This window comes from Pseudophryne corroboree, chromosome 4, assembly GCF_028390025.1.
Source record: "Pseudophryne corroboree isolate aPseCor3 chromosome 4, aPseCor3.hap2, whole genome shotgun sequence".
Lineage (NCBI taxonomy): Eukaryota > Metazoa > Chordata > Amphibia > Anura > Myobatrachidae > Pseudophryne > Pseudophryne corroboree.
The window spans coordinates 417,315,571-417,732,800 of record NC_086447.1 but is presented as its reverse complement, the minus strand read 5'-3'; the positions used below and the strand labels follow the sequence as shown (position 1 = coordinate 417,732,800).

Below are 417,230 nucleotides of genomic sequence, written 5' to 3'. Positions count from 1 at the left end.
TGGTCTATACTTCATTTAAAATATATATGTACATGTCATGTTTTGGTGAGTGACTTATTCAATATTAAGTGGTATAATTAAGTGTTGAACCTCTACACACTGTGACAATATATAGTAACTGTTTCTTGTAAAACACTATTTCTTTCTTTTGTACACCTTATGTTTTAACGAACATTTCACTATTTTATGGATTTGTTGTGTGGTTATTTCTATGACTTTATTAGTCATTAATAAAACTTATGTTTTATATTCTAATCTTGACCAGTGCACCTTGTAATTACCCTTTTTCTGTTCTTTGGATTGTAAACACATTTCAGTGGGATCAGTACTTAATCCTGATGGACGGGATCCCGGCGGTCGAAATACCAACACCGGAATCCCGACCACACAATCCCGACAGGGGTGGCGAGCGGAACGCAGCCCCTTGCGGGCTCGCTTCGCTCGCCACGCTGCAGGCATGGTACCTCTCTACGCTTGGCACACTAATTTATTCTCCCTCTATGGGTGTCGTGGACACCCACGGAGGGAGAATATGTCGGGATTGTGCCAGTCGGGATTCCGGCATCAGTATTTCGACCACCGGGATTCCGTACGGCGGGATCTTGCCCGCATTCCATTTCAGTGTCAGCCCCTTCCTTCCAGTGTAGAACCCCTCCTTCCTATGAAAGTCACCTCCTTCCAGTGTAGGACTACTCCAGTGACGTGCGGAGGGGTAAGTCAGGTGAGGCAGAGCTTTTATACCTCTGCACTTTGCATAATTCCCACATGAACCGTTTGGCTCATATATTGGGGGTAATACAGACCTGATCGCTAGGCTGCGATTTCTCACAGCCTGCGATCAGGTCTAAACTACACATGCGTATGCACCACAATGCGCTTGCGCGATGGACTGCAGCAACAGGGATCGATGCATAGCAACGGTATTGTGCAATAAAAAGCGATTGCATGGGCGATCGCAAGGTGACAAGAAAAGGGCGTTTGTGGGTGGCAACTGACCATTTTCAGGGAGTGTCTGAAAAAATGGAGGCATGTCCAAGCATTGGAAAAGAGAGTGTCTGACGTCAATTCCGGTCCTAGACAGGTTGAAGTGATCGCAGCGGCTGAGTAAGTCCTGGGCTGCACAGAGACTGCACAAAATCAGTTTGTGCAGATCTGCTACACATGCATTCGCACACTTGCACAGCTAAAATACACTCCCCCTGTGGGCGGCGACTATCTGATCACAGGGCTGCAAAAATCGGTGATCAGGTCTTAATTAGGCCCATTGTGTGTAAATCTGGCTCTGGTACTAGCCAGAGCCTCCTGAGCCATTTACCTTACCGCACGTCCCTGGACTACTCCTTTCAGTGTAGGCCTCTTTCTAGTGTAGGTTCCCTTCTTCCAGTTGCAAGACTCCTCCTTCCAGTGTAGGCCTCCTTCTTCCAGTATAGGTTCCCTCCTCCCAATGTAGGTTCCCGTCTTCCAGTGAAAGTCCCCTCTTTCTAGTATAGGCCTCCTCCATCCAGTGTAGGTTCCCTCCTCCCAAAGTGGTCTCTATCTTCCAGTTAAAGTCCCCTCCTTCCATTGCAGGACTCTCCCTGCCAGTGTAGAACCCCTCCTTCAAGTGTACAACAGTATCACTAATTCATAGTCCATATGTATTAAAATTACTAATTAATAGTATATTTATAAAACTGTAATACGTAGTGCATCTGTACTGTATAGTTAAATAATAGTATCCCTTTAGTTGAATCCACATATTAACATGTTGACTGCAATAAGTTCTTTTTAGTGTGTGTGTGTGTGTGTGTGTGTGTGTGTGTGTGTGTGTGTGCGTGCGTGCGTGCGTGCGTGTGTATATATATCTCAGTCCAAGTTCTCAAATACCACCAACATATATTCTGGATTTTTGGTAATGAAGGACAGGTGAATGAATCAATTTTGCTGGTTCAAAATGTATGCCTCCTGTTTCCAAAGAAAGAACCATTGTATGTTTTTGACTATGCAGCTGGGTGGGATTGAATATGATTCAATAATGTCAACTGTGTGGATAGTGCTTTTCTTATGCCCACCATAGATATCCTGCACTTTGTACATTTCAACAGCTTTGGTCAATAAAAAGTTATGCTGGGACAGTACGGAAATTAATGATGTTTTTTTCAAAATATTTGGTTCCTGTATCTACAGCCATAGAGCTGCCATTCATCCCCTGAGGATAATATATTAGTCATGCACTGGCACTCACATCATATTGCTGTTCACAGCCTTATCCCAAGTAAAGGCATAAATGGAGACAACACTCAGACACAATATATTTAAAAAATGATGAACATTTATGAACAATGTAAAAGTCTGATATGAGCAATATTTTGGAAGAAATGTGGAATTGTTGACAGGTGTGGTCTAAATATGAAAAGCAGGCAGCACAATCTGGTGTGATCTGCGCTTTTTTGGGGCTTTTTTCCCCCCGGTTAAGCATATAGGGGGTCATTCTGAGTTGATTGCTAGCTGCTTTAGTTTGCTGAGCAGCGATCAGGCAAAAAAACAGTACTTCTGCGCAAGCGTATGTGGTGCAATGCGCACGCGCATCATACTATTACAACGAACAATGTAGTTTCACACTAGGTCTTGCGAAGCATTTCAGTCGCACTGCTGGCCGCAGAGTGATTGAAAGGAAAAGGGCGTTTCTGGGTGTCAACTGACCGTTTTCAGGGAGTGTTCGAAAAAACGCAGGCGTGTCAGCAAAAACGCAGGCGTGACTGGGCGAATGCAGGGTGTGTTCGTGACGTCAAAACACTTCTGCTAAGCTAAAATGCACTCCCAGTGGGAGGCCGCATAGCGTTTGCACGGCTGCTAAAAACTGCTAGCGAGCGAACAACTCGGAATGACCACCATAGTATTTCAATTTTTCTGATTAAGCAGTTTCATGATTATGATTATGTTCATTCTTTTTTAGTCATAATTAACTAACTAGAATAAAATTATTTAAGTGGAAATGTAATGTGGATTTTATTTTTGCTCATCTTTAATTTACATGTCCAGTCATTTTGAAGGATATTTTTGCTTTGTCTCAATTTTATTCAAAAAAACTTCCTTATCGAGGAGTAACACAATATTATATGTCCTTCTTAGAAATTTAAAAAAGACAGTAGGATGAATGTCTCTGGCAATGTATTATGTATTATATTGATGAAAAGAAATGTACCTACAAAAGATTCTTTTGTGTTGTTTATGGATTTTTCTACCCTATTCTCTATTTGTTGTAAAATAATGCACAGTAACTTGATAATGTATGTGGTATTAAATGGGATTTTCTTAACTTGTATGATTATATGAATTGGTGTATTATATCCTGTACCTGCTGCAATTTAACTTATGGTATACAGTATATTACAGTTGGGAGTTTTCTTTATGACAGCATGTGTCTTTTACTGAATGTAGTGTACACGGTGAGTCTCTATATGTTCTGGAATTGGCTTTCGTAGCACCTATGTAAGCATACACTGTGAATCTCTGTATATGTTCTGGAATTGGCTTTCATAGCACATCCTGTATGTAAGTATACAAACCTTACAGATAAGCTGAGATGTATTATTATTATTACCAGTTATTTATATAGCGCACACATATTCCGTAGCGCTTTACAGAGAATATTTGGCCATTCACATCAGTCCCTGCCCCAGTGGAGTTTACAATCTATATTCTCTATCACATGTACACAGACACACATTCGTGCTAGGGTTCATGTTTGTAGGGTGCCAATTAATCTACCAGTATATTTTTGGAATGTGGGAGGAAACCAGAGTACCTGGAGGAAACCCACGCAAGCACGGGGAGAATATACAAACTCCACACAGTTAGGGCCATGGTGGGAATCAAACCCATGACCTCAGTGCTGTGAGTCAGTAATGCTAACCATTACACCATCCGTGCTGCCCACAAGATGTAATTGCAGTACCCATATACTGACACTTAAACTTCAGGTACAGAACTGCAATGTCTAGTTGACCTGCACTGGACGAGAGGTCTCAATAAAACAACTTTACCATATTACTTGTCTTTTCACCCTCATATTTGGAAGGTAAAACTCTAGGAGACAAATAGCTAAAGTTTGTTACTGTTAATGCTCATGAGGTAATTTTTTTACTCATCAATTTATGCAGGATACTGACTGATAATTTGAAAACAAGAAATTTTAATTCTCAAAAAGATATTTATGGTTCAAGCCTGCATATGTACACCCAGGGCTGGTGCTAAGGTGTTCGGCACCCCCCTGCAAACTACAAATTTGCTCCCTCCTTCCTATACATTATAAAGGGACAGCACAGAACATTCCAAATGCTTGTACCCAAAAAAAGAGTGTGGTCTTACAAGGAAGGGACATAGCCACATAATATTATCCCCAATTCAAATGAAACCCCACAGTAGCACAATCTTATTCACATTACACCACACATAGTGCTCCTGACTAATATTACACCACATAGTAGTGCACATTATTCATGTTGCAACGCACAGTAGTGCCCCTTAAACATTTTACAGCACAAAGTGCTGCACCTTGTACACAATGCCCACATTAGTAGTGCCACTTATACACATAATGCCCACAGTAATGTTGCCACAGCACTGTACCTACCTGAAGCCCCACTCCTGCACCCACTGCTGTCTGACAGCTTCTTGTGCTTGGATTTGATAGAGGGAGGGGAGAGGAGAGGAGAGAAGGGGTGTGCCTTGGCCCGGTGCTGCTGCCTGTCTGTCATACAGCTTGACAGGTGCACTGGGGAGGGAGTGAGGAACCTGACACGGGAGATCAGCTGGTGGACTGGAGACTGAAGAGCCAAGACATAAAAGGAAGAACACACTACGCCACACAAGTATATTTGTAATATTAATTCCAAAAAGTATTTAATCAGAAATGCCTAATATTTTATTGCATCCATTTATTATATAGTAATTCATACAGTAGGTGCTACCATAGACAACAGATAATATAATGATCAAGGAGAAAGGCTAGAAAAAGGTTGTCTCTTATTGATGCACATACATAAAAGATAACTGTTATTGATCATTGATCACATTAAAAATATAAAAAATTAAGTCAGTTATATATAAAACAGATAGAAAGTGTGAGTGAAATACTGAAATTGTGTTTAAAAATAAGTGCGTGACATCCACACATCCGCAGACTGACAGTATAATATTGCTGAGCTGTGATTATATTTCTCTATTATGTATCACTGTATTGGAATATGAAAATGTCTTTTCAATCTATTTGTACATATATGTGTCTATGTTGTATTTATTTATTCCTTCACACAGTTATTAGACTTCAATTTAAACTGCTCAAAGAACTATGATATGGATAATGTATCCACTAGTGTTGGTAGTCAGAATGTATCATGTTATAATATGTGTCCACAATGTTAATTGTAATAGGGGTAGTGAGTCAATATTGCAGCTCAAATATGCTCAGAGGCAAAAAGACATAGGAGGTATCCAATTAGATGAGCTAAAACATAGGGTCCAAAAAACGTCTGTTTTTCGCACTTTTAACGCTGTTTCACTGATATTTTTTTACAGGCTATCCAATTACATCACCTGCAAAAAAAAGCTTTCCTCCCGAAAACACACAGGTTCAGTGAAACCTGTGTGCTTTCGTGAGAAACAGCTGGGTTGTTTCCAGAGATTTGGTTTCGCCTGCCTGAGGCAGGTGAAGCAAAATCCCCGAAAAGCCGCACCTCGCGCCCTCTTATCGGGACTAATTGGATAGTCCTCAGTGCACTAACTACCCGCGGTTAATGGCTAGTGTGCCCGCAAATGAATGTTGGCTGCGACTAGTCACAGCATGGCATTCGCAGCGCCTTGACGTGTTGCATATGCTCGTGCGTACGCATAGTGGCAGTGATGAGAGTGGCTACATCTGTATATCAGACATGTCTACAACTTTGAAGTAATTTGTTGTGTTACCCTTCTGTCTGTCTGTCTGTGCTTCTATGTGTGCCCAATTCTGTCTGTGCTTCTATCTATGCTCTCTCCTGCCTGTGCCTCTATTTTCCCCCCTTCTGGCTTTGTGCCACTATCTGTAGACCTCTTCTTTCTCTTTCTGCCTCTCTCTGTACCCTTTTCTGCCACTGTGTACTCCCTTCTGCCTTTTTGTGCTTCTATCTATACCACATCTTCCTCTCTTTGCTCCATTCAACGCCAGAATCCCGATACATAATGGAATGCCAGTGCCGAAATCCCAACAGGGATCACAATCCCAGCACCGGTCTCCTGCCAACTGGGATCCCCATCGCTACACTGCTGGGCCAATGGAGTGGTGCGGTGGGAGGGCAGGTTAGGTTTACGCTATGGTGGGTTATTTATGGTTAATCTGCTGGGAGGGAGGTTAGGGTTGGAAACCCTCAGGGAGGTTTAGGGTTATGCTGCAGGGGGGTTAGGGACCACTGGGGAGGATTAGGCTGTGGGAGGTAAAGGGTTAGGTTTAAGCGGCAAACAGGGAGGTTTAGGGGGCCATTGGGGGAAGGTAGTATACTTACCTTCCCCTGTTAGGATTTTGATAATCCCATCCGTCGGCGGAACCAACCCAGCCGCCTTTACTGCCTCTGTGACTTTTTCTACTTCTCTGTACCTATCTGTACTCCCTATAGACAAGAAGCATCTGCGGGCCCTGCAGTGTCTGTGGTGCATTGGAAAGCACCTCCAAAGTTTCCTGCTGGTCACTGAACATTGGGGGTACAGGCGCCTCACCCCTTCCCCTGCATTGTAGTCAAATTAGATAATTGATATTATTATAACTTAAGAACAAATACCAATACGTGCGCAGAAGGAAGAATATGTAGTATGAATTGTAAAGAGTTTAATACTTCAAATAGATAAATAAGACAAATTAAAATTAATTAAAACACAACCTCAAAGTGACCACATTTGTTAACATTAGATAAAGCTGTCATACTTTAGTATAAAAAGCTGCCATACTTTAGTATAAAACATCTACCAATGTCCATATGGATACCTTGTATTCAAGAAGCTCTGTTCATATTTGGAAAATGTAACAATCTCCTTAGGAGTTGCTATTGTTCAAAATATGATAACTTTGTAATAGATGAAACGTGTCTATCGCTTCATAGTCCAATAAATTAGATTTAGTGGAAATTTGATATAACTTTTAGGCTGGTCAGCCTGTTTGATCACTTAATCAGCTGGACTCACTCTGTTTGGTATTGAATCAATATCAAACAGCCAGTTATGAACAAATGGTCATTTAGTGACCGTCAGTGAAAGTACCTGTATGATTCCAAAGGTTTATAAGCAGCCGTGCTATTTATCAGATCAGGGCCACCGTGGAGCTGCACTCCTAGGTCTCGATGTGGCTGAGACCCGCAGTTAGCCATCCGCCGTCCAAATCGCTGGAGGGTCCCGTGGGGTCAGGCGGCTCCAATATTTGTATAGCCGCTAACCTGGATGCATGTGAAGCCGTGCCGCTATGAGCCGCCATGTGTTGCGCTGTCCGGGTGCTTCCCAGGCAGTGCAGCTGGATAGTCCTTGTGGGCTAGGATCGTGCACTGGTGTTAGCTTCCAGCTGCTGATGGCTATGGCAGCTTGTAATAAAGTTGTTCAGGGACAATTTGGTAGATAATCTGTAATGAAGGGTCACTCAGGCAGCTGTACCTAACGTGTTTCTCGACCTTAGCACTGGTCGTTTCATCCTCTGATCTAAAAAAGCATGCTGAAAAAGGTTGTTGATAAGGATGCAAAAAACTGTGATTACTTGTTGCCATATTTGTTGTTGGGTATTAGAGACGCAAGACAGTCCTCTACAGGATTCTCTCTATTTGATCTATTGTATGGGAGGGTTGCTAATTTTCTAGATAGTGCTAAAGAGATGTGGGAAGGGCAGCCCACTCCTTATAAAAGTGTTATTGAACATGTATCGCAGGTGCAGGACACAATTGTGACTGTGATGCCCATTGCCAAGGAGCACATGGAACAGTCCCAAAAAGCTCAACAGAGAGTGTATAATTAGAATGCCTGGGTACGTACATTTGCCCCTGGGGACAGAGTTCTTATTTTGATACCCACAGTGAAAAGCAAGAGCAAGTTTTTGGCAAAATGGCTAGGTCCATTTCAGATCAGGGAGACAGTGAATGAGGTTAACTATAAAGTCTAGCAACCAGGAAAGAGAGCCTGAAAAATTTACCATGTTATCCTAATTAAACTCTGGAAGGATAGGTTAGCCCTGTCAGCTGATCTTGCCCACCAGTAACTTCAGTTGCCATGGTTCCAGAAGTAAAGGAACCATGGTAACTCAAAAGATCAAGGTTAAAGATTTCCTCATTAGGGTAAGGATGTATTTTCAGTGCACCGGCCGAATGGCCATAATAAAGTATGATATACTGTCGTCACAGAACCAGGGGGCCAAGTTCACCATAAAGCCCAGTAAGAGGCTGTCTCTAAAGAGGTTAAAACTATGCTAGAACTTGGTGTTATAGAAGAGTGAATGGTCAAGCCCCATAGTTCTAATTTCAAAACCAGATGGCAACCTATGCTCCTGCAATGAGATCTGTAAGTTAAATGCAATGTCCAAGTTTGATGCTTATTCTATGCCCTGTGGATGAGCTGATAACGAGGCTAGGAACAGCCAGATATCTCAGCACACTGAACCTGACAAAAGGTTACTGGCAAATACCATTAATTGAAAAGGACAAAAGAAAAATCAGCCCTCTCTGTTCCAGATGGGCTGTTTCAGTATAAGATATTGCATGGAGCCCCTGCAACTTCCCAGCATTCAGGGGATATAACTTTGAAGACTCACAGACAGTATGCAGCTGCCTATCTAGATGATGTGGTAATTCACAGTCTATACTGGGAGTCTCACTTAGATAGAGTACAAACAGTTTTTCCAGAAAAACTGCTCCAAACCCTTTAATTGTATTTTTTTTTTAGTAACCCAGATCGCATTCTCCATACTTACAATGGGAAATGCGATTTGGTCCGAATTTACTAAAAAAGTAAAAAAATACTGCAGTGAGCCCTGTGATAAGCTCAGGCAGGCAAGATCACAGGGATGCACTGCGATGTGCACCCTTCTGCCCCTGGCAGAAAAAGCTGTGCGGGACCTGCCTCCAGTGATCAGCTATGTGTGTCACAAGCTGATCACAGTGTTAAAAAAAGAACAAAAAACGAAGAAAAAAAAACAACAAAAAACATTCTTGGCAGCCCCAGGAGCCGGTGTCCGTTACTCCGCTGAACGCTGCCGGGCGCCGAGTCCCCTATATGCTGCGCTGTGACCCCGGTACAGTAAAGTGACGCTGCAAAGTGGCAGTGCACTTTACAACACCGGGGGTCACAGTGCAGAAGAAGGACCCAGTGCCTGGCAGCCTCCTAAAACAGCAGACACGGCTCCTGAACTGGTAAGTATAAAATCCAGGGTGGGGGGGCTCTTTTGCGTGCAGGGGTAGTCGTGTCGGGGGGGGGGGATACCAGTGGCGGCGGTAGCGATAGGCAGTGGTGCATGCGCAGCAGGACATCTGGATATTTATTATGAAAAATACCCCGATGATGCTGGGAAGAGGCAACGCAGAATTAGAGCTTGAACGCAAGCTCTGTTCCTGCATGCGATAATTGATACATCCATGCATGTTGGGTCGAGTTTATCACCTGTCATCCGCATCATCAGATATGGATAGTGATAAATAGAACCCTTAGTGTGGAACATTTCAAGTAAATCAGATAAGCTGTTACAATTTGTTCACATGGTACGGTTTCACTTGTAGCCGATTCAGCACATACTGGTGTTTCCACAATTTTGTATTAGGAGGTGCCTTTGTCCTTGATTGTTTTTCAGAATTAAGGGGTTGGTGTTGACAATGCTAAATTCCTTTGTCGTATAAACAACCCTTTATGAAGTCTAAGAACACTGTACGCTGCTTACTTAAGAAGTACCGTAAGGGTACGCTATTTGCGTAACGATCGCTCAGCCGTAGGCGAGACGCTCAAGCGTCACGTTCGCTCACGGCCCAGTGATCACAGGACAACACGTTATTGGTTATGACTAGAGTAATGATTCGCTATGGCGTAGCGGACGCTCGAGACCACGAGGAGATCACCAGCGGCGCAGACGCTCACAACGCTATACCTTTATGTCTAAACCTTATACCAATGAAATGCACAGAATACCTTAATGTGAGTACAGGGTGTAAGTGCAACCTTGTGTAACCTGACTAACTACAAAGCTGTTTGAGCGTCACCGACGCTCAAGTGAACACTTAACACTATAGAAAATACACAGATACTGATTTAGGGTCCAAAGCCTATTAACTGTATTATATCTAATATACTTGTAAAAGGGGATAACAGTACAAATGATACACTACAATATAACAGAGACTTCCTAACCAAAATACAAAACTATCTAATACAATACAATACTAGTCTAGGGGAGATGTGAGAGAAAAGAGAAAGGAGAGAGAGAGAGAGAGAGAAATGGAGAGAGATGAGAGAAATTGGCTCACAGTAAGACAATGATTACGGAGAGAAAACTTACGCACAAGGGGAAACGATCGCATGCGCCTGGACATCCAGCACCCGATTTTCAGCAATGAGAACCGTTGAAGAGTGAGAGCTGGATGTGGTCGGCCTGCCTATTTATGCCCCACACACAATGCAATCCTACAGTCCCTACAATCCCATTGTCCATTGGACGTCGGAATTCGGCCCTGCATCATAACAAAAGGTCATAGGTTGATTCATACAGGTGGGCTGTGACGATTTCAAACAGCTCAGGTGGGTGGGGAACTAGGTTTCCCGCCGCATACCTGAGTATGAGTAAATAGTAGAAATGGACATAAACTTCTTATGTCCATAACTATTCGCACGAGCGATTAATACGCTCCAAACCAACACCGGAATATTGCTATTTAAATACTCTTCCGATGGGTACCAAACACTGCTGCATGACTCCTGTTAGACCCTTCCTACAATACAAAGAGGGATTCCTCAGCTCAGGGACATTCTATATTAACCAAACTTTCAGAAACTATCAAAGGGATCATGATCTACAAACTACATTAATACTGAAAATATGTAACGAATGAGTCGCACGCTACGATCACATAAACTCTACCGTAAATACGCATACCGTGCGCCCGCGGGTGCACGCTATTGCGGGTATGCGCCTTCACGGGAGAGCGTACGCATGCGCAGCGCAGACCAGTGTGCGGTGCAAATATGGCAACGTGCATAGAGACATTTTTCTGACTTTGACAGTCCACCCTTTGGCAGTCAATAATAACTGCCACCTTCTAAAACATTTAAAAAAAGGAGAAAAATGTAAGTCAGGGGTTAATTGATTTCCATGGTGGGGTAAGGAAGGAGAGAGGAGTAGGTGTGAAGAGGGTATGACCTAGTGAGATAGCAGAAGCATGTGTGTATGAGTCCATGTTTGGAGGGTCATGTATCATCGTGCCGTACGTGTGGTAAATCAAGCTTCGAGGTATTGCGAAGTATACATTTGAATTCCTTCTTATCCCGTACTAAGGGCCTGTGGATGGGCTGTCAAACTCTACCGAGCTCATTTCGGCTTTCACTTGTAACAAAATGGGGATGCACATTTTAGTTGATGATACATGAATGGGGGAGGTATGTGGTTGCTGATATCTGTGCCTGTATTCCCTATCGTCTATGTGTGTCATTTACCTGAGGGTTGTAGAGATGAAGATAAAGAACACTTATGGAAAATGCAATGATATTCTATGTCAGGGAAATGTACATCTGTCGTTGAAGTTGTGTTCGGTATCTGTTGAGAGTCGTCTTCTTTGCGCTGTATTGCTCCTTGGGCATGAGCAAACAGCTTTGTCAGAGCCATCGGATTTACAAAAAATGTTGGGCTAGCGTGAGTTTAAAAATACTAGGGAAACTGGGGATCCATGGCAAAGTTCATCAAGTGTCCATATCATAGGTTGTCAAAACTTCATCTTTGGTGCTTGTCTGTTGTCTGTATAGCGTCTCGTCAACTTCCTCGTCCAAGGGGGTCTTTGTATCTTGGAGAAAAGCAGAAAAACAGGTGAAAGAAACGGACCGTATAATCGCATTTTCATCACATTCTGGTTTCTATCATTGGGTCATAAATCAAATCCAGGTTAATTATGGTTTCCTCACTCCTCAAGCTCATCACTTTTGTACTTTGTTTGCACCTCATTAAAGCCTGCCCGCATCTAAATATCAATCCAATCGATATAACGACACCCAAGATACATAGTAGAAACTTTCCAACATCCATTATGACTCCTTGAGCCCAGTCTCCCAAACCGGAGAACCAATTTCGCGGGTTCAACCATGACACCCAACCAGTCAGCTCATTACCTACAGCAGCAAGGGTGAGATTGTGTTTCCGACGAAATTCCCACTTCAATTGGAGAATATCGTCCATCTTTTGGTCTATGACCTCTACCGGATCCTCGGTGCTATTGGTGATATACGTGCAACACTTTATGCCGTACTGTGTTGCCAATGTAACACAATATCCGCCTGTTACTGCTGTAAGATAATTAAGAACCATCCTATGCTGAACTAGTTCTGTTTTGTAAGCTTGAAGTTCTCTTCCAGTGTATCTAAACGTGTCATCATACATTTCAGTGATATTATCTAACAAATTGGCGAGTGCGGAAATGTATCTATAATTCATCACTCCTCGAGCGGTACGAGTGAAATCTAACGCTACCAGAACCTGAATCCCGGTGGATTCATGGATAAGATCAGAGGCCGGATGCTCTAACCTTTCTGACAGTTGTCTTTTAACTCGGTGCTCGTAATGAGTGTGAGTATAAGGAGCTTGGGCACCACGGTGTATGTCCTTCATTTTGTCATGTGTAACAGTCATCACTTCAGGCAATACTTTTCCAATATAACACAATCCTTCAGAGTTTGGGGCAAGCCACTTGTACGCCTTTCTCCCGCATATGAAATATGCGTCATCGGGGAGAACATATGGGACGGAGAAGGACATGACCATGTTACAAACCTTCCAGGTGAAATCTCCTGACCCTAATTCTTCCATCTGCTTAAGGCACGTATCAGTTTGTACGATATGTGCACAGTATCCTGGTGATACTTCTCCAACTCTAGTAATTCTATTTCCTAGGGTGTATCTATACCGGAAAGATTTTCCTCTACTGGCTATGTGGCGTACAAGCTCTGTATCTGTAGGCATTCTATCTGCTCTGTGTGAAAAGGTCATGGTAAGGTTGCTCCATGACACTTCCCAATTTCCCGGCTTACGGGGATTGGAGATATTAAAACATAAGAGGGACCTATCCACATGGTATTGGTGGAGCTTCAAACTAGGAGGGCTGGAGATGTTAAACCTCCGGTCCACCGGTCTCCCACCACTTAGCTCAAGTACCTCCCCTAACGTTAAAGGAAATGGTACTAGCCCTGATTTGCTATGACCCTGAGGTACTTGAGAGCATACCCAACAATCTGTTTGGTTTAATACGTTACCCACTAAAGAGTGATAGTCACTCAATGGATGCTGGTCCATATGGATATTAAGACTGGATTGGCATTTCTTTATGCATCCATCTTCAACCATTGTCACAGAGCCTACAGATACAGTTTTTCTTTTTGAACTAACAATCCTTCAAAGAAAATGTTTACAGATAACATGGTTGTTAGATCGTGCCCGGTACTCGCCTTTGCTTGGTGATTGGGTTGCTATTGGAAATTTACACCTCCGTCTCAGTCATCAGGACCTTTCTGGATCCTTTCTCGACCTCACTGGTACTCTCACCGAAACAGACTGCTCTGGTCAACATCATGGTCAACAGGAAAATCCATATCACAGTCTCTTGGGGCAAGTCCATCTTACAGGAGGAGAAAAGAAGAAATTTGTAAAGGGGGCATAGGAAAACAGTTTGAGGGGGAGAGAACTTGTTACGATAATAAGTTCTCTCGTCTTGTTGTTCTTCTTGTTCTGCTGTCCTCTCAAAGGTGCTGTCTCTCAGTCTTCCAAACGAACATTCTGGTGATGCAATATTCCTTCCCAACCGACGATCTTTCTGACCCTTCGTTAGGGGGTTTGATTATTGCCTTTACCAATTTGGTCGCGTCCACCTGGATGGCTTTTGTGATGGTTGCTGGAAGAGGTGCTGACATCGTTCTGGGCTCACTTTCTTGTTTGTATTCCTGAGGGAAGTTTGACATGGGGTGCAACTTGCATAGGTTAATAGTTGTACATTCAACAGTATTACAATAATCATTGTTACATTTATTACACTTATTCTTATAATCTATATTACAGTTGCTAAGAGCGTTTTTATTGTTCCACCTTGTGCTTTTCTCCGCAACCACAATCCTCCCTGCTGCCATATCTCTCCCCTCAAGATAAGAGTCAGAAAAGTCAATTGAATCTCTTTGTAATTCACCTTCCTGTTGCCATAACTGCAAATAATCATAATGTTTACTTCGTCTCTTTGTTGGTTCAATGAGACATATCCTCCTCCTTAAATTTTGTAACACTTTTGGACTGAAGCTACCTATTCTTGGGAATTTGTCCCTGTCTTGTACAGTCATTCTCTCCCATTCATCACATAAAACTTCAGCGTGATTTCCATATTTCTCACACATCACATATCGTGCCGACCCGACTGGCCGGTTCCCTAAATCAACCCGAACCGAGGTTGATCGCCCCCTACCTGAACAACTGGCCCCCATAATCTGCAGGTGTTGCTTACTACTCCTTTGATCTTTATATCAAGGTTTTCAGCGAACCCTTACAAACAAACCAAGATGTCCTGGGCAGGCTGGCGGTGGCGGTTTACCAAGTACCCCACTCACTTCTCGCCCACGTTGGCCAGTACTGCAATCACTGTAACCAGAGCTGCTGTACCCAACTCAGGGCCCCTGTGAACCTGTGTTTACTGGAACATATGAGGGTTACCCGCAGGACACTTACTCTTTCCAGTAAAGGTGGGGTTGTTAGATAGTTCCTGAGTGACCAGCGAACTTCCCTTTAAAAATAAAAAATTACACAAATCACGTCAGAATGTACAAATAGCGTTTGTGACCACTTTACTCTAATGGTATTAGGTCAGATTACTAACTACTGCACACAATTACGTGCGGTCCAATCGTTCAGTACATAAGCACTACTTGTCATGTACTGAAAGATCAATGGAATCGATGTTTCCGGCCGCGATTCCTTCAGCAAGAGCTTGTATGGCCTATATGGGTTCTGCACCAACACCCCAGGCGTTGTGCCTCTTGTACCTTTATAGCGGACCTCTTTGTCTATTTTACCTGTTACCTTATGACCTCCTGGTCTGTTACCGTCTGTTAATGACCTCCTGGTCTGTTACCTTATGACCTCCTGGTCTGTTACCTTATGACCTCCTGGTCTGTTACCTTATGGTCCGCTATACTCTAATGCTCAAATATTTATTTAACCAGGGATGCCTCCCTAGCCACCGTATATGTCACTTACACGTGTGTCCCTTGACGAGTACCCGACTTTCCTTTTGGTTCAACCTCTAAGTTATATAAACTTATGTGATAAAAACACACTCACTCAACACATGTACACTTTGTTTCTATATCTATTTCTGCGCAGAAATTTTTCTTCAGCCCAGCAGTGTTACCAATTTGGAGCAGGATCTGTTAAACTAAATTTCAGATTTTTCCAAAAATAGATTTGCGTTATTTACCGCGTCGCGTTATTTATCGCCTTTGCGTTAATTATCGCTTTGCGCTAATTCAACTTTTCGTGACTTGAGCTACGTGGGCGTAACCGGACGCTACGATGCGTAACGTACGCTGCGTGCGTCTGCCTTTGGATTGCGTACGCAAGTCTTTTGTTAGGGACACGTGTACGCAAAACAAAGATCCACCGTAACACAATTTCTATTTTTATCAATGTAGATGATCCCTGATCATCTACCGCACACCACACTGACTGCCTTGTCTCCCTGACAAGCCGTGTGTTGGTCTATATTTTAACTATTACCTCTACTATGAAATAACAGCAAATCTCTTTTAGCACTTTCTATCAACTATAAAAATTGGCAAACAGGAATAGTGATATACGAAATTGAAAAAGAAATGCAGATATATATGTATGCGTGCGTGTATACGCAAGACAGAAGAGAAATAAAACAGTTTTAAAAGACACAAGCGTTTTGTTCTTACTTCCGGTTCCCGGATTCCTTCAGCACTCTTTATCTAAGCGAAGCAGATGCTTATCCCGTCAGCACTGCGAGACAACCTCCCACCCTTTGCTGGGGGATAATGTCTGCTGATCTACCTAGTGCAGATATGAGAAGGACAGGACGAGTCCCCCAATTGACAATGCTAAATTCCTTTGTCGTATAAACAACCCTTTATGAAGTCTAAGAACACTGTACGCTGCTTACTTAAGAAGTACCGTAAGGGTACGCTATTTGCGTAACGATCGCTCAGCCGTAGGCGAGACGCTCAAGCGTCACGTTCGCTCACGGCCCAGTGATCACAGGACAACACGTTATTGGTTATGACTAGAGTAATGATTCGCTATGGCGTAGCGGACGCTCGAGACCACGAGGAGATCACCAGCGGCGCAGACGCTCACAACGCTATACCTTTATGTCTAAACCTTATACCAATGAAATGCACAGAATACCTTAATGTGAGTACAGGGTGTAAGTGCAACCTTGTGTAACCTGACTAACTACAAAGCTGTTTGAGCGTCACCGACGCTCAAGTGAACACTTAACACTATAGAAAATACACAGATACTGATTTAGGGTCCAAAGCCTATTAACTGTATTATATCTAATATACTTGTAAAAGGGGATAACAGTACAAATGATACACTACAATATAACAGAGACTTCCTAACCAAAATACAATACTATCTAATACAATACAATACTAGTCTAGGGGAGATGTGAGAGAAAAGAGAAAGGAGAGAGAGAGAGAGAGAAATGGAGAAAGATGAGAGAAATTGGCTCACAGTAAGACAATGATTACGGAGAGAAAACTTACGCACAAGGGGAAACGATCGCATGCGCCTGGACATCCAGCACCCGATTTTCAGCAATGAGAACCGTTGAAGAGTGAGAGCTGGATGTGGTCGGCCTGCCTATTTATGCCCCACACACAATGCAATCCTACAGTCCCTACAATCCCATTGTCCATTGGACGTCGGAATTCGGCCCTGCATCATAACAAAAGGTCATAGGTTGATTCATACAGGTGGGCTGTGACGATTTCAAACAGCTCAGGTGGGTGGGGAACTAGGTTTCCCGCCGCATACCTGAGTATGAGTAAATAGTAGAAATGGACATAAACTTCTTATGTCCATAACTATTCGCACGAGCGATTAATACGCTCCAAACCAACACCGGAATATTGCTATTTAAATACTCTTCCGATGGGTACCAAACACTGCTGCATGACTCCTGTTAGACCCTTCCTACAATACAAAGAGGGATTCCTCAGCTCAGGGACATTCTATATTAACCAAACTTTCAGAAACTATCAAAGGGATCATGATCTACAAACTACATTAATACTGAAAATATGTAACGAATGAGTCGCACGCTACGATCACATAAACTCTACCGTAAATACGCATACCGTGCGCCCGCGGGTGCACGCTATTGCGGGTATGCGCCTTCACGGGAGAGCGTACGCATGCGCAGCGCAGACCAGTGTGCGGTGCAAATATGGCAACGTGCATAGAGACATTTTTCTGACTTTGACAGTGTACACCTGGAGAAGGAGCTTGGCTGTCCCATACGTGTGGATTTTCCTCTGCACTTTTACTGACTATTTATATTTGATATGATTTTATATGCTTTAATTTGTATATACACTGTGATAGTGCCTGATTTGTCCCCTTGCACTTAAACCCTTTAGGACGGCGTCTCATTCATAATACCCGTATCCACACACTGGTTGAAATCTAAAAATCAATGAAGATAGAAGGGAACTTCATAGTGCATGAATATGGTTTCAAAATTCTTTATTCTGGCAGCTTCACATAGGTTATAAATCACTTACCACAATAGGCGGTATCACTGCCGTAAGTATAGAACACATTGGTATACAGGGCTGGCTTTTCATATGGGCCCAATGGGCACTTTCCCAAGGGCCCAATGAGTACAAGGGCCTTAGGCTTATAGCTGAGGGTCCCCTCTTTCCAATGGTACCAGATTTTTTAAAATCAGCCCAGGAGAACCAGAGATTTCCGATGTCAAAGCAGTGATCCCCATCCAAGCCTGTTAATTGCTCTTCCCAGCCAGATATCTCAGGTTCTTTTTGACTTATGTAGAAACCTACCAAACTGATCACTCTGAGTAAGTGTATAAAACTGAGGTTCTAACTATGACTGACGCTCTTTTCAAGATTATTTCTAAAAGTTCATACTTATGTTCATACTTTTAAAATAACAGTACTTTACTCTGCATGCAAGTAACTGAAAGGAAACTATTATTTCTACATTTTAAATTCAAAATGTAACAATGGATTCAACATTTAACAATGGATCGTAAACTAGACTAGGGCGGTATGCTATTAGCCGCAATACTCTTTTCAGCCGGTAAAAACGCAGAGGAGTGATCAGGTCTGAATTAGGCCCTCTGTGTGGAGGCACACTCATAGAAAATGTACTATTCTACAATAAATATTTAAAATATAACTTTTATTACATATTTGTTAAAAATTCTTAGGAGCAAGAAATTGCTACTAAGGGGATAATTCATGTTTGTAAGGAATTGCATAGCCGCAAGGAAGCAGTTGTGCAATTCCATGTGATTAAAATTAAAATGCAGCAGGAAGTGCCTCTTGTATGTACAGTATTTGCAAGCTCCAAATTCTGTGCTTGAGGCTGCAGCCTCGGGTCACCATCATGGCCATCGGTCGCAATTCGCAATATTGTTAGGCACAGGTCAGCCTGCGTAAGCTGAAGCTAATTCCTGTTTTGACGTCACAAACACGCCCTGCGTTCGGCCAGCCACGCCTATGTTTTCCTAGCCACTCCTGCGTTTTTATCTGGCACGCCTGCGTTTGTTCACACACTCCCCGAAAACGGTCAGTTACCACCCAGAAACACCCACTTCCTGTCACTGCAGCCAGCAGTGCGACTGAAAAGCGTCGCTAGAGCTTGTGTAAAACTGCATCAGCTTTTGTGAAAGTACGACGCGCATGCGCAGTGCGCCCCATACGCATGCGCAGAAGTGCCGATTTTTTGCCTCATCGCTGCGCTGCGACCGAAAGCAGCTAGTGAACAACTCGGAATGAGGGCCATTTTTCCTGCAACCGTGAATGGTGCACCCCTAACACATCTTGTGTGTTCTCACTCAGTCCACACCCAGATTCCACCTTAAAATGCTTGGTTCATGCACACTTGTGTACGCACAGAATATAAACTGCAAGCATCTCCAAGATCAAGAGGAGTCAGAGGTTGACGTATGTCAACAAGCCATTCACAGTCTTTTGCGAATACACACTATGTCAATAATCACCAATTATGTGCAACTGCCGGTGACTCAGAATAATTTCACCATATTGCAATTTACTTCTAATTGATATTTTTCCAGCCAGGCTATCCCCTGTGTAATCTATTTTGATTCAGTTTACAATCTAATTTGAAGCCAGTGGCTAGACTGATTTTCCTCATTTAATGTTCTTCCACTCCTGATCTGCCAATACTTTAATTGTTTATACTGTATTAAAAAAGCCGGCATGCACTGGCATCCCAAGCCTTCTGTGACCTGTAGTTTTTTAATGTACTAACATTTTTTATTTAAATAAAGCCCTCCCTCTCCAAATCTTCTTTTAGCAATTCATTTCCTAATCTAATCATATCTAAGGTTGCTATCATCTTCTTTCCAGGTTTTTATTATTGTAAGAATTACTAATAAGACTCAGCTGCACAGAGCGCCATTTTCACCCAACACGTGAGTTTTATTCGCATGGAAAAAAAAAACAACTGTAAATGCATTGCTAGCATACACTGGATTCCCATAAGGGTGTATGCAGCTTTTTCTCCCATCAAGATACAGATGGAGCCTCCGTTATCTTTGCTGGCTGAGGCGTTATTCGCGAATGGGCATATGCAAGGAGGCCTGCCTAGTCGTAGGGAGGCGTACAGTGTGTTTGGCTTTACCTTTAAGTGTAATACCTGCGATCATCCACCAGATGTCGCTTTTTAAAATCACCATTGCGCATGCGTGTGGTCTCCATTAAAATACAATACTAAACTACAGCGCAAGAACTACTTTACTGGTGAGTCTCATTACGCTACAATATGCTACAGTATGTCATACAGTATATTACAGTGTACAGACGCAAATACAGTAGTACAGTATTTACATACGCAAAAGAACATGATAAAGCCACAGTATAGTCCATTGACAATAGGAATATGTGAGCGTCCAAGTCCCGAAATCATCACATTAAAAATAGTAGTGTACAGTACTGTATACAGACGCAAATGAATGTGTTACAGGTACAGGGTACAGTATGGTCTATTGATGTTAGGGATATGTGAGCGTCCAAATCCCGTAGCCATTACTGCATAATCAAAACCAATGGGCTTATACATCTGTTATGCGGCGACGTGTCTGAGTGGTAAAGTGTGCCGCCCCCATGCTTAGAGCCCCGGGTTTGATTCCCAAAGTGCAAATGCATGTTAATTTTTTCCTGATAAGACAATAATATCAATAAAAGATATTAATCAGGCGCTACAATACCTTCTGAGGAAACCGACAGGATAGACGTCGGAGAAACGCGTTAAGGGTTCAACCACATTCTTGATAACCCTGGTGATTATCCACAGCATTGGGACAGCTGCAATGCTGAAACATCATCACCGCCATCGGCCGCATCCTCCCTCCCCGAGACCTGCATCAACGGTCACCGCCGCTCCCGTTACTGCCGCTTCGTCCCGCTGCAGGGGGACACGGCAGCCAAGTTACATCTACGGTGAGCAACGCTGCCTTGGCGGTGGGGGGGGGTCGTAGCACAACGCTGACCGGGAGGTGACGTCCTTCCACCTCTAGGCGGATAATCTGATACTAATTGTCACACAAATTGTGATTTACTACCAAGGAGAACTATATTTCATCATTGCTAATAAATATGCACAATTTCTGAAGTCCCCCTGTCAGCAGGAGTTACGCTGAAATATATATACATCTGCACTTTGTTGGAACTTTGGACATTATCAGCATGCTCCAGTAGGGACTCAATTGTCTATACATTTCTTGTGGTTTATATAGGTGATCATCAAGGACTTATCATTGTGGGTTTTATTATATGATACAATTGTTTTTATTTATGCTTGGATATTATATATTCTTTTTGTAAAGTTGGAATAAATTGTCATTCATTTAATGCGCTCTCTTATATGGTCTAATTATATGGATTATATTAGTTTTTAGTTAATTTTTTCCTGACACTGTATTAATTTTTTATTTTTGTATCTATTGTACTATACCTTCAGCTTCAATAGAAGTGTGCACACAAGTTTTACATAAAGCAGGGCAAAGCTGCAGGAGTGTATTTAAAATACATAGCGGCTATGAGGAGAAGGTTCTATGCACCATTCAGTAGACATATAATACTGTAGAAGGCCAGAGTCGATTGAAATGGAAACCACCCGTGACCCCTTGCCTCGTGGAAACCCTCAGCTATGGAGCGAGTGACGGCATAGGTTTTGCAAGTTACAGGGCAATGCAGAAGGAGCGTCTGAATTCCCTAGCTAAAATACACTGGGTTGATAGGGATAAGCAAGCTCTATGCACATTGCAATACAGCATACTCGACCGACCGCATAGCAAACAGACAAAATGGCTGCCGCCCCAGGTCCCCCCTCCTTGTAGCATCCCTCACACATGGAGTGAGCGACAGCATAGGTTTTGCAGGCTACAGGGTAATGCTGAAGGAGCATCTGAATCCCCTAGGTAAAATACACAGGGGCGATAGGAATAAGCAAGCGACGCTCATATTGCAGAACACGGTACTTAGCCACCACCTCCCTCATCCCCTCTGGGAGCCTGCTCATTTCATACACAGGGAGGGAGGTCAGCTTACAATAAATATACAATACAGTACTGTATCTCTTGTGTAAATGGTAGCAGTGATCCCTTCCCATACAGTAAAACACAGAATCTCTAACATCGATGAACTACAGTACAGTGCTGTGTTGCTCAAACAGTTAGTTGCGTCAGGATACACTATTTATATTTATCGATATGTCTATGTGTCCTATTGCCGCTGTGTATTTTAGCTAGGGGATTCAGATGCTCCTTCAGCATTGCCCTGACTCTTGCAAAACTGATGCTGTCACTGGCCCCATAGCTGAGGGTTTCCGAAAGGTGCAGGGTCACAGGTGGCAGCCACTTTGTCAACTTTCTATGCAATTGAGTCTGGTATATCATAATGTGCATAGAGCTTGCTTGTCCCTATCGCCCCTGCGTATTTTAGCAAGGGGATTGAGATGCTCCTTCAGCAGTGTGCTGACTCTTACATAACAGAAAATTAATAAAGTGTCAGACAAAAACAAACATGCACTCGCACTGTGGGAATCAAACCCAGGACTCTTAGCATGGGAAGCAGCACACTTTACCACTCGGGCATGATGCCACATGATAAATAGATGAACTCATATGTAAATGTACTGTAAGCAGTGATCCCTCCTCATTGGTGTTTGTGTATGTCGTTAAAGGACTTGGACGCTCATATTGCACAACACCGTACTTAGCCACCACCTCCCCCCATCCCCATTCCACTTCCCCATCCCCCCTGGGAGCCTGCTCATTTCATACACAGGGAGGGAGGTCAGCTTACAATAAATATACAACACAGTACTGTATAGACACGATCTCTTGTGTAAATGGTAGCAGTGATCCCTTCTCATACAGTACAACACTGAATCTCTAACGTCGATGAATTACAGTACAGTGCTGTGTTGCTCAAACAGTTAGTTGCGTCAGGATACACTATTTATATTTATTGATATGTCTATGGGACCTATTGCCGCTGTGTATTTTAGCTAGGGGATTCAGATGCTCCTTCAGCATTGCCCTGACTCTTGCAAAACTGATGCCATCACTGGCTCCATAGCTGAGGGCTTCCGAAAGGCGCAGGGTCACGGGCGTCAGCCACTTTGTCAACTTGCTATGCATATGAGTCTGGTGTATCGTAATGTGCATAGAGCTTGCTTGTCCCTATTGCCCCTGTGTATTTTAGCAAGGGTATTGAGACGCTCCTCAGCAGTGCCCTGACTCTTGCAAAACTGATGCCATCGCTGAGGGCTTACATAACAGAAAATTAATAAAGTGTCAGGAAAAAACAAACATGCACTCGCACTGTGGATATCAAACCCGGGACTCTTAGCATGGGAAGCGACACACTTTACCACTCGGGCACAACGCCACATGATAAATAGACAAGCTCATATGTAAATATACTGTAAGCAGTGATTCCTCCCCATTGGTGTTTGTGTATGCCGTTACAGGACTTGGACGCTCATATCGCAGAACACGGTACATACTTTTACGTCAATTAACTACATTATTACTTTTACACATTAGTTGCATCTGTGTGCTTTGTCTACGGGACTTGGACGCTCACATACAGTAACACAGCAATGGATACAGTATGTGTTTTAACACATTTGTTTGCGTCCGTATAAACTTATTTTATTTTTTAATTGACTCTCCGTCTGGCCATAAGTCTGTGTGTACAGTACAGAGTACATTAACATTACAGTCTTCACTGACCATTTGCCAGAGCTTGTAGTGTAGATCAATCCGCCGCAATTCGCTCTAAAGTACTGGATTAGTGGAGAATTAGCCACCCAGTGATGGAGATGTGTATTGCATGCTGAGTATGTAGTTGTGCATCAACGTGCCATAATCTCAGCAACCTAAGCTATCGCCTAGGTGCGACTAAACCGCCGTTTAGGCAGAGAAACAGCAAAGATAATGGAGGCTCCATCTCTATGTTGTGCTACATCTGCAACATTGTACGTGTGCTATACCAATTTCTGTGTGGTAATCTCTCATTTTAGTGTCTCTGGTACATTGTGAGCGTTTTTTTTCGCTGCATCTGCAATGTGACTAAGATGCACAATTTAAAGAAAATGTCAGCATGCTATTTGTCTCAGAGCGTCTCAGTCGTACAATGTTGTTCATTAATGAGAACTCTGTAATGTACTGTATGTTGAACATCAGTGGGGAACTTTGTTTAGTGCATAAAATATAACAGAAGACAGAGAGACCTCTTTATATATGAAAAGAGATTTAGATCAAATACACAATATTACAAAACAACATGACACAATTGCATTACTTTTATACACAATTGTTTTAATTGTATGTGTAAAGGAAATACAATATATGCAATTGCATTAAGCTGGAGCTGCGGTCAGTCCGCTATTGCAGAACCCCTGGTGGAGTGGTGATATTGGCAACAATTCTTTTATGCAATTTATTTGATTGAGCTTACGATTCTACCAAGAGAATGCGGGTGTGGCTTCATATTATATATATATATATATATATATATATATAATGAAGCCACACCCGCATTCTACACAGTATATTATATATATATATATATATATATATATATATATATATACCCAACTAAAGTACTGGGCACAACATGATAAGTACTTGGCACAACATGATAAGTGCCTGTTACGTGCCCAAATGAGACACTTTTTGCACTTTTCTGCTCGCCACCTCAGGAGATGTCTCCCGCGGCTAATGGGCGCCCGAACGGAGCAAAAATTGACTCGCTCCATCAGGCGCCCTTTAGTCTGTAGCGTCATGGGAAAAAGCTGAGTCTCTCCCATAGTGTCATAATCAATTTATAAATATACACACATAGCTATATGTCATGTCCCAGGAGGTTACAAACTTGTGGCCATGATGGAAATTAATCATCATTAACTTGACCATAATGGTCATCTGTATCACATGGTTATAGTATAATTACAAGTATTTTGTGAACTAGAATTTACATTCTTTTAACATTGATTTTGAACAGGTAAATCTGTAGTTGTATAATTTGAATAATGCTCTCAAAATAGTAAAGTATTATGTCAGTAATAGTATGCTATGATGCTGCTTACAACAAGTAACATACTAAAAGCATGACAAACCACAGCATGGGGAACGTTGGTGCAGTGGCACCGCTAGTATGAGGCTTTTCTGGAATATTTGATCTACACTGAGTGCAGTTGAATCCACAGAAGTCACAATAAGATGTCTTTTTCATTGTAAGAGAATTATAGGTTCGTGTTGCTGTGTTTCCTGAAATTAAGATAATCAGAGTATTAAGATATATCATTAAGTATTAAGAAGACAAATCAAATAAACATTAGTACTTTGTTTAAGTTTATGAATGTACTGTAGCTCACAAAACGGACATACTGTAAATGTATCCCGTGTCTTAACCTTCAGATCACATGATTACATAACAGGTCATCAGGTTGTTATTGATTATCAGAAAGTTAGGATAGATCTTTCAAACAGGAATATTTTCTGTTGTGAGTGCTCTTCTGGCTTTATTTGAAAGCTGCTGAAACTGCTAGATTTATAATGTGGACTTATTGATGACTGGTTTATATATGCAGCCTCACTTTTTGATTGGCCAACAGAGTAGGCTCTCTAGCACAGCACAAAATTCTACATATGGTTCTGGTACTTCACCAGAGGACTTCAGCATGCACCACATGTCAGTGCAAAGCAAAATAAGTGAATGATGGTTTCTGCTTAGCAATTATGCCATGTCATATGTCAGAAGCCATACTATAGCATAAAGCACAGTAATAATAATGTACAGTATTTAGCCCAGTGCTGCAAGCATGGCTGTTCGGGGCGGTACCGCGTACCTGTAAGAAAATCCCAGCAGGTACGCCGTACCGCTGGGCCGCCACCTTGCAGGCACCGGGTCTTGGAGAGAGAGGAGAGCGCAGCACGCGCCTCTCCTCTCCTGCCTGTGAGTCCAGAGTTTGGCATTGGTGAGCGGCACTGCAGCGGCGGCGTGCACTGAGCCGGTCCGCGAGCCAATCAGAGCTGGCAGACCGGCAGCCAATCAGGAGCCGCTGCTGCCGGACCGCAAGCCCTGATTGGCTCATGGACCAGCGCCAGTTCAGCAGACCGGACTGAGGGCAGGAGAGGGATAGGAGGAGCGCGTGCTGCGCTCTCCTCTCCCCAGCAGAAGACAGTGCCAGCCCAAGGCAGCAGCAACAACGGTAAGTTGCACTGCTGGGGAATATCTGGCACTGTGGGGTCATGTGTATCTGGCACTGTGGGGACATATCTGGCACTCTGGGGGCATGTGTATCTGGCACTGTGGGGGCATATCTGGCACTACTGGGGGCATTTGTGTATCTATTGTAAATGAGTCCTACCCATCAACTCCAACAATTCATTTGGAGATAATTAATAGGCTGCACTCTCATTTCTGTTCTTGCAAATGCACACCCTAAACTTTCAGTCTTACCAGTTACAGGACAATGGAAGAATGAGATGAAGAATAAAAAGTAACAATACAGTATACACACTATTACAATGAATTAGTCAGTGAAATGTTAATAAATGATGGTAAAAACATATAAATCCCAGAACAGACGTGAAATGTCAAAGAATCCACCAATTTGTCATCCTATTATGAAGTGCTTATTATTATTATTACTGTTGATTTAGCAACTACTACTAATAAGCCTTAAAGTGTCCCTGTTTAGTCTACATCTACATATGCATAGGATTACTCAAAGCTTAAAAAGAAAAAGCAAGACATCCAGGTGATCCACATTAAATGTTGAGCAGCAAATAAAGTATAACAGTTATAGGACAATAAAAACTTGGTATGTAATTCTGACTGCTCATTGGCCTTGGGCATAATTGCTGAAAGGGTTTGGAGAGTCGCTAGATGTAGCTAATGAAACACTGGCAGGTGTTACTTCAATTCAATACACCATGCTGTAAACATACATGTAATATATGTATATGCCCGTACTTACTTGTGTTATAATACTCTACAACGGTCACCACAGCGTCTTGAGAAGATGCAACTTTTACAAAACGGACCATTGGAACAGATACACAAAAATCACTGTTGGTCAGCTAGGGAAAGAAAAACATGCACAATTACAACTGTGAGATTTTGATATATTATTAATATGCTAAATAAAAAGAAGAATCTTATTTCAACATACTGTAAAATTTACTTAAGGTTTAGATTAATAGCAAGTGTTTGTTCTATGAAATATAATACAGTCAAACACATTATGGTTTGTGTCACTAGTGTTTCTGAACACCAGGGGGCTCAAGTACAGCTGGATGTCCAACTTTCAAGCAGAAAGTTCCGCTATGTCCTACTGTGCATGCAAAGTAGATGTGCGCCGCCCCAAGTGTTTTGGTTTTGGATATGTATTATTTTTGTGTTTTGGTTTTGATTTTGGAAAACCACACTCACTTGTGTGTGTTTGTTTCGGTTTTGGATCTGTATTTTTTTTAAATGCTAAAAACAGCTAAAATAATATTTGTGCCAGTTTTTGTTCCAACAGTATATCATTTCCAGTCAATTTTGACCACCTCAGAGCTCACAATATTGTTCACCAACATAGGCCAAAGGCTGCCTGGCTAAACTAAACAACAGAGCAGGGCACAAACACATAGCAGATACTGCATTTCTGGTTAAAAAAAGTGTTGCAAATTAGTAATGTATTAGCAATAACCAACTTGCAAGCACTTTCAATAAAAAAACAATACAACACGGAAATTTACTAAAAACCATGTGTGGAATATTATTGTTCAAAAGTAGTTAACAAACAGCAAAGAAAAAAAAAACAGAACCATGTGTAAAACAGCAACACCAGAAGTGGATGCCCCTACATTAGTCCACATGCCCCCGGTACATGTCTATTCTCTGTGCTCAATCTATACCTCCCTCTTGGAGGCCCTGAACCACTGATGACTGGCACTCTGTGGCCATGTACAGCCCAATCAATCAGCCTTTTTGTTGAGCAGCTCCCCAAAATCTCTCTGACCATTTAAACAGCGTTCTGCACATGCAGGATAGTGTGTGGGATACAGTGTGAGCTAGAGGGCAAAATACTTTGGGACACAAAGTTAAATATTGAGCTGGTTACAGTGTGGGTTGGACACAGTGTGGCTCAGATACAGTGCAGATTGGATACAGTGTGGGTTGGTTACAGTGCGGGCCAGATACAGTGTGGGTCGGTTACAGTCTGGTTTACAGTGCGGGTTGGATACAGTGCGAGTTGGATACAGTGTGGGTCACAGTGTGGGTTGGATACAGTGCGGGTCGGAAACAGTGCAGGTAGACATGCCAACTCTAGCTTAGAAGTAACAGTCCACTTACTGTGACAGCAGACGGGAGGGGGGCCCCCAGTGGTAAATGTTCCCAGTGGTGGTGTCTATGAGGAAGATGATGGTCTGGGCATTGTAGTGTACAAACCGCTCTCTCAGCTGTGCTGTGCCTCACATACGCAGTGAGCGGCCAGTGTGTGGTTGTAGCAGCCTCTGGGCTGGATGGGATGCATGGACTATTGGCCATAAGAACGGCCCTCTCAGCCAATCAGGGGTCAGCCGGCAAGATTACATTTTCCCTTGCTTTCAGATCTGAACATGGCGGGAAGACCCGAGACGGGACTTGGATCTGCTTGCAATAGGTAAGTTTGGGTGGGTTTGGTTTCTAGGAAACCAAACCCGCTCATCTCTAATGCAAAGTACAATAAATCAGAATTGATGCACATGAAGATGTACTAAGGACCTGATTTAGAGATGGACGCAGATCGCTGCATTCACAGCCAGATCCGCGAACGCCCGCTGCTATCAATCACACTGTGGTCGCATCCTTTCGAGGTGCGCATGCACAGACCACCCATACAGACACAGGGCTGTGTTCGGGGCTGAATAAGCCCCTTAAATGTGCTTTGAATTTGTCTAGATGCAGGCACTTCCTAATGCAGGCCATAATCTTTACCCAGAAATTCCCCAATGCCAATACGAACCGTGGACTCCAATGATCAACGATATCTCAGGGGGTCGTCAAAAATCCTACATATTAAAAATCCCTGACTCGCCGATTCCGATCATTTTTGTGTCGGAATCTGTGATTCAAGGATTTTCAACATGTTGAATTTTGCCGATGACCTGACCCAGTCACTGTCAGAATGGGGAATTGCCCCGACAGATGCCTGATGTGTGGGTTCCTAATCATTTAGTACATTATTGGAATATTTTAACATAAATATGTAACAATATTTAGTAATTCATCATCCATATTAACAGATGTGTCATAACACTGACAAGGTTAGTACTTCAGTGTTTCATCATTGTTTTTTATTAACTTGATAGTAGGCCTGCTTATAATAAAATATTTTATCTAGCTTGTCTTTATTGTATTTATAATAAATATATGTGTGTGGTATTTTACGTTGATATTCAGAACGGACTGCACAATCTCGACAAGATCTGAATGTCAACATTCACAATGTCAACATATTCAGAATGGACCAGTGCATCTTGGGAGCTAAAAAGCTTAACGCCTGATGCTGGTCTCCACCATCATACTCCAATGTCATCCCTGTGGATGACTATGGACCCTGAAGAAGAAAAGTAATATTCCACAGTTTACTTTCTTGTTATATCTTTATATTCTATTGTTGGTGATTTATAATGTATAGAAGTGATACATAATATAGGAGCATATTTAGCAAATGTGAGGAGCCTTATTGCTATAGAACACCGGTAGTTTCCTTTATAGTAGGGTTTTGTATTGCTTCACCCAATAGAAGATATGGGCCACTACTAGAGATACTCCTGCTAGCATTAAGATTTGCAGGGTGTACTCTATGCAACAAATAGCTATACTGTTATCACCATCTTAGGTTAGCAATGATATGCCAACAAACATTGGTAAAAGCTTTATTCCAAAACTAAATATTATTTTGTTAAATGCAGTACTGGCCCAGTAATGTGGAAGTTAACTTCAGACAAGTATCATTTGGTGATATATATTTTTTTTTACAAATGCCAGTTATAATCAATGTTTTGTCACTGCAATTAGTGCCAATAATCAAAGACATATTAATAAATAAAGTACACACTGCTAATACAGCATTGTACATAGCATTTATCCATCATTCTATTATTATTATATTAACTACATTCAATTTTCTTGAATACATGTTTATTGGGGATCAGTGTCTCATGAGATGGTGTTTGGTGATTTTCTTTCTAAGACAGTTATATTGTATCTATAGAATTTTACATTTGTTCTTCTACATGGACTTATGGTGGTCTAATGGGATTGACCTACACAAATCTGAGAAAATAGGGATGGATAAACGAAAAACAAAATTAACATCTTTATATAGTATTACTGTTTTAGGCCTCTTCCACTTACCGAATCAAGATACAAGTAAACTTTATCATCTTTTGGCTCCACCAATTTAAGAGGCTCATTTGTGGGGATTCCTTCTGGGCTTAATTTAAAGCCACTGAGAAATCCAACCTCTAGGAGCACCATGCCACTCTCTTTATCCTCACCAAGGTAGCTGAGAACAGAAAATAATCAAGTGAGCAGTTAGGATATCTTTTTTTTATAATGAATATATGTATGCAAAAGGATAATATAATTTATCACAGTGTAATGTACAGTATTCTCCTGCTACAGGGTGACATGTATATATCATATTAAATAACTGTACAACACTCTGCACCCTTGCATGTCTCATATTGATTGAGGCACCAACAGAAATTATGTACAAGTGTGGGAGGTGCTACACCTCTTAGCCATTCATCATCAATGAAAGGTGGTGAAATAGGCATGCAAATGTAAATGCAATTTTCACATGCATAATTTTGTGAATCCTTGATTAAAAAAATAATCCAAAATCTAAATATCATTAAAAATCATTTTAAAATGTTAAATGGGTAAAGGCAACACTAAAAGAAACCCATTTCAAGTTACATTATTCTTGCCATAGCTATTTGAGCCACGTAGACCAATCAGTAATGAGCATAGTAATAGCATGTGTTCTTTACAAGGCTTGTGACATTTATAGAGTCTTTAGACAAATGTATTTTTTTTCCTCTGCTGCCCCCCCCCCCCCCCCACACCTTCCCTAACATCAGTAATACTCTGCTTCTCCCATACCTGATATTTGACCTGACTTGCTAAGAATACCATGTGCACTGCACCAATGTTTCTCCATAGAGATAAAAAAAAAATCTCTATAAAAGATTTCACTTCTTCTCCATTCACCTGATAAATCCAGTAGATTTGAAAAAAGACTGCTATAAATAATGGTTGTCTGGACAGAGTCTTACAATTGTCACCCCAAAGGTGCCATGGGTTACGGTGATTCCTCAAAATCACGTGTCTTGTCTGTATGCATTCTGTGTGCCCTGGGTAAATTGTGCTCACAGTCCTATGAGTAATAACCTGGCCATGACCATGATGTGAATTATAGTTCTCCCAAAATGTATATTTTATGAATGTCTGTGGAGTATGAATTGCTAGTTTCAAAACTGTATCTGCGTTGGGTAAGCTACTTGCTGAACCAAGGGGCAAGGTGTTACCTCAGAATCTTTTAAATGTTAAAACTTCCTTGGAAAAAGTGTTGGTTTTTCACAGTAGGAGGCCCTTGTTCAAGCCCTTGGACACAGACAAGCAGGCTGGAAGAGAGTCAGCTTATCAGTCTTTTGTTCAGCATTTCCTGCTATAAAAATACTATCCAGGTTGGGGATTCAATATCCTACCAAAAGGTATTGACTATTTAGCCATGTCCCTTTGAGGGTCCATCTGCCCAACTTCCTAGATGGCCAGAATATATTTCTTAAGCAACAGAGATATATGGCATTTAGTGTCCCTGGAGACAACCTAATTTGCAACTACAGCGGTCATGTGAGAACAAAGGAAGCAGTTCTTTTCAGCCTGGAAAGGGTGGGTGCTGCTGGAAAGAAAGTGGTTGTGGTACTATTAGGATCAGAAGCCCACACTACTGAAGGTTCAGTGAACAAGGGAGTAGCTTTGTGTTAGGAGTGGTCCAATCTTTTGCCTCACGTGGTCTTGTCCACACAGATCACCTAGACCTCAGAGTAAGATAATTTAGGGTTCTGACTTTTATTCCTTTTTATTTACTTAAGTCAATCTGTTTATTTCATAACTGTATGTATTGTTTATTTACCTGTTTTTCTTTGTAACTTAACCCTGGAGATATTTCATCAATACATCCTAAACATTTATCAGTGTTATCTCTGTGCCCTATGAATTCACATGCCTGGAGAGGGCCATGCTATAGCTGTGTAATAACTGTGGATTTTTAAGCATGATGTGTCTGGCGATCGCAAAAGCGCCATTCCGATACTCTTCATGGTAATAGCTTAAGTAAAACCCATGTCACGACCGCTCAACTGCATCAGGTTGGTGTATCTGAGTGCAGGCTGGTGCGCAGTGCTGTGACAAGCTGTTTAGAGCATTGCCTGAGTACTTCCTAGAACCAGAAATATTTCTACTCACCTTTCTTGATCCCAAGCCTGACTTTGATGGTCAGGTTCCTTGAATGGCAGATGTATTCAGACAAGATAATTAAATGTTTATAGCATATATAGCCTGCCCACCACTGACATAGATGTATGGATACAGCTATATCTGTATTCCCAACTACTGCAATTTATACAACCTTCAAAATACGTACTTTTTTCTGACAATTTTGTAAACATTTAATAAAATGAAAAAAAGGAAGCACTTTCTTTTTCATGTGAGAAATCTGTTCCTATTTTTTATTTATTTTACTTTTTTCATTTTATGATTTATCATAACATTTCATATTGCTCGTTGCATGTTTTAAAATATGGATTTTATGTAACGTTATATATATTTTATTGGTTCAGAAGCAGTTTAAAACACTTTTTTTTTTAATAGACTTGCCTTGTATTCCCCATTATTTATTTATTTATTCATTTATACAGTATACTATGAGTGGGACTCACACCCAAATACAATCTGCTATATATCATTGTATGACCCTATATATATTAATGTTATTAGGCTGTGTACAGATTACAAGACACACTGGTGTAATATTTGTGAAGTAATTGTCTCAGATGAGATTACAGAGCACACAACAATTTGTTAGAAATGCTCTTCTTTCATATATGGGAGTCAGAACAGGTGATATCATACTGGCACATACCAACAGATAATTCATCAGCATTATAGAGACATCAGCAAACCAATTTATAAGCTATAGGAAACTAAAATCTAATTCCAGTGAACATATAAAAGTTCAGCTATCACAGAGAGCATACTGAGGGATCATACTCACTGGTTACATTTGTATCAATCAATTGGCAACAACAATAGATATTTACTGCTGAGCAGATAGTACATGTAGGAACACACAAAGGTTCAGCTGTTACAGTGAGCATTTCAAGGGATTCCAGGCAGTGGCTACACTTGTATCACTTTATATGCAACAACAATAGATACTTAATGCTGAATATTGAGCACATTAACCACTTGCCTGGAATACGACCATGCCTGCAAGTGCTTTATCTGACCTGGTCGCAGAGGATGCGACCAGTCAGATAAACAGTGTTAGCGGCGGCAGGGAAGGGACACTTCCCTCCACTGCCGCTGTCAGAGGGACCGTAAGGTCACCCTGCCTCCCTGCAGTCTCCCCTACTGATTGCCGTGCTGCTGATCACTGCTGATCGGTCAGCACGGCAGGACCCCTCCCTCCAGCGGCTGCAGACAATAGTAGTTCCGATCTTACTGTGCAGCTGCGGGCAGCAATGCCCGATCCCACCCCATCCCCACTGCCGGAGCTTATAGTGCAGTCCATACACCACCCACTCCCTGATGGGAGGTTAAACTGAGCCGCGGACAATATAGCCCCCCCCCCACACACACACACACACATCACTGTCCTGAAGGGAAGGGAGTTGTTGGCGCTCAATGTATCTCTGGCGACCAGGGGTGATGGGGAGGGGGATCGAGCACTGCAGCCCACTGTGTACTCCGGCAGCGCGGGTGGGGGGATCAGGCATTATAGTCTGTGCGGCTCACACTGAGTGCTCCGGTGGCAGCAGTAGGGGGGATCAGCAGTACTGTCCATGGCTCAGCTTAACCTCCCATCAGGGGGAGTGGGTCATCAGGCTGTACTGTTGTTGGTGCTGGGGTGTCAGGCATGTTTAGGGTCACTATGGTCTGGTGACCTTTCCTAGCCCCAGTGGGGTTCAGTTCAGTTTGTTTGTTTGCTTGTTCTTGCTTTATTTTTTCCTCTTTTCAACTCCTGTTCTTTTTTCTTTGTCATCACTCTCTTTTTTTATTGTTTGTCCTGTCCGATACCAGGGATGTGCTGAATTTCAAGTTTATATACCTGATGGCTCATTGTTATTGTAAGGATTTCTTATTGACATGTTTAATGTTATATCCATTAATACTATGGGCTTGAACTCCACCCAGAAGAGACAAGTAGATTTAAATCCCTTCCACAGATTTAGGGGGTGATTCAGACCTGATCGCTAGGCTGATAAAATTGTAGTCCTGCTATCAGATAGTTGCTGCCCAAGGGGAGTGTATATTCACTGTGCAAGTGTGTGATCGCATGTGTACGCCAAGCTGCTAAAAAAAAACCTCAATTAGCGGATAGCTGCAAATCCGTTCACAGCTCACTCACCAGTTAATGATTTTTCCAGTGTGTGCAGTCTGTGCACAGCCCAGGACTTACTCCTACAGTGCGATCAGGACGGGCTGATCAGGTGCCTGATCTGACATCACACACCCTCCCTGAAAACACTTGGGCACGCCTGCGTTTTCCATGACACTCCCAGAAAACTGTCAGTTACCACCAACAAATGGTTGTCAATCCACATACGAATGGCTGCGCGATTAGAATTTTCGCACCAGCCTGTCGCTGACCGGCGATGCCTGTTGTTGTTTGCAGATGCGCGTGTGCATTGCGGTGCATATGCATGCACAGTTATTAACTGATTGCCCGCTGTACGAAAATGCACAGGTCTGAATCGTGCCCTTAGAGCGCACATAGAGCTCACATAGTTGCACATTTCCAGCAATCTGCTCCTCCGTGCCTCACCAATTCTAGATATCCTTTTTGCTTTACGGCCAATGGTCCAACTAAAAAAGCTGGGGTAGCTATATTGATAACAAGCTGATGTTTATGGGAAATATTTAATTTTCGGGAGGCGCTTCGATGGAGTTGATGTTACTTTAGTTTCACTATATGTGCCTAATTCCAGACAATTATCCTTCTTCAGGGAATTTTGTTTGAGACTTCAGAAGTATAGTAGAGGGGCAGAGATGATTTTGGGGGATTTTAATATGGTCTTAGGACCAATAGTGGACAGATCACGGACAACTGCCCCTCGTTCCAGTCAACCTCAAGAGTTCGCTAGAGGTTTCAACCAATTTTTTGCAGAATATGAATTATTTGATGTCTGGTGGTCTATACATCCCACAGAGCAAGTCTCTCTCCCAGCCTCTCTCTTTATATTTCCATACTAATAAGCCCAAAGATACCTCTATTTTTATTTGGCATTCTTTAAAAGCTGTTGTGAGAGGTTTGGCTATTCAGACTGCAGCATGCCTTAAGTGGGAGTATAAACAACGTTGGGAACTAGTAGTGGCTGAGGTTATCCAGCTTGAGGCAGCCCATAAAGCTGACCCTCATAATAAAGCGTTATTTAAAGGATCTTTTAGGGCCCCAAGAGAAAGCAAATGTTTTTTTCTTTAAAGGAAGTTCACCAGAATATTTCTCGGCTTAACCAGACAGTCTATGTCTTTGGAAACTGGGCTAGTCTCCTTTTAGCATGTAAATTATGAGGGAGACGAGCTAAAGAGTGGGCTTGGAATATTTACATGACTACAGGTATTAAAATGTTGGATCCAGACGAGATAGTCAAACCATTTGCTGACTACTTCTGTAGATTGTATAATCTCAAGGACGATTCTGCCACTCCCGAACCATCCACAGATATTATTAATAATTTCTTAAACGAAATCCATCTCCCTACATTGAACTTCATTGGCCTGTCTGTCTCTCCACTTGCTTCCTTAGAGGAGGTTACAGCATCTATTGATTTCTTGCCACTCGATAAGGCCCCTGGACTGGATAGATATCTGTCAAATTTCTATAAGACCTTTAAGACTGATTTGGCTCCGGTTTTGGTGTCCGTGTTTAATGAAGCCTCAGAGGTGAAGCAGTTTCCTAAGGCAATGCTGGAGGTGAAGATTGTCGCTATACCTAAACCGGGCAAGGTTCCCACTGCTGTGCAAAACTATCGGCCGATAGCTTTATTGAACATGGATGTCAAGTTCTTTGCCAAATTAGTAGCTAATCGTTTGTGTCCCCTTTTTCCTACTTTGGTTAAGGATGACCAGGTAGGGTTTGTGTAATATGATTACTGGAAGTTACCCCTTTTAGTGCTCACCCTAGATGTCAAAAAAAGCATTTGACAGGCTCCACTGTGGCTTCCGACAAGAAACTCTCAGACTTTTGGCTTTAATGGCAGAATATATGATTCCATTTTGGCTTTGTATACCCCTCCCCCAGCTAGGGTCTATATTAACTGGTGCCTCTCCTCAAGATTTGATTGAGCCTCTGGGCAAAAAAATTAGGAATACGGACTCTATTCAAGTCCTGTAATAGGCAGTTCTCAACAAAAGATCTGTTTATTTGCTGACCAGTTAAATTCTAACAAGACTGAAGCACTGACCTTTAACATACCAGTGATATTGTGGAAGGATTGAAAGCTAGATATATGCTTGGCAGTCTTAGACCCTTAGATACCTAGGAGTAAATTTAGCTAGGGATAGGAATATCTATGATTGTAACTATGGCCCCCTCCTTAGAGCTTTTGAAGGTCTCACCAATGACTGGATGTTGCATGAAGTATCTTGGCTGGGCAGAATAGCGGCGGCTAAGATGGTTCTCTTTCCCAAACTCAAGTATCTCTTCCGAACTATCCCTAGACCTTTTCCTAAATTATTTTGCAATAAGTTCTGTAGACTTAATACTCATTATACAGTATATGGAAGGGACATAAGCCTAAAATACCAAGGACTATCCTCTCCCTCCCTAAACTGAAAGGTGGAGTAGCTTTTCCTGATTTAGAAAAATACCACTGTGCTTGTCTATTAAGTCAAGCTAGGGATTGGCTTAACTCTGACTCACCTAAGTCTTGGGTTGCGATGGAGAGGGACTTCATGCGTCCTTTGCCCTCCCTGATCTGTTCTAGTGACCTAAAAATGTTGTCCATGCCTGGTCAGGATCCTTCAAATCTGTACAAACCCCACTTCTTGCCTGGCACAAATGAATATCTTTAACGGACAATGCTGCCCTTACCGTCCCCAGACCTATCCTTAAAAACTGTTGCTCATTTAATACCCAATCTTAATCTTGGTTGTATGGGCAACATCCCATCTTAAATAGAACTCTCATCTTAGTAAATTTACCCCCAGGAGTATCTCCTTCTTGGGGGCTGTCCTCCTGCAAGACAGTTTAGTGTCTTTCACCCATCTTCAAATACATCACACTCCCCCGAAGCAAGATTTTTTTAAAAGTATCTTCATTTGCGACACTGGCTGCAGAGTTACCTCCCCACTCCCATAAAAAGACTGTGTATCCCATCATTTCTCGTGGCTCGGTTTAAATCTTCAAACCATAAGGGATGAAGTGCATGGTGGCATAGCTATCAATTGACAGCAGGTAAAAAAGGGAAGATGACATTGCAAATTGAGAGAGAGAGAGAGAGAGAGAGAGAGATCTAGCTACTGTAGGACATTTTCTGAAAGGGAATGAGAAACTATATATCTACTTGTTTTTACAATTTCTAGGTGCATCAACCACTCGGACATATTTTACAGATTAGTACAGAGGGTGTATTTCACCCCAGAGCGGTAACATAAAATATGTACCACTATCTCTCAATATTGTTGGCAAAATTGGTGATGTGCGAGAGACATATTTCATGTTTTCTGGTCATGTCCTGTACTCAAGCCTCTTTGGACTAGGTCTTCTCTGTGATTGGTAAAATTCTGTGAGTGACTATCCCAATGTATCCTAATAGTGCACGTCTTCATTTTTACCCCAGAGATTTGTCCCAAGGAGATAGATATTTATTGGGTCATATTTTGGTTGCTCCCAAGGCTTCTATTACCCAGTTGTGGAGAACCGCTGAGAATAAAATCCAGAAGCATTTCATATTTGAGACAGTGGAGTGCAAATACTCTGCAGCTGCTTCTTCTATTCACATGAAGTGGTTTAGCTGGGAAGACTATAGAGAGGAACAAGAGTACTCTACTATGTGTAGTGCTCCAATGGATCTTAATATTTTATATTCTCCTGGGGCTGATGTCTAAAGTCTAGTGTCTATAAGTACGTAAGTTTGCTGATAATTGAGTATTAATATTGTTCACTTGTAGAGTTTTATTTTATATGTATGGGCCTTACCATTGATCTCAATTTAACACCCCTTTTCCCTCCTATTTTTTTCTCTCTCTCTCTCTCTCTCTCTCTCTCTCTCTCTCTCTCTGTACCACCATTAATTAGTAATACTAATTGTATTTAATTCAATAAAAATAAGATTTTACTTACCGATAAATCTATTTCTCATAGTCCGTAGTGGATGCTGGGGACTCCGTCAGGACCATGGGGAATAGCGGCTCCGCAGGAGACAGGGCACAAAAGCAAGCTTTTAGGATCACATGGTGTGTACTGGCTCCTCCCCCTATGACCCTCCTCCAAGCCTCAGTTAGGTACTGTGCCCGGACGAGCGTACACAATAAGGAAGGATCTTGAATCCCGGGTAAGACTCATACCAGCCACACCAATCACACCGTACAACTTGTGATTTGAACCCAGTTAACAGTATGATAACAATGAAGTAGCCTCTAAAAAAGATGGCTCACAACAATAATAACCCAATTTTTTTGTAACAATAACTATGTACAAGTAATGCAGACAATCCGCACTTGGGATGGGCGCCCAGCATCCACTACGGACTATGAGAAATAGATTTATCGGTAAGTAAAATCTTATTTTCTCTAACGTCCTAGTGGATGCTGGGGACTCCGTCAGGACCATGGGGATTATACCAAAGCTCCCAAACGGGCGGGAGAGTGCGGATGACTCTGCAGCACCGAATGAGAGAACTCCTGGTCCTCCTCAGCCAGGGTATCAAATTTGTAGAATTTAGCAAACGTGTTTGCCCCTGACCAAGTAGCTGCTCGGCAAAGTTGTAAAGCCGAGACCCCTCGGGCAGCTGCCCAAGATGAGCCCACCTTCCTTGTGGAATGGGCATTTACAGATTTTGGCTGTGGCAGGCCTGCCACAGAATGTGCAAGCTGAATTGTACTACAAATCCAACGAGCAATAGTCTGCTTAGAAGCAGGAGCACCCAGCTTTTTGGGTGCCTACAATATAAACAGCAAGTCAGACTTTCTGACTCCAGCCGTCCTGGAATTATATATATATATATATTTTCAGGGCCCTGACAACGTCTAGCAACTTGGAGTCCTCCAAGTCCCTAGTAGCCGCAGGCACCACAATAGGTTGTTTCAGGTGAAACGCTGACACCACCTTAGGAAGAAACTGGGGACGAGTCCGCAGTTCTGCCCTGTCCGAATGGAAAATCAAATATGGGCTTTTGTAAGACAAAGCCGCCAATTTTGACAATCGCCTGGCCGAGGCCAGGGCCAACAGCATGGTCACTTTCCATGTGAGATATTTCAAATCCACAGATTTGAGTGGTTCAAACCAATATGATTTGAGGAATCCCAACACTACGTTGAGATCCCACGGTGCCACTGGAGGCACACAAGGGCTGTATATGCAATACTCCCTTGACAAACGTCTGGACTTCAGGAACTGAAGCCAATTCTTTCTGGAAGAAAATCTATAGGGCCGAAACTTGAACCTTAATGGACCCCAATTTGAGGCTCATAGACACTCCTGTTTGCAGGAAGTGCAGAAATCGACCTAGTTGAAATTTTTTCGTGGGGCCTTCCTGGCCTCACCCACGCAACATATTTTTACCACATGTGGTGATAACGTTGTGCGGTCACCTCCTTCCTGGCTTTGACCAGGGTAGGTATGACCTCTTCCGGAATGCCTTTTCCCTTAGGATCCGGCTTTCAAACCGCCATGCCGTCAAACGCAGTCGCGGTAAGTCTTGGAACAGACAAGGTCCCTGCTGGAGCAGGTCCTTTCTTAAAGGCCGATGCCACGGTTCCTCTTGGAACAGACATGGTACTTGCTGAAAGCAAATCCCTTCTTAGCTCCCGAGGCCATTAGTCCTCTGTGAGCATCTCTTGAAGTTCCGGTTACCAAGTCCCTCTTGGCCAATCCGGAGCCACGAGTATAGTTCTTACTCCTCTATGTCTTATAATTCTCAATACCTTGGTTATGAGAAGCAGAGAAGGGAACACATACACCGACTGTTACACCCACGGTGTTACCAGGACGTCCACAGCTATCGCCTGAAGGTCTCGTGACCTGGCGCAATACCTGTCCCATTTTTTTGTTCGGGCGGGACGCCATCATGTCCACCTTTGGTCTTTCCCAACGGTTCACAATCATGCGGAAAACTTCCCGATGAAGTTCCCACTCTCCCGGGTGGAGGTCGTGCCTGCTGAGGAAGTCTGCTTCCCAGTCGTCCACTCCCGGAATGAACACTGCTGACAGTGCTATCACATGCTTTTCCGCCTAGCGAAAAATCCTTGCAGTTTTGCCACTGCCCTCCTGCTTCTTGTGCCGCCCTTTCTGTTTACGTGGGCGACTGCCGTGATGTTATCCCACTGGATCAATACCGGCTGACCTTGAAGCAGAGGTCTTGCTAAGCTTAGAGCATTATAAATTTGCTCTTAGCTCCAGTATATTTATGTGGAGAGAATTCTCCAGACTTGATCACACTCCTTGTGTGACTGCTCCCCAGCCTCTCAGGCTGGCCTCCGTGGTCACGAGCATCCAATCCTGAATGCCGAATCTGCGGCCCTCTAGAAGATGAGCACTCTGTAATCACCACAGGAGAGACACCCTTGTCCTTGGATATAGGGTTATCCGCTGATGCATCTGAAGATGCGATCCGGACCATTTGTCCAGCAGATCCCACTGAAGAGTTCTTGCGTGAAATCTGCCGAATGGAAGCGCTTCGTAATAAGCCACCATTTTTACCAGGACTCTTGTGCAATGATGCACTGACACTTTTCCTGGTTTTAGGAGGATCCCGATTAGCTCGGATAACTCCCTGGCTTTCTCCTCTGGGAGAAACACCTTTTTCTGGACTGTGTCCAGAATCATCCCTAGGACCAGCAGACGTGTCGTCGGAACAACTGCGGTTTTGGAATATTTAGAATCCACCCGTGCTGTCGTAGAACTACTTGAGATAGTGCTACTCCGACCTCCAACTGTTCTCTGGACCTTGTTGTTATCAGGAGGTCGTCCATTTTCTTTGAAGACGAATCCTCCTTTCGGTCATTACCTTGGTAAGGACCCGGGGTGCCTTGGACAATCCAACGGCATCGTCTTGAAACTGATAGTGACAGTTCTGTACCACGAACCTGAGGTACCCTTGGTGAGAAAAGGCAAATTTTGGGACATGGAGGTAAGCATCCCTGATGTCCCGGGACACCATATAGTCCCCTTGTTCTTTGCTATCACTGCTCTGAGTGACTCCATCTGGATTTGAACCCTTGTAAGTGTTCAAATTTTTCAGATTTAGAATAGGTCTCACCTAGCCTTCAGTACCACCATATAGTGTGGAGTAATACCCCTTTCCTTGTTGTCGGAGGGGTAAATTTATTATCACCTGCTGGGAATACAGCTTGTGAATTGTTTTCAATACTGCCTCCCTGTCGGAGGGAGACATTGGTACAGCAGACTACAGGAACCTGCGAGGGGGGAAACCTCTCGACATTCCAATCTGTATCCCTTGGATACTACTTGTAGGATCCAGGGGTCCTGTACGGTCCCAGCGTCATGCTGAGAACTTGGTAGAAGCGGTGGAGGGCTTCTGTTCCTGGGAATGGGCTGCCTGCTGCAGTCTTCTTCCCTTTCCTCTATCCCTGGGCAGATATGACTCTTATAGGGACGAAAGGACTGAGGCTGAAAAGACGGTGTCTTTTTCTGCAGAGATGTGACTTAGGGTAAAAAACGGTGGATTTTCCAGCAGTTGCCCTGGCCACCAGGTCCCATGGACCGACCCCAAATAACTCCTCCCCTTTATACGGCAATACATCTTTGTGCCGTTTGGAATCTGCATCACCTGACCACTGTCGTGTCCATAAACATCTTCTTGCAGATATGGACATCGCATTTACTCTTGATGCCAGAGTGCAAATATCCCTCTGCGCATCTCGCATATATAGAAATGCATCCTTTAAATGCTCTATAGTCAATAAAATACTGTCCCTGTCAAAGGTATCAATATTTTTAGTCAGGGAATCCGACCAAGCCACCTCAGCTCTGCACATCCAGGCTGAGGCGATCGCTGGTCGCAGTATAACACCAGCATGTGTGTGTATACTTTTTAGGATATTTTTCAGCCTCCTATCAGCTGGCTCCTTAAGTACGGCCCTATCCGTAGATGGTACCGCCACTTGTTCTGATAAGCGTGTGAGCGCCTTATCCACCCTGAGGGGTGTTTCCCACCGCGCCTTAACTTCTGGCGGGAAAGGGTATACCGCCAATAATTTTCTATCGGGGGAAACCCACGCATCATCACACACTTCATTTAATTTATCTGATTCAGGAAAAACTACAGGTAGTTTTTTCACCTCACACATAATACCCTTTTTTGTGGTACTTGGAGTATCAGAAATATGTAACACCTCCTTCATTGCCCTTAATGTGTGGCCCTAAAAGAAAATACGTTTGTTTCTTCACCGTCGACACTGAAATCAGTGTCCGTGTCTGGGTCTGTGTCGACCGACTGAGGTAAATGGGCATTTTACAGCCCCTGACGGTGTTTGAGACGCCTGGACAGATACTAATTTGTTCGCCGGCCCTCTCATGTCGTCAACCGGCTTGCAGCGTGTTGACATTGTCACGTAATTTCCATAAATAAGCCATCCATTCCGGTGTCGACTCCCTAGAGAGTGACATCACCATTACAGGCAATTTGCTCCGCCTCCTCACCAATATTTTCCTCATACATGTCGACACACACGTACCGACATACAGCACACACATAGGGAATGCTCTGATAGAGGACAGGACCCACTAGCCCTTTGGGGAGACAGAGGGAGAGTTTGCCAGCACACACCAAAACGCTATAATTATCCAGGGACAACCTTTATATAAGTGTTCCTCCCTTATAGCATTTTAATATATATACATATCGCCAAATCAGTGCCCCCCCTCTCTGTTTTAACCCTGTTTCTGTAGTGCAGTGCAGGGGAGAGCATGGGAGCCTTCCCACCAGCCTGTGAGGGAAAATGGCGCTGTGTGCTGAGGAGAATAGGCCCCGCCCCCTTTTCGGCGGGCTTCTTCTCCGGAGTTTTAGATATCTGGCAGGGGTTAAATACATCCATATAGCCTCAAGGGCTATATGTGATGCATTTTTCGCCATACAGGTATTATACATTGCTGCCCAGGGCGCCCCCCCCAGCGCCCTGCACCCTCCGTGACCGCTGTGTGAAGTGTGCTGACAACAATGGCGCACAGCTGCAGTGCTGTGCGCTACCTGATGAAGACTGAGAGTCTTCTGCCGCCTGGTTCCGGACCTCTTCATCTTCAGCGTCTGCAAGGGGGGTCGGCGGCGAGGCTCCGGGACGAACCCCAGGGCGAGCCCTGTGTTCCGACTCCCTCTGGAGCTATGTCCAGTAGCCTAAGAATCCAATCCATCCTGCACGCAGGTGAGTTGAAAATCTCTCCCCTAAGTCCCTCGATGCAGTGAGCCTGTTGCCAGCAGGACTCACTGAAAATAAAGAACCTAAAAACTTTTTCTAAGTAACTCTTTAAGAGAGCCACCTAGATTGCACCCTTCTCGGCAGGGCACAAAAACCTAACTGAGGCTTGGAGGAGGGTCATAGGGGGAGGAGCCAGTACACACCATGTGATCCTAAAAGCTTGCTTTTGTGCCCTGTCTCCTGCGGAGCCGCTATTCCCCATGGTCCTGACGGAGTCCCCAGCATCCACTAGGACGTTAGAGAAAATGTATTATTAATAAAAAAATAAAAACCTCACAAAACCAGTCAATACCATCTCAGCATATTTACGGATATAAAAATATGGGGAGAAGATTTGAATGTATGGAGAGTTACCTCATGCATACATCCACAGAAAGTCTATGAATGTTACTCGGATCCTCTTTCACCGTCACATTTAATTTGAATGCTTCTGGCACAGCAGTGCTTCGTCTACGCCTTGAGGATGCCTTACGATTATATGCTACGTTAAGCTGCAAAAAAGAAAATAATGTAAAAACATGTCAGTTAACCATTTGCCAGAATTATTGACAATGTGAACATGTCCACCTCCAGTGTATAATCAGTCTACTACTGTCTCTGTCTGCTTTCTTCATTAAATGGAAAATAGCATCATCTCTAACTATGGAGGAATGGAAAGTGCCAACAAATCTGTCAAAACCGCCCTGTAAACACTGTACAGAATAGATCTGGCCGACAATTAAATTTTCCAACATTTGCATCTGCCTCCTCTGTACTACATGTTTGACTCTACATTTTGCATGCCAAGGCAAATTGCAAAGGTCTTGAAAAAGAAGGGTCAACACTGCAAATATTGTAGTTGTCAATAAAAGCCTTTGACACTTATGAAATCCTTGTAATTTTACTTCAGTATACCATAGTAACATCTGACAAGAAGGTATAAAAACACTGAAGCAGCAAACTGTGTGAAAACCAATACTTGTGTCATTCTCAAAACTTTTGCCCACAGCTGTATGCTTCTCAAGGGGCCCCTTTCCATTGCCTCTACCACTGCAACCCCCCTCCCGGTGGGCCCTTTATGCCCCAGTCTACCATTGCTCAGTACAAATAATGAATTACTGTAACCACTACCATTTGAAATCAGTGAATATAAACCATCAGGATTTTTTCATGAGAATTTTTCCTGGTTCCGAGCTCAAAACATAATATAGGTTGTGTATCCCATATCCAAATATTCTGAAATACGGAATATTCCAAAATACGGAATTTTTGGAGTGAGAGTGAGATAGTTAAACCTTTGTTTTCTGATGGCTCAATGTACACAAACTTTGTTTAATACACAAAATTATTAAAAATATTGTATTAAATGACCTTCAGGCTGTGTGTATAAGGTGTATATGAAACATAAATGAATTGTGTGAATGTACACACACATTGTTTAATGTACAAAGTTATTAAAAATATTAGCTAAAATGACCTTCAGGCTGTGTGTATAAGGTGTATATGTAACATAAATGCATTCTGTGCTTATATTTAGGTCCCATCACCATGATATCTCATTATGGTATGCAATTATCGCAAAATACGGAATAATCCAATATCCAAAATACTTCTGGTCCCAAGCATTTTGGATAAGGGATACTTAACCTGTATTAACATACCTCCCAACTGTCACAATTTTTTCGCGGGACAGTCCTGTTTTTCAGTGTCCCGTGGTGTGTGTGTGGGGCAGTTGGGAGACCCTCTCTCCCACTGTTCAGCTTAGCAGAGAAGCGGTGAATAGATGCTGTGAGCATGCGCACAGCATATATTCACTAGAGATGAGCGGGTTCGGTTTCTTTGAATCCGAACCCGCACGAACTTCACTTTTTTTTTCACGGGTCCGAGCGACTCGGATCTTCCCGCCTTGCTCGGTTAACCCGAGCGCGCCCGAACGTCATCATGACGCTGTCGGATTCTCGCGAGACTCGGATTCTATATAAGGAGCCGCGCGTCGCCGCCATTTTCACACGTGCATTGAGATTGATAGGGAGAGGACGTGGCTGGCGTCCTCTCCATTTAGATTAGATTTAGAAGAGAGAGAGAGAGAGAGATTGCTGTGATACTGTAGATTAGAAGAGAGTGCAGACAGAGTTTAGTGACTGACGACCACAGTGACCAGTGACCACCAGAGACAGTGCAGTTGTTTGTTTTATTTAATATATCCGTTCTCTGCCTGAAAAAAACGATACACAGTCACACAGTGACTCAGTCTGTGTGCACTGCTCAGCCCAGTGTGCTGCACATCAATGTATTGTATATAAAGCTTATAATTGTGGGGGAGACTGGGGAGCACTGCAGGTTGTTATAGCAGGAGCCAGGAGTACATGATAAATAATATTATATTAAAATTAAACAGTGCACACTTTTGCTGCAGGAGTGCCACTGCCAGTGTGACTAGTGGTGACCAGTGCCTGACCACCAGTATATTAGTAGTATTGTATACTATCTCTTTATCAACCAGTCTATATTAGCAGCAGACACAGTACAGTGCGGTAGTTCACGGCTGTGGCTACCTCTGTGTCGGCACTCGGCAGGCAGTCCGTCCATCCATAATTGTATTATAATATATACCACCTAACCGTGGTTTTTTTTTCATTCTTTATACCGTCGTCATACTAGTTGTTACGAGTATACTACTATCTCTTTATCAACCAGTGTACAGTGCGGTAGTTCACGGCTGTGGCTACCTCTGTGTCGGCACTCGGCAGGCAGTCCGTCCAACCATAATTGTATTATATACCACCTAACCGTGGTTTTTTTTTCATTCTTTATACCGTCGTCATACTAGTTGTTACGAGTATACTACTATCTCTTTATCAACCAGTGTACAGTGCGGTAGTTCACGGCTGTGGCTACCTCTGTGTCGGCACTCGGCAGGCAGTCCGTCCATCCATAATTGTATTATAATATATACCACCTAACCGTGGTTTTTTTTTCATTCTTTATACCGTCGTCATACTAGTTGTTACGAGTATACTACTATCTCTTTATCAACCAGTGTACAGTGCGGTAGTTCACGGCTGTGGCTACCTCTGTGTCGGCACTCGGCAGGCAGTCCGTCCAACCATAATTGTATTATAATATATACCACCTAACCGTGGTTTTTTTTTCATTCTTTATACCGTCGTCATACTAGTTGTTACGAGTATACTACTATCTCTTTATCAACCAGTGTACAGTGCGGTAGTTCACGGCTGTGGCTACCTCTGTGTCGGCACTCGGCAGGCAGTCCGTCCAACCATAATTGTATTATATACCACCTAACCGTGGTTTTTTTTTCATTCTTTATACCGTCGTCATACTAGTTGTTACGAGTATACTACTATCTCTTTATCAACCAGTGTACAGTGCGGTAGTTCACGGCTGTGGCTACCTCTGTGTCGGCACTCGGCAGGCAGTCCGTCCAACCATAATTGTATTATAATATATACCACCTAACCGTGGTTTTTTTTTCATTCTTTATACCGTCGTCATACTAGTTGTTACGAGTATACTACTATCTCTTTATCAACCAGTGTACAGTGCGGTAGTTCACGGCTGTGGCTACCTCTGTGTCGGCACTCGGCAGGCAGTCCGTCCATCCATAATTGTATTATAATATATACCACCTAACCGTGGTTTTTTTTTCATTCTTTATACCGTCGTCATACTAGTTGTTACGAGTATACTACTATCTCTTTATCAACCAGTGTACAGTGCGGTAGTTCACGGCTGTGGCTACCTCTGTGTCGGCACTCGGCAGGCAGTCCGTCCAACCATAATTGTATTATATACCACCTAACCGTGGTTTTTTTTTCATTCTTTATACCGTCGTCATACTAGTTGTTACGAGTATACTACTATCTCTTTATCAACCAGTGTACAGTGCGGTAGTTCACGGCTGTGGCTACCTCTGTGTCGGCACTCGGCAGGCAGTCCGTCCAACCATAATTGTATTATAATATATACCACCTAACCGTGGTTTTTTTTTCATTCTTTATACCGTCGTCATACTAGTTGTTACGAGTATACTACTATCTCTTTATCAACCAGTGTACAGTGCGGTAGTTCACGGCTGTGGCTACCTCTGTGTCGGCACTCGGCAGGCAGTCCGTCCATCCATAATTGTATTATATACCACCTAACCGTGGTTTTTTTATACCACCTAACCGTGGCAGTCCGTCCATAATTGTATACTAGTATCCAATCCATCCATCTCCATTGTTTACCTGAGGTGCCTTTTAGTTCTGCCTATAAAATATGGAGAACAAAAAAGTTGAGGTTCCAAAATTAGGGAAAGATCAAGATCCACTTCCACCTCGTGCTGAAGCTGCTGCCACTAGTCATGGCCGAGACGATGAAATGCCAGCAACGTCGTCTGCCAAGGCCGATGCCCAATGTCATAGTACAGAGCATGTCAAATCCAAAACACCAAATATCAGAAAAAAAAGGACTCCAAAACCTAAAATAAAATTGTCGGAGGAGAAGCGTAAACTTGCCAATATGCCATTTACCACACGGAGTGGCAAGGAACGGCTGAGGCCCTGGCCTATGTTCATGGCTAGTGGTTCAGCTTCACATGAGGATGGAAGCACTCAGCCTCTCGCTAGAAAACTGAAAAGACTCAAGCTGGCAAAAGCACCGCAAAGAACTGTGCGTTCTTTGAAATCCCAAATCCACAAGGAGAGTCCAATTGTGTCGGTTGCGATGCCTGACCTTCCCAACACTGGACGTGAAGAGCATGCGCCTTCCACCATTTGCACGCCCCCTGCAAGTGCTGGAAGGAGCACCCGCAGTCCAGTTCCTGATAGTCAGATTGAAGATGTCAGTGTTGAAGTACACCAGGATGAGGAGGATATGGGTGTTGCTGGCGCTGGGGAGGAAATTGACCAGGAGGATTCTGATGGTGAGGTGGTTTGTTTAAGTCAGGCACCCGGGGAGACACCTGTTGTCCGTGGGAGGAATATGGCCGTTGACATGCCAGGTGAAAATACCAAAAAAATCAGCTCTTCGGTATGGAGGTATTTCACCAGAAATGCGGACAACAGGTGTCAAGCCGTGTGTTCCCTTTGTCAAGCTGTAATAAGTAGGGGTAAGGACGTTAACCACCTCGGAACATCCTCCCTTATACGTCACCTGCAGCGCATTCATAATAAGTCAGTGACAAGTTCAAAAACTTTGGGTGACAGCGGAAGCAGTCCACTGACCAGTAAATCCCTTCCTCTTGTAACCAAGCTCACGCAAACCACCCCACCAACTCCCTCAGTGTCAATTTCCTCCTTCCCCAGGAATGCCAATAGTCCTGCAGGCCATGTCACTGGCAAGTCTGACGAGTCCTCTCCTGCCTGGGATTCCTCCGATGCATCCTTGCGTGTAACGCCTACTGCTGCTGGCGCTGCTGTTGTTGCCGCTGGGAGTCGATGGTCATCCCAGAGGGGAAGTCGTAAGCCCACTTGTACTACTTCCAGTAAGCAATTGACTGTTCAACAGTCCTTTGCGAGGAAGATGAAATATCACAGCAGTCATCCTACTGCAAAGCGGATAACTGAGGCCTTGGCATCCTGGGTGGTGAGAAACGTGGTTCCGGTATCCATCATTACTGCAGAGCCAACTAGAGACTTGTTGGAGGTACTGTGTCCCCGGTACCAAATACCATCTAGGTTCCATTTCTCTAGGCAGGCGATACCGAAAATGTACACAGACCTCAGAAAAAGAGTCACCAGTGTCCTAAAAAATGCAGCTGTACCCAATGTCCACTTAACCACGGACATGTGGACAAGTGGAGCAGGGCAGGGTCAGGACTATATGACTGTGACAGCCCACTGGGTAGATGTATGGACTCCCGCCGCAAGAACAGCAGCGGCGGCACCAGTAGCAGCATCTCGCAAACGCCAACTCTTTCCTAGGCAGGCTACGCTTTGTATCACCGCTTTCCAGAATACGCACACAGCTGAAAACCTCTTACGGCAACTGAGGAAGATCATCGCGGAATGGCTTACCCCAATTGGACTCTCCTGTGGATTTGTGGCATCGGACAACGCCAGCAATATTGTGTGTGCATTAAATCTGGGCCAATTCCAGCACGTCCCATGTTTTGCACATACCTTGAATTTGGTGGTGCAGAATTTTTTAAAAAACGACAGGGGCGTGCAAGAGATGCTGTCGGTGGCCAGAAGAATTGCGGGACACTTTCGGCGTACAGGCACCACGTACAGAAAACTGGAGCACCACCAAAAACTACTGAACCTGCCCTGCCATCATCTGAAGCAAGAAGTGGTAACGAGGTGGAATTCAACCCTCTATATGCTTCAGAGGTTGGAGGAGCAGCAAAAGGCCATTCAAGCCTATACAATTGAGCACGATATAGTAGGTGGAATGCACCTGTCTCAAGTGCAGTGGAGAATGATTTCAACGTTGTGCAAGGTTCTGATGCCCTTTGAACTTGCCACACGTGAAGTCAGTTCAGACACTGCCAGCCTGAGTCAGGTCATTCCCCTCATCAGGCTTTTGCAGAAGAAGCTGGAGGCATTGAAGGAGGAGCTAACACGGAGCGATTCCGCTAGGCATGTGGGACTTGTGGATGCAGCCCTTAATTCGCTTAACAAGGATTCACGGGTGGTCAATCTGTTGAAATCAGAGCACTACATTTTGGCCACCGTGCTCGATCCTAGATTTAAAGCCTACCTTGGATCTCTCTTTCCGGCAGACACAGGTCTGCTGGGGTTGAAAGACCTGCTGGTGACAAAATTGTCAAGTCAAGCGGAACGCGACCTGTCAACATCTCCTCCTTCACATTCTCCCGCAACTGGGGGTGCGAGGAAAAGGCTCAGAATTCCGAGCCCACCCGCTGGCGGTGATGCAGGGCAGTCTGGAGCGACTGCTGATGCTGACATCTGGTCCGGACTGAAGGACCTGACAACGATTACGGACATGTCGTCTACTGTCACTGCATATGATTCTCTCAACATTGATAGAATGGTGGAGGATTATATGAGTGACCGCATCCAAGTAGGCACGTCACACAGTCCGTACTTATACTGGCAGGAAAAAGAGGCAATTTGGAGGCCCTTGCACAAACTGGCTTTATTCTACCTAAGTTGCCCTCCCACAAGTGTGTACTCCGAAAGAGTGTTTAGTGCCGCCGCTCACCTTGTCAGCAATCGGCGTACGAGGTTACATCCAGAAAATGTGGAGAAGATGATGTTCATTAAAATGAATTATAATCAATTCCTCCGCGGAGACATTGACCAGCAGCAATTGCCTCCACAAAGTACACAGGGAGCTGAGATGGTGGATTCCAGTGGGGACGAATTGATAATCTGTGAGGAGGGGGATGTACACGGTGATATATCGGAGGGTGAAGATGAGGTGGACATCTTGCCTCTGTAGAGCCAGTTTGTGCAAGGAGAGATTAATTGCTTCTTTTTTGGGGGGGGGTCCAAACCAACCCGTCATATCAGTCACAGTCGTGTGGCAGACCCTGTCACTGAAATGATGGGTTGGTTAAAGTGTGCATGTCCTGTTTTGTTTATACAACATAAGGGTGGGTGGGAGGGCCCAAGGATAATTCCATCTTGCACCTCTTTTTTCTTTTCTTTTTCTTTGCATCATGTGCTGATTGGGGAGGGTTTTTTGGAAGGGACATCCTGCGTGACACTGCAGTGCCACTCCTAGATGGGCCCGGTGTTTGTGTCGGCCACTAGGGTCGCTAATCTTACTCACACAGCTACCTCATTGCGCCTCTTTTTTTCTTTGCGTCATGTGCTGTTTGGGGAGGGTTTTTTGGAAGGGACATCCTGCGTGACACTGCAGTGCCACTCCTAGATGTGCCCGGTGTTTGTGTCGGCCACTAGGGTCGCTAATCTTACTCACACAGCTACCTCATTGCGCCTCTTTTTTTCTTTGCGTCATGTGCTGTTTGGGGAGGGTTTTTTGGAAGGGACATCCTGCGTGACACTGCAGTGCCACTCCTAGATGTGCCCGGTGTTTGTGTCGGCCACTAGGGTCGCTAATCTTACTCACACAGTCAGCTACCTCATTGCGCCTCTTTTTTTCTTTGCGTCATGTGCTGTTTGGGGAGGGTTTTTTGGAAGGGCCATCCTGCGTGACACTGCAGTGCCACTCCTAGATGGGCCCGGTGTTTGTGTCGGCCACTAGGGTCGCTAATCTTACTCACACAGCTACCTCATTGCGCCTCTTTTTTTCTTTGCGTCATGTGCTGTTTGGGGAGGGTTTTTTGGAAGGGACATCCTGCGTGACACTGCAGTGCCACTCCTAGATGGGCCCGGTGTTTGTGTCGGCCACTAGGGTCGCTTATCTTACTCACACAGCGACCTCGGTGCAAATTTTAGGACTAAAAATAATATTGTGAGGTGTGAGGTATTCAGAATAGACTGAAAATGAGTGTAAATTATGGTTTTTGAGGTTAATAATACTTTGGGATCAAAATGACCCCCAAATTCTATGATTTAAGCTGTTTTTTAGTGTTTTTGGAAAAAAACACCCGAATCCAAAACACACCCGAATCCGACAAAAATAATTCGGTGAGGTTTTGCCAAAACGCGTTCGAACCCAAAACACGGCCGCGGAACCGAACCCAAAACCAAAACACAAAACCCGAAAAATTTCAGGCGCTCATCTCTAATATTCACCGACAGAGAGGGACAGGAGACATGTCCAGCAGCACACAGAGCGCTGTTAATGTCCCATAGTAATGAAAATGGGGGCATTACTCGCGACCGCGGCACTTCCTGCGAGGCCATGACGCTTACCTGTGAGGCCACACCCCCAGATGTCCCTCCTTAGTACTTCAAGAAGTCGGGAGGTATGTATTAAAATGATGACAATTTGAATCTTAGCTGCAAAGATGTGTCACTTTACTGAAATGGCATTACATGTAAAGTACCTTCTTTATTCACAAACATGGTGAAGAGCTCTGTGCTGGTTTACAATGCTGACATATATCATACTCCATTCTCAAACAGAATGTGATAAATGAATTATTTCAATCCTCAATACACAACAGTTGTAGCATGTTTGCAAAACAGTCTACACAAGAAGTAATTCAGTGTAATACCTGGACAAGAGCCAGTCCTCTTCCAGTCGCAGTAACATTGAGTAACAGTGGCTGGGCAACTTCAATCTAGTTTTCAAATAAAACACAAGTTAAGTACAAGACAAATGATACTGCCTGCATTTATCTATGTCAAATAGCCACATTTACCTGCTGACTTTGTAACACTAAAAGGTTGGAATTAATACCAAATGTTCTCGGTACAAATGGTCCAGTAACGGTCACTGTTAGTGATGTTTCACTAGAGGGCACCACCGACATAAACTGGGATAGAGCTTGCAAAGCCATCACTGTGTCCTTTTAAAAGATAAACAATAAATTGTCAGTACATGTGAATGAGTGGCTGTTTGGGCAAAATAGTTCAAACACAATTAATAAAACAAGTAACACATAAAAGAACATAAAAAAGACAGTTTCTAATTTGCTGCATCAAACATTCTTGTATCCCTTCACTTTCCTCTCCTGTGTTTCCTATTAAGTCTGTCTGAACACAGAGGCTAGTAAGCCTTACACTGCAGGCTGTGGCAGAGCCCCAAATGGTAGTATCCAAGATATCACATTCACACCCATCTATGGGGGTCATTCCGAGTTGATCGTAGCTGTGAGTAGCTCCCGACCAGCGCAGCTTTAGCGTGCTGGCCGGGAGCCACTCATTACTCCCTGGCCAGCAGTGGCTGCGTGTGACATCACGCAGCCGCTGCGGGCCACTCCCTGCATGGTCCGGCCACGCCTGCGTTGGCCGAACCGCGCCCACGAAATGGCGGCCAAACGCTGCCATTTCGCCCCCTCCCGCCCATCGACCGCCCCTGCCTGTCAATCAGGCAGAGGCGATCGTAGCACAGCGACGGGCGGCCATGCACATTTCTGACCCGATCGCTACGCTGCAAAAAACTGCAGCGTGTGATCGGGTCAGAATGACCACCTATATACGTAAATTAAGTCTATGGAGATTTCTTCAACTTTTTTGTTCTCCATCCAGGAGATTTACAGTGTACCACAGTGCTATATGGGCACATTTTTTGGAAAAAGGTGAGTGCAGACCATAAAATTTAATATGTGCTTACATCCTTTCTGTTCCACTTATTTACAAATCCTGTATGTGTTGAGCACAACAACCAAAACCCGTTTACTGTCCACTCTGACTCCTCTCTGACATAGCTGTATCCAGTGTTAAGTGACAAAAGAAGAGTAATACCCCTTTTCCACTGACAAGAAAATCCACATTTGCACATGAACGCATATCAACCTGGGGTTTTTGTCAGTGGAAAAGGGTCCCAAAAAACCCTCTGGGTCTAGTGACCCAGCAATCCAGATGATTTCATCTCCAAGCACCAGTACTGCACCCGTGTGCTGTGTGAACGGCACTGACCTGAGAATAATCTGAGTTGGTACCCAGGTGTATGTTTTGGGTCAGTCCTTTATTGGACACAGGATTTTGGTAGAAAAGGGGTATAAGATGATTTATCAGTCCAGTATAGGATAGGATCACTTTAGACAACACCACTCCAGATTAATGTGTCTTGTATACAGTTATTAGTGTGCGCTCCCTCCTTATATTATTCTATATTTGGATAACAATCTATTGACTATCTGGAGGTGCCATCACTAAACTTACAGTAGGTGTACAGTAGATCAACTCTTAACACAAACAGTCATACTTATTAACTAGCTTTTCTACACGTTCTTCGCATGGGAGTTTCTGATTTTCATGGTTGTACATATACATGAGTGTTAACAATGTGGTAAATCTAAGGAGATGTAAATTTGAGACGTTTTAACGTAAGTAAATATTAATCCATGGTTCTTGGCGTTACCCGAGGAGCAAATGTAGCAGATACGGTAAAAAGTGACAGGACCATTTTTGTACTATGTTAAATTCTACACACTGGAGATGTAATCCAAATTTTGGTCCGATTGTCCGTTTGGGCGTTCTCGTTCACGCAACGCAAGACACGAATCGGTAATGATGTCATTATATCAACCCCCTTTTTATCCCCTTAGGGGAGGTTTATTAAAATGCTAATTATGTAGTTTTCCTATTTCCTACCTGAAGATTACCTATGTTACATTTCAGCTTCCTAACATATCGGGAAGTAAGAGAATTAGTGATGAGTCGGTCAGTCAATGAGTGAGTGAGAGCTTTGGCATTTATATATATGATTATCAGGTCCTTGACCTAATAATTATAATTTCTTTTAGTTGCTATACACGGCAATAAGAAACTAAGATTTGCCAGGATGTACTAATATACACATACAGGGACAAGGGCTGTGAAAGTAAGTGATCATTTCACTTCTCTATTGGGACAACTCTGAGCTACTGCACAGTCTACTAATGTGGCTCGTGGTAGTAATCTGTGTTATATAGCCCACAGCTGCTAGGGCCAAGCTACAAATAGTACATTTATGGGATTCTCAATATTTGTGGCTATCCCCCCCCCCCCCCAAAAAAAAAACAAAAACAAAAACCCAGTATCCTACTAATATTATTCTATATATAGGACCCCAAGAGAGATAATTGATTCCACCTTACTGAATAGATGGACTTATCTTCAAAGGGTTTAAGGAGTGATGGAAATAATGCACCTACATCTGAGAGAGAGGAGTTTAATGTGCAATGAGACTGTGATAAGGGAATACATATGCGTGACCGACTTTCAGGGTTCCAGTGGTCAAAAGACTGACAGCGGCAACCTGGTGGTGACAATCCCGATAGGGGTTCAGTAAGTAATTACTTCCCCCCCACAAACCCCTACCCCTCCCTTCCTGCAGCCTAACCCTACCCACGATGCCTAGCCCTAACCCAGTGGTGCATAAACTTAACCCCCTTTCCTGCAGCCTAACTCTAACTCCCTAGTGCCTAAAGTTAACACTCCCCCTCGGCCTAACAGTCCCCTGCATGCTTACAATCAGGATATCGGGATTCCAGTGTCCACATTTTGACTTATGTCGGGATTCTGGAGCCAGTTTACTGGCTGCATGTAAGAATTTGTCGGGATTTCGACTCCCGGCATCCCGACCACTTGCATCCTGAATGCATCCTGCTGTAAGTGATTAGCCATAATACATTTCCTCTACCTACTTGATGTGGATATTAAATCCATACTTTACTTTTAAGTTCAGACTCTACCACCTTTCATTTTTACATCCTGTATCGTACTTATGTTTAAAATGGTATAGTTTCTATACAGTACGGTGCCAAAGATTTTACTGGTCCCATGTTAAAGAATCAAAACCTACAGTACCACCCTGCACTCAATGTCCAATATACAACCAGGGGTGTAGCGAGGGTGGCTCCAGTGGAGCTCGAGCTCCAGGCACTGGAAAAGTTAGAAGGCACGCCGCCACCTGATCACCACCCCTCCCTCTACCTGCTATAATGCGGGCCGCTGTACAGACAGCCGTAGAGCAGGAGAAGGAAAAGCAGTGGGATGCACACTGACTCTGAGACTAGGTAGGGTACAAGGCAGGCTAGAGGTGACAGCAGGAGACACTGACATCCAGCACATGCCGGAGCTCTGCCCACCCTCTTTATATGTCTCACTGTCTGCTTGTAGCTGTGCATCAGGGTTACTTCTGTCCTGCTACACCACTCTCTGCACTTGCTTCTGCAGCACCTCTTTATATGTCTCGCTGTCTGCTTGTAGCTGTGCATCAGGGTTACTTCTGACCTGCTACACCACTCTGTGCCCTTGCTTCTGCAGCACCTCTTTTTGCCCTGGCTCCTGCTGCACCTCTCTCTGTCCCAGCTACTGCAGCACCTCTCTCTGCCTCGGCTGCTGCAGCACCTCTCTCTGCGCCAGCTTTTGCAGCACCCCTCTCTGCCCAGGCTGCTACAGCACCTCTCTGTACATTGATGCAGCAGCACCTCTCTGTGCCCCAGCTGCAGCACCTCTCTCTGCATTAGAAGCTGCAGAGTAACATGTATAAGCAGCTCTACTGTGGCATAACGTGTATAACGGTTCTACTGTGGTGTAATGTTTATAAGCAGCTCTACTGTGGTGTAACTTGTATAAGAGGCTCTACTGTGGTGTAACGTGTATATGGGGCTCTGTGGTGTAGCATGTATAAATGGTTCTACTGTGGTGTAATGTGCATAAGGGGCTTTACTGTGGTGTAATGTGTACAAAGGGCTCTACTCTGGTGTAACATGTATAAATGGTTCTAATGTGGTGTAACGTGTATAAGGGGCTCTACTGTGGTGTAACGTGTTTAAGGGGCTCTACTGTGGTGTAGCGTGTATAAGGAGCTCTACTGTGGCATAATGTGTATAAGTGGCTCTACTGTTTTGTAGAACTTGTATAAGGGGCTCTACTGTGGCGTAACATGTATAATCGGCTCTACTGTGCTGTAGAGCCGATTATTATAAGGGGCTCTACTGTGTGGCGTAATGTGTATAAGGGGTACTACTGTGTGGTGTAATGTGAATAATGGACAATACTGTGTGGTGTAATCTGAATTGGTACTATTCTGTGGCCACCCCCTTGCCCATGAAGCCATGCCCCTATATTTTTTGATGCGCACTTTAGTCGTGCACTGTCCCTATTTTACACATGGAGCGCCCAAAGGAATTTTTGCCCTATGATCCATAATGTCTAGTACCGACCCTGTCACCAATAACCCAATTTAGTACAGGGGAGGGGGCGCTGAAACATGCTCTTGCTCTAGGCACCATGGCACATAGCTACACCACTGTATACAACTATTCAATACATTTTGTGCTAAATATGTAACATTTGTTACCTGAGTAGATGAATAGCCCCCAAGAGAATTCCTCTGCTCACTCAGCCATTTCATGACAGGAATGCCCTCTGTAATTCTGTTCTGTTGGCAGAAGGAAAGCAGGGCATAGGCTGCCATCTCAATATCTGCAGTTCTTGGCTGCCAGTAGTAACTTGTAGTTTCAGATGAAGAAGACCAGTACTTTGTCCCTAATAAAAGCATAAACATAATACAATAATTTCAGTATAATTTCATTATCTTATGGATACACGATAACTGTTCTTGACACTAAGACCCTGCTATACACTTTTAAAAGGTACTGAAAAGCAGAAACAAATAGTTAAAAGACTATTTTATATGTAAAACAATGGCAGTGACATACTGTAGTTGAGAAATAATTAGCAGACAGTATTCCATTTTGATGGTATACTCAGCGGGATTCGGTCTGAAGATCGACACTGTCTAGGTCGACCACAAGTGCAAGTAGAATGTCAGCTCTTCTTCTTTACAGTTACTTTGCAGTGAGAAAATTGACTTTTGATTTGTTTTAAAACAAGAAGAAATTATTTGTTGAACAATAATGTTGGTTAATAATTCAGCTGTAAGAAAGACCAAGTGAAGAAACCGTAAGATGCTTAGAGTAGCTGAAATAGTGAGATTTAGTTAAAATGTTGACATTCAAAATATGGACACTGTAATGTTAACAGGTTCAGAGTACAGTATCAGCATGATCGGTCAGAAGGTCAATATGTTCATAGTATCGCCATTATAAAAGTCGCTGCAATTACAGTTAGGGTTAGGACGCAGCTAGGATTATTGTAAAATAGGAGTGTCGGTATTATGACAGTATCAGCATCCTAAAAGTCAACATTTGGACCATGTCATTAAGTTGATGTCAACATAATCAATGTAGGCATTCTGAATGTCATATATGTCATACCACAACCAAAATAATTATTCTGGGGACAGATTTTTTTAAACTTGTAAATCATTTTGAATCAGTCATATTTCAAAAGTCAAAAGTCTGCTGTTATGAAGACACACCTACTAATCTCATTTTAAAAACTACTTAGAAAAGCATACAGAAGCTATCATAGTATGTCATAACCTGTGACCAATAAGAATAGATACAGTAGGCATTTAAACTGTATAAATTGTATGACTTGTAACAACCTATAGAATGGTACATGATAACTGACATGTATTTAAAGACTAGGCAATCACACGTTTCTTTTTAGGATATGTGAAATGGCTAATTTCTTCAACAATTAGTGATTTTATAGACAAACAATTACTCATGAGAAGAATGGTCTTCTGTATGCCGAATGTCGGGATCCCGGCGCACAGTATACCGGCGCCGGAATCCCGACACCCGGCATACCGACAACTATTCTCCCTCGTGGGGGTCCACGACCCCCCTGGAGGGAGAATAAAATAGCGTGGCGAGCGCAGCGAGCCCACAAGGGGCTCCTTTGCGCTCGCCACGCTGTCGGTATGCCAGCGGTCGGGCTCCCGGCGCCGGTATGCTGGGCGCCCGAGCGCCGGCATACCGTACGACACCCCATGAGAATGCCTACCAATTTGTTAGGGCCATGTTCAGGGCCATAAAGAGGGTTGAGCGAGTAATGACGCCACCCAGGGAGCAGAGCATAGGGGAATGCACTTCCACTCCCCTGTGGCACATGCATGTTGCTTGCATGGTGCGTGAAATTGCACATTGCGGCTATTTCCTAGTTCTGGCAACCCCACACCTTCACTGTGTTGCCATGGTAGTGCCAGAACAGGACCTCAATTACGAATATTCTGCCTATCAGTTTTCTAAGAACATATGAGGTATACATTGTTAGGCTGCATTCTACCCCTTTAGTCTGCAAGATGGCTGCTAATATTGGGTGTAGGTAACAGGTGCACTTTCATACCTTCAAACAGAAGGGTAAAATGCTATGTAATATTTCATTAACTTAGTCACACAAAAAGAAGTACAAATAAATCTTTCCATTATTGTAATGCACAAACTGAATTTAGTTGCTCAGGGATATATTACACGGATGGTGTAATGGTTAGTATTACTGACTCTCAGCACTGAGTTCATGGTTTTGATTCCCACGTTGGCTCTAGCTGTGTGGAGTTTGTATATTTTCCCTGTACTTGTGTGGGTTTCCTCCGGGTACTCCGGTTTCCTCCCACAATCCAAAAATATACTGGTAGGTAATTTTCTCCCAACAAAACCCTAGCGTGTATGAATGTGGTGTAAATGTGGTAGCAGGGGTATAGCCAGTACTTTGTGGGACCCATAGCAACAATTTGAAGGGGCCCCTGTACCAATGCTTCTAGTGAGACACCTCTCCACAAAAAGTTGCGCTAATTGTATGCCACATAATAGTGCCCTAGTTCAATTTCTGAACCATAGTAGTGCCCTAGTCAATGTTATGTCACACTGTAGGGCTGCCAGTACAGATTATGCAACACAGTATCCCCAGTTCCTATTATGTTACATTACAGTGCCTCCAGTATATTATGCCACACTATACTGTAGTGCCTCCGCTTCATATTGTGCCACATTACAATGCCCCAGTTCATATTATGTAACATTATAATGCCCTCCATCAAGTTCTAGTTATACCACATTACAATGAACAGATCCAAGGGCATAACTAGATATATTATAGGCCCCAAGGAAAAAGTTTGTAATGACACCTTTGTACCACCCAATGGTGAAAAATGTATAAAACACATGTAACTGTGACAGGAAGATGGGGCACTCTCAACACTAGGCCCCATAGCAGCTGCACTCCCTACACCAATGGTAGCTACGCCCTTGTGTGGTAGGGAATATAAATTGTAAACTCCACTGGGGCAGGGATCGATGTGAATGGCCAAATATTCTCTGTAAAGCGCTGCAGAATATGTGTGCGCTATATAAATAACTGGTAATAATAATAATAATAATAATAATAATTATTACTAAAGTTAGTAGCCAAAAAGACATTTCATAACTTAACATGAACTTACCTATACTTGATTTGGTTGCCCTTGAATCGAGCTGGTTGAGTGCTTCCGCTGCTTTGGTGCTATTGGCCAGTGACAGAGCATAGACAACAACTGACAACGTGTAATTGCTGGAAATTCCTTCTGAAAACTTTCCTTCAAGATACTGCACGGCTTTAAGAACTCTGGAGTGATAACGGTTCTGAAACAAATCACATCACATACTTGAATTATGGAAAATACATTGACTCCAAGACATGCTTGGGACTATTAGGGTCAGTTTGAAAATTAATCAAATGGGCATAGTCACTGAACTCAACCTTTGGGGGTATTATGATTGTTAATCTGTTTGATTTCAAGAGTTTAACGTTTAATTTCACAATTAAAATAGATTTTAAAAAATAGTCTTTTTTTCTGTGAGTTAAAGCAGGAGTACTGTAGCTAATTTTGCAGAATTTATTTTATTTCAAAAAACAAATACAGAGTGAGTACATCAAAGTGTTTCTTGAGTTTGGTTTTCGGAATAAAAAACACACTGAATGCTACACTACAGTTTTTACTTTGTGAATATCATTTGATGTTCATGTTGTTTAGCTATTAAATACATAACTGAAAGTGCTAGTTTAATCCCTTTAGTTATTAATTTTAAATAAACACCAGTTTGTAAACCTTTATAGGCATCTTATACTTACTCTGTAATATTCATCCTCTAGCAGTGAGGTCAGTATATAAGCAGTCAGGGTGACGGGGCCGTTCAGACCTCCCTGGAGTTCTTTGTGAATAACACGCCCAGGCTCAGAGAATACCCCGGTGTTCATATCCTGGTACTGCACCAACCATTCTACTGTCCCATTTAAAACATCTGAATTTATGTATATAAATGGCCGAGCCTGGAGGAAACATCTAAACACAAATGCTGAAAGCCTGGGAAAAAAAAATGCATCTGTAATGTACATTCATGGTATGCAGGAGAACTGATGTTACCTTTGTGTATAATCCTGAAGAAACAATCACACCATCTTTGTTGATAATGATTTTGTGCTATGGAATTGAATGAACATAGATTTACAAGCCCAGAAGAGCATAGCAGAGCATCAGGAGGGGATAGCCAGGCATGTTCCACAGTAGTTACAGCTATTGGAATGCTGGTGTTTGCAGTTCCACAACCATCATCATGCACATATAGCTAAGAGAAGGTAATACACTCCTTTTGTTTTTTTAGAGATCCCTAGCCTTAAGAGGCTCAAGCCCAGGGGTTAAAGTGAGCCGGAACGGGGCGGAGCTGCGTTCTGTCAGTTTCACTTGGAGAAGGAACGCAGTTCCGCTTCCTCCGGCTAACCTAACCCGATGTGTCCCCGACGCCGCAGGGAGATGACGGGCACCCGCTGAGATTGTGTTACCAGCGGGCGCCCGTCTCCCTCACTACAGCGGAAGCCGGTGGCAGGAGCTCACTACTGAGCTCCGGCTTCCGGCGCTGTCACTGTGCGCTATGGGAGAGACGTCATGACGTCTCTCCCACAGTGCAGAGGAGCGGGCGCCAAGAGAGGACTGCAGTGGTCTGGAAGCGGGAGAGGGGCTCGGTGAGTACTGTGATTTTTGATTGTTTTCTTCCTTAGTGTAGCGGCGCATCTACTGGGGGCAAACTACTGGGGGGCAGTACTACTGGGGGGGGAGCATCTACTGGGGGCAAACTACTGGGTGGCATTACTACTGGGGGCCCTACTAATGAGAGCATTGTAAAGGGGGCACTTCATAAGGGGCATCACTCCTGGGGACATAAGGGGCACTACTATTGTGGGCACTGCATAAGGGGCACCACTACTATAGGGTCTATATAAGGGACACTACCACTGTGGGCACTACCAGTACAGTGGCCATTGCATAAGTAGCACTACTACAGGTTGAGTCTCCCTTATCCAAAATGCTTGGGACCAGAGGTATTTTGGATATGGGATTTTTCCGTATTTTGGAATAATTGCATACCATAATGAGATATCATGGCGATGGGACCTAAATCTAAGCACAGAATGCATTTATATTACATATACACCTTATACACACAGCCTGAAGGTCATTTTAGCCAATATTTTTTATAACTTTGTGCATTAAACAAAGTGTGTATACATTCACACAATTCATTTATGTTACATATACACCTTATACACACAGCCTGAAGGTAATTTTAGCCAATATTTTTTATAACTTTATGCATTAAACAAAGTGTGTCTACATTCACACAATTCATTTATGTTTCATATACACCTTATACACACAGCCGGGAGGTCATTTAATACAATATTTTAAGAACTTTGTGTATTAAACAAAGTTTGTGTACATTGAGCCATCAAAAAACAAAGGTTTCACTATCTCACTCTCACTCAAAAAAGTCCGTATTTCGGAATATTCCGTATTTTGGAATATTTGGATATGGGATACTCAACCTGTACTGTGGGCATTATGTGTATTATGGGGTGCTACTACTGTGGGCATTATTACTATTGTGAGACCACGCCCCTTTTTATGGTGGGCGCAATACCTTTATTACATGGGCGCCGTGGGAAGGGGGGATGAGTTCCACCAACTCTCTAAGACCAATTTTAGCACTGCTCAAGCCCCATGCCGAATGAACAGGGTCCGGCTCTTACACATAGTAGAAGCCAGACCCAATTCATTAAGAATTGGGCTGGAACATATAGAGGATTTGGGCTCTAATAAAAAGGTTCCGACAGGGAGAAACGATTCTATTGTAACAGGAAATATGCAGCATGGGGAGCGCCCCTAACATAATGACCCTGTTACAGAGGGATTATTCCACCCTTTCTTATATTGGTGTGGGTAAAGAGAAGAAGGAAACCAATGTTTTACAAAGTATGGAAAGTCCATTGAAATGCATGGGCCATTGAACTGAATAGGATACACCGCAGTGGCGTATCTAGAGTGGAGGGGACCTGTGTGCAGTCTGCGTGTGTGGGCCTCCTCCTCTCCCGCAGATGGCAGCGCAGTTAGTGTTCTAAGCACTAGAGACTCTGGCACAGTGCCAGAGACCACAGCGCTTACACAGGTCTCCGGGAAAATGGCGCGGTGGACATTTTTCCGGGGACCTGCACATGCGCTGTAGACTCAGGCACTGTGCCAGAGTCTCTAGTCTTCATATCGCAAACAAAAACAGCGTGTGCTGCCAGCTACAGTACAGGAGGAGGCCCACACACAGAGACTGATGGATGCCAGAAAGGTAAGTATAGAAGAAATGGGTGCCGTTGCATGGTGTGGGCCCCCTCTGGACCCAGGGGCCCGTGTGCACCACACACACTGCACCCATTATTTAAAAAAAAAAAGTTAAAGCCTTCATGTGACAAATTGTTCAACATTTATAAAATTAAAGTCGGGCCAAACAATTCACAATTTTATTAATGCTATTTTGAGCAATTTGAAACTACTAAACAAAATCACCCATTACTAAATTTACTCAAAGGCTGTGCAGGAAAACACTGTATCGCCCTTCATTATCTCAACTTTATCTCAAATATCAACCATTTCAAGCAGCTCCTAGATGGAACCTCTACTTGTGTAAGTATATATGCTATTAATCTTTTATAGTAGACATTTAATTGGATTTAGTGGTCTTTCTTGCAGTGCTCATACTGTACATTTGCAGTATAACAAAATATTCCTCACAAACCGACAAACAACTGGTTAAGTTAAGGTTTTAAATTAATCTAGAAGCGAGAAAGTGTGTGTGTGTGTGTGTGTGTGTGTGTGTGTGTGTGTGTGTGTCTGTCTATTTGTCTTTTATGCATGGCCAGATTTTGTACCTTGCTCCACCAAATTTGGCATGGTAGCACTGGCGTATCTATAATGGGTGCACTGCACCCATTTTTTCTATACTTACCTTTCCAGCGTCAATCGGTGTTCGTGTGGGCCCCCTCCTCTCTCGTAGCCGGCACCACTGCTACTAGCGCAATGAGCCTCTGGTTCTGGTACAGTGCCAGAGTCTACAGTGAGTGCGTAGGACTCCGAAAAAATGGCGCACCGCCAATTTTTCCATGCGCTGTAGACTCTGGCACTGTGCAAGAGTCTCAGTGCTCAGACAGCTATCAGCGGCGCTGCCGGCTATGGGAGAGGAGGGGGCCCACACACGTAGTCTGCACACGGGTCCCCTCTTCCCTTGAGACGCCTCTGCATGGTAGGGTAATTTGACCAGGATTAGGTTTTTGCCAAGGTTTGAAATTCATCTAAATTTATGTTTATGTTTAAGTAAGTTCGCTCATGATGTCTCCTAGTGCCTAAAACTGCCCCTATCTGAAGGCACAAACTGATATGCACCAGAGGGGGGTGGACAGAGCTGCATTGGAAGAGCAATGAGTCATAGTATCAACTGCACAGCACTAACAGTTATTATATAATGTATCATTCCTCCAAGCACATTTCCATATGCCAATGTTGGACTGCAGACATTTCTGCTCGGCAAAGATTTCTATTCTGCAGTGATTTCTGAAATCTCAGTGGATTTGGAAGCGATACTGGGTTCTCTTCTGTAAGTCAGTCAGCGCCTGTCAGCTGTTCCGCTCCCTCCTCGGTGCCCGTATTCAACATGTCTCCAGTCTCCTCACCCAGCGCCAGCTCTGGTCACTCTCCCAACACAAAAACTCCACCTCCTGCTCTGGCTTTCAGCCGGGATGGTGTGCATGGGTCTGCCTCTCTCTGGACAGCCACTCCTCTGTGTCTGTCTCCACTGTCAATCAATGAAGGGGAAGGAGGAGTCACAATTTGCTCTCCACCTTCCTTTCAGTCTGCTCTGCTGCTGAACGTCAAAGTCCCTGATGGCGGCAGCAGGCGGTCCGTGCGATTGCATGGCTCGCCCGCAGCTAGAAACAGCACTGTTCCTTTTCAAAGCTTCCCCCCTTTTGCATACCACATTAAAACTAAGTTTAGTTCTTTTCAGTTTTCAAAAATGTGATCCTTTTCAGGAACATTCACTCTTAAAGGTTCAGAAAAAGCCATGCCACCCAAAAAAATGATAGTCTGTGTCACAACTCCTCAGCTGCTAGAAGTAAAAGAGAAGCAATACACGAATCAACTTCAGAGGAAGCGCAAGCTTGCATGGCAGCTCGACAAGAGAGATAAGCAGCCACCCGAGAAAGAATAATTCAATGCAAGGCTAGCTCGCCAATCTGCCTATGCTGCTAGACATGCAGTATCCAGAGCCATAGGGGTATATGCAATAGCGGGCGAATTCGCGGCAATTATCGCCGTTTTTTCAATTCGACCAAATTCGCCAGGTGAATTCCGGAAGGTGGCTTCCGGAATTCACCATATGCAATGAAAAACGGATTCGCCAGAGTCGCGGGCGAAAATCGGCCGATTTGGCGGATTTTGCCGCGATTTTAAAAAACGGGAAAAAACGGGGAAAAACCCGAAAAAAAAATTGCGTGGGGTCCCCCCTCCAAAGCATAACCAGCCTCGGGCTCATCGAGCTGGTCCTGGTTCTAAAAATGCAGGGGAAAAATCGGCCAGGGATCCCCCGTATTTTTAAAACCAGCACCGGGCTCTGCGCCTGATGCTGGTGCCAAAAATACGGGGGACAAAAAGAGTAGGGGTCCCCCGTATTTTTAACACCAGCATCGGGCTCCACTAGCTGGACAGATAATGCCACAGCCGGGGGTCACTTTTATGCCGTGCCCTGCGGCCGTGGCATCAAATATCCAACTAGTCACCCCTGGCCGGGGTACCCTGGGGGAGTGGGGACCCCTTCAATCAAGGGGTCCCCCCCCCCCAGCCACCCAAGGGCCAGGGGTGAAGCCCGAGGCTGTCCCCCCCCATCCAATGGGCTGCGGATGGGGGGGCTGATAGCCTTTGTGATAAAAAAAAAGATATTGTTTTTTCCATTAGTACTACAAGTCCCAGCAAGCCTCCCCCGCAAGCTGGTACTTGGAGAACCACAAGTACCAGCATGCGGGAGAAAAACGGGCCCGCTGGTACCTGTAGTACTACTGGGAAAAAAATACCCAAATAAAAACAGGACACACACACCTTGATAGTAAAACTTTATTTCATACGCCGACACACACATACTTACCTGTGTTGACACGCCGACTGCAACGATCTCCGACGATCCGAGGGTACCTGTCAAAAAATTATACTCACCTTCCAGCGTCCAGAGGTCCAGGTCCAGAGGTAAATCCACGTACTTTGTAAAAAAACAAACCGAACACGATCCACCGGACTAATGAAAGGGGTCCAATGTTTTCACATTAGACTCCTTTCCCCGAATGCCGGGACATCACGTGACTCCTGTCACTGATGTCCCTTCAGCCAATCAGGAAGCGCTACTGCCGTGGCGCTCACCTGATTGGCTGGACGCCGTCTGTACTCTGACAGCGCCTCGCAAAGCCGCTCCATTACTTTCAATGGTGGGAACTTAGCGGCTAGCGGTGGGGTCACCCGCCGGTCAGCCGCTGACCGGCGGGTGACCTCACCGCTAGCCGCTAAGTTCCCACCATTGAATATAATGGAGGGAGCTGTGCGATGCGCTGTCACAGCGATCAGCCAATCAGGTGAGCGCAACGAAGTTGCGCTTCCTGATTGGCTTAGAGACCTGTCAGTGACAGCTGTCACTGACAGGTCTCAATCGTGGAAAGGTGTCCCATGTGTCAGCATGGGACCCCTTTCAGTCCGTTCTGGAGCGGGTATTTGCGTTTTCTTTTTTTGCCAAGTACGTGGATTTATCTCTGGACCCTGAGGTGAGTATATTGAACTTTGCTTTTCAGGTATCCGTGGATTCTTCATGGAGAAGAGGACCGATGTCGGCGTGTGAACATAGGTAAGTATGTGTGTGTCGGTAGTGTGAAATAAAGTTTTACTGTCGACGGTGTGTGTGTCCTGTTTTTATTTGGGTATTTTTTTCCCAGTAGTACTACAGGTACCAGCGGGCCCGTTTTTCTCCCGCATGCTGGTACTTGTGGTTCTCCAAGTACCAGCTTGCGGGGGAGGCTTGCTGGGACTTGTAGTACTAATGGAAAAAACAATATCTTTTTTTTATCACAAAGGCTATCAGCCCCCCCATCCGCAGCCCATTGGATGGGGGGGACAGCCTCGGGCTTCACCCCTGGCCCTTGGGTGGCTGGGGGGGGGGGACCCCTTGATTGAAGGGGTCCCCACTCCCCCAGGGTACCCCGGCCAGGGGTGACTAGTTGGATATTTGATGCCACGGCCGCAGGGCACGGCATAAAAGTGACCCCCGGCTGTGGCATTATCTGTCCAGCTAGTGGAGCCCGATGCTGGTGTTAAAAATACGGGGGACCCCTACTCTTTTTGTCCCCCGTATTTTTGGCACCAGCACCAGGCGCAGAGCCCGGTGCTGGTTTTAAAAATACGGGGGATCCCCTGTCAATTTTTTCCCCGCATTTTTAGAACCAGGACCAGCTCAATGAGCCCGAGGCTGGTTATGCTTTGGAGGGGGGACCCCACGCCATTTTTTTTTCTGATTTTACCGTTCCAGCAATAAAAAAAAAAAAAAAAAAAAAATTAATATTTTAAAAAATATATAAATAATATTTGTGCCTCCCCCCCAAAAAAAAAAAGTACCTAATCCCTTCTAATATAAATAGATCTGCTATTCCCAAAAAAAAAAACACCAAAAAAAACATGTTTAAAATTTTTTTATTTGTTTTCACCCTCCAAAGTGTGGCGGATTGAAAATGACGAATTTGCTGTCTAAAAGCACTGCTGTCGAATTTCCAAACTTGAATTGAATATGCTTTGGTCGAATTGCAGCACTTGTATCATTGCAGAAAAGTCGAATTTGCAAAAAGTCGAATTTCAAAAAGTCGAATTTTGAAAGTCCGTTTTTTGGTCGGAAAGCACTGCATTGCATAGGCGAATTTTTTTTTTTTGGTCGAAAATGACCCGAAATTCGCCAATTTCGGGAATTCGACCACAATTGCATATACCCCATAGAGTCCCCAGCTGCAAGTCAAACGTCAGTCAGCCGATGCTGCTAGATAGTGTATGCAGCCCTAAGTGCCATGGAGTCGGGAGCTGCAAGGCAAACACCCCAGTCAATCAAGGCTGCACAAATTGCTACATCCAGGGTCATGGAGACCCCAGCTGCAAGACAAACCCACCAGTCAGCTAATGCTGCACAAGCTGCAAACTTGAGAGAGATGGAGTCTCCAGCAGCAATACAAATTCAACAATCTGCTAATTCTGCAAGAACTGATGTTCTCATAAAGATGACAAGACTTTGAAAATGTTGCATTTCTCATATCAACAATGGAGAAGATTACCGCATCATTACATGACAGATCTGTTCAATTTAATAAAGTTTGGGAACCTTGGATCATGTATACTAAGACTTCTATCCCTAAGATTTGAACTATTAAGTTGTGTAGCCCAGTCTGGGTCATATACATGGTGGATTTTTCTTCTGGTATATGACTCGATGGGTCATTCTAATGATTTTAGCTAGATTGCCTAAATGTGTACCTAATATGGGTCGAAATGTCAAGTTCTTGTTTCTGCAATATATGCTATGTATGTCTACAACATACTGGCCAGTTAATCTGGCTTTTCATGCTGGTCTCCTTCTCTCTCTTTCTCACTCTCCTTCTTCTGCTTCTTTCTTTCTCTTACCTTTCAGTTATTCGGTTTCTATAACCCTCTGCCTCTTCGTACTTCTTATTATTCATACACATTAGGGTTTATATGTAATATTTGGTCGAAAGATCTGCATCTGATCCACACTATATTTTTTTTTGTACCCAGTACTTGGGTCCTTGTATTTACTATGTTTGATGTAATGCTGTTTGAGTATTTGTATTTGCTCATTCGATGTCTTGCACCTGCTATGTGTTGCTGTGGGGGCAAGGTGAAACTCCCACCACTCTTGGACCTACCTGAGCCACTTAAGTCTCTAGTTGCTGGAACATACAAACAATCAAAGCGTTACGTGAAGACAATGTAAAAAATAAAGGCTGCAGATGTACATCAAAGCCCATTCTTCAACCCGGACAGCTAGTTTGAAATATTTTCAGGGAAAAGTTTGGACCTCCCTCCTTTCAACCATAAGATACAAGTACTGAACTAAAGTAAAGTAGCACTAAATTTAAATATATGTAGAAAAACATAGTATTATCATGTGGATTTTGTATTTGCTTACCAAGTGCTTCCAATGGCATCAGAATTCCCAAATGCACTAAATGACCCATCATATCGCAAGTAAGTCAATTCATTTTGGTAACCTGGGAATAAAAAAAATAACCCTCAGTGATGCAGTACATTGAAATGAATGTAAATGTGTACAGAAACAGTCATAAATTTTCATAGTTTGAACTACTAATAAGGATTTACTTCAAAATCTAGTTTGCATATGAAGAGTGATGTGAAAACACATGAATTCAGTAACTTTTTCACTGATCCACGGTAACCTATGAGAAATTACTTTTTATCTGTGTAGGTATTGAAACTCATGCAGAGTTTATAGCAAGTACAAATACATAGACACAGGTGAGAATGAATGCAGCAACAGTGTCCACCTCTGGCCCGCCCTTCTCCCATGCCAGGAGAGTGCAGGTGCTCCCTCCCAGTTCTGAGATGACTCCCATGGCCATGCTGTGTATGCATTCATTGTACTGAAAAGAACTAGGCTATTCCTTCACACCCTTCTGTCTTTCACAAATCTCCTTTACACTGCTGCACACCTTGCTGGCAGATGTATGCGGCACACATTAACCACTTTCTTCTATGCAGAGCAGTGTGTATGGCTCATAACTCACAGCTCATTGGCAGAGCACAACAATGTAGTCCAGAACATGAGGGTGAGACAAAGCACTCACACAGGACCTGTTCCGCCGGAATCGGGACAGATAGGAGGCACATACAGTATACATATACCCAATAGTAATAATGTAAAACACAGCTCACACCATTCTTTCTTCCATTATTCCATGGACCACTGCAGATGGACCACAGTATTTTGCTGCAGCTTTCACACCTGACTCCATATTATTGTTAAACTTTTTGATGGCGTTGGTGAATATATATATATATATATATATATATACACATACAGTCAACGATGGTGTACAGGTGCGCTGGTACGTCAGAAAGTTTCACTTTAATAGTTGAAACATCCAATTCACAGATATCAACTCCGGACTGTAGCACTGGTAATCCTTAATTTACCGCTGCACCTCTCCCAATCTTAACTCCGGACTCCTGGAGAGGGTTAGATTCTAAATACAAAAGTAAAAGGAGGGGGCACTCGTAGTGCAGATTACTTTTTATTTAGGTTTAAAACAGCATCTCAAACAGACAATTAATGTCAGTGAGACTCGTACCCTGAAACCCACACTGTGGGCTGGTTGCCACATAATATGATCAACTGCCAATTGCAGCGTCCACTGCCCGGGACCTCACACTGCGCCACCAGCTGTGGATTACAACAGTGACTCATCAGGACACCGCGCAGGGAAACCAGTCGGACCAGCAGCTCAAGTGGAGACAATGCGTCCGGCAGGCCACGTGTACTGTTTTAAACCTAAATAAAAAGTAATCTGCACTATGAGCGCCCCACCGTCTACTTTTGTATTTAGGATAATATGTACACTGCTCAAAAAAATAAAGGGAACACTAAAGTAACACATCCTAGATCTGAATAAATGAAATATTCTTATTAAATACTTTGTTCTTTACATAGTTGAATGTGCTGACAACAAAATCACACAAAAATTATCAATGGAAATCAAATTAATTAACCCATGGAGGTCTGGATTTGGAGTCACACTCAAAATTAAAGTGGAAAAACACACTACAGGCTGATCCAACTTTGATGTAATGTCCTTAAAACAAGTCAAAATGAGGCTCAGTAGTGTGTGTGGCCTCCACGTGCCTGTATAACCTCCCTACAATGCCTGGGCATGCTCCTGATGAGGTGGCGGATGGTCTCCTGAGGGATCACCTCCCAGACCTGGACTAAAGCATCCGCCAACTCCTGGACAGTCTGTGGTGCAACGTGTGGAGTTGGTGGATGGAGCGAGACATGATGTCCCAGATGTGCTCAATTGCATTCAGGTCTGGGGAACGGGCGGGCCAGTCCATAGCATCAATGCCTTCGTCTTGCAGGAACTGCTGACACACTCCAGCCACATGAGGTCTAGCATTGTCTTGCATTAGGAGGAACCCAGGGCCAACCGCACCAGCATATGGTCTCACAAGGGGTCTGAGGATCTCATCTCGGTACCTAATGGCAGTCAGGCTACCTCTGGCGAGCACATGGAGGGCTGTGCGGCCCCCCAAAGATTTGTCACCCCACACCATTACTGACCCACTGCCAAACCGGTCATGCTGGAGGATGTTGCAGGCAGCAGAACGTTCTCCTTGGCGTCTCCAGACTCTGTCACGTCTGTCACATGTGCTCAGTGAGAACCTGCTTTCATCTGTGAAGAGCACAGGTCGCCAGTGACGAATTTGCCAATATTGGTGTTCTCTGGCAAATGCCAAACGTCCTGCACGGTGTTGGGCTGTAAGCACAACCCCCACCTGTGGACGTCGGGCCCTCATACCACCCTCATGGAGTCTGTTTCTGATCGTTTGAGTAGACACATGCACATTTGTGGCTTGCTGGAGGTCATTTTGCAGGGCTCTGGCAGTGCTCGTCCTGTTCCTCCTTGCACAAAGGCGGAGGTAGCGGTCCTGCTGCTGGGTTGTTGCCCTCCTACGGCCTCCTCCACGTCTCCTGATGTACTGGCCTGTCTCCTGGTAGCGCCTCCATGGTCTGGACACTACGCTGACAGACACAGCAAACCTTCTTGCCACAGCTCGCATTGATGTGCCATCCTAGATGAGCTGCACTACCTGAGCCACTTGTGTGGGTTGTAGACTCCGTCTCATGCTACCACTAGAGTGAAAACACCGCCAGCTTTCAAAAGTGACCAAAACATCAGCCAGAAAGCATAAGAGCTGAGAAGTGGTCTGTGGTCACCACCTGCAGAACAACTCCTTTATTTGGGATGTCTTGCTAATTGCCTATAATTTCCACCTGTTGTCTATTCCATTTGCACAACAGCATGTGAAAATGATTGTTAATCAGTGTTGCTTCCTAAGTGGACAGTTTGATTTCACAGAAGTGTGATTGACTTGGATTTACATTGTGTTGTTTAAGTGTTCCCTTTATTTTTTTGAGCAGTGTGTATATATATATATATATATATATATATATATATATACACACACAAAAATACACACACACACACACACACACACACACACACACACACACACACACACACACACACACACACACACACACAGGTTGAGTATCCCTTATTCAAAATCCTACACTTTTGGGTCCCCTACTGAGATAATAACATATATATTATATATTATGTGATAGATATATATATATATAAATATATATATATATATATATATACATATATTACATAGATATATAATATGATATCTATACATATGTGTCATTATCTCAGTGAGGAACCCAAAAATGGGTGATTTTGAATTTTGGATACACTAGAGTTAATAGTATTGGCCATACCTACAGTATGATGCAGTCTTGGATTGAGTACTCGGTGACATAGGCAGGGGAGGTATTCCTAAACCTAACGTATGGTACATATTCAAATCAAATTCGCCACCAAGTACAAACATTACTTCTATTTTATAAATGTGTACAAGAAGTATAAGTACACTGCCAAATTACCTTGTTCCATGAAGTTTATTGATCTTGCTTGAATATCTGCTTTAATCTGCTTCGTTGTTATTAAATACATGAGAATATAAATGTTTGGTGCAAAATTAATCATGTTTTGCTCTCCACAGCCGTAAGGCATCAGGATAAGTGACTGAAGACCATTTATTGAAGGACCAAGAAGATCTCCTGATAAAATAGTATAAGCAGCATAATATATTAGATTGAATAAAAAACATAATAGTATTTGCTTTGAACTTTAAAGTATATTAATCGTTAGATAATGTCCTCATTTCTGTTATGTCACTAGTTCCCATGTCACCCATCCCATTCTTCTCATTGAAGCATCTCCCGCGCTTAATCCTTGGAGATAGATAAAATGGAGATACAGTAGTTCCCATAGCAACTAATCAGCTTCTAACTGTCATTTATCTAGCATAGTCTATGAGTTACTGTATTTTATCCCTCTCAAAGATTTGATACAACTTCCCCTTAGTTCTATAACAAACAAGTGTAAAAGTGGCCACAGACCAGTCCAAGAGCTCCTGTTATTACAGTGCTACACTTGGATTTTCAGACTATAATTGCAACATCTGCGGGATATAAAATGTCATTCTGACATTGGAGTTACAGTAGGTGGATCTGGAGTGGCTCTTACTGAGTGTGGGCTAGGCACGTGCATACTATTACTTATGTCTTTAAATGTAAAAGAAGATGTTGTATTGTACAGTAGATGATGATGTGTATATTTAAATAAGACTCAAGGTATGGGGAATGGAGTGTTACTTGTTTGGCCTGGGGTTGCAACTTCTTATTTTTGTTTTCGAAAATAAGTACATAATCATTACACATAAAGTGTAAGAAATTGGGTCTCAGCCTACATATTCAACAGGTCCAGGGCAGATGTGTGCATCCTAGGTAACCTATGCACTGTCCTCGGGTGCCGCCCTACCACTATCCCTACCTGCTGCACTGGTTATGCAGTGGGGATTTGCCTTCAATGCTCATTTCATAGTGAAAAGTAAATTTCTTAGCAAACTTCAATTAGTGTATATAAAAAAAAAAAGACAAAAAGGTTATGCAGAGAAGAATTTTCAAACAAAATGGATTTAAATGAAATGGTGTTGCTAAATTTGTAGTTGTTGCACCCATACTTGTAAAAGGTTATATGCAGCATTAGTCCAACTCTTATGGGTCCTTTTATATGTGACTATGGGGCAGAGTTAACGATTGATAGTCTTGTTATCACTCACTATGAATGATAAATGGTGCTCCAACCAATCAGCTCATATCTGTCACATACAATATTTGAAAAATGACAGTTAGAAGCTGATTGGCTGGGGCACCATTTAGCATTCGCAACTAGTTATAACAAGAATATCACTCGTTGATAAATCTGCCCCTGTGTCTTTAAACACTTATGTGTATTACTTTGTAAGTTCTTTATATATACACACTTTTATTGGTTTATGTTTAGATCTAGTTTTATAACTAAACACTAATGTATATTTGTACAACCAAGCAGTGGTTTACAGTCAGGGTAGGCAACGCCTCACCTGTCATACTCCAGTGTACTCCAGAGTTTTGTGAGTTTTAAGATAATACAAAGAAGATATTTACCACTGTAGCCAGGCTCAGCTTTGCCATCGTGGCAAAGTGATTGCGAAAAGTGCACCTACAGGGGATGAATGGTGCGATTGCGGGCACAACTATTTGCATCCAGGCTCACCAAGATGCTGCCGCAATGTGTGCACACACGCATCGCGGAAACGCTGAGGGCTGCTACTTGTGTATAACTTCTAAATATAATCTCTGTATTCTAAGCATATTTATAATGAATACTCACCAAATTTGCTGCGCACCCCTTTGTAAAATGCCCACATGAACCATTGGGCTTTTATATGTGTGTGTAAATCTGGCTGTGATACTAGCCAGCGCCTCCCCAGCCATTGACCTCACCAACTTCACTGCAGCTAAGCATAAACATATTAAGCACCCATGGGGCAACGTGCATGCTTTTTGGTTTTCCAGGGAATTCCTATGCTTCTTTGACCAAGTGGCTCTCTGTATAGTGAATGCTACAGTGAACTCACTAGAGAGAGGCCCACGCTGCAGAATGTCTCTAGTGTTTCCAGATGATGAGCTCTGATATATCGACAAATCGATATTCTGCAATGATTGTGACACGCTTGAGCGGCTGAGGCTCTGCTGTGTTTATGTAAGCAGGTATACAGTACATTGGTAGCACGCTACTGTATTCACATTTCCCCAGCAGCTGCTCCTCTCTGACCAATCACTGCTGGCCAGAGTGATCAGGACACACTGGTAGAGAAGCAATGGCTACTGTTCTGTTTACATTGCAGTCTCAGCTACTCTGCAGTCACCTGGTGGGGGTGCCGCTTGGCCGCACGATCATGTGGCCAACAGTAATTGGGACATGCTGGTGGTAGAGCCGTGTGTGCAGACGGCCGACTGCTGGAAGATTATTTTTCGGCAGCCGCCCAGTGGGCATTTCTGACGTGTCATATCGTTTGTGTCCTTGTCAGGGAAAGCCCAGCCTGGCGTGGTTGCAAATGATGCGACCATGCCAGGCATGTGATTAAAGATGAAAAGAGTGTTGATGACACTCTGCAGAGTTAATTGAAGCATTGGCATATCGCCAAAATTAGAATTGCACTTGTCTGAAAAAGAAGAATTCTTACCAGTAACTGTTATAAAGGCTTCCTGACTGCCTTGCACCACATCACTAGGAAAAGTGAATGAGAAGTTCTTCGATACAGTGCTATTTGCATTTCCACTTGGAAGAACCTGGAATAGTTCTGTCAGTGAATAAAAGTTCTTCACTCCTTCAGCCTGTAGGGAATACAATATAAAAATAGCAATATTACATTAAATTGTCACATTTTTCTCAAGATGCACCCAGATCTGTGATGGTTGCATATGCACCAGGTTTACATAAATTGTATATAAACATACTTACACCTGCCCAGGGGCAGTTCAAGAGAGGAGCTGGAAACTTTTTTTGGCTTGGGGGAGCAAAATTTCTAGTTAAGCCACTGCATCCAGGCAATACTTAATTTCTTAAAAAATTACATATTGGGTCTAAAACACAATAAATATTAAATAAACCGCTAAGTTATATATATACACAAGCTGTAGTATAAGTTATAGCTTACCTTCACTAAATGACATGTGTACAAGCTGTAATAGAAGCTATGGCTTGCCTTCATTAAATAACATACCTATACATTTTAGTACTAGTTATACAGTAGCTTCCTTTCACCAAATGACAACCCTGTATGATGTAGTACAGTACAAGTTATAGCTTACCTTCAATAAATGCCATATCTACAAGCTATAGTGTAAGTTGTAACTTACCTTCACAATGACTGTTTTTGTTAAACTATCAGAAACTGCTGATGTTGCTTTGACTGTGATTGTGATGTTGCCCAGAAGTATTGGCTTTATTGGGAAGAGCAGAGTTGTTACACCCTCACTGGGGACAGTCACATCCTGCTGACCTGCTACAGTACCAGTATTCTTATTTGGTACAATTATTTCAAATGAATTACTTGATTCCAAAGTGACCACAACCTGCAAATACATCAATAAAACAGATCAATATTCAGTTATAAACATATATGATCTATCATCAGCATACAATCATTTTATTATTATTATTATTATTATTATTATTATTATTATTGATTCTTGGAGGGTCTCTTCTAGAAACCAATGTTGCTGTTTGACACTTGAAATACTTGATATTTTTATTTTTTATTGCTTAAGTCAAATGATTTTCTTATCTTTCTCAACTCCTCCAATTAGGTTTTTGACGGGTTTATCCTTCTAAACAAAGTAATCATGAAACGTTCTGGGTCATGGAACTTTAGAGGGGGCAATCTGGTGTGGCCATTCCTCATTGTGGATTTTGGTCTCCTATGGAGATGCAATGCTGCAGAGGGCATGGCTACACATTAATATTGATGTAAGTATGACTCCTTATCTGGCCTGAACCACTGGAAAGGTGTAGGTACTTTGTACCCACCTCCAACCTCTTGTCACCCCTACTTCTAGTCCTTTTTGTTCGTACTGTTCTCTATGTTGCTCAGTTCTTTAAGGGCCTGAACCACTGGAAAGGTGTAGGTACTTTGTACCCACCTCCAACCTCTTGTCACCGCTACTTCTAGTCCTTTTTGTTCGTACTGTTCTCTATGTTGCTCAGGGGCAGATTTATTAAGCCTGGTGAAGTGATAAAGTGAAAGGTGATAAAGCACCAGCCAGTCAGCTCCTAACTGTCATTTTTCAAACCCAGCCTGTGACATGGTAGTTAGGAGCTGATTGGCTGGTAAATTATCACCATGCAATTTATCACTTCACCAGGTTTAATAAATCTACCCCTCAGTTCTTTAAGGGAAGTTCTGATCTATCACTGTCTTCTCATCACTCTAGTCTAAGAATTATATGCAGTTTTCTTCCAGTAAACCCACTGTACTATTCAGTTTTTAAGGCTTAATATATTTAAAAAACACCAAACTATGACAATTTCTTCTGTCACCGCTGCTCTGCTAAGCAGGGCAGCGAGTGACAGAGCCTCCCAACTGCCCCCCCACCGCGGGACACTGCAGCTCGCAGGTGGGACAGCGGGACAGTCCCCCAAAAAATTAGACTGTCCCGCGAAAATCGGGACAGTTGGAAGGTATGCATTCAGTTAGGTTTGACATGGAGCATTTTCAAATATAAAGTTGCACTAAACAGTCCCTCTCGACACACTAGGTCCTGAGGCTTGGCTGAGTCAAATGTCTTTTTGACTCAAAATGTGCATCTTGTCTGCATGATTAAAACAAATAGTAGTGCCAAAACTAAATTGCTAGCGTACACTGACCACTGGGGCTTGCTACATTTACACATCTGTGTGTGACCGAGTCTGATTCTGCGCAGAAAGGGCTCTGATACAAGTAGCTGTGGCTTTTCCTCACACCAAGTTTCACTGCGCATCATATGCTTCTTTGTATATGTATACCAATTCCTGCCTAGCATCTCTAGCACACTGTGAATAGGTGTTTGCTGTGTCTGCAATGCGACTACGAGGGACATTCAGACCCAGCTGCTGATGCGGCCCGCAGCACAGTTTTCCGATGGCGGCAAGCAGTGCATGTGCAGCGGCCACACAGCGGTTGCACAGACACTCACATTGCAGTCGCATCCCTGATGGATGCAACCGCAATGTGATTGATAGCGGTGGGTGTTTGTGGGTGGTGACTCGGCGTTGGGGGGGGGGGGGGGGGCGGGGTGAACGGACCGCTTTCACTCTGGTAAAAAAATGGCCGCTGACTACCTGACAATGCAGCCAGGCTGTGCTGCCAGGAGTCAACCTTAGTCCCGATGCATCTGCAATTAGATGGCGGGCACATCGGGTGGCAGCATCACACATGCTTTGCTGGGCGGCCCCCAGCATGTGCAGAGATAAATGCAGATCTGGCAGCGTATAGAGCCATCTGCGTTCATCTCTGAATAACCCCCTAAGTCACAAAATATAGAGGAGTACGGTATGCTACTCATCATCAAGTGTCTCCATTGCACCAGGTGCCTCGTACCATATGCAATAAAGATCCTCAGTGTATAAAAGGATACATCTGTAGCCACCGAAAACTAAAGGCTGACAGAAAAGTTATCCATGAAACCTGATATAGGAGATTTTGGGCCTAATTCAAGGTTGATTCCAAACAATATTTTACTCTAATGGGCAAAACCATGGGCACTGCACCTGGGGCAGATATAACATGTGCAGAGAGTTAGATTTGGGTGGGGTGTGTTAAAACTGAAATCTAAATTGCAGTGTAAAAATAAAGCAGCCAGTATTGAGCCTGCACAGAAACAAAACAACCCACCCAAATCTAAATCTCTCGTACATGTTATATCTGCCCCACCTGCACTGCACATGGTTTTGCCCATTACAGGAAAATACTGTTTTGCAAACATATTATAAAGCTATATGGCATCTCAAATAGGCAACCCCATACTTTTGTGTTGCATTGGGAAGCTTTCCATAAAGAAACAGTGAATGTTCTGTCTGACAGGATCAGCTATTGCTTGTTGTAACCCTTTAGTAGACAGAAAGATGTCCTTACTCTGGCAAAAACATTCTTAGAGATGTGTTTAAAAAGAATTAAAGAAGTACTAGTACCCTATGTAAATTGCATAACAACTCTCTCCATGTCACCAACTACCAGTCACTCTCTCCCTGTCCTGTGAGGCCACACCTTTTGTAGCAGGGCCACACCCTTTTTCTAGAAGCACGTGCCAAAGGTACCCGACACTGCTACCCCCCCCCCCCTTCTTTCCCTATCATGTTGCCCGCCCCCATCATTTTCTTCTGGACCCGCCCCTAATAAGAGCTAATATATATTATATTTTATCTAAGCCAATAAGCACAATTATCATCAAGATCCTGCTTATTCCTGTAAGATACCTGTTCCTTCTGTATTCCTGTGACCAATAAATGAAAGTGTATAGTTGTGCGTCCTAAGCTGAGTCCAGAATCCTGCAGCACTGCTCTGCCAGCTACCCAACAGTCCTGAGCCAAACTTAGCACTCAGGAAAGATTCAGCCAGCTCAACTAGTAAATACACATACTGCACTAGAAGAATGGCTGGTCCAAGATGTTGGGGATACTCTACTACAGTCAGTGAATATAGTATCCACTACCCACTCATTTTCACAGTCTGTACATTTATGCTATATCCACACAGACAATACCCACTGAAAACGTAAACATTAATATTAACAGGAGACTAATGTTACAAGATTAATTAAAACATACCTGTAAGTTTTCTTTTAAGGAATTGAATACAATAACTTCTAGAATAAACTCTTCACCTCGTGTTAGTGAAAATGGCGTGTTGAATGTAATAATCAAAGGTTTAACAACCGATATCTGAAGAAAAAAATGCATTTTTTAAAACAAAAATTATATATGACATAATTACAGGACATAGCTTATATGACATAATAAACATAATTGAATAAGTGAATTTTAAATAATTTAGTGAGAAGGTACTATAAAAACTTGCAAGAGTCAGTTGCACAGGCTTTTTGACTATACCAAATTACCCACTATGGAACTATACCTACAGAGCAGAAAAACTCTTGAATCATTCTTGATTGCGCAGGCTAAATCCAGATTGGATTCTTCTAAGCAATTGTATTATAAGTGGGGTAACAAGTCTGGAAGGCTGTTGGCCCTTATGTCCAAACCCTATAGAAAACGCTCCTTCATCACGGCTATTAGAGATCCCACTACTAGTACTACATGTGTTAATACTCAAGACATACGGCGACATTTTCATAGCTACTATACAACCCTGTATCATGGTATACCAATACTAAAAGAATAGCAGGATCATCCACTATCCTTAGCTTAATTGCCTCAATTAACTCAGGATCAGAGAGACAGATTATCCGGACATATAACAGAAGACAAGTTAAGAAATGTTATTATCCTATAAATCTCCTGGTCCTGACGGATTTTCTGGCATGTACTATAAGATGCTGGAAACTGAACTACAGTATTGCCTGCTTTACTAGACCTGTTTAACACAGTGTTAAAAGACAAACCTAACTTTCCTTCATTCACAGACGCCTACACCTCCCTTATTCTAAAGCCAGATAAGGATCCTTTGTTAATAGACTCCTACAGGCGGATCTCCCTCCTAAACACAGATTTGAAACTACTTTCTAAAACGATCCAATGGTCGAGAAAAATAATCCCGGCGATGCAATATCAGGAGATGTTTTTGAACATCTATCATAAGGCTTATTTTTCGCCTCATAGGCAACATTTAGCAGGGTTGATACCCTCAGCTACCTGCCCCAGATGTCACTTTGACACAGGAGACATGTACCATTATTTTTGGAAGTGCCCCTTGCTGAGAATCTTTTGGTTAAAAATAAGACAATTCGCTCTTGACAATTTGGTGAACTATATCCCTCTCACAGATAAATGGGCAATATTTGGTATGATGCCGGATTGGCAGCGCATAGAGAAAGGGTGCAAATGCTTGTTGATCATCATTAGTGCAGCCGCCCGTAAAGCCATACTGCAGACATGGATTGAGGCAACTCCTCCCACTTTGAAGCTATTTAAAGATAAATTCCACCATATGTTTAATATGGAGTGGATTGACACTATGGCCAATATTTACTAAGAATTCGAGTTTGTCCGATTTGTGTTTTTTTTTCTAAGTCCCAATCCGGGAATTCACTATGCACCAATCTCGGCAGTGTTTGGACTATTCGTAATGGTTTGATTTGCAAAGTTCCGAAATACGAATGAATAGACCATCGGTCAAACGCGGCTGTTATTTCATACAATACGGCCATTCACTATTCATTCGTATTTGGGTGTTAGTTTCTGAGTGCTCAAGTGCGAGTCTGTTTTTTTTCGAATCGTTAAAAAAAGCAGCAAAAAAATAGACCTGCTTTTTCCAGTCGAGTTTGGATAACCATGCACGGATCAGTGAGATCTGTGCGTGGTTATCTATGGGAAAGGGTCTGTTTAGTGTAAAAACAGAAAAAAAAATTGCGTGGGGTCCCCCCTCCTAAGCATAACCAGCCTCGGGCTCTTTGAGCCAGTCCTGGTTGAAAAAATATGGGGGGGGAAATGACAGGGGTTCCCCCATATTTCTTCAACCAGCACCGGGCTCTGCGCCTGGTCCTGGTTCCAAAAATACGGGGGACAAAAAGCGTAGGGGTCCCCCGTATTTTTGAAACCAGCACCGGGCTCCACGAGCCAGGTACATAATGCCACAGCCGGGGGACACTTTTATACTGGTCCCTGCGGCCCTGGCATTACATACCCAACTAGTCACCCCTGGCCGGGGTACCCTGGAGGAGTGGGAACCCCTTAAATCAAGGGGTCCCCCCTCCAGCCACCCAAGGGCCAGGGGTGAAGCCCGAGGCTGTCCCCCCCATCCAAGGGCGGATGGGGGGCTGATAGCCTTTTGAAAAAATGTGAATATTGTTTTTAGTAGCAGTACTACAAGTCCCAGCAAGCCTCCCCCGCAAGCTGGTACTTGGAGAACCACAAGTACCAGCATGCAGTGGAAAACCGGGCCCGCTGGTACCTGTAGTACTACTACTAAAAAAATACCCCCCAAAAAAACAGGACGCACACACCGTGAAAGTATAAGTTTATTACATACATGCACACCTCCATACATACATACTTACCTTTGTTCCCACGAGGCTCGGTCCTCTTCTCCATGTAGAATCCTTGGGGTACCTGTGAATAAAATTATACTCACATAATCCAGGGAATCTTGTATTCTTTGTATAATCCACGTACTTGGCAAAACAAAAAAACGGAAACCCGACCACGCACTGAAAGGGGCCCCATGTTTACACATGGGACCCCTTTCCCCGACTGCCAGGACCCCCCCTGACTCCTGTCAAAGAGGGTCCCTTCTGCCAATCAGGGAGCGCCACGTCGTGGCACCCTCCTGATTGGCTGTGTGCTCCTGTAGTGTCTGTCAGGCAGCACACGGCAGTGATACAATGTAGCGCCTATGCGCTCCATTGTAGCCAATGGTGGGAACTTTGCGGTCAGCGGTTGACCGAAAGTAACCTCACCGCTACCCCGTGACTGGTTGGAGCGCAGGCTGCAGGGGAGGAAAGAGGCGGGATCCCGGGCATGCAGAGCCTCGCTCGAGTGGACCCGCTACCATGGACTGGAGGTTATTGTAATAACTGGCGGAGGAGAGAGGAACATGGTCTCCTCCTGTTCTCTGTGTGTCTGTCACTCATCACAGCCTGTCTCCCATCAGAACAGCAGTGTAAAAGTAAGACAGGCTGCATTACCTTTTTTTTGTTATTAAAATGTAAGTTAATGTTATGGGTATATATATATATATATATATATATATACAAAACAGATACTCTCCCTTTCGCGCTATTAAACAGAAAGTGAGAAAGGATTGGGTTAAGGCTGCCAAATTCCACTAAGTCCCTTGTTAGGAGGGACTAAAAAGATACAAATATGTGCCAGTAGAGGAATGGGCACACTTGGGTTGTTTTTCCACCCAATATTCAATGGGGAAAAACAGCAGTCTCCCTAAGATATTTACTCCTAATTCGTGAGCATAAAACCACATTTAACATGTTCCATGTAAAATTTATTACAACATAAAAGCAATGATACAAAACGGTATAGTATCTCTTCTTGCAGATAACACCATATAGTACAGAGGACCAGTTGAAATAACTTTGATAGATTCCTCCTTCTCCTTTGACAATTCGGAGATTTGATGTTTATGAACAAGTAACCCGACGCGTTTCGTCTTACTCTAAGACTTCATCAGGGGTATGTCTCTAGTGCTTGATAAATACTGTTAGTGCATCAATGAAATGGCAATTACGTATTCTGGATACTTGAAAAAACCACACACCGGTGGGGTACACAGGTGAAAGTTAGATTAAGCCTTATGGTTAAGTGCTTGAATAACAAGTTCAAACGCATAGGCCTGAACGCAAGTTCAAATAGGTATGTGACCTTATGATTCAGGGATTTGGATAACAAGTTCAAATACACAGGTCTACCACAATTTCATATGCGTGTGTAACCTTACCAGTAGCTACAATAGCTTCAAGTCTGGTTGTGACTTTGCTGTACGTCCTGACGAAAAGGTCTGCGGACCTTGAAATGTTGACATGTTTGGATTTATGCTGAATTATTAATACACAGGATTCTTGACTTACCCTGGAGTGTCGCCTCATTCTTATACGTAACATACTGGTGATTATTAATTTCTTTGGGAAGGCACCCTACATTTTGCAGTTTTGTCCTGAGTGCCAAGCTTTTCTGCTGTGTGTGTGTGTATATATATATATATATATATATATATATAAATCTTAGACCTTAGGGCCCCCTTGTTTTAAGTACCCCGGGCCCCCCGAAGCCTTAATCCGGCTCTGCTGTAACTAGGGTGGTCCTGTAGGGCAAACCGTCCGCATCCTCCCCGATTGGTGTCAGTTGATAGCTGCTGCAATGGACGCTGTACAATATAACAGACTACAGGGTACAAAGCCCGTTGTGGTTGTGCACAGGTTTTCAGTCGCACTGACGGCCGCAAGAATATTGACAGAAAGGGGGCGTTTCTACTTTCTAGGTGTCAACTGACCGTTTTCATGGAGGGTTTGCAAAAACGCAGGCGTGTCTAAAAAAATGCAGGCGTGGCTGGGCATTCGCTGGCCGGGGGTATGACGTCAAATCCGGACACGAATAGACTGAAGTGATCGCAAGCGCTGAGTAGGTTCAGAACTACTCTGAAACTGCACAAATTGTTTTTGCAGAGCTCGGCTGCACAAGCGTTCGCACTTCTGCTAAGCTAAAATACACTCCCCAGTGGGCGGCGGCATAGCGTTTGCACGGCTGCTAAAAACTTCTAGCGAGCGATCAACTCGGAATGACCCCCAGTGTCATAACAAGTATACTCACAACAGTAGCAACCAGCAGCAACTTGTTCACAAATAGGGCCTAATTCTGAGTTGATCGCAACAGCAATTTTGTTAGCAGTTGGGCAAAACCATGTGCACTGCAGGGGGGACAAATATAACATGTGCAGAGAGAGTTAGATTTGGGTGGGGTGTGTTCAAACTAAAATCTAAATTGCAGTGTAAAAATAAAGCAGCCAGTATTTACCCTGCACAGAAACAAAATTACCCATCCAAATCTAACACTCTCTGCAAATGTTATATCTGCCCCCTTCAGTGCACATGGTTTTGCCCAATTGCTAACAAACTTGCTGCTGCGATCAACTCAGAACCATTTTGAAGTAGGCAAATGGCAGCATGGGAGGCCCGGGCCCTCTCTTCTCTGTTACAGAAGCTGGGCCCGGGACAGGCGATGGCGGGCCAAGGTAGCACAATGAAGAAAGGTCCGGACACTGGAGGTGGTAGATGTTTGTATTTATGTATGTACAATTATGTGTGACAGTCACCATTAGATTTGATATGACATTATGGCCCTCATTCCGAGTTGTTCGCTCGCAAGCTGCTTTTAGCAGCTTTGCACACGCTAAGCCGCCGCCTACTGGGAGTGAATCTTAGCATAGTAAAATTGCGAACGAAAGATTAGCAGAATTGCGAATAGACACTTCTTAGCAGTTTCTGAGTAGCTCCACACTTACTCGGCAACTGCGATCAGTTCAGTCAGTTTCGTTCCTGGTTTGACGTCACAAACACTCCCAGCGTTCGCCCAGACACTCCCCCGTTTCTTCAGACACTCACGCGTTTTTCCCAGAAACGGCAGCGTTTTTTCACACACACCCATAAAACTGCCAGTTTCCGCCCAGAAACACCCACTTCTTGTCAATCACATTACGATCACCAGAACGAAGAAAAAACCTCGTAATGTCGTGAGTAAAATTCCTAAATGCATAGCAAATTTACTTGGCGCAGTCGCAGTGCGAACATTGCGCATGCGCAATTAGCGGAAAATCACTGCGATGCGAAGAAAATTACCGAGCGAACAACTCGGAATGACCACCTATGTTTTTTTCTTGTATCTTCCACTTTAAAAATAAGATTTTAATACCTACCGGTAAATCCTTTTCTCCTAGTCCGTAGAGGATGCTGGGGACTCCAAAAGGACCATGGGGTATCGACGGGATCCGCAGGAGACATGGGCACACTATAAGACTTTGAATCGGTGTGAACTGGCTCCTCCCTCTATGCCCCTCCTCCAGACCTCAGTTATAGTAACTGTGCCCAGGGAGACGGACATTTCGAGGAAAAGGATTTTTGTTAACCATGGGTGAGAAATACACCAGCTCACACCAGAACACACCGTACAACATGGCTTTTAAGCAATACCAGTTAACAGCATGAGCTAAAAACAGCAACAAGCTGAACATAACCGATACACAAACTTCGTGTAACAGAAGCAATAACTATCAATACAACTGCAAATAACAGTCTGCACTGGGACGGGCGCCCAGCATCCTCTACAGACTAGGAGAAAAGGATTTACCGGTAGGTATTAAAATCCTATTTTCTCTTACGTCCTAGAGGATGCTGGGGACTCCAAAAGGACCATGGGGTCTATACCAAAGCTCCAGACCGGGCGGGAGAGTGCGGACGACTCTGCAGAACCGATTGAGCAAACATGAGGTCCTCATCAGCCAGGGTATCAAACCTGTAGAACTTAGCAAAAGTGTTTGAACCCGACCACATAGCTGCTCGGCAAAGTTGAAGCGCCGAGACTCCTCGGGCAGCCGCCCAAGATGAGCCCACCTTCCTGGTAGAATGGGCTTTCACTGACTTCAGCAACGGCAATCCAGCCGTAGAATGAGCATGCCGAATCGTATTACAGATCCAGCGTGCAATAGTCTGCTTGGAAGCAGGAGCCCCAATTTTGTTGGGAGCATATAGGACAAACAGAGCCGCTGATTTCCTAATTTGAGCCGTTCTGGCGACATAAATTTTCAAAGCTCTCACTACATTGAGAGATTTTGACACAGCCACGGCATCCATAGACACAGGCACCACAATAGGTTGGTTTATGTGAAACGAAGAAACCACCTTCGGCAGAAATTGTTGACGAGTCCTCAATTCCGCTCTATCCACATGCAAAATCAAATAGGGGCTCTTGTGAGACAAAGCCGCCAATTCCGACATCCGTCTTGCGGACGCCAAGGCCAAAAGCACGACCACTTTCCAAGTGAGAAATTTTAACTCAACCTTTCGCAAAGGTTCAAACCAGTGAGACATAAGAAATTGCAACACTGTGTCAAGATCCCACGGTGCCACGGGTGGCACAAACGGAGGATGGATGTGCTGCACTCCCTTCACGAAAGTCTGAACCTCTGAAAGGGTGGCCAATTCTTTTTGAAAGACAATAGATAAAGCCGAAATCTGCACTTCAATGGAACCTAATTTCAGGCCTGCATCCATGCCTGCCTGCAAAAAATGGAGGAAACGACCCAGCTGAAACTCCTCCGTAGGAGCCTTCTTGGCTTCACACCAAGACACATATTTTCTTCAAATACGGTGATAATGCTTTGCCATGACCTCCTTTCTAGCCTTAAGGAGAGTGGGGATGTCTTCCCCGGGAATACCCTTTCGACCTAGGATTTGGCGTTCAACCTCCATGCCATCAAACGCAACCGCGGTAAGTCCTGGAAGACGCACGGCCCCTGCGGTAACAGATCCTCTCTGAGAGGAAGAGGCCAGGGATCTTCTATGAGCAATTCCTGATGATCCGGATACCAGGCCCTCTGTGGCCAATCTGGAACGATGAGTACCGCCTGAACCCTTGTTCTTCTTATGATCCTCAACACTTTTGGAATGAGTGGAAGTGGAGGGAACACATATACCGACTGAAACACCCACGGAGTTACCAGGGCATCCACTGCACTGGCTTGAGGGTCCCTTGACCTAGAACAATATCTCTGAAGCTTCTTGTTGAGGCGAGACGCCATCATGTCTATTTTAGGAATTCCCCAACGAGTTGTCACTTCTGCAAACACCTCTTGATGAAGACCCCACTCTCCTGGATGGAGATCGTGTCTGCTGAGGAAGTCTGCTTCCTAGTTGTCCACGCCTGGAAGGAAGACTGCCGACAGAGTGCTTACATGCTTTTCCGCCCATCTGAGAACTTTTGTGGCCTCCACCATCGCCACTCTGCTCTTTGTTCCGCCCTGGCGGTTTATGTACACCACCGCTGTTACGTTGTCCGACTGAATCAGGACAGGTAGACCTCGAAGAAAGTGTTCCGCTTGCAGAAGGCCGTTGTAGATGGCTCTTAATTCCAGAACGTTTATGTGCAGACAAGCTTCCCGGCTTGACCAATTTCCCAGGAAATTATTTCCTTGTATAACTGCTCCCCAGCCTCGGAGACTCGCATCCGTGGTCACCAGGACCCAATCCTGGATCCCGAGCCTGCGTCCCTATAGGAGGTGAGAACTTTGAAGCCACCACAGGAGAGATATTCTGGTCCTGGAAGATAGACTTATTTTCCGGTGCATGTGCAGGTGAGACCCGGACCACTTGTCAAACAGGTCCCACTGAAATACCCGGGCATGAAACCTGCCAAACGGAATGGCTTCGTAAGCTGCAACCATCTTCCCCAGCACCCGAGTGCATTTATGAATCGATACTCTTGCCGGTTTCAGAATCTCCTTGACCATGGTCTGGATTTCCAGAGCTTTTTCCGCTGGGAGAAACACTCTCTGCAGCTCTGTGTCCAGGATCATGCCCAAGAAAGACAGCCGAGTTGTCGGAATCAACTGCGACTTTGGCAAATTTAGAATCCAACCATGTTGTTGCAGAACTGTCAGGGAGAGTGCCACGTTTCTTAGCAACTGCTCCTTTGATCTCGCCTTTATCAGGAGATCGTCCAAGTACGGGATAATTGTGACACCCTGCTTGCGTAGGAGTACCCAGGGCCGTCTTAACAGCAGTGTAGTCCCCTGGGCACAGCAATGCACTGGGGCCCCCTACCCATCCTCCAGCGGTAGGGGTGGATGGTGCTATCAGCAGCAGCTTTGCTGTCCAGTGGGCAGTAGGGGGTGTTCTGTCTTCCGCTCCGTATGTAGGACCTGGAGCAGTAATTTCTGCTAATTTCTCCTTTACTGCACAGACAGTGGGAGATGGGGTGGGAGGGAGAACACTAAACTGTAGAAGAGGCATTGGGCTGAATGAAGGGGCCCTAGTACATAACTTCCAGAGTGGTAGGGAGTGTGTAATATGCAGGGGAGGGGTGGATAGTGGAGTGGGCTTAATATTCATAAATTTCCGGTGGGAGGTCAGCTTGCTTGACTGCAGATATCTCCAGTTCCTGGAAATAGATTTCTTAGCTTTTAATGCGATAAAAAACTAGAGAGTCCCACCTTTCAGGAGGTTCTGGGGACTTGGGGATCAGAGTTCAAGAGCCAGAGCAATCTACCGGCAAATTTATAAAACTGCAAACCAGATGTGTGGAGCTGGAGCAGGGACCAGCTGCTTGAAGGCTTATATCTCTGGTTCTGGGCATAGTAGAGACAAGCTGCCAGTGTCCACTGAAAGAGGGGAGTCTCATAGTTTGGAGAATACCCTCAGGAAAACACTAAGTCAGACAGAACCCGAGATATCTGGCTGGGAAGAGCAATTAACAGTCTTGGATGGGGACCACTGCTTCGAAGTCAGATATCTCCAGTTCCCCAGGGCTGATTTTCAAAAATCTGGTACCCCTGGAAAGAGGGGACCCTCAGCTATCAGCCTAGGGCCCTTAGACTCCTGGGGCCCTTGGGCAAGAGCCCATTGAGCCCATATGAAAAGACGGCCCTGGGAGTACCATCATTTCCGCCATTACTTTGGTGAAGACCCTCGGGGCCGTGGAAAGACCAAACCTTAGGAAAGCTTGATGTGGAGGATATATTGGGACATATAAGTAGGCATCTTTTATGTCGAATGACGCCATAAAATCCCCCCCTTCCAGACTGGAGATCACTGCTCGAAGAGATTCCATCTTGAACTTGAAAGTTTTCAAATTGAGGGATTTTAGGTTCAGGATCGGTCTGACCGAGCCGTCTGGCTTTGGTACGACAAAGGGGCTCGAATAAAATCCTTCTCCCCGTTGAGATGGGGGTACCGTGACAATGACACGTTGTTGACACAGCTTTTGTATCGCAGCACTCACTACTTTCCTTTCTGGGATAGAAACTGGCAAGGCTGATTTGAAAAATCGGTGGGGGGGGCACCTCCCGAAACTCCAGTTTGTACCCTTGGGACACTATGTCTAACACCCAAGGATCCAGGCCCGAGTGAAACCAGACCTGACTGAAGAGTCGGAGATGCGCCCCCACCGGTACGGACTCCCGTAGAGGAGCCCCAGCATCATGCGGCGGACTTGGCAGAAGCCGGGGAGGACTTCTGGTCCTGGGAGCCTGGCACAGCAGGCGATCTTTTTCCCCTACCTCTACCTTTAGAGGTAAGGAAGAACGACCCTCTTCCTTTTTTGTATTTATTAGGCCGAAAGGACTGCATCTGATAATGGGGTGTCTTTTTCTGTTGTGCAGGAACATAAGGAAGAAAGGATGACTTACCCGCTGTAGCCATAGACACCAGCTTCCATAGCTTTCTTAGAGTCGGCATCAGCATTCCATTGATGAATCCACAGCGCTCTACTGGCCGAGACTGCCATGGCATTGGCCCTTGATCCCAAGAGGCCAATATCCCTCGCCGTATCCTTTACGTAAGCTGCAGCGTCCCTGATATAACCGAGAGTCAAAAGAATGTTATCCCTATCCAGGGTATCCATGTCAGATGCCAAATTATCTGCCCACTTACCAATAGCACTACTCACCCATGCCGACGCCACTGCAGGTCTGAGCAGTGCACCCGTAGTGACATAAATGGATTTTAAGGTTGTTTCCTGCTTACGATCCGCAGGGTCCTTAAGGGCAGCAGTGTCAGGAGACGGAAGCGCCACCTTCTTGGACAGTCGTGATAGAGCCTTGTCCACATTGGGAGATGACTCCCACTTTTCCCTGTCATCGGAGGGGAAAGGATATGCCATTAGAATTCTCTTGGGAATCTGCCACCTTTTGTCAGGAGATTTCCAAGCTTTTTCACAAAGATCGTTCAGCTCATGAGAGGGGGGAAACATCACCTCAGGCTTTTTTACCTTGTACAAACAAACCCATGTATCTGGAACAGTAGGTACATCAGAAATATGTAAAACATCTTTAATTGCCACAATCATGTACTGAATACTCAACCAATTTGGATGTAAACTTGCCTCACTATAGTCTACACTGGAATCAGAGTCCGTGTCGGTATCAGTATCCGCCATCTGGGTAAATGAACGCTTTTGTGACCCTGAGGGGGCCTGTACCTGAGACAAGGCGTCCTCCATGGATTTTCTCCACGTTTGTGTCTGAGAATCAGATTTATCCAGTCTTTTAGTCAATAACGCCACATTTGCATTCAATGTACTCAACATATCCACCCAATCAGCAGTCGGCGGTGCCGACAGAGTCCCTCCCAGCTCCTTATCTGCGCCCACTGCAACTTCCTCCGGGGAGGAGCACTCAGCCTCAGACATGTCGACACACACGTACCGACATGCACAAACACACTGGCTAGAGGGGACAGACCCACAGGAAAGCTGTTAGAGGAACACAGAGGGAGTTTTCCAGCTCACACCCCAGCGCCTATTCCAGTATTGAGAGCAAATATACACTGCCTCAGATGTCTGCGCTGTTATTATAAAAGGGTTAATAGCACCAAATTACTGTGCCCCCCCCCCCCCACCCCCCGTTTTGCTCCCTGTTACTTGTGCAGGAGAGTGGAGGTCCGGGCCAGCGTCTCTGCAGCCTGTGAAGAGAAAATGGCGCTGGTAAGCTGTGAGGGCTAAGCCACGCCCCCTCACCGGCGCGCTGTAGTCCCGCTCAAAATTTTTATATTTATAGGCACTTATAATATATATATATTTTGCCCAGTATTGTACTCCAGTAATCATGCTGCCCAGGGCGCCCCCCCTGTGCCCTGCAAGTGCGTCTGAAGTGTGTGCAAGAGCATGGCGCGCAGCGCGACCGCTGCGCAGTACCTCATTACTGAAGTCTTCTGCCGTCACTGAAGTCTTCTGATCTTCTTTATACTCACCCGGCTTCTTTCTTCTGGCTTCTGTGAGGGGGTTGACGGCGCGGCTCCGGTAACAAGTAGCTAGGCGCACCAAGTAGAGATGAGCGCCTGAAATTTTTCGGGTTTTGTGTTTTGGTTTTGGGTTCGGTTCCGCGGCCGTGTTTTGGGTTCGACCGCGTTTTGGCAAAACCTCACCGAATTTTTTTTGTCGGATTCGGGTGTGTTTTGGATTCGGGTGTTTTTTTTAAAAAACACTAAAAAACAGCTTAAATCATAGAATTTGGGGGTCATTTTGATCCCATATTATTATTAACCTCAAAAACCATAATTTCCACTCATTTTCAGTCTATTCTGAATACCTCACACCTCACAATATTATTTTTAGTCCTAAAATTTGCACCAAGGTCGCTGGATGACTAAGCTAAGCGACACTAGTGGCCGACACAAACACCTGGCCCATCTAGGAGTGGCACTGCAGTGTCACGCAGGATGTCCCTTCCAAAAAACCCTCCCCAATCAGCACATGACGCAAAGAAAAAAAGAGGCGCAATGAGGTAGCTGACTGTGTGAGTAAGATAAGCGACCCTAGTGGCCGACACAAACACCGGGCCCATTTAGGAGTGGCACTGCAGTGTCACGCAGGATGTCCCTTCCAAAAAACCCTGCCCAATCAGCACATGACGCAAAGAAAAAAAGAGGCGCAATGAGGTAGCTGACTGTGTGAGTAAGATTAGCGACCCTAGTGGCCGACACAAACACCGGGCCCATTTAGGAGTGGCACTGCAGTGTCACGCAGGATGTCCCTTCCAAAAAACCCTCCCCAATCAGCACATGACGCAAAGAAAAAAAGAGGCGCAATGAGGTAGCTGACTGTGTGAGTAAGATTAGCGACCCTAGTGGCCGACACAAACACCGGGCCCATTTAGGAGTGGCACTGCAGTGTCACGCAGGATGTCCCTTCCAAAAAACCCTCCCCAATCAGCACATGACGCAAAGAAAAAAAGAGGCGCAATGAGGTAGCTGACTGTGTGAGTAAGATTAGCGACCCTAGTGGCCGACACAAACACCGGGCCCATTTAGGAGTGGCACTGCAGTGTCACGCAGGATGTCCCTTCCAAAAAACCCTCCCCAAACAGCACATGACGCAAAGAAAAATAAAAGAAAAAAGAGGTGCAAGATGGAATTGTCCTTGGGCCCTCCCACCCACCCTTATGTTGTATAAACAAAACAGGACATGCACACTTTAACCAACCCATCATTTCAGTGACAGGGTCTGCCACACGACTGTGACTGATATGACGGGTTGGTTTGGACCCCCCCCAAAAAAGAAGCAATTAATCTCTCCTTGCACAAACTGGCTCTACAGAGGCAAGATGTCCACCTCATCATCACCCTCCGATATATCACCGTGTACATCCCCCTCCTCACAGATTATCAATTCGTCCCCACTGGAATCCACCATCTCAGCTCCCTGTGTACTTTGTGGAGGCAATTGCTGCTGGTCAATGTCTCCGCGGAGGAATTGATTATAATTCATTTTAATGAACATCATCTTCTCCACATTTTCTGGATGTAACCTCGTACGCCGATTGCTGACAAGGTGAGCGGCGGCACTAAACACTCTTTCGGAGTACACACTTGTGGGAGGGCAACTTAGGTAGAATAAAGCCAGTTTGTGCAATGGCCTCCAAATTGCCTCTTTTTCCTGCCAGTATAAGTATGGACTGTGTGACGTGCCTACTTGGATGCGGTCACTCATATAATCCTCCACCATTCTTTCAATGGTGAGAGAATCATATGCAGTGACAGTAGACGACATGTCCGTAATCGTTGTCAGGTCCTTCAGTCCGGACCAGATGTCAGCATCAGCAGTCGCTCCAGACTGCCCTGCATCACCGCCAGCGGGTGGGCTCGGAATTCTGAGCCTTTTCCTCGCACCCCCAGTTGCGGGAGAATGTGAAGGAGGAGATGTTGACAGGTCGCGTTCCGCTTGACTTGACAATTTTCTCACCAGCAGGTCTTTCAACCCCAGCAGACTTGTGTCTGCCGGAAAGAGAGATCCAAGGTAGGCTTTAAATCTAGGATCGAGCACGGTGGCCAAAATGTAGTGCTCTGATTTCAACAGATTGACCACCCGTGAATCCTTGTTAAGCGAATTAAGGGCTCCATCCACAAGTCCCACATGCCTAGCGGAATCGCTCCGTGTTAGCTCCTCCTTCAATGTCTCCAGCTTCTTCTGCAAAAGCCTGATGAGGGGAATGACCTGACTCAGGCTGGCAGTGTCTGAACTGACTTCACGTGTGGCAAGTTCAAAGGGCATCAGAACCTTGCACAACGTTGAAATCATTCTCCACTGCGCTTGAGACAGGTGCATTCCACCTCCTATATCGTGCTCAATTGTATAGGCTTGAATGGCCTTTTGCTGCTCCTCCAACCTCTGAAGCATATAGAGGGTTGAATTCCACCTCGTTACCACTTCTTGCTTCAGATGATGGCAGGGCAGGTTCAGTAGTTTTTGGTGGTGCTCCAGTCTTCTGTACGTGGTGCCTGTACGCCGAAAGTGTCCCGCAATTTTTCTGGCCACCGACAGCATCTCTTGCACGCCCCTGTCGTTTTTTAAATAATTCTGCACCACCAAATTCAAGGTATGTGCAAAACATGGGACGTGCTGGAATTTGCCCATATTTAATGCACACACAATATTGCTGGCGTTGTCCGATGCCACAAATCCACAGGAGAGTCCAATTGGGGTAAGCCATTCCGCGATGATCTTCCTCAGTTGCCGTAAGAGGTTTTCAGCTGTGTGCGTATTCTGGAAACCGGTGATGCAAAGCGTAGCCTGCCTAGGAAAGAGTTGGCGTTTGCGAGATGCTGCTACTGGTGCCGCCGCTGCTGTTCTTGCGGCGGGAGTCCATACATCTACCCAGTGGGCTGTCACAGTCATATAGTCCTGACCCTGCCCTGCTCCACTTGTCCACATGTCCGTGGTTAAGTGGACATTGGGTACAACTGCATTTTTTAGGACACTGGTGAGTCTTTTTCTGACGTCCGTGTACATTCTCGGTATCGCCTGCCTAGAGAAGTGGAACCTAGATGGTATTTGGTAACGGGGGCACACTGCCTCAATAAATTGTCTAGTTCCCTGTGAACTAACGGCGGATACCGGACGCACGTCTAACACCAACATAGTTGTCAAGGCCTCAGTTATCCGCTTTGCAGCAGGATGACTGCTGTGATATTTCATCTTCCTCGCAAAGGACTGTTGAACAGTCAATTGCTTACTGGAAGTAGTACAAGTGGGCTTACGACTTCCCCTCTGGGATGACCATCGACTCCCAGCAGCAACAACAGCAGCGCCAGCAGCAGTAGGCGTTACACGCAAGGATGCATCGGAGGAATCCCAGGCAGGAGAGGACTCGTCAGAATTGCCAGTGACATTGCCTGCAGGACTATTGGCATTCCTGGGGAAGGAGGAAATTGACACTGAGGGAGTTGGTGGGGTGGTTTGCGTGAGCTTGGTTACAAGAGGAAGGGATTTACTGGTCAGTGGACTGCTTCCGCTGTCACCCAAAGTTTTTGAACTTGTCACTGACTTATTATGAATGCGCTGCAGGTGACGTATAAGGGAGGATGTTCCGAGGTGGTTAACGTCCTTACCCCTACTTATTACAGCTTGACAAAGGGAACACACGGCTTGACACCTGTTGTCCGCATTTCTGTTGAAATAGTTCCACACCGAAGAGCTGATTTTTTTGGTATTTTCACCAGGCATGTCAACGGCCATATTCCTCCCACGGACAACAGGTGTCTCCCCGGGTGCCTGACTTAAACAAACCACCTCACCATCAGAATCCTCCTGGTCAATTTCCTCCCCAGCGCCAGCAACACCCATATCCTCCTCATCCTGGTGTACTTCAACACTGACATCTTCAATCTGACTATCAGGAACTGGACTGCGGGTGCTCCTTCCAGCACTTGCAGGGGGCGTGCAAATGGTGGAAGGCGCATGCTCTTCACGTCCAGTGTTGGGAAGGTCAGGCATCGCAACCGACACAATTGGACTCTCCTTGTGGATTTGGGATTTCGAAGAACGCACAGTTCTTTGCGGTGCTACTGCTTTTGCCAGCTTGAGTCTTTTCATTTTTCTAGCGAGAGGCTGAGTGCCTCCATCCTCATGTGAAGCTGAACCACTAGCCATGAACATAGGCCAGGGCCTCAGCCGTTCCTTGCCACTCCGTGTGGTAAATGGCATATTGGCAAGTTTACGCTTCTCCTCCGACAATTTTATTTTAGGTTTTGGAGTCCTTTTTTTACTGATATTTGGTGTTTTGGATTTGACATGCTCTGTACTATGACATTGGGCATCGGCCTTGGCAGACGACGTTGCTGGCATTTCATCGTCTCGGCCATGACTAGTGGCAGCAGCTTCAGCACGAGGTGGAAGTGGATCTTGATCTTTCCCTAATTTTGGAACCTCAACATTTTTGTTCTCCATATTTTAATAGGCACAACTAAAAGGCACCTCAGGTAAACAATGGAGATGGATGGATACTAGTATACAATTATGGACGGACTGCCGAGTGCCGACACAGAGGTAGCTACAGCCGTGAACTACCGTACTGTGTCTGCTGCTAATATAGACTGGTTGATAAAGAGATGTCGTAGTATGTATGTATGAAGAAGAAAGAAAAAAAACCACGGTTAGGTGGTATACAATTATGGACGGACTGCCGAGTGCCGACACAGAGGTAGCCACAGCCGTGAACTACCGTACTGTACTGTGTCTGCTGCTAATATAGACTGGTTGATAAAGAGATGTCGTAGTATGTATGTATGAAGAAGAAAGAAAAAAAAACCACGGGTAGGTGGTATACAATTATGGACGGACAGCCGAGTGCCGACACAGAGGTAGCCACAGCCGTGAACTACCGTACTGTACTGTGTCTGCTGCTAATATAGACTGGTTGATAAAGAGATGTAGTAGTATGTATGTATAAAGAAGAAAGAAAAAAAAACCACGGGTAGGTGGTATACAATTATGGACGGACTGCCGAGTGCCGACACAGAGGTAGCCACAGCCGTGAACTACCGTACTGTACTGTGTCTGCTGCTAATATAGACTGGTTGATAAAGAGATGTCGTAGTATGTATGTATGAAGAAGAAAGAAAAAAAAACCACGGTTAGGTGGTATACAATTATGGACGGACTGCCGAGTGCCGACACAGAGGTAGCCACAGCCGTGAACTACCGTACTGTACTGTGTCTGCTGCTAATATAGACTGGTTGATAAAGAGATGTCGTAGTATGTATGTATAAAGAAGAAAGAAAAAAAAACCACGGTTAGGTGGTATACAATTATGGACGGACTGCCGAGTGCCGACACAGAGGTAGCCACAGCCGTGAACTACCGTACTGTACTGTGTCTGCTGCTAATATAGACTGGTTGATAAAGAGATGTCGTAGTATGTATGTATGAAGAAGAAAGAAAAAAAAACCACGGTTAGGTGGTATACAATTATGGACGGACTGCCGAGTGCCGACACAGAGGTAGCCACAGCCGTGAACTACCGTACTGTACTGTGTCTGCTGCTAATATAGACTGGTTGATAAAGAGATGTCGTAGTATGTATGTATAAAGAAGAAAGAAAAAAAAAACACGGTTAGGTGGTATACAATTATGGACGGACTGCCGAGTGCCGACACAGAGGTAGCCACAGCCGTGAACTACCGTACTGTACTGTGTCTGCTGCTAATATAGACTGGTTGATAAAGAGATGTAGTAGTATGTATGTATAAAGAAGAAAGAAAAAAAAAACACGGGTAGGTGGTATACAATTATGGATGGACTGCCGAGTGCCGACACAGAGGTAGCTACAGCCGTGAACTACCGTACTGTGTCTGCTGCGACTGGATGATAAATAATGATATAAAAAATATATATATATCACTACTGCAGCCGGACAGGTATATATATTATATAATGACGGACCTGCTGGACACTGTCTGTCAGCAGAATGAGTTTTTTATAGAATAAAAAAAAAACACCACACAAGTGAAGTCACACGACGAGTGTTTAACTTTTTCAGGCAATCACAATATAGTATACTACTAACTATACTGGTGGTCAGTGTGGTCAGGTCACTGGTCAGTCACACTGGCAGTGGCACTCCTGCAGCAAAAGTGTGCACTGTTTAATTTTAATATAATATGTACTCCTGGCTCCTGCTATAACCTATAACTGGCACTGCAGTGCTCCCCAGTCTCCCCCACAATTATAAGCTGTGTGAGCTGAGCACAGTCAGATATATAATATATACATAGATGATGCAGCACACTGGGCTGAGCAGTGCACACAGATATGGTATGTGACTGTCTTGTACTCCTGGCTCCTGCTATAACCTATAACTGGCACTGCAGTGCTCCCCAGTCTCCCCCACAATTATAAGCTGTGTGAGCTGAGCACAGTCAGATATATAATATATACATAGATGATGCAGGCATGCAGCACACTGGGCTGAGCAGTGCACACAGATATGGTATGTGACTGAGTCACTGTGTGTACCGTTTTTTTCAGGCAGAGAACGGATATATTAAATAAAACAACTGCACTGCTGGTGGTCACTGTGGTCAGTCACTAAACTCTGCACTCTCTTCTACAGTATCAGCCTCAGGTCAATCTCTCTCTCTCTCTCCTAATCTAAATGGAGAGGACGCCAGCCACGTCCTCTCCCTATCAATCTCAATGCACGTGTGAAAATGGCGGCGACGCGCGGCTCCTTATATAGAATCCGAGTCTCGCGAGAATCCGACAGCGTCATGATGACGTTCGGGCGCGCTCAGGTTAACCGAGCAAGGCGGGAAGATCCGAGTCGCTCGGACCCGTGAAAAAAAACATGAAGTTCGTGCGGGTTCGGATTCAGAGAAACCGAACCCGCTCATCTCTAGCACCAAGTGATCTAACCCTCTGGAGCTAATGGTGTCCAGTAGCCTAAGAAGCAGAGCCTTGAAACTCACAGAAGTAGTTCTGCTTCTCTCCCCTCACTCCCACGAAGCAGGGAGCCTGTTGCCAGCAGGTCTCCCTGAAAATAAAAAACCTAACATGAAGTCTTTTCAGAGAAACTCAGGAGAGCTCCCCTAGTGTGTGTCCAGTCTCTCTGGGCACAGAATCTAACTGAGGTCTGGAGGAGGGGCATAGAGGGAGGAGCCAGTTCACACCCATTCAAAGTCTTATAGTGTGCCCATGTCTCCTGCGGATCCCGTCTATACCCCAAGGTCCTTTTGAAGTGCCCAGCATCCTCTAGGACGTAAGAGAAATGCGGGTGCACCTTATGCAAACACAGCAATTACACCTATATCATTATCAGGGTTTCAACTGCCTTCCTCTGTGGTCCACATACTATGGCAAAGACGCAATGATGCCTGCACATCGCCCCACCCAAACTCATATCAACCACAGGATAGTCAACATTCTTTTGCAATGGGTTCAAACTTCTTTCACCAGGTGCAATGGAACATACTGCAGATACATGAGAGTTAATGTTTTAAAATCGTTGGGGGAAGTCTGGGTCTGGATTTAGGTCTCAAACAAAAAGGTGTAACTGTAAGAGAATGCTGTTCCATGGTGCCAGCCCCTGCACTTTAGTAATTTTGGGTCTTATGAATTTAGTTTATTTTACATATTTGGGGGCTTATCTGACATGGACATATTTATAACTAGAAAACTCACATTAGAAGATGATGACTATGGATCAATAATAGCTGTCACTAGTTCTGGCACAGCAATTGTTAGTTCTAAAACTATTGTGCGCTAGTTTAATGAAGACTATTTGTCCTTTGGATTCAGACATAATTTTTTTTAAATGAAAAACTTCCTCCTTAAAATATAGCCTGATGGAGTGCCTTGGCAATTTTAGCATCTTGTTCACTGTGCCATGAGTGAAAATAGGCTTAAAATCCCTGTCCTAAACCACACTATCTGAATCAACACTATCAATACTATGTGACTCTGATCACAGGTAACACATACAAAATAATTGTGCAACGAGTGGAAAAGAAGAAATCACCTCAGCAGGTCCATCTGTTATGCCTAGTCCAAGTCCTTCGGAAATAACAAATGCTGTGGCCACCCAAGTAGTGTTCTTGTCAGGAACAGTTAACCGGAGGTTTGTTGCGAGACTGGAGCTGTAAAATGATAGGTATTTATTTCTACAGTTGTCCATACTGCTTTATTGTGTTTTACAAACAAGCACAGAAAGTAGTCCCATAAAGCATGTATTCCTGGTATAAGTGATTGCTGCAGCATATTAAAGTACAAGGTTGCTGATTATTCTCACTGAAGGCCCAGGCAGAGCTGGCAAACTAGGCAATTGCCTAGGGCACAGGTTCTCAAACTCGGTCCTCAGGACCCCACACAGTGCATGTTTTGTAGGTCTCCTCACAGAATCACAAGTTAAATAATTAGCTCCACCTGTGGACCTTTTAAAATGTGTCAGTGAGTAATTAATACACCTGTGCACTTGCTTGGTTACCTGCAAAACATGCACTGTGTGGGGTCCTGAGGACCGAGTTTGAGAACCCCTGGCCTAGGGCATTTGATATGCCTAGGGGCATCAGCAGCTTCTGCTGATTAAAATGATATGCCTATATTCTGTGTGTAGCATTTCTTATGCAGATACAGCCACAGTCTCACACAATATATAGGCATGCTGCATATAATTTTAATCAGCAGAAGGTGCTTGTGCATCCTAGCCACATATCAATGCAAATAAGATGCATTTTCATAAAAAAAAGGTGCCCGACGCATTGAGGCAAGATTTATGAGGACACATCTGTATCCAAGCAGAGGCAGAGGTCACAGTGTGAGTGCTTTGAGCATATGAGTGGGTTGGTTGTGCAGTAGTGTTCGGAATATGTGTATGGAGCATTATGTGTGTCATGTAAAAATGCATTAATAATGTGCAACTGTTATGTGTGCAGCAGCTGCAAATCTGTCAGTTCTGCTTTCTGCATTGATTAGCAGCTGGATCCGTCTGCTCCCTTCTGTTGTTCTCGTTTCCTAGCAACTGATCACCTGGACCTCATTACCTGCAACTTCAGCCTGACTATCGTGTGATTGGTCTGTCTCCCTTTAACTAGGGAGTATCCACATACCACTGTGCCAGTGATAGAGTTCAGTATCAGAGAGTGTCAGGTTCTAGTCTGGACTCCTTAGAGCCTGTTCCTGTGTGCTCAGCACGTGGCCATTGCACGCTGTGCAAGTTCCTGGTAACTGGTCCCAGTATTCCTGCCAGTCCTGCATCCAGTTTATCTTGGACCTGTATCTACTACAATTCTATATCCAGTGTGTCCTTCTGCCTTGGAATCCCTGCTTCAAGATATCTGTGCACCATTCCAGCCAGTCTTGCATCTTGCCTCAGTAATCCTGCACCTGTCCAGTTTTGCAAACAGCAGTCTAATCATTCAGACCTTTCTGCATGTTCATCTCCATTCAGTACCTGCAATTCTGTATCCAGACTCCAAACATACTCCTGTGAATTCTGCCAAATTCCAGCTCTGCAATCCCGAACTTTCAGCCTGCAAGTTTGTTTCCCTCTGTGTCCTAGTTCAGCTCTAATCAAACCTCTGCCATTAGCCCTGCTGTGTCAGTCACTCTGCAATTAACCCTTGCCTTACCAGCTGCATTTCTCCAGGTAAATTATCCTGTTTATACCTTGTGGACTCCTGTGCAGATACCAGGTGACCCAGGCAGAGGGCCGCGACTTGCACATCAGGGGCAGCGAAACCCAAATCCCCTTGCGGGGTTCCCTGGTGAACACCCCCTGGTGTGTTAGACTCCGCGCCTCTGCTCTGGGTCACGCCAACCACCTGGTGTCTGCTTCCAGAATACAGGTGCTTCCAAACACCATAACAGCAACATATGTGTAAGGGGCACTATGTGTGTCATTATGTGTATAAGGGCATTAATAATGTGCGGCATATGTGTAACAGGGTACTACTGTATGTGTGTCATTATATGTATAGGGGCACTAATAATGTGCAGCAAATGTGTAAGGGGCACTGTGTCATTATGTGTATAAGGGCATTAATAATGTGCGGCATATATGTAAGGGACATTATGTGTAAAAGGGCATTAATAAAGGTTGTCAATGTGTAAAGTGCATTATGTTTATAAGGACATTAATAATGTCTAAGGGGCATTACTGTGTGGAATTATTTGTATAAATGCATTACTAATGTGTGGCATTATGTGTATAAGGTGCTCTACTCTGCTCTACTATGTGGCGTTGCGTATAGAAAGGGCACTACTGTGTCATCTAATATGAATAAAGAGCAACAGGGTGTGGTGTAATGTGAATAAGGAGCAATTCAGTGTGATGTAATGTGAATAAGAGGCTCTACTGTGAGGAGTAACGTTTATAAGGTAAAGTGATAGTACTGTGGGATGTAATATGAATTATGGACACTATCGCATGATCAAATGTGAATAAAGTTGCAGTACTGTGTGGCGTAATTGGGGTTACTATTGTGTGGCCGTGCCCGCCCCTTGCCAGCAAAAACACACCCCTTTTTGGGCTGTGCGCCAAATGTGCAAACTGTTCCTATTTAAAATATAGGGGGTACAAACACCAAAATAAGGACTGCTATGGGTGAGGGGTGATGGTGCTGGGAAAGAGGTGCAAGGTCAGAGGCGGAACCAGTGGTGGTGCTAGAGGGCACCAGCCAAAATCTTGCCTAGGGCATCATATTGGTTAGGGCCGGCTCTGGGCCAAGGAACTGTGAGATGTCCAATATTCTTATTATTGTTATTCCTTAGACAGTTTTCTGATTTTGGACAACATAATTTTGTAGCACTAGTTCATTTAAAATAAGATTTTACTCACCGGTAAATCTATTTCTCGTAGTCCGTAGTGGATGCTGGGAACTCCGTAAGGACCATGGGGAATAGACGGGCTCCGCAGGAGACTGGGCACTCTAAAAGAAAGATTAGGTACTATCTGGTGTGCACTGGCTCCTCCCACTATGACCCTCCTCCAGACCTCAGTTAGGATACTGTGCCCGGAAGAGCTGACACAATAAGGAAGGATTTTGAATCCCGGGTAAGACTCATACCAGCCACACCAATCACACCGTATAACTCGTGATACTACACCCAGTTAACAGTATGAAATATAACTGAGCCTCTCAACAGATGGCTCAACAATAACCCTTAGTTAGGCAATAACTACATACAAGTATTGCAGACAATCCGCACTTGGGATGGGCGCCCAGCATCCACTATGGACTACGAGAAATAGATTTACCGGTGAGTAAAATCTTATTTTCTCTGACGTCCTAGTGGATGCTGGGAACTCCGTAAGGACCATGGGGATTATACCAAAGCTCCCAAACGGGCGGGAGAGTGCGGATGACTCTGCAGCACCGAATGAGAGAACTCAAGGTCCTCCTCAGCCAGGGTATCAATTTTGTAGAATTTAGCAAACGTGTTTGCCCCTGACCAAGTTGCAGCTCAGCAAAATTGTAAAGCCGAGACCCCTCGGGCAGCCGCCCAAGATGAGCCCACTTTCCTCGTGGAATGGGCTTTTACTGATTTAGGATGCGGCAATCCAGCCGCAGAATGCTCCAGCTGAATTGTGCTACAAATTCAGCGAGCAATAGTCTGCTTAGAAGCAGGAGCACCTATTTTGTTGGGTGGCTACAGGATAAAAAGTGAGTCAGTTTTCCTGACTCCAGCCGTCCTGGAAATATAAATTTTTAAGGCCCTGACTACGTCCAGTAACTTGGAATCTTCCAAGTCCCTAGTAGCCGCAGGCACTACAATAGGTTGGTTCAAGTGAAAAGCTGATACCACCTTAGGGAGAAACTGGGGACGAGTCCTCAATTCTGCCCTATCCATATGGAAAATCAGATAAGGGCTTTTACATGACAAAGCCGCCAATTCTGACACACGCCTGGCCGAAGCCAAGGCCAATAACATGACCACTTTCCACGTGAGATATTTCAAATCCACAGTTTTAAGTGGCTCAAACCAATGTGATTTTAAGAAACTCAACACCACGTTGAGATCCCAAGGTGCCACAGGAGGCACAAAAGGGGGCTGAATATGTAGCACTCCCTTTACAAATGTCTGAACTCCAGGCAGTGAAGCCAGTTCTTTCTGGAAGAAAATCGACAGAGCCGAAATCTGGACCTTAATGGAACCCAATTTTAGGCCCATAGTCACCCCTGACTGTAGGAAGTGCATAAAACGACCCAGCTGAAATTCCTCTGTTGGGGCCTTCCTGGCCTCACACCACGCAACATATTTTCGCCAAATACGGTGATAATGGTTTGCGGTTACTTCTTTCCTGGCTTTTATCAGCGTAGGAATGACTTCTTCCGGAATGCCCTTTTCCTTTAGGATCCGGAATTCAACCGCCATGCCGTCAAACGCAGCCACGGTAAGTCTTGGAACAGACAGGGCCCCTGCTGTAGCAGATCCTGTCTGAGCGGTAGAGGCCATGGGTCCTCTGATATCATTTCTTGAAGTTCTGGGTACCAAGCTCTTCTTGGCCCATCCGGAACCACGAGTATCGTTCTTACTCCTCGTTTTCTTATTATTCTCAGTACCTTTGGTATGAGAGGCAGAGGAGGGAATACATAAACCGACTGGTACACCCACGGTGTCACTAGAGCGTCCACAGCTATTGCCTGAGGGTCCCTTGACCTGGCGCAATATCTAGTTTTTTGTTTAGGCGGGACGCCATCATGTCCACCTGTGGCCTTTCCCAACGGTTTACCAACAGTTGGAAGACTTCTGGATGAAGTCCCCACTCTCCCGGGTGTAGGTCGTGTCTGCTGAGGAAGTCTGCTTCCCAGTTGTCCACTCCCGGAATGAACACTGCTGACAGTGCTAAGACGTGATTTTCCGCCCATCGGAGAATCCTTGTGGCTTCTGCCATCGCCATCTTGCTTCTTGTGCCGCCCTGTCGGTTTACATGGGCGACTGCCGTGATGTTGTCTGATTGGATCAGTACCGGCTGGTTTTGAAGCAGAGGCCTTGCCAGACTTAGGGCATTGTAAATGGCTTTCAGTTCCAGAATATTTATGTGTAGGGACGACTCCTGACTTGACCAAAGTCCTTGGAAATTTCTTCCCTGTGTGACTGCCCCCCAGCCTCGAAGGCTGGCATCCGTGGTTACCAGGACCCAGTCCTGTATGCCGAAACTGCGGCCCTCTTGAAGATGAGCACTCTGCAGCCACCACAGTAGAGATAACCCTGTCTCCAAGGACCAGGGTATCAGCCGATGCATCTGAAGATGCGATCCCGACCACTTGTCCAAGAGGTCCCACTGAAAGGTTCTTGCATGGAACCTGCCGAATGGAATTTTGCTTCGTAAGAAGCTACCATTTTTTCCAGGACTCGTGTGCAGTGATGCACCGATACCTGTTTTGGTTTCAGGAGGTCTCTGACTAGAGATGACAGCTCCTTGGCTTTCTCCTGCGGGAGAAACACTTTTTTTTCTGTTCTGTGTCCAGAACCATCCCCAGGAACAGTAGGCGTGTGGTAGGAACCAGCTGTGACTTTGGAATGTATAGAATCCATCCGTGCTGTTGTAGCACTTCCCGAGATAGTGCTACTCCGACCAACAACTGCTCCTTGGACCTCGCCTTTATAAGGAGATCGTCCAAGTACGGGATAATTAAAACTCCCTTTTTTCGAAGGAGTATCATCATTTCTGCCATTACCTTGGTAAAGACCCTCGGTGCCGTGGACAGTCCAAACGGCAGTGTTTGGAATTGGTAATGGCAATCCTGTACCACAAATCTGAGGTACTCCTGGTGAGGATGGTAAATGGGGACATGTAGGTAAGCATCCTTGATGTCCAGGGATACCATGTAATCCCCCTCCTCCAGGCTTGCAATAACCGCCCTGAGCGATTCCATCTTGAACTTTAATTTTTTTATGTATGTGTTCAAGGATTTCAAATTTAAAATGGGTCTCACCGAACCGTCCGGTTTCGGTACCACAAACAGTGTGGAATAGTAACCCTGTCCTTGTTGAAGTAGGGGCACCTTGACTATCACCTGCTGGGAATACAGCTTGTGAATTGCCTCTAGCACAGCCTCCCTGCCTGAGGGAGTTGTCGGCAAGGCAGATTTGAGGAAACGGCGGGGGGGAGACGCCTCGAATTCCAGCTTGTACCCCTGAGATACTACTTGAAGGATCCAGGGATCCACCTGTGAGTGAGCCCACTGATCGCTGAAATTTTTGAGGCGGCCCCCCACCGTACCTGGCTACGCCTGTGGAGCCCCCGCGTCATGCGGTGGACTCAGAGGAAGCGGGGGAAGAAATTTGATTCTGGGAACTGGCTGACTGGTGCAGCTTTTTCCCTCTTCCCTCGTCTCTGTGCAGAAAGGAAGCGCCTTTGACCCGCTTGCTTTTCTGAAGCCGAAAGGACTGTACCTGATAATACAGTGCTTTCTTAGGCTGTGAGGAAACCTGAGGTAAAAAAATTTCTTCCCAGCTGTTGCTGTGGATACGAGGTCCCAGAGACCATCCCCAAATAATTCCTCACCCTTATAAGGCTCTATGTGCCTTTTAAAGTCAGCATCACCTGTCCAGTGTCCGGTCTCTAATACCCTCCTGACAGAATGGACATTGCATTAATTCTGGATGCCAGCCGGCAAAATATCCCTCTGTGCATCCCTCATATATAAGATGACGTCTTATGTTCGCAAAATAGTATCCCTGTTTGACAGGGTTACAGACTACGCTGCAGCAGCGCTATCTGCAGGTCTCAGTCTAGTACCCGAGTGTGTAAATACAGACTTCAGGATAGCCTCCTGCTTTTTATCAGCAGGTACCTTCAAAGTGGCCGTATCCTAAGACGGCAGTGCCACCTATTTTGACAAACGTGTGAGCGCCTTATCCACCCTAGGGGATATCTCCCAGCGTAACTTATCCTCTGGCGGGAAAGGGTACGCCATCAGTAACTTTTTAGAAATTACCAGTTTCTTATCGGGGGAACCCACGCTTTTTCACACTTCATTCACTCATTTGATGGGGGAACAAAACACTGCCTGCTTTTTCTCCCCAAACATAAAACCCTTTTTTAGTGGTACTTGGGTTAATGTCAGAAATGTGTAACACATTTTTTTATTGCCGGGATCATGTAACGGATGTTCCTAGTGGATTGTGTATATGTCTCAACCTCGTCGACACTGGAGTCAGACTCCGTGTCGACATCTGTGTCTGCCATCTGAGGGAGCGGGCGTTTTTGAGCCCCTGATGGCCTTTGAGACGCCTGGGCAGGCGCGGGCTTAGAAGCCGGCTGTCCCATAGCTGTTACGTCATCCAGCCTTTTATGTAAGGAGTTGACACTGTCGGTTTATACCTTCCACCTATCCATCCACTCTGGTGTCGGCCCCACAGGGGGCGACATCACATTTATCAGCATCTGCTCTGCCATCACATAAGCCTCCTCATCAAACGTGTCGACACAGCTGTACCGACACACCGCACACACACACACACACAGGGAATGCTCTGACTGAGGACAGGACCCCACACAGCCCTCTGGGGAGACAGAGAGAGAGTATGCCAGCACACACCAGAGCGCTATATAATTTTGGGATTAACACTATATTGAGTGAATTTATCCCAATAGCTGCTTGTATATACAATATTGCGCCTAAATTTTGTGCCCCCCCCTCTCTTTTTAACCCTTTGAGCCTGAAAACTACAGGGGAGAGCCTGGGGAGCTGTCTTCCAGCTGCAGAGCCGGCCCTAACCAATATAATGCCCTAGGCAAGATTTTGGCTGGTGCCCCCTAGCACCACCGCTGGTACCGCCTCTGACCTTGCACCTCTTTCCCAGCACCATCACCCCTCACCCATAGCAGTCCTTATTTTGGTGTTTGTACCCCCTATATTTTAAATAGGAACAGTTTGCACATTTGGCGCACAGCCCAAAAAGGGGGGTGTTTTTGCTGGCAAGGGGCATGGCCACACAATAGTAACCCCAAATCCAATTACGCCACACAGTACTGCAACTTTATTCACATTTGATCATGCGATAGTGTCCATAATTCATATTACATCCCACAGTAGAAACACTTTACCTTATAAACGTTACTCCTCACAGTAGAGCCCCTTATTCACATTACACCACACCCTATTGCTCTTTATTCACATTAGACGACACAGTAGTGCCCTTTCTATATGCAACGCCACACAGTAGAGCACCTTATACACATAATGCCACAAATTAGTAATGCATTTATACACAATTCCACACAGTAATGCCCCTTACACATATGAGACACATTATTAATGTCCTTATAAACATAATGCACCTTACACATTATGACAACCTTTATTAATGCCCTTTTACACATAATGTCCCTTACACATATGCCGCACATTATTAATGCCCTTATACACATAATGACACACATAGTGCCCCTTAACACATATATTGCACATTATTAATGCATTTTTATATGACACACATAATGCTCCTTACACATATTCCGAACACTACTGCACAACCAACCCACTCACATGCACACAGCACTCACACTTCCACTAACACTGTGACCTCTGCCTCTGCTTGGATACAGATGTGTCCTCATAAATCTTGCCTCAATGCTAATGTCGGGCACCTTTTTTTATGAAAATGCATCTTATTTGCATTGCAATGTGGCTAGGATGCACAAGCAGCTTCTGCTGATTAAATTGATACGCAGCATGCCTATCTTCTGTGTGTGACTGCGGCTGTATTTGCATACGAAATGCTACACACAGAATATAGGCATGCCGCATATCATTTTAATCAGCAGAAGCTGCTGATGCCCCATGGCATATCAAATGCCCTAGGCAACTGCCTAGTTTGCCTATGCCTATGGCCGGCTCTGTCCAGCTGCACTGTGAAGAGAAAATGGCGCCAGTGTGCTGAGGGAGAAGCCCCGCCCCTTTTTCAACTGGACTTTCTCTCGCTTTTTCTGGAATACTGGCAGGGGTAATTTTACATCTATATAGCCTCTAGGACTATATATGATGTAGATTTGCCAGCCAAGGTGTCATATATTGCCCTCAGGGCGCCCCCCCCCAGCGCCCTGCACCCTCAGTGACCGGAGTGTGAAGTGTGCATGAGGAGCAATGGCGCACAGCTGCAGTGCTGTGCGCTACCTTGGTGAAGACCGAAGTCTTCTGCCGCCGATTTTCCGGACCTCTTCTTGCTTCTGGCTCTGTAAGGGGGACGGCGGCGCGGCTCCGGGAACGAACACCAAGGCCAGTTCCATGCGGTCGATCCCTCTGGAGCTAATGGTGTCCAGTAGCCTAAGAAGCCCAAGCTAGCTGCAAGCAGGTAGGTTCGCTTCTTCTCCCCTTAGTCCCTCGATGCAGTGAGCCTGTTGCCAGCAGGTCTCACTGTAAAATAAAAAACCTAAAATAAACTTTCTTTCTAGGAGCTCAGGAGAGCCCCTAGTGTGCATCCAGCTCGGCCGGGCACAGAAATCTAACTGAGGTCTGGAGGAGGGTCATAGTGGGAGGAGCCAGTGCACACCAGATAGTACCTAATCTTTCTTTTAGAGTGCCCAGTCTCCTGCGGAGCCCGTCTATTCCCCATGGTCCTTACGGAGTTCCCAGCATCCACTAGGACGTCAGAGAAAATTATTTAACCAGAAACATAAATAAGTTCTTTCCCATGTCAGAAAAACACAACTGTCTCCTAAAAGGACTGCCTGGTAACACTATTAGACAGTGCCCTTAATTACACCTTTTCCCTTTATCTTTTAAAAACCATTTTGGAACATGACTTGTATACTAAATAAGCAGCAAAGTGAAAGACTATCAGGGCCATATTTCAGTCAAGTATCACAATGCATCTTTTATTATTATTCTCTGTTCGCATATTATGCTCCCTCTAAGGAAAATTAGATGCAAAAGGTGCACCATTAAAACAAATGGTTGGTATTTGACTGCCATCATGTTAGAGAAAACAAACATTGTGTGTCCTGTAAGGCTTTGAGAAAACCATCTAAATCAGTGGGCCTGATTCTGGGTTGGGAATAAAGTAAGAAAGAGCAAGTAGTTGTGCTCCCGGACACACCATGTCGCAATGCAAGGGGAGCAACTACAGTATATACAGTACTGTACATAGTTTTGCACTCAGGCCAATCACTGGCTGCTTCTACATGTAGCCCACACATTCTGGTCAGCTTTATTTTTACACTGCGATTTGTTTGTTCAAGCCCCTCCCAAATCTAACCCTCTCTGCACATGTTTCTGCCCCACCTGCAGTGCTGCATGCTTTTACCACTGCTCACAGTAACTTGCTCTTTCTTGCATTATTCCCAACTCAGAATCAGGCCCAGTACACGCATGATCTTGACTCCTTGACGTAGGGGCATAAATTCATCCCAGTCGCCTGGAGGCAAGTTGGAGTTTGGTGCTCCCCCCCTCCTTGCGGCTGTGCAATTCCTTACAAACATGAATTAAGCCCTATATACGATATGCAAAATTACCTGTGTTAACCCCATTATCAGCCTATTTGTCATTTCACAAGTCAAATCCAAAGAATTTTAGTTTCTGTGATAGTGCATGAAATATACATTTTAATATACCTTATATTAGTTGTTAGCCAAATCCATGTTCCTGGGGAAAAAAGCTGGGCTTGTCTGGGTGTATTCCATTCTTCCTTTATCCTCACATTAGACCCTTTAAAAAATAATCATGAAATCACTAGGCAGCCATTATCAGAAGTACTGGAAAATGCACTTCTTTATTTCAATACCCGATAAATGCAGTAAAAGAGACACTATGGGGTATATGCAATTGCGGTCGAATTGCCGCAAAAGTCGAAAAACGGGGCATTTTCGACAAAAAAAAAAAAAACATGTCGAATTGGATTCGACAATGCAATACAGTACTTTTCGACAAAAAAAAATGGACGTTTTAGATTCGACTTTTTGCAATTCGACATTTTTAAAATTCGACATGTATGCAGTGGTAAAAATGCGGCTTTTCGACAAAAGTATATTCAATTGAAGAATGTCGATTCGACAACAGTGCTTTTCGACAGTAATTTCGTAAATTTCATTCCGTCTCACTTTGGCGGAATCTATAAAAAATTTTTTAAAAACATGTTTTTTTTCGTGTGTTTTTTTTTTTTATTGCTAATAGCATATCTATTTATATGAAGAGAGTATTGACTGCATAGGAGAGGAAAGGGTTAAACATCTGGGGAGGGGTGGACCTAGCTGTAAGGAAAGTACAGCCTTCTTTAAGGGGAGGGCTTGATATATATAGGGAAGACGAGGCCATTTTAAGCCTCTTGGTTATTTGGTTTGGTGAGTGCTGCAGTGCCAGCAAAAAACTTTTTGTTTCCCTTGCTCTTGCTGTACCCATAGTTTATTCTTAGCCATCTGTGGTGTATTCTCCTCCCTATCTATACCCTCTCACCTGGTTTGCCTGCTGACATGTCTGCTAGGCCCCGGCGCGTGTTAAGGGCCCCGGCTCGTTTCAGCGGCTCGGACGTCCGAGCGGGCCCTGAGGAGGCGGTGGGTGGCCTGAGGGACGGGGCTCCGTCCTCTAGGGCCTCTACACTCACGGCCGTGGGCAGCACGGACGGGGGCCGGGCGGGCTCGCCGCCGGGGGCCGGGATCACTTCGGCCGGACGAGGACGGCGTGGGGGACCGGTGGTCCCTTCAGGCCACCCGAGGATCAGCGGGCGGCGGCCGTCCCCTCCGGGGGCCGCCGTACCCGGGAGCAGGTCGGGCGCCCGCGGGCGTGCGCGTGCGCGCTGCGGTGAGCGCCAGAAAGCAACTCTCCTTCCTCGCCGCGGCCGAGTGTTCGTGCCGGGCGGGGGGAGAGGACAGGTGCGGGAGCAGGCGGTCGCCGCGCGGGGCCTATGCAGGAGCCTCGCGCGGCGGCCGAAGAGGAGGATCAAGGCGGGAGAACGTTGATGGGAGGACGTGGGACGCGCGCCCGAGGCGCGCGCGCGCCCACGCTCGTTCCGGACGCCGCAGGCCGCGCACGTGCGCGCGCAGCGGAGCCCTCTGCACGCAGATCACCCGTTCCTTCTCCCCGTATGCCGGTAGACGGCAGGGGGAGGGAACACATGAGGGGGGTGCAGCGTATGCCTCAAGTAGGCAACGCTGGGCGCATGGAGGGGACAAGAGGAGGAAGGGGTACAGCACCAGCGGCAAGGGATGGCCGGGGCCAGCGGGCGGGTGCGCCCTCCGCGGGCCAGGTGACACGCGGGGGAGCACGCGCGGGGGGGCAGCAGGTCCCCGTTAATACCGCGGGGCACAGCAGGTCCCGCGGCAGGAAGGAAGACAGGGAGTGGGTCAGCGGCCGCAGGGCCGCGGCACGGGCCGCTGAGCCCGACAGTGGGTCTTCCACGGGGCCAGGGGATTTTTCTGCTTCCCCGGAGAGGGAAGAAGTAGACTCTGAAGTTGAGAGTGGTAGAGCTGTCCGGGGTGCACTTGCCTTCGGTTTAGAACACGACGAGCAGGGTCCCCGGGGCGCGTCAGGCAGTCGGCGGGCGCGGGCTCGCGCCCAACCAAGGACCGGCCGTCCATCGGGCGGCGGTTCCGCGGGTCGCGCCGCACGGGTTCCTCCTGGGGCCATGGCGTCGGCGCTGGCCACGGTGGTGGAGGCTCTGGGGCCGTTAGCAGCAGTGGCCTCCCCTAGGGCAACGACGGAGGTTGGCCAGTCTGCGGGACGCAGGGGGTCTGGCGATCGTAGGGCATCAGCGGCGCAGCGAATAGCACGGGCCTGCCGAGAGCTGGGGGCCGCCGCGGCGGAGCTGGAGCTAGGACCAGAAAGGGAGCAGCGGGGGCGCACAGTCACTGCGCATTCCGCACGGGGTGCCCGGCGTGCGCCACAAGCGCGGGCCGGGCCCTCTTCTGCTTTGTCTTCCACAGAGGACCGAAGTGAAAGAGATGGGGCGGATTCCGTGGCGGACGATGATTGGATGGAAGATAACGAAGGATCCGGGTCGGAGAGGTCGATGGCATCCGGTGAGTTGGTACAGTCTATATCAGTTTCCATCACGAGCTCGAGTTCGCGAAGCTCTTCGTCCTCCTCGTCCTCCTCTTCTTTAGCGTCGCAGGCGTCCGACGCAGATAGTACTGCTAGGGCAAGGAGGGAGGCCGAGAAACTTGCCAAAAGGGCGGCAAAGCAGCAGAAGAGGCGCAAGCGACGCAGGCGAATGAGTGTAGAGGAGCGTAGGGCAAAGAAGCGGCGCGATCTGCCGGGGGTAGTGCGCTGCGAATACACCGCAGTTATGAGGGGGCTGCGAGATAGCTGCCGCAAGAAAATATGTAGGGGTGACTTCGTGGACTTATTCGTCTTGACTAGGGCCATGAAGAGGGACTACAAAGCGGCGGCCGCTAAGACGGGCATGGGTACAGAAGCTTTCCGGTCTTTTGATAATTGGCTGGCCGGTTTTTGGGTGTTTGCGGCATGCTATTTGGAGGATAGGCCGGAAGAACACATGAATATTATCCGGTACCTGCATCTAGTGCATGACATGCAGCGCACGTCCGCAGGCTCGGAATGGCGGCAGTACGACCAAGAGTTTCGGGAGAAACAGGATGGGCTGCGGGTCATGGATTTTGGTTTCAAAGATGTGGAGGTCTGGCTCAAAGTGACACGGGCATCACAACAAGAGGCGGAGCCCCAGAAACAGGGAACAGGTGTGCGTCGCGCGGGGTCATCAGCCCAGGGGGCGGCCGCGGATGGAGGAATGGCCAGGACAGGCGTATTGGCCGCTCGCGGGGGCGGGCGGTCTGCTACTCGGGGGAAATGCTTCGCATTTAACAGCGGAACATGTTCTTATGGCAAGCAGTGTCGGTTTCGTCACTCCTGCCACCATTGTGGGGGAGCCCACCCAGCCTCCTCCTGTTTCAAAGGGGGGCGACAGGGAAGCAAGGGAAAGCAGGCTTACTCGAAGCAGGCCGCGAGCGGGACCGCTCAGCAGAGCCCCAACGCCAGTTAAGTTGGAAACGATGGGCAAATGGCTGTATATGTATCCAAATAGAGCGGATGCGAAGTTTTTGTTAGACGGTTTTAAGTTTGGTTTTCGCTTGCCTGTTGCAAGCGAGGTATCAGTGCGGGCGCAGAGAAACCTCCAGTCTGCACGGACATTGCCGACTGTCCTGCGGGAGAAAGTAGATAAGGAGGTCAGGTTGGGCAGGATGGGGGGGCCTTTTAGATCACCCCCGGTGGATGACTTGGTCATCTCCCCGGTCGGGGTGGTTCCGAAGAAGACCCCGGGCGCTTTTCGGCTCATACAGCATCTGTCTTACCCGCCGGGGGCTTCGGTCAACGACGCCATACCACCGGCTTATTGCTCGGTGGTGTATCAGTCATTTGACGAGGCGCTGGAGATGGTCCGCAGCTACGGGAGCGGGGCCCTCATGGCTAAGATCGATGTTGAGTCAGCCTTTAGATTATTGCCATTGCATCCTGACTCATTCCGTTTCATGGGTTTCCGGATTGGGACGGAGTATTTCATCGACAAATGTCTGCCGATGGGATGTTCCGTTTCATGCTCATTTTTCGAGCGCTTTAGCACTTTTCTTCATTGGTGTGTGGAGTCGACGTCAGGCGGCCACGGGGTTGCACATTACCTCGACGATTTCCTATGCGCAGGTCCGGCGAACGACACAAGGTGCGCCGAATTGTTGTTTAGCACCCAGGCTCTCTTTTACCACTTCGGTGTTCCTGTAGCCGAGGACAAAACGGAGGGTCCTGACTCCTGTTTATCGTTCTTGGGGATTGAAATTGACACAGTGGCGGGGGAGTGTCGCTTGCCTCAGGACAAAGTGTCGAAGCTCCGCGAAACCATTTGCCGGTTCAAAGGCTCGCGTAAGGTCACGCTGCGTCAGGCGCAGTCCTTGCTGGGCATGCTTAACTTTGCTTGTCGGGTAATTCCGATGGGCAGGGTTTTCTGCCGGAAGCTCGAAAGGGCAACGGCGGGGTGTGCCAGGCCTCATCATTTCGTTCGATTGTCCTCTGAATTAAAAAGGGATCTGGCCGTATGGGCTTCGTTCCTGGAGGATTTCAACGGAGTGAGCATATGGCAAGCGCCAGCCGTAGACAGCGACCGGTTGCAGCTGTTTACCGATGCCGCAGGTGCCTATGGATTTGGTTGTTTTCTGGAGGGATCGTGGTGTGTGGCATCTTGGCCGGAAAGCTGGCATAGTGAGGGTCTTACAAGAGATCTGTTGCTACTGGAGCTTTTTCCCATTATGGTAGCTCTGGAAGTTTGGGGCGACCGGTTGGCTAATCGCAGCATAGTGTTTAGATGCGACAATCTGGGCGTAGTGCATGCGATAAATAACCAGAGGGCGAAATCGCTAGTGGTTCTTAGGGTGCTCGGGCACTTGCTTCTGACATGCTTGCGTAGGAATCTATGGTTCCGGGCGCAGCATGTTCCCGGCTTGGAAAACGAAATCGCAGATGCATTGTCGCGGGGACAGTGGGAGAGGTTTTGGGTTTTGGCACCCGAGGCCGAAGAACAGGGTTTTCACTGTCCTGATTATGTTTGGCAGGTGATCGGGCCGGATTGGAAGGTCTAGCGTTGCGGTCAGTAGCGCCGGCCACGCTCAAGGCGTACGGACAAGCGTGGAGCGAGTGGGAGGAGTTTGTCCAGAGTCGTCAACATCAAGGTAAGAGCAAGCATCGGCTGATGCTTTCTTTTATGTGGCAGCTCTACGTTTCCGGTAGGTCACGAGCGGTGGTGTCCCGGTACTTGGCTGGCGTCTCATTCTTCTGCAAGCTGCGAGGCGTCCCGGATGTAACGAAAAGCGAGGTTCTACGGAAGGCTATGAAAGGGTGGGCGCGAGTTGCGCCGACGCCGCCAGATAGGAGGCGGCCCATCGATGCGGCTTTGTTGCCGGCCGTCATCGAGGCGGTGGGGCGAGTAGCGTCGTCCAGGTTTGAGGCGCTTTTGTTCCGTTTAGCCTTCTCTATGGCTTACCACGGGGCTTTTCGAGTTTCTGAGTTGGTAGCGCCTTCCAAGAGGTCGGAATCGCGCATGCTGGTTCGGGACGTGGTAGTGGGTGAGAGGTCCTTGCTGTGCAGATTGCGGCGATCCAAGACGGATCAAGTGGGGAGAGGGCGCTGGGTTACGATGGTTCCAGCGCTAGAAGAAAGCGTTTGCCCAGTGGGTCTGGCGATGCAATATCTGGTAGTACGACCCGCTAAGGAAGGGTCATGGCTATTGCATTATGATGGGCTGCCAGTCACAAAATACCAGTTCCGGTGGATGCTGGGTCGCTGTCTGACGGGCTTGGGCCTCTCGCCTGCTGCTTTCGGTACCCATTCCTTTCGGATAGGCGCGGCGACGTCGGCAGCTGCGGCGGGTTTCTCCAGAACTGAGATCCAGGCGGTGGGGCGATGGAAGTCGTCCAGTTACAAGCGATATATTCGCCCTGTCACTTGAGGGGGCGCCCGGCGCTTGGGGCATTGTTAATTGCAATTCGTTATGCTGTTTCAGTTCTGTGTTTCATGGAGTTGTGCGTTTGTTAATGTTTGTTCCCCCGTTTTTATCCTACTCAGGGATTAGCTACTCGCCGTTGCCGGCATGAGTCGGCAGCGGGGGTCTGGAGTTATTTGCGATTTTTTGCCTGACTTGACGGACTGAATTCTAATCTATAATTCGGCTAATTTGGTCTAATCAGAGTCCCTCAGCAGGTCTTTACGTTCACCTCCAGCTGAGTTATTACATGTGTTTCCCATTTTATACCCCCCCCCCCTCCCCCCCCCCCCTTTTTTATTTCGTTTGTTTTATTTAATTTTCCCCTTTGTGTCTTTAATTGCGTTTTAAATTGGCAACGGAACGTGGTGCAGTCGGCTAGGCCGTGACTGCTGCAATGGCGAGATCTAAAGTTTTCTTTTTTGGCAGATCCTTCAGTATAAACAATAAATAAGCCTCGTAGTAATCAATTCTACCCCTCTTTTTCCCTTCAGGATGTTTCGAAGACTATTTGCCCATTTGGGTGGTTGGCCACTCTTACATTTACTGGGCGGCCAGGTTTGTGGCCTCGGAAGGGTCTCAGGCATTGCTTGGAGTACAGGGTGTCAGATGGCTTGGCTGGCGAGGAATGATGTGGGGTGAGCTGAGGAGTAGGTTAGTGAGTCAGGCCAGCAAGCATGGAGTCCCTAAGGTTTTGGTTGTCCATCTAGGTGGCAACGACTTGGGGAAGAGGACATCCTTGGACCTGCGGTGGGCCATGATACAGGATCTGGCAAGGGTGACCGCGGCATGGACCAATTGTGTGTTGGTTTTTTCAATGATGGTGCCGAGATTGTGTTGGAGGGGTGTGGCGGATGGTCGCCAGATTGATGAGGCCCGGAAAAAGGTGAACGGAGCGGTGGCAAAGTGGGTGCTGTCCCACGGTGGGAGGGTGGTTCGCCACCCGAGGATACGGTTCAGAGACAGCCACCTTTTCCGGCGCGATGGAGTACATCTATCCAATGAGGGGATGATGTTGTTTCTGGAGGATCTAGGTTTCGCTTTGCAGGAGTTAGGGTAGGTTTATGGTGGCGGTGCGAAAGGCTTTGGGGATGAGTCTTTCGCTGTTGGCGGAAAAGAACGGCAGTTTCGTATGGTAGAGAAAACTGTAGTGTTTTACAGTTTGTTGTGGTTTAGGTGCACTCACCTCCATCGACTTATGGCCGCTTGACCACCCGTCCGGGAAGGCAGCGGCAGGGCACCCAGGAGCGGTGGGTAGTCACTGTGGGGGTTGAGTTGTTACCTATTACCGGTTTATGGTAAGCTTTTAGTAAATTTATAGGATTGAGTTATTTAAGTTTAATTTAGATTAAGGAGCCGTTCTTTTGGGCCGCCACCATATGCCAGCTGGAGCGGCATATTAAATTAATCTCTTTTATTACAGGTTTCCTAATGGTTAGGGACAAATAAATAGCTAGCAATTTTCTGCCAAATTCAAGTCTCAGTGTCGTTATTTCTGGTTATGGTTATGAATGCTTTACTTTCAAAGAAAGGGGTCCACCAAATATCACTAAGATGTTTAGAAGAGAGTATTGACTGCATAGGAGAGGAAAGGGTTAAACATCTGGGGAGGGGTGGACCTAGCTGTAAGGAAAGTACAGCCTTCTTTAAGGGGAGGGCTTGATATATATAGGGAAGACGAGGCCATTTTAAGCCTCTTGGTTATTTGGTTTCCCACCCTCCCGCCCTGGTAGTTGGAAATTGTGGCACGTGGTGCTTTGGCTCTAAGTTGTTGGCTGTGTTTTCGTTGGCTATTTATTGGCGGAAAAGAACGGCAGTTTCGTATGGTAGAGAAAACTGTAGTGTTTTACAGTTTGTTGTGGTTTAGGTGCACTCACCTCCATCGACTTATGGCCGCTTGACCACCCGTCCGGGAAGGCAGCGGCAGGGCACCCAGGAGCGGTGGGTAGTCACTGTGGGGGTTGAGTTGTTACCTATTACCGGTTTATGGTAAGCTTTTAGTAAATTTATAGGATTGAGTTATTTAAGTTTAATTTAGATTAAGGAGCCGTTCTTTTGGGCCGCCACCATATGCCAGCTGGAGCGGCATATTAAATTAATCTCTTTTATTACAGGTTTCCTAATGGTTAGGGACAAATAAATAGCTAGCAATTTTCTGCCAAATTCAAGTCTCAGTGTCGTTATTTCTGGTTATGGTTATGAATGCTTTACTTTCAAAGAAAGGGGTCCACCAAATATCACTAAGATGTTTATAGAAGGGATTATGTGCTTGGTTTATCTATTAGGAGACACAAGTATTATTTATATAATTTTTTTAAAAGAATATTTTTTTTTTTAACTGACTAAAATAGAGAGAGCATTTTTTTCAGTGGGAATGGGTTAAAATCAAGAAAAAAAAATGCGTGGGGGTCCCCCCTCCTAAGCATAACCAGCCTCGGGCTCTTTGAGGCGGTCCTGGTTGTAAAAATACGGGGGGGGGGAATTGACAGGGGATCCCCCGTATTTTTAGAACCAGCACCGGGCTCTGCGTCCGGTCCTGGTGCAAAAAATACGGGGTACAAAAGATGTAGGGGTCCCCCGTATTTTTTACACCAGCACCGGGCTCCACTAGCTGGAGAGATAATGCCACAGCCGTGGGACACTTTTATATCGGTCCCTGCGGCCGTGACATTTAAATCTCCAACTAGTCACCACTGGCCGGGATACCCTGGAGGAGTGGGGACCCCTTAAATCAAGGGGTCCCCCCCCCCTCCAGCCACCCAAGGGCCAGGGGTGAAGCCCGAGGCTGTCCCCTGCCCATCCAAGAAAAGAATATTGTTTTTTGCAGAACTACAAGTCCCAGCAAGCCTCCCCCGCAAGCTGGTACTTGGAGAACCACAAGTACCAGCATGCGGGGGGGAAACGGGCCCGCTGGTACCTGTAGTTCTACTGCAAAAAAAAATACCCAAATAAAAACAGTACATGCGGGTAACCTCACCACTGACCGCAAAGTTCCCACCATTGAAGATAATGGAGCGGCTGTGCAATGCGCTGTCTGACAGCTCAGACGCGCATAGCCAATCAGGAGAGTGCCACGACGTGGCGCTCCCTGATTGGCTGAAGGGACCCTCTGTGACAGGAGTCACAGGGGGTCCCGGCATTCGGGGAAAGGGGTCCCATGTGTAAACATGGGACACCTTTCAGTCCGTGGTCCAGGTAAATGCGGTTTGTTTTTTTGCCAAGTACGTTGATTACAAGCTCAGAAGAGGACCGATCTACACTGGATTTTGGCGAGTATAATTTTATTTTCAGGTACACCGTGGATTCTACTTGGAGAAGTGGACCGAACCTCGTGTCAACATGGGTAAGTATGTGTGTGTCGGCATGTTTGTAATAAAGTTTTACTTTCACGGTGTCTGTGTACTGGTTTTTTTTTGTTTGTTTTTTGTAGTAGAACTACAGGTACCAGTGGGCCTGTTTCCCCCCTGCATGCTGGTACTTGTGGTTCTCCAAGAACCAGCTTGCGGGGGAGGCTTGCTGGGACTTGTAGTTCTGCTGCAAAAAACAATATTCTTTTCTTTGACACAAGGCTATCAGCCCCCCATCCGCAGCCCTTGATGGGGGGGGAAAGCCTCGGGCTTCACCCATGGCCCTTGGGTGGCTGGAGGGGGGACCCCTTGAATTAAGGGGTCCCCACTCCTCCAGGGTACCCCGGCCAGGGGTGACTAGTTGGGGATTTAATGCCACGGCCGCAGGGCCCGATATAAAAGTGTCCCCCGGCTGTGGCATTATCTCTCCAGCTAGTGGAGCCCGGTGCTGGTGTAAAAAATACAGGGGACCCCTACGTCTTTTGTCCCCCATATTTTTTGCACCAGGACCGGACGCAGAGCCCAGTGCTGGTTCTAAAAATACGGGGGATCCCCTGTCAATTTTTCCCCCGTATTTTTACAACCAGGACCGGCTCAAAGAGCCCGAGGCTGGTTATGCATAGGAGGGGGGACCCCACACAATTTTTTTTCAGGGGTTTTTAACCATTTTTGTGCCATCCGAAAAGTCGAATCCAGGACTCACTTATCCGTCAAGTGGTCCTTTTTTCGACAGCGGGACTGTCGAATACCTTTTTAATTGAATATGTCGAATTCCGGCACCCGCCGGCCGGGATTTTACGGTCGAATTGTGTCGAATTTAAAAACGGGCGAAAAAAAGGCGCAATTCGTCCGGAATTGCATATACCCCTATGAGGCTAATTCAGACCTGATCGGTTTTCACACAAAAATGATCAGGCCTGAACTGCGCATGCGCTGGTGCCGCAGTGCACCGGCGCATGGCAGACAGCCGACAGCTTTCTTAGCCCTGCGAACACCTCTGCCTGATTGACAGGCAGAGATGGTCGCTGGGCGGGAGGGTGCCGCTGCGACCCGGGCTGCGACGGGTAGTTCCCTGCCAGTGCGCAGGAGCTGCGCTGGCTGGGAGCTGCTCTTCCAGTACAAAAGCATTGCTGCTGTGCAATGCTTTTGTACTTGTGCGGGGGATCGGCCTTGACATGCAGGGCGGACTAGCCCTGTGCATTGCGTCCCCCCACATGTCAGGGAAGCTGATCGTAGATGTGCTAAATATAGCACATCTACAATAGGTCTGAATCACCCCCAATTTTTATATTTATTATAGGGAGAAGAGCCCTAAACCCAGCAAACACACACACATACACGTACACACACACACGTACGTTACAGTAAGAACTTACCGTTGATAACGGTATTTCTCCTAAGTCCACAGGATAACAATGGCATAGGAAGAGACAACGGATTTGCACCAATCGGTCAAAGCTTTCCGGCCTCCCAGCATGCAACGGACCCATCCCTATATCCCCGCCTCCTGGCTCAGGCAAATCAGTTGTATTCCAAAGCTCAAGGCAGGAGCATCATAGATAGCCCTGATCAGGCGATAAGAACACACCTGCACACCCTTTCATACAAGAAGGAAGAGGTTAATGAGTAAATGGATCCTCAAATCAGGTGTGTCAGGGTGGGATCCCTGTGGATCCTGTGAACTTAGGAAAAATACCATTATCAACGGTAAGATCTTACCATAATGTATATTTCTCCGGCAGGGTCCACAGGTTATCCACAGGATAACAATTTGATTTCCCAAAGCACTTTAGTGGTGGGGACGTTCCTGATTGGACAGGAGAATCCTTTGCCCGAATTCAGCGTCATGAGAGGCAAAGGTATCCATGACATAATGTCTAATAAATGTGTTAATTGTAGACCATGTGGCTGCCTTACATATCTGTTCTGCTGAAGCACCACGTTGTGCTGCCCATGATGAATCTACCTTACGAGTAGAGTGAGCAGAGACGTTAGCCGGAACAGGGAGATCAGCTTGAGAATATGAGTCTGAAATTGTCATCCAAAGCCATCTTGCCAGTGTCTGCTTATCCGCAGTCCATCCTCTATTGTGAAATCCGTAGATAATGAAAAGAGAATCTGTCTTTCTGATGGCACTGGTACGATCCACGTAGATCCTTAATGCACAGACCACGTCCAGCGATGCATCTCCCGAAGAAAGGGACCGGTACCTGGAAAGCCAGGACTACAATGTCTTCATTAAGGTGGAATTTAGACACCACTTTCGGAAGATACCCAGATCAGAAATGGGGAACGACATGATAATGCCCCTAAATCTGATACTCTTTTAGCTGACGCCATAGCCAGTAGAAAGAGAACTTTAGCTGTCAACCATTTAAGATCCACTTTATTAAGTGGTTCAAATGGGGCAACTTGAAGGGCTTTCAAGACTAGACTTAAGTCCCAAGGAACTGTAGGAGGAACAAAAGGAGGTCGAATGTGCAGCATTCCCTGAAAATAAGTACGCACATCCTGTAAATTGGCAATTTTCTTTTGGAACCATACAGTCAATGCTGACACTTGCACTCTCAAGGAAGCCACCTTCAAACCTTTATCCATTCCTGCCTGAAGGAATGCTAAGAACCTGGAAACTGTGAAAGACTTAGCGTCCATTTTCCGTTCACTGCACCAATGAATATTTGCCATATTTGGTGATAAATGCGAGCTGAGGAAGGTTTCCTTGCTCTGAGCATAGTTTGAATTACCTGTTGTGAGAATCTTCTGGACTTCAGGAGGTTTCAAGAGCCACGCCGTCAAAGACAGTCGATCCAGATGTCTGTGATAACAAGGAACCTGCATCAGTAGATCTGGATGTTGAGGGAGCAGAAGTGGAACATCCATCGACATTCTCAGCAGATCTGTGTACCAATGCCTTCTGGGCCAAGCTGGAGCTATTAGTATCACAGCACCTTTCCCTTGCTTTATCTTTCTCACCACCCTGGGTAATAGGGTGATTAAAGGAAACACATATGCCAGATGAAAGTGCCATCTCACCGACAGGGCATCCACAAAGATCGCTCTGGGATCCTTTGTTCTTGACCCGTATGCGAGAACTTTCTTGTTCAGACGGGGATCTATCTCTGGCAACCCCCACTTGTCTACTAGAGTCTGGAACACCTCTGGGTGTAGAGCCCATTCGCTTGCCTAAATGGCATGTTGACTGAAAAAGTCTGCTTCCCAGTTTAGGACTCCTGGAACGAATACGGCGGACAAGGCTGGATGATGAAGTTCTGCCCACTTTAGTGTGTAACTTACCTCCTTCATCGCTTATCGGCTGCGAGTTCCTCCCTGATGGTTGAGGTACGCTACTGCCGTCACATTGTCCGAGCGGATCTTGACCTTTTTTCCCTGAAGAATGTCCTTTGCCTGAAGTTCCAATATATTTATTGGCAGGCAACCTTCTTCCTTGGTCCATTGCTCCTGGAAACACAGCCTTCCTGACACTGCTCCCCAGCCCTGGAGACTGGCATCTGTTGTCAGAATTTCCCAATCTGATATCCAAAAGGGTCTCCCCTTGTCCAGATGGGATGTCTGTAGCCACCAGGCTAATGACCTTCTTACTTCTATCGTAAGAACCATAGTCTGTGTTTTTATCATCTGATGCAACCCATTCCATTTGGCAAGAATCAGACTCTGCAGAGGCCTCAAGTGGAATTGTGCATACTCCACCATGTCGAATGTTGACACCATCAAACCCATCACACGCATTGCTGCGTGAATGGATACCTTTTGACAATGTAGCAAGTCCTGAATCCTTGACTGAACCTTGGATATCTTGTTCAGAGGTAACATTACTCTCTGAAGACTTGAATCCAATACAGCCCCCAAGTCCCCCAAGTAAGTCATCCGCTGTGACAGAACCAGAAATGATTTTGCCCAATTTATGAGCCACCCGTGCTTCTGCAGACACGTTATTGTCTGTTGCAGATGACATAGGAGCAATTCCTGCAACTGTGCCACGATTAAAAGATCGTCGAGGTATGGAAAATTCTTATCCCCTGCTAGCGGAGATAAACTGCCATTACCACCATAATCTGGGGGCTGTGGCTAACCCAAAAGGTAGGGCCTGGAACTGAAAATGCTGTTGGAGGACAGCGAACCTGAGATAGCGCTGATGGTACAGTGCTATAGGAACATGTAGGTAAGCATCCTCTATATCCAGGGATACCATATAATCCCCTGGCTCCATGGCCAAAATGATGGAACATAAAGTCTCCTGTGAAACTGAGGTACCCAAATGTATTTGTTCAGCACTTTGAGATTGAGAATGGGCCGAAATGACCCATTTGCTTCTGAACTAAAAACAGGTTGGAGTAAAACCCCTGTCCTCGCTGTGCATGAAGAACTGGAATGACTACTCCTGACTGAAGCAATTTCTGAACTGCCTCTTGCAAAGCCCTGGCCTTCGTCTCTACCCGAGACGGGCTGGTACAAAAAAACCTTCGAGGAGGGTGCTTCTTGAAGGTAAAAGCATAACCTAGAGATACCACTTCCTGCACCCAGGCATCTGTTGTACACTGCTGCCAGATCTGTGCAAACTGAAGAAGTCAGCCCACCACCCTGGGATCCCCCAGGTGGAGGCCCGCACCATCAGGCTGATGGCTTATCCATCTTGCCAACCGGTCCTCTGGTAGGCCAATACTTTTTAGTCTTACTTGTTGTATTGGGACTGCCTGCTATCACTTTTACCTTTTAGCTTTTCCTTTAGACCAAAAGGGCCAAAAAGCCAGAACTTTAGATTTGAAATTGTATGTGGAAGGAAACTTTACTTTCTTGGAGTCTACTTCTGACTTCAAAATATTTGTCAATTCTTTACTAAAAAGAATATCTCCAGAAAAGGGCAAAGATTCCAAAACCTTCTTAGATTCTGAATCAGCTTTCCATGTACGTAGTCAAACTGCTCTATGAGCAGTTATTGTTGAAGCTGATGTCCTGGAGGCAATAGTATCCATATCCAATGCTGCTTCTTCCAAGAACATTGCAGCCTGTTTTATATGCGCTATATGGGATTTTTGCTCTCTAGATGCTATTGAAAAATCCCCCTCCAATGCATCATGCCAGGCAGCCACTGCCTTTGCCATCCAAGCTGAAACCATGGCTGGCCTTATGACTGCCCCAGACATGGAAAAACAATGGTTTTTAGAAACCCATGCACTCTCCTATCCGTGACATCATTTAATGATGTTGAAGGCAAAGGTAATGTAGACACTCGCACTAATCGAATTACATGCGTATCTACTTTAGGAGCCACCTCCCTTTTTAAACAACCCCCACCTGGAAGAGGATAATTGGAATTCCATTTCTTAGGAATTCTAAACTTAAAAGGCATAGCTCAAGCCTCTTCCATGATTTCCGTCAGCTGATCTGACCCTGGAAACTCAGTCTTAACTGTTTCGAGACGTTTAAACATAGGTGCCTTGGTTTTTAACACAGGCTTCGCTGAATCCTCTAAGGATAGAATGGCTTTCATTGCTTTAATTAACTCCGCTATATCCACTGTGCTGATACCTTCCTCCTCCTCTTCGTATTTCGAAGTAGAATTAATTGAGCTTTCATCCTCCGATGAATCCTCATTTGAACCATGTGTAGCCTATGAGGATGAAGATTTACTTACCACCGGCTTATCGGCCTGTTTCTTTTGAGAGGCAGCTGCTGCAAGTGATACACCACAGGTGGGAAGCTGCATGTAAGGGTTAATCATGTAACCTATCCCCGGTACAGGAGTTGGAAGAATTATCCTTTCAGCTATACTGGATAAAGTCTGTGCAAACATAGCCCAAGGTGGATCAACCTGCACCTGAATCTGCCTTGTATTTTTCAAGAACCCCTGGTGAAAGCTAAAACAATTTTCACCCAACCATCCTGAACCAGATCCTGAGAGGACAACACAGCTTTGCAAGACAAACATGAAATGAGTGTTGGTGTTGCTGTGAGTGTATCTTCCTCACCTTTGCCGCTCTTAGACATGATAAATAATCAACACTTCCACAGTGTACTACAGAATTTGTGACTGTAATCACTTTAAGCTTTTTAAAGTGACATACAATCTGACCCTACCCATGCACCAGCATTGAGGATCAGAATAGAACAAAACTGACAGAATATAGTTAAGTCAGCAATCACACTAGCAGTCAGTCACATGTTATACATTAGTATAATAAGCAATATGAGCACATCATCAACTACAACTACATTTCAAGTATGTAGGGGAACATAATACTGAAACATGTTTAAACAGATCTACCGTATTCAGACGCATTGCGAAAGAAACAGTAAATGTATACAGACTCATATGCAATAGGCACTTTTCTAACTATTCATACTCAAAAAGGTAGATAGAGACTTCGTGCTGTATTACCCATACTCAGTAGAGTGGGATACAGGGAGACTCACCTCCTTCCAGGACCAATCAATATGTTAGCGAACGCCGAGTGGATCCAGATGCTACTAGTGTACACTGCAGCTTCATGAACCTATAGTGAACACAGACGCTCAGTGAACACAAATGCACCAGTCACACAGCCGCCTATGCTGCGACTGGTTACTCTTCGTGTACAGCATCTGAGAAGGAAGCGGGAAACAGTTCATGGCGGGAGTCTCGGAGGAAACTGGTCATGAACTGGGGGGAGAGCGTCTGACTCCCCACTGCTGACATCAACCCTAGGGATTGCGCCCTCATACTATTCCTGGAGCCTATGATCCCTAAGGCCTAGCGCTGGGGCACCTGAGGTGGCAGCCGCATCAGCGACTGTTTGGTAGTCTCCTCCCAAAACAGTGCGGCTGTGTCCATATTCCCCTTCTAAGCGGAACCGATGCCTTACCTTCTCCCCGTGCTCTGGCCACAGCCTGGTAACGTCTGCTGGACCTGCTAGTATATCTGACACAGACGCCCGCTGAAACAGCACTGTACTCATGGGTAAGCATTGTCGTGACCCGGCGGAGAGTTGCTAGAGCGACACTTTCTAAGGTACGTCTAAGACGCTGTTAAGAAAGATTGCTCGGAAAAATAGTAAGACTATAAAAATAAAATAAGAAAGCTTAGGGCTGCTAAAAACCAGCGGCCCTCTGACCATGGTCTGGCTCCTGCCGCACCAAACAAAAAACTGATTTGACCGAGCCTGGAGGCGGTGATATATGGACGGGCCCACTGCATGCTGGGAGGCCGGAAAGCTTTGATCGATTGGTGCATATCCGCTGTCGCATCATCATATCCCATTGTTATCCTGTGGATAACCTGTGGACCCTGCCGGAGAAATATATAGTGATGTGCAAAAGTTTTAGCGAGGTGTAGAAAATGTGTTGCAAAGTAAGAATGCTTTGTAATTAACAAAATACAAAGTGAATGAACAGAAGTGAAATCTAAATCAAATAAATATTTGGTGTGACCACCCTTTGTCTCCAAAACAGTTTAAATTATTCTAGGTACATTTGCACACAGTTTTGCAGGAACTAGGCAGGGAGGTTGCTCCAAACATCTTGGAGAACTAACCACAGATCTTCTGTGGCTGTAGGCTTGCTTAAATCCTTCTGCCTGTGCAACGGTTAGCGGCGGCAGGACCCGGCAAGGATAGCATAATTTTTTTAATTCAAAATGGCCGCCAACCACAAAATTGTCCAGCCATGCAAAAGAGCTTGACGGCCACTACCCCAGGTAAAGGTAGGTCCTATATAATAAACTTATTTTAAAACTTGTGTCTTGTATTTATTCAATATTTTCATTACAGATGGAGTACAGGTGCCAGTAGGCCCTTAATGTCCAGGCAAGCAGGCACTTGTGGTTCTCCGAGTGCCAGAATGCTGGGGCAAACTTGCTGGGACCTGTAGGCTGTCTGTAAAGAACAATATTATCATACCCCATTCCCACAGCACTGGGCTTTCAGGGAGGGGGGTCACCATTTTTTTTTTGGGGGGGGGGCTCCTACTTTCTGAGGAATTCCAGCCCTGGGCTGACTGGTTTGGGGGATGTTTAATGTGATGGCGGGAGGATCACACACTGAGAGTTCCCCCCTCTTCTATGGTATCAATCCCTTGCTGGTTCAGCCTGGTGCTGGTTTTTGTTAAGGAAAAAAAAAAAAAAAAAAGGGGAGCTCTACGTTTTGTTTTGTTTTTGTAAAAGAGGAGGTGAATCAACCAGTGACTCCCCAGTCACTGACCTCACTGCACGTCACTGTACTGGCGACAGTTCTTAATGCCATTGGCTGTATGTTTGGGGTCGTTGTCCTGCTGCAGAATAAATTTGGAGCCAATCAGACGCCTCCCTGTTGGTACTGCATGATGGATAAGTAGCTGCCTGTATTTCTCAGCATTGAGGATGCTTCACTGTTGCCTGCAAACACATTATTGTACCGCTCTCCAGCCCTTCAGCTAACTGCTTCTGTTACAGCCAGATATTTCAAATTTTGACTCATCCGTCCAGAGTACCTGCTGCCATTTATCTGCACCCCAGTTCCTATGTTTTCATGCATAGTTGAGTTGCCTGGCCTTGTTTCCGTGTCAAAGGTATGCTTTTTTGTCCGCAATTGTTGAACAGTAGATTGGTATACTTGGGTCCCACTGGTTTCTGACAGTTCTGAGCTGATAGCACTGCTGGACATCTTCTGATTTCAAAGGGAAGTATGCATGATGTGTCTTCCAACTGATGCACTAAGCTTTCTTGACCAGCCACTGCATCTACGGTCCTCTACATTGCCCATTTCTTTGTGCTTCAATGCTTAGAAATAAGGCAGGTACTTATCCATAATGCAATACCATCAGGCGTCTGATTGGCTACAAATTTATACTGCAGCAGGACAACGATCCCAAACATACAACCAATGTCATTAAGAACTGTCTTCAGCGTAAAGAAGAACCAGGAGTCCTGGAAGTGATGAAATAGCACCCACAGAGACCTGATCAAAACATCATCGAGTCTGTCTGGGATTACATGAAGAGACAGAAGGATTTGAGCAAGCCTACAAAGAAGATCTGTGGTTAGTTCGCCAAGATGTTTGGAACAACCTCCCTGCCGAGTTCCTTCAAAAACTGTGCAAGTGTACCTAGAAGAATTGCATGCGTATGCACCGCAATGCGCACGTGCGTCAGACAACAACAACTGGGATAGCCGGTCAGCGATGGGTTTGTGCGACGGATCCTTTCACACGGGCGAACGCAAGGAGCTTGACAGGTGGAAACTGACCGCTTTCAAAGAGTGTCCGAAAAAATGCAGGAGGAACCAGACATTTTGAGGAAGGTTTTCTGACATCAGCTCCGGCCCCGATCATCGCAGCAGCTGAGTAAGTCCTCGGCTGAGCAGAAGCTGCACAAAATCAGTTTGTGCAGCTCTGCTACACATGCGCTCACACACTTTATTATTATTATCCTTTATTTATATGGTGCCACAAGGGATCCGCAGCGCCCATTACACAGTACATAATCAAATGAGAAAACAAGAAAACAGCACTTACAGTTCAAGACAATATAGGACAGGTATAGAAAACCCGGGGTTAGGTGCCATCTAAGGGAGTATGGAGTATAAGATAGTGTAAGTAAGAAAAGGAAAGGCACATGAGGAAAGAAGTCTTGAGAGCTTACAATCTAAGAGCGAAAATACACTTGCACAGCGAAAATACACCCCCCCCCCCCCTTGTAGGCGGCGACTATCTGATTGCAGGGCTGCAAATACCGCTGCCCAGCGATCAGGTCTGAATTGGGCCCATTGATTTGATTTAGATTTCTCTTCTGTTCATTCACTTTACATTTTGTTATTTCATAAAAATAAACCATTAACACTGCTATATTTGAAAGCATTCTTACTTCATAGCATTTTTTCCACTCCTGCCTAAAACTTTTGCACAGTACTGTGTATATAGTTCAGTTGAGCTGACAGCGCATGTGTAGGAGTCATACTGTGCATGTGCTGCAAAGGTCTTGCAATGGCGGTCACAGAAAGGATTAATTTGCAAAGTGGTTAATAGAGACTGTTTGGGGGTAGTTATGAGGAGTGGCGGCAAAACTCAGACATGTCACAACCATTTACTAGGCGTGTGTCAGCCTGCGTTTGCGATCCTGTACGCAGTATCCATGACTCCAGCGCCTCACTTCCTGTGGCCATGCTGCATAACCATAGGGATACTCAGAAGTTCTATAATCGACGGTGCGACTGACGCTATGTCTGTTTATGCAGCCCCTGGAACTCGCAGAGCAGCTGATAGGGGGAGTCTCAGTACAAATCCAGGAGGCTGTGACATAGTATGTGCCTACAAATTACATCATGGTTGCTGACACTCCCGCATTCTGCGGGAGTCTCCCGTTTTACCGCTCTGTACCCCGGTGCCACGCAAAGTCCTCCCAGTCCCCCGGAATTCCGCAACCCGCGCGAGTCCGGCCGCAATGTTGGCAGAGCATGCAAAACTATCCTGCCAAGCACCATGTCCCGCGGGCAGCGTCACATCCGATCAGCCCACTAGAGTCTGGGAGGGGCCAGTCACCATGGAGAGCATTTACAACACAGCTCTCCAGAGGCCGTGGAAACAGTGGCAGATCCCTCCTCCTCTCATGTTGGCAGCTGCAGACCGAGACATCCAGGAGGAGGAGTGATGGCTGGGGGAGCTTGCGCGGAAAGCAGCTTCGATCTATCGGGGAGTTTGACGGCCCGGGGCTGAAGGAGGAGGAGGAGGAGGAGGAATGGTCGGTCCCAAGGTCAGTGTATGTGGCTCTACATCAGCAGATCCATAGGCTGGCATTGTGTGTAGGCAGCTACTGTCCTGTGTAGTGTGGTGTGGTGTGTTTGTGGGCTGTCACTGACCAGTAAGGGGGGCTGGGGGGGGGGCTGGCATTGACCTCTGTGTGTATGTGTGTGACCTCTGTGTGTGTGCTGGCACTGACCACTATGTGTGTGTAGGTGACCTCTGTGTGTATGTGTGTGCGTGGGATGGCACTGACCCCTGTGTGTGTGTGTTGGTGTCCACTGTGTGTATGTGTGTGCGTGGGCTGGCACTGACCCGTGTGTGTGTGTGTGTGTGTGTGTGTGTGTGTGACCTCTGTGTGTGTTGGTGTGTGGGCTGGCACTGACCCCTGTGTGTGTAGGTGACCTCTGTTTGTATGTGTGCGTGTAGGGTGGCACTGACCTGTGTGTGTGGTGTATGGGCTAGCACTGACCCCTGTGTGTGTAGGTGACCTCTGTTTGTATGTGTGCGTGTAGGGTGGCACTGACCTGTGTGTGTGGTGTATGGGCTGGCACTGACCCCTGTGTGTGTAGGTGACCTCTGTTTGTATCAGACTTGCCTACCCTCCCACATACAGCGGGAGGCTCCCTTTTTTTTACAATAGCCTCCCGCTGCCCCGCAAATCTTCTAAATTCACCAGATTTTTCAGCACTGCCCTGTGAAAGTGCGGATTGCGCATGCGCCAGTCTGGAAGTGCTGGGGGCGGGGTCTGCACGGGCGATGTCACAGCATGTGATGTCATTTCACTTAAATGCTGGCCACCCCGGGTTTGTGTAGCGGTGGCCGTATAACAATGAGCATAGCCAGTATAGGCTGTCTGTATGCATGTCAGAAGCGGCAATGGTAGTTTCGGCAGCGGCGCCCACATCAGCAGCACCACAGCAGTGGTGGCCTGTTTAAAATGTAAGGTAAACCCGCTCATGGATGGGATTCATGGTGCCTGGGCTAGGGAGGGCAGGGCTTGGCTTAGGAAAAAACAATAAAGTGGGTGTTGAGTATAAACTCAGTTTTTACTGACAAATCCCTTTCTGTACTGCACAACCACCTGCAAGCCCAAGCTGTCAAACAGTTGTCCTAGGGGGAGCATTGCCAGTGTTATAGTATAGGGTCAGCGTTATAGGGATAGTGTCAGACGTATAGGGATAGTGTCAGCCGTATAGGGATAGTGTCAGCCGTATAGGGATAGGATATTAGGGTTGGTTTAGCGGTTTGGGTTTAGATATTAAGGTTAGGGGTTATGGTAAGGGAGAGGTTTGGAATGACGGATGGGTTAGGGTATTAGGGCCAGGGACAGGGTGTTTATGGTTAGGACACTAAGGTGAGGGTTAGGATAGGGATGGTCTACGTCATTGTTTAGGCTTGTCATGTGTTACCAGGTCTGTTGTAGAGGCTAGATTTAAACACTGCCCACTGAAAATCCATGTTTTAAAGGATAGTCTTGCTTGCGCACAGGTGATTTTTTTTATAGGGTATTTTTTAGAGCAAATGTGATCTCGCGCTCTGTATTCAAGCATGGATGTCCCTAAACATGGCTTGTTTAGTCACTCCCTGCATCCATTTTATGTGAAATTGCTTTTCAACGGTTGTGCATTTTAAATGCAGTTTTTTTTTTGTTTTATTATTATTACCAGTTACTTATATAGCGCTCGCATATTCCGCAGCGCTTTGCAGAGAATATTTGGCCATTCACATCAGTCCCTCCCCCAGTGGAGCTTACATTCTATATTCCCTACCATATGTACACACACACACATTCATTCTAGGGTAAAATTTATTGGGATCCAATTAACTGAGAGCCTAATTAAATATACCACCAGCAAACAGGAAGTACCCTGAGGATACCCAAGCAATGGGAGAATATACAAACTCCACACAGTTAGGGCCGTAGTAGGAATCAAACCTATAACTTCAGTGCCATGAGGCAGCAATGCTAACCATTACATAGTCCGTGCTGCTCATTTTGGGTGTTGTATGGCATTGTTTAAGCTTATCATGTGTTAGCAGATCTGTTGTAAAGACTAGGTTTACTGTAAATGCTGTCCCCTTAAAATCCATGTTTTAAGGATATTGTGTCCCATATGGAGGCAACAATTTTGGGTGAGACAAAAAAATAGACACGCCCATAGGTGGAGCTAGACACGCCCTTTGGGTGGAGCATAACACGCTGCATTCTGCTTACACCTACAATCTCCCTGAAACTAGTTTTCAAAAGTAGGCAAGTATGAATTACATACATCTCTGAGTCAGGCCCACAGTAATTTAGGTGGGAGCAGTCTTCTCTACGGCCTGATGTGTACTTCAAGTATTGATGATCTGAGAAGCAAATATGAAGATAACGTCATCTGGTGTACTATTTCACAGCAAGTGTTTATGGGCCTAATTTAGAACGGATTGCTGTGCTGCAAATTTGCAGAGGCCTGCGATCAGATAGTCGCCGCCCAGGGAGAGTGAAAACCTGCCCCGTGCAAGTGTGTGAATGCATGTGTACGGCAAAAATTCCACCAGACAGCGGAAAGCTGCAAATTCGTTCACAACTGACTCACCATCGAATGATTTTTCCAGTCTGTGCAAACCATACTTGCCGATATTTTAACTCTCCTCTCCGGGAGATGAACGGAGAGGAGAAGCAGGTGGGCGTGATGAGGGAGGAGCCAAGCTGATTACATCAGCAGGCCCCGCCCACCCACCGGGAACAGACGGCAATTGGATGAAATTTGGTTAGGGGCGGGGCTAAAATGACGCGATTAGCATCTGATCGTGTCATTAGGCTCCGCCCACCGCCGGGTCCGTGATTTTATGGTGTTATTCTCCCTATTCTGCCCACTTCACTAGGAAGTAGGCAGAATGCGGGAGGGATGCCCACTCTTCCGGGGGCTGCGGGGGACTACCCGAAAACCGGGTGTCTCCCGCAGAATCCGGGAGAGTAGGTAAGTATGGTGCAAACTGTGCATAGCCCAGGACCTATTCCTATAGTGCGATACAAACAGGCTGATCAGGGCCAGAACCGACGTCGCACACCCGCCCTGAAAACGCTTGGGAACGCCTGCGATTTTCCTGACATTCCCTGAAAACGGTCAGTTACCACCCCCAAACATCCTCTTCCTGTCAATCACCATGTGAACAGCCGTGCGATCAAAATTTTTGCACCATCCTGTCGCTGTTTGGAAATGCGCCTGCACATTGCGGTACATACGTATGCGTAGTCATTCGATAATCGTGCACTGTGCGATTTCGCACAACAGCGCTCAGGTCTGAATTCGGGCCCCATATACAGATATTGGTTCTTAGCTCATTTCCTCAATATTGGATATCCAGGATGCGATCAGTCAGATAAACTGTGTTATCAGCGGCAGGGAAGGAAAACGTCTCTCCGCTGCTGCTGTCAGGGAGGGACTGGAAGGCCCCTGTGCCTTCCCAGCCCCTAGACCCCAGTGTTGCCGTGCTGCCGATCATTGCAGATCAGTCAGCACGGCAGGATCCCCCACCCCCAGTGGCTGCAGACAATAGCAGCCGCTGGTAAGTGTAAATCATCGCCCCCAAGCCACCCCCAAACCCCCCCTGTGTACCTGGTATCTATCCGGACTGTAAAAACTAAAATCGCAATGGTCGCAATGTTACCGGTTGATGTTTGGTTAAAATATAATTATTTTTTTAAATCACTTTTTTTTTCTTTTTTTCTTTTTTTTACCTAAAATCATTTTGGATAAGGTTAAATTCATGTTCTTCACCTAATTCACTCATAAAAGAAACCCGACAATTTCTGAACGTTTTTAGGGTAAAAAAATCATCAGTTCAATGGTTAAAGAATTAAAAAACATTTTATATTAAGAGGCTGATTCTGAGTCGGACACAAGTCCCAGTGCGGAAGGATCTTTCTATTATATTAAGTGGTTTTTTTTTCTATATTTTTTAATACATTGAATCTCTCTCTTTTTATTTTCAGTATAAGGTTACTAAATATTGCACCAATATTTGTATATACTGTACAGTGCACACTTGTTTTAAAAATGATGCACTGGAGAGTGCTGTCTTCATATTTGTTCACCTGAGACATGTTCCAAAGTGTTTTGCATTCACATATCTGCCTGCTGGGGGTGCTGTCACTCCAATAATCCATAGATGATCTTCAGGTTACTCCCTATAGCCTGAAATGAAGGCATCTAGAAATATCTCATTCACCATAAGAAGCTGGCAGCATTTTGGGCGGATCTAGGATATTTGTCAAGAATCAGCATCAGAGGGTTCTTAACTTCTTGTCTGATATTGTGACAAAATTCCAAAATTGGCCAAATGTCCTGGTTTAAACGAGACAGATCAATCTAAAAATATATCTATAGATAGTGTAAGTAGACCCTAGTACCTGGTATACATTACATGAAAATTTCACATAGCCAAAAATTGAGTATTTGTGAAATCTAATCTACACTGCACTCTCATATCAAGCCAAACTACATACATTTTTTGTGTGCTTTAAATAACTTGCTCAAAGATTACTTAAAGCTTACCATATGTATAATAGATTATGGCATCAGACAGACTTGTTGAAGCATCCTGGTAAGAGAAGAGAAAAATGCATAGATAGCTCTTCATACTGTAGCTCATAATTTTAAACTATTTTAAAATATATACAGTAGGGCGGTATTCAATTCTTTTCACCCCCTTCCCCACCTGTTCTGTTTCTGCTGACGGGCATGGGATAATCATTTCAGCTCGCCACCCCCGGAGTAGCGAGGGCACCCAACCCTTTACACAGCTAACCTTAATTACTATGGGCGCGATATGCGCGACAACGGGGATCACTTTAGAAAGGAGATTGGGCGTGAAATATCATTTGAATACCGCCCATAGAATGCATAGGACAAAATTAAGGCCTGATTAACATTTTTAAATGCTCCAGGCTAATAAACTTGTAGCAACCCTGAAATGATATTAAACACAGAGAGCGATCGCTATTCATGTGCAGGTTATAAAGGTTATACTGTATAGCTGACATGTTTTATCTAATGATGTTTGTGAAGTGTAAATGAGACTGTGGCTGAGGAATGTGTGGAAGACTCTAGATATAATCGACAGTGTCTAGGTCGACCACTATTGGTCTTTAGGTCGACAGGGTCTAGGTCGACAGGTCAAAAGGTCGACATGAGTTTTTTATGGGTTTTTTTGTGTAGTTTTCTTCGTAGAGTGACTGGGAACCCCAATTAGTGCACCGTGTCCCCTCGCATGGCTTGCTTCACTCGCCATGCTTCAGGCAAGGTTCCTCAAACCTAGATAGTGTCGACCTAGTTACTGTCGACCGGATCCCGCCCTCTAGATGGCTCAGATGCTACTGTAGTCCTTTTAGCTCCTTACCCTCCACACAACCTCAGGATGAGTAGATAACAAACATCCTTCTTTAAATAATTTCTGCATTACACGATTTAGGTTATCATTTTATTTAATTCTACCGCACCCCTCCCCTCCAACCCCTCCCCCCCGCGCAGTCCTGGAACCCTATTAGTTGATCAGGCACTGCACAAACTGCTTTCAAGGAATAGATGTATAAATGTGTTTGAAACACTTAGTAAGGTGTGTGTGTGTGTGTGTGTGTGTGTGTGTGTGTGTGTGTGTGTGTGTGTGTGTTTTCTTAGTATCTACTAATCAACAGCATTCATAACTTCATATACAGCCATACCTGATAGTAACTGTTTAGCTCCTCATCAACCTAGAAGCATAAAAAGGAAACATTTCCAGTCAATGCTCACGTGGAAGAGATTACTTTTTAATAGCAGCACGGAAATTTAGAGGATAATATCCTATCCACACCAAATATAAAATGTGGTATATGATAAATGGACTCCCAAATAGGCAAAACAAAATAACAATTTATAAAAAGAAAGAAACCAAAGAATCATTTACATATCCCCCACCCCATTATAACTGCGCAAATGTCTGCCTATAAGGGAGAAAACCCATTTTTTACAAATAAAGTCATGTGCTCATTACACACTTCTATTGCACTCCCCAGAGTTCAGTGACTGTCCAGGGGTACATTTTTATGCTTAGCAACAATTGTGTTTGGTTGCTGGCCAATCACATAGCATTATCAATTTCAGAATAATGAATAGTGCCGAATATAAACTTCTCATTCAGTATGTGACGACACAAAATGGCACTACCATGTGATGGCTGAAGGATGACAGGGGCAGCGCAGTGGATGAACGACCTGAATGAACACGGACAGATCCTGTGTAAACTGGATCTAATTAGCAATAGCATACAATCTATCTGTGGTAAAACTACCTCTTGTCTAAGGCAAGGGCCTATGACAGCTGGTAAGTTTTGCCATAGAGTAGTAGTAATGAGGAAACAATGGGGGTGATTCAGACCTGATCGTAGATGTGCTAAATTTAGCACATCTACAATCAGCTTCCCTGACATGCGGGGAGATGCACAGAACAGGGCTAGTCCGCCCCACATGTCAGGCCCTACCCCATCGTACAAGTACAAAAGCACCACACAGCGGCGATGCTTTTGTACTGTAGGAGTAGCTCCCAGCCAGCGCAGGTCCTGCGCGCTGGCAGGGAGCTACTCGTCAGTCACCGGGTCGCAGCAGCTGCATGTGATGTCGCGCAGCCGCCGCGGCCTGCCCTCCAAATGGTCCGGGCACGCCTGCGTTGTCCAGACCACGCTCCCTAAACGACGGCAAAATGCCGCCGACCCGCCCCCTCCCGCCCAAAGTCCGCCTCTGCCTGTCAATCAGGCAGAGGCGATTGCAGGGCTAAGGCAGCCGGCGACTGTCTGCCATGCGCCGGGGATGCGCACTTCAGACATTATCGCTGCTGTGCGAACACGCACAGCAGCGATCAGGCCTGAATTAGCCCCAATATCCTGTTGTGTGCACAATTAAAACATAATGTTTATTAAAAATTTGTAAAACAGTTTGTTTAATGCCAACACTGGAATCCATACATCCATGGTAATCCTGGTGGTCAAAATTCCGACCAGGGCTCCGAATCCACACTCGGGGGGGTCCACGCCACCCCCAAGGGGGAATAACTTAGTGTGGCGCACTAAGCTCGCCACCCGGGCCAGAAACGCGGTGAAAGTAGCGAGCCCGCAACGGGACATACTGCTCTCGCAGTCAGGATCCCGGCTTCGGTATTATGACCGCCGGGATCCCATACGGATTCCGTTTATAACATGGAGCTTTGTCACAAAAGGTAAGACACATATATGGCGGCAAATTATACAGAGCATGCAGTAGTAATATCTCTGCGAAAAGTAGAAAACAGCAACTATACATTAATTTAGGCAATATACAGGAAAATATAATCCCAGATTGTGTTAAGAAGGTTTTGCCATTGATTGTAATCAATCAATACAATCATCAGGACCAAACCCTGTAGATGAGCCATCCTGTATTCTTTAATCCATGTTGAAATATTGTATTATTTCAAATCTGCATATTTTTTACTAAAATTATACTGAATCAGGTTTAATTAGCTATTATTTACATCATTTGATTTAAAAGGAAAAAAAATTGTGAACATTTTTGGAAAAAATAATATCTAGTTAAGTGATTAAGCCAAATTGGCTAAAAATAAAAGTATAAATTAGTAAATACTAGAGATGAGCGGGTTTGGTTCGTCAAGATCCGAACCCCCCTCCCCCCCCCCCCCCCCCGAACATGACATGGTTTACACGGGTCCAAGGCAGCCTCGGTTCTTCCCGCCTAAGATGCAAAACCCGAACGGGGGAAAACATCATCATCCCGGCTGTCGGATTCTCGAGAGATTCGGATTCCATATAAAGATCCGCGCGGCGCCGCCATTTTCACACGTGCATTGACGATTGAGCGGAGAGGACGTGGCTACGTTCTCTGCCTGAAAGGCTCAATATCTGTGCTCAGTGTGCTGCATTGTGGTGACCACCAGTATATAGTAGTACAGTACAGTAGGCCATTGCTGTATCTTGCAGCTCCGTGTCAGACTCCGTTCTATTCTCCTGATGAGTGCTCAATATCTGCTGCATTGTTGTGACCAGTATATAGTAGTACAGTGCTGCATTGTGGTGACCACCAGTATATAGTAGTACAGTACCGTAGTCCATTGCTTTTCATTTCCAACTCCCTACACCTACTAGCCATTACTGAAACTTGGATTACACCCTCTGACACTACTTCTGCTGCTGCTCTCTCTGCTGGGGGCCTCACATTCACACACACACCCCGACCTGGGGGTCGCCATGGGGGTGGTGGTGGGGTCCTTTTACCTTCTAGTTACTCCTACAAACTCATAGCACCAGAACCATCCCTTATATTCTCTACATTTGAGGTCCACGCCATACACCTCTTCCAACCAGTCCATCTTAGAGTAGCTGTCATTTACCGCCCCCCTGGCACTGCTTCCAAATTCATCGACAACTTTGCTTCCTGGCTTCCTCACTTCCTCTCTTCTGACATTCCCACCATTATTCTAGGCGATTTCAACATCCCTATTGACATCCCCACACAATCCCCTGCCTCTAAACTCCTTAACCTCACCTCTTCACTTGGTCTCTCCCAGTGGACCTCCTCACCCTCCCATGTGAATGGGAGCTCACTGGATCTGGTCTTCACTCACCGCTGTGATATTTCTGATTTTTCCAACTCCCCATTTCCCCTCTCTGACCACCACCTGCTCTCCTTTAACCTATCTCTCTCGACTTCCCCATCTCTACCTCCTAAGGCTACCATCACTAAGCGTAACATTGAAGCTATTGACACCACATTCCTTTCCTCCCTGTTTGACTCACTTCTCTCTCCTATTCTCTCTCTCTCATGCCCTGAACAAGCCACTTCCACATACAATGCTTCCCTTACTTCTGCTCTTGACTCTGTTGCTCCACCAACCACTATTCACCCTCGCAAATTAACACCTCAACCCTGGCACACCAAATGCACCAGATATCTGCAAAAATGCTCACGTACTGCTGAGCGACACTGGAGGAAATCACGCTCTAAGGCAGACTTCCTCCATTTCAAACTTATGCTTTCATCCTTCAGTGCTGCCCTTTCTCTTGCTAAACAGTCATACTTCAAGAACCTCATCTCCTCCCAGTCTTCCAACCCCCGGCACCTCTTTGCCACTCTCAACTCACTCCTCTGCCCACCTCCACCTCGTCTCCCTTCCTCACTCTCTGCTCTTGACTTTGCCACTTACTTCACATCCAAAATTGACTCCATACGTCAGGACATCACATCACACCAGACCATCAGTAACCAGCCTTCTCCCATCCCTTACCAACCCTCCCCATCCCTCGCACCAACTCTGTCATCTTTCTCCCATGCATCTGGAGAGGAAATCATGGCCCTCATTCATTCCTGTCCCCTCACCACCTCCCCACTTGACCCTATCCCCTCCCGCCTCCTCCGCTACCTCTCTTCTTCTGCTTGTTCCCATCTTTCCCACCTTCTCAATCTCTCCCTATCATCAGGCACTGTCCCCTCTGCCTTCAAGCATGCACTCATCTCTCCTATTCTTAAAAAACCTACCCTTGATCCAAACACTCTCTCCAACTACCGACCCATCTCTCTCCTCCCTTTTTCCTCCAAACTCCTTGAGCGTATTGTCTACAACCGCCTTACTTCCTTTCTTTCCTCACACTCACTGCTTGACCCATTCCAATTTGGCTTCCGTCCTCTCCACTCCACTGAAACTGCCCTTACAAAAGTATGCAATGACCTCCATGCTGCTAAATCTAAGGGACACTACTCTCTACTTATTCTACTTGATCTCTCTGCTGCTTTTGACACTGTGGACCATCCTCTCCTACTGCAAATCCTTCACTCCATTGGTCTGCGTGACACTGCCCTCTCTTGGTTGTCGTCCTACCTTTCTAACCGTTCATTCTCTGTCTCCTCTCATGACTCCACCTCCCCCTCACTTCCACTAACTGTAGGGGTACCCCAAGGTTCTGTCCTTGGTCCTCTTCTCTTCTCTCTCTATACGTCCTCACTAGGTAAGCTCATTAGTTCTTTTGGTTTCCAATATCATCTTTATGCTGATGACACTCAAATCTATCTTTCCTCTCCAGACCTCTCCCCTACTCTCCTCACTCGTATCTCCAACTGTCTCTCTGCTATCTCTTCCTGGATGTCCCAGCGCTTTCTTAAACTTAACATGTCTAAGACCGAGCTGATCATCTTCCCTCCCTCCTGCATAACCTCACCTCCTACAATCTCATTATCTATTGATGGCACTACTATCTCCTCTACCCCCCAAGTGCGCTGTCTTGGAGTAATCCTTGACTTCTCCCTCTCCTTCAAACCTCACATTCAGCACCTCTCACAAACCTGCCGTTTTCATCTAAAAAATATTTCCAGGATCAGACCCTTTCTGACCCAGGATGCTACTAAGACTCTTATCCACTCACTGGTCATCTCCAGACTGGACTACTGTAATCTCCTCCTGACTGGCATTCCTGACAAATACCTCTCTCCACTCCAATCTATCCTCAATGCTGCTGCCCGGCTCATTTTCCTCACCAAACGCACTACGTCCACCTCTCCTCTCTTACTAGACCTTCACTGGCTCCCCTTCCCTTTCAGAATCCATTTCAAGCTTCTCACACTTGCTTACAAAGCCCTCACCCACTCCTCTCCCATCTACATCTCTGATCTTATCTCGCTTTACACTCCCACCCGTCCTCTTCGCTCTGCTAATGCTCGCCGACTCTCCTGCCTACGGATTACTTCCTCCCACTCCTACCTCCAAGATTTTTCACGCGCTGCACCACTTCTCTGGAATTCCCTACCTCTCCCCCTCAGACTCTCCACCTCTCTACAAAACTTCAAACGGGCTCTCAAGACCCACTTCTACACCAAACCCAGCCAAATCTCATCCTAAACCTCTGTTCCACGCTCTCTATGTACCCCATCTGTCTCACCCCTGTCTGTCTACCCCTCCCCGTTAGAATGTAAGCTCTCACGAGCAGGGCCCTCTTCCCTCATGTGCTTACCCTTTTCTTACTTTAATAATCTTCAACTGTACCAAATCCAGCAGTCTTCTGCCACCTGATACTTATTCCAGTGTCATCTGCTGATGTAGCTATGTTTATTTACCCTGTACTTGTCCTATATTGTCGTCAACTGTAAGTTGCTGTTTTCTTGTTTGATTATTTGTTTATGTACTCTGTAATTGGGCGCTGCGGAACCCTTGTGGCGCCATATAAATAAAGGAGAATAATAATAATAAATTGCTGTATCTTGCAGCTCTGTGTCAGACTCAGTTCTATTCTCCTGATCAGTGCTCAATATCTGCTGCATTGTTGTGACCAGTATATAGTAGTACAGTGCTGCATTGTGGTGACCACCAGTATATAGTAGTACAGTACAGTAGTCCATTGCTGTATCTTGCAGCTTGTATCCTGAACAGTGCTTAATATCTGTGCTCAGAGTCAGTTCTGCATTGTGGTGACTAAAAGTCCAGTGTCTTGTGCTGCATCTTGCTGCTGTAGGGTGCTGTGGTAGTGTCCTGTCACTGTGCATAGGTCATCATCATTCCAGTCACAGTGGTATCTGGTATCTATCTAGTGGTATCTAATTCCAGACATTACTGCCATCTAATTCCAGATATATTACTGGCATATAATTCCACACATTAAAAAATGGAGAACAAAAATGTGGAGGGTAAAATAGGGAAAGATCAAGATCCACTTCCACCTCGTGCTGAAGCTGCTGCCACTAGTCATGGCAGAGACGATGAAATGCCATCAACGTCGTCTGCCAAGGCCGATGCCCAATGTGATAGTAGAGAGCATGTAAAATAAAAAAAACAAAAGTTCAGTAAAATGACCCAAAAACCTAAATTAAAAGCATCTGAGGAGAAGCGTAAACTTGCCAATATGCCATTTACGACAAGGAGTGGCAAGGAACGGCTAAGGCCCTCTCCTATGTTCCTCATGACTAGTGTACAGCTTCACATGAGGATGGAAGCACTCATCCTCCCGCTAGAAAAATGAAAAGCGTTAAGATGGCAAAAGCACAGCAAAGAACTGTGCGTTCTTCTAAATCACAAATCCCCAAGGAGAGTCCAATTGTGTCTGTTGCGATGCCTGACCTTCCCAACACTGGATGGGAAGAGGTGGCTCCTTCCACCATTTGCATGCCCCCTGCAAATGTCACTGCTGAAGTACACCAGGATGAGGATATGGGTGTTGCTGGTGCTGAGGGGGGAATTGACCAGGAGGATTCTGACGGAGAGGTGGTTTGTTTAAGTCAGGCACCCAGGGAGACACCTGTTGTCCGTGGGATGAATAGGGCCATTGACATGCCTGGTCAAAATACCAAAAAAAAAATCACCTCTTCGGTGTAGAATTATTTCAACAGAAATGCAGACAACTGGTGTCAAGCCATGTGTTGCCTTTGTCAAGCTGTAATAAGTAGGGGTAAGGACGTTAACCACCTAGGAACACCTCCCTTATACGTCACCTGGAGCGCATTCATCAGAAGTCATTGACAAGTTCAAAAACTTTGGGTGACAGCGGAAGCAGTCCACTGACAACTAAATCCCTTCTTCCTCTTGTACCCAAGCTCCTGCAAACCACACCACCAACTCCCTCAGTGTCAATTTCCTCCTTAGACAGGAACGCCAATAGTCTTGCATGCCATGTCACTGCCAAGTCTGACGAGCCCTCTCCTAACTGGGATTCCTCTGATGGATCCTTGAGTGTAACGCCTACTGCTGCTGGCGCTGCTGTTGTTGCTGCTGGGAGTCGATCATCATCCCAGAGGGGAAGTCGGAAGACCACTTGTACTACTTCCAGTAAGCAATTGACTGTCCAACAGTCCTTTGCGAGGAAGATGAAATATCACACCAGTCATCCTGTTGCAAAGCGGATAACTTAGGCTTTGAAAGCTGTGTTGGTGTTAGATGTGCGTCCGGTATCCGCCATTAGTTCACAGGTACTTAGAGAATTTCTTGAGGTAGTGTGTCCCCGTTACCAAATACCATCTAGGTTCCACTTCTCTAGGCATGCGATACCGTGAATGTCCACAGACGTCAGAAAAAGAGTCACCAGTGTCCTAAAAACTGCAGTTGTACCCAATGTCCACTTAACCACGGGCATGTGGACAAGTGGAGCAGGGCAGACTAAGGACTATATGACTGTGACAGCCCACTGGGTAGATGTATTGCCTCCCGCAGCAACAACAGCAGCGGCGGTACCAGTAGCAGCATCTCGCAAACGCCAACTCGTTCCTAGGCAGGCTACGCTTTGTATCACCGCTTTCCATAGGAGGCACACAGCTGACAACCTCTTACAGAAACAAAGGAACAATATCGCAGATTGGTCGGACAACGCCACCGATAGTGTGCATGCATTACATGTGGGCAAATTTCAGCACGTCCCATGTTTTGCACATACAATAAATTTGGAGGTGCAGAATTTTTTTTAAACGACAGGGGCGTGCAAGAGATGCTGTCGGTGGCCCGAAGAATTGCGGGCCACTTTCGGCATTCAGCCACCGCATGCCGAAGACTGGAGCACCAGCAAACACTCCTGAACATTCCCCGCCATCAGCTGAAGCAAGAAGTGATAACGAGGTGGAATTCAACCCTCTATATGCTTCAGAGGATGGAGGAGCAGCAAAAGGCCATTCAAGCCTATACATCTGCCTACGATATAGGCAAAGGAGGGGGAATGCACCTGACTCAAGCGCAGTGGAGAATGATTTCAACATTGTGCAAAGTTCTGCAACCCTTTGAACTTGCCACACGTGAAGTCAGTTCAGACACTGCCAGCCTGAGTCAGGTCATTCCCCTCATCCAGCTTTTGCAGAAGCAGCTGGAGAGATTGAAGGAGGAGCTAAAACGGAGTGATTCCGCTAGGCACGTGGGACCTGTGGATGGTCAATCTGTTGAAATCAGAGCACTACATTTTGGCCACCGTGCTCGATCCTAGGTTTAAAGCCTACATTGTATCTCTCTTTCCGGCAGACACAAGTGTGCAGATGTTCAAAGACCTGCTCGTGAGACACTTGTCAAGTCAAGCGGAACGTGACCTGCCAACAGCTCCTCCTTCATTTTCTACCGCCACTGGAGCTGCCAGGAAAAGGATCAAATTTCTAAAACACCCGCTGGCGGTGATACAGGGCAGTCAGGTGCGAAAACTGACATCTGGTCCGGACTGAAGGACCTGCCAACGATTACTGACATGTCGTCTACTGTCACTGCATATGATTCTGTCACCATTGAAAGAATGGTGGAGGATTATATGAGTGACAGCATCCAAGTAGGCATGTCAGACAGTCCGTACGTATACTGGCAGGAAAAAGAGGCAATTTGGAGGCTCTTGCACAAACTGGCTTTATTCTACATAAGTTGCCCCCCCTTCAGTGTGTACTCCGAAAGAGTGTTTAGTGCAGCCGGTCACCTTGTCAGCGATCGGCGTACGAGGTTACTTCCAGAAAATGTGGACAAGATGATGTTCATCAAAATGAATTATAATCAATTCAACCGTGGAGACATTTACCAGCAATTGCCTCCATAAAGTACACAGGGACCTGTGATGGTGGATTCCAGTGGGGACAAATTAATACTCTGTGAGGAGTGGGATGTACACAGTGAAAGGGGTCAGGAATCGAAGGATGATGATGAGGTCGACATCTTGTCTCTGTAGAGCCAATTTGTGCAAGGAGAGATTGATTGCTTCTTTTTTGGTGGGGGCCCAAACCAACCAGTCCTTTCAGCCACAGTCGTGTGGCAGACCCTGTCGCTGAAATGATGGGTTTGTTAAAGTGTGCATGTCCTGTTTTCCATCTTGCACCTCTTTTTTTTATTATTTATCTTTGCATCATGTGATGTTTGGGGCCAATTTTTTTAAGTGCCATTCTGTCTGACACTGCAGTGCCACTCCTAGATGGGCCAGGTGTTTGTGCCGGCCACTTGGGTCGCTTAGCTTAGTCATCCAGCGACCTCGGTGCAAATTTTAGGACTAAAAATAATATTGTGAGTTGTGAGGTGTTCAGAATAGACTGGAAATGAGTGGCAATTACCACCAAATTCTATGATTTAAGCTGTTTTTGAGGGGTTTTTGGAAAAAAACACCTGAATCCAAAACACACCCGAATCCGACAAAAAATTTTAATGGAGGTTTTGCCAAAACGCGTCCGAATCCAAAACATGGCCGCGGAACCGAATCCAAAACCAAAACCTGAAAAATTTTCAGTGCACATCTCTAGTAAATAAATTTTTCCGGCCAGTGTACTTCTAATATGCATATATACTCACTCTATTTGCAGTAATATCATTTCTATCTCCCAGAAGTGTGGAACTTTTTTCAACAACACGTAACCCCACTAAACAGCGTGCTTCTAGAACATTGACAGATAAGGATACATTTTCTGATGGTCCAGCTGTTTTTTTACTCCATGATACAGTAACCTAGAGAATTCAAAGAAGACCTTAATTAATTATGGCATTAATAGTAAATTAGCAACAGAAAATGAAGACTAATGTCTGTTTAGAGCTACACATAAGTATATTTGTCTGATGTAGAAATGTATACCGGTGTAAAATGGATTAACATTGCAGACGCTCAACTACTTTCAGTACCGTTGCATAGATCATGCAGCCTCTAACACTTGGAAAGGTGGATCGGGAGTGTTACCATGAAAGTGCAAAGCAGGGGGGAGACGTACTAAGCAGTGAAGAGTGGTTGCCATGGACAACTTCTCAACTGGCTCACTTCTCCAATCAGCTGCTCTATATCATTTACTTCAATGCTGATTGGTTGCCATGGGCAACTTCTCCACTGGCTCACTTCTCCATGCTTTTCACTGCTTAGCACATCTCCATCCTAAGTTAACTATACCCCATTGAGATGCGTCTTATAAACTTCACTGAAATACATTAGCTACGAAATGTACACTTGGAGCGTGCATAAACCTGGAGCAAGTTTTGGAGTTGGTAATGTTGTGGCATCTTTTATTCTAGACACAAATAGATTTAAGGCATGCCATTTTTATGTTCACCTCTAAATCGTGCACCAAGTATACTGTACATAAATGTACACAAGGATCAAACAGCATTACATAAACAATGTATCAAACATTTTAAAATAATAATTCAATGGTACCTTGTTCTTTAATGTGCCTGAAATGTTAAGTGTCTCAGTAGTTTGCACAATATCTCCAAAGCTGCCATTAATATTTAGGAAATAAACTATTAATTGAGCTGTGGGAGCCCAAGATTGTCCTGGTGTGAGGGTGAATGTGGTTCTGTTCTTGCCGGCAGACACTGCCATTCCATTGGCCAACACCTAAGAAAATAGAGTTGGATTACTTGACACCACTATGCTACGATTCTCCATATGCAGTGATAAAAGTATGTAGAAGATAAGAATAAAATCACATACTAATGTTTAGGACAGAGAAAGGTAACTTTTTTTGAGCTGCTTCTTGTATTCATAGTAAGCTTTGTTTTACCACCGATTAATGTACGCATAATAATAATTACTACATTAATGTAAAAGTATTCATGAGATATATAGATTTATATTCAAATAATATGTTGCATGCATTATGCAGTATAGATCTACAATATATAATTCAGACCTGATCGCTGGGCAGCGATTTTTGCAGTCCTGCGATCAGATAGTCACGGCCTGCAGGGGGAGTGTATTTTAGCTGTGCAAGTGTGTGAATGCATGTGTAGCAGATCTGCACAAACTGATTTTGTGCAGTCTCACTCTCTGCGCAGCCCAGGTCTTACTCAGCCGCTGCAATCACTTCAGCCTGTCCGGGACTGGAACTGACGGCAGACACCCTCCCTGAAAACACTTGGACGCGCCTGTGTTTTTCCAGACACTCCCAGAAAACGGTCAGTTGCCACCCACCTGTCAATCTCCTTCTGTCAATCTCCTTGCGTTCGCCTGTGCGATCACTTTTTTGCACCATCCCATCGCTATGCACCGATGCCTGGTGCAGGTGTCCGATGCGCCTGTGCATTGCAGTGCATACGCATGCGCAGTTCGGACCTGATCGCAGGCTGTGAGGAAACACAGCCTAGCGATCAGGTCTGAATTACCCCCTATGTTTTCGAACCGTAGTTAATAATATCTACAACAGCTATATACCACCATCTACGGCATAGGTGTGAAAACCCAGCGGCCAAGGTTAGTACATATGAAAATGCAGTAAAACCCCCAACAATGGGGGTTTTACCACATTTTTCCTTTAGTACATCCCGTCCATTAATACATAACAGTAATGTTTATTACTATCTATCTAATCTCACAGCATGCATTGATCATTGCCGGGTAATGCTATTGATGGCCATCGCCATATGATAGCTATCCCATAATGCATCATTTATGAAGGACAGTGATTGTACCTGTACCATTAACTATTCTCCTATGCTTTAATTAATTTTTTTTCTTTACTGCTGCAATGAGCAACTACAGACAATATATTTTGTTGAGGATGTTTGATAACTTAACATAAAAAAATAGTTACAGTATATTTATTAATACTTACCACATAGTAAATATCCTGAACTTTTGGGTAGGTGTTCACTTGAAAAGTGAATGGCATCCCAACCTGCATGGTAAAAATATACATTTAAAAAAAGTTAATTGTCTTTTTTTTTTTTTAAACAGAAATCCAAAATACAGATTTTTCTTACACTCTGTAAATTCTTACTCTAATATCAGTCATTTTAACTTAATCACTGAGGAGACCACGATTGGTTGATAATAGCATGGCAGTGTTATAGGCTGGGCACACTGCCTGCTTTATATTTCCCCTTAGGGAGAGCAACATGACATCATGTGCATGGAACACCAAGACTAAAGGAAAGCTCTCACTAGTGTTGGATAGGGGAATAAAGGGTCCACCTGGGGAATGTAGTGGTAGGAGCCCATGCTTAGGGGTGTGGTCATCCTCCACAGGAGGTGTGGTCGGCCATCACAAAGGCTTGGTTAACCATTACAGAGAGCAAGGTCTGGGCCCTTTGATAAATACTGTGTATATAGTAAATACTGCTAGTGCATGCTTGATAATGTATCAGATTAACAGCAATGCACTGTAGAAAATACACCATTAGTCCTGTGCAGTATATTGTAACTTATGTATAATGTATAATTCAAATGCAGTCTGGAACATGATCGCTAGAGGAGTGGAAGAACCCTCCAGCAGTGGGGCCCAAAGGGGGTTCCCTCTGTATCCCTGTGGGCCAGTCCTACTCTGCCTCTCACAAAGTACGGATGGTGTAATAGTTATCATTACTGCCTCACAGCACAGAGGTCATTTGTTTGATCCCCCCCAATTATACTGGTAGGTTAAATGGCTCCTGACAAAGAGTAACCCTAGTGTGTAAATGGACAGACTAGATGGGTCCAGTGATTCTCATCTGCCGTCAAATTGAAAACGTAATACATAACCAGACAGCTGTGAAAATGAGAAGGAGGGATACCCACACTGAGAAAAACAGAAAGAAAAATAAAGGAAGCAGATAATGAGATAATGTCAAATTATATACATTAAAATTTATTATGTGGGGAGAATATACATTTACCTTTAATGATGAATTTGATGCTTGTATCTGAATAAAAGGATTTGTCCCATATGACTTGTCAAAGTAGAATGTCTGAGTGGTGTTCTGGTACTCCAGCTAAACCAAATTGATTGATTAGTCAAGACTAATAATTTTCAACAGCAATAAGTAATTAGTGAGGTAGATTGAGAGGAAGAAAGAAGAAGGAAGGAAGAGAGGAAGAGAGGAAGAGAGAAAAAAGGAGGGGTAAAGAAGCAGAAGGAAACAATGGGAGGAGAAGGAACAGGGATCAAATGGAATAAAAATAAAAGAATGGGACAAGAGGGTAAAAGATGAAGAGAAACTAATAATTACTAACAGTGGAGGTAAAAGAAGATGTAGCACAGGAACTAGAGGATAAAAAAGAAAAGGAGAAGACTAAATAGGAAGTCAAGAAGGGATAGATTGGAAGAACAAAGGAGAATAAGGGAGAAGAAGTGTAAAGAAGTCGAAAGAATGTTATCGAGATGAAGAAGGACTTGAATCAAATGTTGGTACTATTTATTACAAATGCTGTTTTATCAGTTTTATTAATCAAACTTTTTGAAATAGCACTTTTTTTATAGAGCATTTTTTTGGCGGACAAATCTATAAATATTTAACTCTATACCTTTGTGCTTGCTAGGATAGCTAGTATATTTTGGATTTGTATGGTTTAAGTATTGCTGCTGTCAATACATTTCTAATGTTTATTTGAAATTAAACAAAAGGTCTAGTAATGTCATCCACAATAATAATTGCCACATATTGATTTATTATCTAAAAAATATTTTAAATCTATAAAAGTTTCAGATCTGAGTAGAATAGCTGCACCACCAAGTCACTAGACAAATTATGCCATGAGCCCAGCGAAGCACTGTTTCTTTACGGTGATCGGTGGATTTCCTTGTGATGATGCAACATGACACCATGTGCAAGTGCACAAAATCACATGTGTGCATTTTCTGATACATACACATCTGTTCACAAGGCTTAACTATATGCACCTGATATATCATCCGAACTGGTGTATTTGACGATATGTCGTTCACATCATCCAGTGTGTATACACTATGGGCCTAATTCAGCATAGATCGTTAATCTGAGAAATTGCAGTTGGCTGCGAGTAGAAAGGCACCACCCTGAAAGAAAGAAAAAACGCCCCCCTGCAAACTTGTGAATGCATCGCAGATCACTATCCACTCGCAGATGCATAAGCAAATCCCGAAATATCAAAGAATCTTTGACGTCTGAGCAAATGTGAGAAGGTCTGAGGCTGCCACTAATCTGTGACAGGTTGGAAATGGTCTGCGCTGACGACAGCTACCCTCCCCCAAAATGCCTTGGCATGCCTGTGTTTTTTCTGACAACGGCTGACAGCAGCATCAGTCAGAAATTTTAGTCAAATCATCATGCATAGGAGACCACAAATAGGTTGAACTCGATGGACAATTGTCTTTTTTCAACCTCAGATACTATGTTACTATGTAAAATGGCAGGTTTCCGCCCAGAAATGCCGGCTTCCTGTCAATAAGTGACTACATTGTGTTTACGATCCTTACGCATGTTCTGTCGATATAACCCCACTTGCGTGTGCAATGCCAATGCTACGCATGCGCAGTCATTCGAGAATCGCCCAGTTTGCAAATTCCCTAATTAGAAATCCATGCTGAATAAGGACCTATATTGTTAACGATGTGCTAATTTAGCAAAACTGCAACTGCTTGCGATCACATGCTGGGGGCCATATTCCCCATCACAGCGGCCACGTGTGAGGTCACGCAGCCACCCCGGACCTGCCCCTGTGTTTGCCGCCACTCCCCCGCAATGCCGCGTTGCCACCTCCTCCTCTGTCTTACTGCCTCCAACTGCCCCGCCAACTCCTCTGTCTGTCAATCAGGCAGAGGCGTTTTGCATTAGTGCATTGCAATGCAATGCATTTCCTGGTCCATGCACGCACACATAGGATCCTGCGCATGAGCACTGGGTGGAAAATTGTCAGTATGACCATCCATACTGAATAAGAATGCGATCTATACTGAATAAGGCCCATTATTAGGTATATATTTGAACTCCTGCTACACTTTTACTGGCTGAGTACACACGGTAAGATTTTAGCTAAGTTAATATATCCTACACTATTTACCTGAGCTCCTGAACAAGCAAAATAGTGCATATACACGGTAAGATATAGCATAAGATTTAGCACAATAGTATAGCATAAGATATAGGGAGGGGGTGATTCAGATTTGGTCGCTGCTGTGCTTTTTTGCACAGCGGGCGATCAGCGATATACTGCGCATGCGTATGCACAGCAATGCGCACACGTGTCGCCAAACAACAACAGGCATCGCCGATCAGTGACAGGATTGTGCAAAAATTCCGATCGCACGGGCGCTCGCAAGGTGACTGACAGGAAGAGGCTAATTGTGGGTGGTAACTGACCATGTACTGGGAGTGTCCGGAAAAACGCAGGTGTTCCCAAGCGTTTTCAGGGTGGGTGTCTGACGTCAGCTCCGGACCCAATCAGTCTGTTCTTATCACACTGTAGGAGTAAGTCCTGGGCTGCACACAGACTGCACACACTGGATTTTTGCAGCTCGGCGTACACATGCAATCACACACGTGCACAGGCGATGTTACACTCCCCTTTGGCGGCGACTATCTGAACGCAGGACAGCAAAGTTAGCAGCCCAGCGATCAGGTCTGAATCACCCCCATAGCATAGATATGGCTTCTCACTATTGTGATGACACAAATTGGATACAATATCGTATGTTGACATACACACGGCACAATATGCACAAGATAGTGTACTATCTAATCAAAATTGAGCTGCATGTTCATCCAATATAGAACATTGGATACGACCAACGGGAGTGATCACCGCACTATCGGCCTAATTCAGGCCCTATGAAGCAATTTTTGCACATCTGCGCATGCACATACGCCGGTATGTGCATGTGCAAGGTCCTAAATGGCGTTCTGTCGAGAATGCAGTTTAAGACCTGGACGGGGGTGGGAATGAGGCATCGACGCCGCGTATTGTGGGCGTCAATGCTTTTAGGGGTGCAGTCTGGACAATGGAAGCACATCCAGACTGTTGGAGGGGCGAGCCAAGGCGGCTGCGTGACATCACATGTAGCCGCTGAGACCCTTAACATGGTGGGTAGCCGTCTGCCTTCGCAGATAGGCTGCGTAGGCAGAGAGCTACCCAAAATATATGAAAGCATCGCCACTGTTCCAATGCTTTCGCATGTCTGCGGGGGGGGGTACTGGATCTGGCTTGCGGGGCAGACTTCGGCGCCCCCCTGCATGTCAAAGAGTTTGAGCATAGATGTGCTTTTTTTTGCACATCTACGATCAGGTCTGAATTACCCCCTATATCGCATGCAGGTAAGATATAGGGCCTAATTCAGAGATGATCGCAGCAGCAAATTTGTTAGCAGTTGTGCAAAACCATGTGCACTGCAGGGGGGGGGGGGGCACATATAACATGCAGAGTTAGATTTAGGTGGGGCGAGATCAAACTGAAATCTAAATTGCAGTATAAAAATAACGCAGTCAATATTTACCCTGCAGAGAAACAAAATAACCCACCCAAATCTAACTCTCTCTGCACATGTTATATCTGCCCCACCTGCAGTGCACATGGTTTTGCCCAACTGCTAACAAATTTGCTGCTGTGATCAACTCTGAATTACCCCCATAGTGTACTATATTGCACTCTAGCCAGCTAGTGTGCAATACAGTGCTGTGTGTACCCAACTTAAGTCAACTAATACAAATGGGACTGCATTCCTGTCAGATGATCAGCAGCTATTGAGAATGGAGTAGAATTTTCTCTCAACTCTTTGCCAAACTTTAGCAAACAAATTAAACATTTTCACCTACTGTGCCACTTCCCTGAAATAGGATGCATTCCAGGGAAAGGTTAGAAAGGGAACTGACCCCTCATGTGAGGCAATAGGTTGTGTAGTTTCCTAAATTGTATGCCTTGTCCATTTCTTTGTGCATCGGTGGCCTTTACAATACCGAATATATAATATAACATATAAAAAAATGCTAGTAACATAGGAGGTAACAGGAGTCAATCATAAGCCCCTTTCACATCTCTAATAATGCCGGATCCCACCCGGGAATTGGAAACGGGTCCTTCCCGGGTGTGATCCGGCATTGGACACTAATGGCAGGCTTCCCGACCCGGCAATATGCGCTGCTTCTCCCTATGTAGTGAACCCGTTTACACTGCCACTGACTTGGTATTCAACCCAGGAATAACCCTTCTTATAACCAGAGTTGAATTACTGGTTCAGGCGACCCAGGAATTCTCCATGTCTCCTTTCATATCGCACAGTGACCATTGTCGACCCGTCAATATGTCGGGTCGATACCGGGTTATTTTTGTGATGTGAAAGGGGTAATAGAAAATAAAATTATATTTTTTTTTTTTACATTTTCCAGAAACTACAGAGTGTTCTGGCCTTTGGTTATGAAAAAAAATAAAGTATGAATTATGTGGTACTGTATGCACCATATAACTTATACTTTTGTAATGACCCCAATAGTAACACAATAGGCTCAGCACAAGGGTGACAATAACGCTTAGCAGCGAAGTGGTTAAATGTATTTGATGTAATTAGTCATGGAATACTTTAATGCTTTACTGCCTCATCAGAGACATCTGTACATAAAATTTACACCACAAGTCGAACTTTAAATACAATATATAGACAGACACCTGGCTTTAGTGAGGGATATATAAATTTCATGTCTCACGTTACAACACAATAATGATCCATCTGGAACATGACTAAGCTTGATAATTTTGTGGCAGAATTATGAAATATTTCACAAACTCTTTGAACACACCTCAGCTTGTATAGATTGTACCGACTGCAGAACAGGTATTTCCAGGTTGATGATGGCAGAGTCTGGTATGTTGTAGTATTGCCACATGAAACTGTTATCTTGTGTGCCAACATTAATAATTTCTCTGCTTATCCTGTATGAGCCTGTTGACTGGGTTATTCTGACAGAAACCTTTGTACCTCTTTCCTCTATAGTCAGGGGTTTATTGTCAATCCGTTCCACCTGAACCTGAAAAAAATAAAATGCACATATTTTATTAGTTAGTATGATCTGTATTTGTATTCCAAAGAAAATAATTTGTAATTTACCCGCTGGATACATATTGAATTAAACAAGCATGTGCTATTGAATACAGATACCATGATATCTTCACTGGTGGCAGCACATCATCCCCATTGCTCGAAGGCTAGATGACCCCCCACCCCCCAAACGGGATAGTAGCTTAAGCGCCAAATGAAAATAATGGGAAAATATTTAATTGTTGTCAAGAGCTTAGGGCAAAATAGCTTCAGTATCTTACTGTCCACATAGTCGGGATGCAGTCAAAATGTCGGGATCCTGCGTTCAGGAGACCGACACCAGAATCCCGACAGCCAGCATTTTACAGACGGCCGGAATACCGACACCCGCCCATAATTCCCATTCGGTTGGTGAGTCTACGCCACCAACCGAGTGGGAATAGAACCTGTGGCAAGCTAAGGTCGCCACCGGGCCCAAAGCATGGCGAGCGCAGCAAGCCGACGAGGGGACTCGCTGCCGGTATTTTGGCAGACGGGATGCCGCTGTCTGTATAGTGACAGCCGACATCATGTATGACCGTATTATATACCGGATCCAGGTGGTCCTTTGTTTTAGTTAGTGAGGTTTCCAATTTGCACTGATTAAACTCCCTCTTATTGGTCATTGTATGTGTCAGTGGCAGTATATTTAAATACTGTAGCTTCATATAAATACATAAACATACTAGAATATACAGGGACCCTATGAATCATATCATGCTGATTTACCTGAACTGAGAAATTAAGTCCAGGAGTAAAAGCCTGTTGCTGGCTAATGAGGTTTAGTCTGTACTCTGTATCTGCTCTTGAGACATAGGATGATGTATTTACTTCAATTCCTGTAAAAAAATATTCTTAGATATTAATATTGAGTTAAATGACCATAAAGCAAATCAACTCATTACTACTGTGTTCCTGAAATAAATTAAAGATTACGTTGCATTTAATTGAAATAATACATTAACATTATTATACACAATGGGTTCTGTTATAGTAATGTCTGTTTGACAATTGTGGCTCCAAAGGCCTCGTAACTTCAGTGCAGAATCTGAGCCTACTGACATCCAGTCAGTGACCAATTATATAAATTGAAAAGAGGAATAGTGTGGGTCATGCATACTTTAAGCCGAGGTGAGTACAGGTATGTTGCATAGAGATGTGCAGCGGGCATTTTTTGTGTTTTGGTTCTGGTTCCATGCTTGTGTTTTGGATCTGGATTGGTTTTGCCAAAACCACTGTTTCGTGTTTTGGTTTTGGATCTGGATGATTTTTGATAAAAACAGCTAGAATCACAGAATTTGGGGGTAATTTTGTTCCTATGGTATTATTAACCTCAATAACTTTAATTTCCACTCATTTCCAGTCTATTCTGAACACCTCACAATATTGTTTTTAGGCCAAAAGGTTGCACCAAGGTGGCTGTATGACTAAGCTAAGCGACACAAGTGTGTGGCACAAACACCTGGCCCATCTAGGAGTGGCACTGCAGTGGTAGACAGGATGGCACTTAAAAAATCTAGTCCCCAAACAGCACATCATGCAAAGAAGTAAAAGGTGCAATGAGGTAGCTGGATGACTAAGCTAAGTGACACAAATGTGCGGCACAAACACCTGGCCCATCTAGGAGTGGCACTGCAGTGGTAGACAGGATGGCACTTAAAAAATCTAGTCCCCAAACAGCACATCATGCAAAGAAGTAAAAGGTGCAATGAGGTAGCTGGATGACTAAGCTAAGTGACACAAGTGTGCGGCACAAACACCTGGCCCATCTAGGAGTGGCACTGCAGTGGTAGACAGGATGGCACTTAAAAAATCTAGTCCCCAAACAGAACATCATGCAAAGAAGTAAAAGAGGTGCAATGAGGTATCTGTGTGGCTAAGCTAAGTGTGCATCACAAACACCAGGCCCATCCGGACGCACGTTTATTTAATGCCAACATAGCAACAGGATGACTGCTGTCATATTTCATCTTCCTCGCAAAAGGACTGTTGGACAGTCATTTGCTTAGTTGAAGTAGTACAAGTGGTCTTCTGACTTCCCCTCTGGGATGACGATTGACTCGCAACAGCAGCGGCAGCAGCAGCAGCAGTAAGAAGTGGTTCTTGATCTTTCCCTAATTTATCCTCCAAATTTTTGTTCTCCATTATTATTCTGGAGTTAGATAACAAAATGCAGCAAAGTGGAGCATACCTCTACACCACACAGGGCAAACCCGTTAAAAATTATTTGGATTAAATATTAATAACCCCTTTATTTGGAGTAAATAATATACAGCACAGGACAGCACCGCTGAACTTATATGGCAGCACCACTGGACTGGATTTATACGCTAGTACCACTGGATTTATACAGCAGTATTACTGGAATTATATGGCAGTACCACTGGATATATACGGCAGTATCACTGGACTGGATTTAAACGCCAGTACCACTGGACTTATATGGCAATACCACTGGACTTATACGGCAGTACCACTGGACTTATACGGCAGTACCACTGGACTTATACGGCAGTACCACTGGACTGGATTTATACGGCAGTATCACTGGACTGGATTTATACGGCAGTATCACTGGACTGGATTTATATGCCAGTACCACTGGATTTATATGGCAGTACCACTGGACATATACGGCAGTATCACTGGACTGGATTTATATGCCAGTACCTCTGGACATATACGGCAGTATCACTGGAATTATACGGCAGTACCACTGGACTGGAATTATACGGCAGTACCACTGGAATTATACTGCAGTATCACTGGAATTATATGCCAGTACCACTGGACATACACGGCAATATCACTGGAGTTATATGGCAGTACCACTGGACATATACGGCAGTATCACTGGAATTATACTGCAGTATCACTGGAATTATATGCCAGTACCACTGGACATATACGGCAATATCACTGGAGTTATATGGCAGTACCACTGGACATATACGGCAGTATCACTGGGCATATACAGCAGTATCACTGGAATTATATGGCAGTATCACTAGATATATACGGCAATATCACTGGACTGGATGTATATGCCAGTACCACTGGATTTATACGACAGTATCACTGGAATTATATGGCAGTACCACTGAACTGGATTTATAAGCCAGTACCACTGGAATTATACGGCATTATTACTGGAATTATACGGTAGTATCACTGCAATTTTATATGGCAGTACCACTGGAATTATACGGCAGTGTCACTGGAATTATATAGCAGTACCACTGCACTTATACGGCAGTATCATTGGAGACGGCAGTACCACTGGACATATACGTCAGTATCACTGAACTGGATTTATACGCCAGTACCACTGGATTTATATGGAAGTACCACTGACATATACGGCAGTATCACTGGAATTATACATCAGTACCGCTGGACATATACGGCAGTACCCCTGGACATATACGGCAGTACCCCTGGACATATACGGCAGCACAGGGAAATCACAACTGGACTGATGCAGGACAACACAGCACCACTGGACTGGACTTATACAGCAGCACTGGACATATGGCAGCAGAGGACACCACCAATGTGACTGGACTAATGCAGCACAAGACACCACTACTGGACTGATGCACCACAACCAGAGACGGAAGCAGCGATCGGTGGGCTCAGGTGCGACAAAATGCTTTGGGCCCCATCCCATGCAAGTCCACCCCCTCACCAATGGAGAGAATCTGGTGAGGGGGGCCTGCTCAGGGCCAGAGAAATGGATACCTAGCAACAGTGCCGTAACTAGACATTTTAGCACTGCAAGAAACGGCATCGGAGCCCCCCCCCTCCATGTAAAACAGGGGCAGTGCGCGGCGTAGGCGCGTGCAAAAAATATAGGGGCGTGGCTTCGTGGGGAAGGGGTGTGGCTACAAAATAATACCAATTCATATAACGGTGCACAGTAGTCTCCAATATTCAAATTACGCCGCACAGTAACACCACTACACCAGGTACAGCCCTTTTTGCACATTACGGCAGACAGCGTCCCCCTTTTTGCACATTACGGCAGACAGCGTCCCCCTTTTTGCACATTACGGCAGACAGCGTCCCCCTTTTTGCACATTACGGCAGACAGCGTCCCCCTTTTTACACATTACGGCAGACAGCGTCCCCCTTTTTACACATTACGGCAGACAGCGTCCCCCTTTTTACACATTACGGCAGACAGCGTCCCCCTTTTTACACATTACGGCAGACAGCGTCCACTTTTTACACAAGAAAGAAAGAAAGAAAGAAAGAAAGAATTATACTTACTGTCTCCGCTGGCAGTCAGGCTCCTCGGTGCAGCTTCTTCTGGCAGAGGTCCCATGCAGGGGAGAAGGAGGAGGAGGGAGGTGGAGGAGGGAGCCGCAGCAGCGCTGTGTAATTGGTAGAGGCGCTGCTGCTGCTGCTGCTGTCCCTCTGCATCACCATAGGCTGCCCTCCGCCGCTGTGAATGCTGGGATGTGCTTTCCAGCATTCACAGCGGTGGAGGGCAGCCTATGGTGAAGCAGAGGGACAGCAGCAGCAGCAGCGCTTCTACCAATTACACAGCGCTGCTGCGGCTCCCTCCTCCACCTCTCTCCTCCTCCCTCTCCCCCGTGGCCGCTGCGCTCCTCTCCACTCGGCGGCGGCTGTGTGCTGCGGTTGTCTGCAGCACACAGTGGCATGTAATGAGTCAGTTTGACTCATTAGATGCCGCGCTGCTTTGGGCCCCTGGACAGTGGCGGGCCCCAGTGCAAGGCACTGCCTGCAATGGCGGTAGTTCCGCCACTGACCACAACACAGCACCACTGGACTGGACTTATGTCCAGTGCTGCTGTATATGTCAGCAGAGGACACCACCACTGTGACTGGACTGAGCAGCACAAGACAGCACTGGAATCACCACCCCACTTTCCCTCCCACACAGACACTGAGGACAGAGACACGTCCTCTCGTTACACTCTCTGGGACTGGAGTGAAAATGGTGGTGATTCGCGGCTCCGACAGCAGGATGATGACATTTTGCCTCGATCTGGTTTCCGAGTCAGGCAGGAAATCCCGAGCCAGGCTCAGATCCGGGCTCGGGTAGAAAAGTCCGGTAGGGTTGGGTTCTCAGGGAACCGACCCCGCTCATCTCTATGCATAATAAGGCTTTATTAAATGAGGCAGCAAATAACAATTGACATCAGATGTATTGTAGATGTAGCTGTATGTATACAAGTTGTATCATTGCTATCAGTGGAGGATTTTACCTATGGGCTGCGGGACTGCAGCCCCCCCAGGTAAAATCCGCCACCCAGCTCAGTGTCAGTGGAGCCATATTCAGTCCGTAACTGCACTGACTTCACTGTTACTAGCAGTGACTTCCTATTGGAAGTGGAGATGTGCACCGGGCCAGATCTCGGGTTTTGGGTTCTTGTTTTTTTATCTGTATCTCCTTTATGTTTGGATCTGTCTTTTAAAAAAAAAAAAAAAATCATACAAACAGCTAAAATCTAGAGATGAGCGGGTCACAGAATTTGGGGATATTTTTGTTCCTACAGTATTATTAACCTTAACAACATTCATTTCCGTTAATTTCCACTCAATTTTGACCAGCTCACAATATTGTTTCTCTAACGTCCTAGAGGATGCTGGGACTCCGTAAGGACCATGGGAATAGACGGGCTCCGCAGGAGAGAGGGCACTTTAAGAAAGCTTTGGATTCTGGGTGTGCACTGGCTCCTCCCTCTATGCCCCTCCTCCAGACCTCAGTTTTACACTGTGCCCAGAGGGAAATGGGTGCACTGCAGGGAGCTCCCCTGAGTTTTCTCCCTAGAAAGCATTTTTGTTTGGATTTTTGCTCTATTTTTTACAGGGAGCACTGCTGGCAACAGGCTCCCTGCATCGAGGGACTGAGGAGAGAGGGGCAGACCTACTTAAATGATAGGCTCTGCTTCCTTGGCTACTGGACACCATTAGCTCCAGAGGGGGTGAACACAGGTTCGTCCTGGGCATTCACTCCCAGAGCCGCGCCGCCGTTCTCCTCACAGAGCCAGAAGAAAAGAAGTCAGAAGACGTCTCAGGCGGCAGAAGCCTTCAGAGCTTCACTTAGGTAACGCACAGCATTGCAGCTGTGCGTCATTGCTCCACACACCTCACACACTCCGGTCACTGTAAGGGTGCAGGGCGCAGGGGGGGCGCCCTGGGCAGCAATATGAACATCTCTCTGATGGCAAAAACTATATACATGTACAGGTGGGCACTGTACATGTATATAAAAGAGCCCCCGCCATTTTTTTTTATAACTTTGAGTGGGACAGAAGCCCGCCGCCGAGGGGGCGGGGCTTCTCCCTCAGCACTCACCAGCGCCATTTTCTCTCCACAGCACCGCTAAGAGGAAGCTCCCCGGACTCTCCCCTGCTTTACACACGGTGAAAGGGGGTTTTGAAAGAGAGAGGGGGGGCACATAATTGGCGTTTTATTACTACACAGCGCTACTAGGGAAAAACATTCTGTGTTTCTTTCCAGGGGTATAGCGCTGGGGTGTGTGCTGGCATACTCTCTCTCTCTCTGCAAAGGGCCTTAAAGGGGATACTGTCTTCAGAAAAAGAGGAGTTTCCCTGTGTGGGTGAAGTGTGTCGGTACGCGTGTGTCGACATGTTTGACGAGGAAGGATCGCTTAATGTTTAGGGGGAGTGCTTGAATGTCAGGTCGCAGTCGGCAACGCCGACACCGGACTGGGTGGATATGCTGAATGTCTTAAATGCAAATGTAAATTTACTGCATAAAAGGTTAGACAAGGCTGAAGCTAGGGATCAGTCAGGTAGCCAGACCATGCCTGTCCCTGTGGCGCCAGGACCTTCGAGGTCTCAAAAGCGCACCATATCCCAGGTCGATGACACAGATATCGACACAGATAATGACTCTAGTGTCAACTATGAAGATGCAAAATTACAGACGAAGGTGGCAAAGGGTATTCGTTACATGATTGCCATTAAAGAGGTTTTGCATATCACTGAGGAACCCCCTGTCCCTGACACGAGGGTACACATGTATAAAGGGAAAAAGCCTGAGGTCACTTTTCCGTCCTCATTTGAGCTAAGCGAATTGTGCGAAAAGGCTTGGGAATCTCCAGATAGGAGACTACAAGTTCCCAAAAGGATTCTTATGGCGTATCCCTTTCCACAAAAGGATAGGATACGATGGGAATCTTTGCCTAAAGTAGACAAGGCGCTGACACGCTTATCCAAGAAGGTGGCACTACCTTCTCAGGATACAGCTTCCCTCAAGGATCCTGCTGATCGCAAGCAGGAAATTACCATGAAGCACATTTACACACATTCAGGTACTATTGTTAGACCGGCTATGGCATCGGCCTGGGTTTGTAGTGCTGTCGTGGCATGGGCAGATTCCTTATCTACGGAGCTTGACACCTTAGATAGGGATGCCATTTTAATGACCATAGAGCATATCAGAGATACTGCCTTGTATATGAGAGATGCTCCAAGAGACATTTGTTTACTAAGCTCCAGAATAAACGCTATGTCTATTTCTGCTAGGCGACTCTTGTGGACCCGACAGTGGATGGGAGACGCCGACTCAAAGCGGCATATGGAGTGATTGCCTTACAAGGGGGAGGAGTTGTTTGGAGACGGCCTCTCGGACCTTGTCTCTACTGCTACGGCCGGTAAATCGAATTTTTTACCTTATGTTCCCCCGCAGCATGCTAAGAACGTACCCCATTATCACTCAGATACAGTCCTTTTATTCCAATAAGAGCAAGAAGGTACGGGGATCGTCCTTTTTTGTCAGAGGTAAAGGCAAGGGAAAAAAGCTGCATGCAGCTAGTCCCCAGGAGCAGAAGTCCTCCCCTGCATCTGCAAAGTCCACCGCATGACGCTGGGGCTTCCCGGGGGGAGGCAGATCAAGTGAGGGCACGTCTTCGATTTTTCAGCCACGTCTGGTTTCACTCGCGGGTGGATCCCTGGGCATTAGAGATTGTTTCTCAGGGATACAGACTGGAATTCGAAGACATGCCTCCTCGCCGGGTTTTCAAATCGGCTCTGCCGACTTCCCCGTCAGAGAGGGAGCTAGTGTTAGCTGCAATCCAAAAATTGTATATTCAACAGGTGATAGTCAAAGTTCCTCATCTCCAACAAGGAGAGGGATATTACTCAACCCTGTTTGTGGTCCCGAAACCGGACGGTTCGGTCAGACCCATTTTAAAGCTAAAATCCCTGAACCTGTACTTGAAGAGATTCAAGTTCAAATGGAATCACTCAGGGCGGTCATCGCCAGCCTGGAGGGGGGGGGATTGGATGGTGTCCATGGACATAAAGGATGCATACCTTCATGTTCCGATTTCCCCCCCTCACCAGGCGTTCCTGAGATTTGCAGTACAGGACTGTCACTACCAATTTCAGACGTTGCCGTTTGGGCTTTCCACGGCCCCGAGAATTTTCACCAAGGTAATGGCGGAAATGATGGTGCTCCTGCGCAAGCAGGGCGTCACAATTATCCCATACTTGGACGATCTCCTCATAAAGGCGAGATCTCGGGAGAAGTTGCTGGCCAGCGTGTCTCTGTCCATGAAGACGTTGCAAATGCACGGCTGGATTCTCAATATACCGAAGTCCCAGCTAGTCCCTGCAACGCGTTTGACCTTTTTGGGCCTGATTCTAGACACAGACCAGAAGAGGGTTTTTCTTCCGATGGAAAAGGTTCAGGAGCTCATAGCCCTGGTCAGGAACCTATTGAAGCCAAAAAAGGTTTCAGTGCATCATTGCACATGGGTTCTGGGGAAGATGGTGGCTTCATACGAGGCCATCCCCTTTGGCAGGTTCCATGCGAGGACCTTTCAATGGGACCTATTGGACAAATGGTCCGGGTCCCATTTACAAATGCATCAAAGGATAACCCTGTCTCCCAGGACCAGGGTATCTCTCCTGTGGTGGCTGCACAGTGCTCACCTTCTAGAGGGTCGCAGGTTCGGCATTTAGGACTGGGTCCTGGTGACCACGGACGCAAACCTCCGAGGCTGGGGAGCGGTCACGCTAGGAAGAAATTTCCAAGGTCTCTGGTCAAATCTAGAGACTCGTCTCCACATCAACGTCCTGGAGCTGAGAGCCATATACAACGCCCTACGTCAGGCGGAGGAATTGCTTCGGGACAAACCGGTTCTGATTCAGTCGGACAATGTCACGGCAGTGGCTCATGTAAACTGCCAAGGCGGAACAAGGAGCAGAGTGGCCATGGCAGAAGTGACCAGGATTCTACGCTGGGCGGAAGGCCATGTAAGCGCACTATCAGCAGTGTTCATCCCGGGGGTGGACAACTGGGAGGCGGACTTCCTCAGCAGGCACGACCTGCATCCGGGAGAGTGGGGACTTCATCAAGAAGTCTTCGCACAGATCACGGGTCGGTGGGGACTGCCTCAGATAGACATGATGGCATCCCGTCTCAACAAAAAGCTAAAGCAATATTGCGCCAGGTCAAGGGACCCTCAGGTGGTAGCGGTAGACGCTCTGGTGACACCTTGGGTGTTCAGATCGGTCTATGTGTTTCCTCCTCTACCTCTCATACCCAAGGTGTTGAGAATAATAAGAATAAGCAGGGTCAGAACAATCCTCATTGTTCCAGATTGGCCACGGAGGACTTGGTATCCGGAGCGGCAAGAGTTGCTCACAGAAGATCCGTGGCCTCTTCCTCTAAGGCAGGACCTGCTGCAGCAGGGGCCCTGTCTGTTCCAAGACTTACCCCGGCTGCGTTTGACGGCATGGCGGTTGAACGCCGGATCCTAGCGGAAAAAGGGATTCCGGAAGAGGCTATTCCTACCCTGATCAAGGCTAGGAAGGACGTGACATCGAAACATTATCACCGTATATGGCGAAAATAGGTTTCTTGGTGTGAGGCCAGAGCTGCTCCTACGGAGGAGTTCCATTTGGGCCGTCTACTTCACTTCCTTCAAACAGGAGTGAATTTGGGCCTTAAACTAGGGTCCATAAAGGTCCAAATTTCGGCCTTATCCGTTTTCTTTCAAAGCGAATTGGCCTCTCTTCCTGAAGTACAGACTTTTGTTAAGGGGGTGCTGCATATTCAGCCTCCTTTTGTACCTCCAGTGGCGCCTTGGGATCTTAACGTGGTATTACGTTTCCTCAAGTCCCCTTGGTTTGAACTACTCAAAACAGTGGAGTTGAAATACCGCACTTGGAAAGTGGTCATGTTGTTGGCATTAGCTTCGGCAAGGAGTGTTTCAGAATTGGCGGCTTTATCACATAAAAGCCCATACCTGGTTTTTCACGTGGATAGGGCGGAGTTGAGGACTCGTTCTCAATTTCTGCCAAAAGTGGTCTCATCTTTTCATATGAACCAACCTATTGTCGTGCCGGTGGCTTCACGGGACTTGGAGGATTCCGAGTCCCTGGATGTGGTCAGGGCTTTGAAGATTTATGTGACCAGAACAGCTAGGATCAGGAAGACTGAGGCTCTGTTTGTTCTGTATGCGGCCAACAAGGTTGGCGCTCCTGCTTCAAAGCAGACTATTGCTCGCTGGATCTGTAACACGATTCAGCAGGCGCATTCTACGGCAGGATTGCCATTGCCTAAATTGGTTAAGGCCCATTCCACTAGGAAGGTGGGCTCTTCTCGGGCGGCTGCCCGAGGGATCTCGGCATTACAGTTGTGCCGAGCAGCTACTTGGTCGGGGTCAAACACCTTTGCAAAGTTCTATAAGTTTGATACCCTGGCTGAGGAGGACCTCCTGTTTGCTCAATCGGTGCTGCAGAGTCATCCGCACTCTCCCGCCCGTTTGGGAGCTTTGGTATAATCCCCATGGTCCTTACGAAGTCCCAGCATCCTCTAGGACGTTAGAGAAAATAGGATTTTACTTACCGGTAAATCTATTTCTCGTAGTCCGTAGAGGTTGCTGGGCGCCCGTCCCAAGTGCGGACTTCTTCTGCATGACTTGTATATAGTTATTGCTTACATAAGGGTTCTGTTGTAGTTTTATCGGTTGGACCGAGGCTATGTTGTTGTTCATACTGTTAACTGGGTAGTTTATCACAAGTTATACGGTGTGATTGGTGTGGCTGGTATGAATCTCGCCCTTAGATTTACAAAAATCCTTCCTCGTACTGTCCATCTCCTCTGGGCACAGTTTCCCTAACTGAGGTCTGGAGGAGGGGCATAGAGGGAGGAGCCAGTGCACACCCAGAATCCAAAGCTTTCTTAAAGTGCCCTATCTCATGCAGAGCCCGACTATTCCCATGGTCCTTACGGAGTCCGAGCATCCTCTACGGACTACGAAAAATAGATTTACCGGTAAGTAAAATCCTATTTTTCTTCCAGTTCAGGCCAAAATGTTGCACCGAGGTAGCTGGATGACTAAGCTAAGCAATAGCAGTGGGCAGCAAACACGTGACAGTTAACAATATATTTTTAAATGCTGTAATCATCTGTTAAAATTATTTAAAAATTAGGATCAAGTTCTTCAGTTACTCAAAGATATCTTCGATATGGAGAAGGTTCGTTATTCGAGCATGTAGAGTTTGTCAGAAGATATCATGCAGTGTTTGACTTGTTTGTACCATTGCATAGAGATGTTTTGTTCTAAAGCCAATTTGTGCCCAATCCTATGTGAACCACGTTCTACCAACCATCTAAAACTTGATCTGAGTGACAATTACAGAGCACCTGTCGCTAAGCTAACACACAGGGTGTGCAGCCATTTTGTGCCACATCCACATGAATATTGATAATGATAACAATAGGGAGCAGACCATAAATGACTGCTCCCAGTGTGAATGACTGACAGCTACAGTATGCTAAATATTTTTTATACGTCTAATAGAAAGGTGGTGGCCTTGTTTGTGGAGGTGCTAATAGTACACACTGTCAGCAGATGCTTATTTTGTGCTCTAGGTGGTTGCTGGGGATAATGGGACCAAGATTTGCTGTTCTACATCAGAGAAAAGCATCCTGTGGCTCTCCAGGTGAACTATAACTCCTAGGATCCATGCTGTTTGCCAGCCCTGCTGGAAGTTGTTTGTCAACAACGTGTGGAGCGCCTCAGGTTGCCTCAGCCAGCTTTACACACAGTATGTACCGTGTTGTAAATATGTATGTTTTTGACCAATATACACAACTAATTTTTGTGTTAAGTAATTAACTAGATCAGTGGCTCAATGGAGGTAGATTACATATGTAGTGGAAGGAAAGACTAATTAGAAATTTTATTTGTTTAATTTGAAAAATATAAATTAATCATTGGGGCATCGGTGATGGTTTTTATTGCATAGACAACAATTTCTATTGGTTATTGCACTAATCTGACTTTCATTAATCTGACTTACTTTTTCTTTGATTTTACATGCTCTGACTTACGCCGTCTATGCCCTTGGGCATCGGCCTTAGTAGATGACGTTGATGGACTTGTATCATCATGACCGGTGGCAGCACCTGCATCATCTCTCAATTGTTCATTATCCATACTGTATATATCAACAAACACGAACCAAGTGGGGTACAGCACACACCACAATTTGTTAAAATTTTTTACCACCTACAGTGTCACAATGTGTATGAATCAGAAATAGTTTATCTGCATGCTCCTGTTGTGATCTCTGTCATGCCTCCCAGAATGGTCTTGGTACTTTCTGCCTGCAACATAACCAACCCATTGGTTTTGCTTCCAGAACTCTTACTGAGTTGCATTATGCCCATATTCAAAAGGAACTGTTGGCTCTGGTCTTTGCTTGTCAAAAATTTCACGTGCTCATCCCCAGGACTCGGGTGTCCCTTGTGCTGATGGATGACCTGGATGTCCTGGAGCTTGAGGTCCTCTCGATCAGGTTCATGGAAGATCTCCATGATGCCACATTCTGGGATGACCACTGCCAGTGGTTGTCTCATATTTTTCTGTATGGCTGGCCTTCTTCCTCCAAGGAACTGTCTCATGACCTCAAGTCTTTCTTTGTCTTCTGCAGTGAATTGACCCTCTTTGATTGCATCCTTCTGCATGGTCAGTGTTTTGTGATATTTTATGCCCTTCAAGTCTTCTATTCTCAGCAGGGTATGAGGCCACCAAACAGCGGGCTATTGCTTCCCTGTTTTGGGCATTTACTGACTGCTGATATTGAACGGGTTGTCTCTGTCTGTGCCCCTTGCAATGCTTTGTGTGCCCATCATGCTAAGGAACCACTCTATATAAGAATCCTTGGTCCATCATTGCTGCATAGCATACCATGCAAGCTACTTGTTGACAATGCAGTTCATGAGTGATGAATTCCAGACTTTCACCAGTGAGTGGGATATCATACGTGTCACCAGTAGTCCTTGCTATCCACAGTTCAATGGACTAGCAGAAAGGGCAGTACGTTCTGTGAAGCACCTGTTAGATAAATGTCATGAAGATGGTACTGATGTGTTTATAATGCTCCTCAATTTTAGAAAGTCTCTGAAAGATGGACTTCTCTCTTCTGTCACCCACACTATCATTTCCACTATCAAGTTAAAACTTAGGCCACAAAATGAGAACAACATGCAAGATGATCTGCAGCACTCCAGTTTATGGCTCAAAGCCACTCATGACAAAACACCACATCCTTTAAAACCAATGTCCTGAGGACAGACCATCCACTTCCAGACCCATGTCAGGTTTGGGACTGTGCAGTGATCTTCCAAATAACCCAACAGCTATGTGGTGCAATCTGATGTTGTTTCGTACTAGAGCAAAAGGAGCCACCTCCTATGCGTGTGTGAGCCAACACATCCACCTCACTTAACACCAAATGGACAATGAGTCCCCAGAAGAAGCACCTCTTATGGGTGTAGGACAGTCCCATGTCATTGCCCAATAGTAAGACTATTCAGACACCGGACACACCACTAGCACTTTTTTTTTGTCAACAGGTCTGGGAGAATTTCTGGGCCTAACGCAAAAATCCAAGACTATGTTACTTATTCTCCCACATTGTCAGCTTATGTATGTTCTTTGTTGAACATTGTTCTGCATCCAACACCTGTCATACTCCCACACACCTGTTATTGTTTATGTTAAACAAAGGGGAAAGCAGATGTATGCTGTATGTGGATAGTTGAAGTTGCATCATTGCCAGCCACTTTGCTCTACAGGAAGTGTTTGTTTACAGGTAACTCTGCAACCATTATTCAGCATGAAGTACAGTTAGTAAAGTCATACTTCTGCAGTTCTCCAGAGCCCTGGGGTGATTTGCAGACGGCCCACTTTACTGTACATGTATAATTATGTCTTCACCTATAATCAGTGTTCAAAAAACACGTATGACCAGGGTTGTTGTTCCTATAGGGGCCCACAACTCTTGCACCAGCTCGCACACAAAGCAAAATTAGAGGTGGAACTGGGAGTATATGACCCAGGCTTCTCTTTCACAGAGAGCTGCTGCGCCACCTACTACTGATCGGATCACTGAAGTGATCCCCAACAGCCGCTGTTCGCATCACTCAGTTTTGCATGGAGCTCAGTGCGCAGACACTAGCACAGTTCAAAAATAGAAGCCTGCACTCTGCACTACAGTGGAACATACACTGTCTGAGAAAGGGAATAAGTAAGTAAATAGTAGTAACCATAGGAGTGGTGGTGGTTAGGGACAAAGTAATGCATTTGTGAACTGGGAACACTACAATGTGGAATAATGTAAGTTGGGGACGCTACAATGTGGCATATTGTAAAATAACAGCACTACAATGAGGCATAATGTAAACTGGGGTTATTACAACATGGTTTAATGTGAACTAGAGGCACTACACTGATGTAATGTGAATTGGAGGCACAGAATGTTGTATTATGTGAACTAGGACTCTTCTCTGGGGCATAAGATAAACTAAGGTACTTAAATAAACAACCGCCAAAGAGAAAGGTGTGTCTCTAGAAGCAATGGAACAGGGGCACCTTCAAAATTTTTATATGCCCACAAAGTTCTAGTTACATTGCTGCTTTTGATATATACTGTACTGTAGGTGGAGTGAGAGCCTGCATTTTAGACAATGAAATTGGAATCCAACATGCTTCACATCAGGATACTCAAATTACTAAGCACCATGCATCTGGTGACACGAAACATGTCCAAAGAGCCAGGGGAGCATCTAGAGAGGAGGAGGCCCGTGTGCAGGATCTGTCTGGGCCCCCTCCTCTCTAGCCGGCAGCGCTGTAGCTCTGGGCACTAAGGTCACTAGGGTACCCCAGCGCTGTCCCAGACACTGTGCAGGACTCTGGGAAAATGGAACAGTGGCCATTTTCCCAGTGATTTCCATACTGTGCATGGGCAAAATGCCAGGAAAATGGGTGCAGGGTCTGCGGTGCATGGTGTGTATGGTCTGCCACTGTGAGTAAGTTATAAACTAAAGCTTTTTCCATTTAATGTTTAAGCTTTTATTGTAAACAGACATTCTTTTTTCACAATATTACTTACTTTAAGTAAAACGTTTCAGCTTTTATTATTTAGATTGGCTGCAATAGGGGGAATTCAATTGTTTTTCCCTGCGGCCACCACTAGACAGTGCCCGATGGAGCAATTCAACGGGTGTTCTGTTCGGGCACGATTAGCCAGGAAGACACATTTGTTAATGTGGTCAAAATCGGCTGTTTGGGCATGACATGCGTGATAAAGAAAACATTTGAATACCGCCCCCCAATCTCCCGCCACTTTAGACAGGGGATGAATTGCCCCTATTGAATGGAAAGATGTAAAATAAGTACTTACCTGTGAATTCTTCAGTTACTGAGGCTGTTACACTCATACCACCCCAGGAAAGAAAATTTAATATCTCTTCATGTGTGAAGCTGAAGTTTACAGAGCCTGATATCTAAAAGAAACAAAATAAGCAATTTATAAGCCAGTGCTGATCCACTCAGCATCATAATATGGGCTGTAATAAATGTGGATAATGTACTACATTATAACAGCTGACAACTAGATTAGCAATAATGGGGATACATTTGCTACACACATTGGGGCTATTTTCAGTTGCATGCAATGTGCAATGTGCAATGTGCTTGAGCCCTGCAGATTCAGGCACCAGAGAAATAAATCATGTGCCATATCTGGTATGCGCGCAATGGTGTTTCTGGGTGGTAACTGAGCAGCGACCATGCAATCACATGCTACAGTACCGTCTAGTAGGAGTGTCTTATCTGGGCATGTACTGTAAGCTGTCAATCAGTGCTCTTTTGTTATGTGTAGACAGAGATGGGATATCTCTTTCATATGGATCTCTTGCAACTAGCATAGTCCTGGTGTATAGTATACCCCAATGCTAATGATGATAGCTGTGGGTACAGATCTGAAAACAGTGGGCAGGGTAGGCCACTTGCAGTCACACAGATTTTTAGTTTACATGGGCAGAACCTTGCATTACCATAATGTAATAAGCGCGCATCTGCTACAAGACAGAATAGCGGGCACGGGAACAGGTTACTTAAAATCAGTCCCTTATGGCCTACATAAGGCATGAGCCATGTGCAATACAAAGGAGGCAAATGCATTTAGGTGTTTTTTTTGCACGCAGGGCAATTACTGGCTGCTTTTGCATATAGCTCACCAGGGGCAGATTGGGATGAAAAACCAGCCCAGGAAATTTATGGAAGCAGCCCTAATGGATTCTGAGTTGGATGCAGTTGCGGTTTTCCTTGCTTCTTTTGCTGCAGTTGCATCTGCGACTTTATGCTAGTGACCTACAAAGCCTTTCCCTGATGTACATCCATGCGTCTGAATATGCAAGGACTTAATGTCCATTTTCAGTATTAATCATGCTTTGTGTGTGTTTAGACACCATCATTAGTCTCACAATTGAAACTTTCACCAGCTCTATGCAAGTTGCAGATCATCCATCGGAGTACGCAGACATTGGGGGTCATTCCGAGTTGATCGCTCGCTAGCAGTTTTTAGCAGCCGTGCAAATGCTATGCCGCCTCCCACTAGCAGAAGTGCGAACGGTTGTTTCGCAGAACGCCTGCAACATTTTTTTGTGTAGTTTTAGAGTAGCTCAAAACCTACTCAGCGCTTGAGATCACTTCAGACTATTCAGTTCTGGATTTGACGTCACAAACACGCCCAGCGTTCGGCCAGCCACTCCTGCGTTTTCCCTGGCACGCCTGCGTTTTTCTTAACACTCCCTGAAAACGGTCAGTTGCCATCCAGAAACGTCCACTTCATGTCAATCACTCTGCGTCAACCAGTGCGAATGAAATGCATCGCTAGACCCTGTGAAAAACTGCATCGGTCGGTGTGCCCAAACGTTGCACGTGCGCATTGCGCCGCATGCGCAGAACTGAACTAAATAACCACTGCAGGATAACGAAGCACTGGGCGGGCGCCCAGCATCCTCTATGGACTACGAGAAAAGGATTTACCGGTAGGTAATTAAAATCCTATTTTCTCTTACGTCCTAGAGGATGCCGGGGTCCACATTAGTACCATGGGGATGTACCAAAGCTCCCAGAACGGGAGGGAGAGCACGGAAGCTCTTGCAGAACCAATTGACCAAACTTTAGGTCCTCAGAGGCCAAAGTATCAAACTTGTAGAACTTTGCGAACGTGTTCGACCAAGACCAAGTAGCCGCTCAGCAGAGCTGTAATGCCAAGACGCCACGGGTAGCTGCCCAGGAAGAAACGACCTTACGTGTAGAGTGGGCCTTAACAGATGTTGGACACGGCTGTAGAATATGCATGCTGGATAGTGATACTGATCCAGAGAGAGATCATCTGCTTAGAAGCAGGACACCCAATTTTCTTGGGATCATACAGGACAAACACAGAGTCCGACTTTCTGTGACAAGCAGTCCTCCTTACATAAATCTTTAGAGCCCTTACCACAGCTAAGGACCTTGACGAAATTGAGGAGTCAGTCGCAACTGGCACCACAATAGGTTGGTTGATATGAAATGCCGACACAACCTTCGGAAGAAACTGCTGACATGTCCGAAGCTCAGCTCTATCTCATGGAAGATCAAGTATGGGCTTTTACATGACAAAGCCCCAAACTCCGACACACGTCTAGCAGAAGCTAAGGCCAACAACGTAACAGCCTGCCATGTGAGAAACTTGACCTCAACCTCCAGTAGGGGTGCAAACCAGTCCAACTGGAGGAACTGCAACACCACGTTAAGATCCCAGGGCACCGTAGGCAGTACAAAGGGAGGTTGGATGTGCAGAACTCCCTTCAAAAAAGTCTGAACCTCAGGGAGGGCAGCCAACTGTTTCTGGAAGAAAATGGATAGGGCCGAAATTTGGACCTTTATGGATCCTAACCTCAGGCCCATATCCACACCTGCTTGCAGGAAGAGGAGAAAACATCCCAGTTGAAACTCCACTGAATGAAACTTCTTGGACTCGCACGAAGACACATATTTTTTCCAAATATGATGATAATGTGCAGACATGACCCCTTTCCTAGCCTGTATCAGGGTAGGAATAACCTTGTTCGGAATGCCCTTCTGAGCTAGTATCTGGTGTTCAACCTCCATGCCGTCAAACGTAGCCGAGGTAAGTCTTGATAGTCGAATGGCCCCTGCTGCAGCAGGTCCTCCTGAAGAGGAAGAGGCCTCGGCTCTTCTAGCAGTAGATCCAGAAGATCTGCATACCAAGCCATTCTTGGCCAGTCCGGAGCAATGAGGATTGCCTGATCTCTTGTTCTCCTTATGAGTTTGCGAACTCTTGGAATGAGTGGAAGTGGAAGAAACCCGTACACCGACTGGAACACCCATGGAGTCACTAGGGCGTCCACCGCCGCTGCTTGCGGGTCCCTCGATCTGGAACAATTCCGAAAAAGCTTCTTGGTGAGATGAGAGGCCATCATGTCGATCTGGGGTACGCCCCAACAATCTGTTACCTCCTTGAACAACTCCGGATGGAGACCCCATTCCCCTGGATTGAGATTGTGTCTGCTGAGGAAGTCCGCTTCCCAGTTGTCTACTCCCGGAATGAAGATTGCGGACAGTTCCAACGCGTGTTTTTCTGCCCAGAGAATGATTCTTGTTACCTCTGACATTGCAGCACTGCTCTTCATTCCGCCTTGTCGGTTTATGTTAGCCACTGTCGTTACATTGTCTGACTGCACTTGAATGGCCCGATTTCTCAGAAGATGGGCCGCTTGGAGAAGACCGTTGTAGGCGGCTCTTAGTTCTAGAATGTTTATAGGCAGGCCGGCTTCCAGACTTGACCACCTTCCTTGGAAGGTTTCCCCTTGAGCAACTGCGCCCCAGCCCCGGAGACTTGCATCCACGGTTAGAAGGATCCAGTCCTGAATCCTGAACCTGCAGCCCTCCAGAAGGTGAGGTAATTGCAGCCACCAGAGGAGTGATTTCATGGCCTTTGGCGACAGACGTATTCTCTGGTGCATGTGTAGATGGGATTCCGACCACTTGTGCAGGAGATCCAGTTGGAAGGACTGAGCATGAAACCTCCCATACTGCAGTGCCTCGTAAGAGGCAACTATCTTCCAAAGAAGGCAAATGCACTGATGAACAGACACCCGGGCAGGCTTCAGGACATCCCGCACCATTGTTTTTCTCACCAACGCTTTTCCCTCTGGAAGAAACACTCTGCACTTCTGTGTTGAGGATCATTCCCAGAAAAGACAACCTCCTGGTTGGTTCCAAATGTGATTTCGGAAGATTCAGGATCCAACCATGTTTCCTGAGAAGCTGGGTCGTGAGAGCTATGGACCGTAACAGCTTCTCCTTGGACGATGCCTTTATCAGCTGATTGTCCAGATATGGAATTATGTTCACCCCCTGTCTGTGGAGGAGAACCGTCATTTCTGCCATCACCTTGGTGAATACCCTGTCAGGATTCTGATTTGTCTATTCCCAGAGGGGGCACTAGTGGGTCAGTGTTGGAATGACGTATGAAGTGTGGAGACTGAATAAAGTCCTGCGCATATGCGCTGATGTTTAATAAACATAAAGGTAACAGAACAATTATATAATAATAAATGGTATGTAGCATTGGTAGTAGCAGAACCTGAAATGATAAACGGTAACTGAATCCAAGGTAATAATAAAAAGTCTCTGGCAACACAAATATATATTGGTGACAAGTTGATGGCAGAATGCAGAAGGTTTAAAGCAAATAAAGTCACTGGTAACACAAACGTGAAATAACTTGATAAATGCAAATGGTTTGGAAAACAGAACTCCGGTAATACTTGCAAGGCACACAGTCTCTGATAACTAAACGTGGAATGAATTGGTAAATAAATGTGAATGGTTTAGAATACAGAACTCTGGTAATACTTGTAAAAGCACACACACAGTCTCTGTAACATAAAAGTTCTTTAGCCAAGCAAGGCCCAGGCAGGAGACAGTCCTAACTCAGCATGCTTGTTAAGTGCTGGATGCAATGCACAGAATGGAATGCTGGTAATAAGGTGCACAAGTTAGGCAATGAATAACACCTGAGGAGAGTCTCTTACTGCTGATGAACTGTGGCATGCTGTGGCTGGAGTCTGGAACAAGCAGGAGAAATGCAGAATGATTAATGAAATGAAATGATGAGAGTATCCACGGCGAACCACTGGAGACAGGAACACGGGGAACCATTGGAAACAGGAACACGGGGAACCACTGGAAACAGGAACACAGGGAACCAGGAGAACTTGCCACACCAAATGTGACTCATTGTCCGAGGAAATGAGAATGAGCCAGGAACTGGAGTTTATACCCCTTGCTCTGTGATGATTGGATGTTGAATCCCTGTGAGAACAGACCCTGCTGAATTGGGTACCCAGATCAGCTGAGAGTAAACTGGGGCTGATGATAACCAGGAGAATGATTCTGTAGACAGTTAATGCAATGCACTGCTGGTTGCTGGCTGGGATCAGTAGTGCACCGGGGGTTAATGCTGTTAACTAGAAGCACTTGTATACTCCAGGCTGCTGGCTGAAACCAGTAGTTTACCAAATGATAGTACTGGTTGGGTGGAGCACAGTGAGCTGTAGGCTGCAGGAGACTGAAGACTGGAACTGGAACTGCTGGGACCTGTAGTTCCACAGGTCCAATTCACAGGGGATACTCTGAAGACAGAGGACTGAAGCCAGGAGATGCTTGTTCACTGGAAGTGATGCGATGGAGAATGCAGATTCCTGACATACCCTCGGTGCTGTGGAGAGGCCGAATGGCAGGGCCTGGAACTGAAAATGACAGTCCAACAGTGCGAATCGGAGATAAGCTTCATGCGGCAGCCAAATCGGAATGTGGAGGTACGCATCCTTGATATCTAGGGATACCAGGAAATCCGCCTCCTCCAGACCTGATATCACTGCCCTTAGAGACTCCATTTTGAACTTGAACTCCCTCAGAAAGGGGTTTAGTGATTTTAAGGTCAGATTGGGTCTGACCGAACCATCTGGTTTCGGTACCATGAAAAGGTTTGAATAGTAACCTTTGTTTTGCATCTGGGGAGGGACTGGTATGGTTCTGGATGTCTCCCTGTAGGGTAGCCCTGTCTGCTGGCAAGCCTGATTTGAAGAACCGGTGAGGAGGTAGATCTTGAAATTCCAGCCGGTACCCCTGGGACACAATATCTAGTACCCAGGAATCAAGGCCGGACAACACCCAGACGTGACTGAAATGTCTGAGCCTCGCCCCCACCGGCCCTTCCTCCAGGCCGCGCTGTCCAGCGTCATGCTTAGGACTTTGGCATACCAGAAGCAGGTTTCTGTTCCTGGGAACCTGCAGTAGCAGGTTTCTTGGATTTTGGTCGACCTTCTCTAAAGAAGGTGTTGGACGGTTTGGCCTTTCTTGTTTTAGCAACACAAAAGGACTGTGATGCAGCTAAAGGAAAAGGTTTCTTCGCAGCAGGTGCAGCTGAGGGAAGAGAAGGTGACTTACCCGCTGTAGCTGTGGAGATCCACGCATCCAACGCTTCCCCAAAGAGAGCCTCACCTTTGTAGGGTAGGGTCTCCCCACCTCTCCTGCATTCCGCGTCGGCAGACCACTGGCGCAGCCAAATCCCTCGACGAGCTGAGACAGACATGGAAGAAATTCCTGCAGCCATTGAACCCAGGTCCTTCATGGATTCCACCATAAATCCTGCAGAATCCTGAATGTTACGTAAAAACAATTCAACGTCACTTTTCTCCATTGTATCCAAATCCTCAAGTAACGTGCCTGACCACTTTACTATAGCTATGGAAATCCATGGACAGGCAATAGTAGGACGTAGTATCGCCCCTGAAGCCATGTATATGGATTTGAGCGTAGTATCAATTTTGCGATCAACCGGCTCTTTTAAGGCGGTAGATTCTGGAACAGGTAAAACCACATTTTTAGAGAGTCTGGATACAGACGCGTCCACTATGGGTGGGTTTTCCCATTTTTTCTTATCCTCCTCAGGGAAGGAAAAGCAACCAGAACCCTTCTAGGGATCTGGATTTTTTTCTCCGGGTTTTCCCATGCTTTCTCAGGTATAGCATTTAATTCTTTGGACGCAGGGAAAGGTTAGCAAGGCTTTCTTATTGTCAGTGAGTAGGCCTCCTCAACCTGCTCAGGTGTTGTATCTGCAATATTCAACACATCCCTTATAGCCTCTATCATCAACTGCACCACTTTAGCAAGAGATGCGGCCCCCGTAAGCACATCATCATCACCGTCTGCCGAGTCGGTATCCGTGTCATCCTGCATCATCTGTGCAAGAGCACGTTTATGGGAACCTCCAGAGGGGAGTCCTGAGGTAACAGAACCGCACCAAACTGCCATAGAGTTTTGTAAAGCCTGAGTTGCAGATTCATTCTGTGCAACCCTAGTAGAAATCATAGATTTGATAGAGGATAACCATTCAGGCTCCCTTGCTGGTATCTGCGCTAAAACAGTGCAATCCTGATTACATGGAATGAGATCATCCTGAGAGGACATATCCTCTGCAGCATATGACACAGAGTCCCTAGACATAGCTAAACGGAGACCCCAAACACACACACACACACACACACACACACACACACACACACACACACACACGAGGCTAGATAGAGTTTCACCCCCAAGAATGGCAAGAGAGGCACAGAGATTGGAGCCAACCCACACACAGCACTTTCCAGGTATAGGGAGACCCTAAACCAGCGCTGACTGTGTACCTTAATATGTTACACAGTCATTACACAGACCCCCCCCCCCCACCTTCTACAACCCCCTGGTACCATAGGAGATAGCTGGAGTTGCTCTGGAGGGACTGTACTTCACTGACAGTGTTTCTGCAGGCAGGAAAATGGCACTGAACGCTGCTGGGTCCACTCTGAGGAGAAACTCCGCCCCCTTAATGGCGCTGTCTTCCCGCTCTTCATGAGATTATACTGGCCTGAGGATTTATGCTGGCAGTGATCCCGGGACCCTGACAGGCTTAAGAGGTCAGTGTAGGCGCTGGCTCAGGGCGCCCCTCACAGCGCCGCACTATGTACCGCTGAGCCCTGGAGCGCAGTTAGTCCTGTTGCCGCCATCTTCACACCGGCTCCCCGCTTGCTAGGGGGGGCGGTGACTGACTCGCCCCCGATCTTCTGGCTCTGTAAGGGGGTGGCTGCATGCTGCTGGAGTGAGCGATCCCCTGTGGCGGGGAACGTTGGATCCCCTCAGGAGCTCAGTGTCCTGTCAGCGGAGATAGTGGCTCAGACCTCGCCTCCCTGTAAAGGCCTCCCTGTAAAATAAAAGACTCTAAAATAAACTTTTACTAAATAAGCTCTATAGAGCTCCCCTAGCTGTGACTGGCTCCTCTAGGCCCATTTTCTAAACTGAGTATGGTAGGAGGGGCATAGAGGGACAAGCCAGCCCACACTCTCAAACTCTTAAAGTGCCAATGGCTCCTAGCGGAACCGTCTATACCCCATGGTACCAATGTGGACCCCAGCATCCTCTAGGACGTAAGAGAAACAAGACATTGGCCCCCTCAGATAAAACACTCAGTGGCCCCCACAGAAAAAAATAAACACATTGACTCACACAGAAAACAATAAAACCCATTGCCCCCTAAAGAAAACAATAAAACATAGTGCCACCTACGGGGGGGGGGGGGGGGGGGGGGGATCGAGGTGGGGGATTGGGAGGGTGGGTTTATGGGACCGGTGGGAGTGTGGGTGGTAGCGTATGTTCTTGGGCTGAGGGGATATTGTATGTTTAGGGGGCAGTGGTAGGTTGAGGAGTATGTGTTCCTGGGACTGGGAACAGGGTATGTTGTGGAGGCTGGGGGAGTGGGTTTGTAGGGTATGTTCCGGAGGTTGGGGGGAGGGCATTGTAGGGTATGCTCCAGAGCCAGGGGGATGGTTAGGGTGGGTACTGTACTATGCAGAGCCGTAACTACGTGTGTGCCAGGTGTGCCTGGCACACAGCGCAGTCGCCCTGTGGGCGCACGGCCAGCAACTATGTCAGCGGCTTGTAATGAGTCAAATTGACTCATTACAAGCCGCCTGTGCTGTGTGCGCCGCCGGAGAAGAAGAGGAGATGAGCAGTGTCAGGGGAGGACCCGGAGGAGGAGGAGGGAGGGGGACTAGAGCTGCAGCAGCGCTATGTAATTGGTAGTAGCGCCGCAGCAGCAGTCCCTCTCCTTTCGCATTGGCTGGTCTGCGCTGCTGTGAATGCTGGGATGCGCTTCCCTCATCCCAGCATTCACAGTGGCGGCGGCCAGCCAATGCAGAAGCAGAGGGACAGCTGCAGTGGCGCCTCTACCAATTACATAGCGCTGCTGCTGCTCCAGTCCCCCTCCCTCCTTCTCCTTCTCCCCTGCCCGGGATCTGCCAGCACCGAGGAGCCTGTTTGCCTGAGCCAGCGGGGAGAGATGGTAAGTATCTATCTGTCTGTCTGTCTCTCTCTGTCTATCTCTCTATCTATTCTGTCTGCCGTAATGTGTAAAAAGGGGGACGCTGTCTGCCGTAATGTGTAAAAACGGGACGCTGTCTGCCGTAATATGTAAAAACGGGGATGCTGTCTGCCGTAATGTGTAAAAAGGGGACGCTGTCTGCCGTAATATGTAAAAAGGGGGACGCTGTCTGCCGTAATGTGTAAATAGGGGGACGCTGTCTGCCGTAATGTGTAAATAGGGGGACGCTGTCTGCCGTAATGTGTAAAAAGGGGACGCTGTCTGCCATAATGTGTAAAAAGGGGGACTGGCTGCTGTAATGTGTAAAAAGGGGACGCTGTCTGCCGTAATGTGTAAAAAAGGGGACGCTGTCTGCCGTAATGTGTAAAAAGGGGGACACTGTCTGCTGTAATGTGTAAAAAGGGGACGCTGTCTGCCGTAATGTGTAAGAGGGGCTCTACCTGGTGTAGTGACGGTACTGTGTGGCGTAATTTGAATAATGGAGACTACTGTGCACCGTAGTATGAATTGGTATTATTTTGTGGCCACACCCCTTCCCCCATGAAGCCACTCCCCTACATTTTTTACGCGCGCCTACGGTGCGCACTGCCCGTATTTTCCATAAGGGAGGGGCGCCAATACCGTTTCTTGCACACAGCGCTAAAATGCCTAGTTACGGCACTGGTACTATGAGTAAGGTGATAGTGTCCTGTGCCACTCACATCATCAAGCAGGATCCGACATTGCCTATCACCAGCAGGATCCCGTTGCACTCACAGATCCTGGGGTTCAGCCAGGAATGGAGCCTGTCCCATGGAACCTGGCCCAAGGTGTTTAGACAGGCAGTCCCAGTGCTCAGGGATGGTCATAACCTAAAAGGACATCCCTGGCCTCCTCTACAACACCTGCTACTGCTCCCAGCTATTGACACCCGAAAGTGCCACCTACAAAATCCAGAGCAGATGACAGCTACCGTTTTGTGTTCTATAGTGGAACAAAAATCCCAGAAGCGCAGCAGTCAGCACTAACAAACATATGAATCGGCCAGAACTAGCAGGGGAGCGTAGGACCAGGCCAGCGCAAGCCTGCACACACTGTTCTGTTTAGAGATGGCTACTGACTCACTGTCTCAACACAGTGACTCGAATCATCAGGAAGTATGAATGATTCGAGTCACTCAGAGAGGCAGTAGCCTCTCTCAGCCAGAGGGAGGAAACTCAGTGTGTCCTTCAGTCAGTGTCTTCTGCTGAGTGTCTTTAGCTGTGATTGGCCAGAGGCTATACCAGGTGACACCCAGTGGGAGGGGGGAGGGAGCAGTCACGTCTCACAAGTCAGTGAGTGCTGTGCTGCTCTGCCTGATCCATTTCATGAATCATGATTCATCCTGAGTCCGCCTGTGAGTTGAGACAGTTGTACACTGTGTAGACTCAGTGACTCAGTGGATGGATCTGATTCATGCAGCATAAGCCTGCAGGAGGTGGAGCCCCTGTGGTACAGTGTTCTCAACTCACTGTTCCTGCTCAATGTGATTGTGGGTGGCAAACTCCCTGGAGGCTAGATAGTGGATAATATAATAAATCCAAGCCCACCTAATTAGCAAAGTATGCAAAGTAAAAAAAAAAATGTTTTCATTTGGTTTAGTTACAGACTGAATGATGTATTGCATGGCTGTTAAGCTTTCTCTCCTAAACCAGAAGTAATGTGCATATTCTGTAACTAGTATGCAGTAAGTGGTTATTAATAATATATCAACATAACACTGAATCTATGTTAATATATTATTAACAATCAGTGCATAAGCAGCTGCCTCCCCCAGATACACTGCACAATCACTGCAGCTGAATAACTCCCTCCATGAGTCCAGCACTGATCTGCCAGCACTGGCAACTCACTTATTCATGTGCAGTCTCTGCAATACATTAACTACAAATGAGTCATGACTCCTGTGCCGAGACACTGACTCGAGACACTTCACTGAACTGAGTCATGTGTCTCAACTCAATTCAGTGAATCACTTTGCCCATGACTAGTCCTGTTCAGGGGCGTTTTAAGAGAGGAGGAGGCCCGTGTTCAGCCTCCTCCGTCGGGCCCCCTCCTCTCTGCCCGGAGCGCCGTAGAGTCTGAGCACTAGAGGGCTCAGACTCTACTGCGCATGTGCAGATCTCTGGGAAAATGGCGCGGCGGCCATTTTCCCTGAGATCTCTCAACTGCGCATGCACAGAACACCGTGAAAATGGCTGCTGGGCCATTTTCACTGTGTTGTAGCGGCGCTGCGGATGCGCTGGACTTCGGAGGGGTAAGTATTTTACAAATGGGTGCAGTGTGTGCGGTGGGGGCCCCCTCTGGACTCAGGGGCCCGTGTGCACCGCACACACTGCACCCATTATAGAAACGCCAGTGGTCCTGTTGACCCAATCTGCTGCTGTAGCTCACATATGCTGGACAGCTTTATATTTACACTGCAATTTACAACTAGATTTCAGTCCTCTCTAAACATTTTTGCTGAGATGCGTATTTCCACAACAGCTGGAAGAGCGCATGTTGAATACCCTTCATGTAGAGGGATGCAAGGATGTGAATATTTTTACTTTACTTAGCCGATCATTTTCTTTACCAATCAGAGCTTGCAGATCAGCAGCCAATCAGTCAGCGGCTCGTGAGCTGGTGCCACATTGGAAATGGCCAGAGCTCCTCACATGCTGTAACCGGACTTGGAAGTCACCCCAGACAATAAAGGGGTGATATGAGTAACAGTGTCAGAAGCACAGCGGGGGGTCATAAGGGGTAACAGTTATGGGAGGAAGGGGAGTGCAGCTGTAACGTCCGTGCTTATGTGAATGTGCCGTATACAGTGCAGAGGCAATTGTCCAAATGGGTAATATCTTGTCCTTACGCGTTTCTCCGCACCCGTACACCTGCGGTTTCGTCATAAGATATTACCCATTTGGACAATTCACTCTTCCGGTATCCACATTGGAAAACTATTCCAGCCGTGCATGGGACTTCTATATATTACCGACATATGGACACTGACATCATCCCTGGCTGTGGAATAAGGATCCGGTAAGACAGACCCTGCACTGTATACGGCACATTCACATAAGCACGGACGTTACTGCTGCAGGCGGGTGTAGTACTGGTGACCGGCGGTCTCCTGACCGCCGGTCACCTTACCGACGCCGGGATCCCGGCAGCATACCGACGCCGGGATCCCGGCGGGGAGGGGCGAGTGCAGCAAACCCCTTGCGGGCTCGCTGCGCTCGCCACGCTGCGGGCTCGGTGGCGACCTACGGTCGCCACGGGTTCTATTCCCACTCTATGGGTGTCGTGGACACCAACGAGTGGAAATAGTCCCTGTTGGTCGGCATGCCGACCATCGGGATAGTGAGCCGTCGGGCTCACGGAGGAGGTCATGTGACTGTCGGTCAGCTGACCGGCAGTCACATGAATACCACCCCTGCAGGCACAGGTGGAAGCATAGTGCCGCTCCGGCAATTGGAGACTCCGGCGCCCTCCCTCTGCCCCTGTCCTGATTAAAACCGAACAAAGGAGGAATTAACAATTGTACTTATCATCGGACTAAAAAACCTCAAACAACAGAGAAACGGTTAATAAGATCAGCAGCGTGCCTACTACTGGGTCTGTTCTCTGTCTAAGATAAATAGACATTTAGAGGCTTACACAAATGTGTGTCAAGTACACTTTTTTATAAAAGGCTAATGCTTATATGAATCACTGATTCAAGTGGATTATAGTAGTGACTTGCAATAGTCACACCAACAGGGGTATTAACTTATAGAATTTATTAGAGATAAGCGGGTTCGGTTCCTCGGAATCCGAACCCCCCCCGAACTTCACCCATTTTACACGGGTCCGAGGTAGACTCGGATCCTCCCGCCTTGCTCGGTTAACCCGAGCGCGCCCGAACATCATCATCCCGCTGTCGGATTCTCGCTAGATTCGTATTCTATATAAGGAGCCGCGCGTCGCCGCCATTTTCACTCGTGCATTGGAGATGATAGGGAGAGGACGTGTGCAGCGTTCTCTCAGTTGTGTTCAGTGTGCTGCAAATATCTGTGCTCAGTGTGCTGCAAATATCTGTGCTCAGTGTGCTTGCAAATATCTGTGCTCAGTGTGCTGAAAATATCTACATTCTCTGCCTGAAAAATGCTCCATATCTGTGCTCAGTGTGCTGCAAATATCTGTGCTCAGTGTGCTAATTGCTTTATTGTGGGGACTGGGGACCACCAGTATTATATAGTAGGAGGACAGTGCAGAGTTTTGTTGACCAGTGACCACCAGTATTATACGTTCTCTGCCTGAAAAATGCTCCATATCTATGCTGCATTGTAGTATATAGTAGGAGGACAGTGCAGAATTTTGCTGACCAGTGACCACCAGTATTATATCAGTACGGTACAGTAGTCCACTGCTCTACCTACCTCTGTGTCGTCAAGTATACTATCCATCCATACCTGTGGTGCATTTAAGTTTTGCGCAGTGTATATATATAGTAGGAGGACAGTGCATAATTTTGCTGACCACCAGTATGTAATATATAGCAGTATGGTACAGTAGTCCACTGCTCTACCTACCTCTGTGTCGTCAAGTATACTATCCATCCATACCTGTGGTGCATTTAAGTTTTGCGCAGTATATATATAGTAGGAGGACAGTGCATTGTTTTGCTGACCACCAGTATATAATATATAGCAGTACGGTACAGTAGTCCACTGCTCTACCTACCTCTGTGTCATCAAGTATACTATATCCATCCATACCTGTGGTGCATTTTAGTTGTTGTGCGCAGTAGTAGGAGGACAGTGCATAATTTTGATGACCACCAGTATATAATATATAGCAGTACGGTACAGTAGTCCACTGCTCTACCTATCTCTGTGTCGTCAAGTATACTATCCATCCATACCTGTGGTGGATTTTAGTTGTTGTGCGCAGTAGTAGGAGGACAGTGCATAAGTTTGCTGACCACCAGTATATAATATATAGCAGTACGGTGCAGTAGTCCACTGCTGTACCTACCTCTGTGTCGTCAAGTATACTATCAATCCAGCGACCTAGGTGCACCTCTTTTTTTCTTTGCATCATGTGCTGTTTGGGGACTATTTTTTGAAGTGCCATCCTGTCTGACACTGCAGTGCCACTCCTAGATGGGCCAGTTGTTTGTGTCGGCCACTTGGGTCGCTTAGCTTAACCATCCAGCGACCTTGGTGCACCTCTTTTTTTCTTTGCATCATGTGCTGTTTGGGGACTATTTTTTAAATCTGCCATCCTGTCTGACACTGCAGTGCCACTCCTAGATGGGCCAGGTGTTTGTGTCGGCCACTTGGGTCGCTTAGCTTAGCCCCACAGCTACCTCATTGCACCTCTTTTTTTCTTTGCATCATGTGCTGTTTGGGGACTATTTTTTAAATCTGCCATCCTGTCTGACACTGCAGTGACACTCCTAGATGGGCCAGGTGTTTGTGTCGGCCACTTGGGTCGCTTAGCTTAGTCATTCAGCGACCTCAGTGCAAATTTTAGGACTAAAAATAATATTGTGAGGTGTTCAGAATAGACTGGAAATGAGTGGAAATTATGGTTATTGAGGTTAATAATACTATGGGATCAAATTTACCCCCAAATTCTATGATTTAAGCTGTTTTTGAGGGTTTTTTGTAAAAAAACACCCTAATCCAAAACACACCCGAATCCGACAAAAAATTTTCAGGGAGGTTTTGCCAAAACGCGTCCGAATCCAAAACACGGCCGCGGAACCGAATCCAAAACCAAAACACAAAACCCGAAAAATGTCCGATGCACATCACTAGAATTTATGTATATGTTTTGTGTACTATGTGTCAACTGTTTGTCATGATGAATTTTGATTTTTAACGTGCTTTTAATTTAATGTAGACAATAAATTTTGGAACTATACAGCGCTCTCTAGATATTATTTTTTTTTTTTATATTTCTTCTTTTTTACAATATCCAATACATCTGTTTCAATACAAAAAGATGCACTCACCAGGGACACTGCACCCTAGAGGCTTGAACGAGCATTTAGGGCTTAATGTATTCTTATAAACTCTGCTGTTATATGGTATAATCCAGTCTTAGGTGCCTTGTTGCAATGTACATGCAGGATACCTGGGATGCAGCGAGTATGATGCCTACCGCTGCAGGGCTAAGCTCTATTAAGATCTATTATGTGTGCCTCTATGATATAGCATCTGTTTGCACCATGCATTGTTTAATGTTTATATCATGTATTGTTCATAAATGCTGCTGTATATGTTTATACCATGCTGTCCTACGCTGGTTTACTCTGGCTATATGTCAATATGTACTGATTGGTGCTTATACCCCAGTAAGTCTCTCCATATGTATTCTCTATATGCTGTTTACCATGTTGTTGCTGCTTGTGATGTATATTGTACATGTTTGCATTACTTTTGTTTATTGGTTTTGCCATAGCTACTGGCCATGGGTGATGACGTCATGTGAGAGCGCCGACGGACCTGGCGTGTGCCTGTGATCCGGAAGCGTGGTGATGGCGTCTGCACACACTATTTAGGTAAGCACTTTTGTTCTTTTTCACTTGACCTGATGAAAATGCATAAGTAAAACGCATTGAAACGTTGTCTTCACTTTGGATGTAAGTGTACTTTTGTCCCGGCCGCTTGGAGTGCCGCACCCAATGTTGCCTGTATCCCATTACTGTGGAGGCACCCAGCGCTATTGTACTGACTAATGTATATATGTATGCACATGGATATATATGTACTATAATTAAAATAAAGTAAACTTTTATTAAGCACTTACAAGTGCCACCAGGAAGACAGCAGGCTGCAGAGGACGCTAGACAGCCATTAATAATACTCATGCAGCAAAAAAAAAAAAAAAAAAATATATATATATATATATATATATATATATATATTTTTTTTTTTTTTAGGTTGAGGGGGTTTCTGGGTGCTCGGCAGGGGTGTATCTAGGGGTCTGAGCTTCCCTGGCAAAGTAAGGGACTGGCGCCCCCCCCCCCCATCCACGCCATATTTTTTTTATAATATACTCACTAACCCCACCGACACCTTCTTCACCATTAACCCTACCCTAGTCTAGCCACACATTAGAGGGGGATGTATGATACTGCCCGGGATTGTGTCGGCATAAGTCTTCCCGCTTCGCCTCTTTACCAAGATGTAAGAACATCTTTTATGCCAGAGTGTGGGAGTGAAAACTCCCCCTCCGGCTATCCCTGTCAGGCTACAGAATGCATCAGTCTCAGTGCCCACCATAGTATTTATTCCACCAGTACACACAGCGGGATGCAGTTAATATCCCGACGGTCGGGATCCCGGTGCACAACATAACGGCGCCGGAATCCCTACACACAATGGAAGGCCGACGCTGGAATCCCAAAAGGGCACAGGACACTGACGCCGGAACCCCAACCGCCGGGATCCTGAATGTACAGTCACAGACAGCGGACCACGTAAGTACTACACCTGGGATGGGGGGAGGGGGGGGTGTAGGTTTAGGCACCACCAGGGGAGTTAGGCTTAGGCTGCGGAGGGGAGACGGGCAGCAAGGGCAGTTAGGTTTAGACGCTCCCCTCCCGTGGGGGTTCAGGGTAGGCAGGAAGGAGGGGTTGGGGTTAGGCACCTAAAAGGTAGGGTTAGAGATAGGGTAGGGGGAGAGTTAGGGTAGGGGGAGGGTTAGAGTTAGGGTAGGGGTTACACCACTTACCAACCCACATCAGGATTTCGACAATTGGGATGCTGCTGCTGGCCTCCTGACCACTGGCATCCCGACAGCCGGCATTTCATTCCCAACCCCACACAGCACCCCTATATAAAACCCTAGTATATATATACAGCACCCCCCATATTACCCCCAGTACACACAGTACCCCATATTAAGCCCAGTACACAGTGTCTCCATTTTACCCTTGCCCGAGTGCACATAGCACTCCCATATTATCTGCAATACATTCAGCAACCCCATATTGCCCCTCCATACGCACTGCACCCCTATATCACCCCAGTACATTAAGCTCCCCCATACTGCCCCCAAAAACACAGTGCCCCCCATGGTACCTGCTTTTTTATTTCCTCCTGTAAATAAATGCAGGCAGCCAGGAGAGTGATGAAGGAAAGTTGTCCCTTGAGGGTGGCACAGGCTCACAGCCGCATGGCCACCGTGGGAGAACAGCAGCGGGACAGTGCGCTCAGCCACATCCCGCCCTGTGAGAAGCCGCCAGTGAGGGATAGTAGGGGGCGGGTCCGGGTGCTGTGGCCATAGAGGCTACGCTACTGCACGCCCGCACGCCCCCCCCCCCCCCCCCCCGAGGCAGGCCAAACGTCTCCAGCCCCTGCCTCCGCAGCCGTCCGCACAGCTCAGAGAGCAGTGCTCTGCATACGGCAGCGGCGCGGTCACTGTGTGACAGTGGCTGCTGACGACAGAGGGTGTCAGGCCAGCATGACACCGCTGGGCGGCGCCCCTTCCTTGGCAGGCGCCCCTGGCGAGTGTCATCCTGGCCAATGCGTAGATACGCCCCTGGTACTCGGAAACACCCCCTGGGTGCGCCACTGTATAGTATCATATAATATGATAGAGTGATGTTATAATAACACCCACCCACACAGCCCAACGTTGACTGTTTTTTTTTGTGTTTTTTTTTACAGGTTTATATAAAATGTATGCCCCACCCACATTGTAGCTCCACCCACAATTTTCCCTGTGATGGCTGCCATAATCTATATTCGCTTCCGAAAAAATTAGGCCCTGATTGTAGGTAAGCTTTTCTTGTTGACCTAGGTGCTTACACTGATATAATGAAACAGATTATACTAACCTCATATGTTTTGTTAACTTCATTGTAAACTTCAGCATATAGTGGTTTCAAGGATACTGTTACACTGCCTTTTAAAGGCTTGCCAAAGGTATACCTACGGTACAAAATTAAGTTACTTAAATCAAACAAAATTCTGTTGTCATAATTATATAAGTTGCAAAAACAATATTACATTTCATTATATGTAAAATCTATAGTAGATCATGGCAACCAACCAAACACCTTTCTAACAACACTAGACAAATAAAGGCAAAAGAATATACCTTATTAGTTATTATACATATGTACAGTACATTAAGTATAAAAACATTACAGTACATATATGGCATTCTCCTGGAAAGACCTAGAAGTCACAGAGCTCCGCAGTGTTACAAATAGCTGTGCGTCAGCTGTTTATTTAGACAATGCCCACTGTACCTTAGCTAAAGAGAAGTTTAATTCTGCTAGTGCATACTTGCCAACTGTCCTGATTTTCGTGGCACAGTCCTGTTTTTTGGGACTATCCCGCTGTCCCACCCGTGGGCCGCAGTTTCCTGCGGTCGGGGGCGGAGGAGGGGGCAGTTGGGAGGCCCCTGTCACTTGCTGCTCTGCATAGCAGAGCAGCGGTGAATAGACACTGTGCTCATGCGCACAGCGTCTATTCACTGAAGAGAAAGGGACTGGGGGCATGCCAGCAGCCCACAGAGCACTGGGCATGCGCCCTTAGTGACGGATACGGGGAGGGGGCGTGGCTTACAATCACGGCAGCCCCGTAAAACCACGTCCCTTTTTCACAAGACTTGCCCCCTTTTGAGTGCACGCACAGCAACGCTGCACAAGGAGCTTTTCACGTATCCGATGTTGGGCGGGATGCAAGTGTTTCATAGAAACTAATGTGCTAGCCTTTGTTTATGCTAATCTTATTTTAGTATATTATGAGCTAATCATCACACATTTACTTGCATTTTTCACTAAAGTGCAGGTTTACAAAAGCGAGGATGTTGCCCATAGCAACCAATCAGATTTTACTTATCATTTATCTAGCACCTTGTAGAAGATAATAGCTACAGTCTGATTGGTTGCAACATCTCCACTTTTGTAAACCTGCACTTTCGTAAATGTATCCCTTAGCCTCAGTACATTTGTTGCATCTCTTCCCTGCTTATATAGTTTCTATATCATCAGCAAGTTTATTTTTAACATCGAAAATTTGCAGACATTGAGGCCCAGATTTATCAAGCCTTGGAGAGTGATAAATTGCACGGTGAAAAAGTATCAACCAATCAGCTCCTAACTGTCATTTTTCAAACAAAGCCTGTAGTTTAAGTAAAGCAACTACTGCAGCTAATGTCTGTATGAGAGAATTGTGCAAGCAATGTGTCATTATAAATTCACATGCAATATAGAGACAGGCAGGCAGGTAGCTAGGTAGGTAGGTAGGTGCATATCTCAGTGATGACCTCATTATGTGACTTACTTTGCTGTGACTGCACCAGTAAGATTGAGCATCTTTGTGCCAATGTAGAAAGCTGGAACATCCAGTGTTACATCAAACTTTGGTATAGCTGTTAGAAAAGCAGAAATGTTACTTTTGTAATTTAAATCCGATGTAATGAATGTTCACGTTGGTGTAATTTTCTTTGGGATGTGCACAATCCCATACTTTAACATCATTGTAATGTATACCCCAATCAACAGAAAGAATAACTTGCGCCCTTGCTGCTGCTCAGTACCACCCCCAAGAGCACAACTCCTTGAAACAATAGACAAAACAAAATATATGGGGTAGTCCACAAGCGCTGCAAAATAACCAATCAATTTTCATCAATTTCTCAGGATCTTATATTCTTATTCTGCTCCAACGAGTACAAGAAATTTCCCCCACTTATTTTCCTCCACGATTTTTTCAGGATTCGCACCTTTTGACTAACCTCCTCAATGCGAGAGATGTACGTCAAAAGGTTTCTTTAGCAGTTCCTCTCATATATATTTACTTCTCAGGATAGGTGATTCCACAACCCCGTCCCTTAAAATGGACACTCACCTCCCAGCAGTGCCCTATATTCCTTGAAAGGTTTCTTTATTATCTACAGGTCTCAGGGTTCCAACTGGCGACCACCGGTATTGCAACAGATATGTGGATAAAAAAACCAATGGATATCCAAAAAAAATGCACTAATTTATTGTACCTAATACAGATATATCCATAAAACATTAAAATTACAAAACAAACATAAAAATACGTTTAAATCTCTAGCAGAACCATATTCAGGATCTAAGGAATACAAGGAAATGGAGGAAGTAATTACTAACAGGATTAAGAAAAATGAGAAAGAGATTAAAACTAAGAAACAGAAAAAATATTTTAGGGATAGGAAAGATAAGGATGAGGAGAAAGGTATACCGCAGCGTAAAAAAGAGGTGGGAGAAGAAGAGGGTGAATTAGAAGCACATACACGAACATCACGGCGCCCAAATGGGAAGGTGGTTGACAGGAACAGGACTCGAAACTTAGAAAAGTAGATACACAGGTACTTCAAGATGGACTAATTTTAGGAAAAAGGAAAGAGATAGTTCATGTGTCTATCACCCACATTTCTCTAGGAGAGAACCTCGGGAGGAATATGGATACAGAGGAAAGAGAACTCCTAGAGAGGGTGAAGGGGAAGGGGAGAGTTTCGAACTAAGACGTAGTGAAAATTACGGGAGTAATAGGCCCTACAATAGGAATAATGGGAGGAATATTCTCCATAGAGAAAGGGAATATCCCACTAGGAATTGGAGGAAAGAAAATTCCCCAATGTTAGAGGATCCCCCCTTTTCTCCTTCTTCTTTTTTAGAGAGTGGCCCGCGCCGGCCCCCAAGATGGAGGTAAAATCCAAACAGAGAAAACGGGGTAAAAGAGGTGGTAAGGCCGACTCTTTAAATAAAAGAAGAAGGATTAAAATTAGGAATATACCCATGAACAGTGGGAATAGTGAGGATAGTGGCAAAATTTTAGAAAATGAGGAGGATAATAGGTTGTGTGAGAAAAACAGCAAAATCACAAGTATTTACAACCTTAGTCAATATGAACTTAATGTCCATGAGAAATCTGTTCTTGAAAAGGGACTTAAGTTTGCCCCGGTGAATAGGTGTGATAAATTTGAAGTCTTTGTAGACATAGAGAGATTTATAAGACGCCTCACACTAAAAAGATTTTTTGATGAGAAACCAAAGGCAGATGATGTAGGGGTTATAAATGTAGGACATAGGTTTAAAAGGAAGTCAACCTTCTACCCCATGCATAAGAAAGGTAGTTTTATAGAGTCCTTTGAAAAACTAGTGAAAGCGGATTTGGAATTGGTGACCTTTAAACCTAATTGAAAAAATAATCTATCTAGGGAGGAAAGAAATGCCATCAAGACGTTACATAGGAATAAAGATATAGTCATTAAGCCCGCAGATAAGGGGGGGAGCATCGTCATTTTGAGTCTAGAGGACTAAAATAGAGAAGTATTACGGCAGTTAATGGACAAGGAAACATACCAAAAACTAAGAGGAAATCCTAGTAATGGTGTAATCGCCAAACTAGAAGTATTTCTGGCACTGTATTTAACAAAAGGGGTTATTACGGAAGAAGAACAGAAGTATATGATTATAGAAAATCTGGCAATACCGGTAATGTATGTATTGCCAAAAATACATAAAAATAGTGAGTGTCCCCCTGGTCGCCCAATAGTGGCGGGTACCAATTCCTGCCTATCTAACCTGTCTTGCTTTCTGGATTATATTCTACAACCTATGGTAAAGGAGACCAAATCATATCTAAAGGATACAATAATCCACCATCAATAAATTGATGACGGTTGATTGGCAACCTAGCTTTTTATTGGTGACAGCGGACATCACGTCGCTATATACAATAAATCATGAATTTGGCCTCAGGGCTTTATCATTTTTTATGGAAAGAAGTGGAATGTCAGAGGAAAAAAGGAATTTTGTTCTGGAGGGAACTTCATTGATCCTCCACAAACAATTTCTTCTGGTACGATGATTCATTTTACATGCAATTGACGGGAATGGCGATGGGTACCAGGCTGGCTCCCAGTTATGCAAACTTATTCATGGCACACTGGGAAGAGCAGCAAGTGTGGAGTGGCCATGAACTGGGGGCCAGCCTGGTATCCTGGAGCCGGTATATAGACGACATTCTATTTATCTGGGACGGGGACCGTACCTCACTGGAAACTTTTTGTAGACATCTTAACAATAATTCCTTGAATATAGAACTTACCTTCAATATTAGTGAAGTGGAAGTGAATTTTTTGGATTTAAGAGTGTATATTGACAAAGGTAAAATTAAGACCAGAAATTACACGAAAAGTACAGATTGTAATTAGTTTATAGATTTTTCTAGCAACCATCACAAGAACTGGTTGAAGAGTATCCCGATAAGCCAGTTCCATAGAATAAGAAGGAATTGTTCAGATGTGGAGGTTTATTGGGAACAAGCACAAAGATTAGAAGATCAGCTTAAAGCAAAAGGCTATGATAAGGAAATAGTACAAGCTGCAAAGGTTGAGAGTGGTTTGGATAATCGGACCAATATGCTTAATAATATACCTAAGAACAGGAAGGACACTATGGTATGTGTACCGTTCATTACAGGTTATAATAGTCAGCACAGGCAGGTGGAACAGATTATTAAACGTCACTGGTCCATCCTGAGCAAAGATGTATCACTGAAAGAATATATATCTGAAACCCTTAAATTTGTATATAGGAGAGCTAAGAATATAAAAGAAAGTGTGGTAAGAAGTGTGACTGCCGCACCCAAGATGCTTACTAGGAATGCATCAAAGGGCTTCTATAGATGCGGCATGTGCATGATGTGCCGCACATGTACAAGTAAACAAAGCAAAATTGTTCAGTATAAATCTAATCAAACTGGGGTAATATACACTATAAACGACTTTGTCACCTGTAACACAAAAAATTGTATATATATACTTGAGTGCTCATGTGGTGTGCAATATGTGGGACGCACCACTCGTATGTTAAAAACCCGTATGGCGGAACACGTACGGAATATAAAAAGGGGAATGGAGACCCATAATGTATCATCGCACTTTAAAAAAACACATGACTGTGATATAAAACATCTGGTGAGTTTTTGTGGTATTAAGGCTGTGGTCCCAAGCTGAAGAACCATTGATGGGGAAATCAAATTGGCTAAAATAGAGATGCGTACCATTTATGAGATGCAAACCCTGGACCCGAAAGGTCTAAATATTGACTTTGAAATTAAGTGGTTTTTACATTAATGGGTGACTTGTAAAATAAGAATGTTCTTTAGAAAAGAAAAAATCCTTTTGAGAACCCTGTTATTGGTCTTTAAAATTGTTTGCACCACTAACGGTTTATCATTTTGGTTCTTGTGCATGAGTTCGTTATGCTGCCTTTGAGATTATCTGACGAAAAAACACTGACCGACATTGAGAGAAATATGTCTTCCGGGTTGCGTTCCACACTATGGACGGAATGACCCGCACTTCCAGGCAAAGCGGAAGTCACGTGATTTGCGGCTCACCAATACACTGCGTTCCACGGACGGGAAGGAGAACGTCTATGAAAGCCTTGTTATGGAGTCGAATGCGGAACATAGGAGGGACTAATAAAGTTGGTTGAAGTGCAATAGGGCTCATGGGTAATCGGGACGGAAACCGTGGACCTCTGAAGGATAAAGAAAACAATGGGACGATAAATCCGGAATATGTGATAGAGCAGTGTATAAAGGATGTTAAATATGTGATCCAGTTCTGAGATTGTTTTTTACCAATTAATATTTTTAACTAATTTAAACGATGAAATCTTCCTTATGTATATTTTTATAGTGTATTTAAATTTGGTATTAAGATGTGTATAATGGATATGTGGATAATAACTTATGAAATAAAGGCACAATGTATGTTTTTAACAAATGTATTGTGATTGGCCAGTAAAGCTGGGAGGGGTGACCAGGAGGTATAAATGGCCTCATGTTTGGCTCCAGGAGACACCTTGAGGAAGGATCTAGATTCCGAAACGCGTCGGTGTGGCTCTTTTTTACATTCCAGGTCGTATGGTATAGTTCCACCTGTTTTTATTTCCCAGTAGGACCGACACTCGGCCGTGAGCTGTAGACTCTATGCACTATTTTTAAGAGAATAGAGGACAGACAGAGTGTTTGGTATCCCAGGGTGTTGGTGGAGTAGTGAATTCCAGTCGACCAGGGGAACGTATTTTTATGTTTGTTTTGTAATTTTAATGTTTTATGGATATATCTGTATTAGGTACAATAAATTTGTGCATTTTTTTTTGGATATCCATTGGTTTTTTTATCCACATATCTGTTGCAATACCGGTGGTCGCCAGTTGGAACCCTGAAACCTGTAGATAATAAAGAAACCTTTCAAGGAATATAGGGCACTGCTGGGAGGTGAGTGTCCATTTTAAGGGACGGGGTTGTGGAATCACCTATCCTGAGAAGTAAATATATATGAGAGGAACTGCTAAAGAAACCTTTTGACGTACATCTCTCGCATTGAGGAGGTTAGTCAAAAGGTGCGAATCCTGAAAAAATCGTGGAGGAAAATAAGTGGGGGAAATTTCTTGTACTCGTTGGAGCAGAATAAGAATATAAGATCCTGAGAAATTGATGAAAATTGATTGGTTATTTTGCAGCGCTTGTGGACTACCCCATATATTTTGTTTTGATCATTGTAATGTATACTATATCAAATAAAAAATAATAACGCTTTGCCACTACCAAATTAAATATATTTTAAACTAATTTTAAATGTATGCTTTGTAGCTCTACAATTATGCTTGCATGGGGTCATTCAGATGTGGTTGATACAGCGCTATCATGCGCAAAGTGCTGATGTTTGGTACTTTCCACATGTGCAGGACCCATCCCTAGAATGCAGGTTTGATCACTACTGCAGTAATAGACGCCTCCTGCTGCCTCACTATACAGAGCTATAACTGCTGCTTCCAAGGAAGTGATAACAAATCCAACCACAGAGACTTGCATTGAGTTGATGGATATAATTCTGTCTATCACAAATATAAACGTACAAAACTTTAGAAACTACTTTGCTAAAAAAAGAAATGAGACACATACCATATTCAGCAACTGAAACGTAAACGGTACTTAAAGAGTTCTAAAATAAAATGAAAGTAAAATATTAAAAATAGGTTATGGTCAACAACTGAGCTATCGAGAATAACACAAAATGAATTTAAAACATATGGTATGACATGCATTTTGATGTACTTAAACAATGGAAACAGTAGGTCTATTCATCTGCTAAGAACCTAGGTGTTAGTACAGTATCTGCAGATTTGTTAACATTAATTATTTTATCTCAATGTGATCATTTAGCCCATCTTTGGCATACAGTGCACCACTATCACATGAAAGGGCTCACAAATCCAGCATCATATAGGATGGCACTACTATATGAGGTAATTGTTATGTTATACCCAGTGGCGTAACTAGAAATTTTTCTCCCCCCCCAAGCCAAAAAATTCTTCGCCCCCCCATCCCCCATAATTGGCACTAGTAAAGGGACAAACATGCGCGCGCCGCAAAAAAAGTGTGTGGCTTCATTGAAATGGGTGTGGCTTCGCATAAAGGGGCGTGGCATTGCAGGAAAAGGACTACCTTATGCCCCAGTTTTGCAACCTGCACGCCCAGACGTTAGCCACCACAGGAAAGAAAAATAATCCTGATTCATGCCTCTTACATTATTTGTCATTTTTCCTCCTTATAGTAATGCCCAGTATACATTATGCCACATACTGCAATGGCCCTTAGACATTATGCCACACACAATAATGCCCATGACACAACATGCACACACCATAATGCCCCCGACACATTATGCCCCACACTGTAATGCCTGTGACACATTATGACAGGAATCGCAATGCCAGTTATACATTATAGCACATACAATGTCTGTGACACATTATGAGACACACCGCAATGACCCTGATACATTATACCACATACCACAATGCCCGTGATATAGTATACCACACACCGTAATGCCTGACACATTATGACACACACCGCAATGTCCGTGATACATTATGCCACACACTGCAATGACCCTGAGACATTATACCACATATCACAATGCCCGTGATATAGTATACCATACACCGTAATGCCTGTGACACATACCGCAATGCCCGTTATACCCTATGCCACACACCGCAATGCCCGTTATACATTATGCCACACTGCAATGCCCCTGAGACATTATATTACATACCACAATGCCCGTGATATAGTATGCCACACACCGTAATGCCTGTGACACATTATGACACACACCGCAATGTCCGTGATACATTATGCCACACACCGCAATGCCCATTACACATTAAGTCCTACAGTAAGGCTTCTAATTACTTTTAAATTACCTGCTCGTTGCCAGGGGTTTCATGCTCTTGGCTCCATGCACGGTGCCAAGGGTTTTCATGCTCAGGGTGTCATGCTCGTTGCCAGGGGTTTCATGCACTGGGTGTCATGCTCGTTGCTAGGGGGTAGTGCTTGTTGCTAGGGCTGTGACCCATGAGGGACACAGGAGAGGCGCGCACTGTGCCCTCCGTGTCCCTCCTTACAGCAGCGGAGGGTTAGTAAGAGCAGATTGACATGCAGACGCTCGTCCGCATGTCAATCTGCGCTAAAGCAGTGACGGCGCCCCCGCAGCCCCTCGCCCCCAAGCCACCGCGAGGGCTGCGGGGGCAGTAGTTACGCCACTGGTTATACCCCTTTCACACCGGTGCAATAACCCAGGATATTTCCAGGTTAATACAGGTCACAGTTCGGTGTGAAAATGTCTCTGAAAAACAACCCGGGTCCCGTGTCCCGGGAATCCAACCTTGTTAGTGAACAGGGTTGGACCTAGGAAGGACCCTAGTTAAGGGCTAGTCCCGTTTACAGCATAGGGAGAGCTGGATCCCCAGCACTTGGAGATGATGTAATCTCCAAGTGCAGGCAGAACAGTAACACTGCACCCATGTACTCAGGTTGGTACCATGGTGTGAACGGGGTATGTCCCAGGTTGGAACCATGTTCCAAATCCCGAGTCAGACCCAGGATTTTGGTGTGAAAGTAGTATAAGTGGCATTGGGCCACTATCGCACCTGCACTCCGAACTCCTTCCAAGTCTGGTGGTCATGACGTTGGTGAATTGCAAATTATGCTAACAATAAAACATATCGATCTGCCAACACTTAAGGAATTTTGGAAAATAACTCTTCTCACAGCGGCCTTTCAGTTCAGCTCACAATATATACGCTTTAAAAATCAGTAGCATGTTCTTCTCCAGACTGTACGTCCAAGAACACAGAAAATCAGAACGATAAATTATGTTTTAATTTCAAGAATAACTTCAGAGTTTACAGTTACAAAAAGGATTACAAAGAGTATATGATTATTTTCAATTTACAGATAGAGCCATCTTTATCTTGGCCTTTAATAGGATTAATTGAGCCAGGGCAGTCGGACTTAATCCCCTGCTGTAATGACTTAATCCCCTGATGTATTGTTCTCTTTATATTTTATAGCAGCTGAGAACAATAGATGAAGGCCTTATGCTAATAAACTATGGTTTGCCTAGGCGCAGCAGAGAAGCAAAGATAAACGTGGCTTCATCTATACATACAGATTTCAGGCAATTTCAGAGTTAATAAAAAAAAAGGATAAAAAAAAACCCCAGAGTCCTAACAACATGTACTGTAAGTTGAGAACTCTTGTTGTAAAGGAGTCATGTTAGAAGTGGGCGATAAATAACCAGTCACTCATGACTCTGCTTAGGTAATGCACACACACGGAACAATTTCTCCTCAGACTTTAGTTTATCCCTCAGTCATACTCTTTTGACCCCCTTGTGGATTTTTGACCCTTTTAAAACCAGAATTAATTGTTTGACCCTAGGTATCTGAAGGTCCTTTGTGTGCTCATGCCCAGGGTTTTCCCGGGCAAACAAGCAGGGGGCCTTACTCATCTTGTTTCATTCTGTTTGAAGACTAAGACCTGTAATTTATTCAATATGTTGTACTGGGCAGTTTTATGAACTTGGTCAGGAACAGATTCCGTGTCCAGATGCCTTCTTGAGCAAGTTCTACCACCTTTCTGCAAAAGAATTAGATACCTTTGTGGATGGCAAGCAGATAATTTCAGTTACACAGGCCCTTCCTGCTGGGTAGAGTATGCATACATTTCCTTTTACAATCCAATTGTCCCCTGACTCAATTCATACAGTTTTATAAATGACATTTTCCACACAGAATATACATTGATACAACATGCAATTTGAATGATACCATATTGTGGAATCAGATAACATGATGGATCCTGACACTGAGTTTAACCTATGTCCATTTTTTTGCACGAATGCACAAATTATACAGTGCATGCATACAAAAAACGAGATTTATGGTAAGAACTTACCGTTGTTAAATCTCTTTCTGCGAGGTACACTGGGCTCCACAAGGATTAACATTGGGGTGTAGAGTAGGATCTTGATCCGAGGCACCAACAGGCTCAAAGCTTTGACTGTTCCCAAGATGTACAGCGCCGCCTCCTCTATAACCCTGCCTCCGTGCACAGGAGCTCAGTTTCGTTAACCAGCCCAATGCAGTAGCAAGTACCAGAGACGACAATCGCTCGTAGCCAAATACACCACACACTCACCACAGGAGAGGGTGTCAGCGGCCATGCCATACCAACCCAAAGAAGCTATGTGCATCAGGGTGGGCGCCTTGTGGAGCCCAGTGTACCTCGCAGAAAGAGATTTAACAACGGTAAGTTCTTACCATAAATCTCGTGTTCTGCTGCGGGATACACTGGGCTCCACAAGGATTAACATCAGGGATGTCCTAAAGCAGTTCCTTATGGGAGGGGACGCACTGTAGCGGGCACAAGAACCCGGCGTCCAAAGGAAGCATCCTGGGAGGCGAAAGTATCGAAGGCATAGAACCTAATGAACGTGTTCCCCGAGGACCACATAGCCGCCTTGCACAATTGTTCAAGGGTCGCACCATGGTGGGTCGCCCAAGAAGGTCCAACCGACCAAGTAGAATGGGCTTTGATGTTAGCAGGAACCGGACGACCAGCCTGTACATAAGCATGTGTAATCACCATTCTAATCCATCTGGCCAGAGTCTGCTTGGAAGCAGGCCAGCCAGGTTTGTGAAACAGCACAAAAAGAGAATCGGATTACCTAATGGAGGATGTTCTCTACACATAGATACGGAGAGCCCGTACTACATCCAAAGACCACTCTTTGGGAGACAACTCAGGAGAATTAAAGGCCGTAACCACAATCTCCTGGTTAAGGTGGAAGGAAGACACCACCTTGGGTAAATAACCTGGCTGCTTTATAAGAACCGCCAGGTCATGGTGAAAAATCAAATAGGGAGACTTACAGGATAAGGCACCCAAGTCCGAGACCCTTCTAGCTGAAGCAATATCCAGCACGAATAACACCTTAAGGGAAAGCCACTTAAGGTCAGCAGAGGTAAGAGGCTCAAACCGAGACTCTTGTAAGGCCTCCAAAACCACCGACAGATCCCAAGGGGCCACAGGTGGCACATAAAGAGGCTGAATCCGCAACACAACCTGAGTGAATGCATGGACATCAGGTAGGGTAGCAATCTTTCTTTGAAACCAAACCGACAAGGCAGACAGGGGAACCTTGAGGGAGGCCAGACGCAGGCCTAAGTCCAGGCCTTGTTGCAGAAAGGCCAATAGTTTGGCAGTACTAAACTTGAAAACGCCATGATTGTGAGACGCACACCAAGAAAAGTAAGCATTCCAGACCCTATGGTAGATCCGAGCAGAAGCTGGCTTACGGGCCTTCAACATAGTTTGAACGACCGCCTCAGAAAAACCCTTGGCCCTCAGGAGGGAAGCTTCAAGAGCCTTGCCGTCAAAGCCAGACGGGCCAAATCCTGGTAAACACAAGGGCCCTGAACGAGGAGGTCTGGTCGTTGTGGAAGTAGAAGGGGACGATCCAAAAAAGGCCCTGTAGATCGGAGAACCAGTGCCGCCTGGGTCACGCTAGAGTAGGTTTCCTCCTTCTTGTTTGAACTTCCGTATTACTCTGGGCAGGAGTGACACCGGAGGGAACACATACGGCAGCTGGAAGTTCCATGGAATTGCCAGAGCATCCACGAACGCAGCTTGAGGATCCCTTGTCCTTGCTCCGAAGACCGGAACCTTGTGATTGTGTAGAGACGCCATCAGATCCACATCTGGAAGGCCCCACGAGAAGTTGAAACACCTCTGGATGGAGGCTCCACTCTCCGGCGTGTACGTCCTGACGACTGAGATAGTCCGCTTCCCAATTCAGAATGCCCAGAATGAACACTGCGGATATGGCCGGCAGATGACGTTCTGCCCACTGAAGAATCCGTGATACTTCCCTCATTGCCATGCGGCTTCGAGTGCCGCCTTGATGATTGATATATGCCACCGTGGTGGCGTTGTCCGATTGTACTTGAACAGGTCTGTTCTGTATCAGATGCAGGGCCATTGTCAACACATTGAACACTGCCTGCAATTCCAGAATGGTTATCGGGAGTAGTGACTCCTCCCCGGTCCACCGACCCTGGAGAGAGTGTTGTTCCAACACAGCGCACCAACCTCTCAGACTGGCATCTGTCGTCAGCAGGACCCAGTTGGAGATCCAGAAGGGACGGCCCCTGCTCAGTCGTTGGTCCTGAAGCCACCAGCTCAGTGACAGGCGGACCTCCGGAGACAAGGAGATCATGCGAGATCTGATCCGGTGAGGCAGACCGTCCCACTTGGACAGAATCAACTTCTGCAGAGGGCGAGAATGGAATTGAGCATACTCCACCATATCGAAAGCAGACACCATGAGACCTAGCACTTGCATTGCCGAATTAATCGACAGTTGCGGACGAGATAGGAAGCATCAAATCCTGTCCTGAAGTTTCAGGACTTTCTCCTGAGACAGGAACAACTGCTAGTTGTGAGTGTCCAATAACGCTCCCAGGTGTACCATGCTCAGAGCAGGAACCAGGGAGGATTTCTTCCAGTTGATCAGCCACCCATGGGCTTTCATGCACTGGACCGTCAGATTGAGATGACACAGGAGAAGTTCTGGGGAATTCGCTAGGATCAACAGATCGTCCAAATACAGTAGGATCCTGACCCCTTGATGGCGGAGTGTAGCCGTCATGACCGCTATAACTTTGGTGAAAACTCGGGGAGCCATTGTCAAACCAAAGGGTAACGCACAAAATTGGTAATGGAGGTTGCCCACCGCAAACCTCAGGTACTGCTGATGAGATACCGCAATAGGAATATGCAGGTAGGCATCCTGTATGTCCAGGGAGACCATAAAGTCCCCAGGCTCCAAGGCCAGAACAATAGAGCGCAGTTTCCATCCGAAACTTGGAGACCCGCACATGCTTCTTCAAGGACTTCAAATTGAGAATGGGCCGTGAGGACCCGTTCGGTTTCGGGACTAAGAACAGCGATGAATAGTACCCCTTGCCTCTCTGAGCCAGAGGCACCTGTACCACCACTCCTGTGGCCAGGAGGGAATGTACCACCGAGTGCAAAGTGTTTGCTTTTGCCGGATCCAGAGGCAAAATCGATGAGGGGGACGATTCTTGAAGGGTATGGCGTAACCTTGAGTGATGACATCCCTTACCCAGGTATCTGAAGTGGTCTTCAAACACTCCTGGGCAAAACCTAGAAGTCGGCCCCCCACCCTGGGATCCCCCAGAGGGAGGCCCGCCCCGTCATGCGGCAGGATTGTCAGTTTTGGATGTGGGCTGACGGGCATCCCAGGCACGCTTCGGTCTGGGCTTTGCAGGTCTGGAAGCACGAACTTGCTGTGGGTACGCCTGACCTTTTGCTTTACCTGGAGGACGAAAGGGCCGAGGGAGAGTACTTTTAGCCTTCTGTGCGGAAGGAGCCGTACTAGGTAGGCAAGCTGTTTTAGCAGTAGCCAGATCAGCCACAATATTATTGAGGTCTTCTCCAAAGAGAATGTCTCCCTTGAAAGAAAGCACCTCCAGGGTTTTCTTGGAATCCATATCCACCGACCAGGATCTCAATCAAAGGATACGTCTGGCCAAGACGGACATTGTAGCAGCCTTGGCCGCCAGCAACCCGGCATCGGAGGCCGCCTCCTTAAGGTACAGAGAAGCCGTGGTAATATACGAGAGACATTGTCGAGCGTGCTCAGATGCGTTGGATGGCAGTTCCACTTCAAGCTCCTGAGCCCACGCCTCAACAGCTTCAGCAGCCCATGTTGCTGCAATGGTTGGCCTATGAACAGCCCCCGTTAGGGTGTAAATCGATTTCAAACAACCCACCACACGTCTATCCGTTGGTTCCTTCAGAGAGGTGATGGTAGTTACTGGCAGAGCAGAGGAAACTACCATGCGTGCCACATGAGAATCTACAGGTGGAGGAGTTTCCCAATTCTTACATATCTCCGCAGAGAGAGGATAGCGAGCCAACAGTCTCTTTTTTGGTGTGAATTTTGTCCACGGATTTTCCCAGGATTCCTGACGTATGTCAACCAGGTGTTCAGAATGAGGTAAAACTTGTTTAACCACCTTCTTACGTTTAAACCTATCCGGTTTCTTAGAGACAGCCTCAGTCTATGGATTATCAGACACCTGAAGAATGAGCCTAATTGCCTCAATCAAATCCGAGACATCCACCAATGATTTCCCTTCCACCATCAGAAACATCTGAGTCAGTATCTGTGGGATCAGTATATGCACCATCCTCCTCATAGGAAGTGTCTGGGATAGCAGTAGATAGGGAGGAGGTAATGGCCCATGTAGAAGATGACTTAGTCTTAGGTGTGCAAGAGTGACACTTAGATTTAATCAATGACCGGTTCAAATGCTGTAACTGAGTGGAGATTTGATCTGCTCATGGCGGATTAATAGCAGAGACCATAAACTGCTGCAGTGGCACAGGTGGTCCCGCAGGGGGCGCCAATTTAGTTACAAGCGTGTTTAACAGCGTGGAAAAGGTAGCCCAAGGTGGGTCCTGTGATGCCCCCAGTGCTACAGACCCACTGGGAGGTAAGGAACCCCCTGAACCTGAACTCTCAGCAGCCATATTATCCTTCACCGTGTCTGCGGCATCACCACCACGCAATGTGGGAGAAACCCCAGCTCCGTTGCCACATGTAGCTGACATACTAATGTGCACAATATCGGGCAACCTGGTACAAGTCTTAGCAGCGATATACCTAGCAAGAACCCCCAATGAAGGCTATGACAGCACAAACCGGGAGTCCTAGAGATATATAGGGTGACTATAGATCACAAGTAAAAATACACAGCAAGTATACCTTGTGAAACAAATCATATTATGTAGAAAAACCTGATACACTTAGCCCCCTCAGGTATAGGAATATAGGAGTAGCACACTGAGTGAAATACCCAATAAGGCAGCCACGCAGCAGCTACATGCACACACACCTATAGTCACAAGCATACCATGCAGAAGTTGTACCATAAAACTGCACTGGACTAGCAATACAAAGTAATAATCAGTATGACTATATGTGTCAACAATAGATATAACAACGCACAGTAGATACCGGATGTATATTACAGGGTGTTTGTACCACACAACCCTGAATGTATGCACTCTTTCTTAACTAACACTGTCCCAGTGACAGGTAGAATACTTAAGTGTCCTGTAAAATGCACAGCGCTGGCGATCTTGGGCTTTACTGAGGAGGATTTGCCCCAGCAGTCCCAGGAACAGCTCAGCTCTGTCTGTGATGGCTGCTGACAGGGAGTGAGGGAGAGAAATGCAGCTCCAGGGCGGGAATATTTGCAGAAATGGCGCCCTGGGGCTGGGGGAGGGGTTACAGGTTCGGCCTGCTCCCCCTGCTGGCATCTCCACCGGGCGCTGCGGGCTATTTAGAGAAAAATATCCCCAGACCTGTGCCCATGTACGTCCCTGGTGGATAATGGAGCGGCTGCCCAATAACAGTGTCCACGCCAGTGCATGGCCCGCCTCCCACGGCCGCGCTGGATCGTGGTAAAGTGTGGCCAAAGAGACCCTTACCTCCTCCGTGCCTGTGGGCACGCGATCCGGGAGGACAGCGGTGTGTGTGTGACTAACGCTGGAAGGAACCGGAGCCTCCGCTGCAGTGACCTGGCAACCAGGGCGCGGGAGTATACAGCGCTGCCGGGGGGTGATGAAGCTGCAGTCAGAATAGTTTGTGACTTTTCCCTGCTGCAGCCCTGAAGTCTTGTCAGAAGTAATCTTCATTCTTTTTCTTCATAAAAAGCTATCAATAGGCTGCAAAAGACAACCCTCCTGTTATGTGCCTGCTTACTGCATAGCACCAACTTACAAACTGAGCTCCTGTGCACAGAGGCGGGGTTACAGAGGAGGCGGCGCTGTGCATCTTGGCAACAGTCAAAGCTTTGAGCCTGTTGGTGCCTCGGATCAAGATCCTACTCTACACCCCGATGTTAATCCTTGTGGAGCCCAGTGTACCCCGCAGCAGAAAAGCATATGTGTATATGCATAGTTGCTCACATCTGACACTTGCGTCTGCTTGTGTCTAGGAAGACACAATAGGAGAGGCATAGGAAGGTCTAACATATGCCAAGTACAGTTAAGACGTGTCTGCGTAATTGTATTTGGGCCTGCACAGAGATATGTCTATGATATAAGCCTGTCAGTAGCTGTATCAGTTGCGGATGAATAAGGGCTGGTGTATTTTCATGCTAATGATGACTGTCAACTGCACTAGCTAGCTGATTTTAGCTGGCTGATTGCTAGCACACCTCTTAATCTGAAAGGGGCATTCTTCACTGCTCATATACACATTATTTCTAGACATATTTTGAAATGTTTAGTAACTAGTACTGCGCTTATAGAACTTTTATATTTTTTGTTCAATAAAGAAGGTTCTCTGTACCAAATAATATTTATCTTATGGTGAGTTCGGCAGCTCCCCACAGATTGGTCCTTTGCCTATTGGGTAAATATAGAAAGATGGTTTCTTTAGGGGCGCCTATTCTTATAACTTTCTATAGGTTGTTTCCTTTCAAATTTGTCAAGAAGTTCTTAAGTTTATTCTAGATACCACGGCAACAGAGGCAGAAGTCTGGGAGGCAACGGAGTCATCTGCCGCCGGGCTCCTGCTCTGAAGGGGGCACCTCTCCTCCCATTCTGTGACACCATTAAATTAAGTTGATAGCTGCTACTCTCTTATCAGTAGCCAATTGCCTCACTGGTCCCTGTATCTTACAAATCACACCCTTTTTATTATACTTTAGATACACATTTTACAAGTGTCATACCCGGGATTAGAAACCATGACCTATTACACTGGAAGCAGACACCTTGACAATGAAATGTATATATACAGTATATACGTTTTTTTTTTCAGAACACACACACGCACACACACACACACACACACACACACACACACACACACACTTATCTAAATATAGGGGGGGGCACCAATATTTATCTCGCCTCCAGGGTACTGGGATGAACTTACGCCACTGCACGGCAAGTAATTCATTGAGTGCAACCAATATAAATGATTACAATATATGAACATATTTATTTAAAACATTTAGAGTTACATATAAAATATTCGTAAAATATTATTCCATAAATACAGTATATGTCTTAAAAATCATTTTTTTCCTTTCATTTCTGGATATAAGTAATCAATCCATAAAACACGGATTGATTACTTAGATACAGAAATGAAAGGAATAAACTGATTTTTGAAATGTATTTGCTATTTTCATTTCTTTACAATAAGGATGATTAAATATGTTCTATTATAGAATGTATTATTTTTATTTTTGTTCAAACCAAACAGCACATGTATTTTTTGAAAATGAAATAAAGTATTCTTGTGCTTATGACCTTGTGTGTGAAGAGTCTGATGTATTCCTTATGTAAACCTGGCACATATGCTACTGATGCAGAACTGGGTGTATCTTGGCCCTCATTCAGAGTTGATCGCTCGCTGACGATTTTCGCAGCGCAGCGATCAGGTTGAAAAATGCCAATTCTGCGCATGCGCATGGTTCACACAAAACTTTGTAGTTTTACACAAGCTCGAGCGACGCTTTTCAGTCGCTCAAGTGTTCGTTGTTTGATTGACAGGAAGTGGGTGTTTCTGGGCGGCAACTCAGCGTTTTCAGGGAGTGTGCTAAAAAACGCAGGCGTGCCAGGTAAAAACGCAGGAGTGGCTGGAGAAACGGGGGAGTGGCTGGCCGAACGCAGGGCGTTTATGACGTCAAACCAGGAACTAAACAGACTGCAGTCATCGCAAGCTAGGAGTAAGTCTTGAGCCACTCTGAAACTGCATGAAATTTTTCAGTTGCAGAACTGCTAACCTTTCGATCGCACTTCTGCTAAGCTAAGATACACTGAGGGCGGCGGCCTAGCGTTTGCATTGCTGCTAAAAGCAGCTAGCGAGCGATCAACTTGGAATGAGGGCCCATGGGGGTAATTCTGAGTTGATCGCAGCAGGAACTTTGTTAGCAGTTGGGCAAAACCATGTGCACTGCAGGGGAGGCAGATATAACATGTGCAGAGAGAGTTAGATTTGGGTGTGGTGTGTTCAAACTGAAATCTAAATTGCAGTGTAAAAATAAAGCAGCCAGTATTTACCCTGCACAGAAACAAAATAACCCACCCAAATCTAACTCTCTCTGCACATGTTATATCTGCCCCTCCTGCAGTGCACATGGTTTTGCCCAACTGCTAACAAAGTTCCTGCTGCGATCAACTCAGAATTACCCCCCATGTGAACACAAATACAAGCATATTTTTAGAAATTCATCTTTGCTGTGTCTGTGTTCAACTCTGCATCAGCTCAATTGTATTAATATAGTTAATGAAAATGTAACAATAATGACACATATGCACTTTAGAATTGTTGTCTTTCTGATAGTACTCAACGAGAGGAGGATTTAGGGGTCAGGCCGCCCCTAGGCAAAACATTATTGGCCAACCCCCCCTAAAAAAATATATATATTTGTCTCTTACTGTTACCGCCTCCATATCTCACCATAGCCCTTCTCATTGGATGGCGGTCATTAGGTCGACATGAGTTAGGTTGACATTAATTGGGTTGACATGCATTAGGTCAACATGATCACTAAGTCGACATGGTCATTAGGGCAATATGTACTAGGTAGACATGGAAAAAGGTCGACTTGAGTTTTTCACAATTTTTTTCATTTTTTTTTTTACTTTTTTCATACTTAATCCACGTGGACTACACTTGAGAATGGTAACCTGTGCCGAGCGCAGCGGTACGCTCGCCATGTGGAGGGACACGATGCACTAATTGGGGTTTCCAGTCACTTTACGAAGAAAACAACACCAAAAGTTAAAAAAACTCATGTTGACCTTTTTCCATGTCGACCTTTTTCCATGTCGACCTAATGCATGTTGACCAAACAGGGTCGACCTAACTCATGTCGATCTAATGAATCACACCACTTCTCATTACCCTTTTCATAGCTCTCTCCAGTTCCATCCATATCTCACTGCCTCCACCCTCCACAGCTCACATTGCTTTCCTCACACCTCACTGCCCCTCCACAGCTCACACTTCCCCCTCATACCTTACCGATCCTCCACCTCAGCTCACTACCATCATACCTCACTGCCCACAATACTGCTCACCCACCAATCACTGCTCCCTATTGCTCACATTGCTCCCATCACAGATCACTACCTCATCACCCGCTGCCCCCCACACCCCCGCACACTGTTCTTCAACTGCTCACACACACACACACACACACACACACACAGTAGCAGAATCTGCAACTGAACCTAAATAGGTTCCACAGTTCATGTTTTCCATGTCACTCAGCAGGTGCACTGTGTATCACCAACTGTTACATTTTAAAAATCCACAGGTGACTCGGAAAACATGAACTGTATTCGTGAAAGCTCCTGTTTTTTTGAACTTGTATCACCAGACTGCTGCAGTTCATTCTAGCTAATTATCGTTTACCTGGTTACAGAACCTTTAGTAGTATAGGTGGGTAACAGTACCTTTTTTTGGGGGGGCACAAATCATGTTTATTATATTGATCTCATCTACTTACGTTGGAAGTAGCTTGTATGATCCAGTCACCCAACATAGCGTTATTGCTCAGTAAGAATTCTGTTGAAACAACTCCCAGGTCTGATTTCAATTTTAGCCTCTGCTGCACAATATTGTCCTTAGGATCCTATAAAAAGGTGACAGGATAAGTGCTTGTAATGTAATACTCCTGCTTCTGCGCAAGCTTTTGAGTAAAAAGACTATGGGGGAGATTCAAATGTTTGAAAAGTGAGTTGGGAGTCTGTTTTTTCCTATCTAATAGACAGGAAAAAACAGACTCCCAACTGACTTTTCTAACATTTGAATCTTCCCCTATGACTGAAAATGATAGTTTGTGTACAGATGTGTCCATTTACATTGCTGCCCCATTGCATATGCAACACAATATGCTACTAGCGAGTATACCGGGGACATGCACATTGCGTACGCTTGCACCCACGATCCGTACACATTGCATTGGAAACCCGTGGGTGCGAGCATGCTCAGCCTGTCACGGGATAGCGTTTTTTTCTTTATTTCATTACTTCTTGGAGCACTACAGTTCTCAGTGTACTCTAGATGCCAGGGTATGCTGGTACTAGGGATTCCTGAAGTGCCAGCATGCCCTGGCAGTCGTAGAAATGCTAGAGCTTGCTATACAACAACAGCATGCCCAACAATTTAAAGGCAGCCTCTGCATGCTAGGACTTGTAGTGTACCAAGGAATAATTAGCATTAGCATTTTTTTTAATATTTTTACACAAATGAACTCACATCCTCCACCCGGGGTTGTGGGAATAGCTCTTGTACTGCGAGGACGGACTGTTTTTCATCAGGTGGCATGGGAGGATATGCTAAGGAATACAGCCCTGTGCTAACCAACTTAAGACTGTTTGGAACTATGGCAGCATGGGTATCCGGATGATAGATAGACAGTGTCTAGTTAGACAGTCAATAGATAGACACCATATGTTAGACAGACATTAGGTCGACAGTGTCACAAGGTCGACAGGATCAAAAGGTCGACATGAAAAGGTAGACAGTACAAAAGGTTGACATGGTCGAAAGATCGACATGAATTGGTCTACATAAAAAAGGTAGACAGGGTTTTTAAAAAAAATGTACATGTTTTTGGACTATTTCATACCTTCTCTATCCATGTCGGCATAGAGTTGGTTATAAACCTTGTGGCGAGCGCACCGAGCCACTGAGCCCTAAGTGTGGCGAGCGAAGCGAGCCCCGTGAGGGGATGCCTTTCTACAATTGGGGGTCCGAGATGACAAAACTATCCACATAAACCACAAAAATGCAAAAAAATGGTGTCTACCTTTTTTTTTTTGTCGACCATTTTCATGTCGACCTTTTAACCCGTCGAGCTTTTTACCCCGTCGACCTTGTCTATTGTCTACCTTTTTCATGTTGACCTTTTGACCCTATCGACCTAATGTCTGTCTAACATATGGTGTCTATCTATTGACTGTCTAACTAGACACTGTCTATCTATCATCCCACACCCGACAGCGTGACCCAATGCTGCATGTTTCCCTGCTTAGTGCTGGTAGTGGGAACTTTGGGGGCTCCACACTTTTTGTTCTACCGATTGTACTGCTACTGATACATGCACCTCTACATACTGCAATAAATAAGGCACATTAACATCAAGCAGCGTAACAGGCTCTATGAGCCCTGTGCTGACTCCACTCCTTAAGCTCTTGACATCATGATATTGCATAGAGTGGGTTGGGCTGCCAGCACCGGTAAGTGCAGCAGTGCTCAGACCATCCTGAGGATGGCTTGATTGGCTGTACAGATGGCAGGGTGTCGGCCTGGCGCAAGAGACGCTTTGGGGCCCTGTAGCAATGATACTGGCTGCAGGGTACCATTCTGAGTTGGACATACCTCCAAACCTACATGAGCCACAAAAGGTAAAAGTCACACACAGTGTGGGGGGAAGCGGTTACAATATCGCTAATCGGGATCCCAGCGGTCACAATGCCAACGCCAGAATCCTGACTAGCGGTGAAATGCCGCCGTTAAAATATTGGTGCCACAGGCTATTCTCCTTCTGTGGGAATCCACAACACCCATAGAGGGAGAATATAGCCCATTGAAAGCATAGCGAGCCACCGTGCCCGCAACGTGGCAGTCACAGCGAGTCCGCAAATGGCTTTCTAGCAGTCGCCCTTCTGCCGGCATACTGGTGGCCGGGATGCTGCTGTCTGTATACCGGCCGCTGGTATTTCATACTGAACCCAGTCTGGGCTTGCAATTGGGCTGCTATCTTGTCTCTAATTGGGCACAATATGTATGCCATTGATGTACATGTAGACTCATATTAACGAGTACACAAAAAGAGACATTGGAGTGTTTATAATATCCTGCAAGCTAAATTCTGGCCTGTATGCCCACATTTTTAAAGAAGCAATCATTTAAAAAGCAAAACTAGGTTGGTTTTGACTTTTAAAGGATTGCCGCTTTAAAAATAAATGAGTAGACTCGCCGAATTTCCAGAGCATGCAGCTCGCAGGCTATTACATAAGCCACAATGACTTTTGTACTTGTGTCTTCCCATAATATTTATGCCAGAATGTTTTAATTAAATCAACTTGGCTATTATTTTATATTCGCAGATGACTTATAAATCCTGCTTATACATAAATACTGACAGTACTTTTATTATGGTTGGACTAAATATGCTACCTACCCTTATCACAATGTCCACATCTCCATGGTGTGGCTTCAGCTCGGGAGTCACAGTGATTACTCGGATTCTGACACTTTCTCCAAGCGTATACATCGTTTTGTCTGTTTGTATGAACATGGATATATTCTTCATTTGCCTGTACAGTTGCATTTTATCAGAAAACACCAAGGTATTCTGAGCGGATCCATTCACAACCAGAATATAAGTATAAGATGAAGAGTCTGCTGGGATCTGCCAGAAAAACAGATAACATTCTGTGACAGCTGCAAAGAAACACAAGTATTTCTACTCATTCCCATTTGGTGTCTCGTTTCACTTCCAATTACCCCATAATGCTGTTGCTGTACTCTTCCCAATTTACCTATCATGGGGGGTAATTCTGACTTGATCGCAGCAGGAACTTTGTTAGCAGTTGGGCAAAACCATGTGCACTGCAGGGGAGGCAGATATAACATGTGCAGAGAGAGTTAGATTTGGGTGGGTTATTTTGTTTCTGTGCAGGGTAAATATGGCTGCTTTTTTTTTTACACTGCAATTTAGATTGCAGATTGAACTCACCACACCCAAATCTCTCTCTCTCTGCACATGTTATATCTGCCTCCCCTGCAGTGCACATGGTTTTGCCCAACTGCTAAAAAATTTCCTGCTGCGATCAACTTGGAATTACCCCCATGGCCTGATTCTGAGATGCATATAATGCATAGTCATCTGCATACACATGCTGCATACACAGTGCAATCAGTATGCAATGCAATCCTACAGAAGTATTTGGTGCCGAGTTCATCTTTGGGCAGTACAGATGGTGTAATGATTAGCATTACTGCCTCACAGCACTGATGTCATGGGTTCAATTCCCACCAACGCCCTAACTGTGCATAGTTTGTATTTTCTCCCCGTACTTGCGTGAATTACTCTGGTTCCCTCCCACAATCCAAAAATATACTGGTAGGTTAATTAGCTCCTTTAACCCTAGCGTGAATGTGTGCTCGTGTACATGTGGTAGGGAATATAGATTGTAAGCTCCACTGGGGCAGGGACTGATGTGAATGGGCAAATATTCTCTGTAAAGTGCTGCAGAATACGTGTACGCTATATAAATATTTGGTAATAAATAAATCTTTGTGTATACAACGCCTGCAAATGCAGCAGTCATTAATTTCACCAGAATTTACACCTGCCCTATGCTGGGTGCAGGAGATACCGGCTACACACTGCACATGTACGAGAATGGTAACTCTGTTAACGTGCCCAAAACATACCATTGGAGGGTTCTTTTCGTGCATACACCCAGCTGCCCTCCTGAAAGTCACATTTTTGCTCACAGCAAGAAATGGCAGAGATCTATCTGACATAGAATCACCCATGCATACACAAAGACAAGGGCGTAGGTGAAGGGAGTGCAGCTGCTATGGGGCCCAGAGCTGAGAGGGGCCACCTTCCCTGTCACAGTTACATGTGTTGTATACATTTTGAGCCATTGGGTGGTACATAGGGGCCCTTACATACTTTTGCCTATTGTCCTACAATATATCTAGTTACACTCCTGGACCTGCTCATTCTACTGTGGTATAAAATGAACTGGAGGGAATTATGTTACATGTACTGTAGTAATATGAACTGGGGCACGGTAATGTGGCACAATATGAAGTGGAGGCACTATAGTGTGGCATAATATGAACTGGGGCCCTTTAATATGGCATAATAGGAACTGTGGACACTCTATAGCAGGCTTTTTCAACCAGTGTGCAGTGGCACACTAGTGTGCCGCAACCAGTTGCAAGGTGTGCCGCGGAGCAAGAGCAGCTTCCTGTACCTTCAGAGTGAACTGTTGGCTTGGGCTCTTCTTAGAGGATCAGTCATGCTCCGGCCGTGACCTATGCCTTGATGACACGGCAGTGTGATATCATAGGTCACGGCCGCCGCATCTCACCACCCAACCAGCCCACCCACCTGTATACACATCTTCCAGTTCCTGCCTGCATCCACAGCTTTCCTTGCCCACCCACATCCACACCTGCCCGACCGCCCGCTGCTCAGTATTCACAGCAATCCACTATAAACAACCCCCGCCACTGAGGGACAGGAAGGAGGACAGCTAACCAGTAGGGGCTAATATTTGTTATGTTATTTCTCCTGTGGGCAGCAATAGGATTTATGGATTTATGGGGGGGGACAATGTGAATAATTCATGTGGGGAGCAATAGGATTTATGTGGGGAGAAATGTGATTGATTTATGTGTGAGCAACATGATTTATGTGGTGAGCAATGTAATTGTTTTTCCTGTGTAGGCCAATGTATGTGTGGATTCTTTTTTTACTGTGAGGGCCAATGTGTGTTTTTGTTTTGTTTTTTTTCTGTGGGGAACTGATGGTGTGCCTTGGCAATTTTAAATTATTGTTTGGTGTGCCGCGAGTAAAAAAAGGTTGAAAATCACTGCTCTATAGTAATGTGAATTAGGGGTACTGTATTGCATAATGTGTACTGGCAGCCCTACAATGTGACATACTATGGTCTATAAAATAAACAAGGACAGTTCTATGGGGATAACATTAACTAAGGCACTACTATATTTTGGTAAGTAAACTAGGGCACTATTATGGGGCATACAATGAACAACTGCTGCAGAGAGGTGTCTCTCTAGAAGCATAGGGACAGGGGCCCCTTCAAAATGTTGCTATGGGGCCCACAAAGTTCTGGCTACACCCCTACACAAAGATGGCTATTTCTCACTGCATACGCATGCACAATATGCAACTGTGAACCAAGACATGCGTCTGTCATTTTACAGGTACATACTGTACATACAGTGCTGAAATATCAATTCCAGCTGCTACTGACTGGTAGAGAGAGCTCTTTTACCACCTGTTTCTATTTCCTCAATATGTAAATGATGTGCCATGAAACAAACTGAGAGAAAGTGATATGAGAGCACAAGGAACAAATGCCACAGTGGTAAGTTATACTATGGTTTTATCCGGCTAGTGCTCATGCCTGACCTATATGACTAAGCACAGTGTTCCAACAAGTGTAGAATTCATGGGAAAATGCATAAGAAAAGTGGAAGATAGACATAGTGGGGGTAATTCGGATGTGGTTGGAGTTTTTGCTGCAAAGTACCAAAGTGCTGCTATTTGTGGGGAGGGAGGGGGCGGCGACGCCCTCAGTTTCCCACAATGGATGTGAGTCACTGCCGTTTTCGGGGAGGAAGAGACCAGGGATCTCCATTGTTGGACGGAGACTTCATGGCTTATGTGATGGGTGGCTTGCACGGCACCCTGGGTGCCACAAGCCGCATGATGGTGACTGAGAGATCTGATGCTGCGTCCTAGGGTGCAGGTTGGATCACTACTGCAGCAGGAGGGTCTGTATGTAATAAACGCCTCCTGCTGCATCACCATACAGAACTACGCAGAACAAAAAAGGAAGAATAGAGGTGGATAGTTGCGCTGTAAGGATTTATGCAGGCCTGGGGGTAGTCTCGGAGTTCCCTACAAACTCCAAACAGTAAAAATGCACTAAAATTGGTAAAGTGACTCCTCCCACTTAGCGCTAATCCAATGCTACACTTTTTGCAGGAACTTCTATTTTCTCAATAAAATGTAATGTACCAGCTTGATGTGAATAAAATATAAATGTTAATACTACACAATGATTAAAAGTGAGACAAAAACAGAACCCAACATGGGAAACAGAGTCCTACCAAGATGATAATCGGAGCCGCAGGTGTTATGAATGCAAGGTATTTCCCGGGAACAATACCCTGCATGTGGCTCCATCAGGCATGTTCCCCAGTGGTCCCTTTCACAGTCAAGTATGTCCAGAAGCACAGGAAAGTACAGGAAAGCAGGTGCCGACATGTTTCGGGACATCAAAGTCCCTTTTTCAAGGCTGTATGCTTCCAGTGTATCAGGAGGGGTCTTATACTGTCAAAAAACAGTGCCGTTTTTTGACAGTATAAGAACCCCACCTGATACACTGGAAGCATACAGCCTTGAAAAAGGGACTTTGATGTCCCGAAACGTGTCGGCACATGTGTAGTATTAAAATGTCTATTTTATTCACATCAAGCCGGTACATTACATTTTATTGAGAAAATTGAAGTTCCTGCAAAAAGTGTAGCATTGGATTAGCACTTTACCAATTTTCGTGCACCATACAGAGCTATCACTGCTGCTTCCTTGGAAGCAGCAGTGATAACAACTTCAACCACCGGGTAAATTTACTAAGATGGGAGTTCTATTTAAGATGGGATGTTACCTGTGGCAACCAGAGTCTACTTCTCATTTATCTAGCACCTTCTAGAAGATAATACCTGGAATCTGATTGGTTGCTATGGGCAACATCCCATCTTAAATAGAACTCCCATCTTAGTAAATTCACCTCCACATCTGAATCAGGCCCAGTACTAACAATGATCTTTAAATACAATGTTGAGCACAACACAACGTGCTTGCTTGGTTTTCTTTCGGGTGCTTCGGTATCCTCATACAGTCCAAAAACATACTGGAAGATTATTTGCTTCTGAAAAAATGGACCCTTAAAGGCCCAATGGGGAGGGAATAATATGAAGGATTTAATATTCTCTAGAAAGAAAGTGTTGTGTAACTTTACAAATAAAAATAAATAAATGGACATTGATAAATGTTAATGTACAGTCTTCTTGTGTGCTTGTATTAGATTAGTACTAATACTCTTTTTTTGTTCTAGATGCCTAGTTATTGTTTATTTATACCTTTCAAATGTTGTCTCTTCATTATCATTATTCATTTAACATGTTTCTTTTTTTATTTTCCCCTTTCTGTCTTCTCGCTAGCCATGTCCAGATAATTTTTTCTGAATGTTATTTTAGGTATTACCTAATTTACTACTAGACCCTGACAGTAATATGAAACTGGATCTTCGTAGTACAATTAATGTGATGTATCTGGAGTTTTGGAAAGTAATTGAAACTGTTCTACTGTACATAATATTCCGGAACCTAAGATGAGAGTGCTAGGTCTAACTGGAAAAAGCATGTACTGTACATGGAAATTTAACTGGTTCAAGAATAGAAGACAAAGAGTAGAATAGAACATGTTCAGAATGCCCAATTACATTTCCCCCATAGTGTTCTATGAAGGCAGTGTTATTTTTAGCATACAAAATAAATGTATCTATTGCAAATTTAGTAGCTTTTAATTCTGTTTTTGATATAGCGTTAAAATATACATCTTGGTAATAACATTGGTATAAAGTATAATGTGTTTGATAAACTTACTGCTGGAAAAGTGAGAATTCCAATAGAATCTGCAAAATATAAAATAAAAACAGGACAGTTATGTATGTAAGCCATATGCATTGAGCACTATTTGCACACTTTACACAGCTTAGTTAAAGAATTGTTTAAGAAATACATGACTTATATGTAACAGTAGGCTGGGCCCAGGGGCAGATGTCCCCAGGGCAAGTCTCGCAATTAATTTTGGGTCCTTTTATGCACGATTTGTGTGCCCATAATATTTGCTGACACATTATGGGTCCTCACAGAAAAAAAGAGAAAATGCAGGTGAACGCTCTAAGGAGGTTGTATTGCAGATCCTGATAAAAAGTAGAATCTGCAATCCTTTCTATAGCATGCTGAAGGCTGCCCAGCATGCTAACTGGTGGCCATTGATGCAATAGCAAAATAATTGCGATTGCAAAATAATTGTGATCGCAAAAATTAATGATGACCCCCAGCATTCACTGCTAGGCTGCGTATGCAGGAGGTCTGCCGCCATTTACTTGAGTGTGACATCATATAGTCACCCCGAAAATGGGGCGGCTATGCCTGCATTGGCCGTACCACTCCCCCAGAATGCTGAAACGCCACCCCACGGCGCCCATCGCTGTCACTCAAAGTGTGATCGCATCCCGAAGTGACTGCTAGCGCATGTGCTGCGTGGCCGCAGTGCATGCGCAGTTTGGAGAAAATTGCTCATTTGAGGTTTTCTTCAATCTGCGATCCAACCTGAACAACTCTCTAAATACTAAACACTGCTAATCAGTTAAATTATAATAAACTCTGCAATAAAACAGAGTAAATTTTAGGTGCTTAGCATAATTTTGGATAAAAATATGGGCCCACGAATGCGACCAGGTGACCTCATCTGGTGGGTCCCTAACACTAAGGTTCAAGTCCAGGGCACAGAACAACCCAGGCACTGATGTATTTATAATGGGTGCAGTGTGTGCAGTGTAAATTGGCCCAGGAGTTCAGGGCGGCCCACACCGCACATGCTGCACCCATTTCTTTAATACTCACCTCTCTGATGTTCCCCATCAGTGACAGCACAAATCATCACCTGGAAAATGTTGTGGCAGCCATTTTCCTGGAGTTTTGCGAATGTGCAGTATAGAAATCACTGGAAAAACAGCTACCACGCCATTTTTCTGGAGATTTGTGATGCATATTACAGTCTGAGCCCCTAGTGCACATACTGCGCAGCAATGCCAGCTAGAAAGTAATGCATGCTGCACTATCTTAAAATGCCCCTGCTCCCAGGCCAACACAAGCCAACTACCCCAAGGCATCAAACCAGGGAGAAGTTTAAGTGTTAAAAAGTGTCACATACTTAAGATGCAGCAGCTATGTGTTGAGAGTGGTACATAGGTGAGAGGTAATAATTTGAGTGTTAAAATGTGCTACATTGGGGAAAAACAACATTTCAGTAATAAAAAAGTGTTCAATTATGTTTTACAATATAATGCCCCCAAAGCATCCTGGCCACACCAACCCAGGTGGCCCCATGCCCCAAACTTATCCCTAAAACTGACAAATTTTATAAATTTATTCAAAACTTACCATTCATAGTACCTTTAAAATATGCTGTATGTAAATGTCAGAGATTTATGCTAATTCAAAACACAGTTTGGCACCTGCCCAAGTTCTGAATAAATTTCTACAATTTGTGAAATCCTAGATGGTTGGAATGTTTGTTGATGTAAGCAATTTTATGGCTAGCCATTTCAACGGGAGTGTACATTGGGGGTTGATAGAAATCATTGCAAACACATTTGGTCTCATTATTTAAAGCGCATAATTGAGGCCCTGGCCTAATGAGGTTGGTCACATCTATCCTAGGTGCACATCTTTCAAAGTGTAGTTAAACTTTAAACATAATTTCAATGTTATATTGAAGGAAAATAGAATGAGAACATTCTATCAATAATTAGGAATACAGAAAACGGCTTTTAAATAACAAATGTGAGTTTGTGCACTCTTCACAACAAACACCTCCTGTTTTTATAACCTGAACTTCCTGTTTGATATTGCAAGAACTTACCACTTTACCTGCAATTACTTGTATTTCTACTTTCAGTTTTTGCACAAAAACTAAAAACGCATTTTTGTCAATATCATTTTGCCTTTGTACTCTAGAAAGTCTTGTCTTAATTACAATTGTTTTTTTTTTATTTGCCGCACCTCATAGAAAAATAATTTGACGGCAGATAAGAATCACTTGGCCCATTTAGTCTGCCCCTTTTTTACCATATTTTTACCTCAAACCTTATTTGATCCTAATTTCTTTGTAAGGATATCCTTATGCCATGCATGTTTAAATTGCTCTACTGTCTTAGCCTCTACCACTTCTGATGGGAGTCTATTCCATTTGCCCACTATCCTTTCTGTGAAGTAAATTTTCCTCAACTTTTCCCAGAACCTACCTCCTTGCAGTTTCAGTGCATGTCCTTGTATTCTAATACTTCTCTTCATTTGAAGAATGTTTCCCTCCTGGACTTTGTTAAAACCCTTGAGATATTTGAAAGTTTCTATCATGTCCCCCCCTTTCCCTTCTTTGCTCCAAACGATACATTTTGAGATTTTTAGCCTTTCTTGGTATGTTTTGTGATGTAGGCCATGCATTATTTTAGTTGCCTTTCTTTGTACCGTCTCTAATGTATTAATATCCTTCTGAAGATATGGCCTCCAGAATTAAACACATTATTCTAGATGACGACGTACCAATGACCTATACAGTGGCATTATTACTTCTTTCTTTCTGCTGCTGATTCTTCTCCCAATGCAGCCAAGCATCTGACTAGCCTTCCTCATTGCTTTATTACATTGCTTACCTGCCTTTAAGTCACTTGAAATAGTGACTCCTACATCCCCTTCCTCCTCAGTAGTTTCCAGTATAGTGCCATTAATACTAAATTTAGCCTTTGGATTTTTTAGACCCAAGTGCATGATTTTGCATTGTTGGGCATTAAACTGTCATTTCCATACTGTTGACCATTACTCTAGTCTACCTAGATCATCAATCATTTGTTTTACCCCTCCTGGTGTGGCTACCCTGTTGCATGTCTTTGTGTCATCTGCAAAAAAGCACCATTAGCAATGTCACCAATAAAGATATGAAAAACCACTGGTTCAAGTATAGATCCCTGGGGTACTCCACTGGTAACATTGCCCTGCTGTGAATGTACTCCATTTACTACAACTCTCTGTTTTCTATCTTGCAACTAAGACTTTATTTATTTATTTATTTATTTACAGTTTCTTATATAGCACAGCATATTCCGTTGCGCTTTACAATTAGAACAACAGTAATAGAACAAAACTGGGTAACAACACTGGGTAAAAACAGACAAACATAGAGGCAGGAAGGCCCTGCTCACAAGCTTACAATCTATAGGGAAATAGGCATTGATACACAAGGATAGATGCTAACTATTGCATAACGGTCCACCAGATTGCTAGGTTCTTAATGGGTTGTATGATATGATCACCCCGCAATGTTGGCCAAGTGTCAGGAGGGTGTGAGAGTAAAGAAAGACAAGATATGTTATGTATACTGTACAGAGAGGATGTAATTAGATAGGGAAGCACTGAAGGTTATGTGGGTGGGTCTGGAATATGATAGGCTTGTCTGAAGAGGTGAGTTTTCAGGGAATGTTTAAAGGTTTGGAGACTAGAGGCGAGTCTTATTGTGCGTGAGAGGGCATTCCACAGAGTGGGTGAAGCCCGGATAAAGTCCTGTAATTTTGAGTGTGAACAAGTAATGCGTGTGGATGAGAGACGTAGATCTTGTGCAGAGCGGAGAAGTCGGGTAGGGAAATATTTTGAGATGAGTGAAGAGATGTAGGTTGGTGCAGTTTGGTTAATAGCCTTGTATGTCGGTAAAAGTATTTTATATTTAATACGGTAGAATACTGGTAACCAATGGAGGGACTGACAGTGGATCTGCAGACGATGAACGTCTAGCGAGGAAGATTAGCCTTACAGCTGCATTCAAAATGGATTATAGTGGTGAGAGCCTATGTTTGGGAAGACCGGTCAGGAGACTATTACAATAACAAAAAAGGAAGAAGGAAGGAGCTGTATTATCAGTGCACATAAGGAAGAGTGACCTGGTTGTCACATCCACCTGTATTTTAATAAAATTTTACTTTTATTATTTGCTGCTTAAAATGGTGTGAAATAACCTATACACAAACGAGTATAAGCGAAACATAGAGGTTAAAATTCTGACATAAACAAAACATACAAAGGTGCAACAGAATTTAATAAAGGTGATTTAAAGATTAAAATGTGCGTCCACGTGTTTATTCTAATGTTCAAATGTATATAGTATTATTCCTTGGTTAAGTCAATAATCACTTATTTGTCTAGTCATCAACAGATTCCTGAAGGAGGCATTGGAGGATATGGGTACTGATGGTGATAATATATTAGATATAGGTTCAGTATAAGCTATTTAGATTTAACCCAGATATACTGAGATAATCGCCACAATATTTTGTTAGATTGAATATGGGTGATACACTAGGTCCAATTCTGATATGTAATACACTCTAAGGGATGTATATCTCCCTCAGTTTTTAATTACATATGTGACAATATGTTGTAATGTTCAGGTATTCACAATATTTTTATCCCTAGAAGGAAAACACCTTCATTATTAAGGACTAGTGACACCTTCCCAAATAGTTCGATTCACTCCCTTTTCATATTATTAATTATATGAAATATGATTCATTGGTATCCATAGTCACATTCAGTTATTAATATCAATGTCAGTTAAATATGCGACAATCTGTTATGATGTTCAGGTGTTCACAATATTTTTATCCCTAGAAGGAAGACACCTTCATTATTGAGGACTAGTAACACCTTCCCAGATAATTCGATTTACTCCCTTTTTCCTATTATTTATATGGGATATGATTCATTTGTATCCATAGACATATTTAAATGTGTTTATATCTATAGACCAATAATTAATGCGTCACTCTTTGATTTTAATAAAGGTGACGCACTAGGTCCGTTTCTAATAGATAATACACTATTATTTGTATATAATCATACCTAGATATAAATGTATTATTGGACCAATAAATTATGCATCACCTTCAAACATCTAACTTAATTGTTCTAAAAGGAAATCCTTTACTTATTTATACTGCATATTCACAAATAACATCAATTTAGATGAAGGTTTTATTATTGTGACTCAAATATGCCACATGACATCGGTGTATTCACTAAATAGCTTTAGATATTAGTATTGAAACATGTATTATATTTGTATCTGCCAAATTGTATCACAGATACCTGTGTATTCACTGAATAGCTTTGAGAGTTAGTTTTGAAACATTTGTTGCAATTGTATCTGCTAGATTGTATCACAGGTACATCATAGCATTCTAGGATTTATCACATAAGCACACAGTGCATCTTTATTGAATTCACACAATTGCCTTCTATTTCCTATATGCTATCAGAGAATCTGACAGCTAGTGCAGTGTTGATTATTTTCTCACTAAATTGCTGTCTGTTGAGTGGGGATGCAGCTCTCTATGGTTTAGTATAATCATCTGTCCACTGCTGCACACTAATGCTTATTGACTTTCACTATACATAGTAAATTATTAGAGCTGACTAGACATTTAACTTAATATCAGACATGGACATAGGAACACGTGGACACACGTTTGACTATTACAATAATCAATGCGGGAGATAATGAGAGCATGGATTAGAGTTTTTGCTGTGTCTTGTGTAAGATATGGTCGTATTTTGGATATGTTTCTTAGATGTATGTAACATGATCTTGAGACAGATTGAATGTGGGGAACAAAAGGACAGTACAGAGTCAAGAATGACACCTAGGCAGCGAGCTTGTGGGGTAGGGATGATTGCAGAGTTCTCAACAGTGATAGAGATATCAGGTTGGAAACTACTATTGGCCGGTGGAAATATAATTAACTCTGTTTTGGAAATATTAAGTTTGAGGTGGCGAGATGTCATCCAAGATGAAATGGCAGAAAGGCATTCAGTGACACGGCCCAATACAGATGGTGACAAATCAGGGAAGGATAGGTAGATTTGAGTATCATCTGCGCACAGATGGTACTGAAATCCGAAAGAGCTGATTAGTTTCCCAAGAGAGGAGGTATAGATAGAGAAAAGCAGAGGACCTAAGACTGAGCCTTGCGGTACTCCAACTGAGAGAGGTAGTGAAGAGGAGGTGGAATCAGAGAAACGAACACTGAAGGAGCGATTAGATAGGTAGGATGAGAACTAAGAAAGGGCTGTGTCCTGAATATCTAGGGATTGTAGTGTTTGTATGAGAAGAGAGTGGTCAACAGTGTCAAAAGCAGCAGAGAGATCAAGGAGAATAAGTAGAGAGTAATGTCCATTAGATTTAGCAGTGACCAGATCATTCACTACCTTAGTCAGTGCTGTCTCTGTGGAGTGTTGGGCACGAAATAGTTACATTCAACCATCTTAATATCCAACCCCATGCTTTCGAGTTTATTTAGCAGTCTGCGATGTGGGACAGTATCAAAAGCCTTACTAAAGTCTAGATAAGCTATATCTATGGCTCCACATTTATCTATTACTTTAGTCACACATTCAAAATGTCAATAAGGTTATTTCTGCTGCGGGGTACACTGGGCTCCACAAGGAATTACATCGAGGTGTAGAGTAGGATCTTGATCCGAGGCACAAACAGGCTCAAAGCTTTTGACTGTTTTCAAGATGCACAGCACCGCCTCTTCTATAACCCCGCCTCCACGCCAGTGAGCTCAGTTTGTAAGTTGGTGCCTTGCAGTATGCAGGCACTTTACAGGTGGCTGCCTTAAGCAGCGTTTTTCAAAGTAATTTTACAGACTGAACAGAGGAATTCTGTTTGAAGACTTCAAGGGCTGCTGCTGGTAAAGTCTTAGTGACTTTTCAGCGTGCAGCTCCATCACCCCCAGTGGCACTGTATACTCCCGCGCCGGGGTTGCCGGGTCACTGCAGCAGAGACGATGGCTTCTTCCTAACTGTGAGTCACACACACGCCGCCGTCTCCAGGATCGCAGGGCCGCAGACAAGGGGGAGGTAAGGGGCTTCTGTGCCGCACTTTACCGCGATCCAGCGCGACCGTAGGAGGCGGACCGCGCGTGCTGGCGTGGGCACTGATTACTGGGCAGCTTGCTCCACTAGCCACCAGGGTCTAATTTCCCACCAGGGTCTTATTTTGGGCATAGGTCAGGGGGATTTAGTACAATTCCCCCGTTTTATTTTCTGCTCACAGCAGGGGGAGCAGGCAAGACCTGAGGCCCCTCCCCCCCAGCCCCAGGGTGCCATTACTACAATGTTCCCGCCTGGAGCTGCCTCCTTCTCCTTCACTCCTGGTCAGCGGCCATTACAGCTTGAGCCTTGCTGTTCCTGGGATTGCTGGGGCAAATCGTCCTCTGGGGAACCGCCTGACTGCCAGTGCTGTGCTTCCTACAGGACACTTGAGTATTCTACCTGTCACTGGGACTGTGTTAGTTAAGAAAGAGTGCATACTGTACCTTCAGGGTTGTGTGGTACAAACACCATGTGATATACATCCAGTGCTTACTGTGTTTGTTATATCTATAGTTATCACATATAGCTGTACTGAGTATTACTTTGTATTGCTAGTCCAGTGCCGTTTATGGTACATAATTTCTGCATGGTACACTTGTGACTATATACGTGTGTGTGCATGTAGCTGCTGCGTGGTTGCCTTATTGCAAGGTATTTCACTCAGCGTGCTATTCCTATATTGCTATACCTGAGGGGACCAAGTGTTTCAGGTTTTTCTATTTTCAATGTAGGATTATATCACAAGATATACTGTCGGGGTATTTTTGCTTGTGATTTATAGTCACCATATATTCTATATTTATTGAACCTCCGGTCTGTGCCGTCTGAGAGTTCTTGCTAGGTATAGTGCTGTTACACTTTGTACCGGGTTGCCCATTATTGTGCACATAGTTATATCTGCTACATGTGGCAACGATGTTGGGGCCTCTCCCACACTGCGTTGTAGTGAGGCCGCTGACGCAACGGAGGATAATTTAGCAGCTGAGAGTTCAGGTGGTTCATTACCCCCCAGTGGGTCAGTAGCACTTGGGGCATCACAGGATCTGCCCTGGGCTACATTCTCCACATTGCTAAGCCTGCTTGTGACTAAACTGACGCCCCCTGTGGGACCACCTGTGCCACTGCAGCAGTTTATGGTCCCTGCTGTGAACCTGCCATGGGCGGATCAGCTTTCCACTCAGCTGCAGCATTTGAACCGATCTATGACTAAATCTAAGTCTCACTCTCGCCTGCCTAAGACTAAGTCGTCTTCTAAATGGGCCATTACCTCCTCCCAATCCACGGCTTTCATGGACACGTCCTCGGAAGAGGAAGGTGCATATACTGACCCCGCTGACACTGACGCTGACGTTTCAGATGGGGAAGGAAAGTCATCCGTGGTTGTCCCGGATTTGATTGAGGCGATTCGGCTCATTCTTCAAGTGTCTGATGATTCCGAGCCTGAAACTGTCTCCAAGAAACCGGATAGGCATAAGCGTAAGAAGGTGGTTAAACAGGTTTTACCATACTCTAAACATCTGGTTGACATACGTCAGGAATCCTGGGAAAATCCGGGGACAAAGTTTACACAGAATAAGAGACTGTTGGCTCGCTATCCTCTCTCTGCGGAGGTATGTAAAAATTGGGAAACCCCACTGCCTGTAGATTCTCATGTGGCGCGTATGGTTGCTTCCTCTGCTCTGCCAGTAACTACCATCACCTCTCTGAAGGAACCGACGCATAGACGTGTGGAGGGCTGTTTAAAAGTGATTTATATCCTAACGGGGGCTGTGCATAGGCCAACAATTGCAGTGACTTGGGCTGCTGAAGCTGTTGAGGCGTGGGCTCAGGAACTCGAGGCAGAATTTTCTGCCGACGCGTCTGAGCATGCTCAACAATGTCTCTCATATACTGCCACGACTTCTATGTACCTTAAGGAGGCGGCCTCTGATGCCAAGGTGCTCGCGGCCAAGGCTGCTACTGCGTCCATCTTGGCCAGACGTATCCTTTGGTTGAGAGCCTGGTCGGTGGATTTGGATTCCTGGAGGTGCTTCCTTTCAAAAGGAGACATTCTCTTTGGAGAAGACCTAAATAAGATTGTGGCTGATCTGGCTATGGCTAAAACAGCTTGCCTACCTAGTACGGCTCCTTTCTGCATAGAAGGCTAAAAGTACTTTCCCTCTGCCCTTTCGTACTCCAGGTAAAGCAAAAGGTCAGGCATACCAAAAGCAAGCTCGTGCTTCCAGACCAAACAAGCCCAGACCAAAGCGTGCCTGGGCTGCTCGTCAGCCAGCTTCCAAAACTGACAAGCCTGCCGCATGACGGGGCGGGCCTCCCACTGGGGGATCCCAGGGTGGGGGGCCGACTTCTAGGTTTTGCCCAGGAATGGTTGAAGACCACTTCAGATGCCAGGGCGAGGGAAGTCGTCGCTCGAGGTTACGCCATACCCTTCAAGAATCGTCCCTCGCAGCGGTTTTGCCTGACAGATTTCCCTCTGGATTCGGCAAAAGCAAACACGTTGCACTCAGTGGTACATTTCCTCCTGGTCACAGGAGTGGTGGTACAGGTGCCTCTGGCTCAGAGAGGCAAGGGGTACTATTCCATGCTGTTTCTTGTCCCGAAACCGAACGGGTCCTCACGGCCCATTCTCAATCTGAAGTCCTTGAACAAGCATATGCGGGTCTCCAAGTTTCGTATGGAAACTCTGCACTCTATTGTTCTGGCCATGGAGCCTGGGGATTATATGGTCTCCCTGGACATACAGGATGCCTACCTGCATATTCCTATTGTGGTTTCTCATCAACAGTACCTGTGGTTTGCGGTGGGCAACCTTCATTACCAATTTTGGGCATTACCCTTTGGTTTGACAACGGCTCCCCGAGTTTTCACCAAAGTAATGGCGGTCATGACGGCTACACTCCGCTGTCAAGGGGTTAGGATCCTACCGTACTTGGACGATTTGTTGATCCTGGCAAATTCCCCAGAACTTCTCCTGTGTCATCTCAATCTGACGGTCCAGTGCATGACGGCCCACGGGTGGCTGATCAACTGGAAGAAATCCTCCCTGGTTCCTGCTTGGAGCATGTTACATCTGGGAGCGTTATTGGACACTCACAACCAACGGTTATCTCTGCCTCAGGAGAAAGTCCTGAAGCTTCAGGACAGGATTCGATGCTTCCTATCTCGTCCGCGAGTGTCGAATTATTCGGCAATGCAAGTGCTAGGTCTCATGGTGTCGGCTTTCGACATGGTGGAGTATGCTCAGTTCAACTCTCTCCCTCTGCAGAAGTTAATTCTGACCAAGCGGGACGGCCTGCCTTACCGGATAAGATCTCACATGATCTCATTATCTCCAGAGGTCCGCATGTCACTGAGCTGGTGGCTGCAGGACCCTCAATTGAGCAGGGGTCATCCATTCTGGATATCCGACTGGGTCCTCCTGACAACGGATGCCAGTCTGAGGGGATGGGGTGCGGTGTTGGAACAACACTGTCTTCAGGATCAGTGGACCAAGGAGGAGTCTCTACTCCCGATAAATATTATGGAACTGTGGGCAGTGTTCAGCATCTCATACAGAACAGACCTGTTCAGGTGCAATCGGACAACGCCACCACGGTAGCGCACATAAATCATCAGGGCGGCACTCGAAGCCGCATGGCAATGAGGGAAGTATCAAGGATTCTTCAGGGGGCAGAATGCCATCTGCCGGCCATATCAGCAGTGTTCATTCCGGGCATTCTGTGCTGGGAGGCGGACTATTTCAGTCGTCAGGACGTGCATGCCGGAGAATGGAGCCTACATCCAAAGGTGTTTCCACTTCTCGTGGACAAGTGGGGCCTCCCAGATGTGGACCTGATGGCGTCTCGACACAATCACAAGGAGCAAGGACAAGGGATCCTCAAGCAGCGTTTGTGGATGCTCTGTCAATCCCATGGAACTTTCAGCTGCCGTATGTGTTCCCTCCGGTGTCACTCCTGCCCAGAGTAATACGGAAGTTCAAAACAAGAAGGAGGAAACCTACTTCTGGTTGCTCCAGCGTGACCCAGGCGGCACTGGTTCTCCGATCTACAGGGCCTTTCGTTGGATCGTCCCCTTCTACTTCCACAACGACCAGACCTCCTCGTTCAGGGCCCTTGTGTTTACCAGGATTTGGCCCATCTGGCTTTGATGGCAAGGCTCTTGAAGCTTCCCTCCTGAGGGCCAAGGGTTTTTCTGAGGCGGTCGTTCAAACTATGTTGAAGGCCCGTAAGCCAGCTTCTGCTCGGATCTACCATAGGGTCTGAAATGCTTACTTTTCTTGGTGTGCGTCTCACAATCATGGCGTTTTCAAGTTTAGTACCGCCAAACTATTGGCCTTTCTACAACAAGGCCTGGACTTAGGCCTGCGTCTGGCCTCCCTCAAGGTTCACCTGTCTGCCTTGTCGGTTTGGTTTCAAAGAAAGATTGCTACCCTACCTGTCCATACATTCACTCAGGGTGTGTTGCGGATTCAGCTTCCTTATGTGCCGCCTGTGGCCCCTTGGGATTTGTCGGTGGTTTTGGAGGCCTTGCAAGTGTCTCCGTTTGAGCCTATTACCTCTGCTGACCTTAAGTGGCTTTCCCTTAAGGTTCTATTCTTGCTGGCTATTGCTTCAGCTAGAAGGGTCTCGGACTTGGGTGCCTTATCCTGCAAGGCTCCCTATTTGATTTTTCACCGTGACCGGGCGGTTCTTCGAACGCGGCCTGGTTTTTTGCCTAAGATGGTGTCTTCTGTCCACCTTAACCAGGATATTGTGGTTCCGGCCTATAAATCTCCTTAGTTGTCTCCCACAGAACGGTCTTTGGATGTGGTACGGGCTCTCCGTATCTATGTGAAGAGAACTTCCTCCGTAAGGAAATCTGATTCTCTTATTGTGTTGTTTGGTTTTCACAAACGTGGCTAGCCTGCTTCCAAGCAGACTCTGGCTAGATGGATTAGAATGGTGATTGCACATGCTTATGTACAGGCTGGTCATCCAGCTCCTGCTACCATTAAAGCCCATTCTACTCAGTCGGTTGGACCTTCTTGGGAGGCCCACCGTGGTGCGACCCTTGAAAAATTGTACAAGGCAGCTACGTGGTCCTCCGGGAACACGTTTATAAGGTTCTATGTCTTCGATACTGCCGCTTCCCAGGATGCTTCCTTTGGACGCCGGGTTCTGGTGCCCGCTACAGTGTGTCCCCTCCCATGAGGAACTGCTTTGGGACATCCCGATGTAATTCCTTGTGAAACCCAGTGTACCCCGCAGCAGAAAACGAGATTTATGGTAAGAACTTACCATCGTTAAATCTCTTTCTTCAAGGTACACTGGGCTCCACAAGGCGCCCACCCTGACGCACTTAGCTTTTTTGGGTTGGTATTGGCATAGCCGCTGACACCCTCTCCTGCGGTGAGTGTGTGGTGTATTTGGCTACGATCGGTTGTCGTCTCTGGTACCTGCTACTGCATTGGGCTGGTTAACAAAACTGAGCTCACTGGCATGGAGGTGGGGTTATAGAGGAGGCGCCGCTGTGCATCTTGGGAACAGTCAAAAGCTTTGAGCCTGTTGGTGCCTCGGATCAAGATCCTACTCTACACCCCAATGTAATTCCTTGTGGAGCCCAGTGTACCTCGCAGAAAGAGATTTAACAACGGTAACTTCTTACCATAAATCTAGTTTTTGACATGATCTCCGCCCAGTGAATCCATGCTGTTTGGGATCTTGTAAATTAATGGATTTTAGATAATCTACAATTCTTTATTTTAAGAGTGTTTCCATCAATTTCCCTACTACTGATGTAAGGCTCACTGGTTGGCAGCTGCTTGCCTCTTCTTTGCTTCCACTTGTGTGCAGTGGGACTATGTTTGCTCTTTTCCAGTCCTCTGGAATTATCCCTGTAGCTTGTGACTGGTTGGATAATTTTGTTAATGGTGCTACCAGCACCCATTTAAGTTCTTTTAGTATCCTTAGATGTATCCCATCTGGCCCCATTGATTTATCCACTATCAGCTTTGAGAGTTCTGTTACGACTTTCTACTCTGTAAATGTACTTGTTTCATTTGTTTGAATATCCTTGCAACTTAGCTGTGGCCCCTTCACCTGACTTTCCGTAGTGAATACTGAGCAAAAACAATTATTAAGCTGATCTGCTATTACATTGTCTCCCTCATCAAGACTCACAGAGGGGTATTCAATTATCGGCCATTTTTAGGGCAAATTACATTCACCCTATTCAATGCCTGTGCTGATGTTTTGACTGGTTGAAAAATCTGGCATGGCCAAAAACCACGTGGATCTGCGAATTCGGTACCGATCAACGTGGTTTTGCAAATTTGCAGGTGTTTTCACTTATTTTTGGGTCCGTTGTCGCCCATGCCGATTAGCCAAAAAATGGTCGAAAAGGGATTAAAAAATGGGCAAAAATGCCCGCAAATGAATACCCATGGTCGAATTAGCCCAAAAAACAGCACTTAATTGAATAACCCCCCACACACACACACACACACACACACACACACACACACACACACACACACACACACAGTCTCTGTCTTTAGTCTCATTATTCTGCCTTTTGTTTTTCTCCTTTTGCTTATATACCTTTTGTCTCCTTTACCCACTAACTGGGCCATAATCTCCTCATTTTGTGCCTTTGCACATCGGATTACTTTTTTTTTTAGCTTCCGTCTGCCTAACAAGTTATATATTTTTGTTTTCATTATTTTATGTCTGCTTATATTTCCTAAAAACTAAAATCACTTTTATTAGAACAATAGATATTCCAAACAGGAAACTCAGGCCAGCCCTTTGGATGTCTTCAAGGTTGAATCTGATTACCATATACAAAGGAACTGGTGACTCATCATGAGTCCCCTCCCCCAGAAACTATATGAGACATAAGCTGACCACACAGGAGGTCAGCTACTTGCTTTTTGGTCTCAGAGGATGATGGAGGAGTTGCTGGCAGTTCAGTTCCTGTATTTATTTACAGAGAGAGGGAGACATAAGCTGCATTGGAGGGAATGGTAATTGTATCGCTGGCATGTAACTGAAACTGTATGTAATGGCATATAACTGTATGCAATTGTATGTTCTAACTGCTTACTGTGTGAGTGTAACCATGTAACTATAGGTATACTGTACTTTGTAATATATATTGAATCCATATCCTTTTTAATAACAAATATATACATCAATGAGCTTTGGAACTCAGATAATGTGTGGTGTATTGTTTTCTCTTATGGGATGCAGTGTATTGCGATGTATAGCGCACGTTCATGGGATATGGCAATAAGAGGTGCAGGCGTTTACAATATATATTAGAGCGGGCATTTTAAATATTTGTGAGAAATCAAATCAGCATTCTCAATTGGGGGCTCTCACGGGATATTACGTTCTTAATGATGCACTGTACATTACAAATGCGGCTGTAATTGACCAGCTCCAATGGACGCATTGAGAAGCTGATGAAAATAACATCCACGTTAATGTATTGTTGTGGTATCAGTAAGCCGCTGATATGAAATTCAAGGGACAATGCGTTTCTCATAATATTTAAGATGCTAAAATGTATTTTTATTGTTGCAAAACAAGGTTCAAATAAGTCATATTGTGTTTGATTCAGATTGGATTGTTTATCAGTTTAAATAGGTTTAAAAGTATATTTAAAAGTTGCTGCATAGCCTTGATATAGTTTTTATTTTTAACTCTCCTAAAATAACATCTGGTGCTTGTATGATGTGTGATTTCTTTGTGACAAAGGAAGCTGCATGGTCTGTCCTCCATTTTGGACTAACCGCATGGCCTGTCCACCATTTTGTGTAACCCTCATGGATGTCGAAGGGGGAGCAGCAGCGGCCATTTTGGGAAGGTCATTTTTCTAAATGGCTGATTTTCAGTCTGCTCAGAATAATCAGCTTTCATTGGTCACATGAAACACGATTTATGAGTTACCAAAGCATTTATTTAACCCATGCCATAGTCAATTACAAATAGTTTCAATGGGGCCTAGTGAAAGTAAATAGTGAGATGAATACTTGATATAAGAATTACACACAGATATAAACAAAGTTTTTTTTCTTTTACCTCTAGGATTTAGTTAACTCTGCTTGCTATAAGATAGCCATTGAAATGCAAATTAACCTGTGTAACTGCTTTTTCCTAGCAGTGAAAAACCACCTTTACAGGCAGCCAAAAGCACATAGCATTGATATGCAAATTAGAAGCACTGAATGGGTAAATGAGTCCCATAGGAGACCAGTGAATGGTACATATATATAATATTATAATTATGTGTGTGTTTATATCAATGTATGTTCTGCAAGATGGCTATCCAATCTGAATCATATCATTTAAATTATTGATCATTGCTAGATTCATATAGATCTGTGTGAAACCGAATACATTTGTTGCTCTATAGTTAAGACAAAAAAAATAATAATAAATGTTTAAGGAAGTTAATGTAAAAGACACAAAACGCAGGTCTGGCCCAATCGTAATAGGATTTATACAGAAAGAATGTGTGTTGTGTTAAGTGATCAATTTTAGTTGGTATTGCTCACATTTATAGAAGTTGTGGGATTTGTTTAATTGCGGACGTACGGTTTTGTACACGTGTCTTGGACAAAGTACGGAACTGCACACGCAGCGTAAGAGACGGTCGCTAAGTACAAATTACACAATAGTTCATTTAGATTAAAGGCGGGACAGTAGCCACACTACAATAGCACCAAACTACCCGGTTTCTGAAGAAATTTAATAGAAAAACAAAATTTAGTATAAATATTTTTTTTTTATTGCCTCTGGGGTTAAAGCTGCCAACTTGAATGAATCCTAATTTTCTGTACAGAAAAAAAACCTAGTATACCTGAGAGAGCGAACGTAGGAGTGAGTGAAATTCGAACCCAGTAATTCGGTCTCCCGTGGTACATCAAGTAAGAAGAGGCTTGGTGGCGTGAAGTGGCTGACTCACGTTAATATAGATTGAAATACGCAAATCGTGAGGTGATTTGTAGAGGAGCGTGATAGTGCATTGTATTGCGAAGTATTGAAGTAAAAAGGGTTTTTTTTTGTATTACGCTCCGGACTTAGGGTCCCAGTTTGTACAATGACCCGTGGTCGTACGGCAGATAAGTAACCAGTACCTATATGCTGTGCGATTGGACTGCGCATTTGTGGGTGCGATATATATAGCGCAACTGGATACCCCTTTACGAGCTTTTGCGTAAAGTCTCGGTACCATTAGCGCTGTATAGAGCATACGCAAGTGTGATTTGTGTATAAGGTTATAGGGAGTTTTCGCTGGTCTCTCTCAGGAAAATCTCCAGCTGTGTATATTCACTGGAATAGGTAAGTCACTCCTAACACTTCCAGTAAATAGAAACCAGATAGGGACCTCGCTGGGTACGCGGTGGTCACTATTGCAGTGAGTCGTGGTACTCAGTGGAGAAGGAGTGGGTGAAAGCGCTCTAAGAACTTTCACCGTCTATCTGCGGTGTGCTTTGGGGATTGCGTAAAAAGGAAAAAGTCTGCGATGGGATCCAATTGCACAAGCAGTGGGCGTTTGGTAACTAGGGTTCAGGTTGAGGTGCCGCTGCCCAAGGGGTCAGCGAGGTTTGTTATGTGTGGTAAATATGGATCACACACGGAAGACTTTTTGTCTGAATGGGTATGTATGACTGACAAAGATAGGGTACCATTCCCTAAAGTGGGCAGCTTTGAACCAGAGGTATTGCAGAACTTAAGGATAAGAATATGTCTGATAAAATCCCGAAAACAAAGGGTCAGACATACAAATTGTTTAAACCTGTGATAGCAAGAGCGGTTGGTGAGTTTGATCCTAAGGTATTGCAGGTAGTATGTTAAACCAAAGTCATATAAGACAAGAATGGAAATATAAGAACTGTTTGAACTTGTAGCAACAATAAATAAGTAGGAAAAAAAAAAGAGAATGCAAGTACACCGCATTATGTAGATGTGGAAGCAGTTACGGCCAGCATACAAACAATAGAAAATAATAAAAATATGACTGTAACCTATATATGTACTAATGAATGTTGAAGTTTTATTTAGGAGGAGAAGGTGACCTGATCGTTTTCAGCCATTTCTCATGCACCCAGAGGAGTATCCAACCGGTAAAAGAAGAGCAGTAGCCTGTGGGGGAAGTGGCTGAGACCAGTGGAACAGGTAAGTATGGTATCATTCGTGTACATATACAGTAAAAAATAAATAAAAATAAATAAATAAATAAAACAAAAACAAAAAAATCAAGAAAGCAACGTCAGAAATGGAGAAAAACCTGTCCGCACATTAGTATTTGCCAGTAGGAAAGCGGACAGAGACAAGGTAACCCCAGGGTATTTCTTTCAGTTACCATATAAGAAGTATTCATTCCTAGTAATGCCCCTAGTAAAGATGAGCTTACAGTCCCTTAATACGGGATGAGGAGGATTGAATGAAATACTTTGCATGACCTAGAAGCTTGTTAAACTTTTTTTTTGTTTTTGTCTTTTGCAGAAATAGAAAACTCTCCATCTGGATAAGACCACTGGTAAACACTAATTCGGCAAATGGGAGATGGCTGTCTCTGTGCAAATGGACGGGCTCAATAAGGCACTGAGTGTCAGGGTGTAGACTTCTTTGCAAAATTGGAAAGGGGTCACAGTAGCTAATCTTAGATAGTGTGCTATTGAACATCACAAGAATAGTGTTAGGCGCAGAGAACAACAGGTGGAGAGGTTGAGGACGGTAAGTATACTGGCACATACAGGAAAGACCCATCAGTCCAAACCCCAGATCCCTAATGGTCAATAATATGTTACACTTGTAGGAAGGAAGGGCATTTTGCCAGAGATTGTAGGAGTAGTAGGACACATAGTCAATATAGATCCCCTAGACAGAAAACACAAGCCACATTATTAAACACATAGACGGGACCAAGGGACAATCATAAGCCATATAGAAAACACAGATTCGGTTAATGGGAAGAACAGAATAATGCAACTTACTAATGTTACATTTCACTGTTCTAGATGCATGTCCATCACAGGTAGAGGAAATTATCTCACAGATACCGGGTTCCGTATGAACTTAGGATGGACAGGACACTGGATTGATGGCTGGGATAGTCCCAGTAGAGATAAGACACACAGACATTTTTTTTAAGGGGTATAGACCAAGTAGAGAATCACTTTCCCGTAGTGCCCAATCCAGTTGTCAAAATTTTTATAAAATCTTCTCCACCTCTACAAACTCATCTGTCACCAACCTCTATTCTGTTTCACTACAGTTTTCCTCTTCATCTTTTGCGTTCACACAGGGTGGTACAATACATGGACCCAATTACAGTTCAAACTCCACATGCCTAGGTCCTTCAGAGTTCTGCCCAAACCCAGTATATCTCAACAGCACGATGACACCAGTATTACTGCAGTGTGCCTTGTCATGCACAAAGGGTGAAGAATGGGAATACTGGTGAAGGGAAATTTTGTATAGACACTGATATGCCTGTTGGTGAATGGCAAACCTGACATTTTTTTTTTTCATTTTCTTCTTCTTTCTCTCCTCTAGAGATGTTTCTTTTTTCTTTTTTTTTTGAGTTATGCTAATGGTACTCTACATTGCAAACACACGATAGTTAAATTAAGATACAAAAATTTGTGTTACCTGCAGGAAGAGGCAGTCTGGAGGACAAAGGGGTATGGCCAGGAGTCCTCAGGACTGTGGGCAGGTGGACACGGTAAGCCAGTAGCCCCCAGAGCATACCTTCCAAGTCTAGCTGAGGTGGCACACGGTCTGACTCATCTAGGCAAAGAGGGTAGGTGCAGGCTGATGAGAGCCTACTGGTGTGCACCAGGATTCTATTCTCATGCAGGTAAAGAGAGCGATGACCTGTCTTACTTGCTTGAGGAAGAATATTGGTAAAGCAATACCAACAGAGCCATCCCATATCCCTCCTGCAGACAGATCTTTTCAGGAAATACAAATCGACTTCGTACAGTTAACACCCTTTAGGAATTATTGTTATGTATTGGTGTGCACTGATGTTTTCTCAAACTGGGTAGAGGCATTTCCTGCCGCCACGGATGCTGCTGTGTTTACCACAAAGAAAAATTGCGCAGAAATTTGAGTGTGGATAATGGTACCCCTAGAAGTAGGAGCAAAGCTTGAAATTGTACTATTGTGATCATAGATACTGCCACTAGTATTATGTAGCTTCGGAACCACTCCCAGATCTTCACTCGACGAATCACCCTCTTCGAAATGTGTTTTTATTTTGGTATTTGTGTCTTTTTTTGGTTGTTTTTGGAAGACAACCTCATGTCATGATTGATCCGCACAAGGATCAGAAATACACCAATGAGATGACAGAATAGTACTTTATTGAGATGAGCCAGCATTTGAGTACTTGACAAAAGAACTTGAAACTATTGATTGCTGGTATGCCAAATGCTAATTGTCTTGATTGTGAACCAAGAGACTGTGTGATTGCTCTTACGCTCAAGTTGCCTAATAGACAGGTGGGTAGGACCATACCAAGATTTGATGACAGCACTAAAGGTCGCCGAAAGAAAGACTTGGGTCCACTCGTCCCACTGCAAGAAGGTCACTGACCCTGAAAGAACTCTTGACAAAGTTGTTTATTGCTCACATTCATCGAGTTTGTGTGTTCGAAGTGAACTGTGTGTTCAAAGAGCAAGGTGCAGAGCAAAGTGAACTGTGTGTTCCAAGTGAACTGTGTTTTCAAAGAGCAAGGCAAAGAGATCGCAAAAGTATCACCAGAGACTCTGTTCCGTGAAGACTGAGAGGCGGCACTGTTGAACACTACCTGAGCGTACTAAAGGACTGCAGAAAGACCAGTCATTGTAATTGATTTGTTATGAACAAGAGTTGTTTTGTTCTATTTCTCTTTTCTCTCTTTCCCGCTGACAAACATTTTCTTTCAGGATATTCTATTTTTGCAAGGTTTTTTTATGAGGCGTCGAGTGTGGGACTGGAACTGGTTCTGTGGGAAGGAGTGATTTCGTTATAGGATCCCAGGATTAGCCGATCAGTTTGTTAAAATCAGAGAAAAATCAAAGTTCTAGTAGTTATGGAGTTCAGAGGTAATCAGGAACAGTCATACAATGGCTATTCATACATTGCAGATAAAGAGCTCATTAATATATATATGGAAGAAAGGTTTATGAGTGGCACTCCCCGAACTCCAAAGGTTTACGTTATTTAGGAAGGACACTACTTATAACCCTTGTTCAATGATTAAACAGACCTAGCATACGTTCCAGAAATGGAAACACAGAAAATGATAGGAATATGTAGATCATGAAAATGTTATATGTCACTGTCACGATTTGTTTGTGTCTTCTTCACCTACCCAGCAGAACCTCAATCGAATCCAAACATCAGTGTACAAAGACGTAGGTACATGTATGTGTGAAATGTTCGTCGCAAATCAGACATTATAGGCCAAAGCACTGTCCCAGCATACTCTATAGGTTGAATGCTGTCCCACACCCAACCAGTGGTCCCGTGACCGCCGAGTGCATATAGAGAATGTCTCGTCCTCCTCCCTGTCTTCCCCAAATATAGTAAAGTGTCTGATTTGTGAAATGCATACATACTTGTGTCTAGGTCACCGATTATGGTATGAAATATTTTTTTCTTATATTAATAATTGATGGCAGTTATTATTTGCTGCCAAAGGGTGGACTGTCGAAGTCAAAAAAATATTACATAAAGAGAACATACAAACTACACACATTATGTCACTATACTTGCAAATACATGCAGCGAGCACAGCAATATATGGTAACACACGCATTTACACGGACATGCCACAGAGATGGATTCGACACTTATTTCATACAGTACATAATTATAATAATATCAAGCGCCAGACATCATGATGATTTAGAATTGTATATAATGAAGTAATGTCATGAATGTGTATTATTTGAACGAAACCAGATACACCTGTCATATTTACTATTAAAACAACCAGCTTAATGTGTAGATTAATTTGATACTTGTTATTAAGTTGTAGGACATTGCAGCAGATAATTATGATTGAATGTATAAAAGCTAAAATCACTTTTATTAGAACAATAGATATTCCAAACAGGAAACTCAGGCCAGCCCTTTGGATGTCTTCAAGGCTGAATCTGATTACCATATACAAAGGAACTGGTGACTCATCATGAGTCCCCTCCCCCAGAAACTATATGAGACATAAGCTGACCACACAGGAGGTCAGCTACTTGCTTTTTGGTCTCAGAGGATGATGGAGGAGTTGTTGGCAGTTCAGTTCCTGTATTTATTTACAGAGAGAGGGAGACATAAGCTGCATTGGAGGGAATGGTAATTGTATCGCTGGCATGTAACTGAAACTGTATGTAATGGCATATAACTGTATGTAATTGTATTGTCACAACTGAGGGCCTGAGCTGACGGGAGGCAGCCTCAGTTGTAGGGGCTGAGATGTACCGGAACCTGGGAGGTTGTATCAGACCCCTGGACATGTAAGTAACATGAATAATAACTGCCCGAAGGCGTGACCACGACAACTTGGATAAAAGTCAATGATGTTTATTATGACAACTCCGCAACACAGCAGCAGTAAAAGAAAACATAAAAGTCAGCAAAGAATAAATACAGTTCCTGGGTACTACAGGGTGGCAGGAGCCACAGGGCACTGGTAGTGTGAGATAGTTCTTATAATCTTCTAGATGGAAAGTCCTTACCAGGCCCGACTGTAGCAATGGAGATAACCCAGGATTGTACCAGCTGGTGTTCCAGGAAAAGCTGGGTTGCTGAAGATAAAACGGCTGCTGTGGATACTGGCTGGAACCAGACTGTTGTTAGCACGGAGTGGATACTGGCTGGAACCAGTTAAATAATAAATGAAGCTTGAGAGCGATGCAATATGAATGAAATGTAGAACTTGAGAGCGGAGAAATAATAATACCGGTGGAGAGTGGTAAAGTGTAGAAAGGACACCGGCCCTTTAAGAGAAGCTGTACTCTGCTGGAAGCTGGGCTGGAAGCAGGTAATGTTGTAGCTGGAAACAGATGAATCCACAATGGATCGGAGAGTCAGGCTACACCGCAGGTGGAATGCTGGTGCGGGTCTCTATGGTGGAAGTCTTGAGACAGGAGCTGGAACCTGGAAGACAATCACAGGAGAGAGACAAACAGGAACTAGGTTTGACAACCAAAGCACTGACGCCTTCCTTGCTCAGGCACAGTGTATTTATACCTGCAGCAAGGAAGGGATTGGCTAGGCAATTATGCAGATTATCAATACTGAGAACAGATTGGTGGAAATGATCAGCTGACCGAATCCAAGATGGCTGCGCCCATGCAGACACTTGGAGGGAAGTTTGGTTTGTAATCCATGTGGTAATGAAAACAGTAATGGCGGCGCCAGCCACCGGAGACAGGAGGCGCCAAGCTGACAGGTGCACATCCAACCACGCGGACACAGCGGAGGCCGCGGCTGACGTAATCGCCACTCAGACACTCTGCATGCAGAAGCTCAGGGACGGCGGCGGAGGCCGCGGGAGACGCCATGCCAGGTGTAATATGGCGTTTACTGTGACAGCGTCTCAGAGTGACAGGAGAGGATACAGGAATGTAAACATCAGGATAACAGATGGGATCCGGTCCTGGAGCGCTGAGCCAGCCTTAGGAGGCATCTGATGGGTAAGAAATGGCGTCCAGATACCCGGATCGTGACAGCACCCCCCCCTTTAGGAGTGGCCCCAGGACACTTCTTTGGCTTTTGAGGAAACTTGGAATGGAATCTCCGGACCAAGGCAGGAGCATGGACATCAGAAGCATTGGTCCATGAACGTTCCTCAGGGCCATAACCCTTCCAGTCAATAAGATATTGTAGTTGACCATAACGGTGACGTGAGTCCAGGATCTTGGCTGCTTCATACTCAACGCCTCGTTGAGTTTGGACTTTCGGAGTTGGAGGAAGTGAGGAATGAAACCGATTCAAGATCAGCGGTTTCAACAGGGAAACATGGAATGTCCTGGGTATTTTTAAGAAGGGAGGCAACTGAAGTCTGTAAGCAACTGGATTGATGACTTGTTCAATCTTGAAAGGACCGATATAGCGAGGTGCAAACTTCATACTGGGAACTCTTAACCTCAAATTCTTCGTGGATAACCATACCCGATCACCCACCTTGAGAGCAGAAACTGCTCGACGCTTCTTATCCGCAAACTTCTTGTACCTGAACGATGCCTTGAGCAGAGCTGATCGTACGCTCTTCCAGATATTGGCAAACTGATGCAAGGTGATATCCACTGCGGGAACAGAAGTTGCTGGAAGCGGTTGGAACCCAGGGACTTTAGGGTGGAATCCAAAGTTAGTGAAGAATGGTGTTGAAGCAGATGAAGAATGATACTGGTTGTTATGACAGAACTCGGCCCAGGGAAGTAATTGAACCCAGTCATCTTGAGAGGAGGACACATAGATGCGGAGGAAGGCCTCCAAGTCCTGATTCACCCTCTCGGTTTGACCATTGGTCTGAGGATGGTAAGCCGTGGAAAACTTTAGCTTGACTTGAAGGACTTGACATAAACTTCGCCAGAATTTGGCTGTGAATTGAACTCCTCGATCTGAGATAATTTCTTCAGGAAGACCGTGGAGTCGGAAGATCTCTTGTATGAATACTTGAGCCAACTTGGAAGCTGACGGAAGACCGGTGAGAGGAATGAAGTGTGCCATCTTGGTGAACCGGTCAACTACCACCCAGATGGTATTGAACTTGTTGCACATGGGTAAATCTGTAATAAAATCCATCGACAAATGGGTCCAAGGTCGACGGGGAACAGATAGTGGAACCAGTTGCCCCGCAGGCGACTGGCGGGACACCTTATGTTGAGCACACTTTGGGCAAGATGCAATAAACTCCAAGACGTCCTTTTTCAGAGTTGGCCACCAATAGGACCTAGAGATAAACTCCAGGGTTTTTTGGATACCTGTATGTCCGGCAAAACGGGAAGCATGGGCCCAAAGCATGAGCTTCTTCCTTAGCATCGGTTTCACAAAACTTTTCCCTGATGGGGGCGTAGAGTCCATCCCTACCGTGGAGAATGCCAACGGATTTATAATAGGATGCTTGTCTGAAGACTCTGACTCATTTTCTTGCTCCCATGAGCGGAAAAGGGCATCGGCCTTGCGATTCTGAGAGCCCGGACAGAACTGGAGTTTAAAGTCGAACCTGGAAAAGAAAAGTGCCCATCTGGCCTGACGAGGGTTGAGACATTGTGCGCCTTTCAGATATAAAAGGTTCTTGTGGTCTGTAAGTATGGTGATTGAATGAGAAGCTCCCTCCAACAGATACCTCCACTCTTCTAGAGCGAGCTTGATGGCTAGCAACTCCTGGTCGCCAATGGCATAGTTGCGCTCAGCTGGGGAGAACTTCCGGGAGAAGAAACTGCAAGGGTGTAAATGGCCATCTTTAGCCCTCTGAGATAACACCGCTCCTACTCCAACGGAGGAGGCATCCACCTCTAAGATGAAAGGAGAGTCGATGTCAGGCTGTTTCAGAACAGGCGCAGAGATGAACCTTTGTTTTAAAAGATGAAATGCTTGCATGGCTTCTTCAGACCACTTGGACGGGTTAGCACCCTTCTTAGTGAAAGCAGTAATAGGCGCCACAATGGTGGAAAAGTCTTGTATAAACTTTCGGTAATAGTTGGCGAACCCCAAGAACCTCTGTACCCCTTTGAGGGTTAAGGGTATCGGCCAATTTTGGATTGCTTGTAGTTGCTCAGGATCCATCTCTAGTCCGGAACCGGACACAATGTACCCTAGAAACGGAATGGACTTGACTTCAAAGACGCATTTCTCTAATTTGCAATAGAGATGATTGACACGGAGACGGGACAGAACCTCTTTAACCCAAAAACGATGTTCCTCTAAATCGTTGGCAAAAATGAGGATATCGTCTAGATAGACCACGACATGACGGTATAGAATGTCTCTGAAGATCTCATTGACAAAATGCTGGAAGACAGCTGGAGCATTGCTCAATCCGAAGGGCATGACGAGGTACTCATAATGTCTGTCACGGGTGTTAAAGGCGGTCTTCCACTCGTCACCCTCACGGATCCGGATGAGATTGTATGCACCTCTCAAGTCCAGCTTTGTAAAGATGGTAGCTCCGCTAACTCTGTCAAAGAGCTCAGTAATCAGGGGTAAAGGATAACGGTTCTTGATGGTAATGTCGTTCAAACCTCTGTAGTCGATGCACGGCCGCAGACCACCATCTTTCTTTTTTACAAAAAAGAAGCCTGCGCCGGCTGGGGAAGAAGAAGGTCGAATGAACCCCTTTGCTAGGTTCTCTTTAATGTATTCCTCCATAGAATGCGTCTCAGGCAGAGACAACGGATAAGTTCGGCCTCGAGGTGGAACCTTCCCTGGAACGAGATCAATCGGGCAGTCCCATTCTCTATGAGGAGGAAGGATATCAGCAGAAGCTTTACTGAACACATCCGTGAAGTCTTGATATGGAGGAGGTGGAACATCAGACGACCTGGGGGAGGAAGAACAGACAGGCAATACTTTAAACAAACATGTCTCAGCACAGGAGGAACCCCATGCCAGGATTTGCATAGTCGTCCAATCAATTGTAGGATTGTGAAGACGGAGCCATGGAAGGCCCAGGACCACAGGATGTGTGGCTCTTGGAATCACTAAAAAAGAAATAAGTTCGGAATGAAGAACTCCCACTCTCAGACGAACTGGTAGAGTCCTTAAAGAAATAACTGCATCAAAAATTTTGCTGCCATCCACGGCAGTTAAAGAAATGGACGAAGGAAGTCTCTCGGTGGGTAGGGACCACCGTTTAACATAGGCTTCGGTAATAAAGTTCCCAGCTGCTCCGGAATCAAGGAGGGCAATGACGTTCCGATAACGTTGAGCAACTTGAAGCGAGACTGGGAGATTACAATCTTGAGGAGATGGAGAGGAGATCATTACTCCTAGCCGGCCCTCTCCTTGGCGAGCTAGGATTTGGAGTTTCCCGGACGTTTGGGACAGGCATTAATGGTGTGAGACGGAGCTGCACAATAAAGACAGAGAGACTCGGAGAGACGTCTTCGGCGCTCAGCAGGAGGTAAACGGGAACGGCCAATTTGCATGGGCTCATCTTTAGTTGGTGACAGTTGGCGAGGAGGAGGAGCAGAAGATTTTGGAGCAGATGATCTTCCACGCTCAGTTGCTCTCTCTCTGAAACGTAAATCAACTTTCGTGCAGAGTGAGATTAGCTCATCTAACTTAGAGGGTAAGTCTCTGGTAGCTAACTCATCTTTAATACGCTCAGATAAGCCATGCCAGAATGCAGCATACAGAGCCTCGTCGTTCCATGCCAGTTCGGATGCCAGGATCTGGAACTGTATCAGATATTGTCCTACAGTACGTGACCCCTGGCGTAAACGGAGAATCTCGGATGAAGCTGAGGTTACCCGGCCTGGCTCGTCGAAGATGCGCCTGAATGTTGACACGAAGGCAGTGTAGGAAGATAGCAGGGTGTCGGACCTCTCCCATAACGGTGATGCCCAATCAAGGGCTGAGCCACTGAGAAGAGAAATAATATAGGCAATTTTTGTACGGTCACTGGGAAAATTGCCAGGTTGTAGCTCAAACTGAATCTCACACTGGTTGAGAAATCCCCTGCAGGATCTTGGAGATCCGTCAAATTTTGCTGGCGTTGGAAGATGAAGACGTGGAGCAGAAATGGGTAAGGTGGGTGGGGTTATAGCTGGAGTCACTGTGGTTGACGCACCAGACGCGCCTGATCCACGGAGAGTTGTCTGAATCCCATCCAGCCGAGTAGAGAAATCCTGGAGACAGCGGATGATGTGGCCCTGTGCAGCCTCCTGATGTTCTAGTCGGGCTGCCAGTTCTTGCATCGGCCTGGCCGCTTGATCCTGGTCTCCGGCTGGATTCATTAGGTCAGTGCTTACTGTCACAACTGAGGGCCTGAGCTGACGGGAGGCAGCCTCAGTTGTAGGGGCTGAGATGTACCGGAACCTGGGAGGTTGTATCAGACCCCTGGACATGTAAGTAACATGAATAATAACTGCCCGAAGGCGTGACCACGACAACTTGGATAAAAGTCAATGATGTTTATTATGACAACTCCGCAACACAGCAGCAGTAAAAGAAAACATAAAAGTCAGCAAAGAATAAATACAGTTCCTGGGTACTACAGGGTGGCAGGAGCCACAGGGCACTGGTAGTGTGAGATAGTTCTTATAATCTTCTAGATGGAAAGTCCTTACCAGGCCCGACTGTAGCAATGGAGATAACCCAGGATTGTACCAGCTGGTGTTCCAGGAAAAGCTGGGTTGCTGAAGATAAAACGGCTGCTGTGGATACTGGCTGGAACCAGACTGTTGTTAGCACGGAGTGGATACTGGCTGGAACCAGTTAAATAATAAATGAAGCTTGAGAGCGATGCAATATGAATGAAATGTAGAACTTGAGAGCGGAGAAATAATAATACCGGTGGAGAGTGGTAAAGTGTAGAAAGGACACCGGCCCTTTAAGAGAAGCTGTACTCTGCTGGAAGCTGGGCTGGAAGCAGGTAATGTTGTAGCTGGAAACAGATGAATCCACAATGGATCGGAGAGTCAGGCTACACCACAGGTGGAATGCTGGTGCGGGTCTCTATGGTGGAAGTCTTGAGACAGGAGCTGGAACCTGGAAGACAATCACAGGAGAGAGACAAACAGGAACTAGGTTTGACAACCAAAGCACTGACGCCTTCCTTGCTCAGGCACAGTGTATTTAAACCTGCAGCAAGGAAGGGATTGGCTAGGCAATTATGCAGATTATCAATACTGAGAACAGATTGGTGGAAATGATCAGCTGACCGAATCCAAGATGGCTGCGCCCATGCAGACACTTGGAGGGAAGTTTGGTTTGTAATCCATGTGGTAATGAAAACAGTAATGGCGGCGCCAGCCACCGGAGACAGGAGGCGCCAAGCTGACAGGTGCACATCCAACCACGCGGACACAGCGGAGGCCGCGGCTGACGTAATCGCCACTCAGACACTCTGCATGCAGAAGCTCAGGGACGGCGGCGGAGGCCGCGGGAGACGCCATGCCAGGTGTAATATGGCGTTTACTGTGACAGCGTCTCAGAGTGACAGGAGAGGATACAGGAATGTAAACATCAGGATAACAGATGGGATCCGGTCCTGGAGCGCTGAGCCAGCCTTAGGAGGCATCTGATGGGTAAGAAATGGCGTCCAGATACCCGGATCGTGACATGTATGTTCTAACTGCTTACTGTGTGAGTGTAACCATGTAACTATAGCTATACTGTACTTTGTAATATATATTGAATCCATATCCTTTTTAATAACAAATATATACATCAATGAGCTTTGGAACTCAGATAATGTGTGGGTGTATTGTTTTCTCTTATGGGATGCAGTGTATTGCGATGTATAGCGCACATTCATGGGATATGGCAATAAGAGGTGCAGGCGTTTACAATATATATAAGAGCGGGCATTTTAAATATTTGTGAGAAATCAAATCAGCATTCTCAATAGCCACATCCCTTGTGATTATTGCAATTAGTCCTGGGATTGTATTTCCTAAGCTCCTAGCATTTGCACACAATAGCTATTAGAGTTTTGTGCTTTTCCTGTTCCTAGCAATGTTCTTCTCACTGCCTATGTTTATTGGGTTTTGATCTGAATTATCTTCTGTTGCTGTGGATATGCTTCCTATTCCCTAAACAGGTATTGTACTGCGCTCAGTCCTATGTTCATCTGTAGATGATGATGGTCTATATATGGACAGTTTTCTGTGTAATTGATCAGGATAGTGCACTCATATATGAGCAATGGGTTATGTTTTGAGAGTAATAAACGATAAACTGAAAGGAGATTTTATGTCTGGCTGTACCGTTTGTCTTGTGGGTTTAATAAATAACAGACCTGGAAGAAGAAATAATAATGGGATTTTATTCTATTTATAATCAGAGCCGGCCCTAACCAATATGATGCCCTAGGCAAGATTTTGGCTGGTGCCCCCTAGCACCACCGCTAGTTCAGCCTATGACCCTGCAACCCTTTCCCAGCACAGTCACCCCTCACCCATAGAAGTCCTTATTTTGGTGTTCCTACTACCTATATTTCAAAATAGGAACAGTGCGCCCAAAAAGGGGTGTGTTTTTGCTGGCAAGGGGCATGGCCACGCAATAGTACCCCCAATTGAAATTACGCTACACAGTACTGCAACTTTATTATCACACTGAATTGCTCCTTATTTACATTACACCACACCATATTGCTCTTTATTCACATTAGACCACACAGTAGTGCCCTTTCTATACATAACACCACACAGTAGAGCACCTTATACACATAATGCCACACATTAGTATACCTTTATACATATAATACCACACAGTAATGCCCCTTACACATATAACACACATTATTATTGTCCTTACAAACATAATGCACCTTGCACATTATGCCAACCTTTATTAATGCCCTTATACACAGTGTCCCTTACACATATGCCGCAATTATTAGTGCCCTTATACACATAATGACACACATAATTTCCCTTACATATATGTTACACATATACTGCACATCATTAACGTCCTTATACACATAGTGCTCCTTACACATATGCCGCACATTATTAATGCCCTTATACACGACACGCATAATGCCCCTTACACATATTCTGAATATTATTGCACAACCAACCCACTCACACGGCCGTTTACTCTGTGACCTCTGCCTCTGCTTGGATACAGATGTGTCCTCATACATCTTGCCTCAATACACCATGCAGCAGGAGATGACTGGTGTGGGTCAGCTGGCAGCTCTGCTAACGTCGGGCGCCTTTTTTATGAAAATGCATCTTATTTGCATTGCTATGTGGCTAGGGTGCACAAGCATCTTCTGCTGTTTAAAATTATATGCATCATGCCAATATACTGTGTGAGACTGTGGCTGTATCTGCATAAAAAATGCTACACACAGAATATAGGCATGCCGCATATCATTTTAATCAGCAGAAGCTGCTGGTGCCCCTAGGCATAGCAAATGCCCTAGGCATTTGCCTAGTTTGCCTATGCCTAGGGCCGACTCTGTTTATAATATTTATAAATTGTCCTCCGTTATGGTGCAGTTAAATCAGATAGAAAAAAAATAGAAAAATAGAAAAAATAAAAATAAAAATAAATAATGATGTGAAAATAAAAATAAAAAAATATAAAAAATGGGTCAAAACAGAACAAATGGAGCTTAAAGCAAATGCTCACAGTCCAGAATGATGGGGTAGTGAGGATTTTCAAAATAAAGTCTTTTAAATGGTGGTATCCAAAGTTCAGATGCAGTTCATACAGTTTGCGGCGTCCCGCATATATTGTCTCAGAGCGCTCGAGGGAGTAGATGATGTCTGGGTACGTGATGGTTAATGAGGTTAGTGCAGTGCTGGATATTGTAAACTGGCAAGGAGTGGATGAGTTAAAGCTCCGGACTAGTTCGTCCACCTCTCCCCTGGTCCCAAGAGTCGCGCCCGTGTTCAGGCGTTCCCCTGGTACCTATTCGGTTCGAGGGACGAACAATGTCTAGGGTCTGGGAGATCACGACCAGCGCTCTCCGGAGCGTCTGTTCGTGAAATCCCCTACCGCGTACGGAGACTCACCTGCTGCCGCTTCCTGCCGTCCACTGTGTCTCTGCACTGGCTCCCGTCCTCCCTTCCAGCGTCCTCCTGGTTGCTAGGTGACGTCCTGTTACTTCCGTTCTTCTGGGTCACGTGACCGGGATGTCCCGTCTTTTCTTCCGCTCGTGGCTCTCTGTTAGATGTAGGTTCTGTTTAGCAGGATGTGTTTTTTGTGGCTCCAACGCGTTTCAACCCCATAGGGGTCTTCCTCTGGGAGAAGTGATTCCCTGCTTGCAGAAACAATGGGGGTCATTCCGAGTTGTTCGCTCATTGCCGATTTTTGCTATGCTGCGATTTGTTGCAAATTGCGCATGCGCAAGGCACGCAGGGCGCATGCGCATAGTTATTTAACACAAAACTTAGCAGTTTTGCTGTGGCTTTTGCGGCGCTTTTCAGTCGCACTGCTGGTCGGTAAATGATTGACAGGAAAGGGGCGTTTCTGGGCGGCAACTCAGCGTTTTCCCGGCGTTTGAAAAAAAACGCAGGCGTCAGGGAAAAAGGCGGGAGTGTCTGGAGAAACGGGGGAGTGGCTGGCCGAACGCAGGGCGTGTTTGTGACATCAAACCAGGAACTAAACGGACTGAGCTGATCGCAATCTAGGAGTAGGTCCGGGGCTACTCAGAAACTGCTAAGAATTATTTAGTAGCAGTTTTGCTAATCTTTCGTTCGCTATTCTGCTGAGCTAAGATACACTCCCAGAGGGCGGCGGCCTAGTGTGTGCAATGCTGCTAAAAGCAGCTAGCGAGCGAACAACTCGGAATGAGGGCCAATGTTCCTAGGTTTGGGGAGCAGATTGCTTTATTCCTATTTGGTTCACTGCCCCCCTCTGCTAGTTTAAATAGTTCTTGATTAAGCATCCGAACTGTTCAGTTATTATTCTTGTTCCCCTTGAAGATGGGTGCAGGCCATCACTTTTGTATAAGCTCCTAGATGGTGTGACTATGGCCTGTAAATCCAAATATTTCTTCATTGCACCACATTTTTGGTCAAACATTGAAATTTCTGATGCTATGAGTTCCATCTTCCCCTCTGTTTACTGGCAATACTACTGACAAATTACAGTGGTTGCCACTTGCTTACAGAGCAGTCCCTAACTTCCTAAATTCATATTTTATAGCCATGACTTCAGCATTAGCCAAGTCATTTGTCCCTAGGTGGACAATGACATCCACCGCCCCATCTTTTCGTGCTGCCTTCTTAATTCTTAGCATGCACTCTATCTCTTTGAGCTGTGGCTCCAGGTGAGCACCTTACTTGTTTCTCTACTTTTGCATTTCCCAGATGTAGTCCTCTAATAATGATATCTCCCAAGAGCTGTGCAGTGGAAATACAATTTTCCTATTCCTATAGTAAGTAGTCCCCATATCTTCCCGTTCTGCAGTGCCTTTATTAGTTGTATCTTCCATCCCTGTAAGAGCAGCATATGAGTTTTGCAGTGTCACAGCTTGTGGGAGGTGTCTGTGACCCTCTGGAAATCTCTGCCTTTGAGAGCCCACAGTAGTCCAGGCAGAATGTCTTCTGGTAGCTCTCCGAAGCAGTGGCGGCGTCGAAGACATCCTACATATCTCAGCATGCTCTTTGGCTATATCCTCCTTCAGCATAGAAAATGGCTTACAGATTGGACAGCAGCGGAGTCTCCACAATGCCTCTCATAAAACAGGCATTACATCCACTGCACTAGTCCAAACATTATCTCATATGTTAATGGTATTGCCAATATTTGTGTTCCTGTTTGTGTATTATATAACTCTCACTTTCATTCTATTAGTGTACTTTAAAATTATTTTCTCTCTCTATTAGTCTTCTTTAGAGGAGCTCTAGTTCTTTTGACTTCCAATATAATCTTTATGCTGATGATACTCAGATCTACTTTTCCATCCCTGATCTCTCAACCTTTTATTACTCTTATCTCCAACTGTCTCTCTGCTATCTTTTCTTGGATATCCCAGGGCTTTCTTAAATGTAACATGTCTTAAGGGGGGTACACACGGAGCGATGTTCACTTAATTTCTAAGCAATCTGACTAGAATGCTTAGAAATTAAGAACACATCGCTCCGTGTGTAGGGGTGCCGGCGACAGCGATGCCGGCTCTAGATTTGGCATGCATGCATGCCAAATCTAGTAGATCGCTCATTTCACCGCTGGGTGAAAAAAGCGTTCCACCTGTCCCGTCCTCCCCTCGCTCAGCACGCATTCTGCTGTGTCCTGAGCATGGGGAAAGATGTGTGCTGAGTGGTCTGTTCTAGTTCGCTCAGCACACATCTTCCCCGTGTGTACCCCCTTTTGACTGAGCTGATAATTTTCCACCCTCCTGCATAAACTCACCTTCCACAATTTCATTATCTATTGATGGCTCAGCTATCTCCTCTATCCCCCAAGTACACTATCTTGGTATTTCCTTGACTCCTCTCTCTTATTCACACTACACATTTAGTACCTCTCACTGGGGGTCATTCTGGCCCGTTCATTTGCTGCTTTTTATCGCAGCCGAGCGAATGGGTACCCACTGCGCATGCGCCGTAGTGCGCATGCGCATGCCAGATGGTCGAAGGCCGTAGCTGGGCTGCGATCACCTCTGCCTGATTGACAGGCAGAGGCAGTCGCTGGGCGGGATGGGGCGGAACAGTGGCGTTTGGCCGCCGTTTCATGGGTGCAGTCCGGGCAACACAGGCGTGGCCGGACCGTGCGGGGAGCGGGCCGCAGCGGCTGTGTGATGTCATAAGCAGCCGCTGCGGGCCGGGGAGCAACGAGTAGCTCCCAGCCAGCACGCTAAAGCTGCGCTGGTCGGGAGCTACTCTTGAAGTGCAAAGGCATCTCCGCTGTGCGATGCCTTTGCACTTCTGCATGGGGAGTGGGGGGGGGCAGCACTGACATGCGGGGCAGACAAGCCCTGTGCTGGGCATCCCCCCGCATGTCAGGGAAGATGATCGTAGCGGTGCTAAATTTAGCACAGCTACGATCATCTCGGAATGACCCCCACAGTCCTATTGTTTCGTCTCAAAAAATATTTCCACAATCAAACCTTTTTTCATGCAGGGTGCTACATAGATCCTCATCCACTTACATGTCATCTCCAGATTGAACTAATGTAATCTCCTTCTGCCCAGCATCCCTTACTACCGCCTCACTTCACTCCAATCTGTTCTCATTGCCGGCTCATCTCCTATCCAAATGTACTGTTTCTGTCTCCCTTCTCTTACAAGCCCTACACTGACTCCCCTTCCCCTTCAAAATTAAATTCACGCTTCTCACACTCACAAAGCCATCACCAGGAGTGGACTGGGACTGTCTAACAGCCTGGCATTGTACTGTGTGGTGCACGTGGGGAGGAGGGGGAGGGGGTGGATCATGGTTATAGAGGCATGCTGTGAGTCATGGTGGCCTGGCCTTGCAGCATGCCTCCATGTCTCTGTATGCCGGGTAGAGCACTGGGTGGTGAAACTGTTCGGCTACTCCCTGTCTATGGTGGTCATTCCGAGTTGATCGCTCGCTAGCAGTTTTTAGCAGCCGTGCAATCGCTATGCCGCCGCCCACTGGGAGTGTATTTTAGCTTAGCAGAAGTGCGAATGATTGTAGCGCAGAGTGGCTACAAAATAATTTTGTGCAGTTTCAGAGTAGCTTCAAACCTACTCAGCGCTTGCGATCACTTCAGACTATTCCTTTCCGGATTTGACGTCACAAACATGCCCTGCCACGCCTGCATTTTTCCTGGCACGCCTGCGTTTTTCTGAACACTCCCTGAAAATGGTCAGTTGACACCCAGAAACGCCCACTTCATGTCAAACAATCTGCGGCCAGCAGTGTGACTGAAATGCATCGCTAGACCCTGTGTGAAACAACATCGTTCGTTGTAATAGTACATCGCGCATACGCATGCGCAGTAGTGCCGTTTTTTAGCCTCATCGCTGCACAGCGAACGAATGCAGATAGCAATCAACTCGGAATAACCCCCTATGTGAGCTGGTCAGCCGAGCAAAATGTTCAGCCAGCTCCGGTCTCTCCGTGTGGCCAGACCGACCCATCATGCCATCGGCTCTTCTGGCATTTGCCAGAAGCACAAGATTGGCAGTCCAGCCCTGGTCCTCTCCCATTTACGTCTCTGACCTTATCTACCTTTATACTCCCGCCCACCCTCTCTCTCTGCGCTCCACAAATGTATGCTACCTCTCTTACCTGCTGATTACTTAATACTACTCCCACATCCAAGATTTTGCACACGCTGCTCCCGGGTTGGGTATATGATTACTGGCGGCCGGGATCCCGGCAATCAGCATCCCGAAGACAAGATCCTGGCAGCGGAATGCCAGTGGGTGGGGGGGTGGGGGGGCAAGCGCAATGAGTCACCTTGCGGGCTCAATGGCGAGCTGGAAATAGTTACTTCTAGTCAGCATGCCAACTGTCGGGATTAGGGGTGGGCGGGATGTAGGTGCTGGCAATTTCCCCGAATGCCTGTACCCCCCACCCCATGACACCTGTCACTAGAGGACCCAGCAGCCTATCAGGGAGCGCCACATCATAGTGCTCTCCTGATTGGCTGTGTGCTCCTGGCCTGCCAATCAGGCGAAGCACACCGGCTATATTGGAGGATCACGATCCTCCATTATAGTCAATAGTGGGAACTTTGAAAACTGCGGTAGACCGCGAGGTTAATTGAGGTCACTCTTGACCCCATGCAATTTTTTAAAAAACTTTTAGCTCTTTCAATACTGTACACAATGAAGTACTGATCCGGCCAGGCTTCATTGTGTTATGTCCGGCAGTATTTTACTATTCTCTCCTGTAAAACACTGCCGGCGATACAAATGGCATGGCATTGACATCGGTGAACTCGAATTGAAAAAATACGGTAGTTTAGCAAATTACCGTGTTTTTTTCAAAAAGTTGCAATCTCAAACGGTCGATGTTAGCTGAGATTGATCTCGGCTGACATCTGCAAAAACACGAATCTTAGTAAATTTACCCAATAGACGCTGCTTCTTATTAATGTAACACATTTTTAACTCTAAAACTTCTCACTAGTGTACTGCCTTGGGGCAGTTGGCTTGTGTTGGCATTTGGGTTCCCATGCCCTGGACTTGAACCTTACTGTTAGGGAGCCACCAGATGAGGTACCTGGCTGCGCTTGGTGGGCCCATATTTTTTGCCAAAATTATGCTAAGCACCTCAAATTACTCTGTTATATTGCACAGATTATTAGAATTATTCTGATTAGCAGTGTTTAGTATTTAGATTGTGCACCTGCATTTTCGCTTTTTTTCTGTGTAGAACTACAAGTTTCAGCATTTTAGCACCTCTCATATTTAGAATTACGGTGTGCAGTCCAAGCTTTCCCCCATACATTGTTGGTCCTACAGATTTATGATACTCAACACAGGGTTGCCTGACCCGTGTGCTCTTAGGCTCATGCACCAACTCATAACCATTTAAAGACGCTGATTAATACTGATGGAGAAAAGCTGCATGATGGCTGGCATCCAGGAAGTTGCTGCATAATTTGAGCTGTAAGTAATTAATCTCAGAATTGCCACATTTGTATGCCAATTCCCGTAAAGTTTATTTTAGGTCTGCTTAGATTATTATCCAAAGTATCCACCCCTTTAAAGACTGCATATAATGACATAAGCGCTAGTTAGGAGTATTGTTCCTGATAATGTTCTCAGATTTTAATTGGAAGAGCATCCATACATTATAAGCAGCATACATTTTGCATATGTGGTATCAACACATCGGTTGCGTCTAGATTCTCCTTTGCACGAAGGCAACATAGACACAACCTCAACACATCCTCAGTTCTTTGGCTGCTCTACAGTATGATTCAGCCTACAGTAACCAATGAAACACAGTATCCACAGGCTGGTAAGTACAATACAATTACATTGTTTATGCTATTTGTAGGGTCTTTTGTTGTTATCTCTGGTACTCTTTTACCACCCCCAGCATGTGAGCATCCTTTAAACAGCCTACGGCTATCAGGTTTAACAGGCCCAAATTGATCAATTATACAGACAGTGTGGCCAATGTAAAGCATGGCACTTATTTGACCTGTAAACAGATTCATACAGTATTTGACCACTTCACAGAGCTGGCCTAATTTACACAGGCTGCAATTAACACAATTTAGCAGACACTCGGCAAATAAAAATATCCTATTTAACCAGTACATCATGCTGTACGTCCTGTTTTACAACAAACTGGTATGGGGACTAGCAGCAGGGATGCTATACGTCCTGGATTTTACGGGTTTTGGAATGCCCTGGATTTGGAAGGGGAGGGGGGGGGGGAGGGCGACCATGAGTGGAAGATATACCCTTCAACTGTAACTTTTTGGCCAGTACAGTACCATTTTTATGGTCTATCCCGACCCATAAAGGGCTTTGTACCGGGTTTCAGCATCTCCCTTCATTTTTGATTACTGTGGGAGCGCCATCCCCCCTTTATTCGTGGCCACGCACCCTTTCCTAAATTGTACCGATTTACTGCTCATCTGTTTCAGAGGTTATGGTGGAAGATGGCAATCGCCCCCCCTTCAATGTGGTTTGACGCATGTTGTGAGGTAATAATGTTAACTGCAGTCAGATGTTATTTTCTTCCTGCCCGCCACACGGGCATTTTGAGGCTAGCCATTGGTCTGGAAGGATCACTCCTGCCCAGTCCCAGCCTGAATCCTGATCTTGCGCCTCCACTCACATTGTTAGTCTGACTGTGTCTGCAATTATGTCTAGGTAATCAGAATTTTAAATCTGACTGTTAACGCGGCTGTTATTTCATACAATACGGGCATTCACTATTCATTCGTATTTGGGTGGCTGCGATCAACTCAGAATTACCCCCTGTATGTTTAGAAATAGGATGTGCAGACCAAGTCTCCCCCCTCCCCCCTTATACATTACTGGTCCTACAGATTTATGGGACTCAACGCAGGGTTGTCTGACCCGTGGGCTTATAGGCTCATGCACCAACTCATAACCATTTAAAGACACTGGTTGATCCTAATGGAGAAAAGCAGCATGACGGCTGGCCTCCAGGGAGTTGCTCCATAATTTGAGCTGTAATTAATCAACCACGTAATAGCTTCATTTGAATGCTAATTCCCATAAAGTCTATCTTTAGTTCTGCTTAGTATCCAGCCCTTTAAAGAGCTAGTTAGAGATCTCTATGTTAGTTAGGTTATTCTTCCTGATATTAATGTTTTCATATTTTAATTGGAAGAGCATCCATACAGTATAAAGCAGCATACATTTTCATAAGTAATTGATATCAACACATCCTCAGTCCTTCAGCTGCTCTATGATTTGGCGTACAGTAACCAATGAAGCGCAGTATCCACAGGCTGGTAAGTGCAATACGATTACATTGTTTATGCTAATTGTAGTGTCTTTTGTTGTTATCTTTGGTCCCCTGTTACCACCCCCAGCATATGAGCATCCTTTAAACAGCTTACGGCTATCAGGTTATACAGGCTGAAAGTGATCAATTGTACAGACAATGTGGCCAATGTAAAGCATGGCAGTTTTTTGACCTGTAAATAGATTCACATTTGAAAACCTCACAGAGCTGCCCCAAATTTACACAGACTGCACTGCAGTTAACACAATTCAGCATATACCTGGCAAATAAAAAGATCCTAAATGTATTTAAACCAGTACATCATGCCGCACATTCTGTTTAACAACACAATGGTGTGGGGGCTAGGAGCAGGGATGCTATACGTCCTGGATTTTACAGGTTTTGGAATCAGAGATTGTGGGTAAGGTGTGGCAAATGCGATGTGTGAGTAAAAGATGGGTCAAACCCCCCCACCTGTGCCCCTACACCCCACCCTCCTCCTGGTTGGTTGGCTGCATGTTTTGATGTCAAGATGTTAACTGCAGCCGGATGTTATTTCCTGCCCGTCAACTGCACGGGCATTCTATTGCTAGCCATTGGTCTGGAAGGATCACTCCTTCCCAGACCCAGCCTGAATCCAGATCCTGCACCTCCACTCACATCACATTGTTGACTAGTGTGACTCTGCCTGCAACTAAATTTTTTCTGCAGACTATTTCACCTGAAATGCTGCATATTTCAATTATATGACTAGGTAATCATATGTAGACCATCACTGCAGATTACTGTACCTCTACTGATTGTACTGAAATATTATCGGGTGATAAAGAATTCTAACATTGCCATAGGCATAAGCAGAGGCGGATTGGCCATAGGGTTTACAGGGAAGATTCCCGGTGGGCCGACGCGCCCGTGGGGCCTGTTTTGTTTGAGGACATGTTGTCCTTTTTATAGACATAATGAATAAGATGCAAAATAATTTGCATATATAAAAATTACTGCCACTCAGCCTGTGATTGCAGATGATCTAGTGTATGCTCTGTCTGCCTGCTTGGCTGACATATAAGATTGAGTGAATAGTGATTGGGATACGGTTGGTGTAATAAGCAAGAAAATATATCTTTCTAAAGAATGATATAGTTTCCTAAATTCTGAAGGTGTATCATATAATGTGCTCATAATATTTAATTTTATTTATTTTTAACTTCCCCCTTGATGCTGGACATGTCCACTATCTGGAAAGTCTTGGGGGGGGGGGGGGGGGAGGGGGGGGGGGTGCTTTCTGCCATGGCCCATGGCTAGACCTTACACCTCTGGTGCTGCCCATGTGGGGCTACTAGTACAAATTTTTCCAGGGCCGCTTTTTGTTCCCAATCCGCCCCTGGGCATAAGGCATCTGTTTTGGTACTAGCTTGCCTATTATGTATTGTTTTAGATAAATAGGAATGTTTGCTATCTCCTGATTTTAGGCTGAGGCTGTCTTTTTGGTAAACCTACAATAGATGGTTGGCATGTTAGTTTGCTGATTTAAGCCATTTTATTGCTAGCCATTTCAGTGGGAGTGTACATTGGTGGTTGGTAGTAATCCATACCTCCCAGCTTTCTTATTCACATAAGCGGGACACACGCACAGCTTCGCCGTGTTTGCTCCCAAAAAGGGGAGTGGCTTCGGTAAAGGGGCAAGGCTTCACCGCGATGCTACTATTGTAAGCCACGCCTCCCTTGTCTGTCACTATGGGGGCATGGCCAGCGTTCTGTGAGCTGCTGGCATGCCCCCTCTCCCTCTGTCACTCGTAAATAGACGCTGTCTGCATGCGGACAGCATCTATTCACCGCTTCTCTCTGCAGAGCAGTGAGTGACAGGAGCCTCCCAACTGCCCCCCCCCCCCCACCCCAGGACACTGCTGCTCACGGGTGGGACAGCAGGGCAGTCTCAAAAAAACGGGACTGTCCCGTGAAACTCGGGACAGTTGGGAGGTATGGTAATCATTGTAAACACGTTTGCTCTCATTATGTAGAGCATTATTGAGGCTGTGGCCTATTGAGGTTGGGCACATCTATCCTAAGTGCACTTCTCACAAAGTGTAGTTAAAATGTAAACACATAATTTTGATTTTACACCAAAGGAAAACAGAAGAACATTCAATCAATTATTAGGAATACAGAAATACTGCTTTTAAATAACAAACACCTCCTATCTGCCTAAGCTGGACACTCGGTTTGGATACTGCAAGAACTTACCACTTACTGCAAGAACTTACAGTTACTTGTATTTGTACTTTCAGTTTTTCACAAACATCTGAATGCTCATTTTTCCCAATGTCATTTTGCCTTTGAATGTCCTGTCTGAATTACCATTGCTTTATTTGCCTACCCTCACATCCTTTCATTTCTAACACAGTCTACTGTACTTTAAACTTAAATTTCTGCACCCATATAATCTACATTTTATTCTGCTTGATAATTATTGCCGATGAGCATTTACAAACTCTGTACTTTCACCTACATTTCTGTAAATCTACTGCTCCGTCTCTCATACAGCCTCCATTCACACTTCTAGTTTTCCTCCCACTAATTACCTCATCCATGCTATATCCAAGTTTTCTTCAACTCCCCCATCACTCAATGTCTACCTAATCCTTTATTTTGCTCCCTGTACCCTCCTCTATCTTTCCCCCTAGTCTCCTACACCTCCTCCTCCAGGGCCGGCCATAGGCATAGGCAAACTAGGCAATTGCCTAGGGGCATCAGCATCTTCTGCTGATTAAAATGATATGCAGCATGCCTATATTGTGTAGCATTTCATATGCAGATACAGCCACAGTCTCACACAGTATATAGACATGCTGCATATCATTTTAATCGGCAGAAGCGACTTGTACATCTTAGCCACATAGCAATGCAAATAAGATGCATTTTCTTTAAAAAAAAAGGTGCCCGATGTTAGCATTGAGGCAAGATTTATGAGGACACATCTGTATCCAAGCAGAGGCAGAGGTCACATTGTTAGTGGCAGTGTAACATTATGTGTGTCATGTAAAAATGCATTAATAATGTGCAACATATGTGTAAGGGGCACTGTGTGTGTCATTATGTGTATAAGGGTATTAGTAATGTGCGGCATATAAGTAACAGGGTACTACTGTATGTGTGTCATTATGTGTATAGGGGCACTAATAACGTGCAGCAAATGTGTAGGGGGCACTATGTGTGTCATTATGTGTATAAAAGGGCATTAATAATTTGCAGCATATGTGTACGGGACATTATGTGTAAAAGGGCATTAATAAAGGTTGTCATAATGTGTAAGGCGCATTATATTTATAAGGACATTAATGTGTCTCATATGTGTAAGGGGCATTACTGTGTGGAATTGTGTATAAATGCATTACTAATGTGTGGCATTATGTGCCTAAGGTGCTCTACTATGTGGCATTGCATATAGAAAGGGCACTACTGTGTCGTCTAATGTGAATAAAGAGCAATAGGGTGTGGTGTAATGTGAATAAGGAGCAATTCAGTTTGATGTAATGTGAATAAGGGGATCTATGGTGAGGAGTAACGTTTATAAGGTAAAGTGATACTACTGTGGGATGTAATATGAATTATGGACACTATCGCATGATGAAATGTGAATAAAGTTGCAGTATTGTGTGGCGTAATTGGAATTGGGGTTACTATTGTGTGGCCATGCCCCTTGCCAGCAAAAACACATCCCTTTTTGGGCTGTGCGCCAAATGTGCGAACTGTTCCTTTTTAAAATATAGGAGGTAGGAACACCAAAGTGAGGACTTCTATGGGTGAGGGGTGATGGTGCTGGGAAAGAGGTGCAAGGTCAGAGGCGGAACTAGCTGTGGTGCTAGGGGGCACCAGCCAAAATCTTGCCTAGGGCATCATATTGGTTAGGGCCGGCTCTGTCCTCCTCTATCACCCATCCTTCCCTTTGCTTACCATCCACTCCTCTCTGGTTACCCCACTTTCATTAACCTCTCCCCCACCATGGTCCTGCTACCCCACCACTAAGCCATGCTCTCTCCATCCTCTCCCTGTCAACTCACCTCATCTCCATCTGCATCACACTGAACTCCCTCCCTGCCCACATCCAGTAGTTTCCATTACTAGCTCAGAAACTTGCACATCACTACAATCTCTTTCTCTCTGCCTCCAAATTGATCTCACCTGAACTATACAGCAGTCCTGATAATGTCATTCACATCTCTCCCTTTTTTCTGTGCCTTCTGGAATCCCAGATCTTTCTGTAATAAACTTGTCCCCACCCATGATCTTTTCATCTCCAACTCCCTGAATCTCCTAGCCATTACTGGATCCTGGCTCTCCCGACAACTTTGTTTCATGGCTCCCTGTGAGGGGCGGACATGCCGGGAGCTCCTCCATGTACAGAGAAGTCACGCAGGATAGTGAACGGAAATCCTACGAGACATTAACTGTGAGCTACGGGTGTCTCTTGCTCTGAGGCGCTGTCCATGGGAGGGACATTGAAAAGGACCAATCCCGGGATTGATAATTTTAAATGGCCCAGGATTGGCCACCCTAGCTCCCACGTTCTCCTTGAATTTCTGAAGATGAGCATCCAGAATATGAACTTTGAGGGACATCTTGCACTCCATTGTTGCAAATCCCCCCCCCCTAAAAAAAACAACAACAATATTGCCCATCTTACCTTCCAGAGTTCCTCTGCAGCACTTGCAGGCGAAATTAGGTGCCTAGGTTTTGTCTTGATTCTTGACAGACATGCCAAAATATTCTTTGCATGCCTCACGCATCTTAAGAGATGCTTGGACTGAGTACCTTTTTGCTATTGTCTTTATAAATTTGCCACAGATATAACAAAATGCATCTGCAGGATGTTAGCAGCCTCTTGATACCATCTCTGAGAAATGTGGTTATGTATCCACTTTGGAAACAAGGAAAACTGGACTGGGAACCACTGCTATAGTAGTTTATATTACTACGGGTGTGGTATGGAAGGTAGATAGTAACTAGGTCGACAGTGTCTAGGTCGACCACTATTGGTCGATAGTAACTAGGTTGACAGTGTCTAGGTTGACCACTATTGGTCGATGGTAACTAGGTTGACAGTGTCTAGGTTGACCACTATTGGTCGATAGTAACTAGGTCGACAGTGTCTAGGTCGACCACTATTGGTCGATAGTAACTAGGTTGACCACTATTGGTCGATGGTAACTAGGTCGACAGGGTCTCTATGTCAACAGGGTCTAGGTCGACAGGTCAAAAGGTCGACATGGGTTTTTTATAGGTTATTTGTGTTGTTTTCTTCGTAGAGTGACCGGGAACTCCAATTAGTGCACTGTGTGCCCTCGCATGGCTCGATTCGCTCGCTATGCTTCAGGCAAGGTTACCATTCCCAATTGTAGTCCACATGGATCATTAAGTATGAAAAGGTTGAAAAAAATAAAAAAATCGTGAAAGATTCATGTCGACCTTTTGACCTGTCGCTCTACAACATGTCGACCTAGAGACCCTGTCGACCTAGTTACTGTTGACCAATAGTGGTTGACCTAGATAATGTCGACCTAGTTACCGGATCCCATTACTACATCCAGTAATTTACTGTCAGCTCCCATTGGCTAGCTGACAGTGACACATGAATCTGGGGTGTGGGCAGATACATCAGGGATGCGGCTGAATGCTCTGTACTGGAGGTGGCTTTGATATACACCCAACTGTTCCCCGGTGAGCTTACCATTCCCGCAGACTGCCAGCAATATGAAGCAGCATTTGCAGGTACAGTCAGTGTTATTGGGCTTCCCTCTGGCACAGTTGAACTGCTCAGCAGCTCATGCATTGCAATTGCATTGTACAAAAATGTCCAGGTCATAAAGGCTTTGGGGTATAAGCAGGGCCTGTTCTAGGCTTTGTGGAGCTCAGGTCGGAGGTTTCCTTTGGTGCTTCCCACCCCCCTTCCCCTACTGTGTATTATATATTTCATAATACTCCAAATAAATGTGCCCGACAATTCTAATCATGGCCAACAACAGCCTTTGGTCCTAATTCAGACTTGATCACTGCAACGGCAGCAATTGCAGACTGAAGCCCTTGCGCACCCCGTGAAGCCCAGTGAAATGCGAAAGCATCTCTGGCTGCTATCGCCTCTGTCTGATTGACAGGCAGAGGCGGGAGGGGACGTGCCAACGGCGTTAGAACGCCGTTGGTGGGGTCTGGCCCGGACAATGCAGGCGTCTCCTGACCGTGGCGGGGGCGGGCTGCGGCAGCAGCGTGATGTCACACATCTGCTGCGACCTGGAACACGGCAGGTAGCTGCCTGGCAGTGCAGCTGTGCTGCGCAGGCAGGGAGGTACTCAGCGGGTGCAAAAGCATCGCCGCCGTGCAATGCTTTTGCACCCGTGCGGGGGGTGGGCAGGGCCTGACATGCGGGCGGGTTAGCCCTATGCCGGGCATCCCCCCGCATTTCTGAAATCTGATCGTAGATGTTCTAAATTTTGCACATCTACGATCAGCTCTGAATCCCCCCGTTTATCCTTGCGTACAGGGAGCCAGAGACAGTGCAGTATATTGCATTGTTTTCTGTGTAGCGGAGGTAGTGTAATGGATAAGGCAGCATACTGTAGCATCTTGCCTCATTTTATTGTCTGCAGCGTTTCATGATACAGTATTTCTTGACATTTTATAGTAATGTTACGTTATAAAGAATAAAAAACAACATGTTTTCATGTATAAGAGGCTTAATTCAATTTTTCAAATATTTGTACTGTAGAAATAGATCACCACTAATTACCTGAACTGTGTGTGCCTTACCTAAAGCATACTTCCTGTGATATATGGGGGGTCAGTTAATTAAAAAGGGTACGCAACAAAGGGGACATTAATTTGCAGAGCTGGCCTTAGAAGAGAGCTGCGTGGGCAGCAGAGGTTCAATGGGTGAAAGGTAGATGTGCACTGTGTAGTTGGCAGAGGAGGGCTGTGTAGTTGGCAGAGGAGGGCTGCATAGGCAGCAGAGGTGCGATGGGTAGGAGGTAGAGGTGTAATCAGTAGAGGAAGGCTGTGTAGGCAGCAGAGGTGCGCTGGGTAGGAGGTAGAGGTGTAATCAGTAGAGGAAGGCTGTGTAGGCAGCAGAGGTGTGCTGGGTAGGAGGTAGAGCTGTAGTCAGTAGAGGAAGGCTGTGTAGGCAGAAGAGGTGCACTCTGTAGTCGGTAGAGGAGGGCTGCGTAGGCCACAGAGGTGCGCTGGGTAGGAGGTAGAGGTGTAGTCAGTAGAGGAGTGCTGTATAGGCAGCAGAGGTGTAGTCAGTAGAGGAGGGCTACATAGGCAGCAGAGGTGCGCTGGGTAGGAGGTAGAGGTTTAGTCAGTAGAAGAGGGCTGTGTAGGCAGCAGAGGTGCGCTGGGTATGAGCAGGGCAGTCTTTTCATATGGGCTCAATGGGCTCTTGCCCAAGGGCCCCAGGAGTATAAGGGCCCTAGGCTGATAGCTGAGGGTACCTTCTTTCCAGGGGTACCAGATTTTTGAAATCGGCCCTCGGGAACTGGAGATATCTGACTTGAAAGCAGGGGTCCCCATCCAAACCTGTTAATTGCTCTTCCCAGCCAGATATCTCGGATTCTGTCTGACTTAGAGTTTTTTTGAGGGTATAATCCAAAAACTGTGACTCTCCTCTTCTGGTGGACACTGGCAGCTTGTCTTTAATATGCTCAGAACCAGAGATATCAGCCTTCCAGCAGCTGGTCCCTGCTCCAGCTCCACACGCCTAATATGCAGTTTTAGATTTTCGTTGGTGGATTGCTGTGGCTCCTAAACTTGACCCCCAAGTCCCCATAACCTCCTGAAAGGTGTCCCCAAAGGTGGGACTCTCTAGTTTTTTATCCCATTCAAATCTAAGAAATATATTTTCAGGAACTTGAGATATCTGCAGTCGGGCAAGCTGCCCTTCCACCGGAAAATTATACATATTAAGCCCAATCCACGATCCACTCCTCCTCTACATACTAACCAACCCCTACCACCCTGGAAGTCATGTACCAAGGACCCTTCATTCAGCCCAATGTCCCCTTCTACAGTTTATCCCCATCTGTGCAGTAAAGGAGTAATTAGCAGAAATTACTACTCCAGGTCCTACATGCTGAGCGGAAGATAGAACATCCCCTACCGCCCGCGGGACATCAAAGCTGTCGCTGGAGGATGGGTAGGGGGCCCAGTGCATTGCTGTGCCCAGGGGACTACACTGCTGTTAAGACGGTCCTGGGTAGGAGGTAGAAGTGCACTGCATAGTTGGCAGAGGAAGGCTGTGTAGGCAGAAGAGGTGCACTGTGTAGTCGGTAGAGGAGGGCTGCGTAGGCCGCAGAGGTGCGCTGGGTAGGAGGTAGAGGTGTAGTCAGTAGAGGAGGGCTGTATAGGCAGCAGAGGTGTAGTCAGTAGAGGAGGGCTACATAGGCAGCAGAGGTGCGCTGGGTAGGAGGTAGAGGTTTAGTCAGTAGAAGAGGGCTGTGTAGGCAGCAGAGGTGCGCTGGGTAGGAGGTAGAAGTGCACTGCATAGTTGGCAGAGGAGGGCTGTATAGGCAGCAGAGATGCGCTGGGTAGGAGGTAGAGGTGTAGCCAGTAGAGGAGAGCTGCATAGGCAGCAGAGGTGCGCTGAGTAGGAGGTAGAGGTGTAGCCAGTAGAGGAAGACTGTGTAGGCAGCAGAGGTGTGCTGGGTAGGAGGTAGAGGTGCACTGCATAGTTTGCAGAGGAGGGCTGCATAAGCAACAGAGGTGCGCTGGGTAGGAGGTAGAGGTGCACTGCATAGTTTGCAGAGGAGGGCTGCATAGGCAGCAGAGGTGCGCTGGGTAGGAGGTAGAGGTGTAGTCAGTAGAGGAGAGCTGTGTAGGCAGCAGAGGTGCGCTGGGTAGGAGGTAGAGGTGCACTGAATAACTGGCAGAGGAGGGCTGCGTAGGCAGCAGAGGTGTGCTTGGTAGTTGGCAGAACAGGACTGTGCAGGCCGCAGAGCAGTGCTGCGTGGGCAGCAGAGGTACCGTATGGTACCATGCGCCACACCCGCGTTGATGTGATGTTGCTAATCCTCCGTCCATCCTTCCAGTGCATCGAATGGCACTCTAGGAAAGTAGGAGTGTCGACGATGACTGCGCTGTTGTGTATTCTGTGACTAAAACATGGCAGTGGGCAATAGCAGTTGTGGCACTGGCGGGGTGACTGTGGCTGCGTCCTTATGCCACAGCACCCCAGGCAACAGCCCTGCTTGCCCGCGACAAGAACCGCAACTGGGTATAAGCAATTAAGCAATAACACTGCAAGTACAAAGACATACAAGAAAAATAGGATTTTAATACCTACCGGTAAATGCTTTTCTCTTAGTCCGCAGAGGATGCTGGGGATGCTTCAAGAACCATGGGTATAGACGGGATCAGCAGGAGACATGGGCACACTATAAGACTTTGAATGGGTGTGAACTGGCTCCTCCCTCTATGCCCCTCCTCCAGATCCCAGTTATAGGAACTGTGCCCAGGGAGATGGACATTTAGAGGAAAAGGATTTATTTAATTATTTTAAAACTAAGGAGAGATACATACCAGCTCACACCTCAAACACGCCGTACAACATGGCATTCAACAACAACGCATGCAACGGCATGACCAACAACAGTCACAGATTGATTGAACTCAACGCAACATGAGCGTAACTATAACCAAACTGCAGACACAGCCCGCACTGGGACGGGCACCCAGCATCCTCTACAGACTAAGAGAAAAGGATTTACCGGTAGGTATTAAAATCCTATTTTCTCATACGTCCTAGAGGATGCTTCAAGAACCATGGGGTTTATACCAAAGCTCTAGAACGGGCGGGAGAGTGCGGATGACTCTGCAGCACCGATTGACCAAACAAGAGGTCCTCCTCAGCCAGGGTATCAAACTTGTAAAACTTCGCAAAGGTGTTTGATCCCGACCAAGTAGCAGCTCGGCAAAGTTGTAACGCCGAGACCCTTCAGGCAGCCGCCCAGGATGAGCCCACCTTTCTGGTAGAATGGGCTTTCACCGATTTCGGTAACTGCAATCCTGTTGTAGAATGAGCCTGCTGAATCGTATTACAAATCCAGCGCGCAATAGTCTGCTTAGAAGCAAAAGCCCCAATCTTGTTGGGAGTCCACAGGACAAACAGAGCCTCTGTTTTCCTAATCTGAGCCGTTCTGGCGACATAGATCTTCAAAGCTCTGACCACATCGAGAGACTTTGATTCCGCCAAGGCATCAGTAGCCACTGGCACCACAATAGGCTGGTTCACGTGAAATGATGAAACCACTTTTGGCAGAAATTGCTGACGAGTTCTCAACTCCGCTCTATCAGCATGGAAGATTAAATAGGGGCTTTTGTGAGACAAAGCCGCCAACTCAGACACTCGTCTTGCGGACGCCAAGGCCAACAACATGACTTCTTTCCAAGTAAGGAATTTTAACTCAACCTTGTGCAAAGGTTCAAACCAATGCGATTGCAGGAACTGCAACACCACATTAAGATCCCACGGTGCCACAGGAGGCACAAATGGAGGGTGGATGTGTAGCACGCCTTTCACGAAGGTCTGAACTTCTGGAAGGGAGGCCAATTCTTTTTGAAAAAAGATTGTCAAGGCCGAAATCTGTACTTTAATGGAGCCTAACTTTAGGCCCGCATCCACACCTGTTTGCAAAAAATGGAGCAAACGTCCCAGGTGAAATTCTTCCGTAGGAGACTTCTTGGATTCACACCAAGACACATATTTTCTCCAAATACGGTGGTAATGCTTTGCCGTTACTTCTTTTCTAGCCTAAAGAAGTGTGGGAATGACTTCACTGGGATTACCCTTTCGGGCTAGGATTTGGCGTTCAACCGCCACGCCGTCAAGCGCAGCCGCGGTAAGTCTTGATACACGCTTGGCCCCTGTTGCAACAGGTCCTCCCGAAGAGGAAGAGGCCAGGGATCTTCTATGAGCAACTCCTGAAGATCTGAATACCAGGCCCTTCTTGGCCAATCCGGAACAATGAGTATCGCCTGAACCCTTGTTCTTCTTATAATTTTTATCACCTTTGGAATGAGTGGAAGTGGATGGAACACATAGACCGACGGAAACACCCACAGTGTCACTAGGGCGTCCACCGCTATCGCTTGAGGGTCCCTTGACCTGGAACAATATCTCTGAAGTTTCTTGTTGAGGCGGGACGCGATCATGTCTTCTTGAGGAACTCCCCAATGACTTGTCACTTCTGCAAAGACCTCTCGATGAAGACCCCACTCTCCTGGATGGAGATCGTGTCTGCTGAGGAAGTCTGCTTCCCATTTGTCCACTCCTGGAATGAAGACTGCTGACAGAGCGCTGGCATGTCTTTCCGCCCAGCGAAGAATCTTCATGGCCTCGGCCATCGCCGCTCTGCTCCTTGTTCCGCCCTGGCGGTTTATGTACGCCACTGCTGTCACGTTGTCTGACTGAATCAAGACAGGCAGACCTTGAAGAAGATGTTCTGCTTGCAGAATGCCGTTGTAAATGGCCCTTAATTCCAGAATGTTTATGTGTAGACAAGCTTCCTGGCTTGACCACTTTCCCTGAAAATTTCTTCCCTGTGTGACTGCTCCCCAGCCTCGGAGGCTTGCATCTGTGGTCACCAGGATCCAATCCTGAATCCCGAACCTGCGTCCCTCCAGAAGGTGAGAACTGTGCAGCCACCACAGAAGGGAGATTCTGGTCCTGGGAGATAGAATTTTTTTCCGGTGCATGTCCAGGTGAGACCCGGACCACTTGTCCAACAGGTCCCACTGAAACACCCTGGCATGGAACCTGCCATACGGAATGTCCTCGTAGGCCACCACCATCTTCCCCAGCAACCGAGTGCATTGAAGAACTGACACCTTTGCTGGTTTCAGAATCTGTTTTACCATGTTCTGTATTTCCAGAGCCTTTTCCACTGGAAGAAAAACTCTCTGCAATTCTGTATCCAGAATCATACCCAGGAACGACAGCCGTGTCGTCGGATCCAACTGTGATTTTGGCAAATTTAGGAGCCAACCATGTTGTTGCAGAATCGTCAGTGAAAGGGCAACATTTTTCAGCAATTGCTCCTTGGATCTCGCCTTTATGAGGAGATCGTCCAAGTACGGGATAATTGTGATTCCCTGCTTGCGCAGGAGAACCATCATTTCCGCCATTACTTTGGTGAAAATCCTCGGAGCCGTGGACAGACCAAACGGCAACGTCTGAAATTGGTAATGACAATCCTGAACAGCAAATCTCAGGTAAGCCTGATGTGGAGGATATATGCAAGTAGGCATCCTTTATGTCGACCGACACCATAAAATCCCCCTCCTCCAGACTGGAGGTCACTGCTCGGAGAGATTCCATCTTGAATTTTAATTTTTTTTTTAGAAAGAAATTGAGGGATTTTAGGTTCAGAATCGGTCTGACTGAGCCATCCGGCTTCGGGACCACGAAAAAGGCTTGAATAAAAGCCTTCCCCCTGTTGTGACGGGGGTACCCTGACAATTACTTGATTTTGACACAACTTTAGTATCGCAGTGCATACAACCTCCCTTTCTATAAGAGAAGCTGGCAAGGCCGATTTGAAAAATCAGTGAGGGGTCACGTCTTGAAACTCTAATCTGTATCCTTGTGTTACTATTTCTACTATCCAAGGATCCAGGTCCGAGTGCACCCAGACCTGACTGAAAAGTCTGAGACGTGCCCCCACCAGTGCGGACTCCCGCAGAGGAGCCCCAGCGTCATGCAGTGGATTTGGTAGAAGCCGGCGAGGACTTATGCTCTTGGAAACTTGCCACAGCCTGTGACCTTTTTCCCTTTCCTCTTCCTCTCGCAGCAAGGAAGGAGGACCCTTGTCCTTTTTTGAATTTATTGGGCCGAAAGGACTGCATCTGATAGTGAGGCGTTTTCTTCTGCTGTGCAGGAACATAAGGTAAAGATTACGACTTACCCGCAATAGACGTAGACACCAGGTCAGTGAGGCCGTCACCAAACAGGACACTACCGTTAAACGGTAACGACTCCATCGCCTTCTTAGAGTCAGCGTCAGCATTCCATTGATGAATCCACAATGCTCTCCTTGCTGAGACTGCCATGGCATTGGGCCTTGATCCCAAAAGGCCAATATCCCTCACAGCTTCTTTTAAATATGCTGCAGCGTACCTGATATGACCCAGAGTCAAAAGCACGCATTCCCTGTCTAGGGTATCTATCTCAGATGACAAGTTATCTGCCCACTTTTCAATAGCGCTACTCACCCATGCCGAAGCAACGGCAGGCCTGAGTAGCGACCCTGTAGTGACATAAATGGATTTTAGTGTATTTTCCTGCTTACGATCCGCAGGATCTTTTAGGGCTGCCGTGTCAGGAGATGGAAGCCCTACCTTTTTGGATAGACACGATAAAGCTTTGTCTACCGTGGGGGTTGACTCCCACTTTTCCCTGTCCCCAAATGGAAATGGATATGCCACTGGAATTCTTTTGGGAACCTGTATCTTCTTGTCAGGATTTTCCCAAGCTTTTTCAAAAAGCGCGTTCAGTTCATGAGAGGGAGGAAACGTTACCTCAGGTTTCTTTCCTTTATACATACAGACCCTTGTATCAGGGACAGCAGGGTCCTCTGTTATATGCAACACTTCTTTTATTGCCACAATCATGTACTGAATGCTCTTAGCCAGTTTAGGATTCAATCTGGCATCACTATAGTCGACACTGGAATCAGAGTCCGTGTCGGTATCTGTATCAGCTATCTGGGTAAATGCACATTTCTGTGACCCCGAAGGGGTCTGAGCTTGTGACAAAGCATCCTCCATGGATTTCCTCCATGTCTGGTTCTTAGACTCAGATCTATAAAATCTCTTTGTCAACCGAGTCACAATTGCATTTAAAACACTCAACATATTTACCCAAACATCCGTCAGCGGAGCCGACACGGTCACTCTCACAGTATTTTCTGTCCCCACTCCAGCCTCCTCCTGGGAAGAGCACTCAGCCTCAGACATGTCGACACACACGTACCGACACCCACAACCACACTGGGGCTATAGGAGACAGACCCACAACAAAGCCTGTAAGAGAGACACAGAGGGAGTTCTGCCAGCTCACAACCCAGCGCCTATCCCGGTACTGAAGTGTGTAAAAAGACTGGCCAGACCTGTTAGCGCTTTATATATATATATATATATAAACAATTAGCACCAAATCACTTGTGCCCCCCCCGTTTTGCACCCTGTTACTTGTACAGTAGTGTGGGAGGCCAGGATCAGCGTCTCTGCAGCTTCTGTGAAGAGAAAATGGCGCTGGTCAGAGCTGTGAGGGCTAAGCCACGCCCCCTACAAGGCGCGCTTCAGTCCCGCTTAAATTTCATATTTATACTGTCGGGGGTCCCATAACTGTTTTTTACTTCTGCCAGTGCCATTTGAGGGTCCAATGCTGCCCAGGGCACCCCCCCGCACCCTGCACCCTGCAGTGCCGTGTTATGTGTGGGAGCATGGCGCGCTGCGCGGTACCTCAAACGCCGTCTTCTGCCGTCACTGAAGTCTTCTGATCTTCCTATACTCACCCGGCTTCTGTCTTCTGGCTCTGTGAGGGGGGTGACGGCGCAGCTCCGGGAACAAGCAGCTAGGCGCACTAAGTGATCGAACCCTCTGGAGCGAATGGTGTCCAGTAGCCTAAGAAGCAGAGCCCTTGAACTCAGAGAAGTAGGTCTGCTTCTCTCCCCTCAGTCCCATGATGCAGGGAGCCTGTTGCCAGCAGGTCTCCCTGAAAATAACAAACCTAACCAAGTCTTTTTTTCTGAGAAACTCTGGAGAGCTCCTCAGTGTGCATCCAGTCTCACTGGGCACAGAATCTAACTGGGGTCTGGAGGAGGGGCATAGAGGGAGGAGCCAGTTCACACCCATTCAAAGTCTTATAGTGTGCCCATGTCTCCTGCGGATCCCGTCTATACCCCATGGTTCTTGAAGCATCCCCAGCATCCTCTAGGACGTATGAGAAATATAATTTGTTACATAGTGTTGTCGGTGGTCTGTACATGTGTCCCACTCCAATGCAGACGCAGTGATTGAATTGCAAGTACAGACATATTGAGAATTAATTTGCAAGTGATGGACAGGAAGCGGCTGTTTCGTGGGAGATAACAGGGAGTCTTGACAAAAATGCAGGATATGTCTCAAGCAGTGGATTCAGAACATCCCGGGGGGACAAATGAAACGTTTGAAGCGCAATTGTTCAAAGAATGTGGATTTCGATGTACAAGTGGAAGATCTTATCAAAAACTTTGAGGAAAAGGATTTTGATAAACTTCACCTATTAGAGGTAAAAAACCATGTAAAGGATATAGATCGGTCTGAACTTCTTAAGTATAAACAAAAGAAGATCATTAATCAGAAGGAGGACGTACTATTTATAACTACCTTTTCAGCCCAAAACAACATGATTAAAGAGAGTGTACGCAGACATTGGCACGTTTTATTATCCAACGATGTTCTAAAGGGTCTACTCCCGGATAAACCGCGTATAATTTACAGGAGAGCACCAACTCTCAAATCTGCTCTAGTTAGAAGTCACTTAAAACCTGGAACAAAATCTAAGGAGGGGGGTAAAGTGGGTTTTTCTAGATGTGGTGTCTGTACGGTGTGTCAAAAAACGAGAATGAATTCAGTGAGGATTATTGATACAGTTGTGTCTTTTTCCAATGGTACAGAATTTAAAATCAGGGAACGCTTAAATTGTAATAGCACTGGTGTCATTTATTTGTTATTTTGTCCTTGTGGGCTACAATATATAGGCCAGACCAAGCGGAAGTTGCACGTAAGAATACAGGAACATCTGTGCAACATAAAAAATGGAAAAAAGGACCATAGTGTGCCAGCCCACTTCCTAGAAAAACATCAAGGGAATCCGCATATGTTGCAGTTCGTAGGTTTGAAGAAAGTAACTGTACCATGGAGAGGGGGACGTATGGAAGAATGTCTGATCAGAGAAGAAACAAAATTAATATACCTATTGGGCACCCTTATGCCAAGGGGACTGAATATAGATTTTGATCTGGTACCGTTTTTATGATTAATAACCTAAGCATTATACTTAAGTAGGGACCATGCACTCATATATATATATGATGTAGATAGAATTTTATAATATGAATGCCCCCCCCCTTCCCACCTTTCCCTTTTCTCCCCTCATCCCCGATTCTCTTCCCCCCTCCCCCCCTTCTTTCTTGGAGAACTTCCATTGGAAATATTATGATGTTAGGAAGATATAAATTTTAAATATTAAATAAATATATTTATTTATTTATTTTTTAAATATTTATTTTTAGGGTGCCAGTAAAAAATTCTTTGACATTATTTAATATTATAGTAATCTCTTCTATTTTTTATAACAAGGGAATTTTTATTTAAAAAAATATATTGCACTGTATAATGTGGGTGGTTTTATGTGGTGGTGGTGGTGGTGGTGGTGGTGGTGGTGGTGCTATTTTGCCCCTTTTTAAACAGTCTCCATAGATTCAGATAGCCAGCATAAAAAGGTATAGGTATGGATACCTCTTGAGACCAGGAAATGCACAGTGGAACGCAAAAAAATAAGATTTTACTTACCGATAAATCTATTTCTCGTAGTCCGTAGTGGATGCTGGGACTCCGTCAGGACCATGGGGATTAGCGGCTCCGCAGGAGACAGGGCACAAAAATAAAAGCTTTAGGACTAGGTGGTGTGCACTGGCTCCTCCCCCTATGACCCTCCTCCAAGCCTCAGTTAGGATACTGTGCCCGGACGAGCGTACACAATAAGGAAGGATTTTGAATCCCGGGTAAGACTCATACCAGCCACACCAATCACACCGTACAACTTGTGATCTGAACCCAGTTAACAGTATGACAAACGTAGGAGCCTCTGAACAGACGGCTCACAACAATAACAACCCGATTTTTTTGTACCAATAACTATGTACAAGTATTGCAGACAATCCGCACTTGGGATGGGCGCCCAGCATCCACTACGGACTACGAGAAATAGATTTATCGGTAAGTAAAATCTTATTTTCTCTGACGTCCTAGTGGATGCTGGGACTCCGTCAGGACCATGGGGATTATACCAAAGCTCCCAAACGGGCGGGAGAGTGCGGATAACTCTGCAGCACCGAATGAGAGAACTCCAGGTCCTCTTTAGCCAGGGTATCAAATTTGTAGAATTTTACAAACGTGTTCTCCCCCGACCACGTAGCTGCTCGGCAGAGTTGTAATGCCGAGACCCCTCGGGCAGCCGCCCAAGATGAGCCCACCTTCCTTGTGGAATGGGCCTTGATAGATTTAGGCTGTGGCAGGCCTGCCACAGAATGTGCAAGTTGAATTGTGCTACAAATCCAACGAGCAATCGTCTGCTTAGAAGCAGGAGCACCCAGCTTGTTGGGTGCATACAGTATAAACAGCGAGTCAGATTTTCTGACTCCAGCCGTCCTTGAAATATATATTTTCAATGCCCTGACAACGTCCAGCAACCTGGAATCCTCCAAATCGCTAGTAGCCGCAGGCACCACAATAGGCTGGTTCAGGTGAAACGCTGAAACCACCTTAGGCAGAAACTGAGGACGCGTCCGCAGTTCTGCCCTGTCCGAATGGAAAATCAGATATGGGCTTTTATACGATAAAGCCGCCAATTCTGACACTCTCCTGGCTGAAGCCAGGGCCAGTAGCATGGTTACTTTCCATGTAAGATATTTCAAATCCACCGATATGAGTGGCTCAAACCAATGGGATTTGAGAAAATCCAAAACTACATTAAGATCCCACGGAGCCACTGGGGGCACAACCGGGGGCTGTATATGTAGTACTCCTTTTACAAAAGTCTGGACTTCAGGAACTGAAGCCAATTCTTTCTGGAAGAAAATCGACAGGGCCGAAATTTGAACCTTAATGGACCCTAATTTGAGGCCCATAGACAATCCTGTTTGCAGGAAATGTAGGAATCGACCCAGTTGAAATTCCTCCGTCGGGGCCTTCCTGGCCTCACACCACGCAACATATTTTCTCCAAATGCGGTGATAATGTTGTGCAGTCACCTCCTTCCTGGCTTTTACCAGGGTAGGGATGACCTCTTCCGGAATGCCTTTTTCCCTTAGAATTCGGCGTTCAACCGCCATGCCGTCAAACGCAGCCGCGGTAAGTCTTGGAATAGACACGGTCCCTGCTGAAGCAGGTCCCGTCTTAGAGGTAGAGGCCACGGATCTTCCGTGAGCATCTCCTGAAGTTCCGGGTACCAAGTTCTTCTTGGCCAATCCGGAGCCACGAGTATCGTTCTTACTCCCCTTTGCCGTATAATTCTCAGTACTTTTGGTATGAGAGGCAGAGGAGGAAACACATACACTGACTGGAACACCCACGGTGTTACCAGAGCGTCCACAGCTATTGCCTGAGGGTCTCTTGACCTGGCGCAATACCTGTCCAGTTTTTTGTTGAGGCGGGACGCCATCATATCCACCTTTGGTTTTTCCCAACGGTTCACAATCATGTGGAAGACTTCTGGATGAAGTCCCCACTCTCCCGGGTGTAGATCGTGTCTGCTGAGGAAGTCCGCTTCCCAGTTGTCCACTCCCGGAATGAACACTGCTGACAGTGCTATCACATGATCTTCCGCCCAGCGAAGAATCCTTGCAGCTTCTGCCATTGCCCTCCTGCTTCTTGTGCCGCCCTGTCTGTTTACGTGGGCGACTGCCGTGATGTTGTCCGACTGGATCAACACCGGCTGACCCTGAAGCAGGGATTTTGCCAGGCTTAGAGCATTGTAAATCGCTCTTAGCTCCAGTATATTTATGTGAAGAGACATCTCCAGGCTTGACCACACTCCCTGGAAGTTTCTTCCCTGTGTGACCGCTCCCCAGCCTTTCAGACTGGCATCCGTGGTCACCAGGACCCAGTCCTGTATGCCGAATCTGCGGCCCTCTAACAGATGAGCACTCTGCAACCACCACAGAAGAGACACCCTTGTCCGTGGAGACAAAGTTATCCGCTGATGCATCTGCAGATGCGATCCGGACCATTTGTCCAGCAGATCCCACTGAAAAGTTCGTGCGTGGAATCTGCCGAATGGAATCGCTTCGTAAGAAGCCACCATTTTTCCCAGGACTCTTGTGCATTGATGCACAGACACTTTTCCTGGTTTTAGGAGGTTCCTGACAAGTTCGGATAACTCCCTGGCTTTCTCCTCCGGAAGAAACACCTTTTTCTGAACCGTGTCCAGAATCATTCCCAGAAACAGCAGACGTGTCGTCGGGGTCAATTGAGATTTTGGAAAATTCAGAATCCACCCGTGCTGTTGCAGCACTACTTGGGTTAGTGCTACTACGTCCCCCAGCTGTTCTCTGGACCTTGCCCTTATCAGGAGATCGTCCAAGTAAGGGATAATTAATACGCCTTTTCTTCGCAGAAGAAACATCATTTCGGCCATTACCTTGGTAAAGACCCGAGGTGCCGTGGACAATCCAAACGGCAGCGTCTGAAACTGATAATGACAGTTTTGCACCACGAACCTGAGGTACCCTTGATGTGAAGGGCAAATTGGGACATGCAGGTAAGCATCCTTGATGTCCAGGGACACCATAAAGTCCCCTTCTTCCAGATTCGCTATCACTGCTCTGAGTGACTCCATCTTGAACTTGAATTTTTGTATGTACAGGTTCAAAGATTTCAGATTTAGAATAGGTCTTACCGAGCCGTCCGGCTTCGGTACCACAAATAGTGTGGAATAATACCCCTTTCCCTGTTGTAGGAGGGGTACCTTGACTATCACCTGCTGAGAATACAGCTTGTGAATGGCTTCCAATACCGTCGCCCTGTCTGAGGGAGACGTTGGCAGAGCAGACTTTAGGAACCGGCGAGGGGGAGACTTCTCGAATTCCAACCTGTAACCCTGAGATACTACCTGCAGGATCCAGGGGTCCACCTGTGAGTGAGCCCACTGTGCGCTGAAATTCTTGAGTCGAGCCCCCACCGCCCCTGAGTCCGCTTGTAAAGCCCCAACGTCATGCTGAGGGCTTTGCAGAAGCCGGGGAGGGCTTCTGCTCCTGGGAGGGAGCTGCTTGGTGCACTCTCTTACCCTTTCCTTTGCCTCGGGGCAGATATGACTGTCCTTTTGCCCGCTTGTTCTTATAGGAACGAAAGGACTGCGGCTGAAAAGACGGTGTCTTTTTCTGTTGGGAGGGGACCTGAGGTAAAAAGGTGGATTTCCCGGCTGTTGCCGTGGCCACCAAATCCGATAGACCGACCCCAAATAATTCCTCCCCTTTATACGGTAATACTTCCATATGCCGTTTGGAATCCGCATCACCTGACCACTGTCGCGTCCATAAACTTCTTCTGGCAGATATGGACATCGCACTTACTCTCGATGCCAGAGTGCAAATATCCCTCTGAGCATCTCGCATATAAAGAAAAGCATCCTTTAATTGCTCTATAGTCAATAAAATACTGTCCCTATCCAGGGTATCAATATTTTCAGTCAGGGAATCCGACCAAACCACCCCAGCACTGCACATCCATGCAGAGGCGATGGCTGGTCGCAGTATAACACCAGTATGAGTGTATATACTTTTCAGGGTAGTTTCCAGCCTCCTATCAGCTGGATCCTTGAGGGCGGCCGTTTCAGGAGACGGTAACGCCACTTGTTTTGATAAGCGTGTGAGTGCCTTATCCACCCTAGGGGGTGTTTCCCAGCGCGCCCTAACCTCTGGCGGGAAAGGATATAATGCCAATAACTTCTTTGAAATTAGCAGTTTTCTATCGGGGTTAACCCACGCTTCATCACACACTTCATTCAATTCCTCTGATTCAGGAAAAACTACAGGTAGTTTTTTCAGACCCCACATAATACCCCTTTTTGTGGTACTTGCAGTATCAGAGATATGCAAAGCGTCCTTCATTGCCGTGATCATATAACGTGTGGCCCTACTGGAAAATACGTTTGTTTCTTCACCGTCGACACTAGATTCGGTGTCCGTGTCTGGGTCTGTGTCGACCGACTGAGGTAAAGGGCGTTTTACAGCCCCTGACGGTGTCTGAGACGCCTGGACAGGTACTAACTGGTTTGCCGGCCGTCTCATGTCGTCAACTGATTTTTGTAACGTGCTGACATTATCACGTAATTCCATAAACAAAGCCATCCATTCCGGTGTCGACTCCCTAGGGGGTGACATCACCATTACCGGCAATTGCTCCGCCTCCACACCAACATCGTCCTCATACATGTCGACACACACGTACCGACACACAGCAGACACACAGGGAATGCTCTTATCGAAGACAGGACCCCACTAGCCCTTTGGGGAGACAGAGGGAGAGTTTGCCAGCACACACCCAAGCGCTATAAATATATAGGAACAACCCTACAGAAGTGTTGTTTCCTTTATATCAGCTTAATATATCAATATCGCCAAAAAAGTGCCCCCCCTCTCTGTTTTTTTACCCTGTTTCTGTAGTGCAGTGCAGGGGAGAGTCCTGGGAGCCTTCCTCGCAGCGGAGCTGTGCAGGAAAATGGCGCTGTGTGCTGAGGAGATAGGCCCCGCCCCCTATTTCGGCGGGCTCTTCTCCCAGTGTTTGTGAGACCTGGCAGGGGTTAAATACATCCATACATCCATTTAGCCAGAACAAGGTATTATCATTGCTGCCCCCCCCCCAGCGCCCTGCACCCTCAGTGACCGCTGGTGTGAAGTGTGCTGACAACAATGGCGCACAGCTGCAGTGCTGTGCGCTACCTCATGAAGACTGAAAAGTCTTCTGCCGCCGGTTTCTGGACCTCTTCACTTTTCGGCATCTGCAAGGGGGTCGGCGGCGCGGCTCCGGGACCGGACTCCATGGCTGGGCCTGTGTTCGATCCCTCTGGAGCTAATGGTGTCCAGTAGCCTAAGAAGCCAATCCATCCTGCACGCAGGTGAGTTCACTTCTTCTCCCCTAAGTCCCTCGTTGCAGTGAGCCTGTTGCCAGCAGGACTCACTGAAAATAAAAAACCTAATAACTTTTTCTAAGCAGCTCTTTAGGAAAGCCACCTAGATTGCACCCTGCTCGGACGGGCACAAAAACCTAACTGAGGCTTGGAGGAGGGTCATAGGGGGAGGAGCCAGTGCACACCACCTAGTCCTAAAGCTTTTATTTTTGTGCCCTGTCTCCTGCGGAGCCGCTAATCCCCATGGTCCTGACGGAGTCCCAGCATCCACTAGGACGTCAGAGAAATCCCCTTTTGGAACGCATACGGAAAAGGAAACCACAACCAGATGCTCTATTTAACTGGTGAAGGAAGACGGAGCGAGTATTCTGCTATCCTGACGAAGCCTCATTCAGGTGAAACGCGTAGATCGCAGATAACATCGATCCCGAGCAACGCCGTGTAGCGCTACAGGCAGCGTGCACGGGATTTCCGCCGGCGGACTCCGGACCCCGCTCATCAGTACGGAGGACTACACAGCCAGGGTGCCTTCCCGCGTGCAGGACATTCTTTGGACGTCTCTGAAGGCAAACCTCCACGTGCAGGACATTCTTTGGACGTTTTTGAAGGTATCTCCATTTGGAAGGGAAATTCTATTAGTACCTTATCAGTGACCTTTTTAATGTGCTGGACTGCGGGATTACTCCTGGAAAGTTACCAGCAGTGATCTAACCAATTCCCATAGAGAGAGTAAGCCGCTAATTAGCGTGTCTCGTCTATTTTTGATTTTTTTTCTTTTTTTCTTCTATGTACTGGAGACTACTAAAGTACTGTGGGGCATAATTATCAGATTACAATTACTTTCTGATTTTTTTACCTCCCACTATATGTTTCATGTTTGTTCTTGTCATGTCCATGTTTACCGGTAATAGGTAGTCACAGATATATCCATATGTGGTTTCTAAACCGATAATCCTATCACCTTGAAGTTTTCAATAAAATACATTTGAAAAATATTACTAGTATAAAGGAAATTTATTGCGTTAAGTGTTTTAGTTAATATATCCTGTCCAGTGCGCTGGGGAAAAACTTTGTGTTTCTGTGTTTCCAATTTGGTGGAGCAGGGTAGTAGCTCCACTCCCTTCAGCAGCACCGACAGGAGTAACCCTATTCTTCCCTATAAGCGCAGTACCGCAATTTTTTCTATGTCTCAAGCAGCATCTGCGAACCTGAACGCACATAACATGTCTCCAGTTTTTAAAATGACTGCATCAATGCTGCGCGACCATACACTCACTCAGGGAATCGATGCTTGCATGATCTGCATCCCATGCTACAGTATGTATGTGTACACAGCATGTAGTAGAAAGGCCACTTGCCTGTGTTTGACTTCCAAGCTGCAAGTTGCCAGCTAGCCCCTGATTGTTTGAGTCATTAAACCTAATATACATATTTCATTAAGCTACACAGAGGCGGAACTACCGCCAGTGCAACCAGTGCGTTGCACTGGGGCCCGCCTCTGTCCAGGGGCCCAAAGCATGTAAGGAGTCAAACTGACTCATTACATGCCGCTGTGTGCTGCGGGCAACCACTGCCCACAGCACACAGCCGCCCGGAGAGGAGAGGAGCGCAGCGGTACGGGGGAGAAGCAGGAGGAGGGAGGTGGAGGAGGGAGCCGCAGCAGCGCTTTACTACTGGTTGAGGCACTGCTGCTGCTGGCCCTCTGCTTCACTATAGGCTGTCTTCCGAGAACAGCCTATAGTGAAGCAGAGGGCCAGCAGCAGCAGCGCCTCCACCAATAACACAGCGCTGCTGCAGCTCCCTCCTCCACCTCCCTCCTCCTCCTTCTCTCCTGCCCGGGAATCGTTAGTGACCAGAAGCTGCACCGAGGAGCCTGAGCCAGCGGAGAGGGTAAGTATAATTCTCTCTTTCTTTCGTTCTTTCTTTCTTTCTTTCTTTCTTTCTTTCTTTCTACAAAAAGGGGGACTGTCTGCCACAATGTGTAAAAAGGGGGAATCTGCCTGCCATAATGTGTAAAAAGGGGGAATCTGCTTGCCCCAATGTGTAAAAAGGGGGAATCTGCTTGCCGCAATGTGTAAAAAGGGGGAATCTGCCTGCCGCAATGTGTAAAAAGGGGGAATCTGCTTGCCGCAATGTGTAAAAAGGGGGAATCTGCTTGCCGCAATGTGTAAAAAGGGGGAATCTGCCTGCCGCAATGTGTAACAAGGGCACGCTGTCTGCCGTAATATGTAACAAGGGCCCGCTGTCTGCCGTAATATGTAAAATGGGGACGCTGTCTGCCGTTATGTGTAAAAAGGGCACGCTGTCTGCCGCTATGTGTAACAAGGGCACGCTGTCTGCCGCTATGTGTAAAAAGTGTACGCTGTCTGCCGCTATGTTTAACAAGGGCACGCTGTCTGCCGCTATGTTTAACAAGGGCACGCTGTCTGCCGTTATGTGTAAAAAGTGTACGCTGTCTTCCGCTATGTGTAACAAGGGCATGCTGTCTGCCGTTATGTGTAAAAAGGGTACGCTGTCTGCCGTTATGTTTAACAAGGGCACGCTGTCTGCCGTTATTTGTAAAAAGTGTACGCTGTCTGCCGCTATGTGTAACAAGGGCACGCTGTCTGCCGCTATGTGTAAAAAGGGGGGCGCTGTCTGCCGTAATGTGTAAAAAGGGGACGCTGTCTGCCGTAATGTGTAAAAAGAGGAATCTGTCCGCCGTAAGGTGTAAAAGAGTCTCTACCTGGTGTAGTGGTGCTACTGCGCGGCGTAATTTGAATAATGGAGACTACTGTGCACCGTTTTATGAATTGGTATTATTTTGTGGCCACACCCCTTCCCCACGAAGCCACGCCACTATGTATTTTTGCGCGCACCTACGGCGCGCAGTGCCCCTGTTTTGCATGCAGGGGTGGGGCTCCGATGCCGTTTCTTGCACACAGTGCTAAAATGTCTAGTTACGGCACTGTTGCTAGGTATCCATTTCTCTGGCCCTGAGCAGGTCCCCCTCACCAGATCCTCTCCAGGGGTGAGGGGGGTGGACTTGGATGGGATGGGGGACCCAAAGCATTTTGTCGCACCTGGGCCCACCACTCGCTAGTTCCGCCACTGAAGCTACAGTAGATGTTAAAACAAATGTCCAGAATCTTATATGATATACAGTATGTGCAAAGTTTTTTCCTATTTGCCTTCAAAACTGAGCCCATTTATCTGTAGTGTCTGTTATTATTCTCATGATGGTGACATATATGTCTCTTTCTGTGTAATTGTCGTAGTTTCCAGCATGACCATTACGCATTTCACCACTTATTTATATTTGTACATTGTGCTTCCAGCTCCTACTTACTAATTTTAAACACAAACATGTTCTAAAGTTAGTCAATAGCAACAAGCAATAAAGCTTTACTTCCAAGGAAGTTCATTTTGTGCAAAGAAGGCATATTACTTTAATGATTATGGGGTCTATTTACTAAGCCTTGGACGGAGATAAAGTGGACAGAGATAATGTACCAGTCAATCAGCTCCTCACTGCCATGTCCCATACTGTATTTGAAAAATGACAGTTAGGAGCTGGTTGGCTGGTACTTTATCTCCATCCACTTTATCTCCGTCCAAGGCTTAGTAAAGAGACCCCTATATATTAATTATAGAAATCACCCCCATTTTGTGTCATCTCTTCTAGGGGTAGACTATTCCACCCTGGGTAATCCTATGCTGTGCGCCCAAGATGGCTGCCGCACCTGGTACCTTGTGAGGGTGGAATACACAACCCGTGGAAGTTATTACCCCAAATGCCTACACCAATCCTGCATTATACTTTCTGTGTGCTTAAAGTTTTCTTTTATGTCTGTGTGGCTTATCTATTGCTGTATTACTTAAATCTTCTCTATTATCATACCCTCCAGCATTTTACACATAAAAACAGGCACAAATTAGGAAAGGGGGCGTGGCCACGGGTAAAGGTGCCCCCATTCCTACACATTCAAAGTGAATTTGGAGAGTCAAAAATCGGTACAAAGACATGTTTGGCAGGTGCAGACCATAAAAGAAATGTACTGTACCTGCCAAAAAGGTACAGCTGGAGGGTATGCATTATGGCCCTCATTCCGAGTTGTTCGCTCGTTAATTTTCTTCGCATCGCAGCGATTTTCCGCTAACTGCGTAGCACTGCGGCTGCACCAAGTAAATTTGCTAAGAAGTTTGGTATTTTACTCACGGCATTACGAGGTTTTTACTTTGTTCTGGTGATCGTAGTGTGATTGACAGGAAGTGGGTGTTTCTTGGCGGAAACTGGCCGTTTTATGGGTGTGTGTGAAAAAACGCTGCCGTTTCTGGGAAAAACGCGGGAGTGGCTGGAGAAACGGGGGAGTGTCTGGCCGAACGCTGGGTGTGTTTGTGACGTCAAACCAGGAACGACAAGCACTGAACTGATTGCACTGGAAGAGTAAGTGTCGAGCTACTCAGAAACTGCTAAGAAATTTCTATTCGCAATTTTGCGAATCTTTCGTTCGCAATTCTGCTAAGCTAAGATACACTCCCAGAGGGCGGCGGCTTAGCGTGTGCACTACTGCGAAAAGCGGCTAGCGAGCGAACAACTCGGAATGAGGGCCCATGTGCATTGTGTTTGATGTATGTAAAGCACCTTGAGTCCTGTTGGAGAAATAGCGCTATATAAATACAATTATTATTATTATTATTATTACTACTAAACACTTTGGAGCAGGAAGAGGGATTGTCTATTGGCCAATTATGGGAGCAATACTCACTACTTGGAGTAAATAATTTATGAACACACAAAAGTTAAAATAATCACAAGAATTATTTACATCTTCTATTGTACGTTAACATTATAATATGTATATTACACTTACCATTTTGAAACACTTTGCTTGCATTTACTAAAAGTCTGTTGTCATCCATAATTGCTGCAGACACCGTAATGTTAGTGTAATTGTCCCCAAACCAGTGGACAGCCAGAGATGTGTTGCCACCACGGATAGTGTTAGCTGTTGTAATATAATATGATGGGCTGTAATACAGTTTAAAAATCAGTTTAATTTTAATTGCTTTCAATTGTAAAGAAAAATCCAAAATAAACTCATTGGGCCTGATTCTGATTTGCACGCAATGCTGATGCGCACGTAGGTGAGCGAATTCGGCAAATGCACTAAATTTATACGGCAGCCTATAGGCAGTGCATTACACAGAATACTAAAACCATATACCATATAAAATATGTATATTACAAGGAAGCGCATATATATTTTGATCTGTTTGATTAGAATTATATATTTATTTATTGTTTAATAATCAAATTACTTATTAAACAATAAATAAATATATAATTCTAATCAAACAGATCAAAATATATATGCGCTTCCTTGTAATATACATATTTTATATGGTATATGGTTTTAGTGTTTATGCTTGGAGTAAGGTAGAGTACTCCATTGGGAGCTGCAAATATATTTTTTAAATTGGTACCCATCAAAAGGAGTTAAGTTCAGTGCGCTTGATTGTTACACAGTTTTGACAGTTTAAACATCAGTGGTTGAACAGTCTCAACTGTGTGGGTTTTTTTGTCATTACACAGAATGTATGCACCAAGATGCTCCTGTGTTTGCTCCAGGCGTTATCAGAAATGGGGTGCTCAGGGTTTTCCTGGGCAGTTACAGGGAGGTGGCTAGATAGGCACCCAAAAAGTATACATCTCATGAGCGTCTAATGAGAGTGTCAACGCAGAGGGCTGCGTTCATAGGAGGCCATGGTCAGACGGAGAAACTGCACGTGCCATAGGACTGGTGCAAGTGATGACGGTGTGCCAATGGTGGAGAAACACAGGCGGTATTACAGAGTGCAGAGAAGCTGAAAGTGGACGTCTCAGTCCTTGCATATTCAGACACACGGTTTTACATCAGCGGAAGGGCTGATATCAGCATGTGCATATATTCACAGCCGCGACTCTGTCAACAGGCGCAAGAGCATACGCAGCTGTGTCCATCTCTGAATCAGGCCCATTCAACTTTAATCTGCAATTGTTACTTTTCATACATATCTTACATTTTATGTTTTTGATGTAAGGATTAATTGATGCTGCAACTAATATTATTTCTTGCTGTTAGCGCTATAGTGTCCACAGGAACCTTGCCCATAATAGTAGAACTACAGCAATTAAAATAAATGTGGCTTAATTATATTGAAACAGAAGGTACAGATTATCTTGCTGCCATCATTGTTTATGGATATACAAGGTGTAATTCCCAGCATTGCCTGTCTTATTTGTTTATTATTTCTGTTTCAACTCCCCCTCTCTTACCCCCCCCCCCTCCCCCTTACACCCCCCCCCTCCTTCGCCCCCATTCTTTCTCTCTATCACCGCCCTCTCATTCTCTCCTGGGTATATCTGACACTGGCAAAAGAGGTCAGAGTTCACTCCAGCTATCATTCCATAGAGATTACATGATTTTGCCAGCAATTTAATTATATAGACCATTTTATTATATAAATATTATAATTTTGTGTAGGGAATGTAGCCTTTCCTTATATCCACTAAATAACACTATTCATCAGTCGGTCCATCAAGCCTTCACTTGTGGCCCTCTTCTCTTTTCTGCTTTAGGGGGTATCCAATTAGCCGATGTCCTGGGGGTTATCCAATTAGCCCAAAGAAGTTGGCTATTATTAGTGATTATGTCAGGCACATGAAACAAAATCACAGATAACCAGCCCTAGGAGTGAGACCCGTTTTGCCGTAATAACATATGGGTACGGAAACTTAGCCCAGATCCCACGAGTTATTGCTGGAAACTGGTAATTACCGCACTGTAAAAATGGACTAGCCTGATAATGACCAGCGGTCAAAAATCATGCTAACAGAGTAACAGCCCATTTTTGCCTTGTGGTAAATTACCATGGAGAAATCTCAGAGCGGTGCCGCTAATCACTGTAGATATCGTTTCTCCCATATAGTAGTACTCTTTTCACTTCTTCATGAATAGACTCTTGACTAAGCTGCAGGAGCTCTGGTGAGACAGGAGGACAGCTTTATACCCTGCTATAGTGACTGAGAACAGCCTGACATTAGGCTATAAACAGCGCTGCCTGCAGACACCCTCCCCCAGTCTATGGAGAGCGAGTGTTAACCCTGCACTAACTACAGAACACAGTAAGTAAGGAAAAGGGTTTTAACTACAGTTTACAAAACTGCAGCTAACCCTCCAGTAATGTGACACACTACAAACAGTCTGGAAACTGTGTGAAAAATAACACTGCTGATTAGAGCATATTGATAAAGTTCATAGTGAAATACCAGGGTTGGGTATAAGTGACCGGCAGTTGGGATCCCGGTGTTTAGATTGCCACCATAGGGCAGGCAAGCATCACCAGACCGCTGGTCACATAACCGCATCCCAAATACCATATATTGACATTTGATAAGCTGATTTTTATTAATATATGGTTGTTTTTTGTCTTTGTTTAATATAAGCAGCAGGTTTGTGTACACCTGGTTTCTACTTATCAGGAGCACGGACCACTGGCAACACAGCCCTCTTGATAACAGAATACTGTAGATTGCAGTTGACAGACAAATAAAACACAGAAGATGACAGCAGCACCTCTGGTAGTACATAGGTACTGCAGGCCAGACACTATAAATGGTAACAGGTGGGGTGCGTTCAAACTGAAATCTAATTTGTACTGTAAAAATAAAGCTGCCTAACATTTGTTGGCTACATGCAAAAGCAGCCACTATTCATCCTGCAGAGAAACAATATAACCCACCCACATCTTAATCTCTCTGCGCATGTTACATCTGCCCCACCTATAGTGCAACATGGTTTTGCACAGTTGTGTGCTTTTTTGCTTTGCTTTAAAACCTGAATCAGGGCCACTGTTGCTCAAAAGAGGTAACTTGTATGGTATACACCAGTGACGGTGCGGTGAGGCAGAGCCTTTCCTGTCATACTAATGTTTGAGCCAGAGTTTTGACTGTATAAAGTATATGAAAAGTACAAAGAATATGTTTGAAATATCTTCTTTGTATTATTCTAATAATTTTTAGAGCCACTATGGCAGGTGAGGCGCCTATCTTTTCCGCACGATCAAAACTCGCCAAATTTCCAGGAGTTTATACTGCTGTACCTGTGTATAATGCCCACATGCACCCTTTAGCTCTTATCTTGTATGTAAATCTGGCTCTAGTGCTAGCTAGTACCTCCTGAGCCATTTAGCTCACCGCACGTCCCTGATACAAGCAGTATGCTGAAGAGGACAGAGAAATGAAGGGCTCTATGTGCTAAGTGTTTGGAAGAAATAAAGTGGAGAGAGATAACGTACCAACCAACCAGCTCCAAATGGCTGTAACATGGCAGTTAGGAGCTGATTAGCTGGTACTTTGGGGTCTATTTACTTAAGGCCTATACGCGCCAGAAGATATGACAGACGAAAGATATTGGCTAAATCTTCTGGGACACCTCATTTAAATAATGGGCTGGTATGAACCTTAAATTTAAATAAATGTATGTTCTAAACATGCATGCACAACATTGGTGGGCAGTGGCATACCTCCCAACTTTGGCAATGTGTAGAGCGGGACATGACGTGCCAAAGGCGCGTCTGGAAAGGGGGTGGAGCCTAGCAAAGATGGGCAGGGCCTCTGGATAAGGGGGTGGGACATCGTGCTATGACCCCAGTTTTTTATACAGTTTAATGCAATTCAGTATTAACAAAACATCTCCTTGATACTGTAATAATGGATGACTAGTAGTAGGAAGGTATTTAGCTCTGTCTGTGTTCCCTTCTTACAATGTCTTTAAGTGAAGTCTCTCTTACACCACCGTACTGCAGGCATTCCCAACCACGGTCCTCAAGGCACACCAACAGTGCAGGTTTTAGTGATATCCAGGCTGCATCACAGATGGTTAAATCAAAATAACTGAGCTACTAATTAAGTCACCTGTGCTGAAGCCTGGATTTCACTAAAACCTGCACTGTTGGTGTGCCTTGAGGACCATGGTTGGGAAAGCCTGCCATACTGTATTAGAGTCCTGGTGACCAAAAAGCAGATAGCTCCTTTTAATGTATTTTTTTTTTCAACTTAGTGTTACTGCAATGTGTTTACCATCCACAAGGTGGCGGGTTAAAACTAGAGCAGGTTTGCTGATCCTAAATCTCAAAGTTATGAATGGCCAGTCGTACAATTAAAGTGATGCAAAACTCTTCTTTCTGTCTGATGACTGTAAGCTACAGTAGCTACACAGGGAATACAGTTCTCCCTTAGATACAGATGCTGGTATTAAATACAGAGCAGTCACTGGCTGCTGCTCCCTTGATCAGTGACTAGCTGTCCCACACTGTGTCTGCAATGTAGCTCTCTAGAGCTGTAACTCCCGATGACTGGCTGCAGTTCAACCTGGGGCTCCTGATATTGGGGGTAATTCCAAGTTGATCGCAGCAGGAATTTTGTTAGCAGTTGGGCAAAACCATGTGCCCTGCAGGGGAGGCAGATATAACATGTGCAGAAAGAGTTAGATTTGGGTGGGTTATTTTGTTTCTGTGCAGGGTAAATACTGGCTGCTTTATTTTTACACTGCAAATTAGATTGCAGATTGAACTCACCACACCCAAATCTAACTCTCTCTGCACATGTTATATCTGCCTCCCCTGCAGTGCACATGGTTTTGCCCAACTGCTAACAAAATTCCTGCTGCGATCAACTTGAAATTACCCCCATTATTACAATGTCCCGGTCTTCTGTCTCAGTATGCTGCCAAACTGTGTACTCAACAGTGTCCTTGTGATTAAGGGGAAATAAACACTTATCAGGGGATATTCAATTGTTCGAAAAGTCAGTTGGGCATTTGTTTTTTCCTATCTAATAGTTAGGAAAAAACAGACACCCAACCGATTTTTCTAACATTTTATTTCCCCCCCATATAGTGCAAGGGCTGATAGGCTGGATGAAAGTTAATACATCACTGTTCCCACAATGGCTGGCACAATGCTGTCTAGCTATTACAGGTCTCTATCACTGTGAGCTGCCTAGGTATAATAGGGCAGATGTATTAACCTGGAGAAGGCATAAGGAAGTGATAAACCAGCGATAAGTGCAAGGTGATAAACGCACCAGCCAATCAGCTCCAATATGTAAATTAACAGGAGCTGATTGGCTGGTGCATTTATCACCTTGCACTTATCACTTCCTTATGCAGAGTTACCTACCCTCCCTCAAAGTGGTTTATCACTTCCTTATGCAGAGTTACCTACCCTCCCTCATTCTGCTGGAGACTCCCTGAAATAGTAGCAATCTCCCTCACTCCCTGAATAGACCAGCAATCTCCCTGATTTTACTTTACATTCTTGGGGTAAACAAATAAATCAGAGATACATACATTCAAAGGAGTTCATCAGTGCCATTTCCCTGCATTGTTATAAGCAGTGCTTAGTGGTCCTAGAGAGGTGGTCCTAGAGAGGTAGAGAGGCCCCCGGCGCCCATGCAATAAAAGTATTGCGTGCGCCTACGGGGCGTGGTCTCAAAATGAAAGGGGCGTGGTCACACAATAGTAATAATGGCCACAGTAGTAGCACCCCTAATACAAATAATGCCCACAGTAGTAGCACCCCGTAATACACAATGCCCACACGCAGTAGCGCCCCTTTTACAATGACCACAGTAGTAGTGCTCCTTATGCAATGTCCACTGTACTTGTAGTGCCCCTTATATAGAGCCCATAGTAGTGGTGCCCCTTATGCAATGACCCCAGTAGTAGTGCCCCTTATGTCCCCAGGAGTGATGCCCCTTATGAAGTGCCCCCTTTACAATGCCCTCATTAGTAGTGCCCCCATTAGTAATGCCCTTAATGGTAATGCCCCTGTGTAGTATTGCCGACAGTAGTAATGTTGCCTATAGTAATGCCCCCAGTCGTTTAGCCCCCTGTAGTTTAGCCCCAGTAGTTATGCCCCCAGTAGTTTAGCCCCCAGTAGTAATGCCCCTGCAGTTATGTACCCAGTAGTTTACCCCCACTTTAGTTTAGCCTCCCAGTGGTAATGCCCCCAGTAGTTTAGCCCCATATAGTTTAGCCCCCAGTGGTAATGCCCCTGTAGTTTAGCCCCTGCAGTTATGTCCCCAGTAGTTTAGCCCCCGGTAGTAATGCCCCCAGTAGTTTAGCCCCATGTAGTTTGCCCCAAGTAGGAATGCCCACAGTAGTTTTGCCCCTGTAGTTATGCCCCCCTGTAGTTTGCCACCTTGTTGTTTATGCCCCCAGTAGTGATGTGCCCCTGTAGTTATGCCCCCAGTAGTAATGCGCCCCTGTAGTTTGCCCCCAGTAGTTAGCCCCATGTAGCTTGCCCCAAGTAGTAATGTCCCCTTGTAGTTTAGCCCTGCTGTAGTAATGCCTCTGTAGTTATGCACCCAGTAGTAATGCGCACCTGCAGTATTGCACCCCTGTAGTTATGCCCCAGTAGTAATGTACCCCTGTAGTTTGCCCCCAGTAGCTTGCCCCCAGTAATTAGCCTAGTTAGCCACATGTAGTTTATAGTAATGCCCCCAGTAGTAATGCCCTCTGTAGTATGCCCCCTTGTAGTTTACCCCCCCTGTAGTAATGCCCCTTGTAGTTTAGCCCCCCTGTAGTTTAGTCCCCAAATAGTAATGCCCCCAGTAGCTTAGCCACTGTAGTTATGCCCCCAGTAGTGTGCCCCAAGTAGCAATGCCCCCAGTAGTAATGTGCCCCTGTAGTTTGCCCCCAGTAGTTTACCCCTTGTAGCTTGCCCCCAGTAAACATGCCTTAAAAAAAAAAAAACATACTTACCAACCCCCGCTCCCGCTTCCGACCGCTGTGATCTCCTGGCATCCGGCTGCCTGCACTATGAGAGAGATGTCATGACGTCTCTCTCATAGCGCACACTAGAGCCGGGAGCCGGAAGCAGGAGCTCAGTAGTGAGCTCCTGCCACCGGGCTTCCACTGTGCGGGTAGAGCTGGGCACCGCTGGTAACAGCAGGCGCCCAGCATCTCCCTGCGGCGCTAGCACACATCGAGTGAGGTGAGCCGGAGGAGGCGGAACTGCGTTCCGTCTCCAAGTGGAACTTACGGAACGCAGTTCCGCCCCATTCCGGCTCACTTTTACCCCTGGTTATAAGGCACCATGGGGCAGATGTATTAAGCCTGAGGAAGTGATAAAGCAGTGATAAGCGCAAAGTGATAACGCACCAGCCAATCCTCTCCTAACTGTCATTTTTCAAATCGGTAATGATTGGCTGGTGCGTTATCACCTTGCGCTTATCACTGCTTTATCCCTTCTCCAGGTTAATACATCTGCCCCAATGATCCCTATGGCTACATGCATTTTAAAATAGGATTTTAATACCTACCGGTAAATCCTTTTCTCTTAGTCCGTAGAGGATGCTGGGGTCATCATAGAACCATGGGGTATAGACGGGATCTGCAGGAGACATGGGCACTTTAAGACTTTGAAAGGGTGTGAACTGGCTCCTCCCTCTATGCCCCTCCTCCAGATTCCAGTTATAGGAACTGTGCCTAAGTAGACGGACATTTTGAGGAAGGGATTTATTGTTAAACTAAGGTGAGATTCATACCAGCTCACACCTCAAGCATGCCGCAGAACGTGGCATTCAACAGAACACAAGCCAACGGCATGAACAATTTCAGCAACAGGCTGATAAAAACCGTAACACAACATGTATGTAACCACAACTAATAACTGCAGATACAGTACGCACTGGGACGGGCGCCCAGCATCCTCTATGGTCTAAGAGAAAAGGATTTACCGGTAGGTATTAAAATCCTATTTTCTCATACGTCCTAGAGGATGCTGGGGTCATCATAGAACCATGGGGTTATACCAAAGCTCTAGAATGGGCGGGAGAGTGCGGATGACTCTGCAGCATCGATTGACCAAACTTAAGGTCTTCATCGGCCAAGGTGTCAAACTTGTAGAACTTTGCAAATGTGTTTGACCCCGACCAAGTAGCTGCTCAGCAAAGTTGCAATGCCAAGACCCCCCGGGCAGCCACCCAGGATGACCCCACCTTTCTAGTAGAATGGGCCTTCACCGATTCCGGTAACGGCAATCCAGCCGTGGAATGAGCATGCTGAATCGTGTCACAAATCTAACATGCAATGGTCTGCTTGGAAGCAGGACACCCAACCTTGTTGGGAGCATACAGGACAAACAGAGCCTCTGTTTTCCTAATCTGAGCCGTTCTGGCGACATAAATCTTCAAAGCTCTGACCACATCCAGAGATTTCGACTCAGTGAAGGCGTCAGTAGCCACAGGCACCACAATAGGTTGGTTCATGTGGAAAGAGGAAACCACCTTCGGTAGAAATTGTTGACGTGGGGGGGGGCGTGGCCTAGCTAGCTTCAGGTACGGACACTGATTCCTGGGGCTCCGCTTGAATCATACTTTAAAGGGCCCAGAGAACATTGTTGTGGGCTCCCTTGGCCTCCTGGCGTCATCTGCCCGCCACATACCGGCCTCTGCTGCGGGGAGAGGGAGCTGCGGAGCCGAAGGGCACTTTTAAGTGTCCTTGCGGGTTGCGGCCTTCCCCCTGCTGTGGAGCCGGGGACTAAAGTTGATACCGCATCCCGCGATCGGTGCCTGGCTGGCGCGGTTCATGCGGGCTGCGGAGTTCTAGAGCAGCGACGCCAATACTGTCAGCGGGAGCTGCAGGGGTACCTGTGCCCTCCCTCCCTAGACCCACGGTGGTGACAGTTCCTGCTGTACGGGCCCGGCGGCGGCCGCGGCGCTGGTGTGCCTGGGGAGACTATGTATACATCCCCCTGTGCTCAGATCAGTCTGTAGCTCCCCTGGTCTCTCCACTACGTTCTGTGGGTGTATATAAGACAACCCCTTCGGCAGTTACATATACACTACTGTACCCCCTGCCTCTCTTAATACCCCTGCTGGTGTGACCCCTGGAAATATTGTGGGCACTGAGATTAGAAGCTTTGATACAAGCTCACCTTAGTGTTCCTGCTATACAAAGTGCCTGGAGCTCCACCTAGTGTCCTCTCTGCTGTATTACACTCTTGTTAGTGGGATGCTTTCTATTTCAACCACCCACTAATAATGTAAAAGTCGTGATGACTTTTTCGCCCATCTCAGTCCTAGCCTGTGAAATGTGTTGATTGGTATTTTCTCTTGTGGAATCTTTGCACTCATCGCTCTCAAACTAGAATTTTTTTTTCCTGAGGGCGTTTTGAGTTTTGCTATGCCTCCCAAACGCCAAAAGTCCTCCAGGTCGGTATCTCAAATCTCGTTTTTTAAGTCATCCCCTCAACCTTCCAATAAGATGGGAGATAAATCTTGGATACGAAATGCTGACCCTCGACCTCCTACACCGTCATCTTGTTCTGTACCTCTGGTAATGCCTTCTCCTGCTACGGATATGATCAGTGACTCTGACACATTAACAGTTGGTACGATGAAACTACTTATGTCTCAGTTTAAAACGGAGATTGCAGCTGAATTCCGCTCCGCACTACAGGCATGCCAACAGTCCATTGACGAAATTGGAGATCGTACCGACCACTTGGAAACAAAAATGGAGGAGGTTGTTGGGTCTCATAACAATCGACTCCCATGATGTCCTTGAAGCTGAGGTACATAAGCTCCGTGATAAGATTACGGACCTGAAGGACAGATCTAGAAGAAGTAACCTTAAACTGCGCGGTGTTCCGGAAGCTGTGTCTAACAGCAGCCTCCATGATTACGCTGTGGATTTGTTTAAGAAGCTTTTACCAAGAGCCTCCTCTGCGGATCTCCTTATTGACAGAATCCACAGGCTCCCTAAAGCCAAAGCAGCTCCGGAAAACACTCCTAGGGATGTCCTTATGAAATTGCATTATTTTCATATTAAAGAGGCAATTCTAAAAGCAGCTAGGCTTTCTTCGGGTACATCCGCAGCTCTTGGTGATTTACAGCTCTTCGGTGATCTATCCCAAGCCACCCTCCTTCAGAGACGTTCCTTCCAGCACGTTACATTGGTCTTGCGGAAGGCTAATATATCATATAGCTGGGGATTCCCTACTAAGCTTCTCATTGCGCGCGAAGGTTCCACAATCGTGGCTAATAGCACAGAAGAAGGATCGAAACTCCTAACATCCTGGAACATTGCAGATCTCTCTAAGGGCCCCTCTCACACGCGTCGACTTCAGCAGGACTGGTCCACGGTGGAGAAGTAGAGGGCGAGTTTAGGCTGTAGTTCTATCTATTGCTGCTGCTTAATGTTCTATATTGTTGTTTGACCTGACGTTATTTTCAATGTATGATTTGCTGTTCTGCACAACAGTGACCTTCTTTTTTTTTCTCTTACCAATACTGATACTGTTATATTATACTCTGTTTATTTGTTGCGGATGCTGTGCTATTCTGGGCTCCTCATATGGGGCTCCCACTCCCTCTTCAGATTACTATACTGATTATAAAAATTCTGTGTAGGGGGGTGGGATTGTTGGGGGCCTTTTTGTGGGGCTCCTGGAGTGACAGTGGATCTGCTTTGTTTTAAGGTTGGGACGACAGGTGGGCGAATTGCCACTACCCCCCCGTTAGGTGTACACAGGCACTGAGACAAAGTGTCTGGTTGGAGACCGGTTATGTTCTTAGTATGTTTTTCTTCTCTCAGTTCTTTTTTGTATGTTTTTTTTTCTTTTTTTGTGAGCCACTCTATGTTTTTAATGAGGACAGGTACACAAATTATGGAGATTGGAACGCTTTTGTACCCAATGCTCTCTATAATTTGAGCTATGGTGAATGTTCTTTCAATAAATGCTAAAGGCTTGAACTCCCCCCATAAGAGAAAATTGGCCCTCAACTACCTTACTAAACACAAAGCGCATATAGTGGCTGTACAAGAAATGCATTTTCAGAATCAAACCCCCCCGCATTTTACGAATGCTAAATATTCCCAATGCTATACAGCTAATGGCCCTGTAAAAAAAAGCAGGCGTAGCAATTCTAATCGCTCAGGCCTGCCCATTTGTCCTCTCATCCCAATACTCAGATCCTGAGGGTAGAAATTTGTTGTTAATTGGTTGTTTGGAAAATGGTGAAGTTACTATTGCCTGCTGCTATGCGCCCAATACCAAGCAAGCTATTTTTTGTAGGAAGTTTTTTCGCATTCTGCACAAAAAATCTAAAGGAGCTATACTACTCCTTGGTGATTTTATTTTAGCTCCTGATCCTAGCATCGACCGGTCCTCCCCACCTTTCATACCTCACTCGGCTATACCTCGTATGCCTTCAGGTCCACTTAGACACTTGTTAGCTGAATATGACTGGTACGATGCCTGGAGGGTCAAACACCCTTCGGTGCGTGATTATACGTTTTACTCCCATGTACATAAATCTTATTCCCGAATAGATTTGGCCATAGTAGACAGATGTACTCTAGCCTCTTTAAGTAAGATCGCTATTTTACCAATGACGTGGTCGGATCATCCCCCTTTATTTCTCAGCTGGGATCTACCTTCCTATAAGACCACCCCTGGGCCCTGGAGACTGAGTTCCCACCTACTGACATGCCCGCAGGGTCTCCAAGTGATACAGAAATCTTTAGAGATGTATCTAGACAATAATTGTCCCTCAGACACTTCTACTTTCACCCATTGGTGCGCACTAAAAGCTGTTGTTAGAGGCTCAGCGATACAAGTCGCGGCTAAAATGAAACGTGAACTTAAACAGCAAACTGACTCTGCCGAGCTACAGGTTGCTTCTTTAGAGGAGGCTCATAAGGTGAACCCTTTAAATAAGTCTATTTTTACCCGTCTTCTAGCTGCCAGAGACAAAGTTAATTCCTTTGCACTCGCTGAGGTTCACCGAAACATCCAACATCTTAATCAAAGATATTATACTTTCGGTTACAAAGCCCGGCGACTTTTGGCTCGTAAACTTCGATGCCCCAGAGCTAGGGACCGTAAGCAGTCCACACCTCTAAGGGGACTAAAGTTATAGATCCTATTGAAATAGTCAACGCATTTGCGGATTATTATTCCCAATTATATAATTTGAAAGACGACCCTAATACTCCACAACCTGAACCCCCTGCGATCTCTGAATTTCTTCAGAACCTCCCACCGAAGTCTTTATCGGCTTGAGACTCTGCTCTTATTAACTCCCCATGGACTCTTGAGGATGTTGAAAAGGCCATAGGCTCCCTTCCACTAGATAAAGCCCCTGGCCCCGACGGCTACACTGCTAATCTTTATAAGCAATTTAAAGATATCCTTGCACCTATTTTATTAAACGTTTTTTGTGAAGCCTCTACGACCTCGAGTTTCCCTAAAGAAATGTTGGAATTATAATAATTCCGAAACCAGGTAAATCACCTATATCTGTCCAAAACTATTGCCCTATTGCTCTGCTTAACGTCGATGTCAAATTGTTTGCGAAGTTAATTGCAAACAGGCTCGCTCCCTTTTTACCCACTCTGATCAATCCGGATCAGGTGGGATTTGTTATGGGTCGGCAGGCCTCTGACAACACGAGAAGGGTGATAGATATCATCGAATACTGCCAAATGTCAGACCAGCCTTTATTGCTTTTATCGCTCGATGCGGAGAAAGCCTTTGATAGGCTACACTGGAACTATATGCAGCAGATGCTGCAGAGGTATGGTTTTCACTGTACTTTTCTCAGCTCCATTTTGGCCCTGTACTCTTGCCCGTCAGCTAAAGTGTTCACCAATGGGTGCCGCTCTGATAACTTCGATATCACCAATGGAACCCGGCAGGGTTGTCCCTTATCCCCGTTGATATTTGCTCTAGCAATAGAGCCTTTAGCAGAACGTATTAGACAGGATACAATGATCCTAGGCCCCCTTATTGGCGGAACACAACATAAAATATGTCTGTTTGCTGATGACATTTTAATATGTCTCCTGCGACCGGAACTCTCCCTCCCTTATGTACATGACGCGCTTGACATTTACTCTAGATTATCGTATTATAAATTTAATACCAATAAAACTGAAGCTCTCCCCCTAAATATATGCAATAGTGTGGTGCATTCCTTGAAAGCTTCATATAAATATGCTTGGCAATCACAGTCCCTTAAATACCTGGGAATTAACCTGGCTAGGGAAGCGGATCTCTTGTCATGCAATTTCGACCCACTTCTGAAAGTGTTTGTGACACTTACTTAGGACTGGATGTTACAGGATGTTTCATGGATTGGGCGCATAGCGGCAACAAAAACGGTGCTTTTACCTAAACTAATGTTTGTCTTTAGGCCTATCCCTTGACCCTTTCCTAAGAAAATCTGTAATAATTTTAATAGGATCCTGGCAACCTATAAATTGCTAGATCCTCTCTTACCGCTCCCAAAGATGGGGGAGGGGTTTCATACCCGGATTTGGAAAAATATCATATGGCATGTGTTCTGAGTCACACCAGAGATTGGGTTAATGTAGACTCAGTTAAGCCATGGGTGACTATAGAACAGACAGCTATTTCCCCTTACCGACTAGCGGACTTATTGTGGCTTCCAATTCCGGCTATTCCCGCCTCAATTGTTAAATGTAAAGCAATTCTTACTACACTAAATGTTTGGCATAGTCATCTCTCATCAGAGGCTAAATTATCTCTCCCGTTTATGCAACTTTCGTTACAAGCAGTAGCTACTATGATCCCCAACTTAAATTTGTCTTTATGGTCTCAATGTGGTCTTAAAACCCTCCAGGATATTCATATATTGAGTAAATTAGTCACTTTCACTCATCTCCAAATGCATTGTCAGGTCCCAAAACAAGATTTTTATAAGTATCTTCAAATAAGAAACTGGCTCTTTAAATATCGCCCTACTTCCTCTGGGCATATTCACCTTCCCAAAATGCTCCCTCACCTCACCCACTCTAAACATAATAGAGGTAATATCTCAAGACGGTATAAGTATATAGTTTTGGAGAATATGAATCCTGTTTTTACCTCCCAGAGTAAATGGGAGAGAGACATCCCTAATGTTTTTTAAATGAGGAGGTGTGGACACAAGTCTTCCAATCTTCCAATCCTGTATTAAAATTTCACGATGTGCGAGGCACTCAGAAATGTTTTTTAAATTGATTCATAGAGCCTATTTTACCCCAGACCGTCTTCATAAAATATGGACGAATGTTTCTCCTTACTGTTGGAGGGGTTGTGGACACATTGGGGACATTATGCATATTTTCCTGACATGCCCGTTTTTACAATCCCTCTGGATGGAGATTTTTGCTTTAATTTCTGAAGTATTAGGCCCTAATACTTCAGAAACCCTGCCCCCCAGTAGGTCTGCCCCTTAGAGGTACTGTGTGTGCGCACCGGAGGTGCGCGCGCCAAAAAATGGGTGTGGCCAGTTAAAATGGGACGTGATACACATATGCCCCCAATAGTGCAGTGCCAGATACACAATTGCCCCCACAGTGCCAGGTATACAAATGCCCCTCACAGTGCCAAGTATACAAATGCCCCTCACAGTGCCAGGTATACAAATGCCCCTCACAGTGCCAGGTGTACAAATGCCCCCCCACAGTGCCAGGTATACAGATGCCCCCACACAGTGCCAGGTATACAGATGCCCCTCACAGTGCCAGGTATACAAATGCCCCTCACAGTGCCAGGTGTACAAATGCCCCTCACAGTGCCAGGTGTACAAATGCCCCCCCACAGTGCCAGGTATACAGATGCCCCCACAGTGCCAGGTATACAAATGCCCCTCACAGTGCCAGGTATACAAATGCCCCTCACAGTGCCAGGTATATAAATGCCCCTCACAGTGCCAGGTATACAGATGCCCCCACAGTGCCAGGTATACAGATGCCCCCACAGTGCCAGGTATACAGATGTCCCCACAGTGCCCCCCACCCCCCATGCTGCTTACCGCTCCTTTCGGCGGGACACGGAGGAGAGCGCGGCTATGTTGGGCGGCGGCGTGTAGGACTTGAAACCAGCCGCCGGTTCGAGAGCCAATCAGAGCTCGCGGATCGGCAGCTGCGGCTTCTGATTGGCAGCCGGTCTGCGAGCTCTGATTGGCTCACGAACCGGTGGCTAGTTTCAAGTCCTACGTGCCGCCGCCACCAACTGTCATAGCCGCGCTCTCCTCCGTGTCCTGACAGCTGAGACACGCTGTCGCCGGACTGAGCGGCGGCGTGTCTCACTGAGAGAAGCGGGTGGCTGGAGCAAACGGCTTCGCGGGCCAGAGTTTCCCCACCCCTGTATTAGGGTATCCCATCCCATTAGATCCTCTTACAGCCTTATTCCACTACTCTTGGACTCATGTAGCCGCTTCAGACACTTATTTGTTGGGACATATTTTAATAGCTTCAAAGGCGTCCATAGCCCAGCTTTGGAAATCTGATAAGATTCCTGATATTCTGGCCATTAAGACTAAAATCCATAAGCACCATATTTTTGAGACGGCTGACAGCGTATTTATTTACCCCATCCAAGTCTCATATCTTTAATAAATGGCTTAAATGGTCTGACTATGTAAAGAGGGTCGACTCATCCTGGTCACGCCGACCTTATATTAATATTAGCTCTCTGGAATCACCTCCTTTGGTCCATGTCCTCTAGCTGGCATTCTGTTCCGGGAGTTCCCCTATATTAATTTTGGTGCTGGTAACTTTAATTTTATAGGTGTCCTAGGTGAGACGCACCTATTTCAAATTGTACGAACTTTTGTCTATTTGAAATATCTGTATGTGTTATAGCTGTCACTTTGTTTGGCTCCATAACTGTATCTTTTTTCTTCTTTTTCTTTTACTTTGTTTATTTGATTTCTTCCTCTATTTCTCTCAATTCAATTTACATCAATATAACTCTTTGTGTATATTCTTACAGCTAATGTTATATTTGCTATACTGTTCTGTTTTCCTGTGTGAAATTTGTAAAATCTAATAAAAACTAAAAATAAAAAAAAAAAAAGAAATTGTTGACGTGTCCTCAATTCAGCTCTATCTTCATGGAAGATCAAATAAGGGCTCTTGTGAGACAAGGCCGCTAACTCAGACACCCGACAGGATGACCACTTTCCAAGTGAGGAATTTCAACTCCACCGTCCGTAAAGGTTCAAACCAATGTGATTGAAGGAACTGCAACACCACATTAAGATCCCATGGTGCCATTGGAGGCACAAACGGAGGTTGGATGTGCAACACGCCTTTCACGAAAGTCTGAACTTCTGGAAGGGAGGCCAATTGTTTCTGAAAGAAAACTGATAAGGCCGAAATCTGTACCTTAATTGAGCCCAATTTTAGGCCCGCATCCACACCTGCTTGTAGAAAATGGAGAAAACGTCTTAGCCAAAACTCTTCCGTAGGAGCCTCCTTGGATTCACACCAAGAAACATATTTTCTCCAAATACGGTGGTAATGTTTAGACGTTACCCCTTTTCTGGCCTGAATAAGTGTGGGAATCACTTCACTGGGAATACCCTTATGGGCTAGGATTTTGCGCTCAACCGCCATGCCGTCAAACGTAGCCGCGGTAAGTCCTGATACACGCAAGGCCCCTGTTGTAACAGGTCCTCGCGCAGAGGAAGAGGCCAGGGATCTCCTACGAGTAATTCCTGAAGATCTGGATACCAAGCCCTCCTTGGCCAGTCTGGGACAATGAGGATCGCCCGGATCTTTGTTCTTCTTATGGTCTTTAGAATCTTTGGAATGAGAGGAAGTGGAGGGAATACATTCACCGACTGAAACACCCACGGTGTCACCAGTGCATCCACTGCAATTGCTTGAGGGTCCCTTGACCTGGAACAATATCTCTGAAGCTTCTTGTTGAGATGAGATGCCATCATGTCTACTTGAGGAACTCCCCAACGACTTGTCACCTCTGCGAAGACTTCTTGGTGGAGGCCCCACTCTCCTGGATGGAGATCGTGTCTGCTGAGGAAGTCTGCTTCCCAGTTGTCCACTCCTGGAATGAAGATCGCTGACAGAGCACTTGTATGCTTTTCCGCCCAGCGGAAAATCCTTGTAGCTTCTGCCATTGCCACTCTGCTTTTCGATCCGCCCTGATGGTTTATGTACGCTACTGCTGTTACATTGTCCGACTGGATCAGTACAGGCAGATCTCGAAGAAGATGTTCCGCTTGCAGAAGGCCGTTGTAAATGGCCCTTAACTCCAGAACATTTATGTGGGGACAAGTTTCCTGACTTGATCATCTTCCTTGGAAGTTTTCTACCATTGTGACTGCGCCCCAGCCTCGGAGGCTTGCATCCGTGGTGACTAGGATCCAGTCCTGTATCCCGAACCTGCGGCCCTCTAGGAGGTGAGTGCTGCGCAGCCACCACAGGAGCGATACCCTGGTCTTGGAAGACAGGATTATCCTCCGGTGCATGTGTAGGTGGGACCCGGACCACTTGTCCAACAGGTCCCACTGGAACACTCTGGCATGGAACCTGCCAAACTGAATGGCCTCGCAACCATCTTCCCCAGCAACCGAATGCATTGATGGATTGACACTCTTGCTGGTTTGAGAATTTGTTTGACCAGACTCTGAAGTTCCAGAGCCTTTTCCACTGGAAGAAAGACTCTCTGTAGTTCTGTGTCCAATATCATTCCCAAAAACGACAACCGCGTCATCGGAATCAACTGTGATTTTGGCAAGTTTAGGATCCAACCATGTTGCTGAAGAACTGTCAGGGAGAGTGCAACATTTTGCACCAACTGGTCCCTGGCTCTCGCCTTTATCAGGAGATCGTCCAAGTATGGGATAATCGTGACTCCTTGCTTGCGAAGGAAAACCATCATCTCCGCCATCACTTTGGTGAAAATCCTCGGAGCCGTGGACAGACCAAACGGCAACGTTTGAAATTGGTAATAACAATCCTGAATTGCAAACCTCAGGTAAGCCTGATGCGGAGGATAAATGGGAACATGTAAGTAGGCATCCTTTATGTCCACCGACACCATAAAATCCGCTTCCTCCAGACTGGAGATCACTACTCGGAGAGACTCCATCTTGAATTTGAATTTCTTTAGGTAGAAATTTAGGGATTTCAGGTTTAGGATTGGTCTGACCGAGCCGTCCGGCTTCGGGACCACAAACAGGCTCGAATAAAAACCTTCTCCCTGTTGTGACTGGGGAACCCTGATGATAACTTGATTTTGATACAACTTTTGTATTGCGTCGCAAACTACCTCCCTGTCCGGATGAGAAGCTGGTAAGGCCGATCTTGAAACTCCAGCTTGTACCCTTGGGATACTATTTGTAAAACCCATGGGTCTAAGTCCGAACGAACCCAAAACTTACTGAAGAGTTTGAGACGTGCCCACATCGGTGCAGACTCCCGCATAGTAGCCCCAACGTCATGCAGTGGAATTGGCAGAAGCCTGGGAGGACTTCTGCTCCTGGGAGCCTGACAAGGCTGGTGATCGTTTACCTCTTCCCCTTCCTCTAGTAGCAAGGAAGGAAGAACCTCGGCCCTTTCTGTATTTATTGGGCCGAAAGGAGTGCATTTGATAGTGATGCATTTTCTTTTGTTGTGGAGGAACATAAGGCAAAAAGGATGACTTACACACAGTAGCTGTAGATACCAAATCATCAAGGACGTCACCAAATAAGGCCTTACCTTTATATGGCTTTATATACCTTTATATGGTAGAGACTCCATACTTTCTTGGAATCAGCATCAGCATTCCATTGGTGAAGCCACAACGCTCGTCTAGCTGAGACTGCCATGGCATTGGCCTTTGATCCCAAAAGACCAATATCTCTCGCAGCTTCCTAAGGTATGCTGCAGCGTCCTTGATATAACCCAGCGTTAAGAGGATGCTATCCCTATCTAGGGTATCTATTTCAGAAGACAAGTTGTCTGCCCACTTTTCGATAGCACTACTTACCCACGCAGACTCAATTACAGGTCTGAGTAGCGTACCTGTGGTCGCATAAATGGACTTTAACATAGTTTCTTGTTTACGATCCGCAGGATCCTTAAGGGCCGCCGTGTCAGCTAACGGGAGAGCCACCTTTTTAGACAAACGTGACAGGGCCTTGTCCACAGTGGGGGGTGACTCCCACTTTTTCCTATCCGCCGAGGGAAATGGATAAGCTACCGTAATTCTTTTGGGGATCTGAAACTTTTTGTCAGGACCTTCCCAGACTTTTTCAAATAGCGTGTTCAGTTCATGAGAGGGAGGAAACGTCACCTCAGGTTTCCTTTCCTTATACATACAGACCCTTTTATCAGGAACAGCCGGGTCCTCAGTGATATGTAGTACCTCTTTAACCACCACAATCATGTACTGAATGCTCTTTGCCAATTTTGGATCTAATCTGGAATCGCTATAGTCGACATTGGAATCAGAGTCCGTGTCGGTATCAGTGTCTGCCAACTGGGCCAGCGTACGTTTCTGCGACCCTGAGGAGACCTGACTTTACAATAACATCTTCTACAGATTTCTTCCATGCCTGGGTCTGAGACTCAGACTTATCTAGCCTCTTACTAATAAGAGCCACATTAGCATTCAAGGCATTCAACACATTTACCCAATCAGGCCGTTTGTGTCCCTAATACAGCCTCCTCCTGGGAAGAGCCTTCAGCCTCAGACATGTCGACACACGTGCACCAAAGACCCACAGACACACCGGGCATATAGGGGACAGACGCACAGTAAAGTCTGTCAGAGAGGCACAGAGGGGATTTGCCAGCTCACAACCCAGCGCTAAATCAATGGATCAGAAAACACCAAGAATTTGCTTCAGACCTAAAGCGCTTTTACAATCACATATATATTGCCCCAATTGACCTGCCTCCCCCCCATTTTGTACCCCTGGTACTTGTCAGTGGGAGAAGGACCAGCGTCTCTGCAGCCTGCGGAGAGGAAATGGCGCCGTAAGCTGTGAGGAAGAAGCTCCGCCCCCTTAATGGAGCGCTACTGTCCCGCTTTTTCTGATGTTTATACTGGCGGGGATTAGGACAGTGCCGTGCCACTAATGTCCCCTCTTGCCAGTGGAATATGAGGATTATTTAAGCTGCCTAGGGCTGCGGGAGTGAACATCTAGGCGTAACCAGCGATCAGCACCCTCAAGAGCTAATGGTGTCCTGCAGCCAGAAGCAGAGCCCTTGAACTCACTGGAAGTGGGTCATACTTCTCTCCCCTAAGTCCCACGAAGCAGGGAGACTGTTGCCAGGAGCCTCCCTGAACATAAAAAACCTAACAAAAAAGTATTTTTCTGAGAAACTCAGTAGAGCTCCCTGTAGTGCGTCCAGTCTCACTGGGCACAATTCTAAAACTGGAGTCTGGAGGAGGGGCATAGAGGGAGGTGCCAGTTCACACCCTTTCAAAGTCTTAAAGTGCCCATGTCTCCTGCGGATCCCGTCTATACCCCATGGTTCTATGATGACCCCAGCATCCTCTAGGACGTATGAGAAATAAGGTTTCTCGTGGCCACTTACAGTATATGGAACCTCTTGTAAAACACAATACACAAACAATTCCTGAAAAATATCACTGTCTTTTCTTCAACAAGTAGATCTTACAAACTTTGGTGCTCATTTACATTTGGATGTAAGTCATTTTTATGACACGCCTCTCACATGTCCGCGCTGATAGGTGTTACTTTCACATCTCCCTAAAATGCTTTTTCAAAAGTAGGCAAGTATGTCCTTATGCCTTCTCCAGGTTAATACATCTTCCCCATTGTGTGGAGGCTTAATGCTTCTCTCTGATGTACTCTAGAGTTTATGGTCCTAATTCAGAGTTGATCGGAGCAGCAAATTTGTTAGCTAATGGGCAAAACCATGTGCACTGCAGGGGGGGGGGGCATGATTTAACATGTGCAGAGAGAGTTAGATTTGGGTGTGATGTGTTCAAACAAATCTAAACTGCAGTGTAAAAATAACGCAGCCAGTATTTACCCTGCACAGAACAATATAACCCACCCAAATCTAACTCTCCCTGCACATGTTATATCTGCTCCACCTGCAGTGCACATGGTTTTGCCCATTAACTAACAAATTTGCTGCTGCGATCAGATCTGAATTAGTCCCCATGTCACTCTGCACCTGTCACACCTGTCTTCTCCTCACACACTGGGATGTTTGTCTCCCACACAGGATGGCTGATGTTGATGAAAGATGGTGTTCTCTAGCTAATTGGCTTTCCCCTTTTCACTGCAGCTTACCCTGGGCCATGGTGCCTCTCTCAGGGGACGCCTGCTGTATCTCCAGGCCATGCTCTCTCCCACTCTGGCCAATCACTTGTTACTAGGCAGTACATCTTAGACGATCGATGTTCAGCCTCCTAGCGCCCTTCTCCTTGTGGCACACTGATAGAGCAGCTCAGCTTTTCCCTCACAGTGCGGCTCCTGTCACAGGATGGCTCTCCAGCAGCACACACCAGTTCCCTAAGGGCTGTAACACACACTCCGGTTTTTCCCGGATGGCAAAAAGCCGGACAAAGTTTGTCCGGCTTTTTGCCATCCGGGAGAAACCGGCAGTGTCTGTCACACAGGACGGCTTTGAGCCGTGAGTGATGCTGTGCGCATGCGCAGCATCAGACACGGCTGCAGAAGAAACCGTTGTGTGTGAAAGCTCCCCTTCACACACACGGTTCACTGGCTCCAAGGACGGCCCGGCGGCCGCCCGGCCGCCGGACCTTCCAGTGGTGAGACCCGGCTGCAACCCGGCAGCCGGGCCGGGGCCGTGCAGTGTGAAGGGACCCTACCCCTCACACTGTTAACTACAATGCCGGCACGGGAAAAAGCCGTCCGGCTTTTTCCCGGCCGGCAACAACCGTGTAGTGTGTTTTAGCCCTAAGAGCTCTCTCCATACTTGCCTACCTGACCCTCTCCATGAGGGAGAAAATGCTCTGTTCCTGGACTCTCCTGGTAATGTATGATTGCCATCACCTGTGGTGAGCTAGTTAATTGATAAGAAAGGTGTTCATTTTCTCCCTCATGGAGTGGGTCAGGTAGGCAAGTATGGCTCTCTCTCTCCCTTTCAACAGACTCCGCCCCCTCTCAGTTCACAGGCCAGCCTGTTGCTGGCTCTGGATCTTTTTACTCTCCAATGCTGCAGCTGTCATCCTCAAGGGTCCTAGTTTTTTCCTGCTAGCATTAGGGATGGCCATCGGTGGGTTATCCATCGATGGTTACCATCAATGGTAACATTGGCCCTCATTCCGAGTTGATCGGTCGCAAGGCGAATTTAGCAGAGTTACACACGCTAAGCCGCCGCCTACTGGGAGTGAATCTTAGCTTCTTAAAATTGCGACCGATGTATTCGCAATATTGCGATTACTAACTACTTAGCAGTTTCAGAGTAGCTCCAGACTTACTCTGCCTGTGCGATCAGTTCAGTGCTTGTCGTTCCTGGTTGACGTCACAAACACACCCAGCGTTCGCCCAGGCACTCCCACCGTTTCTCCGGCCACTCCTGCGTTTTTTCCGGAAACGGTAGCGTTTTCAGCCACACGCCCCTGAAACGCCGTGTTTCCGCCCAGTAACACCCATTTCCTGTCAATCACATTACGATCGCCGGAGCGATGAAAAAGCCGTGAGTAAAAATACTTTCTTCATAGTAAAGTTACTTGGCGCAGTCGCAGTGCGAACATTGCGCATGCGTACTAAGCGGATTTTCACTGCGATGCGATGAAAAATACCGAGCGAACAACTCGGAATGAGGGCCATTGATGGATAAACCTAATGGTGTAAAACCATCTGTAAGGAAACCCTCAATAGTTTTACACATCGATGGTCGTCCCTGCAGTATTGTAAAATGAATTGCCAATCAGAGCATGTGGGAGTGGCTCAGTGGGTGTCAGGGGGCGGGGTTAAGTTCTGTGCCCTAACACTTTGAAGGAAAAAAAACAACAACTATTCAGTAGCACTGAACCATCGATGGCAGGAAACCATCTGGTTCTCCCCCATCGATGGTAAAAGTATTCAACATCGGTCATAGACCATCGTTGATTTTGAATAATCGATAATCGATGGCCATCCCTAGCTAGCATCATCCAGTAGGGGAACTGTTAAACCCTGCAGCACTGGAGCTTCCATAGCACAGAGCAGCACTATAAGTCCATTACAAACGTGATAGCCACTATTAGTCATAGTGCTTTAATAGGCCATCACTGGCAATAGTTTTACAGTAGTTCTACTTACAGTTAAATAAAGTATACCTTTCATTAGATAAGCTAAGTAAATAAAGAGCAGGGATTAAAGTCAGTAGAATATAGAAAACAAATGTGTAAAAACGACAATGGTGATGACTACTTGCACCAAACTCATTAAGAAATTAGGTGGTATAATTTACTGGTAGAAGACAGTAGAAGCAGTGATACCTAAGCAGTAGAATCAGTCACAAAGCACAGACTTTATCTTTATTTCATCCTTAAGGGCCCTACACATTGAGCAATCCACCGCCGAGCTGCCCGACGGCGGATACGGCCGACGGGAGACCTGGCGGTGGGGGGGAGGTGACGGGGGGAGTGAAGTTTTTTCACTCCCCCCGTCACCTCGCTCCATAGAAGTGCAGGTAAATATGGACGAGATCGTCCATATTGGCCTGCATGCACAGGCGACGGGGCACCAGCGATGAACAAGCGTAGGGCTGCGCATCGTTCATCACTGGTGCCTCCACACTCAAAGATGTGAACGGTATCTCGTTCATTAATGAACGAGATCGTTCATATCTTTGAGTATTATCGCCCAGTGTGTAGGGCCTATTAGCTATGGCAATGTGCCAACTATTATTGTGCGTTACTTACTTTAATCCCCACACTAATTATCCATTCATGTTGAATCTACAGCATATACTGCCTTTCTCACAACATCATTTGTATACCACCTGATTACCACATGACTTTGCTCTAGGCCATGGGTCTTCATCCTGTGGCCCTCCAGCTGCTGTGAAACTACACATCCCAGCATGCCCTGCCACAGTTTTGCTATTAAGGTATGCTAAAACTGAGGCAGGGCATGCTTAGATATGTAGTTCCACAGCAGCTGGAGGGTCGCAGGTTGAAGACCCATGCTCTAGGCCATTGTCTGTCTTAATATTTTTTTTTTCTATTATGACTTTAATCAGTGCACTATATTACTTGCATTGGGTATTAAACGTTATATTTTACTGTAAATAGTACTGTTATTGTGTCCCATTAAAGAGTTATTTTTCTGTCCACTACTGTGGACTATTTACAATAAGGGAGAACTACCAACACATTTAGGGGGACATTTAGAGAAGTTGCCCCATCAACCAATCAGCAGCTCTGTATAATTTTATAGTATGCAAATTATAGATGTTACTTCAATGCTGATTGGTTGCCATGGGCAGCTTCTCCACTGGCTCACTTCTCCGCTCTTATCACTGCTTAGTAATTATCCCCCTCAGTAACTTGCACTGCAGCAATTATTATTTATTTCCATTAAGAGGTTGTCAACATCTTAAGATGTGTACACACGGTGAGATTTCTCCTTTCGATTTTGACTATATATGGTCCCAGGATTGGAGTCTCGGAGGTCCCTTCCCTGATGGCGGCCATGCCTCTTGCATTGCAAGTTTGCAACATGTTTGTCCAGGTGCAAAAGTGACTCGCTTTTTTTTCTTTGCTTTGCTCTCAGCTCTTCTGTCTCAAATTTTAATGTGCAGAATCTAAGGTTTACATCTAAGACCCTGCACTGTTTCTAGAAAACCAAAAATAAAACCTGTACAGGAAGATCAGATTGGTCCCTATAGTAATACGTTGCAACACTATTAAGCAGCTAATGTTACTTTGCAGTAATGACACAGATTATTTTTACTTATATGCTACTTAAATGTATTGTAGTACAGAAACACATAAAGGTATAGGATCTACACTATAAAGTAGCCTACGCTAATGTATGCTTTCTAGTCTGTATAATTAATTAGAAAACATTCATATAATTAATTAGTTTAATATTGGGGAAATTAGTTTTATGAATGTAAAAATGGGAGCAATTTTGTTTTTATTAGGAATACAGAATAAATGGTGCTACACAAAGACAATTTGTGGCATTATTCATATTTCATGTACAGAGAAATGCTCCGTCTTGCCAATCATTATATTGGGTCTGGTCAGTTCTGTGGCACAGAATCTTAATGAAACGCAAACAGAACTGTAGCAAGGGTAATGTCACTGTCCAAGGCGCAGTGTCCTGGGAAGGCACAGCCACTGTCCAATCCATCATGGCACTGCCCAGGCCCCACTTCACCTACCTGCGCTGTAAGTTACAGGGTAATATATCATGATGTCACAATGTCCCACCCCCGGGAGAGCGCTCAGTGCAGCAAAGAGAAGCCACAAAGGAGCTCCCAGCCTACCAGTGAAGAAAGGAGCTATAGAAGAGTATAAAATACAAAAGAGGAAGAAAAAGGCAGCTCTGGATGGTGAGAGTGCTATGCATGTGGATGGCACGTCTCCAACCTAGTCTAACATTAGTAATTCTTATATTCATGTTTGATTTCACAGTTCTGAAACATTTATAGAACAAAAAGTAAATCTAGAAATCTACCTAATTAAAGTGATTGACTGATATAAGAATTAGGAAACTGCTCTTTCCAATGCATAATAAATGTACTAAATAGTAATATTAGATTATTATTAAGGTGGAATGGAGGGGTCTTGGTTCCAGGGACCCAATATGTAAAATATAGGGTCTTACCTCAATATTTTTGGGATCTCTCCATATGCCACTTAAATGCCCCACAAATGTGTCCATTTCGTGCCATCAGACCCTTTCAATTTGCCACTTTTGTGCCATCAGACCCCTCCACTGCTTTTACACATGGCACGGGAATATATATGTATGGCTCTGAACTCAAACATTTATTTTCAACCATGACTCTTGGACACACTTTTCACCATGATTTACTCAAAGTAGTCTCATCCACTTCTACAGACATCTAACCCAAAATATCTTACAGGAATCTACTAAATCTATCAGTGGTCACAATAATCATCTGACACAGAAGTTTCAAACAAAATTAGCCCCAGTACTAACAAAATGTAGATCTGGGGCCAGTTTGGTAAGACATGTAGTAGACAAAACTGCAAAGGTCCAATCATTAGACAATCAGCTGCATAGTGGCATTATAGGGGTCCCATATAGTACTAATGGATGGTAATTAGAAGCCTCTTCAGATTTTCTGTGTCATATGACTGGCAATCATGAGATAATTTTGGGGTAGTTTAGGAAAATTGGGTCAGACAAAATTGCTGCAAAAGGAACTAGCAATGCATGCATACATATATAAATTCAGATTTAGCCAGTACTAATAATGTATTCTCTATAATGATTCACCAGTATCACACTGTGACTAGAGAAAAATACATTTTTGGGGGGATTGGGTAAAAAACGGAACGGACTGGACCCCAGAAGGCCAGACCGGACCAATTACCTGCAACAAACCCTGCCATTCAGGAGCTTGTAGTACGTGTCCCCGTCTGGGGGGTGCTTGTGACAGCTGTCACTGGGGACATGAGAAGGGAGAGATTACAGCCTCTCTCTATGGTCTGGACTGTTATGTTTTTTACCCTATCCTCGGACTATATGGGGAGGCTCTCACAGACACCCTCCCCAGGATGGGACACACCACGGTTGGGGACCTGCACTACAAGCTCCAGAGTGGCAAAGGTTACTGCATGGAGCCAGTCCGCTGCGGAGCCAGTCTGGACGATTTTGGTTTTACCTAATCCCATATTTTTGGGTGGATGAGGGGAGATCATTTCCATTGTTGAACAACATCTCCATAGTCTTTATAGGAGCATCTACAAATTTCACATATATTTCAAGCAAGCATTGCTTATACCTTATATCCTTTCATAAAAAAGTTTATAGATTACATTTTGACCAACAGACTAGCCGGAAAGACACCAACAGCTTTTCTTTTTGTCAAATTGTATTTTAAAAAGAGAGTTTAGTATTTCTGACATAAAAGATAAGTCACCACAGTGCCCCCTTTCCACTTTGTGCTTCCCTATTATATCATCATTTTCAGCAATTGATTAAAAGTCAATAAACTTTAATCAACTCAGTCTCTGTTCAACATTACCTAGGTAAAAAGTAATGAAAGAAGTATTATAATTACCTGGCATTACAAGTGACCAAAAACAATGAGAGGAAAGTGTGTCCCAAAAGGAGAGACCATAATATGCCCATCCTGGCTATTCCCATTGATGATGATAAATCCGTAGACTCTCGACTCTATAAGAGGATGATGAATATTTCAGAGCTATCTTGTTTTAAATCTGCTTTTGTGTGAAACCCAACCCTAGAGAACCTGACACTATTATTACACACCTTGTTAACAAGGCAGAACAAAGACACAGGGAAAATCCCTTTTATGGTTTCATCACTATTGCTTAAATTCTACCTGCAGCAAAACAAGTCATCCCAACAGTTTGTGATGATCAATTTGTACATTTGTGTACATGTATTTGTTTATTTATTTATTTACTTATTTGTTTAATACTATTACCTTCTTCTTTTTTTTACATTTAGTCACCTAATGGGGGGTAGACACTGAGCGATTTTTGCCTAGTTTCTACTTTCTAAGCGATCTGACTAGATTGCTTAGAAATTAAGCACAAATCTCTCCGTGTGCATGCCCCGTAGTGATAGCGATACACAGTGGTGCAAGTGGGCGGGTACGGGTGGGTACGGCGTACCCGTAAGAATTTAGCCGTGGGTACGCCGTACCCACACCGACGGGCCGCCGCTCCTCGCACCGCCGCTGATGTGAGGGAAGGAGAGCGCAGCCTGTGCCTCTCCTTCCCCTCAGTCTCCGGCGGGTGTCATAGTTTAATTCAGCGCCGATCCGTGAGCCAATCAGAGCTCGCGGTGCGAGCTCTGATTGGCTCACGGATCGGCGCAGAATTAAACTGTGAGACACCCGCCGGAGACTGAGGGGAAGGAGAGGCACAGGCTGCGCTCTCCTTCCCTCACACAGGACGGCAGCGGCCAGCGGCAGCGGTGAGCAGGGAAGGGGGAAGAGGGGGGGGGGAGGGGGGGCATGTTATACCTGGCACTGGGGGATATCTGGCACTGGGGGGGCATTTTCTATCTGGCACTGGGGGATATCTGGCACTGGGGGGCATATATATCTGGCACTGGGGGGCATATATACCTGGCACTGGGGGATATCTGGCACAGGGGGGCATGTATACCTAGCACTGGGGGATATCTGGCACAGGGGGGCATGTATACCTGGCACTGGGGGATATCTGGCACTGGGGGGGCATGTATACCTGGTACTGGGGGATATCTGGCACTGGGGGCATATCTGGCACTGTAGGGGCATTTCTGTATCTGGCACGGGGGGCAATGTATATCTGACACAGTGGGAGCATTTGTGTATCTGGCACTGTGGGGCAATGTGTATCTGGCACTGTGGGGCAATGTATATCCGGCACTGTGGGGCAACATGTATCTGACACTGCGAGGCAATGTATATCTGGCACTCTGGGGGCATTTCTGTATCTGGCACTGTGGGGCAATGTGTATCTAGCACTGTTAGTCAATGTGTATCTGGCACTGTGGGGCAATGTATATCTGGCACTGTGGGGCAATGTATATCTGGCACTGTGGGGCAACGTGTATCTGGCACTATTGGGGTCATACGTGTATCTGCCCCTCCCCCGTATGTGTATCACGCCCCAATTTTCATTGGCCACGCCCCATGTGGCATTTGGCCACACCCATTTTTTTGCGCACGCGCCTCAGGCGCGCGCACACAGTACCCATAAGACATTTTTTCTACTTGCACCACTGGCGATACACAGACCTGCGCGTTCCTATCGCAGGCTCAGATCATTCATGCATGCAGTATAAATCTTGTCAGGTCACCTAGCATACATAAAGAAACACTGGTTAGCACAGATCGTTCAGCACACATCACTGTGTATAGCAGTTTATAGAAATGTGTGCTGAGCGATCTGTGATAACTAGATCGCTTGGCACACAGGTACAAGTCGCCCCGTGTGTATGGGGCATAAAACTTATGGATTAAAAACTGACAAATAATCAAACAATGATGAAGTGACTATTTTGTTCAATTTTGTTTAAAAATGTTAATAAGGTTCATTTAACAGTAAAAAGCTTGTAAACATATACAAGTACCGGTACATATTTTCCAAATTCTAATTGTCTTTACAGTAAGGACAATATGTGTTTGAAACTCCCTGCCTGAGAGAGTAGTAATGGCGGACTCGGTCAACACTTTTAAGAATGGGCTAGGTAAATTCCTAATGGATAAGGATAAGCAGGGTTATGGTGCATAGTCACGCACTATAGTTATTAAAAAAAAAAAAGAGGAATAAACAAAGGACATTAGCAACAGTCAAAATTAGTCCTAAAAATAATACAGCGTAGGAGCCCACACATATTGTCTTTTTTTAACCTCAGGAACTACTGTATGTTACTATGTTTTCAAAGTTATGCAAACTTAACGTTTGAAAATCTTTTACTTCTGTACTAAAGAAATCCGAGAGGTGGATGATAGACAGTCATTAGGTCGACAGTCAAAAGTCCGACAAGGCCAAAAGTCCGACAGTCAAAAAAGGCAATAGGGTCAGAATTCCGACAGTCAAAATGTCGACACATGTTTTTAGGGATTTTCATGCTTTTACAACTTTTTTTCCCATTTACTATCCGCGTCACAACCTATTACCATTGTAATCTTGTGGCGAGCGAAGCAAGCCTGCGAGGGTCCAAATTTCAACAAATTTGGAAAAACAATGTTTAAAAACACAAAATAACACCAATTTTTTGGTCGACATTTTGACCCTTATCGACCTTTTGACTGTCGGACTCTTGACTGTCGACCATATTTTGTCAACCTAATGACTGTCTATCTTTTAACTGTTTACCTTGTATACCACACCCAAGAAATCCATATACAGGTTCAGCCTATTTTGTGTCTCCATTCACAATGTCAACATTCATTAGGTTGGCATGAGAATGGTGATTATGTAAGCATTCAAAATGTTATGTTCATTATATTGACACTGACCATGTCAACATTAAGTGTGTCAATGCTGATGCTATGTCTACACTAATTATGGTAAGCCAAATGCAACCCTGACAATAATCCTAACTCTAACCCTAAAGGCAGTGACAAGGCACCATCTCAGAGTAGCTCCACATAGTCAGGGGGCAGTAGCAGGGGAGATGATGACTTGATCCTACCTCTCTAGGACCACTTTAAGTCCTAGTGCCGACCTATGTCTCTGGTCTGTGCTATGTCTCTGGTCCGTGCTGAGCCAGATGGTGGAGGATGGCCTGGTGCACCCTGTGGCATTTCTATTCCACAAGCTATAGGGTCAGGTTGTTGCATATGCTACAATGGAAAAATAATGCTTGGTCAGAGTGTAGACTGTCAAGAGATTTCAGCTCTATCTATATGGCTTTGAGTTTTCTCGTGTGACTGACCATAATCTTCTCAAGTAGTTACAGTGCATTGTGGGGGAATGGGAGATTGATGAGATTGCAGTGGCTGGAGTTGTAAACATACAAAATATTTGTTATCACATGGGCCGTGACCACAGGATCATAAATGGGCTGTCTTGGCAGGAAGAATCTGACCAGTGGGCATGTTCAACAGCAGTACAGCTTTTGGAACTTGCCTGACACTGGGACAAGAGTTCCCTCCCCACATTTAAACAGTGTGAAGCGTGTAAAGTAACCACAGACAAATTGTATAAATAAGTGCTCTGCATTATAGACATGATAGTGGCCAAAGCCTCAGCTGTGTCAATGCTCTAATGTCTGGGTTGTTCTGTTGGTTGGTTATTTTTGTCAGTGAAGGAGGTAGATCTTGCTGAGAGAGCACCATCAGTTGCGCCATTAAAACTTCCACAGATGAAGATGCAGTATCCCCATTGAAGTATGGCATCCCATGTGAGTGGTTCAGTGTCTTTATATGAAAAAGCTTTCCACTACATTCCCACAACCCGCCTCCAACACTCCCATAAGAGGCAACATCTCTATGTGTTTTCTTAGCCACCCGCTGTTATCACACAGTCAACGTCCAGGAACACTTATCACATTTTTAATACCTCACATTAAAATTTAATCTGAGACTCTACGTACAAATGTGGGATACATGTGGAGTGCAAATCAGACACATGCGAAAAACATTTTTCCACTGTGTTTTAATACATTCTTAATGGTGGCTTATGCTCCGAAGTATTCAAATTGTGAAATGGAACTTGACAGGGATGCCCATTGACATCTTTACTTTTTGCTTTATGCGGTGAACTCCTAGCTGTGTATGAGGAGAGAAGGAGAGAAAGGGAAGCAGATATTGGTTTTAAGAAAATGCACTAATTATTATAATAAAACTTTTAAAGGGGATATTTATCAAAGCTTGGAGAGAGATAAAAATAAGAGAGATAAAGTACCAACAAATTCGCTCCTGTCATTTTTCAAACACAGCCTGTAAAATGTAAGGCAGACGCTGATTGCCTGGTACTTTATCTCTCACAATTTTATCTCTCTCTGTGCTTTGAAAAAACCTCCCCTCAGGGCTCTATTTATTATCATTTGCAACCAGCACCTGAAAATAAAGAGTCCTTATTGCCACAATTAGCTTCAATAAGGAATCTTTATTCTCCCAGATGTACCATTGGCAAGTCACTGAGACGACAGCACATGTGCAAGCAAGCTGGAACCACTGGTGGTGCAGCACCTTCTATTACGCCTCTGAGCGCCTGGCATGAAATTACGGCCATGGCCATTATGCAGTTATTCTGGCACCGCTAAATGCTAAGCACTGTTCTTAAGTTAATTACTGTATATGGAATGTGACACGCTCAAACGTTCCTTGGTTGTTAAACAACTTAGATGATATGACTCTGATGTTGCTTGCCTTACTGAAACACATCTGATTGGTGGTAAGCTTCTCTACCTCAGAAGGTCATGAGTTAACTGGACATATCTCGCCTCTCATATGTATGCTTCACCGGGGTCTCTATATTTATTAAAAAGATGGTACTGTACCTTTTGTCTTAACTGCTGTTTGCACAGACCCCACAGAGAGATATGTTTTCCTTTACTGTAAGATAAGCTCAAAACCCCTGTTTATTTTAGCTATTTACAGTATATCCCCCTGCCCTTTTCTCATGTTAGAAAAGGCCACAGAGCTTGTTGCACAATCCCCTACTACTCCAGGGATATATTTGGGTGATTTTAACAATGTTTTGGACGCAATCCTAGATATGTGGCGGGAATCTTCTGCTCCATATGCAGGGAGGGAGTATATTTTTTTATTTTGTGGCTGACCTGGGCTGGACTGATGATTGTAAGTCAGTTCTCATGCTTTTCGCATACTCATCATTCCTTTTTGAGGATTCACCTGACCTTGGTCTCTGCCAACCTGCTCCCTTCACTATGGAAGAGGTGGATGATCCCTCCCTGGTGGTAAGACTCTGGGCCTAGATGGCATTCCCTTGGAATTGTATAAAAATAAACATGCTGTGTTACTTGTTCCACAAACTCTGCAACAATTTTTATACAGAAGGTTCCTTTGCTTCATCAATATCAGAAGTACTGATTTTTGTGCTGCCCAAACCAGGGAAGGATCTTAAACTGCCAGGACTACTGCCCTATTTCATTAATCCCCACTGATGCCAAAATACTGTACTTGCCAAAATTCTATCCCTTAGGCTTAATAAAGTGATAACTACTATTATACACCCAGACCAGAGGCGTTTCATGCCTGAGCAGTCCAATTCAGTAAGCATCAAAGCCATCTTTATTCACTTACAGGCCTACAACAGGGAGGAATTCTCATCAGACATTGATTCCCTTGCATTTAAAGCATTCAATTCCATGGAGTGGCCCTTCCTGTAGGAGGTCATCAGATGCTTTGGGGTTATGCTAGTCTTTTTGAGATATGTACAACTATTATATTCTGTATCTAATGCTAGTGTTTCCATTAATGGAGGTATCTCCTCCTAGTTTGCTCTGTCTCAGAATACGAGAAAGTATTTTCCCTTGTCCACAGCCTTCTTTGCACTAGATATCTGCTGTGAGCTCACCTGGGTACTGTGGACTTTCAGTTGAGCAGTAGAATGAATAAAGTAGTGTTATATGCTGATGAACTCCTACTTTTTCTGTCTGACTATTCAGTATCTATGTCCTTCAGTAATTTTTCTGGCCTTGCCATCAGTTGGGCTAAGATGCACATTCTTTCTCTAAGGGGTCCCTCCATTGATATCTCTCCCCCTTTGATGGGTTGATCAATTCAAATATCTAGGGATTTTGATCAACATTCCCCATGGGATTATGTATCCCTGAATGCCCAACCACAACTTATTTATCTGAAGGCCAAGACGCAGTCCTGGAGTAAGCATCCCCTTACTGTTACTGGTCGCTTTTACTTAGTTAAAATGGTGTTCCAACCTAAGCATTCTTCTACCGTTATCGTTACTACGGAAGGTAGAGGGCCTGGTCTCCTCTCTGATCTGGGTGTATTGCTGCGCTCGCATTCAGTACAACACTCTCACTATGTCCCAATCAGCCGAGATTTAAGCATTTTAGATTTTCTTATTTTGCAGCTCAATTGTCTTAGGACACTTCTACTGATGCTCTACATACTTTACTAGTTGCTCATGTGATGCCAGGAAACATGGCCTCACACACACTACTTGTGGTAGAGAACTTCTATGAGGCTGTGCAGGCAATAAGAATTTGGAACTTAATAAGATATTGAATTTGCATGGCACTGACCCTGACACCCTGCTGTGGAATGCTTGGCCACTGATGGAACTTTTCTCTGTGCAATCTAGAATGCTCTGGGGACTTTGAGGTGTGCCCATGCTGGGGTAACTGTATGATGACAATGTATTAAAGTCCTTTATCCAGTGGCACACTGATTATCAGCTCCCTCCCACGCTATTATATGGCTATCTGCAACTCTCGCATGGAAAATTTTGGTGGGACCCCCCCTATGCCGAATTCCCTCCAAAAAAATTCTTCTCTTCTCTAGGTCAGTGTAGAACCTTATCCTGCCTCTACTCATTTATATTGAATGCACACCACTCAAAAGACTTACCACACCTCAGATTAAGTTAGGAATCAGCTGTAGGTCTTACGTGTGATGAGACCTGGCTCTTGGCCGGTTCTGGTATGAATGGTGGACCATGTTAGGTCGACCACTATTGGTCGACATTGGCATGGTCGACATTGACAAATGGTCGACACGAGAAAAGGTCGACATGAGTTTTTCCCCTTTTTTTGGTGTAGTTTTCTGCGTAAAGTGACAGGGAACCCCAATTAGTGCACCGCGTCCCCTCGCATGACTCGCTTCACTCGCCATGCTTCGGGCAAGGTGCCTCGCTCCGCTGCCGCTGCGCTCGGCACAGATTACCGTTCCCGATCGTAGTCCACATGGATCGTAAAGTATGGAAAAGTTCCCCAAAAGATATAATTTTTGAAAAACTCATGTCAACCTTTTCATGTGTCGACCTTTCATGTGTCGACCATTTTCATGTGTCAACCATGTGTCCATGTTGACCATGTCAATGTCGACCAATAGTGGTCAACCTAATGACTGTCTACCATAACATGGTCGATTATTCAAACGGATACCCTCTTGGCCTTGGGGAGCCCACAGGTGTCCACTGCTTCTATTAGATTTCAGCAAATCCAGTTATTTATATTACACAGAACCTATTTAACTCCTGTGCGCATATTAAAATTTGGAGGTCGAGCCACTGATATAGGGGCCTAATTCAGAGTTCATCGCAGCAGCAAATTTGTTAGCAGTTGGGCAAAACCATTTGCACTGCAGGAGGGGCAGTTATAACATGTGCAGAGCCGGACCTAGGCATAGGCAAACTAGGCAATTGCCTAGGGCATCTGGTATGCCTAGGGGCACAAGCACCTTCTGCTGATTAAAATGATATGCGGCATGCCTATATTCTGTGTGTAGCATTTTGTACGCAGATACAGCCACAGTCGCACACAGTATATAGGCATGCCGCATATCATTTTAATCAGCAGAAGCTGTTTGTGCATCCTAGCCACATAGCAATGCAAATAAGATGCATTTTCATAAAAAATAGGCACCCGACGTTAGCAGAGCTGCCTGTTGACTCACGCCAGGAACTATATGTGTCATTATGTGTATAAGGGCATTAATAATGTGTAACATATGTGTAAGGAGCACTATGTGTGTCATTGTGTGTATAAGGGCACTAATAATGTGCAGCATATGTGTAGGGGACATTATGTGTGTCATTATGTGTATAAGGGCATTAACAATGCACGGCATCTGTGTAAGGGTAATTATGTGTATAAGGGCATTAATAAGGGTTGGCATAATGTGTAAGGTGCATTATGTTAATAAGGACATTAATAATGTGTGTCATATGTGTAAGGGGCATTACTGTGTGGTATTATGTGTATAAATACATTACCAATGTGTGGCATTATGTGTATAAGGTGCTCTACTGTGTGGTGTAACCTATAGAAAGGGCATTACTGTGTGGTCTAATGTGAATAAAGAGCAATATGGTGTAGTGTAATGTGAATAAGGAGCAATTCAGTATGAAGTTATGTGAATGAGGGGCACTACTGTGAGGAGTAACGTATATAAGGTAAATTGGTACTACTGTGTGATGTAATGTGAATAAGGGACGCTATCGTATGATAAATTGTGAATAAAGTTGCAGTACTGTGAGGCATAATTTGAATTGCCATCAAAACACTGCAAAAACACATACCTTTTTGGGCTGTGTACCGAATGTACTTATTGTTCTTATTTAAATTACAGGGGGTAGAAAAAAAAAAAAGGACTGCTACGGCTGGGGGGTGATGGTGCTGGGAAAGGGGTGCAGGGTCAGAGGCGGAACTAGCGGTGGTGCTAGGGGGCACCAGCCAAAATCTTGCCTAGGGCATCATATTGGTTAGGGCCGGCTCTGAACATGTGCAGAGAGAGTCAGATTTGGGTGGGGTGTGTTCAAACTGAAATCTAAATTGCAGTGTAAAAATAAAGCAGCCAGTATTTACCCTGCACAGAAACAATATAACCCACCCAAATCTAACTCTCTCTGCAAATGTTGTATCTGTCACACCTGCAGTACACCTGAGCCCTCATTCCGAGTTGTTCGCTCGCTAGCTGCTTTTAACAGCATTGCACACGCTAGGCCCCCGCCCTCTGGGAGTGTATCTTAGCATAGCAGAATAGCGAACGAAAGATTAGCAGAATTGCTACTAAATAATTCTTTGCAGTTTCTGAGTAGCTCCAGAGCTACTCCTAGATTGCGATCACCTCAGTCCGTTTAGTTCCTGGTTTGACGTCACAAACATGCCCTGCGTTCGGCCAGCCACTCCCCCGTTTCTCCAGCCACTCCCGCTTTTTTCCCTGACACGCCAGCGTTTTTTAGCACACTCCCGGAAAATGCTCAGTTACCACCCAGAAACGCCCCTTTCCTGTCAATCATTCACCGATCAGCAGTGCGACTGAAAAGCGCCACAGGAACACCAGCAAAACTGCTAAGTTTTTAGTTAAATAACTAAGCGCATGCGCGCTGCGTACCATGCGCATGCGCATTTAGCAGCAAATCGCAGCATATTGAAAATCGGCAACGAGCGAACAACTCGGAATGACCACCCTGGTTTTGCCCAGCTGCTAACAAATTTGCTGCTGTGATCAACTCTGAATTACCCCCTATGTCCTAACTGCCAGAACTCTAAAGGGACCTTTTGGCACCTCCTGTAGGTAAACCTGCATGTCCATAGATTCTGGGGTAGGGTGCTACAGGTAATTTCTAAGACTGGTATTGCCCTGTCTACTCTCACACCAGTGGCATGCCCGCTTAGAATTTTGGCTAAAGATGCTTTTGATCGGTACACTAAGCAATATGTTCTCTGGGGGTCATTCCGAGTTGATCGCTAGCTGCCGTTGTTCGCAGCATAGCGATCAGGCTAAAAAGCGGCATTTCTGCGCATGCGTATGGGCCGCTGTACGCACGCGCAAAGTAATTTTACAGAAATCTATGCAGTTTTACACAAGGTCGAGCGATGCTTTTCAGTCGCTCTGCAGATCGTTGAGTGATTGACAGGAAAGGGGCGTTTCTGGGTGGTAACTGAGCGGTTTCCGGGAGTGTGCTAAAAAACGCAGGCGTGCCAGGTAAAAACGCAGGCGTGCCTTTGGAAACGGGGGAGTGGCTGGCCAAACGCAGGGCGTGTTTGTGACGTCAAAGCAGGAACTAAACAGACTGAAATGATCGCAGGGTAGGAGTAGGTTTGGAGCTACTCAGAAACGGCATGAAAATTTTTCCCAGCAGTTCTGCTAACCTTTCGTCCGCACTTCTGCTAAGCTAAGATACACTCCCAGAAGACGGCGGCTTAGCTTGTGCACTGCTGCTAAAAGCAGCTAGCGAGCGATCAACTCGGAATGAGGGCCCCTGTACATTAGCCAAGGTTTGCATAGAACTAACATGGATGGCTACTTCTGGTACTAAGGGGGTAATTCTGAGTTGATCGCAGCAGCAAGTTTGTTAGCAATTGGGCAAAACCATGTGCACTGCGGGGGGGGGGGGGGCAGATATAACATTTGCAGAGAGAGTTAGATTTGGGTGGGCTATTTCGTTTCTGTGCAGGGTGAATACTGGCTGCTTTATTTTTACACTGCAAGTTAGATTTCAGTTTGAACACTCCCCACCCAAATCTAAATCTAATTCTAAATATATATATATATATATATATATACTGTAGCTTGGGTGCTTGCAGATACCTTTTATGCTGTGGCTGCTTGGGACCCCTGGGTTGCTATCTCATGTATCCATACATCCTTGTACCCAAGGCCTGCGCTATGGTGTTCGACGCCCGCCTGCAAACTATAAATTTGTGTCCTCTAGTACTTTACAAAGGAACAGTGCGCGCCAAAGTCGTGCGCTGGAACAAAGGGGTGTGGTTTCACAAGGAAGGGATATGGCCACACAATAATACCCCCATTTCAAGTTACGCCACACAGTATCACAATCTTATTTATATTGCACCACACGTAGTGCCCTTGATTCATGTTACAACACATAGTAGTGCCCCTTATTTATGTTACGCTACACAGCAGTACCCCTTACACGTAATGCCCACAGTAATAGTGCCACTTACACACATAATGCCCACAGTAGTAGTGCTGCTTGCACATATAATGCCCACAGTAGTAGTGCTGCTTACACACATAATGCCCACAGTAGTAACGCCGCTTATACATATAATGGCCACAGTAGTAGCGCCGCTTACACACATACTGCCCACAGTATGGTGCCGCTTACACACATAATGACCGCAGTAGTAATGCTGCTGACACACATAATGCCTACAGTAGTAGTGGCGAATAAATGTATAATGCCCACAGTAGTAGTGCCCCTTATGCATAATGCCCATAGTAGCAGCGCTGCTTATACACATAATAAACAGTAATAGAGCTGCTTACACACATAATGCCAACAGTAGTAGCGAGGCTTATACACATACTGCCAACAGTATTAGCGCCCCTTATACATAATGCTCAGAGTAGTAGTGCCACTGGTTCACTTTACAGCATTTGGGGCCATGCTTATCTGCCTGTCATCCTGCAATCAGTTTCTGCCTTGTACTCCTGGCCTAGTAGGCAGGCAGCAACAGCAGCAGGCTGGCTGGGTGACCAGACTCCTCTGCCCTTCTCATGGCCATAAGCAGGGAGGTAGGTTTGCTCCCACAGCCTGCCATAGTCAGTCGCTGATGGGTGCCAGAAGTTGGCAGGGCGCCTGCTACAATGTATGTGAAACTCTAGCAGTGTGCCCAGCTTCACCTGTCTGCAGCTCTCTATCATATGCCTGGCCCAGACTGGATCCACCTCCTGTCCTGGGCCCTGCAAGGAGAGAGGTCAGCGTGCAGAGAAGAGTGCTGCCACCTGCAATGAAATTTCACACTACTGGCTAACAGCCCTCAGCCACACAATAATCCTCAAAAAGTAGGTTAAAAGTGCACGTCGACATTAGCTTAAAATATATATGTTGTGTGTGTGTGTGGTGTGTGGGTAATTACAGTAGGTATCTAGTATATAAGGGGTTTGTGTGGGGGGATGATAGGTATATAGTATATAAGCTGTGTGTGTAGGGGTGATAGATATATTGTATATAAGAGGTGTGTGGAGGTTTATAGATATATAGTGTATAAGGGGTGTGTGGGGGTGATAGATATACAGTATATAAGGGGAGTGTGTGGGGGTAATAGGTATATAGTATATAACGAGTGTGTGTGGGGGGTGACAGGTATATAGTATATAAGCTGTGTGTGTAGGGGGTGATAGATATATAGTATAGAAGAGGCGTGTGGGGGTTGATAGGTATATAGTGTATAAGGGGTGTGTGGGGGGTGATAGGTATACAGTAAATAAGGGGTGTGTGTGGGGGTAATAGGTATACAGTATATAAGGGGTGTGTGTTGGGGTAATAGGTATATAGTATATAAGGAGTGTGTGTGTGGGGGTGATAGATATATAGTATATAAGAGGCGTGTGGGGGTTGATAGGTATATAGTGTATAAGGGGTGTGTGGGGGGTGATAGCTATACAGTATATAAGGGGTGTGTGTGGGGGTAATAGGTATATATTATATAAGGAGCGTGTGTGGGGGTGATAGGTATATAGTATATAAGCTGTGTGTGTGTGGGGGTGATAAGTATGTAGTATATAAGTGGGGTGTGGAGGGTGATAGGTATATAGTGTATAAGGGGTGTGTGGGGGTAATAGGTATATAGTATATAAGGGGTGTGGGGATGATAGGTATATACACTGCTCAAAAAAATAAAGGGAACACTTAAACAACACAATGTAACTCCAAGTCAATCACACTTCTGTGAAATCAAACGGTCCACTTAGGAAGCAAAACTGATTAACAATCAATTTCACATGCTGTTGTGCAAATGGAATAGACAACAGGTGGAAATTAAAGGCAATTAGCAAGACACCCCCAATAAAGGAGTTGTTCTGCAGGTGGTGACCACAGACCACTTCTCAGCTCCTATGCTTTCTGGCTGATGTTTTGGTCACTTTTGAAAGCTAATGGTGCTTTCACTCTAGTGGTAGCATGAGACGAAGTCTACAACCCACACAAGTGGCTCAGGTAGTGCAGCTCATCCAGGATGGCACATCAATGCGAGCTGTGGCAAGAAGGTTTGCTGTGTCTGTCAGCGTAGTGTCCAGAGCATGGAGGCGCTACCAGGAGACAGGCCAGTACATCAGGAGGAGACCGTAGGAGGGCAACAACCCAGCAGCAGGACTGCTACCTCCGCCTTTGTGCAAGGAGGAACAGGAGGAGCACTGCCAGAGCCCTGAAAAATGACCTCCAGCAAGCCACAAATGTGCATGTGTCTACTCAAACGAGCAGAAACAGACTCCATGAGGGTGGTATGAGGGCCTGACGTCCACAGGTGGGGGTTGTGCTTACAGCCCAACACCGTGCAGGACGTTTGGCATTTGCCAGAGAACACCAAGATTGGCAAATTCGCCACTGGCGCCCTGTGCTCTTCACAGATGAAAGCAGGTTCTCACTGAGCACATGTGACAGACGTGACAGAGTCTGGAGACGCCAAGGAGAACGTTCTGCTGCCTGCAACATCCTCCAGCATGACCGGTTTGTCAGTGGGTCAGTAATGGTGTGGGGTGGCATTTCTTTGGGGGGCCGCACAGCCCTCCATGTGCTCGCCAGAGGTAGCCTGACTGCCATTAGGTACTGAGATGAGATCCTCAGACCCCTTGTGAGACCATATGCTGGTGCGGTTGGCCCTGGGTTCCTCCTAATGCAAGACAATGCTAGACCTCATGTGGCTGGAGTGTGTCAGCAGTTCCTGCAAGACGAAGGCATTGATGCTATGGACTGGCCCGCCCGTTCCCCAGACCTGAATCCAATTGAGCACATCTGGGACATCATGTCTCGCTCCATCCACCAACGCCACGTTGCACCACAGACTGTCCAGGAGTTGGCGGATGCTTTAGTCCAGGTCTGGGAGGAGATCCCTCAGGAGACCATCCGCCACCTCATCGGGAGCATGCCCAGGCGTTGTAGGGAGGTCAAAAAGGCACGTGGAGGCCACACACACTACTGAGCCTCATTTTGACTTGTTTTAAGGACATTACATCAAAGTTGGATCAGCCTGTAGTGTGTTTTTCCACTTTAATTTTGAGTGTGACTCCAAATCCAGACCTCCATGGGTTAATAAATTTGATTTCCATTGATAATTTTTGTGTGATTTTGTTGTCAGCACATTCAACTATGTATAGAACAAAGTATTTAATAAGAATATTTCATTCATTCAGATCTAGGATGTGTTATTTTAGTGTTCCCTTTATTTTTTTGCGCAGTGTAGTATATAAGGGTTGTGTGTGGGGGGTGATACTATAGGTATATCGTATCTTAGGGGTGTGTGGGTTGGGGTGATAGACATTTACTGTATGTATATAAGGGGTGCTAGGGGGTGATAGGTATATATCATATAAGGGGTGTGTGGACGGTTATAGGCATTTATGTTCTTATAACAAACCCTCACTGAGCTTTATCTACAGTACGTCAGATTGCCCATTACAGGTCAGTTATGCCCATTCAGCCATAATTGTTGATGCGCTTTAAATGCATACAAGCTTGGTTGACATATATCTGTTGCTGTGCACAGGTAGAAAAGCCAAGGTCACTTGCATGCATTTGCCCACCAGGATAAAAGTAGCCAGTCAGCCCCTGATAATGCCCACAGTAGTGCCACTTACACACGTAATGGCCACAGCAGTGCCACCTATACACAAAATGCCCACAGTAGTAGTGCTGTTTATACATATAATGACCACAGTATTATCACCCCTTACACATAATGCCCACAGTATTATCACCCCTTACACATAATGCCCACAGTAATAGGCCCCTCATCCTTTCCCTCTGTCATACAGCAGCCCTGGTCCCATGTAGTACTGCCCCCTCATTCCTGTGTAGCTCCACCCCCGTTTTAGGCCCTGATCACTGATGCTTTCATGAGGGTGGACACTAAATTCAAGCTGCCAGCGCTGCTGCTATCATACAGTTTTACAGGTGCAGAGGCAGCCAGCAGCAACAACGGACATCAGCAGTGTTGCATAGTAGGAAGAGTACCGCTCCAGCATGGCGCTTCCCTGCTCTGCGTCCCTTTGCTGATTGGGTTGTGCCAGCCCTCTTTTTACGTATTTTCCCATTATTATATCTATTTGATAATCCTTTGGAGCGATATCTGTTTTCTTTGTCTATATGTACTGTGTTATATGTACTTTCCTTTTCTGGAAATATATTTGATGTGCAGTACGGATTTTGTAATGGTTAGCATTACTGCCTCACAGCACTAAAGGTGCATACACACGGTGAGATTTTGACTATCTCCAATTTTGACTTTATGATTACCCCTGAACTCCCTGAGCCCTGAACCACCGAAATTGACTAAGTGCCAATTTTGACTATACTGTGTACTAAATTGTACACAATATAGGGGTCATTCCAACCTGATCGCACGTTGCTGTTTTTCACAGCGCAGCGATCAGGTCACTACAGTGCATGCATATGCACCGCAATGCGCAGGCGCATTGCATGGGAACAAAGCGGATCATTGCTGGGTGATGGATTGTACGAATAATCCATTCGCACAGCCGATCGCAAGGAGATTGACAGAAAGAAGGCGTCAATTCCGAGACCTGACAGGCTGAAGTGATCGCAGCGGCTGAATAAGTTCAGACCTACTCAGAAACTGCACAAACTGTTGTACTGCTCGGCTGCACAAGCATTCGCACACTTGCACAGCTAAAATACACTCTCCTGTGGGCGGCCACTATGCGTTCGCACAGCTGCTATAAACAGCTACCGAGCAATCAACTCGGAATGACCCCCATAGTCGAGATTGACTTGCCTGAACAGTCTATCTTTTCTTGCGATACCAACCCCACGGGAGCGCGCATCGGTATCGCAAGCTGTGTACACATGGGGGGTGATTCCGAGTTGTTCGCTCGCTAGCAGATTTTAGCAGCATTGCACACGCTAGGCCGCCGCCCTCTGGGAGTGTATCTTAGCTTAGCAGAATTGCGAACGAAAGATTAGCAGAATTGCGAATAGAAAATTCTTAGCAGTTTCTGAGTAGCGCCTCCAGACCTACTCACAGATTGCGATCAGCTCAGTCCGTTTCGTTCCTGGTTTGACGTCACAAACACACCCTGCGTTCGGCCAGCCACTCCCCCGTGACCCCAGACACTCCCACGTTTTATCCTGGCACGCCTGCGTTTTTCCGCACACTCCCAGAAAACGGCCAGTTTCCGCCCAGAAACACCCACTTCCTGTCAATCACACTCCGATCACTTCAACAATGAAAATTCTTCGTTCGGACGTGAGTAATTCTACTAAGTTTTGTGCTAAAATACTTAGTGTATGCGCACTGTGTACCATGCGCATGCGCATTTTTGCCTTAATCGCTCCGTTGCGAAAATCGGCAACGAGCGATCAACTCGGAATGACCCCCATGGTGCGATTTGCACTAACTTTACTTATGATTGTGACTAAATCATAAGGTTACATCGTACCGTGCACCTTAAGATCATGGGCTCAGTTTCCACCACGGACCCAACTGTGTGGAGTTTGTATATTCTCCATGTGCTTGTGTGGGTTTCATCTGGGTACTTCCTCCCGCAATTATTTATTTATTTATTAATAGTTTCTTATATAGCGCACAATTGGAAATAACAATGATATAACAAAACTGGGTAATAACAAACAGTCATAGAGGTAGGACGGCCCTGCTCGCAAGCGTACAAACTATAGGGAAATAGGCATGGATACACAAGGAGGGTGGTCTTCAGTATGCCAAATGTCGGGATCCTGGCGCACATTATACCGGCGCCGGAATCCCGACACCTGGCATACCGACAGCTATTCTCCCTCGTGGGGGTCCACGACCCCCCTGGAGGGAGAATAAAATAGTGTGGCGCGCGTATCACGCCACCGTGCCCACAGCGTGGCGAGCGCAGCGAGCCCGCAAGGTGCTCCTTAGCGCTCGCCACGCTGTCGGTATGCCGGCGGTTGGGCTTCCGGCGCCGGTATGCTGGTCGCCGGGAGCCCGAGCGCCGGCATATCGTACTACACCCCACAATGATAGGTGCTATCTATTGCATAGTTGTCCACCAGATTGCAAAGGTTCTTGGTGGGCTGTATGATATGGTCATACAGCAATGATGAACCGGGGTCAAGAGGAAGAATGAGAAGACATGTGAGGATATGTGTGAACTGTGCAGAGTGGATGCAATTTGATAGGCAGGTTTATGAAAGTTATGTGGGTGGTTCTGGAATTTGATACGCTTGCCTGAAGAGATGAGTTTTCAGGGAACGCTTGAAGGTTTGGAGGCTAGAGGAGAGTCTTATTGTGCGTGGTAGGGCATCCCACAGAGTGAGTGCAGCCCGATGAAAGTCCTGCAGTCGTGAGTGGGAGCGAGTAATGAGTGTGGATGAGAGACGTAGATCTTGTGAAGAGCGAAGAGGTCGGGTTGGGAGATATTTTGAGATAAGTGAAGTGATGAATGTTGGTGTAGTTTGGTTAATGGCCTTGTGTGTGAGTAAAAGTATTTTATATTGAATATGGTACAATACAGGTAACCAATGGCAATAAGCAAACCAAAAATATACTGGTATTTTTTGGATTGCTTATTACAGTATGTTTATTACAGTATGTATTTCTTTGTCTTATGTTATGTTTTTCTTATTGTTTTTCTTTATGTGTTTTTAAAAACCAATCAAAAAATACTCAATAAAAAAAGACTATTGTAATAATACTTAACCATCAAATTGTGATTCTATATAGCATTTTTAGGGGTGTGGATCAGTAGATCGACACTGTCTAGGTCGACAATGTTTAGGTCAACCACTATAGGTCGACAGTCACTAGGTCGACAGGGTTGGAAGGTCGACAGGGTCTCTAGGTCGACATGTGCTAGGTCGACAGGTCAAAAGGTCGACATTATGGTCGACGTGATTTTTTTTTATTTTTTTTTTGTCGTTTTCTTCCTAGAGTGACCAGGAACCCCAATTAGTGCACCGTATCCCCTCGCATGGCTCACTTCGCTCACCATGCTTCGGGCAAGGTGCCTCGCTCCGCTATCGCTTCGCTCGGCACAGATTACCGTTCCAATCGTAGTCCACGTGGATCGTTAAGTATGAAAAAGTTCAAAAAAAAACAAAAAAAAAACACATGTCGACCTTTTCACCTGTCGACCTAGAAACCCTGTCGACCTAGTGACTGTCAACCTATAGTGGTCGACCTAAACATTGTCAACCTAGACAGTGTCGATCTTCAGACCGGATCCCCATTTTTAGATGTAAATATCAAATGATCAAAACTGGAATTTGTATACATGAAACAATGTAACATTAATTGATGTATTTATCTCCACCTAGGAATGCCAGATTTTCTTAAGATGTATCACAGGAAAATAATCCACATAAACAAAAATGTACTAACAAGATTTCCTACATCCTACTACTTTGCATAATATGCAAATATTATATGCAATTGTTACACAACAGGAAACAATATACAGTTTTATGCAATAGTTCACTGTTTAGGTACAGTGGGCGAAATGTAATAGGGAGTGAGTTATTGTTCGAATGTAAACTCGCACCTACTCATTGCGAGTTCAGTGTGAGTTTGTTCCAAAACTCACACTATGTAATAGGGTGCAAGTTGGAGGGTGGCTGGCATGCGAAACTATGAGAGTTTAATTGCAGGTAAACTCGCACCTAGGGGGTGATTCCGAGTTGTTCGCTCGCTAGCTGCTTTTAGCAGCATTGCACACGCTAGGCCGCCGCCCTCTGGGAGTGTATCTTAGCTTAGCAGAATTGCGAACAAAAGATTAGCAGAATAGCGAATGGAAATTTCTTAGCAGTTTCTGAGTAGCTTGAGACTTACTCACAAATAGCGATCAGTTCAGTCAGTTTCGTTCCTGGTTCGACTTCACACACACACCCAGCGTTCGGCAAGCCACTCCCCCGTTTCTCCAGACACGCCTGCGTTTTTCCGCACACTCCCAGAAAACGGCCAGTTTCTGCCCAGAAACACCCACTTCCTGTCAATCACACTCCGATCACTTCAACGATGAAAAATCTTCGTTCGGACGTGAGTAAATCTACTAAGTTTTGTGCTAAAATACTAACCGCATGCGCATTTTTGCCTTAATCGCTCCGTTGCGAAAATCGGCAACGAGCGAACAACTCGGAATGACCCCCCTTGTGAAGCGAGTTTCATTACAATTTGCGAGTTTGACAGAAGCCTGAACAGATCAAAAAGATCCATACAGGTCTCTGTGTGTAAAAGTAATGAAATAGTTAAAATAGTGGGGGAAAAAATGCTGTGGTTCTAAGTATATGGGGAACAAAATGAGTAGGGTTCCCCTGTATTTTTAGAACCAGCACTGGACTTTACTAGCAGGGTGGTAATGCTGCAGCAAGACAACATGGTTTATTGGTACCCCCGGCCAAAGCATTCTCCACACTAACTAGTCACTCCAGCAATGAGATTCCTCAGAAAGTGGGCACCCTCCAGAGCTCCTCAGGGATAGGGTGTAGCCTCAGCCTGAGGCTAACCCTGCCACTCCTGGGAGGTGGGTACCGAGTTGCTAGTTTTCAGTCAAACTTAGCGTTAAATAATATTAGGGTAGATGCCTCAGAGAGTGATAAAGTGGAGAGAGATAAAGTACCATCCAATAAGCTTCTGCCGTGTTACAGAATGTTTGAAAAATTAGTTAGGATTGATTAGTAGTTTATCTCTCTCCACTTTATCACTCTGCAAAGCTTAGTACATCTGCTCCATTGTCTTTAACAGGAGGACTACACGTCTTAGCAACCCTCCCCCACATGCTGGTACTTGAAGGAATATAAGTGCCAGCATGCGGGGCATTTTAGGGCCTGCTGGTACCTTTAGTCGCCCTGTAATATAAATATTAAAATAACAACATTGCACACACACCGTAGACAGTAAAACTGTACTACATACACTCACATATACTCACCTTGTTCCTGGCATGGTTGGTCCTCTTCCCCAGTACATGGATTGGGGGGGGGGAAGTCAGGTACTGTTGTGCAGATCGGTCCTCTTTTCTATGTGGGAATCCAGGAGTTAAAAAACAAACCGAGTGGCCTGCTCTGGCTAGTGGCGGAACCCCCATGAGTTCTGACATTTGCAGAGCCACCAGCCAATCAGCAGAGGCTACCACGGAAACAGGCCACTGATTGGCTGTGAGTTGTATGACTGTCAATCAACAGCAGCCTGACTCCAAATCCTCGGGCCCAATAAATTCCTGTCACGATCCGGGTATCTGGACGCCATTACCTGCCGTTTAGGTGTCTTCTGAGACTGGCCCAGCGTTCCAAATCCAGATCTCATCTGTGTCAACACTCTGCACATCCCTCCTGTCATTCTGAGACACTACCACAGCGGCGCCATGTTTGAATCCAACATGGCGTCTCCCATCCTCCGCGGCCTCCGCCGCCGTTACTGTGTTATTTCTGCAGGTTCTCAGAATCATGTATCATGCCTGCCGCGGCCTCTGCTGCCCTCCAAGTGTCTCAGCATATAATTGTCATCTGGCGTCTCCTGTCCTCCGCGGCCGGCGCCGCCATTATCATTATGTTAGCACATTTCATTTCAAACCAGTTTTCCCTCCAGGTTCCAGCATGGGCGCAGCCATGTTGGATTTGATCACATGCTCCAATTCCTCCAATCCACCGTTGCTGGAATCTGCATAATTGCCTAGCCAATGCCTGCATAGCAGCAGGTATAAGTATCCTGTGTCTAGGCCAGATAGATGTCAGTTCTTTGAATGTCATACCTTGTTCCAGTCTCTTTCGCCTGTGGTTTGTTTCTCCAGGTTCCAGCTCCTGTCTTCAGCATCCACAAAGAGACCCGCACCTGCTTTCCATCCTGCGGTGCAGCCTGACTCTGCAATCCTCTGTGACTGCTCCAGCTTTCAGCTATTACTTCGTTTGCTTCCAGCTTCCAAGCTTTCAGCTATTAACCCATCTGTTTCCAGCAACCTGCTTCCAACAGAATTCAACCTCCTTAAAGAGCCGGTGTTCTCCCAGCGGATTTCTACTTACCAGCAGTATCCACTACCACCGGTAACCACTCTTCATTTCATTTCATCTGTTTCCACGCACCCTAGCATCTTTCAGTTTTAACTCCGTATCTCCACCATCTGGCTGGTTCCGTCCAGCGACTCCTTCAGTGCATTCCAGTTACCAGCATCATCTTATACACCTACTGGCGTGTTCCTCGGTTGTCTCCACTACTACAGCCTGGCCTGGTAAGGTTATTCTACCCAAGGACTATAACATCTGTTCTGCAACCTACCAGTGCCCTGTTATACCTTCTATGGTTTAGTGATCCAGGAACTGTATTATCTTCCACTGCTAATACTGACTGTGAACACTGTTGTGATTATACGGAGTCTGTTTAATAAACTTTCATTTGACTTTTAACTTGCTTGTCATGGTCACACCTTCGGGTTTCCTTCCACACTTACATGTCCAGGGGTCTGATTAAACCATCTAAGTTTAACTTCATTCCAGCCCCTACAACTGAGGCTTCCTCCTGTCAGCTTAAACCCTCAGTTGTGACAATTACTCACCTGCAGCTGCATCTTGGGGTCACCACTTCATCTGGAGATGCCCTGCTGGGCTGGTCTCTGTGCTGCCTGACACCATGGCCTGTCCCTGGAGTCTCTAGATTCCTCTGCACTGCTCATGAGACTCAGCCGGAGAGGAGGATCTTTGGCCACAGGACCGGTGCAGAGATTTAGATTTGGGTGGGTTATATTGTTTTAGTGCATGGAAAATATTGGCTGCTTTATTTTTACATTGCAATTTAGATTTCAGTTTGAACACACCCAACCCAAATCGAAATCTCTCTGAACGTTACATCTGCCCCACCTGCAGTGCAGCATAGTTTTGCACATTAGTGTGCTATTTTGGATTGCTAACAAATCTGAATAATCCCCATAGATTTTAGCACCCCTTAATGGAATAAACCCTTTGGCACCAATAGGAAAAAGAACACACACACCTTGGCACGGATAGGTAAAAACACACAGACATTGGCACCAATAGGAAAAAGAACACACACAATGGCACCGATAAAAAAAAAAAATAATAAAGCACATAGATACCCAAATAAATATAATAAAGCACAATGGCTTCACATGAAAATTAACTTATCACATTGGCACCAATAGGCAAAAAAACACACAGAAGGGCCACCACAGGATAATTTTAAAGCACACAGGCCACCACAGGAAAATAATAAAGCACATAGGCCACCGCAGGAAAATAATACTGCCAATAGGTCAACACAGAAAACTAATACAGCACAGAGGCCACCTCACCCAGTGCCCACTCAGATAGATCTCCCCCAAGCATAGCAGACCTACCTCCTCCCTCAGACAGATCTTCCCCATGCACAGAAGACCCTCCTCCAGTTCTCATATAGCTCTGAGGACTCCCCCTCACCCATCCAGTCAGAAAACCATGTCTCCCAGGAGGAACACAAATAGTTCAAAGTGAAGCACAGGTGTGCCACTCTCCTCTCCTCATTAAACTGGCAGGCCTTAATTTTAGCAGGGGGAAATACAATTTACATAATGCTGAGTAGAATCAATCTTAGGTTCTATATTAATTTACCTTAAAGCAGCCTCTGCTTCATATGTGTACAGTATGTTGTTGCTATATGTGTGGGAAGGGACTGGAGGAGGTCTGTCAGGATGTCAGCTCCTCTGCAGGCAGAGTGGTAGTAGCCTGCCTGTCAAGCGTCAAAAGTTAGGTGAAGTGCTAATGGGAGTGGGGCCACATGAATCTTCTCCTATGGACAGCCTGACCTCCAGCGGCAGGCTGTCACACTCAAAGAGGTAGCTGGCACTCAGTGCGTGGCGTGTGCACAGGCATTATTTGCATTATTTGAATGACACTCACTGTAACTGACTCAATAAGCAGCAGCAGGCAATGTCAGGGAGGGAGTCGGATTGAGACGTGACGCCATAAGCGACTTCGTATTATGCATAATTGGCCGGCCAGCCCTCGACCTGACTGCTATGTTGGGACCCTACTCTGAGCATTAGGACGCTGCAACCACACCATTTCGTGACAGCTCTTCTAGGCATGACCTATTCCACCCAGGGTAAGTAATGTGCCCAACGCGGCTGCCTTGTCTGGTACGTTTTGTGTATGGAATATATAACCCATTGAAGTCATTACCCAAAATGTCTGCACAAACCATGCATTACACTTTTTCTTTTTACTTATGTATTACTGTATTAACCTTTGTACGGGATGCAGTCAGTTTACCTCCAATCAAAATCCCGACGTTCAAAATCCCGACACCAATTGACCGATGGTCAAAATCCCGACAAGGTCAAAATCCCGACATGGACAAAATAACGACATTTAAAATGCAGACAAGGTCAAAATACCGACATGTAAAATGCCGACAGGTCAAAATACCGACATGAGTTTTTCATGATTTTTTTCATTGAAACCGACTTGTTCATACTTTACCATCCCAGTGTACCTGGAGGGGAAATATAATAGTGTGCCGAGCGCAGCGAGGCACCGTGCCCGAAGCATGGCGAGGGCAGCGAGCCATGCAAGGGGATGCGGTACACTTTATATGGTGTCCATGTTGACTTATGTCGGCATACACACAAAAACAACAAAAACCGCATGTCAGTATTTTAACCTGTCGACATTTTACATGTCGGTCTTTTGACCTTGTCGGTATTTTAAATGTCGGTATTTTGTCCATGTGTGGATTTTGACCTTGTCGGGATTTTGAACGTCGGCATTTTGATTGGAGGTATTTCATACCGATCCCCTTTGTGCTATGTGCTTTGCTTTTGATGCATCTAAAGCGCCTTAAGTCATGTTGGAGAAAGAGTGCTATATAAATAAAATGTAGTATTATTATTATTATTAATATTATTATTGTTGTTATTATTATTATTATAATATTTCAGGTAACCAGACAATTTGTAACCCTGTTATCTTGGCTTGATTTTGTCTATAATAATCAAACCATGGGGGTCATTCCGAGTTGTTCACTCGTTATATTTTTTCGCTACGGAGCGATTAGTCGCAAACTGCGCATGCGCAATGTTCGCAGTGCGCCTGCGCCAAGTAAATTAGCACAAAAGTTTGGTATTTTACTCATGGCCTAACGAAGATTTTTCATCGTTCTGGTGATCGGAGTGTGATTGACAGGAAGTGGGTGTTTCTGGGCGGATACTTGCCGTTTTATGGGAAAAACGCGGGAGTGTCTGAAGAAACGGGGGAGTGTCTGGGCGAACGCTGGGTGTGTTTGTGACGTCAAACCAGGAACGAAACTGACTGAACTGATCGCAGTGTAGGAGTAAGTCTCGAGCTACTCAGAAACTGCTAAGAAATTTCTATTCGCAATTCTGCTAATCTTTCGTTCGCAATTCTGCTAAGCTAAGATACACTCCCAGAGGGCGGCGGCTTAGTGTGTGCAATGCTGCTAAAAGCAGCTAGCGAGCGAACAACTCGGAATGAGGGCCCATGTTCCCACCGTGTCCGCATTTTTTTATTCAACATGGTTGTCATCCTTCTATTCCTATGGGGGAAGTCAATTAAAAGTGATGTGCCATCGGGCAATGCAGCACTGGCATAACTAGAATTTTTTTTCCCCAAGCCAAAAAAAATTCTGGCACCCCCCCCCAATTCCCAAAAGAAAAGTAAGGAATTTGCATGCTCCCAAAAAAGGTGCCTGGTCTTGCTAGGGGGTGTGTGTGTGTGTGTGTGTGTGTGTGTATGTGGGGGGGGGGGGGGGGGACTTTGCTGGATAAGACTACCTTATATCCTAGTTTTGCAACCTGCACGCCCAGACATTGGCCACCACAGGAAAAAAAATCCTGATTCATGCCCCTTACATTATTAGTCATTTTTCCTCCTTCTAGTAATGCCCCTTACACATTATACCACACACCGCAATGGCCGTTGAACATTATGCCGTGCACCGTAATGCCCCTGACACATTATGCCACACACCGTAATGCCCCTGACACATTATGCTACACATGACAGTGCTCCTCAGACATTATACTACACACCGCAATGCCCGTGATTCAGTATGCCACACATCACAATGCCTGTTATACATTATGACACACAACGCAATATCCGTGATACATTATGCTACACACCGTAATGTCCATGATACATTTTGCCACACCGCAATGCCCGTTATACATAATGCAACACACCGCAATGTCCGTGATATATTATGCAACACACCACAATGCTCATTACACATTATGCCCCCCAGTAAGGCTTCTAATTACTTTTAAATTACCTGCTCTTTGACAGGGGTTTCATGCTCTTGGTTCCATGCTCGTTGCCCGGGGTTTTCATGCTCCTGGTGTCATGCTCGTTGCCAGAGGGTAACGCTTGTTGCCAGATGTTTTATGCCCTGGGTGTCATGCTTGTTGCCTGGGGGTAATGCTTGTTGGCTGGGGTTTCATGTGCTGAGTACCATGCTCATTGCCAGGGATTTCATGCGCTGAGCGTTATGCTTATTGCCAAGGGGTAATGCTTGTTGCCAAGGATTTCATGCTCTAGGTGTGTAATGCTTGTTGCCAAGGGGTAATGCTTGTTGCCAGAGGTTTAATGCGCTGGGCATGTAATGCTCATTGCCAAGGGGTAATGCTTGTTGCCAGGGGTTTAATGATGCTGCGGTGCCAGCACTACCCAGTGCTGTGCGCTTGGCTCCCAGCAATTCCTGGACGTCAGAAGCTAGAGGTCAAGAATGTCGCAGGTGTGTCAATGCAAGCGACTGCATACACAGATGCTTGACACCTCACCAAGGAGGCCAAACTCTAACAAAAGCACTGGTGCAGGTTTTGATGGTGTGACAAATGGGGGTGTAAAGGATGGGCATCTCATTCCTTCAGCTTTTCTGGATGTGTACAAGGTAAGGTTTGTAGTAGCATTTGCACTAATAGATGCATGCGCTTCTGCATTCAGCTCTGAATCAGGCCCTATAACTAGCTGGATTGATTCTGGGAGCAGGGTAGATGATATACTCTTTTGGACATATTGATCTTTAGGCAGTACTGTATCATCCATGTAGAGACACTGGTGAAGCAGATACATAGAAGATGAAAGGCAGATAGAGTTAGTTCAGGGGCAGGAGGGGTAGAGTTGAGTTTCAGCTTAGTATGAAAAAGTGACCTTTAAACAGAACCATTGGGTAATGTATGTCAGAGGAGTATTGAATGAGTGCATAGGTGAAACCATGATTTCAGAGAATCAAGGAGGAGAAAAAAGGAATTTGCCAATTGTACACAAGCCACTCAAATAGTTTTGGAGCAATGTCTAGGACAGACATTGGATGGTATCTTGAAAAAGAGGATGGATGGAGAGATGACAATTTAAAGAATAGAGATGGGAACATATTTAAAGGTGAAAAATAATGTGACAGAGGAGCGGGATAGGTTAAAGCTAAGCTAGGATACAGCAAGCATTGCAAGGATTTACAGGGGATGCATTCTGTCTCCAGGGGACAGGCTAAGGTGGCGAGTGCAAAGACCTCTGTCTCAGCAACTGGAGAGAAAGTTATGGATGGGTAGGGTAAAAGGAATATTGAATTGGTGTGGGGTGCTTGACTTGTTCAGAGAATATATCTTGATGGTTTAAATTTTGTCATTGAAATATGTGGTGATGGGGATGTGCAGAGAAGCAAGGTGGCAAAGAGGTTTCAAGTGTTAGTTTATCAGGTGGATAGAGGAGACTTGAAATATATTTCTTGGCAAGAGAGAGTGATGTATTGTATATAGAGACCACTAAATAAATTTGTAATGGAGGAAAACAGCAAGATTGTATTCCTAGGAGCACAGCAGTTATGTGGGTCTGTTTCAGGTGCCAGCAATGAAGTATGGATTTGGGCAGAAACAACTTTACTTTTTTTTTGTAAACTGCATTGTCATTACTATTAGTGTATGTGCATGCAGGGACCACACTTCCTAATGTGCTCAAATCTACCTTTCCTCCCATGATCTCTCCCCCGTTCTCCTCACTCGCATCTCTAACTGTCTCTCTGCTATCTCTTCTTTGATGTCCCAGCACTTTCTTAAACTTAACATGTCTAAGACTGAGCTGATCACCTTCCCACCCTCCCGCACAACCTCACCTCCCACAATTTAATTATCGATTGATGGCACTACTATCTCCTCCGGCCTCTAAGTGCACTGTCTTGGAGTAATCCTTGACTGTTCCCTCTCCTTCAAACCACACATTCAGTACCTCTCACAAACCTGCTGTTTCCATCTCAAAAATATTTTCAGGATCAGATCCTTTCTGACCCAGGATGCTACTAAGACTCTTATCCACTCACTGGTCATCTCCAGACTGGACTACTGTAATCTGCTCCTGACTGGCATTCCTGACAAATACCTCTCTCCACTCCAATCTATCCTCAATGCTGCAGCCCAGCTCATCTTCCTCACCAAATGTACTACATCCACCTCCCCTCTCTTACATGCTCTTCACTGGCTCCCCTTCCCTTTCAGAATCCAATTCAAGCTTCTCACACTCACTTACAAAGCCCTCACCCAATCCTCTACCATCTACATCTCTGACCTTATCTCCCTGTACACTTCTACCCATCTTCTTCACTCTGCTAATGCACGCCATCTCTCCTGCCTACTGATTACTTCCTCCCACTCTCTACCTCTCCCTTTTTAGACTCACCACCTCTCTAAAAAACTTTAAACAGGCTCTTAAGACACTTCTTCACCAAACCGAGCCAACTTTCATCCTAACCCTCTGTTCCACGCTCACTGTGTACCGTACTGTATCTGTGTCCCCCGTCTGTCTGCCTTTCCTCTTTACAATATAAACTCTTACGAGCGGGGCTCTCTTCCCTCAAGTGCCTTTCCTTCTCTTACTTAAACCATCTTCTACTCCATACTCCCTTCAATTGCACCAGATACCTAGTTTTTCTGCCACCCTAATACTTACTGTATTTCAGTGTCATTTGCTGATACACATATGTTTTTATATCCTGTACGTGTCCTATATTGTCTCAAACCGTAAATCCCTTTTTCCCTGTTTTGATTATTTGTTTACGTACTCTGTAACTGGGCGCTACGGATCCATTGTGGCACCATATAAATAATGGATAATAATATAATAGATGAATAGTTATATAATGCATTCAGTTAGTTTTATTATTTAGTCCACTGTGTTAAGCACATATATTTTTGATAGAGCTTTATTACAGTTTCATAATAATATAAAAGTATTATTATTATTATTATTATTATTATTATCTGTTCTTATTAGGAATAGGAACCACAAAGAAAGTAATGTAGCTTTGCTGAGCATGTAGCCTTATAGAAAAAGGCATCTGGAAACACGCAGAACAGGAATAGCTGATAGTTGTGTAATCTATTTGTCATAAGATACAGATTGCTATAAATTTGTGGAGGAATAACAATTCTTAGAATGCTCTTTGAAATTAATAAATTGTGACAAGTTAATGCATGTGTGGATATCTATTGTGTATAACAAAGAATTGTACTATATAATGTGTAACACCCTTTGGGATTGTGACTCCTATGCTTACTCAATCACCAGCCTCATTCACCACTCTCCCATGAACAACTAACTGCTCATGTATAGCTGGAGGCAAACACTGTTTGCACCTTCATTTCCCTGCAAATTGAAGTTTTTCTTCTGTGCATGAAGACCGCAGGTTCCTCGTCATCCATAGCTCTGCTGACTGAGGAGCATTTTATACTTAGGAGCCCTTGCGCTAAGGAGGACACGATAGGGTTGAGGGCATGTAAGCATTGCCAAAGTACATAAAGGGAATGTCCATGCACAATGCATGGCATGCTGACCACAAGGCAGATACGTATGCTCCGGGAGGGAGGATCACTTGAAGGTGGTAGACTCCTGGTGAAAAATCTGAAATGATAAGAAGGATCAGTGTCTGCTTCTAATTAGCTGAATACATCTGAATGACTCCCACTTCTGCTAATGCTATAGATATTGCTGAGATATTTTCACATACAGTGGTGCTTGAAAGTTTCTGAACCCTTCAGAATTTTATATATTTCTGCAGAAATTTGGCCTTGAACTACTTCTTGATTTTTACACAAGTCCTAACAGAAGATAAAGAGAAACAAATCAAACAAATGAGAATTTTTTTTTTAGACATGCTCATTTTTATACTGAGGAAAATTATCTAATATCACATATCTAATTCATAAGCTCTGCTGAATATGTAGAAATGCAGGGTAAACAGAGCAAGTCATTATTGACAAGCAAATTAACTCATTAGCGGAAGTGCTATATCTTCATTGTGAATAATATTTATAGTAAATAGAAGTCATATTATAAATACATGTTTGGGTCTTGATACGAACAATACTTTAATGCTACAATGTGCTATACAAATAATTCAACAAATACATTGTATCCAACCTGTATGAAAATTTGCTTGTGGCTCTACTGTGTGTATGGGAAGCATTTTGTCTCATTTAAAGTATAGAATAAGATCTGATTTCTTCCACCTCTGAGCTGGTACAGAATCCAAGCAGAGAGAATTATTGGCCAAAGCAAAAACAAGCCCTCTCCACCTGTTGACAAATACAGAAGCATCACTGGACAAAATTTTAGGGGCATATATACTGCATCAGTTATCAGGTTTTCAATAGAGATGTGCACCGGAAATTTTTCGGGTTTTGTGTTTTGGTTTTGGGTTCGGTTCCGCGGCCGTGTTTTGGGTTCGACCGCGTTTTGGCAAAACCTCACCGATTTTTTTTTGTCGGATTCGGGTGTGTTTTGGATTCGGGTGTTTTTTTCAAAAAACACTAAAAAACAGCTTAAATCATAGAATTTGGGGGTCATTTTGATCCCAAAGTATTATTAACCTCAAAAACCATAATTTACACTCATTTTCAGTCTATTCTGAATACCTCACACCTCACAATATTATTTTTAGTCCTAAAATTTGCACCGAGGTCGCTGGATGACTAAGCTAAGCGACCCTAGTGGCCGACACAAACACCTGGCCCATCTAGGAGTGGCACTGCAGTGTCACGCAGGATGTCCCTTCCAAAAAACCCTCCCCAAACAGCACATGACGCAAAGAAAAAAAGAGGCGCAATGAGGTAGCTGTGTGAGTAAGCTAAGCGACCCTAGTGGCCGACACAAACACCTGGCCCATCTAGGAGTGGCACTGCAGTGTCACGCAGGATGTCCCTTCCAAAAAACCCTCCCCAAACAGCACATGACGCAAAGAAAAAAAGAGGCGCAATGAGGTAGCTGTGTGAGTAAGATAAGCGACCCTAGTGGCTGACACAAACACCGGGCCCATCTAGGAGTGGCACTGCAGTGGCACGCAGGATGGCCCTTCCAAAAAACCCTCCCCAAACAGCACATGACGCAAAGAAAAAAAGAGGCGCAATGAGGTAGCTGTGTGAGTAAGATAAGCGACCCTAGTGGCCGACACAAACACCGGGCCCATCTAGGAGTGGCACTGCAGTGTCACGCAGGATGTCCCTTCCAAAAAACCCTCCCCAAACAGCACATGACGCAAAGAAAAAAAGAGGCGCAATGAGGTAGCTGTGTGAGTAAGCTAAGCGACCCTAGTGGCCGACACAAACACCGGGCCCATCTAGGAGTGGCACTGCAGTGTCACGCAGGATGTCCCTTCCAAAAAACCCTCCCCAAACAGCACATGACGCAAAGAAAAAAAGAGGCGCAATGAGGTAGCTGTGTGAGTAAGCTAAGCGACCCTAGTGGCCGACACAAACACCGGGCCCATCTAGGAGTGGCACTGCAGTGTCACGCAGGATGTCCCTTCCAAAAAACCCTCCCCAAACAGCACATGACGCAAAGAAAAAAAGAGGCGCAATGAGGTAGCTGTGTGAGTAAGCTAAGCGACCCTAGTGGCCGACACAAACACCTGGCCCATCTAGGAGTGGCACTGCAGTGTCACGCAGGATGTCCCTTCCAAAAAACCCTCCCCAAACAGCACATGACGCAAAGAAAAAAAGAGGCGCAATGAGGTAGCTGTGTGAGTAAGCTAAGCGACCCTAGTGGCCGACACAAACACCGGGCCCATCTAGGAGTGGCACTGCAGTGTCACGCAGGATGTCCCTTCCAAAAAACCCTCCCCAAACAGCACATGACGCAAAGAAAAAAAGAGGCGCAATGAGGTAGCTGTGTGAGTAAGCTAAGCGACCCTAGTGGCCGACACAAACACCGGGCCCATCTAGGAGTGGCACTGCAGTGTCACGCAGGATGTCCCTTCCAAAAAACCCTCCCCAAACAGCACATGACGCAAAGAAAAAAAGAGGCGCAATGAGGTAGCTGTGTGAGTAAGCTAAGCGACCCTAGTGGCCGACACAAACACCGGGCCCATCTAGGAGTGGCACTGCAGTGTCATGCAGGATGTCCCTTCCAAAAAACCCTCCCCAAACAGCACATGACGCAAAAAAAAAAAGAGGCGCAATGAGGTAGCTGTGTGAGTAAGCTAAGCGACCCTAGTTGCCGACACAAACACCGGGCCCATCTAGGAGTGGCACTGCAGTGTCACGCAGGATGTCCCTTCCAAAAAACCCTCCCCAAACAGCACATGACGCAAAGAAAAAAAGAGGCGCAATGAGGTAGCTGTGTGAGTAAGATAAGCGACCCTAGTGGCCGACACAAACACCGGGCCCATCTAGGAGTGGCACTGCAGTGGCACGGAGGATGGCCCTTCCAAAAAACCCTCCCCAAACAGCACATGACGCAAAAAATTAAATTAAGAAAAATTAATTAATTAATTAAATTAAGAAAAATTAAAGAAAAAAGAGGTGCAAGATGGAATTGTCCTTGGGCCCTCCCACCCACCCTTATGTTGTATAAACAGGACATGCACACTTTAACCAACCCATCATTTCAGTGACAGGGTCTGCCACACGACTGTGACTGAAATGACGGCTTGGTTTGGACCCCCACCAAAAAAGAAGCAATTAATCGCTCCTTGCACAAACTGGCTCTACAGAGGCACGATCTCCACCTCATCATCATCCTCCGATATATCACCGTGTACATCCCCCTCCTCACAGATTATCAATTCGTCCCCACTGGAATCCACCATCTCAGCTCCCTGTGTACTTTGTAGAGGCAATTGCTGCTGGTGAATGTCTCCACGGAGGAATTGATTATAATTCATTTTAATGAACATCATCTTCTCCACATTTTCTGGATGTAACCTCGTACGCCGATTGCTGACAAGGTGAGCGGCGGCACTAAACACTCTCTCGGAGTACACACTTGTGGGAGGGCAACTTAGGTAGAATAAAGCCAGTTTGTGCAAGGGCCTCCAAATTGCCTCTTTTTCCTGCCAGTATAAGTACGGACTGTGTGACGTGCCTACTTGGATGCGGTCACTCATATAATCCTCCACCATTCTTTCAATGGTGAGAGAATCATATGCAGTGACAGTAGACGACGGTCCGTAATCGTTGTCAGGTCCTTCAGTCCGGACCAGATGTCAGCATCAGCAGTCGCTCCAGACTGCCCTGCATCACCGCCAGCGGGTGGGCTCGGAATTCTGAGCCTTTTCCTCGCACCCCCAGTTGCGGGAGAATGTGAAGGAGGAGATGTTGACAGGTCGCGTTCCGCTTGACTTGACAATTTTGTCACCAGCAGGTCTTTGAACCCCAGCAGACTTGTGTCTGCCGGAAAGAGAGATCCAAGGTAGGCTTTAAATCTAGGATCGAGCACGGTGGCCAAAATGTAGTGCTCTGATTTCAACAGATTGACCACCCGTGAATCCTTGTTAAGCGAATTAAGGGCTCCATCCACAAGTCCCACATACCTAGCGGAATCGCTCCGTGTTAGCTCCTCCTTCAATGTCTCCAGCTTCTTCTGCAAAAGCCTGATGAGGGGAATGACCTGACTCAGGCTGGCAGTGTCTGAACTGACTTCACGTGTGGCAAGTTCAAAGGGCATCAGAACCTTGCACAATGTTGAAATCATTCTCCACTGCGCTTGAGACAGGTGCATTCCACCTCCTATATCGTGCTCAATTGTATAGGCTTGAATGGCCTTTTGCTGCTCCTCCAACCTCTGAAGCATATAGAGGGTTGAATTCCACCTCGTTACCACTTCTTGCTTCAGATGATGGCAGGGCAGGTTCAGTTGTTTTTGGTGGTGCTCCAGTCTTCTGTACGTGGTGCCTGTACGCCGAAAGTGTCCCGCAATTCTTCTGGCCACCGACAGCATCTCTTGCACGCCCCTGTCGTTTTTAAAAAAATTCTGCACCACCAAATTCAAGGTATGTGCAAAACATGGGACGTGCTGGAATTTGCCCATATTTAATGCACACACAATATTGCTGGCGTTGTCCGATGCCACAAATCCACAGGAGAGTCCAATTGGGGTAAGCCATTCCGCGATGATCTTCCTCAGTTGCCGTAAGAGGTTTTCAGCTGTGTGCGTATTCTGGAAAGCGGTGATACAAAGCGTAGCCTGCCTAGGAAAGAGTTGGCGTTTGCGAGATGCTGCTACTGGTGCCGCCGCTGCTGTTCTTGCGGCGGGAGTCCATACATCTACCCAGTGGGCTGTCACAGTCATATAGTCCTGACCCTGCCCTGCTCCACTTGTCCATATGTCCGTGGTTAAGTGGACATTGGGTACAACTGCATTTTTTAGGACACTGGTGAGTCTTTTTCTGACGTCCGTGTACATTATCGGTATCGCCTGCCTAGAGAAGTGGAACCTAGATGGTATTTGGTAACGGGGGCACACTACCTCAAGAAATTGTCTAGTTCCCTGTAAACTAACGGCGGATAACGGACGCACGTCTAACACCAACATAGTTGTCAAGGCCTCAGTTATCCGCTTTGCAGCAGGATGACTGCTGTGATATTTCATCTTCCTCGCAAAGGACTGTTGGACAGTTAATTGCTTACTGGAAGTAGTACAAGTGGGCTTACGACTTCCCCTCTGGGATGACCATCGACTCCCAGCAGCAACAACAGCAGCGCCAGCAGCAGTAGGCGTTACACGCAAGGATGCATCGGAGGAATCCCAGGCAGGAGAGGAATCGTCAGAATTGCCAGTGACATGGCCTGCAGGACTATTGGCATTCCTGGGGAAGGAGGAAATTGACACTGAGGGAGTTGGTGGGGTGGTTTGCGTGAGCTTGGTTACAAGAGGAAGGGATTTACTGGTCAGTGGACTGCTTCCGCTGTCACCCAAAGTTTTTGAACTTGTCACTGACTTATTATGAATGCGCTGCAGGTGACGTATAAGGGAGGATGTTCCGAGGTGGTTAACGTCCTTACCCCTACTTATTACAGCTTGACAAAGGCAACACACGGCTTGACAAATGTTGTCCGCATTTCTGGTGAAATACTTCCACACCGAAGAGCTGATTTTTTTGGTATTTTGACCAGGCATGTCAATGGCCCTATTCCTCCCACGGACAACAGGTGTCTCCCCGGGTGCCTGACTTAAACAAACCACCTCACCATCAGAATCCTCCTGGTCAATTTCCTCCCCAGCGCCAGCAACACCCATATCCTCCTCATCCTGGTGTACTTCAACACTGACATCTTCAATCTGACTATCAGGAACTGGACTGCGGGTGCTCCTTCCAGCACTTGCAGGGGGCGTGCAAATGGTGGAAGGCGCATGCTCTTCACGTCCAGTGTTGGGAAGGTCAGGCATCGCAACCGACACAATTGGACTCTCCTTGTGGATTTGGGATTTCGAAGAACGCACAGTTCTTTGCGGTGCTTTTGCCAGCTTGAGTCTTTTCATTTTTCTAGCGAGAGGCTGAGTGCTTCCATCCTCATGTGAAGCTGAACCACTAGCCATGAACATAGGCCAGGGCCTCAGCCGTTCCTTGCCACTCCGTGTGGTAAATGGCATATTGGCAAGTTTACGCTTCTCCTCCGACAATTTTATTTTAGATTTTGGAGTCCTTTTTTTACTGATATTTGGTGCTTTGGATTTGACATGCTCTGTACTATGACATTGGGCATCGGCCTTGGCAGACGATGTTGCTGGCATTTCATCGTCTCGGCCATGACTAGTGGCAGCAGCTTCAGCACGAGGTGGAAGTGGATCTTGATCTTTCCCTAATTTTGGAACCTCAACATTTTTGTTCTCCATATTTTAATAGGCACAACTAAAAGGCACCTCAGGTAAACAATGGAGATGGATGGATACTAGTATACAATTATGGATGGACTGCCGAGTGCCGACACAGAGGTAGCTACAGCCGTGGACTACCGTACTGTGTCTGCTGCTAATATAGACTGGATGATAATGAGATGAAATCAATATAATATCACTAGTACTGCAGCCGGACAGGTATGTATATTTATTATGTAATGACTGATGACGGACCTGCTGGACACTGTCAGCTCAGCAGCACCGCAGACTGCTACAGTAAGCTACTATACTATAGTAGTATGTACAAAGAAGAAAGAAAAAAAAACCACGGGGAGGTGGTATACAATTATGGATGGACTGCCGAGTGCCGACACAGAGGTAGCTACAGCCGTGGACTAACGTACTGTGTCTGCTGCTAATATAGACTGGATGATAATGAGATGAAATCAATATAATAATATCACTAGTACTGCAGCCGGACAGGTATGTATATTTATTATGTAATGACTGATGACGGACCTGCTGGACACTGTCAGCTCAGCAGCACCGCAGACTGCTACAGTAAGCTACTATACTATAGTAGTATGTACAAAGAAGAAAGTTAAAAAAAAACCCACGGGGAGGTGGTATACAATTATGGATGGACTGCCGAGTGCCAACACAGAGGTAGCTACAGCCGTGGACTAACGTACTGTGTCTGCTGCTAATATAGACTGGATGATAATGAGATGAAATCAATATAATAATATCACTAGTACTGCAGCCAGACAGGTATGTATATTTATTATGTAATGACTGATGACGGACCTGCTGGACACTGTCAGCTCAGCAGCACCGCAGACTGCTACAGTAAGCTACTATACTATAGTAGTATGTACAAAGAAGAAAGAAAAAAAAAAACCACGGGGAGGTGGTATACAATTATGGATGGACTGCCGAGTGCCGACACAGAGGTAGCTACAGCCGTGGACTAACGTACTGTGTCTGCTGCTAATATAGACTGGATGATAATGAGATGAAATCAATATAATAATATCACTAGTACTGCAGCCGGACAGGTATGTATATTTATTATGTAATGACTGATGACGGACCTGCTGGACACTGTCAGCTCAGCAGCACCGCAGACTGCTACAGTAAGCTACTATACTATAGTAGTATGTACAAAGAAGAAAGAAAAAAAAACCACGGGGAGGTGGTATACAATTATGGATGGACTGCCGAGTGCCGACACAGAGGTAGCTACAGCCGTGGACTAACGTACTGTGTCTGCTGCTAATATAGACTGGATGATAATGAGATGAAATCAATATAATAATATCACTAGTACTGCAGCCGGACAGGTATGTATATTTATTATGTAATGACTGATGACGGACCTGCTGGACACTGTCAGCTCAGCAGCACCGCAGACTGCTACAGTAAGCTACTATACTATAGTAGTATGTACAAAGAAGAAAGAAAAAAAAAACCACGGGGAGGTGGTATACAATTATGGATGGACTGCCGAGTGCCGACACAGAGGTAGCTACAGCCGTGGACTAACGTACTGTGTCTGCTGCTAATATAGACTGGATGATAATGAGATGAAATCAATATAATATCACTAGTACTGCAGCCGGACAGGTATGTATATTTATTATGTAATGACTGATGACGGACCTGCTGGACACTGTCAGCTCAGCAGCACCGCAGACTGCTACAGTAAGCTACTATACTATAGTAGTATGTACAAAGAAGAAAGAAAAGAAAAAAACCACGGGGAGGTGGTATACAATTATGGATGGACTGCCGAGTGCCGACACAGAGGTAGCTACAGCCGTGGACTAACGTACTGTGTCTGCTGCTAATATAGACTGGATGATAATGAGATGAAATCAATATAATAATATCACTAGTACTGCAGCCGGACAGGTATGTATATTTATTATGTAATGACTGATGACGGACCTGCTGGACACTGTCAGCTCAGCAGCACCGCAGACTGCTACAGTAAGCTACTATACTATAGTAGTATGTACAAAGAAGAAAGGAAAAAAAAAACCACGGGGAGGTGGTATACAATTATGGATGGACTGCCGAGTGCCGACACAGAGGTAGCTACAGCCGTGGACTAACGTACTGTGTCTGCTGCTAATATAGACTGGATGATAATGAGATGAAATCAATATAATAATATCACTAGTACTGCAGCCGGACAGGTATGTATATTTATTATGTAATGACTGATGACGGACCTGCTGGACACTGTCAGCTCAGCAGCACCGCAGACTGCTACAGTAAGCTACTATACTATAGTAGTATGTACAAAGAAGAAAGAAGAAAAAAAAACCACGGGGAGGTGGTATACAATTATGGATGGACTGCCGAGTGCCGACACAGAGGTAGCTACAGCCGTGGACTAACGTACTGTGTCTGCTGCTAATATAGACTGGATGATAATGAGATGAAATCAATATAATAATATCACTAGTACTGCAGCCGGACAGGTATGTATATTTATTATGTAATGACTGATGACGGACCTGCTGGACACTGTCAGCTCAGCAGCACTGCAGACTGCTACAGTAAGCTACTATACTATAGTAGTATGTACAAAGAAGAAAGAAAAAAAAAAACCACGGGGAGGTGGTATACAATTATGGATGGACTGCCGAGTGCCGACACAGAGGTAGCTACAGCCGTGGACTAACGTACTGTGTCTGCTGCTAATATAGACTGGATGATAATGAGATGAAATCAATATATATGTATATATAATATCACTAGTACTGCAGCCGGACAGGTATATATATTTATTATGTAATGACTGATGACGGACCTGCTGGACACTGTCAGCTCAGCAGCACCGCAGACTGCTACAGTAAGCTACTATAGTAGTATGTATAAAGAAGAATGGAAAAAAAAAAAACCACGGGTAGGTGGTATACAATATTATATATATATATATTATATACAATTATATATATATATATATATATATATATATATATTAAACTGGTGGTGGTGATTGATTATTAAACTGGTGGTCAGGTCACTGGTCACACTATCAGCAACTTGCAAGTAGTACTCCTAAGCAGACAATCACAAAATATATTATACTGGTCTGGTGGTCAGTGTGGTCACAATGGCAGTGTGGCACTGACTCTGGCAGCAAAAGTGTGCACTGTACGTTATATGTACTCCTGAGTCCTGCTCTCAGACTCTAACTGCTCCCCACTGTCAGTGTCTCCCCCACAAGTCAGATAATTAATACAGTCACGCTATCTAATCTATATCACTTCAGCAAGTAGTAGTAGTGTAGTAGTACTCCTCCTAATAATGCTCCCCAAAATTACTACTACTGTGTCTCTCTCTACTGTCTCACTCTCTTCTCTAAACGGAGAGGACGCCAGCCACGTCCTCTCCCTATGAATCTCAATGCACGTGTAAAAATGGCGGCGACGCGCGGCTCCTTATATAGAATCCGAGTCTCGCGATAGAATCCGAGCCTCGCGAGAATCCGACAGCGGGATGATGACGTTCGGGCGCGCTCGGGTTAACCGAGCAAGGCGGGAAGATCCGAGTCGCTCGGACCCGTGTAAAAAAACCTGAAGTTCGGGCGGGTTCGGTTTCCGAGGAACCGAACCCGCTCATCTCTAGTTTTCAACCCAAAAATTGTAAGCCCTTATCACCGCCTTTTGTGGTTATAAGAAATTAACATTTGCAACAATGTATAAAGAAACAGATACATGGACAGGTGCACATCCCTGCAATGTATTAGAACTTGAAGGGATCACATGTTATGCCTCCACAGTGCTACAGCACAAGAGTGTTCTGCTGACCATGCATGTGCAGTAGCCATTGCTGTGAACCCTCTCCCGTTTTGTTTTTGTGTGGAATGTAGCCCTTTGGCCAGTGGTTCTCAAACGGTGTGCCGTGGCACCCTGGGGTGCCTTGGAACACTTTCAGGGGTGCCTTGCAGTGTCAAATGCAGATTTTTTAAGGGGGGGTTTCCAGATAAGTGCAAAAAATAATAATTATATATATATATATATATATATATATATATATATGTACTACACATAACCACATCCCATATATATAGATAGACATAAAATAAAAAAATTATATATATATATATATATATATATATAGTACACTCACACACACATCTATCATATACTGTATGTATGTATGTATGTATGTATGTATGTATGTACTGTATGTGCTTCATACATACAACTACATACACATTTAAGCAGAACTGGGGACAGAAGCCCTCCCCAGACTGACTGCATAACAGTACAGCCGAGTGTCACTCTGCAGCTGTAAACGTCAGTGAAGACTTGTGCCTACCGCTCCCTCTGCTCCCATCCCGAGTGACTGCTGCTCCCACCGCTGCTGATGACAGCCGCTCCCTGGTGACTCTCGCCACCGCTAAGTGCCCGCAGCTCCATCATACGCTGTGCTATGCCGGCATGAGGAGCCGCACGCTTAACGGTGTGGCCAGGCAATAGTGGAGGTATGGCCAACCACCACAGAGGATTGGCTAACCTTTATGATACTATACCAGATTAATAACAGCAAGGCACTGTAGAAAATACACCATAGTCCTGTGCAGTATAATGTAACATATGTATAATGTATAATTAAAGTACACTAGGATAGAGTTTGGAACCTAATCTCTAGAGGCAGAGGAGGTGAGCCTGCAGGCAATGGGGCCTACCAGCGGTTTCCCCTCTGGGCCAGTCCGAGCCTGCTTATGTGCCTCTTAATGGCCCCCATACATTACTGACATATTGCGGAAATTTCCCAATCCCCCGATGGCTGGGTCAGAGAATCAGGAAGATTGAACATGTTTATCTAGGTTCCATCTAAAATCTAGAGTCCCTGATTCTGAGCAAAAATGGTTGGGAGCGGCAAATTTTTTAAGTTAAGAATTTCCCCTATTCCCCGATGGGGATGCTGTCAAATTGGGGAATTGGAGAAGTGGCTTCCTGAAGTATGTAGTGTGAAGACCATAATTCCCCAACTCTCTTCATCTTCAGGTGTTCCGGTTTGGGACCATCTCCTTGGGGACCAGTTCACTGGCCAGTGAGAGTTGTGGGGGAGGTATTGTTCCTGCCAGCTCTTACTGTGCAACTAAAGGGGGGTACTCACGGAGCGATATTATAAGCAATCTGACTAGATTGCTTAGAATTTAAGCATTATCGCTCCGTGTGTACCCCCTACAGCGATAGCGATGCGTAGCCCCGCGCTATCACTTCACCTGCACGCTCCCCCCATCTCCCCCCGCACGCTCAGCACAGATCGCGCTGTGCTGAGTGGCGGGAGAGATGTGTGCTGAGCGGTTCGCTCAGCACACATCTCTCCCACATCGGCCCATCTATATAGGCCTTAACGGTTAAGGCCCATATAGACGGGCCGATGTGGGAGAGATGTGTGCTGAGCGAACCGCTCAGCACACATCTCTCCCGCCGCTCAGCACAACGCGATCTGTGCTGAGCGTGCGGGGGGAGACGGGGGGGGGGGGGGCTCATTTCACCCAGCGGGTGAAGTGAGCGATCCGTTAGATTGGCCTGCATGCAGGCCAATCTAGCACCAGCGATAGCGATACGCGGGGCTACGCAGCGCTATCGCTGTAGGGGGTACGCACGGGGCGATAATGCTTAAATTCTAAGCAATCTAGTCAGATTGCTTAGAATATCGCTCCGTGAGTACCCCCCTTTAGGTCCATTGTATAGCAGATCTTTTTACAAAACAATTATTTCTTGTCTTTGCAGATAAAGTGCCAAGTGATTGTATCTATTCAGAATTTAGGGCCACTGAGATCCACCTTTATCTCATATACGCTGCTGCAACTTATTTCACTAGAAAAAAAAAATCTTCAGCAAAAGGTCTTTCCTTTGATGATTGACTGTGCATAAAATCACCTTTTAATGGGGAGGGGGGGCTGAGTACATTGATTCAGAGTTGATCGCAGCAGCAAATTTGTTAGCAGTTGGGCAAAACCATGGGGGTAATTCCAAGTTGATCGCAGCAGGAAATTTTTAAGCAGTTTGGCAAAACCATGTGCACTGCAGGGGAGGCAGATATAACATGTGCAGAGAGAGTTAGATTTGGGTGGGGTGTGTTCAAACTAAAATCTAAATTGCAGTGTAAAAATAAAGCAGCCAGTATTTACCCTGCACAGAAACAAAATAATCCACCCAAATCTAACTCTCTCTGCAAATGTTATATCTGCCACACCTGCGGTGCACATGGTTTTGCCCAATTGCTACACATTTTTTGCTGCGATCAACTCTGAATTACCCCCATTATACGACAAGTCTTATTCTTCTCTGACTTGCTTCTCAGGCTGTGGTAAAAAGATACATTGTGGAATAAAATTAATGAATTCATGTGCTTCTGAGCTGGGAAACTTTGCCCACTTGCATGGCAGAAGGTGTAATCTGTATGTTATGGATTTCCTAAATCTTCAGATAATTGTTCCATTAAATATGGTAACCAATAAAATCATAATAATGTTTCCTGAATTTATATGTAAATATGTTTCATAACATAGTGTTGATGTATGGTTGATGTATGACATAATATAAAACACCTATTGTTCCATGTAATACAGAACCAATTATCTGTCACTAGTCACTACTCCATACAACAATACATTAAGAAGATTATATGATTTAAGCATAACTTCCAACAATACATTATCTGTATTTGTCAGATGAATGCATTGAAACAAGTGCATACATGTATTTCAAAAAGAGTTGTGCAAAGCAGGACGCAACACTGAATCTATTTATTGGTTCCTGAATGTTACAATTGTGATGGAAGCATTTACATGAAAATCTGAGTAGCGTAAATGTTTATAAATAGAAGTAAGAAGGTCAATTTGTCTGAATAGATATCAATACAAATGCTGTAAACTCAGCCCTTATCAATTTAGGAATCATGCCTCATTTAAGCTTGGGGAGGCAACGAGAATGAATAAATGTAATGGGGTTAATATGAGATTTAGATGATTGGCTGAGTGTTTATTTTATTTTCGTTATGGCTCCCGTGGGAGCAAGATATTTATTTGTTTTTCTATTTCATATACATATGGACTGCTTCAGGAAAGACAAGAAAATATTCACTGTGTAATTCTGTATGATAATTAGGAATAACAAGGGGTTTGGATGAGAACATTATTTTATTTGTAGCAGCAGTTGAGGAGAAGAAAACATGTTCGTGAACATAATAAAACAATATAGCAAAATTAACTTGGAAGTATAAAATAAAAATAGTACAATAAGAGACATGGTATTGCCATCATCCCTGGGCTAGCCTATTGGATGAGATGCAACTGAACCCCCATCCCCTTCCTCAATCCAACTACAGCCCCACAGTAACAAAAACACACATTGCCCCCACAGGAAAAAAAATACACACATATTGCCTCATCATATAGTAACACCCCTAGCTCCATACTACAGAAACGCAAACACATTAAAACCTACACTACAGCAGCACCACTGCTTCTAACTGTGCACTACTGTTACACCACCATTTCTAACCCTGTATCACAGCAACTCCACCACTTCTAACATTACCATTCATTCCTCAGTTTACATTTTTCAAATTCACTTTAGTGTGAATGTTTTACACACATTAAATATGATTGTGCCTCCTAATGCAGTATGACAATCACCAGTGCTGAAATGAATTACAAAGTGGTCCGATATCAATTAATAAAACATAGCTTATCTGATATGTGAACACAATTTCAAGAACCAACAACTTCAGTAAAACTCTCAATTAAAATTAAAACAAAGGTGCATGTTGTAATACCATCAGGATATTGAAATGTACCAGAAGTCCTGAAAAAAAAGAGTAAATTGTGTGCAATGTAAAAAATAATTATGCACTTATCCAGGTCCAGCTACAACGCGTTTTGTCGTAGTGCTTTATGTGGAGTCAAACAGAATTCAGTAGGGGCACATGTTCCTGGGGTGGCTGGATTAGGATGGACAACAAATGAAATAGCCTTGTTGCTGATTGCAAAGCACATAATAATGTGGACGGACCCCTGACGAGGGGCGGCTACCAGAACATCAAAACTGCACTAATTTGCGCAAGCTTTCATAGTATAAACTAAAGATGCCATCAGTCATGGAAATAGAGGACATACAGAGCCCCCTATAAGGTAGTGCACCCTATGTGACTGCACTATTCAAATGGTCCCTGAGCTAGACCTGAAATGTAGGTCTTTAGAGATTTGTATGTTGGCAGTAACAATTTATCAGATCCAGCACCTCATCTCATAATCTGGAAAGAAAAAGATAATCCCACCATCCATGGATAAAGGAACCATTATGACCGCAGTTCCTACAACAAACCAGAGATCTAAGCTTAGATAGTATGAAATATGGTGTGCCATGTGCCATCTATTATAAATATTGTAGGCAATTTCCTTAACCGTAATATTTGTAGACGCTTAGCAATCCTTTGATGGATAAGCTACCATCCCTCCCCAAACAAAGAAATCCTTAGGTCCAGTTTCCAAGCTTGGTGGAAAGGTTCAACTCCTCACAGGAAGATGATACTATCAAATTGTATCATAGTAGGGAGATAGTACCATGTTCCCCAGAAATACAGTATAGTATGTGCAAATTTACCCTCAAATGAGGTCTAAGATTTGAAGATTAAGTTTTGGGCTTGAATTAAGCTCTTTAGTTGGATATAAACAGAAAGGGGGAAAAAAGGCTATACCATTCCCACATATCGGCAAAGGAGAGTGGTATGAACCTCCTAATACTCTGTAAGAATCTTTCTACTCCCATGAAACTGAATGATTAGCCTAGAGGGGAAAAGGGGATGCTTCGAAAGTGGGGAGAAAAGGGAAGGGTATGTACGGTACAAATAGAAGCTATTTGTTCAGTTTGTTCCATACACCTAGTGTAAAATGAATGGCAGAAAATGAGTAGGCAGATGCTGGTCTAAGATCTTATGGCAGTTAGTAGCCATGGTAGGAGTGAATATTCTGACTGAGGGGTAATGCATTCTATATATCTACCCATGGCAGCAGAGAATACAGCTTAATTACATGGAGTGTAATAATTTTCACATAATGGGAGACCAAGGCCCCCATTATGAATCAATTTGGTTAGAGAGAAACTCTCCGTTCCATATAAAAGAGCAGCATCATTTCTAGTAGGATGACAAAAAGGAGGCACACACTTAAATTGGGAGTGTGCTTTTTCATATTGTGTACTGCTGTGGAACAAAATATTCCAATGAGTCCTGGCTGTGAGGTTATGCTGGCACTTGTAGTTCTACAATCTCCAGTATGAACTAGGTGTTATGGGCATGATTGCATTGCCAGTTCTACAAAGTCAGACTAATCAATGGCTGTCTGGTTTTGCTGCAACTTGTAGTTCAACAAAGCATTTAATAAAAAATTGATTATCCGTTATTATTTTGATAGACACCAAACCTATACTTCCAGCAACGGTCAAGTTCTGTTCACCATGGGACTGGTTGTTCCTACAAGAGAAGCACAGTCTTTTTTGCAGAATTGAAAAATATTTTGTGAAAGTTAAAAATTAAAGTAGCGAAAATAAAACAATGGTGGCAAATACTTTCCCTTGTTACCATTCACATAACTATTATTACTTTAAAAGCATAAAGAAACAACCCACAATCCATCTAAACCATACCTCTCAAAATTTGAGCTTGCAAAATTAAGACATGGCCCTACTTCCTCAAAAAGTTGGTGTGGGAGAGCTACATTGACCGCTAGTAAGTGCCTCTGTCTAGGGTTAGTCTACCCCCAGTGGGACAGAAAGAATCCATCAAATCCTTGGGACTGCATGACAATATAGCTTCCAATTAACCACAGCTATGTATGTATGTAGCCATGTATGTATAACTGTGGTAACATACTTCTAAACGTTCCCATCAAGTCAAGACCAGTGAAGTTGAGGAGGCAATACCCATGGTCAAAGCCCCAGGTGCAGATTCTATTTTCATCCTTAGGTAGTATGTACATATTGTAAAAAAATTAGTTACTTTTAATACCAAGTTAATGAAAAGATTCCTTTTGGTCGGATGTTATGATTTCAACATCAGTTTGACTGCAGAAAGGTTTCAAGTTGAGTTTTAGAAAGGTGGTTGCTACCAGCAAGTTAAAGAATCCAAAGCAAAGCACAGTTAAGAAACCCTCTACATTTCTTTGAGTCTTAGGTCTCCATAGGAGGATTGGGAATAAGTAATTGAGGATTAGCTTGGGCTCTTCCTGCCACAGTGAGCACTAGAGGCTGTACTATTCTTGCAGGTATTGCATGACCAGCTGCTGTTATTCTTTCTGCTTCTCAGTTTGGGTAACCAGGTCCTGGAGCAGAGGAGAAGGGCTCCAAATGGCATCCATGGCCAGAGTATACTGTCATGTTTATGGGTAGACTGGATGGTGTCAAACCAGGATTTATGTTGTCAGCGATGAGGTGGGGAGGAGTCTTGTGGATACCATGTTCATCAGTACAAACCGCTGCAATCCTTCTCTGATGGTAGCCTGCAAGTCACAGCCCTCCAACTGCTCCCTGGAGGTGATAGTGTGTGGTGAATAGTAAACTAGCTTGGTGCAGAATCAGCAGGCAAAAGAATGGTCAACAATTTACGAGCTCAGAGACACTAGGGAAGGTGCATTATGAGAAGTCAGTCCAAGGTCACACGTGAATGTGCAGAACAATAAGACTAGGGTCAAGGCCACAAACAGAGATTCCAAGTTTGATATCTAGCAGGGTTACGTACACGGAGAGCACTTAGAGATTACAATAGGCAGGAGCAGGAATATATGACCCCGCACTATGCTCTAGAGAGTAGAGGGTGACTGTCTAATTATTGTTGCGGCAGCCTGCCCTGCATTTGTCCATTGATGTTACCTGATTCTCTGTGCCGCATTATCATCATGCCTAAAACAGAAATAAATCTTACACTCTTGACAGGTTAAAAGCTACTACAATTATTTCTTCAGATAACGGTACAGTATTCAGGCTATGACTACTGACATCGACAAAATTTCCACTAAAATATTAGTCTATAGGACACACATATTTAATTAAGAACCACATATTCATATTTAAGGCTTTCAGAAAGTTGCTCTGGAGAGACATTTTCAGAACAGAGAAAATATTACAATGCAACTGCTCCTCAATAAGTTTAGAGGGCTAGATGCATCATCGCTTGGAGAGTGATAAAATGGAGAGTGAAAAAGCACCAGCCAATCAGCTCCTAACTTCCATGTCACAGGCTGTGTTTAAAAAATGTCAGTTAGGAGCTGATTGGCTGATACTTTTTCACTCTCCATTTTATCACTTTGCAAGCGATGATGCATTTGGCCCAGAATCTCTCATTTCTATTTTGAGCAAAATAGAAAGACATTTTGTAACTCTTCCGGTACTTAATGTTACTGAATATAAAAACACTATGAACTGAGTGAAATGTGAGATCCAGACCTTAAAAGAAAATACACTTTAAAATGCTGAACCTTTGAAAACCTACACTATTGATATAGATACAACTATTCCCATTTGTTTTGGCATTCTACACCCTGAAAGCCAACACCATTCATACACTACAGACAAAAAAACAGTAGTTATCTCTCAATACTGTAAAAACATTGCAGGAATTACTATAGAAAGTACATAATATCCAAATACTGAAAATAATGGCTATAGCAGAATAACTGAAAAGAAAAGAGTAAGACAAGTTCGGCAAGTCAACACAAGTACAACAGCACAATTAAAACGCAAGATAAAGAAGAAATCTTCAGCTATTTAGATCACTGGGGGTAATTCCAAGTTGATCGCAGCAGGATTTTTGATAGCAATTGGGCAAAACCATGGGGGTAATTCCAAGTTGATCGCAGCAGGAATTTAGTTAGCAACTGGGCAAAACCATGTGCACTGCAGGGGAGGCAGATTTAACATGTGCAGAGAGAGTTAGAATTTGGGTGTGGTGTGTTCAATCTGCAATCTAATTTGCAGTGTAAAAATAAAGCAGCCAGTATTTACCCTGCACAGAAACAAAATAACCCACCCAAATCTAACTCTCTCTGCACATGTTATATCTGCCCCCCCCTGCAGTGCACATGGTTTTGCCCAACTGCTAAAAGATTTCCTGCTGCGATCAACTTGGAATTACCCCCCATGTGCACTGCAGGGGAGGCAGATATAACGTGCAGAAAGAGTTAGATTTGGGTGGGTTATTTTATTTCTGTGCAGGGTAAATACTGGCTGCTTTATTTTTACACTGCAAATTAGATTGCAGATTGAACACACCCCACCCAAATGATAAATCTAACTCTCTCTGCACATGTTATATCTGCCTCCCCTGCAGTGCACATGGGGGGTAATTCCAAGTTGATCGCAGCAGGATTTTTGATAGCAATTGGGCAAAACCATGTGCACTGCAGGGGAGGCAGATATAACATGTGTAGAGAGAGTAAGATTTGGGTGGGTTATTTTGTTTCTGTGCAGGGTAAATACTGGCTGCTTTATTTTTACACTGCAAATTAGATTGCAGATTGAACACACCACACCCAAATCTAACTCTGCCTCTGTTATATCTGCCTCCCCTGCAGTGCACATGGTTTTGCCCAATTGCTAACAAAAATCCTGCTGCGATCAACTTGGAATTACCCCAATGGTTTTGCCCAATTGCTATCAAAAATCCTGCTGCGATGAACTTGGAATTACCCCCATTATGTATTACTATTCATGGCACTGCCATGATTATTATTACTCCAGCAGCGGGATTTAATGGCGTCCTAGTTTGACGGAGGTGCGGAATGCTGGACAAACTCTGAGTTTTATTAAAGTGGCAGTCATTTACAAGGCATGGTTTTGCCTTGTAAATGACTGCAGCTTTAAAAAAAAAATCTGAGTTCGGCCGGCATCCCGCACCTCCGTCAAATTCGGATGCCAATACATCTCACCGCAGATATTGTAATTTTTAATCGAAAATATCCCCGCTATGTATGTTGGGAGTTCCGCAGGGACAGCGGCAATGATACTCACTGTCCTTGCTAGCTACTTCCCCTGCATTTTGGATGAGTTTTTACATTTGTGAGAGACCCCTCTAGGGGGAATCTGACACTGCACATGCACACAGTGTCAGTTTCCTGGATCGCAGCTGGTGACAGGCGGAGACTGCAGGAGGGGGATTGAAAGATCTCTCTTCTGCTACCATGCTTCCATGGGTTTAAACCAGTTTTTTTATCGCTTTTCAAGTTTTCATAGCTTGGAACATAGTAGTCAGATCGTAGTACCCACTGATAATAATGGGAGTGCAATCTGCAGTGCTAATTAGCATTCCGCAGATTTCTGGGAATTCTACTGCATTATGCTTGTGTACATACTGTAGCCACAAACAATAAAATTATGCACAAACTTCAGAAAAAAGCTTGATAAAAAGGTCATTTAGTTTGAAATAAAAGTATGTGGTTACAAAAGAGAGAACGTCCAGGGCCGGCGCCACCACTAGGCAGCTTTAGGCAGGTGCCTATGGGCGGCGACCACTGGAGGGCGGCACCGCACAGTGAATGAGAGACAGAATGCTTTTGTTATCATCCTGCCTCTGTCTCTGCAATACTGCCGCCCCTCTTCTCTGCAACAGCACCCGGCAAAGCTATACCAGTCCAGCACTCCACTCCTTGATTGAGCTCCCGCATATCACCCGCTCTCCCCCCCCCCCCCCCCGCATCATGATGTTACTCGCTCTCTCCCCTCCCTCCCTCTCCTCCTCCTCCCCCCACCCCCCGGCGATTACAAATGTAACTGCACCGCCGAGCTAATTCCACAGTGCTCGGCGGCGTTACTAGTAGTCAGGCAGGGCGGCTGGGAGCGTGACGCTGACGCCGTGCAGTCACGCTTCCTGTCCCTGCGCAAGAGGATCCAGGTCTCCTGCTATGCGCTCCATGCAGCAACCCGCCTGCAGTGCCAGTGCCACCTGTACTCCGCTACCCCCGGTCCATGTGATGTCTGGGACGGTTGGTTCTATATCGGAGTGGGAGAAGGGACCTTCTGACGTACCTAGGGGAGGAGACCCGTCACCAGGGGGAGGCGCTACGGCTTCGCTCGCCACCTAATTACTGAAGGTAATAGTTGGTGGCGTGGATACTAGAGCAACTGTACCGCTGGCGTAGCTCCTCCCCCTTGTGTCATGGCTCCTCCCCCTGACAGTAAAGGTCCCTTAGGCCACTTGGATCTAGCCTCAACCGTCTGGGACGCAGCAGGGAGAGCTCAGCAGAGACTCCCCTGCTGTAAACACTGCGGGCCATCTGATGGTAAGCGGCTCAGCGGGTGGACTGGGGAGCTGTTTGGTTGCCATGGTGACCTTAGATCCTGGCAAAGCTTGCCATGTGAGCCCCGGACATGCAGCTTCCATACATATTTTATTTGCTTAGCAATGTATGTATGTTCCATGTACAATGTAACACATGTTCTGTATGGGTATGGGTTAATGTAGCACATGTATTTTCACAGTGTGCAGTGGATATATGCTATGTATGGTCTATGTGGACCCATGTAACTGTTTGCTCTTGGTTACATGTGTGTTCTATGTGTGCAGCTGGTGTGTTCTATGTATGTTCTGTTTGGGAACTATGTTACTGTGTCTCTTGGCTTACATGCATGCATGCATACATACATACTGAGAGACACAAGTTGCGGTAGGCTGAGAGGGTTCCATTATGAATGGTCAACCATGTTATGGTCGACAGTCATTAGGTCGACCACTATTGGTCGACATTGACATGGTCGACATGGACACATGGTCGACACATGAAAATGGTCAACACATAAAGGTCGACATATGAAAAGGTCGACATGAGTTTTTTAAACTTTTTTTGGTGTCGTTTTTTGCGTAAAGTGACTGGGAACCCCAATTAGTGCACCGCTTCGCTCGCCATGCTTCGGGCATGGTGCCTTCGCTCCGCTACCGCTTCGCTCGGCACACTTTACCGTTCCAATCGTAGTCCATGTGGATCGTAAAGTATGGAAAAGTTCCCCAAAAGAAAAAAAAGTAAAAAAACTCATGTCGACCTTTTCATGTGTCGACCTTTCATGTGTCGACCATTTTCATGTGTCGACCATGAGTCCATGTCGACCATGTCAATGTCGACCAATAGTGGTCGACCTAATGACTGTCGACCATAACATGGTCGACCATGTGAACGGATACCGGCTGAGAGATGCAGGGAGGAGGGGTGCAGCTGAGGATGCAGGGGCGAGATGATGGTGTGGCTGAGAGATGTAGGGGCAGATGATGGTGGCTTAGAGATGCGGGGGGATGGTGTGGCTTAGAGATGCGGGGGGGATGGTTTGGCTTAGAGATGCAGGGGGGGGGGATGGTGTGGCTGAGACGCAGAGGAGAGATAGTGTGGTAGAGAGACGCAGTGGGGAGATGATGTGGTAGAGAGACGCAGGGGAGAGATGGTGTGGTAGAGAGACGCAGGGGAGAGATGGTGTGGTAGAGAGACGCAGGGGAGAGATGATGTGGTAGAGAAACGCAGGGGAGAGATGATGTGGTAGAGAGACGCAGGGGAGAGATGGTGTGGTAGAGAGACGCAGGGGAGAGATGGTGTGGTAGAGAGACGCAGGGGAGAGATGGTGTGGTAGAGAAACGCAGGGGAGAGATGATGTGGTAGAGAAACGCAGGGGAGAGATGATGTGGTAGAGAGATGCAGGGGAGAGATGGTTTGGTAAAGAGACGCAGTGGGGAGATGATGTGATAGAGAGACGCAGGGGAGAGATGGTGTGGCTATTAATAAGTATAAGGGGTAAGCTATGTGGGTTTATTATAGTGTAATGGGTTAATGCTGTATGGTTGGCTTAATATTTTTATTAAGGTTAGGAATTGGTACTTTAGATTACATAGAGCAGATTGAGCGTTATGGAAAATAAATGTAATTAATAATGTAAGGGTATGGTGGGTATGAGGGAGTTAATGATTATTATTGGCTAATTATGTTAAATGAGGTTGTTGCTGAAGCAGTTAATGAATTTTTAGGAAGGTTATTTAATGATGAGGTAAGATTTTCAATGATCACAAAATTGCTCTCCGTACTGTCTGGCGGTCATAAACATGCTCGCCGTACTGTCTGGCGGTTATAAAAATGCTCTCCGTACTGTGGCGGTTATAAAAATGCTCTCTGTACTGTCTGGTGGTCATAAAAATGCTCTCCGCACTGTCTGGCGGTCATAAAAATGCTCTCCGCACTGTCTGGTGGTCATAAAAATGCTCTCCGTACTGTCTGGCGGTCATGAAAATGCTCTCCGTACTGTCTGGCGGTCATGAAAATGCTCTCCGTACTCTCTGGCGGTCATAAAACTGCTCTCTGTATTGTCTGGCTGTCACAAAAATGCTCTCCGTATTGCCTGGTGGTCAAAATAATGCTCTTAGTATTGAGGTACAGACAATTAAATGCTGTTAATATTGTATGGCTGTCACAGTAATGGTCTTAATATCTGATGGTGACTAAAATTCTCTTCATATTGCTTGGTGGTCCCAAAAATGATCTCCTTATTGTGCAGTGGTCACAAAAATGCTCTTAGTAAAATTGTGGGGCAGCCACTAAAAGGCAGTCAGTGTTTTATGGCGGTCAAAGAAATGTTCTCCGTGATGTCTCGTGTTCACTTAAATTGACTCCTTATTGTCTGGCATTAACTTATATGCTCTTTGTGTTGTCTGGTGGTTACTAAAATGTTCTTAGCATTACAGTACATGGTGGTCCTGCATTGTAATACATATTATAGTGTTATTATATTTTTATGTTCAGAAATCTAAAAAATTAATATAATAATATTTTAAGTAGTCATTTGTGTATGTGAGTGACTGGGCGGGGGAGAGGGGGGTATTTTTTGGGGGAGCAGGGGCGGTCTTTTGTAGCTTTGCCTAGGGTGTCTAGAAACCTAGCACCGGCCCTGAGAACGTCTATAATCCAAGTAAACCAAACTATTTCTAGCCACTACCCCACAGGCAGTAAGGAGGTTAACTGTAACAGTGACAGGGCAGAGAATGGGTGTGTGCAATATAGAGCCAGCATGAGAAACAGATAAATCAAGAAAATTTGCATGCCTGAAACAAGAGAGAGCGCCATGAGGATTATAGCATATAAAAGAACATTGCATCAGATTTTGGAGGGGTTAGAAGTCAGCACTGCGGGATCACTGACTGCTACGTGGTCCAGTCAGCGATCCCCAACTACTGTAATTGCCGGAGCTTGATGGCAGAACATCAAAAAAATGGCTGAGAGGCTGTTGACTAGTAATCACCCAGAGAGGACTGGTGATACCTACGGCTTTTAGTATTGTTGCCAGTTCTAATTTGTCGCAGAGTGGAAGCAAGCAAGTCAAAGGATTCAAGAGAGCCAATTGCACTGTCAGTAATTTCCCAAGGATCAAGACACAAAAGGGTCTGAACCAGTGACATGTGGTGAGGTAAATGTCACTGGCTAGCATCAGAGCCATATTTACACGCCACATGTTATGAGCCCAAGGGTTCATGTGAGCATAATACAAAGATGCAGCAGTATGTACTGATGGAAATTTGCTGAGCTTTGATCAGAGATGTGCAGACAAGGTAGGCAGGGGAGGCACTGCCTCACCTGTCATAGTCCAGTATATTCCAGAGCTTTGACAGGAGAGGCTTTGAACATCACTGGTCTGAACCTGCGAATCCTTACTATGTTCTGGAGGCCAGGTAGTTGTGCTCTACACCCCCCACCCCCACCCCGTAAGAAGTTGCCAATAACCTCAGAAGTATCAGCGGTAAAGACATAGCAGAAATGATGCTGTGATATAGATGTGCCCACATACACCTTGCTGAAATCAGACAAAACAGCCTGTTTAGATTTTTTAGTATCATCTTCTGCACCAGAATGGCGTAGGCATAAGTGCCATTATTAGTAATGATGGTTGCTCTCACAGTTATAGTATTAAGAATGGTGCACTGTGTAAATGTGTATAAATAAAAATACAGGCAGATAGTCGCATAGATCTTCAGATCTATGGAGGTTTTTGGAAATGAAACCACATTATGGCCCTCATTCCGAGTTGACGCAGCAGGATTTTTGTTAGCAGTTGGGCAAAACCATGTGCACTGCAGGGGAGGCAGATATAACATGTGCAGAGAGAGTTAGATTTGGGTGGGTTATTTTGTTTCTGTGCATGGTAAATACTGGCTGCTTTATTTTTACACTGCAATTTAGATTGCAGATTGAACATACCACACCCAAATCTAACTCTCTCTGCACATGTTATATCTGCCTCCCCTGCAGTGCACATGGTTTTGCCCAACTGCTAACAAAAATCCTGCTGCGATCAACTCAGAATTACCCCCTATATGTGAATAAGAATCAGGCCCACTATCAGCAATAGTTTGGTTCAAATTGATGAGCTAAATGACCTGAATGTAGAAACTGTATCAAGGAATAGTTTTCATACAATAAATAATTTTAGAGAAATAGACTTCTGTTAAAGTGAAGATACTTAGTAAATCTACTATCTACTACAGATTACATTACTTAAATCAGTGGTTGCCAAACTTTCTTGGTTCATGGCTGCCTTAGAGGGAATTCAATTGTGGGGGAAGGGGGTGAATTGTCATTACCGTGGTGTTTAAATGCCAGCAATGGCAGTCTAATTCTCACCCTCGCCAGTCCGATTCAAACCCCTTTTGCACAAATGTGCCCTCTACCCTATGGTAGTGCTGCGGGTGACACTCTAATTCGTCCGGCACTCCCACAATTGAATTTCCCCCGTAGTGTCTTGAACTTTATTCTCTGCACCCCTAGATGCCAGTGGGACCAAATTCTGAAAAGCTGTGCTTATTGGAGTTTGCTACATAGGGGTCAGGCTGTAGTCTTTATTAATAATGGGGACTGCGATCTGCAGCGCTAATTTGCCTTCTGCAGGAGATTTCTGTGAAAACTTCTGCATTAGGCTATTAGCACATAGCATCAATGAATAAAATTATGCAGAAAGTACTGTTTACACATCATTGTATGAAACAAATGCTTGATACATAGGCCATCTAAATATAAACCTTCAGAGCTGTCACTCAGGTATGTAAACTAACAAGAAGATTGTACTTACTGTATCGACCATCCTCTTGTTTCTCGCCTCAGCAGAAAAGGAGGAAGAAAGTAAGTGGTACAGAGGGCAGAAGTGAAAGAAAATAGGTGGCAGGAGAAATAGTGGTTTGTGAAGGGCACAGGGGAAAACTGGGTTGTGAGAGTAATGCTGCTTTCAGATCGCAAATGCCGGATCCTACCCGGTAAGAGAAACGTGTACTTACCGGATGGGATCTGGCATTTGCGCTCCGTTGCTGGCTTTCCGACCCGGCAATATACCGGGTCGGTTGCCATAGCAGCGGAGGGCGCAGCAGCAGCAGGGGCGGGGGTGGAGGCGGCGCCGGGAGATGAGCTCATCTCCTGCGCCGCCTCTGCCTATGCTGTGAATGGGAGCCGTGTCGCATCGGAACGGCTCCCATTCACACTGCACCTGACCCGGTAATCAACCCGGTAATAACCCTTCTTTTTTACCGGGTTGAATTACCGGGTCAGGCGACCCGCTAATTCACCAAAGGACCTTTCACATCGCACACGGACCCGTTTCGACACGGCAATATGCCGTGTCGATACCGGGTTTTTAGTGCGATGTGAAAGGGGTATAAATGTTAAAGCCTGAACAAAAATGGGTGTAGATACTATGTTGGGTGCGCACTAATTAGAGCAGCAAGGTGACGTGATATGGTAACCTGGAGGCAACTCTCTATAAAACACCTCCCATCCAACAAGTGGAAATAATCATGCAGAAAAAGAAGTTGGTACCAATACATACAACCTAGCGCTTCATGTAGGAGGGCCACTGTGTTAAGTAGTCCTCATGAATGGAGTCCCACAGGAAAAAGCAAGAAAAAGTGCATATAGTGAAGAACCGTTACACAATGTACAGTACAATTCTTATATTAAAATACATTTATTCTATAGAATTAAAACATCCATCCACACATATGGGAGTGTGTAAGCAGCAACAAGAATGACACAAAATGCAATGTGTCTAGCAGCAATACAGTACAATTCTTGTGTTAAAAAACATTTAATCTGTAGAATTTAAACATCAATCCGCACATATGGGAGTGTGTAAGCAGCAACAAGAAGGACACAAAATGCAATGTGTCTAGCAGCAATAATGATATCCACATAGGGAGTCCAAATGTACAATTACCAGATATCGGAGAAAAGTAGGCATGTAATGTGTGTAAGTCCACGACAACAACAACTGCTCCTTCTCCTTCCGTCTGGCGAAAGGTCCAGGATCTCCCTCCAATGGTAAGGTTAGTAATGCCAACGCGTTTCTCCCCTATGCAGCGGGGCTTTCTCAAGGCTTCCAGGAATATTAGATGGTCCAGTATTTCCTCCCTATTTAAACGTCAATCCACCAATCCCTGTGTGGCTGATCCTGGTGTATCCCGTCAGGAGTAATGAGGCTAACGTCTCCCACAAGTCCCCCATACATCATTTCCGTTTGTAGTCCTTAGTTTCCTTACGTCCTCATGGTGGCAGGGCGGGCGCTGCTGGCTCCTATACATATGAATACTACAAGTCCCATGAGCCTCCTTGCGCCCCGCCCGCCGCTTCCGTCTTCCCGTTTCGCTAGCGTCAAGGACTCGTGTCTTGTTCCCTTGGTATATTACTATAGTAACAGAAACGTCACTTCCGCCGCTGTGATCGGCCGTTGTCATGGTGATGCTAGATGTTTCCCAAATCGTTCTAAGCGTCCGTGAAGTCTCATACCAGTTTGAATTCATATGACTCATATTTGCCAATGGTGTCCGGAGTCAGGGAATAAATAGATAATAAATGGATTATTATAGAGGATGATATAGAGAACATTACAAGACATGTAAAATACATTACATGGTATATAAAAAAGACGGAGACTCATTAAAAAATATATATGCATAATCCCATTAGACCATACCACCTCCTATATCCCGCCTATATATACAGAAAAATATATAAAGTGCTGGGTGACCCTATATAAAAGAAAGAGTATATAGAGGGTGCTAAGTGACCCTAATATTTCTCAGGAGGTTCCTCCCTTTTTATAAAAACCATTTGACCTCAAAGTCAAGGTTGAGGCCCCCCGGTTTTAATGTACTACATTCATAGATGGAACGCATCTCTGCCTTGGCTAATTGGGTTGTAAGGTCTCTTTGTCTCCAATTGCCCTTGACCCACTTTATTCCCAAAAATCTCTTTATGTCAGATGTGCATTTGTTATGGGTCGTACGGAAGTGGTCAGATAATGCATGGGTCTCCAGACCGTTTCTGATGTTCCTGAGATGTTCGCCCATCCTGACCTTCAGGGGTCTCGTGGTCCTCCCTATATAGAAGAGGCCACATGTGCACTCAATGGCATATATTAAATTTTTTGTATTGCAGGTAACAAATTCTCTAATGCAAATTTTTTTATTGTTGATAATCAACTCTGCAGTTTTGCTATTGCCATCCCCCTTTATATTTCGGCAGCCGATACACATGCCGCAACGAAAGAATCCTTTGGATTTTATCGTGGGGAGTGATTTCACAGGAGGTAATGCGCCTCTCACAAGAGAATTACTTATATTTGGTGCCCTCCTGTAAATACACTTTGGTTTGCTGGGGAGTTTATCTCCCACTATGGGGTCTCTTTTTAGTACTCCCCAATGCTTTCCTAGGATTCTTTCGAGATCTTTATACTGGCTATTGAAGGATGTGATGAACGCCCACTCATAGGGGGTGTTCCTCGTCTTCGTTCCTCTTTCTTTCTTGTTGAGTAGATCTTTTCTTCCTAAGTTTCCATTTTCTTGACTGTATTATTGATTATTCTGTATTGTACCCTGAAGCCGTAAAATCTTCCTGCATACCTTTGGCCTGTTCATTGTAGACCATGGTTTCAGTACAATTCCTCCGTAGGCGGCGTATCTGCCCGCTAGGTATTGACCTAAGCCAATCGGGGTGGTGGCAACTGTTTTGTCTCAAATATGCTCTTGAATCTGTAGGCTTCTTGAAATTTTTTGTATGTAAGCTCCCATCTTTAGAGTAAACTGTGATATCCAGAAAATGAAGTTCCTCATTACTGGTCTCAAAGGTGAAGGCCACATTAATGGAATTCTGATTTAGATATTCGCAAAATTCATTTAGGGTGGACACACTTCCTTTCCATATAAAAAACACGTCATCTATGTATCTTGACCAGGACACCAGGTTCGCTCCGAAGGGGTTGTTACCCAAATGTATTGCTCCTCCCACAGCCCCATAAATAGGTTGGCATAACTCGGAGCGAACCTGGTGCCCATGGCTGTGCCCACCTTTTGCAAATAAAAAGCATCTTTGAAGTAAAAATAATTGTTAGTTAGAATAAAATCCACTCCCTCCACAATAAAATCCTGCATGCCTTTTGGTAGATTGCTTTTGCCTACCGCTTCAGTTTCTGCTAAAATACCATCCTTGTGTTGGATTACTGTATACAATGACTTCACATCCGCCGTCACCATTGTATAAGAATCATCCCAATCAATGCTGGTAAGCATATTTAAAAAATCAGTGGTGTCTCTAAGGTGGGATTTGTTTTTTAAAACTAATGGTTGCAGATGAAAGTCTAAAAATTCAGACAGGTTAGAGGTTACAGAGTTAATCCCTGAAACAATGGGTCTTCCCGGTGGTTTAAGGGGGCCTTGTGTATCTTGGGCAAGATGTATAGAATTGGAATAACTGGTTCCTCGTTAAATATGAATTTGGATTCCCTTTCTTCCAACACCCCTTTTTCTACATAACTCATCAACAATTTCTGTAACCTGTCCATGATTTCTTGTGTAGGGTCCTTTTTCAGTTTCTGGTAAGTTCCCTGGTCTTCCACTTGTCTGAGTCCCTCTTCCTCATACATTAGTTTAGTTAAAACCACTACCCCTCCGCCTTTATCAGCGGGTTTTATGACCAATTCATTATTTTCTTTCAGTGCTTTCAGAGCTTGTCTCTCCTTCCATGACATGTTAAATTTAACATTGTTGTTCGGTAGCTCTTTAAGATCCTGGTGGACTAGGTCATAAAAGGTATCTATGAATTTACCTTTGGCATGCATAGGGTAAAAGATGGATTTGGGCTTGAAGGTAGTTGATTCCACCTCCAATTGAGCTGGTTCCACACATTCCTTACTCAGGAAGAATCGTTTGAGGGTTAGTTTCCTTATATATTTGTTGAGGTCTATAAATGTGGCGAATTTGTTCAAGGGAATAGAGGGAGCAAATTTTAGTCCTTTTTCAAGGACTGCAATTTCTTCCTTCGCCAATACTTGTTCGCTAAGGTCAAAAATCTTAACCCTACCGCCTTTACTTTCCATATCCTCATTCCCTGTTTTTTCAATGATCCGTTTTTTAGACCTGACTCTTTTCCTCTTAGTTCTAACTTTTTTTCTGCCCTTTCCACCCCTACAGCCTCTTTTGGTTACTTGTATCTGTGTATTGCACGTCCTGTCCCTAAAAAAGGTGATGTTCCACTTTTTTGGGGGTTTGAGGGGTGATTTGATCTCCCTAATTTTGAGACAGCATTACGCCTTTCTTTAAAAGAACCTACTAGTCTAAGGGGATTCTCCATGGATCCCCACCCTCACTTTCTCGTAATGAATCCTCATTATTTGAATGATGACGTGCCCGTCTGTTGTCCTTCCTATAATTAATTCTTTGTGGTAACGGTCTATTTTCAGGCTTTTCGGAGTAGATAGTGTTAATATGATTGGGACTAATCCCTTCCTCCCTACTCCTTCCCTGTTCTAATCTAACTCCCCGGTTGCCTTTTCTCAACCGTGTATTGTTGGGAGTCCTATAATTGGGGTGAAGATATGTGGGTTCTCTGTGTTCTAATACCTGTCCCTCAGTTTTGTCTCTGTTAAATTTCTTGACTTTTCTCTCCATGAGAGTTTTTTCATTTTTCTTCAGATTTATTTCTATCTTGGTTTCAAAGTCTTTATATTCCCTTGTGTCAGCAAATCGAGTTATCAATTCTTTTTGGGAGGTAATTTCCTCCTCTAATTTGTTGAGATCTTTCTTTCTATCTTCTATGATTAATCTCATAAGTGAGAAGAAACAGGTACACAGTATCCTGTCCCAGTCCTGTCTGAAGGAATCGCTGGCAGATGTGAAGGAGGCACTTTTCTGGATTTTGAGGCCTTTCGGTATTGTTTGGTCTCTCAGATACTTCTCCAGTGTTAGTACCTCCCACCAGATGTGGCTCTCCTTAAGTAGAGCATGTTCTAATTCACGCATAGCTTCCCCCAAGTTGGTGTCTACAACAATGGGGGGAGCTCCTTCCTCCTTGAATGCATTGTCAAAAACGGCTTTCCGATTTTCTCTGTATTTAAACATAGCTAAACTGCAGCACTTAAACAAGGTATCTACCAGAGAGTGAGAGATAATACCTGAACAAGAATGGGTGTAGATACTATGTTGGGTGCGCACTAATTAGAGCAGCAAGGTGACGTGATATGGTAACCTGGAGGCAACGCTCTATAAAACACCTCCCATCCAACAAGTGGAAATAATCATGCAGAAAAAGAAGTTGGTACCAATACATACAACCTAGCGCTTCATGTAGGAGGGCCACTGTGTTAAGTAGTCCTCATGAATGGAGTCCCACAGGAAAAAGCAAGAAAAAGTGCATATAGTGAAGAACCGTTACACAATGTACAGTACAATTCTTATATTAAAATACATTTATTCTATAGAATTAAAACATCCATCCACACATATGGGAGTGTGTAAGCAGCAACAAGAATGACACAAAATGCAATGTGTCTAGCAGCAATACAGTACAATTCTTGTGTTAAAAAACATTTAATCTGTAGAATTTAAACATCAATCGGCACATATGGGAGTGTGTAAGCAGCAACAAGAAGGACACAAAATGCAATGTGTCTAGCAGCAATAATGATATCCACATAGGGAGTCCAAATGTACAATTACCAGATATCGGAGAAAAGAAGGCATGTAATGTGTGTAAGTCCACGACAACAACAACAGCTCCTTCTCCTTCCGTCTGGCGAAAGGTCCAGGATCTCCCTCCAATGGTAAGGTTAGTAATGCCAACGTGTTTCTCCCCTATGCAGCGGGGCTTTCTCAAGGCTTCCAGGAATATTAGATGGTCCAGTATTTCCTCCCTATTTAAACGTCAATCCACCAATCCCTGTGTGGCTGACCCTGGTGTATCCCGTCAGGAGTAATGAGGCTAACGTCTCCCACAAGTCCCCCATACATCATTTCCGTTTGTAGTCCTTAGTTTCCTTACGTCCTCATGGTGGCAGGGCGGGCGCTGCTGGCTCCTATACATATGAATACTACAAGTCCCATGAGCCTCCTTGCGCCCCGCCCGCTGCTTCCGTCTTCCCGTTTCGCTAGCGTCACGGACTTGTGTCTTGTTCCCTTGGTATATTACTATAGTAACAGAAACGTCACTTCCGCCGCTGTGATCGGCCGTTGTCATGGTGACGCTAGATGTTTCCCAAATCGTTCTAAGCGTCCGTGAAGTCTCATACCAGTTTGAATTCATATGACTCATATTTGCCAATGGTGTCCGGAGTCAGGGAATAAATAGATAATAAATGGATTATTATAGAGGATGATATAGAGAACATTACAAGACATGTAAAATACATTACATGGTATATAAAAAAGACGGAGACTCATTAAAAAATATATATGCATAATCCCATTAGACCATACCACCTCCTATATCCCGCCTATATATACAGAAAAATATATAAAGTGCTGGGTGACCCTATATAAAAGAAAGAGTATCTAGAGGGTGCTAAGTGACCCTAATATTTCTCCGGAGGTTCCTCCCTTTTTATAAAAACCATTTGACCTCAAAGTCAAGGTTGAGGCCCCCCGGTTTTAATGTACTACATTCATAGATGGAACGCATCTCTGCCTTGGCTAATTGGGTTGTAAGGTCTCTTTGTCTCCAATTGCCCTTGACCCACTTTATTCCCCAAAATCTCTTTATGTCAGATGTGCATTTGTTATGGGTTGTACGGAAGTGGTCAGATAATGCATGGCTCTCCAGACCGTTTCTGATGTTCCTGAGATGTTCGCCCATCCTGACCTTCAGGGGTCTCGTGGTCCTCCCTATATAGAAGAGGCCACATGTGCACTCAATGGCATATATTAAATTTTTTGTATTGCAGGTAACAAATTCTCTAATGCTAATTTTTTTATTGTTGATAATCAACTCTGCAGTTTTGCTATTGCCATCCCCCTTTATATTTCGGCAGCCGATACACATGCCGCAACGAAAGAATCCTTTGGATTTTATCGTGGGGAGTGATTTCACAGGAGGTAATGCGCCTCTCACAAGAGAATTACTTATATTTGGTGCCCTCCTGTAAATACATTTTGGTTTGCTCGGGAGTTTATCTCCCACTATGGGGTCTCTTTTTAGTACTCCCCAATGCTTTCCTAGGATTCTTTCGAGATCTTTATACTGGCTATTGAAGGATGTGATGAACGCCCACTCATAGGGGGTGTTCCTCGTCTTCGTTCCTCTTTCTTTCTTGTTGAGTAGATCTTTTCTTCCTAAGTTCTCCATTTTCTTGACTGTATTATTAAGAGGAACGAAGACGAGGAACACCCCCTATGAGTGGGCGTTCATCACATCCTTCAATAGCCAGTATAAAGATCTCGAAAGAATCCTAGGACAGCATTGGGGAGTACTAAAAAGAGACCCCATAGTGGGAGATAAACTCCCCAGCAAACCAAAGTGTATTTACAGGAGGGCACCAAATATAAGTAATTCTCTTGTGAGAGGCGCATTACCTCCTGTGAAATCACTCCCCACGATAAAATCCAAAGGATTCTTTCGTTGCGGCATGTGTATCGGCTGCCGAAATATAAAGGGGGATGGCAATAGCAAAACTGCAGAGTTGATTATCAACAATAAAAAAATTTGCATTAGAGAATTTGTTACCTGCAATACAAAATTTGTTATATATGCCATTGAGTGCACATGTGGCCTCTTCTATATAGGGAGGACCACGAGACCCCTGAAGGTCAGGATGGGCGAACATCTCAGGAACATCAGAAACGGTCTGGAGACCCATGCATTATCTGACCACTTCCGTACGACCCATAACAAATGCACATCTGACATAAAGAGATTTTTGGGAATAAAGTGGGTCAAGGGCAATTGGAGACAAAGAGACCTTACAACCCAATTAGCCAAGGCAGAGATGCGTTCCATCTATGAATGTAGTACATTAAAACCGGGGGGCCTCAACCTTGACTTTGAGGTCAAATGGTTTTTATAAAAAGGGAGGAACCTCCGGAGAAATATTAGGGTCACTTAGCACCCTCTATATACTCTTTCTTTTATATAGGGTCACCCAGCACTTTATATATTTTTCTGTATATATAGGCGGGATATAGGAGGTGGTATGGTCTAATGGGATTATGCATATATATTTTCTAAGGAGTCTCCGTCTTTTTTATATACCATGTAATGTATTTTACATGTCTTGTAATGTTCTCTATATCATCCTCTATAATAATCCATTTATTATCTATTTATTCCCGGACTCCGGACACCATTGGCAAATATGAGTCATATGAATTCAAACTGATATGAGACTTTACGGACGCTTAGAACGATTTGGGAAACATCTAGCGTCACCATGACAACGGCCGATCACAGCGCGGAAGTGACGTTTCTGTTACTATAGTAATATACCAAGGGAACAAGACACAAGTCCGTGACGCTAGCGAAACGGGAAGACGGAAGCGGCGGGCGGGGCGCAAGGAGGCTCATGGGACTTGTAGTATTCATATGTATAGGAGCCAGCAGCGCCCACCCTGCCACCATGAGGACGTTTGGAAACTAAGGACTACAAACGGAAATGATGTATGGGGGACTTGTGGGAGACGTTAGCCTCATTACTCCTGACTGGATACACCAGGGTCAGCCACACAGGGATTGGTGGATTGACGTTTAAATAGGGAGGAAATACTGGACCATCTAATATTCCTGGAAGCCTTGAGAAAGCCCCGCTGCATAGGGGAGAAACGCGTTGGCATTACTAACCTTACCATTGGAGGGAGATCCTGGACCTTTCGCCAGACGGAAGGAGAAGGAGCTGTTGTTGTTGTCGTGGACTTACACACATTACATGCCTACTTTTCTCCGATATCTGGTAATTGTACATTTGGACTCCCTATGTGGATATCATTATTGCTGCTAGACACATTGCATTTTGTGTCCTTCTTGTTGCTGCTTACACACTCCCATATGTGCGGATTGATGTTTAAATTCTACAGATTAAATGTTTTTTAACACAAGAATTGTGCTGTATTGCTGCTAGACACATTGCATTTTGTGTCATTCTTGTTGCTGCTTACACACTCCCATATGTGTGGATGGATGTTTTAATTCTATAGAATAAATGTATTTTAATATAAGAATTGTACTGTACATTGTGTAACGGTTCTTCACTATATGCACTTTTTCTTGCTTTTTCCTGTGGGACTCCATTCATGAAGACTACTTAACACAGTGGCCCTCCTACATGAAGCGCTAGGTTGTATGTATTGGTACCAACTTCTTTTTCTGCATTATAAATGTTAAAGGTAGGTGGGGAGACAGATATAAAATGAGGGGTAATGGGAAAAGAAGGAAAAAAAAGGATGGTAAGAGACACACATGGTCCTGGGGTGACATGTATATATATATTGGGGACTGACTGGACATGGTGATATACATACTGGAGGGGGAACACATAAACATAAACACTGGGGCTTAGGAAGGTGACAAGGTGACACACAAAATGGGGCCTGAGGGTGACACATACACACTGGATCCTGAGGAGGGGTGCCACAGCACAACATTTTGGAACCACTCACTTAGGTTATTAAAGGCCTGGGTCCTACAATTTCCATACAAAGCGAACCAAAGAGTGGCCACATTTCACGCACAATTTGAAGATGTATGCTGCAGTGTGGATGGCAGAAGTTGCATCATTGCCATCCATTTGTCATTCAGGAAGTGCCTCTGTAGCCATTATTTACCATGTAAGTAGTAAGTAAAAACATACATCTGCAGTTCTCCTGCATTCTGTGGGGTTTTGCACAGAGCCCACTTACACAATTGGTTGACAGATAGAAATAAAACAGTGAGTGGCGCATCAAGATGGCTGCATACACTAACCTCACTCAGCATTCCTATATACCATCCGTGGGCATATTAAACATAGAATTTGATAGCAGATAAGACCCATCTATACTGCCCTAAAACACATATTAAAGGTTATATTTTTGTCTGGTGCCAATTAACCTACTGTACCAGTATATTTTTGGATTGTGGGAGGAAACCGGAGTACCCACATGAAACCTATGCAAGCATGGATAGAATATATAAACTCCACACAGTTAGGGCCATGTTGTGATTCAAACCCATTACCCTCCCTAATACTGTGAAGCAGTACTGCTAACCATTACACCATCCATACTGCCCAGCTTTACAGGGTTGACTTATTCCATGTGCTTTGGTGAGTGGCTGTCTGATATTACCAACCATGCCTTGGTGAGTGGTGAACTTTTCCCTCTACAACTGTACTGGGGCAATACAAGGGCATCTCTCTAAACATTCCTAGCAGGACTGTACTGGATATCAGGTTTAATCACCTGTACTTTGCTAACATATTACTTTCTGACAATAGAAGTAATTAATACCTTCCTCTGCATACAGTCTTGAATGCTCTGTTTATTATAGGATCTTTGGTTTGGTTGCTTTATTTGGACTGTTGCTTAACTTTTACTGTACATGGTCCACCATCTAGTGGCAACTACCGGTAATTAAGATGTGTATATTGCTGATACAGTACAATCATTGTATGTTTGCTCTTTGCATTGGTGAGGCCACCTAGTGGCTCTCAGGCTCACCTCCTCTTTCCAGTCGTTCATTATATGTTCTTGTACTCCTGCCCCCTATTAATACAACCTTTATTCACACATTACTATTATTTTGGCTTTTTTTATTTATCTGCAAATAAATCAATTATCTTGTAATAGACTGTCGGGGCCGGATGTAATGGAGTGCAAGATGGCCGGAGCTCCGATATTCTGGCCGAACTCGTAAGTTTTTTTAAAGCAGCAAACATTTACAAGGCAACATCAACCTGCTTGGTTCTGAAGCTTACCTCACCACCTTTTTTTTGTTTCCTTCTTTTTATCATAGCTAAGGCATAGTATTGTGGCAAGTCAATACCTCTATCACCTACTAGATCTGCACTGGACTTCCCGAACCCCAGGGAGTAATAACCCCTACCCCATCTCCCCCTCCAGCTTCCATATTGCTAATGCCTCTTATAGATAGGCAACTTGATGACCAAAATTTTTGCCTTGAAGCTGCTCTTGCATTTTGATATGTAATGCGGTTATGTGACACTGCCGGGATCCAGCATCTGAAAATCCCGCCGGTCGGCAAGCCGACCAACAGGGACTATTCCCATTAATGGGTGTCCACAACAGCGAGCCCGCAAGTGGTTTTGTTGCGCTCGTCCCCCGCCGGCCATGTAACAGGCAGGATCCCGCCGTCGGTATTGTAACCAGCAGTCTCCTGACCGCTAGTCACACATACCCAACCCTTTAATATGCTAATGGCTTTGGAAACCAGAACTAGTGATGCTGAGGATCATTAAATACAGGTGACAATATAGATAATTAGGCCAGGACATTTCAGTCCATGGCAGATAGAACATCTACAGTGTCTTGAAAACTGTAATCACAAAACAACTTGAACATTAGAAGCGGCAAAGGGCCAATCCTTGCTAGATTTTTTGTGTATATTGCCCGATAATACCTTAGGTATACACAATGACATCTCACTCACTCAAATCGAATGGGCTCATAGGCTGAGTCCAGAAACACATTGAGATAACTCCAGACCTCATCCGGTAATTGCCAAAATTCTCGACTAGAGAACAAAAGAGATCTTGATTTATTATAGAAAAATCCCTTTGGTCAAGATGCTTGGCCAAAAGATCCTGTAATTTTTCAGAAACAGAGATAGATCTCAGAAGTGTGACGCTTCCTTCGCCAACCTATGAGCTGTAATAAGCGTTTTGCCCTCCTTTACCCTGCTGAACAGCAAGTTAATGATAATTACAGACTTTTTGAGGATCCTTCTGCTGCTATGCAATACTTATTAGTCCACAGGTTATCTCCACATTCAACACATCTAGACTTTTATATATCATTAATATTACTTTCAGAGGGTCCACTGTTAGTATGACTAATGTGGTTAGGTCCCTTTGTTTTTCAACTAATGCTTTTTTTGCATTGTGTACATTTGTAAAGTAATAATACTTTAAGGGGATTTATTTCCTAAATTGGTCCTAAAAGTCTGACCGCGATTTGTGATCCAACCTGAATTAGCCCCATAGTACATTATAAGCACAGGCCATTGTTGTTGATGTTTTTCTCCTTACCATAATAAGACTAAGGTGGGGTACATATTAGGCAATATATCGTTCTTATGCGGATTGTAATGATATATTGTCCATGTCATCTAGCATGTATCCTCAATCACACGTTCACATGATCTGTCAGCGCTGTCATCCTATCTGATGTGCTACATGTCAGATGGGCCCACTCTGCTGACAACCGCATGTAGTTGACTATGGTATGGAAGGATATATTGCACGGTCGTACACAAAATCCTGCAGTGTGTACGGCCACCCCATATAGCCTTCCATCGGGCATAGGGTCAGCTGGAATATACACTGCTCAAAAAAATAAAGGGAACACTAAAATAACACATCCTAGATCTGAATGAATGAAATATTCTTATTAAATACTTTGTTCTTTACATAGTTGAATGTGCTGACAACAAAATCACACAAAAATTATCAATGGAAATCAAATTTATTAACCCATGTTCCATGGAGGTCTGGATTTGGAGTCACCCTCAAATTTAAAGTGGAAAAACACACTACAGGCTGATCCAACTTTGATGTAATGTCCTTAAAACAAGTCAAAATGAGGCTCAGTAGTGTGTGTGGCCTCCACGTGCCTGTATGACCTCCCTACAATGCCTGGGCATGCTCCTGATGAGGTGGCGGATGGTCTCCTGAGGGATCTCCTCCCAGACCTGGACTAAAGCACCCGCCAACTCCTGGACAGTCTGTGGTGCATGGAGCGAGACATGATGTCCCAGATGTGCTCAATTGGATTCAGGTCTGGGGAACAGGAAGGCCAATCCATAGCATCAATGCCTTCGTCTTGCAGGAACTGCTGACACACTCCAGCCACATGAGGTCTAGCATTGTCTTGCATTAGGAGGAACCCAGGGCCAACCGCACCAGCATATGGTCTCACAAGGGGTCTGAGGATCTCATCTCGGTACCTAATGGCAGCCAGGCTACCTCTGGCGAGCACATGGAGGGTTGTGCGGCCCCCCAAAGAAATGCCACCCCACACCATTACTGACCCACTGCCAAACCGGTCATGCTGGAGGATGTTGCAGGCAGCAGAATGTTCTCCTTGGCGTCTCCAGACTCTGACACATGTGCTTAGTGAGAACCTGCTTTCATCTGTGAAGAGCACAGGGTGCCAGTGGCGAATTTGCCAATCTTGGTGTTCTCTGGAAAAGGCCAAACGTCCTGCACGGTGTTGGGCTGTAAGCACAACCCCCACCTGTGGACGTCGGGCCCTCATACCACCCTCATGGAGTCTGTTTCTGATCGTTTGAGTAGACACATGCACGTCTGTGGCTTGCTGGAGGTCATTTTGCAGGGCTCTGACAGTGCTCCTCCTGTTCCTCCTTGCACAAAGGCGGAGGTAGCGGTCCTGCTGCTGGGTTGTTGCCCTCCTACGGCCTCCTCCACATCTCCTGATGTACTGGCCTGTCTCCTGGTAGCACCTCCATGCTCTGGACACTACGCTGACAGACACAGCAAACCTTCTTGCCACAGCTCGCGTTAATGTGCCATCCTGGATGAGCTGCACTACCTGAGCCACTTGTTTGGGTTGTAGGGAGGTCATACTGGCACGTGGAGGCCACACACACTACCAAGCTAAGTTTACTCTAGTCAATTACTCTAGTCAATTTTTATGCCACAAACTCTGGGGCACAAGGCTTCTTTAATACTAACTCTCAACATCTAGCTCAACATGAAGCCTTGCCTATTGTTAAGGGGGGGGGGGGATTTTAACATGTTAGTGGGACCACACGTGTATGTAGTGATGAGCGGGTTCGGATCCTCGGGATCCGAACCCGCCCGAACTTCACATTTTTTTTACACGGGTCAGAGCGACTCGGATCCTCCCGCCTTGCTCGGTTAACCCGAGCGCGCCCGAACGTCATCATCCCGCTGTCGGATTCTCGCGAGACTCGGATTCTATATAAGGAGCCGCGCGTCGCCGCCATTTTTACACGTGCATTGAGATTGATAGGGAGAGGACGTGGCTGGCGTCCTCTCCGTTATAGTAGAACACAGAGTGACTTAGTTAGTTATAATTGTGGGGAGGATTGGGGACGGGGAGCAGCTGTTAGGGAGTACAGTGCAGGGTTTTGATTATACCACCAGTGAGTTTAATCCTTTGTTTCTCTGCCTGAAAAAAACGCTCCACCATATCTGTGCTCACTCAGTGTGCTGCACGATATATCTGTGCTGAGTGCACTGCTCTGCTCACACTGCCTAATTGTGGGGACTGGGGAGCAGTTATAGCAGGAGTACAGTGCACAGTTTTGCTGACAGTGACCACCAGTCCAGTATACGTTTGTCTGCCTGAAAAACACTCCTGTGTTTTTTTTTTTCCCTTCATACTAGTTTAGCAGTCTGCTGACAGTGTCCACCAGGTCGGTTATACAGTATATTATATATATAAGCAGCAGTACGGTAGGCCACGGCTGTACCTACCTCTGTGTCGTCAGTGCACTCGTCGTCCATAAGTAATACAATACTATACTATCCATCCATCTACATTGTATACCTGTGGTGTTTTTTTTTTTCTTCATACTAGTTTAGCAGTCTGCTGACAGTGTCCACCAGGTCCGTTATACAGTATATTATATATATAAGCAGTACGGTAGGCCACGGCTGTACCTACCTCTGTGTCGTCAGTGCACTCGTCGTCCACAAGTAATATAATACTATACTATCCATCCATCTACATTGTATACCTACCTGTGGTGTTTTTTTTTCTTCATACTAGTTTAGCAGTCTGCTGACAGTGTCCACCAGGTCCGTTATATACAGTATATTATATATATAAGCAGTACGGTAGGCCACGGCTGTACCTACCTCTGTGTCGTCAGTGCACTCGTCGTCCATAAGTAATATAATACTATACTATCCATCCATCTACATTGTATACCTGTGGTGGCTTTTAGTTGTGCGCATTCAAATATGGAGAACAAAAATGTGGAGGTTAAAAAAAATAGGGAAAGATCAAGATCCACTTCCACCTCGTGCTGAAGCTGCTGCCACTAGTCATGGCCGAGACGATGAAATGCCATCAACGTCGTCTGCCAAGGCCGATGCCCAATGTCATAGTACAGAGCATGTAAAATCCAAAACACAAAAGATCAGTAAAAAAATGACCCAAAAATCAAAATTAAAAGCGTCTGAGGAGAAGCGTAAACTTGCCAATATGCCATTTACGACACGGAGTGGCAAGGAACGGCTGAGGCCCTGGCCTATGTTCATGGCTAGTGGTTCAGCTTCACATGAGGATGGAAGCACTCATCCTCTCGCTAGAAAAAAGAAAAGACTTGCGGCAAAAGCACAGCAAAGAACTGTGCGTTCTTCGAAATCACAAATCCCAAAGGAGAGTCCAATTGTGTCGGTTGCGATGCCTGACCTTCCCAACACTGGACGGGAAGAGCTTGCGCCTTCCACCATTTGCACGCCCCCTGCAAGTGCTGGAAGGAGCACCCGCAGTCCAGTTCCTGATAGTCAAATTGAAGATGTCACTGTTGAAGTACACCAGGATGAGGATATGGGTGTTGCTGGCGCTGGGGAGGAAATTGACAAGGAGGATTCTGATGGTGAGGTGGTTTGTTTAAGTCAGGCACCCGGGGAGACACCTGTTGTCCGTGGGACGAATATGGCCTGGTCAAAATACAAAAAAAAAATCAGCTCTTCAGTGTGGAATTATTTCAACAGAAATGCGGACAACTGGTGTCAAGCCGTGTGTTGCCTTTGTCAAGCTGTAATAAGTAGGGGTAAGGACGTTAACCACCTCGGAACATCCTCCCTTATACGTCACCTGCAGCGCATTCATAATAAGTCCGTGACAAGTTCAAAAACTTTGGGCGACAGCGGAAGCAGTCCACTGACCAGTAAATCCCTTCCTCTTGTAACCAAGCTCGCGCAAACCACACCACCAACTCCCTCAGTGTCAATTTCCTCCTTACCCAGGAAAGCCAATAGTCCTGCAGGCCATGTCACTGGCAAGTCTGACGAGTCCCCTCCTGCCTGGGATTCCTCCGATGCAACCTTGAGTGTAACGCCTACTGCTGCTGGCGCTGCTGTTGTTGCTGCTGGGAGTCGATCGTCATCCCAGAGGGGAAGTCGGAAGACCACTTGTACTACTTCCAGTAAGCAATTGACTGTCCAACAGTCCTTTGCGAGGAAGATGAAATATCACAGCAGTCATCCTGTTGCAAAGCGGATAACTGAGGCCTTGACAACTATGTTGGTATTAGACGTGCATCCAGTATCCGCCGTTAGTTCACAGGGAACTAGACAATTGCTTGAGGTAGTGTGCCCCCGTTACCAAATACCATCTAGGTTCCACTTCTCTAGGCAGGCGATACCGAGAATGTACACGGACGTCAGAAAAAGACTCACCAGTGTCCTAAAAAATGCAGTTGTACCCAATGTCCACTTAACCACGGACATGTGGACAAGTGGACCAGGGCAGACTCAGGACTGCATGACTGTGACAGCCCACTGGGTAGATGTATTGCCTCCCGCTGCAAGAACAGCAGCGGCGGCACCAGTAGCAGCATCTCGCAAACGTCAACTCGTTCCTAGGCAGGCTACGCTTTGTATCACCGCTTTCCAGAATACGCACACAGCTGAAAACCTCTTACGGCAACTGAGGAAGATCATCGCAGAATGGCTTACCCCAATTGGACTCTCCTGGGGATTTGTGGCATCGGACAACGCCAGCAATATTGTGCGTGCATTACATCTGAGCAAATTCCAGCACGTCCCATGTTTTGCACATACCTTGAATTTGGTGGTGCAGAATTATTTAAAAAACGACAGGGGCGTGCAAGAGATGCTGTCGGTGGCCAGAAGAATTGCGGGCCACTTTCGGCGTACAGGCACCGCGTACAGAAGACTGGAGCACCACCAAAAACACCTGAACCTGCCCTGCCATCATCTGAAGCAAGAGGCGGTAACGAGGTGGAATTCAACCCTCTATATGCTTCAGAGGATGGAGGAGCAGCAAAAGGCCATTCAAGCCTATACATCTGGCCACGATATAGGCAAAGGAGGTGGAATGCACCTGTCTCAAGCACAGTGGAGAATGATTTCAACGTTGTGCAAGGTTCTGCAACCTTTTGAACTTGCCACACGTGAAGTCAGTTCAGAAACTGCCAGCCTGAGTCAGGTCATTCCCCTCATCAGGCTTTTGCAGAAGAAGCTGGAGGCATTGAAGGAGGAGCTAAAACAGAGCGATTCCGCTAGGCATGTGGGACTTGTGGATGGAGCCCTTCATTCGCTTAACCAGGATTCACGTGTGGTCAATCTGTTGAAATCAGAGCACTACATTTTGGCCACCGTGCTCGATCCTAAATTTAAAACCTACGTTGGATCTCTCTTTCCGGCAGACACAAGTCTGCAGAGGTTCAAAGAACTGCTGGTGAGAAAATTGTCAAGTCAAGCGGAACGCGACCCGTCAACATCTCCTCCTTCACATTCTCCCGCAACTGGGGGTGCGAGGAAAAGGCTACGAATTCCGAGCCCACCCGCTGGCGGTGATGCAGGGCAGTCTGGAGCGACTGCTGATGCCGACATCTGGTCCGGACTGAAGGACCTGCCAACGATTACCGACATGTCGTCTACTGTCACTGCATATGATTCTCTCACCATTGAAAGAATGGTGGAGGATTATATGAGTGACCGCATCCAAGTAGGCACGTCAGACAGTCCGTACGTACACTGGCAGGAAAAAGAGGCAATTTGGAGGCCCTTGCACAAACTGGCTTTATTCTAAATAAGTTGCCCTCCCTCCAGTGTGTACTCCGAAAGAGTGTTTAGTGCCGCCGCTCACCTTGTCAGCAATCGGCGTACGAGGTTACTTCCAGAAAATGTGGAGAAGATGATGTTCATTAAAATGAATTAATTCCTCCATGGAGACATTCACCAGCAGCAATTGCCTCCAGAAAGTACACGGGAACCTGAGATGGTGGATTCCAGTGGGGACGAATTAATAATCTGTGAGGAGGGGGATGTACACAGTGAAAGGGGTGATGAATCAGACGATGATGATGAGGTGGACATCTTGCCTCTGTAGAGCCAGTTTGTGCAAGGAGAGATTGATTGCTTCTTTTTTGGTGGGGGCCCAAACCAACCAGTCATTTCAGTCACAGTCGTGTGGCAGACCCTGTCGCTGAAATGATGGGTTCGTTAAACTGTGCATGTCCTGTTTTTACAACATAAGGGTGGGTGGGAGGGCCCAAGGACAATTCCATCTTGCACCTCTTTTTTCTTTCATTTTTCTTTGCGTCATGTGCTGTTTGGGGAGTATTTTTTGGAAGGGCCATCCTGCGTGACACTGCAGTGCCACTCCTAGATGGGCCAGGTGTTTGTGTCGGCCACTAGGGTCGCTTAGCTTAGCCATCCAGCGACCTCGGTGCAAATTTTAGGACTAAAAATAATATTGTGAGGTGTTCAGAATAGACTGGAAATTAGTGTAAATTATGGTTATTGAGGTTAATGATACTATGGGATCAAAATGACCCCCATATTCTATGATTTAAGCTGTTTTTTTTAGGGTTTTTTGAAAAAAACATCTGAATCCTAAACACAAACGAATCCGACAAAAAAAATTCGGTGAGGTTTTGCCAAAACGCGTTCGAACCCAAAACACGGCCGCGGAACCGAACCCAAAACCCGAAAAATTTCCGGTGCACATCACTAATAAATACACATCAGTATCAGACATTTCCTAAGTTCTTAGCACATATTTGCCCAAATATGTGGGCCAGTAGTTCCCAAACTTTCCTGAAACATGGCAATCTAGAGTATCAGCATTTTTTTCATGGCATCCTCCTTGTTTCAGTTATGATGTGGTGTACATGTCACAGATACTAGGCTTCTCTGTGTGTGCGCAGGAAATACATGAAATGAGGTATACCGAGACAAGAGGAAATGTATATAGATTTATAAATGCAACAACAGAATCCATAGGCATAAACTGTGTTATCAACAGATAAGAGACCAGGTATGTAAGCAAGTAGCTGTGAACATGCAGGACACCAGAGTGCTGGGAGAATGCAGGCCAGCTACTCTGTTACTTGTAGTTACCATGAATAGACCATAGTGAAGAACTGGGACAAAGCAGGTCAGCTATGCAGGATAGCAGAGTACTGGGAGAATGCAGGCCAGCTATGCAAGATAGCAGAGTACTGGGAGAATGCAGGCCAGCTATGCAAGATAGCAGAGTACTGGGAGAATGCAGGCCAGCTACTCAGTAGTCCATTAACAATGAGCTGAGAGAATGCAGGTCAGCTATGCAGGATAGCAGAGTACTGGGAGAATGCAGGTCAGCTATGCAGGTTACCTGAGTACTGGGATAATGCAGGCCAGCTACTCAGTAATCCATTAACGATGAGCTGAGAGAATGCAGGTTACTTGAGTACTGGGAGAATGCAGGCCAGCTACTCAGTAGTCCATTAACGATGAGCTGAGAAAATGCAGGTTACCTGAGTACGGGGGGAATGCAGGCCAGCTACTCAGTAGTCCATTAACAATGAGAGATTGCAGCCTCAAAGGTAGACTTGATGAACTGGCACAGGAATGCTTGTGAACAGAGGATAAATAGCAGCTTCCCAGGTGCAAACCACAGCTGCACATAACTAGTACATCAACCCTGCCAGGTCACAGAGTGGAAACTGCTAGACAGACCAGGAGGCAGAGAGTGACACCTAGAGGCAGAAAGGAGATATGGCACAGATCATGACAGTAGAGAGTTGTGTTTCTGGTTGTCCACATGTTTCATGATTGGCAGCCACTAGCGTTAGTTTTCCTATCATTTTGACCATAAATAATTTAATTTGGTCCTGGACCACCAACCTGAGGCACCCATGATGCCTAAGCACACAGTTTGGGAACCACTGCTGTGGACTCATAGGGGGTAATTCCAAATTGATCGCAGCAGGATTTTTGTTAGCATTTGGGCAAAACCATGTGCACTTCAGGGGAGGCAGATTTAACATGTGCAGAGAGAGTTAGATTTGGGTGTGGTGTGTTCAATCTGCAATCTAATTTGCAGTGTAAAAATAAAGCAGCCAGTATTTACCATGCACAGAAACAAAATAACCCACCCAAATCTAACTCTTTCTGCACATGTTATATCTGCCTCCCCTGCAGTGCACATGGTTTTGCCCAACTGCTAACAAAAATCCTGCTGCAATCAACTTGGAATTACCCCCATAAACCAACATTCTAATATGTACAGTCAGCAATGTAGAAACCTGTGCTAATTAAAACACCTGAGGAAAGATGGGAGAGATGCCAATACCAGAAGATAAATGTTTTTTATTCAGCAAAAAAGGTGAATGAAAAAAGGTTAGTACCAGTAGCCGGGAAGCATATCACTGTGAGCTCACTTCACTTTTAAAGGACGTGTTTTAGGAGTTTGCACTAATCATACTAACATTTTTTGCTGAATGAAAAACATAAATCTATGAAAACCTATTTTCCTGTCTAGGATGGGACATTGAAATTAATGAATGGAGAGTGTTATTCACTTTAACTTTTTCTAAACCTTATGACACATAACACTGTCAATAGATCTGAGAAGTTACCTAATTCCTATACTGAATTTATGTTAGCATAAATTGTGTTATAAATACAGGACAGTGTTTTTGTTAGGGTCTCCTGCTCTGTGCTGCCACGTCGTCATGGCAACCGGGAGACAAGTGCTAGCGGAGTAACCTGAGCGTAGCTGATACTCCGGTTCGGGTCTTTTGCTGTGCAGTGGTTACAGGCTCTGTGCACGGCAGGGGATCCGGTGCTGGTTTTTGTGCTCACAGTCTGTGAGGTCTGAGTGGGGCGTGGACAGCACCTGCTATATAAACCCTCTTCTCAGGTTAGGCAGATGCTGCTGAATCTTTGTTGGTTAGTCAGTTCCTGAAAGCTAGCTAGTACTGTGTTAACTTTGTATTTGTTTGTTGCTTACTGCAAATAGGCCTTGGGATTTGGTATTACACTCTGCCAATCCAGACCTAGCAGTAAGACTGGAGTCAGTCGTTTAACCTGCTGGGGTTCTTTTGCTACTCTGTGAACCTAGCAGGTTTGCGGCTGTATTCTCAGACTTGCCTGCCAAAATCCTTTCTCACTGTGCAAGGTGTTCAGGTGTCAGTTTAGTGGCAGTAAGCTGAACCAGTGCACTGCAAGTGAGGACTAGGATTGTGGAGACTCTCCTTGTGTCTATTATTCCATCTCTGACCAAGGAGTTTACTGCCACACCCGTTGGTAACCCTTTAGGGTTTTGCTGTTGCCCTTAGCAACAGCATTTTGGGTTCTCTACGTATTAAATCACAACATCTCGCTTCTTTCCATCTGAGCATTCCTAATACTAGGGAGACACCCAGTTTCTTAGCCTTTGGGCTTCTCTGTTCACTTTGTGTTTATTTTGTTACCCTATCACCTTATATGTATGTAATGTCATATTCCCCAGTCTGTCTGTGAGTTCATTTGTTTTGCATCCCTCTCCATTTAGACATCAGTATATTCCTGCTGGCACTGCTGTGCATAACATATTCAGCAGCCTAATACTCCTGTTGAAATTTTGTGGTAATATGGAGCATACCCCTCAAAATACTTTGCAACAGGTGGTCGATCAGGTGCAGGTCCTGACTCGACAATTTAATGATTTGTTCATTAAAATGCACACCTCGCAGGCCGCTGGCGGAGCTCCCGCAGCAGCAGTGCCTTCAGGGGTTAAGGAGCCGAAAGTAAATCTCCCGGATCGTTTTTCTGGAGATCGCTCGCAGTTCTTTTGTTTCAAGGAGAGCTGCAAGCTATATTTCCAGCTTAGGCCTCAGTCTTCTGGGTCGGAGATTCAGCGGGTGGGCATAGTGATTTCCTTGCTACAAGGAGACCCACAGGTCTGGGCATAAGGGTTGCAGCCTGACTGTCTGTCGCTTAAAAGTGTTGATGCTTTTTTTACGGCACTGGGCATGTTGTATGATGACCCTGACAAGACGGCCTCAGCCGAGGCTCAGATTTCGATCCTTAAGCAAGGGCGAAGGCCAGTTGAGGTTTATTGTACGGAGTTTCGGAGGTTGGCCCATGATACCCAGTGGAATGACCCAGCCCTGAGACACCAGTACCGAAGAGGTCTTTCTAACCAGTTAAAAGACCAACTGGTACAATATCCCTTGCCTGATAGCTTGGATCAGTTCATGCAGTTATCCATTCGGGTGGATAGACGGCTGAGAGAGCGCAGGCTTGAAAGGGAGACCGAGGTTTCTTTCTTTCCCAAGGGAACCTCAGACTCTGAGGAATTTTCCGAGGAGCCTATGCAGATTGGGGCTACCCGCCTCTCCTCGCGTGAGAAGACGCGGAGGAGACAGCAGGGGTTATGTTTGTACTGTGGGAATAAAGGTCATGTGGTAGTATCATGCCCAGAAAAGCCGGAAAACTTCAGGGCCTGAGGGTGATGGGAAATATCCTGTCAGGCCAGAAGTCAGAATTTCCCAAGAAGACTTTTATCATTTCGGTGACCTTGAAGATCCTCGGTCAAACTGTCAAGACTGAGGCCTTTGTGGACAGTGGGGCCGACAGGGTTTTTATGGACCGCCAATTCGCCCTAAAACACTCTGTTCCCTTAGTACCCTTGGCATCGGAGATTGAGATTTGTGGGTTAAACGGGGAACCATTATCCCAGGGTAAAATTACCTCTTGCACTAGCCAGATTTCTTTGTTTAGTGGAGCCACACACTCTGAAAAATTGTCCTTTTATGTGACTGTCTGTACTTTTGCCCCATTGGTGTTGGGGTTACCCTGGTTAAGGGCCCACAATCCTCAATTTGACTGGGTCTCTGGGGAGATTCTTAGTTGGGGTACTGATTGTTTCAGGAGTTGCTTGAGCCTTCCAGTCAGGCTTTCGCAGCTAAGTTTGCCAGGATTGCCAGGATGTTATGCAGATTTTGCGGACGTGTTCTCCAAAAGAGTTGCAGAGGTACTACCTCCCCATCGCCCCTATGGCTGTGCCATTGATTTGTTGCCGAATGCTAAGCTTCCCAAGAGCAGGTTGTACTCCCTGTCACGTCCTGAGACTCAGGCTATGGCAGAGTACATTCAGGAGAACTTGGCTAAGGGATTTATCAGACCTTCACAGTCTCCAGTTGGGTCGGGGTTCTTCTTCGTGGGTAAAAAGGACGGTTCGTTGTGACCCTGCATCGACTTCAGGGAATTGAACCGTATCACGATTAAAAACTCATACCCACTGCCTCTCATTTCGGTCTTGTTTGACCAGCTTCTTACTGCCACCATTTTTTCTAAGATTGACCTACGCGGTGCGTACAATCTAATCCGAATAAGAGAGGGGGATGAATGGAAGACTGCCTTTAATACCCACTCAGGGCATTATGAATATTTGGTGATGCCTTTTGGGCTCTGTAATGCCCCGGCAGTCTTCCAGGACTTCATGAACGATGTGCTCAGGGAATATTTGGATAGATTCTTAGTTGTATACTTAGATGACATCCTAATCTTCTCCCATTCCCTGGAGGAACATCGGAAGCATGTACGCTTAGTCCTCCAGAAACTCAGAGACCACCGGCTTGGGACGAAGCTGGAGAAGTGCGAATTTGAAGTTCAGCAAATTGCATTTCTAGGATATATTATCTCCCCAGAAGGTTTCCAAATGGAGGGTTCCAAGGTACAGGCAGTCCTGGATTGGGTGCAGCCCACTAGTTTGAAGGCGCTTCAGCGTTTTCTGGGCTTTGCGAATTTTTATAGACGATTTATCGCTGGATTTTCGTCTATAGTGGCGCCCTTGGTGGCACTCACTAAGAAAGGGGCGGATGTTGCTCACTGGTCTTGTGATGCCAAAGCGGCTTTTGCCCGTCTCAAAAGGGCATTTGTCTCGGCCAAGGTGCTGCGACACCCAGATTCAGAGCGTCCTTTTGTGGTGGAGGTGGATGCCTCTGAGATGGGTATTGGGGCAGTGCTCTCTCAGATGGGGGTGTCTGATAATCGCCTTCATCCCTGTGCTTACTTTTCCCGTAAATTTTCGCCTGCCGAGATGAATTATGACGTGGGTAACCGGGAATTGTTGGCTATTAAGGATGCACTCGAGGAGTGGAGACACTGGCTTGAGGGGGCTAAGTTTGTGGTCTCAATTCTCACCGACCAAAAGAATTTGGCATATTTAGAGTCAGCGAAGCGCCTCAATGCCAGGCAGGCACGATAGGCTTTGTTTTTTGCTCGCTTTAATTTTTTGATAACATATTGCCCTGGGTCAAAAAACATCAAGGCTGATGCGCTCTCGCAGAGTTTTGCTCCAATCCAGGAGACCACCGAGGAGCCATTGCCCATTGTGTCCCCATCATGTATTAAAGTGGGCATTACCCAGGACCTCTTGTCATTAGTCCTTAGAGCACAGCAGCAGGCTCCTCCAGACCTTCCGGTATGTCTTTTGTTTGTGCCTCCTAGGTTAAGACAGCGAGTGTTCCTGGAATTCCATGCCAAGAAGTCGGCAGGTCACCCGGGTATTGCCAGAACTCGGGAGTTGCTATCTAGGGCGGTGTGGTGGCCCTCGGTGGCTAGGGATGTGGATCAGTGGGTTCGGGCATGTGACATCTGTGCCCGAAATAAGACTCCTAGAGGGGTTCCTGTTGGCCCATTACATCCACTCTCTATTCCATCTAAGCCATGGACCCACATTTCAATGGATTTTGTGGTGGACTTGCCCAAATCCTCGGGGATGACAGCCATCTGGGTTGTCGTTGACAGGTTTTCGAAGATGGCGCACTTCGTTCCATTGGTTGGGCTGCCATCGGCCAGACGCCTGTCTGAATTATTTATGCTGCATGTTGTGCGCCTCCACGGGTTGCCACTTGATGTGGTCTCTGACCGCGGATCCCAGTTTGTGGCCAAATTCTGGAGGGCATTTTGTTCCGATCTCCAGATTTCTGTCAGCTTGTCGTCAGGCTACCATCCGCAGTCTAATGGGCAGACTGAAAGGGTGAACCAGTCCTTGGAGCAGTTCCTCAGGTGTTATGTCTCCAAGTGTCAGACTGACTGGGTTGCTCATCTGTCCATGGCGGAGTTTGCCTATAACAACGCAGCTCACTCTGCTACAGGGATCTCTCCCTTCCTTTGTGTGTATGGGCATCATCCTAAGGCCAATTCTTTTGACCCCCAGGACTCCACGCCTGGTGGTTCCTCTGTGGTTTCGGTCCTTAGAGGTATTTGGAGGAAAGTGAAGAAAGCCCTTGTGTCTGTGTCATTAGTGACCAAAAGGGTTTTTGATAAGCGGAAAAGACCCTGCAGCTTCAAATTAGGAGACTTCGTCTGGTTGTCTACCAAGAATTTGAAGTTGAGACAGCCATCTCATAAGTTAGGCCCCAGTTCATCGGTCCTTATAAGATCACTAGGGTTATCAATCCGGTGGCATTTCAGTTAGATCTACCCCGTTCTTTGGGTATCAATAAAACATTTCATTGTTCCCTTTTAAAACGGGCGATTTGTAATCCTTCTTCCAGTGGAAGACCTTCCCCTCTTCTGATACGTGGCCAGAGGGAGTTTGTTGTTGAAAGGATTCTTGACTCCAAGATGGTTCGGGGTCGGCTGTCATTTTTGGTGCACTGGAAGGGGTATGGCCCGGAGGAGCGGTCGTGGGTGCGCAGTTGTGATCTTCATGCCCCCAGACTGTTACGCTCTTTCTTCTCGCAGTTCCCCGATAAACCCGGTGGTAGGGGTTCTTTGACCCCTCGTCAGAGGGGGGGTACTGTTAGGGTCCCCTGCTCTGTGCTGCCACGTCGTCATGGCAACCGGGAGACAAGTGCTAGCGGAGTAACCTGAGCGTAGCTGATACTCCGGTTCGGGTCTTTTGCTGTGCGGTGGTTACAGGCTCTGTGCACGGCAGGGGATCCGGTGCTGGTTTTTGTGCTCACAGTCTGTGAGGTCTGAGTGGGGCGTGGACAGCACCTGCTATATAAACCCTCTTCTCAGGTTAGGCAGATGCTGCTGAATCTTTGTTGGTTAGTCAGTTCCTGAAAGCTAGCTAGTACTGTGTTAACTTTGTATTTGTTTGTTGCTTACTGCAAATAGGCCTTGGGATTTGGTATTACACTCTGCCAATCCAGACCTAGCAGTAAGACTGGAGTCAGTCGTTTAACCTGCTGGGGTTCTTTTGCTACTCTGTTAACCTAGCAGGTTTGCGGCTGTATTCTCAGACTTGCCTGCCAAAATCCTTTCTCACTGTGCAAGGTGTTCAGGTGTCAGTTTAGTGGCAGTAAGCTGAACCAGTGCACTGCAAGTGAGGACTAGGATTGTGGAGACTCTCCTTGTGTCTATTATTCCATCTCTGACCAAGGAGTTTACTGCCACACCCGTTGGTAACCCTTTAGGGTTTTGCTGTTGCCCTTAGCAACAGCATTTTGGGTTCTCTACATATTAAATCACAACATCTCGCTTCTTTCCATCTGAGCATTCCTAATACTAGGGAGACACCCAGTTTCTTAGCCTTTGGGCTTCTCTGTTCACTTTGTGTTTATTTTGTTACCCTATCACCTTCTATGTATGTAATGTCATATTCCCCAGTCTGTCTGTGAGTTCATTTGTTTTGCATCCCTCTCCGTTCAGGCACCAGTACATTCCTGCTGGCACTGGTGTGCATAACAGTTTTATATCACTATTTTACTTGTGATTTTATTTTATATTTGACCATTAAATTTTGACTACTAGTGCTTTCTTTTCTTGGTTTGTTTAAACAGGAGGCATAATGTGGCATGTAATGTACCATAAGGGCACATGGTGGCATGTTGTATAAATTGGGGGCATCATTTTGCATGTAGTGTACACTGGGGTAACAGCAGTGTGGCATGTAGTGCAAACAGGGGACACAACAGTGTGGCATATAGTGTAAACTGATGGCACTACAGTGTGGCATGTAGTGTAAACTGAGGGCACAATTGTGTGGTATGTAGTGTAAACTGGTGGCACTACAGCATGGCATGTAGTGTAATTTGGGGCACTACAGTGTGGCATGTAATGTAAATTGGAGCACTACACTGTGGCATGTAATAAGAGCTGGAAGCACAAATGTTAAAATCTCTCCTTAAAAACCAGATGATGTGAAGGTGTAAAGTTGGTGTTACGTTTGAGGGTTGGGTTTGGCTTGGGTAGGTGTGGGTGGGTGTAGCTGATTCAGAGAGAGTGTGAATTAAGCAAGGAGGCTTGATCCAGCTTCTTCTCATAGAAGTTGGAACTTAGCAGGAAGGATAGGAACTGTGGGTAATGGTCTTGTGAAAAATCGTTGGTGGTTGGCAGTGGTTGGCCTGAAGATGGAAGTGAAATTAAGAACAATAACTTTATTGTATAGGAACTCTGGATCACTGCTTTAAAACTGGAACTGGATGATGACTGTACTGAAACTAGCTGGAGACTGGACTGGAACCTAATGGTGAATGGGATGGAACCGGAATGCTGACCGGAATGGAACCAGAATGGTGACCGGAATGGAATAGAAATGCTGACCAGGCTGGAACCGGAATGCTGACCAAACTGGAAATGGAAAGGTGACCAAACTGGAACTGGAATGGTGACCGGACTGGAACCAGAGTGCTGACAGGGCTGGAACTAGAATCAGCCAGGACAGACACCACAGTGGTAAAAAAAAAAACAGATTTAACACTCTGGAGTGTGACAGTATCTCCCCCCCCCCCCCCACCTTACTTAACGGTTGGCCCCAGGACACCTTTTTGATTTACTTGGAAACTTGGCATGGAAGGCCTGGATCACTTTGGTGCATGGACATCAGTTACATTTGTCAAGAAAGCTCTTCTGAACACCCTTCCAATTGATTAAATATTGGAGTTTTCCATAATGAATTCGAGAGTCCAGAATTTTAGCTATCTTGTTTTCAATTCCATGTTGGGTTTGGACTTTAAGTTCCTACGACTTGATCGTAGGAACTTTAAGCCTCAATTTCTGGGTAGAAAGCCATACTCAATCTCCAGACTTGAAACTAGGAATTGCTCATCGTTTCCTGTCAGCAAATTTTTGGTACCTCAAAGAAGCCTTGAGAAGAGAAGAGTGAACCCCTTTCCAGATCTTAGCCACCAGTCTAATCTGGTGATGAACTAGGAAGTTTTCTGGATATCTGCATGACCTGTGAAGTAGGAAGAGTAGAATCAATGATGAAAGTCTTTCCAACAGGAGGTGTGGTAGATACTCCGACTGCAGAAAATGCCACAGGATCAATAATGAGATGTTTCTCAGTGGAGATAGTCTCACTTTCCTGCTCCATGCCGGAGAGTGACAGCCCTTTGATTCTGAACCCCTAGACAGAATGACAACTTGAAATTAAAACAAGAGAAAAAAAGAGCCCACCTGGCTTGCTTCGGGTTTAAACAGTGGGCTGTCTTGAGATAAAGCCAAATTTTATGATCAGTCAGAATGGTAACTGGATGTATAGCCCCTTCCAGTAGATAACGCCATTCTTCCAAAGGCAATTTTATGGTGAGTAACTTCTGATTCCCGACAGAATAGTTACACTGTGCCGGCAGGAATTTGCAGGAGAAGAAACCACAAGGGTAGAGATGACCATCTTGAGAGCACTGGGTGAGAACTGGTCTGACACCTATGGAGAAGGCATCTACCTCCAGAATAAATGGCTGTGAAACATCAGGTTGACAGAGAACAGGAGCAAAGATTAACTTTTACTTGAGAACCTGAAAAGCCCTACTGGCCTACTCTGACCAACAATATGGGTTGGCACCACTGTGATGTATCACAATCCGAGACTGTGGCGAATGCCACACAGCATCACACACAGACACGGCGGCACACTGCTGGAAGCATCATGCGGGCAAAGTGCCAATGGACCCCTCTGTGAACTGGGAGAGATGCATGGAAGCAGCACACCTGGACCTCAGCACCAGCCAGGATAGATACCGCAGGAGCAAGAAACCTGATTTAACACTCCGGAGCATGAGAGCTGGTTTTGGGGGTGTAGGATAAATTTATGTGTATAGATTTGGTCCTTCTTCTGGTTTGCCTTTGAAAGGTGATATAAATAGAAACTGAATCTGCAATCTCTGATGTCTTAAATGCAAGCCAAGGCCATCCTTGGGGTATGGGTCGTTGGGTCGACACAACTTAGGTCGACAGTCATTAGGTCGACTACTATTGGTCAACATGCATTAGGCCGACAGGGTCACTAGGTCGACATGGTCATGAGGTCGACATGTACTAGGTCGACAGGTCAAAAGGTCGACATGAGGTTTTTTGTGTCGTTTTCTTTGCAAAGTGACCGGGAACCCCAGTTAGTGCATCGTGTCCCCTCGCATTGCTCGCCATGCTTCGGGCAAAGTTACCATTCCCAATCGTAGTCCACGTGGATCGTAAAGTATGAAAACGTCCCCAAAAAAAAAAAAAACCTCATGTAGACCTTTTGAACTATCGACTTAGTACATGTCGATCTAATGACCATATCGACCTAGTGACCCTGTCGACCTAATGCATGTCGACCAATAGTGGTCGACCTAATGACTGTCAACCTAAGTGGTGTCGACCTAATGACCGTATCCCCATCTTTGTATACAGTTATATGCACTCATTAAATAAAGCCTGTGCATTATGTCTATGCATTATGTTCTAAACAAACTTTTTCAATAAATGAATATTAATATATTTAATGTGGAGAGGTGTGAAGTGCATGTAAGAGACCAGCAGGGAGGTCTGATGCGGCAGTATGTGGGCAATCAGATGGGAATTTTAAGGGCATGTTGAAAGGTCTGAGGTACTGAACATTTATGGGACTTGTTGGCAGGACAAAATAATAGGATTTTTATTACCTACCGGTAAATCCTTTTCTCGTAGTCCGTAGAGAATGCTGGGGTCCATTTTAGTACCATGGGGTATAGACCGTTCCGCAGGAGCCGTCGGCACTTTAAGACTTTTCAACAGTGTGAACTGGCTCCTTCCTCTATGCCCCTCCTCAAGACCTCAGTATAGGAACTGTGGGGGTAATTCAAAGTTGATCGCAGCAGGATTTTTGATAGCAATTGGGCAAAACCATGTGCACTGCAGGGGAGGCAGATATAACATGTGTAGAGAGAGTAAGATTTAAGAGGGTTATTTTGTTTCTGTGCAGGGTAAATACTGGCTGCTTTATTTTTACACTGCAATTTAGATTGCAGATTGAACTCACCACACCCAAATCTAACTCTCTCTGCACATTTTATATCTGCCTCCCCTGCAGTGCACATGGTTTTGCCCAACTGCTAAAAAATTTCCTGCTGCGATCAACTTGGAATTACCCCCTGTGTCCGAGGAGACGGACAACTTCGAGAGAAGAATTTACATTAAACTAGTGGCGAGATTCACACCAGCTCACACTTACAAAACATGCCGCCTAACCTGGCCTTCAACATAACCCATGCCAACGTGCATGCATAACTCAACAGCAACAGCTGTGAACATCTTAACACATGAGAACCTGTGTAAAAAGACAAAACGTAATTCTGCAGGAAAAATTAGCACTAGGCGGGCGCCCAGCATCCTCTACGGACTACGAGAAAAGGATTTACCGGTAGGTAATTAAAAACCTATTTTCTCTTACGTCCTAGAGGATGCTGGGGTCCATTTTAGTACCATGGGGATGTACCAAAGCTCCCAGTACGGGCGGGAAAGTGCTAATGTTCCTGTAGAACTGACTGACCAACCTGAAGGTTGTCAGCAGCCAAGGTGTCAAACTTGTAAAACTTAGCAAACGTGTTTGCCCCTGACCAAGTAGCTGCTCGGCAAATCTGCAACGCAGAGACACCCCGGGCAGCCGCCCAGGAATAACCCACTTTCCTTGTAGAGTGGGCCTTTACCGAACTCGGTAACGGCAATCCTACCGTGGAATAAGCGTGCTGAATGGTACCTCTGATCCAGCGTGCAATAGTCTGCTTAGAAGCAGGACCCCCAATCTTGTTGGGGTCATAGAGGACAAACAAAGATTCTGTTTTCCTTATCCGAGCTGTTCTTGCAACATAAGTCCTCAACGCTCTGATGACATCCAAGGACTTTGAAACGGCTTAGGTGTCAGAAGCCACTGGCACCACCACAGGTTGGTTGATATGGAAAGAAGACACAACCTTTGGAAGAAAATGCTGACGCGTCCACAGTTCAGCTCTATCTTCATGAAAAATCAAATAAGGACTCTTTCCAAGTGAGAAACTTCAACTCCACCTCTTGCAGAGGCTCAAACCAGTCCGATTTAAGGAACTGCAACACCACATTAAGATCCTATGGTGCCGCAAGAGGCACAAAGGGAGGTTGGATGCGCAGGACTCCTTTCACGAACGTCTGGACCTCATGAAGGGAAGCCAACTGTTTCTGAAAGATAATGGACAAGGCTGAAATTTGGACCTTGATAGACCCTAATCTCAAGCCAGCATCCACACCCGCCTGTAGAAATAGGAGAAGAGTCCTAATTGAAACTCCACCAAAGGAGACTTCTTGGATTCACACCAAGATACATATTTTCTCCAAATACGATGGTAATGTTTAGACGTTACCTCTTTCCTGGCCAGAATAAGAGTGGGAATGACTTCATTGGGAATACCCTTACGGGCTAGGATCTGGCGCTCAACAGCCATGCCGTCAAACGTAGCCACGGCAAGTCTTGATCAACTAACGGCCCCTGCTGAAGCAGGTCCTCACGAAGAGGAAGAGGCCAAGGATCTTCCAGTAGTAACTCCTGAAGATCTGGATACCAAGCCCTCCTTGGCCAGTCTGGAGCAATGAGAATTGCTCGAACCCTTGTTCTTCTGATGATCTTGAGAACTTTTGGTATTAGTGGATGTGGAGGGAACAGATACACCGACTGAAACACCCACTGGGTCACCAGTGCATCTACTGCTATTGCTTGTGGGTCTCTCAACCTGGAACAATATTTCTGAAGCTTCTTGTTGAGACGTGATGCCATCATATCTACTTGAGAAACGCCCCAACGACCTGCTACCTCTGCAAAGACTTCTGGGTGGAGACCCCATTCTCCTGGATGGAGATCGTGTCTGCTGAGGAAGTCTGCTTCCCAGTTGTCCACTCCCGGAATGAAAATTGCCGACAGAGCTTTTGCATGTTTTTCTGCCCAGAGGAGAATTTTTGTCACCTCTGCCATTGCCGCTCTGCTTTTTGTTCCGCCCTGACGGTTTATGTAAGCTACTGCCATTACATTGTCTGACTGGATCTGTATGGGACGACCTTGAAGAAGGTGTGCCGCTTAAAGTAGGCTGTTGTACACAGCTCTCAATTCCAGAATGTTTATGTGAAGGAGTACTTCTTGACTTGACCATCTTCCTTAGAAGCTTTCCCCTTGCGTGACTGCTCCCCAACCTTGGAGGCTTGCATCTGTGGTCACCAGGATCCAAGTCTGAATCCCGAACCTGCGTCCCTCCAGGAGGTGAGAACTTTGAAGCCACCACAAGAGTGAAATTCTGGCTTTTGTTGACAGGATTATCCTCCGGTGCATGTGTAGGTGAGATCCTGACCACTTGTCCAGTAGGTCCCATTGGAAAACCCTGGCGTGGAATCGGCCAAGTTGTAGAGCCTTGTAGGCTGCTACCATCTTCCCCAGCAGGCGGATGCACTGATGAATCGATACGCATGCTGGTTTCAAAACTTGTTTGACCATCTTCTGGATCTCCAGAGCCTTTTCCACCGGTAGGAATACTTTCTGTGCTTCTGTGTCCAATATCATTCCCAGAAATAATAACCTCATTGTGGGTTCCAATTGTGATTTTGGAAGCACCGTCAGGGAAAGCGCAATGTTCTGCACTAGTTTCTCCCTGGATCTCGCTTTTATGAGGAGATAGTCCAAGTATGGGATTATGTTGACTCCTTTCTTGCGAAGAAAGCTGCAGATCACCGCTCTCAGGGATTCCATCTGGAATTTGAACCTTTTCAAATAGAGGTTCAGAGTTTTTAGGTTTAAAATCGGTCTGACCGAGCCATCCGGTTTCGGCACTACAAACAGGCTTGAATAAAACCCTTTTTCCTGTTGTGACACAGGAACTAAGGAAATTACGTTGTCCTGACATAATTTCTGTATTGCGTTCAGCACGTTTGTTCTTTCCTAAACAGAAGCTGGTAAGGCTGATTTGAAAAATCGGCATGGGGAAGGTCTTGAAATTCCAATTTTTTACCCTTGGGATACTATCTGTAATACCCAAGCATCCAGATCTGAGTGAATCCAGACCTGGCTGAAAAACAGTAGACGTACCCCCACCCGATCGTACTCCCGCAGGACAGCCCCAGCGTCATGCTGAGGTTTTAGCAGAAGTAGCTGTTGACTTCTGTTCCTGCGAGCCTGATGGTGTTGTAGATTTGTTACCTCTTCCTCGCCCTCTTCCTGCGAAGAAGGGGGTTCCCTTTGCCTTTTTGGACTTTTTGGGGCGAAAGGACTGCATCGTATGAGAATGATATCCTTTCCTAGGTGGAGCAGCTGCGGAAGGCAGAAATGCTGATGTAGTTATTGAAATCATGGCATCCAGCTTGTCTCCAAAGAGGGCTTCTCTATTGTAAGGGAGCGCCTCAATATTCTTTTTTGATTCAGCATCAGCATTCCATTGGCGGATCCACAGCGCCCTGCTGGCTGAAATTACCATAGCGGAGGATCTTGAACTCAGCAACCCAATATCCTTCATAGCTTCAACTAAGTAACCTGCAGCATCTTTGATATGACCGAGAGTTAGGACGATTTCATCTCTGTCAACTGTGTCTATGTTAACAAGCAAGTTGTCAGACCATTTTTCCACAGCGTTACCCACCCACGCACAAGCAATGGTGGGCCTGAGCTCTGTTCCGTTAGCCGTATATATGGTTTTCAGGGTTGTTTTATTTAATTTAAAATAATCCTTTTTCTCTCGGACCAGTGTTGTTCCAGGAAACTCCAACACTTCCTTCATAGCAACTATCATACATTGTATGCTTTTGGCTAATTTGGGGTCTACCCCTCTCAAATCCCCAGTGTCGACGTCAGAGTCGGAATCTGTGTCTGTGTCCCCTTGCATTATCTGGGCCAGAGACCTTTTCTGGGAACTGGATGGTACCCGCGTGGATGATATGGAGGGGTCAGTAAACAGTGCATCCTCCACGGACTGCCTCCAATATTTAGTCTGTTGTTCAGACTCAGAGAATTTCTTTGCAAGCATTGACATATTCTTAATGTCAGCTAATCTAAAACACTCAGTCATCTGCAAGGTTTGCAAAACCAATGGGAAACAGTCTGCAGGTATAAATCAGGGGATTTCTGGGTAGGTGCAGGGTTTTTCTTTGTACAGAAAAAAGATGGAGGTCTTCGCCCTTGCATTGATTACCGGGGTTTAAATGAAATAACAATCAAAAATCGTTACCCATTACCCCTGATCTCGGAGCTTTTTGATCGAGTTAAGGGTGCTTCAATCTTCTCCAAATTAGATCTCAGAGGAGCATATAATCTGATCCGGATTAGAGCGGGTGATGAGTGGAAAACGGCCTTTAACACTCGAGATAGGCATTTCGAGTATCAAGTTATGCCCTTCGGCCTTAGTAATGTGCCAGCTGTTTTCCAGAACTTTGTGAATGAAATCTTCAGAGATCTACTTTATAAATCGGTCGTAGTATATCTAGATGACATCTTGATTTTCTCATCCTCTATGAAAGACCATCGTTTGCAAGTTCAAGAGGTGCTTAAGAGACTGCGGCAACACCACTTATACTGCAAGCTTGAAAAATGTGTTTTCAAACAGCCTTCTATGCCTTTCCTGGGGTACATAATTTCAGGCTCTGGGTTGGAGATGGACCCAGCCAAGGTACAAGCGATCCTCAATTGGCCCAAACCCAACACTCTTAAATCTATACAGCGATTCTTGGGCTTTGCAAACTTCTATCGAAGATTTATCAAGGGATTCTCTGCTATAGTGGCTCCTATCACCGCTCTTACCCGGAAGGAGGCTAATCCTAGGGAATGTTCACCAGCGGCTGAAGCAGCATTCCTACACTTGAAACAGGCCTTCACTATGGCTCTGGTTCTAAGGCAACCTGATACCAACAAAGCCTTTGTATTGGAGGTTGACGCTTCTGCCGACGCTGTGGAAGCAGTCCTCTCCCAGAGGTCGGAGGATAACAAATTGCATCCATGCGGATTCTTTTCCAAAAAATTTCTTCCAGCGGAGAGGAATTATACTATAGGGGAGCAAGAACTTTTGGCCGTAAAATTAGCTCTAGAAGAGTGGCGGTATCTCTTGGAGGGAGCCAAATTTCCCATCTCTATTTTCACTGATCATAAGAACCTAATCTTCCTCAGGAATATCCAGTGTCTGAACCCTCGCTTAGCTCGGTGGGCTGTGTTCTTCACCAGATTCAACTTTGTTCTTACTTTTAGACCCGGGGCTCAAAACCAAAAAGCAGATGCTCTCTCCCGGTCCTACTCCTCAGATGACTCTAAGGACTCACCTTCTCCTCAGCCGGTATTAGAGACTCAAAATTTTGCTTCGACTAAGATTCAACCCCCAGTGGGGAGGGTGTTCGTTCCTCTCTCTCTCCGGAAGAGGTTGTTATCCTGGGCTCATTCTTCACGGTTTTCCGGTCATGCTGGAGTCCACAAGACGACAGAATTTATTCAGCGCTCTTATTGGTGGCCTTCTTTAAAGTCTGATGTCTCTACCTTCATTGCCTCCTGTACCAAATGTGCACAACACAAGATCCTTCGACAACGTCCCGTTGGGCAGTTGTCTCCGTTAGCTGTTCCCAAGTTGCCTTGGACACATCTTTCTATGGACTTTGTCACAGATTTACCCGCCTCTAAAGGGTACACAACCATTTGGGTAGTTGTCGATCGCTTCTCCAAGATGGCTCGATTTGTACCCCTCAAGGGTCTTCCTTCGGTACCTGAATTAGCACAGCTCATCATCTCGGAAATCTTCAGATTCCATAGTCTGCCAACCAAGATAGTTTCCGATCGCGGAGTCCAGTTCGTGGCCAGGTTTTGGAGAGCTCTCTGCACAGCTTTACAAATTCAACTAAATTTTCGACAGCGTATCATCCTCAGACCAACGGGAGCATGGAAAGAGTCAACCAGGATTTGGAGACCTTCCTCAGAATTCATGTCTCGTCCTCCCAGGACGACTGGTTCGAACATCTGCCATGGGCAGAATTTGCTCATAACAATTCCTACCACTCTTCCACAGGTCATACTCCCTTCTTCACAGTATATGGGTTACATCCCCAGGTTCCTCAGTTCTTGGCTCTACCCAATCTGGATCTTCCTGCAGTACAAAAAACTTTTAAGGAACTCTCCAGAATTTGGAAAATAGTTCATCAAAATCTACGAAAGACATCCATCCGTTATAAATTATGGGTGGATAAGAAAAGAAGAATTGCACCTAAACTATCTGTAGGTGATCAAGTTTGGCTCTCAACTCGTAACTTGAGGTTATGTGTTCCATCTATGAAATTTTCTCCTCGCTACATCAGTCCCTTCCCAGTGGAACAGGTGATCAGCCCAGTAACTTACAAACTTAAGTTACCTTCCTATTTAAGAGTCTTCCCAACCTTCCATATCTCGCTTCTAAAACCCCTAATTTTAAACAAGTTCTGCAAAATTCTTCCCCGTTCTCCAAGAGTGGTCACAGACCGCGGGGTCGAATTCGAGGTTAAGAAGGTCCTTGATTCCCGGATGCGACACGGTCGTCTACAATATCTCCTGGACTGGAAGGGGTATGGTCCTGAAGAGCGTTCTTGAGAGGATCCATCAGATATACACGCCCCTGCGTTGCTTCACAAGTTTCATGAAGAGAATCCTAGCAAGCCTGGTGGCTGTCCAGTGGCCATCCCTAAAAGGGGGGGGTAATGTCACGGTCCGGCAGATCGGGTTCCGGGACCAGCGGTACTTACCTGTCCGGACACTCTGGCGCGGTCCCTTCGGTGGGGGTGCGGGCTGCTGGCGAGGGGCATGACTTGCAGGCATATCTGGGAGGAGAGGTCTCAGAGGCAGCAGCAAACGATTGTGCAGCTTCCAGGTATGGGATGGGCGTCGCCGCCTTGGAAGGATCAGCTAATCTAAAACACTCAGTCACCTGCAAGGTTTGCAAAACCAATGGGAAACAGTCTGCAGGTATAAATCTGGGGATTTCTGGGTAAGAAATCGCCAGTGCAACGTCTCTCACACAGTACTGTGTGTGTGTGTGTGTGTGTGTGTGTGTGTGTGTGTGTGTGTGTGTGTGTGTGTCAATCTGCGCTCCACAGCCTTGAATCTACAGCATTCTGTTCAAGTTTCTCTGCAAGTTCCTAGAATTCCAGGCTTCTTCACTTCACTGACTGAATCCTCAGTTCTCAGCTCCAGCATAATCCTCTCAGAAGTCCTATGAAAAAGACTTTTATCCAGCCTGCCCGGTTTATCCTGTGGAAAGCTACCGACACCGAAACCCATGCCTTGCTGGGTACTTCGTAAGGACCATGGGGAATAGATGGGCTCCGCAGGAGACTGGGCACTCTAAAAGAAAGATTAGGTACTATCTGGTGTGCACTGGCTCCTCCCTCTATGCCCCTCCTCCAGACCTCAGTTAGGGAAATTGTGCCCGGAAGAGCTGACACTACAAGGAAATGATTTGGAATCCAGGGTAAGACTCATACCAGCCACACCAATCACACCGTACAACTCTAGAGATGAGCGCCTGAAATTTTTCGGGTTTTGTGTTTTGGTTTTGGGTTCGGTTCCGCGGCCGTGTTTTGGGTTCGAACGCGTTTTGGCAAAACCTCACCGAATTATTTTTGTCGGATTCGGGTGTGTTTTGGATTCGGGTGTTTTTTTCCAAAAACACTAAAAAACAGCTTAAATCATAGAATTTGGGGGTCATTTTGATCCCAAAGTATTATTAACCTCAAAAACCATAATTTACACTCATTTTCAGTCTATTCTGAATACCTCACACCTCACAATATTATTTTTAGTCCTAAAATTTGCACCGAGGTCGCTGTGTGAGTAAGATAAGCGACCCTAGTGGCCGACACAAACACCGGGCCCATCTAGGAGTGGCACTGCAGTGTCACGCAGGATGTCCCTTCCAAAAAACCCTCCCCAAACAGCACATGACGCAAAGAAAAAAAGAGGCGCAATGAGGTAGCTGTGTGAGTAAGATTAGCGACCCTAGTGGCCGACACAAACACCGGGCCCATCTAGGAGTGGCACTGCAGTGTCACGCAGGATGTCCCTTCCAGAAAACCCTCCCCAAACAGCACATGACGCAAAGAAAAAAAGAGGCGCAATGAGGTAGCTGTGTGAGTAAGATTAGCGACCCTAGTGGCCGACACAAACACCGGGCCCATCTAGGAGTGGCACTGCAGTGTCACGCAGGATGTCCCTTCCAGAAAACCCTCCCCAAACAGCACATGACGCAAAGAAAAAAAGAGGCGCAATGAGGTAGCTGTGTGAGTAAGATTAGCGACCCTAGTGGCCGACACAAACACCGGGCCCATCTAGGAGTGGCACTGCAGTGTCACGCAGGATGTCCCTTCCAAAAAACCCTCCCCAAACAGCACATGACGCAAAGAAAAAAAGAGGCGCAATGAGGTAGCTGACTGTGTGAGTAAGATTAGCGACCCTAGTGGCCGACACAAACACCGGGCCCATTTAGGAGTGGCACTGCAGTGTCACGCAGGATGTCCCTTCCAAAAAACCCTCCCCAATCAGCACATGATGCAAAGAAAAAGAAAAGAAAAAAGAGGTGCAAGATGGAATTATCCTTGGGCCCTCCCACCCACCCTTATGTTGTATAAACAAAACAGGACATGCACACTTTAACCAACCCATCATTTCAGTGACAGGGTCTGCCACACGACTGTGACTGATATGACGGGTTGGTTTGGACCCCCCCCAAAAAAGAAGCAATTAATCTCTCCTTGCACAAACTGGCTCTACAGAGGCAAGATGTCCACCTCATCTTCACCCTCCGATATATCACCGTGTACATCCCCCTCCTCACAGATTATCAATTCGTCCCCACTGGAATCCACCATCTCAGCTCCCTGTGTACTTTGTGGAGGCAATTGCTGCTGGTCAATGTCTCCGCGGAGGAATTGATTATAATTCATTTTAATGAACATCATCTTCTCCACATTTTCTGGATGTAACCTCGTACGCCGATTGCTGACAAGGTGAGCGGCGGCACTAAACACTCTTTCGGAGTACACACTTGTGGGAGGGCAACTTAGGTAGAATAAAGCCAGTTTGTGCAAGGGCCTCCAAATTGCCTCTTTTTCCTGCCAGTATAAGTACGGACTGTGTGACGTGCCTACTTGGATGCGGTCACTCATATAATCCTCCACCATTCTATCAATGTTGAGAGAATCATATGCAGTGACAGTAGACGACATGTCCGTAATCGTTGTCAGGTCCTTCAGTCCGGACCAGATGTCAGCATCAGCAGTCGCTCCAGACTGCCCTGCATCACCGCCAGCGGGTGGGCTCGGAATTCTGAGCCTTTTCCTCGCACCCCCAGTTGCGGGAGAATGTGAAGGAGGAGATGTTGACAGGTCGCGTTCCGCTTGACTTGACAATTTTGTCACCAGCAGGTCTTTCAACCCCAGCAGACCTGTGTCTGCCGGAAAGAGAGATCCAAGGTAGGCTTTAAATCTAGGATCGAGCACGGTGGCCAAAATGTAGTGCTCTGATTTCAACAGATTGACCACCCATGAATCCTTGTTAAGCGAATTAAGGGCTGCATCCACAAGTCCCACATGCCTAGCGGAATCGCTCCCTTTTAGCTCCTTCTTCAATGCCTCCAGCTTCTTCTGCAAAAGCCTGATGAGGGGAATGACCTGACTCAGGCTGGCAGTGTCTGAACTGACTTCACGTGTGGCAAGTTCAAAGGGCATCAGAACCTTGCACAACGTTGAAATCATTCTCCACTGCACTTGAGACAGGTGCATTCCATCTCCTATATCGTGCTCAATTGTATAGGCTTGAATGGCCTTTTGCTGCTCCTCCAACCTCTGAAGCATATAGAGGGTTGAATTCCACCTCGTTACCACTTCTTGCTTCAGATGATGGCAGGGCAGGTTCAGTAGTTTTTGGTGGTGCTCCAGTCTTCTGTACGTGGTGCCTGTACGCCGAAAGTGTCCCGCAATTTTTCTGGCCACCGACAGCATCTCTTGCACGCCCCTGTCGTTTTTTAAAAAATTCTGCACCACCAAATTCAAGGTATGTGCAAAACATGGGACGTGCTGGAATTTGCCCATATTTAATGCACACACAATATTGCTGGCGTTGTCCGATGCCACAAATCCACAGGAGAGTCCAATTGGGGTAAGCCATTCCGCGATGATCTTCCTCAGTTGCCGTAAGAGGTTTTCAGCTGTGTGCGTATTCTGGAAAGCGGTGATACAAAGCGTAGCCTGCCTAGGAAAGAGTTGGCGTTTGCGAGATGCTGCTACTGGTGCCGCCGCTGCTGTTCTTGCGGCGGGAGTCCATACATCTACCCAGTGGGCTGTCACAGTCATATAGTCCTGACCCTGCCCTGCTCCACTTGTCCGTGGTTAAGTGGACATTGGGTACAACTGCATTTTTTAGGAGACTGGTGAGTCTTTTTCTGACGTCCGTGTACATTCTCGGTATCGCCTGCCTAGAGAAGTGGAACCTAGATGGTATTTGGTAACGGGGGCACACTGCCTTAATAAATTGTCTAGTTCCCTGTGAACTAACGGCGGATACCGGACGCACGTCTAACACCAACATAGTTGTCAAGGACTCAGTTATCCGCTTTGCAGTAGGATGACTGCTGTGATATTTCATCTTCCTCGCAAAGGACTGTTGAACAGTCAATTGCTTACTGGAAGTAGTACAAGTGGGCTTACGACTTCCCCTCTGGGATGACCATCGACTCCCAGCGGCAACAACAGCAGCGCCAGCAGCAGTAGGCGTTACACGCAAGGATGCATCGGAGGAATCCCAGGCAGGAGAGGACTCGTCAGACTTGCCAGTGACATGGCCTGCAGGACTATTGGCATTCCTGGGGAAGGAGGAAATTGACACTGAGGGAGTTGGTGGGGTGGTTTGCGTGAGCTTGGTTACAAGAGGAAGGGATTTACTGGTCAGTGGACTGCTTCCGCTGTCACCCAAAGTTTTTGAACTTGTCACTGACTTATTATGAATGCGCTGCAGGTGACGTATAAGGGAGGATGTTCCGAGGTGGTTAACGTCCTTACCCCTACTTATTACAGCTTGACAAAGGGAACACACGGCTTGACACCTGTTGTCCGCATTTCTGGTGAAATACCTCCACACCGAAGAGCTGATTTTTTTGGTATTTTCACCTGGCATGTCAACGGCCATATTCCTCCCACGGACAACAGGTGTCTCCCCGGGTGCCTGACTTAAACAAACCACCTCACCATCAGAATCCTCCTGGTCAATTTCCTCCCCAGCGCCAGCAACACCCATATCCTCCTCATCCTGGTGTACTTCAACACTGACATCTTCAATCTGACTATCAGGAACTGGACTGCGGGTGCTCCATCCAGCACTTGCAGGGGGCGTGCAAATGGTGGAAGGCGCATGCTCTTCACGTCCAGTGTTGGGAAGGTCAGGCATCGCAACCGACACAATTGGACTCTCCTTGTGGATTTGGGATTTCAAAGAACGCACAGTTCTTTGCGGTGCTTTTGCCAGCTTGAGTCTTTTCAGTTTTCTAGCGAGAGGCTGAGTGCTTCCATCCTCATGTGAAGCTGAACCACTAGCCATGAACATAGGCCAGGGCCTCAGCCGTTCCTTGCCACTCCGTGTGGTAAATGGCATATTGGCAAGTTTACGCTTCTCCTCCGACAATTTTATTTTAGGTTTTGGAGTCCTTTTTTTACTGATATTTGGTGTTTTGGTTTTGACATGCTCTGTACTATGCCATTGGGCATCGGCCTTGGCAGACGACGTTGCTGGCATTTCATCGTCTCGGCCATGACTAGTGGCAGCAGCTTCAGCACGAGGTGGAAGTGGATCTTGATCTTTCCCTAATTTTGGAACCTCAACATTTTTGTTCTCCATATTTTAATAGGCACAACTAAAAGGCACCTCAGGTAAACAATGCAGATGGATGGATTGGATACTAGTATACAATTATGGACGGGCTGCCGAGTGCCGACACAGAGGTAGCCACAGCCGTGAACTACCGCACTGTACTGTGTCTGCTGCTAATATATAGACTGGTTGATAAAGAGATAGTATACTCGTAACTAGTATGTATGTATAAAGAAAGAAAAAAAAACCACGGTTAGGTCACTGGTATATACAATTATGGACGGGCTGCCGAGTGCCGACACAGAGGTAGCCACAGCTGTGAACTACCGCACTGTACTGTGTCTGCTGCTAATATATAGACTGGTTGATAAAGAGATAGTATACTCGTAACTAGTATGTATGTATAAAGAAAGAAAAAAAAACCACGGTTAGGTCACTGGTATATACAATTATGGACGGGCTGCCGAGTGCCGACACAGAGGTAGCCACAGCCGTGAACTACCGCACTGTACTGTGTCTGCTGCTAATATATAGACTGGTTGATAAAGAGATAGTATACTCGTAACTAGTATGTATGTATAAAGAAAGAAAAAAAAACCACGGTTAGGTGGTATATACAATTATGGACGGGCTGCCGAGTGCCGACACAGAGGTAGCCACAGCCGTGAACTACCGCACTGTACTGTGTCTGCTGCTAATATATAGACTGGTTGATAAAGAGATAGTATACTCGTAACTAGTATGTATGTATAAAGAAAGAAAAAAAAACCACGGTTAGGTCACTGGTATATACAATTATGGACGGGCTGCCGAGTGCCGACACAGAGGTAGCCACAGCCGTGAACTACCGCACTGTACACTGGTTGATAAAGAGATAGTAGTATACTCGTAACAACTAGTATGACGACGGTATAAAGAATGAAAAAAAAACCACGGTTAGGTGGTATATAATACAATTATGGTTGGACGGACTGCCTGCCGAGTGCCGACACAGAGGTAGCCACAGCCGTGAACTACCGCACTGTACACTGGTTGATAAAGAGATAGTAGTATACTCGTAACAACTAGTATGACGACGGTATAAAGAATGAAAAAAAAACCACGGTTAGGTGGTATATAATACAATTATGGTTGGACGGACTGCCTGCCGAGTGCCGACACAGAGGTAGCCACAGCCGTGAACTACCGCACTGTACACTGGTTGATAAAGAGATAGTAGTATACTCGTAACAACTAGTATGACGACGGTATAAAGAACGAAAAAAAAACCACGGTTAGGTGGTATATATTATAATACAATTATGGATGGACGGACTGCCTGCCGAGTTCCGACACAGAGGTAGCCACAGCCGTGAACTACCACACTGTACACTGGTTGATAAAGAGATAGTAGTATACTCGTAACAACTAGTATGACGACGGTATAAAGAACGAAAAAAAAACCACGGTTAGGTGGTATATATTATAATACAATTATGGATGGACGGACTGCCTGCCGAGTTCCGACACAGAGGTAGCCACAGCCGTGAACTACCGCACTGTACACTGGTTGATAAAGAGATAGTAGTATACTCGTAACAACTAGTATGACTATGACGACGGTATAAAGAAAGAAAAAAAAAACCACGGTTAGGTGGTATATAATACAATTATGGATGGACGGACTGCCTGCCGAGTGCCGACACAGAGGTAGCCACAGCCGTGAACTACCGCACTGTACTGTGTCTGCTGCTAATATAGACTGGTTGATAAAGAGATAGTATACAATACTACTAATATACTGGTGGTCAGGCACTGGTCACCACTAGTCACACTGGCAGTGGCACTCCTGCAGCAAAAGTGTGCACTGTTTAATTTTAATATAATATTATTTATCATGTACTCCTGGCTCCTGCTATAACAACCTGCAGTGCTCCCCAGTCTCCCCCACAATTATAAGCTTTATATACAATACATTGATGTGCAGCACACTGGGCTGAGCAGTGCACACAGACTGAGTCACTGTGTGACTGTGTATCGTTTTTTTCAGGCAGAGAACGGATATATTAAATAAAACAAACAACTGCACTGTCTCTGGTGGTCACTGGTCACTGTGGTCGTCAGTCACTAAACTCTGTCTGCACTCTGCACTCTCTTCTAATCTACAGTATCACAGCAATCTCTCTCTCTCTCTCTCTTCTAAATCTAATCTAAATGGAGAGGACGCCAGCCACGTCCTCTCCCTATCAATCTCAATGCACGTGTGAAAATGGCGGCGACGCGCGGCTCCTTATATAGAATCCGAGTCTCGCGAGAATCCGACAGCGTCATGATGACGTTCGGGCGCGCTCGGGTTAACCGAGCAAGGCGGGAAGATCCGAGTCGCTCGGACCCGTGAAAAAAAAAGTGAAGTTCGTGCGGGTTCGGATTCAAAGAAACCGAACCCGCTCATCTCTATACAACTCGTGATAACTATACCCAGTTAACAGTATGAATAACAACTGAGCCTCACTGAACAGATGGCTCATAACAATAACCCTTTAGTTAAGCAATAACTATATACAATTATTGCAGACAATCCGCATTTGGGACGGGCTCCCAGCATCCACTACGGACTACGAGAAATAGATTTACCGGTGAGTAACATCTTATTTTCTCTGACGTCCTAGTGGATGCTGGGTACTCCGTAAGGACCATGGGGATTATACCAAAGCTCCCAAACGGGCGGGAGAGTGCGGATGACTCTGCAGCACCGAATGAGCAAACTCAAGGTCCTCCTCAGCCAGGGTATCAAACTTGTAGAATTTTGCAAACGTGTTTGATCCCGACCAGGTAGCAGCTCGGCAAAGTTGTAAAGCCGAGACCCCTCTGGCAGCCGCCCAAGAAGAGCCCACCTTCCTCGTGGAATGGGCTTTGACTGATTTAGGATGCGGCAGTCCAGCCGCAGAATGTGCAAGTTGAATCGTGCAACAGATCCAGCGAGCAATAGTCTGCTTAGAAGCAGGAGCACCCAGCTTGTTGGGTGCATGCAGGATAAACAGCGAGTCAGTTTTTCTGACTCTAGCCGTCCTGGAAACATATATTTTCAGGGCCCGGACTACATCCAGCAGCTTGGAAGCCTCCAAGTCCCGAGTAGCCGCAGGCACCACAATAGGTTGGTTCAAATGAAACGCTGATACCACCTTAGGGAGAAATTGGGGACGAGTCCTCAATTCTGCCCTGTCCATATGGAAGATCAGATAGGGGCTTTTACATGACAAAGCCGCCAATTCTGACACACGCCTAGCCGAAGCCAAGGCCAAAAGCATGACCACTTTCCACGTGAGATATTGCAACTCCACAGTCTGAAGTGGCTCAAACCAATGTGATTTTAGGAAATCCAACACAACGTTGAGATCCCAAGGTGCCACTGGAGGCACAAAAGGGGGCTGAATATGCAGCACTCCCTTAACAAACGTCTGAACTTCAGGCAGTGAAGCCAGTTCTTTTTGAAAGAAAATAGAGAGGGCCGAAATCTGGACTTTAATGGATCCCAATTTTAGGCCCATAGTCACACCTGACTGTAGGAAGTGCAGAAATCGACCCAGCTGAAATTCTTCTGTTGGGGCCTTCATAGCCTCACACCAAGCAACATATTTTCGCCATATGCGGTGATAATGTTTTGCTGTCACATCCTTCCTAGCTTTTATCAGCGTAGGAATGACTTCAACCGGAATACCCTTCTCCATCAGGATCCGGCGTTCAACCGCCATGCCGTCAAACGCAGCCGCGGTAAGTCTTGGAACAGACAGGGCCCCTGCTGTAGCAGGTCCTGTCGGAGCGGCAGAGGCCAAGGGTCCTCTGAGATCATTTCTTGTAGTTCCGGGTACCAAGTCCTTCTTGGCCAATCCGGAACGATGAGTATAGTTCTTACTCCTCTCTTTCTTATTATCCTCAGTACCTTTGGTATGAGAGGAAGAGGAGGGAACACATAAACTGACTGGTACACCCACGGTGTCACTAGAGCGTCCACAGCTATCGCCTGAGGGTCCCTTGACCTGGCGCAATATCTTTTTAGCTTTTTGTTGAGGCGGGATGCCATCATGTCCACCTGTGGCCTTTCCCAACGATTTACAATCAGCTGGAAGTCTTCTGGATGAAGTCCCCACTCTCCCGGGTGGAGGTCGTGCCTGCTGGGGAAGTCTGCTTCCCAGTTGTCCACTCCCGGAATGAACACTGCTGACAGTGCTATCACGTGATTTTCCGACCATCGGAGAATCCTTGTGGCTTCTGCATCGCCATCCTGCTTCTTGTGCCGCCCTGTCGGTTTACATGGGCGACCGCCGTGATGTTGTCTGACTGAATCAGCACCGGCTGGTTTAGAAGCAGGGGTTTTGCTTGACTTAGGGCATTGTAAATGGCCCTTAGTTCCAGAATATTTATGTGTAGGGAAGCTTCCTGACTCGACCATTGTCCTTGGAAGTTTCTTCCCTGAGTGACTGCCCCCCAACCTCGGAGGCTTGCATCCGTGGTCACCAGGACCCAGTCCTGTATGCCGAATCTGCGGCCCTCGAGTAGATGAGCACTCTGCAGCCACCACAGCAGAGACACCCTGGCCCTCGGGGACAGGGTGATCAGCCGATGCATCTGAAGATGCGATCCGGACCACTTGTCTAACAGATCCCACTGAAAGATCTGTGCATGGAATCTGCCGAATGGAATTGCCTCGTAAGAAGCTACCATCTTTCCAAGGACTCACGTGCAGTGATGCACCGACACCTGTTTTGGTTTTAGGAGGTCTCTGACCAGAGATGACAACTCCTTGGCCTTCTCCTCCGGGAGAAACACCTTCTTCTGTTCTGTGTCCAGAATCATACCCAGGAACAGCAGACGCGTCGTAGGAACCAGCTGCGACTTTGGGATATTCAGAATCCAGCCGTGCTACTCCGACCAACAACTGCTCCCTGGACCTCGCCTTTATAAGGAGATCGTCCAAGTACGGGATAATTATAACTCCCTTCTTTCGAAGGAGTATCATCATTTCGGCCATTACTTTGGTAAATACCCTCGGTGCCGTGGACAGACCAAACGGCAACGTCTGGAATTGGTAATGGCAGTCCTGTACCACAAAACGGAGGTACACCTGGTGAGGTGGGTAAATGGGGACATGTAGGTAAGCATCCTTGATGTCCAGTGATACCATGTAATCCCCCTCTTCCAGGCTTGCAATAACCACCCTGAGCGATTCCATTTTGAACTTGAACTTCCTTATATAAGTGTTAAAGGATTTCAAATTTAGAATGGGTCTCACCGAACCGTCTGGTTTCGGTACCACAAACATTGTGGAATAGTAACCCCGTCCCTGTTGAAGGAGGGGAACTTTTATTATCACCTGCTGGAGGTACAGCTTGTGAATTGCCGCCAGTACTATCTCCCTGTCCTGGGGAGTAGCTGGCAAGGCTGATTTGAGGTAACGGCGAGGGGGAGACGTCTCTAATTCCAGCTTGTATCCCTGAGATACCACTTGTAGAACCCAGAGATCCACCTGTGAGCGAACCCACTGGTCGCTGAAGTTCCGGAGATGGGCCCCCACCGCACCTGGCTCCACATGTGGAGCCCCAGCGTCATGCGGTGGACTTAGTGGAAGCAGGGGAGGATTTTTGTTCTTGGGAACTGGCTGTATGGTGCAGCTTTTTCCCTCTACCCCTGCCTCTGGGCAGAAAGGACGCGCCTCTAACCCGCTTGCCTTTCTGAGGCCGAAAGGACTGTACTTGATAATACGGTGCTTTCTTAGGCTGTGAGGGAACCTGAGGTAAAAAAGTCGACTTCCCAGCTGTTGCTGTGGATACGAGGTCCGAAAGACCGTCCCCAAACAATTCCTCACCCTTATAAGGCAAAATTTCCATGTGCCTTTTAGAATCAGCATCACCCGTCCACTGCCGAGTCCATAATACTTTCCTGGCAGAAATGGACATTGCATTAATTCTAGATGCCAGCCGGCAAATGTCCCTCTGTGCATCTCTCATATATAAGACTACGTCTTTAATATGCTCTATGGTTAGCAATATAGTGTCCCTGTCAAGGGAATCAATGTTATCAGACAGGGAATCAGACCACGCTGCTGCAGCACTGCACATCCACGCTGAAGCAATAGCAGGTCTCAGTATAGTACCTGAGTGTGTATATACAGACTTCAGGATAGCCTCCTGCTTTCTATCTGCAGGCTCCTTTAAGGCGGCCGTATCCTGAGACGGCAGTGTCACCTTTCTTGATAAGCGTGTGAGCGCTTTGTCCACCTTAGGGGATGTCTCCCAGCGTAATCTATCCGTTGGCGGGAAAGGGTACGCCATTAGTAACCGCTTAGAAATTACTAGTTTCTTATCTGGGGAACCCCACGCTTCTTCACACGATTCGTTTAACTCATCAGATGGGGGAAAAGTCACTGGCTGCTTTTTCTCCCCAAACATAACACCCTGTTTTGTGGTAACCGGGTTAATGTCAGAAATGTGCAACACATTTTTCATTGCCGTTTTCATGCATCGGATGGCCCTAGTGGATTGTATATTTGTCTCATCCTCGTCGACACTGGAGTCAGACTCCGTGTCGACATCTGTGTCAGCCATCTGAGGTAGCGGGCGTTTTTGAGCCCCTGACGGCCTCTGAGATGCCTGGGCAGGCGCGGGCTGAGATGCCGGCTGTCCCAAAGCTGCGTCATCGAACCTTTTATGTAAGGAGTTGACACTGTCGGTTAATACCTTCCACATATCCATCCACTCAGGTGTCGGCCCCGCAGGGGGCGACATCACACTTATCGGCACCTGCTCCGCCTCCACGTAAGCGTCCTCATCAAACATGTCGACACAGCCGTACCGACACACCGCACACACACACAGGGAATGCTCTGACTGAGGACAGAACCCCACAAAGTCCTTTGGGGAGACAGAGAGAGAGTATGCCAGCACACACCACAGAGCTATATAATCAGGGATGTACACTAACACACAGTGATTTTTCCCTATAGATGCTTTACATATACAATTTGCGCCTAAATTTAGTGCCCCCCCCTCTCTTTTTTACCCTTTGAGCCTGGAAACTGCAGGGGAGAGCCTGGGGAGCTGTCTTCCAGCGGAGCTGTGAAGAGGAAATGGCGCCAGTGTGCTGAGGGAGATAGCCCCGCCCCCTTCTCGGCAGACTTCTCCCGCTCTTATATTTATATTATGGCGGGGGATTTTGCACATATATAGTTTATTGGACTATATTATGTGCTTTTTGCCATAGAAGGTACTCTAATTGCAGCCCAGGGCGCCCCCCCAGCGCCCTGCACCCATCAGTGACCGGAGTGTGTGCTGTGCATGGGGAGCAATGGCGCACAGCTGCAGTGCTGTGCGCTACCTTAATGAAGACCGAAGTCTTCAGCCGCCGATTTTCAGGATGTTCTTCTTGCTTCTGGCTCTGCAAGGGGGACGGCGGCGCGGCTCCGGGACCGGACGATCGTGGACGGGCCCAGTGTTCGATCCCTCTGGAGCTAATGGTGTCCAGTAGCCTAGAAGCCCAAGCTAGCTGCAAGCAGGTAAGTTCGCTTCTCTCCCCTCAGTCCCTCGTAGCAGTGAGTCTGTTGCCAGCAGATCTCACTGAAAATAAAAAACCTAACAAATACTTTCTTTACTAGAAGCTCAGGAGAGCCCCTAGTGTGCAACCAGCTCGGGCCGGGCACAAATTCTAACTGAGGTCTGGAGAAGGGGCATAGAGGGAGGAGCCAGTGCACACCAGATAGTACCTAATCTTTCTTTTAGAGTGCCCAGTCTCCTGCGGAGCCCGTCTATTCCCCATGGTCCTTACGGAGTACCCAGCATCCACTAGGACGTCAGAGAAATGCACAATAGTTTAGTGCAGTGTAATGCAACATATCTACCATGTATAATCCAAGTGCACAGTCTTGAACCTGATCCCTAGAGGAAGGATTGGGCCCTCAGGCAGTGGGGCCTACCGGGCGTTTCCCTGGTACCCCTGTGGGCCAGTCCAACCCTGTTCTCACCCACTACGGCTCCTTCTGGGAGGGGAAGGGCCACCATATTACCCTCTTGGGCATCTAAAATGGGTTCTTCCTGGGAAGAACCCTCCCCAATGTCTGACATGTTACACACTCACACACCCCTATCACACAGGGGAGCTTTTGGGGACAGACCCACACCAAAGTCTGTCAGAGAGATACAGAGGGATTTGCCAGTTCACACACTGCGCCTTGTATGTGAATTGTGGAAATATTACCCACTTACAGCGCATCTACTAATAATAGGCCCACAGACCTAATTATAATGAACACTCCCTGCCCCTTCTATAACACCCTGTACTTGTATCAGCATTGTCATGAGGAGAAACAGCGTTCAGGAGCTTCACACAGGCGATTCTGCAGGAGAAAATGGCGCCCAGTGAGTGTTCTGGCAAGTCTGAGGAGAAGCCACGCCCCCCTGTAATGGCGCAATTCAGCCTCAACAATGTAATATTTATACTGGCTAGGGATGTCACATCAGCGGCTGTACATGTATGTTCCCTTTTTGCCAGTGAGAGTAAGGTTTTAAAACATGCCCTCAGAGCGCGCCCCCCGAGCTCTGTACCCTTGTGCTGAGACATGGCGCACAGCGTCCTGCTGCTGCGCGTGTACCTGTATGCCGCCAACGATGACCGGAGTATCCCCTCTCTGCAGGTAATATACTCACCAGCCTTCTGACTTCTGGCTCTGTTAGGGGTGGCGGCAGTGTTGTGGGAGTGAACGCTGGCCAGGCTTGGGCTGTGTTCAGTACCCTTCAGGAGCTAATGGTGTTCTGTCAGCGGAAGCAGAACCATTAACTAATTGAGGAGTTGGTTCCTACTTCCCCCCTAAGTCCCACGAAGCAGTAAAATAAAAAACCTAAGAAAGTCTTTTTCCAGCAAAGCTCTGTAGAGCTCCACTAGTGTGTATCCAATCTCCTGGGCACATTTTCTAAACTGAGGTCTGGAGGAGGGGCATAGAGGAAGGAGCCAGTTCACACTGTTGAAAAGTCTTAAAGTGCCGAAGGCTCCTGCGGAACCGTCTATACCCCATGGTACTAAAATGGACCCCAGCATTCTCTAGGACGTAAGAGAAATTTGGTTACGCTATGTTATTTTCATTGTTTCTCTCATATTGTTACATTACAATGGGTCCCAGAAAGAGAGATGGACACAAAATGTCTTAAATTATGGGTCCTCGGGAGCCACATCATTTTCATCTCAGTGAGATCACTGCATACAATTAAAATAAAACAATTCCAAATGGGAATGAACGTTTTCACGTAACACTGTTGTATTTATGTAGAACAGTGGTTCTTAAACTGTGTGCCATGGCACCCAGGGCTGCCTCAGGACACTTGCAGCAGGAACATGCAGTCAGGGGAGGCATTGCCTGTGATTAATTATTAAAATAATACAAAAAAGAAAATACTTATGATGACACATATTCTGTGTCATAAGTATCGTCTTTATTTTATTCTAATAATTTTAACTAGTAAAATCAGTTTGGGAGGCACTGACAGCAGTGCCTCCCGTTGACAATGGAAATGGGATAGAGCGGGGGGCGGGGCCCAAGCACTGGGCTTTAAAATCCCATTTAAAAAAAGGTTGAAGGCGGCACGTAAACAAGTGCCCCGCTGACAGGGACACCACCCTCAAGTCAGCGAGGCAGCTGTGATTGGATAATGGATCCTGTGCTAGATCCGCTGTCCAATTACCCCTATATGTGGCGCGGCAGGCGGAAGTGACGGCGGGTCCCGGCGGTGGAGCTGTCCCGAGCACCCGGCTACAGCAGCGGAGGAGCAGTGGCCCTGAAGACTGGAGAGGAGGGAAGCGGCGGACAATTGTACCTAAGGATGACATATAAACACAATATATTTAATTTAATATTTCTCTCTAAATTTCTCGATAAGAAACTTTTGGCCTAGGTGATTCCCCCGCTCCAGAAAACGAGAAGATCATACGCCGTGATTCAAAAAAGTTTGAGAACCACTGATGTAGAATATGATGTAATTAAATTACGAGCAGAGTTAATTCAGAAATATAACACGTTGCATTCTACAGTCAGTGGGCTTTACGCTCTACCTGGCAGTATTTATGGCTCGGATTTAAACAGTAGCTGAATGGATTCTGTCTTTCATTATGTATACTTTCTTTCTTCTTCTAGTGCAGTGGTTCCCAAATTTTTGAATCACGGCTCTCTAGAGCAGGGGTGGGGAACCTGCGGACCTCCAGCTGTTGTTGAACTACACATCCCTTCATGTCCTGCAACAGTTTTAGCATGGCCAAATAGCAAAACTGTAGCAGGGCATGCTGGGATGTGTAGTTCAACAACAGCTGGAGGGCCAAAGGCTCCCCATCCCTGTTCTAGAGTATTAGAATTTTTTTCATGGCCCCTCTAGTTTCATATTGAGAATTTTAGTAAGAAATATTAAATTAAGTAAATTGTGTTTATATACTGTATCATCCTTAGGTTCAATTATTTGTTGAGGGACAAGATTTGCTTCTGTGTTTCCACATATTTTATGATTGACAGCCACTAGCACTGGTTTTGTATTCAAGGTCTCTTTGCACCCTAGGCAAAGCTTCAGCCTAGCCCTAGAGCCCCCTAACATGCAACTCCCACCACCACCACCTCTCGGAGGGGAGATGCAGGTGGCCACTAGGTGGGCTGGGGAGAATTGCATCATTAAACATATACAGAGAAAAGGAATAACACTCACTGCATCCGCATTTGGGGTCTGTTGGGGATATTAAAATGTATGTGTATGCATACAAATATACACTCATACATATATTTGTATGCGCCTTATTGTGTTCCATCCCCCCATCTGTAAGTTCATTACTGACCCCACCTCCTCCATATGTACTGTATTGTGCCCCAGTGCCCGTGTTTTCCCTATTATACTGCTTACAAGTGCAAACCACCCATCAGGCTGTAAGATCTGTACTCTCTGTGGTCCTGCAGAAACCCCCATGGGTTACTTACCTAAAGGGCCCCATACACTTACGCGACATGTCCGTCTGACATGTCGCGGGCGATCACCCCTGACAGCCTCCTGGGGGACAGGATCGCCCAAGATACATCATATGCTGTCCTTTTGCATACGATGTATCTTGGGCGATCCTGGGCGATCCCAGCCATGCCTGCGGGGTCAGACATTATTGAATGTGCAGCACATTCAATCTGGAGGATCCAATCCGATGCTCATGGTAACGTGCATCGGATCGGATAGGATTGGAAAAGCCTCCAAAATGCCCGATTTCATCCAATATATTGGGCCGAATGCCCGAAATTGGATGAAATCTGGCATTATCGTCCTAGTGTATGGGGACCTTAAAAGTTGTTTCCTTGTTTTCCCTCGGCATTGGCAGGATACCTCTTTCAGGCGGCAGAATTACAGTGACACTGCTGGGTGCAGACATGTAGTCAGGTGCTGCTTGCTGCTGGAGAGCCGGGATCCAGGAGCCCAGAGTTGGTGCATCAGGGCTATGAGGAGTGCTGTCACATGACTTGATGTTACACGTGTCAGCACTGAGGAAGCGCTGAGACACTATGTGGAGCAGCCTGATAGCAGTTGCTACGCCTGATAAGAGCCGCAGCAGCAGCCAGCACAGTGTAAAAGGAGGAGGCCGCGTACAGAAACATCCTTAAGTTTTTTGCTAGATGAATTCAGTGGCGCCCTCCAGGGGAAGCTGCCTAATGGTAGAGCCGGCCCTGTTTGTTTTATACTGGCACGGGTCATGCAGGTATAACTCTTCCTGCTAGGTGAAGCAGGAAGCACTAGTGGCAAGATGTGTGATCTCATTTTCTGGAGCGGGGGAGTGAAAACGCCCCCCTCTGGCGATGCCTGCTAGACTCCCTCCCCACAGTGCATCAACCCCTCCCGGCCAGCTCCAGTGTGCATGCGCGAGATCTTGCAAACCTTGCGAGATCTCACATGCAGTATGGAGATCGACAGACGCAGCAGCCACTACAGTGGCTGTGAATGGACATCGACACCTGCACCTATCCAAATCGATAACTGCAGGTGTCAGAACAGTCAGTTCCACTGATCGTTCTTACATTGCCACGCACATCAGCGTGCTTACAGGTAGCAGCACTGATATAGACAGGGGCACATATCGTCATTTCACACACACTGCCACAGTAATACATGGGGGAGAAGTGGTATCAGTGTATAAAGGGATGTGCGGTGAGCTAAATAACTCAGGAGGCACTGGCTAGCCCCAGAGCCAGATTTACATGCAATTTATGAGCCAAATCGTACATCTGGGCATTATACACAGGTGCAGCAGTGTAAACGCCTGGAAATTTGGTGAGTTTTGAACAGAGATGTGTGGAAAAGATAGCCAGGTGAGGCACTGCCTCCCCTGCCATAGACTTTTTACTCCAGAGTTTTGGCTATAAAATTATTCGAATAATGCAAAGAAGATATTTCTAACATATTCTTTGTATTTTTTATATACTTTATACAGTCAAAACTCTGGTGCAAACGTT

General features: G+C 45.4%; 1 protein-coding gene across 1 annotated transcript; it reads right to left on the bottom strand.

Moving 5' to 3' along the window:
• Positions 1–24,509: 24,509 nt before the first annotated feature.
• On the bottom strand, positions 24,510–328,294 carry LOC134909676 (CD109 antigen-like). The gene is made up of 33 exons (XM_063916819.1): positions 328,063–328,294; positions 280,924–281,081; positions 216,005–216,033; positions 210,747–210,977; positions 208,065–208,190; positions 195,049–195,088; positions 189,379–189,466; positions 187,923–188,016; positions 169,985–170,087; positions 155,013–155,122; positions 154,006–154,233; positions 149,137–149,232; positions 148,098–148,160; positions 146,699–146,881; positions 145,852–146,004; positions 136,275–136,304; positions 135,109–135,154; positions 110,651–110,744; positions 100,109–100,226; positions 80,247–80,360; positions 76,802–77,017; positions 76,126–76,276; positions 73,436–73,612; positions 69,878–69,959; positions 61,413–61,644; positions 60,745–60,922; positions 57,754–57,941; positions 53,162–53,308; positions 53,015–53,080; positions 44,293–44,429; positions 30,409–30,559; positions 26,996–27,098; positions 24,510–25,280 (listed from the first exon to the last, which is right to left on the bottom strand). Exons 1-33 carry the CDS (start codon positions 328,098–328,100, stop codon positions 25,096–25,098), a joined length of 4,155 nt encoding a protein of 1,384 aa, XP_063772889.1. The 5' UTR covers positions 328,101–328,294; the 3' UTR covers positions 24,510–25,095.
• Between the last annotated feature and the right edge of the window lie 88,936 nt (positions 328,295–417,230).

Excerpts from the sequence above, each read along its gene's own strand:
- LOC134909676 (XM_063916819.1), bottom strand. The coding sequence starts at position 328,100 with ATGTACTGGGGAAGAGGACCAACCATGCCAGGAACAAG. Across the intron at positions 148,161-149,136 it reads CATCAAATTCATCATTAAAG|GTTGGGATGCCATTCACTTT; the intron begins GTAAATGTATAT and ends TTTACCATGCAG. Across the intron at positions 146,005-146,698 it reads CAGGCACATTAAAGAACAAG|GTTACTGTATCATGGAGTAA; the intron begins GTACCATTGAAT and ends TGAATTCTCTAG.